Source organism: Pteronotus mesoamericanus, unplaced genomic scaffold (genome assembly GCF_021234165.1).
Source record: "Pteronotus mesoamericanus isolate MK-2021 breed Mesoamerican mustached bat unplaced genomic scaffold, CSHL_Meso_final scaffold_507, whole genome shotgun sequence".
Classification (NCBI taxonomy): Eukaryota; Metazoa; Chordata; class Mammalia; order Chiroptera; family Mormoopidae; genus Pteronotus; species Pteronotus mesoamericanus.
The window spans coordinates 13,991,431-14,479,017 of record NW_026555319.1 but is presented as its reverse complement, the minus strand read 5'-3'; the positions used below and the strand labels follow the sequence as shown (position 1 = coordinate 14,479,017).

The window sequence follows — 487,587 nt, the reverse complement described above, 5'->3', positions numbered from 1 at the left end:
AGAAAAGGAAGAAGTGGTGGAGGCAGGGCTGGGGGGGATCCTGCTAAGTAGGTTTGTCGAATAATGATGAACCCTGCCGAACTTTTGCATCTTCTGACTAATTGTGTGGCGCGTGACGCTTTCCGTGTGATGCCTGTTTTTTCGCCGAATGGGAACTTTTTCAAGTGGAGGCTGGACTGGGCCATGGAGTCGCTGAGGCCTCCGTTCCAGCCGCGGCTCTGGTTTGAGTTATTTTGGGACCGGGGCCTGGGTTCAGCGCACTCCACTTAGAAAATGGAAAATAGAAGCTCATAGCTGGATGCCTTCTGGGGAAGAGAAATCTTTGTAGATGGAGAGGTTGGCTGAACAGCTTGAGGATCCTACAGGCCCGAGTTTGGGACAGGGCCCTGCCATGTGCAAGCTGTGTGGCCTCCAGCAAGTTTCGAGGGATATAGGAGGCACCGACCTCCCAGGGTGGTGTTAAAGATCAAAAGAGGACTAGGGGTGTTTCTGCCCTCCGCAAAGGGGCAGCTCTTGTCAAGGTTGCCATTCACGCTTTCAAGCAGCGGTCCCGTTTCTCACCCCTCAGGTGACGGCTCAGCATGTTGGTGCTGGCTCTGAGCTAGACTCCTGTGGAAGGAGCAAGCCCAAGGGTGGGCTGGCTTGAGGAGAGCTTGATGCGGGAAGCAGGGTTTGGAGCCCTGCTCCCTGAGTTCCTGGGTCCCTGGGAAGCTGAAATGCCTTACGGTGGCCAGAACTCATTTTCCCATGCAGGCAGCCTGGCCTGGCCAGGTGAGCTGGGAAACAGTTACTTCCTGTTCCAGGTATCATTCAAAGGAAATGTAGTGGCTCCCTTGTATGGAAACCCTGTGACCAGGCCCTGGAGGCCTCTGGGGAGCAGGGGGAGTAGGGGTATGAGGGTGTGGGGGTAGGCGTGCAGGACAGAGAGGACCCCCCCGCCGCCAGAGTGGAAGACTTCAGGGAAAGGGGAGGGGGGAGTGTCTTGGTTCTGCCCACGCCCCTCCCCAGTTGCCTCTCTGGGGCTCAGACCCAGGCTCAAGCTGCATAGATTGTGGGCTGGCATGTGGGCCAATGGTGGGGTCAAGCAGGTCTAATGTGAGTTTGGTTCTGCCTCTCACTTGCTAGATGACCTTGGGTAAGTCCCTTTACCTCTCTTTGCTGCAGGTTCCTCCTTTATAAAATGGGAGGGGAAAAAATAGCTCACAGGGTAGTAATATAATATCATATAAATATGTAACATATATTTTATAATGTGGGCTGGGCCTTTCCCACACTTGCAACCTCCCTGACACCATTGGAGACAGGTGTTATTAGAGATCCAGAAATTGGAGCTCCAGCCTGGGTCTTGCCCATGGTATGTGGTCAGAAGATGGGGGCACGGGGCTTAGAACCTAAGACATCAAGCTCTCTTGTAAATACCCCGTGGCCTCACCCGGCTGAGGGGCAGGTGAGAAGGCCTGCCCAGTAGGGGGAAGCATCGGTATCCACTGAGGCAGGAGGGGCTCCCATCCGTGCTAACAGCCCTGAGTAGGAGAGCCAGGGGGTATTGCCTTGCTCTCTCTCTCAAACGGTGTGCTGGCTGCTTGGGGACAGACTCAGGACTTGATCGCTCCCAGGCTCTGTTTCCAGAAAAACCAGGGGAGATGGCTTCTGGGACCACTTGAAAGGCAAAGAGAGGGGGAGACACTGACGTCTCCAATGACCTTTTTTTATTCTCATCTGTGACTATGTCACTTGGCTTTGCTTAAAACTCTTTCATGGCTCCCCAGAAAAATGCCCAGACTTTCCCACCTGACTCTGTGGTCCTCCTGATCTGGGTCCTGCTGATCTCTTGAGCTTCAGAGCCCACCCTTTCCCCCTCCTACTCTAAATAAACTGCTGCCTGAACCTTCCCTTGTCTCTTTTAACCTGATTCCTCTGCTTAGGAAGTCCTTTGACCCTCTTCTGGTTCTTAAACTCCTATTCTACCTACAAAGCCAACCTCTGGAAATTCTTCCTTATTATCCCTCCCTCCCAGTTATTTTATCCCTAGAGTGTATCACTGTAGTCCTTTTAGAATACTAGGCTTCCCAGATTGAGGGCTGAGATTGGATCTTCCACTTTTCCTGTGAGTTCCCCGCCTGAGCTCTGGGCACATAGTAGGTACTCAATGTGTGTTTATTGAATGGGCAGATGGAAAAGAGACCTCAAAAGATAATCAGGCATCATGCATAGAAAAAGAGGGGGGATGTGTTGCTTAGTAACAGGCAGCTGGTAGCTACATGAGGGTCTGTTCCCTTCTGACCTCTAGGTGGCTACAATCTTTTCCCCAGCCATAGCTGGGCCTTTCCCAGAGGGTTCAGCCCTGGGCGCTCCCTGGACAGATGCCAACCTGCACCCGTTTGCACCAGCACAGTGGAGGGTGGGAGAGGTGGAGGTGACCACCTGAGAGAGTCACCCTCTCTCTAAAAGGGTGGCTGCTGAAGCAAAGCTGATTTGTCAAGTAAACCTGATTTCTCTACTGCTCTCCACGTTCCTTGATCCAAACGCAGAAGAAATAATAATGATAATAATGGTAATAAGAGAGGCTATCATTTAATGAATGCCTGCCATCTGCCACGCTCTGTGCCACTTTTAAACAGTGTTTCCAATCCTTCTGCTCCATATGAACTGGCTGTGAGTCTTTTTGCCAACGGGGACAACTGGGGCTCAGAGGAAGAAAGGATTTTGTCCAAGGTCAAGCCAGATCTTAAGTGGCGAAACAAGGTTTGAATCTGGGAATGTCATGCCAAAGTTCATATCCCTTACATCACTAATTAATGAGCGGGAATCATTCTAGGGACCCTCCAACCCAGGTGTCAGGGGAAGTAGGTCCCCCCCAGGCCTCCTAGGGGACTCTACCTGCAAGAGAGACTTGCTTTGCTGTGATCCTTGCAAGTGTCCGAGCTCCAAAGGGCACAGAGGTTGCGGGGAGGAGGCTGAGGCTGTCACCGTGTGTGCGGCGGTGCTAGTTCCTCCTGTTTGTGTGGTAGAGGGACACGCAGAGACTAATGCTAATAATCCCATTAATATCGATAATGGCAACAATGGCAGTAGCGATAAAGGTAGCTACCATTTCCTGGCACCGCACTGTGTTAAGCGCTTTATCTGGACTCTCCCGTTCAGGTAGAGCAGGCTAGAGCCAGGCCTCAGTGTCAGGGGGATTGGGCTGGAGTCCCAGCTCTGCCATACTTTGACTTCAGGAAAGTCAGGTGACCAGTCTGAGCTTCTGGAGTCCTGACCCCGTGGCGCTGCTGTGAGGATGAAATGGGACCCTGGATGTGAAGCACTGAGCCTGACCCAAAGGGAGCCTTCAATACCCCATAGAGAGGGTACAGACACGGCCCCCGTAGGTGGGGGGGTATGTGTTCGTGTTGGGGGCCTGATGGGCCAGCATGAAGGCTGTGTGTCTGGTGGGGAGAGGGTGTGAGTGTTGGTTGTCTTGTATTTTTGTTGAGTGAGGGCTCACTAGTCGGGGGCCCATCTTGGAGTGGAGCTCCTGGGCTGGTTCAGGTATGCCCAGCTCTCAGCCTCAGGTAGCTCAACTGGGGACATTCCAGGAACCATCCCTCTTCAGCTCTGGGGCCCCGGTCAAGCTGTGTGTTTCCTCCTTTCCCCACCAGGAGACCCCCTCTGACTGGTGCCAGCACACTCAGTGGGCTGACGGGCTAAAAAAAGGAGAAGACAAGGGAGAAAGGCCCTGGGGCTCCCGCTGCTGCCGCCACCGCCGCCTCCGGACCAGGACTTTGAATTCGTCTGAGCGCTAGGGGGCAATGTGTCTGTTCCAAAGAAACGGTGGGCCCTCGCAGGCGGAGTGCACACACAGGCTCGCGCTGGGGTGCCCACACCACGGAGGCGCACACACGGCATGTCCATGGGCACAGATGGGCAGGGCACCGGCAGTGGCACTGGCTCTCACACACGCATCGAACACATACACGTGAGCAGAGATGCAGGCGTACAAAGTATGAAGAAGGTGCACACACAGGACAAAAGCAGAGGCACACATGCAGAGAAGCACGGGGTTGGGGGACAGACAGTGTTCCTCCCCTGGGGACACTCACAGAGACACAGAGACGCATGCACACACAGGCATGTACACAAACACTCGCAGATGGCCTGCTACTCCCACACAGAGGAAGACATAAATGCAGGCACATGCCACATACCCGCACAACATTTGTAATGTAAAGGGAAGGTGACCCAGACCCCCAGCCTGAACGGGAGCACGGCTGGGCCCAAACACACCCTCCTTTCAGACACTCACACACCTTGTAGACTGAACTCTTGGAAATAGCCCCAGAAATAAACTCCCACACACCCCTCCCTGGAGTGCACAGAATTATTCCACAGGAAACCTGCCCAGGTGTTCAGGGGGCCTCCGCCCAGCCCTGTGTGAAGTCAGGCCTCAGCCTAGAGCACATCCCAACCGGGGGCTCCCCAGGCTGCCCGTCTGTGGGCCATTCTTCCCGCCGCCCTGGCCCACCCAGGGCTCCAGACAGGTCCCCTTTCCATATTCCCCCTAAACACACACGGGGATATAGACTCCTTACATAGGTGCCTCTTAAGATACTCATAACCAGAGCCAACTGCTCTGGACCAGGTATGTGATCTGGTGTCATGGGCCTTGCAAAGGCCTTGGCCCACACCGGAGTCCTCCTCCTGGCAACCAGGCCCCCTGCTGGTCCCCTTCCAGACCAAGAGGCTTACTGTCTCCCAAGTTCTGGCCTGGGGCCCTGTGGGCGGGGAGGTGTCACTGGAGCCCGACCCAGGCCCTTTATTTCTTTGTGCCTAAATCAGCCAAGCCTCACTCTTTTCTCAGTCTCTCACTTCTCTGTCACTTTGCTAAGTAATAATTTCCATGTCCAATTCCATTTCTTTTCTAGTTCTGAAACCTCTAAGCTATCAGCAAGAGGATAGTTCACATGAAAACTAATTACACAAAATCAATATTTAATCACAGACCAACAACCTGATCCTGCAGAAAAATCCTTTTAAAACTCCACCGCCCTGTACAAATACTTCTTCCTGATGCTTATTTATGGACCCCATTTTTGGTGGGAGTCATTTTCATTTTTAATTTCAAAAAGAAAAAATATCTGTCGACATCTGCAACAGGGAAGTCTGGTGAAGGGCCTTGGATCTGAGCTTGCTTCAGCTCTCTGAGTTTTAAAGTTGCAGGTTTTTAGTGTTTGTTTTTATTTTTAGTATCCTTTGGGGGGGGGGTCATTTTCCTCTCGAGTCCCTCAAAATTCCTTTTCCTGCATCTTCTCACCCTAAGTTGAGCCCTTTCCCCAGCATTTCTGAAAACCCGGCATCTGTCTTCCCAGCAGCAACTCCGGGGAGCAATGAATCGGCCTCCACAACGCGGTAACTTTTTAACTCCCTCCCGCGTTCGTGGAGTGCTTAATCTGAGGTTTTTAAATAAAAAGGGCTCAGGGGTTGGTTTTATTATAACGTTTATTTCATTTCAGATTTCATGCGTAATTTAGCAAACGCTAGACAGACTTGGGCGATAAACACTTTCTTTTGTGGGGGAGAAAAGGCATTTTTATACACCATGCTTAATTTTATTTAGATTTAATAGCGATATCAGGGGCACTTCAAAGAAAGTTCTTTTTCACTTCCCTTCTCCTAAGAATGCTAGTTGGCTCACAAAATTGCCTCGTGCTATTTTATGGCAAGGAAAATACACTCACGCAGGCGCACAGAATAAACACCTCCTCTACCCTCTATCACCTCTAACTTCCAACTTCTAATTGCAAGATAGATTTCAGCCTCAGTGGGGATCAGGAAGATCTAAACATTTTAACTAAGATTACTGGGATAAATATTTCATAAAGATCAGGGCAGATATTAAATTACTCGTATTGATTTTAGTATCACAACCCAATTCCGTTCCTTGGCCTCTTCGGCTTAATTGATCTCTTAAGGAGGCCAACCTTTCGCCCACCGAGGGTCTGGGCCTTGGCCCTGGTGCCAGGAGGAGGGTGCTCCAGCCTGCCGGTTCATCCTCCGCTCGGAGCTCTTCCCTGGGCTCCAAATGCTTCGCCGCTCTGCGCTGGACTTAGCCGATGTGTCCCCCATAAAGTGACCCAGTGGTCACGGCTCCTCGAGGAAGCCAGCAACTGAGAACTGGGAAGCCCAGGCTGAGGGATTAGGGAACAATCGTGCGCGCCCTAGCGAGGGAGGAGCGACCAAGAGCCCCGGTCTTTCCAGGAGAACCCTAACTTCGGGTTTCCCTGTCTGCTTTCACCTCCAGGAAAATCCGAGGGCCGGTTAGCAGGGACGCCTCTACAAAGCAGACAGTGGTGGGGGGCCAAGGGTTCGTCCCAGGCTGAAGCACAATCGATTCTTAGCGACTTTATGTGGTGAGTCCAGGAGATTTGCCTGGCGACCCCATTGTCTGAGCGCCCCGCACCGCTTACCGCCCACCTCCCCGCCCCCTGCCCACCCCGCAGATCTCTCTTCAGTTGGGGGTGGGGAGTTGGTAACTGTGTGAGTTGGAAGGGGGGTGAACAAAGCCAAGCTCCCACCATTCTAAGCCTGCGCCCTCCTCACCCGGATGCGCTGGGAGACTAGCGTTAGCCCCCAGCGCACTGGCGCCGGACCCCTAGGCGAGACCCGCGCGGTGAACCCCAGAGTTGGCGAAGTGCGGGATCGTACCCGGGCTTCAGCCGCCAGCGCCCAGGACCACCTTAAGAGCGAGCCCCGCCCCGGACTCGGAGCTCGGGCTGCGCTGATTGGTGCAAATGTAATGGCTGAAATTGATTGCTGAAATGCAAAACTTGTTGCTGCTTCTCCCGGTGCTGGGCGAGACGCAGACACAGAGAGGGGAGCTGAGACCCTCGGAACGCCCCACGCAGAGTCCCCCCCCCCGCTAGCCAGGAGAGGGGTGCGCGGACCCCCCAGAGCTGCCCTCAGCCCCCCCATTCCGGGCTCAGAGAGCTCAGCCGGAACGCCTTAGCCTGCTCGCCCAGCGTGGTCTCTCAACCCGCTTACGCCCCCCTCTCGGGGTCCGAGGGGGACTCGCGAAGCACCTCGGCGCGGAGGCAGGGAACGCGAGCCTCGGAGCAACCCAACCCCTCGTTTCTCTGCCTGTCTGCGCCTGGAACCGGGCGCGGAGATCTCAGCGAACTCAGAGACCGAACAGCAGAGGACCCAAGCGGCAGGAGGCGGACCTGGCCGGGAAGCGGCGCGCGGGGGTGCGGTGCTCCGGGGTGCAGCGCACCGGCCGCGGAGCAGGGGAACCGTGTCTTCCCCCAACCCTCGGCTCCAACCCCAGGTGCCGGCCACCTCCCCAGCCCCGCTGCGACCTCAGCTCGGGGGCCAGCACCGGTGATGCCGAGCGGAGCCTCCAGTCCTCCAACCCGCTGAAGAAACAGTAGCCGCTTGCTCGGGGGCCGACGGGGACTGTGCGAGTGGATCGTGCTTGGCGGAGGCTCGGGCTACCGAGCGCGGGGACTCCGGGGGGAGGGGGGGAGGGACCGCTCTGTCCCTGCCCGGGCGCCAGCCACGGCTTTAAAGGGTCTCTCTGCCCGGCCCCTTAGCAGCTCCGCTACGAACTCCGGGAGGCTTCGGGCCGCGTCCTGGGGCTCCCCACTCGACCTGATCGGACTTAAGAAGGTGATCGCTCTGCTTTCCCTGCCTCCTACCCGTCTCCTTCCCCCCACTTAACTTTTTGTCTCCACTCGCCTGCAGCGCTGTCCTCTCCCCACAAACCTACCCGCGGCTGTGCCAACCGCGCGGGGCATGGGCCCTCCAACACGGCTCCTGGAGGCCCCGCGGCGCCGCAAGATGTGAGAGGCCCGTGTGAGGCAGAGCCAAAGCTTCGGGAGAGGAGCTGATAGCCCCCAGCCTCTAAAGGCCAGAAGAGGTGGCTGTGCGCGCTGTGCCCCCGCGGTGCTGAGCGTCTCGGAGCGCCCAACCCAGGGCCGGAACGAGTAGCTGGCCGGAGGCGCGCCGCGGAGAGCAGGCTGTCATGCCCTATTGATTCCCCCACCCCCCGCCAAGTATGTTTGGGCTGGACCAATTCGAGCCCCAGATCAACAGCAGGAACGCTGGCCAGGGCGAGAGGAACTTTAACGAGGCCGGACTAAGCATGAACACCCACTTTAAGGCCCCGGCTTTCCATGCAGGGGGACCCCCTGGCCCCGTGGACCCTGCCATGAGCGCACTGGGCGAGCCCCCGATCTTGGGCATGAACATGGAGCCTTACGGCTTCCACGCGCGCGGCCACTCGGAGTTGCACGCGGGGGGGCTGCAGGCACAGCCGGTGCACGGATTCTTTGGAAGCCAGCAGCCGCACCACGGCCACCCGGGAGGCCACCACCCCCACCAACATCACCCTCACTTCGGGGGCAACTTTGGTGGCCCGGACCCAGGGGCCTCGTGCCTGCACGGGGGTCGCCTGCTCGGCTACGGCGGCGCCGGCGGCGGCCTGGGCAGCCAGCCGCCCTTCGCCGAGGGTTATGATCACATGGCGGAGAGCCAGGGGCCTGAGAGCTTCGGCCCGCAGCGACCCGGAAACCTCCCGGACTTTCACAGTTCGGGCGCCTCGGGCCATGCCGTGCCTGCTCCATGCTTGCCGCTGGACCAGAGCCCGAACCGAGCCGCCTCCTTCCACGGCCTGCCCGCCTCCAGCGGCTCTGATTCCCACAGTCTGGAGAACCGGAGGGTGGCGAACCAAGGAGCCGTCGACTCGCTGGAATACAATTACCCGGGCGAGGCGCCCTCGGGACATTTCGACATGTTTTCGCCCTCTGATTCTGAGGGGCAGCTGCCTCATTATGCGGCGGGTCGCCAGGTTCCCGGGGGCTCTTTCCCGGGTGCCTCGGCCATGCCCAGAGCTGCAGGCATGGTCGGGTTGTCCAAAATGCACGCCCAGCAGCAGCAGCAGCAGCAGCAGCAACAGCAGCCGCCGCCGCACGGTGTGTTCTTCGAGAGGTTCGGCGGGGCCCGCAAGATGCCCGTGGGCATGGAGCCCGGGGTAGGCTCAAGGCACCCCTTAATGCAGCCTCCTCCGCAGGCCCCGCCGCCCCCTCAGCAGCAGCCCCCACAGCAGACTCAGCAGCCGCCGCAGCCGCAGCAACAGCAGCAGCCTCCGCCGCCTGGGCTCCTGGTCCGACAAAATTCGTGCCCGCCTGCGCTCCCGCGGCCCCAGCAGGGCGAGGCGGGCACGCCCAGCGGCAGCCTGCAGGATGGGGGCCCCATGCTGCCCAGCCAACACGCGCAGTTCGAGTACCCCATCCACAGGCTGGAGAACCGGAGCATGCACCCTTATTCTGAGCCTGTGTTCAACATGCAGCATCCTCCTCCGCAGCAGGCGCCTAACCAGCGGCTGCAGCATTTCGACGCACCCCCTTATATGAATGTGGCCAAGAGGCCGCGCTTTGACTTCCCGGGCAGCGCGGGAGTGGACCGCTGCGCTTCGTGGAACGGCAGCATGCACAACGGCGCTCTGGACAACCACCTCTCGCCCTCCGCCTACTCTGGCCTGCCCGGTGAGTTTACACCGCCGGTCCCTGACAGCTTCCCCTCAGGGCCACCCCTGCAGCATCCAGCCCCGGACCACCAGTCCCTACAGCAGCAGCAGCAGCAACAACAACAGCAGCAGCAGCAACAGCAGCGCCAAAACGCGGCCCTCATGATTAAGCAGATGGCGTCGCGGAATCAGCAGCAGCGACTGCGCCAACCCAACCTGGCCCAGCTAGGCCACCCCGGCGAAGTGGGCCAGGGAGGCCTGGTGCATGGCGCCCCGGTGAGCGGCTTGGCCCAGCCGAACTTTGAGCGTGAAAGCGGCGGCGCGGGCGCGGGGCGCCTGGGCACCTTCGAGCAGCAGGCGCCGCACCTGGCGCAGGAGAGTGCGTGGTTCCCAGGTCCGCATCCGCCACCTGGTGACCTGCTGCCCCGCAGGATGGGCGGCTCAGGCTTGCCCGCTGACTGCGGCCCGCACGACCCCGGGTTGGCGCCGCCCCCTCCTCCCGGTGGCTCGGGGGTGCTGTTCCGGGGCCCTCTGCAGGAGCCGCTGAGGATGCCCGGAGAGGGCCACGTGCCCGCGCTGCCCTCCCCTGGCCTGCAGTTCGGGGGCAGCCTGGCCGGCCTGGGCCAGCTGCAGTCACCGGGGGCTGGAGTGGGGCTACCTAGCGCTCCCTCCGAGCGCCGGCCCCCGCCGCCGGATTTCACGGCGCCCGCGCTTGGGGGCCAGCCTGGCTTCCCGTTCGGCGCAGCGAACCGGCAGGCCACGCCGCACAGCGGCCCAGGCGTGAACTCGCCCCCTAGCGCGGGTGGGGGTGGCGGCAGCACTGGCGGCGGCGGCGGCGGGGGCGCATACCCGCCGCAGCCTGATTTCCAGCCCAGCCAACGCGCCTCGGCCAGTAAACTGGGCGCGCTCTCGCTGGGCTCCTTCAACAAGCCCAGTTCCAAGGACAACCTGTTCGGCCAGAGCTGCCTGGCTGCGCTCTCCACAGCCTGCCAGAACATGATCGCCAGCCTCGGGGCCCCCAACCTCAACGTGACCTTCAACAAGAAGAACCCGCCCGAGGGGAAGAGGAAACTGAGCCAGAACGAGACCGATGGTGCGGCCGTTGCCGGCAACCCGGGCTCGGATTACTTCCCCGGAGGGACTGCACCGGGCGCCCCGGGGCCCGGAGGCCCGTCGGGGACCAGCAACGGTGGCTCCAAAACCTCGGGGCCGCCCAACCCTCCTGCCCAGGGGGACGGCACCAGCCTCTCTCCCAACTACACCCTGGAATCGACGTCGGGGAACGACGGCAAGCCGGTCCCCGGGGGCGGTGGCCGGGGGAGGGGTCGCAGAAAAAGGGACAGTGGTCACGTGAGCCCCGGGACCTTCTTCGACAAGTACTCTGCAGCGCCGGACAGCGGGGGCGCGCCCGGGGTGAGCCCAGGGCAGCAGCAGGCACCAGGTCCAGCCCTCGGGGGAAGCTCGTCAGGCGAGGCACGAGGGGCACCTACGCCTCACGAGAAAGCGCTCACTTCGCCGTCGTGGGGGAAGGGGGCCGAGTTGCTCCTGGGGGACCAGCCGGACCTCATGGCTTCCCTGGAGGGCGGGGCCAAGTCGGACGGTAGTTCCCCGCACGTGGGTGAGTTCGCCTCAGAAGAGGTGAGCACAAGCTACGCCAATGAGGATGAGGTGTCATCCAGCTCCGACAACCCCCCGGCCCTGGCCAAAGCGAGTAGGAGCCCCCTGGTGACAGGCTCGCCCAAACTCCCTCCCCGAGGGGTGGGCGCAGGGGAGCATGGACCGAAGGCGCCCCCGCCCCCGCTCGGCCTGGGCATCATGTCTACCTCTACCTCGACCCCTGACAGCTACGGCGGCGGCGGGGGCGCTGGCCATCCGGGCACGCCGGGCCTGGAGCAGGTCCGGACCCCTACGAGCAGCAGCGGCGCACCACCACCCGACGAGATCCACCCGCTGGAGATCCTCCAGGCACAGATCCAGCTGCAGAGGCAGCAGTTCAGCATCTCGGAGGACCAGCCCCTGGGGCTCAAGGGGGGCAAGAAGGGTGAGTGTGCCGTGGGGGCCTCGGGCGCCCAGAATGGAGACAGCGAGCTGGGCAGCTGCTGCTCCGAGGCTGTCAAGAGCGCCATGAGCACCATCGATCTGGACTCCCTGATGGCAGAGCACAGCGCCACCTGGTACATGCCGGCTGACAAGACCTTGGTGGACGGCGCGGACGACGACAAGACGCTGGCGCCCTGGGAGAAGGCCAAACCGCAGAACCCCAACAGCAAAGAAGGTATATGCGCTCGTCTCGGGCCCCTTCTTATCTCCGGGAGACCTGCCCCACCCCCAGTGCAGGCCTCAGCCTCCGCCTTGAAGGCTCCTTGAAAGGGGTGGGTTCTTTGGGGTTGTGAGAGCTTAGGGATTTCTTAATGCCCAACTCAGAGCAGGACACTCTTCCTTTTACTTACACAAGGGCTCCGTGAGCCTGCCCCCTCCTCCCCCTTAGGTGCTGCCAGGCAGATTCTAGTTCCACGGGGAGGTAAGAACTTAGGTGACAGCCCTTTGGGGACTACTGCAGAGTCCTCTCCGCCCTCAAGTTTTCGCTGTGTGGCTGGGTGCTCAGAGGCCTGGGAGCCTTTCTTTTCACCCTGATCACCCTCCACCTTCAGGCTGGTTCCACATCTTAGGGGCTGTGTGCTCCCCCGCCCGCCTGGTAGGACTCCGGGGAAGTTGTGTTAATGTCTCCCCGCCTTTTCCCAGCCAGCCAGCCTCCAGCTCCAGCTCCCTTCCATGTGCCAGCATCTTTAGGAGAAAAAGTTACCAGCTCTAGTGGCACAGCATCACTCAGAGGCAACGCCTAATTTGACATTTGTTCCTAATGAGTAGCTGTTTGGTCTCTTCTTAACTATTAGAGTTGCACTGAAAAACTGGGTACCTGTAGGGGTTGTAGGAGGCAGGCAGCCTTTTCCAGGTGCATCTCCTTGACATTGGGTGGGGCTGGGTGGGGTCTGCCTGGCAGAGGCCAGAGCACTCAACCAGGGCAACATTTGTGTATGGGGATGTGGATATATATTCTTAAGGCACAAAGGACCCATGTTTGTCAATATCTCCCTGGCTTTGGTGACAGATGTCCGGTCCCAGCTCTCCTTTGCATTCTAAGCACTCCCTCCCCACCAGGCCTGTAGGCTTTTTAAGGTGGGTGGGGTGGGGGTTAGTCAGTGAACCATCATTCCAGTTAAAGTTAAGAGATTTTTAACCTAAAGAAGACTGGGCTGCTGTAGACATCAATTTTATTTTAGTGGGAACTTCCCCCTACCTCCAGATACTGGCTTCTTAAAATTAGGTAATGTCATTACCGCCCCCCCCCCCCCCCCCCCCGCCCCATTCCTACCTTTTCCTTTTAAACCCTAGTTGAATCCTCTGGGTCTCAGCAGGCTGAATATTGTCATGGAGCCGGTGGCTGGTGGTTTAAACCACGTCTCTAAAAACACACCCCTTGATTCTTGCTCCCTCTTAGAGTTCTTTTCCCTCTGCCTTCATTTTTCTGGTCCTCCCCACATCCTGCCAGCTCTTGACCCTGGGTTTAAGGTGTGGGTAGGTTTTAGGAGAGTAGGAAGGGCAGGAGGGGGAGGGGAGGTGTGGCTGGAGTTGGGTGGCTCAGAACTCAGGGCTTTCGGGGCGCCTGTCCCGGGTAGCTTTCCCGCTTAGGTTTTCTCATTCATGAATGCGGCCTCGCTGCTTTTCTCTTTGTTCGCCTACTGCCCAGCCCGGGACGCCGCGCTCTCATTTGAAGCCTGGTGTTTAGCATGCACAGCAGACGCTGGGGCCAGCATCAGCATTCTCCAGGCTTCTCCCAGGCAAGGCCATAAATTGGTTAGTTTGGGACCCTCCGCTTCTTCTCCTCCTTTATCCCCCCCCTTTAAAAATGGAGTTGGACACGGCGTCCTGCTTGCTCACCCCCCACCCTTTTATTTTCTTGTACACAACGTCTCGATCCCTGGCCGATCGATAGCTGGTTAGCACAAATCCCAGCCCCTGTCACTTCTACCTGGCTTGGCCTGGCCGCCCCTCCTCCTCCCCTTTCTCCCATCCCCCAGTCATTAAGAACATATTGGCCAAAATGGGGTGAGAAAAGTTAAAAAAGAAAACCCGATTTAGTGAATTAATGAAGAAAAACCAGTAGCACTTTGCCTGTGAGTCTTTTGAAAGACCTTAGGTGAAGAGGAATGAGATGGTTAATGAGTTGTTTTTTTTTTAAAGATGTCCCACCACTCCCTTCCCAGCCCATCCAACTCCCCTTCCTTTATAGAAAAAAATAAATAAAAGATGCAGGCTGTGAATGAAGAAATGTCATTAAAGAAATGTTTTGTTTTGCTTGTTTCCTTATCGCAGTCAGACGAGGGAAACAGTGTTTTTGGAGACAGATGCCAGTCACTGTAGGGTTGGTTTCCCCAGTTTGCCCACCAGCCCTCCCTTGCGCCCAGCACAGGGACTTCCTTTAGGGACTGGCTGCCGGGCTGGCCGCCTTAGAGGTATCTGGCAGGGACACCCACTTGACCTCCTTTGTTTTCCACTCTGTGATGTGGGAAGGACAGTTTCCTAGATAAAGCCCTGAATTGAGGTCACTCACAGCTCCTGCAGCCTTGGGGCTGCTAGTTAAGGCTTTATAAGGTATTTGCATCCGATTGCTGCTCCCTTACTGGTAGTAAATAAGGATGATTAAACTTTTCATTATGATAACACCCTACAGCTCCATCTGCACACGTTGTATAAATAGGTACACAGAGCCTTCAATGGGCCCCCGAGTCCCCTGGCTGAAAAATCAGAGTGAAGTGTGCCACTTCAGAATAGAGTTAAAAACACATTAAAGTAAAATGTTCTGCTTTTCCTTAAACACATGGCTGTGTGGCCCCATCAGCCGTGAAGCGGCGGTGGCCAGTGGCTTTGAATAATACCTGCTCTGGGTTCCAGCCCCAGCAAGCACTTTCCTTCCCCGCCACCCCTCTTCAGGCAAAGCCCATTTTTGTCATGATATTTTATTTTGTCACGCCATTAAACACGCCAGTACTAATGTGATTAAATATTAACACCGTTTCTGAAATTCTTCGCTCTGATGACAAAATACTGGTCGGTATTTAACAAAATGATCTGTGCTCCGATTGGAGAGAAGGAATAAGTCTTCAGAACTGCACAAGCCGTGTAGCCACTGGGACGTGCCCTGATTGTCTTATGGGGTTTCGATGTCCTTCGGAGGGGAGAAACTAGACCAGCAAGTTGCCGTTCTGGAAAAGTCTGGGCCAGCATGACATGCAATTACGATTTTTTTTTTTAACCAGGGAAGTGAGGCTCCCCAAATTATGCTGCCCCTGACTTCTTAACCCACCGAACAACTTCTATATAATGAAACTCTGCCTCTCATCATGAGGTTCTGTTTGTACAAAGTTGGGGTGGGGGAAGGGTGAGGACGTGCAAAGGAAAAAAAAAAATCCAGCCTATTCAGACATACATTGAATCAGTGAGGATTATGTGAATTTGAAATTAGTTTGGAAAATTGTTCACCTATTTTTTGTAATAGGCATGTGGGTATAGAGGAATTTCAAAACAGAGAAGGAATGATAGATTGTAGATGAAGGATAGACTGTGAAAAAATATGTTTCTCCCCTCTCCTGCCCCTTCCCCATAATTTTCAAAACTTGAATTAACCATATTCTGTTACGAGTGTATCCTTGCCAAACTTCCATTCCGTTGGTTGCTCTCTATCTTAAAATCTGGAGCAGCCTAGAAATGCGCTTTCACGTACGTTGAAATGGGAGAGGTCTCTACTGGCTCTGCATGCAATGCTGCCCTTTTTGGAAGTATGACATTTTTACAGTGATGCGGAAGAAATTTTTGGAATTTCATGCTTCCCTCCATGTTCCAGTCAGAACACAGAAAGCAGTGCTGAGAAATACTAGGCAGGCGGGATTTGAGCACTGAATTTTCTTAGACATGGGGCAGGCTGGGGGCACGAGGGGGGTCCTAGTGCTGTTTTTCTGAATCGTTTCCCCCCCTCCCCACACCTTGGAGAGGATTTTAAGGCTCACTCATGTTTGTTTGGGGAAGGTGAGGAGCCTTGCGTTCGCGTTTCCCCGTGAAACCACCCAGCCAGGTTGCATGCCTTCATGTGACTTTTGCAGCCTCTGGAAGATGTAACCCAAAACTTCACAGGTGTTAATCGGGGGTAACGTAAACAGGACCCCCCTTTGTGCAGCTGACGTTAGGGCCTGCCTGCTCCCTGGCTAGTTCGGGACGTACTACTACTGTTCTTGGTGCTTGTTTAATATTTCATGGCAGTAATAAACCTGTCTTCTTTGCCCGCCTCCCGACATAAAACCCCAACCTAGCACACAACTGCGATTATACATTTCTACTAAACATTAATAAAGGACAAGGATGTTCTGAGGGGCTGAAGCTTATCGGTGTTGAACTTGTCGTGGTTTCTGCCACTGGGTTTTTCTGGCTGTTTTGATTTTAAATACCCACTGCCCTCTAATATGTAACATATACTTATGTATTCTCCTCAATATAAGTATATACAATTTTTGTAGATTGAAGGGTTTTCCTCAAGGATAGCTTTCTTTAATATAAATTCATTTACATTTCTTGTGAGGCCCCTTCAGACCGGAAGTAAGAGACTGTTGAAATGTACTTCTATTTTATTGAGATTTCTAGGAAAGCAGCAAGGGTTGGTTAATCTAATTTCTCTTTCTAGCAATGAAATTCAATGGTTCCTGATATGATTTTGTTTGCCTGACAGAGGTATTTAAATTTCCACCAAGAATCTTAATAGGTCCTGAAAATAGGGCAGGCCTCGCCAAGAAGTTACTCGATACTCTCTGCTGATATTAAATCTACATCTTTAATAAATATTCTGGGAGGACTAGGTGAAATTAGAGGAGGAAAATTCTTCCCACTGTGGAAGGGCAAACTTGAATATATATCCTTGGAATTTCCAGGATCTCTTCAACCCACTGCACGCTGGAAGATTTAGCAAGATCACCTTTCTCTCCACTTGAGTGACAATTACGTTGGGTTGTGTTCTTTGCTCTGGGAATGATCTCCTTGGCCCAAAGCATTTAGAAGATAAATACTCCTAGTAAGGAATACTGTATTTACCTCAGTTTAGTTAATTTTAGAGATTAGAAGGCTATAGCTTTATGTAATAGGATCAAATGTTTTGAGAGTGTGCGAGGGCAAGCAGGCCTCCCCAGCACAGTGCAACATAAAAACACCAAACCCTCTCAGGCCAGAGGGGACCTGGGTTTATTGGGGGCCCCCTGTAACCAGTGGGGGCACCTGATAGCCTTTCCTTGCTGCCCCCCTGTTTATTCCACCCAAGTCTCCAGCCTGGAGGGGCTGGACTAGCCTAGCTTCATTTTGACTCAAGTCAGGATTTTGACTTGCCCAGCGATGTGTTTGTTTTAGGACGATGTCTATTTTTAGGCGTGTCTCGGGTGGACAGATTTGAGTGTGGGTTTTGATTGCTAGTGGCTAAGATGTTGACATATACATGAGTGCGTGATCAAGAAGAGAGACATTTGGGGGAAAATTTTCAAGTTTCCTCGTCTTCTCACACACACTGGAGCCAAACAAAATGGTCTGGGGGCCAGCTCCAAAGTGCACGGCTGCGGTAGGTGTTGGGTCTGGATGTCCCTGTCGTCCACAGAGGAGAGCAGGGCCCCGTGCAGGCGCGCGTGTGAGGGAGCCCCCTCCTCGCCCCACCCTGGCATACATGCATATACATATGCATGGCCCAATGTATTTCCATCAAATCATCCAGCTACTCCCCCACTTTACCCTTAATCTACTTTCTGAAGGCAAGTGGGGGAAAAAGCTAAACCTTCAATCTCAATGGTCTTCGCTGGCAGGTTCTGATTCCGTAAAGGACTGAATGAGTGCAAATCCTAAAAATAGAGAGAGGAATTTGAAGATCCTAAACATGAAACCCGGGCCTCCCAGCCCTCCTGGGCCTTGGGTGACTCTGACCTGGAGTCCTTCAGTAGCAGACGCACGTTGCCGCTCTCTGGGTTTTGTGCGTGAGCACGCACGGAGGTGTCTCTCTGGCTGAGTTCAGCTAACACTACTCTTTGGCTAGGAGAGGAATCTTTGAATCAGCGACCACCCCCCCCCCCCCCCAATTCCCCACTCCCCCTCTCAGCTGTGGGAAGCGTACGCTGCCTCTCACTTATGGAAATTCCTCTCCTTTATTGTAATCTTTTGGTACCAGTGACGTGGCACGTTTTGTTCAGTGGTTGCCCGGCGCAGAGGTGGCCCCGATCACTTTCTGCCATCTTCCGACAACATGAGAGCGCACATCCAACTTTCAGCCTCATCCCTTTAGGGTGTGAATGAGAAGATACCCCTGAGCATGTACCTCAGGGGGCTCAAACTCCATACTTATTTGGTGACCAGGTTGGAAAAACAGAGTTAAGTTTAATTTACTTGAGCAAGGAGGGACGTTGGAGAGACATCGTTCTCACGGGGTGTAATCCACCTCAGGCTCGCTTTGTTTGCTGGCCTGCATTTTAATCAGCGGCCTCTGAGGTTTGGGAAGCTAGTAGAGGGCCTGCTCCCAACGTGGTGTTTGCCCAGAAAGGACATGGGGGAGAAGTGGGCAGTGGAGAAAATGCCACAGGTTTCTTCGCATCTTGAAATCCAAGGGGCTGTTTCTAACCTGTTTCTAATAGCTTCAAATTTTGGCCAGGCGAGTCTGTGTTGGTTTGGCATCCCTAGTACCTACTGAGTGCAGGTCCACTGTGGCTATAGAGTCCCAAATTCTCTTTCTCCCTCTTTGCTGAGAAAGCTGGTAGGTTTTCATAATCACTGTTTCCTTGAGAAGCTGGGTTTGAGAGAGAAGTTGATAGTGATTGCGTGTGTATCCTTTCATGATTTTTAACATCATCATATGGACCCAAATGCCCTTTAAACATAAAGGCAATTGAATTGAACAGTTTGGAGGTCTGAGTGCATTTGCGATAGCAAATTGGCTCTTTCTGAATGTCCCAGAAGGAACATCATATGTGGAATAGACTTGTCCAAAAGAGGGGAAAAACTTTTGGAGGAAATGCGCACTCACTTTTTTGCTGAGGCGTTTTGCGGCCTCCGACCCCCTCCCCCCACCAGCCTGTCTTGTGAGAACTATGTGGCCTGGAGATGTGTTCCATTTGGAGAGTTTAAAATTAGTTTTTTCTTCTCATTGCTGATAGTAATTTAAGGAGTCTCGGGGTACCAAGATTTCATTTGATCTTAAAGCTCGGGTCAACATTTTTGCTGGAGCGACATGGTCTCAGGCCTTTCTGACGCAGCTGGCTTGGCGTGATGTGTCTGGGGAAGTCGTCTGCCCCAAGTTGAGGGCCCCAGTGTGGTGTTCCTGGCCATATTTGGGAGCTCCTGGAACGTTAGTGAGTGCGCCGTTAATGAGTGACAGTTAATCAGCGAACCCCTCCACACACACACTTGCACACACACGCATACACATACTCTCTGCTCATCCAGTCATCCAGGCACGGTGAGATGTCAAAAAGATATGACCCTTTTCAGTTACCGTGAAGCGGTGTTTTCAGACGCCCTTGGATCTTGGAACGCAAGCATTGTCAAGTGATTGGCAACGACCACCAGGAATAAAATACTTCTGAGGGACCATCGGATGAAGGGAGAGGGGCTGGGGGAGTCTGCAGAAAACGTAGCAGGCTTTGAAATCCCTAAGGCCCAGCCTTCCAGAGAAAGCGAGGGCAGGGTGAGAATTCGCTGAGAAGTAAGCGGGGTCTGCCCTGTTTGCGTGCGCTGTTTAAAAAGTCCTTGAACATGTTAGAGCCCAAGTCCCGACGTGGACGTTCTGGTGTCCCCTCCTATGAGCCAGAAACACCCCCAGTTAGGAAGACTGGATGGAGATTGGGGTGCAGTTTACTTTTTCGGGGGGGGCATGATAATAGAGGGGGGAGAAGAGCGTTCATATGAGTCAAATGCTATTTACTGACACTTGGGGCTCAGGAGTGGAAAATCACTTATAAATATGGAAGTCATTTATCTAGCATCTCCGAGGCGAGGCAAGGGTGAGTGAATTGCTTAGGGGCCGCTGTCGGCCATCGTAAAGGACAGACAGTTCTTGGCTGAGCTCTCCCTGCTGGGCCTGGGGCTTCCACATGACCGCAGATGTTTTGGGGGAAATAGATGTGAAGACCCAGTCTGAGACTGCTGACCGCATCGTGGGTCTGTTAGCAATCAGGGCCCCGTTTCTGTTTAGTTAGTGGCCGAGGCAGACATACTGGGCAGGGGGGACGAAGACCCAGATGGGCCCTGGGTGGGGTGAGCCCTGGTAACGCGCCTGTGAATCACTTACCCTGCCGAGGAGCTGGCCCCCACGAGGCCTGCTGCGGACACATTAGGTTTCACACATGTGCCCAGCTTGTTCCGTAAAAGAGGGATGATGGGGGTGAGAAAAAACGGTGACCTTTCCCCTGGTGACCTTGTTAAGTGACCGCCAAAGTTTCCCTCCCAGGCCTGAGCCTCTTCAGGGACCCTTTCTCAGACCTTGCAGGCCGGTCCCGCTGCGGTGCAAGAAGGCGATGCCCTCCCATACGGTATATATTTGTTTCATTTTTCTGAATGGTAGGCTGAAAGAGAAAGAAAGTTGGTGAGGAATTCAGCAAGGAGAAGATTCCCTGACTTGAGATAAGGCAAGTGTGGAAAGGAGCTGGAGAAATTAGTCTCCTCTTTCCTCCCCTTGGTCTAGCCTTTAATGCTTTTGTAGGGAAGCTTAATTGGCTCAAAACAAATTGACCATTCTCACCCCCCCACCCTCCCCCGCCAATGTAACTTTTGGTGGTTGTGTACTATTTGAGGGGAGAGAGGCTACGGACCAAAATTTGGCTTTTTGAAACAGGAGCAATTTCACGATCCTTATGCCGTGACTATTTCTAAATTGTCTGGGCAAAAAGCTTTGGAAGCCTTTTGCTGGTTTCGGCTGTCGTGCAAGTGTGCACGTGCACAGCCACCCAGCCCATGCGCACACACAGGCCTGAGGAGTCTTAATAGATGAAAAAAATAAATGTTTTTTTTTCCCCTCCAAGAAGAAGCTCATACCAAGTTTTGTCCCTGTTCAGTTTTAAGTAGAAGCTTATTGATCTCATTGTGATCAATTTTTGCCGAATTTGTAATCCCGTTAGGCCTCCGGGAGTGGCATGATTAATTTACTTGTACATTTCACTATTTTGGGTCAATTTAGTTAATAAGCATTTATTTTGTGCTCAGAGTGTTTAAAGCCTTTCGCTGGGATTGGAAGTGTGTGTGTGTGTGTGTGTGTGTGTGTTTGTACAAGGGCGAGTGTGCACACTAATGGAGTTGCTCGCCCATCAGAGAATGAAGGCCCGCAGTCTTGGTTCCCACTATCTCCCCAGGAAAGGAGGGTGGCCCCTTCAACCAGCACTTGTCAGGGAGGAGGGAGAAAAAGCCCAATGGTCTAGCAAACCTAGTTTCCAAGAGACTCGGAGACGGCCGGAGAACATGGGGTGCCCTCTGGCGTTTTGGTCCCTGGAAAGTTTCTGAGCATTAATTCTTAATAGATTGGGAGCTGAGCCCCGACATGGAGAAGAGTTCGGAATCTTACACCACGTTGGAGCACCTTCCATACTGCTGCTTGACAAATGTGGTGCTGGGGGGGTGTGTGTAACTTCTAGAGAAACGCATGGTTTGACTTCCAAAGAAGGAAGAAAAAGTATGCGTACTGCTTGGAAGCTGGGATAACGAAAAACAAAGCAAAACAGCCCGCAGCTTTGGCCTTTCCCAACACTCCGTCTCTAAAGGGGAGTGTGTGTCATTTTGATGGTGCGGGCGCTTCAGTCGGGGGTCTCTGGGTGCCCCCCTCTTCCTCCCTGGGCTCCCCACAGCCTTCCTGCCTGTCTCTCTCTTTCCAGATGATGGGCTAAAAATCCCGCGTTTATTGTTATTATTTTTTAAAAACGTGGGTTTTGGCCGTAACAATTTTAGAGCAAATGATTTCCTGAGCACCCCCATCCCCCATTTGCTTAATTCCTCGCACACATTTTCCGCCGAGGCCTTGCCTTTGCAGAGCGGAGGGCCGGACAGACATTTTCGGCACCTAGCCAGCCTGCAATGAACTTGAGGCGCTGAGGGAACAGGCATTGGGAAAGATAAGGATACAATTTCTTTTTTTATGTGGACCCGTTGAAGTCTAACGGACATTGGTGCCTGGCTTTACATTTGGAGAGGGTCTTCATTTAACCCTTAAAACCAGGGTCATTTCTGGTAATTACAATACCCTAGGCTGGACCACTAAATCTTCCAGATTCTCGTCTGGAAGACGGTGGCCATGGTGGGGTGGGAGGGACCGAGGGGCACACCTGTTACCTGTATCGGCCATAATTATGTTATTTCAGGACTCCTGGTTTGAAAGAAAGAATTTAGGGCCTGCACAGTGCTGGAAGAGAGTGGCCCGAGGCGTCCTGGCTCTGGGCAGTGAGATCCCAGGGGCCCCCACGCTCCGTGCCCGTCATAGCTTCTGCATTTCCTAAATGAATTAATTTAGCTCCCCGACATTTGGTATTAAGTAGTTATTTTGGGAGTCTGCGAGAGAATGAGCTGGAAGACTTCTTTTAAAATTTAACTTTTTGGAAAAAAGGAAAAAGTGCTGCATTTGGAAGTGTGAGACCACTGGGCGTCCAGGCGAGAGCTGGCATGGGGGCGGGGGGGCGGTGGCGGGGGAGGCACAGTTGGTGGGACATGGCAGGACGCAGCAAAGTGGTGTCCTGTCCCCGACTGTTGTTTTTGCTTCTCTGAGGAGGGGATTTTTCCGTTGTTAGAACGGCGGAGGTCGCAACACCCCTACTCCTGGCAGTTTGTTTGGAAGTATTGTTTAGATAACTCTTGCTTTTCAAATTGAGAGAAACTTAGTTTAATGGGAAAACAGCAGTATTACTATCTTGGTGTGTTTGCTTCAGTGTTTAAAAATAGTTTGTTTTTATATCCTGAATTTCATCCTTTCTTGTTTGCTTGTTTGATGGAAACGCGTGAGTGTGTGCGTGCGCACGTGTATCTGTGTGTGTGCATGTGTGTGTGGTACCAGCACACACATCTATATGCACGCAGGCAGCCAAATGGTCGCAGTCGTGCACCCCCAAATCGGTTGCAATTTCACAGCTGGCTAAAGGGATCCAGAGCATTTGCTTTTAACTTAAACCATCTTGTCCCTTCCTTTCACATCAGCAGACCCCTCCCAACCCCCTCACCCCCACATCCCCCAGCAATATTTATTTCTTCCTTAAAAAAGGCATGCCGGGCCTGTTTGCTGAGGTCCCTGTTGGAATCGATTTTCTGGGGTTATGTATTAAATGTGTTTGAGGGCGATTTCAGCCCTTAGCCGGGTCGCCCCATACTAATGGTAGCAGGGCCGATTAGAGGGAGGCAAAGAATATTGTAAATGGCTTATGCAGAAAAACCATTTAGATAAAAATGCAATTTTCTCTTCTGCATAGAGTGCTAAGAATTAATAGCACATTCTTTCTAAATGGGTATTTTTATATTATATTTTCCTCCTAATGAAATTCTTTTCCCAAACAGGAGCATGTTTCATTTGAAACTTTGGAGTAAAATTGATCTGTTTTTAAACCCGCAAAAACTGGTGTCCCTTGCCTCCCCGCTCCGCGGCCAGGATTTTTGAAGTTGGATCGCGTACAGGATGGGGATGGTGGCTCTGCCCACGTTAAGGCAGAGAACAGGGAGAGGGGCTGCTTTTCCTTCCTTTTTTCCTGCGGTCCTGGGGTGGGTTTGGAGATGTTTGGTGCTTCCAACAAATAAGAGAAACTGGCGTTGACCTTCGAGCTCTTTGTTCTCGGTGCCCTCCAACCCCTCACCTGCCCTGAGCAGGAGGCTCACCTCCCTTGTCCCCAGGAATCTCCCACCATCCTCTAGGTGGGTCCCTCTCCCCCTGGCTTCCTCACTGCTTCTGGGAAGACCCCTGCCCAGTGCCTGCTTCCCATTACATGACAGCTGTGAAAGTGGATGCTTTTAGCCCCCGAGAGCACCCTGTGAGGGGTGGCTCTCTGCCAAGGCCGATGTGACCATTTTGGGAGGAGTGGAGATGCAGAACTCCTTAGAAGACCGGCTTCACGCATTCCAGCAGAAGCTCGCGGTGGCCTTGCTGCGAAAAGTATTTGGGAGTTTGTCGCGCTGTCTGCCGTGGGCCAGTGTCCGCTGACCCAGTTTTCCTGCCTGGGTGTGTGTATGTGGAGATATTGGGTGGACTTGTGTCGGCAGCTTAGACATCCCAACAGCAGGGGAAGCTGCCGTGTTGCCATAGATGGCCGTCCTGAAACGCACGCTTATAATTTTCAGTGCTGAAACAGCACTGAGGTGAAAGTGTAGATGGCACTTTACAATGGGAAGGAACTCCCATTTTTGTGCCCCTTCTTCACATCATTTTCCAGCTGAGAGACCCAACGCCCAGAGAGGGCGAGTAGCTCAGCCAATGTCACACAGTACAGTGCTGACCCTCTCGGCCCTGGCCTTCCTTCACTGCCTCCTGCCCCCCTCACCTGGAAGCTAGGACCTGATGTTGCTTGGCTAAGCCTTGTGCAGACTGCGGTCAGGGTCTTCGTAAACCAGAAGTTTCCAAACCTTGTGTAGAAAGCACCATGACCTACATTCCTGATGAGAGCAGCATTTGCTCACCTTCCTCTGATGGAGGGGGGCATTGTCTGGCAGACAATTCTTGACCTTGGAGAAACAGCCATACCGGATCCTGCCAGAGAAGTGGTCTAGGCTGCGGGCCTGGCCCTTCGCCTGCTCTGCGCTGTGAGACCTTAGCCGCGTCTGTGTTCCCAGCGTGGTTTCCTCACTGAGAACTTTTCAAAAATGGGGGGAAAGTTCATACCTCATAGAAGTATTGGGAAGACTACATAGGGTAATTTTAGCTCAATAGAGCTAAATAGGATAATCATAATGATGTGGGTAAGAGAAGAGGCTCTGGAGCCAGACTACCTGGGGTCAAGCCCCAGCAGCTCCACTTCTTAGCTGTGTGACCTTGGGCAGGTTGCTTAACCTCTCTGTGCCTCCATCTCCTCATCAGTGAAAGAGGGCAATGGTAGTTCCTACCCCAAGGTGCTGTGCCAGCACCAGCTTTCATTGACCACCTCCTGTACACCAGATGTTTCATATGGAGTGTCATTTGATTCTTCCAAGTCCATGATGTCACTGCGGCTATTGTTCATCCCATCTTGGAAACAAAATGTGGACAGGACAGGGGGCTTATCCCTAGGAATCGAGTGGTTCAGGCTGGAGGGGAACCATGCCAGGCTGTGCATGAGGCAGTCGGCACCAGGGACTTGCTCAGGAAACTTCATCATGCCATAGGGCAGGGCTGGGCTGGAAACCACTGCTCCTGCAGCGACAATCTCAGGCCTCACGGTTGGTTGGGTCTTCTCCCTGTTTGAGGCAGTCAGACCCTGTGCGCCCCTCAGTGGGCGGGCCCCAGCCCACGTGGCCAGCCGTGGCCAGGCACGGGTGGCTGGCAGCGCAAGACAGTGCCATGGTATTTAGGTATTTATCTTTCTCTCGACAGTTCTCCGTGTGCACTGAAGGAACGGTTCCCTGATATGTGTGAGTAATGGTCAGCCTTCTTGTTGAAGGAATTCACGAGGTGAGCTGGTCCCCCGCCTCTGAGCACTTTACCAGGAGCCCATGCCAACCACAAACAGTCTGGGAGCTGGCAGTAGGCTATTAACCCCCTGTGTCTGGTGCCTTAGGTGGGGCCTTAGGAACCTGGCAAGCTTGGGCTGAACAGAGAGAGTGAGAGCAAGAGAGAGTGAACTTGAGAGTGAGTGAGCATCCCTGCCCCAGGTGAGAGTGGGAGGGCCTAGGAATCAGGAAGGCCTGAGTTCGAATCCCAGCTCTGCTACTTGTGTGCTGTGTGACCTGGGGCAGGTGGTTCATCTCCCTGAGCTTGGGTTTCCTCACCTGTAACACAGGTGTAATCCCCATGCCCTTGAGGAGGGCGGCTGGGGGGTGATAAGCCCTGTGCCATGGAGGCAGTGAGCATCAGGAGAGGCTGGTGACAGCAAAGGCTTTGGAATCAGCTGGAGGGGAGTCATTCTCTGCTCCCGCCTGGGGCCCTTGGCCAAGTCACAGCACCTCTACCAGCCTCAGTGTCCTTGCTGCAAACCGGGGGCAGTAACATCCCTTCTGGAGGGTTCTGGCGGTGGTTCTTGCTCAGGGGTGATGTGACCCTCCCCCTCAGGGGACATTTGGCCTTGTCTGGGGATGCTTTTGGTTGTCACAACTGCAAGGGAGGGAGGGTGCTACTGGCATCTAAAAGTTAGAGGCCAGGGATGCTGCTGAACACCCTACCGTGCACAGGACCACCTCAGCCCCCTCCTTCCCAACAAAGAATTATCCAGCCCCAAACATCAAAGGTGCCGAGGTAGAGAAACCCTGAGCTACAAAATGAGGGATGGAAGTTAGTACAAATAATACTCAAAACATAGCAGTAAAGTCTGAATGTAAAGCCCTTGGCATATTTTTTCATTCAACAAATGCGTACCAAGTGCTTACCACATGGCAACACTGTTCTAGGTGCTGGGGTGCAGCGAGGGAATCAGGCAGAAAAAAGCCTCCCTTCTCATGGAGTTTACATTCTAGGGGGTGGGGACAGATGACCAGACAAACAACAAACACGGAGTGAGCAGGGCTGGGAACAGAGAATTAGGAGGGGATGTGCAGGAGTCTCTAGACTGAGCCACCAGGGAGGTCTCTGTGAAGCGGTGACAGTAAGCTGAGAGCCGAAGGATGGGAAGGAGCCAGCCGGTGGTGCGCTGCTAACTGATGAACAACTGGCTCTCTGGGGGGAGGGGTAAGATGTTGTGCTTGAAGGGTTTGCTGATTCCCCTGGTGTAAACACTCCCACCATGGCTGCTATCAAGCTCCCAACGTAATGTCAGCTGTCAACCTGCTTGCAGAACTCCTGGATATTGAACAACAGGTTCCCACAGCCAAAGCCAGCCCCGTCAAGCTTGCAGGAAGGGGCTCCAGGGGAGGGCAAAGCAAGAATGGGAGCCCTGAGGCAGGACTGAGCTGGGTGTTCCAGGGACAGGACGGGGGATGGGGGTAGGGGGGTGGGGGTGGGCGGCAGGTCCAGGAGGGATGGGACCTGACAGCACTTAGTAGATGTGCAATTAATGCTGGTGGGACCTGAGCCCAAAGTATCTGAGAAAATGTCTGTTTCCTTCTTTTTCTCCATGCCTGGTCCATCCGGAGCAGGCAGAAACTCTCTTACAATAGTTTGGTGGCACCTGGGCCACAGGTTAAGACAGGCGATGTTCTCTCCATGCCAAGACAGGGTGCTCAGGTCCCAAGGCGGGGGTCAGGGGATGTCCATCCTCTCCCTGATCTGGACAGGCCACGATTTATGTCCCAGCCCAGGGAGACTCCGCTTCCTTCTTTTCCCAGGCATTGTTCTCCAGGCCTGACAGAGGTCACCCGGACAGGAAGGTGCTGGCCCTGCTGGGGCCAGCCTGAGGAGGAGCAGGGAGCCGGTCTCTGGGTGGCCCCGGGCTGGCATCCACCTTCTGGAAGCCTTTTTTTTTTTTTTTTTTTTTTTGCTTTCCTCCCTGACTCACTGAGTTGCAAAGGAACCATAACAGTCTGTGGACACTGAGCGCCAATCATGCCAGGCCCCGTTTTATAGATGAGAAAACTGAGGTTTGAGGGGCAAAGGGATTTGTTCAAGGTCTCCCAGCCGGGAGGCAGGGTGCTCGTTCACTCCTGGGCCTGTCTGATGCAGGAGCCTCTATTCCGCGCCACTAAGGACCAGAAGGGAAGCTGACTTCCTAGCAACAGATGCTCCAAATAAAAACCGACGCACAGTCTCGCCCCCTCCCGGCAATTGCCAGCCATGCCATTGACTATTCAAATCTTTACCATCTGTTCCCCACAGGTGAAGGGACAGCAGCCAGAGCCCTGGGCTTTGGGGCCTGGGAGGTGGCTTGGCGTGATCAGGGCAAGGCTCATGCCACCTTGCTGAGCCTCGATCTGCTTGTCTGTCAAATGGGTCAATGCAGGCCTCTTCTAGGTCCCTGTGAGCAGGGAGTATCTGTTCCCTTCCTCTGGTGTGTCCTGCACCGTGCCAGAACCACAGCTGCGAACAAAACAGACATTGCGCCTGCTGGAGGAGAGAGTTACCTCACAAACATGTAGATGAAAAGGATAATTGCATTAATGTTCCACAGGCAATTGGCCAGTAGGAGGAGAGAGGGTCTGGGGTGGGCCCGTTGGCCAGGCGGCCCTGATGTATGAGTGGAGACCAAAATGAAGACAAAGTGGCAGCCATCCCCAGCACCTGGCACTGGCTCAGTGGCCAGGAGGTGCCCGACGAGTGAACGGACGAAGAAAGAGGCTTTGTCAGCAGCAGGGGCGCACACCTGCCTGGCCCCAGGGCCGGGAGGTGAGGGGCCCCCCCGCCCCGCCCCGAGGCAGCGTGCAGCACGGCCACCCCGGGGACCCAGGAGGGGTGATGGGTGTTTCCTCCAGAGGGCAGGTGTCGGCTCGGCTCAGGGGCCAGGTCCCCCATTTCTGCAGGGGTGAGTGAGGAAGGGAGGGGGCCCTGGGCATTGGATTTCCTCATTCCAGATCCGCTTTTCTCCTTTCTCCCTTTCCAACACTGGTCCCCGCCAGCCCCTCCCTTCCATGGGTTGTCCTTGCCTGAGACCTAGTGACCCTGGGCACAACCACTGTCCCACCCAAAGCATGTTACAGACGTCAGGGTGGGCTATGAGAGGATGCCAGAATTTCCTTTGTTAGTCATCCCACTGCTGGCCATTGGAGCGGCTGTCACACCCCTGACCTCGGGGCGGGGAAGACAGCACAGGAAGTCGGGGCCCAGCTGTAACAGCTCTGCTTCCCCTGGGCCGATGCTCTCACCGCCCTGGGCCTCAGTCTCCTCATCTGGTTTTTTTGGGGGTTAAACAGGGTCAAGGTGAGGATTATGGGAGAAAATGAAAAGCACTCGGCCGCATGCCTGGCACATCCTAGAGGTCACTAAACCTTGACATAATACAGGTACTTCCTACGTCCTGGGCAGGAGGACTCAGGAGCCCATGAGGGAAAGGGATGGTGTGCAGCAGGCGCTGGGGGAGCGAGGGCCCCTTGACAGGAGCCCCCACCCCCAGGGCGGGCAGCGAGAAATTTTCCTGCAGAGCTTTGGAGGCAGAGCTGGGGTGCCAGAAAGGTAGAGAAGGTGGCTGCTGCGATGGGTGTTATAGGACGAGAGTCTGAGAAAACGGGTTTGAGATTTAAAAAACGGCGCATTTTCTGGAGCCCCTTAGAGCTTTCAGTCCCTGGCCCCATACGCCCACTTTTTAGATTCTCTCTTTGCATAGGGTTTGGAAAATCTGTCCCTTACAGTGTTAGGAAACTTTTCTAAAAATCATAGCAGCAATACGAATAACATGTGAAAGAATATTAATCACTCCTGCTCTGTGCATAGATGGTGACGTGTTCTTCATGGGTCCACGGGCAGTTAGTTCTGAGACAAAACAGGTGTAGCCCTTAAAAACTGTGCTCGGCTGGTAGCAAGTCCCAATAACTATTACCTGCTACTTTGTCATGGGCCTGGGTCACCCTCTTGGGACAGAAAAGACAGACTCTGTAGGACTCCTCTTCTTGCTTCTGTCTTCCCCCATATCCACGCGACGGTGTGCAAGCCTGTTTGTGGAGACTTCTCGATTTTGCTTTTGGAAAGAAAGCTCTTCTGGTTCTCCACCTCCTGCATTAACTAACAGTTTAATCAAACAAAGGTGGGGGGCGGGGATTAAGAAGATGGGTGAGGAGCAACATCCTCTGGCTGCCTAGATTGGGGTGTGTCCTCACCCCCCTTGAGTTTCAAGGACCCGGAATACCCACTCTTTGCCTGCCTGCCAGTCTCCGGGGAACAGGAAAATACCTCTGCCGGTGGCTGCCCAGGTGCTTGCTCCGTTGTTCTCTTCCCCAGCCGCCGCCCCCTCCCCTTTTCCCTTCTTTCCCTTTCATTCCTGGAACAATTGTCCGGGCCAGTTCCTTTGGGCCCCTCCACATTCCCGGCCAAAACCAAAAACCATTCCTAACCCCCATGACCAGGCCTGCAGTCGTTTTGTCTGGTATGTGGCGTCTGCCAGGGATGGGGTGGGGGGGCACGCATGCTTCCAATTTATATTCCGGCAGGCCAGCTCCAAGGGGAGCGGGCTGGGGGGTGCGGGGAGGCCCTAAGGAGCAGGGAATCCAGAACCACCAGACTTCAGGAGAGCAGGGAGAGGGTGAGAGACCGTGAGCTCAGGGGGCTCGGGCCAAGGGTCCGAGGCAGCCCAGGGGCACAGAGGATTCTTAGCCGGAACAAGGCCTGGCCCTTCGCACCCTGCCCCCCACTTATTAGCCACATTGTGTGGATTTTGGATTTTGCTCTGTATTCTATTTGGTTATTATTATTTTTTAATGAGGTCAGACTGAAAATCCATCCTCCTGGGCTGGCCTGCCTAGGTTTGAAGGCAATTAAACTGGAGACTAACCTCTTAATTAGCGTTTCCCTGTGTAAATCTCATTTGATAAATTCCTTATCATCCTTGGCTTTAACTACAGCGAGGCCTCGAGAGGGGGTTGGGCTCCCCTGGGATCTGTAAATGAATTCCCCCAGCGAGGATGCCCCTCTCTGCAAACGGGGCGCCGCCAGCCAGAACCTCCCCCAGGAAGGGCTGGGAGAGGCCCCTTTCAGGGTTAATTAATCAGAAAATTTACTGGTGCCCCATGATTCTGGAGAACTTGTCTCTCACCTTTTCATTCTCCTGGTCCCCCTACACCTCCCTTCTAGGTGTTTCTTGAAACATATTTTTTTGGGGGGGCAGTAAACTGAACTCTCACTAAAGGAAATCTGTACCCCCCCTTTCTCGCCACTCCCCACTTCTACCCAACCTGTTTGTGTGGATGGCTAAATTTTTTTCCTTCCCTTTTTTAAATGCAAGTGCGGCTGGGAGTGGAAATGTCAGGGGTCAGGCTTCAGGCAGCAGGGAGCAGGGGGTAGCCTCAGCTGCTGTCTTTGCCTTTGGGAGAAAGCAGAGCAGAGCTTAACCCCTTGGAGCCCAGCCCCTGCTTGTGGGTTCTGAGCACTTCCCACTTTCTTCACTGGGGTCAGGGGATTTTGACCCTGGGAGGGGGGTGGGATGGGGTGGGGCAGTCACAGCCGCCTTCCTTAGGGGAATGTCAGGTTGGATCTGTGTTCCCAGCAGCATGTGCTGAGCACCTAAGGTGTGTTGGGGAGGGGGCTCAGGTGCCAGCCATTTGGCCAGGCGGCTGTGACCGCTCTAATCCCATCTGCATCCCTGAAACCGAGGCCCCGGAGGTGTGGTGAGGACTGCTGGGTCCCAGCTGATAACAGGTAGGGGTGGGGCTGGGGCCCAGCCCTTCCTGTTTCAAACCCTCAATTCCCCAGTACCAGACACCCCCCGCCCCCGCCCGCCACTGGAGCAAGAGGAGAGGCCTGACTTAAAGCGGGCATTTGGACTCCTGATACCACTCTGCAGCCATTGAAGGGGTGGGGGGCCCTTTTGAGAGCCAAGCGGGACTCGCCTGCGGCATCCTCACGCCCCTGTGGGCAGCTGCGTCTGTCGCCCTGTTTTACAGATGAAGTGGGTGAGGTCAGAGAGGGAAGGGACCTGACTCTGGGCGTGGCTGGCAGCAGGTGGGAGAACTGCATCTGCCCCCCATCTTCCTGCCCATGGGTCCAGCCTGGCCTCCACCTGGAGATGCCTCCAGTCCATGGAAACAGGGAGCAGTACAGAGGTGGCGCCCACCTCGCCGCCTTCATCTGTGGGGATACCCACGGGCAATGGCGAGATAGGTGGTCTGTGAGGGGGGTGCTCAAGAGAATATGCAGGTGGCTGGGTTTGTGAGGGTGGCATGGGGACTGGCCTACCAGTGGCTCCCGTTGGCACCTGGCTGGGCCGCCGCCAGCTCACAGGGCCTGGATGGTAATGATCACAGACGTTATCTCGGAGCCTCAGTTTCCACACCTGGGAAGAGAGGATAATGGCAGTGTCATCCTCGTGGGCTCTGTGGGGAAGTGCTGCACCGTTCATACACAGAAAGCCCTATGATCAGTGACTCACACCTGGTAAGCATCAGTACCCATTAACTCTTAGTAGTAGTAGTATTTATTCCTAATCGTGGAGAAAAAAACGTAGGCCCCAATGAAGTCCCAAAGGGAAAAAGGCCCAGGATATGATTGGTTCCTCCCCGGACAGCCAGGAGTGGAGGGTTCTCCGTGGGAGTCAGTGAGAGCTGGGAGGGGTTGACTTGGAGCCAGGGCTGTGTGACTCTGGGCAGGTCACCTCCCCTCTCTGTGCTCTGTGGAATGGAGGACATGCCAGCTTCCTTGGCCTGAAGGGGGATGAGTCTGGACCTAGAGTCTGCAGGGGAAGTAGAGGAGGGTTTTGCTTCCCGGCCCCACACACCTGGGCAATGGCTTTGGGATCCACCCTGCTGGCTGGGCCTCAGTTTCCCTGTCTGGGATGGGAATGCTGCAGTGAAGCTTAGAGGCAGCCATACACCCAGACGTATAATGCAGCCCCCAAGAAAGCTGCTCAGATGTCAGAGATTATTATGAGGATAACAGAAAGTGGGATCGTTTCTCTGCGGAGTGGCCAAAACCTGAGCGCACGGCAGGCCTTGCGCCTGGCAGCCCCAGGTCTGTGCAGGGTCCCGGTTGCGCGGTGTCTGCCCCGGGGAGGGTACCGCGGGGCTGGCGAGAGGTAGTCGTGTAGATGAAAGGACTGAGATGATGTTTTGGGTTCTGGCTTTTCATCTTTGTGCCCTCCTTTATTGTGTGGCTTTGAAGGAGTCATGTTGCTATTCTGCCCCTCAGTTTCCTCATCTTTAAAATGGGTGTAGTAGACTTCCTACCTTGTAGGGGGGCTCTTTGGATTAAGTGAAGTGAGGCATTCGAGGTGCTGGCAGGGACTCCTCCAGGATGACGCCATGTTCTTGGTCACTGGTCACCTGTCACCATGACAACGACTCAGGCCGAGCTGAGCCTGGAAAGGTCTTTGGGGCCGCCTGAAGCGGAACTTGAATTCTCCCCTTGCCGGCCTGTTGCCTCCCTTCCTCCCTCCCTCTGAAACCAAGCCCAGCATCTGTTTCCCCAGGAGCTGTTTAATATTCTGCTGCAGTAAAATGAACTCACTGGAGCCACCCGAAAACAGCTGAATGAACCCCGGGCGCCCGGCGGCCTTTCAGAGCTGCTCCCGACCCGCCTCGGGCCTCGGGAGGCTGGCAACGATAGCAGCTGTGGGAGATGGGCCCCCTTTTCTCTTTGGTGCCCTAGGGCCCCCAAATGGGGCTCCTGGAGGGCGGTGGGGGGGCGGAGCTGGAGCCTGGGGAGGGCGGCCTGGGTTTCCTGAGCTGTTCAGGGCCTCATTTGTGCTTCTTGGCTCAGAGGTTCTGCATGTGGGGCCTCCGCAGGGAGGCTGAGAAAGCTCGGCCATCCCCCATGTCTTTTCCTGATCCTCCCCCACCCCAGCTTCAAACTGGGCCCCGTGGAGGCAGGAGGCCCAGCCTTGAGTAGCACTGTTTGACAATGATCACGATGGTGATGGTCATGATGATGACAATGACAATGACCATATAGTAATAGCAGCATCCAATGAAACGCTTGCTGAGTACCAAGCGCTGTGCCAGCGTGTCACCTGCGCTATCTTACTGACTCCTCAAACCCCCAGGGGCAGTTTCCTATTCTTATTTCCACTTGACAGACGGAGAAACTGAGGCTCAGGAAGTGAACTGGCTTGTCCAAGATCACATAGCGAGGAGGTGACCAAGCAGGGCTTCATCCAGAGCCCAGTTCTTTCCTTGTTGGCACACAGATGGCTGCCCTTGATCCTTTGGGACCCAGAGCGTGTCCTCTTCTATAAATGGCAGGGAGGGGGTCTAACATGCCCACGTGCAGCCCTGAAGCGTGATGCCATGCCCTGAAACATGTTGAACGGGCATACAGTCGGTGCTCACTGAAGTGCAAGGCGTTATCATTACTTGATCACTGTGTATCACCGTGGCCTGTTCAGCCGAAATTTCAGCGCCTCTTTGCCTCCCCATCCCCAATCGTTCCTGTGTGCCTCGATTTTCACCCCAGCTCCCTCGGAAAGCCAATGGTAATAAAGTGCTTCCAGGTAGAAGCTGAATTAATTTCATGTAATTATCCCTGATAAAATTAAACATTACTTGCAATTAGTCTTGGACAATTTCTCTATTGAGAGGCGGCAACGCAGTAGGGTGAGAATGGGCTGAGATGGCGCTCACTGGGCCTGGTTCGGGGCCTGGGGGCAGCTGGATATGAGCTGTCCCATGAATGTTGCCGTCACCAGAACTAAAACCCACAGCAGTGATTTCTCCCCAAGGCAGAGAGTGGCAGGGAGGGCCAGGCGAGAGCTCACGCAGCCCCTCTCCACTGTCCTCATTATGTCTGAGGACCCTCAGCTGTAGTACCGGCCTGGGTTTTTCCAGCAGGTGGCCTGACATGTGTCTTGTCTTGAGTCCTCTCTGCAATATCCCAGCAGCGGACGCCGAGAAATGGAATCCAAGGCTCCCTGTTTTCTCCCCACTGCTCAAGCCCCAGTAAGACCATTTCCCAGATGTGAGATTTTTTTTTTTTTTTTTGCCAAATCATTTCCTTTCTCTGAGCCTCAGTTTTTCTCATCTGTAAAATGGGGATAGCTTTGGCCATTCAGTGAGTTGGTGCTGGGGTCAGCAAGCTCTTTCCGTAAAGGGTCGGATGATAATATTTTGGATTTTTCAGGCCATGGGGTCTCTGCCAGCTTTACCTAACCCTGCCCTTGTCATGGAAAAGCTTTTACCATGTACCAATGAATGGGTGTGGCCATGTGCTGGTAAAACTTCATGGACCCTGGCACTTGGATTTCATAGTTTCACTTGTCATGAAATAGTTTTTTAAATCATTAAAAATGTAAAAAAAAGAAAAGAAAATCTTAGCTCACAGGCTGCAAAAAAAAAAAACCCCAAACCGAAACTCAGGTGTAGGCTATAGCTTGCCAGCTCTCGAGTTCATACATGGAGTGCGCTTAGCACTGTGCCCAGCACAGGGAAACTACTCGATAAATGAAACAGGCTACTATGCTTATTTTCTGCCCTTTAAGTATGTTATATTGTTACATTTAAGAGAAGTTAAAAACAGATTTGTACTCTTAAGTTCTGGTGATGATGATAATCATCCCTTTTTTTGTTTATATTGCATCTTTACATTTTCTTTTTTTCTATTTTTGGCATGCATTTTTTGTCCAAGGCAGGACCTATTGCCCTCTTTGCAGGGAGACCAGGGCCCAGCGGGGGGGGGGGGGGGGGGTGGCGGGGGGGGGGGGGAAGTGCCTTGTCCAAGGTCACACAGCGAGGAAAAGGCAAAGGTGGGGCCAGAAACCGCGTGGTTCTCTGCCTCCCCAGGGCCTCTCAGGGAGGGCCCCAGAGTCCCTCCGGCCATTCGTGTGCTGGAAAGCTGTCTGTCTGAGAGCCAGAGTTCTCTCTTCCCTGAGCCTCAGTGTCTCTGCCTGGAATACCTGCCCTTCAAACCCCTGTCTACTGGAGACTGATTCTGAGTACCGACCGAGTGGTGAGACTCTCTTCTCTCCCCATCCTTCTTTAGGTGGTTCTGAAATCCAGGTGACACCCAGCCAACATTTCACCACCTCATGGCAAAGGATTGTGGGATCTATCTGCTGTGCTGGCCAGAGAGGCCTCAGGGGAGAGGCTTGCAGGATGAGGCTGGGGGTCGCGTTCCCTGGGTTGGGTCGAGCACTGTGAAATCCTGAGTGGTCAGTACTGAGTGCCCTGGATGCCAGTCATCAGTATCCGATTACAATTGCCACTTAGTGATTATGTGACCTGGGGTGGGTCCCGTGGGGTCTTGAAATTTCCCTTTACTCATTATCAGGAAAATGGGGATACCAACACGTACATTGCAGGTTGTTATGGGAATAAAGAAAGGTACTAGTGAAAAAGGAGGCTTGAGGCTGGCCACATAGCAGGTGATCAATAAATAGGTACGGCTGTTATAATTATTGCTATTATCATCATCGTTCTTCTTAGCCTTTAGTCACTGCATTGCCAGGCCTCTCTTTTGAGAATTGTGGACTTTGACTCTCTGGAGCTTTACTAGGGGCGGTGCGGTGGGAGAATACTTCCGCTTTGGGGCGGATTTACAGATTCCCTGGGGAGTGCTAACCTGGGTTGATTAGTTCTGGCTGCCTGGAGTACTGTGTTGAGAAAGGCTGTGTCTGGGTTCCGTGGGAGGGAGTGCTGCATTCGATAGGCAGTGTCTGCTCTGAGCCCAAGAGGAAGCAAGTTTTGGTGGGAGTTCCAGGTGGCCCTCGTGGCTTCTCAGCCCAGACTTTACCTCAATCTATGGAACCTTCTTATTTGAAAACTGGTGGGGCTTGCCTTTCATAAGAAAACTCGTAATCATGGGGGAGACTTTGTAGATTATAATTCTCGCCCAGCGTTGTCTACGAGAGCTTCCTGTGGTGACGTCCTGTATCTGCACTGTCCCGTACAGTAACCTGTAGCCACAGGTGATTGCTGAGCCCTTGAAATGCAGCTATTTGTGAATGAGGAATCGATTTTTAAATTTCACTTCATTTTAAATTTAAATTTGCAAAGCCACTTGTGACTAGTGGCCATCCTATTGGACAGCCCAGTTCTAGGTGCACAGAGCCCCTGAACTTGTAGGACCCCCAAGATCATCAACTTCTTCTATCCCAGGCATGCCATGAACTCTGGGCAAGTTGTTAGGTGAAAGCCTGTTGCTCAGCAACAGACACTCAGCAACCCTCTCTGTTGCTGCCCCGCCATCGCCCCCGCAGCTGGAAACCACCTCTTCTCAGGTGGGGGAGCTCCTCACAGAGGGATAAATGCTTTCCTCTAAGGCACAGCTTGCTTCCCCTGGGGGCTTGGTTCCCCAGGGCTCAGACCCTGCAGTGGGCAAGGCCTTCCCTGGATCAGATGCCCTGATTAGAAGACATGTGTGCCAGCTCCTCCTCACCCCTGGAAAAGAGCAGGTGTGTCCAGAGGTAGGGCTTGTGGGCTGAGAGAGGAGACAGGGTGACAGCCTTTAGGAGAGTAGGGATCATTTTTTATTCTTTCCTTCCCTCCTTTTCTCTCTCTTGCCCCTGACTCCCCTCCCTCCCCCTCTTCCTCATATGCCGCGAAAGTAGAAGAGCTATTGGAAGCTGACCTGGCTTCACCCCGCCTGGGTCACTTGCTAGCTGTGCGCAAGTCACCCTACCTCTCTGAACCTTTAAGAAGGAATAATGTGTACACACAGCCAGCCACACAAAAATGCAATGACAAAATACTTAAGGGGGAAAAAAGGCATGACAGGCCCTGCCTCTGAAGGCTAGCAGGGGGACCTGGGCAGTGGGACCCACAGCTCATTTCGAAGGGAGTGTGGGACGTGGCTCCCTTCCCAGGAAAGGGAGAAAAGAGAGATGATGTCAGAGTGTCAGAGGGGAATTTAACTGATTGCTATGCCTGATGTCAACTTAAAACTCATCTCAGAGGTTATGCCAGTGGGTGCGGGCTTTGGGTCACTAAGTGGGAAGGGTGCGTTGGGGTTGGGCAGGGTGTTGGTTGGGGGAGGGGCCTCCCTGGGTCATCGTCCGTGGGCAGGAGGAAATTGCTGGCATTCGTCAACTGACCCCTGACTTTTTCTCTGTGATAAAGACACCTGCATCTTGGAGCTTCTTCATACAACAACAGGGTCTAAAATAAGCTGGGAGAATTCTAACTTCAAAACTTCGAACAAAGTCTATTGGTTGGGCTTGAGGTCTAGAGAGTAAGTGGATGTGATTTCTCTATTTCTGGATCCTCTGTGAAAGGCTGTGGCCTGTCCCAGTAAATTTTGAGGAGAGGTGGTGACTTCCTAACGAAGTCTCTTTTGTTGGTGCCCAGGAAGCCTTAAAGTCCCTTGAGGTGTTGCAGTTTGAGTCTTCCTTATTTTAGTAATTTTTTTTTAAGGTCCTGCCCCCAGGAATTGAGGAAGTCAGCATCTGTTGGTGGAGGTCCTACTCAGGGGCCGGCACCACAGTGGTGAATAGGAGAGAGAAGGCCCCCGATTTCATGGAACTCAACATTCTAGAGGCTGTGGCAGACGGCAGGACAATTATGCGAAGTTGAGGTTAGCACCAGGTGTTACAGTTTTCAGGGGTTTGGAGAGACCTACCTGAGGAAGGCGGAATGGAAGAGTCAGTCGGGGGAAGGGAGAAGTGACAGGGCTGGTCCAGCCAGAGGCGGGAGCGGGCAGGAGTCATGGTTGCCACCACTTGGGGACAGTGTACTGCAAACTCCACCGTAAAACCTTCTACATGAGGAGAGGACAGAGTGCTGGCTCGGGCAGCCAGGCTTGAATCCTCTGGTCTGGTCATACTTCTGCCCCTGACTTACCCATCTGCGGCCTCAGGTTCCCTAATGTACAGCACTCGCCAGCCCTGTCTATCTAGGTTCTAGTGCTGCCTTCCTCAGGGGACCCTTGGGACAAAGGCCTGTGCTCTCTTCCATGGAAGGAGAGGCACTGGGTCTTAATCCTGCTTTCTCATACCTGACGCCAAATCCGGAAAATTCTTTTGAGAGGTGGGGTGCGGGTGTTGCAAAATGTGTTGTATCCCATATCCCGGGGCGGGTTTGACAGGAGGTGAGGGCAGGGTCAATTTAGTCACTTACCGCCCACCCTTGTGCCCATCTCTCCTTGCACTCCCTGCCTGGGAAAATGCCATAGCCCCTGCCTGCCCTCAGAGGCAGCACCCCACCTTCCCAGGGCAACCCCAGGGATGTCCCCTGGGCGGCTGCAGGCCCAGCGGGAACATGCAGGGCCAAGCCGATCCCCTCGCCTGCCCCCATGGTACAGAGTAGCCAGCATTTCCCATCAGTCTACAGCATAATTTAGCATGAGGACCACCAGCCTGTGTGGTCTCTATATTTTTTAATTTTATTTTTAAAGTTTTTATTTATGTTTAAAGAGAAAGGAAGAGAGGGAGAAAGAAAGGAAGAGGAATATTGATGTGAGAAACATCCATCGGTTGTTTCTAGTACGCACCCCATCCAGGGACCGAACCCCGTAACCCAGGCATGTGCCCTGACGGGGAACTGGCATCCCTCAGCTTTGTGGGTAGACGCCCAACTGACAGAGCCACACTGGTCGGGGCTTGGGTGGCCTCTTTAGATCAGAGTCACAGGCCTGGCAGCCGGGACTCCCGCTACTTACTAGGGGGATGGCAGCCCAGAGAGGGCAGGTAATGCACCTGAAGTCACACAGCCTTGGCTTCCTGGAGTCGGGAAGGAGAGGCCAGCCTAGAGCGAAAGCAGGTTGGGGGTTGTTTGTGGCAGACACACCTCTTTGCAAAAAACCAAGGCTGGCGCTGCTGGAACTCTTGGGAGGTGGGGGCTGACGATGGGCGTGCCAGCCACTCTGGGCAGCCCTGGGGCTTTTTTCCTTGTGGTTTTGAGGGGAGTGACCAATAAATAGCTCCTTCCAAGCCCAGACTAGCTTCTACCACCCCTCCATTCTGCGCCACCCCCCGCCCCCACCCCTGCCAGGCGGACACTGCCCTGTACTTAAGAAGATACAGGTTCTGGATTCACACAGACCTGGTTCGAATCCCATCTCTTCGCCTTCTAGCTGTGTGACCTTGGCCCTCACAGGGCTGTGGAGGGCTGTCGAGATCAGCCAGTGAGAAGACCCGGGGGCAGCTCCACTCAGACCCTGCTTGCCTGGCCCGCCACCGTCCTCCTGGCCCATCAGTCTGTCCTTCCAGAGGCAAGGCTGGGCGAGTCCGCACAAAGAGTGAGCTTGGGGGCCCAGTGTCACTGCCTTGCTCCTCCTTGGAGAGCTCACCTTTTCCTGCTTTTGCTGCATTTGGGGACACATTCTGAAATGATGTTTCTTTTCTTCCTTTCTTCCACAACCCTCTCACTCCCCAACCAATGTTTAATGACTTTTAAGTAGAAAGGCAGGAGGTTTCTGCTGTATTTGGAGAAGAAAGACCAGGGCCACCGTGAGCGGGGAGGACCTTTTTGGTCCTCTAAGGGTCGCAATGTGGGTGCTCACAGATCAGCAGTGCTGTTTACACAAAAACACATTTCTAGGGAGCATGGGTTGAGTGCCTCCTGGGTTCCTTGCTGCTCCTTCCTACTTGTGTGAACTTGGACAAGTGACGTCACCTCTCTAAGCCTCAGGTTTAGGCAAACTATAAAGGGCTGGATAGGAGATATTTTAGGTTTTTGGCTTATATAAGCTCTGGTACACTACTCACTTTTGCCATTGTAGTGTGCAAACAATGCAGATCAAATGTAAACTGCTGAGCACGGCGATGTTCTAATAAAACTTTATTTGTAAAAACTGGCGGTGGGCCAGGTTTGACCCGTGGACACTAGTTTGCTCACCCTGCCAGGTCCTTCTTCTGTGAAGTGGGGCTAAGAGAATAGAAGCTTTAGTGAATTTCAAAGAACGACCTTGTGATAGGCATTAACTGTTGTCCTTGTTAACACCCTCACCCTTCACTCTCCCAGCAGCCCTGCCCAGTAGGTGGATGGTCCATTTCACAGATGCCGAGAAATCAAGTGACTTGTCCTCAGCCCTTCTGTCTACTGTTGGATGACCTGGGATGCATCTCTGTTCCTCTTTGTGCCTCAGTTTCCCCACCTGTAGCCTCAGAGAGGACTTGCTGATGTTCATGCACAGGGCCTGGGGGTGACGTCCATTGCGCAGGTGTGAGTGGGGGCCAGGGATGTGGAGGCGGAGTCCCTTACAGGGGCCACCAACTTGCAGGCCTGGGATTCGGACCCAAGCTATATACACCTGACTCAGTTTTCTCAGGGGTTATAGGCACCTGACTAGGAAGCTGCCAGGGAGGAGCGGCTGGCAGTTAGGCCGGAGCTCGGAGTACTGTTGCCACGGGGGTGGAGCTCTGCCCCCCACCCCCTGCTTGCTTAGGTTGGAGAGCAACGGGACCTTGTCCAATGAGGGAGTGTGTTTCTAAGGCAGGTGTCCTGCTCCGGAGCCAGAATGGATAAGGTGCCAGCCTCTTAGTAATTTTGACAGATCCTTGAGGTACTGCCTCTGCTCAAAAGCCTTCCTTGGCTCCTCTCTGCTCAGAGGAACAAAGCCAGGCTCCTTCCTGGGGCCTTCAGTCCTCATGACGTCTGAGCTTTGCAGCCTCCTCTTCCTTGGTATCCCCTCAGGCCCTACATCAGGGTCCCCAGGCTGGCCTCTTGCACTTCCGAAATAGCCACACAGGCTTTCAGAGACCCCTCTGGCTTCTCTTGCTGCACAGCTCTGTGCTCATCCTAGTCCCGCCTAGCATGTCCTCTACTCTGCAAAGTCCTCCTGGGTCCCCGCCTGTCCCCTGGGTCCCGTGACACATGGCAGCCTCATGCTCCTGGGGTAATTATGCTGTGTTCTGCAGTTGTGTGTTTACCGTGAGCTCTGGGTTGGGGTCACCTTTCTGAGCCCAGGGCCCAGTGAGAAGACCTGGGGCAGCTCCACTCAGACCCTGTTTGCCTGGCCTGTCACCATCCACTGGGCCCATCACGCTGCCCTTCTTGAGCCAGGGACACACATTGGAGTGTAACGTTTTAGTCCATTGACTCCTTAGAGGCTTCCCCGGTTTGGGGAAATAGTTATGGTAAGTGGGTACTGAGCGTCACCTGGGTACCAGGCATCCCATGCCCTCCTGGTAAGTCAGGCAGGAATAACAGGACTCATTTCCAAAGAGCATGACTGTCTCACAGCCGACCTCCTGCAAAGCCCTTCCCTGAGGACGTGGCAGAGGGACACTGCCTGGGTAGGCAGGCCACTTGCAGCCCCACTGACCCCCGAACAAGGAGATCAGAAAGTTCGCGCAGACCCGTGGATGGGTGAGCCGGGCTGATGTCCCTAAGAACCTCACCCAAAGCATCAGCACTTCAAAAACTTATTTTTTAAAATTCAGACTTGTCACCAAGTCTGGATTTTCCTTCAAATGGGCTGAAAACAATGAGGTTCCAATTCTACAGAAATAACGTGTGCATATTTGTCTTATTTTATAAAAACAATTGTTGAGTGGCTTACCGCGTGGCAGGCAGAGTGCTGGCAGCTTGGTGAGGCGTTGGCCCCTAGTGTTAGGTAATTCCTGGTGTACAGGTGAGGATGCTGGGGCTCAGAGGGGGACAGTATTTTTCCCAGGGTTACCCAGCCCTGGATCCAATGCCGTGGGGTTGAATTGTGGGTGACAAGGTGAGAAAACACGGCGTGGGAGGGGCTATGGTAGATACAGGGGTGGGAAAATCTCAAATATAAGAATCAGACTAGTGTATTTCTTGGGATGTCCTTAGTGCCTAGCAGGGGGCCAAGTGCTTTGCTCACATTATTGCTGGACCTTCTAGTGGCCCTTTGGGAATTATATTGCTTTCATACCCAATACATGGATGAGAAAACTGCGGACTGGAGACATTAACATCCCCAGAGTTGAGGCTGAAACCTGGCGCTCCAGACTCACTGTGCAGAGTTCTCTCTGCTCACGCACTGCGGTGGACGCTGCCAGAGGGAAGGTACGGACTGAGGGGTTGGTCCACAGCCCCCCAGTCTGTCGCATCTTGGCAGCAGGCAGGACAGGAGTGGCCCGGAGGAAGCGTAGGGCTGTATCTGTCACAGGCCAGTGACCATGTGGCTGGAGGCGCCAGGAGTAGGAGTCCAATCAGGGGTGCTCAGGCTGGGGTGAGGGGCCTGCCGTCCATCCTGGGCCTCTGGGCCTCGTTGCCACCCTGCGTGTCTCCTCCTTCAGGGCTGGGGAAGGGCCTGGAATTAATTCAGGCCCCGCCGCGTCCCCAGTCCTGCCCCCACCCCCAGCTCTCGGCGGCCTGGTTCCGAAGACGCCCTTGCTGCTCGCCTCAGTGGAGCCCTCAGCCAGTTCTCAATCTAAATGACAGCTGCCCTCAGCCAAGTCAACTCTGATTAATTTCGGAAGGCTTCCGGGGGCCTCTTGCAGACTGAGCTCCCCGGCGGCTGGCGTGAGGCTCCTTCTTCACCCTGGTGGGGCCCGGGGAGGTGGGGTCTTGTGGGGCCCCTCCCGATCATTGATGGGGGCCCTCCTTGCCTCTCAGGAACCCCCATAGCTGCCGTGTGTCGTTCCCCCATCAGAAGGGGCTGGTGTGGGGCCTCTCAGGTAGCGTCCATGGAGAAAACATTGAACAGGCCCTAGGGTTCTCCTCGGTTACTCTATCACCGGGCTCATTTGTGTCCCATTGGTGAGTGTCAGGGCTCTTTCTCTGAGTTCTGATCTCAGAAGAAGAGATGAAAGGAGAGAAAGGGAGAAGACAAGAGACATAGAGAGAGATTGAGAGAGAACAAGAGAAAGAGAGACTGAGAAAGAATGGGGGGTGAAGACGAGAGAGAGAATGGGAAGAGGTAGGACCCGTTACTTTGGCCCATGACCTTATATTTTTTCATGCAACTTTGATAGAAGCACACACTTCGGCATCAGACAGGCCTAGGAGTGACCCCAGCTCCGCCTCTGGCCAGCTGTGTGACTGGGGACCAGTGATGTTCCCTCCCGGAGCCTCAGTTTACTCTTCTGTAAAAGGGGCCGGAGCGGTGGGTCACTCCCACCGCTCTCCCTGGGTATTGGGGTGATCTGATGAGAGCAAATAAAGCCTGGCCTGTAAGGAGGGAGCCCAAGGTCAGGGTTCACTGTGATACCCCTGGGGCTGAGAGGCGTAGAGACGGGGTCCGCTTCCTTTCTCCATTTCTCAGTCGTCACAGTGACACGGCTGATAGAAGGTGATGCGGGCGGGGGATGCAGACGGAAGGCTGGGGCAAGGGGCGGCCAGTCCCCTGGCCCCAGGGGGAGGGTTCCTGAGGCTGCCAGCCCTCGGTCCCTGATCCTTGGGATTTCGGGGCTGGTTCCTGGGGCTTAGGTGAAGGCCTCTTGGTGTCCCTTGTTTTGGGAGGGCCCCAACCTCCTGTCTACATTGAGTGTAAAATCTCATTGCCCCAAAGGGATAGCAAGAGTCAGGGCAGTTGTACAGCCATCCATTGCCAGTCGTTTTAGAGAGGACCAAATAGGTCCAAAAAGAGGGAGTGACCTTCGCAAGGTCACACAGCTAGCAGTGAAGAGCTGCGATGAAAATGTGAGTCGTGTATTAAAGTATGTAACAAATCAGGGGCCTCCTGTGCGTCAGGGACCAGAGAGACAGCTGGGAGCCATGTGGGCATCCAAGCCACACTCCTTGGGTCTTCCCAGAAGTAGTTATCCCCTTCTACAGGTGGGGAAACTGAGGCTCAGCAGGTTGAACTGGCCCAGTCCGTGAGCCCCCTCCGCCACGTGGCCCAGGGATGGAACCCGGACAGGCAGTTGGGGTGGGGTCCTTCTCGGGGCTATGGGGCCTGCAAAGTGATTCCAGTGGGCGCAGGAGCTGGTCTCGCTGCGGCCGGTCCCCGCGTCCCCAGCAGTGGGGTATTGGAGACGGGCCTCAGCACTGGATTAAAAGCCTCTGACTGCTAGTCACCGGGCAACATTCCACTCCTGCTCCGGTTGCTGGTGACGGTTACCTGGCCTGACAGAACCTGCGGTGATTCAGCAAAGAGCTGGGTGCTCTCCTTGTCGCGTTTTGTGGGGAGGAAGTTGAGGCTCAGAAAGGGAACGAGACTTGCCCTAGGTCACCCTGCTGGGGGAAAGTCCTCGAGACACACATATAGACCTTGGTTGTCTGACTCCCAAGCTCCCCCGGTGACGTCCTTCACCTTTGGCAGCCTGTGGCCGAAACTTTGAACTCAGGACTCCCCTCCGCCAAGGTGACATGTGTCAGCGCCTTCCTGCAGCCAGCTAGGCGGTGGCTGGTAGTCTCATTACCACTATGGTGGTTGGGGGTGGGGGTCACGTGTATACCTCAGAGTAGGGGTGTTGGAGAAACATCAGCACGGCTGACAGCTGGGTAGGATGGGGGGTCAGCAGGGATGAGGAGGGGAGGGTGTTCTAGGCAGAGGAAGCATCAGGACCAGAGATGCCTTGTGGGAAGGATCAGGCTCCCATGAGCGACTGCATGGCTGTGGCACTGAGGGATGAGGCTGGAGGCCTAAGAGGGAGGCAGGGCAGGTCATGGGAAGCCAGGGGCTTGATCCTGGGGGCACTGGGGAGCTATGGAAGGTTAAGCAGGAGAGAAAGGTCTGCTCTGACTGGTGCTTCAGGAAGCTCATCTGGTTCACAGGGGGGAAAATGGGCTTGGGGACCAGTGTGGAAGCAGAGAGAGTAGTGAGGCCACTGTTGCAGGCATGAGACAGTGGGGGCCTGGACAGGGTGGGGACAATAGGGCAGGAGAGAAGGGGGTAGAGTTTGGAGGCAGCCCCTTCCCTCTGGTGTCTGGACTCTGGGGCCTGGGGAGAGTGCAGAGCCATACTGATGCCCAGGCCTTGCCTGCGTGCAGTGCCCAGCCTTTCTTGGAGATGGGGAATAGGAGCAATGAGAGTCTGGGGGACACGGATGTTTCTGGGGGACCTGAGGGACTCCCAGGCTGCAAGACAGAGGTGCTGAGTGGACGTGGCTCAGCTTTGTGGCTCCAGGCCAAGCCCTGCTTCCAAGCCCAGTGGCCCAGCCCCCCAGCTGAGTGGCAGCTGTCACAGATACCAGCGTCTCCCCCAGTCAGGTCCAAATAAAGGAAAAACCAAAATACATTTCCCTTTGTCGGAATCCGACGAGGGTGAGTGGGGCTAGAGTCATTCGCAATTGTGTTCTGGGGCCCACACTGCTCCTTACATAAGCTCAGAGTTAAAAATACCCTCGGAATTCTCATTTGCCTGCTCTGCCTGGGATTGCGCCCCAGGCCCCCGCCCTCCAGCCTCTAAGGTCAGGGGGTGGGCCAGGCCCCTCGTACCCCCGGAGCCGAAAAAACGGTCCCAGAGCATAGAGCTGGCACATGGCAGTACTAGCTCTGGCTGCCTCGAAAGCCCCAGGCTGTTAAAGAATAAGAAGTGTAATAACCCTAGGAGCCACTAACCTTTTCTGAGGGTTCGTCATGTGCTAAAGACTTCACCCACATTATCTCGCTCGGTCCTCCAACAGCCTGTGAAGCAGGTTCCCATTCACAGTCCAGGTTAACACCTTGGCCAGGCCACACCCTGCCCTGCATTGGCACCCGCCTTGACCTGGGCGCTCGCTGGAGCCCGCCTTTGACTCCCACCGCCTCCGCCCTTCCTGCTGGTGGGCAGGGGTCGGGGGGAGGCCCAGCAGAAGTCTTCTCTCTGAGGGTTCGAGGACAGAACAGTGGCTGCAAAGCATGCAGAGGCAGCTACCCCAACGAGCTCACCACGGCCGAGCACGTGGCTCAGCCACATTGGAACTCAGGCCTGGGAATATTGAATGTGGAGCCAGGTGGCTACAATGCTTGTTTTGCTGACTTTAAAAAAGAAAAAAAAAAAAAACTTGGCCCCTCAGTGGGCAGCATCAGCAGCACCGAAATTAACACAAGATGTCCCCAGGTAAACAAATGCATGTTTTTCCCCTTCTCTCTTCACTCCAGCCATGGCCACAGCAAAAGGGTCACTGAGCCACCCCTGCAGGTCCCCACTCGGGCCTGCAGGCTAGTCAACAACAACACAGGGTAGTACCAGCCTCCCAGCGTCGGCGGGAGCGCATTCTGTGCTGGGCAGCGTGCTAAGCGCGTTACTTGGATCGTTTCACAGAATCCTCCTAACGAACTGCCTCTCCGACGGCCCCTCCTGTTACATCTCCCGTTTCCTCAGACTGAAGTCCTGAGAGCCCAGATGATGTGAGCAAGGCAGACGCAATCACCGTGAGCCCTGCAAGAGAAACGGCATTGCTTTCCTTATTCATGCTTCTGCCTTTTGGCACTGGCTTGTGGTTCTCTCCTCCCTTTCATGGGAGTCGCTGTCCCCCTTTGTGGGCGGAGACCCGCAGAAGACAAGACCCGAAGCGGGTCCCAGCATCGCAGTGGAGTGAGCAGAAGGCAGCAAAGACCTCCATAGTGCGATGCAAAGTCGGTGGCAAAAATAACTGAGAAAAGCACTGTGGTCCCAGGAAGGGGTGTTGAGAAGGGGCTAAGGGGATCGGCAAGGACTTGTGCATGCGAAGAAAGTGCTGGAAGGGCCTGGGGGGGGGAGGGGCATCCCAGCTCCAGGCCCTGCTCCTACCACCTCCTGTGTGGCGACTGATATGGTCCGTTCTGGCCAGTAGGAGGTTATCTTTATTAACTGCCCCAAAGTCCTTTCTCGCTAGGCAGACTCTCCGACCTGTGAACCAGAAGTCCCTCACGTCGGCCCCTCGGCTGCCTGCATGGGGTGAGGCACAGTTGGGGTGATGCCTTTTGAATTAAAAAAAAATTATTCATTTGAGAGTTAGCAAACTAGAGAGAAACATTGATTTGTTATTCCACTTACATGCATTCGTTAGTCGATTCTTGTATGTGCCCTGACCAGGGATTGAACCTGAAACTTTGGCATATCCAGACAACACTCTAACCAACTGAGCTACCCGGCCAGGCAGGGTGACACGTTTTGAGTTGCTGACACCCCTGCCTGCCTCTGGGAATGACGCCCCACCCCTCCCCCAACACACTCGCAAGTATGGCATTTTTATCTTTTTCTCTTGTGTGGCCTCCCCGTGCTGCTCTGCACAGGGCCCTCCAGGAATCACCACCTCAAGTTACAGATGAGGAAACCAAGGCCCTGCAGTTAGGGACAGCTGCCCAGGTATGGGGGGGTCCAGGAGTCCATTTTGGCCTGACCTGCTGCTAGGAATCCTGGGCTGAAAGGAGAGGGCAGGTCTCCTAGGCAGTAACCTGGCAACAGGTGATCCCTGGGCAGCTCCCTGCCCCCTGGAGCCTCAGTCTCCGCATCTGTCAAGGAGGGACAAGAGTCACTTTACAGTCAGTGTACAGACCCCAGCTGAGAGCCTGCTGTGTGTGGGTGCTGCGCCGAGCATACCAAACCCGCCCCTCCCCCATGCAGCCACAGTCTGATTGGGGAGGCCGGCAGCTAACAAACGGGACAACATCCATCAGGTTCCGCGGTGTCTGCCTGTGCCAGCGCTGAGCAGCTCCAGGGTCTCCCCCAGTCCAGGGAGCCTGGCCAGGGGGCAGTGTTATCTCGGGGTCCCGGCCTGAGGGGCTGACATGCCTGCTGCCCCAGGAGCAGGGACCGAGGGCCTCTCCGGAGCCGGGGCAGGCCCTGGCTTGACACAGCTTCCGCAGGACTGATTTATCGGCAGCCACTCGGCAGCCTGGGGGAGCTGCGGTCCCAGGGCGTGTTGGGTCCCCCCAGCTGGAATGAATCCGGAGGGAGGATGAGTTTGGTCATGCTTGGGTTGTCAAGAACGGAAGAATGATATTCTCTCTTAAAAACATTCCCCGTGGATACCAAACCCCCTTGCTCGTTGCAGGCAGAGGCTGGGGAATCCTGCAATAGTGCTCTGTGATGTCAGGCAAGCCCCTCGCCCTCTCTGGGCCTGAGGGGCCCCTTCTGCACTGGGGAGAAGGGTCACCCCGCTGCTGAACTTGTTGGAGGATGGAATTAGGTGGTACATGGAAGTGTTCAGCCATGTGCTGATTAAATCCACCCTAAGTAAGAAGAGCAGTTGTCTTGGGTGTAGGTGCACCAGGTGCTTCTGAGTAGTTGGTAACTTGGGAACAAAGTATCTTTAGGGAATGTGGCCATTTCAGCCAGTCTGGAACCATCATTCAGCAATAACAGGTCCCAGAAGAGTCCCTGAGCCTCGCCATAGCCTAGGAGATGCTGAGGCCCCTTCACCCTCCTTGTGCTGCAGCCATAGAGCAAAGGAACAAAGTGACAGCAGCTCAGGCCTGAGTCTGGTCTTTCTTCAGCTGTGCAAACGTTAGCAAGAGGCCTCGGGTTCCTGCCTGTAAAATGGGCACACGCCTTGCTGGAGATAATGTGCGTAAAGCGAAGTAGGGAACCCCTGTCAGAATTGCCGTCTCTGGCAGATGCTACCCCTCCTGCCAATCCCGATCTTGCAATGCCTAGAACAAAATTCCTTTCGTGGGTACTAAGCGATGGGGTGTCGCTGGGAGCAGGGCAAGTGTGGGCGCTAGAGCAGAGGCGGGAAGCCTGTGCGTCAGCATTGCCAGAACTCAAGGCTCGCCGTGTGCTGCGGGACCCTGAACCTGGTGCCGCTGGCTTCTGGGTTACTTCTCCCCAGGATGCCGAGGTGAGGCGTTAGCAGCATCCCAGTCCCACCTCTGCTAACCAGCGTTGGAACCTCAGGCTCACAGCCTCAGCTTCTTCCATGCAATGGGGCTAAGACTCTAATTTCACAGACAGGAGTGTGTCCGTCTGGCCCTACCCAAGAAGGGGAATGAGGTTTGGGGGCCTCTAGATGGCTGCAAGGACCTGTCACCTTCTGACCTCCCCAGATACTAACGATAGTACCGGTAGCCCTGTCTGGGGAGTCTCTCTGTGGACTGGACCGTGACAAGGCCCCGAGGGAGACGACATCACTCCCGACTTTAGCAATGAGGACCTGAGGCCCAGAGAGGGAAAGCGGCAGACACCTAGCCACGCAGTGGTGGGGCTGGGATTCAAGCCCCAGTCTGCGTGTCTCCAAAATGACTGTGTTATGTCACTGTCTCCTGACCTTCTCAGGAGGAGGATGGAGACAGTGTCTGCCTTGTTTCCTGCTGGATCCCCAGGGCTAGCACCACGCCTGGCACATGGAAGGGACTCCATAAAGGCTTGTTAATTGAACGAATGAGGGAAGGAGCAAAGGTGAGAACCTTCCTCCCCAGCCCAGCTCCTCCCAGCATCCCAAAGCTGAGTGTCTCTGGGGCTCCAGGGTGGAGGCCCCAAACCCAGTTAGTCACAGCCTGGCCTTGGCTGCCTGGGCCCGTCCCCCTGGGAGGATTTCCTCCACTCCCGAGGGAGGCCTCGCTGTTAATCCCGGAGGGTAAGGTGGGTGAGCTACTCCTGCCTGGCGCGGGGCCCTGCCTGGGTCTGCACAGCGTGCCGAGGAGGGCGGGCCGGTTGTGGAGTTCAGTATTTGGGTGTGCTCTTTCGGCCCAAGCTGGGCCCGCCGCCCCCACCTCCCATTCCAGCTTTTCTCACATCTGCTGAATCAGAAATTCCCCATCGGCCTGTCTTCGTAACCCAGCTGTGCCCCTTCCTGGCTGTGTGACCTTGGGCCAGTCACCTCTTCTTTCTCAGAGTCAGGCTCTGTACAAGGGCTATAATGAGAATATTCATCGACATACAGTAGGTCTCAGGACAGAACCACTGGTCACCAGGCAGCAGTAAGTTAGTGGTCCTCCAAATGACTGCTCCATTCCTTCCCTGCCTCTGAACTCCCAGTTCTTGCTGTCTTCAAGTCTAATTCATACTAAGGTGTGAATGGTTGTCAAGTGACCTTCCCCCTCAAGTGTGTCTAACCCAGACATCACTATGATCTGTGTGTTTCTGGTGCTGTGTGACTGAGTAAGAAGGAAACTGAGGGCATTTTGCTAAGGGTGCAGGGGAGGAATAGATTCCCTCACTCTCATCACCCAAAGTCCCTACATGCAGCAGCTGGGGATGGGCAAAAGGCATTGGTCTGGTTGAGGGAATCCAGACTTTTAGTCTTTACTGCTCTAAGCAGTTTGGCACCTTATTTAAAGAAGTTTCCAGCACATAGTAGACCCTTCGCAAATGTCTTTCTGGAAGATGACAAATCGGCTGTGCTCTGGACCTGGACAGTCTTCCCTGCCTCCCTTTCATTGCATCTGATGAACTCTTATGCATCCTTCAATGTCCAGTTTAGATACCCCTCCTTCAGGAAGCCTTCTCAACTTTGTTCAGGTCCAGTTAACCTTTTGGGGATTTGAGTTCATATGAGATGAGCAAACCCCGAGATTATTCTGCCCAACACTCCTTTTTCCCAAGGGTATAAAATCGTGACCCCGTAGGAGGCCTTCCTTTGGCTGAGGTCTCACAGCCAAATAAGAGGCAACAGCCGGAGATCTAACTGAACATCTCCGGACCCCTTCAGAATGCCGCACGGAAAGAGGGCACAGACCCTGCCTCTCTTCTCACGCCTCTCCCACCCTGCCCACATTGGGGCCTCCTGCAGAGCTGAGCACACAGCTAACCTCCTCTCTTCCTTCTTTCTCCGCAGCCCATGACCTCCCCGCGAACAAGGCCTCAGCAGCCCAGCCCGGCAGCCACTTGCAGTGCCTGTCTGTTCACTGCACAGACGACGTGGGCGATGCCAAGGCCCGAGCCTCCGTGCCCACCTGGCGGTCCCTGCACTCTGATATTTCCAACAGATTTGGGACATTTGTGGCCGCCCTAACTTGAAATGACAAGAACACCCCCTCCCCCACCAGGCCCTTCCCTCCCCCCTCTCTCTCCCTTCTCCCCTTACCCTGCTCCCTCCCCACCCTGATAATTTGAAAGGGCCACTATTGCTGAGTGGATGAATTATTTTCTAGGTTGGTACCTGCTTAGTGGCATATGGACTGGAAGGGGTTAATTTAAAGGGGAAAAAAAAACCTCAAAAAAAATTTTTTTTAAAAGAGAAACTCTGTCTGCCACAGTATGTTACCAGTGTTAACCCTTCAGCAGTTAGCAAACTTTTGCTTAAGCCTTTTCCCTGCTAGATAAGTCCCATTTTTCTGTCATCTTGGCATACGTTTTTTAGATGACCTCTTTCTTTGTTTTATTCCCATGCTGCTGTATGTCCAAGTATTGTTATTTCATAATGAGACAAGAGTTGCTTTCCTTTTTTATTCTCTTTTATTCTTGTTCCACCCCCACCCCCCGCACCCTCCCCCCCTTTTTTTTTCCTTTTTGCTTTGTTCACTGCTTATTAAAATGGAAATCCTGGAGAAGAGTAGTTCTGGAATATTGCCGGGTGAAAGTCCAATTGTCATCACAATATTATATATTGACATCCAACTGTCATCGGTCAGGCAGGAGCCAAACAATGAACGCCCCCCTTAGGTATTCTGCCTGGGATTTTGTTTTGTCTGTTCCCTAAGAAAATAGAGAGATTTTCTTTCCTGCACACACACGTTCAGCCTTTCGCTCCGCGCTCTCCCCTGTGGCGGGCTGCCCCTCTGCAAGGGGGCGATGGCGCGGCCAGCCCGCTCTGTGGGGAAGAGGCAGAGTGTTTGACAGCGGTGTTTTCGCTCCTGCTCTGGGCCTCTCCACCAACGTCCAGGCTCTGAGTTTGCACGCTATGCTACGCTGAGCAGTCCTGGTCTGCTTGGGGGATGGAGGCCTTCCAGCTTGCAGAGTCTCTGGGGGTTGGGGGCTCCAGGCTTCAACTCTGCTGCAACCAGACCCCTGGGTCTTGGGTGCTAGAGTTGGGGATAGATCAATTCTTAGCCCTTGACCTTTCCTGACAGCTGTTCCCAGCCGGGTGTCCCTGGGGAAGGATGGGAGAGCCTGGGTGTACCTCCCCCGCCTCTCCCCGTCGGTCCCCACGCACATCTATTTTACCAACTCCAACCTGGGCAGCTCCCTCATCCCTGGAAGGGATGAGGGAGCCGCACGCTCAGCTTGCCGAGCCCCCCCTCCAAGCCTGGGGAGACGTCTTTGCCAGGTTTTGCAGACTGCTGAGGGCCAGAGCGGGGAGAAAGGGAATATAACTCATGACTTTGATACCTGGGCCTTGTTTTGTGAACCCTGGAATTTTCCCCCCTTTTGATGTAATCTCACACTATTGCAAAGTTAGAGCCACAGTCCGTGTGTTCTCGTGAAGAAATAGCTTCTCCTTTGAGAAGTGAGGAAGGGGCAGCTGGGCCGGCAGGGCTCCTGGACACAAGCGAGGCCTATCCCCTGGTCCTCCCAGAGCCATGGTCCCCAGAGGCCCAGGGCTGACAGGAGCGGGCACCTTTGGGTGCTGTCGATGCCTGCAAAGGGCTCGAATGACTTATGGGGGAATGAGGGGCACTGAGATTCCAGGGCGGGTCAGGCAGGAAGGAACTGACACCACTTCACCCAAATCCACGACCCATATTTTGTTTGTTTTTGTTAACGGCCGTGTCTTACTACACAATAAATTCCCCATTTTGAGGCTCACCCTACCCCTTCCCCCCAGGTCCCCAGAGTGTGCAGACCTGGCTTTTTTTAGCAAGTGACCTGCAGACTTTGGGCTCACCATACAACACCCACATTGTTTATTTCAAAGAACTTTTCAGCCAAGGGAGAAGAGCGTCCAGAAAAATCTTGCTCTTTCCACGGCCCCCTCCTTCTTCCCTTCTGCTGGCTTTTTTGGCTTGGGTTGGAGTCTGGACAGTCTGAGGTTCTTGCATGGACAGTCTGACCGGGGACTGACCCGCAGGCCGCAGAGGGCAGGTCGAAGCTGGCGGCGTGAATTTATCAGAAGAAGGTGTGAGCTGATTTGGTTTCTGAGTTCTGCCACCAAAGGAGAGAAAAGGGGAGAGATGTCCCCCGCCCCTGTCACCGGCTGCAGGGGAATCAGCCAGTCTGAGCAAAACTCCACGCCCCCTCTGACTCCGAAATGTACAGCTGTTTGAGAGCTTCATCATTTTATTTTTTTAAAACAGGACTGATTTCTCCTTAATTGCTTAAGGCTGGGGGAGCCAAGCGTCTTGACTGGTGTCTTTCACTTTCCCCGCGTTGAGCCCATCAGCACTTGGCCATCAGCTCATGGTCTTCGCAACCTTGGAAACCCCTGAAGTTTAAAACGTTCTCGCTCCCCACGACCCCAGAATGGAACAGCTTTAAAAATAGCCTTAAGCAAAAGGATGTTATTTCATTAAATTTGGTTTAATAGAAAGAATAAAAGCAAATTAAAAACACACCCAGCCCATGAGACTCCAAACACTGGTAATTGGTACTGCATAGCAAACTCTTCGGGAAAGAAAATGAAAACGTTATTGCACATGTAAAATATGAAAACTTAACTCTGCTGTGTGTTAGGCAATCCTGTAATCTTTTTTGACTCTTAAAAGAAATTCATTTCTGAAATGCTTGGTTGGAAGACTGTGACAATAGCTCATGAAATTGAGTGTTATTTTTTCTTTCTTTTTTAAAAAAATATGTAAAGTGCAGTCTTCTGTATTCATGCATATTGTATATACCTGTATATGTTTTCCTGAGCAGCTAAATAACAATAAATATGATGTTAATGGTGACTGTGGTACATTTGTGGGCGGGGCTTGCTTAAGTTTTTCCCACCCCTCCCCTTGTCCTGTAGGTCTCTTCACAGTCCTCGGGGGTGGGGGTATAAGTCTGGATGCTGTGGTGAGCGTACGCGTGGGTGATTTGATGCAAGTCTAAGCTGGGTCATCTCAGAATTTCTCCACTCAGCACTATTGACATTTGGCTGGATAATTCTTTGTGGTGGGGACTGTCCCGTGCACTGCAGGATGTTGAGCAACATCTCTGGCCTGAAGATACCAGGGGCACCTCTTTCCCTCTTGTGACAACCAAAACATTGCACAGTGTCCCCTGGGAGGCATTTGAGAACAACTGGTATCTGATGAATGCAGGAGGGAAGGAGTAAAGAGAGACCCAGGTGGCCGTGCTGTGTGACAGTTATTTTGGGGGTTTAAGAGTTCAGTTTCAGAAATCAGGAAGCTTTGTGTCCTCCTGCAAGTCAGGCAGCTTCTCAGGACCTCCTTTCCCTCATCTGGGAAATGGGTCTAATGTGCAGAGTTGCTATAGAAGACAATGCAGTAAGTGTGGACGCAGCACGGAGGAGGGTTCCACATGCGCAAATTGTTGGCGGCACTCCTTGGTCAACGTAGCGCTGCTGGTCGCGTTTTGGAACCTGCTTATCCTGGGCTGGCGGCTGCTTCCTCCTCTTATATGGGCCATGGACACGTGGTTTTAATTCGATCTCCATTTTCTTGCCTCTAAAATGGAGCAAATAACATCTAGCTTGAAGGGCACTCTGAGCACCAGCCCTGCTTCAGGCCTTGTAAAAGCTCTGGCTGTCCCACAGGCCACCCTGTGGGAAGTAGCTTCACTCTGGCACCTGCAGCCTTCGGCCTGAGGCCATTGCAGAACCACAGTCTACAAAAGGAGAGGATGGAGAGAAGAGATAGACAAGTTAAAAGCGAGGGGGCACGTGAGGGGGATGTGCCCAAAAACTCATAGTACACCAGATGGAAGATGCTCTGAGGGAGTCATGAACCCCATATAGGAGGCTGGGGGAAGGCTTCCTCCAGCAGGTCATGTCCAAGTGGGGTTTTGAAGGATGAATAGGAGTTCATTCATTCCAGTATATAAATTGACCCCAATTTGGCAGAAATATTTTTTCCCTTCAGCTTTTAAAGTTTTTTTTTAAATATGTGCAATGACGTATTTGTCAGAATATAAAGTTTTAAGGACAAGGCCTCTAATTTGGAGGAGCTTAAAAATGTCTTTAACCTTTAAAGGTCTCCTGCTCAAAGTGACAGTGGTATATGATCATGTTCAGTACCCAAGGAAGGGAAGAAAAGTGAAAGAATGATGAGCCGTGAGTATGGGCATCTGGGAGACTTGAGGTTGGTGTGAAATGAATGGATGAGTGAGTGAATGAATTCCTGTCTCAGGGGGCCAAGAACTAAAGGGTCATGTGACATGGGGCTGCGGCGTCGGGATGGATGTTGGTACTGGGGAGGGAAGGCCAGGGCAGTGCTCCAGCAGCAGGCTGCTGCGTCTCGCAGGTTGGCCTTTTCATGCTGACAGAGAAATCCCATCTTAGCCCAGCATCCCATCTCAGAATGGCTGCCTCCTTCCCAGGGGGGCGGGGCTCAGGGGCTGTCTTCACCATGAGGGGGGATGGAGGAGGAGCCAGGGCAACCCTCAGCCCTACGAGAGCTAGGGGCAGGTGCAGGAGGGAGACCCCATCCTGCTTTCTTTGAACAAAGATTAGACATATTCACAAGACCAGAGTGAAGCGTGAGTTTCCCTAACCGCCAAGGGCATCAGCAGGAAGGACCCCACCAGGGGCACCCTGGTTGGGTGTGAGACGCAGAGCGTGTGGGAGGTGCCAGACCTTTGCCCCAAGACTGGCTGACCTGGGCAGGGAGCGATTGGGGGCGAGCGCCCAATCCTGCAGTTTTAACAGTGCAATAGGTGGCTTGAAGGCCCTCATTCTGCAGTTAACGCTCTGAGGAGTTGCCCCAGGAGCCTTGGGAATTTTTTTATTGATATAAAATTTACATAATACAGAATTCTCTATTTGAATGATTTTTAGCGTGTATAATTCAGTGGTTTTTAGTCTATTCACAATGTTGTGCAAACATGATTCCTATCCAATTCTAGAACATTCTTATCCAAAAAAGAAAGCCTGTACTCATTTTCAGTTAATCCCGATTATCCCCGTCTTCCAGCCCCTGGTGACCACTAATTGACTTTCTGTGGCTTTGCCTATTCTGGACATTTCATGTAAATGGAATCATGCAATACATGGCCTCTCATGTCAGACCACTTTTACTTAACATAATGCTTTCAGTTCATTCCTTTCTATGGCTGAATATGATTTCATTGTTTGAATATACCACGTTGTGTTTATCCACTTCCCAGCTGAGGGAAATTAGGGTTGTTTTCCCTTCTTGACTATTACACACGATCCACGAACATTTGCGTACAAGCGTTTGCGTGAACACACATTCGCAATTCTCTTGTGTACGTACCTGGTAGCGGAATTACTTGGTCCTGTGGTTGCTCTGTGTTTAACTTCTTGAGGATCCGCCAACCTCTTTCCACAGCAGCTGCACCATCGTACATCTTGGATGGAGTTTTATGGTTTATTTAATCCAGTATGCCCCACCCCTTTTTCCTATGTTAAAAATTGAGGTATGATTTTTATGCAACGAAATGCACAGCCCTTAAGAGTCTTACTTGGTGCATTTTCACCAATGTCTACACGTGTGCAACACAAATCTCTATCAAATAGCATCACACAATAAGACAGGCTCCCAGAAAGAACTCTTCAGTCCCTTTCCAGTTAACAACCCACCCCTAAGGCAACAACTGATTGTATTCCTATCACCATTGACTAGTTTTACCTTTGTTCTTACATCTTGGCTGTCATAAAAATGGAGTCACACAGCCTATCCATGGTCTGGGGTTTCTGGTTCGATTTCTGGCTCGCTGGGATGGGGAGCGGATTGTGAATAACGGTGCTGCCTGCCATCGTTGAGCGCATGCCCAGGGACTTCCCCCCATGTTCTGGAATTTGAACTCAGGCCTGGCTGACTCTCCATGCAAAACTGCCTGCTGCTGTGCAGCCGCCGGGGTGGGGCACAGGGTGGGGTATGCACAGGTGGTGTGAAGGAACACGTGCCGAATTCCCCACTAACTGGCCTAGGGTCCCCTCCGTGGGCCTTAGTTTCCCCATCTGTAAAATGGGCTTAAAACCAGCACCTGCCTCAGTTACCTCCCAAAGCTAGGCTTCCCTGAGAGAAATATGAAAAGGGGGAATGTTGGAAATGATGAGGTGCAGTGGGGACTTGGGGGACACCCTTGCCTGTTATCAGAACTAGTGCAGCCGGGGTTACTGATCACCTAGTGGACACCAAGTGCTGGCTAGATGCTTACTCTGCACATTTGATGCTCAGGAAGATGTGGGAGGCGGGGCCTCCGAACATTCCCAGTTTAGAGTCGTGCAGTCTGTGGGCCAAGGTCGCCCAGGAGAGTGGATGACAGGAAGCACGTTTGGGGAGCTCAGAGCGTGTGGGCTGGCAGCGGGTCGTCTTCTTTTATTTGTACCTATTGTAGGGATTTGAGCAAACAGGTAACCTCGCAGCTCCCAGAAGGACCCTGTGGCCACTTTCTTTCTAGGGAAAGTGGGGACCCAGGAGGAATTGGACCCTGGATCTGGCAGTGTCCCCTTGGTTGTCCGGGTGGGGGTGTCAGCTTCATTCTAGGATAAGGGAGGCGCTAGGGAGGAGATAGGGGTTGGGTGGCTGACGGTCCATCAGCTCTAAATCTTGCTCATTGGCTAGGTGGCTGCTCTCTGAGCTTCAGTTTCCTCAACACAGAGCAGCCACAGGACCAGGTAATTCCGCTACCAGGTACGTACACAAGAGAATTGCGAATGTGTGTTCACGCAAACGCTTGTACGCAAATGTTCGTGGATCGTGTGTAATAGTCAAGAAGGGAAAACAACCCTAATTTCCCTCAGCTGGGAAGTGGATAAACACAATGTGGTATATTCAATGGGGCCAATTTTATCACCCGCCACATAGAGATGTAAGGATTCAATGCAGTAAGAGAGCTTTGCACAGGGGCTTCTCTGAGCAAATATTCAGCACATGTCAGCTGCTGTAGTGGTAAAATGAACCATTCTGCGCCTCAGTTTCTCCCTGTGCAAATAGAAGTAAAATAATTAATAATGGGCAACCCTTGTGTGGTGCTTGCTATGCGCAGGGGTCTTACGCTGATGAGTTATAGTAACGGCAAGGATGTAGGCTCTGTTTCAAGCCCCATTTTCCAGAGAGGGAAACTGAGACACAGAGAGGTGAAGCCACTGGACCAAGGTCACCTCCTGAGACCATGAAGATTCAGTCATGCTAAGCACAAGGCCAGGTCGGGCCCGCTCCCTGTGGGTGATACAGAGGAGGCTCATTGGAGACCCGCGACCTCCCTGAGGCTGCACAATCTGCCAGTGGCAGAGCTCAAGACCAGCTTAGGTTTTTGGATTTCAAGGGGCCAGGTCTTTTTTGCTGTCCCTGCTCTGTTCTGGGCCCTGCATCCAGCAATCGCTGCCTAAGAACCCTGTCCCCTGCCCAGGGCACAACCGGACATGCCTTCTCCCACCCTTTTTTGCGTTTCTGGTGACAAAGGAGGTAGGGAGGAGAGGCTGCTGGAGGAGAGGGTGCGGGGGGAACGGGTTTTTGATGTTCCTGCCTCCCTCCCCTTCCAGCACAGGTATGGGCTGGGGGCTGAGGCAGCAGGTGCCCCTAGCAGCCTCCGATGGGAGGGGACGTGATGGGAGGTGGGAACTCCTGTTTCTCCAGCCCCTCCCCCTGGGGCTGGAGTCCTGCTTGTCTGGCTGGTGGTATGAAGGCTGGGGAGACCGCAGGGACCGCCTGGATCAATGCCACTGTGAGCTGTGGCTGCGGCCTTTGTCCTCTCCATTACAGCCCCTCCCCATGGGTTGGAGGAGCCTGACCCCACGGGAATCTCACCCGCAAGAGCACATTCTTCCTGGTGCCTCTGAGCCCCCTCCAGCTGCCCCAAGCAGCCCCCGCTCCTCCAGCCTTTGTCCCAAAGAGGAACCCTCGGGAGTTCTGAGCCCCTCAGAGGACAAAGGGCTCATTGAGGCGCCAAGGCCAGGCAGAGGGGGAGGGGGAGGGCGTAGGGCAGAGTGACTGACAATAGTTGACAAAGCTGGAGCGCCCAGGGACCAGGTTCAAATCCTGCTCCCGCCACACAAACCCTGCATGGCCAGAGGACCTTGTCTCTGGAAGCCTGGACTCACCCCACCCCCATGAGTGGGGTGGGTGAGTAGGGGACAGTGAGAGTTCACAGGGGCTGGCTACTGCCTGTAACCGTGGTATCCATAATGTGTCTGGTTGAATACTAGCAACACAGATCCAATTCAGGAGGGCCGGCTACGTAATTTGCAGGGTCCAGTGCAAAGTTAAAATGTGGGCGCCTTGTTCAAAAAAGTAGGGAGAAAATAACCACACAAAAAGGCACTAAAATATAAAGCTTTCCCCTTTCTTCTGTAGCCTTTCCCTCAACTTACGGTTTAAAAAAAAAAACCCTGCTGTTTAATGTGGCTCTAAGTAAAGAAAAATTAAAATTTTAAATTATTAGCATGAATTTCACCACTCATCTGCATAGCACGCAATGTTAGTTTTAAGTACAAATATAAGAGCATTTAATTTGTGTGCAGAACCATCGAAATTACACGACTTGTATTTGTAGTTCACGCATGCATTTTGTTTTAACCAGAACAGTGGAAATCCTGCGCATACAAATCCAAATGTTTTTATTTCGCGTCTTGATACACATACATTCTACCACCACTTGACCTCCTGCTTCCTGACAGGAGGAGGAATTATGGCTTCCTTTATCCTTCCTTTCCTGCTACGGCATCATTTCAGCATCAGTAAACACAAATTAGAAAGGATATCATAAAAAAAAAAGGAAAGAATACCATGAAAAACAAGACAGGATACCATAAAAAAAGAAAAAAGAAAAAGAATACCATAGAGTTTCTTGGTTGTCCGGGTTTCCTAGAGTGCCTTCTTTCTGTATTTGAAGTTAGGTTAGATGGAAAGGGGTGCCTCTCGAGGCTGACAGCACCCCCACTTAATCTTAGATGCAAACTGCTTACCTTGTACTTGATTTGTGTCTCACCAAACTCCCATGCACAGCGGGCCCACTGCAGTTCTCTGCTCATGGGGCATTGTGAAGCTATGTGGGAACCAGGCATCAGGAAACAGCAGCGGACACAAATGTTGCCTGTATCTCATCTGCTCCCATGCAGGCTCCATGGTCCGATGGGACTTCACCAAGTCTGAAGATAAAACTATCAAGAATCTTAAGATGGTGACAGCAAAACATTAAACCAAGCCAGGGGCCCGCATGTGTGTTGGGGCCTACGCACTGTGTAAGTCACAGGCTCATGAAGCTGACACCTACGGCATTTATCACCACCCTTACAGCAGCTTTGTTATGCGAACTTCCTTTGGCATTTATCGTTTAAAGATGTGGAAACAAGGCTCAGAGAGGTTGACTAACTGGCCCAAGACCACACAGCTGGAAAGTTCTGGAAATTTAAATACCAAGAGTACTGCTGCCCTTCCAAATGGGGAGACTAAGGCCCAGAGAGGGGCAGGGTCCCTGATGAGGCCATAGATAGCCAAACTAGGACCTTCCTGGACCTCGCTTTCCTCACGATTGGATTAGAGGCCATTGGATTTGCATCATGGGGATGGAGTACTGGTTGGGAATAGAAGTGGGGTTGAGTTACAGAGGCCAGTTACTCCTCTGCCTCCTGCAGTTCAAGCTCTTGCTCGCTCATTCATTCATTCACTCATTTCACAGTTGTTAGCTGTTCACTATGTGCTGAGCAAGACTAACCTGATCCCAGTCTTTGCGGAAGTTCCATTCTGGTGCACGGGCCTTCAATCCCAAGCCTAGAGACTATCTAGAAAATTCCAGATCCTGAGACCAGAGGCCATGACCCTGCCCACGCCTTCATACGTGGCCAGAGGGTGGGACTTAAGTGACAGCATCTCACTGAGGTGTCCTTGGAGAGAGGCTGTGAATTTGCTGAGAGTTCCAGCGGCTGGAGAAAGGGCATTCGAGGAAGAGAGCACAGGCTGGGCAAAGGCTGCGCAGGGAGAAAGCCTCTCACAGGAGCGCTGCCAAAGCTTGGAGCCTTGAGGAGGAGAGGTAAAGGCAGGGAGGGGGGTGGAGCCGGAGGCCTGAGGGGAGATGCTCAGGGGTCATGTGACTCCCGCTCCCAGCCCCCATCTCCTCAGTTCTTGGGCCAGGACCCCAGCCAAGATTTATCCTTGGAACTTGGCTTTGGCACAAAGCTGAAGGAGTCCTTGGCAGCCCTGCCTCATGGCCTAGATATGTCGGGTTTTCCTCTCTTTACCTCTTTTCTTTCCTTCCTTCCTTCCTTCCTTCCCTCCTTCCTTCCTTCCTCCTTCCTTCTTCCTTCCCTACCATCGCCCCTTCCTCCCTTCCGTCCCTTCCCTCCTTCTTTCCCAGGCCTGGGAAGATCCTCAGCTGAGTTTCTGTATGAAAATACCAGTGGCTTTGTTCACTCAGCTGATGGCGTGTTCAGCACCTTGTCAGGCCTGGGCGTCTTCTCACCAGGTTCTCCTGCAGCCCTGTCCTCCTAGAGAAAAGGAGACCGAGCTCAGAGAGCTCAGTTGGCTCCCCCAAAGCCATTTTGAATGGGGGAGCTGGGTTTGAGCCCTGGCCCTTGGATGCTCACCTGTGGACCCCGAACTGCCAGGCCACACCGCGTGGCCCACACGCTCCAGTCTCCTGCTCTCTCCTCCTCTGTTACTTTTGGACTCCTATTCATCCTTCAGAGCACTGATGAAATGGTCTTTCCTTTGTTTCTTCAAACCTCCAAGCAGATAACATCCCAGTTCTCCATCTCACAAATATTTGAGAACCTCTCTGTTCCGGGCACGGTGCTAGGTCCTGGAGAAACACCGATGAATAAACTAAACTGCTCCTGCCAATTAACAAGCAAATGCAGACCAATCCCTTGTTACTAGCTGTGAAAGGGATTACCATGTATTGTGTGATCAGAGAAGTTTTTCTGAAGAGGTGAGATCTGGAAGTGCCTTCCAGACAGAGGAACTGGTGAGTGCAAAGACCCTGAGGCAGGAAAACCTAATGGGTTCGAGGAACAACAAGGAGACCCGTGTGACTAAAGCCGAAGGAGAAAGGGCGGAAAGTCGTCCTGCTCTGCCTCCCTCCTGGGGCAGAGGGATGGGATCAAATCCGCATGGCATTCCCCGACCAGGGCCTGGCGCCCAGGAGGGGCACAGCTGAGGTGGTTGGATGCAGTCGTGGGTCAGGAGGCAGGCGACAGGCCGCTCTGCCCCTTCCCTCCTTTGCTCTGCTCAGGCCGGTGGCTGGGCCCTCCCCACTTGGCTGGCTTCTCTGGGACACCCTCCTGTGGGCCACAGTGGGTCAGCTGGGTTGGTGGGACATGAGAGATGCTGACGTAGGGCCCAGGAGGGGACAAGACCAGCACTCTTTGGGAGTCAGGCACCATCTGCAGCTCATTTTCTTATGTCATTTGCATTTTCTCTGAAACCATTTTTTTTAAAGGTTCCAGCCAAGTGCTCTGTCACGCAGGCTACAGCTTTAAAGGAGCATCAGACGAGCTGGTGGGCATCAGGTGTGGCTTCTGGCCTCCCTGGGATCCCCGTCCAATCCCTTCTCCTGCCCGAGGCAACTGGACCTTGGAGCAGAGTGGATCAGAGCCACAAATCATGCAGAGCTAGTGTTCGCGGAGGCTTCCCTTGTGCCAGACTCCGTGTTCAGAAAGCACCACTCAGTCTCCTCAAGAGCCCTGGGCAAAGGAGAGGCCATCATCCACAATGAGGCTCAAAGCATGCTCCCAAAGAGCAGAGCCGAAGCTTCCAGCAGCATTGCAGGGTAACTCCTATTCTCACGTTAAGGGTGGGCTGCTCTGCCAGATGGAATGCAAGTCTGCCAGATTCACAGGCTGCTGCCTCCCTGCTTCGGACAGGAAGGGTCCTCTGAGGTCCTTTAGTACAACCGACCATTGTACAGCTGAGGAAACGAAGTCCTTCAAACAGGCAGGAAAGGGTGGGGTTGGGATTTGAACTAAGAATGCTGGCTTCAGAGAAGGATAAATGATGTAACTTCAGCCATAAAGTGTAGGGCTGGTTCTGTGAGCCTTAAATGGTGAGGTATAATTTTGAATTCCCTAGCGAGACAGCTATTTCCTCTCAATTCTTCTCATGACATCAGAGAAAGACTCCTATTTGTGCCCATGTGTCTTTAACGCCTCCCTCCAGCTCTTGCTCATCTCCCTTTTTAACAAAGAGGCTCAGAGCCTTCGGCAGGCTACGCAGTCCATTAGAACTTACTGGAAGTTCTATCAAGAAGGAGCCGCGTGAGCTGAGCCCAGGAGAGATACTAGGGGGTCGACAAGGAACAGGGCAGAGCATTTCGGGGGGGGGAGAACAGCAAGCACCTAGTCCTGGAGGCATGGGAAGTGTGGCATATTTGGCAGAGTGGGGGAACCGTTTAATGTGACAGAGACTGCAGGGTGTGGGTGACAAAGTGAGAAGGACCCCGGTAACAAATGAACGAGCTTGGGGTTTATTCTGTGGATAACAGGCATCAGGAAAGGGCTTGGAGCAGGAGCAAGGGTTCGGAGGGGGTGAGGCTAGAGACAGCAGTTAAGAGATTCCGCTAGTGCTCGGGTGAAAGACGAGAGTGCCCTGGGGGAGGACAGTGGCTGTGGGGATGAAGGCACCAGTGCTGGCCCAACAACTAGGCTTTGCTTAACAGTGACGGTGATGACAATGGTCGCAGTGGCGAAGGTGGTGACGACGATGGTGACGATGATGGTGGTGGCGGTGATGGGCTGGGGCTGGGGCTGGCGACGGTGGTGGCGGCGACGGGGGTGCTGCGGCTGAAGGCGATGGTGTGGTGTGATAATTGCAATGGCGTTGGTAATGGGGGTGATAATTATGGTGGCGATAGCGGGATCAACACTGCAAATAATTCCATCAACGAGCATTTAATTTTATAATCCTCATCTTATCATTATTGTTACAACACTGCCCCAAGGGATCGATGCCATTTTTGTCCCCATTTGTTCCGAGGAGGAAGCTGAGGCGTGCTCGTGGCCACCCAGCTACAGGACAGCAGAGTAGGCAGGGGGTGTCAGGCTGGCCTGCCTTCTGAGCGCTGTGCCCTGGGCTCCATGTCTTCTGCTTCCAGGCCGCAGACGGGAGAGGCTGTGCCCCGCCTTCCCTCATGCCCAGGACACTGAGTGAGACAGCAGGTTTCTCTTGTCCCTGGCCTTTGTCCTGCTCTGACCCTATGGGTTTAGATGTTGAAGGCACTGGCTGCAGCTTTGGCTGGGGACTTGTCATTCCCTTGGCCTTGGTGGCTGCGCTCTGGTCCCCAGGGAAAGAGGAGAAGCATTTCCACAGCCCTCAGACTTCTTGTGCCAAACCCTGGCCCATGTGAGATGAGCGTTGGAGGAATTTGGCTCATATGGATCCAATTTCTTTTGGAATATCCAGCAAAACAAAGGCAGGCTGCCTTGGCCAGACCTAAAAGATGTGGGCGATTGCTTCCGAGATGTTTGACAACTCCAAGACTCAACAGAACGGGCCGGCAGCACTGGGCTGTGGCAACTGGTTCAGAATTGAGTAACCGAATGCTATAGCTCACCCTGCGAGCATGGCAGGGACACATGGACAGGGACCAAGATGCAAGGGAATTTGGCCAGGTTGGGCAAAGTGCTGAGCAGGGCTGCCCAGGGCACGAGAAACTCTTCCCTCCAAAAGGCACAGTATTACATGGTGTCAGGAATGATGTTTTACTCTCTTGCTGGGCGACCTGAACGAATCTCTTGACATGACTTAGATCTACGCACCTCTGTCTGTCCAATGGGGCAAAGGGACCTAGAAAATATGAGCGGAGCCAAAGCAGACCTTTTGTTTTTTTCTCACCTCCTTTTCTTTCCAGGAATCTATTCTTCCTTTTCTCAACATGTGCTTCTGCTGGGGGCTGCCAGTCATAATATCCCACCCTCTGACTGCAGTGATTGGCCTAAAGATGGGCATATGGCCCTCACTGGGCCAATCAGAGCCTTTCCCTGGGATTTCTGCTCTTGGGCTGGACATGAAAGCAGCTCCTTTTCCACAGAAGTAAGCCTCAAGCTGCCTGTGAATGTGTCCCCCATTCTGGGGGAAGGCTTATCTGAGAGAAAGAAGGAGACCAGTAATTAGAGAAGCAGATGAAGACAAAGGAAACATCCAGGGGAAGCTGGCATCCTGGAGGCCTGCCTCATACCTGTCCTCCTCAGAATTTTTGGTGACAAGAGCTAAGAACACCTCCTGTTTTGCTTAAACTAACTGGACTCACGTTTCTGTCTCATATGACTAAAACAGTGTTGATAAATGCCGGCCTTTTCTGGCTTTTCATGGTTCATTACCCTCATTGTTCCTCCGAGCTGCTCTCTGAGATGGGTATTAATATTCCTATTTATAAGTATTAATAATCATAATCAAGACCATTTCCTGAGAACTCAGGCTGTGCCAGCCCCTGAGCTAAGCAAGCCTCTTGTAAGAATTATTTTATTGCCTCCTACAGTGCCCTTGGAGGTGCAGAGGGGTCAAAGGACTCACTTCAAGTCACACAGCTGGCCAATGGCAGAGCCAGAGTTTCAACTCAGGTTTTTAACATCCTTGTTACTGGTCTGTGAAGGAGGTGTTGATGCTGGTGAGCAAAGATTTATTGAGCACCTACTGGGTGAAAGTCACGTCCAATACATTGTCTTGTTTAGTTCTCATGATGCCCCCATGAGACAGATACCATTTTTATTACCATTGTGCAGATGAGGAAAGAGAGGCTTAGAGACGTTGACAACTTATGGAATGCTACATGGCTAGAATGCTGTGCTGTTTCAAAACCTGTGCACCTAAATTCAATTTTGTACATTGGTGGTGTTAGCCCAATTGAGAAAGACCTCAGTCCCCTGTCCCTGCCTTTCTGTAGCTCCTTCCATCGAGAAGTAGAGTCTATTTCCCGTCCCTTGAAGCCGGCCTGGCCATGTGACTTGTGTTAGCCAATAGGGTGTGGTGGAAATGGCACTCTGCCTGTTCTGGGCTGGGCTTTAAAGAGGTTTGCAGGTTCTCTTTCTCAGACCCCTGCCCAGCTGCTTTGAGGATAAGTTCGAGCCAGCCTGCGGGACTACGAGTGGCACGTGGGGCGGAGCCAGGCTGGTGAGGACAACCCGAAGATCGGCCAACAGCCAGCCGAGCCCTGGACATGATCATGAGCCCAGCCAAGGTGAGCAGAGCCACCTGACCAACCACTCTAGATGTGGGGAGCAGTAATGCTTGACTTTGGATGCCACTGGGGTTATGTCATTATTTTGTCATGCAGATTTATGGTGACAAAGAGAACAGGAGGCGACAGTGGGGGAGGAAGGGAGAGTGTTTCCTTGAGCCACCTCTGGCTGTGCCTACTTTGCTTGGTCCATAACGAAGGACCAAGAGACATCATCCTTGCCCACCCCCGCCCCCACCCTCCCAGCAGCTGCGAAGGTGTGACGGAGGTTTGAGAGCTGTGCTTAAGTGCCTGTAATTAATAGCAGGGCTGACTCAGAAGGGCCGTCCTGCCTGCCCACCCCGCCTGCCCACCCCACTCAGAGTGGAGTTTGCAGGAGTTGAGTAATTGTATTGTTTATTGCACTAAATGGAACATTAATCAAGCAGCTTGAAGGCGCCCAGGCTGTTTTCCATGGGCCATGCTCTCTGCTGAGCGTCTTGATGGGAAACAGGCACTTGCTGGACCTACATGGTGAGCATGGGCGATTCCGTCTCCAGTTTTCCAGGTGTCCCCCCTTGTCCCCCAGTGTCTCTCTGGTCTTCTGGTATTGCCCCATTTTACAGATGTGGAAACTGAGTTCCAGAGAGGACAAATCACTCACGTAGGAACACCCAGCGAGGAAGGGAGAGGGAGAGGATTTGAATCCAGGTGCGCCTGTGTCCAGAACACGGCTATGAGCAAGGCCCCCTGCAGGGCCTCTCAGATCACCAGCTAACCCCCTGATGGCCACAGGCGTTTTTTCTCAGCCACTTTGAGGCCCTGGAAGAGAGACAACAAAGCTGGTAGATGTCACTGACCACAGAGATGATTTCCCTAAAGCAGCAGAAAGCCTCCCCAGCACAGGCACCGGTAAATCTCAAAGAAGTTTCTGCAGCTGGGCCCAGGTTAGCTGAGGAGGTGGGGGGAGCGGGGTTGAGCATCGATCGGCACAGCCCTGAGAAGTGTGGGTGACTTTTTGTCTCACTCCTGTGGGTGGGAAGGGGTGTCTCTTCCATATACCTCGTGATAAGGTGGTTATTTTTAAGCTCCTCTTTTTATAGTTAAAATGTGTTCATGTCAAAGCCACCACGTAAGGAACACCTTAGGCATCCTGGGGAGTGACGTTCAGGAAGACAGGGCCAGCACAGGCCTCGGGCTGACGTCAGAGCAGCTGAGCTGGCGGCCTGAGTGGGGTTCCGATGAGTCACGCTCTCTCCTCATCACGGCTCTCGCTCCTCCGTCCCTGGGAGCTGCCTCACAGGGAGTTTCCTCGTGAGAGGGACAGCGGCCCCAGCCAGAGCTGACCGTCCATTCCATCTCCGAACTGGAGTCCTAGGGGCTCTTTCCTCACCTCCACTGACCACCGAGGGCTGAGGGCGCTGCAGGGTGACTGGACCCCCTCCCATCAGCACCCATCCCCCAACGCACTGTCCGTACCGTGGCCAGGGCGCCCCTTCTACCAACCGAGTGTGAGCATGGCTTTCCCCTCACTTTGCTTTCCTCCCTCCCTTTCACAGATCTTCCCCAGATTTTATTAGAATGAAATGTTTTGCAGCAAAAAATAAAAATAAAAATAAAAAAAAAGCTTGAGCCCTAACTAGTGTGGCTCAGTTGGCTGTTGTCCCCCAAAGTGAAAGGTCGCCGTTTTGATTCTCGGCTGAGGTGCATGCCTAGGTTGTGGGTTCGGAGCCCAGCTGGGGCATGTAGGGGAGGCAGCAGATCAATGTTTCTCTCTCACATTGATGTTTCTCTCCCTCTCTTTCTCCCTCCCTTCCCCTCTCTCTAAAAAAAAAAAAAAAGTTTGAAAGTCCCGTGTTTTGAAGTTAGACTGTATGTGCTCAAAGCTTAGCCACTTAGCTGTGGAACTTTGGGCAAATTACTTAACTTCCCTGAACCTCATTTTCCTAATCTGTAAAATGGGAATGATTATCATACCTATCTTGTTTGGAAGAACAAGTGAAAACTTGTATTTTCCAAAGATGGTCACCACAACATTTCCCATTTCTCACTCCCTTGTAGAACTTTGCTTCTCGTACATCAAGAGGTAGAGAGCCTAAGCACCCTCCCCTTGAACCTGGGGGGATGTCTGTGATTGCCTCCACCAAGAGAATACAGTGGAGGCGATGTTATGACTTCCCAGGCTAGCTCATAAAAATGCCACGCACTTATACCTGCTTCTTTTGGGATGCCCACTCTGGAAACCTGGCCACCATGTGGTGAGGAAGCCAAAACAGTCTGCGGAGAGGAATGGAGACCCCGGTGAATAGCCCCGGACGATCTCCGCACTCAGAGCCAGGACCGGTCAGCCAGCTCTGTGAGAGAACCATTTTGGAATTTGATCCTTCACTCCATGGTTGATTTGCCTCCACTGGTGCCATGTGGAGCAGAGGTCAGCTGTCTGTACTAAGTCCCCACAAACATGACAGATTCATAAGCAAACTCAATGATTGTTATTGCTTTACGGCATTGATTTTCGGACCGATGTGTTGCGTAGCAGTAGAGCACGAGAAGAAGTTTCAGGTAAGATAATGCACATTGGGGGCGTAGCCCAGGGCCACATAAACACTTTTCATGAAGAAGAAATTGAGCATAAAGACAGTGCTGGGTTGACTCAAGGTCACACAGCTCTCGGGCACGTGGGCCATCTCCTTTCCCTGTATGTGGAGGTGGGGAGGACAGGGCTGTTGGGTCCTGAGCCCATCCTATGGCTGGAGCTCCAACACCTCTCCCCTCAGACTTACCTTGCACCAGTTGCTCAAAACAGGGTTTATCCACCCGGCGTGTGTATCTCCAGGCAGGTTTTCTGCAAGCCATGTCCTCTCAGACTTGTCCCTCGCAGGCCCTCCATGGCTGTGCGGGAAGATGGGGCCAAGTCGTCCAGCTGGGCATTGGCAAGTGACGGGCCCCGGAGGCGGGGAGGGGGGCATCTCCTGGCACCAGCCCCTGCTTCCTGTCTGCCTGCCGCTTGCACTCCCGAGCGTGAGCTGCTATGAGAAAGGAGCTGGGTGACTCTTTCCTCTTGGCATTAATAATACTGTTAATTAAGCAGCCAAGAGAAGAACACGGCTGGCGCCAATGAGGGGACAATGGTCTGAAAAGGGAACAGAGAGACGCATCAACAGCTTCCCATGCAGGGCTTTCAAAAGAGCAGCTGTGGGGAGCAGGCGGGCGAGAACAGAAGGGACGTCGCCAGAGTGGCGATCACGGCGTGGACGGGCAGGGAAGTGCTGCAATGAGCCCATGCCAGCCTCCCAGCAGCGCTCTGGCCTGGCACCCCTGCCTGGAGCTTCTGGAGAGGCTGGGTGAAGCAGGCACCAGCTGGTCCACCTTGACTCCTCATGACATCTTCCTTTGCTTCCATTTGCTCATCTACAAAACAGGTATGTTAAACTAAACCCCACGTCTTCTTATGTGTCGATATTAATGGAGGGTGGCTGCCTCCAATGAGAATAGAGAAGCCAAATCCATGCTCCACTGAGAAGCATGCTGGGATTGATTGGTGATGTCTGCTATGAGCGTGGAATTGGCCATATATGACATGAGTGCCATCTATGGATTAGCTCTCCAAGGCCCATTCATTTACCCAAAAAGTAGTTTAAAAAACACCCACTAAGTGCAAGCCTTCTTCTTTTTCTGTGCTAGTTTCCTTGTCTATCAAACAGGTGCTCAGGAGTAAGTACATTCTTTTCCTCAGAACTATGGAGATAGAGAAAGTAGGAAGAAGTTTCTTTAAGTAGAAAGTGCTAAGAAACAGGAGAGACAAGAGAAGAGTTTAGTGTCTGTATGTTACTTTAAACCATGAGCTGGCAAACCACATCCCAAGGGCCAATAAATAAATTTTTATTGGAGCACAGCCACGCCCATTCATTTATGTGCTGTCTGTGGCTGCTTTTGTGCTACAAGTGGCAGAGAGACCTGATGGTCCTCAAAGCCTAAAGCATATACTGTCTGGCATTTTACAGAGGAATTCTGGCCTATTTCTGCCTTATGCTTTTCAAAGCACTGTCCCAGGCAGCCCCTCACCAGCTTTTCAGACCGCCCCTGGGAGTTTGGCTGGGCAGATGCAGTCATGAGCCGCTTCTTGATGGTGATGTGTGCCGAGAGATGCGTCGCAGGCTCTTTTGTCATTGTGTGGCTGTCACAGAGCGAGTGCACTTACACAAACCTAGATGGGGCAGCCTACACACCTCGGCTCTATGTTACAAGCCTGCACCGCGTGTTACCATGATGAATGCTGTAGGCAATTATAACACAATGGTAAGTATGTGTGTACCTAAACATATCTAAGCATAGAAATAATAACGATAAAAATGAAACACCTGTGCAGAGCACTAACTATGAAGGGAGCTTGCAGGGCGGGGAGTTGCCCTGGGTGAGTCAGTGAGTGAGGGAGGAGGGAAGGAGAAGGCCTAGGGCATTGCTGCTCCCGACTGTAGACCTCATCAACGCTGTCCACTGAGGCTACGCTAAGTTTATAAAACAATTCAAGATTAAATCAAGTTCAAAAGAAAATAATGCAATTGGACCCAGTAAGCACGAGACATAGAGGTTGCTGATGGTATAACACAACATACTGTTTTACAGTAAACTTTTTTTAATAAGTAGAAAGAGGGCACTCTAAAATAATGATAAAAATATTGTATAGTACATACACAAACCAGTAACATGGTCATTTGATATCATTATCAAGTATTATGCACTGCGCATAATTGTACGCACTATACTTTTATATACTTTTCACTGCTGACCACGGTGCAGCAGGTTTGCTTACATCAGCATCACCACAAACATGTGAGTGACATATTGTACTATGATGTTATGATCGCTACAACGTCACTAAGTGATGGGAATTTTTAAGCTAGAATTCTACGGGACCATAATTGTATATGTGGATCCTCATTGACCGAAACGTTGTTTCATGGTACCTGATTATATTATGAAGCTGTATTTTCAGAGGAGGAAATTACAGCTTGGCCACAGGACTCAAGGCTTTGACCTTGAGGTCCTTCCCTTGGGTCTCCTTCTCTACCCTGCCTCCAGTCTAACTACAAAGGCTGCTGACTCTCCTGAAATCTCTTGCATCCATCCCGGCCCCAGAATTACTTGCATGAATGATTCTAACAACCTCTAGGATTTCTCTTTCTACCTTTTCCTATAGGGGCTAGATAGGTTTTTCTTAAACTCAAATCTAATAGGGCCATTCCCTTGCTTAAAGCCCTCCCATAGCTCTCCAGGACCCTCACCCAAAGCTTGGACCCTTAGGTGGTCATGTAAGGTCCCTGCTGCACTTGGAGCCTCCCCATTTCCTCTCCCCACCCCACACTCTGGGGCTTTCTGATCCTTTGCTCCTTCTGCTTGGAACCCCCTCCCTGTTCCTGCCCCCAACACACACACACACACACACAATTTCTGCTCATTCATTAAGGCTCAGCTCAATGTACAGACAGCCCCAAGGAAGCTTTCTCTGCTCCCTCCCAATTCCAGCCAGGCCAGCCCTCTCCCCTCACCCCAGCTCCCCCAGACTCCCTTCTCCCATCACTGTTCACTCTGGGTTGGAACTGCCTGCTGCCTTGACTGTCTTTTTTCTTAGACTCAGTACTGAGGGAAGGCAGGGTCTATGTGTTAAGCGCCACTATTCCTGGAGCACAGCCGAGCATCCAGCAGGTGCTCATTAAATGCACTCACTGCGTGGCTATCTTTGCTGACTGGAGCTTGCCCTCAGCTCTCAAACTGCAGCCCCCACTGTTGGCCTCGTGGAGAAGTGCCCAGCACCTGAATGTCCCTGGGCCTCCCCACAGTCCTTCTCCCTGTTGCTGTCCCAGCGATGGAATGGCTGGTAGCTGTGAATTTTCAGGCAGAGATCACGGCAACCATGGGCCTCATTATTTTTGGCATCTGTCTTGTCTCCTGAGTGTCTTCAGGGGGGAAGGAGAACAGTGTGGTGGGAAAATGTTCTGATGGGAATTCCACTTTTAATACATTTTGTTCATGTCCTGAGTGGGGCCCCACAGTCTATTTTGAAGCATTTGCAAAGGTTAGAAAGAAGGATGGCAATAATGCTAAAATACTTTCAGGGGCATGGAAGTGAAGGAAGGAAGGTAAGAAGGCACAAACATTACTAAGCTGCTAATAACAGCTACCATTTGTATAGCATTTATTATCTTCTAGTTACCAAAACAATTAGCACTGCCTTCAGGTATGGCTAGATCCAGGTGCTTAGAAATGTCATCAGAACTTGGTTTCTCATGGCCCCTCTTTCCTTCTCCAGGCAAACTCTACCTATAGGACCTTGGACAACTCTAGAACTATATGCTCCTCTCAGGAACTGAAGCAAAAAAAAAAAAAAAAAAAAAAGGCAAAAAAAAAAAAGAAAGAAAGAAGAGAAAAACATCATCAAAAAAGCTTTTTTCCAATAGATCCAACACAAGTTCCAGAGCTCATTGTCACTGATTGCACTTGTGTCACATATATGTTCCTAAGTCAATTCCAAGACCAGAGGATGGAGTGCTTCTGTTGGCCATGCCCAGGGTATGTGCCTTTGAGAGAGATGGGGGGTGGGGTAAGTTTCTCTCAGACTTAGACTGAAGGAGGTGGGAAGACGATGCCAAAGGGAGAATCATATTTCTTGAGCATCCTCTACCCAGAGGTTACCATGGTGGATAATCAATATGGATCGATGGGGCTTTAATTCAAGCAGGTCACCTGCCTCCCAGGCTTGCTCATGCCGTACCCTCCACCTGGAAAACCCTGCCTGTCCGCATCCTCCTTTGTCCCCATTGGCCTGTGTTACAATCTTTCCTGTCTTTCTAAGTCTAGTTAGAGTGACACCATCCTTTCCAAGCCTGCGCTTCTGACTGAAACAAGACCCCACTCATTCCTTGCCCCAATTCTGAAGCCCCTCTCTTCCATTAGAGCACATTTGGTTCGTTTCCTTGAGGGGAAGGAGCTGGAGGAGTCCTGGCCTTTGTCTCCTGGTCCCCACATAGAGCCTAGTCCATGACACAGACTTTGGAAAGGTTGGCTGTGCCCAACCCACTCCTGAGAGAGACCTGGGTGTCCTGCTCTGCTACGGGAAGCTGCCCCATGAGGAATTCAAGCTGGATGCCTGTCCCAAGAACGGAGACTGACACAGATGGCATCCCTGTTCAACGCTGGATGGAGGTGCTCACTTATTGCTGGTCACCCCCGAGATGTGCAGAAAAGATGGAGAGGTTGCCCTACCCATAAACTCATTCCCTAAATCACAAGCCTTTTGAGAATAGGGCCGAGTCTGTCCCACTTCCTACTCCCAACCAGGAACCCACAGACTGCTGGGAGACACAATGTTCATGAAGTAAGCACACAGTGCTTGCAGAGTGTTGAGAGTGTGTATAAGGGAGGGTCTCTGTGAGGAAGTGGCAGCTGAGATCTGAACTAGGTGAAGAGCATAAGGACAAGAATTCTAGGAAGAAGGAACAGCATGTGCAAAGGGCCTGAGGGGAGAGGGAGCACAAGCCTCTGGCAGGCGTGAGTGGAGGCCAGCAGGCAGGAGCTCTTACAGTGCCATGAGGCCGAGGGTAAATGGGCTATGAGAGGGCGGGGAAAGGGGCCATGGGGAGCCACTGGAGGGCTTTCAGCAGGGGAACAATGGGGTCTGTTTTGGGTTTAGAAAGATCACTGTGTGGTGAAAAGCCTGGGTGTGAGGTGCAGGTGGACAAAGAGGCAGCTGCACCATCCAGATGGAGATATGATGGTGGCTGGGAGTAGGGAGGGGGCTGTGGGGTCGGAAGGAGGGGTGAGAGACTTGAAGTTTTGGTGGTCAAGAGGAAGGAGTGTGGAGCCACTGGTATCTGGTGTGGGCAGTGCGAGGGAGCTGATCATGACCATCCCACCTGGGGCCCTGGACACAGAGCAGGTGCAGGATGGAGGGTGACCCTTCACAGCCCCCTAACATCTCCCTCAGACCTCCCTCCCTTCCTCACTCACAACCTTACAGACATGCTGACATACTCTCACGCATACTCTCGCTCACACTCTCGCTCACACATGTATTCTTCAACATCCCCTCAAACCTGAGGACATACAGTCCCTGTATCAGTCAGTGTGGGCTGGGTTATGCCCCAATAACAAACATCCCCACACACCCACACCACATGGCAATAGAGGTTTCACTCACACATATATATACTCTCTCACTCACTTCCACATACCCCCTCATACCTCACATGGATATGCAGTCCCTGTATCAGTCAGCATGGGCTGGGATATGCTGCAGTAACAAACATTCTCAAACCTCAGCACTGCACAGCATTCTGTCTCTATCATGGCTGGGCAAGGGCTCCACTCTACCCTGTCTTCCCTCCCGTCAGGCTGACGACACAGGGTCTCTCCTCCTGTGGTCATAGCAGAGGAAAAACAGAGAGAGGACCATGCATTGGCTTTTATAGCTCCACCCAAAAATGCACGTGGCATTTTCACACTTTCTTGTCCAGGGCAAGTCACTTGGCCATCTGGGATGTCTTGGCAGTGTGAGTTTTCTGCAGGGAGGGGCAGGGGAAAATCTATGCCTAATAATAGTGGGCATGCACCCACATGTCCTCACACAGGATCTCCTTCCCCAACACCCTCCCTCCAACTGACACCCGCACCCCGCCCTGTTCACCCTCCCACCTACGCCTACCACACGCACGTTCTAGCCACACTGCTTGTTCACGCTCGCACCCTCAGTGAGACACACGTACCCTTAGCCCCATCCCTCCCACTCATAAACACATTCCCTCGCAGCTGACCTCAGCCACACACTCACTTTCTCACCACCTCACACACTCACATGCCCTTTTACTCTTGCACACATTCCTGTACTCAACCTGGTCCACACCTACATCCACCCATTCTCACAGTGACATCTACCTCTTAGACACAAACATACACACTCACACCTTCAGACCTTCACCCCTCCAGTTATGTTCCTGCTGCACCTTGCACACATGTGCTTGCAGTCATGTGTTCTGTGCATGTGCAGAGCCTGACACTCTAATGCTTGCATATAATAGCACACACAGATATCAGGTCATTTGCTCCCTCCCAAGTGAGATGGTCTCGCAGCCTCCTGCTCTCTGGGTCTGAGTGTTCAGCTTCAAACGCCTTGAGCCTGCTGGTGCCACCCCCTAAGGCCCGGCAGGTGGGTCTGCCTGGTTCAGTGGGAAGTCCTCGGGGCCAACCCCCATCTCCCATCACTGGTGCTGGAAGCCCATCCACTTTCCTTTGCCACCCCCAGGAGCCTTGATGCGGAAGTGCTTTCATAATTGGCAGCTCCAGGAGGATCGATCAGCCTTTGTGTACACTGACCATGGGAAACATAATTAACAGTGTTTGGGGTCTGTTAATTGTACCAGGTAGGAATTCCAAACAACCTAATTTGAAACTTCACTTTTGAGTGCGTCTTCACCTTGATTGCGCACAGGAGACTGAAAATAGCTGCAGAGGGTAATTTATTCAGAGTGGGAGCTGGTAAACCCATGCCCAAGGCTTAGCCTGGCAGACAGGAGTTCTGTCTGTAGTCCTGGGAGCTCACTGGAGCTCACTGAGGCAGGGGGAGAAGAGACTATTTTCCTCCAGGAAGTCTTCCTAGATTACCACAACCCCCTCCAGCAAACTTTGGAATCTCCCCACCTCCCAGTTCAGTTCGTGGCCTCTTGCCTTGGTGATCTGAGGCTGTTTTATGTGGATCTGAACAGCCTGTCTTGTGACAGAAGCCTTGTCCACATCAGCCCTTCAAGGAGCCTGTTGCTTATTGTTTTTGTTATTGCTGTTACTATTATTTACTGCTGTCCTCGATATAGGCAAAGCCTTGGGGCAGTGGGTTTTGTGTGTTTACCTTATTCGTGAAATAGGGTTTCCTTTGTTCTAACTTTTTCAAAGCTCAGGTCTGAGGAAATGAAAAAAAAAAATGAAATCACTTTGTCTTAATGGCACTAAAAAAGGTTATCACTGAAAATGTTTTGAGCTTCTAACCTCCGACACATGAAGCGCTAAATAAAAAAGAAGAAGAAATAAAAAACAGGAAGTTTTAGAGTTGCCTCATGCATTTGTCTGACTCTTAAGAGCCCTTGCTCATCCTGCCCCATCTTGTCCTAGAGCCTGACTTGCCGAGAACCCCCTGAACCCCTTGTCCCAAGGCTTAATTATTGCTTTCTTCTCAGGCATCTCAGGCTGAAAGGTCAGGGAGGCATCCTGAATGAGGAGACCTTTGGCAGAGTGGGTTTTGTAGGATGGGTACGAGTTTGACTAATGGAGAAAGGGGTTGGGAAGGGGCCTCTCCCGCAGAAGGAACAGCACCTACTATGGTAAGGAGGGATGAGCTAGCTATGCCCGCTCTGGGGAAGGCGGAAATGATATGGCAGATACAGCTGGATACAAGGGCAAGCCAGAACTCGCGGGCCTAGAAGTTTGGTCTTTACTGTGAGGGCACTAGGGAGCCAAGGCAGGGCTTATACAAAGGGTGGTATGATCAGATTTACTTGTTAGAAAGATTCCTGTGTTTGCGAGGGAGAGGAGTGGGTCTGAGGGAGTGAGAGCGGCATCTAGCCAAAAGCTCAGCATGGAGCCTGCCTCGGGGGCCCACGGGGGAGGGGAGCATGGCCTGGCTGGGGTGCTGGCAGAGGACAGGAGCGTTCCAGTTGCATTCAGGAGCCTTGACCTCCGTCAGGGCCCAGCACACACCCGCACCCTTACCTGCATTGAGCCATCAATTTATGCCTCCAGCCTTTGCTCCTGCTGTTCTCTTTCCAGGAATGCCCTTCCTCACTTTGTTTGCGAAGGACGTCCCTACTCATTCCTTGAGTTCCCGCTCAGGTCTCTCTTTCTGGAAAGTCTCCCTAGTCCGCCTTCTCCCCACAGGCCAAGTTCACTCACCCTCCACCCCCTCCATGCCCCCCGCCCCCGTTATTGTGCCTGTTCATCTGCTAGTGCATCAGTCAGACTACACCGTGACCCTGAGCTCAGGTCAAAGACTCCTCCTTCCCTACCTCCCCTTCCATTGCCACACTTGGGAACCTGATACTGCATCTCGTACCCGCTGCTGGCTGCTGGCTGCTGGACGACTGCTGAATGGACAAGTGTGTGACAGGAGCCGTCTTTCTCAGTTTCCTGAAATCCCACCCCCTCATCAAGTATACATTTTGGAGTGTGCACAGGTTGTGCACGGGTATGTGTATGAGTGTGTGTTGTGTGTGGGCACGTGTTTCCATGCCAGTGGGAAATGGAGGGTGGGCACCCAGGTGGGGAGCAGAGTGTGGTGTGTCTCTGGGGTTGGGAGGAGACATGTGTGTGCCCGAGCGTGTGGCAGGGGCTGCGAACCTGCGTGTAGGCCGCCGGGTGAGGCACACGGGGAGCTCTGGATTCATGGGAGTGACAGGCTTGCGTGGGTTCTGCTCTGACCTGTGCTTTCTGCCACTGCTTCTCAAATACGACCATGCCCACACATCCTGGGCAAGGGGCACCTCACCGGCAGGCTCTGCATCTCCTAGATGCTGCTGCTCCATGTCCCACACTTGGTGTCACCAGGCTGCTGACACCCGGGCTGGGCAGCTTGCCCAGCCAGCCAGCGCTGGGAAGGAGACCCAGGCCTCTGCCCCCAGCTCCGGAGGCTGTGGCAGTCCTGGGGGCTCGGCCGCTCTCACAAAGGCCCCTGTTCCCTGCCACACGGAGTTGTTGTACAGACTCCGTGAGGGCAGCTCTGGCACCGAGGGGCATCAGCGGATAAGTTTAATGCGCCTGGGCAATGCTCGCAGCTACGTGCCAGCAGCGATAATTCACCTGCTAAATTATGGCCATAAATTTCCTCAAAGAGATGAGTCCCCAGGCAGGTGGGTGGGTTGATGCTGGTATCACTGAGCAGAGTTCAGTCTTTTATTTTAATTAAACAGGAACATGGGCCTGTGCGGGACCAAGGTAGCCCCGAGGGCCGGGCCCTACTGCCCCTGTGCCCACTGTGCCTGGGCGTGGGGATGGTAGGCCTGGGCAGCCCATGTGTGCGTGTGTGTAGAGCAGAGATAACCAAGAGGCTGTGTTCTCAGCACCCATCCTAGTCCTACTTGTAGTGGGTTAAATGGTGGCCCACCCCCAAAATGTCCCAGGACCTGTGAATGTGACTATTTGGAAAAGTCTTTGCAGATGAAATTAAATGAAGAATCTCGAGATGACATCAACTTGGATTAGAGTGGACCCTCAATCCAACGACACATCCTTAGAAGCAGGAGAGATGACATAGAGGGAAAGGCCATATGAAGACAGAAGCAGAGATTGGAGTGATGCATCCTTAAGTCGTAGAATGCCCGGAGCCCCTGGAAGCTAGGAGAAACAAGGAACAGATTCTCTCCCTGCCGATGCCTTGATTTTAAGCTTCTGGAGTCTGGAACCATGGGAGAATGAGTTTCTGTTGTTTTAAGCCACCAAGTTTGTGGTAATTTGTTATAGCAGCCCTAGGAAACACATACCCTGCTCTATGACTTGGAGCAAGTCCCTCAGCCTCTAGGTCATAGCCCTGGTTTCCTCTTCTGACAGATGGGGCTTGGATCATGCCCTCCTCTCAAGATATGCATAGGGCACAGTTCCATGATGCTCATAACATGCCCGTCACGGCCTGTGACCAGCAGCCAGAATGTTTACAGGGCATGGCCGTTGGCAAGGCCTTATAAAATAGGGTCACTAGGCATGGGATGCATTAACTGAGATGGTGCTTGGGAAGGGCTTTTGCAAGTGAGAGGTTGTTGTTAATGGCCACGGAGCTGGTAGCCCCCATGTGCCCCAAGAGGAGCCCTTGGCTGGGACTTTTTCCACATCTACTATTCGCCTTCCACTTTGCAAGTTTCCCCAATTTCACTTCCACCAACACTCACATTTATTCAAAGCTTTTCTTTATATCAACTCGTTCTTTCAAGTTAATGGAGTATATTTGAAGAAGACATTTTATATTGTTATAGTAAATGGGAAGTGCATTTCACTTGCCCTAAATAGATGGTGCTCTTAAACCCAAATGCAATGAAAACAGAGCAGAGTGATTTTGTGAGAATACAGCCAGGTGCTGCTCTGAGCCTGAGGCCTGCTTTTTTTCTTTTTTCTTTCTTTCTTTCTTTCTTTTTTTTTTTTTAAAAAAGGAGATTGCCATAGAGGAGGTGTTAAAGACAGATCAGCATCAAACCAAGATTTCCTTCTAGTTAGCGGTCCAGAAAGTGATCAGAAAGGAGACAATGCTTTCAATTGGTAATTCGTAAAGCTGGATCCTTGAATCTTCCTAAAATTATGTCTCAGGGCACATCCCTCTCACTGTGGGAAACCATGCTCTAGTCCCACCCACTCCTCTCTCGACTCTTAGGACACTGGGGTCAGGGTGGGGGTAGAATGGACTCAGCCAAAGTTTTAGTTGAGAGCACAACTACCACTAGAATTTGCTCCTTCGACTTCTAATCCAATGCTCTTTCTACTGTACTAGACTCTCTTGCTGCTACTTTAAAGAGGCCTTCAGGCAAAACATTGGTCTATCCTAAATGGGTGAGGCTGACAGTGGAATGTTAGACACTGGGTGGCAGACAAGTCACTCTTCACATGCATGTAACCGCTTTGGAAGAGGTCCAGCCCCAGTGATTACCATTCAGAGGTGAGGACTAGGGTGCTTAGGGCGGAGCCAGGTGCCATTATCTCTTGGAACTTTAGTCTGTCTACCTGTTAAGTGGCCACAGTCATCCTTGAAGATTATTGAGAGGCTCAGTTGTGATAAATGGGCAGTGCCTCCTGAGGCACTAGGAGCAGGCCTGGGCAAGGTAACTTCAGTCATCATGGCCTATGGAGTTCAAGGCCATTATTGTGGTAGGCAGGGGCCTGGACCCGAGACTGGACTGCCTGTGTCAGACTGTGAGTAGTGTTGGTTTGGTAGATTTGCAAGTTTCTGAGGTTGGCAGAGAAGTAGGAAGCCCTTGCCTGTCCAGGTGAGCTCAAGGGGGCTGGGTCCTCAGATGAGAGCAGCAACGAGAGCCATAACGTGCCTGGTGGTTTGTGTGGCTGAAGAAGGAGGAGGAGCACTGCATAGGGGTTGGGGCAGCGTTCCAGTGTTTTAATTCTGTTCCAGACTCCCTGGGGACTTGGGCTTGTCATTTCTCCTCTTGGGCCTTGGCTTACTCATCTGTGAAATGGGAACAACTAGTTATCCGATGTCTCGATTCTCACTGTCACCTGTTTAGGCAACTGACTGAGCCCCTCCTCTGTGCAGAGTTAGGTGTTGGAACAGAGGGAGAATAATGACCCTGTGTCTGAATCATCACTTTAGGTGACATGAGTGAGAAATGCCAGGGCCCTGAGGCAAATCATGGGGAGATGACCTGGTCTTGCGGTCGGGATGATGTTGGGGAGGAGAAGTGTGGAAGCTCTAAGAGATCGATCCTGGACCTGGAACCTGGGAATCCCAGCAGGTCAGGGCCAGTGCTGGTCTGATGTCAAGCTTAGGAGCAGTTCTAAATCCCCGTACAGGGGGAGAGGGGGAGGCACAAATGACCTTGGGGCGTGAGACTGAACTTGATACTAATCCAGCCTGCTCCCCACAGACCACTCCTTAGGGTTCTCACTCTGTCATATGAACAATGGCTGTTCTCTCAACCTTCTGTGAAACGTGAAGAGCCCTGTCTCATGTTACTGATCTGAAACACAGGGGGCTGGCGATGCACCTGGGCTTCCAGGTGGGGCCACCAGCCCCCAGCCTGGGCCCACCTGGGTGCTGCCCCAGTGGCTAAACAGAAGCCTCTTGGGTGGTGTACAGGAATGTGGCGTTCAACCACAGAGCCTCTCCAAGGAAGAAGGCGGCTCTTGAAATCTTTCAGGTCCTGCGTCTGCCTGAGGAGAAAGTCTCCACTCCAGCCCTGGCTGACCTCCATGCACAACAAGGGGAGAGAGAAGGCAGGCCTCAGGTGCAGAGGAGTAGGCAAACTGGTTGTCTGGGATTTAGTGACATCCCCTTTTTTTCTTATATTTATTTTTATTTCCTTTTAAGGAGTCATGCTACTGCTTTTCCAGTTTTCTATAATGATGATATAAAATTTCCCTGCAAAACAAATTTAAGTGAATCGATCTGAAGAAAGCATCGCATCCAGATACTGTTCCTTCGCATGTCGCATAGAGGGACCAAGACCGCGGGACATGGGGCTGCAGTTTGGGAACTGCTGCCCTGGGTGGTGGGAGCCATTGCAGGTCTGTGAGCAGGGGAGGGGCCGCCCAGGACTGTCCCCCTGGAGGCACTGGGTACCTGCAGGGGGACAGTCACGGCGTCAGGGCCAAGCCTAGCCTGAGTCCACAAGGCCCCAGGCCCTGCACTTCCATGGTGATGGAGAAATATAGAGAGACAATAAGGCAGTGAACCGTGGCGGAGGGTTTATGAGGCGGCCATGCTCGAATGGTTGAAAGTTAGGGAAAATGTATTTATTACAACACTTTTCATGGGCAAGTTATCATTTTGTCAAACTTTATTAGAGGGACTAATTAATGGGTTGTAAAAAGTACTAGTGCGTGGCCAGAGAAAGAGCTGGTCCCAGGGACATTGGCAGCCCCAGGATTTATGACCCCTTGGTTCCCCATTTATTAACGTGGAGAAGGCACGTGGAGTGGGTTATAGATGGGTCGGTGCAGGCCTGCCTCCCCTCCCCAGGGGCTGGGGGGCCCGGGAGGGGGTGTGGGCAGGGGTCCTCCAGCCACTGGGCAGGGTGGAGAGCGGGTGGAGAAGGGCAGGAGGCTGAGTTCGGAGGGGGACACCTGGCCGTGTGACCTTGGATGACATTCTCTCTCAGTTTCCTCATCTGTGTACCTCAGGGCAGGTGTGAGGAGTCAAGAAAGTCCTGAGAAGGGGCAGGCCCTGCAAACTGGGAAGGTCTCTGCAGTGTGACGCCAGCTGCCGCAGGATGGTGTGGTCCAGCGAGGGGAGGTCCAGCAGACAAGCGTGACCTCAACAGAGCCCCGTGCTGGCAGTGGCTGGGCAAATACTTCTCTCGCTCCGTTGCTTTGATCAGCACCCTTCCCCCAGCCCTTTGCAAGGTGACTCCTTCTCATCTCTGACTTCTCAGCTCAGAGGCCCCCTCCTCCAGGCAGCCCCCCCCACTCCACCCTGACTGTCCCCATGTGCTGAACTCTCTACACAGTGCTCAGTTCATTTTTTCCCAGATCCTGTGCAATCTTTCCCTATTTAGTGACTGGTTTGCTTACCTGTATATTGTTTCCACATGATAATAGAGCAGGGACTGTAATAGAGCAGAGGAGGAGCCACTGGTCCACATGGGCCTTGCACCGTCCCTGAGGTCAGAGGGGGCACAGTAGGGGCTCATGGATGTTTGCTGGGAAGATGAGGGAGGACCTGTGGGTATAAGGGCTGGGAGGCGGGGCCACAAGGGGTACATGGAGGAAGTGACAAAAAGCTACTCCCTGGGCAATGACCACAGTAGGCACTCAATAATTGCAGGTCGCTGGGTGGAAGGGTGGATTTGGGCCTTGTCCTGACCCTTCTCAGGCAGCAGCGGGGGAAACTAGGGCTCAGCCTTCTGGAACAAAACCCCCTCTGTCTATGCCAGCACTTTCAGGGCAGGCTCAGCTGTGTTCCCAAGAGGAGGAGCCACTGGACCTTTGGTGGAGACGACACCCAGGGGCTTTGGTGAGAACCCATGTCCTTGTTTGCTGGTTCTCCAAGTCCTCTTCATTGTGAACAGGCTGAGTGTGGGGGCGCGGGAAGGGTGTCCCTAGGCTGCAAGAACTGGCACCAGAAGCTGACCTAGGCTAAGGAGCTGGGAGGCTCAGCACATCCTGCGGTCATGGGTTTAAACCCTGGCTCCCCGACTTACGAGCTGTGAAACCTTGGGCACATCACTCAATCCGCAGCCTCAGTTTCCCCATCTGTAGAGCGAGGACGTTAAAGGTACGCGCCTCACTGGGCTGGTAGAGGGATTCCGGATGATGTTTGGCAGGGCCTGGCACAAGCCGGGGTGCCTCACCCTGTTCTGTCTCGGTCTTGGCTGGGCTGAGGGCAAGGGCGGGAGCCACATTTGGGCTCAGCTTTCATCTGTGTGGAGCCTCGTGACTTCTGGGAGGACAGCTGGCCCCTGGCTGGGGACGAGTTCTCCTTTTGGTTTCTGGTGTTGTATGAGGTCAGCGAGTGGTAACCTGGCAGAGGCCACTCTGCAGGGTCAGGGGCAGGGCAGGAGAAGAGGAAGGTGGCTTTGAGGAGTAAGTGACCCATGGTCTGTACTTCCACTTGTTACCTTTCTTCCCCAGCAGGGGACTGATGCCCACAGGTGCCGTTCTCACCCGCCTCCAGGTGGGGACTGTCAGTGCTCTGGCCTCCCGGGCTACTGTGAGGGGCAGCCAGTCACTTCCCCTGGCCTGGGCATCTGCCGTGTGAAGTCTCCTGTGCCTCACTTGTTTCCTCCTCCTCACAATGCTGGGGGGTTGGCATGATGAGCCCATTCTTCAGTCAAGGAAACTGAGGCTCAGGAGTATAAGGCATGTGGTGCAGGGTGCTGGCAGACTGGGAGGGTGTAAGACACAATCCCCACCCTGGAAGGCCTCTCTGTCCAATGGGAAAGATGGACCCTGAATGACTGACTGGGATCAGAGATGGGCCAGAAACAGAGGCACTTCCTGGAGAAGGGACATTTTAGCTGGGTATTGAGCATGAATTCGAGGGAGAGATGGAAGATAATGGTGTTCCAGACAGAGGGGCCCGCACGGGCAAAGGTGCGGACGATGAAGAGGAACGGTTGACTGGTTTGGTGAGGCCGGGGTGAGGAGGGGAAGCTGGGATATGGAAGCAGATGAGGCAGAGGGGATGGGCAGGTAGAAACCCTGAAAAACCCCGAAGGGCAAGCCGAGGAGTGTGGCTGAGAGAAGAAACCTGAGAGAGGAGTCAACAGCCACACCGTTGATTTGTCTGTCCCTGAGATTATTCCAGGATGAGTGTGCCGATCTTCGCTGGCTTTGATAGATTCAACTCTTCCCCAGCCCCAGGGGCAAACTCTCTAATTCCTGGTGAGCAGAAGGCCTGGCAACAGCTCATGCACTTGACTCTGGGGCTCCAGGTGAAGGAACAGGGATCCTGTTACTACGAAGTCATTGGCCATCAGCAGAGGGCTGGATACCCTTCCCCAGGAGGTCTCTACATTCTGATCACTCACCACTTTCGGCCAACCAAGCTTCCTTATGGCATGTACTGAGCAGTGTGGTTAGTGGAAGGACCATCTTATCTGAGAGGCTGGGAGGAAGTAAAGCCCAAAGCCAAGCTGACCCAAAGAATGGTGCATCTACTAGAAAGAGCCAGAACACTCCTCGAGAGTATGTAAGAGAACCAGGGCAGGGCAGGGCACTGGCTACCCACATGGATGCATGTGGTGATGGTTGCAGATTCTGTTACACCGTGTTGTGGTTCTCACCACGATCCCTGCCTTGTTTAGTGTTGTTTTCAGTGATTTAGTTCTTTCGAGAGGGCTGTCAAGGATTCTAGTTTTTGAGAGTGCCAGGGACATTCATAAATTGTGAGCAGCTGCACTTAAGTAGGCAGGGTTATTTGGAAGGAAAAGGCCAGGTGCCCACAGATGCCAAAACGAGCAGACACCTGCTTTGAGCGTCTCTGATGGTGGACTTCCTGTTGTCTTTGGAATCAAACCCCAGAATTCTGATCTATCTGCCAGCCTCTGGGGGAACCTAAACCTGCCCACCTCTGCCTCCTGCCCTTAGTCCGACTGTCCCAACCTCTTGGCTCTCCCTCCTTGTCTCTTTTCCCTCCTTCTAGAGACATCTAGGAATTTTCTAGCACTTCACTTCAGGCCATGCAGTTTCCAGCGGTGGCCAGCTGCTGGATTCGGCACCCACCATGGGGCCGAGGTATGGGGTGAGCCTCTAGGCCTCCCAGGCTTACAGCCAAGGAGGGAAAATGGTACATGTCAGCAAGCACTGGGCACCTACTGGGTGCTAGGCATTGGGGAACGGGGAAGAATGGACAGACAGAGTTCCTGCCCCAGGGTGGCACCAAAATGAACGTCAGGAGCTGGATAGTGAAACTCAAGTGGATTGTCGAGAACAGGTAAAATGAGGAAGACCTAGAGAGGTCCTGCCCGAGGTGAGTCTGGAAAGATAACACCATTGTTCCCAGATGCACAAAAGGAATTCCGGGGGGACGCGGGGACAAGGCACACAGCCTGGACAAAGGCATGCAGGTGGTCTCTAAGAGGCTCCCCCGAGGAGTACGAGGGGAACCAGCGGCAGAGTCAGCCTCTTTCTGGGGGTGCTCATCGGGAGTTGGGGTGACCTCCCTGGGTGCCTTTGCCAGCAGGTGCTGGTTGCAGAGGACGTGTTTAATCCACTTAGGAGACAAACTGCCCGGCTGTCTTTTGGCGCCTCCATTATTTGCACGCAGACGGAGGCCGCTAATTGTAGCAGAAGTTGGGCTCCGCGGAAGCAGCCCCCAGGGACTAGTTAGAAAGCTGTTGGCAGCGTGAGCACCTTGCACCTTCCGGAGGATGCTCTGCTTTCGCTAAAACGCTGACTTACTCAGTCAGCCACTCCACAAACACTCATCCGGCTTGTCCAGCACGCCTGGCTTTGTGCGGACCTGCCTTGGTGGGGCTGATAGTTGCAGCAGGAAGCCACGGCGATGCTGTTGTGATAGGGGCCGGGAGGGCGGAGCAGACGGGTGGTGAGAGAGAAAGTGGGGCCGGAGGGGGCTTGGTTTGGTTTGGGGAAACGATTTGAGAGATGATTCTAGAAAGCTCCTGAAGAGGACTGAGGCAGCAGGAAAGGGAGACGAAGGCCGCTCACCCAGGGTGCGTGACTCAAAGTCCAAGCCAAGGCCGACAAAACTTGTTGCTTCCCTTTGTACATATTTTTTTCCTATTTTACTCTTCCTTCGAAGTATTGGCTGTGGGGCGTCCTGGTTTTAGGCAGGGCTCTCTGGCTCAGTATTCTACCTTTGGAAGGTTCAAGCTTTGCCTCTTGTCTCCATGTGGCCGTTAACACTTGATCCCCTTGATTTCTGGCAATGCCCTGAATGCCCGTACCCCCCCCTCACCCCCGTTTCAAAGACATGGAAATCTCTTGTCAGCCACTATGCATGTCTGTGTGCTGGGGAAGGCAGTGTTGCGTAATGGTTAGCAGTGGACTTAGACTTCCTGGATGGGAAGCCTAACTCTGCCACTCACTAAAGATGTGACCCTGGGGCACTCATTACTGAACTTCTCTCAGCCTTAGTTTCCTCATCTATAAAATGGGATGATCCCAGTTTCTACATCATAGGATCCTTGCAAGGGTTAAGTGAGGCAATGAACGTGATTGCCTAAAACAGAGCATGTTAAATCATTGATAAAACCCGGCTAGGATAATAAATGTCTTTTTGTTTTACACAAATGGAAACACAGGAAATTCATTGTTCGGCGTCCTGCTTTTCCTGTAAATTGTTCCCTGTCAGCCCACATGGCTCCAGGTCATTCTTTTTAATGGCTGCATAGTATTCCCTTGCATGAATGCACCACAGTTTATTTAACCCTTGCTCTCTCAGGGGGCATTTCAAATGTTTCCAATTTTTTGGTATGACCCATAAAACTATGGTCAGCATCCTTACACATCCATCTTCACCTTCCACTCATTCCAGTTTACCTCCAGATCAGGCCAATGAAGTGGGATTGCGGCGGGGGGGGGGGGGGGGAACAAAGCCTCTTTCAGAGACAATTTCCCTCCATCATCATTTCTTCACCTCCTTCCCTGACCGAGACCCAGGGTGTGAAAACTGAGGGGAAATGCTCAAGGAAGGACCCAAAAGTTGGGTGCATGGACATGTTACCTTCTCTCTTGTGTTATTACATTTTATTTTTTTCTACAGTGAAAGATGTCTCGATTAGACAGTAATTAAGGTGATTTGGAGAGCATGAGGCACTAACAGCCTCCCAGGTGTTTAATAAGTGCCAAGGCTGCCGAGAGAAAGATTTATTTGGCATCATAACAGGCTCTGTGGATGCCAAATTTGCCTTCAGCCATGGTGCCGTAACACTGGTGAATGGAAACAGGGTCAGGGTTTAACGCCCACTGGAGAGGGCAACTGAGGCAGCACACTGGGTAAGGCAAGCGAATAAGCTGGGAGCCAGACAACTCAGGGTTCTAAGCCAGTCGCTGCCACTTACCAGTTCTATTCCCATGGCCGTCTTATGGACCTCCTGTGAGTCCGGTGTCCTCACTGGTAAATCAGGGCTTGTGATATCTACCTCGCTGGGCTCTGGTATGCCCAGCGGGAAGTGGAGCAGTTAAGGATGCACTCTGGGTTCTAATTTAGCCACTTGCACTTATTAGCTGATGACTCTGGGCAGGCTTCTGAATGTGTTTGAGTCCTAATTTCCTCACTTTATAGAACTGTGGTTACTCTAAAGAAAATAGGTGCAAAAGACTTAGCCCAGTGCTTGACACAAATTAAATGCACAAAAAAGATTAATAGCTTGCATTATTGGTATTAGAAGTTGGCTGAGTATTAAAAGATATATATATATATATATATACACTTGGAAAAAAGTATGTATAATGTATGCTTATATAAAATAGTAAGGCAATGCTGGTTGTGCTAACAGATAAAATTGATGCTTCTATAGTTTAAAATAAAAGTTGATTTCTTGCTAATGTCACAGCCTACTGCTGGCATTCCTGTCTGGGTGGCCCTCTTCCGCACAGTGACTCAGGCACCCAGGCTCCTTCTATCTTGTAGCTCTTCCATCTTCACCATGTGGCTTGGATCCTGCTCTATTCAGTTGGCAGCTTTGGAAAGAAAGGATGGGGAGACACACCACTTGTTAACCATATCAGTCCTGAAGGGAGCCATCACTTCCTCTCGCAGTCTATTGGCCAAAGCTTGTCACATGATTTCCCAGTACTGCAAGGGGTACTGGGAAATGTAGTCCCTGACTGATCAGCCATTTCCCAGCAACAAGTCTATTATATGGACACAGAGCAAGAATCCTGGGGGAGTGACCTTGACTTAGCCCAGCACGTTCATTTCCAGAGGCTGAGCTGGAAATGGCCCTGGAGTGGGAGAGTCTTGCCCCAAGCCATCTAGTGATTTGGAGCTGGGTGTGTGTAGGGATGTGTCTCCCCTCCTTGAATCAGGGTGATGTGGGTGCTAGAACCATCATCCCCCAGAGAGGTAGTAAGGAGAGCAGTGATTCCCATGGGAGCCTTGTGAGTGCACTTAACCCCCTGAACAGCTCTGACAGAGTGTTTTTATTATTACTGTCACTCATGTCACAGACGAGGAAACTGAGGCACAGCATAGTGAGTGCCTTGCCCAGGTTATCACAGCACTGCGGGGGCCGATTCAGGACTTGAACTCAGATGTTGAAGTGAGTGAATATGATCCTCTTGGCTGGGGTCATGGAAGAAGGTCCTCATTTGGGGCTAGGAGAGGGAACCCCTCACTCTCCCCAGAAGATTTCAGACACAGAGTCCTGCTGGATGAGGCCTGGCTCCTACAAAGCTGAATAAACAAACCAGTGGAAGAACAAAGAAGAACGGTTGTTCTTTCTGAAACCTCCAGTTTGCTCTTTGAGCAGGTTAAACATGCCCCTGCAACCTTGCTGACCTTCTTCTTTGGCTCTGGAAGCCCTCGGGGGGCTGCCGTGGGCATTTTTGTACACCCAGCACTTAGCATGGAGTGTACAAAACTCTTAGTATCCTGCTAAGAGGCTCAGAAGATATTTGTGGAATAAAAGAAGGGAAAGTCTCAAGGGAAAATTTATCTAAATGACAACTATTTTTCTGTTTGTGCGTAGTTGTGGACAGTGGAGGTTAAACAGAGGCCTAGCTAGGTAGATGCCTTTCTGTGGATCCTCACATAGTCCTGGGAGGCTAGTCCCATTGATACTCACACTTAGCAAAGAAAGGAACCGAGGCACTCCCTTGCGGCTCCTCAGTGCGCGGGCCAGCCCGAATCCTTTCCCGCACCCCATCTGCTGCCTGGTGATGCCTCTTGTTGGCTAGGTCCTGCGGAGCTAGGAGGGAACAGGGAGTGAGCCAGCCTTTGGGCAAAGGCCATGTGACCACAGGGAGAACCTCCCTTTGGGGGGTGGCCCAAGCTTCCTTGGCCCCCTCCAGAGTCACAAGGGGCTGAAAAGTGACCTCTGAGCATCTATAATTAGGCCTCGCCTGGCGTCAGGGGTGCCGGATTTTCTGTTGTGGCTAATGTTGGCTGAGCACTTACTACGTGGCAGGCACCACGCTAAGCCTTTCACACCTTTGCTCTGATCCTCGCTGTTGGCACCTGGCAGATGCACGAGCCTCTCCATTTTCCCGTGAGGAAACTAAGGTCCAGGAGGGGCCTTGCTTGAGATTGCTCCATGTGTTGGGGATTGAAGCAGGATTTAAACCCAGAATCTGGGAGCTGCAGCCCCCAGACGGTAAATAGCAGGCTCTATCAATGAAAGTAGCTCCATGTGTCCAGAGCAACATGGGGTTTAAACTGAGTAGGCAGGGAAAAGGTGTGCTCAGGACTATGGGTCACTGACAAATCTCACGGGCCTTTCCATCTGCCTGGACTACCCCTTGTCTAGATCTGCATGTGTCTGGATCCTTCCCTTCCAATGGGTTTCTGTATAATTGTCACCTCCTCCAGAAAGCCCTCCCTGACCACATCCACCCTAAATCTGCCCAGTTATTTTCTTCTTTGTACTGATCTCCAGGTGAAATGATCTTTACTTATTATTTGTTTCCTCAGCTAGATGCAAACTCCCTGAGGGCAGACTGTGTTTCTCTTCTTCCCTGTGGGACCCAGATTGACATGTAGTAGGTGTCTTATAAATAGCTGTCAAGTGAGTAACTGACTGAGGGTGAAAGATCCTAAGGGGCAAGAGGCCACCAGGATGGGTAGTCAGATGAACGTCTGTGGAGACAGAGCCTCAGGCCACCTGTGTGCACAGACTGCGGGTGGATGGGGAGCCGGATACAGCTCCCGGGAGAGGGAGTCCGGACTGTGTGCAAGAGGATGCTGAGGGCAGCCAGGTCCAGGTCCGGGACAGAGTGGCCTCTCTTTGCCCCCGTTCACTTGGTGACCCAGAACACTGGGAGCAACTGGGGCAGAGCCGGTTCCTGGACTGAGGCCTGGGTGTCCTGACCAGTCACTGGTTTCTGTTGAGACTGGCTGCAGGGACCTGGAGTCTGGGCGGCTGGGAAGTAAGATATGGGTGGGACCTGGGGGTAAAAAAGCAGGGGCATCTGCTGTGACTTAGCCAGGCTGTCCCCTTTCCCAAGGCGTGGCATCTCCATTAGTAAAGACTGTTGAAGGAATGAATGAGGGGTTGGTCCCAGAGCCCAAAGTGCTTTTTCTTTAGCACACGCTAGATGCTTAGCATGGCTTAAAGTCCTGTCCTAGAATGAATGCATTTTATTCTCATAACAACCTGCTAGTTGGGTCCTATCATTAACCCCATCTTACAGAGAAGGAAACTGAGGCACAGAGAGGGAAGTGAATTCCCCAAAGTCACACAGCTGGAGCCTGGTTTCGAACCCTGCCTTCTGGCTCAAGTGTGTGCTTTCTGCCCTCCACCCTGCTGCTTATTTTGGGCTGAAATACTCTGACTCCAAGACAAAAAGGCAGTAGTTTGCAATTTCTTGAAAGGGGGCTGGAGTTTTCCACAAGAGAATTCTTACTCAGAAACATAGACGATGACAGCTGTCCTGGCCAAGGTGAGAGTGGGGCTCCCCGAGACCTCCATGCCAGCCCCACCCCCTGTCTTCCAGCTCCCCACTGCCTCCCTCTGAGGTTCTGGCTCTAAGTCCTGTCGCGTGTCCTCTTCTCTCAAGGATTCCCATGTTCCTAAGGGTTGGGAACTGACAAATTTGACTTTTTGGTTGTTACTGTTCCACTTTGCCTTAGTCCCCAGAACCCTTACAAACAGTACAGATCTGGGGGAAAGCGGTCGTGTGTGAGAGCCCCCTGCTGGCAGCTTGCCCCTTGGAGGCCTCTGCAGCCGCTCCGGGGTCCTGTGGGGGACAACAGTGCTCAGGAATTCTACAGGATTCTCATGTTCCAGGGCATGCTATCTCTCGAACACCGCCTAACATTCTAAAGATTTTTTGAAATTGAGAGACAATTTTTATACACTAAAATGCACAAATATTATACGTTACACCCAAATAACTATCCCCGAATCATGATATAAAAATCTCCAGCCCTGACAGCCCCAACACGCCCTTTTTTAGTACTCTATATATTTCTAACCTAGTGAAAAGGTCTCTAAAACAGGAGTCAGCAAACTATGGCCTGTGGGCCAAATCTGGCCCCTTGCTTGCTTTTGTTAATAAAGTTTTATTGGAACACATCCACACCCATTTGTTTACATCATGTCCCTGGCTGCTTTTCTGCTACAAGGGCAGGATTTGAATAGCTATGATGAGGCTGAATAGCTATGACAGAAGCTGTATAATTCATACAGTCAAAAATATCTGGCTCTTTACAGAAAAAGTATGTCTAACCCCATTCTAAAGCAGAAGTTTCTTCAGTGATAGAATATTTTAGGCCGGCGCTATCCAACATGGTAGGCACAGGCCAAGTGTGGTTACTGAGTGCTTGAAATGTGCCTTCTTTGGCTGAGAAACTGAATTTAAAAATTTTATCTAATGTAAATTAATTTATACTTAAACTACTTGATGTAGCCTCAGCGCAAAAGGGGTCTAACACAGGGACCCTAAAGATTCCAACCCCACACCTTCTAAGACAGACTAACATTCTGAGAAGGGACACAAATATGTCCCCAGGGTTGGGTCTTCTGGAAGTGGCCCCGTAGTCTCAGGCCAGCAGACTTGGGGTTAATGAAGAAGCAGCTTGGGACTGCTGGAATTTTCTTCAAAGATGTTGTTTGTATTGATAGATTTTTAGATGATGCTATAGCATTAAAAAAGAGACAGAGAGACAGAGAGACAGAGAGAGACGGAGAGAGAGAGAAAAAAAAGAAAAAAAATCAATGCTCGGCTGATTGTACCAGGAAGGGCAGTCGATTGGTGAAAAAGCTGCAGCCGTGTATTGGGAAATAGATTTTTCTGCCCTCCAGACATTAGCTTGAAATTCTTTGAAATGAGGGACCACAATCTGTGTCAGAAATGAAAGATTAAAGAGGTTAATATGCTGGGCCTCCCCTCCTCCTTTTTAATTTCCACGTCCTGGGTGCCCTTGGCCTCCTGAGGAAGACACGCCACACTCCCCCCCACCCCCCACGTCCCCTTCCCTCATTGCTCTGGGGGCTTGTGGAGGGGCAGATGCTTGCTCCTGAGGCTGATGCAGAATGGAAGGAGAGGTTGGCTGGCCTTTGTTTGGGAAGGGGGCGGGGCGGGGTGGGTACTCTGGGCCTCCAGATCTGCGGGCCTGCTCCCTGGCGATGCCTTCCTGGGGCTTGGTGGCTGGGCCCTGGTCCTGCTCCCGGCTCCTCACAGACCTTCAGGGTCCCTGGGCTTCAGGCAACCTCAGTGCAAACCCTGGGGAGGCCCTGTGCTGAGGTCACGGCTTCCCCCAACCCCCTGGTTTCATGAGTTACAGACTCAGTGTGTGATATGAAATTCAAATGCGTGGAAATTGAGCAATAAGCTCTTATGTTATAAAGAAGTGAGGATTTTATTCCCAGAGACCTAAACTGTATTAGTACATCCCTGAGTAGACTAGACTGTGTTTAGGTGAAGTCCTTGATAATCTTTTTCCTGAATTGTGTACATGTCCACTGAGTGCCTTCCCTTAACGACTGAACATGCAGTGGTCTGACTTTCTAGCCAACAAGCAGCTGATGAAGGTGAAAGATTTGCCACTTGGGGCCTGCTCCATGGAGTGCTCTTCTTGGTCTCTGAAATACCAAGTATGCAAAACCTATCCTTCTTGGCCCTCGGATCAGCACTTGCGGTGCCTGCCCTTCACTCATAATGCTAATGCCTTTACAAAATCATGGGCAATGCAACAGTCACCCAGTGGTGCAGAAGGCTGTGCAGAGCACCAGCCAACGGAGAGAAGGGAGCTTGAGGGATTGGGTTTGGGACTTGGGCCCTTTGGGAGCACCAGAAGCAGCCACCCGAGGTGTGCAGAGCTACAAGAGGAAGAGACTCAGCTATTGGGGTGCACAGTGAGAAACAAACGGGAGCCGTTGGACATTTCCTTGGGTGGGTCTGGGCGACTCTACCTTGGGATCCAGATACAGGAAGCACTGAGTCCAGCCTTGCGTCTCCCTCCACCCTGTAACCTGCAGTTACTGAGCATCTCCTGGGGTGGAGTCCTCCCTGTCTAGCACGCGCCCCACTCCAGGGATGCTGCAGCGGCACTGGGGGTGGGGTGGGGAGGGCCAGACTGAGGGAGCTGGAAGGGGCTGGGACTCCTGGCTCCAGGTGCGTTCTGGCCACCAGCAGGGAGAGAGGCCCATCCAGGGGAATGGCGCCACAGCAGTACACCCCAGGGCAGACTGAGGCTGCGTGTGAGATATGTCGGAGAAGCGGGGGCAGAGGGTATCTTCCTGCCTCTTCCCCTCCTCAGGCCAGGTCAAGCCCTCAGGCTCTCTCTAGGGTCTCCAGCACCTTCTACGTAGCAAATACTACTTGGTAGCCTTTTTTCTTTTTTTTTCCTCTTGGTGCTATTCCTGGGTGGGTCTCCCCCTAGCTGTATGCTCCCCGAGGGCAGGCCTGATATCTCTCTGCACTCTCCACATTGCCCCCTCAGGCTCCATCTTTCCTGCTCGTTGCCATGTTCCCAGCACCCAACAAAGAGCAGGGACGTGCAATGGATGTTAGGTGGCTGAGCGAGTGCATGGGATCTCTGAGAAGGGTGAAGAAGGTCACGCTAGCAGTGTATTTAGTGCCTGCGGCGTGCCAGGCACCGCTCCCTGAATTTCCCTCTGCTAACTCCAGGAGAAAGTCAGAAGCACAGGCAAAGGTGCTCAGCTAATGCTTCTGGGTGCCTGTGGAGCTCAACTCCACTGGGCGCCCTGGAGAGACCCCAGGGCGACCCGCCCACCCCCAGGCCTGCTGTATCCCAGGTGGAGCCCAGTGTGAGGTCATCCAGAGCAAATGGATTTAATTCTCCCTTGCTCTGTAGGAGTGAGCCTTGCTCCGTGCAGGCACCTCCCGGGGAAGGACGGCTCTCTGGGGCTGCTTTGACCTGGGATCAGTAGGCCCCAGGAGTTCTGTTTGCCCCTTAAGCTGCACATTGCAGCCTGGAGCCCTCACCTGCCATTCCAGTGTGTGGGTGAATCTGGGCAGGCAGCGACTGGCACCGGCTTTCCTTGACTAGCAGGACTTGGAATCTTATAAGACATCTTGTACTGGAAGGTGTATGAAGGTTCCTCCTTCCCTTCCTCTCTCCCTCCCTCCTTCCTTTCCTTCCTCCCTTCCTTCCTTCCTCCCTCCCTTCCTCTCTTGTGGCAGCATCTGATGATCTGTTAATTAAACCATTCCCCATTCTCCCAAGGCACACACATAGACCAAGTTTCCAGCCTCCTTGCAGCCATGTGTCTGAATTCTGGCTAATGGAATGTTTACAGAAGCATCATAAGCCACATTTAGGCCTGGTCCATAACCTCTTTGGCCTGTAAATCCTCTATCCTCTCTCTTTCTCCATCTATCAATTGAATGCAGGAGACTCTGGGATCCTAGAGGAGGGAAGAGTCACAAAATGGAAGGAACCTGGGCCCTTGGATGGCTGCCTACTAATCGAGAACATCTTGTGGCCTTCAGGGGAAGAGAACAAAGCCATGTGTTAAGCCACTGAACTGTTAAAGCATCTAATGCTGTCCTAACTAACAAAGGTCACTGTGCAAATACTTACTGAGCATCTACTATGTGCCAGGCAGTGGGCTAAACTGTTGAGACTGAGTAGTGAATAAGGTATACAAGGTCCCTGGCCCTGGGGAGCTTCCATTCTAGTTGGAGAGACAGAGAATAAACAAATAGGTTATTTCAGAGAGTAAAAAGGCAACAAAGAAAGAGAAAGCAGGATAATGGTGCAGAGAGGGAGAATAGCATGAGCAAAGGCCCTGAGGTACGAAAAGTAAGGAGGCCGGGGAGGCTGGAGGGAATTAAGTTTGAATAGGGAGGTGATAGTCAGTTTGGCAGAATAATGAAGAGCATAGATAGGAATTTGGGTGCTTGCCAAGAATATTTTAAGTATTTTATAAGCCGTGTATTTTGTTAAACAGTAAAGTTAAAATGGTGAGCAAAAATAGATGCTGTCTAAGTCTCCTGGTGCTCAGTTTCTAAGTGACCTATTGCCTATCTGATGCTTGAATCCTCTCTCACATGTCTCTGCCAAGCTGCCTTTGTTTGTTTGCCCCCAGTGACAGGGAACTCCTTACCTAAAAGGCAGGCCATAGCATTTCTGCATGGCTCTGATGGTTCAAAGTCCTTCCTTAAATTGTCTCCTGAGAACTTTTACCCTTATTCAGTGGCTCTGGGAATAAATAAGAAAGTCATTGCCTTCTTTCTTTCTTTCTTTCTTTTTTTTTTTTTAAATTTATTTACTTATTTTTAGAGAGAGGAGATTGGAGAGAGAAAGAAAGAAACATCGATTGGTTGCCTCTTGCATGCCGCCATCCAGGGAGCTGGCCTGCAAGCCAGGCATATGCCCTGACTGGGAATCGAATCAGCTGCCTTTTGGTTTGCAGGATGAGGCCCAACTCACTGAGCTACACTGGTCAGGGCTCACTGCCTTCTTTCTTATGGGAGCAGGGCAGCTACGATGTACCAGACATTGGGGACACAAAGGAGAGAAAACAGGCCTTCATTGGCAAGGAGTTTATGGTCCCCCATGGGGTACTGTCTGATCTCTCAGATAATATTAATATTAATTCGCAAAGCCAGCTTGCCTAAAGCATGGAGGAAGAAGAACACAGAGAAACCATTCTTATTTGGGTGAAGCCAGCAGGGCATCATGGAGGAAGGCACATTCAGCTGACCAGAGGACAGATGAGGTGGGGTGGCCCCCCGCCCCCGCAGGAGGAGATGGGAACGAACAGATTGGCTCAGGGCAGGCCCCGCTCTGAGGGCGGGAGCCGCACTCGGAGGATGTGAGGGCGATGCTTTGATACCTTAACTGATGTCGCCTTCCACCCCACCCCACCCCACCCTTCCTCCCTGTCAGGCAGCCATAAGCCCTCTGCATTTTCAGCCTCAGGGACGGTGGTAGCAGCACAAGGAGATTAAAAAAGAGTCAAGTTTGTGGTTTTGGGATCTCAGAAGTCTGTTTTAAATCACAAAAATCTGGCTTTTGACCTTCCATAGTGTGGGCCTTCAAGGACCCAGGGCACACAGTTTGGAGTGGAACAGACAATGCAGCAGACAGTTCAGTCATCCTGGAAGGAAGGGTGGCAGCTCCTGGGCTGGAGGCAGCGGGAGGGTCTGGGAGATGAGTCACTACGCCATGGGGGACAATGGGACTCTCGGCAGGGAAGCAGGAGTCATGGGCCTGTAGATGGACAAATTCTCCTTTGAGAGGACGCAACAACTGGTGAGGGTAAAAAGAGCAGAGGCTAGTGTCTCACAAATATCCTGCTGTGTGAGTCCGGGTGCTTCTTCCCATCTCCTGCTATATCCTTGTTGCTGATCAGTGTTCTCTCAGCCGTCCAGGGCCCACCGGAGAGATCCTCTCTCTTCTGCGGAGTTTGCTGAGCTACCCTGAGGCAACAGCCTGCCCCAGAACAACGTCAATCAAGAGGAAAGTTGACTTGAAAGAGCCAGGCTGTAACTTATACAATGTTATATGTCAATTGTAGCTCAATAAACACAAAGAAGAAAGAAAAGAAGGGAAGAGACAGGCAGCTTCTCGTTGGCACTGTGGAGGCCCTGGATCCAGCGATATCTGAAGTGGTAGATGCAAAGTTTTTCAGGTGTGTGAGAAAACAAATTATTCTTCGTGTCTGCTTGTTTCTTAAGCAACTGTGGGTTGGGGTTCTGTCGCTTGCACCCAGGAGTCCCAATAGTAGTGTCTAGCAGTAAGGAGTTGGGGGAGGGGGGTTACCTCGCATTGAGTTAGGCAGGATGCTTGCTCACTCAAGCCTCCCCTGGACTCTCTGGCTGAGGAGCTCTCTCATCTTACAGAAAAAGAAGCTGAAGCTTGGGGGCTTCAAGGCAGAGCAGTGGTGTGGCGAGTATGTTCGAACACAGCTCTGCTCTACATGTCAGAGACACTGCATGCTCTGAAGAGCTTGTCCTGTGGGCTGCCCTGCTGCACATGCCTCAGAGAAAAGATGGGAGAAGGCGGGAGTCCGGAACACGCAGAGTTTCGGAAGTGATCCATGGGGCGGCAGCAAGCCGCTGCGCGCATCTGGATTGGGGAGTGGAGCAGATGGCCCATCTGACTCCAGCACATCGTGTAACTTTATGGCGTCGTCGGCAGGTTCTCCTCCCTGCTGCGTTTATAGGGATGTCTTCAGGATTTCCTTTTTGATATACGAGAGAGGCTCATCAGCTGGGGCCCCTTCATCAAAGGGCGATCTGGGAGTAAATCACTGCAAACCAGCGGCAAGCGTTTGTGCGAGGCCCGCGCCCTGGGCACACGTTGGGATAAATCTTCTGAGTAATGTGCTTACACGTGTGACCCTGGGGGCCAAACAGCATGAAAAGGTCAAGTACAAGGGGCAAAGGGAACTTGTCCTTTGTTCCTGCTCTGGACCAGAAGATAGAGCAGAAAGAGATGGTAGGAGTGTATACAGGTTTCCTAGGGCTATTATAACTAAGTATCCCAAATTGGGGGAGCATAAAATAACAAATTCATTCTCTCACAGCTCTGGAGGTCAGAAGTCCAAAATCAAGGTGTCTCTGGGGCTATGCTCCCTCTGAAGGCTCTGTGGGAGAATCCTTTTTTTGCTTCTTCCAGCTTCTGGTGGTTGCCGGCCATCCTTGGCATTCCTTGGCTTGTAGACGCATCACTCCGATCTCTGACTGTTGTCTTAGGGTGTCCTTCCCTGAGTGGGACTCTGTCTTTATATCTAAATCTCCCTTTGTCTTATAAAGGCACTGATCACCAAAGAAAGGCTCACTCTACTCATATGACTTCATCTTAACTGGATCGTATCCGCAGAGACCCTATTTCTAAATAGAGTTACACTCCAAGGTTCTGGGTGGACTTAAACTTTGCAGGGACAGGGTGGTTCTTGCATGAAGGAGAGGCTGGTCTGGAGGTAGGAGGGGCTTCAGAGTGTACATATGCCTTGTTGGGGGGTTTTCTTAGGATAACAAATCTCGAAAGCATTCCCTATAACCCAGTAACTGCGCTCCTAGAGGAACATCCGCACTAGAAATGAGTCCTATGGTCACTGGACGACATGCACTAGAATGTGCACAGCAGGATTATTCATCTTGGTTGAAAACTGGAAACTAGCAAATGCCTGTCTTGATGGATTACAAAAAGAGCCACAATTCTTTGCAGCCCTTCCCATTAAGAGGCAGAATATTTCTTCTCATCTTGAATCTGGGCCGGTCTTGTGATTTTCTCTGGCCAACAGAGTACAGCATAAGCAATGCATGCTGGTTCCAAACTCAGGATTCAGGAGACCTCTCATGCTTCCCCCAGCTCCTTGGAACCCTGTGATCACCACGTGAAAAGTCCAGGCTATCCGGTGGAGAAGGAGAGATAGGTGCGGCGGGGGTGAGCTTCCTAGCTGACGTCATCCCAGACTAGGCAGGCCCAGCCACGGATACAGGCACAGGAAGGAGCTAAGCTGGGATCAACCCAGTCCAGCTCAGCCCAGAGGAACCTCCCAGCTGCTCCCAGGTCAAATCTACCTGCAGAAGTGGGTACTAAATGAATGGCTGTTGTTTTAAGGCACATGGCTTTGGGGAGGTTTTTTACTCAGCAATAGCTAATTGGTACATCAGTATTCATAAAATGGATATATTGTAGTATAGTCACACAATAGAATAACGCACAGCAAGGAGATGGGGAGCTTTGTTATTCAGCAATAGCTGACTGATGCATCAAGAGTAAAATGCATATATTGAGGTATAATCGCACAATGGAATGACACACAGCAAGGAGAACGAATGAGCTACTGCCACATACAACATTTATGAATCTCATATCATATTGAGTGAAAGAAAGCTCAACACAGCAGAGGGCATACTGTGTGATTCCATTTATGCAAAAAGTAAGAAATGGGTGAAAGTAATCTATGGCAAGGGAAGTCAGGATAGTGGTTACGTTGAGAAATCGTGACTAGGAATGGGCACAGAGTGGGGGAATTTTGGGGGGCGAGTTATACCAGTATATTCACTTGGTGAAACCTCACTGAGGTGGATACTTACCTTGTGTGCATTTTTGGACATGTAGAATATACCTTGGTAGAAATTAAAAAACACCAGATCTTTGGTTCTTTCCTAATTGCCAGAAAGCCAATGAGATTGCATTTTATGTGGAGGACAGGTGTGTAGGGGAAAATCACATACTAGCGTCAAAACGCCCTTGAAAATGCCTTGGGAAGCTGTCATGTCGGAGCCAACTGTCATCTCTCAATAAATCCGGCACAGCCAGTTTTTCCTCCTGCGCTGGGACACATCAGTATTTCTCCCGTCAGACTCCAGGTGAAGCAGAGGCATGTGTTTAGGGGTCACGCACTGTGATTCTCCCAGGGACCCAGTGCAGCCAAGTACTCATACCCAGAGACGAGCGGGACCAGAGGACAGGGCTTGGCTCGGGGCAGGCACGCTTCAAAGCTGGGGCTGTGGGAAGTTCCCCCATCCTACCGTCTCCCTCCCTTTGGAAGGGGTGAAAATTGTGTTAAGTTGACTTAACCACATTTAGCTAAGTTAAGTTCAATTCATGTATGTTGCAAGGCCAGCGTATTAAGGATTTAACTCTTGAGTGATTGACGATTCTTCACCTATCACCCCAAGACCCTCTGCGCCATCTAGAACTTCAGGGTTGTGTCAGAAAACCTCGATTGTGACCCCAGGCAGGGTCACCTCTTCTGTCTGGAGCTCGCAAGCGGGTGTGCCTTTGGACAAAATGGGGACCCTCTGCCACTTTGAGTCTGGGTGGGGTGTTCAGCTGTCCTTTGGGAGACGGAAACATCCCATGACCCAGGTCCTACGGGCTGCCGTAGACTTTCTAGGTGACTCTGAGATAGGACTTCCTTCTCACTTGTCTTTTTGCTGGACAGAGGCAGAGGCCAGGGCTGCAGACGAGTGCTGTGGCGGCCAGGTCCAGGAAGCGATGTTGCTTGGACTGAAGACAGCAGCCACACTCGGCAGGAGGGAAGCTAGCGGTCCAGACAACACGCTTGAGGCTCCAGGGTGGGGTTGGGGACGGGGAGCTTCTTGAGCAGGTTGCCTTCCTCCTTAGCCTGAGATTCCTTTCTGAGAATGGGGGTTCCAGCTACTGCCTGGGGACCAGGGGGCCAGAGACACAGAGAGCAGGCAGGGAGAGGAGAGGGAGAAAGAGGACGGTCAGACAGAGGGGCAAGAGAAAAAGCAGAGAAAGACTACCACTCAGGGAGACTTTTATCCATTCGATAAATATTTATTGATCACGTACTGGGTGCAAGGTGCTGTACCTGAGGCAGAGAGTGGGAGGGAGGGAGGGAGAAGGGGAGAAAGGCAGAGGGAGTGTAAAAGAGAGAGAGAAAGAGAGGATAGAAAGCCTGGTAGATTGAGTCTGGAGTGGACAGTGCCTTCTTGGTTACAGCACAACATTACAGGTCTTCTGATTGCAAAGCTCAGGCTCCTCACCCTTCACGTTCCACTCTTAGGACCGTACCTGGGGCGAGGTGGGCAGCACAGTGTGTCCCAGGCCTGGCTGCTCATCAGGTGTGTCTGGGAGACCCTCAAAAACACTGCAGACTCACCGGCCCCGACTCTGGCAATGTGGCTGTCGGGTTGTGGGTTGGGACCCGGGACTCTGTGTTTCAGCCTCTCGCAGGGCTCAGCCGGCGCCGGGGCCCAGGTGGTGGACACGTGTCCCCAGGGGGCCTCCCCTGGGGCTCCCGCCGTTGTCCCAGACACACACGTCCTTTTGCAAACACACACGGCCCATGATTGATTCTCTGCCGTTCCACTCGCAGCCCAGCGGGTCTGACTGAATGGCCGACCTGCTGCCCAAACACCCTGCTGGAACCACTTCTCTGCCCTCTGCCCCGGAAGTCATTTGTTTGTTTTTAGACACAGCCTTTATGTCCAGCTGAAAGGCCACTGGCCTCCCTGGAGCTGCCCATCCAAACCAGAGCCAGGCTGAGGAGTGGCCTGGGACAGGGGTGCTGTGGGGAACCTAGACGCCAAGGCTGGAGCTGGCCGGGTATGGCGGCCCAGGCGGGGCCGCTCACACTTGAGGGTGGCAATGTGGTTGCCCTGAGTCCAGGGAGGACACCCTGTGCTTCCTAGATCAAGGTGGCCCTAGGCTCCTCGGGGTATTTGTCCCCTATGAAGGTACTTAAGTCTACCTTTAAACTGCGAGTGGCTCCTGGGGCAGCATCTCTTCCCCACCCTGCTTCCTGTCATCCTTTAACCACTATTTATGAAGTGCCTACTGTGAGCTGGGCTTATAGGCCCAATGCCTTCATCTCTGTCTGTGTGAATGCATCCATGGAGTTAAAGGAATAATCCTGTTGTTAAATTCTGAAGGAAATCCTGAAGGAATGAATCCTGTTGTTAAAATACCAGGCCCCATGCATTTCCCCAGTTGGACTGGAATCTGAGTCCCACCCTCTGTGGGCCTTGGCTACCTTGTCCACTAAGTGGGCACAATACAGCCAGCCTTGAAGGACAGCTGGGAGGGTTCCCAAGATCTTGGATGAGAGAGAAACATCTGGCACCGGCCTGACACATAGTAGGTGCTCAGAACCTCTTCCTTTCTCTCTCCACCCCTCCTATCTCCATCTCTCTCGGTCTCTGCCACCTGGCGTCCCTCCTCACCTGGACGCAAAGCCCTCCACTGTAGACAAGGGAGCCCTGGGCTGGGCGTCTGGAACCCCTGGTTCTTACTCTCACTTGGCTGTCCCCTGTTGTTTGACCTTGGGCAAATACCTGCCCCTTTCTGATCTGGCCACATCATCTCAAAGACTTCCTCCTGCTGTGTGTCCAGGTTGTGAGTGTAAGGAGACTCTGGACTCAGTTCCCCCGTTCTGTGTGTTTTCTGTCTTTCCTGGTACACAGCAGGTATCCAGGAAGGGACGTGGAGATGAGGTGGGTGGGTCATTACCCACGTGCAGGCACCAAATCATGCAGGTCTCATTAGAGGGCTCTGGCTGTCAGAACCCTCTAATGCTCGTTCCCCCTGGGAGAGCCGGGCCCAGGGGGAGGGCGGGGAGCTGCTGTACTTCTTATTTTCCTGGAAAAAGTGCAGCTTGAGCCTCTGCCACTGGTGGGGCAAAATGAGAATGGAGTGCGGTTAGGGGGCCAGCTCTGGCTTCAGAGACGCCCCCAGCCCCTCCGTTGGGCTGGAGAGACAGCTAGTCCTGCCTTTCCTTCCGCTCCTGGGGGATTTGTCCTACAATTTCACTTTCTTCTTTTCTGGGTCTAGCAGGTCCAGAAAACAGGGTCCCACAAACTCACCTGCTCATCCATCCATCCATCCCTCCATGCAGCCATCCATCCATCCGCACCCCCCCCCCCCCCCCCCATCTCATAAGCACTGGCTGAGCCAGACCGGGCCTATGCCAGGCTCTGGGGATGCAGCAGGGAACAAAACAGCCCTAGCTTTGCCTTTTAAGGTCCCTGCCTGGTAGGGGTGACAGGAGTTCAGGAGGTCGTGATAATTCAGGGGGTTGAGGGCTGTGATGCAGCTGCACAGGCATGTGGGAGCCCACAGGAGGGCCCGAAGTCAACCCGGGGTGGTGGCTTTCAGGGAAGGCTGCCTGGAGGAGGGGGTGTCTGAAGAAACACCTGCAGGAGTTAACTAGGGGAGGAGTTGAAGGGTGGAAGAGTTCTGGGCAGAGGGAACAGCATGTGCAAAGCTCTGAGAGCGGAGCTGAGCTCAGAAGTGGCTGGAAGAGGGAAACCAGTAATAGTAACTGGTCTGACAACATGATCACCTTCCCCTCGTACCTTATCTCACTGAGTGCGCCTGGACATCCATCCCTGTTTTACAGACAAGGAAACAGAGGCCAGGGAGGTGGAGGCTTGTCCCAAGGCCCCTAGTGTGTAGCGACCCAGGTCCCAGCTTCACGAATACACTTCCACCCTGGGACAAACAGCCCAGCTCCAAAGGGGGCTGGAGAGGCAGGGCAGCCGCTCCCTCCCAGAGCTCCTCTGGGTTGGGCCGGAGGCCTCGGGAGGCCCCAAGGGTGGGGGTGGGGCGTGGGAAGGCTGTAAACTGGTTTGGGGCAGTAGGGCTTTCCTGTCGCTGCCGGTGGCCCCTGCCTTTGTCCTCATGTGTCACTGAGGAATGCAGCTACAGTCAGGATAAAGGCAGCTTTGTTTGGAGGCCTCAGGAGGGGGAGGGGGAGGGTGAAGGGAGGGAGGAGCATGGCCAGGAAAGGGTTACTGTCTTTCGCTCTGGCTGGCTCCGGTCTCAGCTCTGGGCAGGAAGCACCCATGCCCTGCGGACACCCACATCCTCTGTTGTGCCTTGAATGCACTTCCTGATGTTGGTGAGTAGCTTCCCTTTTTCTGAGCCTCAGTTTCTACATCTGGAAAATGGGGATCATTTGCCAACCTCTCTTGATGGTTTTGAGGTTTCAGCCAAATAAGCCACATGGTTAACTGGGTCTGCGAGGTGTACCCATGAAGGAGAAAAAGGCAGCCCAGAGAGATAAAGTGTCTTGCCCAAGGTCACACGGCTTAACCTTGAAGGCAGTTGAAGTCAGATTCTTGGTGGAGGGCCGGGAGGCGAGCCCCTGTCTGTGTGCATCTGCAAGTGGCTGGAACCCTGGTGGTACCTTTTGCCTTGGTGAGAAGCGGTGACAGGAGTTACTTGCCTGCATCCACTTGGTCATGGCAGCCCCATGAGGGCGGGCACTGGGTTTGCCCTTGGTCACTGCTGTCCCCCAGGGCCAGCTCAAGCTGGGCAGGAAAGCCCAGTGGTTCAAGGCTGTGTGACCTCGGGCTGATGTCAGCCCCTCTCTCTGTCTCAGTTTCCCCCTCCGTGAAATGGATCTGACAGGAGCACACACTTCACAGGGTTGTGGGCAAGTTCAAGGAGATAATGCACAGAGTCAGCTCAGAACCTGGCAGCAGCTGGTAGGATTAGTGAGACAATGGAGATCTGCTTGTTGGCTGCACTAAGTGTATTCTCAAGGTCACAGCGGAGGGCCAGCTGGGATCAGCCCAGGGCTCCTCCTGGCTCTTCCTGCGCAGGAAGGAAGGGTGTGAGCCCTGGAGGGGCCGCAGTCCTGGGGTGGGGCCATTGAATGGAGGAGAAGCAGGCAGCTCTGCCCTTGGGGAGGAGGTGTCCTGTGGGCTGGAGCACAGGGCCATGGCCCCCCACCTGCTTCCCATGGTGACGGAGATGTTCGGGCAGATAGGGCAGGGCTGAGTGTGCTTAGTCATAGCCCAGATATAACCTTGGCCCCAGGGGACAGCTACCTACGTCTTGTTCCCTTCCAGCAGCTTTAGCCAATCCCAGTAAGTCTGAGGCCTCCCTTCGCTCAGCAAGTGGGTCTGAGCTCTCTCCCTCTGGATGCAAGAGGAGCCCAGAGACGAGGAGTGATTTACCCAAAGCCACAGAGCAAGCAAGGGCAAAATCATTTATTCACTCATTCACATACTCACTGACTTGGCACATACTCTGAGCGCTGAGGGTGGGTTAAGTCTTTCAGGAAAGGCATTCCTAGGGGAAGTCCTGGTTTCTGCAAAGATGTGGAGGAGAAGTCCTATGATAGTTAAGGGAGTGGATATGCGGGGTCAAATCCTGGCTCTGCTCCTTGCTGTGTGACCTTGAGCAAGTGAATGGACTGCTCTGTGCCTCTATTTCCTCACCTCTAGGTTGAAGATATTCATGGTGCTCCTGTCATGGATGAAGATGAGTAATCCAAGCCAGGTGTATGGTGTGAGGTCTGGTACTTAGTAGGTGCTCAATAAACACCAGCTGCTAAGAGAGTATGGGAAATAAAAGACACGTGGCGCTGGGAACAGCTAGCCATTGGTCGGCAGGGAATGTCTGGAGCCCAGAGAGGGAGGTTGCGGACCAGTCTGGAAGTTTGGGGAACCACAGAGGGAGCAGCAGGAGCCATGTGGGCTGACTCGCCACTGTGAGGTGAGTGGGTGGGGGTAGGAAGTCCTCAAGATTGGAGCGGGGGCCACCCAGGGGAGTAATATGGGGGACAGGGTCTGAGCAGAGGAAGAGGCAGGGAAGAGAGGGTGGCATCATCTAGGATAACACCCTGGGCTCCGGGCTCCGATGGCGGTGAGGAGCCCATGGAAGGGAAGTGGGGGAGGGGGGTGTGGAACTTTTGAAAAGAGCAGGGAGCCTCCTGGGAACCCAGCTGGGCCTCGAAGGGATCACCGTGCCCAGGGCTGGCTACATAATTCTTGGGACCCAGTACAAAACAAAATGCAGGGCACTTTGTTCAAAACAGCAGGATAAAAGTGCCAATAAAGGCGCTAAAATATAGGCCTTCACTTACAAAACACAAGTTCAAAGATAAAATTAAGTATTTCAAGATGGCAACAGCAGAATGTTAAAGCAGGTGCGGAGCCCGTTGGAGGGCACAGCCCTGCGCACAGCCCGGTCGCACGTCCACACAGCTGGACTTGACCACGCCCATTTCACAGATGACAAAGCTGAGGGTCTGGGGAGGGAAGTGCTGCGGACTAGTTCCAATTTCAGAGCGCACTCTATTTTTTCCCACCTGTGTCTGCTCATGTACTATTTCTCCTTACCAACCCCCAAAGAAAGATCTGAGGTGATTTATGTAAACACAGGAGCTTCTAACATGGGTGCAAAGAGAGAGGCAAATAGCCCTGGGGGATGACCTGGCCTGGGAGCTGTGTGACCTTGGACAGGCCACGGGAACTCTCTGTGCACGTAGTCGCTTGGCAGAGACAGGCTTAGAGCCCAGAACTGCTGCCTGCACCCTCTGCCCCCACAAGGCTTGCCCACCTCCATCCACATCCCCCTCCATGTCTGAGGCTTGAAACAGTCATAAAAAATGAAACCACAGCCCCCCAATGTGCTTGCCGGCTTCTCAGGCCTTATTTTTTTTGGCCGCTAAGGAGACTAATAAATGGTTTGCCACTTGACGTAATCATTAAGAGCTCCACTGAGCTGTGGGCAGCGTTTCCTCCCCTCCTTGGCCGGGCCTGGAGCGCCCAGCCACCGAGGGTGGCAGTGATGGATGGTGTCATCACGGGGCTCGCCCAGTGGGGAGCGCGGGCGGTGGGCGGCATGGCTCCCTCTCCTGCCGGCTCCTGGGCTATTCGTTATGGGCGGGGGAATTGATGTGGGGGGATGGCGGCCAGCTTCCAGGAGAGGCACGAGCCATCCCAGGGGAAGTGGGCCAGGGTGGAGTGGAAGACTGGTTTGTAGGTGGAAAGAGTCAATGGATGAATGGCCAATAAACAGATGAAAGGAAACAAGGGCGATCTCTGTATTAGGTAATCCAAAGAGACACATGAAAATGTGTATTTCTTAAAGTTTCAAAATTGCTAAAAATTTTTAAATGTTTAAAAAAATAAAAAATAGAAGCTAAATAGATTGCAAAAATGTCCTCAATTCTCCAGCCCTCCTTGTCCCTATTTTCTTTGCAATGTGGCTTTGTACATCTTCCCATCAAGAGACAGTGTCTGTTTCCCACCCTGGAATCAGGGCTCAGTTTGGTGACTTGTTTTGGCCAATAGGATGCGACAGATGTGTTGCGATTCTGAGCCAGTTCCAAACTGAGGCTTTTCAGCTTCCACTTGCTCTCTTGGAACCCCACTGCCACCAGGTGAGCAAGCTGGGGCAAACCTGCTGGTGGATGAGGGACCCCGCGGAGCAGTGCCAAACTCAGGATGGAGGAGAGCGCCCCGTCGAGATAAAAAAGCCAAATAAGATGCATTTGCGAGGCTGGATGAATTCAGAAGAACTGCCTACCTGATCTGTAGACCCATGAGCAAAAACAAATGCCTATTGTTTTAAGCCATCAAGCTTTGTGGTGGTTTGTTACGCAGCAATAGCTAACTGATAGGAATCCTAGTAGCCAATGTTGGTGATGCTGTGGCTGTCTCACAACCAGCAGGAGAGCAGTTTGCTAAAAGTTTGCATAGACATTGAAGTAACTAAAAGATGAAAAGCCTTAGAAAGCAAGGTGATATAATTTTGTGGGCCTTGGTGCCTTGTCCAGAAGTGGGGATAATAGTACCTATCTCATGGGGTTGTTGTGAAGATTTAATGAGCAGGTCAAATGCTTTAAAAATGTCTCAGAAGTGTTGCTCTCCCTCTCTAGAAGCTTATCCCAAGGGCAAGAACACTCAGGGAAGCTTATTTATGGTTTCAGCTTTAGGGATTCATTCCTTTAAAAACACTGGAGCTTGTGTTTCTTGTGGATGAAGATGTATCCCCGAGGATGTCCATCACAGCATTGCTTAGAGTGAACAAATGGAAACTGAATGATCAACACTAGAGAACCAACGGTTTACTTATGTTGCTGTTTATTGTGCTAAATGTTCATTAATTTACCTAACATTGCTTGAATACGCTAAGATAAGGCCGTAAGCTAAAATACAGTTCAGCCATGAACATCAGGTTTTAGAAGAGAATTTACTGACATTAAAATATTCAGGAGATTAAACTTTTTAAAAAATCACATTACACAATAAAATTGTCATCCCAATGCTTCTAAAGAATTGTTCTTTCTCTCTTTGTCCTTGTTTCTCAATCTGTGCAGAGAAAAACATCTGGAAGGATACAACCCAGAATGTTGTCTGGGTTTGTGCCTGAGGGTGGGGCTATGTGTTTCTTCTTTGTCTCCTTCATATTAACACATTGATTTTGAGTTTCTTCTATACCAGCTACCTTGTTAGATGCATCCGTCTGGGGTCTAGTTCCCACAATGATCCTTAGAGGTAGGTACTGAAACTGTCCCCGTTTCTCAGATGACAATATCAAGGTTGGGAGGAGCTCAAGGAATGTGAGTTAAATGGGAGAATGAGTGAGAGTGTGAATGAATGAATGAATGAATGAATGAGTGAGTGAATGTGTGAAACCAGAAAACTGTGGCCAAGATGATGGGGCTCTGGAGGCCTCAAATGAGAAACAGTGAAGGTGCAGGAGGTGGGCCCCCGCCCCCCCGCAGTCAAGTCTGCTCTACTCTCTCGAATCCCCTCTTTGCATTTCCTTCTTCCTTTCTTTGGAAAAGGACCAGGACCCTCCTGCCCTCTCTTGCTCCAGTGCCTTGCTGCATTTTTCAGACATGGAGGAACCCTGAGAAACGATCAAGCTCTACATTCTTGGTTAATTTTTAGAGCATTTTTAAAAATAACCTTTTCACTCTGATGAACAAAGAACTATTCATGGTGGAAAATTTGAGAAATGATAAAAGTATGAAGCAACAGAGCTCTCCCTCCCCCACTCCATGTTTCCACCACCAGAACAATCGAGGTTGACATTTGGGTGTATTTCCTCCCGGGATTTTTGCCTCCTGTGTTTCTCTTTACATGGTTGGCATCATACTGGATGGACAATCTGTAACCTGCTGGTTTTACGTCATTTCAATAAGAGGCCATGTGAACCGAACACAGCAGTAGGATATTTCAAAGTGTGGGAATCTCAGATCAATGTGTCCCTGTGCTCTGAGGACCCCACAGTTTTGTAGGAAATGGTGGCCAAGGAGGGACTGGGCATGTGGGCCTCAGACCCCTACTTGGAGCCCAAACGACTCTTGTCTAACTGCTTCAAATATTGGAGAGAAACCCACAATTTTGATTAAAAAGGAGAATCCTTTGTTTCAAAGAGGCCCAACCTGCCATCTAAAGAAGAGGCAAAATTGGTGGCCAAGCAAGTCAGAGGCAGACCCAGGGCTGGGACCCAGCCCTCCTGCCTTGTGCACTTAGGGGACTTTCATGAGTGGGTTCCATCTGTATGCCTGGAACTATGCTCAGCCCTGGGGAACTGGCACTGAACTAGACACGGACCTTACTCTTCTGTGGCTTCTGGTCCACCAGGGAAGCTGCAGGATCCTGGGCATGAGACAAATGGTCAGAGCGCGGTGGTTTGTGATCAGACTGACAGGAGAGGAAGACGGCGCGGAGGTGAAGTGAAGAGCAGAGCAGGGGGGAGGGGCGGTCCCTTGCAGGCGCCCCTGGGCTGGAGAGTTGAGAGAGCGGAGGGACCAGCAAGGGCGAAAGCCTGGAGACTGGCTTAGTGCGAGCGGGGAAGGAGTGGGAGGACGCGGGGTCAGAGAGCTGGTCCTGGTCAGAGGTGAGCAGGAGGTTTTCACGGGGAGGCGGGGATGTGACTGGATCCACATTCTAAAATGTCACTAAGCGCGCTGAGGCTGGAGGCCTGCCTGCAAGTCCAGCCTCCTGATGGCATGGCCCTAAGGGGACCCTCCCCACCGCAGCCCCTCTGTCGCGTCCTGGGCGGGGTGCCCCTTGGGCAGGGCCAACCGCTCAGCCACAGGCCAACCGCACTCCCCCGCACCGCCACCCTGCTCCTGTCGGCGCTGGGGAGCGCCCGCTCCCACTGCAGGGAGAGGGAACAGCAAATCCCTTCCCTGGCCTGGCCTAAGGCCTGACTGTCCTACGAGGCCCTGGTGTCACCCCTTGTTCTGGGGCACCAGCCAGAGCCGGCTGGCTGTCTCCCTCTCAGCCACATATACACAGAGAGGCCTGGCTTCCCAGGGACCCTCTAACCTCAGCGATATGGCAGGGTGGGGCTTGGTGACCAGGACTCACTGGGCACTCAGGTCGGGATAGACCCTGCACCGTGTGCCTGCCTTCAGCCCCACCAGCTCACACTTGCCCTGCATCCTTGGCCTCTATAGTCACTCAGGGTCACACAGCCCATCAGGGGTGCAGCTGGCCTGTAGGACAGGTCTCCACAGACCCAAGTGCCCAATCCCAGGCTCTGCTTCTTGGTCCTGGGGGGATGCCTGCCATTGGTCAGAGGGAGGAGGACTGGAAAGAGTGTTCCTACACGAGGAACAGCATAGGCAAAGTCCTCCATGGGGCAGTGTGTAACGCTGTGCGTGTATTTTTGGGGGGGAGAACTTCTCTATTAAGTTATAATTCACATACCATATAATCTAGATGAAGTGGACAAGTCACTGGTTTTTAGTGTATTCAGGAGTTCTATCACCATGACCACAACACATTTGAGAACATTTTCATCACCTCAGAAAGAAACCCTGCACCCTTCGTTCTCATCCCTCCCAACCCCTGAGTCCTTCATCTTCTCAGCTCCTGGCAACCACCAATCTATCTTCTGTCTCTACAGATTTGCCTCTTCTGGATATTTCATATAAATGAAACCATACATCTTTTGTGACTGGTTTGCTTCTTTCACCCAGCATGTTTTCAAGGTTCATCCAAATGACAGCATGTGTTAGTACATTATTTTTTAATGGCCGAATAATATTCCATTGTATGAATATACCACATTTTGTTTACCATTAGCTGGTGGACATTTGGATCCTTTCTGCCTTTGGACTGTTAAGAATAATGTTGCTATAAACATTCATGTACATTATTGTATATTCATGTGTTTTCATTTCACTTGGGCATATTCTTAGGAGACAAATTGCTGGGTCAGATGGTAACTCTAGGTTTAAATTTTGAGCAACTGCTGGATTGCTTTCTGAAATATGTGTTATTAAAAATAATGAATTTGTGTGCACAGACACTTGAATTTGTACATGCGTGTTAGGAATGTAAACACATTTGTATATGTGTCTGAGTGTTCTATTCTTTCTTAAATTGTAGCTGTTGTGATAGTTTTTGTCCTACTTATGAGCTAGCTGGGTCAGGCCTTCCTGGCTGGGGGTTCAGTGCGCGCAAAAGCTGGGTGGGTGGTAGGAGTAAGAGATAAGTATGAGTCCTCTCTTTGGAAAGTCCTGGAAAGTGGCTGGGTTCATAGCAGACCCCCACATTTGAAGCCTACGTCTTCCTTCCACCTTCACAGCCTCGGCCACCAAACCCACAGCATCTCATGCAAATCATATGCAAATCTCCCCCTCCCATCAGCCCCGCGGCACCCAGAGGAGTGGGAAATATTCTCGGCTGGGTCCTTCCCTTCATTAATTTCCGAGCCGTAGTACATTACTCATGGATAATTAAGAGTGAGCTATTAATACAACATTTAATATTCAAGTGCAGTGAAGAGGAGAGAACCGTAAGTCACAGAACCCTATTCGACAAGACGTTGCAGTTTAGCAATGAGATATTTTTTCGCCTTCCAGATGCTCAGGACTGCTTGTATGGAAACGTGGGCCTGAGAACTTCATTTATTGATAGAATATGAAGAAAGACCTTAAATCACCAGGAAATCCATTTGAAGGGTCCAGTGGAGACGGCTGGGCAATAATTACACCCAGAATTGTAACTGTCTCCACGGGGCATGTCCGGAGCCAGGAGATGGCCCAGCCACCCCATGGCTGGCGGGGGATTGATGGCGAGGAGGCTGGGCAGAGGCAGAGACAAAGGAAGGAGCGTGGAGATGGACTGTGCTCACCCACACCTGGGACGGAGGAGGGAGCGGAGGGTGGGGCGGCTGCACCCCGGCCACCCCCATGCTGTGTTCTTCCGCGCCAGCGCAGTCGGGACTGCCTCAACGCCCTCCCCACGGCCTTGAAAACAGGGGTCCTCCTGCGTGGCAGCCTCACTGATCCCCAGGGCCTGACCCAGAAAAGGCGTTCCGCTAAAATGGGGTGGCGAGTGAGGTTTCCGAAGCCACGAAGTGGGCTCTCCGTGGAACAATCTCTAAGAACAGTCCCTACCATCCTCTACCTCGAGGGGGTCACTGTGTGTGGAATGGGGGAGGGGGGTGTGACTTTAAAGCCAGTGGCTATCAAGAACAGCGACCAGGAGGCACGTGGGGGTGGCAGACCCGGGTCATCTCCTGGGCCTGCTGCTTCCTGGCTGTGCGAGACGACCTGTCGGTCTCACTGGGGTTCTGCCTTCCCATCTGTAAGGTGGGAATAGAGTTGTCGTGAGTTAACACACAAAGAGGGCTTGTCGCATCACGAGTGGTTGGTAAGTAAATGGTACCTGCTGCTGGAAGTAGGTGGTTTTGGCCTTTTGGCAGTGGCTTTGGCCGTGGGCTGAGTGGCTCAGGGAGAGGCGGTTGGGGTGGCCAGTGGAGGGAGGCGGGCCTGCAGGCAGGGATGTGGAGGTGGAAAAAAAGCCACCTTTTGCCAGACGTGGGCCAGGCCCTTCCATGTGGATTGTCGAAGTCTCGCACTCAACCTGCAAGACACGTCCATTTCCTGCGTTTTATGGGTGAAGCCAAGGAGGCCCAAGGAAGTTGAATAACCTGTTCAAAGCCGCCTGGCAGAGCCCAGATTGGGGACCCCTAGATCTCCGCCTCTGAGTCCTGTGCTGCATGCTCTCAGCTGGTAGCCGGGGCAGTGCTTGGCGGGTGGCTGGGATGTGGCGGCAAAGGCTGGAGCTCAGAGCCAGACTAAACCAGGTTCAAACTCCGGCCTTGCCTTGTGCCATGCTGGGCACGTTATTGCTCATCTCATCGCTCCGGCCCCTTGTCTGGAAGTGGGGACAACAAAATGACAACCAGCCTGCTGGGCATGTTCCGGAGCGCAAATGAAGCAGCGTTCTCCAAGGCTGTTTTGGGGCCAAAGGAAATTGCTCAACACATCTCTCTCTTGGGAATTACCCCTATACCATTTCACAGATGGGAAAAGGAAAACTAAGCTTCACAGCGGCAAAGCAGCCCTTAAAGTTATTAAGTAGCAGATCTGAGCCCAAAGTAAGCCTTTCTACACACTGGCCATTATTATATTAGCTGATCTAATATCAAAAGTGCTATCATTATTGATCTTTACTCCTGCAGACCCCTGGGCAAGCTCCTCCTTCTCACCACCCTCGGAATTTGTTGGTGATAAGCCTCTGGTGGAGGGGTGGGGGGCAGTGAGTCTTGGCGAAACCCAACTTTGTGGGGCAGAAACCCGGGCAGGCAGAGCAGGCCTCTCTGCAGCCCCATCCTGGTCCTACCCTCCCCGGCCATAGCAGTGAGGCGACACACTGCCGCTGTTCCTCCTTTCTCTGCCCACCAGGCCTAACAAATGGGCTGTCACATGTTCCCTCACTTCCGCGTGCCTCCTGGGCCTCTTCAGGCCTCGCTGCCCGCCTTGGCCGCGGCAGGAGGGTGAGAAGAGGAACTGCTTTTCTCTCTGTTCCAACTGCAGAGAAATGGTTTTGGATGAAGCAGAAATTTAGCAGAGAGGACAGAACCTTCGGCACCACAGTCTAATACTCTTAGAGTGAATACTGGAATCTCTGAGTCAGAGATGAGCCACTGCTCAGCCGAAAAGATCCGAACCCCACCTCGAGTTAGGGTTTGGAACTTAACTTCACGTTGCCTCAGTTGACTTCGAAACGTCTGTAGCCCTTTGAGTCAGTGATGAAACTGAGGCCAGGAGTCTGGTATGGCACGGCGTGGCCAGGCTGCAGGGCGCGCTGGCTGCCCAGTCAGAGCGTGTGAGGCCTGGATGAGGGGCATGCGCAGCCCCACTGCAAAGCTGGGGCTGGGCTCAGGGTGCCTGATGCCCTGTGCAGTGCTAGCCTGCTTCCTTGGATGGTTCACCTTGTAGAAAGTTGGGGAAAATTGATTTTCAGAGTTGAGTACAGGAGCCTGGCAACGTGGTAACCAGGATATAAGTGGACTCCGTGCCTTGGGCGAGAGCAGGGTGAATTTGCATCCATATGTTGAACCAGGAGTTCTTTGTGCAGGTCATCAGCTCAGGGATGCTCGCTGGTGGTGTTGGGGAGGGAGCTCTTCCAGGACCTGCTGAACCCACCACAGGGATCCTCTGGCTTTCACTGGAAGATGGAGAATTAAAATTAAATAACTCTTCTCTCAGTGATGGTGGCCATATTTGATAATGGTTGCCATATTTGATATTGGCTGCCATGTTTGATATTGGCAGCCAGTGATGGAGGCCAGATTCAGGATTGGCTGATAGCTGTGACTAATCATGGAACTATGATGCTGGGCTAAATTATGTAGCAGGTTAATACAGTTTTTAGATTTTCTATTGAGTTCCCCAGAGGTAAAGGGAGCATGGCCGAAGGAAGGGAATCTGGGTATCTGGAAGGACCCAGCCATGGTCCAGCCCTCTTTTATAGGGGAGGACATGGAAGCCCAGAAGGGACTGTTCCCAGAGCCGCATAGCAGGTCTACAATGGTAGCCAGACATGGGGAGGAAGCACGACCTTCCTGAGGTGGTAGCTCCATAATACACGCTTTCCTCTGAACACTGCGAATGGCAAGGTGTCATCGTCCGAAGTCACTCAGCCAGTCAACGGCACAGCCTGGATCTGAAGGCGGAATGTCTGACTGTGAAACCAAGCCCTCCTCTGCTAGACCCTCTGCCGAGGGAGAACTCAGCTTTTCTGGGAGCTTTGTGGGCGAGGCCATGCCTGCCTCCTTCTCTGCTACTGCCCCAGTACCCAGCCTGGCCCCGACCCACCCGTCTATCGATGGACTGCATGTCTGTGTCCCTCCAAAATTCAGACTTTGCAGCCCTGACCTCCAGGGTGGCTATACTTGGAGACTGGGGCCCCTTGAGGGAGTAATTAAGGTTAAATAGGTCATAAGGTTGGGGTCCTCATAGGAAATGGCACCAAAGAGCTCCTTCTCTCTCTCCCCATGTGCACGCAGGGGAAGGCCCTGCGGAAGCGCAGTGAGAAGGCGGCCATCTACATGCCAGGAAGGGACGCTTTGGTGGAAACTGAACCCGCTGGAACCTTGATCTTAGACTTGCAGAATCCAGAACTGTGAGAAAATAAATTTACGTTGTTTAAGCCACCCAGTCAATGGTATTCTGTCATGGCAGCCTAAGCTGCCTAGAACGTCTCCCATTCCTCTTTTCCCTTCCTTGTTTTCTTATTTTTTTCCCTTCCTCCTTTCCTTCTACCCACCCATCCTTCACTCTTATCATCTATCCATCTATCCATTAACACTCCTCCCTTCCTTTATCCCTTCCTCCTTTTCTTCTTTCCACCCTCCTTCTCTCCTTCCTCCCCTTCTCTCCTTCCCTTTTTCCCTCCCTCCCTCCCTCCTTTTCTTCGTTTCCTCCATTCTCTCCTTCCTTTCACCCACCCACCCTTCTGCTCCTACCTTCCATGCACCCACTGCTCATCTGTCTCACCCTGACACTCCCAGGGAGAGTCTGCTGCTGTGACACCCGCGCCCTGTGCCACAGCGTTGCCTGAGGCACATCAAAGCCAACTCTTGAGCTAGGAGGGGCCACCCCTGTATACTTCCCCTCCATGGCACCTTACTATGCTGGTCTCTCTTGCCCAGTTGTGCCACAGGGATACCTCGTTAAGTCATCCCAAATCTACCCTCCAAATTTGATTTAAAAAATCCAACCAGCCGTGTGTCTGCACTATGAGGTAACAAATAGATTAATTTTATTTACATAAATAGGAACGATTAAAGCCCAGCAGCTGTCCAGGTATCTCATGCTGCAGAGGCCAGAGCATTCAGGGACACCTTCCTGAGGGGGGCTGGCCTGGAGGAGCCACCTGGGGCTGGCAGAGAATTCCCAGCAGCCTCCCCACCTGCTCCACCTTGGCCCTTCCCAGGCCTGCTCCATGCAAATCACTCCAGAGCCTCATTTGCATATACACTAGCCTATTTCCATATTCCCCAGCTCTGGGTGGCTGGGCTGCCACAGGGCTGGCTGACAGCAGCCCCTTTTGTTTTCCTGTGCTATCCAGGGAGTCGCTCCTTCATCCTTCGAATTGGGGGAAAAAAAAGAAAGCGAGAAAAAAGAAAAGGGAAGGGAGAAAAACCCTCAAGACAAAGAGACAGGCACCATCTGGGCAACAGGAAGAAAATGCCGCTGTCTGGAGTGTGGACCCCGGGGGAAGCAAGCGATGCAGGGACAGGCCTGGGGCTGGCTGGAGCAGGAGCTCTTCCGCGTCGGAATTGGCTCCCGTCCCGGCCTCATCATTTCCTTGGCTCTGGCATCCTGGGCAGGTGATGGTGAGGCTGGTGCCTCTGTTTCCCCATTTGGGAAATGGGGCCCTCACACCAGTGTGTGGTTGTTGCCTGGCATGTAGCAGCCCCCAGCTTCTGCTGCTGTGTTTATTCCTGCCGCTGCGGACCCTGGGCACGGAAGGGACTGCGAAGTCCCTGCAGACAGCGCTGCCGAGCGCGCCCCCTTCTGCAGGGCTGGCGGGATCCAGCTCTGCCCTGCCCCTTCATCTCTCTGCGCCTCTGTTTCCCCCAGGTGGTAAGACGCAGTCCTTATGTGTATGGTGATGACCATCAGGATGACGGTGATGAGGATGATGATGATATGAATATTAAGAGCATGTGCAAGTGGAAACCAAGCCCTGGCCATGCCTTGTATCTGGGTTTCTCATTTCATCCTCATAACCAGTCATGGCCTAGGTTTTACTACGATCTTCAGTTTATAGATGAGGATATGGAAGCCCAAACTGAGGCCTCAGCCTGTGCTTTCTGTAGGCCTCAGAGGGACAAAGCTCTCTCTCCTGGAGAAATTTGCCTATCCCCCACCCCTACCACCTCCATTTCCCTCCCCCCGACCCCAGAGGATGAGCCACATCCTTGCCAGAGCCCTGGCGGTGCAGTGCTGGGAGGCAGCACCACTCCGTCGGGACCAGGGTGCTGGGTGCTGGGCCCTGTCCTACTTTGGTGCGTTGTGCCGGGGGCTCTCTAGAAGTTGGGGTCCCTTGAGGGTAGGGGAAGGACAGAAATATTTGATCCTGTGTTTTGTCCCTGACCTTGTGACCACTGATTGCTGACCCCACCTCTGGAACTGTCTGTCCCCACTTCTCATTCCACTCTTACATTTCTTCGTCTAGGCTCCTGGGCAAGTGAATGTGGTGCGAAGCCTCTGCGGACCACACGCCCTGGGTTCCTTCTCCCTCCTATTCTCACACATTTGGTTGCATTGTGTGTTTGCATGTGTGTTCATCGCATGAGCAGGAAAAACATGCTTCAGTGCATGCATGTTCATGCATGTGCAAGGGCCCTTATGTCTCCAAGGTGGTGAGGAACATGAATTCTGTGACGAGCCTTCCTGAGTCAAATCCCTACTCTGCTAGTTGCTGGATGTGCAACTTCAAGCTAGCTGCCTTATCTCTCTGAGCTTTAGCTGCCTTATCTGTAAAATGGGGATGATAATAGTATTTACTTAGCCTTGCGGTAAGAACTGAATGAGTAACACATATATACCAATGGAGAATGGTATTTAGCCTGTAGTAAGCTCTGAGTTAGCTATGATGATGATGGAGTGTGTGTGTGTCTATATGAATGGGCCCATATGTTGTGCTCATCACATGTGTTTATTCATATATGCCCACATGGGCAAGTGTCTGTACACACATATGCAGGCTCACATGGACATGCCCAGACCTGTGTGTGTGGCATGTGAAATGTGCATTCCTGATGAGAAAGCCAAACCTCGCCAACAAGAGACACTTGTAAATATGGATTTGAGCTTTTTTTTAACATTTCATATCAATATTCAGTAATTTGATTAATACCTTAATCTGTGTCAAGGGTTTGTAGGGAAACAGAACTTGCTCATTTTACAGGAAGTGCTAGTATTTGCTTCAAGGACTGCTCAATAGGCTCTCCCTCTCTAGTCCCCTCTCTCTCTCTCCCCCGCCTTCTATCACAGAATCAGGAACAATGCACCCCCCCCCCCCCCCCCCAGGCAGGAATCGGAGTGGCTCACGTGACCAGGGCGGGCTGGCCAAGCCCTTTGGGTGGCTGGTAACTCTCCTGCTGTCTGCAGGGCTGGCTTCGGGAGCCTCTCTCTGGGCCCACCTGGGAACTGCTTCCGTCTCTAGTGAACGGAGGGCCTGGGGAGATGTCTGAAGCTCTCCGTTTGGCCCCAGTCCTTTGCCCAAGTGTTTTTACCCTGTCCCCAGGTTCACATTGCAATTTTAAATTTAGCAGCATGAAAAGCCTTGTGTAACCCTGGCTGATTTATCTGTTCAGCCCTGGCTTCTATGAGGGATCTAGTGATCTCTCAGAACCTTTTTGGAAGGGATAGAATTGGAATGAGAAGAAGGGGGATCAGAGGAGGCAAGAGACCCTCAAGCCTCCCTCAGGCTCCCCATGAACACATCCCCTTTCTTTTCCGAGGGCCTGCGGGCCCGCTGGCCACTTGCGTCTCTTTCGGGCAGATGAAGCTGGTGCCAGGACAGGAGCACTTAGCTAGAGGCCAGAAGATGCGGGTTTGAGACCTGGCTGACTTCAGAGTCTCTATGCAACTTGTTCAAGACCCTTTGGCTCTGTGGGCCTTAATTTTCCCTCCTACCCAATGGGATTTATTTCCTTCTGTTTGTCCTTGAAGGCGGCGTGAAGATGAAGTGGACGGGAGGGCATCTGCAATCTAAGATCAGCTGTGTCTTCTCTTGGGTTTCCCCAGAAGCCCTACCTCTAGAAATCGTTGTGGACTCATGTGTTGCTGGGAGGGAAGTATTGGGGTGGTAGCAGGGGCCCCTGAAGGGGTCTTTTTCTTTCCTCCAAGCCTGGTACAGAGAAAGTGCCATGTGAGTGGTGGTCCAGTGGGTGACACTTTGCAGGGCTGATAATTTCTGGAATGTGGCCCGCCCAAGGTCGCTCAGCCAGCACAGGTCAGCCAGGAGCTGTTCTCTTTCCTGTGAGGGCGTGGACCCTGGGCGTGACAGGGGTCACCTCCGTGCAAGACCTGGGTATGCCTGTCTGGGAGGAGGAGCATGAGGGATTAGCACCCAGGGACATTCGGCAGCTTGAGGAGGTCTCCTGCTCCCTGGGAGCCAACTGGCCTTGGAGGGAGGAGGAGGGAGAACATGACACCCCAGGACACTTGGTCCTGTCACTCCCAGGGGATTTGGTGAGCTTCTGGGGAACCTGGCCGGGTACATGCCGTGCCGGGTGGCTGGGAGGTGGGGGAGTTGGTGCATTCTTTGTGAGTCCAGCACAGTGCCAGGCACATAGTAGGCATTCCACACATATTTTTATATGAATAAATAAATAGAAAAATTCTTGATCTCCCTGCCTAAAACCTCAACCAGTCTTTTCCAGGTCACTGTATGTTTCTACCATGGGCTCAAAGCCTAAATGCAGAAACCTGGGAGCCATCTTTGCTTCCTTCCTTTGGCTCACTCTCTACATGTCACCTGTCTCCAAGAGGTGACCATTCTACCTCCAAATGTGTCGAAACCCACCTCTGTCCTTGATTCCCCTCACCACCATCTCTCCCCTGGCTCCCTATCTTGCTCCCACCGCCCACTGTCTCCTCCCCTAGGAGCAAAAGAAATCCTGGCAGTGTAAGCGGTCATGTCAGACCTCTCTTCAAAATCCGTGGCTTTTAAAATCAAGTGCAAACTTCGCTTCTAAGGCCCCCCTCCTTCCCTTACTCACAAGGCCCTGGCCGCTTTGCTCTTTGTTCTGCCTCTTAAACATGCCCGGTTCGACTGGGTTCCCACCTCAGGACACTGCTTAAGCTGTTCATTCATCTTTATGTTCTCACGACTGGTTTCTTCTTGTCTGGCAGGGGTCACCAGTATGGGAGCTTTGTCCTTCCTCATTTCCTTATGGTTCCTTATTGTCATCACTATCTTGATATTAAGTTATAGGAATGTGGCTGAGAAAGGATTGGGATGAAGGAGGTGGAGGATGGTTGGAATGACTTGGAGGGAAGAGAGAGGCATCTGCAACTGGAACGGGCTGTTGCCACATTAAACCATCCTCCTTAAACTATTAAACTATCCTCCTCTCTCCTTGTCTTCCATCTATCCATCCGTCCATCCATCCATCCGTCCGTCCATCCATCCATCCAATCTTTATTAAGCGCTTTTTACTGACCCTACCAAGACAGGGAATCTTGCTGTACCTCGGTTCTATTTGTTTTAGGATGGGAAAAACATACCTGCCTTACGGGGCTGCTGTGAGGGTCACACAAGGTGAGGTGTGCATGGTCCCTAAGGTGCGCCTGGCACAGAGGAATGGCTCAGCCAGCGTTTCCCTCAGAGGCATGGGCGTCAGCACCTGGATTTGGAAAACAGGCAGATGCTCTTTTTCCAGCCTGTGTGGTTGGCGCTCCCATTTCCTCTTCCCCAGCAAGTTTCTAGAGGTCACGTCATACCATGACCGTCAAAGGAGAGGGAGGAGATGCCACTCAGGTGACCCAGAGCCAGCAGGGCGTGTGGACATAAGGGCAGCCTGTCCCCCTGCCCCTGTGAAGGACAGGGAGGGGCGGGCTCATGAGGGGCCAGGTTGTGTGTGGATGTGGGGCCTCTCTCTCTGGATCTCTTTACCTCTCTCCCTCCTCTCTGTCTCTCCTCCTTACTCCCTTCTTTCTTGATTTTCTTACCCTTCCTGCCACTATCTTCCATTTTCTCAATTCCCATCCTTTGTCTCTGTCTCTCATTTTTCTCCCTCCTTCTCTCCCCCGCTCCCCACTCTCGTAGCATCAGCAGGAGAACTTGCTTCTTTAGTCTTGGTCTCGGTGGCCTCACAGCATCACCCAGTGACAGCCACAGTCTTAGAATCTTAGACCAGTACCTCATAGCTGAGCTGCAGAAGGCCTTGGGGACAGAGAACAATGGCATCAGAGAACCACAGAGTCAACAATCCTGGGATTTAAGCACTCTAGAACCCTGGAATCTGGGTTCATTGAATCTTGGACAAGAGAGCACCAGGATCATAGGCTTCTCGAAGAACAGAGAAAAGGCTACTTGGGGCTGGCTTCACAAGTTTTCAGTACCCCAGTTCCCTATCACCACCACCTTTGTTTACAAGTTTAACAAATATTTATTGTTAACAAATACCAAATACTTGTTTCACAAATATTTATTGAGCAACTATTGGGTTGGCTAAAACTCCATTTAGTTTTTTCCGTAGAATAAAAGACACATTTTTCATTTTCACCAATAACTTTATTGATTTGGGTATTTTGAGTATGCCAGCTATCTCCTGCGTGGCAGAACATTAAGTGTTCTCAAACAATGTCTTGATCTGATCACTATCAACTTCACCTAGTCTTCCCGACTGCAGAGCATCGTCCAGCAATAAACCTCCAGCATGAGAATGTGCAAACCACTTTTGACACATTTGATCAGTCACAGCGCATTCTCCATACACTGCACAAATCTTTTTTTGTGTGTTTCAGTTGTGTTTTTACCTTTCTTGAAATAATAAAGCATAATATGCCAAAAGTGTTGCATATTTTCTTCCATCTTCAATATTAAAATGGCTACATAAAAATTCACCAATTTGGTAAGTTTTCTTTTAAATGCACGTTGATATGACAGCTGTCACAATACAATCTAACAAAAATGAAGTCAAAGACAACTAAGCGCTATTAGAGCCATCCTACGGAAAAAACCAAACAAACTTTTTGGCCAACCCAATACTATGTGCCAAGAACTGTTCGAGGCACTGGGGTTACAGCAGAACTAACCAGGCCAAGATCCTTGACCTCATGGAGCTTACATTCTAGTAGAAGAAAGACCAATGATAAACCAAATAGGTTAACATATATAAGCTGTCAGATGATGATTAAAATCAACCAGAGAAGACTGGCTGGGAGCAGCATTCATTCCTGGAGAGAACCGCTATCCTGAACTGGTTCTGATCTTGCCCACGCCTGGTCCTCACCCCCACTATCTACGTGTGTATATACAAATGGGACACAGCACGGCGTGACACGTTCCAAAACTTTGTATAAATGCAAGCATTCCCTATGCCTATTCCATGATTGCTTTCTTGGCTCACCATCCTCATTTGAGACTGATCCTTGTTGATACGTGACGCTCCAGTTGCCACAGTGTCACCACGATAGACTATTCCGCAGTATGAATATGTCACTGCTCATTGAGTCATCCTCCTGGTGATGGGCGTTTAGGTTGTTTCCAATTTTTTTTCTCTTGCCACCCAAGCTGGAGGAACGTTCTCGTACCAGGCGACACCCCGTTTTTATTTAGTGTTTCCTCAACAAAAAATACCTGGTGACAGAAAGCCAATAATATCTGTCAAACTGCTGAACATCCTGCATGATGGCGAGGATGAGGATGATAGAAAAGCTGCTGGGTCTTCCAGAGCTGTTCCTAGAGCATCCAAGTCCAATGTCACACTCTACGAGGGAGCTTGCAGCATTGATCTCATGTAATGGAGGCCAGAGAGGCTGAGCAGTTTCCCCAAGGCCCCACAGCTGAACACAAAACTCAGGTCCTCTGAGCTTAACCACTGCCCTGCGCTGCCTGGTCCCTTTCCCCACATCACTCTGCTCCTGCCAGAGTGGCCTCCATCACATCCCTCAAACACCTCCGGCTTGGTCCTAACTCTGAGCATTCATGCCAGCTGTTCCTTCTGCCCAGAATGCTCTTCCAGTCTCACCTGCAATGCTGTCTCTCAGGACCAGTCTCAGACCCTTTACTCTTTTTCTTTTCCAGTGTTCACTGCACGTATAATTAACTTAGTCCCTTGGATGATGGTTTAATGTCTGTGAGTTCCATTGGGGCAGGCCTTCGATGCTGTTCACCTATGCATCCTTAGTGCTTAGTGCAATGATGGCACATAGTAGATGCTCAAGAAGTAATGCTTCCACTGAAGTTCTTGCCCCATGCCAGGCCCTGGGCTGAGTGCTTTACAGATAGGATCTCGGTTCACGTTCACCATTTTCTCTAGAAGTGGGGGAGTGGCCCTCATTTTACAGACAAGCAGGAGGGGCGGCCCAGAGACATTAATTAACTTTAATGGGTCCAGGATGGCCCATCAAAAGCAAGTAAAGATGGAATTTGAAACCAGGTCTTCCCAGCTATGTTACTGCTGCCTTCACGTGTCTTCCTAGATACTTGAGCATCACAGAACTCATACATCGGAGTTCAGAGATGATACCTTCGTCTCACAAAAGGGGAAGCAGAGGCCAGAGAGGAATCAAGGCTTACTCAGTGTAACACAGATGCTTGGCAGTAGGCAAGGCCAAACTCCCATCATCTCCTGGACTCCTAGGCCCCAGGCCACTCTGCCCCAGGCCCTGTCATCCCATCAGAATGAGGATGCCTCATGTCACATCTCTCTCTACACATCATGAGCCGGTGGCTGGGGACATGGCCGAGAAGGCAAAGCTTGGTGGTGGTGTGCGAGAGGCATGGATCAGAGATGTGTCTGTCACTGCGGCCGGATGTTCAAGGCGGCTCCATTATTCAGGTCATCAGGCTGGAGCCACCAGGCGGGGGAGGGAGAGCCCGCTGCAGCCCGGATGGTCAGCTGGCCGGGCCGCGGGGGGCCGCAGGGCCCTGGGAGCTGTCACCGCTGACTGATGGATGGGGACAGCTTCCAGTCGCCAGCCATCCCTGCCACGAGCCCCGTGGCCATCTCTGTGACCGCCCACGCTGGCCTCCCGCCCGGCGCCTTGCTTTGAACGTCTACAAGGCCTTTTGTTCCCGCAGCAGGGGCTGCGCAGGCAGCGATGAGGGGCCCCTCTCAGAGGAAGGAGCCGCCTGCTGGGGCTTCCCCCTGCCCTCGACCCCCACTGCTTTCCTCTAATTACCTGTGGGCAGGAGGGGCCTGCCAAGGGGTCCAGCTGTGGGGGATGGTGGTGGCTGGAGTAGCCTCGAATCCCAGCCCCCAGATGATAGATGGGAAAGGAGGCCCGGAGAGCGCCACGGCCTTGCTTGAGGTCACGCAGCAAGTTACAGGTAGGGCATGGGCTGGACCCAGGTGTGTTTAGACCCTCCAGGGTAAGGCTCGGGAAGGAAACTGATGCTCAGTGTGTTGTGAATGTCAATTACGTGTCAGCCCTCGATACCCATGGTCTTCTCGAAGTAAACAGTTCTGTTTCAGGTGACCCTTGCTTCCCAGCTCTGTGTCTTCAGTCAGGCTAATTTCCTTCTCTGAGCCTCCTTTCTTCATCTGTGAAATACTTATTTCTTGAGTATCTCTTAAGCTCAGGACTACATGGAGACATACGTCAGACACAGTCTCTACCTCAAGGTTCTCTCCGCCAAGTAGGGGGACAGATGAGTCAGTAAAAAGCCTGGCACATGAGATAAATGCTGTGGTGGGGAGGCAGAGAGTATGGGGCCCCCAAGGGAGACCCCCACAAAGCCGGGAGTCAAAGAGGGCTCCACGGAGGAGACCCGGCAGGAGGATTTTGCCCAAAGAGCCACGGGAGTCTCCTGGGAAGAGCCATGCACTGTTCCAAGAGTTTGGAGATGATCTCCCAGGCTGGAGGAGCTGGAGAGAGCAGGGGGTGACAAGGGGCTTCCTGGGAAGGCCTGAGGGAGAGATGACCAGCCCAGGGCCCCAGTCCCTGCACCTTCACACGGAATGAGCTCCGAGCCAGGGGACCGTGGGCTCCAGGTGCAGCTGCAGTTTGGCAGTTCCTCCGAAAGCTGAACACCCTGTGCCTCAGCCATTCTGCCCCGAGGTATAGGGGCATGTTAACCACAACCAGGGACTGGAAGAGACACTTTTGCACCCACGTTCATAACAGCACTATTCACAGCAGCCCAAAGGTGGCCACAGCCCAAGTGCCCATCACAGACAAATAGATAAGCAAAAGGTGGTCTATTCATACAATGGAATATTACTCAGCCATGAAAAGGAATGAAGCACTGGCACACACTACAGCTTGGGCAAACCTCGGAAACACTAAGTGCCAGCAGCCAGACGCAGAAAGACAAATCATGTATGATTCCACCTTTGTGGAATATCTATAACACGCACATTCATAGAGACAGAAAGTAGAAGAGAGGTCAACAGGGGCTGGGGGGAGGGGAGCATGGGGTCGGTCATTGCTTCGTGGTGTAGGGTTTCTGTTTGGGGTGATAGAAGAGTCCTGGAAATATATGGTGGGGAGGGCCGCATGACATCATGACATTGTGAATATACTTAATGCTACTCCATTGCCCACTTAGAATAGTTAAACTGGAAAATTTTTATGTGCTATATATTTTATCACAATTAAAAAATTAATCATATATCAAAACCCACTGAATGTATACTTCCGATGGGGGAATTCTGTAGCGTGTGAGTTATTTTGCAATAAAGCTGTTAGAAACCAAACAAAACACGTGGGAGCCATGCTGGGGGTCCTTGGGCTCCCGGTGAGACAAAGGTCACGCTGTGCCCAATTTGGCAAGTGATGGCCGGCCACCTCTGACCCCTCCCTGTGGATGCGTAATTTTCCCAGAGCCTTTGAGACGTTCCTGCCCTGCTCCTACACTGGCTTGCTGTGTACCCTTGGGCAAATGACATAACCTCTCTGGGCCTCAGTTGCCTCATCTATACTAAACTCCGTTTGCTGAGGGCTGACTGTCTGTGGAGCACAGGGTCAGAACCGTCTCTTGCAGCCTTCACCATGTTGCAGGGTTGGACCTGGAGTCCCAGAGGGGGCGAGAGCTTCGCCTTGATCCCCAGGGTAGCAGCGGCCGAGTCAGCCTCGGAACCTGGCCTGGGACTGGCCCAGAGTTTGCTTCAATCCAGACCAGCTTCCCTTCCTCCCCTCTGTGTCCGTTTGGAGCCGGTCACGGATTTTGTTCCTCCTGCAAATGATCTCCATGTGTCAGGGATTGGGTTTCCCCTCGTCTGGCCCTGTCCCCCTGGGGACCCGAGGCCCCCCACGGTCTGATGCTGCCGGGCGGGGCCTCCCCAGCAACTCCGTTGCTCGCTCTGACCTGGGATGGGGCCCAGGCGGGATGAGGCCTGGGCATCTGGTTTAACGATCAGAGCAGGGGCTTGTTTCGGTTTCAGTGACCCATGGAGCCCCCGGGAGAGGGAGAGAGAACAGACTGGTAGATGGGGGGCAGTGAGGCAGCAGGGGGGTGGGGAGGGCTGGAACTGAGCAAACAAATACCAGAGCATTAATGGGGGAGCTGTGGCAGAGAAAACACACACACACACATGCGTGCACGATGAAAAGCCACCTTTCACACACCTACTTGCAGACCTTCGTGTACCCTTAGCTCCAGCCATCCAGATGGCCTGCTAATTTCCACGCATGCTCCATGCTGCCCAGCCTCGTGCCTCGGCCGGTCCCTCCACCTGGAATGCCCTCTGAGCCTTTCTTGCAAATGCCGATTTTGTGATTTCCCATGCTCAGGCTTCTGGGGACCCTCCTCTGTTACCGTCTCACCCACCAGTGGCATCTCCCTCCTCCCTCCTCAGACCTGTTAGCGGGTTGCCTCTGCTCAGCCAGTGCTCTGTGATTTCCAGCAAGTCCCTTGACCTCCCCCAAGTTTCCGGTGCTTCGCTTGTGAAAAGGCAGCTCCACACCTCCCGCCTCACTGGGTTCTCATGACAACCCTATGATTGTCTGTATTTTGAGGAGAAGGAAAGGGTTTAGAAAGGTTTAGTAACTGGTCCGGGGCCACCCAGCAGGAGCCCGGATTAAACTCCAGCACCCGCTTCTGCTGCTGAGAATGGCCAGCCCAGGAGTCAGAGAGGCCTGTGTCTCCCGCCCTTGGCCCTGCCAGCTGGCTCCTCGCGGCTCCCCGGCTCCCCCTTAATTTCATCCTGACAGGGGTCTATGATTTACAAGGACCCACCTGGTCCCTGCCCAGCACAGGGGCCCCCCGACATCCCCCGGCCCCTCTGGGTCTGAGCTTCCTCGTCTGCAGGCAGAGTTGTATTCCTGCTCTCTTGACCCTCTGTGCAGGGAGGGAAGAGGAGCTCCCACTTCTCAGAAAGGGGAAACTGAGACTCAGAACGTCCACTGGACTTCCTAAGGAGCCACAGGCAGGCCGGGGGAGGGCTGGGATTCAAGCTCAGCATTTGGCTCTGCCTGTTAACCCCAGACAGCTTGCTTCCTCCCGGCAGCCTGGGGTTAACCAGGCTGTGAGGGGCTGTGCACCTTGCCAAGCCCTGGCATGGGCGGGGGTGTGTCGGAGCAGGCGTTAGCGTCCGGGGGTGTCTGTGGAGGTGCTCTGGGGAGGAAAGGCTCACTGCGCACTTGGGGCTCTCTGGTCCCTTCTGCCCACATCTCCAGTCAGTTGGTGGCTCTACTTCATCTATCAAATGGGGGTATTATTAAGACCTGCTTTGTAGGTGCTCATGGAGATGAGAATGAAACAGTGGGAGAATGTATCCATGCTTCTCGGTGTTCTCGTTCTCTACACATGTTCTCATTCTGTGTAAGTGTTGGCTATCGCTAATGATGTTAATCATCAGCTTGGTGTGGCATGGGTTAGGTTCTGAGGCTGCCTTTCTAGCAAAAATGTAGTTCATGATCATGAGGACTTGGGTTTGCGTCAAGCAGGGTATGCTACCCGCCTTGGCCTCTCTGAGCCTTAGTCTCTGCATCTGTGAAATGGGATGGTGCCCCCAGCCTCACCATTCTTTTGTGAGCACAGAGCATCAAGCTATTCCAAGTCACCAGATGACAGGTCTGAGGAAGCCCACACAGGCTCCAGTGCCCCCCGTCCAAGGCCCAGTGGGACCAGCTTCTCCAGAGTGGGTGGTGGGTGGTGGGTGGGATTAGGTTTCAGCCCCCATGTTCTCTGCCTGCCTGACCTTCCATCCATACTGAAAATACCCGTGCAAATTCCCCAGGCCTCCCGGGGACGTACCAGAGGCTAAAATAAGACCTGAAGTCAGCAGGAGCCTGTCCTTGGCCGCCGCCCGATTCAGCCAGACCCTCTGGAGCTCCACTCTCCTCGCACAGCCAGGTTCTGAAAGGACAGTCAGCAAGGGGGTGCCAGGCCGAGCCATCTCCAGCCGCCGAGGGCTTTCAGGATACAGACTCCCTGCCCTGACCCTGAGAGGCGGCCTGCAGTCTGAGGGAGGACCTGCAAGTCTGTTTTTCACGAAGTTCCCAGACAATTCCGCGGCCAGCCAGCACTGGTGTCCGCCTACTGCCACCCTTGACACTGATTTGCACTTGTTTATTCACACCTCTGTCTCCCTGGCAGCAGTACTCGGGGCCTCAGAGGACAGGACTGGGTCTGAGTTACCGCTGCCTGTCTGAGCAAGTGCTGTGTGGAATAAATGAAGGCATGCATGCATGAATGAATGAACAAATGAATGAGTGGATGTCCAGTGGATAGCTCACTGGAGAATTCTGGACTTTCCTCCCCCTTGACAGAAGGCAAAACTCTGGGACTGATATTTTCCTTGACACCTAAGCTCTGTTTAGAGGCAAGAGGAGGCGTTTTCCAGATTGCCGGGGTCCCCTCCTCCAGGCAGCCTTCCCTGATGCCCCATGGCCTTTGGGCTTCTCTCATCCATCTCATAGGGTTCCCTTGTTGGTCTCTGTCTCCACAGCGCCCTCTCCAGGCCTGGCACAGAGTAGATAATCAGTAACCACTGATTGACCAGATAAATGAACGAAGGCTGCACAGGACTGAGTCCCTCCCTGGTTTCGCCTCGCAACGGTGGGAAGTCGTGGATAAGGCCGTCCCTCTCTTGCCACTCTCCCCCTCTTTTCCTTTGCATTTCTTTGAGTTCTTGGCACTTTGTCCAACCTCCAAGCTTTTGCATGTGCTACTCCTACCTGACACTCCCTCCCCTCTAGCTAATTCCTCCTCCTCCTCCTTCTCTCCCACATCTGGGCTTTACTGCCTCAGCTGTGGGCGTCTCTGATTATCCCTCCAAGCTCCAGGTTCTAATTGAGGCCACTGTCTTCCTCCTTGAGAGCCAGGCCTGGCTTCCACCTCCCTGGACCTCAGTTGTCCCCATCTCTGCAGTGGGCACCGTGACCCGCTGGTCTGAATGTTGGGCCCCGGTGCCTGCTCTGGTTGTCTTGCTCCCTGGCCCAGACCTTCAGGCCTGATGACATCTTCATCACTAATCTGGCCTCAGCATCTTCTCCTGGAGATCAGCTGGCTGGTGGCTGGGGGGCTGTTATCTGGCTCGAAGCAGGTGGAGGACCCGCGAGCCCAGGGCCTGCCGGCCGCCTGGTTTATATTTTTAACACCCGGCTCTCGGGCGGTGACAAGGTGTCTGCTAAGTGAGGTAATAGGCAATTGAGTGGGTTCCGCTTTGCCGAGGGCCCTCATAAATCACGCCTGTCAGGGGCCTGTGTCACGGTCCAGGGCAGCGGCCGCGCGTCGGCAATTAGCCAGCCTGCGCCCCGTGGCCGGACTGCTGCCCACTCGCCCAGCACCGTGGCCTTGGCGGGGCCTGGGCGGGGGGGCAGTGACTTGGCCCCACCCCCCTCTCTCTGCCCTCCTGGCCCACCCGAGCTTGGCCTCAGATGGACAAAGAGCAGCTGGCACCGTGCAGGGACTGCTCTCGGGATGGCGGCAGCCACTCTGCTTGGGAGACCGTGGCATGACCGGGGCGAGTGTCCTCCTCTCTCTGGGCCTCAGTCTTATCATCTGTAAAGTGGGTAAGATCATTCCTGCTTGAGGACTAATGGGTGTAAGTGACAAGGGGTGGGTGCCTCTTAACCGAGGGAAGTGTTTCTTTCTCTGACTGATAATCATGACGATGATCGTGAATGCTCTGATGGCACTGGCTCTGTCCCAGGCTCTATTCCTCTGTACCCCACCTTGCCTGATGCCAAAATTTTCTTTTATGGTGGGTGGAGCCCTGGAGGGATGAACAGAAGCACAAATAGTGTTAATGGCGGCTATTCTGGCAGAACACTGCTCCTGTAATCACCCCAAATCCTGTGCAGCAGTCACCCCCATTTTACAGATGGGAAAACTGAGGCACTGCGAAGTCAGTAACACAGCTGGTATGATCAAAGGCAAGCCTTGAACCCAAGCAGTCTGGCTTCCCAGTCCCTGCTCTTCTCCTGTGTGGCTCAGCTGGCCAATCGTGCAACCTGGGGCTTCGGGAGGGAGTGAGCCCCCATCTGGAGAGGAGTGTGAGCAGCAGCTCAGGTCTCTCATTGGACATTGCGAGGGGTGAGCGCTGTATCAGGAGAGAGGGTGGGAAAGGCCCTCTCTGAGAGTGAAGCTGTCGGTGGAGGGTGCTGACAAGGAGGCTGGGGCCAGAGAGGGTGAGCACCTTGCCCGAGGTCACACAGCCAGTTGGTGGCAGGTATGAGACTTAAAGTCTGCTTTCGTCTCTTGGGTTGGGTTCAATTTGATCCCACAAACATTGCGCCTGACATATAAAATTCAGCCCCGAAGGGTACCAGCCCCTCGGAGAACCTAAACTCCTTTCTGTCTGCAAATGGGGCGTTCTCCTCAAGGCCTGGTTGCAGCCTGGTCCTGCATCCCCACTCGACAGCCCAACCCCCACCCCTGGCTCCTCCCAGACTCACTCTGCTCCTCTGCAAAATGGGCCCTTGTCAGTAGCTGGCCCTCAAGACCGTGAGGACTCAATGAAGTGCCCAGTGAGGGCTCAGGCTCAGGCTCAGGCAGAGTACTGGCCGGTGTCAGTATAGGTGATTTTTGTTTTATTATTTTTCCACCACTTTGTTTTTCCAAATTTGTGTTGCACCAGGCCTGGGGCCAGGAGGTGCCCCCGGCAGGCAGCTGAGGCCAGCGCCCGCACAGGCTGGGTGCCCCTGGGCCTGGCCTCCAAGGCAGGAGAATGGTCCTGAGGTCCTTTCTTGGAAACACATGCTTGTCCAGAGGGAGAAAAATGCCATGCGTGCACGTGCGCGCACACACATATACAGTTGCACACATTTGCACACACCCCCGCCCCCCTCACACGCCCATGCCCATGAGCTCAGAAACACAGATCCCACACAACCATTCTGGAAAAAGTTCTTAATACTACTGTGCAATCCACACTGAGGATTCAGAATAATCCAGGTCCAGGGAAATGCCTGCCCTCTGGCAACAGACCCCTGAACCTCACACAGTGACACACACAGCTTTACACCCTGACCCCCACTCGTGCAAGAGGCCCCTCTCGGTTTCTATACCCTGCTCCCCTCCACACACCCTCCCTGGTTCCAAAGCTTCCATCCCTGCTTCCTGGGTTGCTGGGGGATGGGTGGGGGGCTCAGAGAGCACACTAGGCAGAGTGGAGACCGGCCCTCACCCTGGACTCCTTGTGAGCTCCAGGTGGGACTCCAGGGGCCGCCAGCCCTCTCCCTATCCGCGCCCCCCACTCCCCGCCCCTGGCTAGCCTGGCCAACCTTTGTGATGGGAAGGGAGCCTGGGGAGGCGACAGGAAACCTTCCTTCAAAGAGCGCTCCTCTGCCAGGCGGCATTAAGAGCCCGAGCCCCCGGGTGCCGGCCCCGGGGGGGCCGCGCCTGGCCAGGATGAGGACCGGGGAGGGCATCCGGGTGGTTTGGAGAGATGAAAGATGCTCCAGTTGGGGGGCGCTTGGACCCCAGCAGGACAGTGTTTCCGGAATATTTCTGCCTCTTTTTTGGGGACCAAACGTAAAGTCCAGCCTCCAGGCTCATTTGGGGCCCACCAGGTGCACAGGCCTCTGTCCCTCCAGACCCCGTCCATTCACTGGCAGGCAGCCCTGGGTGGGGGTGGGGACCCGGGCCCTGGAGACTACCATCTGCATGGCTGCCTTGGCTGCCTCTCCCCTCTGGGGGTCACCAGGGGCCGGGATCGATGCCGAGCCCAGCTGCCCAGCGGCGCCCCATTAAGAGCCCAGCCTGGCCTGGCTCTAATTGATTACACTGGGGCGTCTGCCTGGGCCCAGGTGGCAGGGCCCGGGCAGCCTCTGGCTCCCTCAAGGCACGGCCTGGCTGGGGACTGGGGAGAGGGAAAGAAAGAAGGAACGGGGCGGGGGCGTCTGTGAGCCCCAATTAAGCCATGAGTGGTGCAGCCTGGGCTGCTCCTAATTTGGTTTGGGATAATGAGCTGGGAAAATGAGCTCCTGTCTGACTAGAGTTTAAACCCCATCTGGACTGGGCTCTGGGAATAGCCTCTTCAGTCCTTGCCCTGTGGGTGGGAGGGGGGCGGTGGGCGAGGGCGGGTGGTGGGCAGGCTCCTCTGCTGGGCACGGAGCTCACCAGGGTGCAGACATGTTCTCCTTTGTGCCATCAAGGGCGTCTGCGTGGGGTGTGTGTGTGGGGGGGGGATTATCATTGCAGCCTCATTTTACAGATGGACAAACCGAGGCCCCCAGAGGGGAAACGAGGAAGCCCCCGTTGGCTCCTGGTGGGACCTGAGGCTTGGACCCCGAGTTTCACACACAGGTGCTTCTTTTTCTTCCTGAGATGTATCTTTGGCCTTCAGGGTTGGCAGATTTCGCAAATAAAAACACAGAACACAGAGTTAAATTTTAATTTCAGATAAACAATGAATAGAATTCACTGATGTTCAAAAAGTGGTTTGTTCTGTATTTTATCTGGCAACACCATTCGCCATTTTTAAGGGCCTTGGGGGAGCCTGGGGGAGTGGAAACAGACTTGGGAGCCAGTCCGACTTGGTTCCCGTTGGTCTTGGCGCTTGTTGCTGCATGGCTGCGGTGGGCAGGAGAATGTTTCCTTACACCACCCCCCACGATGTCCTTGTCCTCATTCCTGGAAACTGTGGTATCTTACCCCAGATGGCAGAAGGGACTTTGAAGTTAAGATCTTGAGATAGGGAAGTTATCCTGGATTATCTGGGTTTGTGGGGCGGGGACAGTGCACACAGGAAGGTCCTTAGGAGAGGAAGGCAGGAGGGGGAGTCCAAGGAGATGCCACAGGAGGGAAGCAGAGGTCAGGGGGATGCGCTTCGAAGGTGGAGGAAGGGGCCACAAGCCAAAGAATGCAGGAAACCTCTAGAAGCTGGAAGAGGCAAGCAAACAGATTCGGCCCAGAGCTTCCTGAAGGAACATGGCCCTGCTGACACCTTGCTTTTAGCCCCGTCAGACTCTTGTGGAATTCTGACTTCCAGAACTGTAACAAATACGTGCTGTTTTCAGTCACTAAATTTGCGGTGATTCATTACAGCAGCAACAGGAAACTAATACAGGGTTCTTGGGAGAGCTGCTTCACATCTCTGGGCCTCTGTTTTCTCATCTGCAGAGTGGGGATGATCCTCCTTTTCACTTGGGGTTGGCGTGAGGTTTACGAGGGCAGAGCAGCCAGCTGCCCCCGTGGCTACAGTTAGTGCAACACGCCCGTGGGCTTTGGCGGGCCCGGCCGCAGCTCCCTTCCCCAGGCACACAGGCAGCCCAGCCGGGGGCATGTTCGGTGATTTCTTTGTGAAACTGTGAAACGCATGTGAGGGGGTGATGATGAAGCCCCTGCAGTCCTTTGGCGAACACGTCCCCCCGGCACATAGATTCAAAGCTCTCTAATTTGAAGAGCTCACATCTTCCAGGACTCTGAGGTCACAGCTCCAGAGAACATGTGGTTTTAAGTCCCAGGAGCCACTGGTCCCTGCCGTCTGGCTCTGGGTTTATGCGCTGACAGCCAGTTCAAAGCTCCATGACCAAGATGTCAAATCTGGAATTTTAATCCATGGCAAAGCAGGAGATTTTCTCATGTTTCACTGTGGAAATCCTGGACTCTGAGCACCTGGGATACCCCAGCCACCCCAGGCGGGATGGAGCATCCAGGATCCAAAAGGACGGGGGTGGCCTGGCCTGTGTGGCTTCCATGTGCCACCCACCCAGATTGTCCAAAGGGTGGGGCCCGGGCAAAGACACCCCCTCCCAATGTCCTGATGACCTTGACGGCCTTCAGGATCCACAGGACAAGATGCTAGGGGTGCGGTTAAACCTGATAATCGCCAAGAACCCTTTATGAACAAATGATCAGTGCTGGTTAAAGAAAATTCCGACATCAGGGCATAAAGGGGAGAGGAGGTGGGGAGGTTGTGTGGGTGGGGCGTGAGGGAGGGGGGCACCCTCTGACCTTGCCCTGTGTGGATAAAGCTTTCTTCATTTGTGGGGAAAACTAGAACTAGCTACACCAGACACACTAGACGTTGTTAAGAAACGGGAAAAATCTCTGCCATTGTCTGTTTATACTTTTCTTTTTCTGTACATTTTTCTCCCGTCTTGGGATTTGAATATACTCAGGTAAAAAAAACCCAACAACACACCAGCTTCTCATCAAACTCTTGTTTAACTAGACCATGCCGGGGGCCCTCACGGGGTCCTTGTTGGAATTCCCTGAGGGCCATTTGGACGACATTTCCTGTTAGGAACCAGCCCCTGTTTCTAACAGGACGGCCCCCAGGCAGCCTCCCCACGCCCACACCATGGCCTTGTGACAAGCCTGGGCTGACCCCTCATGGGCCTTTGTGTCCTCAGTCACAGAGGGCGACATTATTTATTACAGTTGGGATGTTTGAATGCAGACCTGCGTGCCTTGTTGCAATGATAAGAGTGTGAGTTGGGTTTGGAACCAGGACCTTGAGGAAGCCTGCTGGGCCTTCCCGGGGGTGGCTTGCTGCCAGCGGGACCCCTGGTTACCCCTCCTGGCACCCCCAGCAGTGCCGGCATCCTGGGTCCACCTCAGTCCCAGAATCAGCACGTGTGCTCAGGACGGTACCTGCCCCTCCCCACCAGGGCTCAGTGGGAGAGGGAGCCTGTAGCGCTTCCCTTCCATCACCCGGTGCCCTCCCCGCCTCAGGAGGCAGCACCCAGACTTGCTTGTCAAGTTTCCACAGCGTTGGTTGGGGTTGGGGAGCTAGTGTTCTCGGGGAGACGCCCAATGATGGAAGAAAACAACTATTCCCAGTTTCTCTTCAGGAACCAGGAAATTCGTCCTTAACACATTAAAACACCAGACTTGGGGAAGACGCGGCTCCACGGGGTTTCCTTGAAGAAGCACCCCTTTCTTCTGTGTCCTTCCTTTCTGCCTGGGTTGGTCCTGTAGATGCCAGGGTTTTTCTTATTTTTTTCCTTTTAGGGGCATGCACAGTTGGTTCAAGCAAAATCTCTGACAACTGCAGAGATGAGACAGACGAGAAGGGCTGCCCTGGCTGGGGAGGAGGGGGACCCGATCTGCTTCCCCCCACCCAGTCCCCGGGGCGCTGGCAGGGCTTCCGGGAGCCCCTCGGGTCCACAGAGGGCAGTTTGGAGACCACCCATGGGAAGCCTGGCCCCTCGGTCAGAGAGGCAGAGCTGGTCCGAGCGCCGGCTCCGCCCCGGCCTCGCTGCGGGGCCGGTTCCTTTCCTCTCTGGGCCGCAGCTTCCCCGCTTCCGACAGAACCTCAGTGCCCACCGGGGCCAGGCAAAAGAATAAGCTCCTCTTCTGAGAGTGAAGGAAACAGGAGGCTGAGAAAGGGGCCTCCAGCCGGCGCGGGCCACACAGCTGAGTCCTGAGGCAGAAAAGGCCGAGGTCACTCCCCGCAACAAGGGGCGCCCCCGTCTTGTCCCCAGGAGGGCGTCGCTGCAGCGCCCAGCAGGACGGGGCGGGCCAGATGTCCGCACTCCAGCCCCGCTCTCCCGAAGCTCCGAGGCTGGCTTCCCCATCTGGAAGGAGGGCCCTTTTGGGGTATTTATTTTGTTTCTGTTCAAGTGGGAGCAGCTCTCCAAGGCTGTGTGGATGACCTGTCTGGCTGGAATGCCTTCCCTGCTATTTCAGGATTAAGACAGTAAATTCCTTCTCTGGGGTGTAATGATGTAAATACCGGGCTTGTGGGGGAAGGTGGAGCAGTCGCGGGGCCCTAACCCTGAGTCTGTGGCTGAGGTGGGGACCGGGGAAGGGGCTGCAGGCCTTGGGATGATCCCCACTCTTGCCTGCCAGGGTTTGAGTGGGCTGGGCACTCTCTTCCTCACTGCGGTTGGAAGCGGGAGGCGGCCTTGTTTTCCTGGTGACAACAAAGGGTTGGGAGCGCTCGTCCTGTGGGCCATGAGGGGCTTTCCTTCTCAGTACCCTCATTTCTGAAACAGGAGTAACAGTAAAGCGCTCAGTACCTTGCCAGGCACATAGTAGGTACTCAGTGCATCACAGCTCCAATGGCTACTATTATTATTACTATTATTATTGTGAAAGTGTAGTTGAATAGGACATGCTTGCTGCCCCCCTAAATGTTCATGGAGGAAGTGGGGACAGAGAGAAGGACGGGATTAGCAGGCTGAGTGACAAGGGGCGGGGGTGGGGGCCGCGAGGGGGCAGGGAGAGGAGAGAGGCTGCTCCGGGGCCCAGGGAGCAGCATGGGCTGCCCAGCACCCCCAGAGAGTATCGCGCCACATATTGCTAACCCAGGAAAGGATCAAAATTTAAAATCTGAAGTACAGTTTCTACTGAATGTATATAGCTTTTGCAGCGTCGTGAAGTTGTAAAACTGTGAATCGAATGATGGTGAGTTGGGGACTATCTGTATTTGTTGCTGAAATATTGTCACTGTGATGTAAACTCCATCCTGCAGGAACGTGGTCTTGCTCAGCACCCTCTCCCCAGCTCCTGGAGCAGGGCTGGCAGATGGTAGACCAGAAGCCCCTTTGCTAAACGGATGAATGAGTGAATGGTGAGTCTTCTAGGGGAGGACGTGATTTTTCAAACTTTGATGGAGGCAGCCTTCACTCCTGGGAAAGAAGAGGCCTTGGAGGAGACCCGCCTCCTTGTCTAAGCCCTAAATCACATTCAGGAGAGTTAGAAAGGTCCCCCAAAGGTTACCCGGTTCATCCCTTTCATTCCCATTTAGCAGATGAGGGAACTGAGGCACTGAGCAAGCAAGGGAATTGCTCAAAGTCACATGGCAATTCAGTAGCTGGGCAAGAACCTGCCTTGCATGACAGTGCTCTTGCCTCTTGTTTGGGGACCAGTGGAGTCCGGCAGAGTCCAGAGGAGCCCAGGTGGCCCCAGTGGCCTTCCAACGGCGGCGAGCTCTGTCGTATTTCTGTCACGTTACATAACGGCAGGCAGGTAATAACCACTCAGTTTTTGTCATCTCTGCACATGGAAAATGAATTCAAATGTCATTTGCAACAATAAGAGAAAGTATTCTTAGCGCTCACAGCATTCAGTGGGGCTAAGGCGAAGGGAAGTGCATTCCCCATGAATTACTGTGCAAAGGAGGAGTGAGGGGATCTCAATTATCCCCTGGAAACATCGGCCTGATGACGTGTGACCCCCGAAGCTATTTTTATAAGCAAAGCTGATGGATATGTGTGACCGGGGCCGGGCCGTACATGTGATGCCTGGGTACATACGCTTCTGTGCGTGTGCACAGGTGTCCGGGAGAGGGTGAGGGTGGGCTTGTGCAGGTGTGCATGTGTGTGCACATACACGCATGTGACACTCACAGATTTGGGCATATAGTGTGACGTGTGCAGCGCCTGGACAGTCAGTCCCCTGAGGACAGGATTTCTTGCCTTCCTGGTGCCCAGCCTGGCATCACGCACAGAGTAGGGGCCCAATAAACGTCCACTAAATGCATAAACAAATCACCCTGCCCTCTCGGACGTGGCCAATTCTCTGCACCCCGCTTTCGCTGCCCCAGCCAAAGCTATCTTTTTGACCTCGTCTCCTTCATTGTGATCCCTCCCATCTGTGGTCTAAGCAGTGGCCCATGGTGTCTTCCTAAAACTCACATTGGAGCAAATCGCTCTCCTGATTAAAGCAAAACAAGACAGCACAAAATAACAACACAGTGGCTGCCCCGCTGCACCCAGGACAAAACCCCAAATCCTTCCCAGGACCTTCAAGATCCTGAGGGGGCTGGGTCCTGCCTGCCTCATCTCCCAGTGTCCCCCTCTGCTTCTCCTTCAATTCTTCCACGGGGGTGACCTTTTCCCTGCCTCAGCCATCCCCTCTGCTCTTAATGTAACCTGCTCAAATACAGCACCGGCCCCGGGAGGTCTTCCCACCCACTGCCTAATCGGTACCCCCCCCCCCCACCCGATCCTAGGATTTGCTCAGGTATCCGTTTCCCTGTTGGACTGAAAGTTCCGGAGCCCGGCGCCGTGTCTGCCTGATTTGCAGTGTGTCGTGAACTGGCAGTCCAGCCCTGGGCTGCGTGGCAGGCACATACTCAATGCTGGCCGACGGCTGGCGAATGTGCACGTGTGGTGCATCCTCCTGGGCAAAGGCGAGGCCCAAAAGCTACCAGTCTATTGAGCTGGGGAAAAACCTGCTTCCCAAACTGCCACCTCTCCTTCGCATGCGGCCTGCACCCGCACCTCCTCTGCAGTTTCTTACTTAACACGTATTTTAAAGGATTCCCTTTTCATTTCAATAGGGAACTATTTTGAGTCGAAACTTTCCGTAAATCAAAAGTAACTACTGAGTTAGAAATGCCAGCGTCTCCATAGTCGAGCAGGCTGCAGTGGCTCGCTCTGGGCCCCGAGCCCCCTTGGCTCCCTCTGGTAGGTATTGGAGACACAGCAGCACCAAGGTGAGGCTTCTTGTGCAGCAATCAATCAGGAGAGTTGGAAGAGAAGACCCAAGAGCATTTGCGTTGCCCTGACATTTAACGGCATTTGTGTTTCTGTCTGTGAGCAGCCCTCATCCCACTCTGCAGCATCTGCTTTCCTGCCCAGAACTTTTCAGCCTGGAAGGAGCTAAACCCTCTTCCAATCCCCCACCCTCTCGTTAGCCCTTGTCATCGCTTGGCATCCTTGCATCACACTCCAAGAGGCGACTTGGGGTCCAGAGCACCGGACTGGGGGCCACTGGCCTGTGCTCTTGGGGCCTGAGTTCTTTCTTCTAGCAATCGAGGATGCAGACCCGGGCACGGCCGCCCGGCCCTGGAGCAGCTGTGGGGATGAGCCAGGCTCCCAGGGGATGCGCTGTCATGCCCAGGGGGACGGGTCTTGGCTGCAGCCTTCCCTGAGCCTCCAGCCGCCTCCTGGGACAGTTTGGAATTTTTATTTTTTGGTCTTTGTCTGCAAGGGAGAAGCGTGGGCCTCTTCACATAATTTTCATTCCATGAGGCCAGAAAGGGGGGTCTGCACAGGTGTTTTGGGGAGGGAGGGGGGAGTTGAGAGCCCGGGGGCAGCTGTCTTTGGCAGGAGGCCAGATGTGCCTGCTTTTCAGAAGGACAGAGGGAAGGAGCATTGCAGCGTGACTGGGCGCCTGCTGACTGCCCATTTGGCTACTAGCTGTGCACACTCCCTACCTGCTTAACTCCTTGAAGGAACCCACTGCTGCCACCCATTTGACAAATGTGATAAGTGAGGCTCAGAGAGGGAAGGCACTGGCCTGAGGATGCACAGCTGGGAAGTGGCAGAGCCAGCCTTTGAACCCAGGTCTGCGTGGCTCCAAATTTGTGACCTTGGCCACTGTCCTTTTAGTCTTCCTTTCAAACAACAACTACATTACCCATGGGAATAATAATACCCCTTCCACGTGCAAAGCTCATCCTGGCTCACAGAGGGCTTAGGGGACCCAGGGGAGGCCCAGAGAGGAGGCGACTTGCCCAGGGTCTCACAGCAGCCCCCCAGTCCCACAGTGGCTGGTTCCGTCCCGGCCCTGCTGCTCCTCTGCCGTCCCTTGAGGAACCTCGCTTTGCTCTGACAGGGCCTGCACCCCTACCCCGGCAGGAGTGACGAGGTGGTGATGCCTCAGCACCCGGGAAACACCTATTTCAGAGCCCCCACCCACCTCATGGTGTCAAGAGCCCAGCTGAATGTAAGGGGCTGGAGATGTTATTTTGCCCAAAGGAAGTATCTGGCAGGGAAATCCTTGCTTTGATCCTGGGCTCCATTTTCCTCTGTCTCTAAAGTGACTTAGTTCTGGGGAGGGAAGAGGCAGGAGAATTTATAATAAAATCCAGGGGTGTTCCCTAAGGGCAAGGATTCCCCCGGGCCTTGCTGACCAATGGCCACGGAGGTCTCCAGGGCCCCTGGGGGCAGCCAGGCCCTGGCTTCTTGCTCCCAGGCACGAAACCACAGGCTTCCGCCCCGCCCTTGCTCTCAGCCCCCCGGGCCTACCCCTTCCCTGTCCCTCTGTCCCTCCGAGCCCTCCGTCTCTCCGTCTCTCTCAGCCTGTGTCTCTGTCTCGCTCACTCCCTGTTTCTCTGCATCTATTTTACTTCCCTGTCCCCTCCTTTCTCTCTTTCTGTTTCTTTGTTTCACTTCCATTTCACTTCAGACCCTCAGTGCTTTACCCCAAGGGTGAAGTAGGAAAACAGCTGTAAAAGGACATAAATGACACACAAAAAAGCCAGTATTTTTTGGGGGGGGGGAGGAGGAGGGCTCCAAGGCAAAAAACACCTATAACACTCAAAATAAACATTGTGGGGATCGAGTAAAAGATAAGAAAAAGGGAGACTCTTAAGACAATTAAGAACTGAAATTCAGTTCCCTCTTTCTTCTTGAATCAGTTCTGAGTCCAGTGTCCTGGGCTCCTCTGAGCCCAGTTCCTTGTCTGAGAAGTTGGAGAAAGACCACCCCACCCCCCAGTGGCCGTTAGGTGAGGTGCTCAGGAGTAGGTCCATGGGCGGGGAGGGGGTTGCCTGTCGTGTACTTACCTACCCAGAGTAGGTGCTCATAGGACGGTTCATCTGTGTGTCCCTGGACAGATCGTTTGCCTTCTCTGAGCTTTGGTTTTCTCGTTTGCAAAATGAGGACAGGTTTGAGGTCCTGGCCTTGCCACCCAGGAGTGACTCTCTCCTGTCTCAGGAAGCTGGAAGAGGTGGGAAAAGGGTGGGGGATAGATGAAGTTCACAGAAGCCAAGCTGGGGAGGGGAGTGAGCAGGAGGCAAGGGACAGCTGCTGAGCCATCCTGGCCGGGAGCGGGACAGAGACTCCTGATGGCTCTCTGGGCACCTTGTCCCGTGCCCCGGTCCTGAGTTCAAGTGCCGACTCCACTGCGGACTCGCCTACCTGGCTCCCTTCCCCTCGGTGGCTCCACTCGGTCACATGTGCACCTTGTTCTTGCTGTCTCCCAAACCTGCCCATCTCCTTCCTATTCCTCGGCTCTAGCTGATCCCCTGCCGGGATCATCCCGCCCACGCTGCCTGATGCTTCCGGCCTCTGCTTCCGCTGTCTCCAGGAAGCCCTCCTTGCCGCCCCGACCTAAGTCAGGGCCCCGTGTCTCCCATGGCTGCCCCTCTCCCGCCGGGGCCTTTATCTGGGCCGTGACTGCGGTGCTCCTGCTGTTAACACCAGGTGCTCAGTAGAGTCTTGAAAACCTGGGGCCCTCCTGTGTGCCCACCAGGCTTGGGCTGGGTGCTGAAGAAGGGGATGGGAGGTGATGAGCCCCCTCCGATCCCAGAGCATGCCTCATGAGAGGGTGCAGAAGGTGGCTGCGCGGGGGTCCCTCCTCCCTGAAATGCACCTGCTCCGTGTAGGACCCTGTGCACCATCCAGGAAGCAACTGAATCCTCCTCTCAGCTCCACCAGCCAGATTTTATTACCCTTTTCTACGCGCTGAAAGGGAGGTTCTAGGGGCAGAGTGGGGGGCGGTCCAATCCCTGACCCAGGCCACACGGCCAGGAAGTGGCAGAGTGGGGACTGGAACTCAGGCCCCAGTGACAAACCACATTTGGGATGGTCATGCCACCTGCTGCCATCCAAGTTTGGCAGGGAAGTCACCTGGTCCGGTCCAGGTCCCTGCTGCAGCATTCCAGCCAATCTGCGTCTGCGGCTCAGAGGGATCAGGCAGGGGGCCCAAGGCCACCCAGTAGGTTGCTGAGGGTCCTGGCTAGCGCCCAGCAGGCCCCACACCCGAGCTGGGACTGAGAAAGCTGAGTTTCTGCCAGGCCCTGCCCTGCCCACTCCCTCTGCTGGGACCCATACAGGGGCACGGCGCCCTGCCTTGACATTGGACCTGCGTTTTGGCGGCTCCGCCACAGCGCTGCCATGGGTGCACACAGTTAATTAGTGGGGCTTGGAAAGTTCATCAATAATAGATCTGGCAGTGGCCGCTGGCTGCCGGCGCGCAGAGGGCAGAGAGCACCCATAAATCAGCCGGACGGGGGCTGACCATGCTGGTCGCTGCTCCACCAAAGCGCGGCCCTTGGGGGTGAACTGGGTCTGAGGCCGCGGTTCCCAGCTTGGCCCCAGGGCGGGGAGCCACACAGCTCTGCCTGTCCACCCCCCAGGCTCTCTGAGCCTCTGGCTCTTCCTTCTCTCCCTGTCCCCTGGCTCCCTGCCCTCCGTATCTCCCCACTGTCACCTGGTCCACCGGGCTCCCCCCTCACCACACCTGCTTTTGCTGTCCCCTGAGCAAGCTCAATGCTCCGTCCCCCCAAGCCAGCCCCGTCCACGTCCCTGATAGTTACAGCCCTTCCTGGGTCAGGGTTCAAATTCTCCAGCGAGTTCATCAGTGCCTCAATTTCTCCCTCTATGAAATGGGGGTAATACAAGCATCCCTATGTCAAGTTCAAGCGCTAATGCATAAATAGGTCTTTGCAGTACCTGGGACCCATTACCCCTAGAAATAGCTCTGCCTCTTCTTTCAGGCCATGTGGCCACACTCAGCACTTGCAACACACGCAGGTCCCCTCACAACAGTCACCTGGCTCTTCTGTCCATGAGATCATGCCCATGCTCTTCACATGCCCACATGTGTGCCAGGTGCATGTTAGCCACAAATATACTTATTTACATCTCTATCATTCACACACGTCTGCATGTGTCAGATGCACATGTGAATCCCGGTCAAGTAAGCAAATCACAGTTTGGGGACAAGGTGCACCTGGCAGAGGAAACAGCATGGGCAAAGGCCCTGTGGTGAGAACAGACAGGGGCTGAAAGAGGCAGCTGTGGTTACTGTAGCCACATTCTTATTTTCCCCACAGGGACCTTAGATAACAGGCAATTTTGTAATCCGATGCAGAATGTGACTCAGTCTCTTGCACAACCTTGTAGCAAATGATTCTCAGATCTAGGTCTTTCAGCACACTGCCATCCACCCTGAGGTGGTCTGCCCACTTCTCCTAACTCATCTCCTTCTGAGAAGGGTGCTCAGGTCTCCATGGCCAAGCCCAAGACCCCAGTTTAGGTGAGAGTTGGGTCGAGGGAGGGAGGGCTAGGAGGGAAAAGGCTGGCCATAAATTTCCAGCGAGTTGCCACTGGCAGCTCTCCGCCTGCTCTCTGAGGCTGTAAAACTTTACTAGAGGGACAGCCATGCAGGATTAGAGCCAGGCAGAGTGTTGGCCCTCCATGCCTCGTCACCTGCCGGGCTGCCCTGCCTGCAGGCTCAGTACTCAGGACTGGCCACTGCCTGTCGAGGGCAGGGCACTTAACTGTTCGGGAGGTAATGCCCACCAGCCCCACGAGGCCTCAGGGAGTGGGCGGGGCAGAGTCAAGATGCCCATTGGACAAACGAGGAAACAAGATCAGAGAGGGTGACCCCGCTAACCAAGGCTACGCAGTGGATTACGTTGAGGTGGCAAAGTTGAATCTAGGACTCCTGAGTTCTACAGCAAGAGTATTTTTTTAATCCTTGGTTCCTCTTTTTATTCATCCACTCATCCATTCACTCATCTACTCATTCTTGTTTCCAGCTACCCACCGATCCACTCTCCTACCCATCCATCCGTCTGTTTGTTCATCTATCCATCTATCCATTTATCCATCCGTCTGCCCTTTCATCTGCCCATCCATCCATCCTCCCATTCACCCATCCAATGAATATTTGTGAAGCTCAGACTATATGCAAGGCAAGAGGTAAATAAAACACAGCCTTGCCCTCAAGGAAACAAACAAATGGTGACAAGGGAGAGATCAGCACACACCCCTAAGGCGCCCACTGTGTGTAGGACAGTGTGCTGAGTTCAAGGACGAGAGCATAATGACCACGGGGCGATCATCACCTAGCATCACTCTAATCCTCCCTTTTGTCTAAGGCTTGCTGTGTGCCGGAGATGGGAAAGGTAGCCGTCAGCCACGCCACAGATTTGTATCAGGAGCCTACCATGTGCCAGGCCGTGCACGGCAGATCTGATTTATTCACCGTCTCAGGCTTGTGACGTCTGGGTGTTTTGAGTCTTGTTTGGGCAGTAGGAAACTGAAGCTGGTGGGATGGGGCAGTTGAGGGGAGCAGTGAGAGCCAGATGGGGCATGTGGGGCTCTGTCCCTGGGTGGCTGAGGAGCGGAGGCTTCTGGGAAGGGCTTGCGGTGGCACTGGTGGGTTCAGCCTGGCTGCACAGGAAACATCTTTGCCTGGCAAACAGGATGGTCGTTTGCAGTCTGGGCCTTGGGGTGCATGGGTGTCGGGGGAGAGGGGCCCAGAATAGGTCCTGCCCTCCCTATGCCCCCTGCCTGCTGCCAGGCCCCTGCAGCCCCAATTCTCCCCCGCCCCGCCCCGGCCTGGTGCCCACAGCTGGGAACCTTTACCAGCAAGGCTGCTTTCTCTGAGCCTCCCATAGTCCTGTGCCCACAGAAGGGAAGTACAGGCTCAGAGAGGGGAAGTGGCTGGTCCTAGGTGACCCTGCCAGGGTATGGTGACCCCTTGATTAAACCCAGCCTTCAGCTCTAGGCCCAAGGCTCTTTCAGAGTCTGGGGATGGAGGAGGAGGAGCTGCATTTGGGGGTCTTCCTTCCTCTGGCCAAAGTTCTCTCTGCTGAGAAAAACATCCCCCTTTTCTTAGGGCTCCCAGCCCTCATCTGTGCGCCCCGGTCCCCCGGGGCACTGGCCTCAGCAAGCTCTCACCATGGGGAGCGGCTGGTGACAGACCCTTCCCAGGTGCTTCCAAGGCGGCTCTGATGGGGGATTTCTGCCACCTGGCACCCTGGTGACAGAGGGGCGTGTGTGTGTGTGTGTGTGTGTGTGGTGACCCTACCTCTGACAAACTCTGAGTCTCACTCGTCCAGACTTCATCCCCCTCCCAGGACACGGAGTGCCAGCGGGGGCCCCAGAGGGGTGCCGGCAGCTAACCCTGACCCTGGGAGGCGGCGCGCCCTGGCCCCGCCCCACCTGCCCCTCCTCACCTGCCCTGCAGCCCTGGGCAGGGCCGAGACCGTCTCTGGGCCTCCTGATGACGCTGTTCCCAGGACACAGACGAGGACTCTCTTCTTCCTCTTGAATTTTCTGATCTGATGATTTTAAGATTCCATTACGTTCAGGTTCTATGAGTTTATTACATGAGTATACTTGTTTAAAGGAAAAATTTTATTGTGCTTATAGAGTCTTTTTAAAAAAACTTTTATTCATTGATTTGAGGGGGAGGGGGAGGGGGGGTAGAGAGAGAGACATGGATTTGTTGTTCTACTTACTGGTGCATTCATTGGTTGCTTCTTATAGGGCCCTGACCAGGGATTGAACCCACAACCTTGGCAGATCTGGACAACGATCTAACCAATGGAGCTGCCTGGCCAGGGCAACATGAATATCCTGATTCTAAGGTTCTTTGATTCTCAGACTCAATCTTTCTAGAATTTTCTCAAACACTTTGTCAAGCGAGTGTCTGACAAGCACTGCTGGGCGAAGTGAGACTCTGAGAGTGCCGATGATCCCCAGGGTCACACTTCAGAGGTCTCTTTCCCCTTCGGCCCTGCTCCTGTGTCCCCAAAGTTATTTGCCCTGTAGCTTGTCAGTCAGCAGAGCTCTTGGGAGGAAAGGACGTTTCTGCTGTGATTGAAGAGAAACCAAATTTCTTCTTCTCTTTCTTCTCTTCTTCCCATTCTCCCTTCCTTCCTCTCGTATTCACGTTCTCATTTTCTCCTTTATCTAATCACTTGTTCATTCGACAAACACAACACAGAAATGATCTCCCATGCAAATTGTAGGCCTTCACCTCAGACAGCAGAAAAATGACCCAGGGCCCTTTTCAATAAGGTATTGCTATATCAGAAAAGGCAGGTTCTTTGGAATAATTCGGATTAGTTAAAATCTCCACCTGACTACTTCCAGGCTGTGTGAGCATGGGAAAATCACTCCACCCTTCTGGGCCTCAGTTTCCTCATCTGTCAAGTGGGGATGATGATGCTCGGCCTGCTCCCTTCCCTGCATGCTGGGGTGGTGGTGGGCTGAGTTTTTCTCCTCGGGGGGAGAGTGGGCCCCAGTGAGACGCTGCCACCAGGGCTACTATTTTGGTGGGGACACAAGGCATCAGTTGGGAATGGGACCAGCCTGGGAGCCCAGCAAGGGGCCTGAGGGCCGAGGAGGCACCTTGGCCCCCTGGCTCAGCCTCAAAGGCCCATCTGGGCAGGAGCCTTGGAGCTCCTGGGCCACAGACGCCGAGAAGCTGGGCGTGAAATCTGGGCGCACGCGGCGCAGCGAAGCTAGGCCGGGCAGACGCAGACCGTCCTTTTGATGTGCTTTTGGGGTGTGTAATTAACTGTAACTGAAATATTATTTGATCTTTTATGTGGAAAATCAAATTGTGTTGTGTCAGACATGAATAAATACACACCGTCCGTTTCTGCAGAGGCATCAGCTCCTCCCTGGCCCACCCCCCACCTCCAACTCCCCACCCCACCCCCTTTGCCATGGTGGAAACATAATTCTCGCCTTTTAAACTTTTTCCTTTTGTCTGGTTGTGAAAGGATCCATTGTCCTGGGGGAAGGGCCTGGAGGGGACTGGGGCCGAGCTGAGGGGCTGGGGCGGGGGTGTCCGGCCCACTGACAGGACTGGGGCTCAGGGGCTCAGCCTTGAGAGCCGCACGTCTCTGTTCCTGGCGCTGGGAGACCTTGGGAAAAAGCGCTTCAGCTGCTTGAGCCTCAGTTTCCCCTCCTGGGTTCCTTCTGAGGAGAGCCCTGGGCTCCGGGTCCCTGGGGAAGTCCCATTTTATAGGTGACTGGTCATCACAACTCTGCCGGAGGACTCTGAGGCCCTAGGGGCTCCTTTAACACAGAGGTGACAACCTTCGGGAGACCCTACAGCCACTCCCAGTGAATGGCCTGGGTCCTGACCTCTTCCTCCAGTGACACCAGCGGCAGTGGTGGTGGGGGTGTTCGGGGAGGCAGAGGCAGAGTTTGGCGGTTATGGACTGACTCAGGAACCAGGCAGGCTTGGGTTCAAGTACCGCCTCTGCCATTTATTGCCAGCTGTGTGACCTCTCAGAGCCTCAGTTTCCTCACCTGGAAAACGAGGATGACCTTCCTCATTGGGGTGAAAGTCACTTTAACCTTTGCACATTCTTTTCCACCTGCCTAGGATGCCTTTCCCTCACCTCTACTCCACTTGACAGTATCCATGTGTCAAAGCTCGGCTTAGACATCGCTTATGTTTAGGGGGGACCTTTGCTGACTCATCTGAACTTGCCTCCTTAGGGGTGTCCTTGCCCCTTCCACCTGCTTTTTCTAGCTATTCTCCCATTATGTCTCTGCTCCCCAAAGATGCTCTTATCTTTTCAGCAGAGTCCCAGGGCCTGGAACCGTGCCTGGCACAGAGTAGGCGCTCAGGAAGCTGTAGATGCGATTATGCCTTGCAGACTCTGGCTTCGTCAGGACTGTGCCTGGGACGCCCCCGGAAGAACTTTTACCAGTGCCGACAGGGGACTCTGGTGCCGAGAGCGGGAATCAGAGATGACCAAGTGAAAACACTGGGAGCTGGGCCTGGGCCAGATCAAACATCCGGGAATTTAAAAAAACAAATAAAGTGAAAGAAGCCACAATTATTGTCTGAACCTGTAATATTTACCTGCCTGCGAGACGAGATGAATTTGAAGAGTGGGCTCTCTTGCTGCAGCTGCCGGACTGCCTGCCCCGCAGGGGAGGTGGGGGGCGTTTCTTGCTCCCCGAGGCAGAAAGGCAGAGAAAGCTGGAGCCAGATGCCAGGCCTCTCGCTGTACAGCGAGGGAAACTGAGGCCAGCCAGGGGACAGCTTCCAAAGATCACAGGGAAAGGATAGAGCCCAGAACAATACCTACATCCTGACTTCTAAGTCAACGCTCTTGTTCGCCTAAGAACAGCACTGGCAAGAACAGAGTACGAGGTGCCAGGTCTCGGGCCGCAGGCGTTCTGTGCAGCTTCTTCCATCATCCCCATTTACAGAGGCCACATTATGGCTTTTGTGGGCCTTTTCCTCCATTGAGAAATGTTAAAAATTATGTTTTATGACCTTGTTGGTATAAAGATGAAAATAATACTCTTACGATTAAAACACTGTCTTCAGACAGTTCTTCTCCTCCCCGCTCCCACCATTTAAAAAGAAATGAAAATATTCTCAGAGCCCCTGAAACTATCATGGGCCCTAGGCTCTGTGACTACCGTGCCTGATGGATAAGCTGGTTCTGTACAGAGAGGACACTGAGGCACAGGGGGAAGCTGAGGCGCAAAGAGGTGAGGATACCAGCTCAGGGCCACACGACCTGTTAACAAAGGAGTTGGAAAAATTAAGGCCCAGTGTGTGCGTGTGTGTGTGTGTGTGTGTGTGTGTTGGGGCGGTGCCCTCCAGGTTCCCCCTGAGAAGACTGGGGCCTCTCTGCGCGGCCCCCAGGCTTGTCCCTCCCCCAAACCTTTGCTGCCCCATATTCTTTGGGGCCTGGGCCATGCTAGCTGGCGTCCTGTGTCTGTGAGGCCGTAAAGTTGTCCACAGGGTGACACAGACTCACTGTCCCCAGTTCAGAGGCCTCCTTTTTTCATTTTCTGCAGTTTAGGGATTCCCTGCCGGGACTGTTCAGTGGGGAACCTGGGCTGCGTGAGCATCTCCTCCCTGCCTTCGTCACCAAAAGGTCAGGACTTGAGGGCTTCCCGAAGGGCTGGGTCACCTGCACAGAGGAGATGCTGCTGTTGGCACAAAGGACGTTCAACAACCAAAGTCAGGCAGTAGGAAAGGAACTCCCTTTTAATTCTCCTTCAACCTGGCAACACCAGGGAAAGGTCTCAGCTGGGTGCTAATGTGTCTTTACACTTCCCCCTAAAGCTCGCTAATCCTCCTTTGTGGAGTCTGGAGGGGTGGGGAGGGCAAAGTGTTCATCTGTAAGTTAGCAGCACTTTTTTTTCTTTTCATTTTCATGGTTCCTTTCATTTATGCCATCTAATGCTCATGTCCACTTAAGGTGGTAATAAAAATTTCCTTTTCAAAATAAGTTTAAGTAAAAGAAGAAGATGCATTTAGAAACAATACTAAGTAGATCATCAAAGAAGTATGGATAAGGCTGAGATCGTGCTAGACGCAAACAAACCAGGGAAGTTTGGAAAAGCTGCTGGAGGCCACGAATCCTTCCTCACTGATTTGACTTCAAGGCTCAGAGAGGGTCTGTAGCTTGCCTGAGGTCACACAGCAAGTCAGTGGCCAGTGGAAAGGGCATAAACTCTTCATGACTCCAAACCTACCTTTTGTTTCGGGAGTTGTTCACATTTTGGAGTAGGGTAGTGTGGAGGTTAGAGCCCTCTTGGTGCACTGTTTTCTCAAAAAAAGGTTGTTGAATATGTGAGCATGATTATATTACATTTTCAGGGGCTTGGTGTGACCCCATCCCTTTAGAATACATTCATAGCATCCTTGTCGTCTGATTGGTGCCCTTCTCTACGGACCTCCATGGATTTGGGAGGGGCTAGAGGTGGTTAGAGATACATGAGTCCCTGTCATGTGTCCACATGGCCCCAGAGGGCAGGGTAGGGAGGCAGGCATCCCTCAATGGGAGGAAGCAGGGTCTCACAGCCAGAGCAGTTCCAATATGGCTGCCTAGTTAGGGAGTGATCTCTCCATTACTGGAAATATGCAAGGAGAGGCTGAGGGGCCTTGTGGTTGGAATTCTCATTCTGGGAGAGTGACTGGATCCTTCTCCTTCAACAGACAGGTTTCTGGCATGTTCATGGGGCTGGTGAATAAACATGCATCTTGGATACTGGGATCAGGCAGGGCTGGGTTAGAGTCCATCTCTGCTACGTTCCCCCTCCCCCTGCCCCTCAGCTTGACGCCCCCCATCTCCTCACCTGCCTTGTTTTTTTTTCTCTCTAACACTCATCACGTCATTATTTTGTATGCTCTAGTTATGATTAGGTTCTTCTTATCTGTTGCCGTGTAACAAACTACCCCCTAATTTACTGGCTTAAAACAGCAATAATCATTTATCTGGCTCATGAATCTGTCATTTGGGGAGAGATCTCCTCTCTGCGCTAAATGGAGACTGATAGATTCATTTTCAAGATAGCTCACTCCCACGGCTGGCAAGTTGGCTGTTGTCCGGGAACTTCTCTCCCTCTCCCTCTCCCTCTCCCTCTCCCTCTCCCTCCCCCCGGGGCTCTCTCCAAGAGCTGCTTGGGCTTCCTTGCAGCATGGAGGCTGGGTTCCAAGAGCAAGTCTCCCAGAGAGCACAGTGGGAGTACATGATGCTGCTATGATCCAGCCTTGGAAGTAACACAAGAGCACTCCAGCTGCACGCTGTGGGTCTGCTGTCATAAAGGCCCACCCAGTTTCAAGGAGAAGAGGAGAGAAGCACAAGGAGATATTGCTGTGGCCATCTTTGGGAAATAAAATCTGGCTATGACTACTTGCTTCTTTGTTTACTGTCTTGTGCGTATAGGGACCTTGTCTTGCTCCCTGTGGTATCCTCAGCTTCTGGTAAGTACCTGGCAAAGAGTAGGTGCTCAATATATGTTTGTTGATCACATACATGGAGAGATGAATACAAAAAGAGGCAGTAATAGAAAAAGACAGGAAAGTACAAAAGAGCAAGAGTGAGAGACTGAGAGAGCAAGAGAGAGGGAAGCATAAAGGCAGAGATAGAGAGAGACCAGGGGAGAGACACGTAGGCTTGGTGACACATGGTCAAGACCTGGCAGAGGGACAGCTGACGTCCAGCTGGCCCAAAGCCAGAAAGACTCGGAGGCTCCGGCTGGGCCCTCCATGGGGAGGAAGGAGTGAGGCAGGCTCTGGGGTCCGCAGCCTGTGAGCTGCGGCGGCGCCAACCCAGGGAGGGCTCGTGGTCAAGGTGAATGAGAGGACTGCGTCCAGCATGCGCTGGCCCAGCAGCCAGGGCTTGCAGCCAGCTGGGGCCTGATGTGGCCGCGGTGGCGGTGGCAGGAAGCTTCCCTCCACTAGCAATTTCCCTCTGGCCGGAGTCGCGGCAACCAAGAGTAATGAAACAGAGGAATGTCGGTGACATTTTTCTAAAGAGGAAAAATGTGGAGTTTTGAGTCAAACTGAAAGACTTATTGGGTTCGCAGCGAGGGTAGAGCTCACTTTTGAGAACAAACTGCTAGATAAGGGGCACGATTGAGTCCCCGGTAATGTTCACTCGTCGCTGGCGTGACGCCTGCCGACACTGTTTTGACTACATGGTTCACATTGATTTTCCTCCAATTCCTCAGAAATGGAGACTCGAACATCCCTGGGGATCTTAATCGGGAAGGCTGAGCAGGTTCTTCCCGGGGCAAGGCCCAGGAAGCGGGGCACCAGGGACTGCGGGGCCGCAGCACTGGCTGGGCATACGCGCGCCTGGCACCTGGGGCACAGCGGATAAAATTGGTAACAGTACTCAGCACAGTTAGCCCAGCATTTCCCACTTTCCCACTGAGGAAATTTTCTGTCTCTCTCTCTGTCTGCCTGTCTTATTTCTGATCCCTGTAGCAACCCCCCGGGACTCAGAGATCTAAAAGGACTCGCCCAAGGTGACATGATCTGCCAGTGGCAGAGGCCCAACACAGGCCCAAGTCTCCTGGTTCTCAGGCTACTGAACGGGGAATGTGGCCTCCGGTTAGCAGAGGTCTCTGTTTAAGGGAGGGCGCCCTGGCCAGTCTTCTGGATTTAGACTCCAGCTTTCAGGGTCTGCGTTTAACACTCTGAGACTCCTTTTCTGCTGCATACGTCCATCTTGTGGGCCTTCATGACTTAGTCATCTGACCAACACTTTTGTCACCGTACTGGGTTTAGTCCTGGAGCATCCGCCGTGTGTTTAACTGAGGACCGTTGATGTCTTGAACTCAACATCTCAGACCGAAGCCACCATTCCCTCCCATTCCCTCCTTTCTCTCCTGGGGCCACTTGTCTCGTGAAGAACAGGGCCTCCTCCATCTCCCCTGGAGGACCCCTCGACTCCTCTCCCTTCTCACCCCCACACACAACCATCCCCAAGGCCTGGAGGAGTTACCTTCCAAATCTCTCTTGAATCCACCTGCCTCTCCACATCCCCATGGCCACCACCCCAGTGGGGCCACCATCTTTTCTCTGATGACTGCAATGGCCTTCCTCAGGTCATTCTCGCTCCCACAGGCCATCTTCCACACAGCCGCTGAGGCCCCCACCCAAACGCAGCTCACTCCTTGCCTGAGATCCTCTGCTAGTTTCTCAGGTCACATGGGGTCTGGACCCCGCCCTCGCACAGCCCCGCCTCCCATCCCCCTTTGCCCCTGCACCTGTCCAAGTCCCGCCCACACTATTGAATCACCTGCAGTTTCCCAAGTACTCTCTTCTCTCTCCTACCTCAACCTGCACTCACGGCCCTTTCCGCCCAGAAAGCCACAATGTACTGAAATGATCTGCGCTCCTGTTCTCCTGTCCCAGGCTGTGAGCTACTTGGAAACAGGCCTGGGCTTTATCGGTTTTATCGTCCCTGGCGCCCAGCACACACCTTAGCACATGACAGCGGCTGGGTGCATGACTCCTGCCTGTTGGTCCACGAAGCCCTCAGGAGAAGTGCTCGCAAGCACGGGGGGCTTGCCTAGGCACGTGGTGGGTCCCAGGGGCCGGAGATCCAGCCCAGGGGTATCACGGGGCCCACCTCTGTGGAGAAAGGTTTTGAGGGTAAAGTGGGGTTTGCCATCTGGGAACCGGGAATGCATGATCGTTCAGGGAAAATTCTCAGGCAGGGTATTTGTTTGGGGGACAGGGAAGGGAATTTGAAGGGGAAAGGCCCGCTTTGGAAGGTGTAATGACTTGAGCAGAGACATAGAATCTTGAAAAGGAAAGCGCGTCGGCTTTTGGGGAGGGAAGTGTTCAACGCTGGGTCATCTGAAGCCAAGGCCAGTGCAGCATCAGACAGTCAGACTCAGGGAAGGAAGGACCTATAGACACGTCAACTCCAGTCCTCCATTTACAGGTGGGGAAATGGAGGCCAGGGAACTGGGAGTGGAGGGACTTGCTCATCGTCATGTAGCAGAGCCAGAGTTGTTGAAAGCCAGGACTCTGGGCTCCAAGGCCGGCTCCTTTCCTCCAGGAATGAACTTGCAGTGCCTTCTGAGGAAGAAAAGGAAGGTTCTTAGCCAACAAGGGAGCATTAGGGGTGAAGGAGGGAAACGCCAGTTCTCAGACCTTTTCAGATCACCTCAATTTTGCTTGAAGGGTGGGGGTCACAGATGCACAGATTGCAATTTCCTCAGAGGAAATGAGCTGCTGTCTATGGGCAAAAATATTTGGGGATGAACACTTGGAGACTGGGCAGGTAGGGAAAGGGGACAAAGGGAGGCGAACCTTGCAAATATCTAGGTCACTTCTGCCAGCAGCTGCCCAGTCCCGAGGGCCGGCCTTGCTGGCCATAGCCAGGGATAATGGGAGGTCACCAGGTTGGAGAAGTGTTTTCTTTCTAATCCCATTCCAGCCCTATCCAGAAAGTCTGGGTGGGGCTGCTGTCTGGCCTCTTCATCAGCTGAGGTCCTGAAATAATAATAGTAACAATAGACCGTCAATACCACCATTGCTAGGACATTTCCTCCAAGCCTGGCATTGCACATTGCCAGTCTTACTATAGTGGGTTCTCAGGAGTTAGGAACCCACGATTCTGCCCATTTCACAGATAAAAAAACCACGGTTCAGCTGTTTTTGGCCTCAGGCCCCGGCCTGCTGGCTTCAATGCCCTGAGGTAGCGAGCGTGGAATGGCAGTGTGCCACCTCAGGTGCCTGTGAAAAGCTGGCTGTCCCCATCCTCTGCTGGAGTGTGTCTGGGTGTCTCAGTTCCATGGTCTAAGAATGTGGACAGGGCACAGTGCCTACCTGCAGACACGCAGTCTTGTGGGAAGGCAAGGCTGCCCTCTAATGTGCCTCCCAGAGCACCCGCCTAGGCTGTGCTCCCAGCGTCTCCCCGACGAGCCCCAGGACAGGACGCCCAACCCCTCCTTCACAGCTCTGGCCCACAATGTTTGCAAGGCTCTTGCCTGATGTCTGTCCCTCTCATTAGATTAGAAACTCCTGAAGACGGAGCCTGCAGCCCCAGCACAGTGTCTGGTCCTCATATGTCCTCCACGGATGCTTGTTAATGTTGTAAAACACACCTCCCCCATGCCTCCGAGTGAGCCGGGACACGGAAGGAACTAGGCCAGGATATGTAATGCGTGGATTACAAGCAGGAAAGTGCTTTGAAAGGGCTATTTTATATGTTTTACATAAAGGAGCTGTGTTCATTATAGAAACACTAGAAAATGAAGACAAGGGAAAAAACCTCACCCTCCCTGGTAGCTGCTATTATTATTTTGGTAAATAGCCTTTCGTATTTTCTAAGCTCTGTGCAGGGATGTCTCATTGCCCACCTCCAGCGGGCCCCCTCTACAACGTACTCTGAGCAGCTGCAGTTGCCCAGTGCCCAGCGTGGGCAACGGTACATGGCAGCCCTGGGCATGGATACATCTGTCAGTGTTTATTCTTTGTAGAAATGACACCAAACTACTGCACGTACACTGTTTGAAAAGTTGCATTTGTTGTTAAAAAAACACTGTGATCATTCTTGGTATTAGGATCTAATTTTTAAATGTTTTTAAAATAAAAATTTAAATAATGAGGTTATATTAAAGTTGAATCCATTTAAAACAATACTACCAAGAATATGCTTTGTGGGCATTTGCCCTTACACGTTCTTGGGATAATTTCTAGGAATTCTGAGCATGAGGATATTTGATGTTTAAGGCTTATGTTACAAACAGCCAAACTGGGCTCTCGAAAAGTTCTGCCAATAAGGCAGGAAACAAAAGGGCTAGTAGAAGTTTGATAGTAAGCGGGGGAGAGGAAAAAGAGAGGGGGATATTGGGGCGTTTGACCAGCTAGGGGTCGGTGAGAAGGCTCTGTCTTGGTGTAGGGGGCTGAGGAGGGGCAGCCTGTCAGCGAGGCCTCAGCGTCCTGGCCTGTGGTAATAAGACCACAGCATCGCAGCTTCTCCCTCAGACTCTGTCCCGAAACTCAATTTAATTCTGAGCAGGTCACTTCCCTCTCTGCAGCCTAGTTTCTTTCCCTGTACACTCGAATTGGACTACATCTAGAATGGTAAATAAGACCATCTTGTGATTGATTGGTAATGCCTGCCTTGGAGGGCTCTGCTGAGACGGCCAGGTTGTCTGGGCTCGGGCAAGGAAGTGCGCTGTGATCAATTAAGAACATCCGCCATGGGTGCGGGAAGCGAGGGGATAGAACCTTTGCCATGCAGTTGCTGTTCCAGGACTAGACACTCTAGAGGCTGTCAAGGCTCTGAAAAGACAGAGGATTTTTTTTCTGCTATCTTGTTCCACATAGATGTCTAGATTTTGAGGAACCAATCTTCGAATTAGCCAAGGGCTCCCACCCTGGTCTCTCTCATTCGGAGTGTACTGCGATGGAGCTAAGAGGCAAATGTCACCCTGTGTCTCTTGCTGGACCCTAATCTGCCTCTCATGGCTTCGCCTTCGACTTGCAGGGGGAGGATTGGGGATTTCCTGCGATTTCAGTATTCCATTCAGTTTTTATCATTTTAAGGTTCATGCGTTTCTAATTGTTATGAATACCATGGCAAAATTAATAGTTCTATGGTTGGTTTATTACATTTAGTAAAATTATGTGCATGCAGTGTTTGCCAAGAGAAGACGCGGCAGGCTCCTTAATCATGTAAAGATGATAATTTAGTTGTTACACTTGTTGAAATGATGGGATTAATTTTTAAAAAGTTTGCAAACTGGAGGAGAAATGTAAAACATTAATTTAGTTAGACAAGCAAGCCGACAACTGACAAATCCTTTCAGCCAAACCTGGTAATGAAGATGCTGAAGACCCAACGGGGAGGAGACTCATCAACGAGGCGAAGGCACTTTCCAGGAATCAGGAGGGTGATGATGGAGCATGCTGTGTGACTTTAGGGGACTGCGTTCCCTCTCTGAGCCTTCATTTTTCCTTCTGTAAGTTGCAACAAGGCGCATGGTCTTCAAATCAGGGCCAGGATTTCAGAAAATGTCTTGGGGTTGAGTTCTAGAGCCCTTACTTTACCTTGGGGAATTTCTCTTCCTGTTATTGTCATTAGTCCATGTAGTTCTGGAGGGGTTAACCTGCCCACTGGCCCTAGAGGGTGGCTCTGACTCAGGACTCGCCAAAGAGATCAGCATATTGCCCTGGCTACAGTGATTGGTTTGGAGCAATCACATGATCCGAGTCTGGTCATTCAGAGCCAATGAACCTTTTTCCTTGCATCATTGCTGGAACTATCTAGACTGAGTCTCTCTCTTTTCATTGGTGTGGCTCAGCCTGGGATGTGGGAGACTAGAGCTTTGGGGGACATCTTGGTCATGATTTGGGCCTGTTGGAGAATGAAGCCAATGCAAAGGAAAATAGAGCAAAAATGCAAAACAGATTTCCAATATCATCTTTCCAGTTATACATGATGTCTCAGACTTTTCAGCTAAAAGAGCCTCTATGCACTTTTTTTTTTTTTTTTTTTTTTGCTTCAGTAACAATGAGTTGAGTTTCTATAATTTACAACTCAAGAGTCCCAACCCATGTGGCCTCTTCCCACTTCAACTGGAGCCGACTTACGTTTGTCCATTTTATACTTTGGGATTCCATTTTAAAATTTTGTTTGAACAAAAGATTCTGTTATTAAAAAGAACTGGGACTAGGACCAGATGACCCCTAAAACCCCCTTTCGACGTGACATCCTGGGTCTCCGTGGAGCGTGTCCACGGTGCAGAGCAGGCTGGCGGAGGAAAGAGGCCTCTTCTAGGCCCATTTCCCTGAGAAGGCGCCGTCTGAAGTGGATCTTGAAGGATCCGTAGGAGTTTCCCAGAGGGAAGGCGGAAGCAAATGGGATTCCAAGCACAGGGGCAGCGTGTGCAGACGGCTGGGACAGATAAAGACTGGAGGGCATCTGGGGACGTCTGGACAATCTGCTGTGGCTAAAATAGGGCATTTGTAGATGGTACAAGAGTGGAGGAAGTGAGGAGAAGCAGGTGGGAACTCACTGTGAAAGGCCTCAAATGTCAGCGTGAGGCGTGTGACTATGGCAGGCAGGCAGTGGGCAGCCATGGGAGGTTCTTGAGCAGAGAAGCAGGCCCATCGAAGGCTGGTTGCTGGGAGCAGGACATGCTGTAGATGGGAAATCAGTCCCCCTGGGTGGCTCGACCCGAGACTGCTGTCTTTAGTAGGCGGCAGGAGGCGAGTAGGCCCAGAGACTCAGCTCCAGAGGGAGCCCAGGTGCCTGCAGCCTGCATTCCTGAGCTGGCTGTGGCTCAGCGTTTCCAGGCCTGGAATCTGAGCCCTGTTCTGAGGACCTGGGAGGCTGAGTGGTGGAAACGGGGAGGACGGGGAAGGAATGCTAGGCCCTGCTGGCTCCACTGACCTGACTGATTCACAGGGATGCTTCCCTGGCTCCCAGGGGAAGCCAATCTTGTTTTCCCACATTGGAAACTTTGCATCTAAGGACACTATAAAAACTTTTATAAGTTCTGAGGGGCCCTTCCCCTAAACTGGCCACATGGGCCATGCATCACTGTACTTCAGGGGCTTTTGCCCATGCTGTTCCATCTTCCCAGGTCACCCTTCCCAGCTTTCTGTCGCCTGAGGGTGATAGTGACAGAAATAATAACAGGAGATCCTGAAGCCTGGACAGCAGCCATGAGTATGTATTGCATGCCTACTCGGCACAACGCTAAGTGCTTTTTGTGCATTTTGTCGTGAAATTCTCTCAACAGTCTGATGATGTAAAAAGACTCTATTATAAGGAAGTCCAGAGAGGTGAAGTAATTTGCCTAAGGCATGTAGCCAGGAAGAGGAGGAGGTGGGATTTGAACCCAGGCCTCTCTGGGGTTGGGACATGCCTTGGATTTGGGGAGGACTGGCTGGGAATCTGTAGCCAAGAACCTGGGAAAGGGGAAGAGTGAGAGCAAGGTAGAGATGAGACAGAGGGGTGGGAGGAGAGAGAGAAGAGAGAGAAACTGAGTCATGTCTTGGCAGCCTTGCTTGAGTTTGGAGAGAGAAAGCAGAATTATTCATAAAATGTCCATGACACTCCAGGCACGAAGCGGGAGAGAAAGACACCAAAGAGGGAAGACATGGGGGTGCAGTGGCTCTGGGTTAGGAGAAGAGTGTGCAGGTGACCCACAGCTGGTGAGAGGTGGGGTGCAGGGAGCTGGCGCTCCCAGGGACCCCAGCCTGAGGGGGGCAGAGGGCATGGCTCTGATATGCAGGGCTTCTCAAGGAGAAGGGGCGAGCCAGCCTTGGCTGCCTCAGCTTCCTGAGCCTCTGAGCTCTATTACAAAGCAAAGGGGGGCCCGGGGGGGAGCCACGGAGTCAGTGCAGCATTTAATGCAGAGAAACCACAGGGCAGGGCGAGTGGGTTGTGGAGGAAAACTACTGCATTTAAAAATGTATATTAATCTGTTGGGCACGATGGGTTGTGTGGTCCGAGTACCAGACAAAACCAAAATGTTCCGTCTCCTGCTCTGTTCACACGTCTCCATGCCTGAGCGTCTGAGCTCACTGGGAGGTGCCATCTGAACCCCTTGGTCAGCATTTGAGGCCCTCTGAGCTTGGGAGGTGGGGGGTGTGTGTCAGATGGTCAACTGACCATCTCTACCCCTACGGGCACAAACTTGCGGGGTAACTCTCAAACAGTGATGTGACCAAGTACACTAGCCCCATTTTATAGATGAGGAAGCTGAGGCTCAGAGAAGGGGGGCTGGAATCTGAACATGGGCTGGTCTCTAGAGCCTGCCCTCATGCTTCCCCTGTAGCCTGCAAACTTCAGCTCTCAGTTTGCCGGGGTTGTGGGTGTCATTTGGTTGGTTCATAGAAACTCCCCTCCTCACTCTCTCCTGGTGACTTTTGTGGGTCCTCACTCCAGGTTCAGCTTGGGGTTTAAGAGTTTGAATGCCACTGTGGCTAACGCCTCCAGGGACCTCAGTCAGCGTTTGTCCCCAGGCTTAGCCTCTTGCCCAGCGGGCCCCAGAAGCTGCAAGCCACTGATAGGATGGGGACAGGAGAGGAGGCAGAAAAAAGACGGGAAAGGGGTAGGAAATGCTGGCACTTAATTCAAAGGATGAGCAAATGCAATAATATCCATGATAAACATAAACATAAACATAATAATAATAATAATAGTGGCAGCCAGGCATCCTCTGAGCACTGTGAATGTGACAGGCCTCATGCCTGGTGCATTTCATGGATTTTCTTATTGAACCCACACAACTGGCCCAGGGGGCAGTACTTTTATGATCCCAATTTTACAGATGTGGGGACTGAGGTTTACGGAGCTGGGATCCTGGCGCTGCTACACATCACCCTCCACGGTACCAGAGCCCGCTCCAGTCGGAGGGGTTCAGGAGCACGGAGAGGCAGGGCATGGCTGACAGGGCTTCTCGGGCCGACCAGACTGCAGGCCCACTTTACAACATCGGGCAATGTGGGCCCAGAGCGGACCAGGCTGTCCAAACGGCAGCACATCTCCCTCTTCTTCCTGGAGGTGCCTGGGGTTCCAGGGAGAGAGCAGCAGTTGAGAGAAAGTGAGCTGTCTAGGTGGGTCCCCTCTTCAAAGTGGGGCTTTGGCTCTTGGGAAGTAGCACCACATTGAGCCCCCGCCCCCAGAAGCAGGCAGCAGGGGCTGCGTTTTGACTCCGTGCCCCGCGCAGAGCCAGGCCCTTGCTGCGTTGTCCCAGCTAATCCCACGACATCCCGGTGAAGAGACGCCAAGATCCCCGATCGACAGAATAAAGAGACTAAGGCTCAGAGAGGTCAAAATACCTGCTCAAGGATGCACAGGAGGGAGCAGAGCCTGGAGCAGGCACACGAGGCTTCCCCCTGTTCAGTCTCCGGCTTCCTTGGTCCTGAGAGCCCTGTCGACACACCCTTCACCAGCCCTCCAGCACCTGCCAAGCAGGGCCCCTGCCCCAGCCGGGTATGGACAGAGACAAGAGTGACCAGCTCAGGCTGCACTCGTGTAACATGGCCTCGCCTAGCCAGGCCCAAATCTGATGTGGTGACTTAACGCTGAAACAGGCCACTGTGTGTGTTTAATCCCGAGGCTGTGAGGACCGCAGTTTTGGCCCAATTTAGGAGGCTGTCTTTGTTTATTGAAAATCACTACCTGAAGATATCCCAGTCCTCCTAGTATTGATGGATTTGGGCCATTTGCTTGAGAGACATTGAGAGAAAAGGGCGGCCCATTTTTTGGCTTCCAAGGGTTGTATCCAACGCTGCCTAGGGATGGCAGGGGACACGCACACAGGGAAACCCACATCCTTCTGGGAACACATGCGCATGTGCAGGTGCCCTCCATAGCACATGTTTGTGCCTACACACATGTGTATGCATGGCAGGCATGTCCACTTACATACACACACGTGAAGAGATGCAGTGACCATGCATTACCTGGCCCCAGTGCACGTGCATGTTTGTGCAAACACATGCAAGCACACACAGCAGGCATGCCTATGTGTACACACACAGGCACACGTACACCCAAACATACTTGTACCCTCATAGAGGTGTGTACACACTGCAGACACATGCCCTCACAGGTGTTTACGCGTCTATTTGCACACACACGTCCCTCTCATCTATGTACACACTCATAGACACATATGGTTTTGTGCCACACACACTGTCCCTGGCCCAGGCCTGCAGGCATGGAGAGGACCTGAGTGAGGAGACCCAGGGAATCTGGGACTGAATCCTTGCTCTTTCCCTTCCTAGCTCTGCGGCTTTGGGTCTATTTTACGTCTCTGGGACATGACAGCCAGCTGTCAGCGTGAGTGTATAATTAAGGGAGGCAACATCAATAAAAAACTGGGCCCATAGTAGGGCTTAGGAAATGGCGGCTCTTAGAACTGGTCGCTGGATCGCCAGCGGCCATGACTCTGGATGGTGTTGCTGCTCCTCAGCTTTGTTGTTCAGGCCTCTCCTGAACAGGCCTGAGCAGTTACCTCTTCGTGTTCCGCGTGCACCCCACCCTCTGGCTATCTGGAACTATTCAGAGCTCCCTGAGCCGGGCAGGCCTCTCGGACCTGCGGAGTTTTAACCATGCTGTTCCCACTGCCTGGAATGCCCTTTCTTAGCTCTCTTTGGGAAACTCCTATTCATTCGGCAAAACCCAGCCGAGGAGTCCTCTCCTCAAGGAGCTCCTCCCTGAGTATACCCACCCTTCTCTGCACTTCTACAGGTGCCTGCTTATTTAGCTGTCTTCCTTATCAATCTCCAGGGCCTGGAACGCAGTGATTTCTCACCCAGTCACACCCTTTAACAAGAGATTAGCAAACGAATTAGCTAAGGGAACTCAGCAAGTTGAGGTCTTGAGCCTCCTACCCTCAGGAGAGGACTCTTGTCACATCACTGAATTATAAGGCTAATGATTTCATTAAATATCCCCACCAACTCCATGAGGTAGGGGCTCTTACAGTCCCATTTTACCCACAAGCAGGGCAAGGTGGAAGAGGTGAAGGGGAGGCCTGAGACTGCCCGGCAGTGAGGCGCTGAGCCTGACCCCTGCGGGAGGCCGGCATCTGAGCCTTAGCCGAATGCCCTGGGGGTTGAGGGGTGACTGATTTGACCGATTGAATGGGTGCCAGACAAATGAAGGAATGAAGGGGTGACGTGATGAATAGGCAGATGAACAAACTGATGGCTGCTTTAGCTCCATAACCACGTGCGACTTGCTCCACAACAAGCCCCCTCAGTGCCACCAACCCTGGGGCCGATGCTGTAACCCCTCACCGGCCTGGTGGCCCTAGCGGTCCTGGGCAGAGTCCATTTCCTGACAGCCTCAACCCCCAATTCATGACTCTTTCCATTTGGCCTAGACTCCAGTGGCCTCTGGGCCACGGCCTCTGGATGGTGCTGCTGCTTCTCAGCTTTGTTGTTCAGGCCTCTCCTGAACAGGCCTGAGCAGTTACCTCTTCGTGTTCCGTGTGCACCCCACCCTCTGGGTCTGCGGGACGTGGAAGCCGGGTGCCGAGCCCTGGCAGGCACGTTTGTCCCGGTTACCAGGGCCCGATGAGCAGGCACTGGGCAGGCATCACCCCAGTGCCCAGCCTTCCACAACTGATGGACAAGAATCCCTGCATAGCGAGTTAAAACCCCCTTGGCCATTGTCTGCCATCTCCTGATCTGTAACGAGAGGGAAGTAGGTCAGCGGGAGCCTCTCTCCTGCAACATTGACCCATAATTCACATGGGGAAGGTGTCAGGGGTGTATTTTGACTACAGTCATAAGCTGCAGGATCCGGGTCTGTGAGTGCCGTCTTGACAGTTAAATTGGTTGGAATTCAATTGTCTGTGACAAGAGGGCCGATTTCCTCACCGCTTTCCTCGTGGGACTGCGTGGCTCATGGGAGGGAAAGTTGGGAGGCCTGGGCCCGCATTAGTCCGGGCCTGGCCAGCTGCCTGCCGCGGTGCCTTCCCCAGCTCCAGACTTGCCGCTTGCCAGCGCCTGGCTAAAGGCTGGTGCAGGCCTTCCCGGAGTGCACGCAGAGTCTGGGCGAGGGGGGAGACACACGGGGCTGTGTTGAGACACGTTGATTTTTGGTGACTTGGTTGCTGTGTGACCTTGGGCAAATCATTTTCCCCTCTATGACTGTTAGTCTCCCTTATTTTAAAATGTGAGGGTTCATTGTCTCTTCCTTCCTTCCTTCCTTCCTTCCTTCCTTCCTTCCTTCCTTCCTTCCTTCCTTCCTTCCTTCCTCCCTTCCTCTGTATCTCCCTACCTCCCTCCTAACCTCCCTTCCTCCACTCTCCCTACAGACCTTTATGAAATTCCTCTGTATTATGCTTGGCACACAGATGCTAAGAGTATGGCAAGACTTATAAGGGTCTTAGCCCTCAAGGCAAGTTGATGAGATCGCTGTGTGGCCTCAGGCAAGACCCTCCCCTTGGGGCTGAGACTCACCCACTCACTGGGAGATCTCAGTAGACTATGATGTCGAGGCTCTGAATGGTAAGGCTTCGTTGAGGCAACCTCTGTCCCCAGGCTCTCAGGAAACTTCTGTGTTGTTAGGCAGGGCCTAACGACAGGAGCATCTGATTAAAACCTGGAAGGGCCCGGCCTCTGCCTCCCAGCCAGGGGTGATGTGGACACATAAGTGCTTCTGCCAAGCCCGACTGATTTATGTGCCTGCCCCGGAGTCCACGATGTTTGCGCTTTTTGAGCATGGGAGGCAGAGGGGTCACGAGGGGACCGCGGAGAGGGTGTTTAATGAGGCAGGTAAATATTAGGTGAGAGGTGGTGACGGCCACAGGCTGGGGCCGGGACAGGGCCGCTGGGAAGCATGAGGGGTCCTTTCTGTGTCTGGGGCCTGTGGTGGCTGCTGGCCACCAAGTCCAGAACATGTGCTATGCACCTGAGAGAAGAGAGGCTACCCTCAAATGGCTTTTCCTGGACCAAATTCATGTCTTGTCCTCCATGGGGAGGAAGGAGGCTACACCCATGGGTATTGGATTTGAATCCTGTCTTGCTACCTATGTGATGTTGGGTACTGTACTGGCTACTCTGAACCTGAGCTTCCTTCTGGAACGCATCAAAGGCTGTTGAAGTTTCAGCAGGAGAGCCAGCTATGGATGGAAGTGACCGTATTTGGTACAAACACTGTGCAGTAGAGGCCAGGAGAGTAAACCCAGGGACGTGGGAGAACAAAGCCTGTGAGTCAGCTTGTAACGCCCATCCCATGCCCGATACACCGTAGGTGCTCATAGCATCAGCTCATGCCTGGTCTCGTGGCTTGAGAAATGTTTCTCAGGGATCCTCAAAAAGAGGCCCCGATGTGACTGATATAGCAGCTAGAAAGGGCACCCCGGGCAGAGGGAACAGTATGTGCAAAGGTCTGGAGGTGGGCAGCTCTGGGCTTGGTCAGGAACCAGGGTGTGTCCTGGGCAGCAGGAGAGAAGGGGCAGCAGATCAGGCAGTGGGGCTGGGAGGTTAAGGAGGCGGGCAGGGGGGATGGTCAGATTAGACGTTTCCTTCTCTCCATTTTTTCGGTATAATTCCTTTATATCCGCGTATGTAATTTTATATACCTGCGTCAGTGTCATTTCATCCATGTGCTGTTTTAGCGCTGACAGTTTTATTTCTTCTTTTCTTTTTCCTTGGCTTCCTCTAGCCCCTGCTCCCACCTCAGATGACCCAACCCCCCCAACCAGGTCACACAAGTTAACAACCTAATCTTAATCCTCCCACAATTGTCATACCTGTCCCCGTGTTCATAGCATCATAATCAGACACACACAGGCACATATGTGAACTTTTGGGATGGATGTCCTTTTATAGCAACAGGCTCATATCACACACACTTCCGTCCACCTTGCTTTTCTCACTCAGCACATCCCCTGGTGAGCTCTTGAGCTGATCGCGTGGCTCTGCTCCCTCTTGTCGAGGACTGAGTATTACTCCCTGGCGGGGATGCACCCCATGCATTCTCCGTTCCCTGACTCAGGGCATTGCTTTGGTTTTGCCTTTCTGATTTTTTGCCACTACAAATGATGCTGCAGGGAACATTCTCGAGCATATGGTCTTAAGTGTTATGCGTTTGTTTCTGTGGGAGAGAATCCCAGGAGGGGGATTTGCTGGGCCCTAAGGTAGATTTTACATTTTCAGGGATGTAGCACAATCGCTTTTCTAAGAGGCTGTAACACTTCACGTCTCCAGCAGTGATGATCGAGAGGGTATTTTTCTCCCCACTCTAGTGGGGGTCAGGGATTTGGGTTTTCCAAAGATCTCTCTGGCTGCAGAGTGGGGAATGGCTTAGAAGGCAAGATGCACTGATCTGGTTGATTATATGATGAAAATCTGCCAGACTGTGAACTCCATGAGAGTACAGTTTGGTTTATCTTGTTCAGCCCTGTATCTTCCAGTAGTGGGAGAGGCAGAGGAGATGTTCAGTGAACACTGGTTGACGGATGGGTGGATGGATGGAATGAAAGGAGGGATGGGAGGCTGGGTAGGTGGATGAGTGGGTGGGTAGGTAGCTGGATGAGTGGATGGGAGGGTGGGTGAAGGAATGAGGGATAGGTGGGTAGATGGGTGGATGGGAAGGTGTGTATGTGGGAGAATGGGTAGATCAATGGGTAGGTAGATAGATGGACAGATGGATAGATGGGTGATTGGATGGATAGGTGGAGGAATGATTGGTTGGATGGATGGATGAGCGGATGGGCAGATCCACCCAGTGGAGGTTCCAGTAGTGTGATGAGAGGCTGAAGGGATGCCTCTTCTTGAGATTTAATAAGAGTAGCCAATATATATTGAGAATTTACTGCACACAAGGAGCAGTGCATTACACACGTCATGTCCACAGCAGCCCCGCAGGCAGCTACTCTTATTATTGCCATGTCTCAGAAGAGGAAACAGGGGCTCAGCAATGGTGGGTCACTAGTCTGAGGACACATAGCAAGGAAGAGAGGAGCTGGCCAAGTCTCAGCCACTGCTCTGTCCACTGCTCTTTGCTCCTTGTCAAAGGCTTGCCCAGTGGTGTCCCATCTCTGCAGGAACAAGTCCAAGCTCCTCACCTTCACCTTCTGGTTTCAGCCTGCCTCCTTGATGGCTCCAAGTGATCTCCCCCAAAAGGCAGGCAGCTCTGGCCTCTTCCTGCCTCCTCTGCCCTCTAGAGCTCTGCAGTGGGGGAAATGTGGCCATGGAACAAGAAGACCTGTGATCTAGTTCTGCCTGTGCTACTTTCTAGCCTCAGTGTTCCCATCTGCAAATTGGGTTTATAGCTGCTCTTGCAAGGATGCTCTGAGAAACTGCAAAGTTACTGTATTCTTGCAAGGGATACCATTAACCTTGACGTCAGCCATGGAGGGTCTTTCTCACCCACCCTGTAGAGTTTTGAATCTGGCTCTGTGAAGCTGTTAGGCTACAGCCACATGGGATGTAACAATGAGACCATGACTCCCTAGCTCACACCCAGCCTGTCTCTTGGACCGTGTACCCACTCCTCCTTGCCTTTACCTGCTCCCATCATCCTTGCCTCAGATTTTGTCTTTTGCTTTTAGGCTTTTGTCATTGTCTTACCTTGAACTCACCATCAGGCATTCCTTCTTCAATTGCTATTGGCCACTTCGAATAAATACTCTTTCCTGAAACAGTCCAGCCTGGGGACTTTGGCTTAAACACCTAGAAAGGAACACTCTCCTGTATGTTCACCAAAACCTCATTCATTCATTCATTCATTCATTCAATAAACATCTATTGAGGGTCTACTATGTGCCAGGCACTGCGCTGGGAACTATGGACTTAGTGATAAAAACCCTCAGATATTTCTCATGGAATTTATATTTTTCAATGAAGGCATAAAAAAATAAAAATTTTATAAATGGGACCTGGGCATTTCTTAGACTTGTTCAGTGTGGTCCATGGGGTATGAGTAAGGGCTGATGAAGCTTAGCCTTAAGCAGATTTGTCAGGACCTGAAATGGGGAGTGAGCTCCCTGTTATTGGAGGCATACAAGCAGATCCTAGACAACTTATTGTTATGGCTCCTGGCATCAGGGAGGGGTTGAGTCAGGGAACTTCAAGACCCCTCCCAGCTTTGGGCATCCATGAATGTGGGCTGGACCTTGGCCAGGGTCCCCTCCCACGGAATTGCCCCTCGCCTCATGGCTCTGAGCCCATTGTGCTCAGGCTTCCTGGCTCCCAGCATCACACTGGCTTCTGGCTCCTCAAAACCTGGTGGGTACTGCCAGGCACCCCCCCGCCTCAGGCTAGAAGGGGCCCTCCCCACCCACCTCCTCCTGGGCCTGTCCTGTTTATGAGGCCGCTGTGCTGGGTTGCTGGGGCAACACTGGATCTGTGCCCCACTCCGAGCCCACCGATTTTGGGCCCCTTCCACAGTCTGGGCACGGCAGCTGCTCCTGTCTCCTGTCTGGGCGGGGCCCCACTGATGTGGGTGCATGCAGGCACCCTGAGCCTATGAGATTCTAGACTTCCCCTCTAGCTCCTGCTGGGGAACCTTCTTCCTGGCTGTGTAGGATGGAGTAAAACCCCAGACCACATAGTCGGGCTGCCTGAATTCGAATTTTGCCCGCACCGGCGGGTGCCTTAACCCTCCTGGGGGAGCTGGCGGCCCCAAAGTGTCTGGATCCTCTCTGCGTCCAGAGAAGAGCCCATGGCGCCTGCCCCGCCCTTTCCGCCCCGGCGCGTTCCTCTCTGATTCCTGGCAAAAGGCTGGGTGTCCGCAGTGACCGATGGGCCCACTTATTCCCTGAGACTCTCCCAATATCCCTGTCATTTCTCTCCAGCCCGTCATGTGACCATGCGCTGGAAGAGGGGCTGCTGTCCAGGAGGCGTTATCCTCCCAAAGCCCCTCTCCCTCCTGGACTCTGTGGGTGGGACCCAGCGCCCTCTCACCCCACCCTCGAGGGGGACAGAGAGGTTTACAAGGAGCTCTGGATTGGGAGGTGGGGAACCTGAGCGCCACCCACTTTGCTGAAGATTCACAGTTGACCTTTAGACAGGTGACGTGCCAGCTCTGCACCTCAGTTTCTGGTCCAAGCTTCGGGTGAGGTCACACCAGCGATCTTAGAGGATTCTTTTTCTTTTTTTCCCTTTTATTTGCAGCAATATTCTTCTTTTGAATGAAATCTTAGGTGGAGCAATATGAACAAGGCTGGGGCTGATCGGGACGCAGGTGAGGATCTGGAAAATTCTGCCATGGAGACAAACAGAATTAGGGGCTGTCGAGTGAAGAGGTTGAACAGGCAAGGTTGAGAATCACCTCACTAGGCCACCCTTGTCCTATCAAAGCCTGCCCCTTCCCAGCCTCATTCCCCCAGGCCCCTGGCCTCTGTTTAGAGTCACGGGTCCTACTAAAGCTTCCCAGAGCCTCGTATCTGAGAGCCCACTAAGAAGTGCTCCCAGGTGGGGCTGGAGGCCGGTGAGCTCTTTGGGGCCCGTGGACCCCTGGCAGAGAGGTGAGCAGCATGTTTTGTTTATACTGGGGCGGGGGCTTCCTGACTTCACAATGAGGGTATTTTGGGACAGAGTGTCTCTCCGACATCTGGATTAGGGTAGGGACCAGCTGTTGCTGCCATCTCGGCGTTCACGCTGTTGTCACGCGTGGGGATGGGCCGCCAAGTGCTGGCACGGGGGCTGGACAGGAGGACTGTTTTCCTCTCCACCACTTTCTGCTTGTCCCCTGGTTTCCATGGAAGGCTCTGCCTGGGTGGCAGGACCCAGGGGCCCAGGGGCCCGGGGTGGGTTCCTGACCCCCGCACGCTCACTGTGGGGCCGTGGGTGAAAGGCTTCCCCTGGTGAGCCCTGGATCCTTGTCCGCGTGCTGGGGGTGGTGATGGTGAGCGGGACCCACCTTGCCTGGAGCGGGCAAGGTGGAAAAATGAGACCATGCACCAAGACGTTCAGGGGTTGACAATGTGGACGGCTTTACTCCCCTGCACATGGGCTTCTTGCACATGTTGGAACCAGGGAAGCTACACAGGGAAGGCCCCTCCTGGACTCTCCCTTGGACACACACTCACTCTCTCAGACACACACGGCATGACACACATCTGTGCTGAGATGGACTCAGACACAGATGAAGTCACACGCACTAGCACACGAACATGCACACCTGCTCTCCCCCGTACCTTTCTCTCTCTGCCCAATTCAGCCCAGTGGATGTGCTCTGAGCACTTCTTGCCAGGCAGCTCTTTCCAGCTCTGAGAAAGGAAGCCCGGGGCCATGGCCTCCTGCAACGTCTCATCTACCTGGGGAGACAAACTCTCCAGGAAGCCCAACACACACCGCATGGAGCAAAATCACTCAGGCTGGGGACGGGCAGTGGAGGGGGAGCGGGTTACCATTACGCGGGGTGTGGGGTCAGGGGGCATTCCCCCGGCATTCATCAAGGCCCTATGGAAGCCGTGACGCATGAGAAGGAGTGGGTCGTAGGAATGTTCCAGAAGAGGGGGATCTCAAAGGCGAAGGTTATAAGGAGTGGGGAGAGGGTAGGATGGAATGGGGGGAACAAGGACACTGGGGGATGAGGCAGCGCATCTGGGGCCCAGTGGCCTCTGTGTGAAGTTCAGATTTTCTTCTCCGTGGGATGGGAACCATTGGGGAGTCATGAGCCTAGAACCTTTACAGAGGTTGTTCAAAGGCCCCCCCATCCACCTGCGTGACCCCTCCCTTGCACACACATGTACGTGGTGCCCATTCAGGCACATACTTGTGATCCACCCTGGGGCCCTCACATGCGTAAGACCTGCTGTGGCACATGGGCAGGAGCCCTCACAAGGTCCCCATCGCAGCAGTCGCCTTTCCCATCCTTCCCATCCCAAGCCCCAGCTTGTCCAGTCCAACCCCGAGCGCTCTGTGATGGACGGGCTCCCTCTGAATGCTGGGTGGTGGATCTGGAGTCATTATGGACAGAGTTAGGGCCCAGGACCCTTTGGGAGGAGTTAGAACCCCGGCGTTTCTACCAAGGTCAGCCCCAGTGAGGCCTTCCATCTCACGGAGGTGCCCCTTGCATGGGCAGGACGCAAGCAGGGACCCCATCTGTCTGTTTGCATATGGGGGCAGCTGGGGCTCTCTCAGACTCTTGGACAGCTGTACCTCCCAGCGAGGACAATGGCGGGAGCCTCAAGGATGACAGTCACGTCGAGAGCCTGGGTGCTGGCCGCAGACTGGAGTTTACGTCCTAGCCCTGCCTTGTCCTCCAGCCTCTCAGCTGTGACCTGGGCAAATGGGACAGCCTTGGTCTCATTGCAGGGCTCTGCCGCCTCTCTCACTCCAGCATCTCGTGTGTCTGGAATCAAGGGAGGGCTCAATGAACATCTATTGGAAGTATGAGATAGAGCCACGGTGAGGATAAAAGAAGCTAAAACACTTAAAGGGCCCGTGACACCGTAGGCATTTAATATAGCATTGCCACTATATTCTCATGGAGTGCTTGGAACAGTGTCTGGGATGTGATAATACAATTAATAGTAATATGAAATATCACTATGGGTTATTTGACAACGATTTGAGTTTTGCAATAAAAATTGTTACACTGGGCATCAATTATATGCCAGGCATCATGCCAAGCACTTTCTCCTTGGCATTTGATCTTCTCCCACCGCCGGAGGGAGAAGGACATTTTAGGACCCCCATTTCACAGAGGAGCAAACTGAGGCTCAGAGAGGCCCTCCTGATTTCGAAGCTAGGAAAGGAAGGGGCCAGGATTTGAACTGAGCTCTTCACAGAAGACCCAGGGACAATTTCCCCAGCCTTGGGCCTTCTTGGACTTCTTAGCCATTTTTGCCCCATTTTTTTTTTTTTTTTTTGGCCAAGGTCATTGTTCAAATCAAGTTTACATTAACTCACTTAAAAAAAAGATCTCAACCTCAGCCTTAGCCATGACTGCCCAGGTTGGAAGTGGTACAGACTCAATATGTTTAGTACAGATTAAAATAAATATTTAAAAATTACCAAAAGCAATTTTTTTTTTTTTTGGCCTGTGTGTCACCTGCCACCATCTCTTGGTCACTGGGTTGTTTAAAATCCATGTTGGGACTCATCCAGCTCAACTGACTTATTTCATGCGAGGAGGCACAGAGAAATTCAGTGATTTGCCCAGCGCCACACAGCAAACCCAGCGCAGGCCTCCTGGCCCCAGCCCTGGGGTGTCCCCTGCCTCTCACCAACTGTGTGTCGGGAGGCAGGCTGCCCCGGGGGAGCCGTGCCAGACTCTGGAATGAGAGCAGAGGGAGCTTCTCAGACACCAACTCTGTTAGTCCTCAGAGACGTCATTTCAGGCATGACTTCTTGTTCTCATTTCAAAGTCGAGGGAACTGAGGCTCAGAGAGGTAAAGCCACTTTTCAGCGGACACACAGCAAGGGGTGAAGCTGGGATTCCACCCCAGATCTGGGTGCTGTGCTGGGGAGAACATGGGCTGAGGACATGCGGACCCAGTAAGAGGCTGGATGCTTCCTGGAGTGACAATGCAGTGGACACCGGCTAGCTGGGGGGGCCTTCAATTTTTGGGTCGACCAACCTCCTTTGCTTCCCAGACTGAAACACAGACACGCCGTACCTTCCTGCTTTCTGGAAGACATTTAGTCACAGAGGCCCGTGCTGAAGCTGACGTGCTGCATATTTTTAACTCGGAGAGGAATGTCCCCGCCCTTGGAGCCTCCCGCCAGCTAGCCGTACCTCCTTGGACCAGGAATGCAGCTCGCTTCCTGCCTTCGGTAGCCTCTCATTTTCTCCCCAGCCCTGGCAGCCCGTCTTCTCAAGTCGAGACGGCAAAAGGTCTTGGGAATTTTCGTTAAACTCTTAAACCTGGCTGCGAGCCAAAGAGAAAGAGCTCCGAAAGAGCTGATGCTGTCTGGGAGATGATAGAAATATGGCATTCCTGCGGCGGGCAATTCCTGAAGGTTCGGGGGGCGGCAGCAGGCCCGTGAGCAGCCAGGCCAGCCACGCTGCCAGATCTCTGCGGCTCCCAGCAACACAGCAGGCAGGAGGATAAGGATCATTTTGGTCCGTTAGTCAGCTTTTGCTGTGGACTGGTGTTAGTCAGTCTCCAGGTGTTATCTCTGGAGTTAGACGAGGTAGATGTTACTGTCAGCTGCCCATCACCTCAGGTGAAGAGGCTCCGAGAGATATAGTGACTGGCCTGAAGTTACACAGCCAGGAAGTGGTGGAACTGGAATTTGAGCCCAGTCTTTACCGCTTATCACACTGATGCACACCTAGAGCACATATAGTAGCACACCCACATGTACACATACCAACTCACATGGACACAATACACGCATACATGCAAACCGATGTACATATACCCAAACACACATGCACAGACATACTGCATTCATACACAATACGCACGTACATTCACACACGAGCACAATGGTTACAACGATGGCACAGATACATGTGCACACATATGTTCACACATGTGCACACGCACCCTAACTTGTACACACATTCCGAGACCCAAAACGAAAGTGCTCACCTGGCTGCCTGGAGCAGGGCCAGGACTCTGTCCCTGGGACTCTGGGAGCTCCGGCTTCCTTCCTCCCCTCCCTCCTTCTCCCCCCAGATGTTTGCTGTGGCTCCCGCCAGCCGTCCAGATGTGCTTGATGCCTCGGGACGTCTCAGAGACCCAGAGGCTGGGGGGGGTTTCCAGATTGCCCTCAGATGTCTCCACAGTGCGGTGACACCAGGCTGAGAGGAGCCAGACACTCGAAAGGGACCTATCAGCCTGCCCGGTCACTGGGCTTCCATCGTGCAGGAGCCGCAGGCCAGGGGGATTAAGTTTGGTGCTCCAAGTGGAACCCTTGAGTCTGAGTTCACCTTGTAGCCACTGTGAGACTCAGGGCTGACTGACCCTCCGCCTCCTCGGAGCCTCAGTTTCCGCCTCTGCGCATAAGGGACAGAATGGCCAGCCTGGCTTCACGAAGGTGTCACGGGGGCTGCTGACAATTAGAATCGAAAGGAATCTCAAAAATCTCTTAGATCTCGCTTTGCTGATGGGGTGACTGAGGCCTGTGACCACGCCGTGACCCGGTGGCCAAACTGGGCTCGGGAGCCAGGTCCTGCCAATCTGTCCTGGATAACATTTTATATTGAACCGGCTCCTTCAGCGGCAGCGTGTAATAGAACACAGGAATGAAAAGATTGTTCTGTCTCTTTGCTAGCAGGCCTGTTCTGACATTTCCTTTCTGCCCCAAGACATTTTTCTCAGGGATTACTGACCAGCAAGACGGAATGTCTCTGAGAAGTGTCCAGTTGGCCCTAACACTAACATCCTCAATATAACACTAGCCTCTCTGTAGGTCCTGGGCTTTGCTGTTTCGCCCCCGGCTCTCCAGTCCAGTTCTGGCACTTCAGAGGCTTGGGATCAAGGGCCAAGACAGACTCTCAGTGCCGTGTACTGACATCGCTATTGGGTCCTTTTTTCTCAAGAAGGTGAGTAGAGTACAGCATCAGGAATACGGACTCCTGACGAGGCAAATGTGAGTTCCAATCCTGGTCTAGTCTCTCACCAGCTGGGCGACCTTGGGCATATTGCATGATCTGTCTGAGCCTCAGTATTTTCATCTGTAAAATGGGAAGACCACAGTCATGAGGCTTAAAAGAAATAAGATATGTGGTGTTCAGTGGGGCTGGCCCTGGAAAATCCAGGAAGCTCTTGGCGGGTGTTAGTGGCCTTGGACAACATTAAGCCCGTTTTCCAGCGAGACAAAAGGACACACCCAAGGCAGCCCAGATTCAGAAGGCGAGCAGCCAGGGCGGGCTGACCCGCAGCTTGGCTTGGGCTGCGGGCCAGCCCGCTGGGTGATGCACAACAACAGTTGTCCGGGCTTTCCCTCTGGAACAGACCTCAGGTTCTCGGCAGACACTGTGCTTGCCTTTCCTAATTTCTCTTCTCAGACAAAAATCCCGTAACTCATCCCTGTGCCACTTGCTCCGGCTCAGGCCTATAAAAAGCTGACCGGGTCTGTTATTTTAAGGGCTGTCGCAGTGATTCCCTCTGAGGCCTCCTGCTGGAATGGGTCTCTGGTTCCCATGGCTGGTGGCAGAGCTGGCTTTCAAGGGCAAGGTACGAACAGGGAGGCAGCCACTGCTGGGGGGTGGGGGGTAAGGGCTAAAGTTACACTCTCAGGAGGGGCAGCCCTTCCCCCCTCCCTCCCTCCGCCTTCAGCAGCCTGAGCACCAATTTGACTCCTGGGTAATCCTTTTACAGAGCAGGAAGCCATGGCTCAGAGAGGGATGGTGCTTTTCCCAAGGCCACACAGCACAGTTCTCCCAGACTCCCGGCTCCAAACCCTCTTCCTGGCGGCCGCCTGGCCTTCGCACCCTCTTTTCTTTGTCCGTTGCCTCTTCTCTCACCAAACTCTTCCTTACCTTCCCCTTCCTGCATGTTTCCTCTTCCTTTCCTACCCTGTCTCCTCCCTTTCCCTTTTCCTCTTCCCTTCTGGTTCTTTTCCTGGAAGTCTTCTGACCCTACCTGCTTTCCCCGTCGTGATCATTATTGTGACAAAACTGAAAAAACACTTCAGGAGAGGCTGATGACCATCAGCAGCATTTCTGACCTTTTCCTGGATCCCAAGGCAGGGCCAAGGTGGGCAACACCCTCCAACAGCCACCCCTAGGAGGTGAGCCCCTCACCATACCCGCGTGCAAGCCAGGGCCAGGGCACCGGGAAGAGCAAGCTGCCTGCCAACCTCGCACGCGACTCTGGGGTGGGGTAGAGTTTCGGCCCGGCTGGCGCTGGAGACCCCACACTTTATGCTGTGTTAGATGCACCACACGCAGCCCAACACAAACACATTTTAAACATTGAGGTTTAACTTGCAAACTCTCAAGTGCACAAAGTGTTAGTGAGCCCGTCAGCGTATGTTTACACACACACGCCCATCACAAAACAGAAGGCGTTTCCGACACCCTGGAACTTTCCCTTGCGGCCCCGCCCCGTTGACATCCAGAGTCGCAATCTTAACCCCGAACCTTGACCGTAGCCAGACCCGGGCTGGAGTCCCTACTGCGTCACCTCCAACAAGCTGCTTCACCTCTTTGAGCCTTAGTTTCTCAACCTTTAAAATGGAGCTACTAGCCCCTCAGGGACAGGTCAGTGACAGAACACTGCCTGAGGTTCCACACCCACAGAAAAGTGGGGCTGGTTGTCAGTGTTATTAACATGCCAGAGCCGGGGCCGCCCCCACTCCAGGCAGCCTTGGAGGCCGATGTCGCCCCTCGGCCCCCAGCCCCTCTCCGAGTCCCCAGCCCCAGGCTGCGTCGACCCCCAGAGCCGGGCCCGGCTTCTTCTGGGAATGAGGCATCGCAGCCCCTGACCCTAGCCGTTTGCCTGACCCTCAGACCCAGCCTGCAAGAGGCTAACCCCCTCCCCGCTGCCCCGGGGGCCCCCCTTGGCTGGCGAGGCTGCGCCTGCCCGCACCCATTCATGTATTTTGTATTATAAAATGACTGCCGTCGCCATGGCAACATAAAAGGAGCCGATCTCATTACTGAGGCCCGGACACATTATTTTCTCCAAGGAATTTCTTCTCTTCTTTTCATTATTTCCCTCCAAAGGTCAGTTATCCTCTCAGGCGGGGCGGGGGGCCGCAGGGGGGGTCCACGAAAGGTGAGCCGGATTCATGGCAGAATTCCCCTGGTGGAATTTACAATCATTTTGCCTTTTTCCTCTGCTCTAACACCGTTGGAGAGATTTTCTTGCGGCCGAGAGGTTCTCTTTAACCCCTGCGGCCCTGGCAAGCAGGCGGTGCAGGCTGCAGATGGGGCTGGCCCTACCCAGCCGCCCCGGGAATTCCCACCTGTGTCTGTGCCTCCTGCAAAGGGTCCCCTGAGGCCACCTGACGTTAGGTCCTGAGGGCAGGAGAGTCTGAGGTTGGTCCCATTTGCCAGGGAGAATCTGGGGGCTCCAGGATAATTCACTTTCCTTATTCTTCCCAATGGGAAAACACCCCTTCAAAAGGCAATACTAGGGATAATAATAATTCACATTAATATCTGGAATGCAGTGTGGTGGGGCGGTGAAGAATTTGGCTCCAGAGCTAGACAGGCCTGGATTCAAATCCTAGCTTTGCCACTTTCAGGCTGGGCAACCTTGGACAAGTTGCTCCATCTCTCTGAGCCTCAGTTATAAACAAGGCTCATACTAGTACCTGCCTTATGGGTGTGGGGTGAGGATGGAATGAGACATGAAAGTAGGTCACTAAGCAGAGTACCTGGCATGCAAGAAACAATATCAGCTACTGTTTATTTTTAGGTCTACCTATGTGCCAGTTACTGTGTTTATCAGTTATCTATTGCTGTGTAACCAATTAGCCTGATTTAGTAGCTTAAAACAATATAGCTGCTTATTATCCTTCATAGTTTTTATGCATCGGGAATTTGGGAGTAGCTGGGTTGGGTGGTTCTGGTTCAGGATTACTCTTGCTTTTTCGGTCAGATGTCTTGGGGTGTACTTGTCTGGAATCTTGCCCAGGAGTGGAAGATCTCATTCCAAGATGGCTCATTCCTGGCTAGCTCTTGGTCACAGACCTCAGGTCCTCTGGGTCTCCACGTGGGTCTATCGCAGCTTGAGGAGCCTCACAATATGGAGGCTAGCTTCCCCCACAATGAGCAATTCAAGAGAACAAAGTGGAAGCTACAATGGATTTAGGGCTTAGGCTCAGAAGTCACACACCATCCTGTCTACTATCTTCTTTCTCTGTACTGGTCACACAGGCTAGCTCTGATCCAGTGCGAGAGGCTGAGTAGCAGACCTCAAGGGTTATTGGGGGCCACCTTGGAGACTGGCTACCACACAGCACTACCTCCTTTATGTATCAGATCCATTTGATCTTCACAGTGAAGGTTTGAGGCTGATTCCCATTCTACATAGGAGGAAATGGAGGCTCAGAGAAAGCAAGTGACTTGTCTAAGGCATGGAGACTATCCAGCCTGATTCCAGTCCCAGGTTCTTTCTCCCATGCCCACTTCTCATGGACCCAGTATCTATCTGGGTTGGATTCTGCTGATCTGGAGGGATAGAGGTTTGCCAGGGAAAGAAACCTTCAGGCAGCCTGAGTCTGTATTGCAGCTGGTCGGGGCAGAGCAACGCACAGACACTCAACAAGTGAAGCCAGTCAAAACACTCCCCCCGATGAAGCCAGTGGAATAAGTGTGTTTGTAAAACTGACGGCATTTTTGTTGACAGGAAAATGTCTATATTACATGGCAACAAATGGCTAGGAGATGCAAAAATGCAGTCAATCATCAGGGATTTTTTTTTCCTCTAAAAAAAGAGAAGTGCTCCCACCACCAAGCAGGATGACTGATGTCTGCAGATCTTCCTTCCTGATCTAGCAAGTTCCTGAGGTGCAGCGTGAAGATCCAGGGGCAGCACAAGCCCATCTGAACCAAATAGGGAAGGGTTGTCAGGGTCTTCTCAGAGAGTGGGAATTCCTGACCTGCGCGGGGGGGCCGTGCTAAGATATCCTGAGGCGCCTTGGGGATACCAGAACACTTGCTTCTTGGCTCAGTTTGACCCCATGTTTCTGGCTGACTTTGAGAAATGCAGCATTCCTCAAACTCAGAGCCTCCTAGGACAGTTGGAGAGACTGCAGATACCCAGGTCCTGGTAATGGCGGTTCTGATTCATCAGGTTGGGGAGGGCGGCCCATGTATCTATCTTTTTAACACCTGCCCTCCTCTTCTGGGAGATACTGATGCAGGCTTTTCTGAGACCACACTGAAAAGCGTGGGGAGCCTGCTGTTTCTTGGACCTCGCACACTTCCGGTCACGCTTTAGGTGCACCCAGTAACAGTCTTTCAGAGTTGGCAGTCACTGGTTCATTGGTTCGTTTGTTCGTTCATTCATTCATTCGATGTCTTACTGAGCATCTACTATATGAAAAGGGATATAGCAGTGTCTGAGGTAGCCTTGTTAATCCTCCCCCCCGTAGAACCTATAGTCCAGAGGGGGTGACAAGGCACAAATGGGTAAAGTGTCTGTAAGTTTTAAGTGTCCCTGAGAGAAAAAACTAGGGGTTTAGATGGTGAATGAGAGGGCAGCTACTTTACACCGGAGGGCTGGTCAGGGGAGATTTCTCTGAAGATAAGACTTTTGTTTTTGATCCAAAGATGAGAGGAGGCTGGTTACATAAAAAGTGGAGAAATGCCATTCCAGGCAGAGAGAATAGCATGTACAAAGGTCCTGGGGCAGGCCGGAGCTGGGAGTGTTCAAGTCATGGGCAGAAGGCCGGTCTTCTCCATGTCGGCTCCCCCTTATCTGCATGCAGATCCCACATGTTGCCTAGTGAGTAGCAAGGACATAGCATAAGGCTGTCAAACAGACCCAATTTCAGCATTCACCCCTTTCTGGGAACTGATTAGCACACCTCTCCCAAAAAGCCTTCCCTGACTGCCCAGCCACTGGGACGTCACCTCCCTCTCTCTGACTCCGAAGAACCCAGACTCTTTGTGGCATTATCTGCATCGCCATCCTTCTCTTCTTCCTCTTCCTGCCCTCCTCTAACCAGCAAATATTAATCACACACCTACTAGGGTACAATGTGCAGTAGTTGAGGATATAACCTCTGGGTTAGGAGAGTCTGGGTATGAACCTCATCTCTGCTACTAGGCATGTGGCCCTGGGCAATCCCTTTGCTTTCCTGATGTCAACTTCTTTATATCTTAATGTCAGAGGATTATTTGGACAATTCAAGAAGGTAGAATATAGAAATTTCCTCCCGCTGTAATTAAGGGGCGAATCTGGGAGACTTTAGAATCCAGGAAGAAAATTGCCCCCCTTAGTAGGGCTCCTGATGACTTGCCTAAGAGCAGATGAAGAGCTGTGAACAGTGACTGAACGCCTCTTATTTTATTTGGCCATCACAGGATCTTTGGAAGAATGCCTATCACATTTTTATTGCTGAGAGCTGATCAAGGAACAGGAAGGGACAACCTGATGAGGTGTGCTGAGCTCTCCAGACCGAAAACTCCTCTCCCTGGAACTCCGTGACGGTCTGCAGCTTGGGCCACAGACCTCAGGATCGTGTTAACCTTCCTTTGCTCCTTCATACTCCTGCCAGGACTGTCTGTCTGAGAAGCCCCATTCATTAGGCAAATGTGTCAATAATCCAGATACACCTCTTAGGTGATTTTTGTCTTTTAATGGATGTTGAGCATTTGTTCTCACGAAGGCCCCAGAAAACCTGAACTTCAGCGCTGGAGCATTCAGCTTACGCAAAATGCCAGGAGTGCTAAAATTTGCCTCTTTTTGATTTAGTCTTTTGCTAGCTTGAAGGACTGGATTTTATAACAGGTCAATTTCAGACCATTTGATATTGATATATGAAGATCCTTAGGGATTATGGAATGCATTTTTCATCCAGCTGCGATAGTATCATATAAGGAAAATGGGATTGACTGTTAAGTACAAATTGAAAAAGACATGGTCATTTAAGATAACTCCTTATCTGTATACAAGGAAATAGTATCAGGGAAATAGACCACCAGTTGACAGAAATAAATTTCACCTTGGGTTCCTCCTCCACATGCCTCCTCCACTGCTGTTCACACTCGTCTGGGATTATTCAATTATTCTGAGAGCCCTTTCTTGGGGCCCCTTTGAGAGGATGCATCTGCGGAGAGAAGAAATTCTCTGCTGCTTTATTCTGGAAGGAAAGATTAGATAGGAGGAGCTGGGACCATTAATGGAGCAACCTGTGGGGAATTTGGGATGGGGAAGTTGCAGCTCCCCAGCAGAGCCCCTGACAGCCTGCTAAGAGCGGGTGAAGAGCTGAGAACAGTGATTGCGTGCCTTTCTTTTCATCCACTAGGCTCACTCACAGGCACGCAGCTGCTCATGCTGTGACCGCTGGAGTGGTCTTGGCTGGGCAGGGTCCCTCTCCAGCTGATCTGCGGTCCTGGAAAAGGCTGTGGTCGCCCAGGAGCCTGTGGCCGGGTGACGGGCTGAGCATGCCCAGCCGAGCACAGCAGACCGCTCTTCCTGGCCCACATCTCGCTGGCATGCTGCAGGGTACACACTCTCTGGGCGTGGCGTCCTTGCCCTGTGAGGCTGGTTGCTCCCCACTACACCCGTGTCACAGTCAGGCGGCGGGAAATGACTAAATCAAGCACGGGTAGATTCTGCCTGATTCCACAGCCTGTGCCATTTCCTGAGCTTTGCACAAGCAGAGAGGGTTTAAAGGTCTCTTGAAAAATTGCCCAGATTCCTGAATATCCCTTTCACTGCTCTGCAGGGTGGCTAGGGACTTGTGCCTGGTCCCTAGGGAGGTATAGTGCACGGACCTCTTTCTGCTCTAGCAAAGCCCCCTTTTCCAGTTCCTGGTGGAGGATGGAGGAAAAGGCTGCTGCTTTTACTTTCTTCTCAGGCTCCGTCCGCAGGGAGATCCGCTGGGAGGCACATGCCGAGGACCCTCCAGGCCTGTGCTTGTCCTGAGGACAAGCCTTGGGGCGGCTGTCTGCCTTGGCCTTTGGGGGAGCAGGACCTGTGCCCCAGCCTGGCTCCTCCCACCCCCTAGTGGGAGCTGACATCAGGAATTCCCTCTGATTCCATCGAGGAAAGGGCTGTCAGAGCCCCAAATAGAGCCAGGTGATCTGCGCCTCCAAGTCACATCCCCTTTAAGGCTTCGGGGAGACCCCTCTGTGCCAGCTGTGCCACCTCCTGGAGACTCTGAGAAGGGGGTGAGGAAGACTGAACCAGTTCCTTTACATCCATGATTTTGTTAGAACTCACAGCAAGCTAAGCATCACCACCCCCATTTTACAGCTGATGAAACTGAGGCTGAGAGACAAATCACACAGATAAATCAGTGGAGGAATAAGAATTTGAATCTGGGTTTGTTCGACTCCAGAAGAAATCCTCCGTGCATCCATCCATCTATTCATTTATCCATTCATTCATTTTTCATCCATCCATTCCCTATCCATCCTTCCATCCATCCGTCTATCCATCCAGTGTTATCAACCATGTACCATAAAATTACCATCCTTGACCATTATGAGTGACATCCTAGGGACCCAAGAGGACCCTAGGGCTGTTCCTCGAGTCACCACAAGTGGGATCTGACCATTAGACTTGGACCATGTTGGAGGCTTTGGTCTAAACTTTCCAGGAGGAGGCAGAAGGCAAAGGGCTACAGAACTCTCCCACCCAGCATGGGGACCGGAGCTGCCATCAGAGACACCACCTAGAAGATGTGCTTGGGGGTTGGGGTGGGGAGGGGCCGGCATAAGGAGTTCCCTTCCCCCAGAAACCCACAGGCAAAAGCTCTGGCCATCAGCCTATAATTCCAGCCCACCTGTCAATACATGTAGGGCGTCTAGCCAATTCTTCCTGAGGCCCGTGAATCATAGCACTTGATTCTCTAATACTAATAAAATGCCGCCGCTCTCAAAGGCTTAGCTAAATGAACCAGAAGAGCCCATAGAGATCCTTAGGTATCCCATCCCCAGATACCTCTCTGTCTCTCTGTCTTTCTCTCACTCTCTGACTCTTCACTCAGGCCTATCCTACTGGCTGAAAGGGATCTGTACAACCTCAGCTGGGAGGCCCTGGGGCGGTTCCCCACCCTGCCACACCTTCCTAGAGTTTTCCCCTTGCAGACAGTGACCCTTTTAAGGCGTTCATGAGTTCAGCCCCTCCAACGCCCGCTCATTGCCCTGAGAAGGAGAACCGGATGGCTCCCTACCCTTGGCCCCCCGGGCCCTGCGTGACCAGTTGGGTCCCTTCCGCCCTCCGATCTCAGGCCCTGCAGTGCTGCCTTCATGCCCTCCTTCCCAGCCCCCCTTGCCTGGTGTCTGTTCTGCAAACATGCTGAGCCTGTCTGGATCTCAGGCCCTTTGCACATGCTCTCCCCTCCCCTGGCTGCCTCCTGCTCAAACCTTGCCTCCTCAGAGAGGTCCCTCAACCATGCCTGCTCCAAACATGTCACATGTTTTATTGTGACATTTTATCATTTATGTGTTTACTGGTTTATATCCCCCCCGCCCCCCTTGCCCCCGCCCCCTGCCAATAGAGAGTGAGCCTAGCCTGTCATGTTCACTGGGCCCCTTTGGCACCCAGCACAGCGCCCCCCACGGAAGCAGTGCTCAGTAAATACTGATGACGTGACCAAGTGCATTCTCAGATGCAGATGATGGTGATGACGTGGCAGGTCACGGAGGAGAAGGGATATGGCTGGTGCTCAGGTGGGCAGGGAGCCTGCGGTGGGACCCGGAGGAGGAGACAGGCGCTCCTCCTGCCCCCGTTCTGGCAGGTCCCATGTTCCGCCAGCCTCAGCACAGCTCCCTCGTGCGGTGGGGCAGCCAGACTGGGCAGGAGCGGTCTGACCCTACGGGTTGAAATATCAGAGGAGGGCAGGCGCAGGATCTCCTGAGCTCTGGTTCAAAAAAATGTCTTGAGCCACTATTGGGTCCCCCTGGCCCATTTCACAGATGACAGAAACGGAGACCCAGGGGTCGGAATGAACTTGCCCATTCTCAGCTGGACCCCTGACTCCTGGTCACTTGCTTTTCTGAGAAGAGAGAGAAAAAAGCTCTTAAAAAGGATGCTTACTTTTACTTGGAGGCGTGGAAGGTGCCCTTTTGGTATCGTAACTGATGTGGAATGTCCATAGAGAGAGCTGGCTTCAAGGAGTCTGCAAGAAATAAGTTGTCAAAACAGAACTTTGCCGGGTGGCCATCGGACCACACTACACGACACAGAACTCTCTCGTAAGCTGCCCTAAGTAGGATAGCGGGGTCTGGACAGGGAGGGCGCTGCTGGGCCCCGACTCCTCCCAGGGACAGAGGAGAGGCACTCTCATACTAAGGGCGAGTCATGGATTTCCACCCTGAGAGAGAAAGGGGGCCGTCTGTCAGTTCTGAGGCCGGAGCTGGCCAGCCTGGGCCCCAGGTCGCGTTTAAGCCCCTCAGCCGTACTCCCTCCCTTCCGCCCCGCCCCTTGCCCTCTGTCCCTCACCTCGAAGCTATCTGCTCCTCACAAAACATCTTCTCCTCTCCTCCTTGGCCTCCGGGATCTGTTGTGTGTCTTATTTTGTCTTATTTTATCTTTGGAGAAAGCTGCATCTAGGAGACCCAGGAACGGTGGGGGCAGGGAGCGGGGGGTGGGGGACACAGCATCTGTGAAGAAAGCGCGGCTGCAAAGAGACAACACACACAAAAAAATTTTTAAGCATGGTAATAAATGCTATTCAAAAAAAAAAAAGAGAGAAAGAAAAGAAAAAGAAAAACCCACCCCACAATCTCTGAAAAACACAGCCCATTGAAATGACAAGCCGAAAATCATTTGCTAAGCGCCCAAACCGGTCCCTTTGTCACCCAAATCCTTCTGTTGACAGTTACCTTTCAATCCTGCAATTGTGCAGAAAAGGCTGATTTTTATTCAATGTTCTATTCACCCTGCGTATTAATGAAAAGGGGGGAGGAAAAAAAACTTGTAAGAATGGTGTTTAATAGGCTGATAGACAAGCTGTCTGGATCCCCCGGCGGAGCCCCTCTTATCAGCGGCTCGCACTGGGGCTGACTCCGGCGTCCCGTCCCAGCTCAGCTTGGAGCGCCTGCCCCGTTTCTTGGCCCCTGCAATTGAAACGCTGGGATTGATTGATTGATTTTTATTATTATTATTTTTAAAAGGCTTGATGATCTCTCCTTTTTACCAGGAGAAGGGACAGGTGCAGGTCATGACTTGACCCTGCGATGCATACATGCATCAAAACATTTATTGAGCGCCTGCTGTGTTCCAAGGGGCTCTCCTGGGTGCTGGGGTCAGGCATGGATGAGGCAGACAACGACCCCGCGCAGAGAGCTTCCAACCTGGACAGAGGTCAGCAAACCAGGGATTTGGCTCCCGTTGGACCTGGTGTCAGAAGAGGTTGGCATGGGCCCCAGTGACTCCTGGGAGGCCGTGAGCCCCACATTATTTCTTCTGTGTGCCCCCTAAGAGGGCCCTGAGAACCACCTGGCCCCATCCTCACACCGATGGGCTGCGTTTTGGCATTCTCACGCCTGCTGGGATGCAGGAGGCTGGACCAAGTGACCTCCCTGGTCAGTTCGGTTCAGAGGCTGTGTGGGATCATGAGGCTGTGCTAAAGCTGGGGCCCAGATCTGGGAGACTTTGGGCAAGTCCGTTCACCCCTTTGAACTGCAGTCTCCTTGACTATCACATGAGCATGGTGACCTTACTGTAGAGGAGAAGCTGGGAGGATGCTATGGATGGAATGTTTGTGTCCCTCCTCAATTCCTATGTTGAAGCCCTCACCTCCAAGGTGGTGGCATTCGGGGCCTTCTGGAGGCGATGAGGTCACGGGGGTGGGCATGTCATCTGGCGGGGCAGGTGTCCTTAAAAGAAGAGCTACCAGGAAGCACTTCTTCCCGCCCACTGCTCGCTCCCCTGACCATCGCTGTGAGGACACAGTGAGAAGGTGGCTGCCTGCAAGCCGGGAGGAGAGCCCTCACCAGAACTTGACCATGCTGGCACCCTGCTCTCAGACTTCCAGATCTGGGGGGAGGTAAAATTCTGTTGTTTAAACCACCTGGTCAGTGGTATTTGTGATTACAGCCCAGTTGACTAGGACCGAGGACAAAGTGAGGTCTGCAAGCCAAAGTTGTAGCCTGGTCCCTTTTCTTCCCTCCCCCACCCTCCGTTCCTTTCCTTATTTCTTTCATGGATTCTAGAAACCCAAAAGGCGTGCTCTGCTGGGGTAATGTGGAGGGAGAACTCAGGAAAGCAGAGGAGTTTCATTGAAAGGACACATTCCTGGCGGTGAAACCCGCTTGCAGGCTGACTGGTGAGCTCCCCTCGAACGCTGGGCAGTGAGCAGGAGCTGGAAGGCCGCCTGGTGAGGATGTTGTTTGCGGCAGATGTGGAGATGGACAGTGTGGGTCTGGGGGACCTCCACCTGTCTGCTCGGCCAGCCAACTCACCTGGAGTGATCACCGGGTCTGTCCTCGCCCGCCCTGTTTTGTCCCCCAGTGACACACCTGCCGGCATCGTGGTGCGGCCAGCCCTCAGGCCCCACACCCCGGAGGTGCCCTGGCAGCCATTCCTCCCTCGCCCCCTGCCCCGCCCCACACCCAGTCTTTGGCGAGTCCTGACAGCTCTGCCTTCAAAAGGTCTGGAGCTCTCAGCTCCTTCGCCATCATTCTTGTCTGACACCTGCAGTGGCCCTTTCGCTGCGCTCCCGGCCGCTCTCTGGGCCCCCTTGCCTCCGCAGAGCCGAGGTGCGCCCTGGGTCTGTTTGCTGGACCTCCCCCAGCCTGCGCAGTCCTCTGCAGCAGCTCCCATCATGAGCCCTCCTAACCCGGCCCCCGTTACAGCCTCTCCTGCCTGTCCCCTACCATTGCTGCTCCATTCCTACCGCCCCAGAACTTTCATTGTGCCTTGCATATGCCTCCTGTTGTTCCCTCTGCCTGGGACACCCTCCCCCCAGCTCCTCACAGGGCTGCCCCTCTCTCCGTCCAGGTTTTTGCCATGATGCCACCCCCACCAGAGGTCTTCCCTGACACAATGCCCCTCCCCCCATCACCCCCTAAGTCCATCCCAAGCTTTATTTCCCCCACCCCAATGCATGTATCACCACTTTATACTATGTCTTGTATTTCTTAATTGATCATCATCTGCCTCCCATGCTGGCCTGTGAGCTCCTGAGAAAGAGAGTTGGCCTCCCTGCCTCTCACAGTGTCCCCAGATGCATAACTGGAGTCACATGTAGCCTCCGGGCCTGCAGTGGGGCAGTGCCTAGACCTCATCTTGGGTTTTGTGTCCACTGACCTACCAACTCAGAACCACAGGGTTATCACATTATTCCCTCTCCCTTCTTAAAACCAGCACATGCTGGGCAGCAATGATGAGCAACAGTCACCTCTCCTCTTGATCACTCATTCAAGTCACTCAGCAAACCTCACTGTCACGTGCCATGCAATGCGCAAATGTTTGGGACCCAGCTATGAAAAAGATGGGCAGAAATCTGATATTTTGAATGGGGAGACTGAGGTAGGAAAATGTAAATGAATATAAATGATGATGTCAGGGACTATTAAGAAATATGGAGCAGGGTAACGGGTTTGCGGTGAAGCCCTTGTCAGAGAGACAATCAGAGAGGACTTCCTGGAGGAGGAGACAACAGTGAAAGTCTGAATAAAGTGCTGTGTTGTCCGGGGACAGGCGGGGACACTGTTGAGGAAGGCAAGCAGGCACCAGATGGAAGAGGGCCTTGCAGGCCTTGGTAGGGCGGGTTCCATTTTTGGCCCGTCCGGAAACCTTGGATATGTTTTCGGGAGAGGACAGCGCAGTGATAAGGTCAAGTGAATGTCCAGTGAGTGAAAGAATGAAGGGGTGACTTGGTGAGTGAGCACTCCCTACCTCGGGGCCCACTGGAGTTCAGCACCTTATCTTCTTTTATCCAGCCCCCCAGATCAGCCCCACCTGGCAGGTTACTCCCTTCTGAAAGGTGCCGAGCGCCTCCCCTGTCTTGGACCTCAGCCTTCTCCTGGGGCCTCAGCTCCACAGCCAGGAGGAGTTCAGCCCCAGTGCTGACAGTTTTTGCAGGGAAGTTACACAGGAAACCCTCCCCGGGCACAATGGGGTGCCTGCCCCCCAGCCTCCTGGCGGTGCAGTGATAGATAATCCAGACAGCCATTTGTGTTTCAGGTTCCGCATGGTCCCCCCGCTTCCCCTCCCTTCCTGGTGATCGCTGACAACGCGGATTTTAATATATTCACATTGGAAGAGCTATTTGCATTCAGATGCAATTATGAGGCAAGACTCAGCTTCCTCAGAGCGGCCCCCAAGAATGTGGGGATGTTTTGGTGTGCTCTCAGGGGGTGCAGGGGCGCTCTGAGGCTGGGCAGAGCGGTCCAGGTGGGGCTGAGCCCCTAACCCTGACTTCCAGAGACAATGTCTGGACTGGTACAGTGGCCACCCCTCGCCTGCTCCGAGCTGCGTGGATCTGGCTTATTTTGCTCAGGCCAGGGCAGGCAGCAGAGTGGGTGCTCACGGAAATGCGGTCAGGGCAGTGTTCTCAGTCCTTAACTCTGTGTCAGGCACCGGGCTTGTCCCTGGGTCTTGGCCCCCAGAAGCTTACGTTTTCATAGGGACACAGACAAGAAGTTAATAACTAAGTCAACACGATATCACACTGGACAAAGTGCAGCAAAAGAAACCACAGATGAGGTGACACTTTCTGGGGGTGTGTCTCTGGATACAGTGGTTACAGGTGATGAGATAGGTTGATGGCAAAAATGTGCGCAGTCCTTTATCTCCCCCTGTAGCCACTCTGCCTTGCAAGGTGCCTTTGCAGCTCCCTCCATCAAGAAGTAGGGTCTATTTCCTAACCTTGGAATCTGGGCTTGGCCATGTGGCTTGTTTTGGCCAATAGGATGTGTTGTGTTATTGGGCCAGCTACAACCCAAGCAGCCTCAAGGGATCTTGCACATTTCTGCTTGCTGTCTTGGAACCCTGCCGGAGCATGAGAGGCACACAGCACTGAGACGACCCATCCAGTCGAAGTCAACCTAGACCCGGTAGAACCCAGCTGACCTACCAGCTGACCTCAAATGTAGTGATCAATTGATCAGCCCAGATCAGTAGAACTGGCTACCCAACATGTAGATTTGTGGGCTAAACACACGTGTGTGGTTTTAAGCCACAATATTTTGAGATGTTTTGTTATGCAGCAGTAGCTAACAGATACAAAAGGCCAGTCTGAGCAAATGACATGTCATTGGAGACCAAAAGGATGAGAAAGTGGATGAGAATTCCAGGGGGAATTCTGCTCCCTTGCCCCTCCTTCCTTGGACGCCCCTCCAAAAAAATTACCTGCCACCAAGTCCTTGTCTCAGGTATTGCTTTGTTGGGAGCCTGGGCCAGGCAGGAGCTTGGCTTACGTATTATCCTGAAGCTGCAGGGAGTCTGGTTGAGGGCTGGAGAGAAGCCATTGACTCAGGGTGGATGCGATGCTCCCTCCCAAAGTGCTCCCTGCTCTGAAAACACTGAAGGGTGTGCTCAAGGGGTGGAGGCTGACCCTGGGGCACAGAGCTTGACAGTTTTGAAGCCGTTTCTCCTGTCAGTGGTCTTTACTAGTCACAACAATCCAGAGACATCAGCCAAGGAGCCAGAGTTCTCCTCATCCAGAGATGAGGATGAAGGGGCATGGGGGGGCGGGGTGTGTGGTTAGAGAGGGCCAGCAGGGCTGCTCAGGGACCCCCAGAGAAGTGCCTGGGGCCAAGGTCACTCTGCCTCCCAGCAGTGTTTTCTCCTGGGGGATCTTGGGCGAGTGCAGGACCCAGGGCCTTCGGATTGGGCCGCCTGGTTTCTAATGCTGGCTCTGCCCCAGGCAGGCTGTGTAACCTGGGTGGGGGTTTAAACGTAGCGAGTGTGTCCTCGCGGCAACCTCCACACCGGCCTCCCTGCCTCCTCTTGCCCTCTGTAAACCCCTTCTCCAGAGCCGCCTTTCCAAATGGCAAACCTGCGGTCCCTTTTGTTTGTAAAACCCTCCAGTGGCCCCGGTTGTCTTCGGGGCCAGGGTAGATGCCACAGCATGGCCGATGAGCGCTCACCCCAGGGAGCCTGGCCTCCCTCTCTGCTTCACTCCTGCCCTCCCCAGATGCCCTCTGGGCCGCGCCAAGTCTCGCTCCGGAGAGTGAGCACAGCCTTTGAACTTGCTGTTCTTTTCACCTGGGTCTCTGCCTGTCTTTCTGACAGCTTGGTCAGCCCTGTGAGTTATTTTTTAATTCAGTTTTTGAATCAGTATCCCATTCAGACAGATCAAAATCAATCAAGGGACAGAAAGGCATATACTGAAAAGTTCCCTCTCACTCCAGTCTTCTAGCCTCCAACTTCCTCTGCACCAGAAACCCTGTGTCCAATGTGCATGAGTCCTTTCAGAGAGAGTTTATACAAATGTAAGCAAATACTTAAAAAGGTTATTTACCTGTTGCCTTTTACACAAATTGTACCATACTCGACCCATCTTCATTCACTCACCCTAACTTGGAGATTTCCATCTTGGTGAAAAAGCGCTTCCTTGTTTATTTTATATAGCTGCATAGTATTCCACTGTGTGGGGGCACCATCATTCCTTTACCTAGTCTCTTCTTGGTGGGTATCTATATTTTTACAGTTTTTTTTGGCCATTATTTAAATGCTTCTTTGAATAATTTTAAACATGTTATCTGTGTGTTTGGGAGAAACTCTATAACATAAATTCCTAGACCTGAAAGTGCCAGTTTATTATATTGATAGAATTTTTTTCCCTCCGAATTCTCCCCCACCGAAGATACTAATGGAGTCTCTCACCAGCAGACTATGAAAGTGGCCTGGCTGAACCATCATCATTTTGAAGACCATAAACAGCTGTCACCTCCTCCAAGAAGCCCTCCTGGACCTTCTAGTTGGCGAGGGGTCTTGTCTGGGCCCCAGCCTCAGAATTGAGCATGTGGCACCCATTATTGCAATGGTTTATTTTATTTCCTGTCCCTGTCATCTGATTGGGCTCTCCCTGAGGCCAACCCTTGCTTATTCAGGAGTCTTTAGGCCTACTCAGACTTCAGCAGTTCTCCTTCTGCACGCCCCCAGGGCTGGGGTCCCCAGGGTAGGCAGCCTCTACTTACCCACTGAGCCCCTTGCCCCCAGGGAAAGGGCTTCGCCTCTGCCCCGATGCCTGCAGGCTACCCCGTGTGCCAGCACGAGCCCCATCTCCTAGCCGCTGGGGCCTCCACCCTCTCCCTTGAACAAATAATAATTGTTAGAAAAAGGCCTGTGGATAAATTATTATCGTGACCCTCATTCCAGTGCAAAAAACTTTTGCTAGCTGCCAAGTGAAAAGTCAAAATTTGCATTTAAATAGAAAACGTTAGGCCAGCTGAACAGGGAGGCCAACGCCCCCAGAGGCCTCTCCCTGGCGGGGAGCAGCAGTCAAAGCACCCTCCCCAGGAACCCAGCTAGCGGCAGGGAGACATTCAGGGCCTGAGCCTAGCGGATGTTTGTTGTGGTGGGTGGCCCCCGGAGGCCTGCAATTTCCAGTCCCTGCCACAGATTTGCAGAAGCCCTGTAATCCAGCCAGATACACCTCTTAGATGCCCTCCATTCAACCTACCTTGAACTTGAGTCTCTCTTCCCCACCCCACAGTGAGCAGATAATCACAAACATTAAAGGCGGGCAGAAACTTCAAAGCTCATATCACACAGAATGTTTAGAGCATGGTTTTCGAGCCAGACAGACAGGGTTGGGGGCTTGGCCACTTGCTAAGTCACTTAACCTCTCTAAGCCTTAGTTTTCCCTGGTTGTAAATGACAGATCATAATACCTTTATGGCGAGGTGTTATGGTATAATCAACACAATTTATTATCATTAATAAATGTAGTTGCTTCTGTTGTTAGTTCAATTCATGATGCTGGAATTCCACTGTGGCCTAACAAGGGCTTGGAGACCTCCCATGACAGAATGCCCTCTTCCACACAGACTGGTCTGTTCCATTTATCTGCACCTTATTGCACACGCTGGCTTCTCCTTTCCCAGGAAGGTCCCTGTCATTGTGAGAAGACCTGGCTACCGCGTTGTCATATTCTCTGCTCCCCTTTTCTGGAGAAGCTCCAAACTTGTCTTCATCAGAGAATCTGCCCAAACACCCAGGAAGGTCACCCCGTGGCAGCCAGGGGGCTGATAGCAACTTCCCAAAACACAAAGTCAAGTCTAAAGAGAGCAAACAACCACAACTGATGTGTAATGAGGAGCCTAGACTCAGACAGACTTGACTTTGTGTCTCGCTTCTACCCGAGTCACCTTGGATAACCCAGCTTCTTTGAACCTCAGCTTCCTCCTTTGAAATGGGGCTGTCCTGAGGATGAACTGAGATCACGCATGACCAGGGCTCAGCACGGCAGCATGAACTAGTTGGTGCTCAATGAAAACTCATCACCAGCCAGCAGACCATTTAAGTATAATTTACATAATACAGAAATAGATATTTCTATTCAATTCAGCACTTATATTTTTGACTCTCTGTGTCCAGTGCCACAACATGGACTTCTTTTATAGATGTGATTGACTACACGTCGGAGAGGGAAGGAACCACATCTGCATTGCAACCATTGTAACCTTGCTGCCTGGCACATAGTAGGTGCCTAATAAACACCTGGCTGCAGGGGCGGGGGGGAATGCAGGCACAGAAACTAGAAGTGGCCAGAGGTCAGACTGGTTACATCAGAAGAAGCATCTGTCCCCATGTAGATCCTACACAGGACTTTCCTCCTCAGTAGACATGTACTGGCTGCTGCCCTACTATGTGCTTGCTCTGTTGTGGGGACTGAAGTGGAAGGGAATACTGAAGGCCTCTGTACGCAAGGGCTTACAATGCTGGCAAGAAGCCAGATATGGGCAGGAGAACTTGTACCTGACAAGGGTGGCCGGGGTCCCAGCTGGAGAGTCCTCAGGGCCAAAGAGGAGGAAGCAGGGCTGGTGCTGGCATATCATGGGCATCTTCCTGGAGGAGGGGGTCCCCAGAGCTGGGCCTGGGCAGGCTCAGGGCAAGGTCAAAGGCAGACATTTGTCAAGTGAATTTCAGGTCTTCTACAGGCAAGACACTGAGCCTCTAGTTTTCTGAGGGTGAGTCCAGGAAACAGGCCCCACAGTTTGTCCAGGACCTAAGAAGCGAATATTAACGACCGTTAAGGTTTATCAGGCACGACTTGAGGGCCAGGTTTATATGGTCATCCCACTTAAAACTCCAGCAGCTGAATCAGGTAGACATTCTTGTTCCCATTTTCCAGCTGAGGCAACTGATGTTCAGAGAGGTCAAGAAATCAGCCCAGGAACACACAGCAAGGAAGCATTTGAGCGGGGCATGAAACACAGTGCCTGTCAGAATTTAAAGGTGTCCTTAAAAAGAAAAAAAGTATATATAATATTTTTATGTAGTTGAAATTGAAATAACAAAATGTGTGATATACACAGAATTCAGAGACAGCTAAAAATGTGGAAAGCAGCTGCCTCTGGGGAAGTGTGTGGGGAGTGAGCAGGTGGGGGCGGGGTCACTGTGGGCTAAAAAGCCTTTTACTACTGTCAGATTTTTTTTTTTAAACCAATGTGCCTGCATTCCTCTGACAGAAAATAAAAGATTAATTTGAAAAAGGACGAGTGCCCATAATTCACTCTTCAAACCATCTTCAGGGTCCTTAGGTGGAAGGAAGCCCACACCAGCGGGTCAACATCAGGCCAGGGAGGGTCACCCTCCAGCTGTAAGCGTTGCTTGGCACCCCCCAGAACTGCCAGCAACGGGACTCCTAGAGCGAATCCACTGTTACTAGAGAAGGCAGGTAGGGAGCAGGGAGGTAAGGCTGAGAGGAGGAGGGAGGAAGGACACAGGGGGGCGGGGACACAGGGAGGAGGTGGGGCCAGATCAGGGAGGCCTGAGGGCCTGCATCTCAGGCAACGACAGTGGAGCTCAGGGCAGCCAGGGGGCCCTGGTCCGGGGGCACCCTACTCTGGGGGAGAAGCAGGGAACTCTGGGGGTTGCAGCCCGCTTTATGGGCAAGGAAAAGTGTCCCCAGGGGCAGGACAGACCTTGCGAGAGACGCACACACCCTAAGTCCCATGAAAAGGTTAATGAGGTCTCCACTGTCCCTCACTAAAGTCACTTCGTGCATTTACAATGTACCAGCCGAACCAATTAGCTGTGAAAGTGTTGTAGGGCCTGCATTTTATTGGATTCTGGTCAACTTGGAACTGGTTAAACAAAGTCTGCTAAGAAACGTAAAGTAGCCCTATGGAGGTGGGGCAGTAGCCCTCTGGGCGTTCCTGAGAGGCCGGCCGCCCGGACAGGGAAAGGGGGCTGCACGCAGGGGCTGCGGAAGGCCTGGCTGAGCGTCCCGGAGGGGTCTGCACCCGGAACGGGGAGGCCCCTGTGACCTCTCAGTCCCAGGGGGCGTCAACCCTGCCCTATCACTGGAATTACTGGGGAACTTAAAAAAAAATACTTCCCTGGTGCCCAGTGCCCACCCTGGTCAGTTGCACCCCACGAAGGTGGGGAGCAGGATGTCACTGTCTTTTCCGCACCCTCAGGAATTCCTATGTGCAGCTGCGGGGGGAGAGCAGACTTTCTCTAGTGGTCTCAGCTGGTGGATGCCAGTTGAGACTCCCCTGCACCAACCAAGGGGACTTTTGAGAACGTCTGGAGACATTTTTCATTGTTACATCTGGAGGGGGCAGTGCCGGCATGTGGGTGGTAGAGGCCAGGGATAGTGTTCAACCACCCTCCACACACAGGATGGCCCCTTCCACAAAAAATGGTCCAGCCCCGAAGGCGAACCATTAAGAAATACTGCTCTTGTCTGATCCATGCGTTTGGCAGATAAGAGAGCTGAGGTCCAGGATGGCTGATAGGGAGTGTACGGAGGCAAGCAGGGCTCATGACTTCCTGCGCCTGGACTAGGAGCTTGGTGCCGCGTTAGGGCCTGTACGTTCAGAGCTTATTCCATCAGATTCCGTAGGCCAAGTTGATTAAGTTGCATTTTGGGAATGTGGCCTGACTCGGGCTAGGATTTTTCTGAGGGTCTGGGGACTATACAATATCTAGAAGTCACTCATCTTCCCCGGTGTAAACCCTAGACAGATCTCACCTCTTTAGCAACAGGCTTGACCCCAAAAGATGGTTCCAGGAAAAGGAGCCTGCTTTGATGCCACCGATGGGTTGGGTCAACCCTACGCTGCTGGTCTTGGACCACTGAAGAGCTGTCTGTTTGTCCCTTTGTCCATCTTGTGGCGGTAACCTGAGTCGTGTGCAGGGCTGGGGAACCTGGCTAATTGCAAGCTCGAGCAAAGCCACACAGAGATTAGCCCACAGTGAGGAGTGAGGCAGGCAAGCGTCTGAGGCCAGGATGGTACCTGATTAGTTAAATTGCCAGCACCTGCTTGCTTTTATTGCAAACATAAACACGGCCGGGCAGACAATTGCCAGCGAGCCTAATGCTTTCCGCGTTTGCCACATCTGCAAGGTCCAGGGTCGGGAGGGGGGAGGCTCCGGCCTGGGCCAAAAAGAGGAGGCAGAGGCGTTTGGGTGAAAAGGCACAGGATTAGAAATCAAGGGAGGGAATTTACACTTGGTGACGCCTCCTCGCGGCGGGCACTGCGTGAAGCCCTTCTATGCCTGTGCAAAACCCTCTGACCCTCAAAGCCTCCCTGTGAAATATTATTTTTGTTAAGGTGCTGAGCAGTTAGGCAATGTCCTCCAAGTAATCCAGCCAAGAGGCAGCAGCCAACATGGAATTTGAACTCAGGTCTTTCATCTCCAAAGCCCCTCCTCTCTACTAACTGGTTGTTAGGAGCCCTGGGGATTCTTACTGAGCTTTAGTAATGTTGGCATGTGTGGTGCCCATCGACCATCTGGCGATTGCCTGGGTGAGCTCAGGAAAGGAAAACACTCCCTGGCCTTCCTGACAATTTGCTAGGTGACCACGGGCTCCCCACTTCCTCCTGTGCCTCAGTTTCTCCATCTGTAAAATGGTCCTCTAGTGCCCCGCCCTCTGCTCTTGAACACCAAGAAAAAGAGTTTGGAGCATGGGAGCCTGGACCTTAAAGTGTCGGAGGTTGTGTCCAGCGCTGGCTGAAATCACCAACTTAGAGTTCTCAGAGGCTCTTTAAACAGAGTTGTGCTGCCCGTCACATGGGCATGAATCTGAGGTCACCATGCAGGGGCAGGACCCCGCCATGCGCTGGCAGTATTTACTTCAGCCACTGCCCAGCAATTGGCCGACAAAACAAACAGCCGAGGAAACCATTTCAAATTAACTCCGTCTCCATTACAGGCGCTCTTATTAAGATAAACTATTTGGGGGATGTTTACAGGAGAGAGTCCTTCGGTGCCGACAGAAGGTCAGAGGGAAAGTCCGCGGGACTGCGCAACTGTCACTCAAAAGCTTGCGGCACTTCTCCCGCATTCAGATGTGCGTCTCTCCCCCTTAGTGACAGATGCTCCAAGCCTGTGACATGCTTTGTCAGAATTTCATTTGTCCAGCCGTCTCTGCCTCATTCTTGGCCGATGTGGGTGATAGAGGACGGTGTGTGTTTAAATTCTTTTTTATGGTTCTTGGAAATGGTGTGGGGGCATTTCTCCAGTACCATGCTCCATCTCAAAGAGGAAACAGCAAAATGCGCCCTCAAACTCGGAAGAAGGGCAAATTTTCTTTCTTTCTTTCTTTCTTTCTTTCTTTCTTTCTTTCTTTCTTTCTTTCTTTCTTTCTTTCTTCCTTCCTTCTTTTCTTTCTTTCTTTCATTCCTCTTGTTGATTAATTCATTGGTTTATTAAATAATTCACAACGCCTTTTATTCATTTTTCCTAATCCCTTTGGGTTTTTAATTGGAATCCTGACTTCTCATGTGTCCTTCTGTATATCAGAGCCTCAGTTTCTGCAGCCTGGGAAATGGGGTGATGCTCATCCAGGGCTGCGCTAGTTTGCGTGAACTGGGCTAGTTTGCGTGAAGCGCTTGGTTTCTGCCTGGCACACAGCAAGCACCCACGCGATAGGACTGGGGTTCTCCGTCCCCGAGAGGTTAGGCTGTTGTTTGCGGCCTCATGGAGTGTGTGAGGCAGGAGGGACTGAGCCCAGGGTGTCTGGCTCCAGGTCCCCTGTCCTGCTCTTCTGCTAGGTCTTAGCATGCACCTTGCCTGGGCCTGGTCACCGCATCCTGGGCCATCAGGCCCGTGGCTGAGTAGTGTTTGCTGAGTGCAGATCCAAACTCAGATTCCTGTGTGTCTCCTCTTGGACTTGTCCGGGAGGGGCTGCCTTCTCTCAGACCCCCAGGACCCGGCATAGGCCACCAGTGCTGTGCATTGTCATCTTTTCCAACATGCGATGCCTGTCAAAGACCTTCCTGGGCCTGAAAGACCCCCTTTCTCTTCAGCCTCGGGGGAACCCTTCTCTTTCCTTTGGGCCTCAGCGTTCTCCTCTGCATGGTGGGCACTGAGGTGGCCTCTGCGGCTCCTCCAGTCTCTGCAACGCTGATTTTTTTGAAAAGAGAGGAGAGATGTCACAACAGCTGAAGGACCCCCTTTCTGGAATGCTCTGGGGGCCTTGGTCACACACAGTTGACATTAACCAGTGCTCAGAATCCCTCCTACCCCACCTTTCTGTCCCCAAGGATATTTTGATGGAGCCTTGGGTAGCTGGGGACGCCCAGCCCCACCTCTTGAGTTGCTTTCAGAACCTGGAGATTCCTGCTACACCCCCTCCTTCTCCTTCCCATGCAGGTCACCAGCAAACACCAAAGATACTGACTTCTGGAATTCTCCGAGGGTAGAAAATGCCTCCATCTCTCTTGCGCCGAATTCTTTCTCTCAGCCTGGGGAGCTGGGCCCTTCTCCCTTTGCTGTGGGTGACCTGTCATGAACATGGTCTGGACACTGGGAGGGAGGAGGGCGGGGCGAGTGTATGGATGCACCGTGTGGGGTTACCGCTCACTTGAAGCATGTGAGAGTCGCCGAGCGAGACGCGAACGCCGGCCGAGCGGGAGAGATTTTCCCCAGTGGATAGAGTATGGCTTTCCCTGGACTTCGCTGGAGTCTCACTACCCACACAGAAAAGTAGAGAATTCCTAGGGTTGTCTTGGCAATGACAAAGTCAATGGCAAAGGAAAGAAAAGAACATTTCTCTCTCTATATGTATTTAGGAGGCTGGAGAAGGGAAGGGAGATCAAGTTAGATTCGAAGGGTTCACAGCCTGAGCAGGTCTCCTGGGCCTCCGGGGAAGGTTGTGGGATCCAGATGTGGAGGGGAAGGCGGAGGGGGGAGGGGAGGGGGGCAAGGGGAGTGGGGGAGGTCTGTTCACAATTAGCCTTGATTTTGTGTGATGACATTGAAATTGTGGGCAAACATGAAAGCAGAGTTGTGAGGACATGTCTGTTCGAGCAGCCCAGGATTAATCCAACGTGAAGGACGCAGGCCGAGGGCTGGCACCACATGGAAGCATTTTGTGTGGGTTTTGATGTCCCGCCAGCTGAAGGGGGCTTCGCCGCTTGGGCTGAATGGGCCCTCCACCCCCCATCTTGGCCTCCTCCTGGCCTCCCCGCCTCTGCCCCCACCCCCACTGTCCCCACCCAGGACTGGCTGACTCTGAACCAGAGGTTAAGTCGAGAGCACCAGAAGACCCTGCCTCCTGCAGGACCGCCCTCTGGCCCGCCCAGGCCTGAGACCAATGTGGCAGCTCCGAGTGTCCACACAAAGCCAGGCGTTGGTGGGGGGTCCCCTGCTGGCCCCCAAGGCAGCATTGAGGGGGCTGTGGCAGGGAGGGTCTGTGAGCCATTTTCAATATTTTTGATATTATAAGGGCTGGGCTAACACACACGCTGGGCATTTGGCAGACAACGGTTGTCTACCAGGGCTCTGCCGGGATGGGCATTGATTGGGAACCTTGGAATTTTATGAGGACAGTGCATATGGGGACCCCAGGGTCACCTACCAAGGGTTCCAGCTCAGGGAGAGCCTTCTGTTTGAGCCCAGTTTGGAAAGAAGCATCGTTTTGACATCTCCAGGCTGTGCTGAAAGTTGGGAGTGAAAGGGGTGACCGTAAGTGCATCACTAGGTGCTACCCTTGACCACATGGGTTCCCGCCTCCTTTGGGCCTCAGTTTCCTCATCTGTAAAATGGGAAGACGAGTTAGCCTCCCCCTTCGTAGGATAGTTGTGACCATTGACTAACCTAACGTTTATAAAATGTTAGCATCTCCTAAACACCCAATGAAGAGGAGTCACAGCTTTTAGCTTTACTGGAGACAGTGAGCACTCAAACATAGCTGGTATGATAGTCAGCGTTATTACTGATATTCTATTTATTCGTATTTTGAAACAGTGTTGTCGATGGTGCAGAGCACTCACTACACAATGTGTCTATTGCTGAAACCAGGGCAAGGATTTCTGTCAATTCGGGCAGTGGCTCAGCCGGAGCCCCGGGCCCCGCCGCTCGTGACCTGGGGCCCCATCACGTGCCGCCACACCGACGGCCTGGCAACTAAAGCTGTCTGGCAGCCCAGAGCCCCGCCGATCAGAGTGGAGGAGTGTATTTCACGCAGTCCCTCTGACCCCTGGAGGTCCTTGGGGAAACAGGAAGGAAGGGGCTCTGTTTTGGTGGGGGAAGGGTCAGGAGAGGCTCTTTTGGGGGCGGGGGGGAGGAGTTGATGAAATTTCAGGATGTACCGAGGTCAGCTTCCAGCCGGCTTGTCTAGCTTCGAGAAAAGTGATCGCCACCCCAAACACGCTTCTTAATGAAGCACAGCCTGTGCTTACAAGCCTTTCCCTTCCTGCCTTTTCCCTTTAGGAGGAAATTCTAAATCCTGAGCACAAACGACCACAGAATGATATTTACATATATTTTTTATTTTTTTATACACACATATTTAGAGAGCTGGAAGCAGGGGAAAAAGACCAAGGTTTATCTTGAATGGAAGTAATGTTTCATCACTGAACCTCTGACCGTGTGGTAAGAGCAGGTGAAGAGACATGAAGAGGGGTCACGCTTGTCGTACTTGGTGTTTGGGCTTTAAATCAACAAAGAAGCTAGTCTGTCCCGAGGACTAGAATTAAATTGTATACAGCAATACATAGGACACAATTTTCAAAGGAGATATGGATGGGAAGAGGAGGGCGGATGGTGAACTTCACATGGTTGTCAGTGAGGTTTGCCCCAGCCGGGCTGGGGTACAGGATCCGGGCATGACGTGTAGGAGGCTCGCTGCCCGACCCTGTCAGGTGCTGGGGCTTGCCCCACTCTGGCTGGCAAGGAAGCCAGCAAAGTCTGTACCTATGTGGGTGAATCAGAGAGAGAGAGCAAGGCCGCTTGGCCCTCTCCATCCAGGTTGAGGCTGCAGCCCTTCCACGAGGAAGGGGAATGGGGAAGAGTTTCCTGGGACTGTGCCCACTTGCAAATCTGGCCCGGTCTCTGCTCCAGATCTCAGCAATCCAGGGCTCCTCCTTCTTCCTGGTGGAGGAGGCAGGCGGGGGGGGGGGGGCGTTGAAGGAGCAGGCGCATTCCTTCTTCTAGCTTAAAATTTCAGAGGCATGCGTGGTGCCCTCACAGAGCCGTGAACTTGGGTGAAGCAGCTGCTGCGGAGCCTGTGTAGAAAAGGGAGGTCTCAACACCCAAAGGCCGTGGGAGGATATTTCCCATGGGAAGGCACTCCGGATACCTGTTTTCCTGCCCACTAGGCTCAGGTATTTGGGATCTAATTGGACTGCAGGGGCTGTGCAATTGGCCATTTGGGGCCCTCTTCTGCTCCAGGGATGTTCTAAGCCCTTATGCACGTATCTGTTTTTAATCTTCCCCAGAACACTAAGGGATGTCCGGAGTTTCTGGAAGGTCAGGTGACTTGACCAAGGTACTGGGCTGCGGAGAGTCAAAGCTAGCCCTTAACCCAGGTCTTCTGACTCCAAAGACCAAACCCTTTTCAAAAATTTATATTTACAAAGGTATTTTATATACATACAATAAAATGTCAGTGTAAGACATAAAACAACAGAAAACAAATGGCATCCTTCCCGTCACCAAGCTTGAGAAATGAAATATCTCCCGTGCTGCTAAGCCCCGGGGACCCCTCCCTGCTCACCCCACTGCTGCCCAGGGGATCCCTCCTCCTGAGTCCAGGCTTGGCTCTTTGCTAGTGACTTGTGACACATGTGTGATTCCTGCCTGATTTGTAACTCAATGCGAATGGAATCACGGCACGCTGTCCTTTCCTCATTCTGTTCTTGTAAGTCCTTCATGCTGCTGCGTGTGTTGTGATGAATTAATTAATCATTTTCAGTTTTTATTTTGAAATAGTTGAACACTCACAAGACATTGAAAAAACAATGCAGAGCATTTCCTTGTACCCTTCCCCCCGTGCAAATAATCTTATCTTATATGATCTCAGGACAGTGACCAAACCCAGGAAATCGATATTGGTACCACACTGTTAACTCATGATAGGACTTATTTGGAGATTTTTACATGCACAATTTTATTTTCTCCTCTCTGGTGGACGGGTTTGTGAAATTTTGTGTAGATTTGAATAATCACCATAACAATCGGGGTACAAAACTGTTCTGTTGCCCCAAAGGAGCTCTGTGATGTTACTGCTTTAAGAGTAATTTATTTATTTTCAGTGCTGTGGGCAATTCATCCTTGGCGCTCCCACAACCAATTTGTCCATTCTCTGCTTCATGGGTGTCGAAGTCAAGGTTGTTTCCACCGTGGAGTTCTCTTTTTAAATTTTTAAAATTTTGTTTCTTGTTTTATTGAGACATGAGACTAATTGGCATACATCCCTGTATGCAGTATGTATAGCATGCTGGTTTGACTTTATATTGTGAAAAGATCGCCATGATAGGTTTAGTTCATGTCCATCATCTCAGATAGATACAATAAAAAGAAAAGAAAAAAATTTCTCCGTGTGATGAGAAGTCTTAGGAACTTACTCTCTTAACAACTTCCTTATATACCATACAGTAGTGATACCTATAGCCACCAAGCTGCACGTTACATGCCAGTACTGACTTATCTTACGGCTAGAAGTTTTGACCGCTTTCCTCCGATTGCCTCTGCCCCCCACCCTGCCTCCAGCAAACACAAATCTGATCTCTTTTCCTGTGGGTGTGGCACTGGGTGTTCTCTTGGATAGAATTTCTAAGAGCCAGGGTGCCCACATCTCTGGCGCACACTGTCCAGAATTCTCCCTGGGTGAACTTCTAGGAGTGGAATTGCTGGGTCAGAGGCTATGTGCACCTGCCACTCACGGACACATCGCCAAATTGTTTTTCCAAGTGGCTGTAACAGCTCATACTCGCCAGCAGCATACTACGCTATTTCCCAAGAGGCCCCCAAACCAGGCCACAATGAGAGCATCTGTACAGAGCTGCTAACATAACCCCTTAACATTCTCTGCCCTGGTTAACCCTTGCGGGCCCTCATGACAGGAGTGAGTGATCACCCCATCTCTGTTACAAATGAAGAAGCCACAGCTAATGTTATTTGCCCAAGTTCCTAGAATATGCAAAGTCTGGGCTATAGATTTCACACTTACGATCTTCCTAATCATAGTAAAATTCATCCCTTGTTTAGTTCTTACTGTGGATCAGGCACTGTCCAAAGGGCTTCCCAAGCACTAACTCATTTTATAGATGAAATAGAGGTGTGGATGGAGAGGCTATGTAACTTGCTCAAAATCACCCAGCCTGGAGTGGCCAGGACTGGGATGTGAACCCAGGTGGTCCCCTTAGGGTCTTGTCTGTCCAACCCTTTGCTCAAGAAGGCACCCTAACTTTTCCAGGCGTATGACTTACAAGGGATCCTGAATTTTCACTTTGCATTGGACCGTGCAAATTAGGCAGCCACTCCTGGGTGTAGCAATTAAAAGAAGAGGCTCAGGAAGCAAGGGGAGTTGGTTCAAATCCTAGCTGGGCCTCTTCCCAGCTATGGAACTCTGAGTAAGCCCCTCCCTGAGCCTTAATGGCTTCACATTGTAGCTGCAGTCAGGTATCTGGCAGCATCCCGCAGTTGAAAGCACAGCTTGGCTGGGCAGGGGGAGGCACCAGCCCTCCCTGGGCCTGGGTTAGGTGTTTGGTGGGCACCTAGAGCTTGGAGCCCGGCCCCGCCGCCGAGGAGCCCACAGGGACGTGGGGAGCACGCAGAAGGCTCAATCCTATTATGCTATTAGCGGGGGCGTTCTGAGGTTGCACTCTGCATCTACTTGACAAAACGCAGCCCCAGAGTGAAGCCCTGATCTCTTTAACCAGGCGGAATTGAGCTTGCACTTCAAGCAGTTTCTCCGTTATTACTGGCTTAGTGTGGCTGAAGAACCAACAGCAATAAATACGCCACCAATTTGCTCTTTCAATGTTCTTATTTGCAGCACACCATGCAGAAAAAATATTAACAAAAAACAAACTCCTTGCTCATAACAGGCTGACGAGGGCCTCTTTAGAGTGGCAATGTTTCCTCCACCTCCTCCTCCCCCTTTTCTTTAAAAAAAGAAGCTATAATATGAGTCAGGCAGCGCCAGTAACGCTCTCCTGGGGCACAGAGGTAAGAGAGACAGATGGCTTGGGAAAGGAGGGGCCTGTGAGGAAGACAATGAATAGTGGAGAATCCTCCCTGGGGGGCCAGAGGCGGGAGGCCTTTCAGCCAAATGGGAAGAGCCCTGGGCCCTGGGAACTGTTGTCAGGGCTGAAGGGGGACCCCGGGGTCATGGATACCAAGAAAACCATTTCTGCCTTCAGGGTTTCAATTTCCACATCTGTGAAATGGGTTGATTCAATGACCTCTCCCAGCTCCAACACTCTGTATTTGCCAAGCAATTTTTAATGTTTTCTGGTCTTCTGGTTCCTGATGCAGCAAGGACACGAGGGAATGGATACTGTCCTGTAATTTGGGGATCGCCAAGATCCTTGAGACTCCAGAATTCTGTGGTTCTGCTGTTTGCTGAGTTGATGCCTGCAGGCGCACATGTGTACGAAACTGTAATGAGAATAACAGCAGCCAACATCACGTGTGCAGCCAGGGCCAGCCTCGCGGGCATGTGACCTGTGCAGTCAGGGCCCCACGCCCCTTTCATGCTCTGCTGTCACTGACATGAATGCCACCATTTGCGAACAAGGGACCCTGCATTTTCATATTCCACTGGACCCTGCAAATTAGGATCCCAGTCCTGGGATACCACTACAAAATAAAAGACTCTGAAGCAAGGATGTGTTCGAATCCTGGCTCCGTCCCTTCCTGGCCATGGCACCTTGGGCAAGTCACAGCCCCTGTCTGAACCTCAGTGGTCTCATCTGAGCTAAAAACTCACTGAGGTCACATCTGTGGGGCCCCAGCCCTGAGTGAGCCACCTGGAAAGGCTTGAGAATGGAGCACCTGGTCCTGGCTGTCGAGTTCTCACCGTGGGCCGGCCACTTGGCCAACCACTTCACCGACAAGTTACAGAGGAGGAAAACAAGGCTTAGCAGGGCATGGCGTGCTTCTACAGCTGAGAGAGGCGTAGCGGTGAGCCTGAAGTGCTTTATCTTGGGGTCGCACTGCCTTCCCTCTGATTGAACTTTTCAGTACAAAAAAACATATGAAAGTCAAAAGATCAGTTCAAAGAACCACCTGATGCCCGGCACCTGTCTCAGCATCCACCAAGTTACTGACAACCGTGTTCATCTTGCCCCCACCGCCCAAACTGGATGATCCTGAAATAAACTGGCTATTAGAACAAATGTGCTGGTTATCGGAGTCCGTGCTTCCGTGCCTAAGGAGGCCTGGCATTTCAGGACTTCTCCACTCAAGTTGCCGACACCAGGGACATCCTGACCTTTAGAGGACCCATATGGAAATGTTGCAGCCACAGTAGCCCTTTCCTCAGTCTGAATCAGGCTCCTGGGCTCAGCACTGTGTCTGGATGAGCCACAGAAGATGGAGCAAATAGCACTCATGGGAACCCGAGAGCTGGGTTCACGGTCCAGCAGAGCGTGGCTGCAGTAGTTACTTGAGATGACCTCAAATGGAGTCTCTTAAGATAATTATGTTACATCCCATTGCCAAGCCAGCGCTAGGAAGAATGTATCCTCATGGTCAACCACATCTGAGCTCCTAGGGACACTTTTAAGAACTCCCCTCTTTCCCTCTGTTCCCAGCCCCTGGGAGTTGTCTGACTTTTTATCCTAACATCCTTTGATGAAATTATGGGAGGGGAATTGGTTTGTGAATGAGCCAAGTTGGGAACTGTGGATGTTGATGACTATGTATTAGTTGTCTACTGCTGAGTAACAAATGATCACTCATTTAGTGGCTTAAAAAATACATTCATCACCTCTCAGCTTCTGTGGGTCAGGAGTGTAGGCCTGGCTTAGTTAAGCTTAGGGTCTCAGGGGGCTGCCATCAAAGTGTCAGCCTCTGGTTGTGGTCCCCTCTGAGGCTGGACTGGGAAGGGATCTGCTTCCAAAATCACTCAGGTTTTGGCAGAACTTAGTTCCTGTGGTTGTAGGACTATAGGCTTCAGGGTTTTGCTGGCTGACTGTCAGAGACCACCTCTGGCCCCTAGAAACCACCCGCAATCCCTTGCCATTCAGGCCAACCCATGTGGGCAGCCTGCATCATGGCAGCTTGCTTCTTCAAAGCCAATCAGTGAGCGAGAGATACCAGCAAAATGGGCCCTAGGTAACCTTACATAGGTAGTCACATACATCCTGTCACCTTGGCCATATTTTTATGGGTTAAAAACAAGTCACAGGTGCCACCCCCACTCCAAGGGAAAGGACTATCTAAGAGCATAAACATCAGGAGACATGGATTATGGAGGGACCACCCTAGAGTCTGTCCACCGCAATGGCTCCTTCATTCATTCAATTAATACTTAGTGATAGCTTGTTCTGTACAGGCATGGATACAAAAACAGGGAGTAAGACAGATACAGTTCTGGCCTCTGGATACTTCTATGGAACAGGTCACCCAGGTAGTGACTCAGGATCCTGAGGGTGGGGGAGGGGTCGAGGGAGGGGAGACCCAGCTCTGCCCCTGCTGTGAGACTTTTGACTTGGCCCACCTGTCCGGTGCAGTTCATGCCACGGAGCCCTCCGTGGCGCAGTGGTCATCATGGTGAGCACATATGGAGCAGGTACCGCAGGTCACACACCAGCCATGATGTTCTCAGCTGCAATCCCGTTCAGCCACTCATGAAAAAGTGTATGCAAATGGCCTCTGGTAAGAGATCAAAGGAGTGGCTCTTGGGTGTCCCGTGCGTGTAAAGAGGTGGGGTGGAGAAGCTGTTAGGAAGAGAGGTGCTTGTGACAGAGATGTGCTCTGGGGCCCAACGCCAACTCTTTAAGACCTTGGTCTTGAATGTAAACATCTCCACAGACCAGTGTATTCATCTCAAAATTGAAAGGGATGCTGGTGCCTTCCTCAAAGATCAGTGGGACAGTGATCTATGACTAGAACGTTTTAGCACCTTGCGGAGAATGTGGCAGCTGCTCAGTGAATGGTCACTGATCATGAGGCACCCACTATGCACTGGTTTGTGTGCTAGGATGTTCCACGCTGAGCCCGTGCTGGGCGGAGGGTCTGAGATGGGACTTAGCATGGCGGCTGGAGTAGAGTGTGCTCAACAGAGCTGGCCTGTGTGATCGCTGTGATGACTTTTTAGTAAAGACAGAGCCTTCTGTTGGCAGATAGAGAGAGTTCTGGGTGCTTGGACCCGGGAAAGCCTCTCTCCTCTGGGGGTCCTGCTCCTGGCACCCGGGCTGGACCTTCATTTATGAGCAAACCATCCCCCTAGTAGAGGGTGGCAGCAAAGGGCTCACAGGAGCTGCCGCTTGGGGCAGAGGGCTCTGGGCTTCCTTGGAGTGGGCCACGCTCCTCGCAGGATGAGGCCCATCCACCAGTCCCTGTGCCCTTGTGAGAAGTGCCACCTCCTGCCCACGGCTTGCAAGTCCCTGCATGAACCAGCTCCCCTGGCCTCTGCAGCCTCATCCCTCATCTCCGCCCCCCTGGCTGCCTCTGCTTCAGAATCCTGGACATCCCTTCCATCCTCATCCCTGCCTCAGGGCCCTTGCGCACCCTTCCCTTCCCCTCCCCCAATGCTGGCTCTTATTAACCCTTACGCGTTGCTTTCATGAGGAAGCCTCACCTGGCCTCTGCATTAGATCTTGTGCTTTATATTCTAGAACCGTCGGTATCTCTCTTTGGCAGTACATTGCAAACTTGTATTTATTTAAATGATCATTTGAGATCATTGGTTTCATGTTTCCCCACTAAGCTGCAGATGTCACATGGGCTTGTTATTCACAGGGTGCCCAGGATCAGCACATAGTAGGCATCAGTGACTGAGTGTTTTGATCTTATTAATATCCAAAAACTACCTCAGTTTTTCCTGGTCTGCAGCCCATGAAATGCTGTGAATCTCAGGGTATAGGACCTTAAAGGGGTGTCTCATCTCACCCCCTTATCTTCACGTGGGGAAACTGAGGCAAAGAAAAGCAAGGTGGCACTTAAGTTTGGGAGTCAGGCACACACAGCTTCCTATCTCTGCCCATCCACTTAGTCACAGCTCATGCCTTAAACTATCATTTAAATAAAGTTCATTTCTCCTTAATTACACAGCTATAGTCATTATAGGAGGTTCAGAAAAAAAAATACAAAAGCTCCATCTAAGAAAATATCTAAACATAATATTCCCACAGCCTAAAACTTCAACCCTCCATTCCAGCGGTCCCTGTGTCAGATTCAGCAACCCTGACCAAGGCTCTTTCTTGCCTTAAAGAGAAACTTTCTTCACGTTCACCAAGCACAAGCACTCTACATGTTGGAGTACTTCCTTCCAGTCTTTTTTCTAGGTCTCATTTTTTCCATAGGCAAGAGCCCTCTGTTGATATCTAATATTTTTATTCCACTCCACTGACAGCACACCTCCTTGAAGGTAGAATCAAGAAGACTCTCACGGGGCCAAAGATTGAGACTAGCATTCAGTAGATGCTCAACAAATATCTTTTGATCAGTTGAAGGAATGCAAAGGAGAACAGAGATGCAGTCATGGAAGACTTTTGGAAAGAGACGGATTTTGATCTGGGCCTTGGGAGAGCTTTCCTTGGGGTAGGGAGGTAGATATGCTGACCACTAACTAATCTGTGGGCAGGGCTGGGTCTGAATCTCACCAGTCACTGTACGCAGGTACTTGCTCTGAATGCTTGTCCCAGGGTGCTGGGTTCCAACTCAATGACTTCTGGACTGGCAGGATTGAGGTCTAGGCCATCGTGATGTTTAGAAATAGCATGAGCACTGGTTTTGGAGTCAGGGAGACCTGGATGTGAATTCTGGCTTTGCTCACTTTGCCTGTGCCGGCTTGTCTTCCTGGGCCTGATACCTACCTGTGTGGCCTCATGAGGCCGCGTGCGCGGGAGGGCCCCGTGCTTGACTTAATGCCTCTGTTACCATCTTGTAATTCTTGTAACTTTCAAACACAGGACCCTGCAATTGATTTTGCGCTGGGCCCCCCAAACTATATATCCTGCCCTGCGGTCCTGAGGCCTTGGAGAAGTTATTTAACCCTGTGGAATCTCACTCTTGATTTGAAAAGGAAATGATTATCATAACCTCACAGTGTCCCTGTAACATACAGAAATTCAGGTGCGTGAGTAACTGCTGTTCCTTGCACATTCCGAGCATGTGCTGGTTTCTGGCCCTGTCCTGGGTTCTCACTGTTGCAGTCTTTCTGTGAGGAAGGAACTCTGGTCATGCCCATTTTACAGATGAGGACGCTGAGGCTCAGGGTGGCAAAGTCACTTGCAAGAAGTCAGTGGTGGAGCCACGAGTGGCACGTGACTGGGGTCCCCTCTGACCCCAGCTCTGGCTGCTGCCTGCCCACAGGGCAGGGAAGCCTGCCAGCCCTCCTTCCCGGGACACAGACATCGCCGAGTCATGTTTCCGTCACCGAGCTGTCTCCCCTTTTTCCTTTCTGAGCCTAGAGAATGAAAGCCTCACATTCTCAACAGCTTTGAGAGACCAACCCATCTCTAAGGAGGAAGGCTTTGTTCCTCCCCATCCCCTTCCCCAGTGCTGCCCACCCCCCCAGCCTCCCCAACAGGCGGGAGCCAAAGCCTGAATGATTTCAGCTGTTTTGGCAAGAGCATCTGTGAGATCATGGGTGGGTCCCCTGTGTGCAGCATGGCGGTGGGAGGAGGGTCTGTGGGGGCAGGGCAGGGCAGTGTTCCCCCTGGAGACTCCTGGAGGACCAGCTCGGGCAGGTGGTTGTGATGGGGCGCGGGGGCCCTGAGATTTGGGGGGTACGGCAAATGGCCTCTGCTCACCTCACCAGCGGGGAGGAATGAGTAAGATGCCCCCACCCCAGCCCCACGCCGTCTGAGTTGCCATGTGACATTGCAGAAGGCACGCCCCTCTTTGGGCCTCCGTTTCCACCAACGTGCTTCTGTCTCTATGAACTTGCCTATTTTGGATATTTCATATAAATGGAATCATACACTATCTGGATTTTTGGTTCTGGCTTATTACACTTAGAATAATGTTTCAAGGTTCATCCCCATTGTAGCACATGTCAGTACTTTATTCCTATTTTTGGCTGAATAATATTCCACGGTAGGGATGTACCACATTCTGTTCATCCATTTGTCAGCAAATGGGCAGTATCTTAAAAATGTACCGTAAACATCCAAAATGTGTGTATTGTTAGGAAAATTCATACAGTGGGGAGGGTTTAGTGCTGAAAAAAAAAAATCGCCCTCTCTTGCACCCTTCCCTGGACGATCATGGCCAACGAACTGTTGTCACAAACCCACACATGTCAGACACACACACACGGCCTGGTGACCCATGAGATCCTGATCGACACTGTGGCCTGCAGCTGGCCTTCTTCTGTCCCTTCGCAGTCACTGGAAGGGTGGTGTGGGCCTTACACATTGCCCCCTGGAAATAAGCAGTGAGGTGGCAGTTTCCCCGAGGGCCCCAGCACCGTAGCTGGAACACTCTGCCTGTCCCCTGAGCCTGGGTCACTAGGCGTCTCCTGTCGGGGCAGGAGGCCTGGTGGCAGCGGGGGATCCCTCCTCCCCTCCCCACGTGCTGGCTTTGAGGGGTGCCAGCCCAAGCTGTGCAGGGCCAGGGGATGCAATTTAAACATCTCTCGGCCCTCAATCCTTTCTATAAAAATTGCTCCATTCTTCAAAGGCTCCTCAGGGCTGCATCTCCTTGGTTCGGGACTTGAAACAATTTTTTCTCATTTTTGTCCAGCTAGCCCTTGCTCCTGGCTCACCAAACTTTGAAAAATACTCAAGAATGGGATGCCAACTGGGGGAAGGGCAGGAGGGGCAGCGGCCCTGGTGGGGGCCTGCGGGAGCTGGGCCGGGCAGGCCAAACTCTTCAGAGGCTGGACTTCCACAAGAGGTGAGCTTGCCGGGGGTTTCTCCACCTAAAGAAAACACACCCAAATCCAGTCCAGGTGGCGGCCTCAGTCTTCTCACCTGGAAGACAGACCACTGCAGGCGGCTCCCTGGGAAGATGGCTGCATCCAAGGAGCTGGGAATTGTCTGTGTGACCCCCATTATGTCTCAGAACTGTCATCTTGGGGGGAGGGTGAGCCTAGGGTGCAGCCAGGAGACCTGGGGACAGGGCAGGCTTCACAGCCCGAGGCCTCTGACATTGCACAGGGTCCTGTGTTTGGAAGAGCCTTGCGTTTGGCTTGATGCTCTGTTGTTTAGTTCTTGAAATTCTAAACACATTTTTAAACTAGGGGTCCTGCATTTTCAGTTTCCACAGGGACTGGCAAAGTGCGTAGCTGGTTCAGCCTGCAGGCCTAGCCATGGCCTTGGCAGCGTCTCCCTGGGCCTGGCACAGTTCTTCTCAGGACCTCAGTTTTCCCAGCTGCCAAATGGAAAGACCTGTTCGCCATTGGCTACAGAGAATGATTCTAAGGGTGCCACTGTCCCTGCCCCACGGAGCATCCCCACCCCAGGTCTTGCTGGGTCCTCCGTCTCTCCAAGTTAGGCCGGGCAGCTGCAACTCCATTTTCGAGGAAGACCAGTCCCAGACAGGGGCTGCTGTGGCCCACACAGGGGTGCAGGGCCTGGTCCTGATGCTGTCAGCCCAGGCCCTGCTGTGGATTCGGGGGGTGTGGATAAATGGGTGGCTGGGTGTGCATCTGATCTCCGAGGCTGCAGCGGTGTCCGCAGAGCCAGGCGCTCCTACAGCAGAGTGATGGCAGCAGAGTGATGGCGGGGCGCCTGCAGGGCAGGGCTCCTCGTGGCAGGGGTAGGGGGCCTGGCCTGGGGGAGGGGGAGGGTGTCCCAGAGGCAGAGAGAGCAGGTCGGCTGCCTCCACCCTCAGCAGGAACAGATTGGGGACGGAGATGGGGAGGGACAGAGGAGGCAGAACCCCTAGGATGTGATGGCCAGGGGCAGGGGTGAGGGGGGCAGGAGAGGGGAGCCTCACAAAGGCAGCCAGTGGGGGAGGGGCAAGAGGAGGAGGACCTTCTGTCTCCCCATGTGTTTTGAGTTCAGGGCTGGCTGAGGCTCTGGGCCCTGTTTGCTTTGGAAGGGCCTTCAGTTAACTCCTTCCTGCCTGGTAGCCTGCCTGTGGCTAGCTGGAGGTGGAGAGGCTGGGGAGCTGGGAGCTGGGGAGACTCTGGCTCAGTTTCCCTACCTGGTACTCCAGGGGGTTGGGGTGAGAAAACAAGGACCTTGACAAGGGTCAGGATTAAATGCCTCCTTAAAGCATGTGCCCTGGGCACTCCGTGGCCTCACCCTGGCCCGGCTGCGGCTCCCAAACCTGCTTGGATAGTCACTCTGACTCAGGTCTCTGCGTGTGGTGCGCACGCTCATGCACACATACTCATGCTGTTAAAAAATTCTGCACGTCCATTTATTTCTCTCCTGCCGTCACCAAGACCCAGCCAGCCAGGTGTTCTGCAACCTCCGTGAGGGGAAACAGTCCCAAAGAGGGACAGTGACTTGCCCGTGATCACATAGTATGTGGCTGAGCCAGAATTCAAACTGGGGTCTCTTGGGTATCGGGGGCTGATTTAAAATGCTCCCCCGTCTCACTCTGGGGTGAGGCCCTGGATCTGGTCTGCACTTCACCCCCCACCCCGCCTTCTCATCTTCCTTCTCTGAGGGTCAAGCCCCACTCTCAAGTCTCTTTCTTCTACCTCTGGCCAGGGGTCAACCTTCACAGTGAATATTTTGAGCGAGAAAAGTTGCGAAGCAGACCTTTAAGGCTTGGTGGAGTATAAGATGGGGAGTCCCCTACTCCTGGCCACCCTCAGGGAGAGGGGGACCCTGGAGGCTTCCTTCCAGGTGCCTTCCTTTGGGGGTTTTCCCAAAGGCTGTCTTTCTGTCTCTTTCTATCTGTCATCTAGCTATCGCTTATCTCCCTAGCTATCATCTATCATCTATCTATCTATCTATCTATCTATCACCTGTCTACCTAGCTATCATCTCTCTATCTATCTAGCTATCATCACCTATCTATCTAACTTAATTAGCAGAATGAAAGGAGGTGGCTGAGACCCCAGTGTTGTAACAACAAGAACTAATATTTACCGAGGGCCTACTCTGTGCTAGGTTCTATCATCCCCATTTCACAGATGAGCAAACTGAGGTATGGATAGGTGTCTCCATTTAGCCCAGCTAGCTTGTGGTCAGGCCAGAGTTTGAGCCCAGGACTGTGTAAATCACCAGTAACTCCCATCTATTGTGCTCTGACTCAACAGCATTTACCTCACTCATGAGCCTACAGGTTGGTGATTTAGACCGGGTTTGGTTGAACAGTTTTTCTGATCTTGGTTTGGGTAGCTCATACATCCAGGGCCTGGGCAGCTGTGGGTTGATCTGCGATGGCTTTGGTGGGGACAACGTGGCCCTGCCCCCTTGTCACTCATCCTCCAGCAGGCTACCTTGGGTATACTCACGTGCCAATCACAGAGGAGCAAGATAACTCAAATGGAAGTACAAGCGAGTTTCAGGCCTCCCCTTGTGTCAAGCTCACTAAACTCTCATTGGCTAAAGCAAGTCACAAGGTCAAGCGCAGAATCAAAGGGGGAGGGCAGTGTAAGGTCACATGGCCAAGGGCATGGATACCGGGAAGGTGAGACTTGGGGCCATTAATGCAATCTGCCGTGAGAGGGGAGGACGAGAAAAAGTGAAGTTCTCGTTTCTTCCATGAACACAGTGCCACCACAATGTCCTGAAATATGATTTCCCCACCTACAATACACTAGAGACAACCCTGTAACAGTTTCTGCAGACTAACCTCACTCTTTCCAGCAGCTGCCTAGTTACTTCAGCCTTCACAACCAGCTGCTATCCCATGTACACATGAAAATACTGAGGCTCAGAGAGGGGCAGTGACTTGCCCAAGGCCACACAACAGTAATTGGGAGGCAGAACCTGGATCTGTTCTCTGGCACCACACTCACATTCTTTCAATTCTTTTTTGAGAACTAGTTCAGGGGCCAGTTTGGGCAATTCCCAAGGTCACCAGTGGTTCATTACCGAAGCTCAAGAAAGGATGGATTTCTGAGTCAAGTTTTTTCTGCCTGTTGATTTCAAAAATCATGGAGCAAAGTCTTCTTGCCTCTAAAAGCAGCTTTGATGGCTTTGCTGTTTGGATAGAGCTGAGAAGGGCTTTCTCAATCCAAAAGATACACGATCTGGTGGAAAGAATACTTTCTTGGGCTTAGAGCGCCTTGGGCTTTCACCCTGGGCTTTTCACCTGTGAATGAGTGGCTTTGGGCAAGTCAATCGAGATCCTTGGACTTGGAGTTCAATTCCAAGGAAACATGGAAAACATCCTGAAGAGCCTATTGAAATGTAGAATCCAATGGCTTGTTGGGAACGTGTCCAGGAAAGTTGGGGCTGCCATGCCAATATGAACCTTCCATGGGCCTCCTTGGCCTCACTTTCCTCCTTTGCAAGCTCGGAGGAAGGTAACCACACCCCTAGGGCTGGTGACCTAACGGATGGAGGGGCCCTGGCACAGACCCGGCTCCAAGCAGGTGCGCAGGGACTCAGGGTAGTCAGTTAAATGCTGTTCCTTTAGCTGCCCATCAGCTGTTAGGGCTGGAAAGCCCTGGGAGAGTCTCAGTCTTGCTTCCTGCTGGGGGAAATTGAGGTTTAGAGTGGCAGGAATCTTCTAGGGCTCTGAGGAATGAGGGATAATGCTGGAGTCAACACATATCTGCTAAATCTAAGCCCCCAATTCTTATCACCGAGCCCATCAGGTGAAGAGGAGGAAGATGCTCATCGGCATTCACACAATGGCCGTTGTACTTGACTCTCTCCTGGGAGATTTCATTTAATTCTGACGGCAGCCTAGGAGGCAGGTGTTCTTGTTATTGCCATTTTATAAGGGAGGAAACTGAGACTTAGAGACCTCGAGTGGTGGAACAGTTGGGTTGTGGGGTGCAATTCCGACAGGAGGTGAGCTGTAACTTTCTGGCTTTCTCTCCCACTGGATAAAATCCATTGGAAGGCGAATGAGTGAGGATGATGTCATTAGAATCCACAGTGAATAAAACGAAAAAAGAGCTAAATCATTCTAGAGTGCCTGCACTTGAACTGTTATTGGCAACAAGTGACTTGGGACATAGTTCACAGCCAAGGGTACCGGGGTGGGCCTTAGTCATCCTCTGCTTAAAATCAGAAATGAGGCTAAAATCAGGTAAATGCTAATGGGGGTTTTGTGGAAATATTGGGGGTCTGTAGTCTGCAAAGTAGGCTTTGAGATGGGCTGCTGTATGGCCTCAGGGGAGTCACTTGACTTTATAGTCTCGGTTTCCTCCTTTGTGAAATAAAGGAGTTTGAATCAAACAATATCTAAGATGCTTTCTTACTCCATTTCCCCGGGGCAGGGCGCCATGTATGTGTTTAGGAGGATAGACACTAGAATGTGGCAGATCTGGGCTTAAGCCTGACGAGAAATCCTGTCTCTAAGAAGCTTGAACAAAGAAAGACAAAAAAAAAAAAAAAAAAAAAAAAAAAAAAGTGAGGTTGGGGGAGGAGTAAGAATCTATTGGCTGCAGTAATTGGTATCAGCTTCAGGAATGGACGGATCCAGATGCTCAGATGAGGTCACCGGGACTCCCTTTCTTTGTCTCTCCAGCTCTCCAGCATTCTCTCATTTTGGCATTCGTGCAACAGTGGTGTCAAGAAGTGACAGTGCTGAGGCTCCAAGATGTAAAGTCCTCACCTTTTTCAACACCAGCAAACAGAATGAGCTCCCGTAAATGTGTCCTGTTTCCTTGGCTCTGATTGGATTACATGCACCTTCCAGAATCTATCCCCATGGATGAGAGCATGGGAGAGGCCGTCCTGAGCCAGTCAGGTCCTGCCCACTCCACATGGCTGAGAATAGGACAGGCCTTTCCAAAGGGAAAATAGCAATGCTGTTGGCTGGAGAAGAGGTGAACAGATGCTGGGGAGCTAAACATACTCACCACAGCAAGTAACAGCCTCTGTGAGGCTTCATTGTTTTCATATATAAATTGGGGCCAATCCTCACACTTACCTTGTGAGAATATGATGAGGAGATGTAGATAAATATTTAGCTCGGTGTCTAGCATGGAGAAGAACGCTTTTTCTGTAAAAGGAGATGGTTATGAAACCTACAGAGTGCCGCCACTGTGCGACTCCACGGGTCAAGGGCAAGGGCCTCCCAGGATGCGCGCCACGATGAAAGGGACAAAGGTGCTGCTGTCACATTGTTTCAGAAACATTGGACTTAATTACGTTTAGTGTGTTTCTTTCCTGCAGGACTTATCAGTGCCTTTACCCTATTAATTGACTTACGGGGACTGTAAGAAGCGGGCAAGGCAAGCAGTGTTTTCCAAATCTGATTTATCCCCAGCCCTCTTTGGTTTGCTTTTGTTGAACATTCTCTTGCAGATGGTGTTCCTGTCCTGTGATTCTGGGAAACGTGGGGCTCATGGAACATACCTAGACTTGGTCATCTCGTTTTCACCCCTGCCCTGGCCCGGTCTACCTGGTACTTCAGGTGGGTATCAAGTCCTCCTTTACAGAGTGCGAAGAACACATTTCTTGGGTCATTGGGGAAACAGAAAAAATAATGAATGAGATGAGGTGAGTAATATGGGAGGTGCACTCATTTCTACTCTATTTTCTTTCTTAACAGCAAAAATTCAATGGATATAAATGAATACGGAGTAAAATTGGGACCATCATGCCCCAGCCCTACTTCCAATGCTATTCCCTTCCTAAGAGATCAATTTATTCAATATTTTGATGTCCTTCTAGATTGTTCCTTGAGCTTTTGCATATATAACACACCCTCTACAACAAGGTTTAACTTTTTCATATAAATGAGATTGTACTTTACATGTGATCACTATATTTTGCAGAATCATTTACAACTTACCTGGTATACACTAACTCCCCTTAATTTCCTTGTAATCAGAAACGTAATCAGAGCACACAACTTTCAGCCTATGGGGCATGCAAGCAAGAGCGGGTATAAGTTCTTCATACCCATTCTTTCCCTGTAGGAGGGGTTATGGGGTCCGTATTGGGAGACTGGAACCACAGGCTGAACCCAGACTGGATTGCTGAGTCACTGAATGGAGGACAGTCATCCTGGAGAGTGACAAAACTCACATCAGTTTGGTGCGAGCAAGAAATATAAACTTTTTCTGTATTAAACCACTGAAAATCTGGGGCATATTTGTTATTGCAGCCTGGCCTTGTCTATCCTGTCTAATCCTGTATCCTGACTAATACTTCATGTGGCTTTCTTTAATTCTTGGACATCTTTCTATACCTTTACATGTAGATCAAACTCATTTTTTAAAATATCTGTGTATTATTCCCACAGTGTGTTTCTACTTTGACTTATTTGACCAGTCCCCTTTAAATAATTTTAAAATTATTTCCAATTTTTTGCTATTACAAACAACAGTATGCAAACAATGCTATTGTATTTTTGTGTATTTTTATACATCTTTGAGCACATGAGTCCTGGCAACGTCATTGCCAGGTCAGCGGGCATGTGCATTTAACATCTCTATAGATACTGCCAAGTGACCCACCAAGAAAACAATACCAGTTTTCACTTGGTGCCTCTTTGTTCCACCTTTGCCAATGAAGAATATCACTGGTCTTTTCATTTTTGTCAATGTGATAGGCAGAACACGATGTCTCATTGTAATTTGCTTCATAGCAAGTTTTTTTTATCCATTTAGATATTTCAGCTTTCCTGCTGGTATCCCCCTGCTTGTTTAGGACAGAGACTCCAACCCCCTAAAATCTACATAGGGTGCTGTTATTCTGTGATTCTGTGTCATTGGCAGAAGTCCCCAAATGTGTGCCATGAAAAAAAAAAGGGGCTCTAGTCAAATTGTTTGAGAAACACTGGGTTTCGTAACATTTAGTGTGTTTCTTTCCTGCAGGACCTGTCTGTGCCTTTAGCATGTTAGCTGACTCTGGGGGACTCTAAGAGGCAGTCACGGCAGGCAGAGATTGGCACTAGACACACACACAGACACAGGGACAGGAAAGTGAAAAAGAGATGGAGGTGACAACAGACGTGAAGACACAGGAATAAGGGTGGACTCACAGACCCCTGCGTGGTGTAGCTGGAGAGACCCAAGGACACAGGGAGGGGGCAGAGAGAGACCCCATCACCTCTGTGGCCATAGCTGGGGGACCAGCCAACATTGGGGTAGGGCCGGGGGCTGGGGAAGGCTATTGGCTCCGTTCCTGTTGGCCCAAAGCCACGAGAGCCTGGCTTGTTTGTGGAGTTCTTCAGGCTTCTTCCCCCTATCTTGGTGGTTTTTGGCTCCAAACAGCCCCCTCCCAGCCAGGGAGGAGATAACGGCTCGGTCCAGGCCTCTGGGGCACTGGGAAGGACGTCAGGAAATACCCAGAGCATTACGCACCTCCCCGCCCTCCCCTGTCCGATCTCATTTTCATGAAGTATAGAAAAAGAATGGGGCTGCTGAGGGAGGCTTGAACATTTGGAGTTGCTTCCTGTTTTCTCTCAAATCAATCTTTTTCCTGAGACGCCGTCTCTGGGCCTGTTGAACCCTGCCTTGTGGTGGGTGTGTGTGCTGCATGTCTACGCAGGCCTGTGCCGCTGTGTGCACACTTGTGTGCCCTGCACTCAGTGAGCCAATTCACAAAGAGACCTAGCAGAACCCTGGAGGCAGACTCTTCTTCTCTTTACACAGGCTCCTTACTCTTGTAACTTCCCAAGAAAGAAAGAAAGGGGTCGGCCTAGATGCCTCTTCTTCCAGGAAGCCTTCCCAGATGCCCCAGCAACCCTCTTTGTCTCATTCATATCTGCACCTGCCAAGTTAATCACAGGACCCAGTAAGTATACAGTAAGAATAAGTGAATGAATTGGGGCTACCCTTTCACAACAGCACTAAGAACAACCGCGGTCCAGAAAGGACAATGATTTGCCCAAAGTCATGAGCGTGTCAGTGGCTCCATGGAAAAGTGGAACCCAGTGTTCCTGATCCTTGGTGGAAAGTTTATTTTAGGTCATTATGCAAGATGCTCAAAGAAATGAGCCATTACTGAGCGATGACTCTATATTTGTATTTCTTCGGAGCGACCTACGAAGAAGGAGCCATTATTTCTCTGGCATTACTGATGAAGAGACCGAGGTTCAGTGAAGTTGGAGCTTGCTCAGGGACATTCTGTGGGAGATCCTGGACTGGGCCTGCGGGTCTGCTTCCAAAGGCTGCCTCCCTGTTCAGTAGCACACAGAGAGCAGGCCAGTAGCTGGCGAGGGCAGAGCCTTACCTAACCTTGACCAGAGACTTAGAGCAGGACTCACATGCTATTTTAGGCTTTTTTTTTTTCTTTTTAGCAGGAGATCAATGGCATTCAACTGAGTCAGACTTAAAATCTACTCTTTTGGGAGCTTTCTGCCAAGCCGAGACTGCTCCTTCCGGAACTCACAGAGACTCCTTGTGTTGGCTCTGGGAAGAGCCACCAGGCCACGGGGCCTGGGCAGTAAAAGGCCCTTTCTGTCTTGGTGTCAACAACAATTTCCAGTTGGGCTCTGGTGGAGCCATGGCTGGAAAGCGGGGGAAATGTGGAGAGGTTCCCAGAGGGGCGGGGCGCGCTTTGCTGCTGCATCAAAGGTCACCTGCTTTGAATTCCCAATCGCTGGCTTCTTCCTGTGTGGCACCCACATCCGCGCATGCCCACACCTCTGCTCACTCATAGGCAGGCACATGCCCCCCACACAAGCCTGCACACTCGTGTGAATGTGCTCCCACACTTATGCATGCACACCAGATGGGAAGAACTTGGAACCCCAGACCTCGTCTTCGTTGCTCTTTGGTGTCCCTCAGCGACCTCTCCCAGCACCAGTTACTCCCATCTGTTAAAGGGGATGAAATTTCTGACTATGAGCTCAGGAGGCACTGTGATGTCCCTAAATGCTCCCTAACATCACCTGAAGTCATTGTATGACCTTGTTGCTCTGTACTGTTGCCCCCGCCCCCGCCCACCCCTCTCTTTCCTTGGTAGCATCCTCCCCATTCTTTCCATTTCAGAGACTTGGTTACTGCACATTCTCCTAGAGACCTCTGAGGGCCCAGCGAAACCTTTCCAGCCAGATCCCATAAGTCCCCGGCCAACCAATGGGCAGCTCGCCCTAGGCTAAATGCCCATTGCTTTGCCCAATCAGTGTGGACAGGTGTAGGTCAGATGACCCAAACAAACGCTACATAGGGATTTAGGGTTGCTAGGTGGGGGTCCTACCAGAAATGGATGAGGATGGTCTGGCTCCCTGGAAGGAACTGGGAGCAGCCAGTGAAGAGCAGAGGCTCAAGCCCTGCTCTGCCTTCCGTCAGCAGAGTGCCTTTGGACAAGTCCCTGGGATGAAGCTCTGTTGCATGATACGCGAGGTGGCATAACAATATGAATAGTGCTGTTTCCCCAGCTGCATGATTCGAGCCAGGCTGTAGGCCCAGAGCTCGGCACCAAGAATGTCTTCAGTAAGCCATCCCTCAGTATTGTGGGGAATTCGTTCCAGGGTCCCCGCAGATACCAAAATCTATGGGTGCTCAAGTCCCTTATATAAAATGCTGTAGTGTTTGCATATAACCTATGCACATCCTCCTGTGTATTTTAAATCTCTATATTACTTACAGTACTTAATATAATGTAAATGCTATACAAATAGTTTATACTGTATCGTTTAGGAAATAATGACAAGAAAAAAGTCTGTACTCATTTAGTACAGATGCTTCCACTGTAGGCCTAATAACTACATCGTGCATGTGAGCAACAATGCAACATTCTTTTTCTGAGTCGTTTTGATCTGTGTTTGGTTGAACCCATGGAGGCAGGACCCGCGGATACAGAGAGTCCACTGGACTGTGGATTTCACTTAACTGCTAAGTTCAGACACTGAGGAGTTTGGACTTCTTCCTCTCAGCCTTTTACTGAAGACCACTTGCTCAACGCTGACAACAGTTTGAACCAAGAAAGTTCATCTAATTTTAAGTCCCAGTGTGCCACCGATTTATTTTGGTCTATGAACTGTTGCTCGGCACCTGTTGGCATCTTGGAATGCAAAGTCCTTCTATTTTTAAGCACCAGCCGGGGCAGGTCTAATTTTAGAGGGCTCCTGCGCTGGGTGCTCCCAGGGGAACGTGAGCGCTGTCATTTGGAGCGCCTGGGGCGAGGTGGGTGCAGATGGAGGTGGGGATGCGGTCCAGGGGGACTCACGCAGCTGGTCCCTGCATATTAAACTACTGTTCTCCAGAACTTTCCTTTTCGCAGACGTTTTTCGTTTACCATCAGATGTGCTTTTACCTTGAAATTTCCATCAATTTTTCCATCAATACTGCGTACTGAGTATTTGCTACGTGCTAGGCGTTAGGGTTGCAGAAATGAGGCTGAGGCCGTCCTGTCTGCAGAGCACTCGTGGCCTGCTGCTCACAGGCAAGTCCACAGTTCCAGTGCAGTGGGACGGAGGCCTGAACAGTAGCTGGCACCTGGCTGTCTTTGAAGAAACCTCCGGCAAGTGAATGAAAGCAACCCTTAGGATAGAGACAAGATAATCTTGCTTCGAGAAGGAACATTCTACCCCTGGCCAGGCGGCTTAGTTGGTTAGTGTTGTTCCGATATGCCAAGGTTGCAAGTTCGATCTCCAGTCAGGACACATACAAGAATCAAACAATGAATGCATGAATAAGTGTAACAGCAGATTGATGTTTCTCTCTCTCATTCTCTTTCTCTCAAATCAATAAATAAAATATTGAAAAAAAGGAGGCACCTTCCAATTTTTCTTGGGGGACTGGGAGAATGTTTCACAGAGGAGGTTACACTCTGAGCTGGTCTTGGAGAAGATAAAGCATTTCCCACAAGGAGAAGAAAGGAGGGCGTGCGCGTGACGTGTTGTGGGGGCCCACCTGTATCCCCTCGGCACCACGCATTCTGTGCACACGAGCCCCATCCAATGGCCAGCACTGGAAGATCTTCGTCTGAGGGTTTGGTCTGTCTTCTTGAGGTCAGGCAGGAATGGCCTGGGAACTACCCCTCCCAGGAGCTCTCGGCCACTCACAGAGGAGAGCAGGTATAGCAATACCCCAACTCTCTGCTTCTCAGGCGTGATGACTCTGAGGTGTGTGTTCTGCAGGATTTCCCAAGGATCCCCAGTGGGGTTGAACCCCAGTCGCCCATGGTGGTAACTGCCTTTGATAAAGCATCATTTATGACAAATACATAGTCTTGTAACCTGTATCACAATCAGGATATACAGCATTTCCTTAACGCCCCCCCCCCCCCAATTCCTTTGTATATTCCTTCTCTGTCCTTTTTTAAAAAAGGCCATTTGGAATTTGGTTTTCTGCAAAGCCCATAGCAAGAGTTCTAACTGGCAAAATGGGACAGGGCCCTCCCAAGAATGAAGCCCCCATGATCACCTCCTCCCTCCCTTCCTTCTCATCATCTCCTTCCTGCAAAGACTGGTTAAGTGCTCGGGATGGCTATCCCCATTCGGGTTTGGAAGAGACAGTCACCGTACAAATAAGGGCTGCTGGAGTGGGGCTGTCAGCACAAAGTTGGTCCCTCTCAGCACCCCCTCAGGGGGCTTCTGGGAGGGCAGACCCTTTCCCATGCCTAGGAATGGGGAGGAATGGGGGACCAGATTAAGAGCATGGATCTTTAAGGTCTTGCAATTGGTATGAGGTCGGTGTTTTGCAGCCACTTTCTCCCCTGGGCGATGAGGGAGTGGACCCTCCCGTGCTCAGTAAGCCAACGGCTGCTAAGGAGGAGTTTCCCTGGTGAGTGGGGACGAGAGCAGGTATGCGGATGGCACTGCTGGCAGGAGGCAGCGGGTGGGGGGAAGGAGCTGAAGGGGCTGGGGGTTCGTGGGCCTGCCCCACTACGTGGCTTGGGGAAGTCACTCCCTGAGCATTTCAGCACTTAGTAGGCACCTGCTGTGTGCTGGCACTCTGTAGGTGGGTGTTGGGTTGTTGTCGCCTTACAAAAGGACTCATGGATGCAGGGCTGGAGGAGACCTGCAGGATGGCTTTGTCCAATCCTCTGGCTGCGCAACTGGGGAAACCGAGTCCCAGAGGGAGAGTCGCCCCCTGTGTCTAGCCCTCCCACAGGCTTGCAGACCTCTCAGGGGTCCACCCTGACCGCAGCCTCCCCACATCCTGAGGGGACTAGATCTGGAAGAGGACATTCCTTGGACCTCTCACCTGGCGAAGACCCAGTTCAGCCTTTACCTCTGCCCCTCCTTCTGCAGCACCTGTTCCAGGGGCTGACGGCGCCAGGAATACCTTCTTCCTCCTCCTTGGTGGAGACCTGTTCTTCTCTATCATCAGCTCTTTCAGAGAAAGAGCCCAGACATCAGAGAGACAGATGGACCTGGGTTCCAGTCCCAGCTCTGATCCCAACGGGCTGTGGAATCCTGCCCCTCACCTCAAGATCGGGTGACGAGTCCAAGAGAGGGCGACGGTGACGGTGAGCCTGGGGTGGCCCTGTGCGTCTGCAGTGCTGTGAGGTGAGGACGCCAGGCCCCAGAGACTGTCCCGGAGCTGCCTTCTCATTTCTCGTCTGGGAGTCCTCTCTTGCAGTTAAAGCCCTCCTCCGGGCCTTGGAACCTCCCAATTTCTGCAGCTCAGGAATGAGGCTACAGGATGCGTGCAAAGAAGAGACTGTTGCTCAGGACCCTTTCAGATGCCAGCTGGCCCGGCCGGGAGTTGGGTATTGGCAAGGACTGACCCTGTTCCCACGCAAGTGGGAATGCATGGGGGACCCCTCTGTCCAGATGGGAGGGAGTGGCCACGTCCCCAGTGTGGGGAGACCCAAGGAAGGGCTCACACACCTCAAGCGTCTTCTGGGCACCAGCGGCATCCCCCGTTTAACCCTGCCTGACCACCGCTTGCACGGTTAGCGTTAACTCCACTTTAGAGCAAAGGAAACAGAGCCTTGGGAAGACTCAGCCATCAGCCTGGGGTTGCGCACAGAGATCTGGGCCATGTGGAGACCTGGGTCCAATGTCCAAGGCCTCTGCCTTTGGGTCACCTGGGCAAGCCCTTCTCTAGAGCCTCAGTGGCCCAAGGGCAAAACTGGAGGCCAGACAGGAACTAATCAGTGGCTCTCAAACTTGAATATGCATCAGAGTGCCCTGGAGGGCTTGTTAAAACAGGCCGCTGTTCCACACCCAGCAATCAATTGCTGGCTCATTAGCTCAGGGAGGGGGCCCAAGAACGTGCATTGCTAACTAGTTGCAGGAAGAAGCTGAAGCTGCAGGCCCGGGCACCACACTTGGAGGCCCAGTAAGCTGGATGAGCCCAGATCCTCTGGAGCAGGGACACTGAGCGATTTCTTTGATGTGATGCTGCACCCGCCTGCTCACCACCGCTGCGATCCACGGGCCGCAGCGAGTTTTTGGAGGCGCTGGCAGACCTTCTGCTGCAATGTCAGTGGCTTTCAGCAAATTCAAGCAGCACCGGTGAGAAGATGACATAGAGCTTCAGGGATCAATATTCCTGTGAAGAACCGGAGAGAAGGGCTGGGTGGCGGTCCAGGTGACAGCTCCCCCGAAGCCTCTGGCCCCCCGTCAGGCCGCAGGATCTGCACTGCCCCTGCCAGGTTGCTCTGATCTATTGGCTCTCCCCTGGGAACCTCCCAACTTGCCATTGGTAAACAAAGCCTTTATTTCCCAGGCCGGTAGGGAAAATCTTCAGGCCTTTATAATTAAGTGTCCTGGTGAAGGGCAGCTGCTGAAGTCTGGCGCTGGGTGCCCGTCAGGCAGGTGATGAATGGTAACAACACATCATCCCAGTGGCAGTCTGGTTGTGAGCTATGGGGGTCATATATCACAGAGGGGCCGTCTGGTCTTCCCTGTCCATGGGTACAGGAAGCTTGGCTCTAGCAGCGGTGGGGGTGACAAGGGGCCTGGGCTAGTAAGGAGTGGGGGGTCCTCTCACCTCAATGGTGATGATGAAGAAGGAGGGCAGAGCAGGCTGCTGAGCTCCCAAGGCCTAGTCACTCCTGCCTCCCACCCTCTTACTCCTCCACGCATCACTCTGGGAGAAATTCAGAATCTAGGTTCTGTGCTGCCCTTTTCTTTACTCTTATGTCCAATCCAATGACATCATTCCTAAATGGCTCTAGCATTCATCTACTTTTCCCCACCTCATGGTCATCATCCTCACCTAAGCCAACACCTCTCTTTGTCCCTTGCTCTGCTCTCCCACTATTGGTGGGATGCCTCCTCCCACCCCCTTGAAGGTAGCCATGGGTTGAAGCAGAAATGTAGTAGAGTGTCGATGCCAAGTCTAGGCTTCAAGAAGCCTTACGGCTTCCACTCACTCTCTCTTGCTTCTGCTCTCACCATGAGAAGGACATGCCTAGGCTACCCTTCTGGTCCCAGGAAGAGCAGACGTATGGAACCAAGCCCAATGGAGAGCAGAGCACCCTCCTGCTTTCCCCCAGAAGGGTAAGCTATAATAATAGATGGTAGTTCTTATACAAGTTCTTACACCAGGTTGGGGGCTGTTTGTTAGGCAGCACTAGCAAACTGATACATATAGCCTACATCCACTGCCAGATTTGAGCCCTGCTCACCTCTCCAATCTCATTTCATGCCACTCTCCTCTGCAATTATTGTTCTTTCCTGCCTCAGGTACCGTACATCTGGAAACCTTTTTCACAGTTATCTTCTTCCCACTCTTTAGGTTTCACTATAAATCCCAGCTCCTTAGAGAGAACTTCCTTGATCACCACATCAAAAGATTTTCTAGTTCATTATATTTTCTATTTCAGTCTTTTATATCCTTCAGGAAACTTCAAAACATTTAAAAATTATTTAATTTCCTCCCTTTTATTCTCCCTGTCCCCTTTGTTTTTTCTTGTTATCTCCTTCTCTCCACTGGAGGCCTTATAATGGTCACAGGTCTCTGTTTTTCATAGCTGCACCCCCAGCACTTAGTTCACAGTAGGTGCTCAGTTAGCACCTGTGGACTGAATGTGGACTGGCTGTCTTCACAACACTGCTGAGCTGGACCCCAGGTCTTTGTGACTTTCCTTCAGCCCCTGTTTTTGGCTAATAAAGGTTTTATACATGCATTAATATTATGTGATGGGAGGGCTGCAGTTCCTGGTGGGAACACATCTAGGGACACGAGGGGCCATTAGGTGTGGGCTCCACCAGGCAGGGCAGGGACACGTGCCTGTCATGTCACTGTTGGGCTCTGGAGCTCACACCATGCCTGACCTGGAACAGCCTCCTAACTATTGTTGGCTCAGTGGCTGAACGAAGGTTCCTAACTCAGGGCATAGATGAGGCTCTCGGCACTGCAGAGGTGATGCCTGAGGGGCTCCAGGAGTGGTTAGGTCTCAGGACAGCGTGGAGCCCTCCTCAGCTTCACAAACTTAATCAGGCCCTTTCCTGCAGACCCTTTAGAGCCTTTAATACGCTAACGCCCATTGGGACTCCCAGAGGGGACTTAAAATGCCTGGTTGCCCAGCAGCATTGACCACGTGGCCCTTTAACCAGGGACTCTTGTGGGATTCCTGGTCTTCAGGACACACTACCCTGTGATAGAGTCACAACCAACTGCCTTACTGGCCAAATCCAGTCCTCAGTTATTTTTCATTTGGCCCTTGTCGGGTTTGGAGAGTCAGCAACTTTTTTAAAAAAAAGAACCTAAATTCCCCGGTTCTCTCAAAGAACTAAGAAATGGGCGGTCTGGCTCCACATTCCTGCGTGGCACTTGCCAGCTGGCGCCGAAGAGCTTCTCATAGGCTGCAGTTTGCCGTAGTCCCACCACTCCCTACTGTAGTGCACTGTGTTCTCTTTAGGCATTCTCTTCTTGGCGGGGACCTGAGCCTCCTGAGTTTGTCGCCTGGGGCCCAGAATGGCGTGTGCAGCCCCAGCAAGCTGGCCTGCGCACCAGAGGAGAGCACTGGTGTCTGAATCTCCTTACTGGAAGGCACAGGACCTAGGGAAAGGAGGGAGCTCCAGGGGTGGCTCTGGGGAAGAGTCTCTGATCCTGTCGGGGCACAGGAGATGGCTCCAATGACACCCCCACCCTGGGCAGGACAAAGAGAAGAGAGACAAAAGGGACAGCTCAGATTTCTTTTCAGAGGTCTTTGGGGGAGTAGGGGGTTGAAGGCAAGGATGGGGTAGCAGCTGGGAGAGGGTGGGGCTTGAGACCAAGTCACATCTTCCCAGCAGCTAGTTGTTTTGTCTCCTCTCCTGCGAGGTCAGAACTGGGGATGCTAGCAGGCCGTCTGGGGGCATCCTGGGGAGGTGGGGAGTGCTGCCTTTGCTGACCCAGGGCTATGACACCAGCCTGGGGCTGGCAAAACACTGGGCACAAGTGTTTGAATCAAATTCCAGGGCCTATTCCACACTACTAGGAAGAGGGATATTATTATTATTATTATTATTATTATTATTATTTAATAGCATGACGAGAGCTACTAATTTGAGAGAAGTGCCCCCTACAAGGCATGATGTTCAGCTTGGCGTAGGCAGTAGACCAGTTGTCCTCAGTGTGTGAGCCCCAGAGCAGCAGCATTAGTATCACCTGGGAACTTGTCAGAAATGCACACTCTGAGTGACAATTTTCTGGGTGGGACCCAGTGGTCTGGGGACTGAAAAGCCCTGCAGGTGGTTCTGGGCCAGCTCCTCTAACCCACGCCCAACCCAGGGAAACAGATGCTGCGAAGGCCTGGGTTTTACAGACGAGGCAATGGAGGTGCAAAGAGGCGAAGCGCCTTGCCGTGAGAACGCAAACCCAGGTTGGTCTCAACCCAGAGCCCCAATTTTGGCCCCATTAATAATAAAACTTCATCTATCTACAAAGAACCTTCTGGATTCCCATCCCGGGGAACCACTGTGAGCACAATGAGGACAGCAAGTGGGGAGGTGACAATCTCATCTCAGAGATGAAGAGACTGAGGGCCAGAGAGGCACAGGGGGTGGTTCCATGGAGCAGGACTGGCCCCCACACAGTGCCTCTGGGAGGGAGCCCCAGAATTTGATAGAAGGAGGGGCCATGCATTCATGAGGGCCTACCACGAATCTAGAACAGTGCACTTACCAGCAATTCATTGGCTGTACCCACTTTCCAGGTGTGGAAACTGAGGCAAGGCAAACTGGCTGCCTGAGGTCTTGCAGACAGCGAGGGGTGGTGCTGACGTTCACCTCCAGGAGGTCACAGTGCCCCAGGGCCTCACCAGAGGGCGGGGCCGTGGCTGTTACCGCAGCAGAAACTGCTTGCCCTAACCCCTCCCACTCAAAGACCCCACGTGAAGCCTCAGGGCTGCTTCCCTCCCCGAAAGACCTCGCAGGGCCAAGCCTTGGCCCGTGAAGTTCTCTCCACCTGGAGTATCTTCCTCTTCTTGTCTGAGGGGTCAACTCCTCTCTGTCCTTCAAGAGCCAGGTCAAATGTCCCCTTTTGACTTCTGTGATCCTCCCCAAAGCTGGTCAGGCTCCTGAATGGCATTAGCCTCATGCTCCCCAAAGGCCTCTCAGGGCTCAGGTGAGGGACATGCAGTTCTTGCTCGCGGTTCACTCTGGGCCTCTTACCCCCATGACAGCACATTTCCCTCTGGGCCGTGAGCTCCGTGGGGCACGCGCCAGGTTTGTGCTGTCCTCCGCCTCAGTCAGGTGCCCTCCACGCCTGGCACCCATGGCCTCCGAATGAATGGGCGAGGAGAGGAGCCCTTGCTGCCGGCCCCCTTGGGGCTGGGTCCGAGCGGGGCTGCGGGCGGCTCTGTGAATGGTCGCCCTGTCTGAGCTGCGTGCTGCGCCCCGCTCCCGGGCCATGCAGTCATGTCTTGTATGGGGCTTAGGTAATAGGGTGGCGGGTGGTGGAGCGGGGACCCCAGCAAGGCCTGCCTGGCCCGGCGGCAGGATGAGCCGACTTTTCCAGGCTCTGCAGAGCGTCGATTCCTCCCACCGTCTGGCCCAGCTGCCAACGCAAACATGGGGTCTCTTCTCTTCAGGGCTCTGGCTGTTGTGACTGGAAGCATACAGTGCTCCCTTCAACTGGTCTACGAGGGGTTCACCCTTTGTGCCCCTCCCTGCCCCCCGGCCTGGGACACCACAGAAGGGCAGTTGAGGCTGATGACCCAGTTCCCTCGGGAGCTCCACAAAGCCCCTGGACCCCTGCAGTGCAAAGATCGGGCCTTGTGCTTCCCAGAGCTCTCCTTCGCCCACCTCCTCACCTGACAGGTGGGGGACCTGAGACCAGAAAGGAAAAGGAAAGGGGGGCCGCTGAAGGATGCTGTGCACCTCAGTTTTTCCCCACTTTCTGGCCTGTGCGTTGAGTGTGGAAGCAGGAACTCTAGACACACAGAGCTGTTAGAGACCATCAAGGCTTATCCTGCCAGTGGGGGAACGGAGGCTCAGAGGAGAAAAGGGCCTTACCTAAGCCCCGTTGCTGGAGGGCTGCAGGGCTGGGGCGGGGATGGTCATGAGGATGATGATGATGATGATGGTGTTGATAGGAGCCAACAGTTCTGCTTGCCCTGTGCCAGGCTGTGTCCTAAGTGCTTTATGTTTATCAACTCATTTAATTCTTCTAATAGCCTCAGGATATAGGAATTTATTAGTATCCTCATTTGACAGTTAAGGAAACTGAGGCACAAGGAGGGAGGTTAAGCTATTGGCTGAAGGTCACACAGTTAATCTGGAGTGGAATCTGGATTTGCTCCCCACTGGCCTGACCTCTGAGCCAAGGCTTCCATCAGTTGCCTCTATCTCCTGCCCAACCCCCTTCCCAGCTTAGTTCTGGTCCTCTCTGACCTCAGGATCCTCCTCTGTTGAGTGGGGATAAGAATCTCTGCCCTTTTCACCTCGTGAGGCTGCTTGGAAGAGCCAGGGAGCTCTTGCGAAGGGAAAGCATCTTGCAACTATGAAGGCTGTGGACTTTTGTCTCATTGGCATGTGCCGGTGAAGCTGTTTTTCAGGGTGCTCGGCCATCAACAGATCTCCTGGGAGCTCTTTACACAGTACTTATCCCCCAGAGCCACCTAGGAGCAGGTTCCACTTTCCAGGCATGGGACTCTCCCACCAGCCCAATGTGTGATTGTCCCCCCGACAGAGGTGCAGAGAGAGCCGAAGGGGAACCGAGGAGGACGGAGCCATCCAGAGCACCGGGAAGCACCAGTTCCTGGTGGGAGGAGCTTTGAGTTGGGAGGGTCGACTCACAGGTAGGCCCTGAGGTGGTGGCATTGGACTAGCAGGCAGGTGGTTGGTTCGATCAGGAGCACAGGTGTGTTGTATGGGGGGGAGGAGTATTGATTTGAGGACTCAGAGAGATGCCTGGTGGTAGAGTCTTTCCCTATAAGCACTGGTGTCTAGTGAGCCAGGACAGGCACAGGCGCTGCGGAGGGAACAGGGACAGCACACGTGCCGTGACACGCAGGAAAGAACCACAGGCTGGGTGTACCTACTGTCGGGCCTTTTAATCACTTCCAATCCTGAGAATTTTGCTGGATGAAATGAAATGTCTCATTGATCCCGTGGGGTTTCAAGCCTGTGGAGCAGCCACTGTACTGTTCTCCCCAAGCATGTGAACGTGGTCCTTGAATTTTTGTCAGTAGAGGCAAGTTCCAAACATTTAATTGGCAGAGGAAAGTGCTGGTCAGCTGGTGTTACGGGAGGCAGGAGCCGCAGGGGGTGTGGACCCAGAAGAGAAAGCGGGACAAGACGGTAGCGGCTTTCGCCAGCTCGGTGCTGCCCTAGGAACTTGGTACAATCAGGAGACCCATGAGGCAGGCTGATGGGGAAACTGAGGTGGCCAAAGTAGCTTCCATTGCATCATGTTTGGGAATCTGGGTCTGGAAGATTCTCTGAGAGATTTGAGACACAACACACGCCCCCACCTGTAAGACTGGAAGCCCTTGGTGCCCACCTGGGGGGTTGCTGGGTCAGTGAAGTCATCCAAAGCAGGTAGACAGCCCAACACACAGGGAGCAGCTCTGACTCACGCCCCGGCCTTCGGTCCGCCTGTCCCTCTGCACACCCAGGAGTGGTTTATGGGGACTCGCGGCCGACAGGGCCCATGGAGCCAGAACTCCGTGGGCTGCGCCAGCCCAGGCGACCCACGGCAGCTTCACTCCCCACGCGTTCCTTTTGTGTTGTGGAGCATTGTTTTCTGCCACGTTTCCCACACGTTCCATTAGTCCCGCCGAGGTCGAAATGCATAGGCTGTGAGTTCTTATCCTCTGTGGGCAGAAAGGCAAGCTTTTCTCCATTTTTTAAATTTTAGGGATCCCCTTTTCTGTGGCCCAAGGATATACCTGATTGCTTTAAAGGGATGGACCCGGCCCTTTGGCCAAAGCACCTCTAAGAGGAAGTGAGGAGAGGAAAGTGCTGGCTGCCTGTGAGGTGACCCCAGGAGTTCACCCATTTGCCCTGTGTGCTCCCTGCCTCAGTTTCCCTTCTAGAGAAGAGATTTCCTCAAAATGCTCTGAGTTTCATCTTGTTGGTGCCACTTCATGGCTTGGGGTTGACCGTGACCTCTTTCCAGGTCGCAGTCCCTCCCTGCCCGCGGTCGCCCCCTCGTCACTGCCCAGTGGTGCCCACCCCCAGCCCCTCAGCCTCCTGTTAGCCTCCCTGCGGACCACCCGCCCACCTCCGCTGTCAGCATTTTGGAACATCTGTCCTGTGGGTCACCACGCGCTCGCCCTTTGTCACCATCTTAATGGATTGTCCAAACCCAGGGAGCAGGTTCTAGTCGAAGCCAAAGAAACTGAGTTTCAGAGAGGCGCAGACAGCTGTCCGAGGTCCCCCAGCCCTCGATAGCCAGGTGGGGACTCACACCCAGACCCTCAGGTCCTGCCTGCTCCCCTCTTGCAAATGGTCAAGAAAAACTCCCAGCTTTTGCCTATTGTTCATCCCTTCCCCCATCGCCCAACCCCCGTTTCCAACTTTGGGGCAAAACTCAACTAACCAAATCAGCCAAAAAGGAAAACAAGTCTCTTGGCTAAACCTCCCTGCTCTGTTCCTTCCAGAGACCTGGGATTCTTTTTTTGGCAAGTCTTCAGGAGGTGGGGGCCCAGCAAGGGAGGAGGGTTCTCACTTCCACTCTTTGTGGCCAACTCCGGGGAGCAGGAGAGCATTTCTGAGGCCGCTGCTGCAGCCCCCTCCCCTTCCCCAGGCAGGGCCGAGGGGGGCCTGGGCGCTTGTCAATGCATCTTAGCAATAGGAATGTGCCCTCTGACCCCGCCTTCGCCTCCCCGTGAGTTTCAGAGAAGGTTCTTTTTTTCCAAACTGCTGCCCCTCGGCCTTCTGGAAACAAATGGAGCTTGATTCAGTCTGTGTGTGGCTTGAAAAGCCGCTGTTTGGGGGGCTTACTTTAAGAAAAGAAGTCTTCGGAACCCCTGCAACGTTCGAAGGACTTTTATTTTTGATTGGGAGGATCCAACTGGTGCTAGGAATGCGCGGTGGTGAGAGGAAAAGAGATCTGGTCCATCTGCGGAGAAAGGGGCCCTCGGCTGGGCCGCCCACCTGATAGCCCCAGATTGGGTTTCTCACCGACTTTTCATTATATTCCAAGTCTGTAGCAAACGGGGCTCCCTTGGGGACTAGAGGGCCCTGGTGACTTAGAAGGTCAGAGGCTACATTTTCTAGGACATGCCGAAGACTTGGAAGGCGCTGGATCGAAAAGTCAGAGCAAGCAAGATCTGGCTTTTCCTGGCCCCAGCCAGATGAGACGGCTTTTTCAGCAGGCCCGGCTTGCCTCAGCCTCCCTTGCCTTCCCAGCCAGGTGCGCCTGTCCCGGGGCCTGCCTCGCAGCATGCTGCTCCTGGAGGGCTCCACCAGCTACCTGGGCTATGGCCGAGTGATGGGGCCTCAGCGAAGGAGGCCCTCTCCTTTGGGCATCATTCTCCCCATTTTCATAATGAGCATCTGGGACCTGACCATCTTTTCTCTAGATCGAGGCTCAGCAATGTTTTCTGTAATGGCCTGGATAGTGAATATTTTAGGTTTTGCTGTGTCTGTGCTCCTCAACTCTGCCATTGGAACACGACATCAATCAGACAGTATGTAACAAATGAGTGTGGCTGTGTTCCAATAAAACTTTGTTTACAGAACAGACAGCGGGATGGATTTGGCCCATGGTGGGCCGTGTTAGCCAACCTCTAGTATAGATCTGTGTGGAAAGGTCCTTGGGATGGCCACATTATGAGTCCAAGAGGAGAGCATGGCTGTGTAAAAGATGGCGGACGGTCAAGGTGAACTGTTGAATGGTGAGCTTTGGGGCCAGGCAGGCCTGGCTTCTAGTCCAATCTCTGAAACATGACTGCTGTGTGACCTTGGGCCAGTCACTTCCTCTCTCTGGGCCCCTGTTCTCTCCTTTGTAAAATGCAGACAATGATGGTATCTACTCTACCAGGTTGGTTTTTGGGATGAAAATTTAGCACTGCCTGATGCATCATGGTGAGCCCTCAACAAACACCAGTCATTTTTATTTGTAGTAGAACGTCAACATTTCCTAACCAGCCCCGTGGGTCCATGGAGAGAGCAAGAGGGAGAAGATTTCTGTTTCTTAGCTGAGGTTTGAATCCCATCTCTGAGACTAAATTGTTGGGTGGCTATAGGTAAAACACTTCACCTCTTCTGAGCATCATACTCTTTGATCTCTAGAGTGGGGCGAATTATACCTAACCCTCAGCATCACTGTGCATGGAGGGGATAAAAGGAGGAGCTCCCTCCTCTTCCACATGCAGCCCCGGTTGTTAAGGTGGATGCCCAGGTGGTCAGCTCAGCACCCGCAGAGCCCAGGCAGAATGCGTCCTCTTTTGCATCATTTGCCTGTTATTCTTCCTCGTCTTGATTAATGGCATAGCTACCTGCCCAGTGGTTCAGTCAAACCTGGGAGTTGTCCTGAGTTCTTCTCCCATCTACCCACATCCCACCTGTGCTAGTTGTGGGCAAATATGATTGCTGTGACTGCTTCCCCATCCTGCTGCTCCTCCCATCGGTAGGTCCTATGGCTCACTTTAGCCAATAGAATTTGGCGGAAGTGACTCTGGGCGGGGGCGGCGCTGCGGAGGGGGCAGAGCTTAGGCTTCAAGAAGCACAGCCTCCTGTGCTGCCCTGAGCACCCACAGAAGAAAGCCCAGGCCATGCAGCTGCAAAGACAGGCCACCTGCTGGGGACCGAGATGCCCCAGACAACAGCCAGCCCCTAAGCCTCAGGCACACGGGTGAAACCCTCAGGGACTTTCCGACCCGGGCCAGCTCCCAGCTGAATGCAGCCCTGTGAGTGGGTTCTTGTGACACCGTGTGGAGCCGACGCAAACCATCCCCATAGAGGCTGTCTGAACTTCTGACCTGCAGAATCATGAGAAATAAAAGGATTGCTGTTGTAAGCCACTGAGGTTTGGGTGGTTTGTTGCACACAATGGGCAACTGGAACACTGCCTACCAGCACATCTTGCCAAAGGCCCCTCCGTCATGTCCCTGGAGACTGTCCTTCTCCCCAAGTCCTGGACACCTTCATTTGTCACTGGCATTATGGCATCAGCCTCCTTGGTCTCCCAGATGCCATCATGGTGCCTTATAAACTCTTCTTCTTAGGATCAAAGTGCTTTTAAAGCAGATCTCAGACCTTTTTAATCTCCCCAACAACCCCCATGCACTTGGCACAGAAGCCACATGACCACAGCCCATGAGCCCCTCAGGCCCCAGCCTCTGGGTAGCTCTCTGACCTCAGCCTTCACCCCATCTACTCTGTTGCAGCGACACTGGCCTTCCTTCTGTTTCTTGGGAACACTCAGCATTTCCTCACCGCAGGGCCTTCGACCCAGCTTTTCCTCTGCTGGATCACATTGCCCTCAGACTGTCTCCTTCTTGTCACTTAGGTCTCTATTCAAGGCTTTCCTGGCCTCCCTAAGGTGCTTTCTGTCCTCACTGCCACAGTCACTACCATCTGCTTCTTTTATTTTCTTTGTAGCACTGGAGGGCCTTTTTATAAACTCCTACATTACCCTCCTGAGCCCCTTCGGAAATATCCATCTCCATCAAAGACCAGGATGCCTAGTTGTCCTCAGACCTGCCTAACAAGTGAGAAAGAGCTTTGCTTTTTCATTGAAACAGGTAAACAACCTGCCCCTTACGAACCCCTGGGTGTGTTCCGGGCCTCTCTGAGCACATTCTGTCCCCCTGGGGCCTGATTCACTCTTCGCAGGTACCCAGCAAGGGAGGTCTAATATTGTCCCCATTTCACAAACTTGGAAACTGAGGATCAGAGAGGGAAGTGGTTTGCCTGAGGCTGCAGAGCAAATTAGAAGCAAAACTGGGATGAGCCGGGGTTTGTGGGACCCACGCGTGGACACTGACCACTGCACTGCCCGCTTCCTTGCTGCTGCCCGCTGACCCGCATGTCCAGCCTCTGTAGAGCACGAATTGGAATGACCGAGTCAGGGGCATTCTAGGGAGAAGACGACCTCGCCTCCTGTTCATTCCCCTGCAATCTGCCCTCTGCCCTCTGCCAGACTTTTTCTCTGTCACCTTTTGCCTGAGAGCTATTTTCCCCACCTCCTTTCTCCAAAGCTGAGTACAAGATTCCACAGTTTTCCTCAGATTCCCACATCACCATCGTTTATAGCAAAACTGAGATCTAGACTCTTATTTCAAAATGGATGTTTTTGAGGAGGGCGAGTCTGCCCATGGTCTCTCCATCTGCTGCCCGCGCAGTGGAACCTGGACGTTTGCAGTGTCCAGAGGACCTGCCATGAGCCTGGAAAGCCTGTCCAGCTCATCACGCTGGTGGCAGAGCAGGTCCTCTGCAGGGAGACTGGACTCCTTCTGAACCCCAGCCTGCTGCTCACCGGCTGAGTCCACACATGGCCACTCTCTGACTCGAGGCCACTGCTGGCTGAGTGATGTGTGTCTGACGCGTGACCTCTGTCCAGCTAAGTGACTGCTCACAGACCCTTTCCCTCTCTGAACCTCAGGCTCTCAGTGGGCACAAACACAGAGCACAGAGCACCTGCCACAGGACCACAGAGAGGATGTGATGACAGCCAAGCATGTGCCTGGTGTGTTGTAGCACTTGGTTAACACCTGTGGTGACCCATGCTCATGAGCCAGCCACCGTGCCAGGCTGTGACACAACCCTGTGTCCCTCTTTAGCAAAAGAAATGAATGAGATAAATCGAGAGGGTGAATGTGGTTGTTTTCATTTTATAGGTATGGAGAAATGGGTCTAGATAAGAGAGGTGATTTGCCCAAGGTCAAGTATAAGTGAGGAAGAAAATAAGATTTGAACCCAGGGCTTGTCCTCTCTGATGTTCCAGGAATCTCTTATGCCCCGCTCCTTTTAGTTGTAGACATTTAATGAGCACCTACTATGTGCACAGGCTTTGCCAGATGCTGGGAGCATGATCCTTGCTCAGAGAGGTGAAGGGTGACTTTCATGCACACTAGTCCTTTGCCTTCATGAGCCTCTTCCAACTATAACAAGCATAAAAATTGTATTTCAAGAATGCATTGTTTTCCAGGCTGGATTATATTCATATTTTAGTATCCCAGGCTGAGGAAGCAGCATGTGCAAAGGCCCTGGGGCAGAACCAGAGGGCACAAGGGGACACAGAAAGTGGAGGCCAGGATGGGGAGGTCTCAGGGTAGAAGCAGGAGAACTTCACTATCTCACCCCACCTATCCCTTCCCCCAAAGATGTGTCCACAACCTAATCCCTAGAACCTGTGATTATGAACTTATTTGATCAAAGACTGTTCGTAGATGTAATTAAGGATTTTGAGGTGAAATCATTCTAGGTTATCCAGGTGAGGCCTAAATCCAGTGACAAATGTCTTTATAAGAGGCTCATAGAGAAGAAACAGGCAGAGAAGAGGAGAAGCCATGTGCAGATGGAGGGAGAGACTGGAGGGATGCTGCTCTGAGCCCATAACACCTGGAGCCACCAGAAGCTGGAAGAGGCAGCAAGCATCCTCCGCCGGAGCCCTGGTGGGGAACGCTGTCCTGCCGACACCCTGATTTCAGATTTCTGGCCTCCAGAACTATGAGAGAATCAATTTGTGCTATTGCAAGCCACCCATTTTGTGGTAATGTGTGTGGCAGCCACGAGCCGCTAATATAGGGTCTCACACAGCAGGAGCGGGTCATCCAGGCCACACGTGCATGATGGCTTGGCAGTCTAAGGTGCTAGAAACATCCCACGCAGAGGAGGTGTGCAACTTGAGCCGGAGGGCCCTCCTGAGCAGAAGCCCAGAGAGGTGTGTGCTCAGCCCAGGCCCCCAGCCCATGGTGGCAGTTGGGCGACTAGGACTGGCGGCCGCAGGATCTGCAGTCAGTGCTCTCTTCACGTGGCCTCTGCTGTGTTTACAGCCTCTTTGCAGCTGCACCGCATGGCTAGGGACCCACTTATTTATGCAGACACCTCGTGTCCTGGCCCTTGACCTCCATCAGGATGGCTCCTGGGTGGGGATGAAATGGGATGGGCCACCTAGTGCCAAAGCAGCCCCTGGCCAGCTGCCCAGGACCCTTAAGCAGGGTCATCAGTCCCCTACTGTCCTGCTTTAGGTGGCATCTCTCAGAGCGCAGACAAGTCCAAGAAGCTGGTGTGGACATGAGGATTGAGATTCAGCCTGGTTGTCATGGTTTGGCTCAAGGGTTTCAAACGGGGACACTGGGTAAGGGCAAAGGCCTGTGATGTCGGGATCTCTGGTTGGGGACCCAGATGGAAGGAAAGATGGAGCTGGCAGGTTTAGATCCAGCCTTTATATCACTTTCTACATGTGTGATCTTGGGAATATGCCTTAGTTTTCCATCCGTAAAATAGGGATGACCTTGGAGGGCTATGGTAAGGAGGGGGAGTGACATGTGTAAAGGTGTCTGCAAGTCACCTGGCCTGAGGGCCATCCCCAACAAATAGAAGCTGTCACCATTATTGCTACAATTATAACCACTCTCATTCCATCACTATACTCATCTATTATTTTGCTGCAGGTCTATCCTGCTCTGTCTTTCTGTGGAAGAGCAGAAAAGAACTTGGTATCAAGACATCTGGGTATTAACTCTAGTTGAGTTCTCAGTTTGCTGTGTGGTCTTGGGCACATGAATCACCTTTTCTGAATTTTTCCTTTAACCTTTTTATTTTACAAGTATAGACTCAAGAGAAGTTGCAAAAATAATTGTCCCATGTCACCATTCTCCTAGTTTTCCCCAATGGTGACATCTTGCACAAATATAGCACAACTTCCAAATCAGGGGACTGGCATTGGTACAATATCATTAACTAGACCACAGGACCTTACTGAGTTTTCAGCAGGTTGCCCATGAACTTGTATGCATGTGGCTCTGTGCAACTTGATGCCATGTGTAGATGCCCTCGACTACCCCCACAATCACACCACAGAACTGCTCCATCGCCATTGAGGAGCACCTGTGCCACCCCTTGATAGCTGGGCCCATCCCCTACTATGTCCCCACCCCCAGGCAACCACTATTCTGTTCTCCAACCCTATAGTTTTGCTCTTTCAAGAATGCTATATAAATTGCCCTCTCTGAGCTTTTGATTCCCACTTGAGAAAGTGTTCTCAAATATTCCTTTTCAAAAATGTCACCATCCTCTGTGAGGATGTAGGATGCCATCAACTGTGCTTTCTTCTCGGTCTACAGAATAAAGGAATATAAGGCAGATGAGGGAACTGAGGCCCAACACAGGAACCGGACTGGCCTCAAGCTACATGGCTGGTGGGCCCCTGAGCCCAGCTTGCTCCAGTGAGTTGGGCCCCAAGGATTACCTTGGTCCAGTCAGAACATAAACAGACAGCCTGACCAGGTGACCAAACAACTGGTTGACCTCCCACCCACCTAGTTCCATGGGTGGCATCTGGCTTCTGGGTTCTCCCAGGCATGGCGTGTGGGTTCCTCCCTGCTCAGGACAGTTGTCCCAGATGCACACACCCCTGGGCCCCCAGCTGCATCATTGGAAAAACTGACACCCTGGTGTCAATTTGGAGAAAGCCTGCAGGTAGGCCAGGCCCCCGCCCAGGTGAGCCGGGGCCACCAGCTCCGCGCACAGACAGGCCCCTCAGAGTCGGGCACCGGGCAAGGGCTCAGACACGAATGTCAATAAACGCCACTGCCGGAGAGCTGACCCACGCCCTTGCTGGAATTAAGAGCTTATTCATAACTCTCTCCCGCCACCAAAATACACTTTGCACAGGACTAAAGTAAATAGTGCCGTTTAACCTGACCTCCTTAGGGCTCATGGTCCTGCCCAGGCCCTGCCACTCAGAGGGAAAACTTGGCACCTTTCCCCCCAGACCACTTGGACCACCCCCAAAGTCTCCCCCTTAGAGAAATAATCAGATCATCTTCACAGTCCAACGAGGGGAGAAGGGAGTGGGGGCGGGTGGTGATGGATGGGGTTGGAGAGGAGGTGACAGCCTACTATTGATTGAGGGCACGTTGCGGAATCTGGATCCTATTCCAAGAGCAGTGGGAAGCCATGGAAAGGGTTTTAAGTGGGGGGATGATGTGAAATGATTTATGTTTTTGAAAATATTACTCTGACCGCCGTGTGGAGAATTGACTGTCGAGGGCAGGAATGAAAGTTGGGAGGCTACCGGAGATACTCAAGTGAGAGGTGGCAGTGGCGGGGCAGGGTGGGAGCTGAGAAGGTGGAGGGAGGTGGTCAGACCCAAGATGGATTCCAACGGGACAAGGAGATGGCCAGAGGGGGTGGAGGGGCCACCTCTTGCTAGAGGAAAATGAGAGACGAAGCCTTTTGTGGAGGGGACAGGGGGGACAGGTAAAATCAAGCCACAGTGCTGCGTGAGTGTGTTGAATCTGAGATGGTTAGGAATCTTCCAGGTGGAATTTAACAGGCTACCAGCTACTCATATGTGGGCTCTGTCCTGGGATGGGGATTGAGTATCTCCACCCAAAGATGATATTTAGTCCCATGAGCAGAGGAGTTGGACCTAGGTTGTAAAACCAAAGTTAGCAACTCCAGGACCCCCAAGTCAGATAAGAGGGACACCTGGCTTAGGGGACCCATGACAGGGTGCCTCAAGAAGGGGAGGAGGATTCAAGAGAGAGGGAGATGTCTGTGGGACCTGGTACCTTTGAGGAGTCTAAAGGGCTGAGGCCCAGAAAGACCCGGTGGAACTGAACAACATGGAAAACATTGGCCGTCCCTCACTGGAGTGTGTTCAGAATGATCGGTCGGGCAGGAAGACCACTGGGACAGCCACAATAACCAAAGAGCCCCGTAACGGGCTTCCAGGTCTGTGAAAAATTTATACACGAAGAAGGAGGTATGGCCATCAGCAGATAAGTGGGCGGACCATCTATAAAAGAATGCTAGTGGAGATTATTCCTCACTAAAAAGCAATGAGCTATCAAACCATGAAAAGACAAGGAAGCTCTCTCAACGTTATTGCAAAGTGAAAGAAGCCAATCTGAAAAGGCTACATGTCATATGCTTCCAATGTTATGATGTTCTGAAAAAGTCAAAACTGTGGAGACAGTAAGAAGACCAGGGTTGGGAAGAAAGGAGAGATGAATAGGCAGAGAACAGAGGGTTTTGGGGCAGTGGAAGTATTCTGTATGATAACATAATGATGGATACATGTCATTCATTGTACATCTGTCCCCCAAAGTAGAATATTCAACACCCAAGCAGAACCTTAAGGTAAACAATGGCCTTTGGTAGATAATGATGTGTCAGTGTAGGTTCATCGATTATAAAAATGTCCCACTTTGGTGGGGGATATTGGTAGCGGGTGAGGCTATGCATGTTTGAAGGCAGGAGGTATATGGGAAATCTCTGTACTTTCCTCTATGTTTTGTTGTGAACCTAAACTGCTCTAAATATAAAATCTTAAAAAAAAGAACAATAAGAAGAGAATCAAGATGGTGACAGAGTGAGTGGTAGTTGCACTGACCTCCTCCCAGAACCAATCTGGAATTTCAACTAAAGTGTGAAGAAATCACCTGGAACAAACAACTGAACACTAGCGAAGAAGAGCCTTATAACTTTGGACAGACAGAAGAATTGGCTTCAGCATAACCTAACTGATAAGGAGTGCAGTAGAGACTCGAGAAGGCGGGCAGGGCGCCCATGGGTTGCAGTACTAGAAGGATACTGAAATGGCTAGTTGGATCCCCCTGAGAAGAGCAGGGTCTAAACCATAAGTGGGGATCTCCAGTCTACAGCACCAGAGCCCAAAAAGTACACAGATAACAGCCAGCTGCAAAAAGTGGCAGGGTTGTTCTCTGCCAGAGACAGGCGGCTGGAGATATGAAGAGCTGTTTAAAGGGCCAAAGTATAAATTTTTATTCGCAGTCACTTACCCTGGTCTCCAGCAAGGGTGGGAGCAGAGTGGGCTAGAGATGCCTGAGGAGAGACTGGGGAAGGACGCTTTTGAGAGAGAACTGAGAGAGTAGCTGATGGGATCCCGGTGCTGACTCATCCCCCAGACGGGAGCAGCCATCTTGCTCAGGCAGACCACTCCCCTGAGTGGCGACTGCAAGAGAGGACCAAATAGCCCCACCCCCAGGAGGGACTCTGCCCTGCGCTATAGTGTCTCTAAGCTGACCTGCTGAGTGCAGAGTGACTAGATTAATAGCTGAAAGAGACTGCCACAGAGAGTAGATTCCTAGAATTCTCAAATAGACTGCCTAAGGTCAGACAAGGTCAACATCTGGCATCATCAGAGGCAGATACAGAAAGAAAATAACTGTCTCCTACCATAGAAGTTCACACCACAAAGTCAGGAAATCAAGACAGATCAATTTAAGAAGCAGAAGCAAAAAAGAAGAGTCTCACAAATAATGGGAAGACAAAGAAACACCCCCCAGTTGAAGGGAAAGGAGGAATCCCCAGAAAGAGAGCTAAATGAAATAGAGGTAAGTGAACTATCAGATATTGAGATAAAAACCATGGTTCTCAGGAAGCTCAATGAGCTCAGTGACCTCAGGGAGAGTTACTAAAATCTACAGGAAACTATGAGGAACTTACTGAAAACTATATCAGCATGAAATAGGTCATAGAAACTATCAATAATAAGCAAGAGGAAATGAAGAATACAATTTCTGAATTGAAGAACACAGTAGGAGGAATCAAAAGCAGGCTCGATGAAGGAGAGGAATGAATCAGCAAGCTGGAGGATAAGGTAGAAAAAAGCTCCCAGAAGGAGCAAGAAAATGAAAAAAGACTAAAAAAGAATAAGAGGCATTGAAGGAAATGCATGACAACCTGAAATGTAATAATATCCATATAACAGGGATACCAGAAGGAGAAAAAAGGAGGAAGGGATAGAAAACCTGCTTGAAAAAGTAATGATAGAAAACTTCCCTAATTGGAGGAGAGAAAAAGTCACACAAGTCCAGGAAGCACAGAGGGTCCCATTCAAGAAGAACCCAATGAGGCCCACTCCAAGACACATCATCATTAAAATGACAAATATCAAAGAAAAACAAAGAATCCTAAAGTAAACAAGGGAGAAAGAGGTAGTAACATATAAGGGAGCGCCAGTATGGCTAGCAGCTGACTTCTCAGCAGAGACACTACAAGCGAGAAGTGAATGGCAAGAAATGTTACAAGTAATGAAAAGCAAAGACCTGCAACCAAGACTGCTCTACCCAGGAAGGCTCTCAATTAAAATGGAAGGTGAAATAAGGGGTTTCCCTGACAAAAGAAGGCTGAAAGAATATACCTCCACCAAACCAGCATTGCAAGATATGCTAAAGGGACTGCTTTAAGAGGATGAAGAAGAGTCTATGAATACCCAGTTCCTTTCAGAGTCACCAATACTTGATATTGCCAATATTTTTAATATTTATTAATCTTATTGTGACAATGATTTGTTATTTTAATTGTTACTTTATTATTTGTTGAAACTAAACCTGTTTTTGTATATTTCTTGCCTATTTCTATTAGTTTTGGAAAGCTTTAAATGACCTTTTGGTATTCTTCATCCATTTTTTGATTAAATGTTTGTAGAATTTTTCCCTAAAAAAAAATTAGCAACCCTTTTTTAGATGTGTTACAAATACTTTCCTATTCTATTATTTGTCCTTTAACTTTTTTATATGTATATTACTATATAGCCTTAAATGTTTAATATAGTCATATTGTCAATATTTTACTTTATAGCTTCTGGGTTTGAATATTTTACTTCAGGGAAAGAAAAATATTATTTTATATTTTCTCCTAAATCTCCTTAGATTTTACATATTGATTTTTAACTCACCTGAATACTTTTTGTATAATGTGTGAAATAGGGCTCTATATTTGTTTTATTTCAAGTAATAGTGATCCATGTACCTTATTTGTTGAATAAGCCTTATTTTCCCCATTGATTTGAAATATCAATTTAATCATATATTACATTGTTAGACAGATATATACGTTTGTTTCCAGAATGCTCATTTTATTTCATTGATCTACTTGATTATTTCTGTGCTGGTGCCATGTTGTTTTAATTGCTGAGATTTTATAATGGTTCTAAATTTTTTAATATTTCATAATGGATTTTGACATTTAAAAAAGTAAATAAAATCAATCTGCATTTGATAAAAAAGAAAGAAAGAAAGAAGGAACTCCTCTTTTGTGACAACATAGATGGAACTGGAGAATATTATGCTAAGTGAAATAAGCCAGTTGGTGAAAGACAAATACCATACTATCTCACCTATAAGTGAAATCTATTCAACAAAATAAACTAACGAACAAAATAAACCATGGGCATGGAAACATGGAGCAGACTGAAAGTGACCAGAGGGGATGGGGAAAGAGGACAATGGTGGAAAGAAGGGGAAGGGACTAGACAAAGAGCATGTATGAATGACCCGTGGACACGGACAACAGAGTGGGAATTAACTGTGGGAGTGGGGGGCAGGAGGGAAGGGTGGAGGAGGGCAAAGGGGGAAAAATGGAGACAACTGTAATAAGATAAACATGATTTAAAAACAAAAAAATGAATTAAAAGACACTGAGAAATGTTGATCCATATGTATAATACAGCAGACAGCCTGAGGAGCGCCATGATCCCGCCTCCTGATGTTCAGGCCTTTGTGTTGTCTCCTTCCCTTGAGTGTAGGCAAGACAAGTGACTTGCTTCTATCCAATAAAATATGACAAAAGAAATGGGATATCACTCCCTTGGATACCTTGCATTGTGTAAAACTCCACCTTGCTGTCAGTCTCTCTCTCCCCCCAACACCTGTCTCTCTCTCCATCTCTGTGCCCCCAATTTCTATCTTTGAAGAAACAAACTTTCATGAATCCTACAGATTCAAGGAAATCAATTCTGTCAACAACCTGAAGAGCATGAGTGTGGATCCTTCCCCCATCCAGCCTCTGATGAGAACCAGCCCCAGGTAACACCTAGAGTATAGCCTGGGCCTCAGCAAGCAGCAGCCCCAGCTAAGCTGTGCCCAGACTCCTGACCCACAGAAACTGTGAGACAATCAATGTGGCTAGTTTTAAATAATTAACCTTGTGTATAACTTTGTAACGCAGCATGGACATGTAATATAAACAATATTATGTTATATTCCAAACTATACAACTCACACACACAAACAAATAAATTCAAGATGCATTAAAGACCAAAATACAAAAAGAAAAAAAATGTTGAAATTTCTAGATGAAAATACAGGATGTCCATAGCATTGGGGTAAGGAAAGAATTCTTAGTTGTAGCACCAAAAACCTAAACCCTAAAGGAGAAGATTAATACATTTGAGTACCTTAAAATTAAAAACTTCTTTTCAATGTAAGTCATCATATGTAAGTTAGAATAGAAGACAAAACTAGAAAAAGATATTTGAACACCTACAGAGAGGGTTAAATTCGTAATAGGAAGAGAGCTTTTGAAACAACCACAAGATACCACCCTATTCTCTGCTTCTTATGGGAATGTAAGTTGGTACAACCATATTGGAGAGCCATCTGGGAGCATCTAGTAAAATCAAAGCTATGTAACCCAACCTAACTATTGCATCTTGGTGAATATCCTCTAAAAGTATTAACCTGTTGCTCAAAGGGACATGTTCTGAGATGCCCACGTGTTGTTAGTTACAAAGGTTCCTCATTAGATGGATGAAAAGTAAATGGTATGCTTACACTGTGGAATACTATACAACAGTAGAAATGAACCAGTGCTATGCCAATTGGGAAAACAAGATTGAACAACAACAAAAAAATGTGTAGACTAGGTTACCATGCATCTAAAGCATTAAAATGTTGCTATATTTTGGCGGTGGATCCATCTCTATATTGTAAAAGCATTAAAACACAAATGGAAAAGATAAGTCCTAATTTCAAGACTGTAATTAACTCAGTAGAAGAAAAAGGGGAATAAGTCCATAACATTTAACTACTTAACACATGTTTGAAGCAGCTATGGCAAAATGTAGACACCTGAGACAGTGGAGGGGCAGTGGGTACGCAGGCATTCATTATATTATAATATTCTCTGGTGCTGAGTGACTCACTGCAGTAGCCACTGGCCCTTTAAGGTGACTTAATTTAAATGTAAATTAATGAAAAGTAAATAAAATGAAGTTTGTTTCCTCGGTCACAGGAGCCACGCTTCAGGTGCTTGGTAGCCACATTTAGCTGTTGCATTAGTGCAGATATAGACTATTTCCACTGTCATAGAAAGTTCTTCTGGAAGGTGCTGTTCTAGAAGTTTCTGTATATGCTTTTGATCTTTCGTAGTTATTGTTTAGAAGCAGGGAGTGGAAGGGGAACAGAGGAGGTAGGTAGGGTAAAGTGTTCTTTTGAAAAGCTTATCTTTGTGGGGAAGAAGGAAGCTCAGAGTAGCTGTCAGAGGCAGATGTTCAAGGGAGGAGCGGGGGAGAAGGGCTGTGGGGGCCTTCTTTTGTGTTGGTGGGAGACGGCCTTGATGCTGATGAGAGTGGGGACACGGGGGACGATGGAAGGCACAGGCCCGAGCAGGGGAGGGAGAAGGACCCCGTCCCCAGTGGCCCCGAGGCCCCTATCTGGGACCCCTCACTGAGTCTCCCACCCCTCACCCTTCCAGGCTCCTGCCGGCGGAGATAAATAATGCCTGCCACACCTGTCACAGATATTTGAACAACATATTAATCACTTTAACAAATATTAGCTCAGAACAGCAATAAACAGTCTCTAGAATCTCCTCTTTCCGGCTGTATTACAATGAAAAATATGCTAATAGGGGCGCCTAATTGATTGTGTTTGAATAACTTCCTATATGACAATAAGTGTTTGAGGCGGCATCGCTCAGAGTCATAACTGGTGTCTCCCAAACCCTGGCGTGTCTCTCTCTGTTCCTGCAGGATCATACTCTTTGGGTGGAAACTCTTCAAATTAATCAAGTCATAGGCCTCATGGCTGCCCATGGTGGAAGGCTTTGCGGGGTCAGATGGGGACTGGTACTTGGGCTGTGGCTCCTACAGGCTGGAACCTCACACACAGTGCCTTCTTTAACCTTCCTAGCAGTTCTAAAAGGTCAGGATTGTGGTCCCATTTCACAGACGGAAGAACTGAGATTGTAAGGAGTGAAGAGACTCACTCAGGGCTTCCGAGTGGTACAGCCAGGGTTCTCCTGCAGGCTTGAGTCAGGAGCCTGTGTGCACTTTCTGCACCCTGAAGCCAGGAGAACTCATGACAGAAACGTCTGGAAGCATCCACTGGCATTGCTCAACATCAATCCCACGTGGGCAACTGACAGTTCAATTCGATGGACAGTTGGGCCAGGTGAGCCTGAAATTTCCTGGGAGCTTCCCTGCCGGCGCCAGGCACAGATGGCTGCTCGTGTGCTAGCCGTACAGGGTCTTCTCCCTGCTCACACATCACCTCCTGCCATCAAACATGCTGTTTCCTCTCCCTTTGCTCCTTCCCTTGGTTAAATGCGCTCCGGACCCTCGCATCCTGCACAGGATAAGATGACTCCTGAGGTGACAGGGGCTGATAATTACTTCACTCCGGCTCCTGCACCCTCCCGCCGCCCCCCCTCCTGCCTGCTCATCTGTCAGCCACTCATGGTGGTGCTGGCGTGACCCGAAGACTTGCTCAAGTTCATTGTCACCCGAAGACTTGCTCAAGTTCATTGTCTCTTCTCCCTCCTTGCTTCCTTGCCCAAGTCCAGGCTGCGGCGTATTCTACCTGGGCTCCTGCCATAGCTCCTCACAACCCTACTGGGGGCCCTGGGGGCAGACCAATTGGGGTCCTGTGGCAGCTTTAGTCCCCGAATGAAACAGTACCCAGCCCCTCTCCTACCCTATGATTGATGACCCTTTAGGTTATGGATGTGCAAACATTTTCTGCAAAGGACCAGGTAGTAAATATTTTTGGTGTTGTGGACTGCAGGGTCCGTGTGGCAACTGCTTGACTCTCCTGTTATAACGAGAAGCCAGCCAGGGACAGCACGTCCGTGAAGGGCAAGCTGCGTGCCAGTAAAACTTATTTATGGGCGCCAAAATGTAAATTTGATAAAATGTTTATGTGCCGTAAATTTTTCTTTTAGGTTTTTTTTTTTTTTTTTTTTTACAACTATTTAGAAACGGTTAATGATGGTTATAGTCTGAGGACTCATGGGGTGTAGTTGGATGACCTTTGTTCTGACCGATCTGTTTTTCCTTAAAAACGTGGGGTTTTGTTTTAGTTTTTAAGTTTTCCAGCATAGGCTCCTGGTGGCACGAAAATGACCCGTGCAGATGAGGCAGGTGAGAAGGGAAAGAGGCACTTTAATGAATAAAAGCCCTGACCGAGGATCAGGGTGAGGCTGGGAGGGGCATGATGAGCAGGCTTTGAAGGCAGAGAACGTTCCAGGGCTTGATCTGGGTGCTGGTTCCCTGGGGTAGAGCTGGACTCCAACAGCGGGCGTGTTCTTGCGTATGTCTATTTCGCTTTAGTAAAAAGTAAAGATAAATGGAAGGGTTGAGGACATCCCGAGCTGGAGGGCCTCTGGGGACCCAGGTAGGCGCAAGCCTCGCTGGGCAGGCACACTGAGCCACCCCCATGGAAAAGCCAAACAAAAGCCCAGTCCCATGACTCAGCGACGCCATCCATCAGAATGGACCCACAGCACATTCACACACCTGTGTGCAAAGGTGTGTGTGAGACATTTATTTCAGCACGACCTACAGTAGCACAGACTGAGAAAGCCTCAACACAGACTACCCCAATAAAGGATGCTGCCTATGTATACAGAACACCACGCAGTCGCTGAGAAGAAGGCAGACCTTCTGCTTGTGCTCATATGGAGTGTTCTCACGGTGCATCATGCAGTACAAAAAAAAAAAAAAAAAGAGTGGATATTGAAAGCTGCCATTAGTGTATGAAAAAGGAACACACAGGCGCATGCATACAGCTTTGTGTCTAAGCAAGGAAAACTTTCTGCAAAGACTCCCAAGAGGTAGGGACAGGGCTGTGGGCTCAGAATGGGAGAGCAAATGCACATATCCTCAGGCTGTTTCAATTCCTTTTGTGGCATGTGCCTGGTGACTTTACATCAAGGACAAAAGACAAGTGAAAAAAATCAGGGGGGTGGTTTCCCATACACTGAGTACCTACGAAGCCCCCAGTATTTCCCACCCCCCAGATGAAACCTCTGGTACATCCCAGGAGGCCCCTCATAGAAACTGAGACAGCCCAGCTGCTCTGCAGACCCAGCATGCCCCTTGCTGGTCCGAGGGGCGCAGCGAGGATGGCCGCAAGGCAAACAATGGGCAGGACAAAGGCCCCTTTGTGTTTTGCCTCCTGCCCCAGCAGAGCCCCAAGACCGGGCCTCTCCAGTTACAGCCCCTGATGGCTTTCCTGCTCAGCACACTGAGCCCCAGGGTCCATGTTCTTCCAGGATCACCTGTCAGGCACAGGGTTGGGGGGTGCTAGGGGGGAAGTGTCCCTTTGGTGCCCCAGTTACTACAACCCCCCCTTTTTTTTTTTATCTCAGTCTCCAAAATGTCAGGTCCCTGGTGCTGTGGTTTGAGACCAGGACATTGTCTGGAATCCTGGGACACAGGCTGAATGACCTAAGCAAGCAGCTTCACCTCTCTGAGCCTCAGTTTCCTCATCAGGAAGGTGGGGGGATAGTTGTGACCACCATCTAAGTTGTATTCTAAGTTGTGGTAACAATTTAATGAGATGGTGCATGTGACCAGTAGCTCAAGAAATGGTGCCTTTGAAAACTGAGAGAGAGTGAGAATGAAAAATAGGTGCAACGGCTTTGGAAAATAGCCCAGCAAATGCTCGAATGATTGTACCTTGAGTTACCACGTGGCCCAGCCATGCCACTCCTTGGTATCTACTGAAGAAGAAGGAAAACACACATTCACAGAAAAATTTTCACACAAATGTTCACGGTAACATTACTCACAATAGCTGAAAGTTAAAAACAACCTACATACCCATGAATGGATAAACCCAAATGGTATAGCCACACAATGGAATATTATTCAGTCACGAAAAGGAACAAAGTACTGATACATGCCACAACATGGATAAACCTTGAAAAAGATCCCACTGAGTGAAAGATGTCAGGCACAAAAGGCCATATATTATATGACTCCATTTATGTAAAATGTTCAGAATAGGAAAATCTATAGAGACAGAAAGTAAATTGCTGGTTGTCAGGGGTTGGATAGAAGGGCAACAGCCAAGGGGTACAGATTTTCCTTTGGGGATCATAAAAATATTCTAAAATTGACTGTGGGGTAAATGGTATTATTAATTATATCCCAATAAACTTTTAAAAAACATTTAACTACATTTTGTTTTTAGAATAGTTTCACAGAGAGCTTCTGTGTACCCTCCACTCAGCTTTCCCAATTGTTAACATCCTACACTAATATGGTACATTTGTCACAACTAATGAGCCAATATTGATGCATTATTCTTAACTGAAGTCCAGACATTTTTCGAATTTCATTAGGTTTTACGCAAAGTGTCTTTCTCTTCCAGGACCCCGTCCAGGGCGCCATGTTGTATTTAGCCATCAGGTCATCTTGGGCTCCTCTGAGCTGTTACGGTTTCCCAGACTTTGCCTGTTTCTAATGACCTTGGCAGTTTTGAAGGGACTTTATAGACTGTCCCTCAGTTTGGATCTGGCTGGTATTTTTCTACTACTTAGACTAGGGTTGTGGAAAGACTACAGAAGTGCAATGTGGTTCTCAAAGCGGTGTCAAGGATTCACGCTGTCACCGTAACATCACCGATGATGATAACTTGGGCCGCCTGCCAGGGCTCTCTACGGTGAGACGACTCCCTCCCTCCCTTTTGCAAACTGCATTCTTGGAAAGCAGACCACTCAGCAGACCGGGTGTTGAAGTGATGGGGAGTTATGCTCCCCCTCTTGAGGGGCAGAGTAGCTACATACAGTTTTTGGAATCCTCCTGTCTGGGAGATTTCTTTCTTCTCTCCTATTTTGCAATGTAGTCCATCATCAATAAAAGGGTTTTTTTAAGCTTAAAAAAAGCTGATGCTTAAAAAAACAAAAACAAAACAAAACAAAAAAACCTTGGGGAGATGCTCTAGGGAGAGATGAGGCCCAAAGAGTCTAAGCAGAAGGGGGAGGTTGGGGAGAGAGTGAAAAGATGGGAAAAAGTTGAGTGCGGTGCAGGGCGAGGGGAACGGGTCCCATTTTTGTGGGCCCTGCTACCTGTGTGTGTCTCCCTGGAGGACCCTGTTACTGCTGGCTCACAGGGGGGCTCCGTAGTTCTGAAAGCAGGAGCCGGGGAGGGGGGGGCTCTGGGAGGTGACCTGTTCACCTGCCTGATGGGGGACCTTTGGGTGGCTCGCTTAGGATGCTCGGCCTCCCTTCTCCCCTGGAGAGTGGACCTAATAATCGCTGCTTCACTGAATGGTTGTGAGGTTTGAAGCAGGTGATGGATGTTCATGTACTTGACACATAGTAGGTTCTTATTAAATGATGGAGGGGGGAGAGAGAGAGAGAGAGAGAAAGAGAGAGCGAGAGATCCATTGCCTTCGATGCAGCACTGTTGGCTCTCTTTTACTCGGTTTTCTCCCCCAAGTCTACAGAAGGAGTGAGAGGCGCAGAGGGAAACAGGTTGTCTCTGGGGAAGCAGAATGGCCGAGGCATCGGGGTGGGAGGAGGGTTGCTCTTTCTTTTTTCAGCAGCTTTATTGAGATACAACTCATACCCCATACACTTCCCCCATTTATAGTGTACAAGCCAATGGTTTTAAATATACTGGCAGAGCTGTACAGCCAGGAGACATTTCAATATGCAACCTTTTGTATCTTTTGAATGAACAACTACCCCAACTTAAATAAATAGATGAAAGCGAACAATACAAAAGAAGGAATGGGAGGGGGAAAACTGAGATTTGGGTAACCTGAGTTCCTGGCTGTCACCGAACCTCCCTGGGCCTCAGTTTACCTTCTGCAGCTCTTTCCCTCCTCTTTTCCTCCTCCTCCACTGCTCCAAGCACTTGGAGGTCTGTCTGTCCCAGACTCTGAGCCTCATCCCTACCTTCCTACCTACCTTCCCACCTACCTTCCTGCCTAGCTTCAGCCACAGGGCAGGTGCCCATTACAGTCACACCTGATAGGTCAGCAAGCCCTTTCCTCCATTTGGGACCCAGCTGGGGTGGTCCCATCCTGGGAAAAGCCACCCAAATTTCCGAAAATGGAGGCATCTTCTCTGCCTTCTCTGTGGACCCCTCGATAAAGCTGCAAAAAACCAGCTCAAAGCGAAACAACCCAGTTCAAGAAAAGCAGCTAAAGCTATTCTGCACGCTCTTGCTCTACAGACCTGGTTTGGCAGCGAGGTCCTGGGCTGGGCTGGACTCTGCCCCAGCCTCCCGGAATGGAGGCTGTCCTCAACTCCTCTCCCTGCCTCACCAGCTGGGAACTGCATTTCCCCTGCTCTCCTCGCTGTCCCGTCGCAGCCAGGTGGTCATCTCTGCTCATCTCTACAGAGACTTGGCCGCCCCTGGCCAGATCCAATCAGCATGTGCGCTGCAGCAGAGGGGGTTTAAAATCCGATCCGGCCATGCCTAGCTTTCTACCTTTCATGCTTTCCCATCCCCGCCTTTGTCCAGCCCCGGCCTCCTCGCCTCTGCGGACAGTGCCACCCACCTCCTCCTCGTCCTGGGCTTCCCTGGGCCTCCCGCTCAGGGGCTGTGGTGACCCATGAGTTACTGAATTCCCTCTTTGCCTGCCTCTCATGGGGTCGGGGGCTCTGCCTGTCTTGTCCCCATGTGGCACTGAGGCCGGAGCAAGGGAACCTCAGGCTCTCTCTAAGGTTTGCTGAATTAACAGTGGCCCAAGGCCCAGAGTCTCTCAGCAGCAGAATGAAACCAAGAAGCACCTGAAGGGAAATGATCGCTGAGCACCTACTGTGTGCTGGGTCCAGTCCACAGGCTTTTTACACATATGATCTCATGGGAGTTTCACATCAGCTCTGTGGGGGGATGCTGATCTTCTTCCCACTTTGCAGAAGACAAAACTGAAGCTAAAGAGAAATTAAGTCTATAGCTCAGTATGGTGAAGCCACAATGAGGCTGATCGGGATTTGAACCCAGGACCTAGGCTAACTCCTGAGCAGGTTCCCTTGGATTTATAGAGACCTAGCTATATGGCCCCTTTTTGCTGCTTACTCATTTATTTCCCTGGTCTGGATCTCAACTTCCTCACTTGGAAGACGAGGGCAGTGCCGATGCTGGCCGGTCCTGTCAGGGGATTCCAGGAGACTATTGTGTGAATGGTGAAGCCCCGAGGACAGGCCAGGAGCGACTATTGTTGGAGCTATGACAGCCGCAGACGCCTTTGGTGCCCACCCACGTCCCCGTGGCTCTCACCATCCCCATGCGGCCCCGCCCCCTGACTTCTGACTGCCAGTCCCCACGCGTGAAGCTCCAAGGAGCAAACGTACAAGGGCAGAACCCCTTGGCCAATGGCACACCCTATCAGAGTTGGAGGATAGGTTCCCCAGGTCCCTCTCGCCCTGGGTGGGAAACTGGCAGTCATGTTTCACGTGGCGCCTGGAGTCCCCAGCAGGACGGAGCCCCTCCTGCCCACAGGAGAACCTTGCTTGGTGATCTTTACACCCCTGCACAGCAGTTCTTGTCTTGGAGGGCGCCTGGGACACCCACACTAGGCAGTCAGGGAGGAGATGCTCCTCTGACACTCCAGCATCCTGGAACCCCTCCTCCGGCCCCCGGCAGGAGCAGGGAAGCATCCTGCATTTGTCACCTGGAGGAGGAAAGATGCTTCAGGGGGAGATCCCTTTGAAAGTCAGAACCCTGGCCATAGACAACAGATTGGAAAGACCTGGTAACCCGTGCCCGCACCCCCTCCTCAATCCCCAAACTAGACAGAGGCTCCCCTGGTGGGAGGCGCTGTCAGAAGAGAAGCAGAGTGGATGGGAGCTAAGTGGCGGGTGGGGTCAGAACCTAACTGCACCTTTTCGATCCTGCAAGTTCAGTTACAGGAAACTAAACTTGCGTCCCGCATACTTGAGTTACGGCCAAGAGATTCTTGATAGTATTTGGAGAGAAGCTTGTTTTCCTGACTCACTTACAAAGAACTCCCCCCACCTGCACCCCCAGCCTCCTCCCTGAGCTCCCCCGCAACCTGGCCCTGAGTCACCTCCTTCCTTCCCGCCTGGGGGCCCCAGGATATTTACTGCTGAGGCCCAGCCTGTTTGGGGAAGGAGACACCTGGGGGAGCACCTGGCTTGGGGGTACTCTCTTTCCCAGACAGGAAGAGGCGCTTTTTTGGGATTGGACTGAGGGGAGAGGAGATTGGGAGAAGGCTGGGCGGGGCAGGAGGCGGGATGCTCCGGAGCGGGAGTCAAGCTGGAGGTCTTAGGGGAGACACTGTTTGCTGAAGTCTGTCCAGCCTCGATCTGCTCTGTGATCCTGGAACAGTCACAGCCTCTCTCTGGGCTCTGTCCCTAGAGAGCGAAGGGCTTGAGGCTGGTCTTCGGTCTCCCATATTGAACACTCCTTGGGTCTGGAGGAGCGTCATAAGAAGACATGTGCTTTTCTCTATCTCCCTCCTTCCTCCGGTCCGCCCTCCCTCCCTCTGTTCATTCATTCACTCCCTCCCACTCCGTGCCTGGCCTTGCACTGTGTGTGGCGGGCGCAGTGCTCCTGAACACGGGCCCTGCCTTAGGATCGCAGTCTGGCAGCAGGCAGACATTTGACAGCCAGTTACAAGAGAAGGTGGTGCCGGGCATGTTATCAATGTCTGTCTCTTCTGGAGTCCCTCCTTTGTGCCAGGCCCTGGGTGTGTCACACTTCATTGAATTCCCAGAAATTTCCCAGGGTCAGGTCCTTGGTTCACTTTCCAGGTGAAGAAACCGAGGAGTGAGGGATGAGGGCCAGCTAGGCCAGGCAGGGAGGACTGGGACTGGGATTTGGATCAAGCTCAAGGCCCAAGCTCAGAATCACTTGTTAAATTTAACTTCATTTTAGAACAGGAAAGAGCAGCGGGCATTTGAGGAACCGAGAGCGGAGGCCTCTAACCTGGCCCTGCTGGGAGGGTAGAGGGAGAAAGGCACTATTCTCCTTTGCCTAAGGAGCCAGACTTTTTAGTTACATCGTCTCTTCCGCCCCTCAGTGGGACTCAGCTTGTTGAGTCAAAATTTGTTACAGTAACATAACTTATACTAGCTATTTGTTGATGCTGACATTTCTTAGCTCTGATTGGTTGGCTTGAGTCAAGGGCTTGATTTTAACCAATCATTGTAACTGAACGAATGCATTCTGCTGATTGGCTAGTTATGGAAGGTTGCGCAATTGGTGGGTGTGGCCAGAGCCATCCCTTCCTTGTTGAAAGTCAAGGAGCGCACTGCAAATCAAGGTCAAGGTGCTCCTAGCAGAGAAGGTAATGACAGAGATGCCCCCTAATCCAGGGTTTTATGTAAATCGGTTTATTAATTTCTCTCAAGGAGGCTGAGGCACAGAGAGCCTGAGAGACTTGACCAACAGCCTAGTGTTTATAAGGGGCCCTCCTGGAGCCTGAACCCTTAAAGTCTGGCTCTAGAATCTGTGTTTTTAACTGCAGTGTTAATCTGCCTTTCAGGGTAAAGTCACAGCTAACACCAACAACCTGTTTGAAAGTGGGGTTGGAGAGGAAGGGGACAGGAAGAAGAGATGATGGTGCTTGAACTTCACCAAACTCCTCCTCCTCTTAGTCTTCCCTCAGACCCTACCGTTGACTCATAGATGGCACAGATGGCCACGTTGGGCTGACACCTGCAGTTTGACCTTGGTTCCGTGGTTAGTGCTGGTGGGATCAGTACAGGGTCTGAAGAAACAGATCATAATCACACTGGTTCCAGCCCCAGCTGCCGCCTGTCAGCTCTGCACGGGGGACCCTTTGGGGGCAGTGTCTGTGACAAGTTCAAGTGCCTTCTTGAGGACACATCTTAGAGAAGGACCTCAGGGTCAATAGCCCAGACTTCTTTTTTTGACTGTGTGTGTGTGTGTGTGTGTGTGTGTGTGTGTGTGGTGTTTGTGATGGTTTAGAATCTACCTATCTACCATCATTAACATTCTTTGTCCCCCTGAAAAGATTTCTCTTGCTTTAATGTATCTAACTTTATTGTTGCTTACATATCCACTGAGATTTCCCTAAACTAGCACTTTGAAGCCCAAATGTTCTTTTGGTGGCCTTGGTTAAACACATTCTGGAAATAACTCCAGAACCAACCTTTCTTGTTTATTTTCCTTCTTCCCTCTCTCTGCTCCCTCTCCTTCCACCATCTGGCCTTGAATAAACCTGTATTGTGCATTTACTGTTTGTCAGGCCCTGTATCAACATCCCTGGGAGACAAAATGAACTTGCCCTTGGTTTAAAGGATCTCCCAGCATTTTAGGGGAGACAGATGAGCACTCCCCATGTGGTGGCAGCCCTTGAGGGCAGGAGGGAGGGAGGCTATCCCTGCTGGTAGGACTTTGCCAGGCAGGCATCAGAGGTTGGGGGTGGGGAGGGGAGGCATCCTTTGCAGAGGACACGGCACAGGCAAAGGCAGAGAGGTGTAGAGAAGTGTAAGTTCAATGCATAAGGGGATTCTCAGGGGTTGAGGAAAGAGGCATGACCAGGGCTCAGATAGACCACTCAGTGCTGTGTCATGGCAGAAGGAGGACATCGGGTGCTCCAGGGCCAAGAGAGCACTGGACAAGGAGTCCAGAGATGTGGTCCGGGCTCTCTGTTTTGAGGCTGACTAGGTGGGTCGTGGTTCCTCTCTGTGCCTTGGTCTTCTCGTTTATAAAACTGGTCTTCTTCTGTTGGCCTTTAAGTCACCTTCTGACTCAAATATCTGATGTATTTCAGCGACATCTCTTTCCTCACCTTCCCTGGAATCTCTCCCCAGCTCCATAATCCCGCAAAGGCCTTGAACCCCAGACTCCAGCTGGCTTGGAGATAAATCGATCTTCCTGATCCTGGCAGGTCTGTCTGTGGGGGCTTTGAGGGGGCGCTCCTGGGGGGTCATTGCACACCACCTAATTGATTTTGATTTTATTTTCACAGCCATGGTGTAATTATAAAAGCCTGCTGTAATTATCAAAACACAACTCTAAGTATTTCATTATTAAAATACCCCTATGGCCTATTATTAATTCATTAGATAAATTTGGATTAAAATCACTCAATAATTAATGTGCGGCACAGATCTGGGGAACTTGGCCACTGTGAATCACATGGCAACTGTAGCAGGCAATGCGAGGCTGGGAGGTGGGGGAGGGTGGAGGTGAGAGAGAATAAAACAAATAAGAGGAGAAGCAGGTGCTCATGGAGAGTGGATGACCAGCTGCTCTGTGACATTTATTTAACCATTAACTCAATACACACTTATTACTTGCCTACCGTGTGCTAAGAACTTTGCGTACCTTCCCATCCAAATGTGAACTGTTACAAGATGGTTCCTGGAGTTTTCTTTTCATTTACCTATACTCTTGTCCACCCATCTAGTCACCCATCCAGCCGCCCACCCACCAATGAATTCATTTATTATCCACTCAGTTCATCCATCATCCATCCATCCATCAATCTGTTCATCCAGCCACCCACTCATCCAATCAATTACCAAACTACCCACCCTGACTCATCCCTTCATTTATTATCCACTCAATTTATCCAACTATCCATCTATCCGTCTTTCTATCCATTCACCGACCATCATCCACACATTCATCCACCCATTTACCTACCCATCCATTTATTTGTCATCCACTCACTCATTCATCCATCTATCCTCCACTCATCCACCAATCTACCCATCCACCATCCCTCCATTTATTGATTAAGTACTTTCTTTGTTCCAAGTATGGGAAGTATATCAAGGAACAAAATATGGCCTCTGCTCTCAGGAAGCTCTCTGTCAATGTCGGGGGCGGGGGTCAGCCATGCAGACCAGCGTTTTGACGCAGAAAAACAGGCGTCTGTGGGACCCAGGAGGAGCCTGGCTTTGCCTTGAGAAGAAGAGCTGAGGCAGAAGGGGAGGAGCAGGGTTGGGGCAGCCAAGCCAGGAAGCACGGCTTGTGGAGCAGAGGCCTGAGGTGGCTCAGTGGGCCCGGGGTGGCTGGAGACGTGGAGCCGCAGCCGGTGAGGCCATCAAGGTCAGATATGGAGGCCTTTCAGCCTTGTTAGCCTTTTAGATTTCATTTAGAGGATGACGGATGTTAAGGCGAGAGTGAAATGGAAGGAGCATGGCTGGAGGCAGGGAAGTCAGGGAGGAAGTGGGGCAGGCATCTGTGTAAGCAATATTGGTGGCCTTTGCTAGGGTCCTGGCATGGGACAGAGAGATGAGACTGGATTGGAGGGACAGTGAGAAGTTAACATCCTGCTTATGGAGGTAAAGAAGAGGAGGCATCAAGGTTGTCACCCAGATGGCCTGGGCTCTGTCCTGAGGGGCTCCCTTTGGCCAGGTTGGTTCAGCCCAGCAAGCTTTTCTAGAGGACCTGTGTGCCAGGCTCTGTGGAGGGAACTGGTGGTCCCTCACTTTTGTGCAGAAATTTAATGACGGACTGGAGGGCAGAAGCGCCATGGGCCAGGAGTGAGATAGACCCTGAGGATGCGGAGGGTGGCAGAGGTCATATCACGGAGGGTCTCAACAGTCAGGCTAAGGAGGTTAGACACTCCTTGAGAACACTGGGAGATGCGGGAAGATTTGCAGCCACAAACTGGCATGACTAGAGGTCAGGTTAAGGGAGTGGACGATGTGGTTGACACGCTGAGGGTGGTTCCGAAGGGCTGAGAGGCCAGGATGTGTTGAGGAAGCTGCTGCTGACACTTAGGGGAGAGACTGAATGGGCCTCTCAGGAGAGCGTGGCTCCTCCACTTGCTTGCTGTGTGATCTTGAGCAAGTGAATTAACCTCTGTGCCTCTGGAAAATGAGGATCAAAATAGTTCCCATCTCACAGGGTCATCATGAGGACTAGATGAAATAACACAGGAAAAGCGAGTGTTAAGCATTGGAACAGGGTTTAATGCATAACAGTTTGTATTGGGACCACGGAGATGGCAGTGACATTTGACCTCTGGGACTCAGTTTCTTTACCTGTAAAACAGAAATCACAGCAGTGCCTGCTTTAAAGCACTGTCTGGGATTCTATGATTTGATACGCACAATGCACTAGAATTGAGACTGGCCGAACTGCTATGGAATTTGTGGGCTCAGCTGCAAAATGAAAACGCGGCGCTTCTTGTTCAAAAATAATCAAGAATTTCAAGACAGCAAGAGTACAGCATTCAACCAAGCACAGGCCCTTACATGTCAACTTGACAGACTGACAAGGGAACTTCTAGACAAAGGGAACAGCTTGTACAGAAGCTTATAAGGAGCCTGGAACAGAAAATCTGAAATAGGGATTGTCTCCGAAAATCCAAGCCTGCGGACAATGGCAGGGTGCCTCAGACATTGGGTCCCGGCCTTGGATATCTCCACCCCCCTCCTCCCCTTCCCCTGTTCAGAGCCGGGGCCCAGCTGGAACGAATGTGTCCCTCCCCAGGCTATAGACCTTGGTTGGCTTTCCAAAGACACACAGCCCGTGAGGGGCAGGGCCTCCGCTGGAGCTGGCGATCCGGATGCCTCCCCAGGACCCCTGCTGACTCTGGGCGCTACACAGATGACCGGGAGAGGAAACAATTGGATGGAGTTTAACAAAATCAAGCTGGCCAGTCGTTTGGTCATCCTCAGTCTTCAGAAAGTATCTACGGGGAGCAATGAGAGATGAACGCGTCTATAAAACGTGGCGTTTCCCTGTTAGCTTTTTAAAAGTTTTGCACAACATATTTTATGTGTGTTTATAGAAAAAAATATCCCAGACCCAAATTGATTGAAAAAATGTGTTGTTATTGAAAGGGCTGAGTTGAACTCTCCACAGAGTGTGGTGCTCGGTAAGACTTGGAAGGGAAAGACTTCACATAAATAGTTGTGCCGAGTTGTTATGGCAACTGAAATTTGAAAAGTAAATAGGTTTGGGGGAAATATTTCTCCTTGTCTCTGGAGGAATTTTCTGTCAGGGATCATTTGCAAAAGGAGGAGTTAATTCAATGCCCAGTGAGTGGGCTGGACGTATTTTGTTGAGGGACGGACTGGGGGCTCCTCGTGCCGAGTTCCTTATATCCGTTGGGCAGGTTCTGGTCTTCCCCTGAAGACAGATTGAGCTAGGAAGACATGGGGTGGGTCTTGCACGTGTGGCCTTGGGCCAGTGACCTGCCCTCTCTGGGCCTCCCCTTTCCTGGCTCTAGAGTGGTTTGGTTGAAGTGAGTAATCATGCTGTTTAAGGATTCTTGTTTTGGGGACATGCCCCTACTTGTCAATTTCACCCTCAGAACAGCCTGCTGACATTGGCATAGTTATCTCCATTGGAAAAATGGGGAAGCCGGGGCCCAGGGAAGTATGGAGGCTTGCTGGCGACGACACTGGTGAATGGCGACATCAGAAATCCGCTTGATTTTGGCTGTGTTCCTACGCCCTGCTGCTCATGGGTGCTGGCGACCAGCTCGCCGCAGGGAGGCCCCAGGGACCACGCATCCCAGCGCTCCTTGCGGGGTCAAGGCCCTGGGGGCCCCCGGCCAGCGACCGCTCACCTGTGGGCGCCCAGCTGGGCCATGTGAGGGCTGGAGACCCTCAGGGGCGGAAACGGGGCAGCGGTCGCCCAGGCCGCGTTCCGGCTTCCACGTCCCAGGAGACAACACCCTCTCTCGAGCAGAAGGGCCCCGTGGCTCTGCAGGTCCCTGCTTCTCCCCTCTCTGCAGTGGGAACACTGTGCTCCAGACGGGGAAGGGCAGGCTTTGCAATGAAAGGCTGTAATGAAAAATAATGGCTCTCATGTGTTTGCCTCTTGGGGGGAGAGCTGTACATCCCCATTGAAGCCTCACAGTGACAGAGACCAGGTTGGTGGTGGGTACTACGACCCTGTTCATGGTTGTGTAACTGAGGCCCAGAGAGGTGAAGGGGCTTTGCAAGCCGTGTGGCTTGCCAGAGTGGACCCTTCTGATGTTGTGAGCTGCCTGGCACAGGGGCGGATGCCCAGGGATGTGATGAGCTCCCCGCCCCCAGAGGCATCCAGGCTCTTAGGACAGACTTGGGAAGAGGTCCTGCAAGATGGAGGCTGAGCTGGATACCTCCAGAATACCCCAGACACCCCCACCTCGTGGCGTGCAGTGTTGAGGCTGAGTCAGATTCAGGTCGCAGGGACTGACCTTGGTTCTGGGCTCTTTGCGTCTCTCCTTCCTCAGTGGAATCTCCCGTGTGGAACAGGCCACAGAAACAAAGGTCTACAAACTGTCCCCTCTCTCGTGCTGGGGTCGGAGAGACTGTGTGTGCCTGCTTGGGATGTAGAGCATGTGTGCATGTATGTATGTGAGCATATGTATATGCATGCGTGTGCCCATCTGTGTGCTTTGTGCCTGTGTGTATGTGTATGGATACATACATGCATATGCCTGTGTGCGCGGGGGTCTGGATGTGTGTGCACATGTTTGTGTGTGTCCACATCCATAGCTGTGTGTGCATTCATGTGTGTGTGTTATTGTGTGTCCGTGCGTGTGTGTGTGTGTGTGTGTGTGGCTGTGTGGAAGCTGCACTACTTCCACCAGTTCTGTCTGGATCACCTGGGCCTTTCCTGGGACCACAGGTCACTGTGGATTTGGAGACCCAGCAACAACTGGGGCTGGGCTGGGAGGAGGTCAGGAGGATATTGAGTGAGAGCTGGACCTCTGCAGCCCCCCTCATTTGAACCCCGGCTTTGCCCCTTTCTGTCACAGAGGCTGTGGCTCCAGCTGGGCAGCCCCTATGCCTTAGTTCCTCACAGCAAAGTGGGGTGCAGCTCGGGTGCGCCTGCTGGGCTATTGCAAAGGTTCAATGATGTCTGTCTGCAGGGGCCTCCCACCCCTCCTCTCAGGCTGGTGCCCTAAACACATTTGCCACTGCAGCAGTCCCTAACGGCTAGGGGTAGGGCACTGTGACCCCAGATCCTCGGGGCAGGTGTGGACACGCTCCTCCCAGTCCAGACACGTCGGCCCCAAACTCTTCCCAGCAGAGCCTGGGACGTGTGCCAAGCCACTCCATACCCATCCTCCTGTTGTGACTCCATGGGATCAGGCCTTCCCCAGCACGAGTAGGGAGACACTCAGTGGGAGGGGGTCCTACTTGGGGTGCCTGTGCTCATCAGGACCACCTTGTCTGGAAGGGTCAGCCTTGGTAAACTGAACTTGTGAATTGTTTTACAAGAGGAGTGGATAAAGGAGGGAGAGAGACAGAGATGGAAAGAGAGAGACAGTCTACACACACAGATATCTGTCTCTTTCTGTGTGTGTGTGTGTGTATGTATATATGTATGTCTGTCTGTCTGTCTTTCCATCTCTGTCTTTCTCTCTTCCTTCTTTCCCTGTTCTTCCCCAAAAAACTATCTCCTATCTATCTATCTATCTATCTATCTATCTATCTATCTATTGAAAGACAGAGCAAAACAGACAAAGAAGCAGAGACATGAAAGACAGAAAAGGAAGAATCATAATTTTAATAGCTCAGGCTGAGCTATATTAGAAAGTGGCCTGGGCTCGGTCTCTCAGAACCCCAAACCCAGCCCTGTCCTTGGCCAGCTGGGTGACAATGGGGAAGCTCTCCCCTCTGAACCTGGACTCCCTCTGCTACTTCACAGCATCAGGATGGAGGGATAGAAGGGGCCTGGCATGCTACAAAGCGCCACTTGAATGTATATTAATTCTTACCAGGTCTAGGGCCCTCAAAAGATCATGTTCTAGTAGGTGGGTCCCAGGCTACCCCTTAAATAATGGGGGCAGCAGAGACTATGAGTTGCCTGCCTGAATGTGTTTGCTCCCTCTTATTAATGGAATTTGCAATTTTTGGCTGGGTTCATGGCCTCCAAAAATAAATACTTTATTTCTCAACCTCCCTTGTTGCTAGGCGTGGCCAGGTGACTAAATTTTGGGCAGTAAGATGCAAAGATAGCTTTAAGAAAACCTCTTTAAAACACAGTTGGTGGGTACCCCTTCGCCTCTTCTTTCTCCTTGCCAACTTCCTGCTGGCTGGAAGGTGAACATAATGGCTGACACTCCAGCAGCCATATTGTACCACGAGGAAAATGTTCTGTATAGAGTGTGGACTGCCTCTTTCTGGACTTCTGTTATGTCAGTGAGAAATAATCTTTTATCTTGTTGAAGTCACTGTTATTTGACTTCTCTCTCAGTCAGTCTTAACCCTAATGGATAAAATAGGAAAAAGCTAATTTCTCTGGTTTTCCGTTCTAGCTGAGCTGCTCAGAGTTGGCAGAAACATGGGAACGTCTACTTATTTTGAAGTGGTTAGTCTGGCAGAAAGATACCATCAACAACGATGATAACATAATAATAATAATAACAACAACAACAACAAAAACAGCAGTATTATTTACTGAGCACTTACTCTGGCCCAAAGCTACACAACTGGCAAGAGACAGGACCCAGAAACAAACTTACATGGGGCCAGGCTGTTGCTGAGACCTACGAGTCTCTGGTCATGGCATTCATGGCCTTTCATATGCTAGCATGTCCCTCTCCCTCCACTGCCTGTTAGGATGCTGCCCAGTGCCATAGCCACCCCTTCAAGGATGCCCAGGCCACCCCTGCTCTGGTCACACTGACTGCAGCCTCCTTTGCCTGGCTCAGTGTGTCTGAGACGTCGGATCACACTCCCAACCTGTTCCAGGTTCACAGTGTTCTGGTTTAGCACCAAACCCTCTCTCGCATCCCGGCCACTTGGATGCACACCTGCCTCCTCCACCAGGCTCTCCGCTCCTGGGGGTGGACAGAGCTCTTGTTCAGGTCCATTTCCAGCCCAGACCCTGGGACACAGAGGGTGCCCGTGGGGGGATCTTACAACGAGCTGAGGGTCCTGTATCTAGCTAGAGCTTAGAGCACGGGTTGGCCAACGATAGCCCGCGGGCCAAATCCCACCTGCTGCCCACTTTCGTAAATAAAGTTCTATCGGGACACGGCTGTGCATTTATTTATGTGTTGTCTGCGGCTGCTGTGTTTGCACTGCGATGACGGAGTGAGCAGCTGCGACAGGCACCGTGTGTCCTGGGGAGCTGAAAATATTTACTCTCTGGTCCTTTACGGCGTACAGCTGCCAACCCCTGATGCTGAACGAAGGGGAAGAGGAGGTGGATTGGAGGCCTCTGAGCCCAGAGAAAGTGCTGTGTCTACAGTGCAGGTTATTCTGGCTGCCGAGCTGCCCTCAGTGGGCAACTATCCTTATCTAGGAAGGTCCCCCGCTAAAGCTGGGCAAGGAAGAAGGAGGCCAGGCTGGTCAGAAAGCTGCAGGAAGAGGAGAAAGCAAGGAGAGACTCACGCCCTGGCCTGTGTGGCTCAGCTGGTTGGAGCGTCACCCTGTAAACCAAAGGGTTGCAGGTTCGGTCCCCGGTTGGCATGCAGAGGAGAGACAAGCCATCGATGTTTCTCTCTCACGTCGATGTCTCTCTCCCTCTCTCTCCCTCCTGTCCCCTTTCTCTAAAATCAATAAGCATGTCTTTGGGTAAGGATTAAAAAGAGAGAGAGAGACTCACTCTGGAAAAAATCCAGTCGCCCAGCCCCTCCAGCCCACCCCACTTCCCCAGCGCCCCGACCTCTGAGGACCAGGCCAGGCTGCTGCCCTCGCAGGCCCTGCTCGAGGAAGCTCATCGGAGGGGGAGCGGCGGGTTGCATCCAATTTCCCAGGCCTCCTCATCGAAATGAGAAATCTGAGGCCCGGGCAGCCATGGAGAGCTGATAACACCCTCTCAGGTGAACCTCCTCACTTATCACTACTGGGGTCACCTCTGTCTTGAAAGACTTGTTTTCCTTAAAAAAATAAAAAATTGCCCGGGATGTGTGATGGGGTTGGCTGTGATGGGGGAAAAAAAGAAATAAGAAAATGAGAAAAGAATAAAAGCAGAGGAACAGTTTATTTTTCCCGACTTGGGAGAGACAGGAGTTCTGCGCCCCCTCCTCCCTTGAAGAGCAGCCCAGCTCGTATCAGCCCCAGCCTGCCAAGAGGGAACTGGGGAGGGAAGGAGGGAAAATGTGGAATTATTTAGATGGGGTGTCTCTCCACATGGCAACAGTTGCCACACGAAAGAGATCACAGCCCAGAATCCGCCCAGGGTGGTTTGGCCAGCAAAGCCTGTGTTTGTGCAGGAAGCAACGATGAGGGTGATGAGGCAGCAGGAACACGGGGTGTCCGCCAGCCGGGTCCCCGGCCCCTCTGCCACTCGTGGGACCTCTGTCCTCCTGCGGACCCTCACTCACCTCTGAGTCACTGGTCTCTCTGTGCTTTGGGGTCCCTGCCCCCTGTTTTTCTGTCTCTGCATCTCTCTGTCTCCCTCCTCTCCATTTCTTTCTGCTTCGGTCTCTCTTTCCCTGTTGCTGTCCATCTCTTTGTTTCTGTCCTTTGTCCTGTGTGGTGTGTGTCCCTCCCCGTCTGTCCTCCCCTGCAAACTGCTCCGTCTTTCTCTCTCATATTTTCTCATCTCTCATCTCACCTTTTCCCATGTCTCATCTTTCTCTCCCTCTGTGTCTTTGCCTCTGTCCCTATCTCTCTCTTGACATTGCCCTCTTCCTCCGTGTCTCTGTCTTTCTAGATAATTCTGTCCCTCTCCCCACCCCGTGTCTGTCCCTGCATATATCTCCTGCAGTGTTTCTCCCCTCCTCCCCCCACCCCTGGGTCTCTGCCTCAGCTTCACCATCCATCAGAAGAAACTTTCTCTGCCTCCAGGCTGAGGGGCTGGTCCCCGAAGACCCCTGTGTGGGTCCTCTCCTCAGTGCCTTGCCCGCCTTGTACCCTCATGGGTCTGAGGGGTGGCCTAGAGTGTCAGAATTGCCCACATCACAGGACGACCCCACTCCAGGACTCTGCCTAATGAAGGGTTGAGTGTGGCAAATGGGACCAGAGCCCCTGAGAGTGAGGGTGGTTCCCAGGGGCAGGAGGAGGGACCCAGGGGCGACTCTGTGAAGCTCAGAGTTAAATCAGACCAGCCTCACTCTCCACGAGTTCAGGGTCGCGCAGAGCACACCTGTTCCCAAGTACCAACTACCTACCAACCAAGTAGCAGAGGAGAGTGAGCAAAGCTCACCAAAGCCAGAGCAAGGCTCAAATCCTCGTCTGTGCCACTTACTAGCTGGGTGACCCTGGGCAGCTCCTTTCATCTCTTCCAGTCTCATTTCCTCATCTGCAAAATGGAGGTCACGATAATATCTGTCTCATAGGTCAAAGTGAAAATTAAATTACTTAAGTTGTGTAATGTCCTTAGTATACCATCTGACACAAAGTAGATATTCAATAAACATTAGCTTTTGTTATTACTATGGGGAAATCGTAAGACATGAGAGCTACTATATCCTATGGGAGGCCAGAAGGGAAAGGACATTTTAGCTGGGGACTTTAGGGTTTAGTAGGAGTTTTCTAAGGCTACGGAGGACCCTCCAGGTTGATGGTACAGCATGAATCAATACTATTTTATACAAGAAGACATAGAAGTCTAGAGAGGAGAATAGGCCCGAGTCATAATTATAAATGCCAAAGAAGGGAGTGTGGCAAGTCTGCAGGTCGATGCTGATGCTCACTCTCATTCTGCCCCCAAGGCCTCAAGAACAAAAGGATGAATGGATTGTCCCACCCTAAAATGACCATCACTTTTCATGCCTTTTACCTCCATAATCTGCTCCCATTCATCCCCTACGCTGAGAGCAGGCACTCAGCTATCACAAAGGCAGGGTGAGGGCCGGGCTGGAGAGTGGGAGCAGCCAGCCGTTGGCAAGTCTGCACAGCCCTTTCTCCAGCCGAAGCATTCTTGGCCCTGAGCAGCTTGCAGACGCTGGAAGAAATGAGGAAATGTGTCTCGGATCAGCTGATCGGTATTTAGAGCTCTCCAGAACTAAAGCTGCAGCCCCTTACCAGGCCAGGCAGCTGGAAAATGCTGTCAGTGTGCTTGGTCTGCGGGGATGCTTGGAGGGGCTGGTAGTTTATTATTTTCTCCACCCCCTACCCTGTTCTCTCTCTTCTTAAAAATTCTTACCCAAGGATATATTTATTGATTTTAGAGAGAGGGAAAGTGGGGGAGAGAGAGGGAAAGGGGGAGAGAGAGAAACATTGATGTGAGAGAGAAACATGGATCGATTGCCTGCTGTACGCGCGCCAAATTGGGATCAAACCCACAACCTTTTGGTGCACAGGATGATGCCCTGACCAGCTGAGGCCCCGGCATCAGAGCTCTACCCTGTTCTTTTCTTTTCATGATTTCTATGCAGCAAAGAGAGCTCACGGAAATAGGAAATAGCTTACCCTTCTCCTCGCTGCCTGGGGTACCTCCTTACCCCTTGAGGTCTGTCCACACACTCTTTCTTCAGAGAGATTGTGGCACTGAGTTCAAATCCTTACATCTGGGTAACTGTGACGGTTTCCAATGTGGCTCTGAAGGATCCTCCTTCTTGTGCTTACACCCTGGAGTCCCCTCCCCTTGGACGGTGCCTAGGAACTCACTTCTAAAGAACCGAAGAGAATGTTACAAAGGCAATGAGAAGTCACTTCTGAGATGCAGCTCTGAAGGCGATGGCTTCCTGCTTGCTGGTTTTCTCTCTTTCAGTCTCAGCTTGCACCTGATGATGAAGCTAGCGGCCATGTTGGAGATGCCCGGGGGCAAGGGACGGAGGGTAGGCAGCCTCTGGCCACAGCCAGTGAGGAAACAAGACCCCCATCCCGACAACCTGTGAGGAACTGAATCCTGCCAACAGCCATGTGAATGAGCTTGAAAGCCCATCCTGACTCGGTCGAGCCTTGAAATGAGGTCACAGCCCCTGGCCAACACCTGGAGCGTACCCTGTGGAAGCCCTGAACAGAGGACCTCGGAAAACCTGGACTGCTTCCGGCAGGGGCTGTGAGGCCCTCAATGTTGTTGTTGGAAGCCGCATGTTGTGGGGTAGTTTGTTAAATAACAAAAATAACCAGTACAGTGACCTTGAGGGAGTGAGGTCAACTCTTCTGAATCCCTGTACGGTGGGTGCAGCGATGCCTGAGAACTCCGTGGGAGCACGTGAAGGGCCCGGGCCCAGGAGGAGCTCAGGAAATGAGCCTTTCACGTCTTAGTCCACAGACCTTTCCTGGACCAACGCTGGGTCCTACGACCGGTGCGGGGGAGAGGGGGTTGGGGAATGGAGCAAGTGTGGTGACCCTGCCTCATGGTCTAGCATAAAGCAAATAATGGCAACGGTAAAAGGGAAGGTCCATGAGTTCCTGAGAGCAAATGCCAGGGAGATGTAGGCAGGGAGGCCTGTCACACTGGGCCCCATGTGGGAGCCCTGGAAGTCCCCCCAAGGATGCCCTTTCTGTCTTCACCCAGCTCTCAGATTCTGAGCCTTAAGTATCACCTGGGTTCAAGGGCACTGCCTGGATTTATTGTCCAGGCACCATCAGGAGCCCCTTGCCTCTCTGAGCCTTACCAGTAACTTGTACCCAGTATAAGGGCGATGAGAGGGTTAAGGGGTTCATCCCTTCTAGAATCTATCCTGAACACAAAACCAGGCAGCAATGGTCAGATGCTGCAGGCACAGCAGGGACCAAAATAGACGTTAGTCCTACCATCCGGAGTGTGCCTCTAGGGGAATGATTGTGGGTTAGCCTGCACACAATCCATGGCACCAGAGACAGAAGCAGCTCACTCCAACTTGCCTAAACACAGAGGGAGCTAGTTAATACCAGCCATCAGGAAGGACCTCGGGGGACCCCATGGAAATGCAGGAAGAGCTGTGGGGCCCCAGGCTCAGCCACAGCCTCGGTCCCTCTGTCCCCACCACCGCTCCTCTCCACTTGGCATCAGTCTGCAGACTGGCCCTGTCTGGGGGGCAGGGAACGTGGTTGCCCCAAGTCCCCACATTACACCCCGTCAGCTTAGCGCCCTGCTCTGCTCTTCTCTTGCCGGGTAACAAACAACCCTCAAACTGAAAGTCAAAACAACATCAATTATTTTGTTCCCAAATCTGCAATTCAGCAAGGCCCAGTGGGAAGCTTGTTCCTGCTTTGCTTGGCATCGCCTGCAGTAACTCAGAGGCTGGGGGTTGGAATCACCCAAAGGCTCCTGTGTTGTCATGGATGACAGATCATCCTGGGTTGTGGCTGGGACCCCAAACAAGCGGCCTCTCCATGTGGCTTGGGTGTCCTCACAACATGGTGAGTTCCAAAGACTAGTGTCCTGAGAGTGAGGACCAGGTGAAGGCTGTGCCCCTTTTTGTAACCAAGCCTTAGAGGTCACGCAGAGTCTTCTGCCATAATCTGTTCACTGTGGCAGTCACAAAAGGCCGTCCACATCCACGGGGAGAGGAATTAGATTCTGCCTCCTATTGGGAGTAAGTGGTGTTAAAGATTTGGTGACGTGCTTAAAACCGTGATGCAGCCTCTGCTCTGTGGACACTGGTTGTCCTTGCTTGGGTCCCACGTGCACTCCTTGGACCAGTCCCTCCTATTGGTATGGGATACTGTGATTATCCAGGCCTGGGTCAAATGTCCATTCTGGGGGTCATGTGAGGGGGGGGGTGGAGTCTAACTGGCAGCCAGACTGGAATCACGTGCAACAAGAAACTGAGATTTCTTCAAAGAGGGGAGGGTGAGAAGACAAAACAACATATGTCCTCTCCAGACAGTAAACAAATAAACACACACTCAAGTACATAATTACCCGGGGTGATAAATGCTCTGTTGGCAAAGGACAGATGCTTGTAAGGGTGACTAATGGCGGGGTGGGCAGTAAGGATGGAGCCTTGAACTGAGTTATCAGGGATGGTCTTCAGAGGAGAGATTTACCCTGAGCCAGCTGGGTAGGGCGTTCCAGGCAGAGGATTTGACCTGTGCAAAGGCCCTGTGGTATGAAAGTTTGGCAGATTCAATGACTTGAGTGGCCATACGGCTGGAGTACACTAAGTGAGATGAGGGCCTAGCAGAGGTGAGGCTGGATTACATGGTGCCTCAAAAGCCGTAGTCAGGAGTTAGGCTTTGAGTCTACGAGCAATGGGAAGCCATTGGTGAGCTCCAGCTCAAGTTTATACACATCGCATCCCAAATGTCTGGCAGGGAGTTATTTTACACATATTTTCAAAGCCTGTTGGTTCCTTTCCTTCCAGCCTTTTGACGACTCATCCTGACTCTCCTTCAAAATCACTCCCAGCTTGGATGTGACATTTCCCCCCACCCCATATTCCCATCACCCCCTCTTGCCCCAGCTCCCTGCTGCTGCTGCTCTGCCCCCTCCTGCAGCCAACTGGGAGGCCAACTGTCACCAGGTCCTGACTGCCTGCTCCGTCTTCCATGAGTTACCAGGGCTGTTCCACTAAGCCGAAGACATGCATGACGTCAATGGCAACATGAAGACGACATTTTCTTTACCCAGCCACCACCCACGCTGCCGACCCATCCGTCACTCTCCGGCACACCCATTCCATTCAATTTAAATAAACAAAACCCCAAACACGGCCCGGTAATGGAAACGCTGACAGACCCTTATCTACAGCGTCTCTGGGTGTGCGCGGGTCTATAATAATTTGGGCCTCACCGAAGCGGAGGAGTTATTGCCGTTGTGCCGTGTCTGTGACAGTTTAATCAGATCTCGAAAATCAGGGGCATTGCATTGTGCACCTGCTCATGGGGTCGAAAAAGGGGAAAAATGGCTGGCGGAGTTTTTTATCATGGGCTTTTAAAAACATACTCAGGCGGGACCTTCAGAGTATATAGCACATAGCATGTGTGTGTGTGGGAAGGCTGTGAGCACGGGAAGTGGGAACTGAAATTATGCTGAATGACGACCTAACAAGAATGAGGCAAGATGTCCATGAAAGGGCTGCTTCTGTCTATACATGCTGTATCTGAGGAAGACGTGGCGTGTCTCGGATGTGAAGCAAGTCATGCCTGCGTTCAAGACCTGCACACTTCTTCCCTTCCCTCCCCAGTCTCTCTCCCTCCCTTCTTTCCAGCAATGCTTGTTAGCCCAGGTCTAGGTGCTGGATGCCGTAATGACCTACATGTGTCCAGACTCTTCCTTCAAGTGACCGGCAAGTACGGCCAGGGAGAAAGAGCTGCGTTACACAATGCCTTAGCTTGGGCCTCGCCAAAGCAGGACCCGAAACACAGACGGGGTGGGGGGGATTTATTTAGACGTGATTGCAAGAAACAGGAGTGAGGAATCAGGGAAAGTGAAACATTGAAGGAAGGAAATTCCAATGAAGGTGTGTGTAGATCTGGTCTCCACTGTAGGCAACCAGGGTGCAACACGGCTGGGGACTTTCTGCGAAAGCACATAGAATGCGTCTCAGCTTCTAGAAAACCCCGAGGCAGGGAAACAGAGACATCTATTTATGGGATGCTGTCCACAGGTAAGATGGTGTTCACTCCTAATGTGCTGAAATCAGTGGGTCCGGAGGGTGTGGAATGGCACACCATGGACAGCTCCTACATGTGTGCAATAGGGGAGCTGGGCGGTCAGGGCAGGCTTCCTGGAGGAAGTGACACATGAGTTGAAATCGGACCACTGAGAAGCAGTTAAATAAGCAATATGGTAAGGTGGGGGGAGAGGAAAGAGCATTCCAGGAAGCTGGAATAGCATGTGCAAAGACCCAGAGGCAGGAAGGAGCATGGTGCATTTGAGGACAGAAGCTGGAGCAAGGAGAATGAGAGGAAAGAAACAGGGCATGGGGCAGAAGTGGGTAGGTCCCAGACCCTGTGGGCTCTGGGCTTCAGCAGGGAGGGAGCCACTGGAGGGCATCGGAGACACCATCCTGGCTTGTGTGGGCACAGTGAGAAGATGCAGGGGAGCAGAGATGTGGCTGCTGCTGCTGCTGAGGTTGTCTCAGGGGAGGGGGAGGAGCATGTTCTGGGCCTGGCGTCGTCACCATGGAGTCACTGTGTTACATGGATCAAGTGACGTCATGCTCCGGGCTCCATTCTCCTCACAGTGTCGTGGTCAACGCTCCCCAGAGCCGTCCCGAGGAACAATAAAAGCCACCTCTGTGACAGTGACTAGCCCAAAGCCGTATGCATAGTAGGTGCACAGAGCGGTTTGTTCCTTTGTTTTTCCTCCTCTTTTCCTGCCTTTTGACGACAGAGGCCTGTGCTGCCAGATTGAGTGTATTTCTGGGAGGAAAGGGTCTCACAAATACATTCCTGATTTGTGGCAATAGAAAGAGGGCAGCTGCTGGCCTCAGCTTTGAGACAGTCCCCCCATGGCAGGATGGGCCATGTGTGTCTGCCCAGCCTTCTGAGCAAACTGTTGAGTGCTGTGCCCAGGAGCACGAGCTGGGGACACCTGTGCCCAACACAGGACCGTAGACTCCTGACTCTGTAGTGCCCTTTCTCTCCCAAGCCAGGTTGTTCTGAAAAGGAGACTTTCCAGAGCCACCTTCCCCTTATCATGCCACCCCCACTGAGATCTTATCTCAGATTCTCCCCTAATTAGGTTTCTCAGTCTGAAATCCAAGAGGGCTCTGCCACAGAGAGGCTAGGGATTCAGCAGCTTTTGCTTTTAATGGAAAACACCCCAGGGGTGAGGAGTACTCAGTCATTCACACCTTGGTGTGAACTGGGTTGAAAGACTGTGAATGTGCTAACCGCTGAAGGCAAGTGGCCAAGTTAGTGGCCCAGTCAGCCAAGCTCGCTGGGATGGCCCCCTGCTAGGCAGGGGGGGGGGGGGGGGGCAGAGGGACGCCGCCGGTGAGGGGATGCGAGAGCCAGAGGCCCTGCTGCCTTTCTCTCTCTGGGCCTCCTTGGCCCATTTGGTATAATTGGCAAGTTGGGCTATGCACTCCTCAGTCCTTGGCATCTTGGGGTTCCAAATGGGGTTTTTATGGCACTCAGTACTTGGCACAGCACCTGGCATGTGTCTAGTACAAAATATACTTCAGAGGGATGGTCGGATGAACGGATGGATGGACGAACAGACAGGGGGACAAACAGGTAGACAGACAGGCAGCTGAGTGAGTGAATGAGTCAGTGGCTGGGTGAGCAGCTGCTGCAGGGCACCACTGACCAAACTCTGGTGAAATCCGCTTGGGCTGGTGGTTTGCATTGCAGAGCCCGGGCCAGGCTCCTTGTGCTTGCAGCCTGTTTCCCAAGAGGGCCCCCTTACTCCAGGTTCCGTAGAACATTCATTTTGCTGCTAAAGTACCTGGGGAATACCCTTTTTTCCCCAGGGTAGATTTTTTTTTTCTTTCTCTTAAGCCATTGACTTTTAAGTGGCTGTGATGTCTGTGTGAAGGGCCCTGGTCCTCAGGCACAGGGAACATGACAGGGGCTTCCTGCTCTGTTGGGTAGCGGGGTGTAAATTGGGATGATGTACAATACAGTGGGAAACCAGGCTGATTCACATGTCGGCTTTCTGTGGAATACCCCAGAGAAGGGCTGGGGCTCCAGAGCCATTGTGTGGCTGGGTTTGGAGAGAAGATGAAGGAGTTCTCTCTCACAAGCAAGTCGTTGGGGTTTTCATTCATTCACTTAGCTGGTTCTTTGATGTCCCTTCTAACGATTCACTCACTCACCTATTTTTTCATCTACCCAACATCTACTCTTCCAACTCTCTATCCATCCACCCATCCTCCTGGCTGCCCATCTACCCAACCATCCACTCACCCACTTTTCTGTCCATTATCTGTCCATCCACTTACCCCACCCTGCATCCATTCATCCATCCATCCATCTTTCTAAGTATCCACCCACTCATCCACCCATCAATTCATCCACCCATCCAACCATGCGTCCACCCACCCGCCATGCATTCATCTATCTCATCATCCCTACCACCTACTGTCTAATCTGTACCAATATTTGTTCCAGATGCTAGTCATTCCAAGGTGGCCAAGATAAGGTCAATGCATTCAAGGAGCCCCCAGCCTATAGGGATGATCAGGAGACGAACGATTATACCCCAGATCGAGCACTGTAATTGGGCTTGTACAAGAGGCTCTGTGAGCTCAGAGGAGGACCGCACTTCCTCTGTTTCCACGGAGCCCTCCCAGGTGCTCTTCCCTTGCCTGGAACGCTCCCCCTCCTCCCGTCTTCGGGATCGTTCCCACTCATCCCTTAAGTCGAAGCCTGGTGTGTCTTCTCTGGGGAGCTATCCCTACATGTCTCTTTTTTCTGAGTTGTAACAGCCCACCTGTTTTTGGCAGGCTGGGTTCATGTCTCATTCATTCCTGGCCTGGCCGGTAGTACACAGACTACAAATGTCTGAGAAAGAGATGAACGTAGGTGACCGGACTAGAAAACGGGGGCAAAGGGCCGACTGTGAGGAAGGCCGGGAGGGCATCCAATATACTCTCTCCCTCTTAAGATCCTTAATTTAATCACATTTGCAGCATCCCTTTGGCCAGGTAAGGTCACCTATTTTCAGGCTCTGGGAATTAGGGCGTGAACTTCTTGGCTTGCCATTATTCTACCACATCCTTTGAGAAGCCAACCTGGACATAGGCTTAGAGAGAGGAGAGAGCAAGGGAGGCGGTGGGCGGGGGGGAGGTGCTGCCAGGGGTAGTGTCTGTCTGACCCCTGTGCAGGAGAGGGGGGCGGGGCGTCGTACAGGAAGAGTTTCGGGTATTTCTAAGAAAGTGCCATCCAGAGCAGTGGAAGCTCCTTGAGTCGAAGTTGCCCCGAAGAGGAATACTGGGGTTTTCAGGAACGGGACAGTGCCTCGGTATCCCTGCCAGGCTCAGTCCCCAGCCAGGGCAGCCCGTGGGAAGTGTGGCCTCGGTGCAGCCATGGGGGCAGAGTCGAAGGGCAGCAGATGGGACCAGCAGTCCTGGGGCAGGAGGTGCCTTCCGATCCCCGGGCACTCACCGAGTGCCCAGCAAGACCTACGGCAGCCCGCATCTCACAGGTGAGGAAACAGGCTCAGAGAGGGGAGGCCGTTCAGCCAGCAGGGGGCAAAGGCAGGGCCTAAAATCACACCCCAGGCTCCCGTGTTCTTCCTAGGCAATCTTGATGGGGATGCTCCTTTCCCAGAGCCCTAAGCAACAGTGCCTGCTGTGTCCCTAAGTCCTCCCTTACTGGGATCTGGGAGGGCCACAGCGGGCGAAAGCTGGGAAGTGATGTGGTTCCTAAACAGAAGCGCGCCATGATGGGGCCCTCACGCTGCTAACAACCGTGGCGGCACGGGGGGGCAGGCTCGGAAGACAGATGGTGGCTCCTGCTCCCTGACCACGCCCAGGCCCATCTCTGACCTTCCTCGGGGAACGTGGCCCTTGCTAGGAGGCCGCCCCCGGCTCGTCTGCTCCATCTGGAGAGGGCACACGGAGGCTGGGCACACTGACTTTGATGAAAATAGTCCCTCCATTTTACAGTGGGGGAAACTGAGTCCAGGCTCAGTTGGAAAGGCCTCCCTGAGGACAAGAACCAGATCAGATGAACCTTTATAGTCTGGCAGTCCGCTGAGGGGCCTGTTCTGCGTAAGTTAATGGTGATGAGGAGAATTCTAATAACAACCATGACAGTCAACACCTTGTTTGACCACCAGGCAGCCTTGTGAGGTTGGTGCTATTCTCACTTTATAGATGTGAAAGCCAACAGCCCATAAGGAATTTGCCTGAGTCCACAAGAACACAAGAGGTGGCATGGAGTTTGAACCCAGGCCCGGCTGAGCCCGGGCCCTTGTATATTTATTTTTCATACCATGCTTCCTCGTTCCTAGCGGTTTGACCTCCTTGACTTTGAACTCCCTGTGTTAAAAATGGAGGCTGGATCTTGTGCCATGGGGTGAGTATTTCTAGTTAAAAGTCAGAATAGTGGATGTGACCACTCACTGAGCATTTACCCTGTACTGGGCACCCCTAGCATTAGCTGAGATGGGGCGTAGCGTCTTATTGCTCCCAAATTGCAAATGAGGGAAACTGAGGCTCTCCGAGATCTCCTTCCCCTTCTGAGGCCACAGCTCCGGGGAGGACAGGGTCTGCCCTCCCCCGCCCCCAGGCTGCTCCTGCCTTCCTTGCTCCCATTCCGGTTTTCTTCTTCGCCAAAGCAGGGAGATGGAGGCTTGGGGCCTCCTAGGGGAGTCTGGGCCAGGGCGTTCTCTCGTGGCCTCTCTCCCCACGGCCCGTCTGTGGTTCCGGAAACCAGCAACCAGATGTTTGGTGTCCACGGAGCAGGCGCCAGCTGTGGCCCTGGAAGCTGCAGGCCCCCTTGGCTGACCTTGTGGAGCCAGGGGGGCCACTCTCGGCGACAGGTTCAGCCTGAGGTCAGGCGTGGGCTGGGGAAGCACTTGTGCAGGGGTGAGGGTTAGCAGGAACCTTCTGGGTTCATCCCTCTGGGCTGGGGGCGTCCCGCTGATGCCCGCTCTCCAGCGCGCTGACACCCACGCACGCTGGGGTCACTCTGGAGCTGACTTCCTAGGCCAGGCAGGAGGTCCCAGCCGACTGGCTGCGTGACTGGACCCTCCGTCTCCCACAGCTTGTCTCGTCCCAGGGAGCCTGGTCCAACGCCGAGGAAGATGAATCTGCCCCTCCCTCAAGCCTTTCCCAGACTTTCCCAGCCTGTGGACAAGGGATCTCCCTGTGCTACATGCAGTGTCCATACCTGTAAAATGGGTTTACTTACTGCACCTGCTTCATGGATTATGCGAAACTCTCAGCAGGGACCTTGGCACCCAGACCACCCTGAATAAGTGGAAATGCAGCGTCCCAGGAAAACCCACCTGCAGACGGTGGCCATCGGGGCAGCCAGGTGTAAGACCGAGGCCCAGCTGTGCCTGTTTGCAGCCAGGTGGCCCCAGTTTCTTTCTATGTGCAGTAACTCAAAGATTCCTTGAGGATGTAGAAATAGGGCAAAGAGCAGAACAGTTTCTAAAACGCCCTCCCCGTCCATCTCCCCCACCCTTCCTCCATGTCCCTCCTCCCTTCTCCCCCTACTTCTTCCTCTTCTGCCCCCTTTTATTCTCCCTCCCCCTCCCTGGTCACCCAGGGAAAAGGGAGGGTGACCCTAGCGGTGTCCTGGTCCTGTGAGTAGGCTCCTCCGTGCCGGGAGCTCTGGGAAGAGGCACCGGGGTGACCCCCCCACACCCCGCTGCACATCTTGGCCCTGGGCGGGGGAGGGGAGCGTGAGGGACAGGCTCCTTCCCCTCCCCACAGGCACTTGCTAACAAGCAGAGAGACTCCTCACCATAGGTTGGTGTCTCACCCGTCCCCGCAGGCTTAACCATGGGGCACCACAGGGGTCTACGGTCAGACCCCGGGCCTGTCCCTTCACCTCTCTGGGCCTCTGTTTTCCCCTCTGAAAACTGGGGATAGTGAAATCTTTCTGGTTGGGCGTGGCTGCTGTCATGAGTGAATGAGATGAGGTGGGTTTGGAGGGGTCTTTCGGGGTTTTTGGGCCTCTTGGTGGGGCCCAGTGGTTCATTAGGCACGAGGGCCTCACCGGAAGCGGAGGCCTGTGGGGCGCCAGGCTTTTCATCTCTAAAGCCCCCTCTGAAGCCTCTACATTGGCTTTTACTGAGGCAACCTTTAAATTTCCCAGAGCCACAGAACTGTCGCCACTCTAAAGACTGAAGGGTAAGGGCAGCCATGACCGAGCCTGGCCCCGTGGCGGGGCCTCAGCGCCCCTGGCTCTTTCCTCCTGGGGGAGGGAGGGTGGGTAGCATCTGTGGCTCCGCGGTGGTTTTTGAATGATGACAACACTGTCCAGCCTCTGGAATGGGGCTGGCGTGTGGGAATTGACATCAGCCACCTCTCAAACTCCTGCGTGCCTGGGAATCACTTGGGTGCGGAGTTCAAGTTCAGGTTCAGATTCAGCAGGCCTGGCTACCCGATTTGTGAGGCCCAGTATATAGTGACTGTGTGGGCCCCTTGTTCAAAAATTGGTCAAAAGAATTGCAAGGCATGGGCAGCTGAGCATGGGGTCCTTCTGAGCACGGGGCCCCAAGGGACCGCACAGGTCTCGTGCCCGCGAGGCTGGCCCGAGAGTCTGCATTTCTAATAACCTCCAGCTGGGCTGAGGCTGCTGGCCCAGGGCCACACTTGGAGGACTCAGGTTTGGGGTTTCAACGGCAGTCTTGGGGCTGGGGTGGGTAATAAATACTCAGCTGGTGTCAGGAGACACCGGTCCTGGTCCTCTGTCTGCCACATGAACTTGAACAACCGCCTTGGTCTCTCGGAGCATCAGCCTCTCCAACTAGAAGGCGAGAGAGTCAGACTTGATGGCTTCTCAGCCATCTCCCCTTCGGCCCTCTGTACCCCCATGAAGCCCCTAAACGCTCCCCTTCAAACCGCTGACCAAGATACAATTGCCAAAGTCACCTCGTCCACCCTGCCCGGCTGGAAATGATTTTTAAACAAAGCCCACATTCCTCTGAGGCCTACGGACTCCGCGTTCCCGAGCCCACCGCCATGCCTGCAATTTCCTTGCCAAGCCACCGTCTCAGATAAACAACCGGAGAAAGCCCAGCAAATAAATAAGCAAATCCTGACCACACCCCACCAGATCCCACCTCACTTGGCATCTTTTCAGAACAGGGGTCCTGGTGACAATGATGAGACATCGGGGGCCCTGAAGGGGAGGAGGGGGCACTTGGGTGCCTCGGGAGGACGATTGGAATAAAATGAGGTCAGACCCCCAAGAAAGGCCACCGGCTTTAATCCCATAATGGAAGTCAGGGAGGGTTTTGCCTTCGAAGGCTCCCGATGGACGTCTGTTGTGAAGACAACAAGCGCTGTACATGGATAAAGTGGCTTTTAGAACTATTAGAAAGTGGGTGTGCTGGGAATGGGGAGGGGGGCAGCATGGGAAAATTAAAATTCCGCTCCTGCCCAAGGTTTCTGGGCTCCAGCTCGCCGCACGAGCATCGATCTGTTCCAGCATTTGACTTTCAACCATGACAAAACTGTGGGCAAATTAATTGTTCTCCAGGATATTAAGCATCAGACTCCATTAATCCTTTCTGAGTGAGATGCTTGCTGCATACTAATTGAGAGTGTTCCAGGCTGCCGTGGGGTCTTTTTCCTGCCCACGGAGGCCCCACTGGGTGCCACCTTTCTCTGTCTCCCTGGGGGTGGGTGCTAAGGGCTAAGCCCCCCTCCCTCACCTGGTGCTCGCTCTGTTTCCCTTTGTGGCCAAGGACAGAGGGGGGACAGGTGGGCCCAACCTGAACCTCTCCGCCCCCGCCTGGGCGTCTTCCTCCAGAGAAGCCGTGGGACTGGTGGCGAGATTGTTTTATGCAAATTCCAATATCTGTATGCAGGCGCGGCCGTGAGGATGAACGCAAGAAATAATTACCAAATTATGCACGTTGAGTTGGTTTTCCTGAATCCCAAGCCCTTAAAAGGAAAAGCAAAAACACAGCGACACGAATGTATAAAACAGAAAAAAGTCCTAGAGCTCCGGTCACCCTAGGGTGGGAGGGGGGCTGCGGCCCCACCCGAGGATCTCCCGGGGGATTTTGAGGGAGATAAAGCGAAGGGCCCAGGGCAGGAGTCAGGGGTTCCAAGCCCTTGGCTGTCACCAAATGGCAAGGTGTCCTAGAGCAAGTCGCTTCCCTTTCTGGGGCCTCAGGATCCCCATCTGCAGAAGGAGAGGATGGCAAGAAGTCTGGTGACGCCAAGTCTTGAAATGTGGGTGGTGATGTGGTGGGGGGGACGCACGGGCTCTGGCCGGGCTGACCAGACGTGCCCAACAGGGCTCCGTGGGGACAGGGGCGACCCCTGGGTTGTCCCCTTGCCCTGCACACTTCCTGTCTCATTTCAATGGCAATGTCCTTCTTATACCCATAGGGTTTCATGCCATCGGCTTCTCTCAGGGTGGCCTGAGGTTATTCTCCCGCATTGCAGGTTGCAACTCAGAGCAGGAGAGGGACCAAGCCAAAATCGTGCCCTATAGGGGACGGAAGGACTGGATGACTTATCCATTCCCCATCCTGGGACAAACCTACCCCCCTTCAACCCTAAGCTGCCTGTCCTGGTTAGCGCTGCTTGCTTGCCTCCTGCGTGGGGAGGACTAGTACGCACAGAACAGGGTGCAGCGCTCGCCTCCTACGGCCTTAGCTCTGCCTGGAGCATCCCAAACGCAGAGAATTCACCTGGGGTTGGACTGCAGTTTAGAGAATCTCAGATCTCATCACAAAAGGAGATGAGAATCGCCTCCCCTGTCGTGGCCACCGGCGTCCACTCACATCACGAAGCGCTTTGTGCTAAGCCCTGTTCCCGTGGCGTCCCATCAGCTTCTTGCAGCCACTCCACAAGGTGGGTCCTACCTACCACGGTCACTGTTCTCCAGGTATGGAAACCGAGGCTCAGAGAAGCTACACCACTTGCCCAAGGTCGCACACCCAGCCAGTGAGAGTATTAGGGTTCACACTGCCTCTGTCTGACTTTGCAGGCCACTAGCTATACTAAATAGGCATCTCGTGTTCCATTCCTCTGCCCCCTTGTCCTGGGGGTGGGGCAGGCTTTCCTGCCCCCTCCCCCCACTGGCTCTGCCGCACCCCCATTTCTCCCACGATGCCTCCTCAGACTGCAATGGGCTGCGAGGACAGCGCGCCAGCCACTTGCTAACTGAGCGGATATTTATGCCTCTGCAAATACCACACACGCCTTCTGCATGATTTGGAGCTAAATGCAGTGTTACTTAATTAATGTGCATGTAACACACGAGAATATTACACCTAATAGAACTCGCAGACAATTAACACTCCCAGGACCGCCGCCGCCACCACGTCCCATAGACAAAGGCTCCGAAATCGCCCCTGTGCTCAATTAGTTGCCCAGGGAAATGGTCTGTCTGCTTCGTATTTTGTGCAGAAAAGTTTCTACATGCTATGCTACTAGCGCTAATAGATCATCAAATATTTTTAATTTCCAGCTTCCCCAACCCTCAAGGGACTCATTGTCTGTTCTTGTTTTGACTGTTTATAAGAGAAAACAAAAGCCACCTCTTCCAGGGAGCACCTGCTGATTGCTTCAGCCCCTTTCAGGTACTTTTCCCCACCAATACCCTCCCGCAAGCCCATGCCCCCTTCTCACTCATCCCTTAGCAAGCTGATGAGATGGCTGCAGGTGCACGCTTGGTTTCCCCTCTGGGTGTTTCTTGGGACCTACTCCCAGATAAACTGGCCCTGGGGTGCTTGTCACCGGGTCCCCTGCTGACCCCTCTCAAGCAAAGACTCTCAGGGGTCGGGGGTAGCAGATTGCTCTGGGATCCCAGCTTGGGGCAGCCCTCGAATCCTCCCAAGTAGCCCCCCATCAGCGGTCCCCAGGCCCCACCTGCCCAGGCCCTGGGGATTAGAAGGGTCCCCAGGGCTGCCTGTCAGATCCCTCCCCAGACACTGTTTTCAAAAAGGATTAAATAAATACGTCTAGCAGGAGGGGGAGCCCCGGCTCTCACTGCCCGCTGGCGGGAAATTAAATAATGTTCATTTCTGTCGCTGTGAGCCGGAACAAGGCTGGTCGAGCCACGGGGCCGAGCCGGGAGGCGGCCGCGATTGGCAGCTCGTGGCAAGCCCTAAATCAGAGGAGCCGATGAAATTTCTAATAGCAGGAGCACGACTGGCATCGGCGGATAAATAAAGTTCCCCTCTTGAAAGGCAGCTTATTCCAGCCTGGCCGCCAAGGATATTAAGCCTGCGGCCAGGCTGGATCCAGGCCAGCAGCCGGCTGGGCCCAGGAGGTGAGCCTTTCCCCAGCAGGGACCTGCTGCCCCTGAAACAGTCCCCGGGGTTGAGTCCCTGGGTGTGCTGTGCCCTAGCTGTGCGGCTGTGCGTTTGCCACAGGAGGGCATTAATTTGTAGGGCGGGTTTTATTATTCCCATCGCCTAGGTGAATAAAGGCTCAGAGAGGTGAGGTGGGCTGGCCAAGGTCACACAGCTGGTCGAAGGTCCCTTCCTGCATGCAGGGTGGAAAAGAGGAGGGATGCAAAGCTGGGTCTGATTCCACGACTCTGCAGGGCTACAAATGGGCCCAAACCACCCCACGCAGAACCTGCAGCCATTTTCCTGGCTGCTCCTTGCAGAGATGAGGCAGCCTGCCTCCCAAGGACCCGCAAGCCGGTGGGGGTGGGGAGGCATGTCTGCAAATAACTCTCACGACCCCTTTCACCTTGGCTCCAGCCTAGCTGAGTGACTGAGCCCTTGGACCCTGGAACCCGACTGCCTGGGACTGAATCCCATCTCCCCGACGCTGGCTGTGTGGCCTTGGAAAAGCCACCTACCTCCTCTGGGCCTCAGCTCCCTCAGCTGTCGAGTGGGGAAAATAGCAACACCTGCCTGCCTTCGGGGGTGGATGTGAGACTCCAGTGAGATATCTGTGTAGAGGGCTTGGCAGAGGCTTTGATTTCTTGAAATGAAAGCATGAGCTTTCATTTCTTACCATTCATTCATTCTTCCTTCTGTCCATCATGCATCCATTCGTTCTCTGCAGTGGCCACAGTGCCTGCACATGACCGGTGCTCTACACGTAATTAATTCCTATAATGAGACATGTCACTGTGGTGCCGGGACACTGGCAGGGACAGGGAAACATGGCAGGTTGGGGTCCTAGCCCTCACGATCTACGGTCTAGAAGGTCTCAGGAAGATATTAAACAAGTCTTCACGGAAATAATAGGGGTCAGAAAGGGAACGTTCAGGGCATTGTGAGTGCACTCTGAGGTCCCTGGTCCACCGGGGTCAGAGGGGACTTCCTTAGAAGGACTCGCATCCCCTAGGCCTGTGGGTGAGGGGAGAGGAGGCAGGAGGAGCATCAAAGGCCGCGAGACAGGGAGGGACAGCACGGACAAGTCCTGGGAGCCCCTCTGTGGGCCAGGTCCCAGGGCAGGTGAGGAAACAAGGAGGACGTGAGAGTGTGCAGGGTCCTGCCTGCCCATTTCACACACGGGCCAAGTGAGGCAGAGAGACAAGGGCCAGAGCCAGGGCGGATTCCGGGTCAGCGCCCTTCCAGCCCAGGGCTCTCCATGCAGGAGGATGAGCTCACTCCAGCCGAGAGGTGGTCAAGCCACCAGCCAAGTGGTGTGCATGTCTCAGCTCAGCGAATTCTGCCAACAGCCCCAGGAAGGAGGCATGTGGGTCCACGTAACAGAGGAGGAGGCTGGGGTTTGGTGGGTTCCATCCCAGCTCTCAGCGGAGGAGCTGGCATTCCAACCCGGAGCCAGATGCTGGAATCTGTGTTTGTGCCCCAGGGGGAGGATGGACACAGAAGGGTGTGGGAGTGGGTTCCACCCTTTAAAGGGATGGCTGGGGGCGCGTTGGTACTTCAGGCAGAGGATTCCTCTCTTTTTTTCTTGGGCCACGAGTGTCCCCTCAGGCCCGGCCACTGCCACAGACACTCAGGTCCCTCCCCTGTTCTTTCTTCTTCCCTATTGTCTCTGGATTCTGGTTCCATTTCAGAATCTGACTTCACATGGCCCAGGCCCTTTTGTGCAAACCGCAAAGCCCTTTTCTTTGTGATTATAATTTTTTTTTTTTTTTTTTTGAATCCAAAATCTCTTGACAGGAAAATCGGTGCTGGAGGTTGGAGAAGCTTATTTCCTTCTCCATGCGAAAGCCATTACAGGGCTGTCCGGGATGGAGCCCACGCATGTGTGCACGCAGACGGTCCAACTCCCTTCTCTGCGCCCTGGAAAAGTGCGTCCAGCTGTCAGCCTGGAGCCGGCCCGACGGAGGTAATGCAAACCAGGCTGCGCTGCGAAGCAGGCTTTAATCAGGGCTCGGTCCGCCCAGCCCCAGCCCTGCTTCCCTCAGGTGCCTGCTCCTTCACTCAGGGTGGGGGCTCCTTCGTGGTGGCTGCTAATACAGTGGGGCCTGGCCCTGGCCGTCCCGGGGGAGGGGGAAGGGGCTTCCTGGCTGGTATAGGACCCTCTGGGTTGGCATGTCCTGGAGCCAGGGCTGAGGGACTTGGCAAAGGCAGTGCTGATGCTCATGGGGGCAGAGAGGCAGAGGGCACCCTCTGAAGGTGAGTGTGGGGACAGAGTGGGGGGGTAAGGAAGGAAGGTGCAGGGGAGAGGGAAGGGGTCGAGGCGGGACAGGGAGAGAATTAAGAGTGATGGGGGGCAAGGAAGTGGAGAAACAGAGACATGCACGCAGAGAAAAAGATGGTAAAGAGGGAGAGAGGGAAGAAAGGAAGACACAGGCAGGAACCTAGGAGGAGGGGTAAATTGAGGAAGGATTGAAGGAGAGAGCGAAAAATGTGGAGAGCAATAAATAAATAAAAAAGATCAAGGAAGGGTGAGAGGAAAGTGAGAAAGATCCTGAGATTATTTTCCAGAAATCTGCTGGGAGGTGGCTAGAACCTGGGGCCTGGGTTTGATCCACACGCCGCCGGCTCGGTGACCTTGGACAAGTTTCTTCCCCTTCCCGACCCACTCTCCGTATCTCAAGTAAAATGAGTGGGTCAGGGCCTGTGGTCTCTGACGCTTCTCCAGGGAAGACCAGGGAGGGTGGAAAACGGGTGGGAAGAAGGGCTGGCTGTGCACGAACGCGTGGTGCTCGCATAAGAAAGTGCATTATTTTGTCATGGAGTCGGCGTCTTTCACAGCCCATGAAATGGAAGGATTTCGCAGCCTCACAGGAACGTGATGCAAGTGCTTTGGAGACAATTTGATTTCTGTATTTACTTTGGTGCTGGTCCTGGCATCTAGCAGCAAGAGGCTAGCCGTTTCCAAGGCCAACACGATTGTGTGTGTGCACATGTACCTGTGTGTGCGTGTTCACACTCGCTGTGGGTAACACCCCCACCCCCAAGGCTCCACAGCACTCGGAGTTCCTCATTGTCTAGGGGGCTGGATTCTGGCTCCGATCAGGGAGACCCTCTAAGAGCTGTTAAGGCTACTGGTGCCTTTGGTCATGCATGCCATGACCTGACGTGGACCAGCGGGGCCTCTACCATCTCCCATGGGGACAACCTTCAGGACCTAGAGAATCCAAGTCTAGGGTGGTCCTGAGGATGAAGAGGGCAGTGAGGCGTGGAGCATGGAGTCCGAGGTGGGGGCCCTGGTGGTCATCCCAACTCTGAACTCTTCTTCCTCATCTGTGAAATGGGCCTCAGCTTTCTCATCTGGAGAATGGATCTAGGAATGCCCGCGTTGCCCATCTATCCTGGTTGTAGAGAGGATAAGGGAACGGTGGTGCTTCATCCGAGGTCCGGACGCTGGGGCCTGTGCCCAGACCCCGCTGTGCAGGACTCCCACTCATCTGAGGAGGCTTGATGTCGCTGCTTGCAGGGGCACTGGATCTGGAGCCTTGAGGCTGAAGTCTGTGCCCAGACTGGCCACTGAGGGTCAGGGGGATGCAGGACTGGACAGTTTCCCCCAGGGGCCTCAGACTCCCCACTTGTGATTGGTCCATCTCACGGTGTCTCCCCGTGCCCAGCTCCCAGCTGTCTGCTGGCTCCTGACTCTGGCCCCACAGCCCCAGCTGCCTTTTATGTTCTTATCTCGCCCGTCTGTTCAGCAGCCTTGTCCCTGTCTCTTGTCCTCCCCACCGCGCCTCCCACCCCGGCCCCGAATTCATCGCTTAGTTGAGGTCATGCTTGGGGGAGGGATCTCCCCTGCCTGCCTGGTGGGGCTTTATCTGTAATCTAATGCTGGCCCCAGGGACAAGGGGTCAGGGCACTGCCGGAATGAAACAGGAGGCTATCTAGTCGGAGTCCTGGAAGACGGAATTGGGGGAAGGGGACCTTGTGAGGGTAAAAGACAGTGGTAGGAGGGTCTGGGGCCCCTCGTCTCTGCTCTCGAAAGGGGGAGGTGCATCTCCAACTCCAGGCCGGTCTGCACCAAAGCCACATGACTCTGGGCAAATCATTCCTCATCTTGAAGCCTCCATTTTCTTCCCCACAAAATGGGGTTGGGGAGGATCCAATGAGCCCATGTATTCCTCATGTGGCCTGGTGGGTCCTCAGCTCTTACATTCCACCAGCAACTCTGGTGACGCTGGGGTCCAGAGAGCTGAAGTCCCAGCCAGGAAGAGGGTTGGCTAGGATTTAAAACCAGTGCTATATGCCCCGCAGGACCGTCCATGTGCTTTCCACAGTGGACTGTGGAAGTCAAAAGTCAAAGTCCCAAGCCAGGCTTTCCCTTGGTTCCAGGAAGAGGGTGAATTATCTTCCACTCCAACAAAGGGTTGTCACAACTCCTCCTTTGACAGCTTGCAACTTAGCTGAGAAGGGGCACTTGCAATAATTTATAAAGGAGTTTTGTAGAAATCGCCAACATAAAAGAGTTAGGCAGTGGGAACAGCATGTGCAAGGGCACAGAGTCATACAACAGGACAGTGTTTGCAGGGAGGGTGTGGTGCTTCTGTGTGTCTGTGCGAAGGTTACATGAGGCAGTCAAGTATGAATATGTGTCTGGGGAGGCAGGCCAAGCTGCAGTGCATTTCTGGCTATTGGTAGATGGTTTGAAGCAGGCTCCCTTTTAGAAAATTCTTCTCAGGGGGCTGGGTGGATGTGCAATTGGCAGGGACAAGTCTGGTGAGGGAGACTACGTAGTTCAGAGGTGGGTAGCTATGGGAATAATCCAAGCATGAGAACCAGGTGTTCAGGTGAGACACGTCTAAGTCCAGAGACATTCAGGGGTGGAAATATGGCCCAGCATCTATAAGTGGGAAGTGTGATGAGAGGAAGAGGTTAAGAGCAATGCCCAGATTTCTGGTGGGGGCCACTGTGTGGAAGGTGGGAGCCCCCAGTGAGACGGGGCTTCAGTAGGCAGAATGAAAGCAAAGAAAGTGAGTTTAGCTGAGCACATGTCAAGCACGAGGAGCTGGCAAGTATATCAGGTATATATGACCACAATAATGCTGAGTAACAAACAGCCACTAAAAGCTTAGCAGATTTCAGTGGTCAACATTTATTCAGCTCATGTGTCCACGGGGTTTAGTTGCTCTGGGTGGGGCTCGGTTGATCTTGGCTGGGCTCATTCAAAGTCCTGGAGTGGGCTGGGCTGCCAGCTGATCTAGGCTAGTGTTACTTGGCATGAGTAGGGACGAGGCTCAGCTCCACACATCCCATTCTCCAGCAGGCTACCCTGAACATTTTCTCACGACCTCAGTGAGCAAGGCCAATCATGCAAGTGATTTCAAAGCCTCTTTTCGCTAGCATGCCACTGGCCAAAGCAAGTGGCGGAGTCTGGGGTCAGAGTGGGAGGACTCTGCATTGTCAACAGCATAGATATAGGGAAAGGAAATGAATTGTGGCCAATAAGAGGGTGGCATCCAGAACTGGAGGTCTGAGGCTGTGTAATCCATAAGAGGAGCAGGGGTTGCCCAGGGCAGTGGCGTGGCTGAGAGGGAAGCTGAACCCCTGGGAGATCCTCTCCTCCCCTTTGCCTCCCAATCCTCTTCTGCCAGCTCATGGGAGAAAAAACCTCAGAGCTCAGAAGACCTCATGGGGCATGCGCATAGTAGGTGCTCAACAAAATACCAGTGGAAAAAACACGGTGAGGCAACCTGGGGGATTAGCCCCTTGTGGGTCAGCAGGTGAACTCTGGTGCCGACGTGCACTGGGGGAGGCTATGGGCACTGGTATGACCCACCGAGGGAGCCCCACCCCAGGCCCCGCTATGAACGAGTCCACCTTTTCACACAAGAATGGAATTTGACCTGAATGACCTCACTAGTTATTTCCGAGGTTCCAGACCTTTCTGATATATCTCATTCCACCCTCAATGGTCCCAGGGAGGATGGAGAGCCAGGAGGGGCAGCCAAGCCTAAGGTCACATGGCTGGTAAAATGGCAGAGCTTGGAGTCCAGTCCAAGATGCCAAAACTTTGGCTTTTCCCGCTGCAGCCCCTAGCCCCGCTCTGGGTGGTTTTCTCCTTTGTTGTACAGCATGAAATCCGTGCTTCTCTGAGGGAGTGTTTAGTCAGGCTTCGTGCCTGGATGACGACCCCCCACAGAGCCACCCAGCCCTCCCTCTCAGCCAAGACCAATCTCCTTGGAGGGTTTTTTTTTTTTTTTTAAGGCAAGAAACAGCAGGAAAATCTCTCTCTCCTGCTGCTTCTTGTATTTCCTTTATAGTTTCCTTTGTTCTATATTTAATTTTTTGTTTTAAGCCCAGTTGAAGAAAGATGGGTGCATCACCAATGGTTATTGATTTATTATTTATGGCAAATCATACATTGCTTTAATCGCGTCTTCTGTCCTTTTCCTGTTCTACATTGTTGAAGGACAACCCAAGGAAATTGTCCCAGACGTCAGAAGCTCTTGGCGATGTTTCTGTTTCTTTCTACATGGCAACCTGTTGGAATAAAAACAGACTTGCTTTTGGGGGGAGCTGGCCTTAGCTTTTCTCATGAGGGCAGAGATATGACCCTGGGCCTTGGCTGAGGGAGTGGAATGAGGCCGGGGTAACCTCTCTTTGGTGATGTGCTGTGACTCTTGTGATGCCTAGGGGTGCCGCGAGGCTGCTTGTTAGCCCAGTTGCTACATGGCCCCCAAACTCTGTGTCTTCTCCTCATTCTGGCTTGTTCCACACCAGAGAAATCTCAAAATGGGCTTTGAGGAACAGCTTCCTGCCACAGTCTTCTCCGCAACACTCACTGCAAAATAGCAGCCGTCTTCCGCAATAATTATACAAATAATAATACCAATTCACAGCTCCTAAGATCTGACATTTATTGAGAGCTTTGCTGTAGACAAATGCCAAGTGCTTTATTGAATCATCTTCATCAGACTCAGCTCCTTGGAATGGGTTCTTTGATTTTTTCCAACTTTACAGGTCGAGGCTACTGAGACCAGTGGAGGTGAGGAACTTGCCCAGGGAAGTGGTGGAGCTGGACTGGAACCTGGTACTGGCTTGAAAGCCTGAGCTAGGATTCCATCCATCCTTCCTCCTTGGAGGACAAGAGAAGGCAAGGGAAAGACCTGGAGGGACCCGGAGGTTCACTATCCATGTGGGTGGGGCCTGGATGTTGGGCTGTGGGGCCAGGTGGGCTTCCTCCCTTGTGTGCCATCCAGCACTGAGGTCGGTAGGGGTCCTTGCCCCAGGGCTCTGTCCAGGGTGTTGTCCGAATAGCCATTGCTGCTGTCAGAGGATTGGGTGATCTCAGTGGGCAAGATGATTAGATTTACATTTCCAGAATCTCAGATGGCAGCATAGAGCTAAGCCCTTCGCAGACAGTTCAAATCAAAATCTTACAAGAACCTTCATAAGGGCAGGTGGATGTGCTGGGGTAAAGATGGCTGCCAATGTTTTGCCAATCCTGCCAACAAGAAGTGGGGTTGGTGTGCCTCCTTTTGAATCTGGGCTTTCTTGTAACTTGTTTGGCCAATAAAAAATGATGAAAGTGATGTTCTGGAACTTTTGAAGCTAGGTCAGACAATGCCCTTGCTCTAGGCACTTTGAGCTGCCATGTTGTGAGGAAGCCCAAGCCACATGAGGCGACCCTGGAGGATGAGGTACCTTTGGGGACAGAAAAAGTTCAAGGGGTCCTCAGGGTCACACGTATGAGGGAAGACGCCCTTTTGGAAGTGGGTCTTCCAACCCTGCAGCTCCAGCTGCTGCGTCTCAGATTAGAAATGAACCCTCTCCAGCTAAACGCTTCCAGAGTTCCTGACCCATAACATTGTGGGCAAGATCAAACTGTTGTTTAAACCAGCAGCCTTGCAGGTAGCTGATCATGTAGCCAAAGGTAACTAAAACAGTAAGTATCATGATTTCATTTTAAAAGGTGAGACAATGGCTTCTGAAAGGAGAAGGGACTGTCTGAGTCCTACAAGTAAGATCAGAGCCCAAGGCAGCCTCTTCCCCAAGGCTGTGCATCAGTCACTCTATAAACATACAATTTATTCACATTTGTTGTAGATAATCAGAAAATTGAGATAAGTCAAAGGGAAGAGATCCATCTTTGTCAACACCCCAGCAAGCAATAGTGACTACTGCTGGGTGTCCTTGCTCCAACTCTGCCTGTGAAGATATTAAATGATAGATTGAAATATTGAGTTGCTGCAGACATGCACAAGGATTGAAATGGAGGTCAGGGGTTCTCAGGCCTGATCTCTCATTGAATAACTTTAATTTTTACATTTAGTTGAAATAAATGCAAAGATGGGCAGAGGTTGGGGGAGAGGAGTTGGGCCTGCTTTTCAACTCATCACTGTGGATTGAATGGTCTACCCCCCAAATTCATATGTTGAAACCCTAACTCCCCAGTGTGATGTTATTTGGAGATGGGGCCTTTGGGGAGTAATTATAGTTAGATGAGGTCATGAAGGTGGGGCCCCCATGATGGGATTTGTGCCCTTATAAGAAGAGACACCAAGGAGTCTCCCTCTCCCTCTCTTTCTCCCTCTCACCATGTAAGAACGCAGCAAGAAGGCAGTTGTTTGAAGCCAGGAGGAGAGTCTTCACCAGAACCCAACCATGCTGGCACCCTGATCTCAGACTTCCAGCCTCCAGATCTGTAAGAAATAAATTTTGTGATTTAAGCCACTCAAGTCTGTGGTCTTTTGTTGTGGCAGCTCAAGCGGACTAAGACACTCAGCAAGCATACACATGTGTCCTCAGGGTTATATCTGTTGGCAACCCATCCTAACCTTGGCACTGCCAGATATGTTTAGGTAAGTTTCTTCCCCATTTTGCAGTGGAGAAAACTGAGTTTCAGGAAAGGAAAACCTCTTGCTGAGAGGCTAACAAGCAAGTGAAAGAACTGTGATTTAGACCCATGCTTCCTGTATCCTGTACCAAAGGAGTCACCAGAGACCACCCTAAGCCACTGTTTCCCACACCATGTTCCTCAGAACACCAGTCCTAAGGGTTCTGTGGACAAATACATTTGATAAATGCCATACACGTTGGCTGTCTCTGGATGGCCGATGAACATGAACATAGTAAAGGCACTGACAAGTTCTGCAGGAGCGGGATCAACCTTTAGTGGGTTTACGTTCTTTCACTTTAAAGCGAGAGGGTAAATGCATATACCCTAAAAATTGGCTGTGAGAGTTACAACTGTGGGCATGTAGTAGGGATTTACCATGGGTGGACCTTTGCTAAGCTCTTTATATGCCTTTAGCTCATTTCAATGGCATGAGATGAGGGGATGAATGTGAAACCCCTTTGTAGCAAAATGTAACATGACTTTTCATCACGAGGGAAGTGACTGAAATCCTGGTTGTTGGCAGTGAGCAGGTCCTTCAGGGACACTGGGAAAAGGGGCTCTCTCTGGGTTTGGTGCTCAGGTAATGGGGTGATGTAGGGAAAAGGAGGAGTAAAGAATGAAAAAACAAAACCCAAAAGATTTCGCTGAGGTTGGCAGGTTAGGTGCCACGCTTTCCTCCTCTCTTTTACTGAGAGTTCCATGGTCGTCTGTGCTCCAACCTTTTATTAGATGCATTTTACCAGGAGAAACTAGAAAGGGCAATTTTCCTGTGTCTGACAGGAATCTTTGGTTGAAAAAAAAAAAAGCAGATTACCTAGCTTAATGCAGCTTAAATCAACCCCTGCCCCCGCCCCCTCCCCCACGCCCCACCAAATAAAGGAATTCACTGACTTCTGTCGCTGAGAAGCTGTGCAGAATAGCGTTCAGGTCCCGTATGATCCAGATGCTCCCGTCACGGTGGCAGCAGGCCTCGCGTCCTCAATCTGAACCACCTAAAAGGCAATGAATAGCCCCCTGGTAACCCTCCCTTAAGGGAGGAAGATTTTTTCCCAAGTCTCAGCTTATTTTTTTTTTCATGTCAGGAGTCTGATGAGGAACCGTGACTTTCTCTGCACCAAGCTCTGTGCTCCGGACAATGAGAAAGGCTGATAGATTTAACCCAACCAAGCTCCACCCTTTGAGCGAAGGGTGGAGCCATTCCCACCTAAACGCGCAGGGCTGAGAACGGTGCGTGTGTCTTGTGGGGGGAGGTGCTGCTGGTGGGAGAAGGGGGTAGATATAGGCACAGCGATCGCCCAAGGCCCGCGGAAGTCCTCCAGGGAGCCCCTGGCACGTGTCACCTGCCCCGTTCCGGAGGGCCGCAGGCCCAGTCTCACCCTGGTCCCTCCCCTCCTCCGGGCATTCAGGCGTCCCGCCGCCGCGTGTGCGGCTCCCAACCCTGCTCGCCGTGGTCTCCGCGCCGTGTCCCCCCGACCCCTCACGCACGGCCATTTGCCTCCTCTCAAGTGACCCTTTTTACTTCCGCACTTCACACATTTGCTGCTGCCCTGGCCTTCGCCGTTCACTTCTTTCAGCATCTCCTCTTTTCCAAATGCTCTCCGCCCCTCACGGCCCTTGCTCGGGGGCCACCTCCTCCCTGAGGGGCTTACGGAGGGGTGCTCTCTCGAAACACACTCTTCATCCCAGAACGGGGCCCTCGTGAGGGCAGAGCTTCTCAGTCTGTGTCCTGTGCCCGGGATGCCCCCTGAACCAGGGGATGCCCCCAAGAGATACTGGGTGAACTAGTGAGTAAAGTCCTTGTCTCCCTACTGCACCAGCTGTTTCTGGAGGTCAGAGACCGTCTGAAAAAGAAAACAACATAGATGTTAGAATCAACAGGCTGGGCTGGAATCCTGGCTCCTCTATCTATGAGCTATGGGCCCCTGAACAAAGTACCCTCTCTGAACCATTCGTTCTATATATGCAGAACGGCAATGATTATACTTCCTTGGATGATAGCAAAACACCTGGCCCACGCTGGCTCCTGATTGGTGCCCACTGATGGAAAAGAACCTATGGGCCAACGGTGCTGTACCTAGAACAATGAGAGAAGTTTCCAGTGCGGGGTGTATGTCTCTTAGAACCCACAAGGTCACGGGCTCCTCCTTGCCAGGCTTGGTTTGCACATGTGCTGGAGACAACAGTGTTGAATACGGTGATTACAGGCAGCCAATCAATTAGCCTGTGTTCAGGAATTTGATCATAGCAGTCAATGGATGATTGCCAATCTGCATATTTATTCAGTATCATTAATTATGCATCATGTGGCATTAACCCCTGTACTACGTAAGTGTGAAGGATGTGGAACAGAGCCTGGGTCCTCTCTAAGGAAGGGTGTGTGAGGAAGACCCTGGAATAGTGTGTGTGAGGGGTGAGGGGGGCCACATCTCACACGGTGGCAGCCAGTTGGTATTGAGCCAGACTGAGTGCCGCCTTTGCATTGGCCACAGAAAGTGGGCTTGGTCTGGTTCTTTACTTAAATCTGGGGTTGCAAGCTAGTGGATGGTAGGACTGATCTAACCTGCCAGAGTATTTTATTAGGCCTCAACAATAGTTTTTTAAAATGGATATATTTCTACATGTGGGCATGCTAGTTTGCCACAGTCTCCACTCCTCCTTATTGTCTCATGCACCATGTCGTTCACTCCCTGTTTCCTGCCTGCTCCCTGTGGATGTTTGAATTGGCAATCTATAGGTTAGGGTTTCCTCAGCATTTTAAAAATTATTGTCTCCTAAAGAATCCTTTTAGACATTTTTCCCTACTTATCTCCCCACCCTGGAAACTTTAATCCCATAGATGTATTGGATATTTGTTTATATACTGTGTGTACATCTGTAAGGCTTTTTTTGTCTCCTAAGGAACAAACTGTAGTCCCATTCAGATGTATGTCTAGGTTATAAGACCTCCGCCTGCCCTTGCTATGGTGGTTCCCATGGTGGGGTGGGGCTAGGAAGGGGGTTGGCAATGAGGTGATTTGGTCTGTATAATCATTTCTCTCTTGTATTCTATTGGCTACCTTCATATTGACCCTGCTGCTCTACTAGATTTCCCTGAAAGGAACTCTACGGGGTCCAGATTCCATTCAATACTCCCCTTGCTCCCCATCGGGGTTCCTAAATCCTTCGGACCCAGGTCCAATGTCCTTCAGAACCTTTCTGGCCAGTTAAAACAATTGTTCATGGGTACTTTAGTGTCATAGAAAGAAGCCTCTTAGGGAGTCACGATTTCTCCCTAAGACTGTGTTGGTTATGCAGATGAGAGAATGGAAGCTCAGAGAGGTCAAGGGGCTTGCCTAAGCCTACATAGCAAGTCAGCAAGAAGTAAAAACCATGACCAGGCTTTAAGGCCAATACTTCACATTTACCTCACTTACTCCCTAAAGTACGTGTATTTGTCCTTCATCATCTGGGCCTGGCACAGAGGCGGAGCTGGCGGAGAGTCACCGTGCACATCGACACATTAAGGCAATGACAGCTCGGACAAGTGCTGAAGGGTAACAAGTCCCTTTAGTTTTGTGCAATGCTGCTTTTCTTAAATTTGTTTCATCACAGAATGTGTTTGTGATTGCAGAACTTACTCTGTGCCATGCATTTGGGCACCAGAAGATAAGACTATTTACAATCGTGAAAGAGCCCCAAACTGGAAATGACTCCATCCAGCAACAGTGAAATAGATTTAAAAAAAAAAAAGTTGATATGTTCACACTATAGAATATTATACAACAGCGAAAAATAAATAAACCATAGCTCCTCACAACATGGATTAATCTCGCCATACAGTGTTAGAAGGATGAAGCCAGACACACGGATACAAAATCCAGAAATAGGCAAAATTAAATCATGCTGTTTTCAGGTCTAAAGAAAACCCAGGGCAATGATGATCACCAAAATCAGGAGAGTCATGAAATCTTGTGGCGGGAGGGGAGGGAGTAGGCTGGAGGAGGGGCAAGTAGGCACTTCTGAAGTTCTGTTTCTTGCCTGATGGTTACACGGGCATTTGCTTGATAATTAATCTTTAAATTGTGCAAAACTAGATTTTCTGCCCTTTGCTGAATGTTAGTGACATCTCACAATTGAGAGAATGAAAGGGGTTGTGCTGCCTTTGGCTCAAAGAACGGTCCCCGGGGGTGGGAGCTGCGGCTGGGAGCCCAGGGAGGACGTTCTGCAGCCACCAGGCAGGAGGGGATGGTGGCCTGGGCTGCGGTGGGGACGACTGGGACAGAGAGAAGCAGAGGGATTTGAAAGGGGCTTAGCAGATAATTTGGCGACCCCCAGCATGCTCATCGATGCCTTTGGGCTCCTGGCTTTTAACCCCGCCCTCCGAGACCTCTTCCCCATAGTCCTCGGCATCGGAACCTGCAGGTCAGGAGGACCTCACCAAGGATGCCTGGCAAGGGGGAGGATGCGGAGAGCATCGGAGAAGCCTAAGGACAGGCCACCAGGGACAGAGACAGGGGAACCGAGTGCAAAGAGAGAGTGGTGAAGAGACTGTCCCTTGCAGCTGTCAGCATGGGGGCCCCAGGCTCCCAGAATTCCATGAGCTGTTTCTTGGGATCATTTTATTGGCCAACATGCACAGGTGGGGTGGCGGGCCGGCCAGGATGACCCTTGTAGATGTGGTCGGATGGGGGGGTGGCGACCAGTGGGTGGGTCTAACCCCAGCCCCCAGACCCCTGAGCAGCCCTTATTTTCTAGCGCCTTCTCTCTCGCCCCCGGGGGATGGCCGCAGTGTTTTCTGTCTGGCCGGCCAGGCCTGGCCGTGCTCGGGAACACAGGCCCCTTCAGAGGTGCCCCCCAGTCCGCCGAGCTGTCCGAGCCCTGACAAACTCTTGAGGGAAGCGGGCGTCGCAGCCCCAGCTGTGTAAATGTTTTTGGTTTTCCTGCTGAGGCTGGGGGTTGAGTCTGTGCCAAGACAAGCCTCGCTTGAGTTTTCTTTGGCAAAGCGGCCCGGCTCAGGAATGTCAGGCGAACTTTCCAAACGGGATGGTTGTCGGTGGGACCTCGGGCTGAAAGCTGAGCCCTGGGTACACTCTGCCATCATCTAATTACCGCATCCCCAATTAGAGTCGGGGCGCTGCGGCCTGGCCTGGTCAGAAGGGAGCCATTTTCTCTGGTCACTTCTTAGAAGCGCTGGGGTCCTGCAGAGGGTACTCTGTGGGGTCCTCAAGTGGGCATGGGTGGGAGGGTGGCTTTTAATATCCAGGGGGTGACGGAGCTTTTGGGGGGCAGGAGGTGTTGGACTTCATTCTGGGCCCTGACTGTGAAGTTGGGAGAAGAACCCAGGTCACCAGTGTGAGCTGTGTTTGTGGGCTTTTTGTCTGTTTTTTTTTTTTTTGCTGAGCCCCACTTGGTTGATTGTGACTTGGCCCCTTCCTTGGTGGATCTCACAGAAGAGAACTCTATCTAGAGTAGGGTTTCCACATGTAGAATTCTCCGGGGGCCAGTGAACTACCTAAGTGAGTGAGGCTGGACAGGAATGAGGCAAGACGCAGGGGTGGGACCTGGGGCAGCCCGCGGAGTGCATGCGTCCTCCGAAGGGGCGGGCACTTCTCAGCTCCAGCCGACCTGGGCTCTGGGTGGGTGAACGTGATTCTGGTGTCCGTGAGGGACCCACAATCTATATTTCTATGTGAACTCTCCCAATCTTTAAATGCTGGCAACTAATTCAGCTTAAAAAAATTGACGAGGCACCATGTTAGCCAAACAAAACACATCTGGGAACCGGATGGGGCCTCCAGACCACGCATGTGTGACCTCTGGTTTCTAACTTCCTGACTGATGACTGCAAGTGGAGTGGACAGATGGAAACAGGACATCATTCACGACAACAATAGCAATAACAAAAACCTTTTGTCTGCGCTCTGAGCAGACCAAGGCATTGTGCTGGGCACTTTGTATGCCGAGCTTTGTTTAATTCTCACATCAACCTGGTGCACACATATAATTAGGCCCACTTTACAGATGGGACAACTCAAGTCTTAGAGAAGGGATGCAACTTGGTCAAGGTCACATGGCTAGTAAGCGCAGAGCAAGGAGGGGCCCCCAGACCTATCTGACTCCAGCACTGGGCTGCAGTCAAGACATTTGCTTTTGTCATCATTGTTGTTTAATGCATTCACTCATGTGTTCAATAAATGTTTATTGAGCTATTACTCTGTGGCAGGCACTGGGCCAAGTGCTTTGCAAAGATTTAATGAGGGAATATATACAAAATGAATAGAGCATGTAGTAAGTGTTCAGTTTGTTGGCTCTTATTTTTATTACTATTATCAACATGCCCCTACTACATGCGATGCGTCCTCCACAGGCCATGGGCTGGGGTGGGGTGGGGAGGAGGTTGTAAATTATGAGCGATATGTAGCCTCATCTTCTGCAGATGCCCAGCTTCGTGGCCTCAGCTGGGTGCTCCCAGGGATTCTCTCTATGACCTTGGAGTTGAACTTCCTGTCTCCAGTCTGTGAAATGGGCAGCACTGTGGCCTGATTAGAGTCACGGGGTGAAGAAACTCAGCTCGTGGTGGCCATGTTCTAGATGGTGAGAGTGAGGAGAAGGCAGCCTTGATCATCTCGACGCCCCGAAGGGCAACTTTGTGATACTTGTGAAAGTATCGGCCAATGTGGTGGGCAAGTGGGCTTGGGGGGAAGCCAGCCAGCCCTGCAGCACTGGGGAGGCAAAGTCAGGGTGCAACGATGGCACCAGTTGAGGCCCTGGGACCTTGTCTGTGGGATCAGGGAGGATCTGGACAAATGTTCCCACAACAAGCTGACACTTAACAGTTTGCAAAGCCAGACCATGAATCCAGCCCTCTCCTGCCCATAAATATTCACTGGCTCCCCAGTGCCTCTTACGTCACTCCAGTGAGACCTGGATAAAAATCTGAATGAGTGTGTGTAAACCAGTGAACAGCACACATGCACGGGGCCAGTCCTTACTGACATGCCTGGCCATGGCTGCAGCTCCATGTGGAAGGCAGTTTGAATGGAGTCAGGTGGGGAGACCCAGAACTTGGCATTTGACAGAATTCCAGGAGATCTAGGAGTGGGATACTCAGTAGAGAGGCAAGGCAAACCCGAACGCTGGCTTCTTGGTTTTATTTTGGCCTCATTTTATGACGAGAATTCCTTCTAGGAGAGTATCTTCATCAGTGTAGACTCCTTAACAAAAATACAATTGACTGAGTGACTTAGAAACAGAAATGTATTTCTCACAGTTCTGGGGGCTGACAAGTCCAAGATCATGGGGTCAGCGTGGTTGGATTCTGGTGAGGGCCCTGGTCTGGGTTGCAGACTAAAAGCTCGTCCTGTCTTCAGTGACAGAGAGCCAAGAGAGGATGCAAGCTCTCCCCTGACTCTTATAAGGACAGCGATCCCATTTATGAAGACTCCACCCTCTTGACTTCATCTAATCCTCATAACCTCCCAAAGGCCCCCTTCATACCATCACTTGGGTGGGACAGGGTTTCATCATATGGATTTAAGGGGACAGAGGCATGCAGTGCATAACAGAGAATGAGCTCGTCTCGCACCTGGAGCAAACACCAACCTTGACAACGACAACCACAATAACTTGTGTTTATTGTGCGCTCACTGTGTGCTGGGCACAATGGAACGCTACTGGATCCTTACACGTGCCCTATTGTTCTCATTCTACAGAAGGGGGAAACTGAGGCTCGGAGAGAAGCCCTGTAGCAAATGAAGGATGAAGCCAGAACTTGAACCCAAGCCTGTCTGCGTCTCGATATCCAGCATATCCTATTTACCCACAATCCTCAACAGAGCAGATGTCATTGTCATCCCCACTTTGCAGGTCGAAGAGGCCCCCGAGAGGCCTGCCCCCAGGCCCCCAGCAGTGTGGAGTGACCCAGGAGTCAGGTCCACCTCCCAACATCGCCATCCCCCAGCCCTACCCCCCAGCCAGGGCAGGTTCAGCATGGCCCTGCACCCACCCATCAGATGTGGTTAAAAGCTGATCAGACATGAGCTCCCCACCCAGCAGTGTACCCCAAAGGCATTGTGCTGGCCAGTGGAGGGCAGAGTCTCTAGTGGTTCCCAGAGGCCCCCAGGCTGAGGGTGTGCAGGGGATGCATGTGCAGCTCCTCCCCAGGGGCCTTTCCAGAGCCCGGAGCCCCGTGAGCCTCCAGAGGTGGGTGATTTGGAATCGGAGCACATGGCTCTCCCAGGTATGTAACGAGCAGGGAGTGAGCTGATAGATGTACTAATTTCATTATTCATGTGAATAATTACAATCTAGGAGTTGGCAGCTTTCTAGGTAATGACAAGAGAGAAGGGGAAATTTACCTAACTTCTGTAATATATGTGTGGTATTATTTAACTCTTAAATTAAGAACGGGGACCTAATTCATTCCACAAGGCTCGTGAATGTGAGACATGGAAGCCAAACTTCACTGCATCTCTGCTGGGTAATGCCTCCTTCCTTCAACAAAAATCTACCTGTGCCAGCCTTCGGGTCAGTCTGGAGGTTGCTATGGTGATGGAAGCACAGCCCTGCCCTGGCAGGTAGGTCATGGTCCAGGACACAAAGAAGTGAAGCAAGACATTGACAGGGCAAGAAGAACAAGATAGAGGCAGAGCAGGCAGCAGGAGGGGGGGGGGCACGGAGCGGGCAAAGAGGGCTTCCTAGAGGAGGAGGCACCTGCCCTGAATTTGCAGGGCGATGGGTAAGAGCTGCCTCTGTTAAGAGGGAAAGGCATCCGGGATGGGTGGTGGGGGGAACAGCTTGGGAAAAGGCCAAGAAGTGAGACCATGCGGCATTTTTGAGGATGCTGGGCCAGAAAAATGGGTGTGAAAAATTGGCCGTGCATTTCTGAAAATAGGACTCTCAGGATTCAAATCTGAAAATCACATGCGCTCGGTCTCACTAGGAACCCCGGCGGGCAGGGGCTGAAGGGTCTGGGGCCCGCAGCCCCTCGTGCACCTCCCACTGGCAAGGCCTGGGAAAGGGCAATGGGGGAGCTCTTTGAGGCCCATTTGGTGCCTGCTGGCCCTTGGCGGGGCACCCAGCTGGGGCAAGCAGGACCCAGGCACGGAAAAGCCCTCCAGAGATAGTTTGGGGCCCAGCCCTCTGAACTGGGAGGGGGCCCGGTCCAGAGAGAAGCCCCTGCTGTCCCCGGCAGCCTGTGAACAAAGCCAGCTTTGGGCTTTCACCCAGCTGGGCGCGGGGGCTTTGCAGAGGGGCCTGGTCCCGTTGGGGGTGTGAAATTCTTGATTAGGGCCACTGTGGCCTGCCCCCTCCCCCCATGTTGCTCTTCCTGCCCCCTCCCTGCACGTGGGGGAGAGGGAACAGCTGCACAAACACAGGCCCAGGCAGGGAGGCAGCTGAGATGTGAGATGCAGTCTGTCCAGCGGCCTAACGCCCCCCTGCGTGCACCCCACGGACACTTTCCTGGGACAATGTGTGTGTGTGCAGCGCTTGTGAGTGCATTGTGCTGGCCAGTGGAGGGCGGGAAGGTTCAGCGTGAGAGTGTGTGCACACGCTGGGTGTGTGGCTGTCTGTGGAATATGTGTTAAGACGTGGTATATTGACAGTGTGCACACAGGTATGTAGTAAACACAAATGACTGGGAGTGTGCGTGCATGTGGGTGTGTACATTAAGCAGGCATGCATGTTTGTGTGCATACATGGCAATTGTGTTGACACGAACACACACATATGTGTCGGGTGTGGCATTTATGCATACACATGATTATACTGGCACATGTGTATAAAGGATGGATGTATGTTTGCCACTTGCGTGATTGTGTTGAGTGGGTATGTGTGTGAGAAAGGTGTCGGTGTGTATGCATACATGTGTGACTGTGTTTTCTGTGTGTGTGCAAGGGGCAGGGCATGTGTGCCCATGGGTGAGGTTGTGCTGGCCTGTGTGTGTGTGTGTGTGTGTGACGTGCACTGGAAGAAGGGGCTTGTTGGTGATGTCGTGGCAGGTGAAGGTCTGAGTCAGGGCTCGGCCCGTGCCCAAGCCCCAGCCCGACAGCCACGTGGACTGTGCTTGCCTCTGGGGGTACCCCTGCCCGACTGCCTGGCACCTCCCTTACAAATGACCCCAGTCCCTCCCTCGGGCTAGTCTTGTGTGGCTGCGTTCCTGGGAGAGAACGGTTTGTTTTCCTTCAAGTCCATCTTTCTGTAATTGTTTCCATGTATTTCCCTTGATTTGCAGTTTGAAATCCATCCCCACCCCACTCTGCTCCCCTGCCCACGGCACAGCTCAGCTCTGGGGGGGCAGCTGGAAGGCCCCTCCGCTGGGCACGGGGAGGCTAGGGGAGGACCTCTGGTACACCAGGCGACTGATGGGGTCACTGACACCTCCCCCACCCCCGTCACCGAGCCCTCCCAAGTCTTGCTTGAAAGCCAAAGCTTTTATAGGAAACAAGGAGCCCTGGGATGTATTTTGTCCATCGATTAGACAACCAGCCTGAGGCTCTCAGCAGCCAGGCAGCCTGCAGAACGAGCGACGAAGGGAACCGAGATCTGGCTTCGGAACCCCATCGTGCCCATTTGCTGCCTCGTGGACCCACCGCTCTGCCCCTTCGGCCTCCCGTTCTCAACCCAGCCTTCTTCTGGGAAGGGGAGAAACGAGCAAATGGCCGTTTGGAGGTTCAGGAGGAGTTTGCAGTAATCCAGGTTAAAATGGAGACCGAAGGAAATTTATAGGATTCCACTTTCCGCATCTCTCTGGATCCCTCATTGAGCCAGTAATATATTCACCCTTCTTGCTAACACACTTTTTAAAATGTTAATAGACTGTAAATTACTTTTCTTTTTATACTTCTTAAAATAAGCGGTTCCTCTTGTAGATGGAAGACGACGCTGGAGTTACGGGCTTGGTTTTATTACTGTCGAGATGAGATGGACTGTAGAGAGCTCATACAGCTTTTATAGGAACTATTTTATTTATAAGAATTTTCCTAATGTCAGATGGATGTGACAAGCCTGACTTCTTTCTGCCCAGTCTGGAGAGAAGAGGGGAATTCAGCCTGGCCTGGGCATGGGTGGCATTTCTTTGCCCTGGAGACTCTAGAATTGTAAGAGGAATTCATTCTTTAGCAGCCCTAATATAGGAGCCCTCCAGTTTCTACTTGCATACTTCTGGTGACAGGGAACTCACTTTCTGCCAAGACAGCCAGTCTCCAGTGAAAGCTTCAACTCCTTTCCTACACTCACATCCACTTGTTGGTCTTACATCAGCTCCCTGAAACTAGAGAGAAAATCTCCCCGCAGGACACCTGGGGAGCCTCCCAGAGATGTGAAGGTGGCCACCATGCCCTATTCTGGGTCTTCCTTTCTCTGCATGAAAAGAACCCCCTGGTTCTTTAAACATTTCTCCTTTACTTTCTCATCTCATCCGCCCTCCAAAATATATTCAAAATTTTTTTTCTCCAAGGTCAGTAGGGTTATCTTAGCTTGTGTTAGTTAGCAAGACCATTGTATCCCATTACCACGCTCAGAAAATCTCAATTCTGGTCTTGCTTGTAAGGATTTTGTGCTCAGGTGAATTTTGGAAAGGCTGCGCTAAGGAAACAGAAGCAGGTTTGTTTGCGGCAGGACTTATCAGAACCTTTGTATGATTCACGCACATCGTGGCTCCCCAAAGGGGGTACAGGAGGCAGCACTTTACAAACTCAAGTGGCTGGAACCGTGAATTTTCCAAGGGCATCCTAGAGGGTATGTGCACCCCAAACAGGTCAGAGATGCTGTTTTGGCGCGGCTCTGGAGAGGTACTAGGAAACAAAAGGATACTGCCCGAGAGCTCATAGAAAGCCAGCACGCTGGTCCTGCCATAGCAGCTAGTGGTATCTGTTTACTGTGGGCGTGTTAAAATGGTGCTTGCGGGGGCCGATGCAAGGGTGCATTCGTACCTGATTCTCGGCGTGGTGGTATGCCCTTCGCCTCCTTGCTCCAGGCTCAGATTTCCCATCATGTGCAATGAACAAGGTGAATCAGATAGCCTTTCAAGGTCACCTTCAGCCCCAATCTACAGGAAAGCCGTGGTTCAGGGTAGGTGGGTTTGGGCTCGTGGGACAGTCATGTTAGAAAATGAACTCAGTTCCGCCAAGTATTCCTTATGGGACCTCCGCATGACTTCACTTCTCTGACCTTCAGGTGCCTCGTCTGTGATCTGACTCATCTCAGCGCCTTCCTCACAGGGCAGATGGAGCCCACGGCCTGGCACAGAGGAGACGCTTGAGAAGTGCCAGTGGCCCATTCGTGGCTTTCGCAAGGCACCCTCTGGCGCATCTCCTCCTGGGCACCCTTGCTCCAGCCAGGCTGAATTTCCTGCATGACCTTAAATGTGTCGTACCTGCCCCTGCCTCAGGGCCTTTGTACACACTGCCCCCTCCGCCTGCAACACTCTCTCAGGCTGGGGTACAGTGGTGCTTGGTACACGCTCAATCAGCAAGGCCTGAGCTGCTGCGAGGTGAGGGTCCTAGCGTGTCTTCTTCCTGAGGCCAGCCAGGTCATGGCCAAGGTCCAGCAAGGCTGAAAATCTTGTCCTGCCTGGAGAGGAGCAGCAGCCCCTCCCGCACATCCAGCCCCAAATTCCCATTAGAGCAGCTCCCTGCAGCCCCAGGGCAGGGAGGATGTGGGATGTGGGGCTGCTGGTTGTGCGCCCTGGCCACCCAGCCCAGCCATGGCTCCTGGTCAAAGTCTCCTCTGCAGAATGCAGGCGACGCGATCGAGGCAGACTGCTGTCCCCTTTCCCAGTTGCCCGTGCTGGCCACCAACTTAATCAATCTTGAACAATTGGCCACAGGCTTATTTCCTTTAAAATGATGTTCCCTCTAATTATCTCTGACAGGACGTGATGCCGGCTCCTTATTCTCCCTTTTCAACTCATCAGAGCACGTGTGAGCGTCTTGGCTGAGATAATTGAATATCTTCTTTAAACCAACAGGCTGGAAGCGGGTGGTCTGGCCTCTGCTGGGCTGAGCCAGCCCCCTAACGTGGTTCCATGAGGCCAGTCCGAGACATCCCCTGACAACAGGGCTGTCTCTACAGCTCCTGGAGGCTCCGCTCACCCAACCATTACCTGCCATCAATTTGTTGCCTACCTGGCCATCCACTGTTCATTGGACATTTTGGAGGAAGGGCATTGGGATTGAGAACCCGATGGCCTGGATTCAAATCCCAGCTGGACCACTTTTGAGCTGTGCCATCTTGGACCAGTTGCTTACCCTCTCTGTGCCTTGGTGTCCTCATATGTAAATGAAGGGACTAGTATCTCGTGGGTCCCTCGGCCCCTATGCCTATCCCAGCCAGGCTGACCCCTGCCTTGGCAGATGAAGGTCTCTTTATAATTAAGCGAGCATTGGTTTGGTGAGCTGGAGAAGCCTTGAACTTTCAGGGCTGAAAGAACTTGTTTCGAGGGCAAGAGTTGCTCAGCCGGTCTGAGAATTAACTGTGTTCTCAGCCTCACTCTCTGAAGGCCCGCAGAACACTACCTTCAGGAGGAAGAGGCGGTGGGGGTGTGCCCAGCTCCTGGGCAGTGCCGTGAGGCAGCTCAGAGAGCACTGGACTGAGAGTCCTGAGACCCAAACAAGAGAAATGATGATGGTGATGATAGAATGCACGTTTGTTATTGAGGGCTCACTATGTGTCAGGCACATGGAAGATTCTGACGCACGCAGCCCTTGAAGGAGAAAGTGTCTACCCTTCCCAATTTGTAATTTGCGGAAGGAAAAATGAGGCCCAGGAGGGGACTGGCCAGTCAGGCCCCACCTCGACCCTTTGTAAGTGCGGGAGCATTGGAGCCCAGGTCCGTCTAGGTCAAGTCCACGGTTTTTAGCTTTGTGGTCTCTCTTACTTGGCCTGCCTCAGGTTTTGGTGATGACTTTACCCAGTGGCCTGGGGCAAGTCACTTGTCCTCTCCAGGCATGACCTCTGCCCCAGGGCGCCCCCTGTGTGTGGGCGTGTCGGGGACTTGGACGCCTGATGCGCGCCGCCGCTTCCCTCTGTGCCTTCATGCCCTTGGGCCCTCTACACTTATGCCTGCCGAACACGTGCCTGTGGGAGTGAATATTCAAAGGTGTGTGCAATGCATATACATACCCGGGATGCAAGGCCCCGTCAATTCTCACAACTCCCCTAAGTCCTGGCCCTGTATCTGGTGCACAGTGGGCCTGCCTGAAGTGTTTGTTGAATGACTGAGTGAAAGTCTCTGCAGGCCCAGCTGTATGTACCTGTGAATCCATGTGGGCTGGTAGGGGCACACCCATGTATGCGGCATGGACACACGCAAAGGTGTGAGATTGGAGTGGGTCAGACAACAGTGGTGTGCACTCGGTTTAACTCATTCCTGCCTGAATTCGCACCTGTGTATGCATATGTATACAGCCCTCCCATGAGGCCAAGGAAAGTACTCTCCCTTTTCCCACAAAGGAGGAATCAGGGCAGGGGGCTGGAGGCCCTGGGGTCACACAGGTCTGTCTTGGACGCTCAGTTCTGCTGTGTGACCTCGACCCCGTGGGTTTCCCTCTCTGAATCTTTGTTTTCTCGTCTGGAACATGCAGGTCATCTCCATGTCTCCCTTGTGGAGATGCTGGGGAGTCACATGAGGTGCTTAATGAATATTTTTTTAAAAGTTCAGTACACCGCCTGAGTCTGGGGGCTGGGCTCCCGAAGACTCCCACTTTGAATATAAATTTATAGGCCTGCCCCATTCAATCATTCATTCATTCAATAAATATTTATCAGGAACTCATATGTACCCAGCACTGGGTTTTGGGTGGGGGGCACTGACTTAAGGAGACGAGGTCCTTGTACTCATAGTTACGGTCTCACGAAGGAGACAGGCATGAGCTAAGGCACTGCATCAATGAAAATTCCAGTCCCCCAAGGGGTGGTCTGTGGCAGTTGAAGACATCTACTGTGAGGATGAGGTCAGAGGCGAGAGGAGAGCTTCCCTGGGGACGTGGTACTCCACCTGGAGTCTGAAGGATAAATTAGATGTAAGTAAGGAAGAGGAGAACATTGCAGCCCATGGAGGCAGCATATGCAAAGGCCCTGTGGTGAGCGGAAGCTTGGTGAGGGTGACCCCTGAGAAAAGCAAGTTCCATGTGTCTAGAAGGAGAGGCAGTGTGACTTAGAGGGGCGGGTAGGGTCTAGTTCTCGTGGGCCCAGTGGAGTTTGGCCTTTATTTGAAGATCCCAAAAGCCCCAAAAGGCTGGAAGAAGGATGTGGCAGTCTCATATCAGTAAGTTCCCTCTGGCTACCCCAAACCAGGGTGGACAGTGGCCTTGGCATGAGGACCCTATGCAGCTGATCCTTCCCTGTCAATGGGTCCTTCCCAGGGCGCCCCCGGGGGAAAGCTAGGGCTGCACAGCCTGTTGGGAGGCAAGGAGCCAGGAACCCCCCTCACCCCCAAGCTGGTGGGCTCATTTACATGATCCCAGCTTAATTCTCCCAGGGTATGCAAATGTATGCAAACCACAATCCAGGAGAGGCAAAAATAGCAGGGCGCATTAGCATCCCCCACAGGAATATCGCTTTATGCAAAAGAGGACGTGGGGCTTGCTGAGTGGGCGGAAGTAGAAGATGCAGGCCTGGGGGTCCACCCTCCTGGCCTTTGCCCTGCTGGACCCTGGCCAGACCCCCGCTACAAGGGGAGGGCTCCAGGGGGTGGGGGCAGGCGGTAAATGGAGGGCCCTGGCTGCCCAGTGTCCAGAGCCCAGTAGAGTCTCCTGGGCAGGAGGGCCCCAGAGCACATTGCTGCCCTGCCCTGCCCTGCCCTCGGGCTGCCTCTGCTTTCCGTCCCTCTTCCCCACTCCAGGCCTCTCTGCCTCTGCCCTTTCTGTCGTCCTACCTTCCTCTTTGCTTCCCTCTGATCTTTTTATTTCTCTCCTCCTCTCCCAGTCCTGCCTTTTCTGGGGCTTCTCTCCGCCTGACCGCTTCGTCCTTGTCCCCTGAGCACTTGCTCTGGTGTCTTCGCGGTGCTTGTCTCACTCTGGGTCTCCCTCTCCAACACATCTCTTTCTCTCTCAGTCTCTCTGACTCCTCATCCCTTTGTCCCCGTCTGTCCCTGAGATTTCCTGTCTGTCCCTGAGATTTCCTGTTTCTCCTTGCTTCTGGCTCTCGATCTTTCTCCTCTTCTGTCTGCCTCTCTCTTAATATGCACCTTTCCTTGCCTCTGTCTTTCTGACTCTGTTGGTCCCTCTCTGCTTTGTTTTCTTTTCTCTCTCTCTCTCTCTCTCTCAGTGTCTTTCTGTCTCTCTTGCTCCATGTCTGGCACTGCCTTTCCGCTGTCTCTCTTCTCTCTGCTTCGTTATCTTTCTGTTGTTTCTGCTCTGCAGTGACTCTCCCCAGCCTTCTGTCCCCTCAGGGAGTCCTGGAGACACACATCAGCAGCCCCTTGCTCCTGCCTGGACCAGGGGCTACTGAGCCACGTGAAGCAGTGCAGGGACCGCTCCACCACGAATTGTAGTGCAAGCCCAGGCTCCTGGCTGCAGCCCTGGCCTGTCAGCGGTCGGTTTGGGGACGAGGCGGGGTCTTCCCAGGTCACTGGAGGCCTGGGTCTGGCCCAGAGCCTGCTGGCCTGGGCTTCCCTGAGGCGGGATATTGGGGAGAGAGGGCACGGACAAGTCAAATCCTCTCTGTGCAAGAACACGTCTTGGCAGCAGACACTTCTAGGCTGTGCGACCTCTGCAAATGGCTCCCTCTCTCCTGGCCTCAGTTCCCATCTCTGTTAAATGGGTTGGTACTGGTGTCCGCGCCTTGGACTGGTTGTGGGACTGGCCTGGTGCACCATTTCCACACGCTGCCTTCAGTGACCATTATTGGCTGAGGTCATCATCATCATCGCTGCTATAGTTCCCCTTAAGCTGTCTCTGCCTCAGTGTCCTCATCTGGAAAGTGGGGAGAATATTTCTCACATCATTGGGTATTTGTGATAACTGGGCGAGACGGTTGCATACGTAGCACATAGTAGGTGTTCAATAAAAGGTCTGCTTTTTTTTTTTTTCTTTCCCTTCCTTCTGACACTGGCTGTGTGGCTTTGGCAAGGCCTGCCACCCCTCTGCGGGCCTGTGTCTTCTCATCAGCAAGGAGATCAGCGCAGTGCACCCTTTCAGCCCCGGTTCTGTCTCCGTGGAGGTCTCTTGGCTGAGCCGGACTGGACTGAGCCTCCCAGAGTGGCGGCCTCTTGGTGGCGACTCCACAGTGCCACCAAGTGGCCACCCAGGTCACCATGGGGCAGGCTTGGGGTCTGGGGCTGGGGGCAGTGGTGGGCCTGACCTCCGTGACCTCGCGGGAGCCCCCAGGACCATTACACAAAGGGGAAGAGCTCTGGCTAAAGGGGACGGAGGGGACAGCCGGAGCTCTGGGTCGTGGTCCTGGCCTGCCTCAGGCGGCGGGGAGACCTGGGGCCCGTGCATCGCCCGCTCTGGGCCACGCTTTCCTCCCACATCAGGCCAGCACTGAGGCTTCCTGCGGTGGCCGTATCCTCCATCCTTGTGGCGGGTCCAAGGCTACGTTACACGGACAGTTCAGAATTTTATGAGGCTCCTACTCTGTGCCTCACACGGGGTGAACAACAACGACGGTGGTGGCAATGATCATAATAACCATCGTTCTCCAGTGAGAGGTTATTCTAGGTCAGGCCTTGTGCTAAGCATTTGATGTGCACGAGCTCATTTACTGAACATGAGGTAGAATTTTCTAAGCACTTTACAAAAGTTAATTTGCTTAATCCTCACAGCAAAGTGAGGCCCAGAGAGAACTGATTTTTTTTTTTTGTCATTAAACTTATTCACTCTATAGGCTGAGCATCCACTACGTGCTGGGCACTGCTCAGTACTGGGGCCCCACCGTAAATGACACAGATACAGTTGCAGCTCAGTAGCTTCACAGTGCAGAGTGGCGTTGGGGGGACACACTGTAAACAAAACACAACCAGAAAACACCAATGAATGCAAAACTGGAAAATGTTCTAAGAGCTCTAAAGGGGAAAAATAGGGAAGAGTAGAAGGGAAGAAGAAGACAGGCAAGGTAATCAGGAAAAGGCAGCGTGGAGGAGGTGGCGTTTAAACTGAGGCCTGAGAAAGGATGAGGAGGCTGCAACGAGTAGAGGCCAAGGGGACAGCTTGTGCCAAGGTCCTGAGGTAGCTGAAAGCTTGGCCCATCGAGAAACGGAGAGGAGGCCTACAGAAGTCCTTGAACCCAGGAGCAACTCCACTCCCCCAGATTCCAGTGGGCACTGCAGTTGATGTCAGGGGCTCACAGGCTCTGAGGAAGCTTTAAAGGGAAACCTGTGCCTGTCCCTCTGCTGGGCAAACCCATCAGAGTCTTTGGAGGAGGCAGGCTGGCTAATCATTTCCGTCTCCCGGGCAACTCCAGTGGGCAGACTGGGTGTCCCTCAGACTCCAAGGCTGGGGTATTGCTAAACTTTCTTGGCCCAATGGTGGAGGGCTATGCGGGGGGAGGGTTCCTTTTGAGGATATCGCTTATAAATAGTTTCCCCAGTGTAGGCCCGGCTCTGCCTCCTGGATAAGGCTCTATGTGACATCATGGCTTATCTCACAGATGCCAGGGGACAATGGTATTAATGAGTTAATCACAGGGTGTCCTGGGGTGACAGTTACACCACAGTAACCCCACAGAACCTCAGAGGCTGCGCCCGAAGGGCAACCCCAATAGGGCAGCCTCAGGCAGGCCCTTCTGAGTGGTGCCAACTCTTCCTCTGGTCCTCGATGGCCCCCGTGGGACTTCTCAGCTGGAGAAGGAGACATAGGCCACACCTGGGCTGGGGGATGGGTTGGCAATGTCTGCCCTGGGTGCAGCCTGGGGTTCTTCGCAGTCACGGCTGGTTTACTCCAGCCGTGCTCAGACCTAGCTCGTGGGGTCGACCCCCACCAGGTGGGAGGGATCCCAGCCCACTCCATTGCTGAGTCTGATGAGGCACCAGCTCTTAGAGTTTTGTTTTCCCATCTGTAAAATGGGTTCGATGATTTTATTAGTTTTCTAGGGCTGCCATAACAAAGTACCACAGACCTAATGGCTTAAACAACAGAACTTTTATTTTTTTTTTCACAGTTTAGGAGGTTGAAAAATCCAAGATCAAGGTGTTGGCAAGGCTGGTTTCTTCTGAGGCCTTTTTTCTGCACATACAGATGGCTACTTGTCCCTTTCTCTTCACGTGGTCTGTCCTCTGAAAGTGTGTCATGATCTCTCCTTCTCACAAAGACATCAGCCTATTGGATTAAAACCCACCCCAATGATCTCATTTTACCTTAAAGGATTCTTTAAAAATCCTATCTCCAAATACAGTCACATTCTAAGGGACTGGGGGTTAGGATTCCAACTTGATATGAATATGAATTTTCAGGGAACACAATATTCATTTAGTGGGGGAACAATTCAGCCCATAGCAATGACGGATCATTCACCTTATAGGTGATGTGGAAGCCCTTCAAGAACTGCACATCTGTCAGCGGCAAACATGTTGGGAGTGATGCCAATGTGCCAGGCACTGAGCTGTTCCTTCCATCACCAAGACTTAGTGGCTTAAAATAATGATACTTAACTTTGTTCATGCATCTGTGAGTTGGGCAGGATTCAGGACGGATGGATCAAAGGCTGAGAGTGGAAATCCTCTGAAGGCTTGTTCACTTATATGCCTTGTTATGAAGGTTGATGTCAGGATGGGAGCTGTGGGCTGAGTCTTTAGCTGGGACTGTTGGGTGAAACACTTGTATATGGCTGTGACCTTCCGACATGGTCTGAGCTTCCTCATAATGTGGCGGCCACATTCCAAAGGCCAATGTCAGGAGAAAGCGCCAGGTAGAAGCCATATAACCTTTCATGACCTTGTCTCGGAAGCCATGCATTCATTCAAGTCCTGGAGTTGCAAAGGCCCACCCACTTTTCGAAGGAGAAAAATTAGTCTGCACTTCCTGTTTGGCAAGCTTCTGAAAATGCTGCTGTGGTCATTTTCAGAAAATACAATGTACTCTAATTAGAACTGAGGCAGGTGAGGCTCGCAGGAGGAAAACTTTGCCCAGGCCCATGCAGCATGGACGCCCCCCTTCCAATCATTCCAGAGAGCCCCAGAGGGGGCTGGTGGAGTGGCCTTCCTTCCCCAGGCCACCATACAAAAGCCTGTGGCTCAGCCGCCATTTGGCTTATAGGATGGATTTGTCACCAGGAAAAAAATAACTGGGTTTTTTTTTTGCTTATTTTTTCTCAGCTCTCTATTTACATGTCACCCAGCAGGGAGTCATCAGGGCTCTGGGTCCTCCTGGCTTGCTTAATTCATCCAGGACCCCTTCGTCCTCTCCCCTCGATTTCTTCTTCTGAGTTTCTCTGTTTTTCGCTTTGTTTCTCTCTCTCCCTTGCTTCAGGTTTCTCCCTGTCTCTGGGCCCCTGTCTCTGTGTCCCTGTCTCTCTCTCTAGTATTTGTACCCCACTGACACCCTGCATTTCATTTCTGTCCCCTCACAGGCGCTACCCTCAGGGAAACAGGCTGCTCAGCGCCGGTTGCTCAGAATGCCTGCCCTGTCCTGCTGCTTTCAGGACGGGGGCCTGGAAGGAATGTACCAGCTGCCTTTCTTGCTTATTTTACTTTAAAAAAAAATTAATTGAGGCAAAATTCGCATGAAATTGACTTGATTATTTTAAAGCCACTTCCTTGGCTTTTAGTGCATTCATGATGTGGTGCAACCACTACCTCCCTCTAGTTCCAAAACATTCCCATCATTCCCAGATGACCCTATGCTTGGCGTCCACCAATCTACATTCTGTGTATTTGGATTTCCCTGTTTAGCACCTTTCACATAAATGGAATTATTCAATATGTGACCTTCTGTGTCTGTCTTCTTTCACTTAGCATATTGTTTTCAAGGCTCATTTATATTGTAGGAGGTATCAGTACTTCATTCTTTTTTATGGCTGGATAATATTTCATTGTATGGATAGGCCACATTTTATTTATCCACTCGTCCGTTGATGGACATTTGGGTTATTTCCACCTTTTGGCTATAGTGAATAATGCTGCTATGAATGTGTGTGGACAAGGATTTGTTTGAACACCTGTTTTCAATTCTTTCGGTTCTATATCTAGGAGTGGAATGGCTGGGTCATGCGGTAATTCCCTCTTTAACTTTTTGAGGGACAGCCAAACTGCCTTACTGTTTTACTGTGCAGACCTTAATGATTTCTTTAAAGGAATGATGTTGGCATCTTGAAACCTTCTGTCTGACATCATTCTCCTGCCCATTTATATTGGAAGCTGGGCAGGAAAACATACCATGTAGTAGATGTTCAGCAATGAGATACTGGATGGACTCTGAAAGGAAAGACCAGTGCTGTAGAGGGCAGGGCTAGAAGGTCAAGATTACTCATTCATCTATTCATTCATTCATTCATTCATTCACTCATTCATTCATAAAACATTTACCTAAAATCCACCATGTGCTAGATGTTGTATAGGGCACTGGGGAGAGATGAATAAGGTAGAATCCATGCTGTTGATCATAGGATGGGGGAAAATGGTCACATAAATAAACAATTAAGAAAGAGTGTGATACTGTCTTGCATGGGGGTCATTTAAGGTAGAGGAAGAAACAGCTGCCTGGGTGGGCCAGACAAGGCTTGACAGATGGGCATCTCTTTGAGCTGGGTGTTGAAGGATGAGTAGGAGTTCTTCCTGAAGCAAAGGCAGGGAAGGACATCCCAGGCCTAGGGAAGAGCAGAGACCATATAGGGGTATCTACAGGTATGGTAGGTCTTAGGTATGGTTGGGGCACAAGGTATATCTGGTGGAAATTATACTGAAATGGTTGGTATGTTCTTATAAAATAACCAAATTTTATTAATAATATGCTAAGAAGTATGACTTCTCATCTTGGGGTGGTGGAAGCATCAAAAGATTTAAATTGAGTGATTAGAAGAAATAAATGTAGACTTCACTTCCCTGTTTATAAAATGGAAGAAGTGTAGAAGCTTGTGTCTGTCAGGATAAACTGGGTTTTGCTGCAGTAACAAATAGTTCCTTAATCCCAATGGTGTGAAACAACAGCTTTTCTTTCAGGCTTACCCTAAATGTCCATGGCAGGTTGGCTGGGAGGTCTGCTGTACATTTCTATTACCTGTAGCTTAGCACTTTGGTGGGTGAAACAGTCACTTTCTGGAGCATGGTTAGTCACTGAGGCAGAAGGGGAAAAAAAAAAAAAAAAGAGGAGTGTAGCAGTCCTAAAGCTTCCATGCACGAAGGATATGACACATGACATTGAAGCCGGTCCTGTGGCCACACTCATCTCTAAGTGGGCAAGGAAGTGCAGTTCCACCCTGAGCCCTCGGGGGAGAGCAAGATATATGAGGTCAGCAACATGGGTGACCACCACAGAGGTCCTCCGTGAGTTCCTTCAACATTTATGAAAACAGAACTTTTGTTCAGGGGTGCTCACTGCAGCATTGGCTGCAATGCCTAAAGCTGGAGGCAATCAACATGTCCAGCAATGGGGGCTAAAGTGCATATTGCTACAGGCACAGTCTGGAGTATCACACCGCTATTCAGAACAAGACAAGGCAGATTTTTATTTGTTAAAATGGAAAAAATGTCCCATATGTATTGTTAAATTAAAAAAAGAAAAAGAAATCATTCTGAGGAGCAGAACATAGTCCCTGATATGACCTAATTTATTTTAAAAAGATATGTATATGAAAGATATATGTATATGATACGTATGATAAGCATATATGCCTCTAATGCAGAATTAACAATTTATGGAAAGATAATGCAGTAACAGTAAACATTAAGCATCAGTTACCTTTGGGGATAGGGAGTGGGTCAGGGCATTGCTGTTCGTTCACATCTATATCCCTAGCGTCCAGTACATAGTAAGTGCAAAGTATTGTATATAGTAGGTACTCAAAAATATTTGTCAGATGGAGAAATATTTTAAGAAGAGCAATTAACCTTTTAATTATATGCCCTTCTGTGCAGTTAGAATTTGCATTAATTGTATGTAAATATAAAATACAGAATTTGATTTTTTTTTTTTAAGACCATGGATAATTTCATTTTCTGACCTTCCTCTCCCGTCGGCTCTTGAAGAAGGCAAGGTTGGGTTCACTTCTCTCTGAAGACACACAAAGAGCAGTAAATAAGTGTAGCTTTGAAAAATCAGGGGGAAAACTGCCACGTCAGTCCTATTAAAAAAAAAAATCCCGAAAAATAAACGAGGGTGTACTGCTGGCGTTCCTAGCGCCGCGGAGATATTAGTCTTGTACGGTGCTAGGCCAGCCTCCCTTGCTCGCCTCCCGGAATGAGCCTGCCAGGGGAGATGGATCGCTCCGGAGGTCCCCCCACTCCCTGCACTACATGGGGGTTCAATTAGCGGAATCTGTCCCCGCGACAGAACAGCACCCAGCATCTGAGCAACCCTCCGCCTTCATCCGCAGCCAGTGTGTGCGGAGGAAGCAATATATTTTTTTTTTAAATCTTATTTGTTTTAATTGCTTGTGTGCTGATTTCTTGCCTGCCACCCCCTCTCCGCCCCCCCAACATCACAAGCTTGCTTTTCTGGGAGAATTATGTTCTTGTCGGGAAAACAGCTCAGCTTCACTGAATCATGGGGCCGGGTATAACTGTGGGGAGCAGAGAGGCAGGGTCTGTCTGGGGGGATGTTGGGAGATGGGGCTGATGGCCTATGGCGCTGTGAGATGGGGAGGTCTTACCTGGCACCATGGAGCTCTATCATTGGGTTCAAATCCTGGCTCTGTTCAGGCACAGCAGTACCAGCCTTGGCCCAGTGATTCCAAGCTTCTGGCCTCACTTTTCCCATCAGAAAAACGGGAGAGAATAATAACAGCGACACCATAGGGTGTTGTGAACACTTAAGAAGACCACTTTTGTAAAATAGCATTTGTGGGTGTTCCCTACGACTATCTGAATATTTTTATCTCATTATAAAACCACTTGCGGATAGACTAGCCACATATGGAAGAGTGATTTTGGAGACAAATGCAAGTATCTCATCTTGAAGGATTTATATTCAGAAAGTCAACAATCAGCTCTCTTGGGTCTCATGGATGTGACATAATATTGGAAAAAGGACTCCAATGTTCTTTCTAAAACTTTAAGTGGAAATTGAGAGAATGAGCAATTACTGAGGGCCCTTGTGCCAAGGACGGCGTGCCTTGTGTGTGCACCAGAGGCCGCAACCCATGCATCTGGTTTTGTAGGATCTGTGAGCTAAAAATAATTTTTAAATTTGTAAATCATGGAAAAGAATTTTTTAAAAGCATACTATTCCATGACACCTTAAAATTATATGAAATTTACATTTGTGGCCATAAATAAAGTTTTATTGGCACACAGACGCACCCATCATTTTGTCCAACTCTGCTTCGGTGCTGCAAGGGTAGAGCTGAGTAGTTGAAACAGAAGCCGTGGGGCCTGCAAAGCTAAAAATAGTTAATATCTGGCCCTTTACTGAAAAAGTCTGCTGACCTATCTTTCACTGCCTTGAAGATTCATCTTATTGTTATAGACCCATTTTATAGGTGAATAAACTGAGGCTTTGAGAGGCTAAGTTATTGGCCCTAGAGTTGCAGGGAAAGTGGATATTGAATACTGGCATTATACCCATTTTACAGATGAAGAGACTGAGGCCTGAAGAGGATATGGCAACTTCCTGAAGCTCATCCAATGAGTGAAATAATGACACCATGGGCACCAGAATCCTGCCCTTAGGAGAGGAGCCCATTTTCTTTGTTCCCACCTCTCTCCCATGGGACTTAGAGGTAAATATCCCAGAGGAATTGGCAGGGGCTGCCACTGATGGCTGGCTGATTCCTGCTCTGGGGGACCAGATGCCCCAGCAAGCTGTTAAGGGATTAGAAGGTGGAGGGGGTGCTGGGGCAGACCTCCAGGAGTGGGTGTGGGGAAGAGAGAGTCGGAGAAAGAAGAGAATCAGGATGCTTATGTCTATTGCATTCTGTTTCCTCCGTGGGCTCACCCTCTGTCTGTTACACTCGTGTCTGCCCATCATTCCCAGGATGGCAGCAGGTGCCACTGGAATGCATCGAACATGTGTTCTTGTCACCACTTAGGAAATACCTAATCGTGTCTGTCATAGGGTTACAGTCTCCAAACACAGGCTGTAGAAAGGCAACCCTTCCCCCTGGAGGGGCCGCACTATATTTTGGCCTTAAAATGATTCTGACTCAGGGTCAGTCTAAGAGCCATGGAGGGGGGCTTGGCGTGGGGCGCCGACGCACGGAGACACAATGCTGCCGTTGATGTGTGGAGGCACAGAGTCATGAATGACGCGGGGAGACGCTGACACTGTGCTAAAGAATATAGAAGCAAGTTCCAAATTTGCATTCTAGGGTGATCACGTCACTGCGGCAAACATATTCACAAGCACATGTGCAAAAAAGGGGATACGTTAGGGGCACAGGCCTGAGTGTGCACACTGCCTATGTGCCACTGACCTTCGCTTTTGGGCCTCCCCCTTCCATGACCTGTACAATGGGATATGGTGAGTGCTAACCCTCAGGGTAGTTGGCGTCTGTGGGAGATGATGCACATCAATGTTTAGCCTAATCGTTTTTTTTTTCCTCACAGAAAAACAAAAGATGGAATAAAGTCTTTGTGCAAAGGCAGAGAACTACTGGCCTGAGCCAACCTGGGTATTTATAGGACAGGTAAAATTGTGGCCCAGAGAGAGTAAGTGACTTGCACAAGGTCACACAGCAAGTGAGGAGAAAGTTGGGAAACAAGACCTAGGGCTGCCTTAGGGTCCTTTCTATCAGATCTTATTTTGACTCCGAACCAGAGTTTTGGATGAGAAGCACCCACAGGAATCAGGCAGTTCCAGGCTGCAGCCTGGTTGGGGCTGGGCTGCTGTTACTCCTATTCCACGGGTGAGGCATGGTATCTACCTCATGATTGTAAAGACTTATTATTGAGACTTACTATTTCCCCACACCATTCCATTTATCCCTCACAGCAGCCTGGGCTGGATTCTACTTACTTACCCCTGCTGAGCCCCTATACACAGCACACAGTGGGTGCTCAGCAAATATCTGTTGGCTGAGCAGTGCCTGCTGAGAAGACCTCCTTCGCCCTGGGTCCAGGGCAGAAGCCAAGGCTCAGGAAGGAGAGTGTGGAGTCCAGAGTCACACTGCTGGTTTAAGGTCTGTCTGACTCCAGAGAAAACTGCAGTGAGGTCTCCCAGCGTGGGGACATCCGGACACCTAGGCCTGGAGAGGCAACGGGCAGCCTCTGGGGAGGAACTTTGAAAAATAACAAGAGGAACTCGGGACAGACACATTTTTTGACACAAAGCACAGCAAAGAGACTATAATTTCCCCCTTTTTAGGTTGGTTTGGGGGAGGTCCCACTATGGAATGAACAATTTGCTTTGCAAAATCCAAGTCTCCAAGTCCCTCTGCTCGGGGCCTGCATTGATATGCTAATACGAGGAGCCCTGGGGACCCCCTCCTGGGTCTCTTTGTTCACAGAGCATTCGTGGAGGAGCCTTTGTGCTGCTCCGTGTGTTCTCTCAGCATGTGTGTGTGACAGGGAGAGAGGCAGAGACCAGGAGAGAACAGAGAGGCTTGCTCAGGTGGAAGCCCGTGGCAGGAGTCCTGGGAACCCGAGGGCGAGAAATACGCCTGGAGAGGATGGGAGAGGAGCAGTCATTCGGAGAGAGGGGATGGCCTTTCACGGGGAGGAACAGCACTTGGGGCATGCCTGGAGTATTTCAAGTTTTGTCCCTTCCTTCCTCCCTCTCTTCCTTCCTTCCTTCTTTCCTTCCTTCCTTCCTTCTACTCACCCATCTACTCACCCAGCTATCCACTCTCCTACTCGCTCAATTGACCATCCTCCTACCTTTCCACCCGTGTGCCCATCTATCTACACATCTACCTGCTCATCCATGCGCTACCCTCCCATCCATCCGTCCATCCGTCCACCCACCTGTCTGCCCACTCCCCATTTCCGCCTCTGTCCGCCCTTCCGCTCACCCATTCATCCTCCTCCCCCAACTCTGCCCAGCTCACACCAGTGCTTTGCTGGATGACCAACGACATGGCTCTACCCATTTTAAGATTGAAGAAACCACCATTCCAGTTAGAAGGACAGAGAACTCAGATTCTGAGAGTGGATGGAGCCGGGTTCAAATTCTGACTCTGCCATCTGCTGGCTGTATGACCTCAGGCAAGTGACTAATGTCTCTGTGCTTGCTTTTTCTGTAAATGTCACCTAGTGATGGTGCCAATCTCACACGCTGTGTAAGGAAGAAATGAAATGGCACCTGGAAAATACCATCACAAAGTCCAGCATGTGGAATGTGCTCAATATGTCCCGTCTCCTATTACTTGTTGAGCACTTGCTGTGTTTTCCCATCATTATTATCTCGGGGCCGATATTACCCTCCCCTCTTGACAGATGAGACTGAGTCTCTGAGAGGTAAAGGTGGGGACCGGAGCCCAGGACCCCAAGCTAGGGTGGCAGGTCTCCAAATTCCACTCCATGACTTGGATACTTGTCTCTGCTCAGCCACAAGCACATGGTGTGACCTCAAGCAAGTCCCTGAACCTCAGTTTTCCCATATGTACTATGAGAGAGTGAGCTAAATGACTTCCAGGGCCTCTCTCTGTTTAAAGGGAGAATGATGCCCATCTAGCACCTCTCTGTGAGGCCTCAGGTGGCTCCGACCCCACACCATGGAGGGCTGTGGCCTTGGAGGCTTGGCTCTGTACCCTTGTCATCCGTATGCAATAGCTGACAGGAGAGGTTGTGGAGACAGTCACACCTGGTGCAGTTTCCATCACTGTCCCTCCCTACCTAAGCCACCACAAGGAATCTCAGTTTAATCCCTGCGAAATGGGCATAAGAGGACCCTCACCTGATCGCGTTGCTACAAAGCCAAACAAGGTCATGTTTGCAAATGGATTGGAATGGGTGCAGCAGAAAGAAGGAGGGAAGTAAGCAAAAGCCAGGGGCCACCCCCCCCCACCTGCAAGGTCAGATCATTAATTCACTCGACAGATATTCACTGAGCACCTACTAAGTGCCTGGCCCTGGGCTCAGCACTGGGAATACAGAGGTGACTGAGATGGACAAGGAGCTTACTTTCTCCTAGGAGGGAACAAAAGAGCCAAGAGCACAAGTAGATGAGCAAATTACATTCAGAGGGGGACAAACTTGGGGAAGAAGTAACAGATAGGAGGACAGCCTGCCTGGGGGTGGGGAGGTGAAGTGTTAGAACTGTCATCAGGGAAGGCCTCCAGGTGGAGGTGCCATTTTAGCTGAGCAATAACAGCAATAAGAAGGACCACCCTGCCCAGTTGTGTAGGGAACAGAGCACCAGAAAGAAGGAACAGCAAGTGCAAAGCCCTCCATGGCATTAGCCTGCTGAGGAAATGGAACTGGGGACCCAGGGCATCTTCACGTGGCTTTCTTCATGTTTCATCTAGAAACTAATTACCAGTGGCATTTCTTCTGCTACCTGGGAGAGCAGGAGCCTGCTCCATTTCTTATAATTCTATCTTATTTTAATGATTTGCATTTCAAAATTATGTCCCCACATCCCAAGGCCCCTGGGTACCAGGGATATTTCTCCCAATCCCAATAAATAAATACAGTAAATCCATGTGCTTTCAGGGATTTTTATGAGCCAGGCTGCCAGTGGAATGGGCTGGTTGCCTCGGAGGGCCGAGCTGACGGAGCTGGCGAGGTAATTAGCTACTGAGTTATGGGGGCCACTTGAAGTCTAATTATTGCGAGATCTGAGGCGCCCGCCTCATTTGGGTCTGAATTTACATGGCACTGGGCGGGCTCCTCGGGTAGGTGTCTCCGTCTCCATGGGGATGCAGATGGAAGGGGCTGCAGATACAAGGGCAGTTGGTGGGTCTCAGAGAGGAGGGACTTGGAGGTAAATGGCCAGAAGGGCACCTCGAATGGGGTGTGACCGGGCGGGAGGAGCAGTGTCTCCTCCCAGAGCTACCTCGATTCTTCCGGCAGGTTCCTGCAGCTCTTTCACATGCTACGCTTGCATTTTGTGCCTGTGGTTTAGGGTTATCCCGTGCAGCCTTGTATTTGTTCACAAACCTCTCTCTTCTACTAGTTTCTTTCCTCCCTCCCTCCTTTCCTTCCTTCCTTCCATCCAAGAAAGAGAATTACAGACTGTGCAGGTGTAGACTTGCGTGTGTTTGTGTGTGTGCGTGCACGTGCGTGTACTCAGGCACCCCATGTGCTCAGGACAATCAACGTCCCATACAAGTCAATGTTACCCCTGTCCCAGGAGTCTGTGAGCCTCCTCTCTGGTCTCTCACCTTCTCCCCTCCCCACTCGAATCCCCCCCCCCCAAAAAAAACAACATCCAGGATTAATTGCTGAAAGTGGCGCAGATTGTGCCGCCCCTTGTCCTAACTCCCTCCATGTGGGCCCCTCCCCAGGGCGAAGCCAGAGTCCCTGGGTAGCCTACACGGTCCTGTGTGAACTACCCCCCGCCCCCGCCACCCCGTGACCTGCTCCAGCCACAGCGGTGGGTCCCCTTGTCGCCCAGTCGCCTTGCTGCCCTCCCGTGCCCTAGACTCAGCCCCACCCCGAGGCCTCGCCCTCACAGATCCCTCCGCCAGCAGCGCCGGCCCGTTCACAAGCCTGCCTCCTTCCCTCCTCCCTCTCATGTCTCTGCTTGACTCTAACCTCTTTGTTTTCCCCCCGCTTTATCTTTCTTCTTAGCCCTTATTCCTGCCTCTCATATTTGTCTGTTCCTGGGTTATTGTCTGTCACCTTGCCCTCTCCTCCTAGAATTTCAGCTTCACGAGGGCGGACGTTTTATCCCTTTATTTCACTGTGACATTTTTCAGCACCTGGAACAGTGACTGGAACATAATAGGCGTTCATAAATAATTTTTGAATGAATGAATGTATCGTTTAATCTATAACAACTAGTGCAGTAGCTGGCACACCACAGGGGCTAAGTAGTTTTTCAACTAAATGTGGGGAAAAGTGAGTGGAAAATGTGCTAAAAGGGGATAAGTATTATTCTACCTGGATGATCAAAGAACGCAGGCGTGTATAAGTGCCCATGAGGGTCCTAGGGCGTGGGGTCCGTCAGGGGCATTTTCTAAGTGCTAATCACACTTGGCTGAGCAGGAATTTGGCAGATGGCTCATGCGGCAAAAGGGTCCGGGGAGAGAGACATCACGTCACTTAGAAGACCCAGCGGTGCTCAGTGGCAGTATAGAAAGAAGGCTGAGGGGCCCAGAGCTGAGACAGGCTCCCAATCTTGGAAAGCCTTCAGTGTCAGACTAGGAATTAGGATTTCATCCCAAGGATCCTGGAGAGACCCCAGATGGATGTGCCCAGAAGAGGGACACAGGCCTACTGGGACTCTGGAGCAATCGCTTCGGTGATCATGGAGACAGCATGGCAGCAGCAAGACAGTCCAGGAAGGTGACATTGGGGACCAAGGAGAGGGAGAGGCTTGCCAGGGGGCGGCAGATGGAATTCTTACATGGCTGCAGACTTCCTGCCCGGGAGGCTGAAATGCATCATCCCAAACCGCTAGATGCAAAGAGAGTCGGGGCACCAGGCTCCAAACCCAATTAACCAGATTTTAAAAATGGCAGTTGCAGCCCCTGTCCTTTTTCCTCCTTGATGTGCTCTTAAAATTTTTTTTTTATTATATATGTTTTTTTGACAGTCAAAGACTTGATGCGCTGTATATTAAGCAGAGTGGCAGCTGTGATATTGCCAAGCGAAACAAAATACAAAATTTACAGCAGTAAATTCTTCTCTCTTCAGGGTGGTTAATTATCTTAATTACTTTTATTATCTTTTATCTTTTAAGATCCCAAATTGCTTATTTCTGCCTCTCCTGCCAAAGGCGACCACATATCTTTTATTGGTGCCTGCTGAGTAAAGGCAGTCACATGCATATCTTTCTAGTGAAATTTAAAGGAACTTTGATTTATACCTGGCTTTGACTTGTGATTTCGATTGTAGTAACTAGTGAAAACAAAGTTCCAAGAAATAGCGACCGACACACACGCTCACGTGCACGCGCGTACTCGCACACGTGCACGCGCGCACACACACTGTAACTCTGACAAATGCTTTTTAAAAAAATATACCTCCTTTTCTCTCCCCTGCATCCTTCGTGCGACATGGGGAAAACCATTTCTCTTGAGCAAATTTTAACTCGGGAGAGAAGAATTACAGGCCTTGCAAACTGTCACAATTTCCCAGGAAACAAAAAAAGGGTGTTCTGGTATGAAATAAATCCATTCGTGGTTAACATTTTAAAGCAAAGGGAAAAAAAGGGGGGAAAAATCACCAGGCCCCTACACCTGGAGCTATTTCAGGCAGGGGCTGTGGAGACAGTGCAACCAGCTGAGGAGGGATAGAGACACAGTCAGAACTGGGGGGGAGGGGGTGTGGCACCAAGGGGTACGGTGCCCAGTGAGTGGCTTCATTAAGGGAGGGGTGGGGTGACGGCAAGACTGTTTTTAAACAAATGGCTCAGAGGCTACAGCCAGACCGGGGGTCCTGAAGTGTCCTGGGATTTAGAATTATTGTCGGAGGTCAGAAAGGGCCTCCTCCTCCCAGCAGCCCTCTGGAAAGATCGCTCTAGATCTGCGGCTCGGAGCTGCCGCCTGAGACGCAGGGAGACCTGCGCTGGACCCCAGCTCTGCCGAGTTTGAGCTGTATGACAGGCACACGCCACCTCGCCTCCCTGTGCGTCCGTTTCCTCACCTGCACAATGGGGGTGGTAGTAATGAGCATCTCTTCTTGGGGCTGTGGTGAGGATGGACTAAAATGGCGGCACGTGCGCAAAGATGAGTTCTGTTATCTCTGCAGTGGGATGGGAAACTAAAGCTCAGAGAGGGAAAGTCGGCTGCTCAGAGTCACACAGGCTCCCACAGCGAGATGGTTTTATCATTCCACCCCTGCCTGCTTCCGGAGGGAGTTAGGGTTCTGCAGACTCAGGCTGGGAAGCTTCAAGGCTCCTTGGAAGGGGAGTGAGCGAGAGGCCCAGATGGGGGAGGGCTGGGGTGGTGAAAGGGGAGCTGGGAACCCCATGCTCTCTGAAGGGGTGGGGAGAAAGCTCCGTGGCCCATTGTTGAAAGGACCTGGTAGGTGAGGGGAGGTGGCACTGGGGAAGAACAGGTGTTGGAGCTCAGGCTGCTATAACAAAAATATCATTGACTGGGTGGCTTATAAACAGAAATTTCTCTGCCACCATTCAGGCTGCCAGCGTGGCCAGGTTTTGGGGAGAGCTCTTTGCTGGGTGTCAGGCAGACTGCTGACCTCCGAACTGGGATCCTTATGAACAGAGGATGCAAGCTCCCTCCTGACTCTCGCAGACACTAATCCCGGTCCTGAGGGCTCCACCCTTTGACTCATCCAACCCTAATCACCCCCTGAAGGCCACACCCCCTGCTACAATCACATGGGTGGGAAGGGTGTCGACGTCTAAATTTTGGTACAACGTGAACATTCCATTTACAACTGATATCCCTTTCCCGCCTCTGCCCAAAGAGTGGGATGTCAAGTTTATGAGCATTTATAGGGGAGGGCTCTTTGAGTTTCACTGAGGCCTGTGGGATTGGTACCCTGTGTCCCCAGAGCAACCCCACAGGGCTGCCCAGTGGTGAACCCCAGCCTGGCCTCTCCCTACCACCCCTGTGCCTCTCAGGCTTCACCTCCAGGTGTCTGTGGTTCTTGGTGAGGCAACCTCAAACTTACCCCATTTTAGCATTAAAAGTCCCACAATCCTCTGTGCCCTTTTGGTCCCAGGCAAACCGGGAGGTTTGGTCACCCTATATTTGAGTCTTTCTCTCCCAAGGATTTCCTTGACTTTTTTTCTGTTTCTGTGTCTCTCTGTCTGTCTCTCTGTCTGTCTCCTTCTACCATCCTCCTCCTTTCTCTTACCCACCCCTGCTCCCTGGCTTCACCCTTCCTCCTTTTCTTGCAGACTCTCCACCTCCCACTCTTTGGCAAGAAAAGCACTGCATTTACATCACCAGAGGGGCTGGGCAGCCAAGTCCAGAGGCAAAAGTCCACTAGGAATGACAGGGTGCAGGTGAGGGGCTGTCTGGGAGGAGGGAGGAGGCTCCGGGGTGGGGGAAGGGCTCCAGTTCTTCAACCCCACAGAGAGGCTCTAGAAGTTCCGGGTTCTATGTGCGAGCCTGCTTTCCCACACATTGCTCTTCTGCCCTGTGCCGGGGAGACACGTGGGTGTGTGGGCACGTGTGTGTGCACATGCCTGTGTGGGTGGGTGCGTGTGTGGATGTGTTCAGGCTCTGGGAGGAGGTCCCTGGAGAGGGCTTTCTCGGGGAACTGGGAGCCTGACCCGCCTCTGCCAGAAGCTGCCAGCCCCCCCCAGGACTGTGGCCTTTGAGGCCGCTGCAGCGGGAGGCACTAGGGGACAAGGAAAGTGGGACACGGGGGGCAAGGAAAGCGGGATTCAGGGTGGAGGGACAGGACCGCCACGGCCCCTGAGAATTCTCTCCAGCGGCCCCTTAACTTGCCCCATGCGGCTCTTGAGCGCTTTGCGTGTGGCCAGTGGGACGGACCTAACAACTGACTTTCAAATTGAATTATTTACGTCTAAAAACGGATCCTCTCTGCAGTTATTGGAAAATGTTTGCGTGTTTGAAATAACTTGCCCGTGTGAACCTACGTTTTCAAATGAATTGAGATGTGCCGCAAGTGTAAATCGCACACTGAATTTCAAAGGCTGAGCACAGAGAATGGTTATAAGCTACCTGGTTAAAAAGTTTATGGTTGGTTGCATGTTAGAACAATAATATTTCTAGTACATTAGGTTAAATAAAAGCTATTATACAATTAATTTCCTTATTTTATTTTATCTTTTGCTTTTAAAATGTGACTTCTAGAAAATTTTAAATGACATGTGTCCCAGTATGTTCCTCTTGGACTGGGCTGCTCTAGACTCAAGGACTGCGACCAAGAAAGTATTGCACCTGCCTCATTACACTGAGACATGAAGCCACCTTGACTGTGGCCGCTTTTAGCTTCTCGACTGCTCTCTTCCTGTAGAGAAAAGAAAGAAAGCATTTCACCCAACTGACGTTCACAATTTTTAGACTAGAAGGATTAACAGAACCTCCATCTGGGAATGTCAGTTTCAAGGTCCCCCATCCCCCACTCTACCCCTCACTCTATTCCTGCCGCTCTGTGGGAACCAGGCATTTGAGCTGGGGATTCTGTTTAGACTCTTTCTCTGATTGCTGGCTGGTGGTTCACCATCAGAGAGCTGAAGGCCTTGCCTCTTGGTTCCCCAGGCTGGGGTGTCTTTGCTAGGACATCTGTAGTACCCCAAGGAATCAGAAGATAGGCTTAGATAGATACCCTTAGCCAGGCAAGAAGCTGATGGTCAACAGATACACTATGAAGGCCTCCTCTGTGCTAGGCACCAACTGGGCAGACAGGGACTCTGCCACAGTCTAGTGTCCATGCGGAGACAGATATTGGACAAACATTTGCACTGCTAAGCAACACTGTACCAGTTGGTTACATGCATTATCTTCTCTAACTGCCACAAGGTGAGGCATACACCTTTCCCCATTTCACAGAAGAGAAGCCTGCGGTCAGGGAGGTGGGAAGCTTTGCCCAGAGTGGAGCTGAGGTTCTGGCTCTGGCTTATGTGGCTCCGAAGTTCCGTAAGCGCCTCCTCTGAGCTGTCTCGGGGCGGGGGGAATGCTCCCGAAGGGGCTGGGATGGGAAGTGCCCCTGTCCACTGTGATCTTGCCTCTTTGTAGGCCTGCCCCCTCGCCCAGCCTTCCTTCCCAGCTCTCTTAGAATCCATCGTGCCTGCTTTTAATTGAAGCCCTCGGTGAACCATTGTGCATTTTCAGCCTGCACCACCCCTTGGGATAATGAGTCTCATACATTCACTTCCCACTGAGTAAAGCACTACAGCACTTTAATTTTTCCTAAAATGCCTCTGAGTGTCCCCGGGAGATGTAGGTAAGAAGAGAGGTGAAGTTGATTCGGCTTTTTCTCAGTGTCTCTGAGCCTGCCCCTCCCCCGGGGCCTGTGTGGGAGGCCGTGGGCAAGGCTCCGCCACGCCAAGTCTGGCTTGGCTCCTCTGTGAACGGGGAGCAAGGGAACCACCTCAGCTTTGGCATGGCAGGGCTTCATGGGTACATGTAGGGTAAGACAGGGTGGGTGGGGAGCACTGTTTCTAGTCTAGGAGTTTTAAAATGCATAGGATGTCAGCTGAAGTCCTTGTGGTGGCCCTGCATCCTCTCTGTCCTTGTCCCCTCCCCTCTCCCTTCCTCATTCTGCTCCAGCTCCACTTCCAAGCCAGGCATACTCCTGCCCCAGGGCCTTTGCACCGGCCATTTCCCTGCCTAAAACACTCTCCCTCTCCACATCTGCATGAACACCTCTCTTTCTTCTTCTGGTTGTTGCTCACATGTCATTTCCTCATTAAGGCGCCCCTAGACCACCCTGTTGAATTTTGAATAAGGGCACCTTTGACCCCTGCATTTCTTCTACCCTTTTCCGTTTTTTTCCCCATGTAGCATTTAGTACCTTCTGTCAAACTCTATAGTTTACCGATGTAAGATGTTAATTTTGTGTATTTTTGTCTGGCTCCTCAAGGGCAGCGATGTTTGTCTGCCGTGTTCCCTGTTGTACCCTCAGCACCTACAACGCTCTCTGACGCACCCAGGGACTCAGCAGCTGGTGTAAAATGCGGGCGCTGTCCTTCCTCTCACCCACGCAAGCATTGTTTGCAGGGTGATGTTACTTTAAGGCAGGTCTTTAAGGCATTTGAATGTTACTATGCAACAAAAACAACAGTAACAGTATCATTGTGTGGGGACATCCATGGTCAAGTGCATTTAGTAATAAACCAGTTTCCTCCTGCGCTGGGTGCATCGGATTCACATCCAGGCAGCAGACCCTGAGACTCTCCCCTGAAGGCTAATTGCACTTCCGCCCTCGGACAGGAAAGCACTAATGCATTGTGGTGGGCGCTGGGTTCAGGGTGGGACAGGGGCTGGGGAGACAAAAATGTGTGTGGGGTTCCTGCACAACGATGGCCCTTAAGTTGGCTCATCGAGGGATGTGACCCACCTGCCACCCTGAACTGAGCCCCCTCCCCAGGCATGGACACAGGCAATGCTGCTCCACCGCGCCCCGGGCTGTGATGGGCTCCCCCTAGGGGCGGAGGCAGCCCGGGGCAGCTCCTGATCCAGCCTAGGAGCTGGGATTGAGGGAACAGACACAGCCAGCTGGGAAAGCGCCTTCCCACCCCCTCCCCACCAGCAAGGACACCCACTTTCCCGTCCCTCAAACACACTCAGCGTCCTCCCCTTGTAAAGCCTTTGCATATGCTGTTCCCTCTGCTTGGAACTTTCTTCCCCGGATCTGCACGGCGCCATTTTCTCATCATGGCGATCGTGGCCTGGGTGTCACCACCTCAAGGAGCCCATCCCTGATTGCTCCTCAGACTCTCTCTCCTGAGACCCCGTTTTCTTGCCTCCTCGGCAGGAGCGGCTGCGCCAGACCTGTCCGGGAATCCTGTGCCTGCATCCTCTGCCAGCGTTCTCCACCCTGGCTGCTGGGAGGGCCTCTTGAGGGCTTTCAAGAATACTGATGCCTGGACTCCGCCCCAGACTAATTAAATCAGGACCTCTGAAGGGTGGGTGGGGGCCTGGGTTTGTTTTAAAAGCTCCCCGGGGGATTCTAATGTGTGCCAGGGCTGGAACCGTGGCTGCAGGAGGTCGCTCATTTATTGCACATTTACGGCCTGCTGCCACCCCACCATGCGAGCACACAACTGGCGGGCACCGTACTGCATGCCCACCGCTTCCCCCTTCCAGGCTAGCACCCTGCCTGGCTTATCCGACCTGCTTAGTTTGAATGTGGGAACGATTTTCCAACAGAGACCCCGACTTGTGCAACTCAGCCATCACCTAGCAATGCCCCCACTTTTCAGACTACGAATCCCAGGGTTGGAAAGAGGAAGCTACGTGGCCACAATTCCCGGCGTGAATTGGAAGAGAGTATTAAACAAACCTGGGGGCAGGGAGGGGACCATCCCTTTGTTGGTTCAAAGACTGACAATTAAGATTGGAAAAAATGGAACAGAAATGAGCAGGCTTTGCATCTCTCTCTTTGGAAAAAAATAAATAAAAGGACTGCATGTCTTTAAGGCAGTGAATGTGGGAAAGAAATAAAGGCACCTCATTCTGCGTGCTCCTGGGCTTGTCTGTATTCCTGTGGCAGCCCGGCCCGCATAAACATTCGGCACACAGCACTTGCAGACACTTTTTAATAGAATCGCTTAAAACAATTAATTACCAGAGTTTTCATTCAAGCTGCAGTGCAAAAGATACGCAGGCAATAAAAGGCATTTATCCGCGGGTTTCTCGAGGCCTGTTTGTTATTAAGATGTAAATTAAATCATCACAGATGTTCCATTTTTTAATCTAGGCCTGGGAAGATCAGGGCCAAGCGTGGCCTAAACGGGTTTATTTCATTACCCGCACATTCATTAGAAACCCACCGCCTTATTGGATATCATTTTTCTTGGGTGCCTTATTCCTCCTCTTCTTAAACAAATTATCAAGATAATTTGTTCATTTCCCTTTCTATTTGTTCTTAATGCTCGCCAGCCCTGGGGTGGGATCCCAGGGCTCCAGGGTGAGGGGCTCTGTTTGGGGTCCTCTGCCCTCCTGGAGGTGGGGGAGACTCAGCATCGACTCCAGACATGGAGTTGGTGAGAATCATCTGGATGTTTCTGGAAAACCATTCCCTTCCCCAATAGTGTTACATGGGGGGGGGGGGGCGTGAGGTTGAAATCGTTGGGTCTAACTCATCAAGAGTTTAATTTTTGAGTTGGAAGAAACTGTCACATGACTAATAACCTCCTCCCCCCACAAAGAGCCCTCGCTCTCTACCCTGGTCTCTATGTAAAGTTACCCAGAAGCCTTTGCTTGCTTATTTCTGCCTTCCTGTCTGGGCTGTGAGCCCGAGGAGGGCTGTATCTGTCTATGTTTACCACTGTGTAGGCTTGGAGCCTAGCACAGTGCATGACACACAGTGGGTGCTCAATTAATAAACAGATGCGTATTAACAGTTATTATTAAAGTGCCTGGCATGGTGTTCCACACACACAATCCCATTTAATTCCCTGCCAACCTAGAAAAGAGGTACTGTTATCATCCCCATTTAACTATGAAATTACTACGCTACAGCCATGCACAGGAATTTGCCCATGATCATGACTGGTGAGTGGAAAGCTTTGGATTTGAGCCCAGGTCTGGTTGGCTCCAACTCCTTTGATTTAACTCCTCTCCATTCTACTGGTGGGCATTGGGCGTTGAGTCCAAAACTAACTAGGGTGTTTAACACATGCTTATTCAATGCGGAGCACCATGCTAGACACAGGAGAGTGTTCGGCACAGTCCAGGAAGGACCTCAGAAGAGCACAGGCATCACCATTAGCATCATTTTGTCATCATCCAATGTCTCTGCTTTGTAGATGTGGAAGCTAAAATGTGGCCATAGGATGCTTGTGTAGGTTGAGGCTCAGGACTGGCCATGTGATTTGCAGAGCCTGGGGCAAATGGATAATGGGGGGACACTTGTTCAAAAATTGTATGACTCTCAAGAGCAGGTAGGCAGAACATTAAACCAAGCTTGGGGTCCTCGGGGCCCTGGGTGACTGCGGAGGTGGCACGCCCGCGAAGCTGGCCGTGCTGTGACTTCCGGCTCCTGCCAGCAGTCTTTCTACCATGCACTCAAAAGCAGGGCACTCCCAGGCTGCTCCCCACCCCCACCTCCCAACCCACCTGCCCTCCCACCTTTTTCTTTACCTTCCTTGGAGTGTTCAGTTGAATCAACCCAACAGAGCTCTGGATGGCCCCTCATAATAAGTGAAAGAGGGTCATCCCATCCGATCAAACGCTGTCATGCTCTTAGATGATTTCTTGCATTTCTCCTGTAGCCAAATGAAGTAGATGTCCCTATTCTTACTGTGCAGGAAACAGAGAGGTGGGGTCACCTGCTTAAGGTCACACTGCCAGTAGTTTCAATCCTTCTCTCTCTGTCCGTCAGATTATGTTTTGCAGAAGCCTCCAACAAAGTAGCAGCCCAAGTGATGTGAATGAGGCGGGAATGGTGTGCGAGCTTCCCCGTCATCCCCCTGTTGCATCAGATCTAGGAGGCGTGTTCTTCTTACCCAGAGGTATGTTCTTCACCAAGTTCAAACAGTTGGTAAGAGGCACATGAACTTGGATCTGACAGCGCCTCTGAACATCTTTTCTGCTCAGGAGCTACCTTCGCCGGACCTCTTTCTCTCCTAGTGCCTCCCCAGGGGGAGGGGCTCCAGCAGAGGGCCAGGTTCATGCAGATCTTACCCAGGGAATTGAGAGCATCTGAGACCATCAGAGTGAGGGGGTCCTAGAGAGAGCAGTGATGGGGACTCACAGAGGGGAAGGGACCCCAGTGGGCTGAGAGAGGAAGGCCATCTCGCAGAGGCGCGGGCCCAGATTCCCCCTCCCATTCCGTGGCGCGCTGAGTGCAGGCGCCACAGCTACCTGCTGTGACAGGATCATTTTCTGCTTCCTGCCTGTGCGTGGCCTCATGTTTTCATCAAGTTCTGAAGAAAAAGAATGGGAAAATATCGTGCTTTTATCCCCCCTGCGTGCAGCAGAAATTGCCTTTTTATGAAAGTCCTCATGGCTTTGTGAGTGTTTCGCAGACTCCCAAGGCTGGGAGACCCCTCACACGTTTAGCCTCATGCTCCCCCAAACTCCGTGCCGGTGGGAAGTCCAGAAAAACTGGGTGGGAGTTCCGAGGGTGAGCAGGGCACGTGGGGAAATTGGGTGAGACGATGTTTGGAGGAGGTAGTTGAAATCCCACGTACATATGATGTCAGCTGTTAGAATGAGGTGATGTCACTATCCGGGGCACTAGAGAAAACCTGGTGTCGTATGTAAAGCCACAGGTTATGTGAGCCCGCAGGCCAGGTTTCCATACCTACCTGTGCAGGCTGACTGAACCCGGGCGATTGCCGGGACCTCTCTGAGCCTGTCTCCCCATCCGTGAAATGTTATAGCAAGCCCCACCACGTAGGGGTGTTATGAGGATTAAACGAGGGGCTGCTTATAAAGACCCCAGTGTGGCGCCCAGCACACAGCATGCTCTCAGCACAGGACAATTTGCCACCGACCCACCCCATTTCCCTTTAAGTCACGTTAGGACAAACAATAAGTCTCATGAGATTAAAATCTTTTTTTTTTTTTTTACCTGCTCCCCTCCCTCTCCCAATTGGTTAACACTGAATGTATAAATAGTTTGAAAAAGGCTTGGACACATTCCTGCATAATTGCACTGTGGAGTTATTAAGGTAAAACACCTGCCGTAAGACACTTAGCAAGCATGTCCCTGGCTGCGGGGGCGGGCTCATTTGCGCCTGGCACGGGGAGAGGCTGGCCCCGGGTGTGCGGTCTGCCTGGCCAAGTGCCTTTATCAGTATGCAGAGTTAATTGAAGGATTAATATGTTTTCTCATTAAATTCTTTTTTTATTCAAAATTGAGTTCTTCATAGTGAACGGGTAATCACACTCATATTATTCCCTTGCATTCCTCCGACAGCCAAATGAACCTTAGAGAGCAAAGTGTAAATACAGACACACGTACACACCTATACAAGTACATATGCATACAAATATATTTTATGTTTCCTATAATATATGTTATTACATAAATGATGAAGTATATTTTAAATCCTAGACACATACATATGTACACACATATTTTATTGTGTATTCTATTAAGCATATCTGATAAAATATATTTTAAATCCCTAAGTTAGATTTTGGTACCAACTGGTATCTTTCTCATTGTTCTTAACTGTTCAGTTTCAGGTCCCCCTCAAATCACACAACTAGGGCTGTCCAGCAACTGAGGACAAGGAAGCAAGAAAAAAAGCAACTTAGCAAGGAGTGGTAAGAAATAGAGACAGACCACAGTAGTGTAGTTTTTTGTTTTTGGGTTTTTTTTTGCAGAATTGTCTCTATTGAGGTGATGTCATTATTAAACATCTCTGTGAGTTTTGCTCATTGGAGGCGATTGGTCTTGATTCATTCTTTTGGTTGGTAAAGTTCCATATGATATGTTTCTTCCAGAGTTCAGAATATTTGGTCAACATTAAGGGTATGTTCTTATAAGAGTTTTACAACTTGGTTTTTAATCCATTCATTTTATTTTATTTTTGCCCAGGCCTCTAGAGATTTCCAAGGAAGATTTTACTTCCAATTCCAGAAAATATGTATCTATTTTTAAAAAAAACACAACAAACCCTTTTTTTTCCTTTTGAATTCCTGTAGTATTAGTCCTATGGTATGATTCTTTTTATTTTCTAAGAAATTCTGAAATCTTTCTCTGCCAAAAGTAACGAGGTACAAAGATTTTTAAAACCAGACGACAGGATTCCGATTTCTCTTTTTGTAGTTGGTGTTTCTGTACAATTAGTATGCATCCCGCACTCACAAATCACGCTAGGCACCTTATGTTAACAAAGACTCTGTGTGGAAGTTTCTTACTTAGGGGAGATCATCCAAATGGGGATGAGGTGCACCTCGGAAGTAACTTAGAGTCTATGTGTGGCAACCACAGGTGACGCGTGACCTCGGAGCAGCCGGGGTGTGGAGCAGGCCCGCACTCTGAGGGGGAGGGGGCTTTCACTCTGGTCAGGGCCCTGGGCGGGGCCAGCAGGGCACAGAAGGGTGGATGCGGGACCTGGACCCTCCGTGGAGGGCGTAGGCCTGGCCTATGTGCAGATACTTTTGGTCTCATAGAAAGGCAAAGACCCCAGCCCTTTATGCCCCTGGCCAGCCACTTTACCTCTTTCTCAGGGCCACCGGGGAGCTCAGGATGGATCTGCAGCCATATTTAAGTTGCGCTAGTTCCATGCTGAAGGGCAGAGAGGGCAAATTCACCGGGACCTGGACACCTTCCCCTCTAACTGGGTCTCAGGGCTTCCCCTGGATCAGTCTGACAGGTGCTAGCATGCCTGGTCATAGAAAAAACTTGAGGGTCTCTGAGACCCCCAGGCAGGGCTCTGGAAGCACCTCCCTTCTCTCTCGTCTTTCATTCTGTTGATCTTCCTCTCTCCCTGTTCTCTTTCTCAGTCTTTCCTTTCACTTTTCCTCTCCTCCAAGTTTCTCCACTTTATTTCCTCTTTCCTCTTTCTCCTCTTTCTCTCCATCTCTATTATCTCTCAAATGTTTCCTTTTTTCCTTTCCTCCTCTTTCTCTGGCAATTTTGCTCATTTCTCTCACATTTTTTCCTTTATTTTTCTCTCCCTGTCTCTTCTCCCTGCCCCCCTATTTCTTCATTCATTCTTTCTTCTCTTTTCTCCTCCTTGCTCTTCCTTCTCAGCTTCTATCACCTTTTCTATGTCCTCCATAGTTTCTCATTCCCTAGTCATTCATTTAATCATTCTTCTGTCTTTTCTCTTTCATTCTAGGCTCTACTCTGCCTGCTTCTCTCCTCCCACACCTCCCAGTCTTTTCTGTCTGTCTTCCTCTCTCTCTCTCTCTCATGTACATACACACACACACATACACACACACATACACACACACACACACTCTTCCTTGAGAACATGGCACAGTAGCAGAAGGTTCAAGATCCAAACACTTTGTGACTCTGGCATGTACTGAACATCCTTAGAACCTGACAGACCCAAAGGGAAAAAAATATGACAAAAACAAAAAAAAAGTTCACCAAATCTCGCCAGCTCTCATGCTGAGCTCCCTGTGTTTGACACGGGCCTAAGGCACAGCGAGGCTCTTCTATTGATTAGCACAAAGGGGAATTACCTCTTCTCCCAGACCTGTCAGCGTTCAACCGTTCTGAAAACGATAGGAGACTGGCAACAAAAACACCTCTCTAGGCTACCTGACATCCCACATTAAGCAAAGGGACACGTCTGGTTGGGATCTGAAGACCAGGACAACTTGGTGGCTGAAGGTCACATGTTTTGTGATTTCACAAGATGGGAGGGGCTGAGACGGGCATAGGTGGCCCTTTGGAAAGGTGAGAGGTACCTGTTGGGGATGTTCCTTTGGCTGGAGACATCAGCAGCCAGTGCAAGGCTAGGTGAGCAAGCTCCCTGTCCCTTCTGTCCTTGTCACGAGCAGGGCTGATTACTCTCCTCGCACAGTATCCCCCTCGCTGCCGCAGGGAATTTCCAGATGTCAAGGAGCAGGTCAGGGCAGGGGACATTAACAGGCAGGCCTAGGTCTACCATCTGGGCCCATTGTCAGGTCTATTCATTCATTCTTTCATTTGTTCAACAAACAGTAAGTGTCTATTGTATACAAGGCACTGGGCAGATAGCTGTGAATAATGACAGGAACCTGGAACTCAGGGACCTTAAATATAGCCGAGGAGACAATTTTAAGAGCACAAGAAAGATGGTAGCAAAGGGATCTGGACATGAACTTACCTAAGAGCCAACAATTCCACTTCAACGTGTACATCCAACCTTCGCATATCCACATGTTCACCAAATATTTATAGCAGTTGCGATAGCCACTAGCTGCCCATCAGTAGTGGATACACAAATGCTGGCCCACTCATACGCTGGAATCCTCTATGGTGATATGATGGGTGATTTACAACGAGGGCACAGATGAATCTCACAGACACAGACACAGACTGAAGGAAGCAAGACAAAAAAGAGAGCAGACAGTATGGTTCTATTTTATAAAAGTCAAGAGGTGGTAAAACTAACGTGTGGGGTCCCAGGCAGGGTGTTGTGGAGTGGGGTGTGGGGGGACTTTTAGGGTGCTGATTGCAACCCATTTCTTAACCCAAGAGCTAGGTACATGGTGTACTGACGTTCTGACCATTCTTTCAGCTGTACATGAGTGTGCACATTATGATGTGAGCCTTTTTAAAATGTTTGAATGTTATGTTTCAATTTAGACATTTTCCTAAAGAAAGAAACAGATCATGGGACACTTTCAGGTGCATGGCGGACTGAGCTGGGGCAGACTCTCCCTCTCCCACTCCCGATACAACAGGTAAAATTCTTGATACAATGTAATAATAAAATAATAGACACAATGCACAAAAAGTTCCTAGCATGATCAAAGAAGAAGAATCCACAGGGAACAAAGATGGGAATGGAAGTCAGAAGCTTATGAGAAGCTGACATGAAAGCAGCCTGCTGGGATCAGAGCAGGTATAGACCCAAGGCTGGAATCTGGGGTCCCCATGGCATAAGGGACCTAGATGCCACAAGGCAGAAGGCTCTGAAAAAGCCCCACCCACCCCCTCCCACCTTGGGGGTGTGCTCCTGGGTCACACACAAAAATTCATCATTCCTGCCAGCCCAGAGCAGCAGATAGGACCCTGGCAATATGGAGCTTTAGGTAGGGGTGGCGAAGGGACCTAAAGGGAAAAGAAAAATTTCCTTGAGGGACATGGAACTTATCCTGTCTCATGTATGGATGTGGGGTATAAATGTCCATCCCTGGTGTAAGGAGCACTTGAGACAGAAACATAAGACCCTGCTCAGGACCACTGATTCCCCTGAGCCTGCTGGAGGTGGGAAGGCAGAAAGTGGCCCCAGTGGATCACCCTGTAGCTCAGGGCACAGGGCGGTCCGCGGGATAATCAGCTGACCAGGAACAGAGGAAGCAAGTCACAGTGGAGTGGGCAGCAGCAGACGCAGTTAATGAAACATTAGCAACCAGAGAACTCAACCATATAGCGCAACCTGAGAGAGAGAGAGAGAGAAAAATAGTGATATCTGAAATAATTAAAAATATAAAAATACAGGAAAACTCAAGGAAAAAGAAGATATTATAAAGTTATGTTTTGAAAAGAACCAAAGGGTATTTATTTGAAGTATATACTATTCTAAATATATTATCTATATATCCACTTACTCTATTTATCATCTACCTATCTATCTATATCCATTATCTATCTATACTTCTATCTATCTGTATATCTGTCTAATTACCACAATTAAAAACTCAGTGAATAGAACAGAACCAACAGCACATGATAAAGGGCAAGAGGGAACTAGTGACTAGGAAGATATGTGTTAATAAACCATCCTAGATACAGAGAGAAATAAAGAGATTGGAACATGGGAGAAGGCAAGTGAGACACACGTGGACGGAACGAGGGAACCCCACACAAGCGTGACAGAACCTCCAGCAGAGGGAACATGGCGAAGGGAGAGCCGACGGCGGACTCCTCATCGGCGCCACTTGGTTCCAGGAGGCCATGCACAGCATTGTCGAAGTACCCTGGGAAAATGGCTGCCAGGCTTAAAATTTCTAATTGTTTACATTAGCTAAACTATTATTGAAAAGCAGGGGCTAAATTTAGACACTTTCAAACAAAAATGGAGAGGCTTACTTCTCAGACACACTCACTGAATTACCAAGCAGTGTAAGGAATTTGGAATGTAAATAAAAGGAACAGGATGGGAGAAGCGAGGGTGAGGAAAAGAGCTGGTCAATATATTAAAAAATCCAAACTAACACAGAGAATAAAAAGATATAATAGTGATAATAATAATATCTATCTTTTAAGAGAATTTCAGAAAAATGGAACTAAAATATTGATTTTGGGAGAAAGAAAGTGGTTTGGACTTCTAAACTGTTGTTTTTCATTTCTTGGAAGGGAGATAGGAAGAATGAGTAACCTTAGAATTTGAGATGAGATTGCATATTAAAATGTAAGGGTTCTCACCAGAAGAATAAACTATAATATAGCTTCTAAATTAGTAGAATTAAATACCAGGGAAAGGGAAAATATTGTAAGGAAAATAATATTACACAACAGAGTAAGAAGCAGACACAGGTCAAAATATATCAGAAATCACCATAATCGTACATTCATTTAAATCCTTTGTTAAAATTTACTCTTAGTGTGAATGAAGGCAATAATTTTTTAAAAAACAACCTTTATACTATTCATAAAAGACTCACCTAAGACAAAAGGAAACCAATCATTGAAAGTAAAGGACATAAAATGATAAACCAGATAAATGGTAACCTAAAAGAAAACCTGTTAGTAGCAATATTGATATCAGAGAAATTATTAGGGATAAAAAGATCCTTACACGAAGTGAGAAGGGAAGCAATGCCCGCGAGATAACAGCTTTGAATTTATATGTTCCTTACAACAAAAATCTCAAAATATATTTTAAGAAAGCGACAGAAGGGAATAGACAATTTCATAATCATAATGACAAATGTTCAGGATGAATCTCAAAAATGAATAGATCAAGGAGACAAAAAGAAGTTAATAAGGACATAGGAAATTTAAACAACAATGATGAACCTGGTGTTTATAATTGCTTGCCCACAAATTATTAAAGAATATAAAATATTTTCAGCCACATATGGAATATTTACCATGTACCGGGCTGCAGGGTAATTTTCAACATATTTCAAAGAATCTACATTTAGTTCTTTTTCCATAATGGAAAAAAAAAAGAAAAGTGTTAGGCACCTTTCTTCTTACCATATGTTTAAAATTAGAACTAAGATGATGTGGTAAGAGAATGTGCCAAATATTGAGTCCCGGATGACAAGGACATGCGACAAAAACTATGTAAAACAGCTATAGCTGTTCTTAGTGGCAGATGCATAGACTTATAATGCATGTGTCATAAAAGAAAGGAAACTGAGAAATAATGAGCAAAGTACTACAGCAGAGAAGTTAGTAAAAGCAACAGCAGGGTTGACCCCTCATACTTTCCTATTGCACTGAGAGTAAAATCCAAACTTCTTCCTTGGGCCATGAGTTCTATACCGTCTGGCATTGCTCGCCTCTCCACCTTCAAGTACATTGTCTCTCACTGCTGCCCCCGGCTCCCCAGCAGAGGAATGCACACAACACAGCCAGCCACACCGTCCTCCTTCCAGTTTCTTACACACTCCGCTGCCTCAGGACCTTTGCACTTGCTGTGTCTTCTTAGAACTCCCCCTTCACTCTCTTTCAATGCCCCACACACATCTTTTCAAACGGTTGCAACTTGTCATCAGGTCTCAGAGAAGCTTCCTGGACCACACTACCATTGTCTTTTCTTTTTTCCCCTTTTAATGTTTGTTTCCAAAACAATACATTACTGGTAACTATTTTGTTTGTTCACTTGTTCTTTTCTTTTCTCTCCATGAGACCCTCAGTTCTATGAGCACATTACATAGAGTCTTGCTTAGGGAGCTGTATTCCCAGTGCCTGGAACAGGGCCAGGCCCAGAGTTGTTAGAAGGGTGATCAACTGCCCTGGTTTTCCTGGGACTGCCCTGGTTTTGACACTGAGAGTTCTGTGTCCCCAAGAAATGTCTGAGTCTCAGACCAAGTGGAAGGGCTGGGCACCCTAGGTGTTTGGGTATATCTATTGCCCCCCCATTAAATTTTAAATATCTAGTCTAAGAAAATAACCACTATCATTGGAATAGAGTTTACATATTATTAAGCGCCTCTACACATATGACCTTATTTAAATTAGTTCTTGGGATGACCTGCAAAATATGTGCAATTATTCTCGCACCCTGTTGGACCTACAGACACTCTGGGAGCAGGGAGGCGCTCGCCTTTTCCCAGGTGCCTGGCTCTGCACTGGCCTGACTCCGGCCTGGCGAGGAGCTGGAGGGGACCCAGCTGCTCATCCTCCTAGAACTCTGCAGTGAGTGGGCTTTGTGTAACTTTCTCATTTTGTAAAACTGGTGTCACCAGGGGGATCACAACAAGAGAAGAACAAAAGGCCAGGAAAATTGCTTTATTAACAGAGCTAAAAGGCCCAGTAGGTGAGAGTCGTGCTACCTATCAGGTAATTAGCCGCCTGGAAGCCTGCTTTGTCCGAGGTCTCAGCGAAGAGAAGCCCTCCTTTGTCGCAGGTAAGCAGCTCATTTTCCAATCAGCGCTCTAATTGCCCCATCACAGCTCACACATCTGCTGTGGGCAGACCCGCTGGGTCGGGGAGGTGAGTGTAGACACGCAGTCCCCAGGGACCCGGTTACCTGGGGTCAGTGGGCGTCCTGGGCTAGGTGCTCCATAGTGTTTGCGGTCAGGATAGAGAGGGGAGACTCGGGCCTTTAAGAGGGTGCCTCCTCTGTGTTCACAGCTCTCCCTGGCTCCCTGTGTCCTTCTGAAACATCCAGACCAGCATGTGACCAGCATGAACATGCCTTCCCATGGGAGCTTGTTAAAATGCCGATTCTAATGCAGCAGGTCCAGGTGGGACCTCAGGCCCACGTGGGACTGAGGGAGCAAATGGGAGCATTTCCAGAGTTCCCACGTGACACCAATGCTGCCGGCCCATGCACCGCACTCTAGGGAGCAGGGTACAGAGACTTCCCTGAATGGAATTGGAGAGCGGGTCAAAATGCAGACCCTGTCTGTCTGCCCCTCACGTTTCGGCTCAGAAGCCCCCTCTTCCTGGTGTCCTGGGCCGCAAGGTGGCCCTTTGGTGCTCTTATGCCCCCACTGAACCCATCGCACTGGTGGTCCACAGTGTGTTGTAAATGTCTGTTTACTTGTCAGGCTTGGGCTCCTTCCGGAAGGCCACCTGGGCCTACACATCACAATGCCATTGTTCAGCACAGGGCTTGGCAGAAGGCACCCTTCCCCAGCATTCACCAAGTGGACCTGGCTGTGTATCCTGCTGTGTTGCTGCTGCTGCATACCACATGCCCCTTCTCAGCCTCACTTTTCCCATCAGCCAGATGGGCACAACACGAGGCATCCCCATCGCCTACTCGCTCGTTAGGGTTTACAGATGATGTCATGCTGCTCCTTTCTCTTTCTTTTTTACCTACTTTCATTTGAGGCTTAATTTATGTAAAGTAAAAGGCACAAAGTACCAGATGGCAATTTTATATATAAAATTGTCTCAGCACAGGCTGCCATGACAGAATACCACAAACTGGGCGGCTTAAGCAACAGAAAGTTATTTTCTCATAGATTTGGAGGCTGTAAGTCCAAGGTCAAGGTGCTGGCTGGGTTGGTTGCCGGTGAGAACTCTCTTCCTGGCTTGCAGACATCCTCCTTCTCACTGCGTCCTCACGTGGCCTTACCTATGTGCAGTGACAGAGCTCTGTGGTGTCTCTTCTTCTAAGGACACTAATCCTACTATGACTTCACCACTTTTATGACCTCATCTAACCTTAATTACCTCCTAAAGGCCTTATTTCCAAACACAAGCCGCATTGAAGGCTAGGGCTTCAATATATTCACTGTGGGCAACACCATTCAGCCCATAGCAATGCCCAGAGAAGGCAGGGGCGGCAGAAGGGTGGCTCAGACCTCACAGGCCGGCCAGGAGGCGGCGACACGACTGGAGGCAGGGCAGTGAGGGCTGGGTGGATGAAGAGAAGTGAGATGGTGGGGTATTTGAGCAGGGGAGGGGGCATGCAGTCAGGTGTGCAAGGCAGGACTCAGGCAGGCAGCTGGGGGCTGCAGGGGAGGTCCAGGGAGACGATGAGGGGACCTTGGACTTGAGCTGTGGTGTCTTGGGAGTCAGGTCCCAGTGGCGGGGGCGGGGGGGGGGTTGGCGATAACTGGGAGCAGGAGATGAGGGAACAAGAGGAACAACAACCACATACACTAGCCCTCCATCTTGTGTTGGCGGCGCTCGGCCAGCTGGGGAAGGCGAAAGAGACCCAAGAGTTAGAGCAGAGATGCAGAGTCATAAGGCTGGGTTTCGCCAAGCTGGGGTTCAGGAGACTTGGAGCTACCCAAGTGGAGATGCTGTTTGGGGCTGAATTGCGCCCCACCACAATTTATATGCTGACGTCCTAACCCTTAGCACCTCAGACGTGACTGTATGTGGAGGTAGGACCTTTAAGGGAGGCGCTAAAGTTAACATGAGGTCCTCAGGGTGGGTCCTAATTCAATCTGACCTGTGACCTGATAGGAAGAGGAATATTGGACGCACAGAGAAACACCAAGCGTGTATGCACAGAAGAAAGGCCACCTGAAGACGCAGCAAGACGGCGGCCATCTGCAAGCCTAGGAGAGAGGCCAAACCTGCAACGCCTAGACCTTGGGCACCGAGCCTCCAGAACTGTGTGAAAATATCTGTTGCTTCAGCCGCCCAGCCTGTGGTTATGGCGTGACCGACACAGACCCTAAGGCAGCCTCAGAGGTGCTGTGACTGATCAGCCAGGCAGAGCACCAGGCTGAGGCCCGGAGCCCTTCCGATGCCTCGCTGATCACCCCCAGCCCAGGACATCGCCCCAGCTCTGCGAGCATCAGAAGACTTCCAGTCAGGCCACCCTGAAGGAGCAGACTGAGAGGAGCAGGCTGTAGCCAGAGGCCTGACTTGGAGACATCTCCCTGCCTCCTTCATTCACCCTTCAGCGCTAGAGATACCAAATTCACATCACCTCCCGTGGCCCACGTCTGTGTTCTTCGCAGACCCCAGTGTGGCTTCTCATGAATATTTGCTGAGCTGCTCAGATTATGTGCTGGGGAGAACAAATAATGAGGAGAGAGAGAGAGAGAACCCACCCTTCCATTTGCACATCTCAGAGACAGGAAGGAGTCGAGGATGCTGGGACTCGGGAGTCTGGTTCGAGGACTCGAGCTTATCCAGGGGGATGAAGGGAACAGCTCCTTGTATAATGAGATTGACTCTTAAATTGAAAGTGCCAGCGCTGTGCTGCAGTTCAGACTCCCCTGCTGTGCGTTTATTCCCAAGGCTCTAACATTAAGACATCGTACATACAAGCTGGGAGCGTTCAATTAGGTTTTCTGTTATTAATCAGTCAATTAAGCCGCAATCTCTAGGATATACATTTTCTCTCTTAAAGAGGTGAGAAGCATGCCGGGGGCCCCCAGTCGAGTTTGGAATGCCAGCCTGGCGTGGAGGGAGAGGCCAGGGGCCTGAGGACCTGCCCAAGAGGAGAGGGGATGGGATGGGGTAGCAGAAGTATGTGGGACCTGTGGGCAGCAGGGTGTTTTGGTTCTGGAAGCTTCTAGGAGGATGATAGTTGAGGTCTTCTTGTGGAGGACATGCCACGTAGAAACCAGGCAGAAGGCCCAAAGCTGTGGAGCCTGGAAGACTTTGGAACTAGGTCTGGCAAGGGAAATATGGCTTTACCACCCTGAGCCTCAGCTCCCCCATGTGCAGAATTGGAAATTCTAATTCTTGTTCTTGATTTCTCCCTCTTTTGTGAGATGTACATTCAATAAGATAGTAAAGGTGGAAAGCTTTTGTAAGCTATGATGTGCTAGGGGGGAGGGGCGTGACAAAGTAGTAGTGGCCATGATAGACAAAATAATGTCATTTGTGTGTAAATAAATCGAGGAGAACAATGGCCCCCTTGAATGTGCAAAGTAACTACACAGACTGAATGGTTAATAAGCACCTGCATTTCATTTATTAATTTCTTTGGATGGTTCTAGACAGACAAAGGCCAGAGGATATTCTTACCTTGGCAAACGCTTCCAAACTATATGATGGCTGAGATGGTTCCTTAGGTTCACAGTGCCCGAAAATGGAAGTTATGATCACGTAACCAATAATTGGGCAGGAATGAGGGAGGAGGGGAGGATAAAGAGAATGTCCTAAAACCTTTCATTACCAACTAAAATTTTATTTATATTCATAAAGACTATCAACCAGAAGAAAGCTGTCAATCTGTCGATGACAGTGGATCCTTAAAGGAAACAGATAAGAACAACTAATAATTAGTCCATAAATCAATTGCAAATAAGTGTTCAGATTTGTGATTAGCATACAAGTAATTTGTTGTTTGACATTTTTGAAATTAAGTATTGGTGTAATTAGCACATAAATCATTTGCACATGGGTGTTCCTGAGTGTCTGGTGTGTAATTAAACATAAATCATTTGTATTTGGGGGTTCCTGAGGTGTTTTATACGTCATTAGTGCATAATTTATACATTAGTTTTTTTAAAGTGTTTATTGTGTAATGAGCACATGAATTATTTGCAAATGCAGGGTGGGAAAAGGTAGGATTACATTTGTTCATATGAAAAATAATACAATAATAAATAATAATACAAGAATAAACTCTGTGTTTTGTATACTCATATCTGCAAACCTACTTTTGTGTGTTTCAAATTATTTGCTGTGTAATTAGCATGAAAATCATTGGTGCATAGAATTTTCTAAAGTATTTAGTGGGTAGTGAGCACATAATTAACTTGTAAATGAGAGTTGATAAAGTGTCTTTTGTAATTAGCCCTATTATATATTATATTAATTATATATTTATTATATGTTATGTTATATGTTATATATTATACTGGTATATGTGTGGGGTTAAATTGCTTGATTTGTAACTAGTGCACAGATCATTTTGTGAATGAGCTCTCTTATATGATTTATAATTTATACAGAAATCATTTATCAATGGCTGTTTCTAGAGTACTTGATTTATAATTAACATATGCAATTTGTAGATGGGTCTTTAATAACTGCTTCAAAAAGTTTTTCCTCTCTTAAGAGATACTCTTTTGTCCTGTTTACATTTGCTTAGTAAGCCTAGTTGCACTTGTAGAAAGAATTTATCAGTTGCTAAATTTTTATGCCTTCTCACTCACTGAAAGTTCAGAATGCACATCTCTATTGTCAAAATGTTTCTTGAGACTCTGTTATTGGTTTGATGAGAACCAAAGCCTGTGCTTTCCTAGAGATTCAGGTCAAATCTCAAAACCTCTCTCACTGACATGGAGCTGCCTTGTATTTCAGGAGACAATAAAATGTTCTGTCATGGACATAATACAAGGGACTGATTAACAAAATCATGGGAACACCAATTTATGAATTAATATGACCTTTATCCAACTATCCCAAAAATGTCCATGAAGGAAACAGAAAAGGGGGTTATAATTTCAAGCACTTAGTGATACCAGAAATCATCCTAATTTCACTATGGAAAAAAAAATCTCAATTATAATAACCATCCTGAAAGGCATTCAGTGTAACTCCAGCATTAATCAAAGACACAACAGAAAGAAACTTCCCAGAGTTTAAAAGATCTTCAGATTGTGTCTAAGAAAGCATTATTTATGAAATAATGAAAAGATGACTATGAGTAGCTGAATTCTGGCTTTGAATCCCAAAAATAAATTAAAAATCCTGTAAAGCTCTAGAAAGGAAAAATAAACATTAAAAGAATTACCTTACCTTCAAAAGGCTGGAATATTAAAGCAATATTTTAAAAAGTTTTAAAGGAACATTGAAAGAATAAAAAAGGAATACTAAAAGAATAAAAGTTTTAATGCAGGATTTTTATACCCAGCCAAACTGTTCTTAACTTATAAAGCAACAAAATAAAACATTCCTATACACTTAAGAATTTGAAAAAAACATATTATGGACCCTTCTAGAAAAAAATTATTTTCTAAATATAAAATGGCATTGAATGACCTGAGCCACTGAGCTGTGTTTAAATCAAGAAACACAAATGGTTGCCCAGTGGTAGACATTAGGTGACATCTAACTGCTAAATCTTCTGCCTGGGATCTCTAAATCACCCAATGTTGTTGTTACTATATATAGATATAGATATAGATATAGATTATGCATTAAATCTATTCCAGCCAACAATGGATGACTCAAAATTCAGAATTCAAGGATGACTAAATAATGGTAAGAAAGGACTTGCACATAAACTATCTCTTGGTTTGGACCCAGCAAGAAATTCTACCTGAATAATGTAGTGAACAGTGTAGCTTAGAGTTTCGTTCTGGAAAAGGAACAGGAGAAGAGGTACAGCTGAGGGAGATGCTCTATGGCTGACTTCTCGCCTAGAACAGGGACACATAGGTAGTCATGTACAATCTAACCAGTTTCCTGAATCCTCAACCCGGGTCCAAACTCTGTGATGAATCTATATTAGCTTCCTCCCTCTTTTTAGGCCCCATTTTTCCATCTAACAGAAAGGTGGAAATGAACAAAATGATCATGTAGAGTATGCCCACTCGTAAGAGACTTGCTCCTGTATTAAGAAAGGCTTGGAAATTACATTGTGTCTGAGCTTTGCCAAATCATTCATCGTGGGGTTTCCCAGTCCCCAGTGGTTCACACACCAGCTTGCAGCATTTGTATCAGTAGTGCCATAATCTGCTTAAGATTTTTCTTAAATAAATACATAATTTATTTAATACACATATTTATTAAATATTTAATTTATAGCCATTTGTATTAAACTTAAATTTAATAAAATTTTAACTTAATAAACTTAAATCTTTAAATTTAATTGTAATACTTTACTTAATAAACCTTTATTTCTAAAGCTAATTGATGTAACCAATTTAAATGGGAATTCTTCATCACCAGTCAAACGCAGAAGCCCTACAAATACAAAAACAATGGCAATAATGAAATTTTTGAATTTTGCGATTAACAGGTTATTCACGGAGGTTTTTGTTCTTAGTTTGTATTCGGTTTGTCTCTTTTTCCACTTCTATACATTTTAGTAACTTTGAAATTGAGATGTAACTTACAACGAATAGTCTTTCACGATTAATTGGGATGTTCCTCTTTCTTAGATGTTTGCAAAAATAACGATGCATCTTACAATCATAGCACCTCAGAGTGGGTGAAATACAGTCGTACTACCCTACTCCAGAGAAATGGTCAGGTACCCTTGCTGCAAAAAGAAGTGAGATTAGCAAGTTCTGGAGAGGTGTTAAAAACAGAGTAGTAACAAGTGGGATCTTCCCACATAATCAGAAAGATTGAAAGGGATTTGGGGCCGGCCCCGCTCATCCCATGGGTCAGAGCTACAGAAAGCTCCGGCTGCCTTGGTCCCAGAGGCAGCTCTTGACGTGATGGCGGGAGCAGTGATGCACAGAATTCTTAACCAAGCTCCCTCCCAACAACAGTCCTTCAAAGGGCAAGGCTTAACTGGCCGTGGCCCCTGCCTGACTGCCAAGGCAATTTGTCCAAATAGGAGCGGATTGTCTCCAAGCCCCGAAGGGCAAGATGTCTCCGTATACCTTTAAAATAAAACACAATTGGGGCTCAATTATCTCTTTAGTGGAATCAGTGGAGAAGCCTGGCTTAAGGAGGTTTTCTGGGCTGTTGCTGAGCACTGGATGGTTAAATCCTACTTAACCCTCCGCTCACTGCTACCTGGACACAAGGGTAAGTCTTAAAACATGACCATCTGTCCAGCCCTCACCAACAACAGCACAAACATTTACAAGGGTGGGGTGGTGGCAGGGCACCCGCTGGCACCCAGAGGGCACAAACCCTATGGCTGGTTCTGTGTCCACAGAAACAGTGCTTCAGAGAGAGGCTTTCATGACTCAGGAAGTTAAGTTATTTTCTAAATGTAAAATGGCATCGAATGACCTGAGTCACTGCGCTCTGTTTAAATCAAGGAAGACAAATGGTTTTCCAGCGGCAGATATTAGGTGACATCAAACTGTTCAACCTGTTGCCTTCTTCCTGAGATCTCTAAATGACTCAGTGTTAATGCTGTCATATAGATAGTATGTATGTATTAAATATATATGTCAAATAAACATTCAAACGAATATATTGAATAATTAAATATAAATTGACTATATTGACTATATAATATTGAATAATTGAATACATAGGCCAATTGCATATAAATTTTAATATAATACAGTATATAAATGTGTGTATCAAGGAAAGAGTTCTAATTAATTCGAACACATGTAAGACTTTATCTGACTCCAGACTCATTCATCTCTAGGTCCCTCTTAGCCTAAACCAAAAGGCCCCTTAATGCATGTCATTTTTAATGGTTTTCTTCCAAACAAGCTCTCTACGAAAACAGTCCCAGCAGGTCAGCCGAGCGAGAGCAGCCCCGAGTCTGGGAGGAGAGCCTTCCAGATTAAGTTACAGCTGCGGGGGAAAGCGGACGCAGTGTTTTCTCTAAATAAGTCCCGACACAGCCTCACGGAGCATCCCTGCCTTATTTCTCCTCGTTAGCTCTGACCTCTCTCCCCTCGCCCAGAGCTGCACTGCGCACTCAGGCCTAATTTGTCCAAATAAAACCCGACCGTTTTGCAAGCCCAGGTGAAAGAGACATATTTGAATACATCTTCAAAGCCAAATATTATACACACACATATATTACTGGAGTGCTGTTCTTGCTTTATGAGCTTCAATTGAATAAGAAGAGAAAGAGAGTAGATTTTATATCAGGGCTGACTCCCTGGCAGTGGGCTTTAGATAAATTCTTTGCCTTCCTTGAGCTTCTGAAATGAGTCAAGGTGTTCCCTTCCAGCACTGGCATTTTTGATTTTTTTAATGAGAAATTATATCTGCATGCTAAACACTCTTGCATGTGTTCACTCATTTCATATTCATTAATTCATTAATTCATGCATTCAGGCCCTTGAGTGAACAAGCAAGGTGGTGAGGGAGGAGTGCAAGTAGAAGCAGACACACCTGCGTTCACATCCTTGTTCTGTGACCTAGGCCAGCTCCATCAAAGTTCTGCTCTGTAAGGTTGGGGGGGGGGGTAGCAACACCGCCCCCATGTATGGGAGAGTGAAGATGCAAAGGGCAGATTGGAGGTGCTGGTACCAAGTCAATGCCCAGATAACACCAATTTCAGACCCCCTCTTCACGTTCTTTCTTTTAACTAAACTTGATTATACAATGACTTTTGTTTCCAGTCAAGATAGAATAACAGGGCCTGGGGTTATTCTCTTATCTGGAAAGTAATTAAAAAATACACAAAACAATGGTTTTTAAGACATCAGACATCAGGTAACAAAGAACAGTGATCATAGAGAGATGGCAAACCAACGACACAAACCCTACAATGATCCCAGATCACACTTGGAGAGAAATTCCATGCTTTGGGAGAGAGCGGGAGAAGCCAGGCAGATTGGGGTGTTCTTGAGCTGAGCAGTTGAGCTGAGTGTCCAGGGAGGCCAGGAAAGCTACAATTTGCAGAACAGAGAACCAGAAAAGAGAGGGTTGCACAAAAAAGAGACCTAGAGTTCTGTAGATGGTTAACCTCAAGTATTTGGCAGGAAACAAAATAAGGCAAAGTAGAAGAGTACCTGGAAGGGATAGATAGAAAAATATTCAAAACAATCCCTGTACTCTCAGGCAAAGCTCTCGGAAGGGCATTGCCTCAGCAGTGGGGGGGCAATTAGTCTTAGACCAAACCCTGCTGTGGCCCCACCTGACAAAGCTTAAAAGCAAGACATGAAAGAATCAAACTGTTTCCAAGTAACTTAGCTGTATCCAGGAACAAAGCTCAAAAATATGTATACAAATGCAAAAATATCCAGCAACTGCAAGGATGAAATTCACAATGGCTGGCATGCAATCAAAATATTACCAAAGAAGCAGGAACACATAACCCATAATGAGGAGAAAAATCAATCAATTGAAGCTAACTCCAGAATGATAAGAACAGTAAAAGAGCTTTTCTAATTATATTTTATATGTTCAGTAACATGGAGGAAACATTGAGCACATTAAATGGAGCTATGGAAGATACATAAAAACGAATTCCAGAGATGAAAACTGCAATGTCTGAGATGAAAAATATACTAATTGACATTACTGGCAGATTAGACACTGCTGGAGAGAAGGTTAGTGAACTTGAAGACATAGAAAAAGAAACTATCTGAACTAAACAACAACAACAACAACAAAAAGAGCACTCAAAAATTGAACAGAGCATTAGTAAATTGTGGAAAAACTTCAAGCAGTCGAATGCACATGCAATTGGAGTTTCTGAAAGAGTGGGTGGGAACAGACAAATCCTTTGAAGAAATTAATGACTGAAAAATTTCCAAATTTGATGAAAACCCAAATTCAAGAAGGTCAACAAACTCCAAGCACAAGGAAAACCAGGAACTTCCCCAAGGCAAACAATAATCAAATGCCTTAAACAGCGATAAAATAATCATAAAAGAATCCAGAGGAGAAAAAGACATAGCCCATAGAGATTGAAAAAAGGTAAGAATTATAGTAGATTCCTTGTCAGAGACAATGAAAACCAGAAGAGAGTGAAGCAGTCTCTTTAAAGTATGGAAAGAAAAACATTCTGTATCAAGAGGAAATATTCTTCAAAAGCAAAGGCAAAATAAATATTTTCTAAAACAGGACACAGAAAAGCTAAATAAACAGCTCCATGAGAAACGTTAAGGAACCACTTTAGGTCAAAGGAAATGATACCGAAGGGGAGTATGGGTGTATGAAGGAATCGAGAATACTGGGAAAAGTCACTGCATAAAGGGAAACCTTTGCAACCTTAGGTGAGGCCAAAAGTTCTTTGATACAACACCCAAATTATGATCCATTAAAAAATATTGGTAAATTTGACTCCATAAAAATTAAGAACTGCTCTTTCAAAAACATTGCAAAAGAAATGTAAATATACACAGACTAGGAGAAAATATTTGCACATCCCATATTCAATGAAGTTCTTTAATCCAGAGTATATAAAAAATTCCCAAAACACAGTAAGAAAATGAACAAAATAAACTCTGATTTTAAAATGGGCACATGCTCAAAATGGGTGCTATATTTATGTCAAAATAAACACTTTAATTTAAAAACTGGGCAAAAACAGTTGCATAGACACGTGACCAAAGAAGATAATATAGGTGGCAAATAAGTAAATGAAAAAATGCTCCACGTCGTTAATCATTAAGAAAATGCAAATTCAAATCGCGATGAGGTACCACTGCATGCTTATTTGGAAGTCCAACATTTAAAAGTCTGTTCATAGCAGGTGTTGGGGGGAACATGGAGAAATGGAAACTCTCAGCCACTGCTGATGGGAACATGAATGGGAAGCCTCTTTGAAAAATGGTTTTCAGTTTTTAAAATATTTAGACATACTACTATCGGATGATGCAGCCATTCCACTCCTAGATACTTACTTCGTGTCTATACAGACCACCCATGTTCACAGCAGCTTTTTCTGTAATAGCCCCAAAGTGGAAGCAATCTAAAGAATGTCCACCAGCAGGTGACTGGATCAACAAACTCTCGTACATTCTTACAATGGGATGCTACTTTGCAGTGCAAAGAAATGAGCTATTGACACCTGGAAAAACTTAGATCTCAAGGGTTTAATTGAGTGAAAAATGCCGGGTGCAAAAGATTACATGTTGTATGATCCATTCACAGAGAATTCTAGAAGGGGCAACATAAACAGTAGTGACAGAAAGCAGATCAGTGGTTGCCTGTGCTGGAGGGTGGTGGGAAGGAAGGGTAGAGGGAGGGAGAAATTGCAAAGAGGTAGAGGAGGCTTCTGGGGGTAATGGATACGTCCATGATCTTGAGGGTAGTGGCTGTTCTACGGTATAGATGTATGTCAAAACCAATGACATAAGAAAGAATTTAAAAGTAAACAAAATCACAGACTCCTGCTTCTGGCAATTTGTACCCACTGTCAGCCCTTGAGCATGGGGACCTGCCAATTCCCTCTCATTCCCCAGAAATCCCAACCACTTGGCACATAGGAGGCCGTGGTGAAGGCCTCGGCACCAGGTGGACCGGTGTTCAAGTCCCCACCCAACCTCATGCTTGCTACGAGAAGGAGGACAAGGAGAAGAAGGAGGCTGACTGAATGCATGGCACTCATCCCAGCGACTGCAGCTCATTGTCAAGGTGTGTGTGTGCATGTGGGCACTCTATCTACCTATTTATCTATCCAGTTAGACTTCATTAGACTTTCCAAAATATGTGAAAGATAGGCAGATCTAGATTGACTTGGCCTCATGGGTGACTTTTTCCCCATAATTCTCTTCTATGGCCTTCACTCCTTATTTATTTTTTAACATCTATAAAGTGATGGATTGAATTAGACCATCTCTAAGATATCTTGCAATTTAACTTCTAGTCTTTGAATGAGAGTCAAAAAGTTTTGTTTCCCATATTCTAATTTTTTTGGCTGGTCTCAAAATATGTAAGATTGTGAGAGAGAGAGAGAGAGAGAGAGAGAGAAAGAGAGAGAGAGTGAGTTTGGCCAGGCAAGTCCTGCTGGCTGAAGTCAAGCGAGATGCTTATTTAGTATTACAAGAAGGGTGAGCAATTAGGACATCCTCTCCTTGTGCCTGCAGACTCCGTCTCGGAGACTAATAGATATTTACTTAGTCTTGTCGGTCGTGCTGTGTTTAATATTTATCCATCACAGGAAGCTGCTACATGTTAAATGTGAGCCTCTTGATTTTGACAGCTCACAGCGAAGCACAGCCGGAATTTCACAAATAGGCCCCGTGGCCCTGGCTTCCAGCCTGCCCAGCTTCCTGGAGAAGCCATCCCCGTGGCTATGTGGCACTCAGGACTGGCCATCTTGGTGAGGCCCTTTGGCCCTGATGGGCCTGACCCAAATTGCCTCCAGCCAGGAATTCTGTTAGGGGTGTTGGTCAGGGTCCTAGCAGCAGTAGGAAAATGGGAGAGGCCTTGCCTTTAGTGGCTGACATCCACTGAGGACCGTGCCAGCTTCTGAACCCTGCTCTCTCATTACATCTTCAGCAGGGATGTGCTCTATCTTGTTCATTTGCCCCTTCAGATCTTCCCTGCACCCTTATTTCTTTGCTTGTACCCCAGGAACTGTTTTCCATCTGCTGTATCAAGTCCCCCTTGACCGCTAGCTTCTGGCTGGGCCAGCCAATAGAGAGTCTCAGCCAGAAGTCTGAGGGCGGGACAAGAGAGAGGTGGGAGTATTTATTTCCTTCCTCCCTGCAGTGTTGCTACAGGCTGGCTTCTCCCTGTCTGAAGGCCTCAGCTCACTGCCAGGCAGCCATCCTACTTAGCGTTTTGTTTCTCTGCCTCTCTGCCTCAGCCTCTTTCTCGCTCCAGGTTCCAGCAGCCCCTCCCTACCTCATCCTTTGAGACCTGGGGGTGGCAATAACTCACCACTATTACTAACTCTGAGATGCCCCACCATTTCTTGTGATTTCTCTATACTGTGCCCCATCTTGGTGAATACTTCTAATTCAACCATTCAAATTTGAAATATGTCATCTCTTTCCTACAGGGATTCTGTCTCCACATCCCTGAGAGGTAGATATTGTTTGTTATCTTTACAAAAAAGGAGACTGAGACTCAGAGAGCTTGGGTGAATTGCATGAGGTCACAAAGAAGTTATGGGCAGGGCTAGAAATCTCCTGACCACCCATTTGGTGAACTATTTCCGACGCCATCTAATCCACTGGTCAGAGGTGGTAATGTGGCAAGTCATGCTTTGTGTGACACTCCATTACCATTCCTTCACCCGAATGATTATTTCCAGATGCGTTGGAGTATGGCTCCAGCCTCCTCTCCAGCCTGTTTACACACATGCACACTTGTCTAATCTGTCCCGCTCAAGTTAACCTGTGCAGGAGCCATTGCCCTTTCTACAGGGCTCCAGAGACCAGCATTGGGTATGCTATAAGTTTCAGATTTGAACTTTAATATCTATGAAAGGGAGTGAGCTCCCTGTCACTGGGAGTATGCAAATAAAAATAGGCCAAGCATCTCTGTCAGGGAAGCTGGATAGAAGAGTCATACAACAAGTGAAGTTAGAGGAGGAAATAGGATGATTAAGGTCCAGAATGCCAGCCCAAGATCTGAGCTGCTCATCAGCAGATCATGATGGTGGAGAAAATATTAAAAATACAGATTCCTGGGCCACAGTCTTAGAGATTTTGATTCCACAGGACTGGGTAGGGCTCAGGCATCTGCACTTTATATGTAAACTTCCTCAAGGTTTTAACTGTAGATACTATAATGTCTGAGGTCCCCTCCAGCTCAGTAATTAGGTAAGACCAACCTCAGCTTTTCAGGGTGAAGGCTGTGAGGTCCTTTAGCTAGTCAACAAACACTCTGGCCAGTTAACTGATCAGGGACAAGGATGGGACTAGAAAGCAGAGTCCTGGGCTCTAGTCCTACTGGGGTCCCCAGGGCAGCTACTTTGATGGTGTAAGAGTTGGGCTCAAATCCACACTCCTGAGCTATGTGACCCTGGGGTGACTTATTTCACTGCCCAACCTACTTTCCACCTGAACGGCAGGTAGAACAGCAATACAGATCCACAGTCCCTCACCCAAACCTCTCAGGGCCAGGTCTCACTCCGCTTTTAGAGATTGCACTGAGGATGGAGCCAGCACTCATGGCCATCCAATAGCATTTTGGCAGCAGGCTGTGTGGGCTCCCAGGACACAGGGCCCCTAATAAAGACCCCGGAGAATCACAAGTCAGTTTAGGTCAGGATTTGCCACCAAATCGTTTACTTAAATACTTGAAGTTTTCAGAGCCTTCTGGATTGTGGAATTGAGAATGAGGGATTGAATCTACCTAAAAAAGGTTCTTGTGAAAGTTAAAACAAATCCTGCCCACAAAGTGCCTGGCATATGGTTACTACTCAGTAAAAGGTTGCTGGTTATGATCGTTAGCAGTAGAGTTTCGAGTAGTAAAATGCTTAGCACAAGTGCACTAGAAATAGTTAAGTGCTAAAAAAAGAAAGTTTGTGGTGACTCTTATCATAACTTTAGGCTAGTGTCCAGTTCTGCATTTGCTCCATTGTTTCTTTGATGACATATAATAAAGGCGGCCCTGGCCGGGTAGCTCAGTTGGTTAGAGTGTTGTCCAGATACACCAAGTTTGAGTGTTTGATCCCCCGCCAGGGCACATACAAGAAGCAACCACTGAGTGCCTAAATAGGTGGAAGAACAAACTGATGTCTCTCTCTGTTCTTTCCTCTCTCTCTAAAATCAATAACTAAAAATTTAAAAAAAACAACAAAGGTGGAGGAGATGCTGTGCCCAGAGATGTCAGTTTGGGTCCTTTCTGACCCCTGCAGAGCCCCAGATCCCACCCTCAGGTCATGTGACACACCCAGCAAAGCTCCCTCCCCTTCCTCATTCATAGTGAGCTCCTTCCCTTCTGTAAACTGGATTAAAAAACAAATGCACCTAATTAGAAATAAAATGTTTCCAACTAGTTTGAAATAAAATGTAATTACTAATGATATTTAAATGTTGTAGATATTTTATTCTTTTTTAAAAATCCCCTTAATTAAAAAAGAGGGATGACTTTAATTTAGTGGAGAATGCATTAGGTTGGGAGGAAAGCAGCCCGGCGCTTGGCTCAGGGCCTCCTCCTGTCTGCTGGAAAGAAGAGCGGGGCTTCCTAGAGCATCCTTGTGCCCTGGCAAATTGGCAAGAAGGCTTATTGGGGGGAAGGGGGTGTCTTCCAGGAAACCCTGCGTTTTCTATAGGGACCTTGGTAGTGGGGAAGTTTCCATGAAGACTTTAGCAGATCGAAGTTTACGTTCTGGCTTTGCCACCAACACACCGTTTGAGCAGGCCCTTGCACATCTCTGTGCCTCAGTTTCTTCCTCTGCAAGAGGAGAATGCCCATCATTCCATGAAGAAAGTTTAATGAAGTTAAAGAACATGAATATCTCCAGACCACAGGCAACACTTTTGATGAGAGGAAATGCTGCCAAAACACATAAAATATCACTTCCACTGTAAGTTCATGAGGACAGGGATCATGCTGATATTTTTCTTTTTTGCGTCCCAGCATTTAGCCCAAGCCTAGTGCAGAGTAGATTATTATTCAATAATCAATGAATAAATATATAGCTGAATGAATGACACATGCAAAGGATACTTAAGATGGAAGATGTAATACAGGGAAGCCGGCATAATCCCTACGGAAAGCTTGAAGCCTATATATATGCAGTGATTGATTTACTTCTGTTTGTTTGCCTCTAGAGATGGGGAACTTCCTACCACATGCCCACAGTCAGTTCCAGCTTCAAAGTATTCTGACTGCTAAAAAATGTTCTTCCCACTGGCTCCTGTTATACGTTTCATACATTGGGCTCTCTTTGTCCTCTGGGGTCACATGGGACAGGACAGGGCCCCGGGAAAGTAATTCATAGACTTGTCATTTTATAAAATAGTTGCTCATCAATTTGGCTGGCAGAGGAATATGGTGGTGATTATAATGTAAGCCAGGGATTAAGCTGTCACAATTCAAACCCAGAACCAACGGTGTGATTCTGGATAATTTGCTGTGTGACTCTGGGCAGGTTACCTGGCATCTCTGAGCCTCAGTCTCCTCATGTATCTGGGTGGTCAAGAGACGATAGGCTCTGCTCACAGCACAGCCAAATCTCACAGATGCGTGTTAGAAGGGGAGATGTGAGTTTATGATGGTAGGACCCAGGGAGCTGGGCTGTGCCCATGGCTCTCCAGGTGGCTTGCTCCTTTATTCAGGTCTTGATGTAAGTGTCACACTTCACGGAGGATGTCCCTGAACCCATCCTATCTAAACTGGCCCTCACTCGTCTGTCCTCTCTCTCTCCTTCTGCTTGGTTTTCCTTCAGGGAGCTTTCCAAGGCCTGACATTATACTATCTTTCCATTGTTCCTTATTTGCCCTCTCCCTCTGACTGACTGTGATGCCGCGACCCCTGTGCCGGAGCAGGTCTCAGAGAGGGTTGCGGCCGGGTGTGTGGGACCCCATATTCTTGCTCTGCCCTATTCTCTCTGTGTGCCTTTGGGCAAGTTACCTGGCCTCTCTGAGCCTCTTTTATCTCATTGTTGAAATGCAGTCTGTGCGTATCCCACCGAGCTGGACCATCGACAGTCTCGATGATGCCTGTCGACCCCCAGCCTGGAGCAAGGGCTCCGTAGATTCATATCCCCTGCTTGGGTGAGTCGGGGTGACAGCTGACCTAGGCTTGACATCTAACAAAATACTCCCAGAATAAAGATCCTTTTGCAGCCCATTGGCCTACTTGGTTCCTAGTAGGTGTTCAAAAAACACATGCTGGATGAATGAAAGGGATGTTCATAAGGACGCAGGAACCTGTCCCACCTCAGTGTTTCCGGGCAATTATGCTCTGAGGGACATACATGTTTACGGGAACTGAAAAGAGGCAACTGCAAGGGAAGAACCTTCTGGAGTTGCTGGTCATGGTTACATTGCTGACATCATCATTTTTTAGAGCAAATTCCGTTTTCCTTTTTCCTTGAAGTTGGTACAGAGAGAGCGGCCTTTCTTTGCCCGGCAATTAAAGCACCGCATTGTCGTCGTGCGATGGCCAGCTAATGCAGAATAGGTAACAAAGCGGAAAGCAAAATCAGCCTGCCACTTAGAGAAAGCCACAGAAATGCCTTGACGTAATTTTTTTCTAAGTCCTTTTTTTTTTTTTTTTAAAAAAAGCAAACCTTGCTGTGTTCATATTGTACGCCTACTTTTACATGCTAATTATTTTATTTTGTCTTTACTTTCCATTGCAAACGTTTTCTTATATCATTAACAAAGCTTTCTCCTGGTCATATTTAGAGCTACGTACTGTCCCCGGGAGGCTGCATCAGGCGCCCCTGTTGTTACCTCCTCGGGGTTGCCACCTAACCTCTGCCATTACAAATAAAGCCACGAGGAGCACCTTGCCCCGATTATCCTCCAGGCTGGATGTGAGTAGGTAGAGGATCAGACAGAAGAATCTCAACATGTTTAAGATCCTTGCTTGATTATCTATGCAATCAGCCATATTCGATTCATTTATTTATTCGTTTATGTATTCATTCACCATGTAATTAAACATTTACTCTGTGCAGGGCAGTTTTTACCTTCATGGAGTAAAATGCAATCTCCAGCCACCCACCCACCCGCCGTGCATCCATTTCTATTCTTCACATTCTCTCTCCGTTATAGGATCCTGCTTTCCGTCTATTTCAGTTTTATCCCATTCTGCCCATCTGATGCTCTTGGCAAATATCTTCCCTCCACTCTGCTCTGGGCCCTCCCTGCTTCCCGACCGTGGCCCTGCTGTTGTTTTGTCGTGGTGCTTGCCTGTGTGCACCTGTTTCCAGGCGTGGCTGTGAGTTCCTTGCAGGAAAAGGCTGGGACTCATTTGTCTCCAGGCTCCAAAACTAGCACGGGGCCCTGACCCCACACCAAGTGTCCGCAAACGTCCACTGAGTGAGTGTCGTCCCTGGTCCCTCTGTCCTCCCATCTATTTTCTGTCATATTACCTACTTTTAAAAAAATGAGTTAAAAATGTACCCACAGGAAAGTGTATCCCTAAGGACACAAATCCTCAGGTTATAACTTGATGGACTTTCACATATGTGGGCACCCGTGGAACCATCAGTTAGATCAAAATTTAGAACATTTCCAGCACCCAGAAGGCACCCTCCTGTCCGTCCAGGTTAAAGAGGTAAGGATTCTTCTGACGCCTATTGCATAGTTCAGTTTTGCCTGGCTTCAAAATCGTGCCAATGGGATAGTACAGTTTCTGCTCTTCTGTGTCTGGCTTCCTTTGCTGATGGGTCTGTCTGTGAGATTGTCAATAAAGGGGTAAATGGTTCTTCTTTTTTGTGTGTGAGATGGTATGTTGTTTCTACAGAGATCAAACATCCCTTGTTTCCCTTTCTTCCTTCCTGTCTCCCACCTCCTCGCCTCCCCCCGTCATTCTGATGTGGGTCATCTGCTCCACATCAGAGCCCGTGCCCAGCCCCAGCCACACGGTGCTTGGTAAGGCTCAGCCCTTAGGAGACAGGCAGGGACAGGGACCTTCACCATCCAAGGAGGTGAGTGTGATGACCAAGGTGCTGTGTGTCACCAGGGCCCAGGAAGAAAGAGAAGATGACAGGTCCTGGTCTCATCCTGCCCAGACTGCCTGCTCCGTGTTTGTCACGTGTCTGTGCCCCTGTCCATTCGTTCACTCACACACCCCACACCCATGACCCCTCCCAACATTGGCAACAGGACACATCTCCCTCCCTTGCCTCCCCCCCCCCCGCATCTCCTCTCCCTCCCCGCCACCCTGTGTGAGCAGCCACTCTAGCTGTGCAAACAGCCAACTGCACCCCAGCCAGGAGCCAGCATTGGAGCTGGATCTACTTCGGGGTAAGAAATAAAAAATATGGCCAAATGTTGGGAATTGGGTGTTTGAAGTTCGCACTCCAGGACGCGGAGCCCGGGGAGATCGCACCTCCCTTGGCTGGGAGCCCCTCAGTCTGCCCATCCGGCTGCCGAGCCCGAGCCTCCCCCTGGGGCCCCAGCCCCTGCACATCTCGCCTCCCCCAGAAGGAGGGTGGGTTTGGCTGTGGCGCCTCAGCTGCGGGAGCTGACACCCCAGGTTTGGAAGCCACGTGGGGACCTTCTGTCTGGGGAGTGTGGGCGCCACTCCCACTCCATGTGGGCTGGTCCCCGAGGGGAGGCCGGGGGGAGGGGAGCGTGGGTACAAGAGAGCCCATGGTCACTGCTTCCCAAGCCGGGAGGACCCAACCTGCTTGAGGTCTGGCCTGATAACAAAGGTCCACCCCGTGAAGCCACGCAGACATGGCCATGTGGTCTGTGGCGATTTCCCCTCTGAGCCTTGGTTTACTCGTTCATGTGGGAGCAGGGAGGGTACAGTGCTCTGAGTATAAGGCAAAATATCCCATGCGAAGCTCTCAGCTGAGGGACAGCCCCCAGCAGGGCCCTGACAAACATTGCAATTGCTATGAGTGGAGAGCTAGGTACTGGTGGCTCTGTGACAAGCTTGTCCCCTGCTTTGATCCTCAGTTTCCCCATGTGCCACATCTGCCTCTCCTTGCTGCCTCTCTCTGCCACTGCTGACTTTCAGGAAGAAATGCCGCCGGTCCCATCCGCAATCTTGGATTGTGAGCATTGTGCGACCGGCACTTCCATTCTTTTTTAACTGCGGGATCAGGAGGTTTGTCAGCTGACTCTGAAGGGCGTGCTAACCATGGCAACCAGGTACATTTTCAATTCATTATATCAAAGGAAAAGGGTCTTTATTTATGAATCTCAAATATAGACACTTTACATATGTGCAAACTCTATCTTTTGCCAACAAAAAACTCCTTTTTGTTCCCACACGAGCAGTTTCTGGGGCTGCCTCTGCCCCAAGCAAGCGACAGTGTGTTCAAGGCATTGTTGGGTCACAATCCGGGCCTGGCCCAACCCCTCTTCTCTTTTGTCATTTTTCCTTGTACTGTGTTCTTCTCCTCTTCTTTTCTTCACTTGGTACTTTGGTGTCTTTTTCTTCTCTTTCCTCTTTTATTCTTTTTCATTCTGTCTGTATTATGGACTGAAGTGTGTCCTCCTGAAGTTCTTATGCTGAAGCTCTATTTCCATGACTGCATTTGGACATGAGGTCATTAAGGAGGTAATTAAAGTTAAATGAGTTCATAATGGTGGGATTCAGATCCAAGAGCTCAGTCTCTCCAACTGTGAACAGGAAAAGTCCATGTGAGGAGACAGGGAGAAGCCAGCCTTCTGCAAACCAGAGAGAAATCTCTCACCAGAAACTGAATTTGCAGGGACCTTGAACATGGACTTCCAGCCTCCAGAACTGTAGAAAAATTAACTTCTGTTGTTTAAGCCACCGAGTCTGTGGTACCTTGTTATGGCAGCCTGAGCTGACTAACCCCTTCTGTATTAGAAGATTTCCATGAATTGTCTTTACTTGAAGAATCCTGTACTCTCAAAAAGGACCTACGCTGGGCCCAGTCCTGAGTGGCCACCTGCTCATACAAATGGCCAATGAACATACAAAGAGGTACACAGCCTCATTAGTCACTTGGAAAATGCAAATAAACATACACCAAGACCCTACTTCATATCCACTAAGATGACAAAAATCAGTAGGACAGACACTATTAAGTGCTGACAAGGATGTGGAGCACCTGGAATTCTCAGAGACTGTTTGTGGGAACACTGAATAGTGCAGCAACTCTGAAGATCTATCTGGCAGCTTCTCGTAAAGCTGAACAGGCACCTGCCCTGTAGCCCATACTCCTAGGCTCAAGGGACTGGCCTGCAGATGTTCACCAAAGATGCGCACAAGAGCATTCATCACAGCACATCCATAAGAGGCCCGCACTCAGCACTGCCCACATATCCCCCAACTGTAGTAGGATAAATGAACTGTGGCATATTTGCACCGTTGAATATTATTTAGAAATAAAAATGAACGAATCACATCTACATGCAACAGCATGGGTGAAACTCACAAAATACTATTGAGCAAAAGATCAGACTCAAAAGAATGTATCGTATGACTCCATTTATATAAAGTTCAAACACGAGTAAAAGTAATTTATGGAGGTGAAAGTGGAGATAGTGGTTGTCTTAGGTGTCTCAGGGGTGCAAGGGGGTAGTTCTGGGAAAGGGGCATTTCTGGGGTGCCGGTCATTTCTACTTATTTATCTGGGTGCTGGATGCTGGGGTGTCCACTTTGTAAAAAGTCATCAAGCTGCATTTTCATGATCTATTCACTTTTCTGTATAGTGGTTACACATCAAAAAAAATTTATTTAAAAAATGCTGCCTGTCCAATTAAGTTTAGGACAGTTTTGCCAACCCCCTTGCTATGCCTTGAGCCCTCTGGGCCAGGGGGGCATCACCTTCACTTGCCATTCCTCAGAGCCTGTACCAAGGAGAAGAAATCTTTTTTTCCCTTCTTATTCTTTCCTCTGCCTTGGCCTGGAGCTATTGTACATATGCAAATGTGGGGATGTCAGCTATTGAGGCAAGCTCAGCTATTTATAGCTGGAGTCTTACAACACTTATCACAGCTACTGCAGACTTTAGAAAGCCGAAACACACACACACACATACACACACATGCATGCACACATACGCATGCACGCACACACACTACACAGAGTATATTTTTATTCCCCAGGATATAAATTTCCCATCCCATTGCAGTCTGGGCCGTCGCATGCAACATTGATTGTCTGTTATATTACATTTATTAAGAAGTGATAACTTGTAATAATTGGATGTTAAATTAAAGAACTCTCTCCTAGTTATTGCCGTCTCAATTATAACTGTCGTTGGCTGGCAGTTATAATGATATATGAGGGCTGTATTTTACGCAGCCGACCATGACCTGGTGAGTAATATTCCCCCAGCTATGGGGGCACTCATGCACTCCTTGGCTTCTAATGCCTTGCTTGGGTGCTGATTGGAATATTAAGTTTCTGCAAGGCTGCGGCGCGAAATCCACATGGAGAACTGCGACTCTGCCGCTGAGAGCCCCCTCCGGCAATTTCCACCCGCCTCCTGCTTCTCCTCGCTGGTACATGTCCAACTCGTTCGGCTTTGTTTTATGGTTATAGGAATCAGGTTTATTTGGTGAGTTATAAAGTCGTAAAACGTGGGCGAGAGCGTGTTTGTGGTTTCCTTTTAAATGAAGCTGCTGCAATTAGCTCTTGGGTCCAAGTGTCAGTGGACAGGGGGGCAGTTGGAGGTAGGATGCGGTGGGGGAGGGGTGGACAGGCTGGATTTATTTAGAGGAACCCAGTGGAGAATTTGGCCACGTTTCTGCAGGGAAGTCAGGGAGATGTGGCTTTCAGGTCTGGAGCAGAGGTTTAAGTGGAGTTTCGAGGTCTCTGAATGGTCATAGCTCTTCAAGACTTCTGGCCAGTCCACAGGTGACAGGGATTGACCCCAAGGCTTCATGGGTCCCTTTCTGTGCTCAAATCTCACAGCCTACAGAGACTACGGTCCGACAGTAGACTCCACCAATCACTCATAAAACCTCTTTCCTATCTATTCCTTCCCTTCTTCAGAGCTGGCAGGGGTGGCTTCCAGCATGCCAGAGGGGTCGCGGGACATTCAACAAGGAGCTGTTACGACCCAGACCCTTGGGAGCCCTCTAGACAACATGCGGTCCTCAGCCAATGTAGGTTATCATTCTGTGTTAGTGTCCTGGGGCTGCTGTAACCAAGTACCACAGACTGGGCGAATTAAATGACAAATTTATCCTCTCACAGCTGTGCAGGCTGGGTGTCCAACATCAAGGTGAATGGAGGGCCATACTCCTCCTGAAGTCTGTAGGGGAGGATCCCTCCTGGGCTCTTCCAGGTTCTGGTAGCCTCAGATGTCCCTTGGCTTGTGACACACCCCTCTAATCTGCCTCCATCTTCCCATGCTTTCTTCTCTCTGTGTCTGTCTCATTGTGAGAAATTCCCCTCTTCTTAGAAGGACATCAATCACTGAATTTAGAGCCCACCCAAATCCAGTACGACCTCACCTTAGCTAATTATATCTGCAAAGACTCAGTTTCCAAATAAGATCACATTCCCTGGGGTTAGGATTTCAGCATATCTTTTGGGGACACACAATTCAACCCATAACATATTCTACTTTTATGGGTGAGAAAACAAAGCATCGAATACCTGGGGAGGGTGCCCAAGTTCATACAACCAGCAAATGGCAGAGAAGGGATTCGAAAGTGTCCTGTCTGAAGCATGATTTCTTGCCACTTCTTGTGTTCTGTTCATCCTCTAGGCATCTTGGCCAAGGGGCATTCCTAGTTCAAGGAAAGTCATCCCTCCTAAGTGAGCTGCTTGGAGTCTCACCAGAAGGTGCTCCTTAACATCTTTCTAAAGTCAAAAGGGCCAGGGGATTCGTCATTGCTTGAGTCACAGACATCATTCGTTCAACAAATGCTTACTGATTCCAGGCCAGATCAGCAAATGCAAAGACCCTGAGGCAGACCGGGCCAGTGAGGCCGTGGCGGGGGAGCAAGAAGTCTGCAGGCTTTGCTCTGTGGGAGCTGGGGCGAACTGGCGGGCGGGTGGTCTCTAGCAGAGAAGTCACGTGACCTGATGTAGGTTTTAGTGTTTAGAATAGACTGCAGGGAGCTATGTGGAAAGCATGAAGACATTTGGAGGCCGTTACTGTAATCCTGGTGAGAGATGACAGTGGCCTGGGCTTGAAGGTGGCGAAAGGTGTGTGGACTCTAGATAAATCATGAAGCTGGAACCTGTAGCATTACTGAATGTGGCACCAAGCAAAAGAGAGGAGTCCAGGGTGATGCCAAGGTTTTCACCTGAGCAAGTGGAAGGTTGGCCCGGTCTTTCACTGCAATGGGACAGGGTGCAGGTGGTGCAGATTTAGAGGCTCGGGTGGGGATCAGTGTTTTGGCTTTGATCATGTTAAGCTTGGGTGTTATTTAGACATCAAAGTGGAGGTGAGGATGATGCAGCTGGATATGGGAGGCTGAAGCTCAGCAGAGAGAGCCAGCCTCGGGATGACCCGGGGGGATGCGGCACCTAGGGCAGGCTGGGAGCCCTCTGAAGTGTGCTCGGGAAGAAGTGCAGGCAGGGAAGGAAAAGGCCCACAGGGTGACCGTGGAGTCAGGAGGAGTGGGGCACTGTCAAAGCGACCAAGGGCACAGCTGGTGACGTGGGAGCAGAGAGGAATGGGTGGGAGGTACCCGGGAAGCCAGCCAAGGACCCCTCTCCTGGAGGCAGAAGTGATACTGATCCTAAAAGATTTGATAAGACAGGTGAGTGTGGGCCGCGGGGGACCTGTGCGAAGGCCAGCCACGTGAAGGAGGACCAGGAGGAGGATCTCGGGTTTCTTTTTGTTGCTATTGAACCGACACCTGCCTCTCACACTAGATGAAAACTGGGGCTAGGTCTGATTAGCGCCTAAGTCCATTGATGAGCATTGGGAGGCCCTTGATCAGTGTCTATTCTGTGAACTGATTGTTACTTCCTTAAAACAGGGAAACAGGGAATGGAACCCCTAGTTTATGGTTGGGGAAACAGACTTAGAGGGAGACAAGGTGACAGAACAAGGACTATTGCCAGGTGTCTTGACCACTGACCCGAGCCTGTCCCATCCCCTGATCAATTTTGCAAGAAACCAACCTTAGACTTCAGTCACTCAGGTGCTCATGATAACCCAGTGACGTCTCAGAGAGTTTGCTTTATAGGTGAGACTCTTGCGGCTCAGAGACCCTAAGTTACCTGCTCCAGGTCACACAGCTGGAAGGTGGTGTGACAAGGATTCGAACCTGGATCTGTCTAACCCCAAAACCCACGGGCCTGAAGTGCTGCTTCTTCTGCCAGGAAGGCTCTTCCCTCCCTCACCCTGCCTCACCTCTCTACCTCCTGCTTACCCTTTCCAGCTCAGGTCCATGGTCTCTGCCCAGGAAGTTCTTTCCCAGCCTCATTGGGCCCCTGTGGCAGAGCTCAGTGCCCCTTCCTCACAGCCCCTGCCGGAGTTCGTGACGAAATAACCCTCTCACCCCCAGACTCTGAGTGCCAGGAGGCAGGAGCTATATCCGGCATCCTCAAGGCTGCGTTCCCACTACCTCACACGCCTGCCACCTGGTAGGTGCTCAGAATAATTTTTTTTTCCCCAGAAAGAAAACATTCACTGAATGCATCCCAACCTCTGTTTTAACAACTCTCACAACACGTCCCAGGGCTTATGCACAGACCAACTCTCCCCTGTCATTGGAGGGTGCGGGCCGGGGCCTGTGAAGAGCATTTTTTAAGAAAGATGGAAGGGATTGAGAAAGATCAACAAAACTCACACTTGACCCCACTCGATCCCTGCTCAAGTCACCTCCCTGTCTCCCCTCGTACCCCTCTGCCCTCTGCCACCATCTGCCATCCGGCACAGCCCACCAGAACCTTCTTTACCTCTTACTTTGTTGTACTTGCCTTTAAGCATTTGTCACTGCAGGACATGTTACACTTCCATAGGTTTGCTTTCTCTCTCCCACTGTTGGACGGTCTGCTCTACACAGACAGGAGGCGTCCACCTTTCTTGCCTCTGCACCCTCAGAGCCCAGCCCGTGGCCTGCCCCAGCTAATGTGCCCCATAAGCATGTGAATGAACAAGGCACCAGGTAACTCATATACCTCCCCTTGCCAGGTGCCAAGCTAAGCCCTCAGTACACATTGTCTCTTGAATTGCGACAGCCATCCTTGGGAGTTCAGCCTCCCAATTTGCAGATGAGTAAACCGAGGCTCAGAAGTGACTTACCCGGAGCTGGAATTTACGTCTCGGCCAGAAGGCCCACCTTGCCCAGGCTCTGAGCTTCCTCTAGAGACCAGCCCAGAGCCAGGCCTATAATGAGTGGTTGACACCTGGTCATTCCACAACCACATAGCTGATGGACAGCATTTTCCAAGGACATTTGTTTTTCCGTGTTTTCCCAATAGTTTACAGGAGACATTACTGTCCTGTAAGGACACCTCTTAGAAACATCTGTTTACTTTCTGGCTTTTCTGTAAACAGAGCATCCATTCTCTCCCACTCTCTTGAGCTTTTTTTTTTTTAAGAATTAATTGCCCTTTTTATGGCTTTGGTGTGTTTGTACTTGCGAGAACCCTGGCACCCTTAATCACAACAACAACATTTTCTATGAACAGAGAAAATCTGAACAGTCATTAAGCACCAGCGAATGTGGAGCGTATTAATGGGCAAACAGTAAGTTGGGGAGAGGAAAATGTTTTTCTCTCGCAAAGTACATACGAAAAGTTGATCCAAACCAAAGCGCTGCCATAAATCTGTTAATTTTGGCAAATTATGGGGAGGTAGCAGGGGCGGCGAGAGAGGAGGCGAGGCAAAAGGTTGCCCGGAAGCTGCCCACCCATCTCAGACGGAGATGCTGCCAGCCCGAGGGAGCTGGGCCCTGGCCCAGGAACTGGCCTCTCTGTGCACGGCTTGTCCCCTCTTGAAGCCTGTGATCCACAGTCTTTCTAGATAAGGGGGTGGGGGCGGGAGGGCTCTGAATGGTTAAGATTGGACCCTGATGCTGGGATGAAGGGGGACCCAGGCCTGGGGGTGCTGCAGACCCACAGTGGGCCCCCAGGGCTCCGCCTATTCCAATTGCATTGCAGGTCCTCTGTGGGCCCCTGACTTGGGCCTCCTCCTCCTCCTCCTCCTCCCCTCACCGCCTCCCCCTCCCCATGCCAGCCCCAGTCTGGTTTTGGCCTGTTTCCTTTGGCGTGGACCACTTACTGCTCTATCTATTCTGGGACTGAATTGTGTTCAGCGCTGGGGGCGGGGAGGGGACTGGCTGTAGGCTGCGCATCAGTGCGGGTGTGCATGTGAGTGTGTGAGCTGCGTGTGCGCGTTCTCCCACTAGTCTGGGTGCTGGTGTATGGGAGGGGGGTGTGAGGGTCTGCTGGTGTCACTCAAGGCTTTTGATAACAAAGAACATTTTTCCTTCTCGGTGGAAACAAAAACCAGCCTTGCAAAGGCAGGCTCATGCCCTCTCAATCTCCTTCCCTCCCTCCTCCCCCTCCTTCTGTCTCCTTCAGCATGTTTTCTTTCTGCATTGTTCTTTTTTTCTCATCTGGGAGGGTTCTCTCTTTCAGTCTTCAAATCATTTCCATTTTTTTCTGTTTCTCATTCATATTTCTGTCTCTCACCATCACTTTTCCCTCCCCTTCCTCTCTCTTGGTCTCTCCCCTTTCCTCCCCGAGTCCCCCCAAACGCACTCGGCCCGGCCCGTGGAGTTTGCAGTTCCCACGCCACGGATTTCCACTTGAGCAGGAAGAAACACAGACACTTCATTTCTGAGACCCAGTCTTGATTCACAGGTTCCGTGGGGGCACAGAGGTGTCGGCAAGACACAGAATGCCAGGTCCCCTTCTCGCCACAACTCCCTGGGATGGCGCCATGGGACCAGCAGCTGCCTTGTCTGTCCCAGGCGTTTTTGCTCACTTCTTCCTTTTCCCGGCTGGTGAAATCCTCTCACTCCCTGTTTGCTGTTTCCCTGTCTGGCTGAGATTTGCACTTTGCTGCCTGTGAAGCGGGGCTCCCGGGGCTCCCGGGCCATGTGCTGCAGCACGAATAGGTTAATGTATTTACAGTAAATACCTTCTTGGTTATGTGGAGGAAGGGGCTGCTTTGGTTAACCATTTATTATGGAGGTGGCTATTTTCAATGTGTTCCACATGATTATTCGGCAAAGCTGCAATTTGGCACTTGTTCTGGGCTTGAAGGAATCGCTTCCCCAGAGGTGACCCTCGGCGGGAGATTGCATGTCACCGCGTGAGGAATGGCCGCAGCGGGGCGTGATGGGTAGGCTGTCTGCCTCCCCTGACCTCAATCGCTTTCCTGTGGCGTGGCTGCTGGGGTGGGCGGGGGGCTGACACACAGTGCTTACAATTTCCGTTGGAAGGCAGCGGAATGATAACGGGGTGCCAAGCCCCTAGTGGTTGGCCAAGGGCCTGGTCTTCAGGCCTGGAACTCCTGTTGGGAGTGGTCACCTCGCAGGGGTGAACGAGGCTGTGGTTAAAATAAGAGATGCCCAGAAGGAGGAGAGCGGGATGTGGATTCAGAAGGCTGGCCCTAAGGGGACAGAAGCAAGGAGGCAGGCAAGGACCCAGCATGTGCTGAGCACCTACTATGTGCTCAGCAGTTGGCCAGGCTCTCACACAAAGGCTTTCCTGTCCAGATGCCAATGGTCCCGACGGCATGCTGCCTGGTCAGAGAGCAGAGGCTGTGTGGCCTGGTGGTTACAAACCCTGGCACTGCACTCACATAGCAGGGCTGACACTTCCTAGCCCTGTGGCCCTGCCCATGTGACTTGATCACACTTGTGCCTCAGTTTCTCCTCTGTAGGAGCGGTTAGGGTCAGTGTCCTCCCAGAAGGCCTTTTGGAGCCTCCAGTGGGCCAAGGTCGCAAAGTTATTAGAACGGAGCCAGGCATTGAGCAAGCTCTATAGAAGTGTTACCTTGGTTGTTGTAGGTGTTGCTACTGTTGTTGTTTGTGAATGGATAAAGTAGATTTCATCAGAGGAATAAAAAAACTGAAACGCTGAGCCAACAAGAAACCTGTTGACAGAGGGAAAACTCTCAGGAGTTGGAACTGGTGACAGAAATCAGATCTTTCACATTCAAGTTCACTTCCCTGGGGGGATTGTTTTTCTGAGGTTAGTCTCCCCCCTTCCTTGCTTTTCTTCCTTTCCTTTCTCTTTTCTTCCTTCTTTCTCTTCTTTCTTCTTTTCTATTAACTTTCTATTTCTCTCCTCCCAGTTCATGAGACACCAGGGACTTGGTCATGGAATGGACACCTGCGGGGAGCTGTGTTAGGTCCTTTGGAGAGTCGAGCCGACGGGTGTCCACGGTCGCCCCTTAGCAGGCCTGCATGTCAGAGCAGGTGCTCATTGGCTGCTAAGGTCTCAGTGGTCCTGGTTCCAGAAGTTCTCCTTGACTTCTTTGGGCTTCAACATCCCTTTTTCTGGGTTTCAGTTCCCTCCTCACAATATGCCCAACCAGGTGCCTGGGAGCTGGCTACTCCTGACTCCAGTCCTGCCTCTCCCTGTGGCAGCAGACTGACTACGGACAAGTCAAGTGCCGCCTGGATTCAGGGTTTCGATCTGTAGAATATGTCCTCGTGGGAGTTGTGAGGTTTGCAGGAGGGGAAAAATGCTCTCTGGGATACAGAGGGGCTTATGCATCCTACCCTCAGCCTTCCTTGTAGAGGTGGGCCTGGCTGGATCCAGCATCTGTAAGTATTGGTCTGGACTGGGCTATATTTGAACTTAAAAAAAAGTAACCACACTACTATGGTTGCCCCAAGTAGAGGCTGGAAATAATTGAGCTCTATAAGGTATACTAGGGAAGGGGTCTGAAAAGAAGGTTATGCTAACTTATGGTAATGTATAAGCTCTACTCCCTGCTCCTCTTTGCAGCCTTTGCAGTAGCTCTTATATTTTCCCATCGAGTGCATGTGTGAGGGTATGAGGGAGCTGGGCTGTGTGGACTTCAGTCGGGTTCATTCTCCATGCAGATGTTTCATTTGTGTGTCACCTGAAGGTTCCTTCACGCTGATCAGGGCCATAGTCACGGAATGGTGTTAGTGCTTCCAGGTCAGAAGGCCAGGCTGTGTCCCAGTGTCTGGGCAGATCGTAATTGACGTCCTGGCCTCACTTGTCCATTTTGAGACATAGAAGTTCAACTTTGAGATTCCTCCCAACCTCTCCCAAACCTGAAAGCACCTCACAAACTATGTTAGTTTGCATTTCCCTAGAAGCAGAGTTGGAGGTAAGGATCCAAGGGCAAGGAGTGTTTTGGGGAGGCGATCCAAGGACGCTCCAGGAGGAGAGAGGAGATGTGAGACGGGAAATAAAGGGTATGTTGTAAAGCCAGTTGTCACTGAGACTGACTGGATGTTACTCCTGCAGAGGAATTCTGTAAAACATTAACTTCAGCATCATCCCATCTGAAGAGTGAGGGAGCTGGGGTATGGACACACCATCTCCCAAGAGTCATTGGGTGAAGCCAACTCTGCGTTGGGGCTGGCGAATTCACTGGCACTTCTAGCCTGCCTTGTGGATCTCTAGAACAATCTCTAAAAGTCAAAGATACCTGTAGCTGAGCATACTGAATCAATAAAGTCTGATGGATTTAGGCAGATTCAGGCAAATTGTACACAAAGCTCCTTCAGTCTGGATCCCCTTTGCTCTTGGAAGCTTCCCTAATTCTCCAGGCTGCGTTCAGGCCTCTCCCTTCTGTGCACCCCAGCCTCCGGTGCCACGCTTCCCACAACCGCATTTAACTGTCTGTTTATTTGTCCACTTGCCCCCGCCCCGTGTTCCAGCTGTGAGCTCCACAAGACAGGGCTACATCTCATCCAACTCCACATTCCCAGAGTAAATGTTCAACATTAAAAAAAACAAATGAGTCCGTGGAGACAGGGAGGACAGAGGCCTCAGGAGAGAGCAGAGCTACGAGGAGAGTTGCCAAAACTCCTGTAGGTAGCAGACATCTGCGGCGGCCAAGATGAGGACACTTTTCTCTGGATTTGCCCCAGTTCTGACCATCACCGTCCCCACCCAGCCCAATTTCAGGAACAGGAGAAGGGGAAACAGAGCCGCACCCTTATTAAAATCGAGGCCTTTGCTCACTGTGAATGGGAACAGATGAATCTGAGATCATCCTTGGCAAGCAATGCTGGGAAGCAGAATGCTCCTTTTTGGATTTTTACAGCCGAATCTCAGCATAGCTCCTGGCTTTATTTCCATGCTGTTGACACCTGTGATTACTGAGAAAAGTTTGAGATCATCTGTTGGGCCCTGACCCTCACAGGTGGTCCTGGGTCATGGGAGTGAGGCAGTGATGGGCAGCCCATGCCCAGGGTTCTGCAAAGGTGAGTGTTTCAGTTAGAGCACCTTGGCCAAGATGCCCAGAAGAGGAGAGGCGACCCCTTCCTACGTCAACACTTCCTGTGAAACAGGAAGTGAAGAGAAATATATAGGAAATGTGAAGAGAAGTACAGGGAAGCCACTTTTCAGAGCAAGGGTTGTTTGTGGATTCATAGAAATTTTCTTATAATTTTAAAAAAATCCTCACCCAAGGATATGCTTATAGATTTTAGAAAGAGATGAAGGGGCCAGGGGAGAGAGAGAAACATTGATCCTTTACCTCCTGTACGCACCATGACCGGGGATCAAACCTGCAAGCTTTTGATGTATGAGATGACGCTCCAAACAACCGAGCCACCCAGCCAGGGCAGATTCATAGAAGTTCATAATATTTTCCATCCTGAGATGTCAGGAAGACAGGGCATGTTGTCCCTTTCTAGCTCTAGGGTAAAGTACTTTCTCATCTCTCTGTGCTGGGAGAACTTTAAGTGCAAGGAAGGAAAGAAGACACATTGGCATAGGCCCAAAGTCAGGGAGTTCAAGGGACTTCAGACCCTTTAGAGATGGGTGTTTCACGACAGTCCTGCCACACTGCCTAGGAAAAGTCCCTTCCTGCCACCGTCAGAAGCCGGTGAGATGCCTACCTCACTTTAAGCAAATTCAACATATGGATACCCAAATTATTTCCTTTATAAAATGAATTCCCTGTGGTAATCATTGAACAAGCAATATAAGTCCTCCATGTGTCTGAAAAGCAATCTGGCTTTAAAATGGATTTTATTTTTGAACAGTTTTCTGAAACCTAATGTTTGTGATTTAGCTAACAAAGATTTAATAGTACTAGTGTGACAGACATTGTTCTAAGTACTTTGCCAATTCTCATTTAATTCTTGTAACAATCCAATGAGGCAGGCAGTGCTTTTATCCCCATTTTACAGACAAGAAACTGAGGCATGCAGAAATAAGGCCCCTTCTGAAGACCATTCAGTTAGTAAGTCTAAAAGCCAGATGTAAATCCAGGCTGCTGGGAACAGAGTCCATGGTCTAGGCTCGTGCATTTTTTTGCTTCTGTGAGTGGGAAGGGAACTGACTGGTACCTGGGTCTGGCCGGGCTGAGAAGAACGAGGCTGCCATTTGTCATGGCGTGAGCCTCCAACAGGAACGGTCCAGCTGGGTCCTTCACTTTCTCATCTGTCCTGCTCGCCTGTAGAGTTTTAATTTGGAAGGTGCTTAATGAAGTATTTGCTAAAAGAATGTTGGGTGCTGGCTGCCCAAACGATACACACACACACAGCAGAGAAAAGAAGGAAACTGAGGCTGTTCTAGGAAGGCTCAGGCCAACCCCTCCTTTGACTTTGATGACCTTCACCTTTGCCTCTACTTTCTGGGAAATTCCATATGGAGATTGCAAGTTCCTTGAGGGCAAAGTCCACATCTGACCATCATGGGTGACGAATACACAGAACAGTGCTACGCTCCTAGTAGGGATATTCTACATGCTGAATACATGGGCAGTTGGGGGAATGAGTGAGTGAGTAAAAGAGTGGGTAAGCGAATGGCTGAGAGGATGAATATACAGTTCCTACCCTGGTAAGGTCTAGCTCAGTGGCTCCCAAACTTGTAGAAACACCAGAATCTCTTGGAGAGCAATGCAGATTGCTGGGCTTGCTCCAGGAATGTGTGACCCAGCAGGTCTGGGGTGGGGCCTGGGAACCTGCATCTCTAACAAGGTCCCGGGTAAGACTGGTGCTGCTGGCCTGGGTCCCAGCCACCGGTTCTCAATCTTGATTGCACATTGGAATCACCTGCAGGGACTTAAAAGCAATCTGTTTCCCCGGATCCTCTCCCAGAGATTCTGATGGAATTGATCTGGGTGTGGGGGGTAGCCCCGGGTTTGTAACAGCTCTCCCCATGCATCCAAGGTGCGGTGCAGTAAGAGGACGTGCGGCTCAGCAGTTATCTTTTGGCTCCTTACCTTGACGTTCTTTGTGGCTCACATGTGGCTCAGCTCACCTGGGGGTTCCCCTTTGCGTGTCCTCCTGGGCCTCCCTCCCTCCCATCTCCAGTCTGAGTCCCCTGCTCTGTCCTGTAGTTGCTTCTCAGGCTGCCGCTTGCCCGAGATGTGACGTTTGCTCCCTGACACCGTGCGTCCCCATCCCAGCCCTCGCCCGCCCCGTACGCTGCTGCGGTGTCTATTAAGAGCAGATGCTAAACCATTTCCAACAGGCCTTGAAGCTAATGCGCTGCAGAATGGATTCGGAAGGGCCTATTTCTTTGCGTGCTGAGAGAGGGAGTGAATTAATACTCGGCGAAAGCCTCCAGAGAACCCGAGTCAGGGCTGGGGGGAACGTGGTGGCTAAATCAACAGTTATAAACTCGTCCCGTCATTTTTCATTATTTGGTACATTGGAAAGATATTTTCCTTTTCAAATGCAGTTGGAGATCCGTTTGGTCAAAAGTCGGTCGGCAACCTTATCACCACTGCCCCTGAAAACTCTCAGGCTCTGTCAGGGAGTGGAAGACAAACAGCTCAGGTCCTTAGCAGAAGGCGAAGGGGTCAGAATGGGGGGCAATGGGGGACTGCTTTGGGCAGAGGCTCCATGGTTTTTCAAATATGTTGCCCGTGGGTCCAAACTATTACAAGAACCTGAGTATATGGTGGTTTAAGCTATGGCTTTGGGAGGCGAAGCTGCATGTCTCCCGTGGTGTCCAGGAGAAATCTCTGGCTCCAGCCCCACGGGGACATTTTTTTGGCCAAGGTGTGGGTATAGCATCGCTAAAGCCTTACTCGGGTGAGTTCATAGAAACTAGAGGTAGAGCCCCACTCCCCTTTCAGGGCTGACAGAGACAGACAGCCCGAGGACATGCCTGTCATGGTGGTATTTGAGTTGGCCCCCTTCTTCCCGGCAGCCACTGTGAGGGGAAAACCCTGAATGAGGCCAACGACTCTGGTCTGAGCCAGGGCTCTGCCCCTACTGCGGGCTGTACAGCCTCAGGTAAGTCACTAGGTCTTTCTGAGCCTCAACTCTCTCTTTTGTGGAAATGAAAGCAGTGAGGAGTCCTTGAAAAGGTGGGTGTGCAGACCCCTGGCAGCTGTCCCAGCACGGTGAGGGTGCTGGCTGACGTGTGGGAACCAAAGCCTGGGTCAGGGGAGGCTACCTTGGCGGTCCAGGCCGGGAAAAGGCTGGGCTGGGGGAGAAGAGGGGGAGCAGGGGAGGCCGATGGATCTTAGGCCCAGCTTACTTGTCTTATATGACAACAGAGATGCCCCAGGGACAAAGCTCTCAGTCCCAAAATATTAGGTTCAGAGGAGAAGCCTCCGAACAGCTTGGGTGCTCCTTCCGTGTTTCATCTGGACTAACTTCGGCTTGGAGAGAGAGCTTGGAGCTCAGCCGAAGGAGCCTAGAGCCTCCGGGGAGACTGGCCTGGGCGAGGGGCCAAGCTCAGATGTCACTGGGTCAGGCACTGGGAAGGCCTTGGGGTGGAGGATCAAACTGGTAGCACTGAGACCAGAGGGAAGGGACCAGTAGACCACTGGGCTGGCTCAGGCGGAGTGGCCGGCAAGCTGGGGCAGGCTTGGGCAAGCTTTGCACCTCCGACCTTCAGTTTCCTCATCTTGAACTTGAGCACGACTCTGTCCTCCTTGAGTGTCAGAGTCTTGGGACTGTCTCAAGCCTATTTCCAGCTGGAGTGTTTGGAAGAAGCCTGGAGCCAGATTAGAGTTGAAGGAGAGAGGGGCGGCAAGGGAGAGAAGTCAGGACCCGTGGCCAACTTGCCAGGCCTCCCAGCTGTGAGAGGGGACCTAGATCCCTAAGGGTGCCAATACTTGTGACAGCACAGCAACGGCAGCTCTTGTGGGCTGCACACACACTAGCACCGTACTACGTACTTGGCATACCCTACGGCACTTACTCCCTGCCAAGATTTAGGGAATGGGCACGTCATTGTACCCATTTAAGAGATGAGAAACCTGAGGCATGAACATATTAACTGACTTGCTGGCCTCAGAATGCACTGTGCTTTGTTATCACCTCAAGGATTTGACCCCTGCCTGTTCCTTTCCCTCTGAACAATCAAGACACGACAAGTCTACACACTCAGCAAGATGTCCCCGAGACCCCAGCCCCGGCTGGTGGCTCCTCTCAGCTCTGTGGTCCACAGAGTCGCCTGATGGAAGGCAGTGCCACTTCTGACGAAGGTTCCTTTGATGCCCGTCCCGTTGCAGGCTGGGGCTCAGCCAGACTGACCTGGGCGCCTGGCACTTGGTGAAGGGTCTCTGTAAGTATCCCATACAGGCTCACGGCTGAATATTTGCTCAACAAATATTAATGATGCACAAAATATGATATGCCGAGCTGAGTGGACAGAGTCCCGGCCCGTGGGCAGCTGGAGTGACCGTTAGAGGTCAGGCCCACAGGAGCCAGAAACTGTCCTAATAAAGGGAACAGGAATCCATGTCCTGGGTGTGCAGCCCTGGGGTGGGGGGCACTGCCACCAGGTGGGCTCCCTGCCCAAGCCAGGCCACCCTCCCAGGCACGTCACTCCTGTCGCTGGCCAGGCACAGGCAGCCTGCAAGTAAACAGTGTCTGAAACCTATTCTCATTAGGCTAATTTACGAATAAATTACCATATTCAATGGCCTTATTTTTACTGCTCGTTAACAGGCCCATGATAGGATGATAATTACGGGATTTTAAGTGGCTAATGGCAGCTGGGGCGTCAAAAGCAGTTTTTACGAATCTGTTTATGGCAGTGAAGGTGACAGGAGGGGAGGGACATTGAAATGTTGAAATCACACTTTGGGAAAAAAAGCTTTAATTGTTGAGTATTTATTAGAGAGGAGGGAAGGCTGTAATTTAAAAAATGAAACTCTGAAAAACAAAGGAAATTAATTAGTCTTCCTCGGGCGCTGTGACCTTCAGGGAGCGACGAGGGGCGGGCGGGGTCCCCGGCGGGCGGGGTCCCCGGCGTGGGGCTCCGAGTGCCAGAGCGCACCTGGGCTTGTGCTCCGTCTGCTCGGCCTCCGCCGCCCCTGCAGAGAGGGCCCGTGCACTTCCGGGAGTCTGTCCCTGCCTGGGCTGCAGAGGCCACATGCTGGGGATCCACGGAGGGATCCACGGAGGGACCCTCGAGGAAGGCAAGGGCCTAGCAACCTTAAAACAATGACGGCATTAGGCACCTGATTCCTCCTTTCTTCCTGGTCAGCGTCCTCACCATCATGTCCTACCTATTTCCGTTCTCCTGCTAAACTCCACGTGCATTAGTTCATCTAACTCCTATAATTTTAAGAGCTGATACTTTTATCATGTAGTAAATACTTCCTGTATTCTGTGTAATGACTCGCTTAAATGTTGTGCCAAACCCCACGGGATTCATGCTATTACTACTATTTCTATTTTATAAAGGGGGAAACCAGCACAGAGAGGTTAAGTAACGTGTGCAGTCACACAGCCAAGGCTTGGAGTTGCACCCACCTGGTCTGCCCAGGCCTTCCTTCTATTATCAGCTTCTTCTCATTGGACCCACAGCAAGCTGACGGCGCGGGCTGCAGGGCCCTTGTTTCAGAGAAGAAAACAGAAGCTGGGAGAGGGCAAGCCACCGGCCAGGGGTCTCCGAGTTTAAAAGTAGGTCTCTCCTGAGTCCAAACCGGCAGGTGACGTGCCCTTGGAATGGGACTCTTAACGGATTCTGGACTTGTTAGTCTGTGTCCAGGAGGGGCTGCTTCCCCTGCTCATAGGTGTCTCTCACGGATCCCTCTCTCCCCTGCCCAGCTGCCCGCCTTCCCCCTGACCATCCCTAGCCCCGCATCCCCTTGCCACCGGCCGATCCATCTTGCTCCTCTCTCTGGTTTAGTATGCAGGGCTCGGAAAACAAACACGCTGCAGCCTGACAGTGGGAATAAATATCCTGGCTATGTTGATTAGCATTTGATCCCAGCTGGGTCTCTGGAAGCTGAAGTACTGGAATGTCTTGGCAGTTTTTTAATGCTGAATAATTTGATTAGATCAGTGACTGAGCCTGCTGCTCCTGGTGAGATAAACCCTCCCCACATTATAGGGGAGAGAGGCAGGGGGGAGGAGAGCGCATCGAGACCCCCCCCAGTCTGCTCCTCCCCCAGCCTGACTTCCAGCTCTGTCTCTATCCCTAGCTCAGCCCTTCTCTCCACCCTCAATGTTCTTTTAAATTTGTCTTTCCACCTCCTTCCTCCTCTTTATCCTTTTACTTTTTCTTCTCTTCTCCCAGTCCTTTCTCTCCCCTTATTTCCCTCATCTCTTCCTCCTTTTCTCTCTTACGTCTCATCTTCCTTCTATCTCACCTCCCTCGTTCTTTCTTCTTCCAGATTCTCTATTCCGTATCTCCTTTCTCCTTTTCTATTTGCTCCCGTCCCCCTCTCCCCGTCCCTCTTTCTGTCCTTTCCTTTCTCCCTCTGCCTCTCCAGTCCTCTGGCTCCGCCCCCCTTTCTGCCCCCACCAACTCTCTCCATCTTCCCAACTCCCCCCGCTACTCCCCCAGCCCAAACCCACCTCCTCTTTTTATGAACCTTTAAATACATCATTTAATCAACTCCACAATTTCAATTTCACACAGTTGTCAGCTCGAATGTCTGATGAGGTGGTGAAGACCCCACAGATTGCAGGCAGGGGTAGCAGGGCCACCGGGCCTCCCCCCACACTCCCCAGCAGCGCCCAGCCCAGCTTCAGCCCTGCCCCCACCCTCCCCTCCCCCAGCCAGCCTGGGAGAGATTCCAGAGCTTTCTGCAACTGTCAGTCAGTTGCGTAGATGTTTCTCTTGTCATCAGTGTGAAATTACCAGAGTGGCCTCATTATCTGCTTACTCCAAATTTGGAGGCAATATTTCTGTTTAAAGGATAATAATCTCCATTTAAAACGAAAATAACCTCTCCTCAGGTGGAGGTGTAGTTGGGGAAAGGAAGATGACAGCTGGGGACAACCTAAGATGAAAAGAATTATCTGGGTTTTTCCGATTGAGACATATATATGCAAAGGCCTTTGCTGACCTAACACAGAATCTACCTTTCCTGAAAACTATTAATTTTTTTTTTTTTTTTGTCAGTTGGGGGGAAGAGAGAAGCTCCATGTGACTTTCAAATATGCATTCCTGCTTCCATTCCAGTCGCCTTAATCTCATCTGAACCCTACTAGAGGCATTGCTACTAACAAAAAAGTAATCGGATCAAATGGACAGGAAGGAGTGGCGGAGGTTTAGGTTTTTATGCAGATTCAATTACGAGCACTTGCCCCGGGCCCACGTGGGGGTGCTGTCTGAACCCCATTAGGGGTGGGGAATGTGGTCTCTTCTCACCAGTGGCATTGCAAAGCCATCTGACCCCGCTCTCCATCCGCCCCTGTCATCTCATCACCGGAGAGTCAGGCCCCAGCCTTATTTATTTTTCTCAAATGGATCCAGAAATGGCTAGGAGAGGCGCTTCCCCATAATTGAGTGCTGGCTTTGTCAGGAAAAGCCACACTCAGGGCTCCTAGTGTCCTCGGGCTGCTGTGGGTGGAGTGAGGCTGAGCTGAGTGTTTGAGTGTGTGTGTGTGTGTGTGTGTGTGTGTGTGAGAGAGAGAGAGAGAGAGAGAGAGAGAGAGAGGGAGAGAGAAACACCGTGGAGGAGTGGGGACAGCAATCCTGGAGTACGTTTTCTTGCTGCTGGGTGACCATCAGTAAATCTGCAGCCTCTCTGAGCCTAGTTCTCCTCACTTACAAAACAGGGATAGTGCGACTGCAGTCCTTATGGGTAAAACGAAATGAAGCAGGGACCCCTTAACTCCCCTGTTGTGAGAAGAGTATTGTCATAGTGGTCCCTGCCCTTTACTGACCACACCGGGACCCCTGCCCCTCTTCCTGCCGCGTGAGCTTGGCCCCACCTCTTCATCTCTCCAGGCCTCAGTCTTCCCACCAACAAATGCTGCACAATGGTTGTTTGTGCCTAGTTGCAGGGTGCTGGTGAGGGCTGAATGAAATGTGTCTGGTGCTCCTGATTTCTTGCTCCTCACTCCTACCTCCATCTTTGATTTTAACCTATAAGTGTTGAAGCCTTCCCTTCAAATGGCCTTTGCTAACTTAGCTTTCCAACCAGCTTTCCTGCTGTAAGTAAAATTAGTCTGGCATCTGCAAGTGGAACTGTGTTGTCTTTGGAACCAGCTTCTCTGAAACTTGCGTCCGTGGTCCTGGTGCCCAGCATGGTGCCAGGCACATTGTAGAAACCCATGAATGAATGAATGAATGAATGAATGAATGAATACATGCTTTTGGTGTAGGATGAGTGCTGAATGTTTTCTTGTGAATGAAGGAATGAATGAATGAAAGGATGAAAATCCCACCATCTGCAAGCCGGTGCTTCATCTTGCTTTTCTGTAGAACCCAGCTTTGCCTTCCCCACTGTGGCATCTTGAAGTTCCAGAACACAGGAGCCGACAAGAAACTGGGAATAAAGGGGTTTGATCTACACGCTGCAAACACCTCTTGCAGAAAGAGGAAGAAAAAAAATGCCAGTTCCTTCTAGGGGGGAAGAGAAGGCGTCAAGACATGTTAAATGGCTGGGAGGAAGGCGGCTGCTTGCTTTCCTTCTGCCTTTTGCAAGCTGGAGGGGAGGTGTGGGGGGAGGTTCATTATTTTTCGGCGCTCTGAAGGCAGGTGAACGGGGAAAGGCAAACTGTAGCCTGGCACCGTGTTCAGTGGCTTTGAAAAATGTAGAACTCTCAAGGCAATGGAAGGGTTTGATGCAGTTTAAAAAAAGACAGACTCCCACGCCTCTCAGATCCATATGTTTCCATTCAGATCTGGTTCCCCTCCGAGGTAGGCTTTGCAACCTGGCCAGGCTGTGCTGTTGACGCTCGAGGACCCGTGGCTCCCAGAGGGGCGCACGGGCGGAGCAGCCACACGGGTGGGTTCGAGGTGACAACAGCAGACTCTGGGCCCGGCTGCGGCAGGCAGCAAAGTGGCGACATGGTTCCATGTGGTGCCCAGCGCGTGTGAGCAGTCAGGTGATGGCTCTCTGGGGAAGGTAAGAAGCTGAAGAAATAAAAAAGAGTAAATCATCGAAATGGTGTTACGTGTATGGACCAGGAGGTGTTTCTTCCCTCTGAAACCAGGTCAGCCCTCTGATGGGTTTCTTTCCCAAGATGCATTGTGTTACAAACAGGTGTGTCTGGCAAAAAAAAAAAGTTCTGTGATTGAGTTCACCTAATCGTTATCCTTCCTTCCTTCCCTCCCCCTTCCTTCTTCTTTCTCTCCCTCCCTTCCACTTTATTCAATCAATAATTATTAAATGCTCAGGAATCATTCAGTTGCTCAGACAGACCATGCCCCTGCCTATATGGTGCTCACCTTCTAAAAGAGAAGGCAGCAAATCAGGAAACAAGTGAACAAGTAGGGTAAGTTCACCTAGTGACAAAAGGTATGAACCCCTGGGTGGTGAAATGGGGTGTGCCAAGCTGGGGCTGGGAGGGCACCTTAGGGAAGGTCTGGCGAGGCCAGTAGGCAGCGGCGACACTTCCCACGCCTCCTTCAGGGGCAAGGGGAGCCAGCCCGCTCTAGCGAGTTGTAACGTGCTCAGTAAAGCTCTTGACTGCAGGACATCCCGGAGCCTTCAGGGGAGAAGTGGTGTCTCCGGGAGCCCTGGACCCGGGGAGCCTCTGCGGGGACATGTCCTCTCCAGGGTGCATGTGGATATATACCAGAGTGGGGCTGGCACTCAGATCCCCTTGCAAGAGGGTGGTGGCTGTCGCTTTTCAATAGTACGACCCTCAGTCCCCGAGCACAAGGCCCCCTCACAGCGCAGGCCGAGTCCCCCGCATCACCCCCACCTGTCGCTGCCGCCCAGCACCAGCCCCCCTCTGCCTGCTTTGCCCCCTCTGGGGCAGACCTCGTGCTCGGACCTGACTCTCCAAGTCTCACCGTTCTCAGGGTGCGCCGGGGGCAGAACACGTATCGGTCCTTTTTTAGTGACAGAGCAACTGCGTCCCATGGGCCTTGTGGGCAGCCTGAAGTGAAGCCCCGTTTCCCTCCTCCAGCCCATGTGCTGGCAGGGCCTCGCGCGGAGCCCTCTCCCCTCGCCCCGTGCCCTTCTCCCCTCGCCCCGTGCCCTTCACCCCCACAACCTCCTTCCTCTTGTGCACAGGACAGACCCGCTCTCACTTCTGAACCCCTTGCCTCTGCTCCCGCTGCCTAAAATGCTGTTCCTGAAACCGGAAAGACTTGTCCTTGGGCCACACAGGAGGGCTTTTTACAATGCGGACGGTGCCCAGGGCCCACCCAGAGCAGTGGCATCAGATCCCCTCGGATGAACACGGGTATTTCCAAGCTCCTCAGTTGGTTCTCAGGTGTCACCAGGAGGGAAGACGCCTGCCCTCTGTCCCTGTCTGGTGCCCCGTCATCTGTTGCAGTTTCACCTCCAACATGATGGCCTGAGGGAGACCCACATCTGCAGCTGCCCCCACCTCCATTTCTCAGCGCCTTGCTGGGATTAAGTTCTTCTGAGCACTCGTCACCCTCGACAATTACCTTGCCCAGTCACTCGGGTAGCAGCCGTCTATTGCCTCACTCTCCCAAATGGGACGTGAGCTCCTGGGGATGGGCAGCCTGGGCTGTTGGGCTTCCTTCTGCATCCCCAGCCCCAGGGGCGGTGTCCGCCCAGCACGAGGCAGGAGGAGGGGTGGCGTTCATATCTCTGTTGACCTAGAGGAGGTTCAGAGAGGTTAGGCTACTTTCTTAAGACCCACGTCCCAGCTCCAACTGGGACCCTTGCCAGCATAGCTGTACCCCGAGACTTCCCAGCCACTACACAGCTCGTTCAGTCTGTGTTTCTTGTTGCATAGATGGGAAAAGGGAAGCCTGGGGCAGGAGCATACCCCCACTCCCCGTAGGTCTCAGGTGCTGTTCTGAACCGAGCCTTCCGCCTGCCAGCTGCCCCTCCTCCCAGCCCTGCCATCCGCAGGAGCTCAATTGCCTGGTGATGCCCTCTCGTTGCCAGGAGACCTCCAGGCTGGAAGCGAGTAGATGAGACAGCATGTGGCTCGCCTCAGTTTGGACAAGCTCTCTGGGTCTGCCTTCAAGCCCATAAACAAGGTCAGAATGGGAAAAAGAAAACCACTCTCTGCCAATTTATGTTTCCTTCTCTCTCTGCCTAATACTCCCTCCTGCCTATAGGATCTTGGGGGATGTGAGGTTGATTCTCTCTGATGCTAGAAGACCCAGGTGGACCACGTGGGAGGGAGAAGATTTGGGGTTGACAGACAAGGGGCCTCATCTGGGTTCTGGGAGCCTAGGCTTGTTGTTTTCTCTCTTGTAAAACAGCAATCATGCTCTCTACCCTCAGAGTTTTACACTTTGCCTTTTCTTTGACATGATGATATTACTTATTTGGAGAAAATGAATATGGATATGCACAAGATGTGGCTACAAGGATGTTCAATACAGCATTACTTACATTAGGAGAAAGACACTGGAAACAACCTAGTTGTCCAACACTAGGGGATGGGTTTGCTAAAATATGCACATGAAAGAAGAGGCGCAAAGCTGTTGAAAGACCTGCTATAGAAAAATGTTGAATTACATGGGCAGCTAAACTCCCTGTGTTATATCGTATTTTTTAAAGAGCTGGTTACAAATCATAAAACCACAAACTATCTTTTTTCTCCCCCCAGATAATACACATTCACCAAAAGAAAGAACTTGAAAGATACAGGTTGAACCATTAACCTTGGCTACATTGGGGGTAGCAAGTATGGAACATATTGATGTCTTGCTTGCGTGTATTTTTTCTAGCATGCATACCTTCCTTTTGTAATAAAATAACACAAAATGAAAGTTCCATGCCTCTATCATCTCACCATAACCATGTAAATATATTTGTAAAAGTTCCAAGGGTGACATTTGTGTAAGACATGACCACACTTGCCTAGAAATGGTATTGCTTATGGAACCTGATGAATATTAAATTCTCTCTCTCTCTCTCTCTCTCCAATGCCCTAACCCTAATCGTTCAAAGCTGGGGGAATTTCTAAGTGGCGAACTCCTACTTATCTCACAAGGCCCAGCTCACGTTGCCTTTGCCATGCAAGTCTCTCTGCCTAAAGAGAAGGCAGTGGGTCTCTTTGTTTTCTCAAAGCATTGCTCCATTCCTAAATTGCCAGCCTCACCTGCTTATCCCTCTGCCTGCCCCACCGCACGTGGAGCCCCATGAGAGCTGTATCCATGTTGCATATCTCGGAATCCCTAGTTCTTTACAGAGCACCCAGTACATAGTAGGTGCTCAAAAATTGCTTGTTGAGAAGTCACATGAATGAATGACATTCACATCAGCTTCTTCTACTCCAGCGAGGACTTCTGAAAGCATGTGTGTAATCCCGTGCTATAAATTGAATTGTATTTTTAAATGCACTGGAGGACTTCCTATTTAAAGAAACTCTGATGTAAATCCTTTTTATAAAATGAAGACATTTTGAGCAATGTGAATAATTGCTCCCTGACATATCTGTTTATAAGTTGAGATTTTTAAGGAGCAGGAGACGGGTGCGCTTTTAAAAATCTATTTGACAAACATTTGCAAAGTGCACGCTCTATGCCAGGCTCTGTGTGAGATGTGGGCACGGTGACAGAGAAGCCTCAGCCCTTGAATGCTCAAAGGCCTGGCTACACTCGCTGATAATGTTGTCTCCGGAGCCCAGGGCCCAGTAGCAACCTGCTAAATTTGAATCCTGCCTTCCCCATCTTCCTGCTGTGTGTCCCTCGGCTACTTACTTAACCTTTCTGAACCTGGGCTGCTGTGTTTATAAGCTGAAGGCAACAGAAGCACCCATCTTTCAGCTGTCACGAAGATAAAATGAGACAGTACATATAAAATGCTGGGAAAAATGCCTGGCACAATACATACTCACTGTTATCATTAGAAGGCAAGGGGAAGAACACCCAAGTAGGTGTACTTCATGGGAAATCGTTGGTTAGTGGAGAGTCACAGATCTGTGTGGCTTTGCTTTTTCATTACAGTTAGGAGACCTCATGCCTCAATTTCCCCACCTGCCAAATAAAGGGAATAATGCCTATACAATGGAGATAGTTGAGTTGTAAGGGAAAATGAGGCGTTTCAGAGATAATTAAACAAATATCAATCTTCCTCTATGTTTTAGTAGAAAAACAGGTTATTAACTTACACCTGTTCCCATCTGCCCCCCACTCCCTTACCCCCACTTGTGGAAGAGGCTTCTAGCTTAGGAGGGAGATGTTTCCCTCTTTCCCCATGGGCGCTTTTTAGACAGAGCTTTTCCAGACATGCTGAGCTCTGAGATGGAACCCTGTGGGTACCTATGTCAATGGGGTGACAAGTACAATGTCTACAATGTGCCCGATTGGGCACGCAGGGGAAGATGGGCATTCATTAGCTCTAGTGACCGCAGGAGGCAAATGAACCCTGGTTTTAGATAGAGGATACACGTGTTAGACGGGGGTAATAATCGCTTGTCCCCATTTTGCAGATGGGGAGACTGAGCCTTGAAATCCCATAGCTGTTCACAAGCTGCAGAGCCACATCGACCTGAGACACAGGAAAAGTCCAGTGTGAAGAACAGCTCTAACAGCAGTTGCATTTACAAAACCGCAGCTGTCTCTGAGAAGGTTCCATTGCATGCCACGACGAGGTCTTTATTTCCCAAGTACCGCCCTCCCAAGAGCAGAGCCCTGGGCTGGGGTTTGCAGGTGGGACAGGGGTGTTAAGAAAGCAGGAGGTAGAGTGCAGGCTGGCATCTCACTGGGCATCCCATTCCTGGCAGTTTTCCAAATTGTCCTGCTATAAATGAGAGTCACCTGCCCAGTCTCTGGTCCCAGGCCGCTGGGTGGACCCTGTAAAATAGGTGGTCTCTAGGGTCATCTAATACAATCCTTCCCCCTAAAACCCTCCTTCTGTCCCAGAAAAAGGCAAAGAGACTGGCCAGGGCCATCCATCCTGTGAGGTTAGATGCCCGGGGGCCACACCTCACTGGCTCTCTCCTCATAATGGCTTGACCGTACTTGGCCCCTATTCATGTATTTGTTTAACAAACACAGACAGAACCTTTTTCAATTCTAGTGCTCATTTCCTCCTGGTCAGAGCAATCCTTAAAAGTAGGCTTTATAACCCCCATTTCACAGATGCATTAACAGAGGCATAGAGAGTGAAGTCCTTGGTCAAAGTCATAGATGGCTGGTGAGTTGCAAGAAGCTGGTACCCAGGTCTCCATCCTAGCTAACCACCATGCCCCGCTGTGTGGGCTCTTGTGAACAAAAGAAACTCATCCCATTTTGTCTTCTTTGTCATTTTTTTCTGACTTCATTGAGGAGAAAGTCTCCACTTGGTGATACTCTGTCTTTAACACCTTTCCAATGCTTACTAATATTTTTTAACAAAGAGAGATCGGGCCTCAGGCTCGGTTCCTGCTTAACGGGGAGCGTTATTAAGGTGGTTCCGTCTGTGACCAAATTTGCAAAACGCTACTATTTGTAGAAACACATTTTGAGAGATTCATAGACTTGCTCAAGATCTCAGAGAAGGCAGGTCACTCAACAAGAACTGCAAAAAAAAAAAAAAAAAAAAAAAAAAAATTGGTCTTCTAACCACCTGCCATCCTGAGCTTTTTCAATCCAATTCAATTCAAAAACGATTCGACAAACAGCTTTCGAACGACTAGCAAGAGGCATAACGATATATGAACACAGAGAGAATCTTAAACCTTATACAAATGTAATGTATCATGATTTTATTATTACTTTTTATTGAGGGGATGATGCCTTTTGCAATCCTTCTTTTCCTTCAGACACTTTCTCCCGAAAGGGTTACAATCCAAGGAAAGCTTTTTCGTAAGCACAAAGAACTAATATTAGCAGATTGGGGTCTCTGTAAATATTCATTGTAATCTGTGACTTGGTGAGCATCAAATTCCACCCTCCCGAAAGCTGCACATTTATAACTTGTGAATTCATAAATATTTACGAATTCACACAATCATCACTGACAAATTATTTCATCTGACAGCTCCACACAGGCTCTGCCTGGTTTTGTGAAATTCTGATCAAATCTCACGTAAACTTCCCGGGTGACAAGCGGAGACTGAGAACAGCTAAAATCACAACCAGATTCTACAGATTCGAATGGGTCAGTAACTGATATTTACAACAATGACAACCCGGGCTAGCGAGATTTTGTTGTATGATGGGCCGCCGATGTTCGCAACAACTGTACATATATTTATAGCAACGCATCTTTGAAGGTGTCAAAAAGGAGGTCTTGTCAAGGGAGGGATGTGAGCACGTGTGGCGGAAAAAGATGACATGGAAGCCGGACAGGCTGGGGGTCTGTGTGATCTCTAACAAGTTTCCCATCCTTGCTGAACTCAGCGTCTTAGCTTTGAATTTGGGATAATAAAAACACCACCACCACAGGGCTGTTGCCCTAATGACAGGTGCTGCTGGTGAAGCCAGGGTCTGCCCTGGAGCAGGGGATTCAGCGAGTCTTGGTTTTATTATCCCTGGTGCAAACGATCATTCGAATAATCACGATTTCTGGCTTGACCATGTTTTCAGTGATTTTTGAGCATACGCAGAGGAGAGCCTGCTCCGAAGCCCTTTTCCTATGAAGTTAAAGACATTTAAGAGAGAAATTTCGTGTGTGTGGTTTTCATTTCTGTGCCCCCAGGAAGAAATCATGTGCCCACCACACACAGACTGCAGGCCCCTCCCGGTACCCATCTTCCCATCCACCCCTACCTGCAAGGGCAAGAAATAACTTTCCTCCTTTTTTCCCTCCCTCTCCAATTTGGTGATGGAGTGTCATCCTGGTAAATATGAGACCCCTTCTAGATGAGTGAGAATAAACCCTCCGTCATTCCAGGGGGCTGTACCAGGGCGCCCCGAGCCATGTATGGACGAGACAATCCGACTTTGGTGATGGGAACTGGGCCTGCCTCCTGCTGCTTAGCTCCATTTTTCGCAGTCCAGTCTATTACAGTGATTACGGCTTTCATTTTGACACAAGGCTGGGCACAGGATTCCTGGGGGATGGGAGGGCCGTTATAAAGGCTAACTCAGACCATGCCATGCTCTGCCTTAAAACTTTCTAGTATTTTCCATAGCACTGCACCCAGCCCTACCCCTCCCCAGGTTCCCTCCAGCTGCCCCGGACTCCTGTTTCTTCACTAAACTGTGTCTGTTCCCCCCTCTGGGCTCTTGTACTTGCTGTCCCCCCTGCCCAGAATGTTCTTCTCTCTCAGCCTTCAGGGATCTGCCATCTTCTTGTCACCTGGGTCTCCCGTGAAGGGCCACCTCCTCAGAGAGTCCTTCCTGGCCCCCTATCTAGAGTTACTACCCTTTACCAAATCACTCTTTTCATTGTCCTCATTTCATTTTCTTTATAGCACTTATTAATGGAAACTTTCTAATTTTTTTTTTTATTTCCCTTCTTCCTCCACTCACTATGAGTGCCATCCACTAGGGCAGGATCTCATCTGTCAGTCACAGCTGTGTCCCTCCCGCCAAGACCAGCCTCTGGCATGCAATACGTGCTCAATAAACATTTGTTGGACCGAACACAAAGAAATGAATGTAGTCACAAAGAGGATGGGCGGAGGGTTCAAATAAATGACAGGTGAACTCTAAGCTCTACCACATGGCAGTTTTATGACCTTGGACAACTGAAACTCCAGTGAGCCTCAATTTCTCCATCTGTAAAATGGACGTAGTAACTAGACTTCACTCTTAGCGTTGTGGGACTTTAGAGGCCCCCGACATGTACAGGGTCTAGCCCAATGCTCGGCATGGGGAAGAGTCACACATGGTTGATGACTCAATTTAGTGGTAAAAAGGAATGCTCTCTCACCGATGGGGTCCCAGATTTGGGGACTAAGAGGTTGGGGGCTTAAAGAGGCATTTGTTTTAGCCTCTTTGACCTTTTCCTCCCCATCAGGCTTTCTGCATCTTCCAAGTGTGTTTTTGGGGAGAAACCATGGCGTGTTTGGAGAAAACGAGCTTGCAAGTTGATAGCAGTAGTGGGACTCCCATAGGTACTGTTGTCTGTGCAGAGGGACGTCACCAAAGAGCAGTTGACAAGATTGACGACAACCCAGCACTCAGTAGGAGAACTGACTGTGCGACTGAAGTTTTGCGACATGACTTTTTCCAGCTGTAGGCAAACCCTTCAGTTGAGGGTGCGTGAATGCTCAGCACCGCATTTAAGCACACGCGTGTGTGGGCATGCATACAAGCTTGCATACACATCTATGCATGCACGCACACACACATACACACACACACACACACACACACACACACACACGTTTTCCAAAGTTACTTTCAGCCAAAATTAAAGAAAAAGATTTGTTTCTTCCTAAACTTTTGCAAATTCAGCATCTGCCTATTTGGGTAAATTTGACAAGGATTATCTCTTTTGTCTTCTCTCTCCTTTAGTTTTCTTTTTCCCCTCCCAAACCCCGAAATTCTGTGAGAAGTGTTTTTAAGAGTGCTAGCTGACAAGTGTACACATGCCGTCCGCAGCCAGGGAGCAAGCCGCATAGTAGCTAACTTGTTAGACAGCAGCTAGATTACAATCATAAATAAATGATTTGCTGTCTCCTTGCATTCAGACTTGTAGCTTTTAAAGTGTGCCTGTCATCGCGGAATCAGATTTAGTCAAATGCTGTGTAACTGCAAAATTATCCTATCCTTACCTTTTTATTCTCCTTATAATGGACAGTTAAATTGGATTTTCAAATTTGAAGTGCATATGTTTTTCAAATCCCCAGAGGCTGTCTATTTTTTCATTTCTAAAGCAACTCACTAATGTTTATCATTACCACACAGAAATATTACAATTCTTAAGGGGCGCCTTACAAAATCAGCGCAGGAGAAATGTGCTTTATCGTCTCAAAATGAAACCAATTTCTCAGCTGATTTGCAATTTATTTACATGTTAGCATTTGATTTCTAGCTGATTTATAACCCCACATGGCTCTGTCTCAGGGTGTATTTAGAAAGCAGACAACGGTGGCCGGGGAGGCTGCGGAGAGCTGCGGGGCGTGGGCTGCCTGCTTCCCTCGGGCGGGAGTCAGCAACACCAGTCCTGAGTCTCCTGGTTTAGTTCCACCTCCAGTGAATGCAATGCCCTGGCGTGTACAAATACACAGAGTGCTGGGCCCAGCAACTGCACAGAGATGAGACGCAGCCTTTCCTAAGGAATACCTTCCCTCCTCTGCAGGGGGCTGGGGTTCAGGCAGAGAAAGGGAAGAAGATGGGTGGGTTACAGTGGGCTCTCATTCCTTGGCTCATTCACATAGCTCTAATGGCTAGTACAGTGCCTAGATTTAAGGATGTATTGGAATTGACAGTGGGGCGCTTCCTAGAGTTTATTGCTTCATCTGTCTGACCATTTATCCGTTGATCCATTCTTCCATTCACCCATCCAGCTATGTCTTCATTCTTCAAACCATTCACACATCCATTCTCTCATACCTTCTACCTGCAGTCCATCTGTTCATCCATCCATCCATCCATCCATCCATCCATCCACCTATTCACCCATCAAATTACCAGTCCAGCTATTCATCCACCCATCAGTCCATCCATCCACCTGTTCATCCATCTACCCACTCACCCACCCATCCACCCATCTACCTATGCATCCATCTATCCACCCATCTACCCCTCTACTCTCTAACCCATCTACCTGTCTATCCATCTAACTACCCATCCTTCTGTCTATCCCAGAAATTTTCAACCAGTGTGCCACGGCACACAGGTGTGCCACTAGAATTTTTAAAACTTGCAATACCTGACAATTTAGTCAGGGGCAATGACCTTTTTTCCCTGAGACTGTCAAATTGAAAAATGACAACAGCCAACACGACAATAACCTTTCAGTGTGAATGAATCAAAATTATATCTGCTTTTTTTGTCAAGTCAGCAAAAAAATATAATACTTTTTTGTGTGCTGTAGAATTTTAGTAATTAGTTGATGTGTGCCATGAAATGAAAAGGTTAGAAATCATTGATCTATCTAACCATCTATCCATTCAATACACAGTTAACCAATATAGGCCTTCAAGTTGAGAGCTAGGGTTACAAAGATGACTGAGAAACTAACGTAGTCTTCACAAAGCTCATGGTTAAGTGAAGGAGACAAATGCGTATCTCTCAAGGTCATCATGAAGCTCAAAGATATAACCTATGTGAAGAATGGTGTGATGGGTTAGAGCATGGACTCTGGTCAGTCCGCTTCCTTCCAGCTGTGGAACCACAGGCAAACAACTTTGTCTCAGCAATCCTTTGTTTTCTCATCTATCAAATGGGAGGAGGGGTAATAATAGTAACAACAACATCATCTACTGGGCAGGAAGGTTAGGAGGATTTAGTGAGATAACCCATATAAAATACTTAGCATAGTACATGGGCCATAATTAGCACTTCATAAATGTTCTTCTGTTATGATTATTATATATTATTACATTATATTATTACATATTATAGATTATTATATACAGGAGGTAAGAGTAATTACGTCTAACAGAAGATGAGGAAAGATGTTACAGAAAAAATGGCTTCTGGGTTGGGTTTATAGAAGAGGCAAGTTTTTCTCGGGTGCTGGGGGAATGGCATTTTCATCAGTGAGAACAGCAGGCAGGAAAGGCTTGTGGCCTGAGGGTGCAAGTGGAGATTCAACAAAAGGAGAGGGGTGTGTGTAACCCATGAAGCAGGAGGGAGGAGGTAAGTCTGTTGAAGTAGACCTCAAAGCCCTTGCATATCAGGATGTAGAACCTGGGTTTTGTCATGAGGATAACAGGCAGGCATTAGAAGGGCTTAATCAAGGCCATGGCCCAATCCAATTGGCTCTGCAGGATGGTCCACCAGACAGAGAACAAATTTGGAGCCAGGGAGCCCCAAGGGCAGGGACCGGATAAATAGCTCTCTGGAGAGCAAATAAGACAGGGCCCAGGGAACTGGTGCAGAGCTGGTGAGAAGTGGCAGATTCAAGAGCTAGAGTTTTAAATAGAACCAGCTGGAACTTGGGGGCCAATTGGAGAAGACAGGAGTTATAACGAGGGTTTCACAGACATCTCCAGGAGGACCCTATCGGAGGCAAAATCCCTGAGACTGGGATGAATTTTCCTCCTCACTTTGCTTATATCTGCCCATGCCATGCAGAGCTGACTACTCTGAATAAATTTGCATATATTTAGGCTGCAGGCAGCCAGTACTCCTGCAAAAGGAGCATCTCCCTCTCTCTTTCTCTTCCCCCCTCAATCTCTTTCTGAATATGTGTGCACATCCAGCACAATTCCCCTTCTGGGCAAAGAGTCAGGAGCCAGGGATCTCTAGGGATTTCCTGAGTGAACTTGGACACTTCCCTCACCAGTTCCAGCCTTGGACAGGATAATCTCTATCTCTCCTCTCCGGGGTCTCTAACTCTAGGAATGGGCTGACAGAAGACCCAGTCCCCTGATTTGTAAGAGGTGTGCCAATTGGGACAACTGATGTTGTGAGTAATAGAAAACCTGATTTAAATGGTCTTAAAAATAAAGGGTTGTGCGTTTATGTAACAGAAAATTTAAAGATTTCAGCTATCAAGTGGAGCCTTGTCCAGCAGCTTGATGAGGTCACTCATTAAGACACCACTATATTCTGTCGTCTGTCTCCCACATGGTGTCAGCTATGTCTGGTGGATATAGGACTCCTTACAGAGCTCTTAACCATTTGTTTTTGTGTTCATACCCGCCAAGTAGAAAAGGCAGTGTCTTAATCCGGATACTGCCCCCAAAGCCTTGGGATCCACTCTGATTGGACAACTCAGTTCCACTTCCGAACCAATCTCTATGGCCAGAGGCAAAGGGCTTACTGCTAGGCTCCTCCTGGGTCACATGCTCCTGCCCCTACTCATAAAACTCTATCTGTCCCCATACAGAGAAACCAGGGATTCCTGGGAAAGGTGAGGTGCTGGTGGAGAACAAACACAAGTCCAGGAAATATGCCACTGGAAAAACTTTATCTCCAAGGAAGAAGGAGATAGCTTTAAAAACGGACAGAGCCTCTGGGAAACTGCCTGATTATCTATAAAGTACATGGCAAAAGTCAAACAATAGTGCTTGACCCCGGAACTTTGAGTTCCTCAAGGCCAGCTGCCTGCGAGGGGGTAAAGAGAGTCAGCATCCCCCGCAGTGGTCTAGGCTTTGTAGTCTCCACTTGATGGCCCAGCCCGGACCACCTGGGACCCCTATTGGCTACAAGCATCAGCAATCACATGTTGGAGGTTTGGAGTGGCAGGTGGGAGCACCATGGAGCCTAGAGAAGAATGGGTGAGATTGGAAGGTGGGTGTATTAGGATAAGTAGGTTACACTGCATAACAAACAATCCCCCCAAATTCAGTGCCCTAACAAAGCAGATAATTGTTTTTTGTTCTCACGAAGTTCATGCTGAATTTCAAAGACTCTCTAGGGCAGTTGTCCTTTACACGGCAAGTCAACAATCCAGAAAGTTTCAATCTAACAGCACCTCTGAAACACACGTGCTTCTGCACTGGGAAAAGAGAGTGGCAAATCATGCCCTGGCTCTTAATTTTTCCTGTCTGGAAGTGACACACAGTCCATCTGCTTAGGAGACCATGCCCAATTTTAAGTAATCTTCTCATGTTCCCTGAAGGAGAAGTGAATTGGAAATTCCAGGGAGAAGTAAAGATATCTGTCTCTGAAAAGAGAAATAGTTGGTGCCTCACTCAACCTCACCTTTGGCACGTCCCACATTCACCCCAAAGGTGAGAAGAGGAAACCATCTGTTATCTGCTCTCTACCAGGTGCTCCGGATTAAGGAACGAATTGCTTCCTTGCAGTTCACATTCAACTTGAGGATACAAGACCAATCGTTAGAAAAGGAAAAAAAAAAAAAAAAAAAAAAAAAAAAAAAGGAGGGAGAGACAGAAAGAAAAGTAATTTTAGAACCTGCTTCCTGAGCTTATTGTAAGGATTAAGAAGGAGATGAATTATATGACATACTTGGCATGTCACCCAGCAAGAATAATGAGCTCTATACATACAAGCTAGTACTGCCATTCTACAGATGAGGCCATTGAGGCTCATTGTGATGATGTGACTCTCAAGGTCACTCAGTGATGGTCACCCAGTGATTGGGTGACTGCAGAGTTTGGTGTTAATAATTTTGCCCTTGACCTCGTGTGCATTCCATTCACATAAGAAGTCCCTCTTCCCCTTAGTTCACTCACTCAAAGCCTGTTAATGGTTTCCTGACCGGCTCTGGGCACCATGTCCTCGAAGGATGCTGACCCTGCTGGGCCCAAAGGTGAGCTGCTCTGCCGCTCGTTTGCCTCTTCACCCAGACTTGGATCCTTCTGTGAATCTCAAGCCTCTCTCCTGCAGGTGGCCCTTGCCATGTCAAGGCAGTGGGAGAAGAGCTGTCCCGTTTCATGACCAAGGCTATCTTGGGAGTCTCCTCATTGGACTGAGAAGCCAACATTTTAGATCACATATCCTTCCTTTCTTTCTGAGACCCCACCAATCCAAAGCTCTAGAGCTCTGGATTCAACTCCAAGACTCTGGACCAGAGCTGTCCAAGAGAAGTTTCCACAGCAGTGGAAATATTCTATACACATTAGAGTTGTCCCATATGGCATCATGGTGAGCCTCACTTTCACGTGGATAGTGAGCATTGAAATGTGACTGGTGTTAAGATGGAACTGAATTTTAATTGCATTGATTTGTAATCATTTCAAATCTAAATAGTCACATGTAGCTAGTGGCTACTGTACTAGGAACCAGAACCCAAGACCTTCTTACTCCAATTTTCTATGGTGGTTTTGTTCCTACTTGCCCACAATAACCACAACTGAAGAAGTTCTCAACTGCATCACCACCCTACTTTTGGTCACTTAATCTGGAACTCAGTAAAAGAAACCCGAATCTTATATGTATCAGTCAGTGTAGAAGATGTTACAGTACAGTAGCAAGCAGCCCTCCCCCTGCCCCCAGCTCTGTGGCTTGAAACAGCAAAGCTGTTGTTCACGTTGCACGTTCATCGCAAGCTGGCAAGGCCTCATCGTGGTCATTGAGGTTCCCAGCCTAATGGACAGTTGCCTTTTCAAAAGTTCCTGGTGAAACGGCCAGAAGGACAAATGGGTCTTGAACGGTCTTGCGTTGGTTGTTAAATCTATCCAGAACTGGCACGTACCTATCCTGTCCCAGTTCCTTGGCCTGAACTATTTCATTGTTCTTACCCCAACACAGGGATGCAGAAAGTGCAGACCCGCATGTTCTGGAAGGGAGGAAAATCAGAAATATTTGGCACTAATGATGACTTAGTATGGAAGGTCAAAAGCTGGGATACAAATAGAAGGAAAGTACCAAGGCTGGGGGAAAAACAGCCTCGGATACTCGAGAGAGCGCTGGACGTGGAGTCCAGATACGGAGACCCATGTCCTAGGGTTGCCACTTATTTCCTCTATGATCCTCAGTATGCCCCCTCCTCCTTCTGGGTCTCTCAGGTTTATACTTAGAATAATAAATGAACATGTATTTGAGACCATGAGAGTTACTAGGACTTGTATAGTTACTACTCTTCTGAATGCCTGATTGAAGTAGGGCCCTGGGTCCCTGGGTTAGTATTTGCACTTTGGGCTACTATTGGCCATACATATTCATTCACCTCGTCTTTCTATCCAAAGAACAGTTATTTTTCAGGGGATGAGTAATATGTTTCCTGTATAAAAAAAATATTTTCCCACCTTACTTGCATGTGGAATGGCCATGTGACAATTTCTAATAACATGTAAGTTGTTGTTGGGTGCGTCTTCCAGAAGGCACCCTTTGTAAAGGAGGCAGTCTGAGTTATCACTCACCTCTCCATCATCAGGCTCTCCCTTACTTCTAGTCTGTGTTGAAGATGTGATGGCTGGGACTCCAGCAGTCATTTTGAAAGCATTAGGATGCAGGTCATAGTCTAAGGATGGTGGCACAACTGCTTGAAGAGCCTGGATCTCTGCTAAGATCATGAGCTGCCATTCTTCCAACTTCTTTTACATGACAGAAAAGTAATTCTCTATCACACTTAAGGCATCTATTTTTGGAATTTTTATTATCTGTGTGCAGTCCCTGATGATAAAACATTGCAGAAATTAATTGCTCTGTTGGTGACCAAAAAGTGGCTCTCTTTGGAGGGCTGATAAGAAAAATACAGGCACTGGAATTGCATAGGCCTGAGTTTCCATTCTGAGGCTTATCAGCTGTGTGACCTCAGGCAAGGGGCTCAGCCTCTTTGAGCTCAAACTTCCTCCTGTGAAAATGAGGATGATACTGAAGCACACACCACCCCGCGACCTTGTCCCCACATTGTATTCGTATAGCTTCAGTGAAATGACACCTATAGTATATGGCACATAGTAGGTGTTCAATAAACAACAACAACAGCAATAGCTCACATTATTGTACACTGACTCTGCACCATGTGTTCTCACTTAACCCTCAGTAAGTCCTGCGGGGCTGCCTTCTCACCCCCATTTTACAGATAAGGGAACGGAAACAATGACGTATGTATTGGATAATGATTTGAATAACCTGTTGAGGAAATGATTTAGCGTCCCAGGGGTCCTTAACTATCAGCCTCTATGGGTTTTGTTATTTCTGACTGTTACCTTGTCACCAGTGCCATTACTGACTTAATATTTTTCTTTGACTTAATTTTAGATAGAATCACTTCAAAATACATATATATATTTTCCTTCTAAGCAATAAAATATGCCTGGAACCACTGAGGAGATATATATATCTCTACAAAACCATATGGCACTACCTTCCAGAACTAAACATACATTTATGCTATATGTTCATATGCTATACTGGGGCCCAGCTATTCCAGTCCTGGATATATAAACTATAGAAAAAATGCTCATAACCACCAAAAGACACAAGATAGAATTTTATAGCAGCTCTTTATTTGGACAACTCAAATGCCCATCCATGGTGCAAAGGATACGTACATCGTGATATATTTATGCAATGGAATACTACTCAGCAATAAAAAAAATACAAACTACTGACTCAATGCAATGAAGATGGAACATTAAGTGAAAGTTTGATACCAAGCTGTACATACTGGATAAATCTACTCATAGGAGATTCAGAAAGGGGACAGGAATGATACAAGTCAACGCGGCGGTTCTATCAGCATGGTTATTAACAGGTAAGAGTGCAAGGCAGTAGTTGGGGGCGGGGGTGCTGGAAAGGGGCTACCTCTTGACCTGGGTGGTGAGTATGCACATGCAAAAGTTAACTGAGTTGTTCATTTCATATGGGTGCCCTTCACTATAATTAAGTTACACCTCAATTAAAAAGTCTCCCAAAATTTTTAAAAAGGACCGACTGTGTCATCGGGCCACGTGGACTCATCGCACACTCTGGGAAGCAGCGCACTCCACGCAGGCCTGGGCACCCAGGATGCGCTCGGTAAATGCCAATTGGATAAAAGAGGTGCTGCCCCCCACCCCCCAGAAGCCAATAGCCTGTGGGAGAACCGGCCACTTCTGGGCTCTGTCCATGATCATCTCGAGCCCTCCCAGGTTCCATTGGGAGGGCTGGGCTCCCTGGCTGGCTGCTGGGGGGTCCTCTGTGCCAATGCTCTGCCAGTTAGGGCCACGCCCTTGACCTCCCAGTTGCCGGCTCACTCGCTGCATCCCTCCTCGCACCTGCTCCTGCTGCTGCTGATGTTCTCCCTCCCCAGTTCTCTAGCCCTGCATCATCCTTCTGACAAGGGCACTGGTTTTGGCCACCTGTTAAGCCTTGAGCAGACTGTGATACTTGAAGAAAATTCTTTCCTTCACCGAGCTCAGTGGGTGAAGAGCAAAGTTAAGATGGTGTGGGGTGGGGTATGATGTTGATGCATGTGTGCCCCTTTTGGCGGCACCTGTGTAGGGGGATGGAGGCAGCTCTGGAGAAGGGAGAGTATGGGGAGTAGAAGCATCTTCATTGTTGACCTTTAAAGTCTGCATGTGTGCACATGTGTGCATGCATGCATACATGCATACATGTATGGGGGTGGAAAGAGACAGGCAGGAGAGACAGAAATAGAAGACAGTGATATAGAGAGGCAGAGAGAAGGAGAGGCAGAGAGTATTTTTGACTGGAAGGAAGAGAGACGCTCTCCATTCAAACCAAGGTGCCCTTCCTTGCCCCATTTTCTCTTTGCATCTGCCTATATCCAACTCGCCTTAGTCTCTGTAACAAATATGCAACAAACACTAACTTGGTGGCTTAAAACAACAGAAATTGATTTCTTACAGTTCTGGAGGCCAGCAAGCTGAAATTAGCATCACTGAGACAAAATCAAGGTGTTGGCAGGTCCATATAGCCTCCAGAGGCTCCAGGAGAATACATGCTTCTTGCCTCTTCCAGCTTCTGGTGGCTGCTAACATTCCGTGGCTTGTGGCTGCAGCCCTCCAGTCTCTGCTTCCATGATCACGCCACATTCTCCTCTGTGTGTGTGAAGGCTCCTTCTGCTTCTCTTATAAGGATACACGTGATGACATTTAGGACCCAGCTGGGTAATCCAGGCTAATCTTCTCCTCTCGAGATCCTTAAGTTACTCACACCTGCAAAGCCCTCTTTACTGACAAGGTAACATTTACAGGCTCCAGAGATTAGGATCTGCTCTCTTCAGGGGAACATACTTCAGCCTATCGGGGATCATCATCAGTATAAGCAGTTGCATTTCCAATCCTCTTCCTGCCTTCCCCTTCTGACCACAGACCCTGGACCTCACTGGGTATCTAATTCTCCTGTGTCAACTTGGTCCTACTTTCTTGCTCAGCATTGGCTTTGTGAGAGCAAGGGCTGGTGACAGAGCCAAGGAGGAGGCAGGTGGGATAGCAACCCCCATCTATGTCCCCAGGGCTAAGAAACCCCCTGCACACAGCGCAGTCACCTCTAGACTAAGCTTGGGCTAAATGCCAGGCATCAGGCCCAGAGAGGGGCCAGGTTTGTCTGGAAGCGCACAGCAAATTCTTCCTTCATTCAGCCAACCTTTATTGGATCCTTTCCAGGTGTCAAGCACAATGCTGGCTTCTGGGGACAGACAAGTGACAAATATCCCAACTATTCCCTGGTCCTCCAAATCTGTAAGAAAGAGAGAGAGCAAATTAAGTTGGTCATTCATTTCTGAACATGCAGAGCAAAGATATGATAGAGAGGAGGCATGAGCAGAGAGGAGTGATTTATCCTGCAGGGGCATGAGAGGGTTAACCTTCTGAAGACTTTAAGGTAGAGGTGGCATTTGGCCTGGATAGGTGTTAGCCAGGGGAGAAGGGATGCTCCTGGCTGAAGGAACAACAGGTGTAAAGGAGGTATGGAGTCTGAAAGGACTGGGTGAGTTGAAGAAGCTCATATGGCACAGAGCTCTGTATCTGGTGTGCTACATCTTGGAGGATCCTGCTCAATGAGTTAATGTGATTATACCCATTACCAGATGTCAAAACTGAGGGCCCAGCCATGAGAAACTTGCCTGAGATCACACAGCTATAAGATGTCCCACTGAGATTTACACTCTCATCTCTCTTAGCCAGAACTACTAATCTTTGGGAGCTAAGTTTGACTCTATAAGTTTTGGCATTCTGCCTTTTCCCCTTAAGGATCCACTCCTCCCTAATACCTGGGAGTGTCAGTAAGTGTCCTCATTGCTCCATTTCCTGTGGCAACTCTGACTGCCTGCTAATGGCTACGTGGGCTGCTTAGATGGCTGAACTGGGTCGAGTGTTCTGAGATTGATTAGCAATGCCTGCCATGGGCACTGGACTTGAGAGTAGTGGTATGTATGCCATGGACTTGGTAAGTCTGGGCTAGTGGCTTCATGAAAGAATTTAATTTTCTCTGGCTTTCAGGACCAAATCTTCATCCTTAAAGGGGTCCTCATTATGCAGTAAACAAACCAAGAGATTTTTATGAAGAAGGGTGATTTGTTTACCAGCAGGGAGTCATACGAGGACAACCTTGTCTCCCACCAGGCCCTGATTTGGAGAGTCCCTCAGTGTCACCTAGCTTTACACCCCTTCTCAAGCCCTGTTTCCTCTTGTGACCTCTTTCTGACTCTTCTTACACAAAGCATTTTCCCCATTCCATCAAATCGAGTTTCTCGGCAGCCAGAACTGCAGAAAGCAACTATTCTACTCAAAGTAACCTGCTCATTTCTAATGGAAAGTAGAGACAAGAAGCAAACAGGCAAGTAGTCTCAACCCTCCCCCTCCCCACCACCATTTTTCCTATTCTTCCGAAGGAAAAGGGAAGGGATGTCTTTGAGAAAACTGACCTCACGGTCAATGCATCTCAGACCCTCACACGTCAGGCTCGACACCCCAAGTGACGACCAGCATGTACCATCAAAAAAAAATTCGAACAAGACATTAATAGATAAATAAAAATAGCTTCCACAAGAAACGATGAGGAGTCATACAACAAAATTATTTCTTTCTGTGTGTGTAAACTCATGAATAATCAAATCGCATAGTCCCCAAAGGAGCCGAGCACAGCGCTTGTCAACCTCATTCCTGTTTCCTCCTGGAAGGTCACCTCAAACCTTTGCAGGCCTGGGTGGCTCTGCCCCTCACGCCTCCTCCCCCACCCCCTCCCAATACCCCCACCTCCTCTTCAGAGGGGAGAAATTAATTCCCAGTGCTATGGAAACGTGCAGGAAATCTGAATGAAAAGCTGGGCAGTGCTCATGAATCATCAAGCAGAAAGGGGAGTTTGATAAAATATTGGGGGGGTCCTCGGGCCATGGCTTTTGTGAGCTGAACCAGAGCCCCTGCTTCAAGCTTCTTTCGTGTCACATTTTAACCTACCAGCTGCCTTGAGAAGCAAGATGATCTTCCCTGCCTTTTTTTCTTCTTCCTTTAAAAAAAAATGTATTTTTTTATTTTCCCTCATGTGTTAAGGGAGGAAACAGTGACAGGGACAAGTGACAGCTCGCTAATTATTCCCTTACTGCCACTGCTGTTCTGGCTTTGGACGCATTGCTCATTTCTCCCCGTCTTCGCACTGAATAATGCATGGGTCCCTATCTGTATTCAAGCGGCACCTCCGGGGACCGCCAGCCTAACTAGCTGATAACTGATTCAGTTTGTAAGCAGGGCCTCTGGGAGTTGCAAGGAAAAGTAGCCAAGAACAAATTTAACACTTCTTTCTTATTTCTTCAGAACATCAAGAAGAGGCAGATTGGGGAGCGGGCGGGGGTATGTGGTGGGCCCTCAGAGGGCACTTGACCTCAAGTTAGGAAAGGAGAACTTGGCCCTGGCTGTGGGGAGAGGCTATAATCATGATGATAATGGTGATGATGATGATGGTGATGATGATGATAATAATACTTAAGGTTAGCTGAAGGCTTAGTATGTGTCCGCCATTGTACTCAACTCTTTGCATGCATTAACTCTTTTAATCACCATGAGAACCCCTTGATAGCAATGCTTTGGCAGATACGTCAGTTAACTGTTACCATGATAATGCTGTGTAACAAATGGCTTTCACATTTCAGTCGCTGTCAATAATACATATTTATTTTGCTTGCTCAGGGCTCTGCAGAGGGGTCAGTCTCGCACTGATCTCAGCTGTGCTCAGCTGAGCTTGGCTGCAGACTGTGGGTCTGGGTCAGATCTGCTTCATGGGTCTTGTTCTGGGGCTGAGGCTGGAGGGGGAGGTTACTGGATGGCAGAGATGAAGCACCTTTCCAGCCTCTGCCTGCAGCACGTCTGCTAACAGCCCATTGGCCAAAGTAGATCACATGGGCAGGTCCTGGGTCACGGGTAGTAAGCACTGCCCACCATGAGGCTATGGCCAGGGTGTGGATGTCTAACACTGCTATGGGGGAGCAAGAGTTAGGTTCCAGGAAAGAATTCCCCAAACAATCCCTTTTAAGAATCAGCAAATAAAATTTTTGCAAAAAAGACTAATACGCTCTGGTTTCCAGACTGGGTTCTTCATTAAACAATGCCATAAAAAAATGATAATCATAATGAGAATGACAATCCCGCACTCAATGTCTACAGCACCAAATACTATTCTAAGAGCTTTAGGTGTATCAATACATTTTCTCTTGCTAATAGCCCAATAAAGTAAATACTATTATTATCTCTTTTATAGATGAAGTAATAGGCACAGAGAGGTTAGCTAATTTGCCTGACGTCACACAGCTGGTTAAGGGCAGAGCCAGGATTTGAACCCAGGCTAGCCTCAGAGAGCTCTGATCCACTATAGGTGAAAATGGATTGTCATATATAAGTTTGAATTTTGGATGTACACGCTATATTTGAAATGTCAACATGCAGTTGGATTTGAGAAATGTGATTGGACAGGGTCAGGGTGGTACTTGAGTCAGGGCCAGCCAGTTTCAGGGGGGCTTGGATACCCTTGAGAAGAGCCACCCCGACTTGGCTCTGCCCTGAGCGTAGAGCTATGCCCACCTCTTTCTCTCTGGGTCAACCTGAGTTTTCAGGACACACACTGTGATGCCTGCCAATGGGTGACGCCCTCTGGAAGCTGGTAGAATTGCTCATTTTCTCCCAATAGGCCAGCTGCACCCAGGTTCTGGCAACTACAGGCACTGGAACAACACCTACTTTCCACCATGAAACGCAGCCTTCACCCAGTTTGGACTGGCGATCATTACAATACTCCCCCCCTACACCTCCCCCCCCACCCCCCCCCACCCCCGGTAGATCCGGTGGCGGCAGGCCACAGCGATAAAGCTGGCTCATGTTTTATGAATGACGATGACACCAGGCAAAAATCCACCTATTTTGAGGTCAAATCATCTGCAATTTGGTCCACTTTTAGAGTTAGGAATGTAATCCTCCATCGGATGGAAACAGGCCCAGCCCTGACGTGCTCCAACGGGGGCCGTACGTGTCTGCAGGACTGCGGACTCTTAGAGCCTCCCTCGCACAGTGTTCAGTGCGGAGCCGGAGCTCAGTGACTCATGGGTGAGTGAATGATGAATGAATGAATGTCATCCATTTAAATAAATGCTTTACAGATGAGAAACAGAAGCTTAGAGAAGTGGGGCTAGTGAACAAGGACCATTCCTCGGGTTCACTATTCACTGAGCCTCTATTATGAGTCAGACACTGTGAAAAGATGATAGTGATCCCAAGATCTCTGCTGTACTGGTCCAACAAATAGCTAAAACAATGTCGGGTGGTGAGGAATAAGGCAGGATGCGGGGCGGGGGCGGGGGGGGGGGTGCGGCGGGGGCGTGTGTGATGATTAGCGCAAGCGCTCTTGCCTCCCTCAGGTGCCCCCGCTGTGTCAGGCACTGTGCTAGGGGTCTGACCCACACGATCTCATGAAGAGCTCCCCAGCCACCCTCTAAGGCAGACGCCTTTACATCATCAGTATACCCATTTCACAGATGAGGAACTGAGGCTGTGATAAGAGAGGTGCCTCCTCACAGTCATCCTAGGAGGATGGATGAGACCTAAGTCTAGCCACGCAGGTCTGCCTGTCCTGTGTCTGAGCTGGGAAGGATGGCGTATTTCCTTCTGCCCGCTCCCAGAGGCTGCTGGGTCAAGGAGGTTGGGCACTGGGGGTGGGAAGGGCACATGAGGTCCCCACTATCACCTGCCTGGGTCTGTGTCGGCCTCCAGCTGCCCAGCGCTGTCTGCTGGGGCGACACCAGGCTCGCTGTCAGGAGCTGCATATCAAGACAGCAGCGGGGGAGGCAGGCAGGCTGTTGGCAGGTGGCTTAAAATAGCAGCGCGTCCTCACGGCTGCAGGAGCTCGGTTCTCCTGGCCCAGAACACTCAGGGAGAAGATTCCTCAGCCTGGCAGCCGCTCCCTCGCTGGTGCCCCTCTGCAAGGAGACAGAGAAGTTGTGCTCCAGTGGAAGTTTCCCGCCTTGCTCCTGTGCCATTAAATCCAACTGTGATCCCCGGAGCCTTCCCGAGCTGCCTCTGCCCAGCTCTGTTCTCCTCACACCACTTCCTCTGGTCACCCTCACCATGCTGCATGCAAGCTGCCCCTTGTTCCTGTGCTTTGACTGACCTGGCTACCTAGAAGGCCCTCCCTTCTATCTTTTCCACCAGGAAGAGATAAGGAATGCAGTAGGTGCTCAATATATGCCAATGGGATCCACATGCAGATATAGAAATCTTACTTCTCCTTCAAGCTCAACTCACTTGTCAGAGCCACTGGGTAGCCTTGTAGATTCTCCTGGGAGCGGGAATTCCTCCTTCCTCCGAAGCATATAGCCAATACGCAGATCAAGGTTGGAGTCAGCCTCACTGTTTATGGCTCTCTCCTACCTTGCTGACTGGGTAGGCTGCCACAACTTGTAAGAGTGGCATTTGCTCAAGCAGAGGTGGCAGCTAATTGGCACACAGGCCAGAACTCTCCAAGCCGTGCCCATGGCAGACATTGCTAATCAATCATAGCATCCTTCCTTCCTGAGCTCTGGAGCCTCCAGGAAGCCATGAGCAATTGACTGGAGTTGGCACCAAGATGATCCCTTAATGTGTTCTCACTCTCAAGTGTCATTAACTACAGTCTTTAGATTAATGGCTTCCAGAAGCTTGTCTTCATGGCTGCCTCGGCCATCAGACTAGGAGGCTCTTCAGGGCACAAAAATGCCATTTATTTCAGCATCTTCTTCTCTTGGCACAGAGCCTGGCCAAACACCAGGCGATGAAGAAATGTCTGTCAAGTGCGGGAATCTGCGGAGTGGGGCGAACACTTCAGACTGTGCTGACACATATGGACACCCCTCACCAAGTCTACTCTAAGCCCCAGGAGCTCTCCTGGATCCTAATTCCACTCCCCCCATGCCGGTCCCCAGGGAGCAGGGCCCGGAGCCTGGGAAACCCAAAGCAGAGGCTTGTCAAGATCGGTTCAAAACACAGTCTCCCCATGACCGACAGCAGACAGGTTTGGCGTCAAAGATAAAAGATCCTCAGGCCTAGAAGAGAACAGCAAGAGGAATGGGGGCCCAAGAAAGCCATCTCCCCAGGCCCCATCACCTCCCTGAGCCTCAGTGTCCTCATCTTTATAATGGGGACAATAGGAGTGTCTACCCTACCGGGCTGTTGTGAGATAACGAATAGAAAGTCCCATCTGGTATCTGATAAATGGGAGTGATTATTCATAGGTTGACAGGTTTACATTTTTCACTGAGACCTCTGGGAGGGAAAATTGCCTTCAGAGAACCATGAGCCTCAGCCTTTCCTTGATTCCCATTCTCCTAGGGCCTCCCACTACTGGGAGGAGCCTGGAAGGAGGTAAAGAAGGCAGGGCCCCACAAAAAAGGAGGACTGCGAGTCTTCTGGCAAAGGGAAGAGAGGGAGCTCTTCCCCGGGAGATGATATGTCATTACATCATCACTCTGTGTTCCATTGTATAGATGGGGAAACTGAGACCTGAGAAACAATGGAACTAGCCTACCTGAGTAACAACTGTCTGACTCTGAACCTAGGATCTGTCGGGTCCAGAGCCCACAGTATGTACACAGAGCCATCATACCTTGTTAAAAAGTTACCCATAGCGATATCTCATTCTCTCACTCACCTACTCTCTTCAGTTTTATTGAGCATGCTCTGAAGGTCTTCCCAGTCTAGTTGGGGGAATGGGGTGTGGTCTGACAGGTTGTAAAATTATTTCAGTATCTTAGGAAGAGTATTTGAGCTGAATTTGGGGCAACCTTCCCAGAAGGGTTATGTTGGCTGGGTTTTGCAGTATGAGTAGGAGTTCATTAAGTCATTAAATGGAAGAAAAGCATAACAAATAGAGGCAGTAACATGAGCAAAGGCAGGGATCCATGAAAAAGCATGGTGTGTTTGGAGACATTTAGCAGAATTGCGTGCCCCATCTTAGGGAGTGCAGTGGTAGAGCCACAGGAGATTTTGAAATGAGCTAAAACCAGAACCTAGAGTTCCCTCCATGACCCTTGGTCTTTTCCCTGTAGGCAGGGAAGTCATGAAGGTGTGTTACAGTTCAGCTGTTCACACCCAGCTTCCACTTCCCCTCACCTTTAGCTGCTGGTACCAGGTGGCTCTCACCAAGGCCAAAGAGAAATCCAGGGTGCGGCCAAGATCCGCATGGATCTTTCAACATAGATCATGCTACTTCCCCAGAGAGAATCATGGCCAACTTCTGCTCCAGGAGTTTAAGCCGCAGAGACACAGAAGCACAGAATCCCACCATTTAGGCTTCCCCCACTCACGGACCCAACAATCTAAAGAGCTGCCTCATTCACCTATTCATTCCGCCAGTGGGTTAACAAAATTGAAAAGCACCCAGCAGAAAATGTATCAGGTAGTTATCGCTGCAAAACAAACCATCCCAAATCAGTTAGTCACATCAACAATAACTCCTCGATTGGTTGCTTGCCTAGGCTCACTCTTGCGTCTGCTGGTCAGTGGGGGGCTCTGCTCTAGGTTGTCTGCGGGGGGTGTTCCGTTCCATGTGTCTCATCTTTCTTTTGGGACCAGCAGGCACCCAGTTAGCATTGGCCTGGGACTTGGGGGAGGTGAGGGAGTGACCAAGGGGGTATGGGTGACCCTCTTGAGAAATATGGCTGCCAGGACTCATTGAATCTGTGATCCAGAGCCTCTGTGATCACTCTTACAGGTTCCTGAAGGGTAAGCCCAGGCTTGTGTCACTGACGTCCCCAGCCCAGCTGCGGCGGGGAGAATCAGGAGCACCCAGACACAGTCGTACTTAGGCTAAAGAAGTCCTCGTTTGGATCGGCGGACCCACCTTCTCCAGTGGTCAAGACCCCACCCAGATCTACCTCGCTCGGCACCTCAGGGGCTGCCCGGCCGGCTGCAAGAGCAAGCAGGCTCCCTGCCTTTCCTCAGTGGCAGCCCCCTTGGGGAGGAAGGAGCAGATAGCAGAACCGTGCTATTTACAAGCTTTCAAATGGGTTATTGAATCATAAACTGAAATCACAGGCTATAACCAAATCAGCAAGAACCAGATTCAATAAAGTGAAAAGGGAGGGGAAGAAAAATCCCACCTAGGAGCTTGTTAAAGCCTCAGCCTCTCCTGGCCCTGCGTTCTTAACGTCTCGTTCTTTCTGGCGAGTAAACCCAGCCTGGCCGGGTTTGATGCCGGGGCTATTGAATCCATATGTGGTTTATGAGAGGAGGAAAAGGCCTTCATTACGTGCCTTTGGAACTTGAAAAGAACCCAACAGGCGCTTCATCTCTGCTCTTCTGGGGCAGCCGATTCCCTTGCTGTGTTGTGAGTGTCTCAAATTCTAACAAAGGAAAACTGAAAGGGTAGGGGCATGCACCCCACCATCACGTGGTGACTCAGAGCCCCAGGAGAGGGGTCGAGGTCCCAGAGGCATTGATGACCCTTTGCTAGGGCTGTATATATGTGCACAGGACTTGACAGTTTATAAAGCACCTTCATGTGTTTTATATGAATCATGACACAAGATGCCAGGACACGTGATGCCAGCACAGTGTCTGGCCCAAAGGAGACGTCCCAGATGCTCATTATTTCCTATTAAATATATGCCTACCATGTGCCAGATGTTAACTGTGCATCACCTTGGAGTCTTCAAACAGGTTCTGCAGAACTGGAATCATTGTGTCCGTATCACAGATGAGGACTAAAATTCAGACTTGTCCAAAGGCATCGGCTGGGAAGGGAATTCACCTAAAAGGCTACCAGGCTCCAAAGCCACATGACTTGCACATGCAGTACCTTTGAGAAGGGCACAGGGCACTCGCCTGATTATTGGGTGAGTAAACTGAGTCTCAGGGGGGCTAGGTGGTCACAGAGCAGAGCAGAGAGGTCTCTGAGAGATGCCATTTACTTTTTCTGACTTAGCCTTATAGATTGTTATTCCTTAAGAGATCACACCAGTGCTGGAAATGTCCTTAGACTTTAGTTCAGCAGCAGGCTCACTCCACAGATGGGCAAAGTGAGGCTCAGAGGTGGCAGTGCCTTCTCAAGGTCATTCAACCAGGAAGTAACAGGAGCAGGGCTCTGAAGCTGCAGTTAGCTGTCTCCATGGCTTGCGTTTCTGCCCTGGCAGTACCCAGTTCTGGAATAGCGATCGTGGTGGCTCAGGGGCCAGGCCCCGCTTCCCTGGATGTGCCTGCCAAAGCCAGCGCTGCCTGATGGAGTTTATATCCTTTTTCAGCTTAAGACTGGATTTCTTGGCCCAGAATCACTTGCATTCAGCCTTGACTTTTGGGTTGAGCTCAGATGTGGTGCAGTAGGCAGTTATGTAGGAGCTCAGGACCTGTGGTCAAATTCCAGCTCAACCAACTTCTGTCTGTGAACCTTTGGTCAAGTTATGTCCTTTTGAAATCCTCAGCTGTTTCTTCTTTAAAACAGAGATGATAGTCATAGCATGTTTCCCATAGGGTTCTTGTGAAATCAATACGCATAGCTAATATTTAGTGAGTACCAGGTACCCTGTAAGCACCGTGCCTGTATTAGGTCTCCCAATCCTGGTTTCATCCCCATTCAAGAGACGAGAAAACCAAGAAACTGTGGTGATGGCCCAAAGTCATGCAGAGTTGAGGTCTGTACCCAGACAGGCTTGCTCCAGAGCCCAGGTATTACCCACGACTCCCTACACTGCTTCTTATAGTAACAGCACATGGGAACAGCTAAGCAGTGTCACATCATTTTGTATTTTGGAGGACATGAGTTTTTTACTGTGCAAAAGAAGGCTTCCAGTTGACAACAAGGATAACAAAAGCTGTCACCCACGGGGCTGGTCCTGGCACTCCAAGCAGTGGGCTTTGAGGAAGGTTTGCCTGAGACCAGAGATTTACCCTCCATCGCACAAGCCTGTGACTTGGGCCCCAGGCCAGCTCTGCTTCCTGCGCTTACTCCCCATTCAAACCAACTAACGCTTTCTTACTTCCTGAATATGCCCAGTGCACTTGCATGCTCCCGGGCCTTTGCACATGCTGTTTCTGATGCCTGACTTTCCTTCCCTGCTTTTTCCCTTCCTACTAGCAAACACATGCTTAGGGCTTCAACTCAAAAAGTGTTTCTTTCTGGAAGACTCTAAAGAACGCCCAAGCAGAATTAATGTTTCTTTCTTTGCTTCCTGCAGCTGTGGCGAATCCCCCCATGCATCCTTACCCATGGCAGGTCTGTGTGTCTGTCTTCCCTACCAAGAACTCCTTGACGGCTGGAACAGGGATCTATTAATCTCTCTGTCCATATCTATGGGATGAAAAAGTGCCTACTAAATAAATGAATGAAGAAATGAAGTTTTCTGCTCTGGCTGGATTATAGCTGATGTCTTATCATCAGCCACGTGGGACCTGAATTCTGGTTCTGGCTTGACCGTGGTCTCACTGCATTATCTTGGAACAGGCATGTGGCTTTTAAACCCCTCACTTTCCTCATGTGCAAATTAACAGGTGTGTATTTTCTGACTGCAAAGTCTTCAACTCCCCGCCTTCGCCCCAGGATTCCTCTCCCAGAGTCCCCGTCGCAGTAGTCTGGCTTCCCTGCACCCCTTCTCTCCCTCACCCCTGCTCTCTGTCACCAGCAGGTTCTGGAGATTTTCCTTCCTAAATCCCTCATGATTTCATTATCTTCTCCCCATCCCCCACTGTCCCCCCTAGAACTGGCCACCGTTTTCTCCCACCTGGATGTTGGCAGGAGCCTTTGACACACCTCTCTTCCACTTTCCAGCTCCCCACAATTCATTGCACTCTCAACAATACGTGTGATCTTTCTCAAACACACTCAATCACTTCTCACCCCTGGCGAGGCCTTCTCATGCCTCCTCTGATCACCGGGGACGGACTAGAGGGCCAGAATCCTTCCCCTGGGAGATCGGTGGCCCTCCCTACCAGCACCCTCTCCCGCCTGCCCCTTCCGTGGCTCTCCATGACATAGGCCACGTTGACCTTCTTTCTGTGGTTTGCACTTCCCTTGCGGGGTCCACCATACCAGTCTTCCTACACGGTGTTCCCTCCGTCTGGAAAGTTCTCTGCCCCCTCCCCATGATCAGATTTCAGCCAGAGGATTATCAGCAGCCTCAGTCCGAGGAAGCTTAGGGAAGCCTTGCAGGGCCTCCCCAGACTGGCCCACGCATTCCTAGTCCATCAGCATTCCCAGCTCCCTTTCCTCTTCTGGGGCCCTTGCCCCCAGTTCCCAGGTGAATGCATTTGGCAGATTTTGCCGCCTTTTGTCTCCACCCCTGGACTGCGTGTGAGTCAGATAAAGGCAGGGCACCCTCCGGGGACACCTGTTCCCCCATGATACCTCCAGGGCTCAAAAATATTTGAAAAATGAATGGTTGTTCTTCAGCTCAGGGAGAGGGGCTGAAAGAGGAGTCACAGGGAGGGTCTTACATCCCCTGCTCTGACCTCAGTTTCCCCAACTCTGAAATGGGCTCGTGATCTCCCATGCCTCAAACCTGTCGGCACCCTGCAGGATGGTCCCAAACCACTGAGAGCAGAGCCAGGTGCTGCGGGATCTGGAAGGAATGAGAGCTGAGGGCCAGCCTTGGAAGACACCCAGGCATCAGGATAACCTCTGGCTTTTTTGAGCATCTGTTTGGCTCTCAGGGAGCCAGGAAACGGAGCCAAGACCTTGAGTTCTGAGAAGCAACACAGAGCAACGTGCCCATGTGCGGTGTTCAGCCCCGCTTGCCCCAGTCGCGGTGCTCACGCCGCCCGGGCGCCCAGGCCTGAAGGAGCTATGGAGGTGCTTCTCCAAGACTTCCAGGAGAAACTGTGGGGGCTTGTGTTTCACCTCCAAGAGGAGCACCACAGGACTCGCAAACCTGGACTTTTCCAGTTTGGTCAGGCATGCCAGATTTTTTACATGCCTCGGTGAGCACTCTCTTTTCTAGTCAGATACTTTTAAATAGCCAGCATTATTGTTTATCCTCACTGCGCGTGATTCATTCAGCATTATTTCTGGTGCTTGTTGGGTACAGGCACTGGGCTGACCCTGGGGGACACTGTGGGTCAAGGGTCTTTTCTGGGTCCAGAGGGGAGCCCAACGGTAAGGAAACACATGTCTGTGGGGTACAGAGGGGGGGAAAGGGGCGCAGAGGGCTCCGTGGGAGCAGTCCTGTCTGGGGCGGGGAGGGCAGGGGGGCGAGCACGGTTTGGTCAGTCACAAACATTTTTTTAAAGAAGTGGCTCTTTTTCATTTGGTAAAATACACGTGCCATAAAATTGGCCACCCCTTTAACCATTTTTAATGGCACAGTTCAATGGCATTAAATACATTTACTTTGTGATGCCACCATCACCGCCATCCACCTCTAGCACTTCTGCGTCACCCCAGACTGAAACTGTCCCCACGGGACACTAACTCCCATCCCCTCGCCCCTCGGCCCCTGGAAACCACTGTTCTGTAGTCCGTCTTTGTGGGTTTGATTACTTGTGCAAGAGGAATCATACAGTGTTTGTTCTTTTGTGTCTGGCTTATTTCACTTAGCATAAAGCCTTCGCGTTTCATCCACAATGTGGCATGTGCCAAGTAATATTTCCTCTTTAAGACCGAATAATATTTCATTGTATGGATGGACCCCGCCTTGTTTCTCCACTCATCCATTGATGGACAGTTGGGTTGCCTCCACCTTTTGGCTAGTGTGAATAGTGTCGCTGTGAACATAAAAAGTGGCATTTAGCCTAAAGCCTTATAGTCCTTAGAAAGGAATACTAACACTCATTAATAACTCCGTGAGGGTTTGTGGAAGGGGTTTTAGGATCAGGCCTGTACTCAAATCCCGGTACTGCCACTTTCTAGCTATGTGACCTTGGGCACGCTACTTGATCTCTCTGAGCTTCAATTTCCTCATCTCCAAGAAGAGGAAAAGAAGGCCCATCTCCCCGTGTTGCTGTTAGGCTCACAGCATCGCCCATGGTGACTGGCACGGAGCAGGTGTCGGTAATGAACTGGGCCTCGCTCACCTCCTGCTGCTCCCGGACTGCCCTGTGCAATTTTGCATGCTGGTCACTGCCCAAGGGCACCTGGTCCAGGTACTCAAACTGCCAGCCTGAATTCAGAGGACAGCTTCCGACTGGAGGGGCACCTTTATTCCCACCCACACAAAAGGACATGCAAGCTAGTGTGGCCCCAGCCTCCATCAACATAGGCACGGCGGCTTATCCCTGCTCCATAGGCACAGAGAGGCTCATGAACTAGCCCAAGGCTACACAGAGGTTGTGGTGCCCCTTTGGGTGTGAGGACTTGGCTCCACGCCTGAAGAACAGAGCAAAGTGTGCAGCCAGGAGCCTTGTGCAGGCAAGTGGAGGAGGGCCCCGGGCTGCCCCTCGGCCTCCCTCCCCCTCCCTCTCTCTCATTAAGAAGCGGAAACTGGAATGAAAAATAAAAAATTCTCTCTCTTTCATGGTTAGGCTCCATCTTGGGGAGGCGGCCTTAGGGTGGCCGCTGAGACAGGGCTCTGTGTTGTTGACTGTGTCCCCCCTCCTGGCCCCCTCCCTGACTTGTTCCTTCCATCCTGGGATCATTTTCCAGACAGCCCAGAGCCCAGCCCGCCAGACTATTTAGTCTGGCTTTGGTGACCCCCGTCTGACGTCTGACTGCAGGCGGGACGCGCTCAGGTTTCGCGGCCTCCTCGGTGTAATCAGGGCGGCCCCCCTTTAGGCCCCCGCCCGGCTTCTTACACAAACACTCACCTTCAGGCCCAGGACTTCCTGGCAGCTGACTTTAGACCCAGTCACCAGCTTCTAGAAGGGAGCTCCGATGCTCTCCAACACAGCTCTGTCCTGAGCTCTCTGGGCCCCTGTTTGTCACCCTCAGGCACTCAAACCTAGCTGTGTGCCATTCCTGCTGCCTCTCCTCCACTCCCAGGGGCCCTGCTACTGGATATGCAAGTTCATTAAGAGAGAAAAAAAAAAGAGAGAGAATGTTAATTTACAGTATTTTTCCATCAGTGAATGGGTACTAGATAAATTATTTGTTTTCATTTTATGTCTCAGGTGGGGAAACTGAGGCCCCAGAGAGAAAAGAATGGGCCCAAACTCTAGGAGTGGGAAGTGGCAAAGCCAGGGATTGGACTCAGATCTCTCTGGGCTTCCCATATTGTCTCAACCTTGATGTAATTCAATGTTAGTATTTCCTCCTCTGCCACCGCCCCTTCTGTTCTGGGCTCTGCGCTATCTTTAAACAACGCTTCCTGATAATCTCCTGAGACGCGAGGAAGCTGGGTATCTTATTTTGGTTGTCTTACTTAGGCGCAAGCAAGGACAGGGGGAAATGTTGGTGGGTCCTGCATCCTAGGCAAGTCAAGCTCCCCTAAAATCTGTGTGCCTGGCACCTTACTAGAGAGGGTGGGCAGTACCCAATATTAATGGTTCCAATTTGTTAAGCATTCACCATGTGCCAAGAATTATGGGAAGTGCAAGTCTCCACGTGCAATTCTCTCAGTCGGTATTTTGTCTACTCCGCATTTTATAGATTAAAAAACTGAGGCCCAGAGTGGGCAAGTGAGTTGGAGAAGGTCACAGAGCCAATAGGCAGAGGGGCCTGGATTCTAGCCCAGGATCCACGCCCATCCCCACCAGAATATTCCATTTCTTGGTCACTACTCCCAGGTGGGAATGGGAAGCTGGAGTTCAGGAGTCTTTTCCATATTTCTGTATTTTTTCCTTCACCACGAACATGCATGATTTTCATAATACTAAAAACAAAACAATATAATACACAATAACAACAACAAGCCACATGAGCCACCTTGGTGCCCATTCAACTTTTCTTTAAATGTGTTGCATGTGACCAAACTTCCTTTAATTCTTCCCTTCACACACACACACCCCCACCCACACACCCACACACACAAACACACTTGCCTGGGCTAACTGTTGTTGACAGTTTATTGTATATTCCTACAGATTTTCCTCTTATCAAATGCTAATATATATGCAGACGTGTCATTTTATAGGGCTTTCTAAGCTATACACATTTGCAAAATTTGATTTTTAAAAATCAATAGGAAATGTATTGCTTTTGCTATTGGGAAGTGAATAAAGATATTAAAAATTAAATTGAATTTCAAATGCCTGGCTTGGGCATTTCAAAGTTGCGAAGACAAAGTTCTATTCCAGAAAGTTCCACACCAGCGAAGTTGGATTCCCCACAAACATCCTCAGATCCGCCGGCTGGCCTTTGGGGGAGGCGGGGGTGGGAAGCGAGCAGAGGACGCCTCTACATCCCATCAGCTGGCCCAGCCACCCCCACCCCACTGCCCCTGGTCGATGAGCATTGTGTTCAGTTTGTCAACTCAGCAAAACACACCGCCCTGCTCGCTCCCTGCTTGGATTGGAAGGTGATTGCCTGCTAGCCAATTAATTCTGCTTTAATTGCTCAGGCTCTAAAATGCAGGCTGGAGCAGCTCATCTGGTGGGGGGTGTCGGGGGGGGGGGCGGGCATTCGCCTGGCAGATGCTGCTCTACCAGCTCTGGGGAGATGCTCAAAGGGTCTGAGATGCTCAAAGGGTCTGAGAGGGGAAAACAAAACAAAACAAAACGAGCGATTCTCTTCAGGGTCCTCCGGACTGCCTGGAAGCGAGGGGCCGCTGGCCTGGTGCAGAGGATAGACTCAAGTGGAGGGCCCCAGCACCAGCCTAAGACAGCAGCAGAAAGAGGTGCGATGGGGTCTAGTCGCTGTCCATCTCCCCATTCCTGGCATGTGTGACCGCCTGACCAGACCTGGTTTCTTTCCCTCCTGGGGTCTGCCTTTCCTGTCCAAGGGTCTGCTGCCAGTGCGCGGGGCCTTGGCTTGTTCACAGCTGTCTTGGTGCTCACCCAGGGCCTGACATGCAGTAGATGCTCAGTAAAAAGGGGTTGATTGAACGAGCATATTCTGCCCCTTTTACATCACCTCCTACCTGCAACTGTAAGGGAAGAATCCCAAGAGATAGATGAGGAAACAGGCCTGGAGAAGAGATGTGGTTTGAGCAGCCTGGCTCAAGCTGTCTTTTGCGTTTGCTTGGCATGAATGGCCCTTTTCCAAATCGCTCTCTCGCATCTTTTCGGGAGTGGTGTGACCTGTCACCGGCTGGGCTGCACAGAACAGGAGGTGGGAGCTAGCAAACCCTTTCCTGATCTGGCAGCCCATTTACTACCCAACACCGAGTTCTCCCCTCCTCTGTCTGTGCCTGGGAAGGGGGTGGGGTGGCGGGGGGCGGGCTAACTCGAATCCATTCTCCTGGGAACCATCTGGGCAGGCCCTGGAGAAGAAAATGATATGTATCTAATCGCTGACCTTCAAATGAAGGCAGGGATTCATCAATGATTTCAGATGGAGGGGCAAGGCGGCTGCACAAGTGGAGGCCGGCTTAATTCTGCCCCCACCTCAAGTCATTGCTGGCAGCTGTGGATGCCATCCAGGCTGGTGCAGTGGGAGGAGAGGGGCCTGAACGAAGGAAGGAGGAAGAAGAAAACGAGGGGGAAGCTAAGGAGAGGAAGGGAGCCAGCAAGTCAGGGTGGGAGGCAGAACAAAGAGGGCAGGAAGCAGAGGAATTAAAAAAAAAAAAGACAATAGACAAGAATGCCAACCCATTCAGGGTGGAAGGGAGCGCAAGAGAAAACATACAAGAGAAAAACAAAGAGAAGAAATAAAGGCTAATAGAAAACTCAATAGGGTTTGAAACAAAGCCATGGAGAAAACAAAGGGAAAGAAAAAAGCAGACAGAGGAAGAAGGAGCTTTCCAAATGAGGGGAGAAGTCTGCGGAGGCCTCCAGAATGTCATCTGTCCATTCTCTACAGGCACCTGGGCCAGCAGTGTGGCTCCAGCACCACCCTGGTCTCTCACCTCAGCCCTGGTACCCACCAGCTCCCAGGAGCCTTTGGAGCAGACAGCTGGACTTCCTCCCTCCTCCCCAGCCCATCTGCTCTGATTGGCCAGTCCCTCAGGAGGAGGCAGGCCACACCCACCCATCTTTGCTCCACCGAGGCAGAGGCCCCAGAGACCCAAAGGCTTCTTGAAGGGGCTCTGAGCCACCCCAAGTCCTCCCTCCCCCTCCTTCCCCACCACCTAGAAAGCTGTCCAAGTGGAACAGCCTGCAGCTATTACAATAAACACCTCAGCCGCAACCTGTCTCTCATTTGCATATTAGCAGCCTTAATTCTGATGAAATATGCAAATGTATGCAAAATGAAATTCATCTCATAATGACACAAGGCGATTAAACAATTTTTATGCTTAAATATTCTGTTTAATGAAATCAAACAGACCTGCGGGTGTGACAAATTCTCCACAGCATGGAGAAATTAGTGGGTTTAAAAAAAAAAAAGAGCAGAGCACCGAAATACTCAGCCACCAGCACCCCCAGCATGGCCCCGATCTGTGTCACCTTTTTGGGTAAGAAGAAAAAGGGGAAAAGTGTGTTTTTGATAACCAAATGAACTGAAAATTATATTACCGAAAACTGCTAAAATAAGTTAGAAGCAATATGCCTTTGTTTTTGGTCCATGAGAGGAACCCCCAGGCCCCACCCACACTGCGACAATATGGCCATAAAGTATTTATCCCCTACACGGACAGAGAAAAGGGAGGCACATGCAGGCAGCGGGGAGACTGATTCAGCCACAACCTCAGTGCCCCGGAAATGGAGTGAGGAGCCCTCTGCCCACCTACCACCAGGAGGCTGGCCGGCCACATCCCACCGCCAGGCTTCCTTGTTTTGCTCACCTGGGCAGAACATGTTCTTGCTTTGGCCTGTGGGAGATAGCCTGGGGGCATTGGTGTTCCTAGCTCTGCTCCAGTAAAATCTGTTCTGATGTTTACCTGGAGAAGAGGAAGAGTCAAGAAAGAAGGAGGAGGTAGGAGGAGGAAGAGGAAAGGAAGGAGGTAGCAGAGAGAGGACAAGGAGGAAGAGGAAGAGGTATAAGATGATCCAGATGGGGGGGAAGAGGGAAGAGGGAATATAGAAAAAGTGGACAGAACAGGTGATAAAAGGATAAAGACAAAATAAATCATGGCTCATATTTTTGAGCTGTAGCTATGTGTTTTCTTATATATGATCTCATTGACTCCTCCTATCAACCTTATAGGTTTGGTATTATTACCATAACTACCTTGTATTAGCGAGGAGAAAGCCAAGGTTCAGGGTGGTCAAGCATGTTGTCCAAAGTCACCCTGCAGAGATGGATGGAAGGCGGGTTCAGGATTTGAACGCAGACACCTTGCGCGGCTGAAGCATTTTCCCAGGCGGTCCGGAGCGGGAGCTGGTCTACAAATTCACCTTAGGAACTTCTGGGCTATCTGGGCAAATCTCCAGGAGTTAATTTGCATATTGACCAATAGGTTTCCCCAGGGGGAAAATCCGTCTGGGGATTGAGTGGGGGCCTGAGACAATGTTAGTGAGCACTCAGCAGTATAGGCACCTCTGAGCTCCTCATCTAAAGACCCAGTTCCCGCTACTTCATCGCCATTTTAACATTGACTTGTTTCTTGCCATCTCCCAAATGAAATGTGCTGTCCAGAAAGGCAGGGGCTGTGTTCAGTTCACTGTCTGGAACACACTCAAGAGTTGCCCGTTCCCTTGGTGTCTTGACTTTTCTCCCAGGGTCAACATTGCTTTCAGAGTGGCTGGGAGTGCTCCCAGGACCCTCATCCCTCCCCCGGCCAAGGGGAGGAAGAGGAGCTCTTTCTAGAACCCTGCAGTTCTGGAGGTGGGGAGGACAGTGATGCTACCAGGCGGAGGGAGCAGCTTTCCCAGATGAAAATCCTTGTTACCAGGTAACTGATGGCAACCCATGGGTCCTATGGGGCAGAAAGCTGTGGGAGGAGAATCCCAGGGAAGAGTCAAAAGCAGGTCTCCTATCAATGCAGACCCCACCCAGCCACCTCCCTCCAGGGCCGCGGAAGGGGGAGGCTGGGGGTCAGGAGCCTTTGCTTTTATCTGGGTTTTGTGATCTCTGGCAATTGATCCAACCACTCAGGGCCTCTGTTTGGCCAGCCGAGAAATGGAAAGAATTTCTTCTTGTGATTCCCAAGATTTCTTTTGGCTCTAATCTTTTAGAATTTTAATTCTAAATCCAGGACAAATAGGCACATAAAAAAAATAATTAAGGCAACAACAACCCCAACGTGCCTACGACTTGCTGAGCACTTCCTATATGTCCGTCACAATTCTAAGTGCCAGTTTACATTTCGCCTCTCCTTTAATTCTCACAACAATCCTGTGAGGTAAGAACTGTTATTATCCCCTTTGGCAAACAAGGAGACACAGAAACGTCGAGTTACTTAGCTGAAGTCGCCCAGCTGGTTAAGTGGCAAGGCCAGCATTGAAACCCAGGCACTCAGCCTTCAGCTGCTCTATTAGTATCAAGAACATCCACCACAATAATAATAACTGCTGTCACATGGTGCATGCCCAACGCTGCATGCAGTCTACTCACAGCAGCTCTGTAGGAGAGACAGTGCATTTATTTCCATGTTATCTGTTGGGAGATAGAGGTTCAGGGGTGGCTATTGATGAGTCCAAGGCCGTATAGCAAGGCAGTGGAGACAAGTATGAAGGCCCCCAGGCCTGAGACCAACACTTGTGATGAAAAGGAAACTACCTTGAATTCTAGGGATTTTTGGTCAGTTATCATCTCCATCTCTTCCTAGTTCTAAGGTTGATGGACTTCAAGACAAGGACATTTCATTAGAAAATTAGGAGAAAGATTTATAATGAATATTTCAATGATAAAATGCATAATTGAGGGGCGTTCGGCTTTATCGCATTGCTGGCGAGGAGCTCAAGGGAAACGGCATGTTGCTTTCCTGGAAGAGGGAGAGTGGGGCAGGCCCTTCCCACCTGCTTAATGGGGAGGTCACATTGCACTGGAGCAGAATAAAGAGCATTGATACATTCAGCTGAACACCGTTGTGATAGGACATCGAAGCTCACAGGTCTCTGCTTCTGTGCCTGATACTAAAGGAGGCAGCTTAGTATGATGGTTGCCATTTTAGCAGAGAATGAGGAGAAGAATATTTATAAATTCAAATTCATTCATTTAACAAATATTTATCTATGGGAAGCTCTAGGGAAGCAGAGCTAAATCGGACATAGCTACCGCCTTCAAGCATACTGGTTTAGTTGGGGAGACACAGTAGAAGATTACAACAATAAATATAAACGGTGCAAACAAGGCACAGGAACAGAAGACACATTTCTTTGCTGGGAGATATCTGGGAAGGTAGTCTGGGAGAAAATGGAACTAAATCTTCAAATACAACTTGGAAGTTTTCATGAAGGGAAAAGGACTTACCAAGAGAGCAAAAACATGGGCAACAGTGTGGAGATGAGAAACTACAGGGTTGGAGGTGCGCGTGGGTCACAGCTGGTGCTGGGCAAAGCTCGGGGGGAGAACGGTGGGAAATGTAAGCGGGCAAGTGATAGGGATGACCAGAATTGAGGAGGTCTGGCGTATCTATCTCTCTTCTGCCACTGAGCACCTGTGTTACCTTGAGGAGGACATGCCAGCACCCAGAGCCTCAGCCTTCTCAGTTTTGAGAACAGGGAAGGAGGAACGCTCAGCCCGCTGTGAGCATTGCGCATGCCTGGGAGTTCTCTGCCTTTGGATGCTTTCACCCTGTGCAATTGAACATCTCAGATTCTAATTAGGAGATTATTATCAGAGACTAAAACAGTGAGTAGGAAATTATCCCCTATTGGGGCACCCGGACGTCCCTTTCCTTTACGTGTACCCAGAACAAGTGACACCAGCTTGCCCAGGGCATGAATGAAAATCGGAACCCTGGGCCCTCATTCCCTACCCTGCCCACTCTCCTGGAAGTTTCTTCTGTGTATCCCAGAACCCACACTCTGCCTGCCACCTCCCTGGCACCTTCCAAGGCTACAGAAAGTGGACTTGGGCACAATTGGCAGAGCCTGTCGCCTTCAGGGACACAGCACCAGATCTTGAAGAGGCAGGAATATGGGCACAATGCGGTCCTGCCTCCCTCTGTATGTTGGGCATGGTTTTCAACATATTGGATAGACATGGTCCTCCTAGGCGAACTCTTGAAGTCCCTGTGTTTTTCTCTGTAGGAGAACCTTTCCCCCTTAATAGAGAACCTGGAGGTACAGCTCAGACAAGACATAGTCCCCCCGACCCCCAACAAGCTTGGAGTCTAGAGGGACTAGTCCAGAGCCACTAAAGGATGTCTTACTTTCTTCCTTGCATTTTTCAATATCTGTCCTCCCTCCCCTCCTTCATCTCTCCTGCTCCCTCTCTTCTTCCCTCCCTCCCCCCTGTTTTTACACAACTGGTAAGTGTCAGTTTTACAAAAACAATAAGTCTATTTCCAAAAACAATATCAATCGTCACCACCCTGGGACGTTTTTTGCCAAACTCCCCGTCTCCTGCCAGGGGAGGGCTGTCAGGACCACAGGCCCCCTGGCCGGACAACGCGTCAGCAGAATGCCCAACTCTCCCTCCTGAACTTGGACTCTGAGCAGCTGCTCTCAACACCTCCCGTTCACTCAAGCTCTGCTTTGTACTCTGTGCCACCGAGGTGACCACACAATGGAACCCAAGGGCCCGGAACATCCATCGTCCCTCTGTCCTCCGCTCATCCCAGCAGGGAATAGCCTGTTCTCCCGGAAAAAGAGGCAAAGCAATCAGAATGGATTCCCACTTTGATTGGGGCCCACCCTGTCTTTCCATCAGGTCGGCTGAAAGTCAATGTTGCCTTTGGAACCAACAGAAAAAATTACGACTGAAATCCCCAGCAAACCCCAAACTCCCAACCACTACCACGTGTCTGCTTTTCCATGGCAAGGACCAGCAGAGAAACCCGATCTCTATGCTTCATGGGGCCAAACTAGCTCCGTGTGGATTGTCAGTGAGAAGGGCCGGGCTCTGCCTGAGCCTCCTGCCCACTGAGGGGTCTTAATGATTTGTGCAGACCCGCCATGCTCCAGCTAGGATCCAGAACACCGCGCGTCGATTCCAGGGAAGGAAAGCCCCCAGGCCTGTCCCCTGGGTGTTCTTGCATTCTTTGCTCTTACCTGCTCTCCTTTCGCCTGCAATGACATCCAAGAAGTGTGAGAAAGCCTGAGGTAGACATAATCACTTTCCCAGGCCTTAATTAATTTGGTGTCACTGGCTCATTAGCTGGTGGTGTCATTCAGTCCATCAGGGACTCTGGGGTTGCTTAAGCTAGAATGGTCCCCAAGGTCATCGGATTGATCCCTTTCAGTTCATAGTGGGGCAGACCAGGCCAGACCAGGAAGAAAGGGAGAAGCCCCGTGCGACACTGCAAGTGAGGGGCTGGTCTGGCGCTTGGGGCTGGGTCTCCTGACTTCTAGTCCTTCTGTGGTTCTAGCTCTAAGCTTCACTCATCTAATTTAACTTAATTGCATTGCCTTGGGCACTGCATTTGATTCTTGTATCACCCCACCCCCTCTCTATTCTATATACTCCTGTCACCCCAACTTTTAAAGTTTTCCCCCAACTTATAACCACGCTGTGGTCTTTGCGCTTGCCGTTCTCTCTGCCGGGAGAGATGGTCCCTCATGTCTTTGCATGGTGGTCTCCTTGTGGCTCCCCAGATTTTAGCTTAACTTTCACCTCTTCTGAAAGCTCTTCAGCAAATCTGTGTGGCAGACAGATCCTACGGAGGCCCCCAATGACTGTTTGTGTAAAATTGGGATATAATTGACATATAACATTAGAGTAGCTTCAGGTATACAATATAATGATTCCATGTGTGTATATATTGTGAAAGGATCACCACAATCAGTCTAGTTAATATCTGTCACCATACATAGTTACAACTTTTTTTCTCAAGATGAGAATTTCTAAGATTTAATCTCTTAGCAACTTCCAAATAGACAATACAGTGTTATTTACTATTGTCACCTGGTGTACATTATATGCCTATGACTTAGTAATTTGGTAACTAGAAGTTGGTACCTTTTGACCTCTTCACCCATTTTGCCCACTTCCCCACCTATGGCAACCATCAATCTGTTCTCTATATCAAAGAGTTTGAATTTGTTTATTTGTTTTAGGTTGACAGGTGAGATCACATGGTATTTGTCTATCTCTATTTTGACTTATGTAGCATAATACCCTCAAGGTCCATCCATGTTGCAGGTGGCAACATTTCCTTCCTTTTTTATGGCAGAATAATATTGCATGTTCTCTATGCATTTATCCATTGATGGACGCTAGGGTTACTTCCATATCATGGCTGTTTGTGAACAATGCGGCAAAAGACAAGGGAGAACCGATGTCTTTTCAAGTTAGTGCTTTTGTTCCTTTTGGATAAGTACCCAGAAGTGGTATTGATGGACGATATGGTAGTTCTATTTTCAGTTTTTTTGAGGAACTTCCATAGTGTTTCGCACAATGGCCGCTGCAATGTACATCGCCTGCTGGTGCTCACACTCCTGTGTAATCGCCTCTCCTTGAGTGAGGGCGGAGCCTGTGACCGGAGCCTGTGACCTGCTGCTAACCTATAAATGTGGCAAAGGTGATGAGATGTCACTCTAGTGATTGGGGTTACTGTAGTACAAAGACGAGGGTATCCTGAGTGGGCCCGGCTTAATCAGGCAAAAGTGCTTCAAAGAGCGGCCAAGATTTTCTTGAGGCAAAGATTCTTCTTGCTGCTTTAAGACCTGGGGGTGGTCTTCCACTGACAGACAGTGGAAAACTTGGACCTTCAGTCAAACAGCCGTAGAAACTGAGTTCTGCAAATAGTCGGAATTAACTTGCAGGCAACCATTTCCCAGCTGAGCCTTCAGGTGAGAACACAGCCTGGCCAACACCTCGATGGAGCCTCATGGGAGACCCTGACGGAGCACCCAGCTTGGTCCTGCCCAGACTCTTGACTTACAGAAATGGTTGCATAGAAAATGCAACTGTTTTCAGCTGCTCAATGGTAATTTGTTACTCAGCAGTAAATAACTAATAAAATCTAAAACAGGTCGTCTTCCAAACCTTACCTTCGTTCATGTCACCTTTTTCATTTTCAGCATGACACTCACCACTCTCTGAAAATGTCATCTTCATACCCGTGTCTTGCTATCTTCTATCTCCCTGACTCTGTGCACCAAGAGGGCAAGGGGTCTTGTTTATCCTGTTTAATCCTGTATTCTCGGTACCTGACAAATGGTAGGTGTACCATAAATATTTTTAATGAATGAGTAAATGAATAAATTATGGGGTAAAGCCATGATCCAGGAACAGTAAAAGAAAATACCAATATATTCAACTAAATTTTAAAAAAAATCCACACAGCAAAATCTATGCAAAAAAAAAAAAAAAAGAAAGAAACTAAGGAAAAATGGGGGGAAACACTTAAATTTATATAGCAGAAAAAGGTCTAATTAATTTAATTCCATAAAAAAGTAGAACAAATTAAGCCAAAAATATTTCTGAAACAAGTAAAAAAACGTTCAACCTCATTTGTAATAGGAGAAATGTAAATCAGAGCGGTAACACCATTTTTACCCACTACCTGAGCAAAGATCAGCAGAATGATGTCCCCATGCTGATGAGGGGGCTGGGAACAAAGCCTTAATCACCAGGAGAAGTGAGAGCCCAGGGAAGTCATGAAAAACGCTGGGCAGCACCCAAAGACCCCTTGCACCTCCCAGCGCCAGCTCTCGCCTGCTTCCCACCTCGCTTTTTCGATGCCACCTTCCTTCTGCCTGGCAGATCTGAACGAAGACAGTTCTGGCCACCAGGCAGCCAACTGAAAAAAGCAAATCATGGGGTCATAGTGGACCCCAGCATCACCACTTCTTGGGCCTGCAAAAGGAAAGGCATGGGCATGTACAGTGGAGAGATGCGGTCTTCCGATGGAAGAGACAAACAGTTCCTCGAAGGGCGGGGTCCACTGCAGGGGGAGCTAGGGAACACAGAGCTGGAATCCAGAATCGGGGTCTAATGGTGCCTTTGCAACTAACCGGCAGTGCATCTAACCAGTGAGCAAGGGGACGTGGGGCTCTCTGAGGCTGCTTCCAGCTGGGACAATGCTGTAGTTATCTGGAGAGCATTTGGAGTTCACTCTGGGCCACTCAGTCTCACACAGATTTAGACAAGTTTGAATGGGGCCGGTGCAAGTCAGCTGCCATGATTAAGGGGAAGGAGAGACTGGCTCTGGGGAAGATTAAAGGCCCTGACACATCTCGGCTTGGCTGACTGCAATAGAGGGATGGCTGACAAATGTCAGAGAAGACATAACTCGGGCTGGGAGCTCAGGGAAACAACAGGGAGGAAGCCCCTCTGTGAACCTGACATGCGCTAACTTGATAAGCGAGGCAATGAAGATACTCACTCCCCCAACAGCTACCACCATCACCTCTTGTCTGGACCATGGCCTCCTAGCCACGTCCCTGTGTCCCGCTGTGCCCCTTCAATGTGTGCTGAACACATCAAAGTGCTCTTTCAGAACATATCAGCTCACATAAGTGCTGTGCTCAAGATCCCCCATGGCTCCCACCGCACTTTGAGTGAAGGCCAAAGCCCTTACAATGGCTGCAAGGTCCTGTCTGATCTGCCCCATCACTTCCCTTTACCCTGCTTCTCTCCCCTTCCGTATCCCCTGAGATGCACCCCAGGACCTTTGCACTGGCCGTACCTCTGCCTGGACCACTCTTATCCTGGATAATTCCATGCCTCATTTCTTTGTTGCCTTCGGCTCTTTACTAAGCCGTTGTCTTTTCACTGAGGCCTTCCCTGGCCCTCCCACCAAGATTTCAACCCCCTCAACTCTCCTTATCCCCTCTGCTTGCCTTATTTACGCCCAGAGCCACTTGCTCTCATTTAACTTACTAGATAGTTTATTTCACCTTAGCTGTGCCTATCTCTCCCATTTGACTGTAAGCTCCATTAGAGCTGTTCTGTTTCTTGGTCTATCACAAGTACCTAGAAAGGTGGCCAGTATTGAGTAAGTGCTCAACAGTGCTTGTTGACTGCTGACTGGGTATTACCTACCACTTAAAGAGCTCTTGTTCCTGCTGGTACTGGGCTATGTGTCTTTGATCTAGTTATTTCTTTAAACCCCCCAACAGACCAAAGATTCAAGTACAGTTTCCATTATCCCTATTTTACAGATGGAGAGACTGAGGCCACAGCTGTCTGATCGTGAGACGTGCCCAGCGTCGCATGGGAGATCACGAATAGCACTGGGTTTGGAACCCATCCCCCAGTCACTCCTGAGTCCGGTCCTGCTCCTTGATGACATACTCTGCTGCCTTTGATAAAGTTCCTTCAAACGGTGCATTTCATCCATCCTTACAGTCTTTCGGGGAGGTGGCATTTTTATTTCTATTGTCTGCCTAGGAAAACGGAAGACAAAGAGATTACTTCTCAAAGGTCACGAAGCAAGAAATTCAAGTCTTGAGCTGCACAGTCTTTGACTCCCCACTGCGGCCCCTCCACCTCCTGCTCTGTGTGACAGTGGGGGAGGGGGACACAGATGTGACTGCAGCACCCTCTCTTGCATGCCAGAGCAGAGGTGGAGACCACAGAGGAGCCGCAGCAGCGGGGCAGGAGCCTGGGAATGGAGGGTGTGGCTGTGATTTGGAACTGGCAGGGCCTGGATTGCCGTCCAGGCCTTTCCAACTCAGCCTCTGCTGTGTGGCCACATACCTGCTGGCTTGTGGCGCCATCGCCTTGATGCCTGGGGTCTCTGCCTTGATGTCACATGTGCACACATGGGTCTGGCCACCGCCTCCCAAAGTGCCCCTGCAGGTCCTAGGACAATGAGCCCTTGGTTCACAAGACTGGGTATCCTAAAGGTCATCTGGGGCCCACAGGAACTCCAGCCACATCTTACCCCAGAATTCACCCCACAGTGACAATTAAAAGTGGCATCTGTGGAATTGTCCCTCCGTGTCCATCCCTGTGACAAGATTGTGCCCACAGAGACCACGTCTGTCTTATTCATCCCAGTGACCAACATCCAGTGGATGTTCTCTTCGTGTCTGTTGAGTGAAGCTTAAACTTCCATCCTCTAAAAATAAACACACTTCCTGAGAGCTTCTTATACTCCAGGTCTGGTACCAAAGCCTCCATGTGTGCTCATTCACAAAGATCAGTTCCCTACGCAGTAGTGAGGTCGGTTCCACAACGATCTCCATTTTACTGTTGAAGACATTGAAGCACAGAGAGGTTTGAGCAACATGTCCAAGATCACACAGCCAGGGAATGGGGGCCTGGGTCAGGACCCAGACCTCAGACGTCATGGTTCTTGCCCTTAACCACCACCTCCTGATGCCAGTAGACCCCCCCTCCACAACACCTTTATTTGGGGATGAGGACCCCAGCACAGGGTGTCCCCAGAACACAACCCCCTGGCAGAGCTTGCAGCCAGGGCAGAGCCTCCCTCAGCAGCAGCAGTGAACGGAGTCTGGCTTCCCCAGGCCACCACACAGTCATATTCTTTTCCATAAAGGCCATTTGAGAAATGAATAACTAAATGCGATGTCAGTTTTATACCAGTGTAAGATGTTGCACATAAAGAAATTCACAAATCAGGGGAATAGCCCTCATCCTTATTTTTTTATCATAAAATGCGGTCTCAGTAGGCGTACCTCCTTCCCTCCAGAGCTGTTATCAGCTGCAGGCTGCTAGCGAGCGGTCCCCAGACCCAGGGAGACAGTGGTTTATAGGACAGACTTCACATGGCTGGAGAGGCTTTGCTCTGTCCTTCCCGATGTAACAAGCTGTACCTGTCTCACCGCCGTCAATCCTACACTTGTAAACTCACTCAACAAACATTGGAGCACCGGTTCAGTGCAAGGCACTGTGTGAGGCAACTTTCAATGCATGATCATTCTCCATCTTAGAGACACTGAAACGAAGGCCAGGAAGAGTCTTAACGCAACTGGCTGGATCCAACCCCGGTCTGTGCGACTCCAAAATCCAGGCTTGTATCCGTTCTCCTTAATCTTGTCGCCTGAGTTCAGAGTGGGCTGATTTCTTTCTTTGTATCAGGCAGCTGTGAATCCTGAGGTAATATAGAACAGATGGGCTATTTGCTCTTCAAACCTGATTGAACTTCCTGAGCACAAATGGGGATTGCATTTTCCAGACTACTTGTAGCTAGGTGGGGCCATGTGACCAGCTCTGGCCAATAGAATGTGAGAGGAAGTGATGGATCACTTCCTTGTTGAGGCAGTTGAGAGCCAAGTGCATCTGGCAGCTCTCTGGCTTCCTCCACTTATTAAAGACAGTGGAGTCACAGCAAGGAAGGAGCCTGGTGCCTTGTGTCACCATTTGCCAGACCAGCCACCAGCTCACATCGGACTGTGATGTGACTGAGAAAGAGGTGTTCATTATGTTGTTATTAGGGTTTAGTTTTATTTAAGTTTGCAATTATGTTCACTTCCCTTGATTAAAAAGAATAATATTTACAAGGAGGCTTGTGGCCTGAGAAGGAACATCTGCTTGTCACTGAGACTTATCTGCCGATTTAGCAACTTCCAGACTCCTTGGCTTATTTATTCCCCTACCCACCAGTGATGGCCATTTTCCTCTTGTGTCCAGATCCTTCTCTACCTACCTTTGCTCTGCTCTGGTCCTGAGAGGTTGACCTGGGGTCCCTTCGCCTCTGGCTTCCTGATGAGTAGAGTCAATGGCAGGTGCCAGCAGGAGGTCAGAGAGGAGGGAAGTGAGAGTCAGTAATCATCACCTCCTCTTCAGTCCCGGCTGTGGCTGAGCTTTTCCACCTGTAGCCATAGCTCCTGTCGGGCCACAGTGCAGATTCTGCGACAATTCTCCCTCCCTCTGCCCTTCAAGACCAGGATACTTTACTCTGTCGCTAGTCCCTGGTGCCTCAATGTTTCTTTTGGTTCCCCATATCCTGTGCATAGTCCCTTCATTGATATCCCTTCAGTAAAGCCATTTGAGAATATCATTTGTTTCCCACTGGGTCTCTGACTAATTTATCATGCATGCATGCATCCGCCCATCCATCCATCCATCCATCCGTCCGTCCGTCCACCCATCCATACCTCTACACATCTATCCACCCTCCGACTCACAGGCATGTAGTACCTACTATGTGCTAGGCAACATGGTAAGAGCTTTATCTAGTTACCTGATTAAAGTATAACAACATCCTGAAGGCAGTACTATTATTTTCCCTGTTTTTCCTGAGAGTCACCTCCACAAACAGGTCTCCCCTGACCACCAAACCCAGAGCAGTGTCCTTTCCCTTTCAGTGCCTTTACTCTGCTCTAATTTTTTCTTAGCATGTGTCATATGACACTCAGCACTTATTCCTTGGCTTATCTATTGTCTGTTTCACACATTTAGTGAGCAGAGGCTTTGTCCATCTTGTTCCTTGATGTACCTCCAGCACCTGGGATGCTTCCTGGCACCAAGTAGGCATTTAACGAGATAATGGATAAAACGAGGACTAAAGAAATGAAGGGAGAATCAGGGTCTCAGGAGGTGAGGTTATTGGCTTAGTTTCTCCCAGAGGGAATTGGGATGCAAATCTGTCTGAGTCCAAACCCCCCGGACCAACATCCAGGACCCCTCTCAGGCAGGGACTGACCCCTCGACCCATGGCTGACATATAGAAGGGAATGGGGAACTCATTTCTCTTCTTTGGGAAAACCAGCACCTTCTGGGAACATTCTTGTCTCCATGGTATTTGTCTATTTTAGTGTCTGCAGCTTCTTTTGGAATGTGCTGGATGAGGGAAGGGGCCGTGTCTGGACCCCGAGTGTGTGCTGGCCACTCTGAAGGCTGTGCCTTGCCTAAGGCTGACGCTGTGGTTCATCTCCCTTGCAGGTGAACTGAGGCCCAGGTCGGGTAGCTTGTCCAAGGTCACAGAGTTACCAAGCATCAGGTCAGGCGTTGCGGCTGAGTTCTGCCTGTTTCCAGAGTTCTCACCCATTGGCGCTGCAATTTCACCAGTGGGCTCACAAATGAGGAGGACGTCGTTAATGGAAGTAAGCGTAGCAACTGCGAGCTAGTGGGCATTCACCAGGGGCCAGGCCTACTTAATACCTTACAGGCTCTCCTTATCCACATATTACATGTGAAGAAACTGAGGCTAAGATGAAACCCTGCGCCCGTTGTACAGGTGGGAAAACTGAGGCTTGCATAGCTGGAGTGACTTTCTGCAGAGCCTTAGCAAAGGAACGTCAACGCCCGAGCTTCCACAGGGCTTAGCAGGTTAGCTGATGAATCTTGCCCAGGAGAGTCTGAATGACTTGGGATGGGGAGGGGCATTCTGGAAAACTCTCCCCGAGGAGGCAACCTCAGTCTGGCTTTCCAGGCCTTCTCCGGAGTGGCTTCCAGGTACCTTTCCAGCACTCTCTCCCTCTCTGGCCCCCCATGGACACATCCTGCCCTGCTGTCACAGCGCTCCTGTCCCTGCCCCCCTGCACTCACCCGTGCCGTCCCTGCTGCCTGCCGTGGTGCCTCCTGGATCCTCAGCTGAAGCCCCTCTTTCCCAGAAGCCCTTGCTGATCCCCACTGACTTTACTGGCTCTAAAGCTCCCATGTCTCCATGTGCCCATGTCTTGTCTTCCGTAGCCATTCTGCAAGTGGGGGACACTGTCTGTAACACACTCGCCTCCCTCCTCCCTGGGTGTGGGCACCTCGGAAGTGCAGACATGGCTTATTAATATATGGCTCCGTTGATAGATAAGGAGTGATGGCCTCCCAGGAACCCAACTGTGGCTCCTCCCCTGGGAGGGGTGAGGACGTGAACAGATGACATCATGCTCTGCACAGTGTGCACAAGGCCTTGGGAGCATGGGACAAGTCCTGCTTTGGTGAGAAACACTGTCCCTCTCCCTTCTCCACCCAATGGTCAGGTGGCTCACGGTGAAGTGCATTATGTTGTGTGTGTGTGTGTGTGTGTGTGTGTGTGTGTGTGAGAGAGAGAGAGAGAGAGAGAGAGAGAGAGAGATTGTGCACATGCGCAGATGTCTTAAGTAGAAAAATTCCCGAGTGACACTCTGAGTTCACCAAAATGCTTAACCAAAATAAGAAAAATATAAACGATGTTGGAAAGTTTGTTAGGAAATCAACACAAGGTTAAGGCGGGCAAGGAGGAAGAGATGGGAGGGGAGAGAGCAGTGAGTGAAGGGCAGGGCTCCAGGTGGGCTGGAAGTGCAAGCCCAGAGGACGAACAGGGACTTCTTAAGGCCAAGACAGGCAGCCACTGACCCCTGACCTCTCAGGAAGAGAGATCAGTGGCTGCAGGAGCCAGGGACAATGAGAGAAATGGACCATGAGAAACGAACCAGGAGGAACTTTCGGGCAGCAAACCAGATACATCTGTCCCTGTTCAAACTGGGCCTCCCCTGTCGCCTCTTTCAACCCTCCGGGGAAGCCTGCGAGATGGAAGTTATCATGCCCATTTTACAGATGGCAAAGCTGAGGCTAAGAAAGGGGCAGGCACTTACTTAGGGTGCCTCACCTTGCAAGGGGCAGAGGCAGGAATGAACCTGGGTCTGAACAGCCCTGTGCTCAGGCTCCCACTTCCAGGGATGCAGAGGGGAAAGGGGAAAGGGTTAGAGGTCGAAGGAGTGGGGAGGGAAGACGAGAGGAGAGTCAGACCCCAAGGATAATGGGAAGAAGTTCCCGGTGCAGTGTGCCCTCTCTCCCGGAGTCCCTCACAGGGCTGCCTGTCCCCTCTACCCTTGAGGTAGGACAGAATTAAGGGAATAGCACTACCTCCCCTGACCTGGACAAGGTGCTGAGCGATCGCCTTCCTCCGGGACCTGGTGGGAACAGAGCCTTCTTGGCCCCACCTGGCTGCTCAGCTAATGAGCCCCGGAGGGAGCTGGTCAGGCCCCATAAAGCCGGGCACAGGGCCGAGGGCAAGAGACAGCTGGAGACGCTCGGCTGCCCGCCCTTGGACCTGCGAGATGCCTGCTGAGGCCAGAAGTTCCCCAGAACCTTAGCAGATGAGGCAGCCTTGCCAATCCTAGCTCCTGGGCCCTCACTCAGCCTGCCCAGGGCCCAGACCCAAGCCCTCTCCACAGAGACCCTGTCCTCGTTGCCACGGGGACCAAAACATCCTGATGGGGAGGTCAAGGGTTCAGGTTAGAGCTGACAGACCCTCACAGAGCAACAGTTCCCTTGTACACATGGGGCAACTATGGCCCAGAGACAGTAAGCTATTTGGATAAGGTCACACAGCAAGATGGAGGACAGCTGGAATTCAAATATATGTATTTGTCCTTTAAGAGGTTCTTCCACAGCCATTGATTTCTCTTCCTGAGAAACCATCTTTTACCTCTCCCTTTTCATCTCTCCTGGGGAGGAGGCAACTTCATTTGCCCAGGAAGTGACTGGAACACACAATGTGATTTGCTATTTTAAGGGCAGGAATGAGAAATTCAGGAACATGGCTGTTGCCAGCATTTACATAAGGCTAACTCTGTGTCAGGCATTGTTCTGAGAGTTCGAGATGTATTAACTTATTTAATCCTCCCCCAAACTTACTTCAGCACTATTATTATCCCAGTTTTCAACTGAACAATCTGAAGCCCAGAGAGGTTAAATAACTTGCCCACGGTCACACAGCCAACGAGTGGCAAACTTGTAACTTACCCCAGAGTTCACACTGTGTCACGTATGTGACCTGCCCATGGAGGGTGGAGTCGAGCTCTCCGCAGCGTGGGCAGAGCCAGGCCCGGACCCAAGCACCTGCAGGGCAGGTGAGACTCTTGGGGAGCTCACAGCCTGGGACAGTAGCTAGTGGTCACTAAGTACACTCTGGACTGATGGCCTGGCAACGGCTGAGGCTGGGCGTGAAGCTGAGCTCACTGTCTGACGCCTCATGCAACCAGGCCCCAGGCTCTTGCCTGCTCATCACTGAGAGCTTGTCCTGGTCCTCTGGTCTTGCAGCGGGTGGTGCTCTCAGGGGATCTAGGGCCCGCCTGCCCACATCTGCTTTTTTCTAGGTGTTGACCTTGAGTGAGTTACTCTAGCTTTCTGGGCTTTACTTTCTTCTCTGTAAACTGGGGGTCATAACAGGACTTGCTTCATAGGGTGCAGAGGAAAGTAATGATTATATGTAAAGTGCTTAGAGCAAAGCCAGCCCATCCTAGTACTCAGGACAAATTACTCTCCCTGCTGCTACTGCTGTTTAGAGCAGGGTGTGCCACCAACAGGGGCCGTCGCCACGGACCCCAGTGGGATGAGGTCTCTGCTATGTGCTGCCAACCACAGGCACGTATTGAGCACCCACACTGTGCCAGGCCCCGTGCTAGGTGCGGAGGGTCTTGGTGAGCAAGGAGGCACCATCCCTGCCACCAACCTGTGGAGATCAAATGAGTAGACGGACTAGTCGCCCGCAGAGATCGGGGCGGTTGAGCGAAATCACAAGGAAGCCTCTGAGCAAGGCTGGGTGGGACATAGATAGGCTTCCTGCAGGGGAGACCTGGAGGAGGAGTTGGACTTGATCAGAGGAAGGGAGTGGGCAGAAGGTGGCAGGTAGAGAGATTAGCACATGCAAAATCCTTGTGGTAAGCGGGGCACAAGTGCATTTGAGGACAATAATGTGTTTTTATAGAACAAAAAGGCAGAGGGGGAGCGGGACTGATGCATGTGTCTGGCAGGAGAGGGACTGAGAGGGTATGGAGGAAGGACACATAGAGGCCACCAGGGGCCAGATCTTCCAGCCAAAAAGGGAAAGGGGTTGGGCTTAACATGAGGGCAGTGGGGAGCCATGGAAGGCTGTAGGCAGAGGAAGGACGTGGTCAGATGAGGATGTGAGGAAGACTATGCAGCATGGGGAATATATTTGGGTTGGTGGCAGCCCTCACTTTCAGAAGACAAGCAGGAGGTTGTCCGGGAATATCTCCTGGAGTGGGAGCGGGGGGGCCCTCATATTCCTGGGCAGAGGTCATAGCCCTGAAGCGTAGGTTGTCTTCCATGAGTAGCCTCCAAGCCCACTCTCCAGGCCCCCTTGCTCTCGCAGCCAGTTGCAGGGGGCGGATCCGAGCCCCCTATAAGAAGTGGTCACCGCTGATTTTGGTGGGGGGTCTGCAGGAGGCCATGAGTGGCAGGGAAGTGTGGGGAAAGAGGGGACCTACCAAGGCGCTCTGCACAGCCACCTCCCCCACAGCAGCATCACTGGCCTGGAATGCAGGGGCGCCCGGAGGCCGGCTTATCAGTTCCCTCGAGCCGTCTGGAGCAGCCTGGTTCCTGTCGGCCGTCCATCCAGATGGGCACTAAATCAGTGAGCTCCTCGCCCCTCCAGCTGTGGTCGGCACAGAGCCTGGAGCCCGGCCAGCACTGCAGCCCAGAAGTCCACACTCCAACATACCTTCCTCCCCACCTTGTGGACAGCCAGCGCCAAGATGCACCCTCCCAGGCCGGCCAGGGGGAGCTGGGCATCGGGTCTGGCTCATGTCAACCGAGAGATGTCGCAACACAGGAAGAGCGTGCAGTCAGGCAGGCCTGGGTTTGAAGTCAGACTCTGCCTGCCTGGATGCCTGTCTCAGTTTCATCATCTCTTAAATGGGAGTGTTAATCAGACCCACGTCCTCTGGTAGCCGTGAGGATTAAACGAGGCAATGAGTGTGACCACACCTAACAGGGTCTGATGTATTTTCTCTTTCATTGAACTCACACTCTCAAGCTCTAGCGTTTGTTTTATGGAATCAATGCAATTACCCATACATCGCTTTGGACAGAATCCACTTCTGGAATAATGCCCCCAGATTGTCCCATAAATGGCTCAGATACCTTTTCTTAGTGCATTTGCATTTGTTTCCCAGTTTTACAAGAACCTGGTTACTTAGAAACCAGCTTCTTGGGAAGCACAGAGCAGGAACCCCAGTCCTGGCAGGGCAGCACCTTGTCTTCCTTTCCTCTAGTCTGACTTCACGGCCCTGGAGAATGCACAAGCTACACATCTCAAATGACGGAATCTCTCTGAAGGCGGAAAGTGCTATAGGGAAGAAGCCAGTAGGTCAGGGCAGGAGAGACTGGGCTTCCAGGGCAGGTGGGGGCGCTAGAATTTTAATAGAACTTCTCTATGTAGTTCAGCTTTTCTTTTCCAGATTTCCATTTTTGCATCTCTTTTATACTGTTCATAATCTGTGAATACAGTAGTAGGTGACCCTAATTTATAATCATGTATATATGTTTATTTATGTATATGTGTATATGTATATATTGGGGGTCAGTTCAAGTAGTCTGAATATCCTTGAATTATACAGATGCAGCGGCAGGACCCCAGTGGTAGGAGAGCTGGTAGACCCAGGCTTCCGTTCTAGGGCACTGTCTTCTCCCCCAGGTGGTTTTAGAAATCAGCCCTTGCCCCCCAAATTCTGGATCATGGCCAAGCCCACTTTGAAGGCACCGATCATCTCCATTTCACAGATAGAGAAGTTGAGGCTCAGAGAGGAGCTGTAGCTTACCCAAGGACACACAGCCAGTGAGGGGCAGGGCGGGACCAGGATCCCCAGGGCGGGGACTGGGGAGGGTCTCTCCCCTGCAACAGAACTGTGCGCACTCCCTAGAAGCACTGGCCCAAGAGCAGGCAGTGAAAATGCAAGACGACAAAGGCCCAGGTCTGAGATTTTTCTTCTGGTCTCTCGTCCGCCCGAGAGGCCCCTTAAGCAGCACATAACTGCCCCGTGATGTATCGAACCCTCTCTCTGCACATAAATGCAGCAGGTCAACCGCCAGGCAGAAATGCCACATCTATTTCCTCCCGTTGGATGAAATATGCCCCTAATTTGGCTGGGGTTTTGTTTTATTAGACCTATGGCAGCGAGGGGGCCCTGCTGCACAATAACCTCCTGATCGCTTAGTTCTCTCTCGAGAACACCGAGGGCCCCATCAAGGGGGGAAAGAAATGCCCCGGCCTATTATTTTTCAGCACTCGTTCCCAGAACAAAGATCTTCCCCAGCCAAGGAGATGTCGTGCATGGCAATTCAAAGAGGCCCCTCATGGAAGAATGTTCTCGGGGCCAGAGGCAGGGAGACGGGTGTTCCTGTTCCCGCGCTTCCTGATTACAGGCGGGAGGCTCAGGCATGCTGCCTCAGCCCCCTCTCCCCACCAGCCTCAGTTTCTCCATTCGTGTAACCCAATGAATAACAGAACCTCCCCCCTAGCGTTGTTTTGAGGATTTAAAAAAGTATATAGAGTGCGTAGCCCCTGACTGGCCCAGAGAGGGTATTCAGTATACTTTCACAATTAGCGTCATTGTTTACAAAGAGAAGGCAGTTCCTTGATCCCTGTAGGAGAGCATATTGGTGAATTCTGCTGAGCTAAAAGAGTGAATTTTTTTCCCACAGTCCCTTAGGGGTGACTTTATCTTAACTAATTAACCCCACACAAGACCAATGTGTGTGCCTGGGGGGGCTTGTTTGTAACGGGGAGGGGATTGAACAGCCATGGGGGTGGTCTGATTCAGCGCTGCTGTGTCTTTTCTGGAGTTCCACGTCAGCATTGAGGATCAGGGGGCTGCGGGGTTAAGGGGTGTACGCTCGGTGATGGACGCTGGAGGGTACCAGGCTCGGGGAAGGGGTTTCTTCATCACCCTGGGGCGTGGCGGACGCTGATCGCCTTTGTTTCCTTTAGCTCTGTGGACTTCCCTCTTGGCTGCACGTGACAATGCCCTGGCGAACTATAAAAAATATCCTTCCCCATTCCAGACCAGTTACAAATAAGTTAGGTTCTAGCTGTGAAAAAGGGAGGAGGGTCCAAGTGTGTAAAGCTCCCTGGGTGATTGGAATGAGTGGCTGTGGGAGCATCGCAGCTTGGACCCTGAGACTGTTTCTTTCCTCCTGCAAACAGTGAAGTGGGAGTCGCTGGAGTCGTTTTGGACCTGGTTTCAAATCTTGCTGTTGCGTGCGCCTCCCCCATTCCCAGGCTTCCTGAATTTTAGCTTCCATATCCCGAAGGCAGGCGGGCTGCGTTCCTGAAAGTACCCGTTTCCCTGGAGAGTTGGGAGCATTCAACCCGGCGGCGCGCACGCAGCCCCGCGCACAGCGCCCAGCACGCGGGAGGCTCCGTCCGGAATGGGCCTTACGAGGATTGCTGTAGATCAGAACTCAGACTTACTGCCAAAGGCCAGGCCGTGAATATCTCCGGCTTCTCCGGCTGGGCCGCCTTGGTCACAGCTCCCCAGCTCTGTCACTGCAGTCCCAGAGCCAGAGACCATAAGCAAATGAATGCTCACGGCCCTGTGCCAGGAAAAACTTACTGACCCCAACAGGCAGCGGGACGGAGTTGGCCCTCGGTTGGCGGACACCTACCTGGTCGAGGAGATATTCTGCGTTTGGACACTGGAGCGCAGGCTGGTTTTATCTGTCCTGTTTCAGGTTGGTGGTCTATACTGAAGGTTTGGAGGGGGTCTTGGAGCCTTCCTCTATCTTTATTGCCCACACTCATCTCAGAGGATAGTTACATGAGGGTCTCCTGAAAGAAGTTTTTGGAAAAGTCTAGCACCTTTGGAGATATTATTTTTCAATTCTTTCCACTTTCTTCCTTTCTAACAGTCAGACCTTGGAAAAAGGATCATTGAAACAGAAACAGTTGTTTATCTGGCCCCATGGCACACACCTCATTTTGTTCTCACAGCAACCCAAGAAGTGCATGCCGTATCACCCCCATGGGTGGGATGAGGCCCAGAGACTTGGCCAAGGTCGCACCGAGGTGGGACTCCAGCCTGGTCTGTGTGAGCCTACTTTCCCGTGCCTCCTTACAGGTGCGGGGTGGGGGTGGGGAGGCAGGTTGCAGCATCCATACTTGATGGCCTTTTCACTCCTAGGACAGGAGGATGCAGCAAATGAGCTGGCAACCCAGGCCCAAAGCCTCTCCTTTCATTCCACGTGTGTATAAGCCACGCTCTACACCCCAAGTCCCTTCTGCAGGAACTCTGGGACTTCCATGTGGCTTTGCAGAGAGCATCTACTCTGGAGGCAGGGGAGGCGGAATGTGCTTGGAAGTTCCCTCTTTAGCAGCCCAAATCACCTCTCTATTGTCAAGAGCCTCGTGGAGCCAGCACGGGCCGGGAGATGCCATTCGTCAGACTTAGAGCTTACTGGCGTGACCCGCTATTCTTATTGGGAGCAGTTAGTGGGGGAGAGGGGCAAATCCAGACAGATATTTTTACTTTATGCAATTCCATTTTTGTCTCAACTTATCTGATCCTCTAATTCTGTCAGGGACTTTATTTCCTTGTGATGTGAAAGCCCCGGAGCTCAAAATCCTTCTTTTCCTTTAAGCTTCTAGTGAAGACCCTGTTCAGGGCTGAGCCAGACAGCATCGGCCCTGGTAGAGGTGAATTATCGCTCAAGTCAGCACACTTGCTTGTAAATCCACCAAGGAGGCTTATAAGGGGTTGGGTGACAGATAGCAACCAAGGAGGGACGATGTGTTCTAGGGGAATGAGCGTTGGAGAACGGGTCCCAGTTTGAGGGTTCACTGCCAATCGCTGCCAATCCCTGCCTGCCCTCAGAGGCATCTTCTGGACACGCTGGGCCTCAGTTTCCCCTCTCACGAATCTGGGGGTTGTCCTCTTTCTCTGATATAAAATAAACTTCTCTGTCACATCTTAAGACGTGAACTCCTTGAGGCAGAGAGACTGCCTTTAATATCGGCTCCCCTGGTCCCTCACCCATGCTCCTCTCTGCAAACATTGTCCTGCACCCAGTTCCTGGGGGCAACTCTTTGCCACTGTACCTCACTGTCCACATTCAACCCCTCCTTCTGCGGCGTAGGTGGACCCCTCCTCTACGTGGGACCGCACGGTATACCTGCTGCCCCATCAGGCCCAGGGCCGCCGTCATCTCTCTCCCGGACACCCCAGCATCCTCCAGAGCGGCCTCCAGGTTTCCACTGTTGTTCTCCCAACCCCCACCCATCCTCCAGCCTGAGGGAATTTTCAAATTTTGCTTTTAGCACTCCCCAGCCTAAAGCTTTTTAATAGCTTTTCAATGCACTTAGAACTGGGGTCAGCAAATTACAGCCTGCGGATCAAATCCAGCCAGCCGCCTGTTTTTGTAAATAAACTTTCATTGGAACACAGCCACGCTCATTTGTTTACAGCTTTTACACGGCTGCTTTCACGCTACAACAGCAGAGCTGAGTAGTTGCAACAGAGGCTGTATGATCCGTAAAATCTGAAATATTTATCATCTGGCCCTTTACGGAAAAAGTTTTCAGAGCCCTGATTTAGAATAATATCAAATTCTTTAGTGAGGCCTGTTAGTAAGGTGAGCACAAGTGCCAAGTTATTTTTGTTAAAGGCACTGCTTTTCCAAAATCCTGATTCTCTCTCACACCCTTGGCAATGTGATTTCGCAGGCTCCTCCTACCAAGAGGTAAGATTGTTTTCCATCCCTTGAGTCTTGACTGGCCATTTGATCGATAGAATGTGGCAGAAGCGATGCTGTGTCACTTCCAAGCCTAGGACTCAGCAGGCCTTGCAAAATTTCCCTTTCTTGTGGAACCCTGCGGTTGCCATGACAACAAGCTGAGGGAGCCTGCTGGAGGATGTCCCGCCCATCACCCCAGCCACCTCCTAGCAGCAGAGCAGGCCTTCTGTCCTGCCTCTGATCATAGGCCAGATCAGGAGAGACCCTGCTGAGCCATAGACTCATGAACTAAATAAATGCTTGCCATTTAAAGCCACTAAACTTAGGGGTGGTTTGTTACACAGCAGTAGCATACTGATAAACCATGTATCACATATGCACTGATCTTTTCACACTCCAGTCCTACTCTCTGGAATGGACCCTGAAGATACAACTCCGCAAGCCTAGAGCAACAAATGTACACAGTTACTCATTATGGCTTTATTTGTAATAATAAAATATTAGGGACACAAAATGTTTAGTCACCTACTCATAGGTGACTGGTTGAATAAAATATGGCCTTTGCACAAAATGGAGTACTATGCAGCTATAGAAATGAAGATAATTTCTACAAAGAGAAACAACTTGATTTCTAGGTTATATTGGTAAATGGAAAAGCAAAGTGCAACATGATATCTATAAAGTGCCCTTTTCAACAAAGAAGAATCAAGAGATAAGAGAAAATTGTAAATATAACTCTATAAAAGAAAAACTGATAAGATTCATTTCTGATTAGAAGTGAATGCAGATGGTTATACAGGAAGTGAATGGGAATGGGGACCCAGTGGGGATGGCAGTGAGGCTTCTCTCGGGACTTCTTTTTATCTAATTTATACTTTTGAACCATATTAACATTTTATAGATTCAAAGAAAAAATTCAACCCAAAATACTGAACATGACAACAAACTCAAAAACTGAAAACAAACAGAAACAAATGGACCTAATTATATATCACATCAGTAGCTCTGGTGCCCATGCCTTTGTATAATCATCTGTCCCTGAGTGCGGCTGGGCGCAGTGACTCGCATCTAATGAATGGAATATGGCAAAGGTGATCGGACGTCACTTCTGAGATTAAGTTGAAAAAAGACTGTGACTTCTGTCTGGCGAGAAAGTCCCTATTTCTGGCTCCTCTCATGTGCTTACCTTGATGCAGAAGGCCACCTGGCAAAGAACAGAGTGGCATCTGGCCAACAGCCAGAGAGGAACTGGGACCTTCAGCCCAATGTCTTCAAGGAACTGAATCCTGCCAAGGACCACGTGAGTTAGCAGCAAACCTGCCCAGTCAGATCCCCAGAGGTTGCCAGCTCCAGCTGACTCCTTGACTGCAGCCTGGGAGGGGCCCTGAATCAGGGAGCCCAGGTAAGCCACACTCACATCCCTGGAAACTGTCGGATGATAAACGTTGTTGTTTTAAACCATCGAGTTTTGTGCAGATCGTTAGGCAGCAACAGGTAATGCTAAAATGTAACTGCAGAGAAAGGGGATCAGTTCAGGTAAACTTTGAACACAGTTCTTTAATTGCATCCTCTTAACTGAATATACTTTAGAAGAACTGCTTTGAAGAAAGTCAAAGAAATCTTGAATTTTAATGGATAGGTTGTCTTAGATAGTTGGGTTGGTGTCATTCTGAAAGGATTTCACGTGGCTTGTAGGACAGAACAAATGAGCAGGTATTTTGATATTTGAGGAATTGGAGTCCTCACAGTGGAATCAGAGGCACAGGAATGAGGAATGAGAGATGTGAAGAACCTCTTATTGCTGGATGTGAACTGGAGACACTGGAATGAACTCGTGTGAATCTTATCTTCTCTGAAAGATCCTAGAGATAGTGATGCCCTGACAGTAATGAGCACACTCGGACAAAGACCTTGGTTTCTACATACCATTTTCCACTGAAAGGAACAGGATGTCCTGGAGAAATGCCAATTCCAGGGTTGCAGCAAAGAAAACACAAGGTGAGCCTTGAACATTCTACTGTATCAGAGAGTGAGGAAGTTCTCAAAGAATGAGGGAGACGTGCAAAAGGATGTGAAGGAGCTTCCGCTGACCAAATCTGGGACAACACGAGGGTTAAAAAAAAGGTTAATGCATCACTTATGAAATAAAAAGGAGCAGTAGGAAACTGCTTTTTACCAAAGACTATTAACTAATAAGTATAAAAAATGATACAGTTTCAAAAAATCTCCATGTTGCGTCCACCCCTGCAATATTTGGCTCTGGCAAGGATCGTGAATGGATTCCCACATGACTGTGTGGAAGTTTACTGGAGAACAGGACATTTACACGGTCCCCAAATGCTACTCCATAGATTATGTATTTTTTACATAAGAAAAATGGTAAACCTGGTGGACCCCCACTTTAACCAACTGACCAACTTAACACCCCCAATAATGGGATCAAGTGGTATTATGTGTCTCCTGAGGTGACAGAATGGGATGCATGTACCTTTGTAACATGCCTGCCTGAAAAATCTACTCTGAATCTGATGGTGAGGACACAATGGGACATGCCCAGACGGTGGGACATTCTACAGCACAATTGGTCTGGGCTCCTAAAAAATGTTGATGTTAATCAAAAAGAAAGAAAAAAGGCAAGGGGCTGTTCTAGATAAAAGGAGACAAAAGAGGCAGGAAAACCAAATACAATGCATGATCCTAGATTTAGAACAAAATAGCTTAGAAGACATGTTTGGGACAATTAGGTGCAATCTAAAATGAACTGTATGTTAGATCAGCGATTTTCAGCCTTTTTCATCCCATGGCACACCTAAACTAATTACTAAAATTCTGCAGCACACCAAAAATATATATTTTTGTCAACCTGGCAAAAAATAGGTATAATTTCAATTCATTCATACCAGACGGCTATTGTTGTGTTGTTGACATTTTTTTTTTTATTTGACAGTCTAAGGGAAAAGAGGTCAGTGCCCCTGACTAAATAGTCAGGTATTGTATGTTTTAAAAAGTCTTGCAGCACAATGGTTGAAAATTGCTGCATTAGATAATATCGTATCAGTGTTAAATTTCTTGGGTGTGATAATGATGTTGTGATTTTAAATTCCTTATTCTTAGGTAATACATATTGAAGTATTTAGTAGATTATCCAGATGTCTGCAATTCATTTTTAAATGGAGTGGGGAGGGAGGGAGAGAAGGAAGAGAGAGCAAACAGCAAAAGGAAGTGAAGTGTAAACAAGAACAGGTCTTACTTTTCTGTAAGCTTGATATTTGCAGAACTTAAATGTTGAGGAGCAACGGTGTTGCTGTCTCCGTCACTGGAACCTACAGGGCTCTGCTAAGAGAGCTTGGGAGCATTGCTTGATGGTTTGAGGCTGCCTGGACACTCACTACCACTTACCAGTTGGGTGACAGCGGGCTGGCAACTCACCCCTTCTGCACTCCACTTTCCGCTGCAAATGAGGACTTTACTGAGTACCTCATGTTTCTAGGGGTGAGGGTGGAGGGTGTGAGCAACACTGGTACCATGTGGCGTGTGGAGCTCGGGGCAGGCGCTTTGTTAGCCAAGGGGAAATAAACCCATCGTCCACACAGCAGGTGTCTCTTTCTCCCTCAGCATCCCCCTGTCCTGCATGTCGGGTGGGATGCCATGTGTGGCGCCACATTTTGTCACCTGATGGTCCCAGCAAGGGTCCCACTCCTGGGAGACACCAGTCTTGCATGGGCTGGTGGAGAACGATGTCCCTCTTCTCGGTGGGCGCCACTGCCGTCTTAGATGTCCTGACTCGAGCTCCAAGCTCATGCGTACCACCCCACCCCCATATCTAGGGTAGCTGGGGGTATGGAGGAGGGAATTGTAAAGCTATTTGCTCAACTGTCTTTGGACAGTCTCTCCCCCTCCCTGGCTTCCTGGCAAATGTTCTGGCTGTTATTTCATCTGGAATTACTGGAACCGCACTGTCTCCTGTCAGCTTCCTCTCCCTCCCCCAGCTCTCCTGGGAAACAGGAACGATGGATCGTTGGAGATGCCAGGTCCATGGTACCACCCAGTGCACACACACACACTACACACATGCACTTCACATGCATGCACCACACACATACTCAACACACCCATACACATGTGTGCTGCACACACACAGGGACACCACATGCATGCTGGCTCCTCTCCTCCATCCCTCCGCCTTCCTCTGCCTCTTGCTCCATTTTCCCTCCACCTCTTTGTGCTTGTGGCCTAAAAATTTCTCATTTTAACCCTCCTCTACCTCCCTTGCTGTCTTTCTCTGTCATTGCATCTCTGAGTATCTCAGTCTCTCTCTTGTATTCTTTCTCTCTCTCTCTCTCTCTCTCTCTCTCTCTCTCTCTCACACACACACACACACACACACACACACACACACACACACTCTTTCTCCACCTTTTTCTCTTCAGGGACAATTCAGCCTGATTTCTCTCTATGGTAAATACAACATAACCTCCCCAGGACATCAGGACTGCCTGGCTGCAAATCTTTGCTCTGGATTCACAAGTGGGAGTGTGACCCTCCTTAACTTCCCTGTTCCTTAGCATCCTCTCTTCTCCATTGGAAATAACAATAGGGCCTCCAGCACGATGTTTTGGAGTAATTAGCATAGTATCACAGGCAAGCACTCAATCGACTCTCCAGTGGGTTGGAGTCCACATTGTGTACCTTGCTTTACAAAGCCTGCTTCCTTCCTCTGCTCCAACCTCCTGCACACCTGTCTATTGCTAAATGCAACAGGCTTGGTCCTCCCCAGGCCTTTATCTTTGATGATCTTCTCTTGGAGGATCCTTCTTGCAGACTTTCAAGGCGTCTACCTGCCACGTCATTCAGGCCTCTCAGCACCCATATGTTCTTTGACATTCTTGGACACTCCTCCCATTCCATAGGCAAAGCCTCAGAGCCTTCCCCCTCGAGGGTGGGCTGGACTTTGTGACTTGCTCTTAACGAATAGAATGCTGCAAGACAAACAGTGTGTAACGCTAAGGCTAGGTCATAAGAGGCATGGAAGCTTCCTTTTGCTTTCTCTTGGATCACTCCCAAGAGGGAAGCCAGCACCACGTTGTCAGGATGCTCCAGAAGCCTTCTAGAGCCATGCGTGTGGGGAGGAACTGGGGCCTCCTGCCGACAGCCGGCACCGACTGGCCAGGCATGTTTGTGAGCCACCTTGGAAGGGAACCTTTCAGGCCTGGATGAGTCTTCAGATCAGATGCAGCCTTGGCTGATGTCCTGCCTGAATCCTCACTGGAGGGCCTGCCTCAGAGTCACACAGTGGCACAGAAATTGTGCCACTGCCTTTGGGTCGTTCCTTAATGATGGAGCAGTAAACAATTAATGCAATCTCTATTCCTTTACTCTGATGCCATACTGCATTTTTGTTGACTGGTTGTCTCTCTCCTTTCTCCCCAGAGGGTAAGTTCCATGAGGGCAGCAGCCGTGTCTGCTCGAATCACCGCTGGGTGCCCCAGGCCTGGCACTTGGAAATCACTAAGTGACTCTGGCGTGAGTGAGTGGAGGTCGGGGATTTCACGTTCAGCCCGAGAAACTACCCCCCCCCCATGGATTTCTGTCTCCCTAGAGAAGGCAGGGAAGCTTGCCCGATTCCCTTTTCTGTTTTTCTGCATTTGGCTTCTTGACCTTTCTGTGGCTTTCTGCTTGGTTTTATTCCTGGATGCCTGATTGGGGGAGGAGGGGAGTTTACACACTTAAAAAGGCACCCATGGGAGGAAGGTCTCTGCGTGTTTTCTCCTCTAACAAGACATGTCCAAAAAAATAGCTCCCCTCTGCAGTGGGGACAAAAATAGCCTGACTGCAGGATTCTGATAGAGGTGGGAGGCAGCTGCTGCGTGGCCGAGGGCTCTGCTGTTTCTGGGCAGCTCGAAAGCTGTACCCTCTGATCGCTCACCCACCCGTGACCCATCCTTCCACCTAGCCAGCCATCAGGTCATTCTCTATGGATTATTTACATATCTACTTATCTCTACATTCATTCACCCATCCATCCTATGCCTTTATTTATTAATTAATCTATTCATTTATTATGCATTCATCATCTGCCAATCCTGCGTCCACCCATTATTCATCGATGCATTTTAAATTTCATCCAAACATCCTAGTGCCCTTATGTTAATGAATGAACCTATTCACCTACCCATGTTTATTTATTATGGTTTTAATTCATTAACTCATTCACTAATTCACTAAGCCTTCCATTCAGTCCACCATGCACACCCCCACCCCCCGCCACCGAAGAATTCACGGGGAGCCTACTCTGTGCCAGGTGCTCTGTCAGCAGACCTGGTCCTCACTCATGTATGGGTCACCTATGTAATTTCCCCCAGATTCAGGTGAGCTGCTGGTCACGGGGGCTCCTGAGGTGAGGACACTATCCCAGCTCTCTGAGGACTCACGATGTGATGGGGCCACAGCAGGCTGAGCGCGGTGCCGGGTCGTGGAACCTGCTGCTCGTTCCACCGTCTGAATCCTTAACATTGCTGAACCCCAATTCCTTTTCTGGGCAATAGGGACAAGGCAGGTACCCCCATCATGCTCGGCTCTCACGTGAAGGCGAGAATGCAGGGGGGCAGTGTCGTTATTCACTCTAAGGTGTGTTGCAGGTGTGAGCTTGTGTGTGCGCATGCGCACGCGCAGAGTATCTTTTGGGTTTCCTGTTACCCACCCATTGCAACCTTCTGCAGGCGGCCAGCTTCTCCAGCAGCCTGGGGTCATCTCTGGCATTGGCTGGGATACCGAACAGTTACTGGCTTCCCCGCTCTGGAGTTCTGAGGACACTTACTACAACTCCAGGGGGTCCATTAAGAGCTGAGAGTCCTTCCTCCATGGAATGGAGATAAGAATTATCAGGGGAATTATTTAAATGTCTTGAAATACCCCTGCCCTCCCAAACTTCAGATTCCCAGCGTAGGGTGCGTTTTCCAAGCTCATTGTCCGAGGGCCACTGTGGCTCAGGGGAGAGTGGGTGGCTCTGGAACAAGACAAGCCGGCTTCTCATCCCTCCTGAGCTCTTTGCTGTGTGACTGCAGGCAGGTTATTTCACTTCTCTGAGCCTCCACTGCCTCTCCTGTGAGGTGGCGCTTAGCAACACTTGCAAAGGCTGTCGCCAGGAACCTCGCCTGAGCAGCGTGGGTGCTGGTAGGGGTGACCGCTCTCATTCTAGGGGAGGATGTGAGCCTGTGTGTGAGTCCTCAGGGGAAGGCAGCCCGGGGCTCTGGCTGGAACCAGTGGGGAGAACCAGTGGCTTATTAAGCCACAAGGCCCAGTGACTTGGAAGGACGTGGGAGATTCTTCCTCACACTCAACACCTGTACAATGTTATTTCCACTCAGCCTTGCAGTCTATAAAGCAGGCCCTGGGCCTCACCCCATTTATCCTTATGTTGTGTGCAGATGTTGGGGTGTCCCTGCACCCTTTCTCCACTGGAGCCTTAGCATCAAAGCAGCAGGGCTCTTAGAGCCGGTCTAGTCCAGGGTCTCAGGCTAGAGACGTGCAGGCCAGATTAGAGTCGTCCACATCACTTTGGAAGACTGGAGTCTCAGCGAAGGCAGGTGGAGAAGCTGGTGACAAAGCTGGGGATCCCGTGCCCTCTGGGTGGAGCTCGAGAAGACTGGCAGGCGCCCGGAAGCCTGCAGGGCCAGCCTCCCTCACCCATTCCATCCATTTCTTGCTCTCTTCATTCTCAAGGCCATCCTCAAGTGCATGCACATCCCAGAAGGAGCCCTGATGTCATTAGCATAGGCTGTTCCTTAGTCCTAAAATTCCCTTCCCCTCACTTTTTACCCAGATAATCCCAGTTCATCTCTCAGGTCTCGACCCCAGTTGTCATTCTGGGAAAGGCCCACCATGGGCCGGAGGGAGGAGGACATTTCTATCGTCTCGTCCCACAGCTCTCTGGTACCCCCAGGAAGAGTCCTCCTGGGTTTGTCTTGAAGTTGTCTGTGTCTATTTGCCTCTCCCCCTGGGCTGGGAGGTCCTTAGAGACTTGGTATGAGCCCCATTCACTCCTAAGCGTTTGAGTCTAGAGTAACAATAGAGAAGAGACATACCCAGAGGCATTTAGGAGGGAGAGACGGAGAAGGAGGAGGAAAAAGAGAGAGGGGGAGGCGGGCAGAAGGCAGGGGGAACAGGGAGCAGGGAAGAGAGAATGAATTTTGGCAGGAAAACCTGGGTCTCCTGGGCCTTTCCAGCCAGTGTGTTTTTATAGCACCATCCAAATACGGCACCTGAGGGCCCCCGACAGGTGAGAAGCGGGACACAGCTTCTGCGCCATTATGGGGCCAAAGAGACAACGTTCAGCAGTGAAGAGGGCTCTGGCCTTAGAGCCCAGACACCTGCCTGCAGATCCCTACAGGGCCTGGGAGAACTGCCTTCTCTCTGGGCCTCAAGTAATGTATCTGTAAAGTGGGAGCCGCCTCCAGATCCCCTGGTCTGAATGTCTCAGGTCTCTGCGGAAGCTCAGGGACATGGTCACAAAGGAGGGAAGCCTGCACAGGGGAGGGAGCACACATTCTGGCAAAGGCAGAGGAGCCGAGCCCAGATGGGGTAGGAGAACAGGAGGGAAATCGGGCTGCGGGAGGGAAATCGGGCTGCAGGAAGGAAATCAGCCTGGAGCACCAGTGGCAAGAAATGGAGGCTGAAGCTGAGGCTGGGTGGGCCAGCAGCCCAGAGGGAGTCCTGCACCTCCAGGTGGGCCTGATCCCTCTCCTTGACCTTGGATTTAACCTCAAGACATTTTCAGATGAGGGATGCCCCATCCACCCCGCTGGATGTGAAAGTGCAATTCCATCCCTCCGGACTTGCGTAGAAAATGGCTCCTGGTCTCTGCTCCATCTCACTCCCCCGCCAAGTCTCAGTTCACACCAGGCGAAACATTTGGACACCAGGAAAGCATTAAGTAATCAGTGGACTTTTTCCCCTTTTCCACTTGCGTTTGTTTGTTTCCTGCAGGGTTGCCTGACACCAGCCAGCCTTGAACTGGGTCCTGTTCCCTCCGCGGCTGAGACGCGGGGAGCTCAACCCAGGGTGGGCACGGAGACAGCGGTCTCGCCGGCGGTCAAGGCATGCAGACAGCAGCGGGTGCTGGAGCATCCTGGGGTCTCCGGGGGAAGTGAGGAAAAGAGAGTAGGTCCTGCACGCACCAGCAGACGGCACCTCCTCATGTCGCAGCAGAGAATGGTTCAGCCGATCGAAAGAGCAAGGGACTGTGAAGGCTCCCATCTTCCACGTGCTAGCCCCACACAGGGGAGGGTGTCGACCAGGGCTCTGGACCTAGGAGAGCTGGCCAGGTCCGCCCCTTCCAGGCCTGGGCAAGCCGTTTCAGCTCTTTGTGTTGCTGGTCCTGGATCACCTGTGACGTTCTACGGTTGCCAGATATTGCAAATAAAAACACAGGATACCCGGTTAGATTGGAATTTCAGAGAAAAGATTTTTTTTTTTTTTTTTAGCATAAGTATATCCCACGCTGTATTTGGAACATACTTATACGAAAAACTTATTCTTTGTTTCCCTGGAATTTAAATTTAATGGGGCATCCTGTATCGTATCTGGCAACCCCAGCTGTTGTAACAATAAAGTGAAATGAAGTGTACACACACTTCATGGTACGTCTAACTTCACAGAAACAGATCAGAACTTGGAAGCTATTTCTAGCAGAGCCAGGCCAGGAATACTACATATTAAATAGTAATATGAATTTATATGAGTTCACTAATATTAATTAGTATTAATATTAATTAATGCTGAAATTAAAACACATTCTCCACTGAGTAACTACTATGTCCCAGGCATGTCCTTGGCATGATTATTTCATTGTCATCACAGCACTCAGTGTGGCAAGTGACATCACTTTCCCTATTTTACCACTATGAATTCCAGGACTCGGCGAGATTAAACACTGACGAAGCTGTGACCTAGACTGTTCATCGTCACAGTGCTGCTTTGAGCAGCTCGCAAAGGCCACTCCCCAGAATGCCCTCACCAACTCTGTGAGTGAATACTATTGTCTCTATTTTGCAAAAAGGGAAACTGAGCCCTAAGGCTCACCCAAGGACCCAAAGTTCATCAGCAGCTAAACGAAGCATCAGATCCAGGAGGTTTGGCTCCACCCTGACCCTGGGCTGCTTCATCAGCCTTTCCTGCACACAGAATGAGGGTGCATGGGAAATGTGTCCCCAGACGGTAGTACGCAGGGCTACCAGGTGGAGGTGCACAGCACACCAAGCAGGTCACCTGCATTTCATCCCACTCTCACATCATCCCTGGGAGCCCAGGTGTCACCATTCCCATTTCGGATGGAGCCAGGGACTTGCCTTGCTGTCCACAGTGAGTCACTGTCAGGACGGGCGTTCACAGAACCCCAGAGGTAAGCGTTGGAGGGACCTGGGGTAACCCCGAGGGCAGAGGTAGGGGTCAGCGGGTAGGGTCCAGGCACCCACTCCTCCCTTCCCCTGGGCCCTCTGAGACACTGTAGGTCACACCTCAGAGCTCTCCCACTCTGGGCACGGTTGCCAGGGAACACTCTGTCAGTCATTGCTGCTCCCATGGAAATGAGCTCCCCAGCATCCCACAGGCCCAGTGCAGCCTTTGGGCCCAAGAGGGCCCTGGGGCAAAGGCAGTAAATAGCCAGTTTTGGGATCAGTGGCCTTGGGAATAATGAGTGACAGGCAGACACGGGCAGGGCACTAACCACATTTATACAGCATCCCTGGCAGATTTAATTTAATTCAAATTCAAAGGCATCCTTGCGCTAAAACAGTAACCACGATGGCAACAACAATAATAATAATTCAGGCTGAAACTCAGGGACGGGATCTGACCCTCAAAGGGAATGCCCGGCTGCCAGTGGGCTACCCGCCTGTCCAGAGAAGCACCCTGGTTCTCTCTCTGCTCCGAGGAGGAACTGGGGCCCTTGTCTGGGTTCCAGAAGCTGGTGCCACTGAGAGGAAAGGACGCCGCCCTGTCCTTCAGGCCTGAACATCCCGCTGAGGCCCAGGCGCTAATTGCAGAAGCAGAGGGCCCATAAAGCACGCTGGGCAGCCGCCGGCGGCGGGCAGACACGGGGCCTGGCGGGGACCAGTGCTCAGCTTTGATTTAGCATCTGAGCAAAGGTTGAAAAGAAAAAAGGGGAGGAGGCGACGCCACTGGGTTGGGCAAAAATACTCACGTTAAGTGGTTGGGCCACGGGGGTATCATTCTCCCTGGAAGAGAAGAGAATTGCTATTTAAATTACTATACACAGCACCTCCTGGTATAGGGCACTTTATAGAGACAGTCTCATTGTGCCCCCCCCCACCCACCTAGAAATAAATATTATTCTACTGTCATTTTCGAAAAGAGGGGTGGAGGCACAGGGAGGGAAAGCAAGTTGCTCAAGGCCACACAGCAAGAAGAAATCAGAACTGGGAGGGGGACCCAGCGCTGAGTCCAGAGCTCGTGCTGGACAATAAGCAGCCCTTATACCATCACAGGCCAGGGGGATAAAGATTGTTTTGGAACATGTGGGAGGCAGTGAGGGTCAATGGTTAGCTGGAGGCCTCTGGAATCAGATTACCAGCTTCATTTCTGGGCTCCCTGGTTTCCACTAGCTGTGTCATTTTCTTCTAGCGATGAATGTTCTCTGGGACTCAGTTTCCTTATCTCTAAAATGGGGACACAAAGAGCATGTGCTTTCCCGGATTGTTGTGAGACTTGAATGACGTCAAACCTCTAGCATAATTCATTGACGCTCCATAAATATTCCATCCCTCTTGGGGAAATTTACACTTTGCGGGAGGCTCTTGGAGGCAGAGATGAAAGCGCTTCCTGTGGTGGAAGCCCAGGCAGTATGCAGGTGAGATATGAGAGGCAGCAGGGCCCTTCAGAGACCTCTTCCTCCCACTACCACTTGGAAGAAATCTTAAGATGAACACAGCCCAGGGTGGCAGGCAGCTTCCCCAGCATCACATCGTCCGGGGGCTCATGCCTCCTGGCACGCAGGTTCCATGCTAAGCACTTTACATGCCTCATCCTACAGACTTGTAACTATATGCCTGAACAAGGGCCTCTTAGATTTGCCATATTACAGATGAGCAAACAAAAACTCCGAGAGACACAACCCCTTGCCCTAGTCGCACAGCTGGTAAAGCCCCAGAGCCAGAGATCCACGCAATCCCGGGGCCCAAGAGGCTCTCTGCCACCAGTTAAGCTAAAACATATGAATGTCTTCCTGCAAACGTCCAGTGACATCACTGAAGGTGGCCACGATGCCCTGGGCAGATGGGGACCTTAGGACCCTACCATGCAGGCATCAAGGAGACACTGGTTGCAGCTCATCAGCTGGGCTGGACGCTCCCGTGTTGTCCGACTGGATGATGGCATCTCAGGGGACCTCAGATCCAGGGGCTGCACAACTGCCAGAGCCCCTGCCTGGCCTGGTCAGTCCGCTCCCGCCCCCGCAGCCCAACTGCAGCCCTGATTAGAACAGCCGTCTCCAGGATCACATCACCCAGCTGCTTCAGACCTTGTAACTTTCAGGAAGCCATCTGCACCTTAAAAAAAAAAAGAAAGAAAGAATGAAACCCAGTGATTTCACTCTGGACCTCGAGCCATGTTAGCTCATGGCCCGTTTTCTGGGTCAGGGACGGGGGTACGTGATACTCTTATGCAAGGCGTTTGGTGGCCGCGAGACTCGAGTTCCTAAAGATTATTATTTTAACAAACCCAACTTTGACGTGTCCAAAGGCAGCGGGAGGCTCCGAAGGGTTTTCCAAGAAAGCGTGTGTTTCTTGAGGTTATTATTTCAGACTCAAGTTCAGGGAGGGGAGACTGTTTTGCTCAACTCGTGTTTCTGGAAAAACAGGCACTTGGAAAGAGTTGGATGAGGCAGGCAGGATGTGGAGTGGGGCGCTGCTGGCCTGCGGAGCGGGGGTGGGGGAGGCAGGGAGGGTCAGGGCCAGTGCCCCTGGGCGGCCTCTTCTTGAGCTGGGAGTTGAGATCCATTTGAGGGCCTAAGGAAGGAGGCTGCTTGAGGGGAAGAGTTGGTGGAGGTCTCTGCTGCCTCATCCTTGAGGAATATGCCTCATCCAGCCCAGCCCGGCTTTAGCATCTGAAGCAGGGATGATGGGAGAGGGGAGGACAGTGGACCTGAGCCGCCATCTTGGTTAGCTTTGCAAGGCCCGGTCTCAGGCATCGGGCTGCTGCCTAGACATCACTTGTTCTCTGGGCGCCTCAGTTTCCCCATTGGAATCAAGAGCCTTGAGCCTTTATGTGTGGCCCAGCCTGGGCCTGTCCCTCCAGTTTACCCCTACACCATTCACTTCCTCATGCACTGGGCTCCAACCTTCCAGTCTTTTCCATCCTCTGAGCGTCACGTAAGTATCACCTCCTGGACGAGCCTTCCTTGGTCCCCCAAACTGAGTCAGGGACCCCTGCTATACATGGTTCTAACATTCTGCATTCATCACTTAGCCAACATCCATCTCCCTCGCTACTCTGACGCTGGGAGGAGCTAAACCGTATTCATCTTGTTCATGGTGGTTTCTTTGGCACTTGCCCTGATACACAGTAGGTGCCAGACACACAGTAGGTGCTCAACGAGCAAATGGAAACATCTCCCAAGAGAAGCTTTCGGCATTGTGAGTTCCTGGTTCAAGGGTAGAGCCAGAGCTCAGATGTGGTGTGCCAGCCCCCAGGCCTGTGAGCAGTCCCTGAACCAGACAGATGCCAGACAGACTGATGGACAGATGAAGATGCCTGCTCCCACATCTTCTTCTTAGGATTCTGTGGAAGGCCACACTTCTAGAGAAAAATGCATCCCACACCTTGATCGCAATTGGCAGTCACCAGTCGACCAAATCCTCGTGTGTCACAAGGAAGGGCTTTATCTGGCCGATGTGGACCAGTGGTTCTATCTCATGGCCTCTTTTCCCCTCCAAGCTTCCTCCATTCCCTCTTGTCTGCTGGCTTCATTCCAGGAATCCCCCGAGTCCGTGGGGCAGAGACTTCTCTGATAAACTCCCCGCCAGGATCCCACCAGCAGCCAGCGTGTTCTCACTTCTCCCTTGCTCCTGGAGCCGTTTCCTCATGGGACCCGCCATTCTTTCCAGCCCAGAGGTGAGTCATCACCATGTCATGTGTCCCAGTGAATATCAAGTGTCTCCCACTTTAGAGCCTCTTGCCCTGGACTTTGTTTTATGGGGTTGGGCTGTCTGGGGCCGCCGACGATTTCATCCATCAACTCAGGACGGCTCCAACACTAATGCTGAATTTATAGAAGTGGTTAAACAAAGTGTTGACAATATGGACAGCGTGTTTCTGATTAACACGGCGATTCCGAGGGAAACTGCCAACTGTGGGGAAGTCAGTAAAACACAGCAGCGATTTCCCAGGCTCAGTAATTTTGGGCCCTGACATCACAGGATTAACAGATGTTGCGCAAGAAACTTGCAAAGCATTTGGAGGTGTAACTTGACAGAGAAGTGCAGGCTCATATACAAACCAGAGCTGCTCCTTTCTTTTTTTTCTTGAGGGATTAAATCTGAATTGTCTTTCAGCCTTAAGAGTTTCCATCAGAAAATCCTGTCAGCTTCAGAGAAGCACCCAGAATCCTGTCCCTACCTTGCCCCCTTTTCAGAAGATGAATAGCGACACTGGCGAACGTGTACAGAATATTTACTGGGTATCAAGTACTTTTTATAAATCGTCTCATCATCCACATTGCGAGGTAGGGACTGTGATTATCTGCGTTATTAAAGTATCTTTTTAGTTTGAGATAGTTTAAGACTCACAAGAAATTGACAGAATTGTGTAGACTCTACAGGATTCTGCAGGCAGCCCAGGATGGCTATGAACGCCGCCCAATACAATATCGTAAATTTACTTAAAGCCTTTTTTTTTTTGCTCATCGGTTTTCATTAGTGTTTGTGTATTTAATGTGTGGCCCCAAACAACTCTTCTTCCACTGTGGCCCAGAGATGCCAAAAGGTTGCACACCCCTGGTGTAGAGAGTTCCTGTGTCTTCTTCCTCCAACATCCCCCTACGCCAATGATGGTAATATCTTATTTAGCTTTAGTACAATGTCTAAACCAGGAACTTGACTTTGGTACAATGCCACACAACATATTTGGTTATTATCAGTGTGTATATGTACTCTTGATATATAGATACACACACAGTTCTATGACATTTTATCACAGATGTAGATAAAAAACATCTGTCACACTAAGGGTACAAAATGGTTCTGTCTCTACAAAGCAACTCCTTTGGGCTACCCTATAATAGTTGCATACTCCCTTCAACCCCAACACCTGGAAATCACTGATTTGTCCTCCATCTCTGTAATTTTTTCACTTTAAAAAGTTGTTTTAGTGGGATCGTACAGCATGTAACATTTTTCACTCAGTGTAATGCCCTTGAATTCATCCAAGCTGTTGTGGATGTCAGTATTTCTTCTGTTGCTGAGTAGTATTCCACTGTTATGTGGATATACCACAGTTTATCCATTCACCCGTTGTAGGACATCTGACTTGTTGCCAGTTTGGGATTATTGTGAATAAAGTGCTACAAATGCATGTCGACAGATTTTTATGTGACTATTTATACTTAATAGCTGAGGTCACTGAGGTGTGAGGAAGTACATTGATTTGCCCAAGGTCATACAGCCAGCAACTTAAATCAAGATTTAATATCAGTAGCTCCAGGGATCTTGTACCTAACCATCTGCAAGACTACAAATCTTCTAGTTAAAAATAATTAATCCTCAAAAGTTAATTAATGCTTCAGGAAGATGCACCGTGTTTATCCAGTGTTTTGTGGTCCCATAAGAATATGGCACATGTCCCTTGAGGTCCTGCAGGGCATACTTGAGGACCAAACCCTGCAGAATCAAAGTCAACCCCTTGGTTTAGTATGTAGGGGCTCCCCTGTATGGCCTCAGCCTCCCCCCGGTTTTCATCTCTTGCCACCTTTTCTGGCAGACCAAAAGCCATTGCCACTTTCCCTGGAATAGCTGCCTTGGTTCTGCTCACATGGTCCCGCTGCCCGGAAGGCGTCTCCCTCGTTGCCCACCACATTGGCTGCAGCTCACACCTCTTTTCTGTTCATAAGTACCTCCTTGGAGAGCCTGTTTCATACCCATACTCCTCCACCCAGCAATGTTCTCAGCCCCATGAATATTCATCTACTTCTCTAAACATGCATCTATTCATTAAGCAAAGCTCCCTGAGGACCGGAGCCTTGCCAGGCACTGAGCTGAGCCCTAAGAAGCAGAAATAAATAATCTATAACCCCTGAGCTCTGCCTTCGAGCACATCAGTCCGCAGACATAGAAACACAAGCCGCACAGAGGGATGAACCGATGAAAATGGAGAGGGAAGAGCACTGGGCTTGGCCATTTGGACCCTGAGTTCAAGTTCCAGATGGGCTGTATTTTAGCCTGCTCAGGCTGCTTTAACAAAAGGCCACAGACTGGGTGGCTTAAACAGGAGAAATTTATTTTCTTACAGTGCTGGAGGTTAGAAGTCCAAGATCAAGGTTTCAGTTGACTCAGCTTCTGGTGTGGACTCTAGCCCTGGCCTGCAGACAGTCACCTTCTGAATCCGTGCTCAATGGCCTCTCTTCACTGAGAGTGCACAGGGAGGGAGAGAAAAGAGACCTTCGGTGTCTCTTCTTAGGAGGACACTAATCCTCTCTGAGCAGGGCCCCACCCTTATGACCTCATTTGACCTTAATTACCTCCTTGTAGGCCTTATCTGCAAGTATAGTCACACTGCGGGTTAAAGCTTCAACATATGGATTTGGGGGTACACAATACAGTCCACAGGAGGTTTTATCTGGTGGTGGGACTCGTGCGGAATGGTTTCCCACCCCCGTCCTGCCTTCTTACAAAGGGCCTCCGGAGAGGTGTGGAAGTGATTGACAACGCAGACATTCATTCTCCCTGGCTCCTAAGTGAGGGACTGGCCTACCTCACTCACCTGGGGCAGTGAGACCCAAGACCCCAGAGTCACCAGGAGCCAGAGCCCACTTCAGCAGGCCGCACAGGGGTCCAGGTGCTTTGCAGCGCCCGCAGCATGCAGCATGGGAGAGGACGGCGTCAGGCTGGAGCACGGGGAGCCCAGAGCGGGGGCGCCCAGGGGAGGGACTGACCTTCCATGCAGCGGCTTCATAAACAGCTGGAGGAACCCCACACTCCCACCTGCAGCCGATCTTCCCAGACGCTCTCATGCTTGCTCTGCATTTGATTTCCTCCCTCCAATGGCCTCCCGCCCCTCATAAAACTCAATCTCCTTTTGTTTTCAATTCAATTAAGGGCCAATAATTCCACCCACAAGGCCACACGTTGAAAGTGTTGTCAATAATATGGTTGTGGCCAAAGACAAGGCGGCCCGGAGGGAGGGACAAGGAACAATCTTTGGGGTCCCAGCCCAGGTGCATAGAGGGTCGGGCATGGGGGGAAAAGAGCCCAGATGGGAGTTCGTCCTGACTTTTGCACTGGGCTGTGGCGCTCCTTCTCCACGTGGCCTTGGCCAGGAGCCGTCCTCCCTGGGCCTCCCCTCCTCCACCTGTAAAATGGGACGGAGAAGTACTCATGTGAGCTGTTAGCTCTGGTCTACAGCTCACACAGACTGCATGATTATTTCAGGATTAACTGAATAGCTGATTAAACATACACCACATACACTGACCCAGCCAGGATTCCTGTTTGCAGAAATTTGTCCCATAAAATGTTTGTACAGGTGCACAAAGGCATTTGTTTAAGGGTGTCCATCTCTAGGGGGCTGATTAAGTAACTCGTGCTATAGCCATACTTTGTAACCTCTTTGCTATTACCAAGAATAGAGGTGAACCTACATGTACTATTATGAAAAGATGATCAAAATGTATTAAGGGGAAAGTTGCAGAAATTATACATATATATGTACATACATCTTTATGTAAATTTATGTTCTTTAATTAAGAAATAAACCACATTACAAATAGAAAGCAAGTCAAAATGGAAACAAAAGTGATATTTTAAGAGCGTAGCGTGTGTGCACGCGCATGCGGCCTGAAGGATGCACGTCACACTTTAAAATAATGGGGTTTCAAGTCGGGAGAGGGAGTTAGGGACTTTCGAGTTTTCCAATGAGTATAAATTACTTTATAATTAAAATGTATATAAACCTATAAAGTGAAATGAATACCTACTTGTGGTTGGGAATCAGAGCATCGTATGAAGGTAAAAGGAAGAATATTTAATTCTCACAACTCAGCGATAACCACTGTTGACATTTTTATGCTTTTCCTTATGAACCTTTTTCCTGATTCACCTACACATATATTTTTATAATAAAGTTGGAATTATGTTCCGTGAGAAATTGCGTAGCCTGTTTTTTCACTTAACATTTTAGCTCAAGGATTTTCCCAGGTCATTAAATTTCCCCTGTACATGTGCTGGGAGGCCCCATGATAGTACAGTCACCTGTCCCTTCCCTAACCCTGGGTGGTGTGTTGGGATTGCCCATCCATTGCCTGACTCGTCTGATAGACTGGCCACTCCCTCCGGCCAGGGACATTGTCACCCTGTTTCCTCCTTCACCACCAGGATCTTGCCTAGTAACCCCCCGCCCCAGAAGGGGGGTGAGTAAATATTTGCTGAATAAATGACTCAGCAGAAGATAAAATAAATAAATGCAACTATTTTTAAATAGATGCAAAATAGTGGCAGATAGGAGAACACTTCCCGTTGTCAAGCCCGTAGGCTCACTCCTGTTTCTCACCGTTAAGAAACATGGTGGCGATAAATATCCCAGCACCGCACCTCTGAATGGAGGCAGGCTCCATCTCCTCTCCTTTGAAACCTTGCATTTCATCTCTGATGCTCGGAGCCAGGCCAGGGTGGGAAATCGAGCCCTCACCACTGAGCTTGGCTTTGAATGCAGCCAAAACAAATTGCTGTGTTGGTCCCTGGTGAGGAGTGTCATTTCATCCACTCAAGAGGCTTGTGACTGAAGCCAGGGGTTTGCACGGCTGGGAAGCCAGTGCTTCCCAAGGCAGCCCGCGGCCCAGGGAGAGCCCTGGGGAGTGGCTGTGGGCGAGTTCTGAGGTGGGATTCTAGACACCTCATCATGCCATCCTTCAAGCCCCAGATTCCTTGACTCCCACAGCCCGGTGGACGGTTGGCCAACATCTACTAAGAGCCTTTCAGTCAGACGTGATCTAAGTCTTGGGTGAAAAGCTTCAGTTTAACACAACTGGGTTCAGACCCTACTTTGCCACTTCCTGTGTGACTCTGGGTTCTTATCCTGAAAATGGGGACAATAATAGGAGTCATCTCACAGGTCCTTGCGAGGATTAAATAAAATAAAGCGCATGAAACCCTTAGTCTGACACGCAGATGGACGCGATCAACACTGACTATTATTCAAGCCTTTCTGGGACTTTTGGGTTGAATCTGTGCTCCTTTTTTGCCTGGGAAGTGAGGCCAACTACATTTCATCATACTTGTTTGTCACTGCTGCTTTTGCCTTTGTGGAAATGTAGCTACTTCATCAGAAGGACCTATGTGGCTCTGCCTTGTACGTGGGTTTCTGAACTTTTTTTTGCTGGTTTAGAAGGGGACATCAGATACCTGTGATCAAATGTCTAAATGATGGGAGTCTGGGCTCCTGACAGGCTATGGCCTCAGGACCTTCAGGGATCCCCTGTGGTTGGAACGAGCCAACTCTGGCGAGGTGAGATTTAGCAGAGAGCTATGAAAACCCTAGAGCTAGATCCAACAGTTCAACTCTGCAAATAATAGTATCTGTAACACTAACTTATAATGTCACATTCTATGCCAAGACCTGTGCTAAGGGCTTTGCCTACATATCTTATTTAACTCTCACAGTTCCCTGCTTCCCTTAAGTTTAATTATCATCCCCATTTGCAGAGGAGGAAATGGAGGCCTGGTTTCTGCGCCCAAGGTCTTCCAGCTGGAAGAGTGAGAATTACAACCGGAGGATGCGTGGCTCTAGAACCAAACTCTAAGCCCATGTGCCATCTTGGATGATAGAGCTGTCATGTTTTGAATCACACCAACTATGTGATCCAAGGTTGGCCTGGTGATAGCAGAGGTTCACATGCCACTTGAGTTCTGAGTGTCCGCCGAGATGCTGGCTTGCATTCATTCTCATTGTTCGGGCAACAAGGATGAACTCAGAAGGTCATGTGCCAGGTGCCATGCTAAACAGAGGATTCAGGGTGTCTCATCCAGAGACAGTCCCATGAGGCTCGGAGTCTAGCAGGAGAGACGAAGCATAAAATAAGCAACTCCACGTGCATCCAGGTCTGCTGAGCAGTGTTACAGGGGATTCAGTCTTTACCCAGAATTCCCCAGGACCCCTGGTGCTTCCCCTGGCTGGACTCAGCCTCTGGCTGAGGAATCCACTTCCTCCTTGGAGTGAAATAACACATCGAGATGCTTGGCACTGTGGCTGGCGTGTAGCAAATGTTCAAAGTAGTCGTCATCATCATCATCATCATAAATGACACCACTACAACTTACATCATTGGCTTTTTGGACCCAGCAGGAAAATTTCGGGCTTATTCCTGTTCACCTTGATGTTATTAGATTCAGCTCCAGTTCTGCACACTCATTACTCCTCCAGAACAAGCACCTTCTGCCCTTACTTTGAGGATTAGTGAGAGAGATTTGTTTGGGATCCTATTTCTCATGATTCTGCTGGTCCAAGCCTCCTTCACCTCTGTGCTGGTTTAAGCGCTCAGACTTGGTCTCAAAATTGATCTGCATTCAGGTACCTGCTAGTCCAAGACTTTGCTCTGATTCATCTGAATGTGCCTGGCGCCCCAGGTGTGATAGGCCTGGAAATGTCATTTGCAACCAAAAGGTTAAAATAAATATCCCTCTGCAAGGAAAAGAAATAAAGTGAACTCTTATATGACCTCTTACCCTACTTAGCTATCTCTTGGGTGACCATGGGTTTTAGTCCACGGACAGCCCTTTGATGCGTTGCTGTCCCCGTGGTCCCATTTCACAGATGAAGAGAGTGGCCCACGGAGAAACGTGACTTGGCCAGACATAGAAGGAACCTAAGTCCTGGCCGGATGGGTGACAAATTTGTTCTGGACACAGCAATCCACCTGCCCTGCCCTGGAAACCTCATCAGGCAGGTTTCCCCGGGAGCCCCTGCCTTTCCCGGGCCAGGTACTTTCAGGGGAGGCTATAAAAACAGCCCCTCACAAGGCGTTTCCGAGTCCCTGCTTTCCGGCCTCACTCTGGGCCAGGAAACGCTGAGAAGACAAATGCTGTTGGGCCTTGTCTTCGGTGGGAAAGTTTTTTCAAACCTCAAGAAAGTATTTCTTTTATTCTCCATCCTTGCGTCAAGCCAAAGCCCAGGCTTCCTGGCTTGGGTTCTTCTCACCTGCTGATGAGAATTCCTGATTCTCCTGCTCTCCTTCTCTTCGGTAAGTGAGGGTGTGGAGGGGAGTCTTGGCCACAGCTGCGGGCAGGTCCCAGGCCCAGCCTTCCTTAGACTCAAATAACGTAGGGGTCTCTTCTCCTCAAATAGCATGCGGGCTTCTTCTCAGAAGCAAAAATAAAGAGACCCTACTATTTACTTAAATCTGTTTATTTTTAAATTAATTTTAAATCTACACAAATGAAAGTCAACACGTAGGCTGCATGTATTTTAGTTTTGTAAAAAGGCCCCTTCACCTTATAATTATATACTTGACTATGAAATCATAAAATTTAAATTATCAACATTATTTAATATAACAGAAAATGTTATATATAATGACTCTAAATGATCCACCCAGGTTTAATATATAAAGATGGTATTCTAGATCTGCTTCTATGGGTAAACTCTGAATCAGTTAGAAATGGCCAGGAAGACTAATAAAAGAGACTCAGAATGACAATGGTTTAAATAAATTGTGATTTTGTTTTTCTCATGGTCAAAGAAATCAGAACCCAGTATTTACTGTGTTAATATCCTTAGCTTGTAGCTGCAAAGGGCAAGGTGCCTCATGGTCACAGTATGGCTGCTGTAGCTCCAACTATTGCATCTCTGCTCTCTACAAGAAGAAAACAGAAGGGAGAAAGCATGCCTCCTAGGTATAGGTATTCCTTATAAAGAACCTGCTCAGAAATCCGATCTAACAACCTCAGCTTACATTGTATTGGAAACTCAATAAGTAAGTTGAGGAGGAAATAAAACCTTTTAGCTGGGCATATCAGCACTTCAAATAAAATAAAGCGCCTGTCACTGTGGAAGAAAGAGAGAATGGACTGTAGGTAGAAAAGTAGCACTGGCTGCCACATATAGGTCTATTTCCTAACTCATATGGTTCCAAAGCAGAGAAGGCATTTTAAGGTAGGCGTGTTGTTCAAAATGGCCTGTGCAAGGGCAAGACTTAGCTTGTTAGCGCAGGGTAATCAGCCCTCCTATTTAACTTAATCTGCTGAACTCAGTGATGCATCCCCCAAATATGCAAGAAGGTAGTCTACTTTGCATAAACAAGAATTTGAAACCATCGTTAAATGAACATCTAGTGGGATTACTGCTGGCATAGGAATGGGAAAGGTCTCCACTATATATTTCTTATCACTCTCAAGCCAATGAATAACTGCACGTCTGCCTGTGCAGAACCAGGGTACAGTGACATGTCCACTCACCTGTGAATCTGGAGCTGATGCTGTGGGGCTGACCCCCCCCCCACCATGACCCTGAGTCCCTCGAGACCCCAGTGCTTTTGTGGGTGACATGATGAGTTAACTCCTCCACTATGTCTGGCTCTTCGATCGCCTGCAAAATCTTGGCTGGAGCGACACTCTAAGGCTGTTTGGTCTTGACTCAGCAAGCTCACAATTGTGGAAGCTCTCAGCCAACACAGACAAGGAGTCACAGAGAAGTCTGCAGTTATAAGGTGGTCACTCAGGTTATAAGTGTTTTTTCCAGGTTAGAACAGAAATGAGAAAACAAAAACAAGTAGAGAAGTGGGTATTTGGGTGTATTTTTGTGGATCCAAGTGCAGGAAACAATGGTGTCTGCCACTGGGGAGACAACTTTAAAAGGGTCCCTAGTGCCCATGAGTCTGTGCAGAGCTCACAGTAGCCCTGGGACCAGGTAGAAAGGTTACCTTGTAAGAGAGGTGAGAGGCTTGTGTCAGAGAGGGCAAGCCACTTGGGAAAGGTCACACAGCTTATGCAGAGCAATGCTGAGACTCAATCTTCCTCTGGTTCAGAGCTTGCAGGGCTGGCCTCTGGAGCGTTCTGGGACATTGCACCTGAGAATCAGGGCCCTCTAATGGCCACTGTCATTCTTGTGTCTCCCCCAAAGCAGAGGACATTCTGGGCTCCAAAAATCCTCAAACATCAGGTGGATTAGAGCTGATCTAGACAATACCTCCAATTATACAGATGGGGAAAGTCAGTTACTGGTGGGTGAGAAACCATTGAGTCAAGAAGACAGGAACAAAGCGGGGGACGTTTCTGAGGGCAAAAGCAATGGTCATAAACCCAACAGGTGCTATGCAAGGGTTTACTGCTATGATGATGATGATGATTGTTATTAATACTACTATTATTTGCTGCAGCAACTTAGTGCTTACTAGAGTTACCCGATCCTATTTACTGTACTGTTATTCACCAGACTTAATAGCATGGTGTCTGGCACTATCATTACTGATATTACTCACCCCATACCCTGGTTCCTAGACGTGCCCCGTGAATACGTTGAATGAGTGAATGAATGAACGAACGATCCCATCACAGCTGCCAGCGTCCCTACTCTGATTCCCAGGCCGAAACACCGTCTGTGTCTCCTGTTATAAAGGCGTCTTTCACATCGCCAGCACGAACCGGACTCCTAATCCACCCTTCTTTGGTTTAAGAGTCATTACAAAGTGCTTAATTAAGTAAGCCTCGCTTAATCACCAAATGTTTGCATGTGAAACGAGTTCCCGGGAAACGGGGTACTTGACGCGTTCTGTACAGAAATAATTACTCTGAGCGAGGTGGTGGGGAGGGGGGCCAGAGGCTCAGTCGTGGAGTCTGGGCGTTTCATTCGGAGGCCTCGCCCATTCATCACGGAGGGGAAGGGAATTAAAAGGCTTTAGCTAGAATGATGTGAGAGCTCCTACATTCCAGCTGGATGAATCACCAGAGGGGCCCCGTCTGGGCTTCTGCAGGAACAGGGCAAGGGGAGGGGGGCAACCGGTAGGGCAAGTTGAGGGGCTTGTGGGGCCAGGAGGAGGGGGATAGGGAGACACAGGGGTCTGCCCCATATAGTCATTGGCCTGTGTGTCCAAGTACCACCTTGGATAGGGTTTCAAAGGCCCTCCCACTTATATCTAGAGGTTTGCCAATTGTAAATTGACTTGCAAAGTTAAGTTGCTGGTGGCGATGTGTGTGTGTGTGCATGGGTTCAGGCTATCATTTAAGTTCTTCTTCAATTCCTTCCTAATCCAGGGCTTCCCACAGAGCTCTGGATTATGCGCTACAAGGTTGAACATACTTTTCTATTTCAGCGGCTGTATGTCTATTTTCATATGTATTAGCAAAAATTTACATAGAACCTGCACCTCATTCTGTGATTTTGTGGATATTATCAAATCAAAATGGTTGTAAAAGAAATAGTAACTCTTTTAAGATGAGACGTGACCACATTCAGGAAGGAAGGACACACATATGAGCTCAATTTGAGGAACCCTCATCTGACAGGCTTCTCCTGCAGTACCTGTCCTTGCTGGGGCTCCTGTCCACGGGCTGGCAGGGTTCTTATTGCACCCATTTTGCATATTAAGAAACTGAGGCTCGGGACATACAACATAGCCTCTCTCCTGTGTTTTGGGATGGGGACAGCAGTATCGTGCTGTCAGAAAAAAATTGTGAACTCTGTGGTATGATACAAACAAGAAATAGTAAATACAAGATTGCTGGATGTTCAGTTCAGTGCAGTCCTATGGATTATTGTGACTTTCATTGTCTTTGACCTACTTTATAACTCTAAGATTAAAAAAAATGAATAGTAATAGAAATGATTCATGCCATAGAAATGCAAATGAATTTTGTCCAGTGGAATGCAATCGATTATTGCCCTAAAGTTATTGACCAATTTCACATCTACTTGTAAATGAGCCCCAGCATTTCCGATTGCCTGCATGGGCGTGTGTTGTTTCAAATCTCCTTTGAACCAGTCTTGCCATGTTTCTGGCCTCCTCATTAATGAATGGGCTACATGCCGTCTTTGACACGAGTTCATTTTGTACAGTAACGCCACTAGAGTCGCGATTTCACCTTTCTGGAGAAATGATCCTGTAACCATGTCCACCCAATGAAACTGTCCCATGTGGTGGTTAAGAAAAGGTCAAACGATACAGGCAGTGTGAGGAGGGGGAGTGGAGGGACTGTGTTGGGATCATTTGACATCTAAAAGGTTGGGTATAGGCGTGTGTATTTTTTTCAGTGAGCATCTCATCTTTACTGTCCCCCCATCTCATTCAAACAGGCTGCCAGCTCTGGTGCTGTTGTTTGGGGATGGATAAAGGCAACGCAAGACTGAACAAGGTCCACGATTTCCAGGTGAGCGTTTCCAAACTCAGATGCCGGCTGGGACACCACCCGGGGGCGCTGGAGGGGGCTGAGCTTTCAGAACATCTATCCAAGGCGATGCTTTTCTCCTGCCCAATGGGATGGTGCCTGGAAATAGAAATTAAGTTGATTTCTAGAAAAACAGCAGCAGCTGTGCCACATTGAGGACTCCTGAGCTAGTAGGCAGGACTTGGGCCTGCCACAAGGACGGCGAGAGTAGACGGAGTTTGCTGACGGCTTTATACACAGTGTCTCATGGGAGCCTCACCCTGCCATAAGGTGGGGTCTATAAAAGCGGTTAACTCTATTTTTATAATAGAAACAAACAGGGATCAGACAGAGCAGCTCATTTCCCCCAAGCCACACAGCAAGTCAACCAGAGCCAGGGCACTTTGTAACAACTACTGGGGTTCCCATCAAGAGAACTTGCTACAAGGCAGATGCCAGGGCCCCCCTGCTGACATTCTCACTCAGTAGGGCTCCTGGGGAGCCCTGCCCAAAACCGAGACCGCTTACCGACCCCCGCACATCCAGGTGGCCTGGAAGGGCCCATTCACTCTACCTGTCATGACCCCCACTGTTCCTAGACTACAGACTCTATCTTCCTAAAATACAGAGTGCATTGTCATGACACCCCTGTGCACAAAACCTCCAATTCTCTCTCTCCTACAGGGACCAGCAAAGTTTTTTCTGTAACGGACCAGAGATTAAATATTTTTGGCTCTGTGGGCCATATGGTCTCTCTTCCAGCTACTCAACTCTGCAGGTGTTGTGTGAAATCAGCCATAAGCAATATGTGTGGGGCTGTGTGACAATAAAACTTTATTTACAAACACAGATGGCCAGCCTGAGGGTTATAGTTTGTGCTGAGTTATAGGATCAAGCCTCTTGTTGCATCATTCAAGGCCTTTTATACTCTGCCCTTGCCTACCCCTCCAGCCTCAGGCTGAAATATTTGTTGACTGCCCATTAAGTGGTTTCATAACCCAATATAAGTTCTTATATAAGAACCTTCAGAATCTCTCCTTTGGGTAAAACTCCAGCTACCCCACAAAATGATGAGATAGTTGGGTTAAACGATTTCCCCAGGACCGAGCTACATGGCTCATGGTAGAGACCCCTCCTGGAACTAGTCACAGATCCCCTCCTTCCCAGGGGAAACCTATTGCCTATGGTCCTGATGTTGTTGACCCCACTTCCAGCCACAGGAGCCACACATAACCCAGGCCTGGCCAATCGAAGCCATCCTTTTCCCAGGCCATGTGATGTTTCAGGAAGTGCACGGCCCAATCTAGACCAATGGGAATCTTCCCTAGGATTTTTTTCCCCTGGAGGGTTGCTAGGCATACATGACATGAGTTGGAGACTGGTAGGCTTTCTAGCCACTGTTTGGGGCCTGTTTGAAGACTTGCAGCCAAGAGATGGAGAGAGACAGGTCAACCCACATGGACTCTGGCAATGCCAAAGCATTTACTAAGTTCCAGGCTCTGAGCTAACGTTTGGTGACCTCAGGATAAGCAAAACCTGATGGTCGCTGCTTTCAAATGGCTCAAAGACTGGTGAGGGAAGGAAATAGCTCAACTCACAATTATAGTTCAGCGTGACATGCTCTCTGAGATAAAGGTCTATGGGAGGGGCACCAAGACCCTGGGAATGCATCTCGGAGGGAAAGCCATTTGCACTGAGACTGGAAGAATGAGTTGGTGCCAGCCCATGGGAGGAGCAGCCTTTCAGACAGAAGAAGCCGTGGGAAGGAACTTGGCAGCAGCCTGGGATGCTTACGTGGAGCCACGGGCTCGGCAGCTACAGGGCTAGGCAGGGGCCAGGCCTTCAGGCAGCTGCACAAGGCAGATGTGGCTTTGGAGGTGGGGCCACTCTCTCCTCTGCACTGACCACTGCACACGTGTGGCTCTGAAGGTCCTCTCTCTGGCTCCCCGCTCCCCGCCTCTGAGCCTGACTTTTTCTAGGAATCCAATAGCTGCCACTGAGCTGTGACCCTCATAGACTCTTCCCCAGGCTGGGAAAGCTACTGGGTGCTGCCAGAGAAAGAGATCTGGGTGGGATGTAATAAGCACAGGACACAGCATCTGCCTCCGGATGCTTCAGCCTCTGAGCAAGAAGGACAACTGAGAAAGGTGACTTTGACTCTGGTGCCTGGAAGGAGAAGCTGACCACTCACCAGGAGACACACAGAGGGAAGAGAGGACTGAAAGTGTCTTCCAAACTTGGACATCTTGCTGCTTGGTTTGCTCAGCCTTGGATTCCTGGAAGAGAAACTGGGGGAATGGATTCGGGCTCCTTGGTTACAGAGAGGGTGGGGGATGGGGGGGCCTCTTGGGTAGCTGGTGAGCACGGAGCTGGGGAGAAACCAGAGGGCAGCTGACTCCAATTTAGCTGCCTTGATGTAAAGGTTAGACAGGCAGCTGCTGGTACATATGTGAAGACTTGAATTTCATTCCTGCTCTGTGATGCACCCCGGCTGCTGCAGGTTCCCTCCATACAACCCCCATATCACACCCTCTTCTTGTGAATCATTGCCCATCTCAGACATTTGTCATTAGCATTGCTTGGCTCACTGTGGGTCTCTCTCCTTTGCTCTAAACTTTGAGTGGGACCCCAGTGCCCAGAACTCAACATTTCCTGCGTGGACAAATCCATGACCGCCTGAAGCACTCTGTCCAGCCATTGATACGTTATTTCATTTCTCTCCACCTTGGTCTTCACATCTGTCAAATAGGAATGATGGTCACTTTGGCTGGTGGTGTGTGCCCAGTGTGTAGCTGGGCTGCAGTGTGTGATAGAGAAGAGTAGAGCAGATGTCCCTGTCAACAATGGTGCTGTTGAAGAGGACATGCATTCTGTTGAGTTCCTTTGTTCTTTGACTTTGAAATCAAAAGGAACTTGGATACATTGAAGCAGGTTCTTTCTGTCATTCTCCTCTTTCCTTGGCTTGTTTGCATGTACTGAATCCCCACGTGCCCCAGGTGCTTTCCAAATATATCTCATGCACTTAGTCCCGAGTCGGGTGCCTGGGGTGCAGAGCTGGATGAAATTTAGCATGCATGTCATTTATCAGCAAGAGTCTCTGAGGTGACACTTGCGTTCGGGAAGGAAGAGGGAAAGTGGGCAGAGGAAGGAGTTGGACCTGGATACAGGCAGGACGATAGAGCTAGGCTGGCCCTTCAGGGTCCTCCTTTTATGCTGCAATGATAAGTCTCTGGCTGTCACCTTGTGGGGATGGGTCTCTGGACCTGGAATCATCCCTGAAGGGGCTGATGGCTGCAACTGTCCCCTGATGACAACTCCCAGCCACTGGAGCAAGGAGACCTTTCTTGAAGGGGTATCTGGGCAGCACCCCATGGAGTTCACTGCTCCACTCTCCCCCAAGGTAGGTCCCATGATCTCCACTTAGGGATGATAACACTGAGGCTCAGATGGGTGACTATTCTCAGCGAAGGGTGCACAGACAGGAAGTGCCAGGGTTGCCACCTCCACAGCCACCGCTCAGTGTGGTGCCAAAGCAGCCAAAAGCACAAACCGCAAATTTCGCACCCAAGTCACTTCCATCAGCTGGCAGACCTGCCACGCAGTGCTTCTCGCGTTTGCCTGAAGACTGCGAGGAGGTGAGGTGGCTTCCCAGCCCGATCTCATCCAGGCGCTGGGTTTATTCCGTGCGCAGCACAGCTGACAGCCGCTGGGGCCGGAGCTGCCAATGCTGCCTGGCCCGCACCCATTTCAGAGAGGCCCTCCGTGGTTTTTTCTGGGAAGCCTAGCTTCCCCCGCCCCTTTTTCCTTCCCAGCAGTATAGCTGGGTTTCAGAGGAGCCTGGGATGGGAGAAAGTGCTGGAAAAAACAAAAAGGGTGGTGGGAGGGAGGCTGCAAAACTCCTACATCGGATGCTAGCCTCGTTTCATTTTTAGTATCTTTCTTTCTTTCTTCTTATCAACGCTTAGCTTTATATCATTGCGGAATATGAGCAGCCAAAGGCCTGGGTTTACTAGTGGCGGTTTAGAGCATGGAGGTGAGAGTTCGGCAGGCTGGGCTTCCGGTCTGTGTTTTGCTGTGGGACCTTACCCAGATGTCTCCCCTTGCTGGGCTCCTGACTCCTCCTCTGTGAAGAGGGTGAATGACCTCATTCCTCAGATCCATCTGGTGACTGAATGTGAGATTGTTAGGGGGAACTCATAGGTGGTGAGTAAATGAGCTCTACTAGCATTATTACCCCTTATGCACTTTCTCTAACCTGATTGCCGGTGGCCTGTCCTCCACTGTGCCAAGTACTCAGGTTGGCATGGCGCTTTGCAGGTGCCACGTGAAACTTGCATCGTCCTGGAAGATGCTAGGATCTTTGTCCAGCCTGCCAAACAAACCTCTCCTTGCCCCTTTCAACCACTCTCAGCCAGGCAGTTCAGCCCATACTCCGCTTTTGGCTCGCATGTCACGCTGGGCCAGGGGCTGGCAAATTTATTCTGTAAAGAAACAAATAGTAAATATTTTAGGTTTGGGGGGGGACATGTGGTCTCTGTGGCTGCAACTCAGCTCCAACATCACGGCATTAAAGTGGCGACAGGTTTTATCTACAAAGGTTTATCTGTGGGCGTGGAAATTTGAATTTCACACAATGTTCAAATGGCATAAAATATGATTTTTGACTTAAAAAATCATTAAAAAATATAAAAACCATGTTTAGCTTGGAAACTACACAAAAGCAGGCAGTGGGCCAGATTTGGCCTGAGGGTTGGAGTTTGCTGACTCCTGATCTAGGGATTTTTGGTCCCCTGACCCCTGGCCGGGCTACAGTAAGCGCCCTTCACACAGGCTCCCACCGTGTCTGTGCGTTGCCTCGTCACAGCATGGACCACGGGCCATTGCATTCACCGTTAATTCCTCAGTGAACAACGAGCAATTTGAGGGGGACACTGGGCCTCGTTTATCACCAAGCCCTCAGCACCCAGCCCACAGTAGGTGCTCAGCAACTGCATATCCAACAGACCCGTGTATGGACGGACCATCTTTCAACAGCTCCATGTCACAGGTATAACTACAAGCCGCACTTGACAGAAGTGGAAACTGAGGCCCAGAGAGGGAAAGGGGTTATTTGAATGTCACACAGCTGAAAATGGACTAAGCTGGGCCTTCAGCCGCTGCAGAGAGAATAAAAGAAAGAGCATTAACTGAGCAGCTGCTACGTGCCAGAGGCAGGGTCGGGGCTCTACGGGCATCGCCTGGCCCCTGGGTTACTGAGCACCCGCTGCAGATCAGGCCCCGCCCAGGGTCACAGCCCGGCAGGTCCAGAGCTTGGACTGCACACGGCCAGGGCACCAGACTGTGAGCTCTGCCAGGCAGGGAGCGCGCCTGTGCTGCCAGCTGCTGAGTCCCCAGCAGCGCCCAGACCAGCACTTAGCGCAGAGCAGGGTGTTCAAAAACCACTTGGTGCGCGCTGAACGTCCACTCCACCTGGGCCAGGTGCTGCGTCCTGAGTTTCCGTATTTAAGTTCTCCATCTCCTATCACCACATCCCAGGAGTGCAACCTGCAAATCAGCTTAAAAATAAATTAATTAATTTTTTAAAAAGAGACAGAAAAAAAGCCAAAAGCAGTGCCCTTGGCGCTGGCAAGCAGCAACGGCAGCATCTGCTGAGTCAGATAGGTCATCCATCCACAATAATCGATGGCTCATCATTGAGCGATTTCCCTAGTCCAGATACATAAATTAATAAAGAAAGGGTCCGGGTGTGCTGACGGAGGGACAGCCAAGGCGAAGGTGCCTCCAGCTGGGCAAAGTCGCCTGGCGGAGAGGGATGCCCGAATCGGCGTAGGCTGGAGATACAGGGTGGAGGGCAGGCCTCAGCCTCAGCCAAGCCGGCTGCAGCCCCCAAAGCCCCCCACTCCAGATTAAATGGGTTTCGTCTGAATGCCAGCTGTCCAAGGCAGGCTCTCGCTCCAAGTGGCTCCCGACGGCGTGTTTGATCCTCAGCCCAAATTGCGCCCCAGCGGCTGGTTCCATTAAGCAGACCTGAGTGGCAGGAGGCCTCGGTGGGAGAAGGCGGGGCTTCATCGCCGGAGCTGGCTTCGTGGAGGAGCCCCTGGCCGCACATCATAGACTCCCGCTGCACCCCCCTGGCGGCACTGTCGCGAATCCCACTTGTTGATGGTGGCCTTGTTGCAGGATTTAATGGTGGAATAATATTTACACAGCAAACTCCTCTGGAGGTGTCCTAAACACCGTAAAAGGGATTTTCAGAGCTTAATGAGCCTTAGTGAAGTCAAGGCAGGATAATGTGGCAACTGGTGACTCTAATCTGATCTGGCACCTTCTACGCGGTCAGACTTAGTGGGCGGAACCATTTGGAGAGTTGGCGAAAGTTGCTTTTTCACTCTGCCTGCCCTCTTTTTCCTCCCCTGTGGACTCTGTAATGGCATTAGCACCACGTGGTCTCTAACGGCCATGTTTTTGCTATTGTAGAAGCCAAAAGACCCTGGGCGCAGGTCTCTGGGCTCCTTGGTGGAATTTTTAACAGGTGTGCTAGGACAGAGGCGGGCAGAGCGAGAGAGACCTCACCACCTCTCGTTTCTTTCTTCCGAGAGCAGCACAGAACTCCTAAGCCTTTTAGGGAAAAAAAAAAAATCTTGGATTTTAAGATGTCAGTGACAGATTCAATGTCATGCACAATGGTCCCTAAGGGCCTTGGCCACAATCTGTTCTTTCATCTGAACCAGCAGAGCTGCCCTTGGAAAGGTGACCATGGCATCAACCACACAGGCTCTAGAGTTGCGGGTTCAAATCCTGGCTCTGCCACCTCCTAGTTGAGCCACTTCCTTCTCTAAACCACAGTTTTGTCATCTGTCCGATGGGAATGGTGGGTTTTTGTGGAAAGTATCTGCATAAAGATTTTGTAAACATTGCTTTAAAAAGTCCTTCTGACCTCAGTTTACTCACCTGTAAACCGGGACTCCTATTATCTACCTGTAAGGATGAAATGAGATAAGCTGCTACTTTCTAGCTTGAGTTTAAATCTAGGTATCCGGTCCCCAAGCCAATCAAGCCAATCCCTGTTATTGTTACTGTCATTATTTATTTGTTTGTTTGTTTGTTTGTTTGTTTATTTATTTTTGCTTTCAGTTCACTGTGATTACTTGACATCTAAGAGGCTGCCATAGGGAAAAAAAAATACCCCCAGAATCGAGATCCTCAATGGCCAGAGAACTCATTCCTTCATTTCCCTATAACCAAGGCCAGATCTTGAGCTCTGCGTCTCGTTTATACAGGAAGGGAGTCTGTGCAGAAACAATGACGACTGGGTTAGCTAGGACTTGAGAATCAGGTGGCTCCCTCAGGTCTCTAGCTGGAACACGCTGGTTACTGGGAGATAAGCAGTTGATTGGCAGTGTGAATTTGGGGGTCCCAGTTGGGGGCAGGTATATAGCTCTGACCAGTGCAATTTCAGCGGGGAAGGGCCCTTTTGAGCTACAGCAGGCTTCATCAGTCCACTGTGGAATCCTCTGGGCATATCTTATGGTCACTTACCCTGGTTTTGAACCTTCACCTTTTCAGCTATGTTCTCTTATGAAATTGAATTAGCCTCCCTGAACTTTAGTCTCCTCATCTGTAAGATAGGGGAAAAAAAGTTCTCATCTTTTGGGCTGCTGTGAGGTTTAAATGGGATGGTCCATATAAAATTCCTGGCATAGAATATTCTTTCCATGAAGGGCTCATGATACCCAGTATTCTTTAGTCTATGAGGTTAAAGCCTGGGATTTATAAGAGCAAAATGTTCTTTTTCTACCTCCAACTTAGAAAATTCCAGAGAAGGCCTCTGATTGGCCTGTGCCAGTCATGTGACTATTCTATAGACTAATTGCTGTGTGCAAAGAGCTGGCTGTGGTTACATTATAGGGTTTTTATGCATAATATGTTCTTGTCACCAAGATACTACACAAATGACTTTTCATTGCCAGCAGTGTGAGGGATAGAAAGCTTGCCAGATATCTTCATTGTGGCAGGTAGAATTATGTTTTAAAAATTGTTATGGTGGTGCCCTGGCCTGTGTGGCTCAGTTGGTTGGGCATCATCCTGCAAACCGAAGGTCACCAATTCGATTTTCGGTTAGGGCACATGCAAGAGGTAACCAATCAATGTTTCTCTCCCACATCGACGTTTATCTCCCTCTTTTTCTCCCTTTCCTTCTCTCTTGAATCAATAAGAAAATTTTTTTAACTGTCATGATTGTAAATCTTAGACAATGTGTATTTTACCACATTTTTTTTTTTTTAAAAAGGGAATGAAATACTGACTCATGGTACAACATGGGTGATTTTTGGAAACATCATGCCAGTGAAAGAACTCATTCACAAAAGCCCGCACATTACATGATTCCATTTGTATGAAATGTCCAAAACAGGCAAACTCATAGAACCAGAAAGGAGATTAGCGGTTTCTAGGGGCTGGGAGTAGAAGGGAATGAGGAATGACTGCTAATAGGTAAAAGATTTCTTTTTGGGGTGGTGAAAATCAGCAAGTAACATTCCCAAGAGCCCTGATTAATATTGTCAACTCTGGAGGCTGCTACATTAAAAAAAAAAAAAAATGAGGGTAGAACTTGTTCCTGGAGCCTCCTGTCGTGACCTCTCATAAGACAGAAAGATAAGGACTGTGCAACTCATGCCAGCAGCTTCTCTTGCGCTGTCATAGCAAGGAGCCAGGTGAGACGGCCCAGGTGATATAATTACAGGTGAGGGAGTTCATAAGCAGAAATGGGCTATAAGCCAGTCACCTCCCCCCTTCCCTTGGCTCCCTACCTCAGCTGCCCTCCAAGTCCTCAGCAATCTGATCAGGTACATGGTTCTATAATGGGTTTGAGAGTAAAAGGTGTGGGGGGGGAGGGGGCAGGTTTAATTACTGGAAAATCATGTCCCACATGCTCTATCTATTAGGGAGAGTACATTTTAATTAAACTAAGATTTCTGCAGAAAATTTTATAATTGGAAAGCTCTAATGCTTCCACTTCTTCCTTACAGTCCTTCTGTGATTCTGTAAATTTACAGATGAGGAACATGAGGGTTGAGATCCAGACTAGGTGTCCCTGATGTCACACAGCATACCAGTTCCGGTTCTATGCAGGAAGCAAAACCCAGTCCAGGTACTGTAAGCAGGATGGGATTTAATACAGAGATTTAGGTGCATACAGAACCATTTGATGAACACAAGGAACAGGGCCTAGGTTAAGCCTCTTTGAATAACTCCCAGACGTTACTGAACAGAGAAACCTGGACAGCTACAGCTGGAACTATGCTGGAAGCAAGAAGCTGCCCCATGTTTGACACCACTGCCTCTGGAGACTTAGGACATAGGAATATGAAATGAGGTCTCTGCTGCAGAAAAGTCTCAAGTTTACATAATTATACTTGACAACAGCAGCAACTACAAGGCACCAGCGTGTGGCTTCATATCAGCTTCCCAAATCCCACATTAGTGCCTCCCAGTGGCAGGGATGGATGTACATCCAGAACTTTAGCTGCAAGGGAGTCCAGAAAGATCATTCTTGGCTTTCCCACCTCTCCAAACTGAAGGAGATACAATGGAAATTCAGTGAAGCCACCCAGAAAACCCAGTACATAGTCAAGAAACCTGGGGCTGAATCCCACCTCTGGCACTTTATACATGTGTCCCTTAGTGTTACTATGACGTGGTAATGTAGGCAGTCATCTCATACAGGTGCTGAGAGGGTTTAAGAGGGTGTGTGTACAAGGTTTAGAGTAGATCCTGGAATATCTTAAGCCCTCACTAAAGGTTAGGTAATGAGACTTTTGTGATTACTATTTCAGAAAGATGTAGTGCCCCCCAACAAACACACAAATATTTTCATACTTCTGGGAACAAGGAATTCTTGGAGAAATGTAATTTGAATTTAGAATTCTTGAATTACCAGGATTTTTTTTTTTTTTTTTTACCTTTTGGGAGATACTGAAAAAAATACTTGGAGTCAGGTCTGCTTGGGGAAAGCCTTCTATATGATTAATCACTCTCTGTTAGTCGGCTCAGGGAGGGGGACAACATATCAGGGAAAGAAAGACAGGTTCTTGCTATTAGTTCTCCGGCAACAAATGGGCACCACACTTTGCTTCTGGCCACAGAGAAGGTGAGGGAAAGAATGAGATATCTGCATCTCCAAACAGAGTTTTGGGAAAAATAGAGGAGACTTGTTAGTCTATTCCTAGGGAGATAGAGGGGTGGGCAAAAAGAGGAGAGAAAACAGAGAAAGGCAACCCAGGGCTGATTCCTGAGCTGCATGATCCTGAGCAAATCATGTTCCTTCTTGGACCTTCACTCTCTCATCCTCCGAATGGGGGTGATCGCTCATTGCCTGCTCTATTGACTGTAAGACAATCCATTGAGTGTGCTCTTTTTCTGCCTTTCCCATGGGCCATGTTTTTGAGGCCAAAATCAGCAGAATTTGTGAGCTCGGGCCAAGGGAGAGATTGTGGAGGTGTCAATCCTAGGGGACAAAAGTCTGCTCTGGGCATCTATCCTTCACTGAAGCTGGACCTGTACCTGCAGCAGCCAAACCTTTTTTTTTTTTTTTTTTTTGGATAAATAAGCCAACTTATTTATCAAAAAATAAGCTTCCTCCCATCAGAGCAGTGTGGGGAAAGGGACACAGATTCTCTCTGGGCAGGACAGGCAGCGAGGACACCCTTTCCCATCATAGTTTCACAGGGTCAGGTAGCAAGGCAGCTGTTTGCAGGTAACAAGCACCATCAGAGGGGGAGGCCCGTATGAAGACGAGAAAAGCCACACATTGAAGGCAGCTGGGCCTGAGCCAGAAGATGCTTTCTCCAGCCCTGCCACTCCCTACACAACCTGCTGTGGCTCCCAAGTTAAGAGTGGCCAATTCGCTACAGAGTCTGAAGTTATTAGGGAGTGGCCATTGGCATCATGGGCCTGTTTTTGGCATGGAAAATAGCTGGATGCCCATTTGGGCACCTGAGGACGGTGGCCTGTAAGGACCAGCAGGGCACAGTGGGGAGGTCCGAACAGCCTGCCTGGCAGCCGGACTCAGACCTGGCTGCCTGCACCATATTGCTTACCGTCTGGCAAATAGACAAATTTTTCACAACCCAGATTCCTCTTCACATGCCTGGCCCTTCCTGTCCAACTGTTCCAGCATCTGTTTCTCTTAAAATGTATTTATTACACCAAGAGGAATAATAATGGGGCCGGGTCTGAGGCCTCGGAGGCCTGGGCAATCGCTCTTTTGAAAGCAGTTGCACTGGAAAAAACAGTGTAGTGTTCCACCTGGCAACAGCCTGCCCTGGTCACTGGAGTCAGAGAGCACTGGACATTGGCCTTGGGTATGAGCCTGAAGAGGAAAAACCACAGATGGTATTCAGGGCTTTGGGCTGGAGACTTTTTGTGGGTGGCGTGGCCTTGGGCACATTTCTGAACCTCTGGGAAGCTCAGTTTTGGCCACTATGAAATGGAAGTAAAGCTACGTGATCTCCTTGGTGATTTGTTTCTTGTTTTGCCTCTGAGGGCTTCAAAAAGCTTATGCAGATGGATCCAAGTCTCACCTGCACGCCCGAGAATATGTATGTGTTCATTCATTCATTCATCAGATCGTTCAATGAGGAGGCTATCTGCAAAGCACCGGGGATACAATGGTGCTTATAAGAAACAATTGAGGAAGGCCACAAAAAGCATGTTTCTTACCACTCCAATCATTCAAATTCTCATGGCAGGTAGGATTCACGGGCCTGGTTTACCATGTGTCAGGAATAATGCTAAGCACCTTACAAACATCGCCTCCGCTAATACTCCCAGCAGCCCTGTATCTTTTTCTCTACAGAGGAGAAGGGAAAACTTTGAGGCTCAGGAGGGTGGAGCAACTTGTCTAAAGACACACAGCAAATACACTGACTACAGGACAAAAGTTTCACTGTTGGTGAACCACCTCGGGTTCCTATTTAAACACCTTCGCAGCTTACAGAGATTTGTTGTCGCCCTGATCCTCCTTTATTTCTGCCGTAGCCCTAATGGGGAAATGGACAGGCGGGCGAGCCCCACCTACGTTGCAACGAGGACCGCGAGGCCCAGGGGTGGAAAGTGATTTTTCCAAGGTTACAAAGCAAGTTAGTGGCAGCACCAACTGCAAAAACAAAAACAAAAACAAAGACAAAACAATAAACTTAAGACTTCCACCATTTACCCATTGGTCCTCTTATTTAATAGGTACCAGATACAGTCAAGTCCAGAATAGACTTGTTTAGATTTTAATATTTTTAAAATGGAGAATCATCTTACAATCAATGGTATGCTACATTTCGATTGGTAGCCTTTTTGCTGTTTTGTTGTTGGCCAGATGTAAAACGATGGTGCGTATTATGATTAATGGCTTATTTGGTGGAATGAAATATGGGGTTTACTGAGCACCTAGTATGTATGTGCAAGACCTATACTGAGCATTTTTCCTGCTTGCCCTCCTTACCCAGGGAGGAGGCATCAGGCCGAGATCCTTGGGGGAGTCCCGGGGAGATGGGTTTTACGTATCCGTGTTTTGTTCTGCTCCATCTGCAAGCTCTGTTCATGTCATGGGTGTTGCTGACATCCCACTTTAAGGGGTGGTGGAGCGGGGAGTAATATCTGTCTTCAGCATCTCAGGAGCCCTCATGCAGGGAGCCTTTGAGCCTCCATCCAGGTGCTGGGCCCTCAGTCTCAACTCGTACACCTTTCCCGAGTCCCCTAGGCCCAGAGAGGCCCAGCGGAGCTCCCAGCTGTCGTCACTGGGAGCGCAATAAAGGCGATCCTAATGCTGCCACTGTGAGTTTTTGGAACGGCTGGGGTGGAACTATCTTGCTGGCTCAGCCACCACCGCTGAGCTTGGAGCAGCAGAGGGGGCAGAGCAGGAGAAGCAAGTGCTGCCGTCAAAACATAGGGACAGGTTAGTTTGCTCTGGGTGGGCACCGAGCTGGGAGCAGAGCAGCAGCTCTGGGTGCTGATGGCCCTGGCAAAGCTGGGCCATGGTAGGAAAATAGATGCTCCCCCGCCCTGCCAAGACTCGAGGGGGCAAGCAAGGAAAATTAAGTCACGGCATCACAGTATCTAAATATTTGAAGTAAATGTAGGTAATTTACCCTGTCAATGCTTGTCTGTCCCTTAGACAAATGAAGTAGGGAGGCACCTTGAGAGAGAAGGAACCCCAGGGAGGGCACAGAGTAGGTAAGTCATTCACGGACACACCCCCTGGGAAGCAGGCAGAATCACGGAGTAGAGCCAGGTTGGAACTGGAAGGGAATTTCGAAGCCAAGTCCATCACGTTCTTCCTTTAACAGATACTAGATGGGAGGCAAAGGGGGAGTGAATCACCATTCGCATGGCCAGTTCCATCCCTGGCAAGGTGGGCATGCAGCACCTAGGGTAGTGTTTTTAAATCTGCACCATCAGAATACACATATGTGCGCGCGCACACACATAGTGACTTCCCCATCATAGAAGCACTTCAAGTAAGGGATTGCCAAGTAAAAAATTCCTGATGGTGTTTTATACTTTTATTCATCAGGTGGTGCCATAGAGGAGTAGATCAAGGTTATGTTAAATGGTGCTTAGTGGAAAAGAAAATCTGTCATTGACTGTAATTGGTAAACTCAGGGTAAAATGAAGTCAAATGCTTCTTTATTGCGGGACTTATCAGAGCATTTAAAATGACACTGTCATTCCTAAGTAATGAGTGGGGAGGAGGGAATATGGATGAAAGGAGGCACAAAATTTTTGGATCTGAGAGCTCAGTATATTATTTTAACTCTATTATCCATTTTCTTAGCTTTATTGAAAAAATATTGATTTATAATGCTAAAATAAACAGAAACATAGCATCCTCCCATCTGCCCATTGATCCAACCACCTATCCAACCATCAGTACAGTCATCTATTAATTGATCAATTTATCTACTCATCCATTCATTTTTCCATCAAGTCATCTATCTTCCCATCCATCCATCCATCCTTTCATCTATCCACCCATTTATCTATCTTCCCGCCCCCAATCCCACATATTGACCTATCATCCATTCATCCATTCATCTGCCCATTCCAATTCCCACATATCCATCTGCCCATCCATCTAATTTGTCATCCATCCTTTTGTTCGTTGCCCAAGTACTCACTGAGCACCTACTGTATGCCAGGCGTTACACTACTACCTGCAGCTGGCCCCTGGAAAGGGGTGCAGATATAAAATACTCTTCTTATTTAAGAAGGTACTTACAGTTTGTGAAGGAGGGGAGCAAATGCACCAGGCACATGTTAAACCCTCTGTGTGGCTTAGTTAGTCCTGACACAACCCTAGGAGGTAGGCGTTCTTACTAGCCTCATTTCACAGATCAAAGACCCAGGACTCAGAAGAGAAACAACTAGCCAAAGGGCTATAGCTACTAAATTGTAGAATCAGAATACAGACCTTGTTCTTTTTGATTCCAAAGCCCATGTTCCCATTCTGCTTATCATTAAAGAGGGTGTAACTGTTGACCCATAAATTAATTAATAAATAGAAAGACAATTTAGTACACACTTGACCTACTTTCACCATTTTGTCTACATGTTTGATTAGTGGTTACTGTGTACTTAGTATGCGTGCGATACTGTGAGAGTGCTAGGGCTACAACAGTGACCGTGACGTGGTTTCTGCTTGGAGGGCAATTCTAATAGAGTATAATACGAGTGAAGCTGGGGGTGGGGACATGGGGAGAAGAGTCCTCCAGCCCAGCCCAGGGATCCAAGTTTCTTCTTGGAGACAGTATCTCCAGCAAGTATGAATATGAAGCAGCTGGGTGAACTGGGACCTGGAGGGGCAGCAAAGGAGGAGAAACATTCCACGGAGATGCCACAGACTGTGCTACGGCTCAGAGGCAGAAGAGAGAAGACGCAGGGGATTGGCAAGTAGCCCCCAGCGGCTGAGGAGTGGAGTGTAGGGGTAGGGGCTGGAGTGTCCTGAGGACAGCTCATGCCATGAGAGATCTTCTAAGCTTCCCCCAAAGAGTGTGGTCTTTCTCTTTCAGACCCATTGTTTATGGTTAAAAATCCTCAGTTTTCTTACCTGTAAAATGGGGGTCATAATGATAATTATGGACCTAGAGAGCTTATTTCTATCTCTCTCTATATGTATGAGGTCTGTCCAGAACCATGTGCTATGCAAAGTAGAGACATTTATTAAAGAAGATAGGAGAAGCATTGTACATAGAACAATGACACCTCAGTCCCCTACGCGGTAGGCACCTTGGGACCCCAATTACTACCAGCTGCCCTGCCATGTTTTCCTGAATCTCATCAACAGTCTGAAATGTCTTCCCTTTCAGAGGTGATTTTAGTTGTGGGAGAAGCCAGAAGTTGCAGAGCGCCAAATCTGGGCTGTAGCAGGGCTGAGTCCCCTGGGTTACTGAATCTTGTTGATTGCAACCCATACATGTTCAACAATCTCAGGTGTTCTGCCTGTTGCAAGTCTTCCAGAATGGGGATCACTTTCAACAGATTCTCGACCATGTTTGAAGCATTTGTGCCACACTTTTATTTGCTCTGCACTCATTGCATCATCCCCGAAAGCCTTCTGAATCACCTGAGGAGCTTCTACGGAGGAATGTTCAAAGTTAACACAAAATTTGATGCAGATTCATTGCTCTACTCAGTCATTTTGAATACGGTGGCCACACACTACACATATTCACTCAATGGTGTCTACTTCCCCCACTGATTAGTACAGTGAAGCCACCATTGTTCACCCGTGCACATTCCAGTCCACTCTCCTTGGCTGCCAGGTTACATCGATGTCACGCAAACCATTCTCATTATATTAACAATGGCTAGACTTTTTCCAGACGGACCTTGTATATCTATTTCTACCTATCTATCTATCTATATATGTATAATGTAAGCAAGGAAACTGTAAAAGATAGACGTGGGAAATCATGAAAGACTGAGAAAAACCCTACACTCAGGTAGCTTTTTAAATGTTTTAAATTCTTGCTTTACTGTAAAGAAATCAAATCCAGACATTTTAATGAGAGATGATACATTACGACTATGGGTTTAGTCAAGAAAGAGGTTGAACGTGACCTCCAGGCAGAAAAGCTAAATTCAAAGGTACAGCCTTGGCCCTGTATCAAAAGTTTGGTGGATAAATGTATATTTATGTGCTTTAAGTAAAAATATAATGTATTTTTTTACCCATAACCATAAAATCCCAAAGACAAACAGAAAACTGGGCAGAGGTACTATTACTTCATAACACAGACAAAAAACTAATATCTCAGCCTTCAAAGTGCTCTGCTAATCAATAAAAGAGAAAAACTAATAACTTAATGGAAAAGTAGGAAAAGGAATGAACAGAGTTAACAGACAGAAAATTCAAATAGTTTTGAATCATACAAAAAAAATGCTCGGCTTCCCTTTTGAGAAAAGAAATGCGAATTGAACCTCCATGAGACACCCTTTTTCACCTATTGGATTGGCAAAGATTCAAAACTTCTACAGCCGGCCGTGGGGGCAAGGCTGTGGGCACGTGGGCACCCCCGACACTCAGTGGGGACAGAGGCTGGTGCGGCCGTGGTGAAGAGCCATCCCAGCTGCCCGTGGGCCGACCACGGACCCAGCAGCCCCGCCCCCCACGCATTCAGAATGTCACACAGACAAGGGTTTTTAATGTGGTATTCGTTGAAATAGCCAAATAAATTTTTAAAAAGCAACATAAATATCCTTCAGTAGGGCGCTGGGGGAAGACATAAGGGCCCTTCCATGCGTGCAGTATAGGAGGAGGGAGGTCTTCCCGGGCAATCTCTGAGATGCTCTGCGAAGTGAACAAAGCAAGAGGCACAATGTACCTCGTGATCTCTGTTTGCAAAAGAAAAATACAGAAATATAATTGCTCATATGTGCGTAGAATATATAAGGAAGAATTTTAGGAGCCTTTAGCATTGCTGCCTCTGGGAAGTCAGCTGGGTGACGGACGCAGAGGAGGGGTGAAGATAAACAGGTGACTTTCTCCTGTTTTTTTTAACCATTAGAATTGTGGCATATGTGACTGTATCCCTGCTTTAAGAATTAACAAATTTAAAACAAATCAAATGTTGAATGTAGGATCACATGACTTAAAAAATGACTCCTTGTTTGAATTGACTTTTACATTTGACTTTACTTTCATTTCTGTTCTGGTTCTAAACTTAGCAAACGAAGCTTTTACTCTGCTTCCTAAATTTTCTATAGTGAGCACATATTGCTTATGTAGTACATATGTATATATAGGTATTTATATAAACTATTGACTATATATAAATGTCCAAATATATAGACACTGAAATAAAACTCAGGCACACACAAATAAAACTTTGAACTGGCCTCACCCAAACAGATCTGGAGGCGGCCAGGGACCGGCTGCCAGGCGATCAGCACACCTTGCCCCCGACTTTGCCACACTTACTCTACCACGTGTTTTGCAGGCTGATAAAGGTGCGCGGGGTCCCTGCCCCTGCTCTCAATTAATTTCGGATGTGAAAGCTCCCAGCCCCTCTCCTGCCTTAGATCCCGGCAAGCCTTGCCTCTCCCTTTCACAGGAAGCAGCTGCCCAAGTATAGCTGAGTCTCCAAAAAAGGGGGGGGGTGTCACACTTCTTTTTTTTTTATTTGCACTGATTTGCATATTAATAGTTTGCATATTAACCAGCCACTTCAGAGGGTGGGCGGGCTAATGAATGCAGCAATCTCCTCAATTTTAACTCAATTTGCCTCATCCATATTCCAATGACTTTGGGGATTGGTGTTCAGCATTCATTGAAATTATCCGAGCCAGACCCAGTGTGGGCTGCTCTACCATTAATCCAATTAATTAGCCCCGTGGATATGGCCGCTTGGGCGAGGGCCCTTTGTTCAGTGCTGGGGGCTAATGACAACGCCAATCTGATCTGATGGGATAATGAGGGAAGCTAAGGAGGGTTTGACCCCCAGCCTAGGCCTTGGGTGGCACTTGGAGCAGGGAGGGTGGCTTTTGGGGAGGGAGGGGGCTGGATCTCAGGGAGACAGCTGCTTTCTGGCACCGTTTTCTCTCACTCAATCATTCATGTCTTTCACCAGCCCACACCATAGTATGAGATGTCTCCCATCGGCACCTCCATACTCGCCCCCCTGCTCTGTGCCCAGGGAGCCCGGGCTGCATCGAGGAGCCCTTGTCCTGCGCCCTCCTGCCTTCAGGTAGGTCCGGCCAATGGCAGTCGGTGGTGAGAAACAGGACGGAGAAGGAGAAAGGGGTTGGAGTAGGAGCTTCCTGGCTTCCTCTGTGTCGGGCTGCAGGCTGGCACTGTCTCTCCGCCGAGGTCACCGCCCTCTCTGACAGCTCGCTCCCCTTGATTCTCTGAAACAGCCCCAGGTCCCGTCCCTTTAGACCTAGGGATGGCAGCAACTCCTCCTTCAAGCTCTAAAGTGACTCATCATCCTCTGCTTTTATTTTTAGCTCTTTCCACCATGCTAGTCCCTTTGAATGAGCCCCCTGTTCTCTGCTGGGACCCTGGGTGATACCCACACCACACTCCTTCACAGCACAGTCACTCATGGGTTCAGAGACAACCACAGGATTAAGCAACAGGCTACATTTATAAAGTGCTTAGCACAACGCCTGCCAGAGTTCAATAAATACTGAGGATAGTTATATATGGGCTTAGGTACCTGGCTAGTTAAAGTGGCCCTTATGTTAATTCCATGAAATAGCAACCTTATGAGATGATTTTTGATAAAAGAACTCCCTGGTAAAAAAATGTCTAGGAACCCAGAAAATCCCCTTCTTAGAGATCCATTATGTGTATTATTATAATGAAGTTTATGAGGTGTTATAAAGAAAAGCTTGAATTTCATGTAAATTCAAATACCCTTGAATATATAATCTCTCATATATATTTACAATTGGACACTTGAGAAAACTGAGGCACCAAGAGATTGTGTGTGATAGCTCAAAAGCCAACCCAGAACCTGGTTCCTGAATGGAGTGCATATGTGCGTGTGCGTGCATGCGTGTGCGTGCATGTGTGCATGCGTGTGTGTGTGCGCGCGCGCACACGCGCGCGTGCAGGTCGGGGGGTGGTGTTGTGAGAAACCCTGGAGAGAACCTGGGTTGCACAGTCCAGATCCTTATTAGCCATACAGCCCGAGAAAAGCAGCTCCACCTCTGGGAACCTCAGTTTACTCATTAGCAAAATGGGAAGAAATATTCCTACTATACCCAGTGATGGGAGAATTTGGTACAACAAGCTAGTTAAGTGCTAAGCATGTAAATAGACATCTCTGTGACACCTACCCAGGGGGTCTGCGAGAGGGGATTCTGATGCTCTGCTTCATGGGAGAAAATCATTGTCTCCATATTCCCGGGTCTTCCTGACTTGCTCAAAATTCCTTAAGAATTTAAGGAACTATTTAGACAGGTACACAAGAATAGATGCACAAATATGTTCGCTGTAGAGTTGTTTGTATTAATAAGAAATTAGAAGCAACCTAAATGTTCAACAACAGAGGACTAAATAAAGAAGGGGATTCCATGCAACAGGATTCTATACAGCCATGTGGGTTCAGGAAAACCTTTGGAACTCCTCCTTTTAAAAAACCCTAGAACCCTTCCTTTCCTTAAAACCAAATTTTAAGTATAAAATTCATTGCATAATCTGGGATATCCAAGCCACAACCCTGTTGGCTGCTTGGGGCCTAGGATGGCTATGAATGTGGGCCAACACAAAATCACAGATTTACTTAAAACTTTTTTTTTTTTTTTGCTCATCAATTTTCATTAGTGTTTGTGTATTTAATGTGTGGCTCAAAACAATTCTTCTTCTTCCAGTGTAGCCCAAAGATGCCAAAAGGTTGGACACCCCTGGAGCAGATTATTTAAAACAGTTGTTTTGATTATTGGAAGCTAGAGAAACAAAGATCCTACTTTCTTAGCCCCTCCCCACCCCTTGCATCTAGCATGTCTCAGACACCACCTCAGATCTCTGGGACATAAAAGGACAATACAAAGAGAAAATTACATAGTGGCAGATGATATCTTCTAAGCATTTCATATGGGTCACGCATTATGCATTGTATCAGTTAATTTTCACAACAAGATGAGTGCTCCATTTATCGATCCATTTTACAGATTGGAAACCAAAGTCTCTAGATCAAGATCCCACAAGCAGAAAGAGTCTGCAGAATCTGGATTTAACTGCTGAAGTGAAACCAAAGCCTTTATTCCTAATGGAAAGTGTTCATTGGAAAGGCAGGTAATCAAACAGCGTGCAGCATGCCAATTTCCTGGTTGTGATAATGCACTGTGGTTATATAAATGTCATCGTGGGGAGAAGGGTACATAGAACTCTCTATAAGACTCTTGCAACATCTTGTGCGTCTGAAGTTATTTCATAACAAACTAAAATTAAACACAGCGTGTAGAATGGGATCCCGTTTCGTTGTGTGTGTGCGCGCGCGGTGCTTATAAAGCACATTAAAAGGAGACATAACAAGATTTTTACAATGTTTATCTTCATTTCTAGGTGAGAGGTTGCAGGTGATTTTTTTCTTATTATTATCTTTATTTACATTTTTTTAGAGGCTAGGAATGGTGGTTTGTGTAATCTTTTGTAAAAGTTTAAAACCATCCTCCTTATCAGCAAGGCCGCCTTGGGTCCCGTGTCCTTAAACCTGGCAGTGAGGGGAGCCCCAGGCCTGTTGGTTCTCCCCAAACTCTCTCTTCCTGGAGCTCAGAAAGATAGATGTCACATCAGGTCCTATCAGCCTGCCACCACCACCTGACACTGCAAAGATCCCCATTTCCTGGCCTCTCTTCCCGGAAGACGCAGCAGAAGCCCCCAGATCTCGCGGGGGGCCGGCGGGCACTTACAAATCACCGCGGCAAAATGGATTGCCTTGACAAAATGTAATGATTTGTGACAGAGCCCAAATATGCATTTCATTCTTGAGGAGCAGCTCAAGGAACTCGTTGGAAATATTAAATTAAGCAGTGTAACAGCTGAGAATAATTGGGTTTTCTGCCCTGTTGCCTGCGATTTTGTGTGGTGGTTGAGGCCGCTGGGCAGTTCTCTGACTGGGGATGGCCGCGCCTGGGGTCTCTGTGGGGTGCAGGAGGGTCCCCTGGAAGGTTGCTTGAGGTTGGAGGGTGGGTGTGGCTCAACCCCACGTTGAGATGGGAGAGGCCTCTGGCACCAGCTTTTGGATTCCTAGAATCGGACCTGCCCACCCAAAAGTGATGCCTCCCTGCTCCCATGTCATGGATGTGGAAACTGAGTCCTGGGGAGACATCATAGCAAGTAGGTGATAGAGCTGAGACTTAAACTGCTGACACTTATAAAGCTGTGTCTATGGCTCCTTCTTCTTATGGTCCCAGAACCACAGAATTCTGAGCCATTTTGCTCGCAAGGCAACCCACACAGACCACAGGCCCTGAGTTCAGATCGAGCAAGGTGCAGGTGGTGATACAAGCTCTGCCTCCCTGGGAGTCTGTCACCAAGCCTTCCCGTCCTGAGCCTCAGTTTCCCTCTGTAAAACAGGGCTTAGCAGGTTTACATTAGAAAGGAGTCAATGAGGATTTTTAACAGCGCTGATGGGCACAGAGGTCACCGGGGGTGATTTCAGCAAGAGTCAAAATGAAGATTCTGACTCAGCAGACCTATGAGAGGAGCTGAAATTCTGCATTTGTTACCAGCTCTGCAGGGATGACCATGCTTCTGGGACCAGCCTTTGAAAAGGAAGAGTATATAATGGGTGAATTACTCAACCAGGGTGTGGTGTGCAGTTGGCACTCTATCGACGTTCTTCTCTCCTTGTTCTCTCATTATTCCTTCCAGGACCTGTTTCATCTGTTTCTGAAAACTCAATTGGAGAGAAGATGGAGTCAAGGAGGGGGTGTTTTGGTGGCAGATCCAATGGGTCCTACGGGAGGCAAAAACATCAAACTCAGCCCTGTTCGCTTCTGATCCCCACCCGAAATGACCAGGCCAGCTTTGCGGAGGGAGTGAGTCACAGCTGCTGAGCCCTGCAGGACTCCACAGCTGCCACTCCCATCTGCACACCACCCAGCTCTGCAGGGGAAACATGTCTGCGTTTGCGCTTTTTCCTGCAGTTGGTCCAGGAATGTGTGCCTAGTTAGCCTCAGCACACACTGGTCCTTCAATGTACTGATTCTCTGATGCCAGGGGAATTTTTTTTTATATAGCCAACCTCAAAAATATATCCTTGGGCATCCAGAAGGAGTATGAAAAATAGAGGCCCTCCTTCTGTCTTCGGTGGTCTCCTGAGATTTCCTCTCAACTCCGGAGCTGATAGTATCATATGGAAGCCGATTCTGCCATTTCCCAGCTGTATGATCTCAGGCACCTCCTCTCTCTGAGCCTTAGTTTTCTCATCCATAAAGTATGTGGAGGTCTTTAGCTGGGGAGCATGGAGTTTGGGGATGTGGAATCTGGAGTTTTCATCAGGTTTAATCCCAGCTCCATCACTACCTCACTAGGTAAATTAGCTCTCTGAACCTCAGCCTCTTTTTCTGTAAATGGGATCAACAGTCGTGCCTACTTCACAGACCATTTCTGATGATTCAGCAAGATAATAACTTGCATAGTCTTTGGCTCAGCACCTGACAAGGGTAAAAAGCTCAGTAAATGCAATGACTGTTGTATTTGAAAAAAAATAAAGCTCATCTCCTTCACCTGGTATATTATTAGACTTTGATCATGATGGAACTCTATCCAAAATTCCTCATTCCATTTAAGTACCAGTTTTCATGGCATCACATAAGATGATGATGATGATGATGATGATGATGATATTGAGTTGCCCAAAGTTATCAAACACTACTGCGTGTCAGGCACTGTTTAAATTTTTTTACTTGTGTTACTACATACAATTTTCACAGGAACTCTGGAAGATTGATCCTAGTAGATAGTATGTTATTTTCTATTTTACTAATGAGAAAACTGAGACATAAAAGGCTTATGTAACTAGCCAAAGGTCACACAACTTGGTGTGTATCAATCAGCTATGGCCATAATGATGCTGCATAACAAACAACCACAGGCAAACAAGTCTTGATATGTCACTTATACATCTAAGGGTTGGTTGTGGTAATCTAGGCTGGCCTTAATGAGGCTCAGCTCCAGATCTGCTCCTCATGTCTCCTGTTCTTTTTGAACCAGCAACTACTCATGGCAAAAGGCAGGTGTCACATGTGCTCAGATCCCATGGGAAGAAGCAAATCACATGACCAACTCTAGAGTCAAGGGTTGGAGGGATACTCTTCTCCCCCATAAGCCCTGGCACAAGTATGAACATATCACACTACTATAAGAAATCAAGAATTGAAACCAGTGACTCACTATTCTCCAGTTGATGAGGGAGAAGTGAAGTAATGAACCCAGTGAACCTGCTGGAGAACCTAACTGCTACACCAAAAGTCTATATCACTCCTCAGAGTGTTTAGTAAAATGTGTAAAATGCTGAACTCTATAAATAGCCCTATTTAGGCCAATGTAAAACTCATGTAAGGCCATTTGACACAATTTCAAAGAGGATAAAACATCAGAACAATGTCCAATGCACTTTGTTTTGAGAAAATCCAGGGAAGCAACGTAACTTATCTACCTATCCATCTGTGCACTCATGCAATCACCTACCCTGCGATCCACAATCACCTACCCTGCAATCCATCCATCCACCCATCCACCCACCCACTTATCCATCCATCAGTTCTCCTAAAACCCATTCATCCATCCATTCATTTATTTATTTGCCACTTCTAAAATTAATTTATTTATCTACCCTACCACATACCCAACAAAGATTTTTTGAGCTCCTACTATGGGTGGGCCACTGAACTGCAAACCCAGACTTGGGCTCTGCCCTCAAGGTGTTCAGAGTATAGTGTAGGAGACAGAGTCATCAGATGATTACACAGATAAGTATAACATCACAAAAGAGACAAATTATACGGAAGAGAGGAATGCATCGTGGTGAGAGAACAGAAAAGAAGATCTGACGTAGGTGAAGTCAGAAAAGTGGCATTTGCAGAAAGATCAGAGGGATCAATAGGAGCTAAGTAGATAGGAAAATAAAAAGAAAGATCCTCCCACACGGTGGGAACACATTAGGCAACGGCTGAGTGAGACACAGCGGTTTCTCCCAGAACCACACTGCGGGGCTGTAACTGACACTCAGCGAACAGGAGGGACCGCGGTGTGATTCGATGCTGGGGCGGGCAACAGGGCCAGGTCCGGCAGGGCCCCATTGCCTGGGGGAAGATGTGAGTCCACATCTAATAGAAAGACAAAAGATCTTGGAGATGAGGAGGTCTAGATTCCGGAGGCCAGGGGATTGGAAGTATCCAGAAGGCCATATGGCCCTGGAAACCTGGAGGCTAGGGCAGGAAGAGCAGCTGGTAGGACTCCATGTGACCCCCGCATGTGTGATTCTGCTCCAGGCCTCATCCTTCATCATGTTAACCATCGTCTGCCAGCTCCTGAACCCCACGATGCTGCTTACCCCAAAGAGTCCAGATCCGCAATCAGGCGGCTATGGAGTTGATTTCTGGCTCTGTCAATCTCTCAGTTTGTGACACTGGACAACTACTGTAACGGGTCTGGGCCTCAGTTTACCCATCTGCAAAATGGCAGTAATTGTTGCAGGAAAAAAAATCTACTCCCTTCCTGATCATTCCTGGGCTCCCACTCCCTCTTCTCAGCCACTCCCCCCAGAAGGGAATAAGGAGGCTCTGGTCTCTTGAATCGAGGTCTGTGTTGGTCCCCGGGCCACACTCTGTGGCTACATTTCAGCAGAGGCCAGGACATTGCATTAGAAGATACTGGGCAATGGTCTGAGCTCTGAACCCCGCTCCGTGTCGTGGCTCAGACCGCTGTCCTCGTCCTGTTGCCAGCCATGGTGTCACCTCCCCTGATCATTTTTCCTCTCTGGGTCTCACTTTGCCCACCTGTACAGTCATGCCCTCCAAAGGCCCTTTCTGCTCTGCCAGGAAGAATCCTCTCATTCACTTCTACTTCTCCTCAGCATCTTATTTTAACAATAGGAATATCCCAATACTGACACCAACACTCGGAACCAGAAGTGGAGCCCTTTCTAAGCTCCTGCACTAGGACAGCTGCCTTCTGAGTGTCCTAGAAATAGGTTATTCTCCATTCATTCATTCGTTCATACTCACTGACCACTCTTGTAAGCTGGGTGCCAGGCACACACACAACGTGGATCCACCATGCTTCTTTCTCTTAAGATTTCTTATCTTCCAACTCAGAGTATGATTTCCCCCTCTTCCTTGTATTATATATTCATTTATTGTTTGTTTGTTTGTTTTCAAACCCCAGAGCCTTTCAATTTAGCAGATGTGCCTGCACGCTTCCCCGTGCAGGGCTGCGTATGACATTGACAGAAATAGTTTATGATCAATTCCAAGGGCCCCACTGATCTTTTTTTAATAAGGTGCTGCTGTGGTTCTACAGCAAAGTACGCCAGTGTGATTTCACAAAGCACTTGCTGTGCATTCTAGAACGCCCCCCCGCTGCTGCCTCTCTTCTTCCTGCTTGAAACGCCTGTGCTTCCTTTGGGGAATGTCTATTAGTGGCTTCAAATCCCTGGTGTGGCAGCTACAGCATAAAGAATTCTGTCTCCCTGGAGCCCTTGCTCAAGTTCTGTGGGGAGAGGCATTTCTCCAGGTGTCGTCCGAAGACAACGAGGTTCAGAGTCCCTGGGCTGGGCTGAAAATCTGCGTGTATTTCCCACAAGTGCCCAGGCAATTTTAATGTCCACTGAAGTATACAAACAATTTATTATCATTGGAAGGAAAGGAGGTTTTGAAAGGGAAGAAAATAATCATTTAAGCCTCTCATGTCTCTGCATCTCAGGTAATTAGCTTCAGGTTTGGAAAATGCAGCCTTTGACACATGGCTTCTAGACCCCGTCTTTAGTATCATCCATGGGTGTTCTTGGCTTGGTACCTAACCTGATTGGGTTTTATAATATATCTCTTATCTTTCTTCTACCTCCAGTTGACAAACAAGGGAACATGTCCCTCCAAACATGCCACTTCTTCCTGCTTTTGTGCCCATTAACCTCTTTTCCTGGAGTGCCCTTATCTCTAGTAGGTTTGCCTGCCACCAAACTCCTGCACATGCCTCAAAACCCAACTTGAACCTCACTGCTTCCTCTCAGCTAATTACTCTCTCTTTTGTGCTTCTATAGTTGAACATTCCACATACAAACAATAAACTGAGCTCCCAATTACTGAACCCCACTATGAGTGTAGTACTGTATTCAGCCCTTGATATATTAGAGCACGTTTACAAATAAATGAAAGCATATTCTACTTGCATGGCTACATGTATTCTCCCCTTGTGCAGGTAGAGTCCCTAGTGCAGGGACTGAGCCTAATTCTCCTTGACAGAGTGGGTGCTCAAGTCATGTTGGAGGAACTGAAACTCACATGCCCATCTCAGCAGCTTGAATCAGCCAGGAAAAAAGGCTATGTGACTATGAGAAACAAGCCAGAAGCCACTTAGACATGACAGAGAAAGGTCTGGGCAAGGCAGAGCAGAGCGCTGTGATTGACAACCCCCTCCACCGTCCTCCAAGCTTCCCTGCTTGAGCAGAGCTGGGGGCCCAGCCGGGAAAAGAAGTGGGGAAGGGCTTGCTAGCCTTGAACCCTGCCCTTGGTGAGGAATCCTACTCAGTACCTATAGAAATAGCAGCTACCGATAGGAGCTTCAGCCTTCCCAGAATGAGGGCAGTTGCCCTCCCTTGAGCCAACACAGCCCAGGTGCCACTTACTTATCAACCCAGAACACTGTAAGGCTGGAAGGCGCAGTCAGACCAGCCATCCCCCCTCGGTAAGAATCAGAACACCTGTGTGGTCTGATGCTTCAGGTAAGCTTCCCAGGCCTTTCCGAAAACCACGTGTATTTTTTATTCCCAATTAGGAAATTGTCCTCAATTCATCCACATATCTTGGTGCTCCTGGTTCCAACATAAGCAGATCTGACTTCGAATCCTGACTCCGCTGCGTAATGGCTGTGTGGCTTCAGAAAGCTCATCCAACCTCTCTGGAACCTCAGTTTCCTTGTAAAATAGGAATAATGAAACAGTGCTGTGTGTCTCAGTAGAGGGAATACTTCTGACAGTTTTGTCCTCCCTTTCTTCTAATTATTAATGTGTTTATTTCTTTGTGTGATTCTGTCCTCTTATTGCTATGATTTTCCTGGGCTCTGTGGAGCTTTCTAAATCCCATCTCTGATTATGAAAACTCCCTCTAAGCTTTTCCTCTTTCTTGGCTTTATATATTTTCTCAAGTGAGATCTCTCTGCTAAAATTCATTTTCCTGCCAATCTCCAATTTGATGCATCATCCCGATCATGCTGTATTATGTTTGGCAACATAATGTGATGTGACTCTGGCTGCCGATGACGGATGGGGTACCCGTCAGCAAATGGAACAGCACCCAATTTTCTAAAGAGCATTGTTACAGAAACAAACAGGATGGCCTTTTAACTTGTATTGATTTATTTCTGAAGAATGAGCCCCTCTCTTACTTTTACAAGTGCTGTAATTAGAGGGCAGAATTACCTTTCTGGGGCTCTGGCTCGGTGAGCGCCTCAGCAAAGGGGCTGTGAGGGAGGGGTGCAGGACAGGGAGAGGTGGGGTGCGGGCAGCCGCCCTTGACCTTCCGGCGGGCCAAATTTAGCACTGGAAGCATGAAGGTTAACTACATTAAAAAAATCCTTCCTTCCTTCACTCATTCTTTCCTCTTTCTTTTTTCCTTCTTTCTGTCCATTCATCCATCTATCCATTCACCCATCCATCTGATTATGTATACCCTTTTCCTTTCTACCTTTTTCCCTTCTTTCCTCCCTCCCTCGTTTCTTTCTCTCTTCTTTCTTTTTCTTTCTTTCCTTCCTTCCTTTCTCTCTCCCTCTTTCTTTCTTTTTTCTTTCTTCTTTTCCTTCCCCTATCCATCTATCTATGCATTTTCCCATTAACATCCCTCTTTCTATTTTTACTTATTTCTTGCCATCCTTTCATGTATCTATTCATCCATTCATACACACTCCCTTCCTTAGTCCCTCCTTCCTTTCTTCCTTCCTCCTTTCCTTCCTTCCTTCTTTCATTCCTTTATTCCCTCTTCTTTTCTTCCTGCTACCCATCTATCTATTCATCCATCAGTCCACCCATCTTGCCTTTCTTCCTACCATCCATTCATCATCTTTCTCTTTTTCTTCTTTATTTCTTCCAATCCTTCCACCTATCTACTCATCATTCATTCTTATATTCATCCATCCATCCATCCACCCAGCCCCTCATCCATCTTGCCTGACACCTAACTGCTTTCCTCCATTCTTCCCCTCTCTTCTTCCTTCTGTTTTCCATTCAACATTGTTGAGAACTGTGCTTGGGGTGATGGGGAAGGGTAATTCAGAAAGATCAAGGCTCAAAGCCTAGACTGCTGTGTGACCCTGGGGAAATCAATTCCTCTCTCTGACACTAGAGTTCCTCACCTCTCCTGTCCTTCTGCCCCTTGCTCATCCCCCTTCAGCCACCCTGCCTGCCTGGCTCTTTGCCTCACAGTTCAGACACCCTCCCACGCAGGGGTGTTTGCATTCTTTTCCCTCTTCCCGCAGATAGTCCTGGAGCTCCCTCCCTCCCTCCTCTCAGACCTCCATGCAAATGCCTTCTCCCCAGCAGCCTTCCCTGACCGCCCTCCCCAAAATAGCAGCTCCTGTCACTCTCCACCTCCCAAACTCTGCTCCATTTTACCCTTCGCTCGTAGCACCACCTGGCATACTGTGCATATTACTTATTTAAATAGTATCTACTTATTTAACATCTGTTCAGCAAGTCAGGGACAAAGGAGGACCAACATAAGGACCATCAATTCCCCTGGGTCCTCTCAGAATTGCTGGTCCAAGGAGCAGAGTCGCAGCTCCAATAATCACTGCTGGGGCCAACCTCGATGATGACCGCACCACGGCCAAGACTGCTACCCCCCGGCACAAAGCCAAAGCCTCGCCACTTGTGGCTGACGTGGGTGCTGTGGCCTAAGCCCAAGTTGCCTGGAACTGTTCTCCAGCAAGCCGGGCCGCCTCCGGAGGTGAGCTAAGGCCTGTGGCACAGATCCTAAGAGTCACTTTCTACTCAGGCATTGCCCAGCCCCACAATGTTTCTGTGGGGGTTTCTCCCCTGAGAGTCTGTTTGTGGGGAAAGCAGGCTGTGCCGGATCCCAGTCTCAGCTCTGTCCCCTTCACACTGTAATCTTGGGCAAGTCACCCACCCTTTCTGGGCCTCAGTGACCCTGTCGGTTAGATGAGCAGGTAGGACCAGACCACGATCTCCCATCTTTCAAGTCCAAAAAGCCCTTATTTTAAAAAAAATTAAGCAAGCTATATGTGCTCAGTGTTGAAAAAAAAAAAAAGACAATGTAATGAAAAAAAGTGAAATAGTTCAGAAAAAAGGAAATCTCTACTCATATTTTGTCATTTTTTATATTCTGAGACATTTTTATGAACGAATTCTCGTGCCCTTCCTTCTTTCT

General features: G+C 50.8%; 1 protein-coding gene across 1 annotated transcript; it reads left to right on the top strand.

The window, feature by feature from the left end:
• Positions 1-7,503: 7,503 nt before the first annotated feature.
• On the top strand, positions 7,504-309,486 carry MN1 (MN1 proto-oncogene, transcriptional regulator). Its single transcript, XM_054594120.1, has 3 exons — positions 7,504-11,777; positions 50,698-53,682; positions 309,470-309,486. The coding sequence occupies exons 1-2, from the start codon at positions 8,033-8,035 to the stop codon at positions 50,877-50,879; spliced, it is 3,927 nt and encodes a 1,308-aa protein (XP_054450095.1). The 5' UTR covers positions 7,504-8,032; the 3' UTR covers positions 50,880-53,682; positions 309,470-309,486.
• Positions 309,487-487,587: the final 178,101 nt, after the last annotated feature.

Coding starts and splice junctions, on each gene's coding strand:
- MN1 (XM_054594120.1), top strand. CDS start 8,033: ATGTTTGGGCTGGACCAATTCGAGCCCCAGATCAACAGCAGGAACGCT. Junction 11,778..50,697: donor GAACCCCAACAGCAAAGAAG/GTATATGCGCTC, acceptor CTTTCTCCGCAG/CCCATGACCTCCCCGCGAAC.